Source organism: Miniopterus natalensis, chromosome 2 (genome assembly GCF_054644295.1).
Source record: "Miniopterus natalensis isolate mMinNat1 chromosome 2, mMinNat1.hap1, whole genome shotgun sequence".
Lineage (NCBI taxonomy): Eukaryota > Metazoa > Chordata > Mammalia > Chiroptera > Miniopteridae > Miniopterus > Miniopterus natalensis.
In genome coordinates, this window is record NC_142082.1 from 185,095,520 (window position 1) to 185,651,876 (window position 556,357).

Here is a 556,357-nt window from a genome sequence, read left to right on the forward strand (position 1 = left end):
TCCGCTCCCCACCTGCCCCCCACCTCCGCCCACACCACCCATGGGCCGGAACCATGTGGCCCCCGGTCAGGCCCAGGGTTTGCCAGCAGACCCTCCTCCTTGGGGTCAGGGATTGGGAGGGAGGAATGGGGCACAGAGGGTCCCAAAGCCCACCTCCCCAAGGCCCTGGGGTAATCTGTGACCCCTCTCAGCTGCAGCCCCGGGCCCCGCCCACCGCACCTCCACCCTTGTTCTGCCACACGTGTGCATGCATGTGCACACACACACACAGGAAAACACACAGGCGAGCACTCGCACATGCGCAGGCACACACGCACTCACTCACACATTTGCTCCTGACCCTCCGAACCCCACTGCTGCCCTCCGGGCGACCCACAGAGCGCGGCCAGGCCTTTAGTCACATCCTGGCGGAAGACCGTGGCCGGAGCCTGGTGGCCAGGGCGGGAGGGGGCCTGGCGGGTGGGGGCACCACCTGATGGGGAGGGATCAGCAAGTTGCTTCCTCATCAGAAACGTGCCCTCCCCACTGGGGTGAAGCCAGGCCTGTCGGCAGCAGGCCGGTCCCTGCGGTGGTTTTTCATGCTCCCGCAGAGGCCACATGCTCCTGGCCCAGGAAGAAGCTGATGGGAGCCAGATGGGGGCTGGGGTGGGCCTCAGAGGGCCCGCTGGGGGTGGAGGCTGGGCCCCACCTCCTGGTGCAGGGGCTCTGATTGGCCTGAGGGAGGATGACACCGACCCTGGCCAAGGCCCAGGTGCCTTCCCAGTAGCCGGGCGTGCTCCATGGGTCCCCAGGGGGGCACAGTGCTGGGTGAGCCACCTCACCCCTCGGGATGGCACAGGGGTCTTGGGGTCAGCTGTGGGCACCGCAGGTCATGGTGCATGGAGCCCACCTGGGCCTGGCCTGGCTCTGGTGCTCCCAGCCCCTTTGAGCCTCGGTTTCCCCGGGTGTAGATGAGGTAACACCCCCTGGGCAGTTTTGAGGATTGAATGAGAGCCTGCAGCTCAGACCCTGTTTCTGGGCTCGATCTTCTGGTGTGGACCCCAAGGACTGGCCCCTATGGCCCCAGACCTGACTGTCCATCCAGCTGACCAGGGGAGCCCTGCTGCCCGCTGCTGCCACCCCATCTGTCGCCTCCAGCACTGTCCGAGGCAGCCCCCTCGGGCCACCTGAGTGGGCTCAGCCCCCCATCCATGCTCACTCTCCTGGTACCTCGAGGGCGTTTCCTAAAATGCAGGAATGAGCCCCCCCCCCCCCCCCCGGGCTCCTTTGAAGTCAAAACACCACCTGCCCTTCTGTGACTTCGGTGCTCGTGGGGCACCCACGCCCAGGCCGATGTTCATGCAGATCCGCCTTGGAGAACCCTCCTTCCTTCCGTCTCTGCCCCTCCTCCGGCCCCCGAGGCCCCCACGCTGCAGCCTGAGGAGGGGCCACCTCCTTGCCCTGCCTGCTCCCTGCAGTTGCCCTGGGGGCTGCCTGGGGCCTGGGTCCACTGGCACAGGTCGGGCTGGGGAAATGGGGGCTCTGACTCTGATTCTCAGACCTGCCCACTGTGCTCCAGCTCCGGATGGCCTGGCTCTGCCTGGCTTCCCACTGGGCCGCCTCCCCTTCTGGGCATCCTCCATCCCGCATCTCAGGCCTCGCTCTGAGCCCTGCAGGCCTGGCATCGGGCCTGTGGTCACTCCTTGGTCACTGTGCCTGGGTCAGAGTGCTGAGGACAAGGGGGCTCCCAGTTCCAGCCTGGGTGCTGTCTCCCGGCCCCCCCAGGATGCAGCCCCTGAAGACAGCGGACCCCTCCCCCCATCCCCACCACCTCTCCACCCCACTCCACCCCAGCCCCAGTCTTTTTCTAGCCTGTTGCTGGCTGGGCTCCTCTAAGGGATCCCGGGCTGTTGGGCTGGGGAGGTCTTGTCCATCCAGTGTGGTAGGACTAGCTGTGAGCTGTCCCCATGCTTGGCCTGGCCTTGGGGCCAGACGGGTTGAGTGCTGGTGGCAGTAGGAACCTGAGTGGTCTCTCAGTGTCCCTGTCAGGCCTCTTGCAGGGGCACCCGTGAGGATGGGTGGACCTCGCGGTCGGGAGAACCATCCGGGCACAGAGAGGGCCATCGGCAGTCGCTCCTGCCATTCTGTTCCCCTCCCGGCTCCGGGGCAGGCTGGGGGGAGCCCTGGAGGGGCCGTCCCTCCCCCAGCCCCGCCGGACTAAAGCTGAGCCCCCGCCCCGCCCCGCCCCGCGCCTGGGCTTTGTCCCGGGCCTTTCTCTCTGCCCGACCGTGGAAAAGGCCACGTCAGCGCCGCCTTTGTCTGGCCCGCACCGCGCTGTTCTCAGGGCCGGACAAAGGCGGCGGGTTCACAGCCGCCGGGCGGATGGAGCGATTCAGTGTTTGGATAATTTGCCCACAAAAAGCCTGTGGCCCTTTCGCCTCCATCAGCAGGACTCGGCACCCCCGCCCCTCCGTGGCCTTTCAGGGCTCTCCGGGGAGAAAATTCCCACAGGCCCCAGAGGCAGGCGCAAGCCCTGGACAAACAGCGGCTTTGGCCTCCGACACCCCGGCGCAGGCCCCCCCAGGCCTGGGGCAGGTTAGCGCTCCCAGCTCCCTGTCCCCACCTGGACAAGGAGATGACCTCCCACCGGGGGCAGTGGCGGGTGTTCTCCCCTGTGAGCCCCTGGGACTCTGGGCAAGCCCCCCCTCCCTCTGGTCTCAGTTTCATTTATAATCTGCAACAATGGGAGCTAATTCATGTCTGCATCCCAGGAGATCACCAAACTCAGTGCCCAAAACACATGGGAGCTGGGAGAGGGCGGCCCTTCCCCCCACCCACGGGCGCTCGGGGCCCAGCGGACACTGCGCACTGCAGGGCACGTGTGACAGGGAGCGGAGGAGGTGCGTTGGGACCTGCGCAGTAATCAGGCTGCCGCAGGGAGAAAGGAAGACACTGCTGGGCCCCAGGCTCTCCCCGGGGTCCCATCAGACTTGAGAGCTCTGTCCGCCAAGGCCACCGTTTGTTTCTCCAGCAAGGACCCTCCACGGAACTCCCCGCGGCCCCTGCCCTGCACCACAGCCCTGCCTGTCCCGGTCAGCAGCCCTCCTTCCTTCCACGCTCAGGCCGAAACCCTGGGCCTCTCTCGCCTCCTGTTTCTCTCAACCCCACACAGCCTGTCCGTTGGCAAATTCTGTTGGCTTTGCCTTCGAGGGGCACAAATTGGACACGTCCACCCTCTCCTCCCCCCGTCACCTGGGCTCAGTCGCAGCTGCCCCTGACACCTTCCTGACACCCTCAGCTCCCAGCCTCGGCCTTCGCCTGCCCGCAGCTCACAGTCCTTGCACGGTCCACTCGCTCTAGACTGGGGGCCCTCCCTCTGTCCACTCGCTCTAGACTGGGGGGCCCTCCCTCTGTCCACTCACTCTAGACTGGAGGGCCCTCCCTCCGTCCACTCGCTCTAGACTGGGGGGCCCTCCCTCCGTCCACTCGCTCTAGACTGGGGGCCCTCCCTCCGTCCAGTCACTCTAGACTGGGGGGCCCTCCCTCTGTCCAGTCACTCTAGACTGGGGGGCCCTCCCTCCGTCCACTCGCTCTAGACTGGGGGACCCTCCCTCCGTCCACTCACTCTAGACTGGGGGGCCCTCCCTCCGTCCACTCGCTCTAGACTGGAGGGCCCTCCCTCCGTCCACTCACTCTAGACTGGGGGGCCCTCCCTCCGTCCACTCGCTCTAGACTGGGGGGCCCTCCCTCCATCCAGTCACTCTAGACTGGGGGGCCCTCCCTCCGTCCACTCGCTCTAGACTGGGGGCCCTCCCTCCGGCTGGTCTCCCCCGTGGGCCCCTGATCACAGCCCCGCAGTGCGTCCCTTCCTCCGCGGTTGACTGTCTCTGCATTGCAGCTGCAGCTCCGGGAGGCGCCGCTCACTGGTCTGTCCTGCTCCCTGGTCTGTCCCACTCTGCCGGGCCCAGCACTCAGGCGTAGTTGAGGGGTGTCAAGGAGAGCTGCCTCTTCCAGCGGGGACTTGGGACCCGTGGGAGCCTCCAGGCCCCCTCCTCTCCTGCCTGCAGGTTCTCCATCAGTGAAGTGGGCACCAACCCCTCAGTGTCCTCCGCCAGGTCCGGGGTGTGGCTGTCGTGCCCTTGGGGCCCTGCTGGCAGCACTGATTCCAGATGGAGAGACTCGGGCCCAGAGGAGGGAAGAGCCAGCCTGGGGCCCCAATCCCTGAACACCCCAGGAACCCCTCAGCCATGCAAAGCAGCTTCCCGGGAGAGCCCTGCTGGCCCTCTGGGTGCCTCTGAGTCTTGGCAGTGACCACCCAGGGCTGCCTGTTCCGGGGCAGCCTCCCTGAGAGGCATGGGGGCTGCTCTCCTGCTGCTCCCGGGCTCTCGTCTGGGCCTGGGCCTGGCCCTGGGCAGCCGTGGTTGGAGGGCTGCAGTGAGCAGGACTGGGGCTCCACTGGGGGAGGGGCTGATAGGGAATCTGAAGTGCTGTGAGCAGCACCCCCACCTCAGCAGACCCCACCGGGACCCAGCCAGGAACCTCGTCTGTCCCCTCCTGACCTGTGTGCCCAGGGCTCCGGAAATAGGCTCTAAGGGGCATCCTGCAGGCCAGGTTCCTCACTGTGCAAGTGGAGAAACTGAGGCAGAGGGCAGCGACCAGCCAGAGTCTGAACAGAGAGGCAGGGCACTCCCTGAGAAACGGGGCAGCTACCCATGGGCCTGGGTCTCTTCGGGGAGCCGTCCCGGCAGCTCCTCCGGGTGCTCTTCCTGCCGCATGGTGCAGCACCTGTCCATGGAGGTCCTGCTGTTAATTGGGTAAATTTATATTTAATGGGCCCACAGTTTCACAGCATCTAAATTAGAAGAATCATTAAAAAGAATTGTAAATACAGATAACTTAGTTGATGAGGTTTGTCTTTTACTGTTTGTGTTTCATGGTCCAATAGTTGCACCCCAAATGGAGGTCAAAACACTGCCTATGAGAACATTTGGGCTGAAATATGTACGTATTTCAATGCAAAATGTGAGAACTGAGAGCCTCCTTGGTTTGCAGAATTTGCTCTGAGCTCACCAGGCAGCCCAGCTCTGCAGGGAGAGTATCTTCCCAATTAAAACGTGAGAATCTACAGGGAAGCGTCAGCTGAAGGTGCCAACGTGTTCACGTTTACAACTATTAGAAGCAACTTGGAAGAGCACAGGAAAGCCGATGGACATAAACCTTAAAAATAATAAGACTGTATTAAAAAACAAGAACAAAAACCGAGCAGAGAAACACCAGGGCCTGATAGAGACCGATCTGCAACCATCGGCAACCAGTCTGGCCAGTTTTAAATGTTCTCCTTTGGAACCTGGGTTGGCTCATTGGGCATGACAAGTGAGCCTTCCAGGCCTACTGTGCGCTGTCCCGCCCTTTAGGGGAGGGGATCTTCAGGGGTTGGGGGAGCAACCTTGGCTTCACCTCCAGGTGTGTAAAATGAGGAGCTGTCCACAGTCACTGAGAGCCCTGCCCGTCCTAACATCCAGGGACACAACCTGGCACCAAGTCCGGGAGAAGGAGCCAACCTACTATGTTCCAGAACCCACCTGGGGTCTCGTGTCCTTTGGTTTGGTTAAGCCTCTCTCAGCCTCTGATGGGCTAACTTTCTCTTAGTCAAGGGAGCAGATGTCCTGAGAGGATGTCCCTATAGAGAACCAGACGGCCCACCAAGGTGATCTTCCTCCAACCACCCACCCCTCCCAGCTCAGGAACCTTCCATGGCTCCCCATTGCCCAGAGAACCGTGCAAACTGCCAGGCCTGGATACACCCGTGGGGAGGGGCCTGCAGGGCTCAGAAGAGGAAGGGGCCAGGCACAGGCACCCTCGGCCACAGCAAGGTCAGGATCTCCAGACAGGCCCAGGCCCTGGAGTCGGGGCTCTAGGTCCACCTTCACCACCCCTTTCAGCCAGGCTGCTCCAGAGCTCTTAGCCTCAGCTCCTATCCAGTCCACGACCCCACTCGCTCTCCACACTGCCCATCAAATGCTCTTAAATGACGTGAATAAATGAATAAATCAGCTGATCTTGACATTCACAGGTCTGCCTGGTACTTTACAGTTTGCAAAGGGCCTCTGCCATTGCTGGACCTGGCCTCCCTCCCTCCCTGGGCAGCTCTGGAACCCAGTTTGCAGGTGGGGAAACAGGGACCTGGGGAAGAGAGTCACCTACTGAAGGTCCCATAGGGACTCCCCTCCCCACCCCACCCCACCCCACCGCTTTGGGGGTGGCAATAGTATTGATGGGGCATCTCTCTGAGATGGCTATGGGAAGCCAGAAGCAGGAATCGGGGACATGGGGATCCCCTCCCTCGCTGCCACCAGCCTGGTCTGGCTGATGAAATGCTTACTGTTCAAACACAGCCAGGGATTCCCACCTCCCCTCTCCACCCCCGCTCGCCACTGCCGGAGAAACGAAGTCAAGCTCACAGAGACAGAAATGGAGTGGGTCCCCTACCCTACCTGCCCTGCCACCCAGAGGCCTCCTGGGACCTGGGTGACACTGCCGGGGACCCTGGGGCCAGGCGAGGAGGTGCCCCAAAGGGTGGGCCAGCTGCAGACAGAGCCCTGCCTGCCCTGGCATCTCTTAAAAACAGCTCTGGCTATTTTTCTTAGTTAAAAAGAGTGTTGCACAGACTTACACAAAGCTACAGGATATGAAAAACACAGGGCTGTGGAGTTATGATCATCAAGACAGAGTGGGACTGATGAGAGGCTGGACAAACAGATCGAGGGACAGGGCAGAGAGCCTAGGAACAGACCCCATACGTATAATCGCTGATCCCCGACCAAGGAGCAAGGGCGACACCCTGGAGCAGGGACAGTCTCCCCTACAGACGGTGCTGGGACAGCGGGACATCCACAGGCGGACGAGAGAATCTACACACAGGTCGTCACCAAAGTTAACTCAGTGGACCACGGGCCTAAATGTGAGGCACAGAACCGTAAGACCCCTAGGCGGTAACCCAGGAGGAGACCTGGATGACTCGGGTGCGGCGACCAGTTTTTAGACACAGCACCAAAGACACAGCCCGGCCAGAGATAAGGGACAGGCCGGGCGTCACTGGGATGAAAACCTCCGCTCTGCGCGGGGCGGTGTGAGGGGACCGAGAAGATGGGCCGAGACGGGAAGACAGTCTCTGTGAACACACCTGATGGAGGACGGGCACCCGGGACGTGCAGAGAGCTCTTCAGACGCGACAGCGAGAGAACAGCCGGCCCAGCTCGCACAGGGGCAGAGGTCTGAACGCACCTCACCAGGGACGACAGATATTCGCACACAAGGGCTCGTGTTCCAGCCCAGCCACGGCAAATAGGCCCATGAAGGGATGCTCCACATCCCGTGTCACCAGGGAAGCGCAGGGCAGAACCACGGTGAGAGCCGCTGCGCTCCCGGGGGCGCGGGGACGCCCGGAGCACTGGCGCCAGGGCTGCAGGACCGGCCGGAGCCCGGGACGCGCTGCGGGGGCCGCTCAGGAGGACAGTCTGGCGCTTTCTTACGAGTCTAAACATACCCTTAGGACACGACCAGCAGTCACGCGCCTTGACATTCGCCCGAAGGAGCTGAAACCCACTTTCACACGAAACCCTGCCCCTGCCGTTCGCGGCAGCTTTCCTCACAGCTGGCAAACTCGGAGGCAGGCGAGCGGGTGCCCGGCGAAGACAGAACCGAGCCGTCCGGCCACGAAATGTACTCGGGACGCTTAAATGCCTGTCGCCAAATGAGACGGGCCCATCGGACCCGAATAGGCCGCACGCTGTGTGGCCGCAGCTCCGTGACACTCGGGAAAGGTAACGCTATGGAGCCGGTAAAAAGATCGGTGGTGGCCGGGGGCCGGGCGGGAGGGTGGACAGGCAGAGCACCGAGGGTTTCTGGGCGGTGAAACTCCTCTGCGTGCCACTGTAGCCCGAACCCAGAGGTGCCCGACAGCAAGAGCGCCCGTAGGCTGCGGACTCCGTGAATCGTGACGAATCGAAACTGGCCGGAGACGTTAATGACGGGGGAAGGCGAGGGGTGGTCAGGGGGGTGCATGGGAGCTCTCTACTTTCCCTACAATTTTTTTGTAAACCAAAACTGCTCTTAAAGGGTTTTTTTCTTTTTTTTTGGTTTTTTTGGGGGGAGTATTACATGAGTTACAACCACACACAACAATGTGGGTGAATCCCACAGACACAGTCTGTGCTGGCACCTTCTTCCAGCTTCGGGGAGCTGGAAAGTGCAACGGGCACACACGGAGTGCAAATTTAAGTCGCACACATACGAAGTGTGTGTTTTTAGGACGCAGGCCGTGGAGTTTTGATCGCGTAGACCTTGCGAGCGATCGCCAGGATCGGGCTGATGAATATATTCCTCTCCCCACACAGTCATTTTACATTTTTGTCAACACAGCGTTGAACAAAGAAGCCAGACAGCCGAGGGGACAGGCCGTGTGACCCATCCATCCGAGGTACAAACAAGCCAAAGGGATCCACCATGGTGGCCGCTGGGAGTGTGGCCCTGGGTGGGACGGCGGCTGGGGGCTTGAGGGGCGCCCGGGACCTGGCTGCCTTCTCTCTCTGACCCGGTGCCGGCTCCGTGCAGGGTTTGGTTGGTGAAAATTTGCCGAGCTGTACACTTCTCTGTCCACTTTCCTGTGGGTTATACTTCATTAAAAAGTTCCAGAAAAAATAGTGTTTGCGGCAGAAAACGGGAAATCCCAGAAAAGGAGGAGGAAGGTGGTTTCTCTCGTCCACACACTTCCCACTGGGGGGGGTCCCCCACTCGAGAGGCCTGGGGAGGGGCGGCTAAGCCTCGAATGACAGACCCCCAGTCCGCACCTCTGTCTGGGCCTGAAGGAGAGGGTCAGCCATCCTCAGGGGGCCTCCCAGGACCCGTGAGTCACCGCCTGCTGGTTTGGGAAACACCCCCTCGATGCCACCAAGGCCAGGCCCAGGGGCTGGGAGACTGGTCCTGCCTCGGGGGGGCTCCCAGGTTGGTGGCCCCAGTGGTAGGAATCTGGGCTTGGAGGGGCCGGGATGCCCAGGGTACCTGAGTCCCTGGCACCCCCTTCCAGCAGCTCCGAGCAGCCCTCCGGGTGCCCCTCTCCTCGAGAGGCAGTGGCAAGGCCGGGGCCCGGGCCAGGGCTGGGGCTGGGCCGGTGACATCATGAACTGAGCGTTGCCAGTTCCTTCCCGACCTCGGAAACCCCAACATCCCGCTCCAGGAACTGGCCTGTGGACTTGGCTTTGGCCGGCTGCCCCGGGAGTGCGGCGGGAAGGCCCCACACTCCCCACCCCCCGGTGGCCTGTTCCTGAGGCCCCCCTTCCCTTCGGGGGCTCCCGGGAAGCCTGTGCCAGTGTGAGAACCAGCAGGGTCAGCTCCCTCTGTCCCCACCCTTGCCCCCCTCCCCGCCACCCTCAACTGCAAGAAAAATAAACAGCTGTCCTCTCTCTGCGACTGGAAACACACACACACACACACCCGCCACCTCAGCCGGCTGTGGGGCTGACTCACCGGCCTCGGCAGGGGCAGCAAGAAGGGGCTCAGGGCTGCCCTGAAGAGCCCTGCGGTGACCCCAGGCCAAGCCCGCCCCTGTCTGGGCTAGGAGGACAGGGGACTCACCCATCCCACTGCATCCCTGCTGTCCCACAGCCTAGCGTGTGACCGCCGGCCCTGACCTCTCCCAGCCTCAGCGGCCTCATCGCCTGTAGCAGACGCAGGCCTGGGGCTCTCGCGGTCCAGGACAGTGACTGCGACGACCGTGGCTGCCTTTGGGGTCCACCCAGGGGCCACCCAGTGAAAGGTCTGACGTAGCGGGGTGGGAAAGTGGACATGAAATGGGCCTCCGGGGAGCTTTGCCCAGCCAGTGTCTGATGGCCCTTTGGGTCACCTGGCTCCCTTTCCACGGACAGTGACCTCCCAGGTTCGCAGAGGCTGGGGCAGGAAGGCAGCCTCCTCGCTGGAGGGGCGGGCTGCTTGCTCAGAGCTCCGGGCCCTTCCCAGCCCCTGAGCTTCAACCTGCGTGAAGGCTTCGCTGGGCACCTACCGTGTGCTGGGCTCGGGCTGGGCCCCGAGTCCCAGGAGAGGACCCCAGCTGTGCCTGGGGATAGATAAGGGTGGGGCCGCCTAGAGAGCTGGGATTAGTGGCCAGTTCTGTGACCTGCTGTGAGAGTCCTGTGGGGGGCACCCCTCGGGAAGAGCCTGGTCCCAGGAGAGACTCAGCCAGTCCTGCCCCTGGAGCAGCTTTCCCAGGGTCAGGGGCCTTTGGCAGGGTGGGGGGTGCTCCAGGCACAGGTGTCAGCTGGCCACAGGTTGGGAGGTGTGCTGTGGCTGGCTTGTGGCCACGGGAAAGCGTGCCTTTGGGGCACACTAGGGCGCTTGCCTAGGGCTGCAGGAGCTCCACGAAGGCAGACGGGCCAGGGCTGCTCACCCTGGCGACAAGGGAGGGGTGGGCCGGGAGGCCGAGCAGAGGGCCTGGCAGGGCACGGGGCAGATCAGAGGGCAAGGGGAGCCCCTGCTGGGTTCCCACGCCAGCCAGCAGGGGCAGGTGTGGCCTTGGGGTCAGCAAGCGGTGGGAGGCTGGGGAAAAGCCGGTGTGTCTGGCCCGGACCAGCCAGTGGGAGCACCAACCAATTAACCTGCAGTCGCCCAGAGAGATGCTAAGAGGATTTGCCTTTGTCTGGCTAATTATTCGGCATCTACACTCTTCCTCTCCCGGGGAGCACCGGCCCTTTGCAGATCTTTAATTAAAAGGAAGCCGCTTTCTCAATTACCCTAAGGGCGGGGCAACCAGTGAAAACCCTGGGGGTCACCCTCCAGGCCCAAGCAGAGGGGCTGGGGCGTCTTCCCAGGGCCTGGATTCCCACTCCCGGCTCCCACCGAGAGGGTGGGGGTTAGCAGCCCACAGTGGAGGAAGCGGAGGGCCCAGAGGGAGCCTGTCAGAGGCCAGAGGCCCACTGGCTCTCCCAGCCTGGCTGACCAAGGCCTGCCCACCCCTCCCAGCTCGAGGCTCCATGGTAAAGGGGGGGGGGGCAGCAGCTCACAGTGATTTGAGTTCCAAATCCCTTTCTTTTACTGTGTGGTTGAGGAAGGTTTCGGGCTGACCCCATCGAGAACACTTCCCAGACCGCCGGCTGGCCGTGCGCAATCTCTGGGCTCATTCCTCCTTTAGCCTGGCTCGGAAGCATCCACCGAGCCCTCTGGTGTGCCTGACCCCAGGCCACCACACCAGCCAGGGACGTGTCCAGCCTCCCATGCTCCTCCACAAAGACCCCTTGGGCCCTGAGGATGGCTTGGGCCTCATCTGGGTGCACCAGCCTGGGAGTTAGTACACTGTTCACATGCAGCCTTGGCACACAGCGGGTGCTCTATAAGTGTGCTCGCTGGATGAAGGCATCACCTGAGCTCCTAACCTGTAGTCACCGAAACCTGACCAGGGCCTCAGGCCCTAAACCCGAACCAGGACACAGGGGGCAGGGGGACAGGGTGTAAGCTGACTGTGTCCTCGGGTGGTTGAGCCATCAAGTTGGCTCCTAAGAATTTTTGTTCGCTGCCCATTCAGGGAGGGGCATGGTGTCTGGACAGGAGGGTCAATGGCCTGAGCAAGGTGGGAGGTGGGAGGTGGGAAGCTGCCGAGCTGGTTCCCTAAAGGACCGCGCTTGCTCGGTGGGTGGGGACCCCGGGAGGCTCGGGGAGTGGCAGGGTGGGGGCCTCCAGGAGGGAGCGCTGGGTGGGGCGTGTGGGGACAAGCGAAGCTCCCTCTGAGCCAGCGTGGCTCAACCAAGCGTGTGCTTCAGGCCCCAAACCCGCCACCCGAGCCCTTTTAAGAATAAAAACAAATATTTGTGTTGCATGTTGCGTGTTGGGGTTTAGCCTTCTTCTTGAGGCTAAAAATAGGTGCATCTCAGCGTCCCGGCAGGGCTTCCCCCCACCCGCCCCCGCCCGCCCCTTCCCTCCCCCACCCCGCCTCGCCCAGTGTTGTGCAAGGCCAGGTCTGGAGCTCCGGGTCCCATGCCAAGTTTTGACTTAACTGCGGGTGACAGGAGTATGCAGGTATCAGAAAATGATTATGGGATTAAGGTGCCCATTGCTGTTTGCAGGAGGCAAGGCAGCCAGGGCTGGCACACCCAGGCGAGCCGGCCTCTGGGCCAGGGGCACCGTGAGGGGCTTGACACCAGCCCGCCCCCCTTTGCCCGACAGTAATAACACCCCCCCCAGACAACAACACAGACTGATGGGGGAGGCACACCGGGAAGAAGCCACCTCCCAGCTGAGGGGCCACCAGGAGCCATCAGGTTGGGGGAGTGTCGGCCAGAGGGAGCAGGGCTGGTATGAGGGAGGGGTGAGGGGGGCGGAGGAAGAGCCTGCTGGCCTCCAGGAGAAGAGAGAGGAGAGAGCTGTGATGGGCCAGTTCAGGGGGTCTGATAAGGGTTGGGGGGGCCCCAGGTGGCCTGATCACACTGAAGGCCCAGGTGCCTGGCTGCCCAGGGCAGTGTCCTGGGTGCAGGTGGCACATGAACCTGAGGGTCTTCGAGGAGGGGGATCTGTTAGGTTATGGGGAGGAGTCCAGGGCAAGTGAGGGGCAGTTAGGGGATGTGCTGGGTGGCACCTGCAGGCAGTGGAAGGTCAAGAGGTCACAGGCCATGCCAGCCAGGTTGACAAAGATTCAGGATCACTGGCCTGGCCGGGCGTGGCTCAGCGGTTAAGCATCCACCTAGGATCCCGGAGATCGTGGTTCGATTCCCGGTCAGGACACAAGCCCGGGTTGTGGGCTCGATCCCCAGGAGGGGACGTGCAAGAGGCAGCCGATCAATGACTCTCTCATCATTGATGTTTCTATCCCTCCCTCTCCCTCTCCTTTCCTCTCTCTAAAATCAATAAAGATAAATTAAAAAAAAAAAGATTCAGGATCACTGATAGCTTTGTGGCCACAAAAACCCTGTGAGGGGACAGGAGGGGACTTGGGGGGCCCTGAGCAGCAGCCTGGGTCAGGTACCAGTATAGGAATCTGAGAGGGGCAGGGACGCCAGCCGAGGGAGTGGTCCCCAAGGGAGTGGTCCCCGAGGATGAAGGGAAGGCCAGGATATGGGGCTCTCGGCCCTGAGGCTGAGCCAGGTAATGGTCGTAGGAAAATTGTAAACTGTAAAGTGCTGTGACATGAGGGTGAGGCTCTTGGTACTTTCCCGAAGCACCGGCTCTCCCAGCAGCTCCAGGCCTGTGGTGCCTGCTCCGGCCTGGCCGCGGGGCCGGGCATCTCTCCAGCCTCCATCACCGGCCTTGACTTTCCTTAGCCCTGATCACCTCCTTCTGTGCCAGCCCTTTATGGTTTATGACATTTATTCCATTCCTAATAGACACTTGTTGCCTCGTGCCCCCTCCAGACTGTCAGCTCCCAGCACCTGACACGTGAGACGTGCACAACATTTGTGAACCGCGTGAATAAAGGTGAAGCAAAGCTTCTCATGTCCAGAGGGAATTGGGCATCGGGCACCGGAGGAGAGGGCGTGGAACTCAGCACTGCCCGCCCCCTGCCCGGCCCAGAACTGTGACCCCTCCAACCACAGAACCAAGACTCCTGAGCCCTGGGTGTAAAAGTGCAAACTCTCAGCCCCCGAGAACTGTGGAGTCCGAATCCTGGGGGGCTGCACATCTCCCTCACCACCACGTGGAGATCAAACTATCCTTTAATTTCTCTAGTGGCCAGAAACTGCCTCCTTCTAGTAGCTCTGGCCATGAGAAAGTCCTTGTAATGTGCCCGAGGCCTTGTAATGTCCCCTGCTGGGCCTCCTGGGCTGCCCCCAGGTCTCCCGGTGCCATACGAGGCCCTGGCCGACCCTTTCCCCTCCACGGGCTCTTGAGATAGGGAGCGCCCCTCCCGCAGCGGGCACTCCCGGAGCTGCCAGAGACAGTCCTGGCTACTCAGATCTGTTGCCGCTGGTTGCCCTCCCTCCCCCAGAGAGTTGGCACTGAGAGTTCATTGATCTTTCTCTCCTGGGAACCCAGGGGGGGAAGCAGGCACTAGTCACCCTGCCGGTGTCGGGACCCATCCGAAAGGCCATCCCACTCTCTCGGCCAGCAGGGCCCCATCCCAGTGGCTGGGTGACCCGGAGAAGCTCAAAGTCCTGGTGTTGGCCTGGTTAGTTCTAAGGTGGCAGGCACGGGGAACCCACCTCGGCTGGGCCCATCCTGGCTCTGACGAGGACTCTGGGAGCAGACAGTCCAAACAGGGCAACGGAGGCCCAGAGGACCGGAGGCCCCTCCTTGAATGTCGTGCTGGGCTGGTGGGACCTCAGGAAACGGCCCACGGTCTGGCAGACGGTGTCCCAGGGCCCAGCAGAGGGATGGGGAAGGGCCAGGAGCAGCCTTAGGAGGGGCCCGGGGCCCAGCCCTCACTCCCCACGCCCCTCACAGCCCGTGACTCTTATTCGGGAGACTTTTCTACTGGAAAATGAAGACTCTAGACAGCAGCCGGGTGTCGGGAAAGCCAGCTGGCAGGCAGCCGTCCGCTCAGAAGGACTGGGCCTGTGTCGGCCATTGAGGGGGATGGGGGGGCAGTGAGAGCTCCTGCCAAATGTTGGAAAGCCTGAGACTCAAGTGTAAGGTTCCCCACTGTCCTTCTGGAACCTTCTGGAACCTTGTCAGCTCTGCGGCAGCTCTCCAAGCTGCACTCTCCCCCTGCCCAGCCCCCCAAACTCCATGCTCCCTATCCCTTCAGTTCACCCCAGGTCCCACCCCAGATCCTCGCTCACCTCCATTCTTAGGCCTGAAGCATCTCTTCTTCCTGCCTCCCTCCCAACGCCTCCCTTTCCTATTCTTTTCTTCTAGGCCCCAGCCTAAATGCCAGCTCCTCCAGGAAGCCTTCCTTGACCACCACATCCCCCGGGGCCAGGTTCCACACCCCTCTGTTCTCCTGGCCCCTCTTCCCTCCACTGCAGCCTCAGGTTTTGGGGGCAAGTGGGGTGGGCCAAAGGGCCAGTTTGTCCTTCATTCTATCCCTGACCTGGCCTGGGGCTAGTTAAGGGAAGACCTCACTCCCAATCCTGCTCTGGGACCCTGCTATACCCAGACAAGCTCTGGGCACCAAGGAGTTGAGCAGTGACAGACGGGTGAGCAAAGGGACGTGTGAATAAACAGATGTGAGACCCCATCCTACTTATGGAAAACCCGGGGCTCGGGAGCCAGAGCTGAGCCAGAAACCAGGGAGGGACCTTGGGCAAAGCCCCCTAGCCCACTCAGGGCAGTGAGGTGGGGTCCACAGGCAGAGCCAACCGAATAGCCCAGCTGCGGCCCAGCCCCAGCAGCTCAGGCAGGGGGCTTCCAGAGAGAGAGCCTCCTCAGGGGTCCTGCCCAGAGTGGTCGGCCGGGACCCCCCGATACACTGGGTAAGTTGTAGAAGGACTGAAGCCCTGAAGGCCACCCTCAGCCTCAGGGTGGGTGGGCTGGCCACCCAGGGAGGCCAGCAAGGCCCAGAAGGACACCTGTGTCCCACACCTGGAGAGTCCTAGGCCTGCCCTGTCGGCCACTGGCCTCAGCCTGCAGGTGGAGTAAGAGGACTCCTCATGCTGGGCCTTCCCTGCCCGAGCCCGGGCTGCTCCCTGCAAGGCTGGGAGGGCGTCCCTTCCATAGCCTGTCCACCGCTGCAGGGCTCCAGCTGAGCTCAGAGAGGCGCGGAGCCCGGACCAGCCAGCGGAGCTGGCCAGGCAGGCCCCGCCTGGGTACTGCTCCCCCGGGGCCCTGGGAGCACTGCCTGCGGTGGGTGGGCTCTGGGCCTCCAGATTCCCCTCACCGGTGCATTTGGCTGACCAGCTGTCTACTCCTAAGGCCTCTGCTGGGTTCCAGGCCTGCCACTCCCAGGGCCCACCAAGACACAACTTCTGATCCCCAAGAGTCCTGGGATGCCCAGGGCAGGTGATTCTGAGTCCCTAGGTTCTGCAAGACCAAGGACCTGCTAAGCAGGCAGGTGGCATTCCAGAGAAGGCAGGTGGGTGCACACTCAGACCTAGGGAAGGAAACGGGCCAGGACCCCAGCAGGCAAGGCCCAGGCTGACCTCCTGGCTCCTGGCCACCTGCTCCCAGCTCTGTGCCTCCCAGGAGCGGCCCGGCTGCTCTGCCCAGGGAGCTCACACTTTGCCTGCACAGAGCTCCAGCCTCCACTCGCCTCTCCTCCCCTCTGGGGCCCAGACCACAGCCCCACCTGTCCCAGCCCGCCCCAGCCCAGGTCAGCTCCCTCTCCTCCCTTCACCCCGCCTCTGCCCTCCTGACCCTTTCCCCAGCTCTGGTTCATGCCAAAGTTCACCCAGATGTCTAACCCAGATCCTCGCTTTCTAACCCGGTCTTTCCTGTTCTGTCCTAGGTGAGGATAGATCGCTGCTGTCATCTCGTCCCTGAGACTTGACTCCGCCATCGCCTTCCACTCATCTCTGGGCAGCCTTGGACAGGTCCTGGGTCCTCTTTTCCCCTCATGGGAGGAGGCCTGTGACTTGGGTGGAAGGAAGACCCCAGAGGACCTGAGTTCAAATCCTGATCCTGCCTTTCACTGGCTGTGTGACCTTGGACAGAGCCCTTTATTCCCTGTGCCTTGGTTTTGCCATCTATAAAATGGAGCCAGTGCTGACCTATTTGAGGAAAGTGTGTTGTGAAGGTGGTGGGCACCTATGGACCAGGCCCAGTGACTGGCACGGTGGGGGGTGTTCAGTGTTCCACAGACCTGCTCACTTCCACGGACCCTTGGCCTGCTTGGGGAGGCAGCAGCAGTCACAGCAATGAGACACCTGCCCATCAGGGTGGGGGTGGGGGTGAGAGCCCAGACAGAGGGGAAGGAAAGAGCAGGAGCCCTGGTCAGCTTGCTGGGGAAGATGAATGTTATAGGAGGGAGGGTGTCGGCAAGGTAGTAGAAGAAAGCCAGCCCCCCAGGGGCAGAGAGCACAGCTGGGGCAGACTGGGGGGGTGTGGAGCGTGATGAACACGTTGAGGCGGGGGCGGCTCACTGGCAGCCAGGGGGCTTTGTGTTGGGCGGGGTGGAGTGGGCTGCAGGAAATGAGGCAGAGGGTCAGGGAGAACCACAGACCACACCGGGAACTGCCCACCAGGGTTACAGGGAACCTGGGAGCTCCAGCCACCAGACAGCCATGAGTGGACAGCCCTGGCGGGGAGCAGTGTTGGAGGCCCAATGCTAAAGCTTGGCCTGTGTTTATCCAGAAAGAAAAAGGGGAGCTGGGCCTGGCCAGGTGGAGCTTGCTCCCTGCACCCATTCTGCAGAGGGGGAAGCTGAGGCTCAGAGTGTGGAAGAGCCATTCCAAGCCTTTTCCTGTCTCCTAGGCCACCTCAGTCAGTAGATGCACCACCAGAATGGGCTGCCACTGCGGGCAGGAGAAGAGCAGAGGGCCCTGAGGTCAGGGCCAGGCCTGATCACCCCGCCCCCAGGGACCAGCCCAGGGCCGGGCCTCCAGCAGGGCTGCACAAGCCAATGAGCCAGTGAATGGGCACAGGGCTGGGGCGGGGGGGGGGGGGGGGATGCTTCAGAAATATCAGCCTCGAAGGCGGAATCTGGGGCTGGGGGTCAAGAGGGCCCTGGGCCTGGCCAGCAGTGCAGGCTCCATACCTGGGGCAGGGCCCCCCGGAGGGTGTGCCGGCAGCCCTGGGAGGCTGGGGCTAGGGTTGAACCGTGGCCAAGAAATAAGTACAGTCTGGGCACCAGGGCCGTGGCATTCTCAGAGCTCTTTCCTCATTCCTGGCCCTGTGGGAGTAGTCGGACCCTGGCGTTCCTCTGCAGCCACCACCTGGGATCTGCTTACCGTCTCACGGGGAACCAGGGCCTCCTGCCAAACTGCTCAGACCCAGACCGGGCCTGGGCTGTGGGCCTCAGTGACCACCGACACCCAGCCCAGCCACCTCTAGCTCTCAGATGGGGAAACTGAGGCTATCTATCAGGGACGGTCACCCCGGAGGCTGCCCGAGCCTAGAGGTCAGGAAGGGTCCTTTCCCACCTGTCTCTCCCTCTGCACACTCTGGAGGAGCCCTACATCCCAGAAAGCCCACCTGGTGGCACCTCCACTGGGAGCCGGGTCTGGGGCCAGGCTCCATGGGTTGCAGGCGGGCACAGTGCAGACGGGGGCTGTTTGATCAGTGGTTCCGCCCGATGCCAGGCTGCTGGGACAGCGGGCAGTGGCCAAACCGGCCCCACTGCATGCCTTCGGGCCTCAGCAGGAATGCCATTCATCCTCCGGGCACGGTTAGCACAGGAGGAGGCCTGGCCTCTGGGGAGAGGAAGGCCTGGGGCTGCCCAGGGGCCTCAGCTGCCTTCTCACAGCCAGAGAGGGCAGGGAGCACCCCAGGGGGCACCAGAGCCCAAACCCACCGGACAGCTGGATAGACCCGCAGGGACCCAGAGGCGAGTTGGTTCAGGTACCTTGAACCAGACACAGAATGAGACAGATGGGACGGGGGACTCCTGGCTGGGGGTTTCCCACCCCCAGGCTCCCCATTCTCCTGAGAAGAGGCCTCCACCAGCCCCATGAGTCAGCTCCAGCACCAGGCTACGGCCACTGTCCCTGTAGCCTGAGCCCAGGCTGTCCAGGGACACCTCAGAGTCTGTGTCCAGCCCCCGCCAGTGGCCCTTGCTGAGTGGGGAAGGCCCAAAGGTACTTGGAAGGTGTGACTCAAGGCCCCACTTGGGACCTGGGCGAGATGTGAGGACAAGCATGGAGGGGGGGGGACGTCAGCACAGCGCCAACAGAGAGGGGCCAGGGACCCAGGAGGGCAGGGCTGGCTCTCAGTTGGCAGCGTGTCTCTACCCCCAGGGGCGCCGCGCAGACTCCACACACACTCGCATCTTTGATTCCAGCTTTATTGGAGCCGTTGCTCCCCTCCAGGGAGTGGACACAGCCCGTCAGAAACCCACCGGCTCTCCTGAAGTGGGCACTGCAGGGGCATGAAGCTTCGGCCACCGCCACCCCTGACCGGGCCACACTGACCCCCTCACCCAAGGGGAGGGCAGCTGCTGATGGACTGAGGGCGGGCGGGGTCTCAGCAGGGGCACTCAATGGCCGAGGGACAGTGCGCGTGACTCGGTGGCGTCAGGAGCCCCGAGCATCCGTTTCAAGCAGAAGGAAGAGCCTGTCTCAGGGGAGAGCAGCGGCCACCCCTCCCCAGTACCCAGTGTAGGTCACAATAATTTAAGACACTATAGACATCTCAACACTATATAACAATATAAGTTAACCAGGTGCCTTGGCAGAGGACATTGGGCCTATGGACTCAGGGTGTCCTGGGACCCGAGGAGTGGGGTGGGGGGCATTCACGTTGGCCTGGAGGCTCCCAGGACAGCAGCTAATGGAGTGTCCTGGCATCACTGGGGGCACGCAGGGTGGACGCCAGGGCCCAGACAGTGTCACTCGCCCCAGGCTCATGTCCAGCCCGCTTGGCCGGTCAGCCACCTGAGGACACATTTCGATGGGTGTCTGAGAGAAAACACCCTAAATTTGGGGTGGGGATATGTGGGCAGTAGAGGGTGCACCAGAAGTCACCGCACACCACGTTTCCTGGCAAGTCACCTCCTCTGCCTTGGTCTCCCCAGGAGGAGTGGGGGGTTTGCAGAGGACACAGCCAGGCCCAAGTCCCGGGTTTCCTTTCTCTCCCCATCCCACACGTGGTTTAGAACTGAGCCGGACCCCCTCCCGTTCCTGTCTCCCAGGTTTCAGGGTGAGCTGGACTTCAAGGGAGGTTGTGGGCACCCTGGGGAGGTGTCTGGTGGGGCCCTGGCACAATGACACCCTGCATCCAAGTTTTCTCCACATCGAGGTCAGGGCGAAAGGGCCAGATGTGCAAGAAGGCTACTGACAAACCCTCGAAGGCACCTCCGGAGGGGGGGGAGTGCAGGCCCCAGTGATTTCTCAAGGCATGGGGGCCGCCTTACACTAACCTGGGTGTCCCCACAGCTTGTCTTCTGAGGCCAGGAGCCATGGGCTGGGGGTCAGGACACCCAAGCCAAGGCAGGAACCTCCACTCAGGTCTTGGGGCCTCTGGCTAGTGCTCCATTTTGGGCCTCAGTGTCCCCATCTGTCAAATGAGGCAAACACCCTGAACGACTCTCAGCCGCCCCCGCCCCCCCACACTCCCCTAGCACAGTGCCATCCTGGGGTCTGGCTGGCTCCAGAGTGGAGGGGGCTCTGTAAACTTCAAGGTGCCAGGCTGGCGAGGGGCGGGGAGGGTCACAGCCTTGGGGAGGGGAGACAGCACTCCCGGAACCTGACACAGGTGGCGTTTTGACTGGTTTGATACCGTTTTCTAAAAGAAGAGAAGCAGCCAGAGGTCCCTGTCCAGGGCTGTCCTCAGAGGCCCTCTGGGGGCCATGCTGGTCACCAAGCCCCTGCTCAGCTCACCTGGGGACCACCACGCCCAGCCACCTGTCCCCAGGCAGGGCCAGGAGGGCACAGTGCACAAGGATGCTCCAGGGTCCAGGAGAGGAAAAGGGCAGAGAGGGGGTCCGCTATCGTGGGGTACGGGGTTGGGACCGGCTCTGCCTTCATGCTGAGTCCTCCTCTGATACTATGGAAACATAAATAATTTTTGTCGGCATCTGCCCAGACCACCATGGGGCCCCACGGCGGATGCGGCCTGGGAAACAGTGTCACGTGGGGCTGGCGGTGCAGCAGGTCCGTGTTCATGCCACCAGGCGGGGGAGGGGGACACTCAGAGTCTTGTCATCTCTTTGCTTTCCAGGGATACGGGTGTCCTTGAGGTTCACTTTCCCGGAGAGAAGAAAATTAATTCACCGGGCTCGGTCAAGGACACCTCGGCTAAGTCACGGGCACTGTTCTGCCACAGCAAGTGACGGGAATGGCAGGAAGGAGCCACGGGACGGGGAGAGGGCGACGGGCCCAGAGGGAGCCCTCCTGCGTCCGGAGCCCCGCCATCCGCGGCCACCTCTGCCCCAGCCGGCCGCACGGAGCGGGGAAGGCGGGAAGCCCGTGTGCAAACGCGGCAGCGGGGCGGCCGCCCGCGTGGCCGTGGCCGTGGCCGTGGCCGTGGCCGCTCACTTGCAGGTGAAGACCTCCGTGCGCTCGCTGCAGGTGTTGCACTTGACGAAGCAGCACCAGTGGAACTTGCAGTTGCACTGCCAGACCTTGGTGTACTGGTGCGTGTTGTAGCCGCGGCCGCAGCACATGGTGTCGCAGCCGTCCGCGCCCGGCGAGGTGCGGTTGCACAGGCGGCCCTGCGTGCCCACGCTGCCCGTGGCCGCGTCCTCCTCGCAGTAGTTGGGCGACTTCTCGATGTACACCAGGTCCGTCTCCATGGGCTTCTGGTAGCTGCGCAGCTGCTTGATGCGCAGGAAGGTGGGCTGCCGCAGGCGGCTGGCCCGCACCACCTCCACCTGCACGGCCGCGTTGTACTTCTCCTTCAGCAGGTGGCCCACCTCGCGGAACTTGGGCAGCGTGGTCCAGCACGTCTTGGTGGTGCAGGAGCCCGACACGCCGTGGCACTTGCACTCTAGTTTCATGCGCTCCTCCAGCACCTGCGGGCGGCCACAGGGGGGGCTGAACAGGGAGCGCCCCTCCGCCCGCGCCCCCCACGCTTCCAGCCTGACCGCAGCCGGTGCCCCCACACTTCCCGCTGGGTCCCCACGGATCAGGGTCTCCTCTCTGAGCCTCAGTCTCCTTGTCCGCTAAAGGTAGCCGCCGACCTACTGCGCAGAGCCTTACGAGGGGCCCGTGAGAATATTCAGAACTCGGCAGAGCTGGGCACACACTTATGGAAAGTGCTTCGTAAATTCTCACAACCGCCTTTCAGGGAGCTGGGAGTCTATGCAGTTCGGGGAAACTGAGGCCTGGCGTGCTGTGGGACTTGTTGCAGGTCACGGGGTAGCGGGGGAGGAAGCCGGCCAGGGGCGGGCACCTCACGGTGGTACCAAGCCCAGCAGCAGTGGGTGATCGATAGGTGAGGATCCCCTCCCCCGGCCTCTCCCCTTCATGGCCCTCCTGCCCGGTGCAGGGCTGGCATGCAGTGGGCACTTAATAAATGGCTGTTCGATGAACGCCTGGTGTGCGTGCGGAGCTCCCTGCACCACGTTTGCTGAAGGACGGGAGGTGAGCACACGGGTCAGCGAGGCCCAGGCGTGCTGTCTGCTGGGAAGCCGCCCCAACCAGTGTTGTTCTTTCTCCCGGCTCCAAGCGGCTGGGATGGGTGCAGCCTCGTATTTTCCTTGGGCCTCCCTCCCTGGCCCCGGAAGGCGGATTCCCAGAGCCAGCCCTGACCCCAGGTACTCATTTACCCGGATCGAAAGGGCCCTGCCAGCCAGGCTGATTAAAGATGGGAATCATTAGCTTCTGCCCACGGCTGCAGAGGGGCCATTTGTCAGCTGTCCCTGCTCCCCGGCCTCACTTCCGAGGCCCAGCCCTGAGGAAGCTGGCAACCCCTTGCCCCCCTGGCCAGAACCCCAGTCCTGAGGAAGCTGGCAACCCGCTGCCCCCCCCCTCCGCCAGAACCCCAGCCCTGGCCCCGAGGAGGAGACCCACAGCGCATGCTAAATGAAAAAGGGTGAGAGGAGCATCCCACAGAGCCAGCTGCTGCCCCAACCTCTCTTCCTGCCCTGGTGGGCATGGGGCCCTGGTGGGCACGGGGCCCTGGCAGACATGAGGCCCTGGACCTCGGTGAGGATGTCCGGGACTCACAGTCCAGGGTGGGGAACAGAAGGAAACCAACACAAAAAACACAAAGTGTAGGGGCTGTGGGAGCCTCGACCTGCCCATGGCAAGGGTGCCTGGGGTGGAGGGCTTCCTAGGGGAGGCGGTGCGTGCACTGCGTGTCTGTGGAGGAGTGGGAGATCATTAGATAAAGAGGAGGGGTGATCTAGGAGGGGTGCAGCATGGGCAAGGTCTGGAGAGCTGTCAGCATGACCATAAAGAGAATACTTCGCCGGAATGAGCATCACGTGTGTGCTGGGTGGGCCATGAGGCTGGAGGCCTGGAGTTGGGGATGGGGCTCTCTGCTACATGGATGACACCTGGGGGAACAGTCAGACTTAGAACTGCAGGGCCATGGGGTGTCAGGTCGAGGGCACAGGCCAGAAGTCTGCTCTGAGGGTATGGGTGAAGTGAGGGACCCTGGTGGGACCCCTTTCCCCGGGGAAAGCCCCCTCCCCTCTCCTGCGCATAGCGGTCAGACCTGTCCTTCCCCTTCCTCATACCTCCCAAAGCTCCTCTTTGCTCAGACCCTCCCCTCTCCTCAAAGCCTCTGCCTCTATTAACTGGCCCTTTAGGGCCTGGAAGCTTCCCCTACCCTGGCCACCTGCCCACTCTGAATGCCCCCCAGTGGACCAGGAGCTGACCAGACGGATGCCCCTCTCAGAACCCCTCCCTGGGAAACAGTCCCCCCGCAGGCTGCTGGCTCAGGAGATCCCCCCTCTCAGCCCGCGGTGGTCAGAGACCTGGCAGGGGCGTCCACGCTGGAGGTAGTGCAGGCCAGGTGGTCCAGGCTTAACTGCCATCCGCATGCCCACTTTTGCTGTGCCACCTGCCTGAACCCCTTCCCTCTGTCCCCATCTCCCTGTCTTCGTCAAGGCTGAACAGCCCAGCCCCACCCGCCGCCTGGGGACCCTGTGTGGCCGGGCCAGTGACAGTGTGCAGATGGAGCCGATTGGCAGCTATTTGCAGAGCGAGGGGCCGCATCCTCGCTTGGCTGGGTCCCCTGAGCCCGAGCCTCTCCTGTGAAGCGATCACAGGACTGGAGAATGTGCCGTTTCCGTCTCCAGTGCCCTCAAGATAAGAGCGACAGCGAAGGTGGCGCCAGCCCCGCTGCCCCGGGAGACCACCTGGGAGGGTGCACAGGGACTGCCTCTCCCCAGAAGAGCTGGGACTGAGCTGGGCCCCTCCCCCAGCCTCGGTTCCCCCCACCGGGTAGTGTGGAGGTGGATAGGGGCTCCCGGAAAGAACTAACTTGGGGCTCTTTCTGGAATTACGGTGCCCCCTGCTCTGGGAACAGTGTTCAGGTATGGCCAGGTTAGGGGAGTCACAGGCTGGTGCATCAGAGTCCCAGGGGAGCCTGGAGTCCAGAGGAAAGGGCAGTGAACAGGCCTCCTTGCTCAGCCTGCCTGACCCTGGCCCACCAGGGATGCGGGGGGGGGGGGCATGTGCTGGCCTAGGGGGGCTGCATAGTGTTCCCCTCAAACACACTTCCACTCGGAACCTCAGAATGTGACCTTATTTGGAATTTGGGACTCTGCAGATGTAATTAAGACAGGACTTGAGATGTGATTGTCCTGATCAGGGTCGGCCCTGAATCTGAGGACACCTGTCCTTGTAAGAGACAGAAGAGGAGACACAGAGAGAAGCCACGTGAAGACGGGCCAGAGACTGGGTGACGGGGCCACAGCCCAAGGAGCACCTGGCACCCCCAGGGGCCAGAAGAGGCAGGGAGGACCCTCCCCTGGCACCCTCAGAGGGAGTCTGGCCCTGCCCACTCCTGGATTCTGGACTCCTGGCTCCAGACCGAGAGAGAATGGAGTTCTGCTGCGTGAAGCCGCCCGGTTTGTGTGCGTCCTCGTGGCAGCAGTAAGCTCGCTTTCTATCCGACGTGCTGAACTCTGTGGCCCTGAGAACGCGGAGGAAGGGGGCAGCATGGTCGCTCTGTAATGGGGCCAGGGCCCCCCCGCCCCGGGAGACTCGTGAAGGTCTGGAATCAGTTCTACGGAAACCTCGAAAGCCGTGCCCCGCCCCACCCCCCCGGTAAGCTCTGTGCTGCGGGGAGAAGCACCTGCCCCCCAGGGTCACTGTGCTGTCACCACCTCAAGGGCTCAGACCAGCTCTGGAAGGGCAGCAGGGGTAGGGGGTCACGGTGTATTATGCCCACTGCACAGACGAGGAGACTGAGGCTCAGAAGAGGGACAGGGGCAGGGTCAGCCAGGGCCTCACAGGCGGTCAGGGACAGCGCTGGCACTGGAATCCTCACTGCTGACCAATTTCTAGCCCTTTCCTGTCGCCACCATGTCCCCAGTGGGCCCTCAAACTGTTGATCCCACGCCCCTGACAACCCCTCAGCTCCAGTGCAGCCCCCCAAGTGCTGACCCTCCTCCACCCTTGTCCCCATGGCAGGCCTGGATCCCATCCCCAGCCTCCCATTTCTCCTGCTCCCTACCCCTCAGGGCCCAATCCTGCCTGCCTCCTGCCCAATGTCTCTCTACCACCTGCCAGTCTCCAAGAACCCCAATCCCACACCAGACCAGCTCTGGGGTTCACACGGGACCTCAGAGCCCAATGAGACACAACCCTGGCCCTCGAGCTGCTCGGCCCCACTCTCCCTCAGGAATCTGCTACAGCACCTGTGCCCAGGAGGCCAAAATCCAACCTGGATGCCACCGTCCTTCACCATGAGGCCCATCCAACCTGCCGGTCTCCTCACCCACCCAACACCCTGAGCCAGGCAGGTGGCCTGGCTGCACTGCCCACGTGACCTGAGCCCCACACCGTGCCTCTGCCTGTTCGGGTCCCTCTGCTAGGAGTTCCCTTCCTCACATCTCTGCTGCTCACTCAGACACATCCCCTTGGAGCAATGACCAGCTCTCAGGCCTCCGGGCCACCAGTAGCTCTGCAGCTCACATTGGGCCCTGCTGTCTTCCTGTGTAAAATGGGGACAGTGAGACCTTCCCAGGGGTGTGAGAAAGCCCCTGCTCTGGACCCAAGCCACCACAGAGGCTCAAGGGGAGGGGGTTCCATTGAGAGCTCAGCTATGCCTCCTCCTGCAGGGAGCCCTCCAGATGCCTCCAGGTGAGTGAATCTCACCTTCCTCTGCCCTCCCAGGCACAGATCTCGATCTGCCTGTGCTCAGAGCAGCGATTTTCAACCGTGTGCTGCAGGTCACACCAGTGTGCCACAAGAATTTTTAAAACATTCAGTGCCTGACTGTTTTCCCTTAGACTGCCAAATAAAAAAAATGACAACAGCCAACACACAATAGCTGTCCAGTGTGACTGAATCAAAATTATACCGATGTTATTTGTCCGATTGGCAAAAAAATATAACATTTTTTGGTGTACTGCCCAATTTTAGTATTTAGTTTATGTGCCATGGGATGGAAAAGGTTGAAAATCGCTGGCCTAGTGAGCGGTGCCTACATACTGGCTGTGAGCTCCTTGGAGGCCAGCCCGTCACTCATTCCTTCATTCATTTGTTCATTTGGCCAAAATTTAATAACCACTTGCTGTATGGCAACCTCCACATCTACAAGATGAACGTCAAACCCTTGGCCTGGCGGTCAAGGCCTGTTCTAGGCTGGCCCCTGCTTACTTCTCCAGCCCTCTCTTGCCCACCTTTCCTGCCCCTGCCAGCCTGAACCATTGGCAGCTCCACTCCCACCCAAGCGCCATCTCCCTCTGCCTCTGCTTGTCTCAGCTTTGGGGTGTCCTTCAAGGCTCCATTTGGACATCGCCACCTCCAGGAAGCCTCTGCTGCCCCTTCCGCTGGTCCCCAGGGCTCTCGCTGTCCCTGGGTATGGCCTCTGCTCCCCTCACGTACACCCCATTGGTGCTGGGGGAGCTCCCACAGCCAGGGCCATGTCTTACTTCTCCATATCCCCTGTGCCCAACCTAGCACTGGCACAAAGGAGGGGCAAGGAGCGTTGGTTGAGTGAATGAGTGGCCCCGGGGCAGAGGGCAGTTTCAACCCCTCTTCCTGTCGCATGCCTGCAGCGCCCCTCAGGCCTGGCGCCCTGGGTGCGGCCCTGGGGCTGGGGAATCAGACCCAGAGAGCTGTTCTGCTCTGCTGCCCATCCTATCTCTGGCCATCTTGCCGCCACAGTGGCCGCTCCTCTTAGCCCAGTATCTGGGGCCCGCATCTCCCTGCGGCAGGACTGGGCCCGCCCTGACTTCTTCCCCAGTGTGTCCCGGCAGGAATGTCCTGCATTATCACCCCCCACACTGCGTCCACCCCATGCATGGAGCTGGCTGCTGCTCAAGAGCCCCCCCACTCGGCTTCCACCCTCCCCGGGGGCTGCTCCTCCCTCCTGGGAACACCCCTTCCTTAGTCTCCCATGGAAAACCGAGCCAAAGGCCTCCTCCTCTGAGGGTCCTTTCCCCGGGATGTTGGCACGACCCTCTGGGACCACAGCAGGGACACGGGCCTGGCCTGGAGGCCGCCCCCGCCCTGGGGTCCTCAGTCAGGCAGGCCTGGCTCCCATCCTGCATGGAAACAGGGTCCCTGTGCCTTCCCGCCTCCCACAGCTCCCTGCGGGGAGGGGGCCGCGGGCACATCACTGCGTCCTTGGAGCCTCAGTTTTCACCCCTCTGCAATGGGAACGCCAGGGCCCGTCTCCTAGAGCTGCTGGGAGGATCCCAGGTGACTGTCCTGCCCAGCACCCCCCACGCCACGCCTTCGTGGTCCCCTTCCCAAGTCCCTGTGCTCAGAGAGCCGCCCAAAGCTCGGGGAGGTCGAGCCCCAGGGACTCAGAGGCCACACCTCGCCAGGCCCCGCCCACCGCCCGGCATGGCCCCGCCCCCTGTCCAGGCCCCGCCCTGCCAGGCCCCGCCCCCGCCCAGCACCGCCCAGGTTCGGCCCCGCCGCGCCTCCCAGGCCCCGCCCACCGCCCGGTGTGGCCCCGCCCCCGCCCAGGCCCCGCCCAGGCCCCGCCCCGCCTACCTTCCTGCCCGCCTCGTTGTTGTGCAGGTTCATGAGCCGCCGCGCGTTCTTCTTGATCTCGCGCGCGTCCACGAAGCGCCGGGAGAAGTCGATGCCGTAGCGCACGTCGGCGGAGCAGCCGCCCCACTTCCAGCCCTCCGCCTGGTTGTAGTAGCCCTGCTTCTCGCGGTCGCAGCCGCAGTTGCTCAGGTTGCCCTGGCTGCAGGCGGCGGTCACGGCGTGCGCCACGCCGGCCGCGGTGATGGCGTAGGTGAAGGCGGCCTCACGGCTCCCTGCGGGCACGGCGCGGGTCAGGCCCGGCTCCGCCCGCGCGGGCAGGGGCGCCTGCTGCTGCTGCTGCGGGCTGTGTGGCCCCGGGCGCCGCGCGCGCCCTCTCTGAGCGCCCGACTCGGAAACGGGCCGTGCACGTCCGCCCTGCCACCCGCGTGCCCGACGCGCCCCTCCCCGCCCCCAGCCCGGGCCTCTGCCCTCGCCCTCGCCCCTCCAGCAGACTCCCAGGGCTGCTCCTATGAGCCAGTCGCTCCTGCAGACCCCCGTGGGGGCCCCACCGGCCTCCTTGGTGCCGCCTCCCTCTGTGTGACCACCCACTATCACCTGTCACTGGGCCCCAGCCTCCTGAGTCTTCTTTCTCCAACAGCCCCCCCACCTCCCCACCCCCGCCTGCTTCAGGGGCCCCTGAACTACCCAGACTTGGTGCGGGTCCTCCCTGCCTCCCTCAACCCCAACCGCCATCCACGTGGGCCCCGGGGTGCAGTTCTGGGCACCTTCCCCCAGACCTTCGACAGCTCTCCTCTGCCCGAGCGGGGAAGCGAAGGCCCGCAGGCCCACCCTGAAGCCTGCGCCAGTAGCCCAAGCCCAGTGCCCCCCAGCCGCCTGTCCACCCTGGACCCCAAACAGCTCTCCTTCCAGCACTGCTCACAGGCCCCAGAAGGTACCTGGTCTTTTTGGTGGGATTCCCTTCCTCTCCCTGCCTGAATCCTAAGCACCTTCCAAGGCCAGTTCCCATGCCTCCTCCTCCTGGCAGCCTTCCCACACCACCGGCCGGCCGGAGCGAGCCCTTCCCGCCTGGCCGCCTTCAGGGGCACATCGGACCCTCTCGTTGCTCTCCACGCTGTGCACCCGGCCAGCCCCACCCAGGGACTTCCTGGCTACCCGTGGGTCTGACGGCCCCTCAGATGCGCGGGTCCAGCTCTATTTCTTCTTTATTTTCCACGGCCCCTGGTTAGGCCCCAGTCCCTCGGACCCCTCCCCCCCTTGCCCATGATCTGGAGGTCTGTGTGGTCCCCAGCACCTGGCACTGCAGGCACGGAGCTCAGTGATGCTGACGGGACCAAAGTCCAGCTCCGATGAGCCGGGATCGCACTGCCCGACTGAGCAGTAACGGGGAGGGCCCAGCGTCGGTCTGGGAGGGACAGCTGGACACCCACGACCCTGTACTTACACAGGCCCTTGCACCTGTGTCCGTGACTGCCGCCGAGCCCCTCTGTTTACTTGGCTGCTGTCCCTGTCATTGGGGGCCGGGGTGACCCTCCAGATTGAAGGGGGTGAAGTCAGGCTCACTCCATAAACACTCACTGAACACTGACTGTGCCCGGCCTTGTGCTTGGCGCTCCCTGTGTGCTCTGGGGTCTTCCTCCCCACCCACCCACCGCCTGGGGGCTCACTTAGATGGGGTCCCTGCTCTCTTAGGGGGCTCGCCCTTGGTAAAGTCCTTCTTTCCTGGGGTGGGCTCCACCCTTGGGGGGGTCCCTGTTCCCAGGGTTCTCTCCATCCAGGGTGAAGACCAGGATGGGCCGCTGGTCTCAGGGGCCCAGGACAGAGGAAGTTTTGGTCGCCTCAGCCATCATGGAGGGGCCATGGCTTCCTGGAAACTGCCCTCCTCTGGAAAGAGCTAAGGGGAGGGTGGTTTCGAGCTCCCCTTCCTCCCAAGGAAGACCGGGGTCTGGAGAGGGGCAGGGCCACCAATGCCTTCCCAGGGTCCTGCTGCGGGCCCAGCCTCCCTTTCCCTGGGAGCCCTTCCCTCCCAGCCTGGGTCAGTGCACGGCCACCTGGTACCAGCTGACCACAGGGGCTTGGCTCCCCTGGCACCACTCCATAATGAGCCATCTTTCAGCACAAAGAGTGGCCCTCTGAGGAGCATGGAGGTGCCCCAGTCCCTGTGTCAAGGACTCCCAGACAGGCATGGGGACAGGAACAGGGAAAATACGAGAAGCAACCTCCCCAGCTCTAAATTAGGTCACTACGACTGAAGGGACATCCGCTGGGTGTGGAGCGGGTTACTGAACTCCTTGCTTGTGCTGCCCCAGCCCAGCAGAGCCTGCTGACAAGCTGTCCCCCAGACACAGGCAGGCAGTAGTAAATTGGTTGGGGGGGGGGTCCAGGAAAGGAGGGGACCATGGAACTCTGCAAGAAGGGGCCACAGGGAGTCATAGAACCTCAAAGGATGCCTGACCTGCTTCTGTGAGGTGTGGAGTCTGAGAAGGCTTCCTGGAGGAGGTGACATCTTAAAGTAAGTCCTAACAAGAAGCGTGTTAACTCCCTATGAGTGCCTGTGAGTGAGTATGTGTCTGTATGTGTGTGGTGTGTGTGTGTGCACACTCCTGGCCATGGCAAGAGCAGTGATGTGAGTTTGGTGCTGCTGGCTCTGGAAGTATAAGGTCAAGAGTCATAAGGAAAGAGGCGCTTGAGGTCTGGGGGAGCCTGGCTGGCAGGCCAGAGGCAGCCTGGGGTCACTAGGGTTGGAGAGCTCACTGCCACAGGGGATGGGCATTCTGGAACTGGTCAGAGAGCAGGGCAGCAGAGCTGTGCTGACGGGGTCCTCACTGCTGTTACTCCCCAGCTGTCCCATGCCCCGGCACTCCTCCAACCCTCCACATACGAGGCAGGGTTCATCCCTGTTCCCATCTCACAGGTGAGGACACTGAGGCACAGGATATGAAACTGGGGTAGGGGATGAAGCAGGATTTGAACCCAGGCAGTGGAATCAAAGCCCAGAGAAGGAGAGGGACTCAAGGCCTGGGGCACAGGTCACTGGAGGTCATCCTGTCCCCAGTTTGGCCCCTTTGCAGCCAAGGGACCTGGGCAGAAGACAGGAGAGCAGCACGCGCAGCCCCCAGGGGAGGGGATGCTACGTTTGGACGGTCTGTAGACCTAGTGGTGGGGTAGGGGGATGGGCGGCTAGCCAGCCGGTGAATGCTGCCTCCGAGGGGGCATGTCACAAGCTAGGACCCAGTGAAGGGGGACAGGCAGAGAAGTCGCAGAGGATTGTGCAATCCTGCCAAGAGGCCAGGCCGGGGGAGTTAAAAGTCCCCACAGCCAAGCACGGCCTGAGTGAGGATGGCCTGGGACCGGCCCGTGACCCTCCTCTTCCCTCAGTGCCCATTCTTCCAGCCATGGGGACTCCATCCTGAAGCCCCCGCCCGGCAGCAGGCACCGAGGCCAGGGCTCGCACTGGGAGGGCATGTCCCAGAACCCGCCTCCCTGGGTCGCTGAGAGCCCCTGCTCCCACCTGGCTGCGCCCAGACCCGGCTCGGCTCAGTTACTCATCAGTTACTCACCCTGCCGCCACTCCCGCTAATTCCTTTTTTATTTGGTTTTAATGAGCCAAACCCTCTTGTCTCACCATGGAGATGGGGGGGGGGGGACACTGAGAGAATCGTCGTTTGGGGGGAATCCAGGAGGCTGGCCTTAGGTCCCGGATAGAGGGGTTCCCCTGCGCCCGCACTCTGCACACGCATCTTGTTTAATTCCCACCACAGCCCCCCGGGGTGGGGAGGGGGACCACTCCCCACGCACAGACCTAGACACTGGCTCAGACAGCTTTGGAGCTTGCCCAGGTCAGAGTGCCCGGGTGTGGAGCCTGGAGGGGGTCCCCTCCCAAAATCACCCCTGGGCTGTCTGGCCAGCCCCCAGAGAGCGGCCTGCACACCTACCTCCAGGGTGAGTGTGAGCGAGCGCCGAGGCTTAGAAGGAAGCCCCTCAAACGCGCGGGCCTGGCTCAGCAGCTGTCCCGCTCCTCGGCCTCTGAGGTGACCTGGAGCCCCGGGGGCCCGACCCCACCCGACCCCACCCACCAGCACCTGCAGCCGAGCGTGGCCGTGATGAACAACCGGCTCGCCGGTGGGCAGGTGCGGTGGCCCCAGAGCGCACCGCTCTCTAAGACCAACAGCCTGGGGCCTGCCGCCTGCCCTGGTGGACGCTGGGCCTCCCCCTGCCTGGGACGCCTGCCTCTCTCTTACACGTCCCCAGCTCTTACGTGATCCCTCAGTGCACCCCCTACTCAATGTTGTTTCCTGAGCCCGAACACAAGCAGGGCTGGGGCTCGGGCACTCACCACCTTCTTTTATCTCCCACGACAGCCCAGGAGAGGGACCCTCTTGATGAGACCCACGTCACTGATGGGGACACCGAGACTGAAGGCAGGAGGGTTTGCTCCGGGCTCTAGTGACGGCAGCAGGTGCCACAGATGCGTCTGGTGACGGGGGTGGGGAGCTGGCTGAAGGCAGGATGGTGGCCTGGTCTGTTTGGGGCCAGCAGCTGTCCTGGGGGTGCATGTTGGTCTCGGGGCCCCTCCCCCGGCACAGACCTGCGCCCTCACGCTCTGGAGCCAGCAGCAGCGTCAACAGCCTCCCCGGGAAATGCCGAGACGGGCAGGCAGGCCGCACGTTGTCCACCCCCACCCCTCGGCCCTCCTGAGCCCTGGGCCATGCCTGCCCTTCTTTAAAAATAAAAAAAAATAAAAATGGCATTTTCTACGATTCAATAATAAAAAAGCCAGTGGCCCGATTAAAATTAAGAAGAGATTCGAATGAACAATAAGCGCATGGCGAGACGCTCCACGTTGTCAGTCCTCAGGGAAGCCAAATCGAAACCACGTGAGCTGCCCCTCCCCCACTGCGGCGGCCAACGTAAAAAGACGGACAACGAGAAGCGTTGGCACGGATGTGGCAAAGGCAGAGCCTTCACACGCAGCCGGGGAAGGTCACGTGGTGCAGCCGCTCGTGGGGTCCTCAAGATGGTACCACAGCCACCGTGTGACCCCGCAGCCCCTCCTAGGCACACACTCGAGGGAAATGAACACACGGGTCCGCACAGCGACTCAGGAACAGTCACAGTGGCACGGTCACAGCAGCCCACGGGTGGAGACACCCCCCATGTCCGTTACAGACGAGTAGATAAGAGGACACCTGGCCCGTTCATACAACAGAATATTACTCGGCCGTAAAAAGGGGCAACGTCCTGACACAGGGACAGGCCTGGGAAACAGGCTCAGGGAAGGACGCCGGACACAGAGGCCACATGCTGTATGATTCCGTTTATACGAAATGTTGGAAACAGGTGACCCCTGGAGACAGGAAGCGGGTGTGTGTTGTTTAGGGGACTGAGGGAGACAGCTAAGGGGTGCGGGGTTTCTTTTGAACATGATGAAAAGATTGCTAAGCTTGGCTGTGGTGACGGTTGCCCACTCTGAATACACTAAGACCACTGAATTGTACACTTTAAATCAATGAATCGTGTGGTGTGAGAATTATATTTCAATAGAACTGTTATAAAACAGAGCATTTGATGGTTTTTAAGTGACGGCACATGGCTCGTCCTACTCGATTTAAACTCTCAAGGGGCCTCACCTCACAGTTAGGATGCCCGGCTCGGAGGAGGCAGGCGATTGGCCCGAGGTCACAGAGCTGGGATCTGACCCAGGCCCCCAAGGTCTGTGCTCAGACCACTCCCTACCCGCCAGGACAGGGAAACCTCACGACCAAGCCTGGGCCCCTGGCCTGCCTGTGTCAGCCCCTGGCACTCTGCTTTCCCTCACCCCTTCCTTTCTGCTACCATCCAAATGTCTCCCCAGCACCAAGTACAGCCCACCCTCCAATCAAACCTCTAAGTCCCACCCATCCCCAGGCCCAAGACCAAGCATTCAGCTGGGCCAGGCTGACCCACTGCAGCCCAGGGGCCCAATGGGCTGGGAGGGGTTCACAGAGTGCAGGCACAGGGCACGGTCAGCAGATCAGAACCACAGAGGGGTCACAGGCAGGCTGGCTAGGGGGACTGAGGCAGAGGGTGACCAGGGAGGGCCCCTCTCAGGAAAGGATGCTGAAGGCGGGTCCTGAATGATGAGAGAAGTGAGCCATGCACAGGCACAGGGAACAGTGTTCAGGCAGAGGGAACAGCAATGCTAAGGCTCTGAGGAGAGAATGAGCTGGGTACACACACACACACGGATGCGCAAATGTATACAGCCACGGAGGGCCCGTGTGTGGTACGTGTCACGTGTGTGGGCATGAAGCTCAGCTCAGCCACCATCTGCGCAGAGAGCAGTAGCAGATGAAGTGGTGCCCATGGCGTGGACTTTGGGAGTCCATGGGGAGGGTTTTAGACTTTATTCTAGGAAGATGAGAAGTCCCTGGAGGGTGCTGCTGAGACTGACACGGAGAAGGACCCTCAGGCTGATGGCAGGGGTGTGGTGGAAACAGGGAGACCCACTGGGAGGCTGCTACAAGGGTCAATGTAAGAAATGCTGGTGGCCTGCAAGGAGGCGGTGGCCAGGCTTGGGTCACAGTGAACTGGGTGAGAAGGTTTAGGGAAAGACGGGCCCAGGTAGGCTCCTGGTGTGGGGCCTGGCTGCCACTGAGAGAGGGATGGACAGGATCAGCTTTGGGGGAATTGAGAGCTGCCTCGGCCACGGGCAGTTTGGGGTCCCCAGGGGGACAGAAGGGAGGCAGGGAAGCTAGTTACTCAAGCCTTGCCCAGGAGATGCCCAGCCCTGCCAATCACCCTCTCCAAGGGCCAACTCCAGATGGAACTGGGGCTCCTGGGTGACCCGGCCCAGTCCTTTACTCCTCAGGCCTCGGTTTCCCCAGATAACATGGGAGTGAGGCCCAGTGTGGTGGGTTCCAAAGCTCTTTAGCAGGGAGCTGTGGTCAGATGGATCTTCCTGAGAAACAGGTCCGAGTGGGGCTGCTGGGGCTGATGTGGGGCAGGGACACAGGAAGGATGGGGTTCCCGAGTCCTCCAGGCCTGAGGCCCAGCCAGTGGTGGCTGATGAGCTCTCATGAGCCTAGAAGTGGGGGACAGTACCTTCCCCCACGCCACACACAGCTCACAGGTGGAGAGAGTGAGGCCAAGGAGGCCAGGAGGCATCCCCAGGCCACCCTGGCAGCGCCCGGTGTTCCCCGGCCAAGCAGGTGCAGTGCCCAAGTCTAGGTTTTAGGGGGCATAGGAGCTGGGAAGAGAAGCCCAGGGACGCAGGGTGGGGCCAGTTGGCCCCTTTTGGCTGCCAACACTACAACCTGGCCCCTTGCCCTCAGCCTGGGCTAAGTCACAGGGTCCAGGGGTGCAGCTCCCTGCCCGAGCCACCTCCCAGCACACAGGGGACTCAGGCTGGGTGAGGCAGGGAGGTGGAGGCAGGGACGGCGGGGGTCAGGCGAGCCCGGAGATGCTGCGAGGCCCCAAATCCCTCTTTGAATACTTGAAGAATCGCGAGCCCGGAGCCCCGGTCCACCTGGGTCCGATCGGGCTCTGCCCAGAGACGGCTGGAGGGCTGTTTCCACACCTGCTCCGGGGAGGCCACAGCAGCACCCAGCTCCCAGGGGCTGCAGCGGGAGTGAGTCAGAGCCACGAGGGGCGCAGGCGCCGGGGCCCAGGCAATGCAGGATGCTCGTGGCTGCTTTGATTACCCGCTGAGCTGGCCTGGACCCTGGCCCGGGGTGGGGAGGGGGCAGGGGAGGGCCACTCTGGCGCTGTGTGTGCACATATGTGTTCATGTGTGTGCCTGTATGTGTCTGTGTGTGTGTGCTGCCGGTCTCTGTCCCTCCCTCTATGTCTGTCTGTCCTTCCCTCTCGGTTTCTGACCCTCTCTGTCCCTGTCTCTCCAGCCCCGCCCTGGCCCCCACCCGGCTCAGGGCTCAACCCCCGGCTGAGTCAGTGTCTCCATGCTAAGCCCTTCCCTGCCGTTGTCATAAACAGAGCCCTGGAAAAACTCCTGCCAGGTCCGAACACGCCAGCGCGCCCGCACCCCGGGCCTTTGTTCTGACCCAGCGAGGCCCTCACGGGGCTGTGCGGCCCTGCAGGTGGGTCGTGCTCCAGCCGGGCCTGGGGAGCGCCCACCCCAGAGTGGGCAGAGACGGCCTGAGGCTACACAGTGAGGGGCAACCTGGGCTGGAGCCCAGGTCTGCGTCGTGAGCTGGGCTGTACTCAGGAGCCTCCACCCGGCCCTGGGCTCTGGCAGAGCTGGGAGCCGCTCCTGCAGCCCCTCTTATTACGGGGGTCAGCCTCAGGCAGCCTGCCCTCCTGAACACTCCCTCATCTGGCCTTTCAGCAAAATCAGCGGCTGCCTGGGTAGGGGCACAGGATGGCACAGAGCCCCTTCCTCCCATGGCCAACGGCCCACGGCCCCGGGCCCCCTGCCAGGGTGCGGAGCTGGGCTGCTGGGTTCAAGTCTCCAGCTCTTACTGGCTTGTGCCCTGCGGCAGGGCACCTGCCTCTCACGAGCCTCAGCCTCCCACCTGTGATGTGTGGACAGTAGAACCTAGAATGAGTGACATTCGTGAAAATGGGCCTCAGGACATGGCTGCAGTCACAGAAGAAATGATCCTCCCCAAAACAGTGGCCAGAGGAGTCAGGCTTGGAGCTTGGCTGAGGTCAGGGCTAGGCCTGGCCCTGGGGGCCGAGGGTAGAGGCTTGCCCACCCTGTGCCTTGTGTCCTGCCTCAGTGGACCAGAGCCCAGGTCCCAGACCCCTGTCCATGGAACCCATCGGCAGAACCCTGCAGTGGGTATTGAAGAGCCAAGGGCCTTCCTGCCCCCATTCTGAGGAGAGACCCCCAGACCTGGTGGAGTGTGGGCACCAGCCTCAGCCCCTGGTATGGATGGGTAAACTGAGGCCCAGAGAGAGCAAGGCCATGCCCAAGGGCACACGGTGGGAGTGGGGCAGCTGGCTTGGGTGGGGTCTACCTCCCTGGCAGTGCCCTCTGCCCTCCTGGGCCCATCCCCACTGCATGCCTGTCTGTCTGCTGGGGCCCTGCCAGGGAGTATGGAAAATTCCAGGTAGCCAGAGGCTCATTGACCTTCGGGCTTCCATGCCACCCACGGGCAGGCCCTGAGCCTGACCATTTCCATGGTCACCCTAGGGGCCGCCCTGCTCAGGTGCAAGCTGGCCTTCCGGAGGAGGGGACTGAGCCCGGGCCCCCCCACCCCGAGCCACCTCAGGCCTCACCACCTCCCGAAGCAGGACTGGGCATGAGCAGCTCGCCTCCAGGAAGTCTTCCTGACTCTCATATTCGAGCCCTCACTGTCCCCGGTGTCCTGGCTGCCTGGGCCCAAGCCTCCCTCGGAGATGTCTGCACCCCGGGCCTTTGTTCTGCCTCATGTTCGGACCCCAGGGCGGAGTGGGGTGGGGAGTGACCGGGCAGACAGGACAAAGATGCACCTCCCTAAGATCCAGGGCCTGAACGCCCAGCCCGGCCCCGTCCACACCCCTAGGGCATCCTGGGCCTTCGGGACACCTCCTGGCACCCTGCCTAGGCCTGGCATACAGCAGGCACTCGATGCTCACAGGCTGACCGATAACAGGGGCACCACAGGGAGCCACCCTCCCGGCCTGCGCTGCCCAGGAAGCAGCTGGTCAGTGACCCTATGCCCTCAGCTGAGCTGGAGGACTGTCCTGGGAAGAGACAGTCAGATCTGGGCTCAAATGTCTGCTCTCCCCTGGCCAGGCTGACTCCGGGCTGCCCCTGACCCCGCTGATAGCATGCGACCCAACAGAAGTCCCACACAAGCCCAACAGGTCATTTCAAAGTTTCTAGCAGCCACAGAAAGTGAAATAACCGGGGGAACTTCATCCTGTAGCGAGTTTAGCCAATTTCAGCATGGAAGCAATGGGGAGATTATTAAGGAGATACTTCACTTGCTTTCTTTTCTATCAAAGTCTTCGAAATCTGTTGTGTCCCTTACCCTTGACACATTTAAGTTTGCACGTGCCGTGTCCAAGTGCTCCCGGCCAGCAGTGGCTTGTGGCCCTAGAATGGGCCATGCAGCCCTTGAGCCCTTGGCCCTCCTGGGGACCCCAGACAGGGGCCCCATGCGCATTAGGCTCATGGGGGTCACCCTCCCCTTTCATGGGGTCACCCTCCCCTTTCCAGGGTCCTTGCCTCTCAGACAGGTTGGTGAGTCACTGCTCATTCGGGCTGTCCAGGAACTAACGGCCTTCGCTGCGCCCCTACTGCGTGTGGTGGGTGGGCTCAAGGCTGGCTCCCAGCACAAATCTCACCCACAAAGCAAATGGGACGGAGACGCAGGCCCGGGGCGGCCACGTGAGCCAGGATTAGGGGCGGCCCCTATGCCTGGTCATGTCTGAGTGCCACATGATGGGCAGGACTCAGTGTTCCGTGGCCGCTCGGGTCGGGGTCGGAGCCTGTGCAGGGGGGTCCCGAGGGCTCCAGTGGGGGTGGGGGTGGGGCCCTCCTCCCGTGCCGTCCAGGCCAGCACACACAGAGCTCATGCCCCAGGTTCACAGCGCTCCAGCCCTGCCCCCTCCTCCAGCCTCAGGTCCATGCACCCTCCGGTTCACCCTCGATGTTCCCACAGTTCCTGGAAAATACCATCTACTCTCTGGCCTCTGGGCTTGGTGCATGCTGTTCCCTCCACCTGGAGCTCCCTTCCCTGGGCTACCCCTCCAGGCAGGTCTGAATCACTCTGATCCTCCCTCGGGTCTCAGCTTACCTGTCACCCTGGCCAGGAAGCCCCAGCAACAGTCCCAAATCAAATACGAGACCCGTTAGAAATGGCCTGTCCCTCGTGGGGCCCCCGAGGTCCTTGAGTTTCTAACAGGCATCCTTGGAATATAAGCTTCACCTCCAACTTTGGTCTCCCTCCCTGGCCCTCCCCCTCCAACTCATGGCATAAGACAGTTGAGTTGGGGACACATTAACACCCCCACACACAAGCTCATTTTCAGTTAGTAGAAGACAGGCCAGGAGGGGCCTTGGCCACAAGCCTCATTCAATAGATGAGGAAACAGGCCTGGGGCAGGCTCGGTTGCCAGAGGGTGGAAGCCACCAGGCATGAGGGCAAACCTTGCAAGTGGAGGGAGCTAGTGTTGGCCTCACTCCCTGAAGGGAGAGAGCAGCTGGCACCTGGAGAGCCCCAGGGCAAAGCCAGCTACAGGGTCAGCACAAGGAAGATCTGGCTGATATGGAGTAGTGAGCTCCCCATCCCTGGAGGCATGGAAGCAACAGCACCAGGTGCTAGAACAGGGATTGTAACTTTGCACAGGGGCTGATGTGGCCCTTTAAGGGGTTTCCCTTCAGCTCCCAAGATTTAGGCATGGCCCAAGGTCACAGGCAAGGCCTGAAGGGGGCTGTCCCACCCACCCAGGCCATTCCCCCTCTCGGGGCCAATCATTAATTGTCACCGCTTGAGTGGCTGCTTCCACAAGTGCCCCCGGCTGCCTGCCAGCTCATGGCCCGGCTCCCATCCTGTGCCCAGAGCACCCGCATGCCTCTGACAAGGACTGGCCTCGCTGCTCGGACCCACTTCCTGCTCGTGACTCCCAGCTCCCAGGCCGAGCCCTGGGAGGAGCAAGGTGCTTGCCCCGATGACCATCGTAGCACCCAGCGGGGACACCTGCTGCCTGCAGAGAGCAGCCCTGTTCCAGCAGTGGCCAGAGCCCTCCTGGGTGACGGCGGTGGTCAGCAGGGGACTTGGCCTGGGCGTGGAGAACTCACCCAGCCCGGGCAGGGGCAGGGATGGCTCGGGGCAGGTGCTGAGCTGACTTGCGGCTGAGACTAGGGAGATGGGCTGAGACGAGGATGTGACTGTGGCCTGGCTGTGGACAAGGAAGGGCCGGGCATCCCCCTCAGGAAGTCAGACGTGAATCAGCAGAGTAGAGGGAAAGGGCCTCCCAGGAGCAAAGTCCCAGAGGAGGGAAGGGGCCTGGTGTTCTCAGAACAGAGGAGGGTGCCAGCTACAGCTGAAGCCCTGGTTTCCAGAGGGAGGGTAGCAGGAGTGACATAAGGCAGTGGCTACTTAGACTCCAAGCTGAGGAGTTACCTTTATCCTGGGCAATAGGGAGCTACTGCAGGTTTTGGAGGAAGGGCATGGCTGGGACTAGGTGGGAGGCAGGAGGAGGTACTGAGAGCTGCCAGGGGAGAACCAGAGAGGCAAGCCCTGCAGTGGCCAGGGGCTGGAGCGCAGAGGTGGACAGGGAGTGGCACCAGGTTATCGCAGAGACAACCGGGCGGTCAGGCCAGGGGGTGGGGTGAAGGAGGAAGGCTGGGCATGGGAGGTTTAAGCAGCAGGATGCTGGCGTGTTGAGCCGGAGGTTCCCGTGGGTCAGCTTGCTGAGCCATCCACAGGGAGCGGCCGTGCTGGTCTTGGCTCTGGAAGAGCAGATTGGAGAGGGGCCAAGAAGGGCAGCCGGAGACACAGGAGGAAGACCAGCCACGGAAGAGAGGCCACTCGGCCACGCGGCCACGCAGAGGCCTCTGGTGGCCTAGCTACTGCAGGAGGGAGCAGAGCAGCGAGGGATGGGGACAGTGGGTACAGACAGCTCTGCCAAAGTTGGCCTCTGAAATGCTCATCAAAGTGGGGGGGTCTCTTAGGTGGGCTCCCCAGGAGCAGAGCCTGAGACGTCTGATGCTGAGGGAGCTCAGGGCATGAAGAGCACCCAGAGCAGCCCCGCCTGGAGGCAGGAGGGGACCTTATTACTGGCCCCCACCCCCACCCCGCCTCAGTCCATCCTTGGCTGTGGCCGCCCCTCCCTGCGGGCAGAGCTTCAGACCCCCCCACCCCCGACTCCTGTTGGGCTGAGGACTGGTCTCTAAGAAAGACCAGGGTGAGCTGATAGCCACGACCCTCACAGCCCCCGGAGGCGGCATGATGCTCAGCAAAGGTGACCCGGATGGACACTGACAGTGTCCCCTGTGGGGGCAGGTCACTGGTGCAGGCCAACGCCACTCCAGGCTTTAACCAGTGCGTAGGACCCGGCATTTACTGGGGCTCTGATTGCAAAGCCCCCTGCCTGGGCCCGACCCCAAGGAGAGGCTCAGCGTAGCCTCCCTCTCACCCTGTCTCGTGATCTCACATAAAGCCCCAGGTCCCAGCCCTCTGTCGGGCCCTGGGCCTGTCTGCACAGCGAGGCACCGAGGGTTTCCAGAGGAGACCAGATCTGAACCCAGCTCAGCCACGTGGAAACCCTGCGGCCAAAGGCAACCTCAAAACGGCCCTGGGCCTCGGCCTCCTCGGCTGTGCAGTGGGGATGCTCACAGCTGCCTCGGAGCCCAGAGTCTCCAGGGTGAGGGGCCAGGCAGTCAAGTGGGCACCTGGCACTGTGCTGGATGGGCGGGCAGCCCCAGCTCCCCAGCTGGCACCTGGAGAGAGGAGCTGTACTTGGGTGGTGGGGCCCCAGGGAGGGGTGGGGCCACCTTCCCTGCTGAGCCAGGTGCCACCCACAGGCTGCTCACCGCAAAGGGGCCCCTGGGGGCTTTCCCCCGCGCCACCCCAGCCCCATGCCAGGCGTTCCAAGCCCTGCAGAGCTCTGGCTCTGGCCCGGGTCCCAGCAGCTGTGGCTCCTTGGCTCTCAGGGGCCGGAAAGACATGCTGTGCCCACAGGCTCGGAGGCCCACCTGTGCCTACAGGCTGGGGTCTGCACTCCCGAGTTACCACTCTCCCCCTCTGACCCTCACAGTGGCCTGGGGGGCAGGCTCTGTGACTGACTCTTCCCACCCTCACTCAGCAGCAGTTTACTGAGCACCAACCGTGCGCAGACCCTAGGAGAGGCTCCGGGGCCCATCCGAGGGCCTGCTCGCTCAGAGCTCATTTTACAAATAAGGAAACTGATGCCCCGAGCAGCCCCGAGTGGCATGAGACCACACAGCTGGATTCAAGTCCAGGTAAGACACTGGAAGCCACACTGTTCCCTCTAAGCCCCTCTTGGGCCTCAGTCTCCCTGCCTGTAAAATGGGCGCAGTGGAGCCTCCCCAGGGCTATAAGGACATGGAGACATGGTGTGTGGCCCGGGAACCATGCACGGCGCAGGGGGCACAGCCAGCAGAGATCCTTCCACCCCGCCTCATGTCCTACAGCAGCTGCGACTGTCCATGGGATTGGAGGAGCACCCCACCTCCAGCCGGACTCCACCTGCACACCCCACCACCTGCCCTCCAGCCGCCGGACTCTCACGTTCCCACACAAGTCATGCCACAGCATCCGTGTACACATGCTCACGTGTTCCCTCTGCCTGGAACCCCTTCACTCTTGGGACCATGACATTTACACAACAGCTCCCACGGGCTGGGCACCATCGCGTCCAGCCCCCCAGCAGCCCCATGTGGAATCTGCGGCTGTCATCCCATCTCCAGGTACAGCAGTGCAAGTGAGGGCGACGGGGAGGGGGGATTGGAGGTCCTGGGCACACACAGCGGCTCAGCGGCAGGGCACGCCTCTAACCATTGCACTGCACTGCCCACCTACAGCCTGCCTGGCTCACGTCTAGGACAGGACGGCGTCCCCCGGCCCACAGCCCAGAGTGAGGACCCTCACCCACCGCACAGGCTGACTCCCATCACAGCTTCCCTCCTCCCCGACGTGGCAGTGTCCCCGGGGCCCAGGCCAGGTCTGGGTCCCCCTGGGGTCCCGGTCCCCACCCAGGCCAGGCATGGAGAAGGACGTGGGGAAAGAAATTGGTCAGAGGGGGCGCCTGGCCTGGCCTGACCTTCACGGGGCTAGCAGGCGGCCTGGTCCCCGGCACCCAAAGCTGGGATGGCGGGGTCCCTGAGAGCCCAGAGGTGCCCTTACCTACTCGGAGCTCTTGCCCGAACACGGTCTTCTCCCCGAGGGCGGAGCAGTTCCAGCGCCCAAAGCGGAACTGGTACTGGCACTCGTTGAGGCCCATCTGCGCCCCCTCCCCAATCACGATGATGGCATCGGGCCGGCTCTGGCAGATGGCACGCTGCCGCGGGGCCAAACCAGGGATCTTGTTGCAGATGATGTTGGCTCCTAGGGCCACGACGGACGACAGCGCTCTGCGGACAGGGAAAGGACAAGATGAGGTGAGCCGCTGGCCAGGCCCGGCCCCAAGGGGCCGCTTTCCACTGACACCCACCCACATGCCCTCTCAACCTCCAGATCGCAAGAGCCACGACACTGCAAGACATGGAATCACAAGTCCCACGAATCAAGGGTCCCACAGAATGTGAGACCCATGCCTCTGAAGCAGCTACACAGACACTGGGGTTTGACAACCACCAACTCGGGTCCGTACGCGGCTGCCCACAGCAGCAAACCCCCAGCTCCCGACTGGGGCTCCCCGTCACTGCAGACCTGGCTCCCGGGGGGCTGGGCCACAAGCCAAGCCCACTGACTGCATCCTGGCTCCGGCTGCAGCCTGTGTGTGACTCGGGAGGGCACTGTGCTCCTCGGGGCCTCTGTTTTCACGTCCATGAAACGGGGGTAGGAGACATCTGTCCCCCGGTCACCACCAGCACACGGACTGCCAGGACAGCCGGGGGAAGGCTGCACACCTGGGGGACAGCTGTGGCATTTCCAGATGACCGGGTGCCCTCAGAGGGGGAAACGGGAGCCAAGATGAGCTGAGCACCTACTGTGTGCCGGGCCGGGGCAGGGTGCTTTCCCACATGGGGACCTCGGAGCAGCCCCTGAGGGTGCCCTGTAATCACTCACCCGGCACCCTCCGGGAGCCAGGGCCGAAACGGGAGGGCACCCACCAGGCTCGGTCTCTCGGAGGAAGTGAAGTTCACCTAACACGCAGTCTGACGTTTCGAAGCGTGCAGTCCGTGGCATTTACACGTTCACAACGTCGCTGCAACCAGCCCCTCCGCGGAGTCCAGGGCGTTGGCAGCCGCGCCCTCAGCGGGCACTCCCGCCCCTCCCACAGCCCCATCAAGCGCGAGGCCGCCTCGGTCCCTGTGGCGTCCCCGCGCCGGGCGTCTCACAGGGACAGGTCGCAGGGCACCGGGCGCGGGGCGCCTGGCTTCCCTCACTGCGCGCACCGTCCTCAGGGGTCATGCGCGCTGAGCGGGTGTCTGTCTGTCCCTCCGTCCTTGTTAAGGCCGAATGATCCCACGGCCCCGAGAGACCGCATTCTCACGCTCGTCTGCTTCTCCCCGCTGGGCCTCGGGCTGCTTCCGCCTTTCGGCCGCTGTGAATAGAGCCGCTGTGAACACGAGTGGGCATGCTTTTGCTGAGTCCCTGTGTTCGGTTCTTTGGGGCATGGACCTCGGAGTGGAATTGCTGGGTCACACGGGAGTTTGTTTAGCTTTTTGGGGAACCACCAAACTGTTTTCCGCAGAAACTCTGCCAGTCGGTTCTAAGCACCGGAGAAGGGACGGCACGCTGGAGGGAGGTGGGCGGCTTCGGCAGGACTGCGGGCAACTGCTGGGCTTAGTGAGGGCCAGAGGGTGCGAGTAGGGGAACTGCGAGGGCCCCCAAAGCTGATGCCCACAGCCCTGGCCTCCGGCCCGGGCAGGCCCTTCCTCTGCCCGCTGCCCGCCGCCCCTTTCCTGAGAGAAAGCTGTCGGTGTTTTTCCAGGGCGGCCAAGCACCCACAGCCAGCTGGGAAAGTCCCCGTGTGGCCAGAGCCCACAGCACGTGCTGGGACCAGGATGCCCGACCGACACTCAATCCCCACAGCCCGCCCAGCCCACCCGCTAATCTGGCCAAGACACCCCTGGGTCTCCCACGGGCACAATGGGCAGAAACCGGAAGGCTGGCGTGGAGGAAGAGCATCTGGGCGGGTGGGGCTGGGAGCCGGCTGGAATCTGGGGAATTCAGCCCAGAGTAATTGTAGATCCTCAGAAAACCGACCCGGGGAAATGAGATGGATGGGAACCCTGCCGGGCACCAGCCTCCAGGCCACAGGTCAGCGCTCAGAGCCCACTTGGATCCTGGATGCTGAAAGCAGGCTCCCTGCTCCCCAATTCTTCCAGCATGCTAGGTGGCAACACCCCACTGCCTGGGATGAGAACCCCTGCGGGGGGCAGGAGTGCGGACAAACGGGGTCTGACTGGGGAGACTCCAGTGGGACTTGGGGTGGATGCTGGGGGATGAAATAGATCATTGCAGCCCTGGTCTTCCGCCTCCAGGCAGGCCCCCCAGCCCCGCTGGTGCCAACATCTGCATTGACCATGCCACTCCCCTGCTGAGAGCCCATCCATAGCTCCCAGGCTCCTTTGCCTAGGACTGGAGGTCTCCTGGGATCTGGCTCCTGAGCACCCTGCCACCTCTACTTGTGCCAGTTCCTCTGCCTGCGGCGCCTCGCTCTCTGCTTTCTTTGGTCTGGCAAATGCTCCTTCCCTTCCAGGCCCAAGTGCAAGCCCCACTGGGTCCCAACCCTTTGACACTGAGGACTAGCACAGTAGGCACTAGTGTCCAGTCTGAGCTGAATCTGGGGCCTCAGGGGCTGCCCCGTGTCGCTGTCCATGAGTGTTTGTGAAATAGATCGGTGAACGAGTGAATGAATGCTCAAAGGTTACGTTTGAAAGAGCTTCTACAACTCAGTAACAAAAAGAGTCCCATTTGAAGATGGGCAAAGGACTTGAATAGACGTTTCTCCAAAGAAGATACACCAATGGCCAGCAAACAGGTGGAAAGGTTCTAAAAATCACTCGTATCAGGAAAATGTGAATCAGAACCCCCGAGAGGGCCGCCGAGCACCTGCGGGCGTGGCTATGCTCAAACAACAGAGAATAGTGTTGGTGACAATGTGGTGACACGGGAACCCCCGCCCATTGCTGGTTGGGATGTAAAATGGTGCAGACCACAGGACCCAGCAATTCCGCTCCTTGGTATGTATCCAAAAGAAATGAAGACAGGTGTTCAAACGAAAACGTAAACACACAAGTTCATAGCGGCACAATTCCCAGTAACCCAAAGGCGGAAACAACCGAGAGGCCCATCAATAGACGAACGGATGAACAGAATGTGGTATGTCCATGCAGTGGAGTACTAGTCAGCCATAAAAAGGAATGAAGTACTGATATATGCCATTTGGATGAACTTCAAAAACTTTGCTCAGTGAAAGAAGCTGGACACAAAAGACCATATTCTGTGTGGCTCTGTTTATGTGAAATGCCCAGCAAAGGTAAATCCACAGAGACGGAAGGCAGGCCCGACGGAAGGCGCTGGGGGCAGGGGAATGGGGTGCCCCTGCTCCGTACGTGTGGAATTTCTACCTGGTGCGATGAAAAAAGTTCTGGAACTAGAGAGAGGTGGGGGTTACACAACACTTTGAATGTTCAAACGCCACTGAATTGTTCACTTTAAAATTGTGAAAGAGGCCAATTTTACATTACATGTCTTTTAGCAACAATTTTTTAAAACCCTCCCTGTACACCCCAGCCACGGGTGGGCCTGAGGGAAGAGAGGCCTTGCCCAGTGGCACCCCACTTGTACTCGCGTATGTCTCCCCAGGGTGTGGGGGCCCAACGATTAGGGAGCCCCCAGCCACCCCCCAGCCAGTGCCTGGATTACAAGTGAGGTACAGGCATTGCAGAAGAGAGTCACACTGCATTTTGTGCCAGGAACATGAATAATCAGATATGATTGATAATTCAGAAAGAATTTCAGAATTGTCTTCCTTAGAATGTGGGGATTTTGCCCCCAACAATATTAAACGCTCCTGTCCTGAGCACTGACCTTAGGCAACTCGGCCTCTGCCAGGTCTCAGTCCCCTCCTGGTGAGGGGACCCTCACTATGCCCATGCTACAGGTGTGCAGACTGCAGCTCAGAGAAGCTGGGGGACCCGCCCGAGGCCACACAGCCAGGCCTGGAGCCTGGTCTCTGCTTCCAGAGGCAGGTGGCCGCGGCGCTGTGGCTCCAAGCACCGCACATAGTAGCACATAGTAGGTGCACTACAAGCACTGAGGATGGCCTAGTGGAGTGGAAACCACAACCACTTCCCATTCTTAGGACAGTTTCCACCCTCCCAGGCTGAACATCCTCTTGAAAATCCTCCAGGTCACTCGTCAGTTCACCCAGGCTCGCGGGCACTCCTGTGGCTGGCGTTCGAGGTCCAGAGCGGAGGCCCATCCCCCCCCAGCCCTCGAGTGCCCTGCCAGCCTGACCACTGCCCTCCCGGGCGGCCTGGCCCGGCCACACCCAGGACTTGCCCACACTCTTCCTTCCGCCTGGAAGGGAGGGGACAGCTGATAAGGGCGCCCGGCCTGGCCGTCATTAGGAAACCATCGGAGTGGGGAGGGACACACATAACCAGACAGCCGGTGCAGGGGGGAGGCGGGCGACGCAGGCGGCATCCTGGGTAATTGGCAGTCTGGGTGAGGGCATGCTATGACTCTCTCATCCAGTCGCCCTGCGGGGGGCCCGGCTCTCACCCCAAAGTGGGAAGAACCCTCTGGGCTCCTCCCGCCCCCAGCTGCCTGCTCAGGTGCCCGGGGACGCTGGCAAGGACGCTCTGGGCGGCCCGTGCCCACGGAGAGGCCAGGAGGGTGCTCCTGTTTCAGTCGCTGACTTTTTCCATGGAAAATTCTGCTCGGGGCTCATCCCCTGCCCAGTTCAGGGACCTCGGGACCTGGGCAAGATGCCAGGAGGAGGGGGCAAAGCTGAAAGTCTGGAAATTTCCCTCACCCCTGGCCGGGGCCGGTTGGAGGAGGGAGCACGGAGAAGGGGTTCCGGGCTCTGAAGACAAGAAGCTCTTGTCCCCTGGGGACTGTGGACAAGGCCTCAGGTCTCAGACCAGAGGGCAGGAAGCCAGCAGAGGGCCTGGCACTGGCTTCAAGCAGGGAGCAGGGCATCGTGCAAGGAGGGGCTGCCGCCGGACCACAGGGAGGGCACCCAGGAGGGTCTTCTGGGGCGGTCCCCAGGGGATGAGGTGGTTCCGGTGAGGGGAGGGGGGGTCACCACTGCCAGGTGACAGACAGGAGCGGAAGTGGCCAGCGGGGTGGGACCTCTGCTGTGGCATCAGCCAGGTACCAGCCTACCCACCTGGCAGCCCTGCGGGGCAAGGGTGAGGAATGAGGACAGGTACCCGCCAGCTCGGCTGGAAACCCGGCTCTGCCCCCTCTTAGCTGTGAGGCCTCAGGCAAGTTTCTTAACCTGCCTGTGCCTCAGTTTCCACATCTGTGAAATGGGAGTAACAACGGGCCTGCTATATTACATGGCCGCTGGGAGGGCGTGATGCGAAGGCCTGGGGTCAGAGGTCACCGGTGGGGGCCCTCATTAGCCGTTGTGGCCTGAGACTGGGGGCCCATTACCATTACGACTGTCACTCATTGAGCCCGGAGGACCCACTCCCGCTGTGGGGACCAGGGAGCAGCTACATCCATCGGGGGGACTGATGCTCACCCCGGCCATTCTGAAGCCAGTGGGCGGCCACGTCACCACGGTGCCCCCCCGGGGGTTCACTCTTGGATCAGCTCTTGACCCCAAATCTTGCTCTGGATGGAGTCTATACACCCAAGGGAACTGAGCCCTGCATCACTGAAGACATGCACGTGTGTCCTGCACGAGCTGGCACCACCATCCAGGTGTCCATCCCAGGGGGATGACACACTATGGGACGTTCACACAGTGGGTGACACACATCCACACGGGTGACTCCCAGACACACTGAGCAAAAGAAGCCAGACTGGACATGCGCTCCAGACTGGGCGCAACTCCCCTTCGAGACAGAAGCCAGACTAGAGTCACCGTGGGTGGGAGTCACTTGCTGGGAGAGGGCCCGGGAGCCTGCTGGGTTCTGGAATGTTCTCTGTCCCGAGCTGGGTAATGGTTACACAGGTGCTCACAGTGGTAAAAATGCATCCGACTGTCCTGAGATTGCTGCAGTTACGCTCTGAAAGTTTCACTTCAGTACACAAATAAATATACAGGGCTCACAGGATCCGGCGAGAAGGAAAACACCAAGTTTTCTTACAAAAATTAAAATAAAGAAAATACGCTTAAGAAATACAATGTGAATGAGAAATCACTGCTGTGGGCCTTGTCTGTGTGTGCCCGGTCTTGGGGGGCCCTCGCAGGAGTGCGGCCCAAACTCAGGCTCGCAGGCACCCCGGGATCAAAAGGCGTCCCCAGCCTGGTCTGGGGCCGGCCCATCCCTACCAGGCCCTCCGCCTCTGTGAACCCCAAATAAAGGAGGCAGGCTACTTTCGGTGGCTCCTGGGGCATGAGGAGGACTGGGACAGGAGACCCTGGGCTGGAGGGGGCCTTTCGTGGGTGGGGCTATGACAGGCAGTGCCCTCCTCTCAGCACCTGCCGTGTCCTCTTCCCCGAGGCTCTGCTGGAGGCTGGGAGGAAACAGCTCTGGGCTCTGGCTAAGATACCCCCACCACGGCCCAGCCTCGGGGCTCCTCAGGGCAGCCCCCCTGCTCCAACATCCACTGGGCATTGGTCCCCAGCATCGCCAGTGATGGGACAAGCCCTGTCATTCTGTTTAAAAGCCAGAGGGAGAAGTGTCTCTGCCAGCCCAGGACATGTGACAGAGCCTCCCAGGCCGGGAGCTATCTGATCTGTCCGCAGGGCCTTAGAACTATGGCCACAGATGGGGCCGGCCATGTGTCTCAAGGAGGCCACAGAGCCAGACACCTCCACCTGGCTTCTCATTTCTCCTGTGAATTCCCTAACAGGCAAACCAGGATCGAGTGTCTCGGGGGGGGCAACCCTCTTGGCCCCAGCGCCCCCTCTGAGCCCTCCTCTGGGCAGAGCACCACCCCAGTCCCCCTGCCCTGAGCCAACCACAGGAGCCTGGGAGTGTTCCCCAGGCTAGGACCAGGGCAGTACTCCATGGGGGAGGTTAGGATCCCAGTTCTTCCTGGAGCTGGACCACATGACTGAACCCTCTGGACCTCAACACCCCAGACAGACCCTCCCCCTGGAGCTAGGGGGGGTCACTGGAGGATGCCTGCGCCTTCACCCTCCCCAGGTGGCAGTCCACCCAGCCCCCTCTGCCCTTTGGGGCCACCCACCCACGCCCAGCTCCTCCCTACAGAGAAGGACAGTGGCCTCAGGCTGGGCTGTCAGGGTCATGGGTGTCAGCCACAAGACTGGCCGCAAGCACGCACAGCCCTTACCACTCCCTCTTACCCCACACTGCTCCGGGTTGAGAATCCGCACATTTGCCCGGGGCTGATGTGTCCTCTCAGCCTCACTGCTCTTCCCCACAGACCCTCCTTGGAGGGCCCCAGGCAGGACCCTGTGTGGACCCCTCAGGCTTTTCCTAACACCACTAGGGCAGGGCTGTCCACCCTCACCTGCTGTGGGCTCCCCAGGTCGGGGATCCCCAACATTGCCCAGCACCCAGCTGGCTCTGAGTTGGCTTTGGACTTGAGCCCCACCCCCACCCCAGCTCCTTGGGAGATGGGGACATGCTGGCCACGTTGGGCCACATCCCCAGCCTCCTTCTAGGCCCCCAGCCCTGGCCCCGGCCCGGCTGCCCAGCTGCCCAGAGCGCCTCCAGCCCACGCTCCTGGCCCGGGGGAGCTTTGCAATTCTTCCTTCTCGGGCATCCTCCGGCAAAATATTTGAGGAATGTTCTAATTATCTGTGATCAGCCAGGGAGGCGAGGCTGGGTCCACTTGTCCAGGAAGTTCTCGGCAAATACCTGAGAGGGCGGCACCTGGCCCACACGCCCACCCAAGGCCACTTCCTGCCAGCCTCTCCGTCAGGTGAGCAGGGGCTGGCCCAGAACTTTCCAGCCAGGTGGGCTGGGCTGGAGCTCAGCAGAGCAACCATGGGGGCTGATGCTGGCCTCAGTGCCTCTGCCTGGCAAGTGGGGATAAGAGGTCTTCCAGGTCTGTGTCATTCTGCAGGCCCCCCAAGCCACCCCACAGTGCCAGATGGGTCCCTGCGGCCCTCCTCTCGGGACAGAAGGGAACAGAGTAGGTCAGAGGCGGGCACAGCTGGTCCAAAGGCCTGGTGGCACTCACGTCACCTGTCCTTTCTCTGGTCTTCCCAAGTTTACTCGTCTCCCTCCCCTGCTGGAGTTCAAGGCTCAGTGGGGAGCATGGGGCTTGGGGACATCCCCAGATGTCGGGAAGGCCACCTAAGGTTGTTCTGAGTCTCAATATTCTCATCTGAAAATAGGGACCCATCAGCCCTCTTTTGGCAAATGGCTTCTCCCTTTACTAGCCTGGGTTAGAAGAACCCGGGCCCAGCAGGGCGGTGGTGGGGATGTGTGTGCGGAGGGCAGGCCCGGTCCCAGCCCGTCCTGGCCACCTGGCTTGTCCCCTCACCTGCCTAGACACAGGGCCTGCACTTTACGGGGAGGAGCAGGTCAGAAAGACCACCGTCCTGAGTGGCATCCCCACCCTGCCTCTCCTCCCCAGACAGCTCCTCAGGATGGGCCTCTCCAGCCCGACCACAGAGGAGGAAACTGAGGCTTTAGAGAACATCCAGAAGGGGGCATCAGAGGTGGTGGGTAGGGACCAGGGTGTCCCAAGAGGACACCATCCCTCTGCCCCTCCCTGCCCCACCCAAGCCTCAGTTTCCCATCTGCATAGTGAGAGGCTGAGGTGACAATCGAGATACCTTAGCTGTATTCATTTTTTTATTTTTAAGCAAAACCTTTTAAAATATATATATTTTTTAATTGATTTCAGAGAGAAAGGAAGGAAGAAGGAGAGAGAGATAGAAACATCAATGATGAGAGAGTGTCACTGATCGGCTGCCTCCTGCACGCCCCCCACTGGGGGTCGAGCCCACAACCCAGGCATGTGCCCTGACCAGGAATTGAACTGCGATCTCCTGGATCCTAGGTCGATGCTCAACCGCTGAGCCACTCCGGCCAGGGACCTTAGCTGTATTCTAAGGAGAGTGTTCTGGTTTGGGATCCTGTGTTCGAGTTCTGCTCCTCCACTGACTCTCACTGGCCCCTCTGAACCTCAGTTTGCCCATCTGTCCAATGGGGAGAACAGCCCCTGCTCACAGGCAGGTCTGCAGGCTGGCTCCCTGAGCTGCCGTGACTCTGGCTTGCCGCAGGCTTTCCAGGCCACTGCCCTGCTCAGCTCGCAGCCTGCGGTGTACCCGGGGAAGAGAGCAGAGCGTCCACCTGCTCCCTCGCTCACTCACCAGCCCTCCCTCCCCACCGAGCTGGCACTCCTGGCCTGGCATCCTGGGGCCCCACCCTGGAGAGAAAGCATGTAGGCTGGGCAAAAGCAGGCAGAGAGCAGAGGGTCTGGGCAGGGCTGAGGCCACTGGAGGTGGGCAAGGACAGCAAGGGGTCCTCTACACCCATGAGCGGCCCCCACATATGCTAAATCTGTGAAATCAGAACCTTAAGACATTGACCCCTGACCTCAGAAACGTCCAGACCTCTGCTGGGCATTCAGGGCCCATCATGACATGCCTGGGTTCAGGCCATAGTGGACCTGCCATTCCCCCATAGCGGTCCCCTGCTCCCTCCAACAGAAAGGGCAAAATTCCAGGCCCAGCTTGGAGCCTCCTCCAAAAAGCCTGCCTGGGTCTCTCTTCTGTCCTTCCAGCCTGGATGCATCCACGCCAGGCTCCTGCAGAGGCTGAGAGTCAATACCTGTCTGGCCAGGCCGTGGCCACACTTCCTGACCCCCTTGCTGTGCTCTGGACTTTGCCCAGGCCTTCTCCTGGCCTTTCTCCCCACTCCCCAGAGGACAGAAGGGGACACCGGTGCCATGCTCCCTGGGGCTGCACAGCGAGCTAAGGCCTGAGCAGGAATGAGGCTCCCAGCTCTGGCCTCAGCCTCTGCCCTGACGCCCCAGATCAGTGGGACACAGGGGCGCCTTGCAGGCCTGGGTGACCAGGATTGCCAACTTGAAGCCTCAAGACAGACGCTGGACTGACAGGATGGAGGAACAGGTGGGAAGAGGCTGGCAGGCCAGGCTGGCCCACAGCCAGGCTGGAGTCTGGGCTCCTCACAGGTCAGCCAGGCCTCCGCCTCCCTGGCTACTCGGGACGTGGTCTGAGCAGTGGGTGTGGGCGCTGAGCCCCTGCAGGCAGTGGGCAGTGAGCAGCCACCTCTGTGTGGACTGCAGGGCAGGCCTGAGTTCCTGGCCCCAGGACTAAAACTTAGGCCGGTGTCCTGGAGGGTCCCCATTCTAGGAATACATGAAGGTGGGGCCTGTAGGGGCCATGTGGTAGCTTAGAGCAGATCAGGAACCCAAGCCAAGGCCCCCCCACCCAGGTCCCCCCAGCTCTATGGCCCTGCCCTCAGCTCCACCACAGCTGGGAGCTCCTCTGAGCCAGAACCGCCCCCTCCCCAACCGCCTCGCTTTTTAAGCAGCCCACTGCCCTGGGCTTTTCCTTCTGGGAATTTCTGGGCGATCAGGGACTCCTCAGCCAAGTGTTTTATCATGGATGCCTCGAGGGACAGGGTGCTCACTACCTCAGGAGCAGCCTGCTCCACCCCTGGGCATCCTGGCTGTGAGGACCTGACTGATGTGGTGAGTGCTTAATGAGGCCAGACCTTCAGCAACACCTCCCTGGCTGGGCCTTGCCTGGGGACCTGAGCACGGCCCCCACCTTCTGCGGCCAGCCCCCAATTGAAGGAGAGGCGCGGAATCCGGTCCAAGGCCACGCAACCACCTGGCAGGGGTTCGGCATCAGAGCCCAGGGCAGGACCAGGCCCTGGGCCCTTCTCCCCGCTTCCCGTTTCCTCAGCATTCTTCCACTGCTGGCCGCTCTCCCCCCCCTCCCCCTGCAGGAATCTCCACCCTGGAAGGAAGGCAGGGAGGGGGAGCCAGGGGTCGCTCTGGGCTCACACTCAGACTTGGCTGCAAACCCTGGCTCTCAGCGCCTCTCTGGGAGGGGCTGGGAACCATGCCTGTGGTGGCCAGCACCCTGGGAGCAGCTGGAGCCCCCTGCAATGCCCACTCCTGGGGCAGAAGCCAGACAACGCGGAGGACTTCCCCAGCAGACGGAGTCGCCACACCGCATACCCTGCCTGGCTCCTGGAGCTGCTGGAAAGGAAATAAGGGAGCATGGGGCTGGGCATCCAAGCCCTCTCCCCCACGCCTACCCCCACCCCCACGGGGGGGGGGGCTGCAGCCTGGAGTGAAGGCTTGCTCAGTCACAGGGCCAGCCAGGTGGGGTTGACACAGAGGACAGGGGGGCTCTCCGCAGCTCACAGCCCTCAGCCCAGCCCCAGCCCCAGATATGGACTAACTGCAGCCCCCATCTGGCACTGCCAGGGCCGCTGTCTCTGGGGTCCCCATGTGATGAGCCCTGAGGCCCTGTGTGCTAGGAGTTACTGGGGACAGGTTGACCTACCAAGCCTGAGGCTGCTGACTCCCTGTCCAGTGCTCCCGTGACACCTGGCCGCCCGGCTAGCCCTGGGCTCCTGCCTCCCCCCCACCCCAGGCATCCTATTTCCTGGGTCTGGCCCTATTTCCTGGGCCTGAGACCCAGGAAGGTGACCCTGGGAGCCTGGGCATGCCAGACACTGTGCTGGACCACCCAGGGGGTGATGACCCTGCTGGAGCAGCCAAGCCACCACTTCAGCCTACCGCAGGGTGTGAGGTGGGCAGACGGGCACCCGGATGGGCACCCAGAATGGGCACCCAGGATGGGCCCGGGAAGATGGGGACTGCAAGGTGATGGACTAGCTCCTTCCGGAGGGAGTGTGCCAGAAGCACCTGGAAATTCCCCACACTCCCAGCCAGCAGTGAAGTCACCAGGAAGACCTGAGTCAGGGGATCTGGGAAGCTGCCCAGGCCCCAGCCCACCCCTATGCCCACCTACTCCCCTGGGGCCAGCACCAGCCTGGAGACCTCTGCCATCACTGGACAGGGCCTCACTGGGCCCCAGACACACGAGTGGCCACCTGACCATCCGACATGTGCTTACTGGGCACCAACTAGGTGCCCGGTGCAGTGTTGGATGCTGGGAGGGCATCGGCTGTCAACCTTGCAGCCATAGGCCTGACCTCGCGGAGCTGAAACGCTGACAGTGCCCCGTCACCCCCGATCGCCCCTTCCTGAAGCCCCCTCCATCTGAGGCCAGTGGCAGGAGCACCCCTTTCTGTCGACCCCGTCCCCAGGTCGAGCCGCCCATCCTGCACTCTGCCCTCACCCCCCCCGCCTACCCCACTCTCACTGCTGCCCACTCGGTGTACCCAGCCCAGGCCATAGTCGTCCTTCCACCAGATGCCACCTTCTCTCCAGGACATGCTTTAGGACCAGGTCAGAGGTCACCTCCACCAGAGGCGTCCCCTGGTCCTCCCTTGACGCAGATGCAGGGGAAGGGCTAGTTCCACCTGCGGGCGCCGCTCACCTGCATTCACCTGCCGCTGGGCTGCTGTAGAGGCTGAGGCCTGAGGGGCAGGCTTGGAGGGAGGGGGCTCGAGGTGGGAGGGCAGGCTCGGGGGGGGGGCTCAAAGGGGGGGTGAGCTTGGAGTGGTGGGAGGCTCGGATTGGGGGGGAGGGCTTGAAATGGCAGAGTGGGCCTGCAGTGGTGGGGGAGCCTCGGAGTGGTAGGAGGGCAGACTCAGAGTGGGGGACAGGCTTGGAGGGGGGCTGCAGGGGGGCTCAGTGGTGGGGAGCAGGCTCAGAGTACGGGGTGCTCAGAGTGGTGGGGAGCAAGTGGGAAGGGGAGGAGAGCAGGGCAGACAGCTTCTAGGCCCATCACCCAGATGTAGAAAGCGAGGTCCAGAAAAGCGGCAGGTGCCCCTGAGGCTACCACAAGTCCAGGGCACATGGTACCGAACACATGCTGACCCGGCAGAGGTCACAGCTGGCCAGCCGGGGCTGCTTCTCATGACTCCCGGTCATCAGACAGTCCTACCCAGCGGGGAGCAGGTTTCTAGACCCCCGTGGGGTCACAGGCGGTGGGTGACTTAGCGGGACAGTGGCGTTGGCTGGAAACCCGCCTCAGCAGGATGCCTTGAGCGGAGGCATCTAGGCTGGCATCTGGGCTCAGCCCCCTTGGACATGACTTAGAGGGTTACTGACCCCCGCACACCCCACTTTACTTCGCCACCTCCCGGGGGTGGCCCTTGCTTAGCACTCCTGTCCTGGCAGCCAGGGAGGAAACCGTGGAGGCCGCCCCAGCTTCAGGCACATGTCAGTCTCCCCCCTTCCCCCACCAGAGGCCTTCCCAGGGGACCTGAGTCCTCTGGCAGCCAAATACAAAGCCCTGTCCCCCAGCTGGGGGTCCAGGGGCAGGTGGCACGTCTGGAGGAATCCCACTCAAAGGGGTTTTCAAATCTGTTTTACCACTTGGGACAGCAAGGGCCTGAGTCTCAGCTCTGGGTACCTGGCAACACAAATGTCAGTTGCGGGGGTGAGCTGAGACACTGCCCACCCTCCTCCCGGGCTCCTTCCCTCCAGGGGCCTGGGCGTAACCGCAGGGCCTCCCAGCACAAGGAACAGCTCTGACCTGGAGTGGGGTTGGGGGCAGGGACAGCACTGGGGGAGGGGGTGATCCGGAAAGTGACAGAGGCCCACTGGTGTCACTAGGATCAGAGCCAGGGAACACTAACTCAGGCTCTTCCAGGCCATGCCCAAGCCGGGGAGCTGCCTGCAGGGCAGGGTGGTGTCCTCCCTGGTTCCACGCTGGGCGGCTGCCAGAGCAATGGCCACTTGGGGACTGCCCAATTATAGTGTCTTCCACTGGCAGCCTCAGACAGAGCCCTTTGTGGCATCCCCAGGGCCCCAGAGGCCACCTGCTCCAGCCCGAGGCTGGGAAAGGCGTCGGTGGGCAGGGTTCCAGGCCCTGCATTGGCTGGGCTCCGCCAGAGGCTCTGGGGCCCCACTAGGGCCTCAGTATCCTTGTCCATGGAGTGGACCGAGCACACCACATGGCTACTGGCACAGAGGCCCTAGAGAGGGCTGGCTGTCTTCCAGGCCAGCCCCTTCCCCGGCATCCCTGGCCCTCACTCCTGCACCTGCTTGCATGCCTCCAGGGCCAGAAAGCTCGCTACCTCCCTTCCAACAGCTGGGCTGGCTCGAGCCTCAGGCTCCCCACTCAGGGCTGAGGATGCCCCCTGTCAGTGCAGGACTGGGAGGGGCCTGAGCAAGAGGACGGGTCTGTGATGGGGACAGCGGAGCCGGAGAAAGGGAAGAGGGAGCGCACCTGTGCCCACCCCCACCCCGCCGGCCAGCCCAGGGGGGGCCCAGCCCCGAGCCAGGGAAGGAGGACAGACGGTGGTTTGTCCTTGGCCAGCGGGCGGCCTGCGCCACACAATGACCCTTTCATCAGGCTGAGGGAGCCCTGGGCCGGGGTTTCATCTGACAAGGGAGGGCGCCCAGCCTCCTGTCCCCTTGCTGGGGGAGGGGGCGTTGAGCCCAGCCTAAGCAGGACCCAGGGCCATGAAGAATGGAGCCTCAGGGGAGCCAGCTGAAGCCCCTCCAACTTCCCCAGGGCAAGAGGCCTGAGAGCTCAGGGGGCTATCCACAGGCTGCACTCAGGGGGCTTGTTCTGGGTACCCCCCAGTCCTGAGCCCACAGAAGGTCTGGGTCCCATAATCAAGACCTCCATCTCCTCCCATCCCTCCCCTGCCACCACCAGTCCAGGTCACCAGCTGGGGCCCTGGGCTCCCCACAGGCTGCATGAGGCTCTGAGGGACACAGTGGGGTGGAGGGGGCAGGGAGTGTAACCTGCTGGGCCTATGTCCACCATGTCCCCAGGGGAGCGCAATGCAGAAACGAACAATGTGCAGTCAGAGCCTCAGAAAACACCTCCCTTCATGGTGGTCTCCGCCCCCCAGAGCACCTCCACCAGCTCTTGGCCACCCCAGAGACCCCAGGGCTCCTCTCTCTGTTGGAACACCAAAGGGAACATTTCCCCAGAGGGCTGCTGCCCTGGGCTCTGGGTGCCCTCAGGAGAAGGCGTCTCTGCTGGGCCCCATCATTCAGTCTGTCTGTCTCAGCAAGATGCCGTGAGGCTCCCTCGAGAGGAACCCCGGGTGAATGGGTTTGACATTAAGTGTTGTTCCTTCTAGGGTCCTCTCTTATGTTCCTGTTTAATCTGGGCAACTCCTATCCACCCTTCAAAACCCTTTCTTGTTGCCACCCCCACCAGGAAGCCCTCTGAGACACTCTTGAGAGTTCATCACTCTCCTCCGAACAAGCACTGGGCCTCCCTGCTCCTAACAACTGGGAATGAGCCCGTCTCCTGAGCGCTCACTGTAATCTCGGAATGCAGGGGAGCACATCTCTGCATTTGCCTGTTGAATTCTCACACCCACTCTAGGAGATCTGAGTTCCCATGGCTCCCTCTGTACAGAGGACACAGCTGGGGCTCCAGAATGTGTCCAGGCAGCAAGAGGAGGAACAGGGATGAGATCTGGGTCACCATTGGGCCCCTTGGCCTCACGAGGACTCAAGGGAAACCTGGTTAGAAAATGAGCCATTCTCCTGCAGCCTCGACGGGCCCGCCGCAGCCCCAGGGGAGCCCCATCCCACCCAGCCCTCACCTGCCCCACAGAGGGTCAAAGGGAGTCCTCTCCAGTATGCACCAGCCCCCTTAACAAGTGCTTGACGGGTCTCACTCACACGTCAGTGACCTCTTGGGGCTCTCTCTGATTTGTGCATCTTGAGCTGGGGTTCTCTTGGGTGCAAAGATTTTGTCAGGTTCCCTGGCTCTAGCCCCCGTGTGCACACCCACCCTCTCTAATGCTGCACCTGCTTTCAGACCTGAGGGCGTGTGGGCCTGAGGGGCAGAGGAAGGCTCTCCATCCCTAGTGATGGACAATGAGACTGAGGCCCAGAGAGGCTCAGAGACCTGACCGAGGCCACACAGCAGAGCTCCTTCCTTACCCCAATAGACAGCCTTCCCAGCTAGCTGGGAGCTGCTCCTCCCGAGGGTGACCTGTCCACGCCTGAGCCGGTGGCCCCGTTCTGCCTCACGTGGGCTGTGATGCCACGGGAGTAGACCTGATTCAGCTCCCCCCCACCAGGGTCATGCCCACGGGGCTCCTGGGGCTGCGGCAGACACCACCAATAAAGCCACAGCAGCAGAGCCGGAGCCGGGAAGAGGCCCAGCCTGGGCTGGGTAGTGGTGAGTGCCCCCACCCCCCCAGCCAGGTGGTCGGTGAGTAACCGCCCTGTCACTCATGACTCACTCAGCTCCCCGAGCAGGCGGTCACCATGAGAGGCTCGGACCGCAAGACCTGGGGGGATCATTGCAGCCAGCCCCCACATCTGGGAGAGGGAGGCCAAGACCGGAAGGACCTGCCCAGCACAGGAGGTCAGCTTGGTCCTGGCACGAGGCCTCCACCAGGCCCCCATACCAGCTGACCTGGCATCGCTGGCCCTCCTCCTGGCCTGTGACCCCCCACCTGCCCTTCCCTGGGCCCTCCCTGACCCCCACCAGCCCTGGGAGCTTCTGCTCTGACAAGAGGCGCAGAGGAGGGTGTGGCTGTCCAGAGCTGCCTTGCTCGGCTCATCCAGCCAAGCTCTGCATCAGGCATGGGGGGTGGAGGGGGGCTCGGGGCCCTTTTCCAGGCCAGCACACCCGTCGGACCCAATCAGTGGCAGGGGCCCAGGCATGCATCTGGGATTCGCTGTGCACGGACCACAGCCCAGGACAGGGAGCTGGGAGAGCAGCCCAGATGAAAGGGACAGGATCAACTGTCCGCCAGCGTCTGTGATCCCAGCAATGGGATGCCTTCTGGAAAGTTCTCTAGAGAAGAAAGGAGCCTCCGCCCAGGGCCCCTCCTGCCCTGGGCATCCTCAGACCCCACAGGGCCGACCTTCTTCAGCATCCCTGGGGTGCTCAGGCGGGCTTACCACTGACCCGAAATAGTTCTCAAAGAGCTTTCCCACCGGCCAGGCCCCACCTGCCTCTAGGCATCAGCTCTACCGCATTTCATTCCCATCACCCGGGCCCGGCTCCCACCCGTGGCACTTTATGTATCCGGTCTGTGCCCATCCAAACAGGGCAGGGAAGGCCCGGGGATGCTGAGGCCTCCCTCCCTCGCTCCCGGGAACATCTGAGCTCCTCTCTGCTCCGGAAAGACTGGCATCAGCACTTTCTTCCCGGGGGGGGGGACTCAGGTCAGGCTGGGCTGGCTGGAGGGCGGGCAGATGGAGGCAGGGCAGGGGGCAATCGGACTTGTGCCCCTGCCACCCCCTCCAGACCCCAGCACTGGCCCAGGAACATTTGAGAAAGCTGTTGTTTTAGGGGAATTCTGCCAACCAAGCTGGCAGCACACACCGTGGAGAGAGCCTGTGTGGGCACAGATGGCGGTCCCTGCAGACCCGGATTTGGAGGGCCAACCCCAAAAGAAAGCTCCGGGTCTGCTGAGGGATACAGGCCACCACCTGCCTCAGAGCCCCTCCACTTCTGCCTTGCCCCCCGGCTGCCCTCACCAGCTCCTGAGCCCCTCGCCCACCACCTCCTTCAGGATCTCACTGCAAACCACCCCAGGAGTCCAGGTTTCCCGCCCCGACACCTCCCCATTAAGGCCAAACCTCAGCCAGCTGGCCCCGAGCTGAGCTCTTAAGCAGAGAGGGCCTGCGGATTCTCTAGCAAGATTTAAGATTGAGGTGCGGGGCATTCTAGGGAGGGGGAGGCTCCGGACCTCCACCTCTGACCTCCGAGAACCGAGGCCGGGATTCCAAGGCCCCCTGGGCTGATCCATTTCCTGGGAGCGACGCCAGAAGCTGGGATCCCTTTCCTAGCCCGAGTCCCCAGTGCTCAGGCGGTGCCCACCGGCCCCGCGCCCTGCCCGGGCAGCCTGCTCCCCCCGCCCCGGGCGATGCCTCCACAGCCGGGGCTGCTCGCCGGGCCTGGAGCGCTCTCTGCGCGCGGACCTTGTAATTATGTCCCACAGCCCGGGAAACCGCGGGCCTCGCAGCATCTGGCTGTGGTTGCGAACTTTTGTTTCAAGATGCGCGACTATTTATAGAAGGAAAACTGGTAGGATAGTAATTTCCTAGGAGCTGGAGGAGAAATTGGCTGCGTCTCTATTAAAAGGGGGTGGGGGCGAGGCGATTTATTAAAACTGCGGCCTCGTGGGGGGAGGGGTGGCGCGGGGCGCGGGGAGGCGGCGGCCGCCTCCTCTGGCCGCGGTAGGCGACCCCGGACGTGGCCCGCGTGTAAAGGAGGGGGAGGGGGAGGGGAGGGCGCGCTGGCTCTGAGGTTTAATCAGTAGCATCCAGCTTAAATTCCCCCAAACGGCGGTTCCATAAATCAAACTTCTTTTTAAATCGGAGGCCAGAGCATATGCGTCCCATTAGGAATCCAGCGAAGCCACCGCTGCGCCAACGTGCCCCCTCGGCTCCCTGGGCCCGGCCGGGCCCTGCTGGGAGCTGCCCGAGCCCGGCGAACGCACATGCCCGCCCGCGCTCTGCGCGCGCCCCCCCGGACCGCCAGGGCGCACCTGGGCCCGCCGCGCGCGCGGGTGGCCCCCTCGCCCCAGGTGAGGAGCGGCCCGGGCGGCGGGCGGGCGGCCGAGCGCGGCGGGAAGGCGGGAGAAGCCGCAGCAACCTTGCGGGTCAGCAGCGCGCACGTGCGCGCCGGGTTCACGCAGGGGAGCGGGTGTGTGCGTGCGCTCTCAGGTGGGCCACGACGGTGCGGCCCGCGCGGGCTTATACCGGGAGGGGGGCGCTACGGTCCAGGACTCGGCTGGGACACGCAGGGAATCGCCGCACCGCCCCCGCGCCCTCCGGCCTTCGTGCTCGGTGCCCGCAGCCTGGTCTTGGGGCTCAGCCTGGCCTCTTGGGGGCCACCTTTTCTCTAACCCCAAAGCCGTAACTTCTCACTGCCAAAGCTCCCACCGCCCCCGCTCCCCGGGCTCCTCCACCTCGCGGCTGAGGCCGGCCAGGCGACCCCAAGTCCCCCTGCTTCGCGCGCGCTGGGCACCCGGCGCCCCGCCCGGGGACCTCGCCGCCTCGTCCCCTGCGTCCGGCTCCCGAGCGTCAGGCCGAGGACAGGCCCCCCGCCCGCCCGCCCACGTGCGGCCCGCGGCACTCACAGGTAGCTGCCGCTGGACAAGATGAGAAAGATCTGCGGGCAATAGACGGAGAAGAGCGCGCTCCGCGGCGACAGCAGGAGCATGGTGGGCCGGCGCTCCTGGCGGGGCTGGGCAGGCCCCGCGGGCAGGGCGCCTGAACCCGCCGAGGCCGGGGGCTCCGGGCCCGCCCCGGGGTAGGGCGGCGGCAGCGGGTGCTTAGGGACCCTGGCGCGCGGGTCCCGGCGCAGTGGTGGCCGGTGCCCCGCCGCCAGGGCCGCGCATGGCGCAGGGGCTAGAGTGCGGGGCGGGGGTGGGGCTGGCAGGGGGGCAGCGGGTGAGCCTCAGCCGCCGTCTGGACCTCCGTCCGTGGATCGGTCGGAACCGGCTCTGTCACTCGCTCCGGCTCACGTCTCCAAGTCTCCCGAGGCCCGCAGCTGCCATTGGCCGGGCGGCCCTCACATCCGCCTCCTCCGCGGGCGGGTTTTTTAAAGGGGAGGCTGACCCGAGCGCGCGGCGGGAGCCGCCCCCGGGGCCTGCCCAAACTGCCTCGGCTTGGACCCCTTCCCGCAACTTCGGCGAGCCGCAGCGCTCTGGCCGGCGCTGGAGGGTGCACCTGGGGGGGAGCACGGCGGGGTAACCGCGCGGGGGCGTGCGCTCCTGTTGGGGGCCGTGCTCGGCAGCGCGCTTCACGGTGCCTGCGGGTGCCTGCGGGTGCCTGCGGGTGCCTGCGGGAGCGTGGGCCCGTCGGTGCGGGCGCAGGTGTGCGCGCACAGATGCCCTGGGCGTGCTGCGCTCTGCCCGCGCGCCCCGCGGTTTGGCGAGGCCGGCTGCGGGTCCCGTGCGCTCGCTGCTGTGGCCAACCAGGCCCGGCCCCGCGGGGCTCACCTGCGCACATGCGCACTGGGGTCTCTGCGGGGTTCCACCTCCGAGTCTCTTCCAAGGGGCTCACGGTGGGAACGCACCCCCAGCAGGTGCACAGAGGCCCCCAACTCCGGCTCCCCCCCTCACTTCTTTGGCTCTCTTTTGAAGGGTTGTTTGGGATCAGTGTGGGACACAGTTTTTTTGAACAATCCTCTCGCCAGCGATTTTTTTTTTTTTAAGCCCAGAAACACAGGTTTTGAGTCCCACCTCCTATTGTCTGCCGAGCTTGGTTACACGTCAGTGTTTCTCAAGATGCGGTGTAGACCCCTTAAGCCGGGGCAAAGGCACAAAGCAGGTACATGGCAAGAAAAGAGATGTGTCCGCAGTATGGCCAGTGGTCCCAGCGGTACTGGGTTTCCCGGTTCTCGACCAGGTGTGGAGACCCATCCCCAGCATCCAGGAGCAAGGGCCGCCTCTCCCCCGTCTTTCTCCCGGCCCAGGGCTCTCAGGCCCCTTGGCCTCTCCCGGCCCAAGGGCAGGAGGCAGACATGGAGCAGGGCTGGTCTTGGGACTTCATGACCCTTATTCCCCAGGACAGAGGGTGCCCAGACTCCAAACTGATCCCCCAGGCCCTGGCTCGGCCTCGTCCAGGGCTGGAGCTGGGAGGCTGCTTAGTCCCCAGGTGAGGAACTGTGACTCCCCAAAGCCACTTGTTTTAAAATTGTGCAAAACCCAAGACACATGTGGCCTTGGGACCCCATCCCCATAGGGATGGCGAGGGCCGAGTTCTCCACCCCTGCTGGTCTGGGAGCTCTCCCAGGGGCTGCAGATCTGCCCTGGCTGAGGGCACATGTGGGGGGAGGGGAAAGGCGTGGGCGGGCAAGGTGTCATCATGAAATATCCTCCACACACACGCAGTCTCTGCCATTTGGTTGGGACTTTGGTGGCCCTGAAATCCCAACTCCTCCAATGCTGAGGCCCCAGAATACACGGTGAGGAGGCACCCCAGGATGCCTGCAGCCGCTGTGAGGCCCTGGTCATTCACTATGAGAAAGGCTGGGCTGGTGTGAACAGGTGTTTATTGGGACACCCCCCCCATCTCACACAAAGGCCCCCAGGACTAACCTTCACCAAACCCAGTAAAGGAGGTGCTACCGTTACCCCATTTCTAAGATGAGGGAAGGTGGGCTGGAAGGTTAAAGAACTCACCCAAGGCCACTGGGTGAGGAGTGGGGGGGAGCACTGGCCACCCAAACCTCGGCCTCAATGCACTGGGCTCCCAGGTCTTTTAACCCCTTAGGTGACATCTGGGCCCAGCTTCCTCCCCTCCCTGCCGTAGACAACCCAGGCGGCTCTAGGAAGAAAGCAGGCCCCTTCATCCCCACAAGGTCAAGGACAGGGGGGCTGCGGTGGTGGCCGGGGCTGAGCCGCCCTCCCCTTCGTAGGCCCCCTGGTGTCTCTCTGGGCTTCCTGCTCCTCCCTGGGGACTGAGAGAGTGTGTGCCTTAGGGGGCACCGGGGGAGGAGTCCCCACTCCTGGGTCCCTCCACCGGAGCGGAGCGCAGGGCCTGGGCCACGGCCTCGCTCTCTTATGCACTCCCAGAGAGGCCGGCACCCACGCACTGGGCTCTCCCTACTCAAACGCGGGCCACCACCCAGTTCAGGATGGCCACAGCTGCGGTTCCATTTACGGAGGGGGACAGCCCTGGGAGCCGAGGCAGGGCACACTGACCTCCCTCCCTTCCCTACCTGGGAGAGGGGAGGTGGGGGTGCTTCCCCAGCTCTTCCTGCAAGCGGCTTTCAGGTGACTGGTGCTGAGGATGGGTGCTGGGGAGAGGGGTCCGTGGTGGAGGCCAGAGCCAATGCCCTTCTCGGCTCTGCCACTTACTCTGTGGGCAAGAGACTTGCCCTCCCGTGCTGGGTATCCTAACCTTTAAAAACGGGAACAGTGAGGGCACTTGATAGCTCCAGGGTTGCCAGGAGGGGACCCGGCCTCAGTGCTGAGAGCCGGGCTGCAGAGAGAGCCCCGTTAGGGGGTGCCCATTCCTTTGGGGAGCACAAGAAGAGTAACCGCGGGGGCTGCTGGAGAGGCCCGAGGACAGTGCCTCCCTCCCTCCCCGCTCCCCACTCCCCACCCCCGCAGACTCGACGCAGGAACCCTCACCTCCCATAAACAAACACCCAGGGACGCGGGGCCTACCCACAGGCCCGCAGGACACCGGGTCGCCAGCCGCCGCGGGCGCGCGCGCGGGGTCTGCAGCCCTGCGGCTGGGACGCAGGCCTTCCCGTCCCGCCCCGGCTGCGCCGGCCTCAGTTTCCCCATCTGTAAAATGGACGCCAACGATTCTCAGGTGGCGCTTCCACGTCTCGGCCGGCGGCCCGGGCCGGGCCCTCCCTCCGGGCTGTTGGCCGGCTTCGCCCGCGGCCGGGATCTGCCCGCCGCCGGAGGCGCACAGTAGGCGCGCAGGGCGCGGCGAGGCGCGGGGTCGCGGGCGCCCCGGGAGCGCGGCACCGCACCCCGTCCGCGATCACGCCGCCCCCCCGCCCCCGCTCCGAGCGAGGCCGAGACGGAGTCTGTCTAGGGGAGCGCGCAGCTCAACAGGTAAGGACTCGGCGGCTTCAGGAATGTGGAAATTCGACTCGGAGCAGCTACCGCGGCGCGAGCGGCCCGCCGGGCGCCCGCCCGCTGCAGGGGGAGCGCGGAGAAGGGGCCGGCCCGAGGCCCGGGCGGGCGGGGGCGCGGGGCCCGGACCGAGCCCGAGGCGGCCGGGCGGCCGCGCGGCCCATCCCGAGCCAGCCGGACGAGTTGTCAAGGTAATTTCAACACGTCCGGGTGATGGATAGAGACGGAGGGCCGCGCGGGGGCACCGGCCTGCGCGCTCGCGGCGGGGGTGCGCGCCCCCCGCCCGCCGGGCTCCCCGCCGCCCCCCGCGCGCCCCCCCGCGCCCCCCACCCCGGCGCGCCCTCCAGGCGGCGAGCGCTCGGCCCGGGCTCAGCGCCCAGCGCGGCCCGGGGGAGGGAAGGCGCGTCCCACCCCCGGGGCCTGGAGCCCAAACAGGTGAAAGTAGGCGCCGGGCACGCTCCCCGCTACCCGCGAGCCCGCCCGCGGCCGCCGGGCGCCCCGCTCGCCCTCCTCCAGCCCCGGCCCGCGCCCCTCGGGACAGCGCGCCGCGCGGGGGTCGGCGGGGTCCACGCTCAGCCCGCGCGAGGACGCCACGCACAGGCCGGCCCGGCCCCTCCGGCCCAGCGCCCCCGCGGGGACGCCCTGCCCGCCGCGTTACTCACCCGAGCTTCACGTACAGGACGCCAAAGCAGAGAAACACGTAAAAAATCCACTTGCGAAAGTTTCTGTGCATGATCCAGGGCGGGGGGCTGCGCCATAGACAGCGGCGGCCGAGGGGACGCGCGGGCGGGGCGGGCGGGCGGGCGCGGGGCGCGCGGGCCGCTTTCAGCCGGCGCTGCGGCTCGGGCGGCGGGCGACGCGCGGGCGCGGGGCGCGCGCTGCCACCATGGTGAGCCCGGGGCGCCGCCGCCGCCGCTAGCGCCTCGGGGAGGGACCTCGGCGCGGGGGCCACAGCCTCGGAGCCCGGGGAGCGGCCGCGGAGCCCCGAGAGCGCCGGGGGGACCCGGGCCGGGCCCGAGCGCGGCGGCCGGGCGGGCGCTGCCTGGACTGGGCGCAGCCGCCTGGGGCCGTGCGCGCCTCCCCGAGCGCCAGGCGGCCAATGTGTCCGCACTTGTCCGCCTCCCCAGGTGACTCGCGGCCCGGCGAGCGAGCTGCGAGGGAGCGAGCGCGCCCCAGGTAGGAGGACCCGCCTCCCGCCCGCCCTCCTCGCTCGCCGCGCGCTCTCTCTCCCTCGCTCCCCGGCGCTCCCCTCCCTTTTCTCCTCCCTCCCCCGTGACACAGGCGCATCCACCCCCCGGACCCCCCTCCCCGGGCCCACTCCCTTCCCGCTGTCCTACGAGGACCCGGCTGGGGGAGGGAGATTGGGTGCTGGGGGGGGGGGGGGCGCGGGGGAGGGTGCGGCTCGGAGGAGACACCTGCGGAGGGGCCGCGCGCCTCTGCTCCCGCGGGGCGGGGCGGGGCAGCCGGGAGTGGACGGCGCGGGCCGTGGTGGCCACTCCGCCCGCAGTCCCTCGTGGGGGAGGGAGGGACCACCCGCCCCGCGCGGCCCCGCGCGCCTCCCCTCCCCCCGCAGTTGTCCGCGCGGGGTCCTCCCGGGCCACACCCTGAGCTCGGCGCGGCGCCGTCCCCACGCTCCCTCCAGCACCCGGGTCCCTCCACCTGTCAGCGCGGCTCACTCGGGGTGGGGACAGACAGACAGGCCTGGCCAGACGCAGGGCGATGGCCCGGTGACCTGCGGGAGCCTCTGGGCGATGGAGACAGCTCGGGGCCGCGGGGGGACCCCCTGCCTCCTCTCCCCGCTGCCCCGGCCCCCCAGTCCCTGCGGTGCCCTGCGCGGGCCCAGCTCGGGCCTCCCCCCGGAGCGGCCTGGCCCGGCCCGGTCTGGAGAGAGTGGGCGCCGGGCCCCCCGCAGACCCTGCTTCGTGGAAGCCCTGCCCGTTGGGAGGGGGTGGGACGGGAGCCCCCCAACCTCTGCCCTGGCCGGCGCCTCCCGGCCCCGCGGGGTCGCGGCCTGCGGGGCAGCAGCTCCAGGGCGAGTGGACGGCGCTGGGAGAGCTTCGTCCCCTCGGACCAGCTGGGACCAGAGACTCCCTAGGGTGGGCGTATGGAGGTGGGGGAGGGGGTGGCTGCCTGTCACCCCTGGTCCCACCCAGCCCAGCTCCGGCGGGACCTGGGGCTCGGAGCCTCCGTCCCCGCCCCGGGCCGGCTGACCCCCTGCCCCTGATCCCTCCCTAACCCCTCAAATCCCCTGAACCCGCGCCAGGACCCGGGCGTGGGCCATTCCTGGCCCCCCAATGGGGGAAGGGGGTGCAGCTGTGCAGAGCCGGGGAGCCGCGCGGATGGGGAGCGGTCCCGGGTGAACGGGACGTGGGACACCATCACAGGCAGGGAAACTGAGGCACGGGCGTGAAACGACAATAGTGGCATCAGCTCCGAGTGGCCCCCGCGCCCCCGCGCCCCCGCGCCCCCGGCCGTGGATTTCGGGTTTCGCGGACGGGAAGCTGAACTCTGGAGACGGAGGGTCAGGGCCGAGCCCCCGCGGCCGGTGGCCGGAGCGGGCGGCTGGGGGCGGGGAGCCGGGCGGGGCGCGGACTCGCTCGTGGGCCGATGCTGCCACCTGGCGGTGCGCGGGGGTGCGGGCCGCGCGGTGGGGCGCGGAGGCCGCGGGGCCACGCCGGCCTGGGGGGGGGGGGGGACGACGACACGGGCGGTGTCCCCACCCTGGCACCGCGCCCGGGGCCACCCCAACACCCCCCCATCACCCTCCGTCTCCCCATTCCGTAGCAGGGCGAGTCCTCGGGAGCGGTGGGTCTGCAGCAGGGACCCCAGCGGTGGCCTCCCCCCACCTCCGGGCCTCTGCGCCCCCGGCCCCGGGCGCAGGGACCCCCCTCGCCCACCCCAGACCCCTGCGGGTCGGGCTGTGGGAGGGCTGGGCCGGCAGGTGGGACTCAGCCGGCCTGGGCCTCCGGACGCCGCGCCCTGGGGACCCCGGGGCAGCTACGCAGCGTCCTGCTGCCCCCTGCCGGCTGCGGGAGGGAAGCGGCGCCGGGGAGCTGGCACCTGCACGTGCGCACATGCCTAGGCGCATACATACATACACGCACACGCGTGCATGCGTGCAGGGAGCAGAAGCAGCTGCCTGGCGTCAGGGGGCAGCTGCGCCTGAGGTCCCCACCCCTGGGTTCCCAGGGCTGAGTCCAGGGCTCCGAGGTCTGCGGCCCCACCTGCCCTTCCTCCCACCCGGGACTGCAGCTCCCTCCATCCCCAACAGGGTCTGGCTCCAGGGGTTCACATCTGTCTGAGGCGCGGGAAAGATCAGATGGAAGGAAGGAGAGGGGACCCTTCTGCCAGGGATGGAGCTCTGGTTCCCACTCTATGGAAACCGGCCGATGCCCAAAGGGCAGGAGTCTCCAGAGTCAGGCCACCCTAGGGACCCCGGATGGGTCTTAGGCCACCTTTGGTCTCCGTGGGGCCAGCAGGGCAACGTTCTCAGCGTCTGCAGCCTGGGTTTCCTCATCTCCATGTGGGGGGAACAGTGGCACCTGCATCCCACGGGGTCCTGACCGTCGAATGAGTTACCATGTGAAAGCACTTGTACAGCGGGGGGCAGAGGGCGGGCACTCAGTCAGTGCGGGTTTGGCCTGGCACCCCTGGCCCTGCCTGACCCGCAGCCTCATCACATGTACCCTTGTCCGTCCTCTCCACCGCCCTTGTCTTTCCTCTTGTCACTTGAAGGCATCAAGCTCGGCACCTCGCTCCGCCGGGCTTTGCCCAGTGCCGCCAGCACAAGCGCCCCATCCCGGCGCCTTTCTCCTGCTTTGTTCTCGCTCCTCGCTCCTGGCTTCATTGACAAGCGTTTCCTGGGCCCCCCAAATGTCTACTCAGGTTGCACTGAACCTGTATTGAGCCCCCTCTAGAGAAGAAACACGTGCTTGTCTGTTGGACCCTGGGCAGCCTCGTGGGATGCTACTAAACCCATTGCACAGATGAGGAAACTGAGGCCGAGAAGGTGACACAGTTGGCGGAGCTGAGATTCGAGCGCCGGCCCATCAGGCGGAGCTGAGCTTCTGTCACGGCACTCTCAGCCTCTAGGCAGGCGGGGCCTGCGCCTCAGGAGCGGAGCCCCCAGGTCAATGGGGGGACACTGAGTGTGCTGAGAAGCCAGAGGACAGGAGGCCACGGGGAACGTGCTGGTGGCACGGGGTGAACCCCAGGGGGAGTCAGGTTCCTGGGGGGGCCTGGAGAGAAAGGGCAGTGTGGTGAGCAGGATTCTAAATGACCCCCCAAGGTATCCTGCCCTAATTTCAGGGACGGTGAGAGTGGCGGTGCGATGCTAGCTGTCACGTTACATGGCAAAAGAGGTGATGAGGACTGATTAGTTCACTTTGAATTCCTCCGAAGCGGATTAACCGTGGGCCTGGCCTAATCCAGTGAGCCCTCTAAAAGCAGATAGTTTTGCCCTGGTCGGCATTGCTCAGTGGTTAGAGCACCTGCCCACACACCAGAGGGTTGTGGGTTCGATTCCCAGTCAAAGGCATGTACCTGGGTTGTAGGTTCGCTCCCCGCCCCTGGTTGGCAACCAGTCCCTAGGGAGGCAACCAGTCCATGTGTCTGTCTCACATCCATGTTTCTCTCTCTCTCCCCCCCCTCCCTTCCTTCCACTCTGTCTGAAAAGCAATGGAAAAAATATCCTCCAGTGAGGATTAACAAATAAAATAAAAAGCAGAGAGTTTTCTCTGGCTTGTGGCAGAGGGGCAGTCAGAGAGATTCAGAGCACAAGGTGGATTTGGGGTGCCATTGCTACCTTTGGAGGTGGAGGGGACCTCGTGGTGAGGAATCGGGGCGGCACCCGAGAGCTGAGAGTGGCCCCTGGCTGGCAGCCAACAAGGAGACGGGACCTCAGTTCTGTAGCCGCAAGGACCTGGCTTCTGCCCCAAGGAGCCTGGATTCTCCCCTAGAGCCTCGGGTGAGACCCAGCCCCGCCGACACCTGGCCTCACCTGGAGACCCTGAGCAGAGAGCCCAGCTGCAGGACACGCTGGCCTTCTGACCCCCAAAGCTGTGGCGTAACACACAGACGTGGCCTTAAGCTGTGTGCGGCAACGTCGCCCATGGCAACACAGCACAAGTCCAGTACGATTCGGACGTGCAGACATGGGGCCGGAAAGCCAAAAGATGGAGCCGCCGCTGGGCGCTGAGAGGCAGGAGTCGGGGGAAAGGTTAGACCAGGAAGAGGCAGGGCTCAGGCCCTGAGGAGCACAGACTTGATTTTATGGGCACTGGGGAGCTATTGAAGGCTCGAGGGAGCCAGGGCAAACAGGGGCAGGCCCTGGAGGGAGTGTCTCAAGCTTGCCTGACCGGCTGACTCCTAGGATCTCTTCAGAGCATCCTGGGGAAGGGGCCTGGGAGTGTGCAAGCTTAGTAAACACCCACTGGCTCCAGAGCTCAGCAGGCTGAGGAGATGCACCTTGTAGACACATGGACACATCCCAGGTCCTCTTCATTCACGAGGTTTCCCTGAGTCCCCTCAGGGTTCCCAGCCCCACCAAGGTGGGTAGGGCCCTTGTGGGGAAGGGTGGTTCATTGTGGGAGGAGCAGAACACCCTCTGGTGAGACAGAACTGGAGCCCACCTGGGAGAAGGGGTCGTGGGAGATGGAGGAGTTCCTGAAGGAGCCGAAGAGCCTTCTGGGGAGGTCTCTAGAACACCCTCTTTTCCCAAGGCATCGGTCCTTCCCCTGGGAAAAGGGGAAGCCCAACAGGGCAACTCCCAGAGCTTGACGAGATTCCACAGGGCATCCGGGAGCCCAAAGAACCAGGCGTGAGCACCTGGAGCCAGCATTGGTGCACCCAGAATAAAATGTGCAGGCTACCCTCTGACCTCTGACCTCCGACCTCCATGTGGGTTGTGAACCCAGGAAAGGAAGCATTTGATGGAGGCTCAGGGCCACCTTGTGAATGAACTTGCTGTTTGGCTTAAAGGTGCCAGGAGCTGGGTCAGGCCCTGGAGAGGGGAAGAAAGATCGTCAGTAGCTATCTTGGGTGACTGGGCTTCCCGAAGTCCTGTCTTATCTCAAACTCTCAGGTCAGTGACATCACCTCCATTGATAGCTGCTGAAAAACCCTACCAGCCACTGTTGAAATGTCACGTGAGAGAGAATTCCACCTTCGTTGTGTTCATCCACCATCCACCGAGATGAGGACTGGCTTATTACAGCAGCTAGTGTGACTCACCCTGACCAATGCAGACCTCGCCTGTAGGGAAGGGAGGGCTCACTCTGTCACCTGAAGCCAGAGAACCAACGGCTCAGGACTTCTAGCTCAGACTTCTAGCTCACAGTGGCTTCCGTGAGCTTCTCCCGTTGCCCGCAAATATGCCTGCTGGGAAAAAGGCAAAAGCCTCACTCCGAGCAAAGCACATTGTGAAATATGCACCAGTCACTTCCCCTTGGCATGGTGGGCAATTTTTCTCTGTTACGTCAGAGGCACCACCTGCCCAAAGAAGCAACAGGACTGTTATAGCCAGTAGTCCGTGGTCCACCATTCAGTCCTAGCTCTGTGCCTTTTCCATGCTGTTCCCCACCTGGAATTCCTTTCCCTCTTCTTTCCACTACCATTTACAGCTTGACTCTGACCACTGACCTTCTGATCCCTTAGGCTGGGCCAAGCCGTAAAGGACACTGAAAGCCAGACCAAGGCCTTGGAGCTTGTCTTTCCCCACAAGAGCTGAATGCTGTGCCCTGCGCAGTTCCTCACTGGTGGCTCAGGGACATCTGGGGTTGGATTCTTCTGTGTGGTGGGTGTTGTACTGGGCACCCACTAGGTGTTTGTAACACACCACTCCCCCAAAGTGTCTCAGACATTGTCCAGTGTCCTGGGGGCAGAATCAGCCCTGCTTGAGAGCCATGGGTCTAGGCTGTGAGGTTTGGGTGTGGAGGAGGCAGATTCCATCCATTCTCTTGCTTGGACATCCCTGGGATGTGGCCTGGTCTGCCAGGTCTGCCAGGCTCTAGTGGGGTCATGGGCACATCTGAGCTCCCATGTGAGGGAAGCAGAAAAGTCCAAACAAGCAATTTCCTGCCTACATCCCATTGACAACACCTCTGCCCACATCCCACTGATGTTGGCCCGGCCCATGGCAATGCCCAGCTGCAAGGGGCTGGGAACTCTGGTCACAGGCTGGGCTGCTGGCCAGGACCAGTTTCCACTTCACAGAACAGGTGAGCATGTAGACACCCATGAGGGCAGAAGGAGACAATGGACCTTGAAAGAAAACCGGCAGCTCCTCACATCCCTCTACATGCCAGTTCTCACCCTGGCCCTCCCCACACATGCCTGACACCCTCCCACACTACTATTATATTCTTACAGGCCCCCCTAGGGCTTTGCTTCCACAGCTCCTTAGCTTAGTCTGGGAGACCTTGCCCTCAGGGCTAGCTCCTACACTGACCTGCCCAGTCATCCTGCTGCACCATGTGATCTGATCACACTGTATGCATGCCCCCAAGCTGATCATGGCCCTGGCTGTCACACATGTTGTTTTCTCTTCTTTAAATGCTCTTCCCAATACATTAGTTCTGATGCATATTATAGCAAAACTCATAATAGATGTCTAGATGTAGATAAACCAGGGCTTGTCTAAAGGCCACACATGTCATCAGGGACCCAGGCTCCTGCCAACTCATTGCTCTGCCTCCCAGAGCATGTGTCCCTTCACCTCAGAGTCCCAGATGGCTGCTAGAGGTCTGCCATCACATCTGCTTTCCATGCTGCTGGGTAGAAGGACCAAATAAGGGCATGCCTCTCCCCATTCTTGAATACTCCCGCTTAATTCTCATTGGCCATAACTTGGTCACGTGGCCATATCTAGCTGCAAGGGAGGCTGAGAAATGTAACCTGCTAGCTGAGCAGTACTATACCCAGCTAAAACTGGAGCTCTTGTTACAAAGGCGGATGGGGAGATGCCTGTTGGGGCACATAATCACCTTCTTCTCCCCACCCAGCGATCTGCTCAGGTGTCCCCTTCCTGGATCCACCCAGCCTGTGGGCAACTGATTGTTCAGACTGCTTCCCTGGAGGCTCAACTGGGCCCCAGCCTGTAGCCAGGCCCATAAAGGCTGTGATGAAGGAATAAAGGGGAAGGTGGACACCTCCCCCTCCCCCTCCCCGCCATCAGCCAGCCCTGTTCATAGAAAGACTGTTGAGTTAGTAAGACCGGCTCCTGGATGATCTGACTCAGGGCCTGGGAGCTGCAGGAGTGAGGGACGCTGTGCGATGCAAACGCATTCATTTTCTCTCCATCTTCACCCTGCATTTAACTTCACGCATTTTTAAGCCAAGTGTATTCTTTAAAAAAGCAGGGCTGAGTCTCCTGCTCTCCAGCCTCCCCGGGAATGACTGCCCGGTCAGTGGGAGGAGGGGGAAGCTCATTTCTGAACTGGGTCCTGGGCCTTCAGAAGCTGGATTCACTGTCTGAAATGTAATTGCATCTGTGGCCGTAATCCTATTTGCCAGATTGATCTAAAAGTAATGGGGTGTTTGTTCTTCCATCTCAGACACCAGAGAGCCGTGGCCCCAGGGCCAACAGTGACTACAGGAGGCCTGGCCAGCTGCACATGACCCCACCCCCAGGTGACTCATGAACAACAGAGACTGACTCATGGTCAGAGCACCTGGTGGGAACCCCCTGCTTCAAGGGTGGGGAGATTGCAGCTCAGGAGGCAGAAGGACGACCAGGGTCAACCAGTGGCCAAGCGTGGTGGCCCCAGCATCCAAGGGGTCCCCTGGGTGCTTGCCTGGCACTCCCTCCCATAGCTACAGCAACCAATCCAGCATCGGATACATGGTCTGGGGTCCCCGTTCTGGCCACACGCTCTTCCTCGCCTGCACCCATCCCCCAGTGCGGAGGTGGGCCCCAGGGAGGTGGGCTCACTGACCAGGACTCCTCAGGACCCCCTCCATGGGGGTTCCTCACCTAGGCCTGAGACACACAGGCCACCAGAGGGCAGCATCCAAGAGTCAGGGCAGGTTCGTCCTGGCCCAGAAAATGCCTTAGTAGGGCACAAGCTCTGGGCCTCAGTTTGCTCAGCTGTGAAATGGGAGGCTGTCACCCACGCTGAGGCCTTGGCCACACTGGTGCCCTGTCAGCCATCTGGGCAGCACCCCCTTAATGGTGAGTGAGTGAACGAATGAACGAGGCGATGGACCGGCCTCGGCCCTGGGGCGCTCCCTGCTGCCACCCCCTCCACTCCAGGTTTAACAGAGGGAACGGGGGCTGCTCAGAGCTCGGTGCCCAAGGGGCCTAGGGAGCTCCAGTCCCGAAGAGCTGGTTTGGCCCCTCCTCTCCTCACACTCCCTGTGGGACTCGGGGGAGCCTTTCCTCCCCAGGGGCCTCAGCTGGGAGGCTTAGAAAGACACGGTCTGCCCTGGCTGGTGTGGCTCAGTTGGTTGGAGCGTTGTCCGGTGCACCGTAGGGTCACGGGTTCGATTCCTGGTCAGGGCACATACCCAGGTTGCGGGTTCAATCCTCGGCCGGGTCATGTATGGGAGGCAACTTATCGATGTTTCTCTCTCTGTGTCTCTGTGCCCCTCTCCCTTCCTCTCTCTCTAGATTCAATTTTTTTAAAAATCCTCAGGTGAGGTTAAAAAAGACACGGTCTGCAGAACCACGTGCCAGGGAGGGGAGGAGGCAGTTCCACAGGGGCTGCCACAGCTGGCTCCCGGGTTCACAACTGAGCAGAAAGGGGGGGGTAAGAATCTGGGGACAGGGGCTGTGGGTATCAGGCTCTGTGACTCTGAGCCTCAGTTTCCCCATAGGTGAAACACCAGCCACCTCCTGGGTTGTCAGAAGCATGCCACCCATAGCTGGGGCCTGGCACACACTAGGTGCCCAGTAAACCAGAGGTGTCCTGCCTGCGAGTGACAATAATTGCAAACACTGGGGCATTTCCAGGGCCCTGGTAATATGGGAACTGCCCCGGCGGTGACCCTCCCCCTCCCCTTCAGAGGAGCTTTGCCTGAGGGAGGGAGCGGCGGCTGTGGGGTGGCAGCCAGGGCGGCCTCCTCCTCCAGGTGGGCAGCTGGGCGCCCGGTGCAGGGACACGGTGAACGCTCAGGGCAGAGCCAGGGCTCTGGGAAAGTGGATCCTGCCAGCACACCCCCTCCCCTAGTCCCTTGCCCCCACGCCCCACCCCGAGACCGTGGAGACTCATGGCAGCTCCTGAACACTGGCTGCCTTTCCCTTCCCTGCGGTTTTCATGCCCCTTGAGCCACCCCTGGGTGCTCTGGGCACCCTGCCCTCCCTGCCTGGTGGGCGACGAATAGACATGAGATGCAAGGTGGCCGCCTGGGAGGCCAAGTTCAGCCTCCTCCCCTTCCTTCCCTTGGCGTGCGGGCGCTGCTCTCCCGGCCTTCTCCCAGCACTGCAGGCCACGTGGGGAGGTTTTCGGGGAGGGAGTCAGCGTGGCGCAGACGAGCGCCCTCACACGCGCACCCCTAACTGAGGCCCTGGCGGGGTGAAGCCCTGTCCCCTCCCGGCGCTGGGCTGCAGGACAGGGAGCCTGACCCAGGAGACCAAGGAATGCGAGTGGGGCTGACCGTTCCCCGGGCGCTGGGTGGCGTGTCTTCGAATTGTGTGGGCTCTTAGCCCTGCCCATGGGGACACTGGGGCTGCAGCCCTGGGGCTTTGTGGGGGTGGGGGTCCCGGACCCCTGGGGGGACAGAAAGTCCCAGCTTCTGATCACGTGGCTGGTTCTTCCGGTGACCAACCCCCATCCTTTGGCGCTTTCCAAGTCACCTCATTAACATAACAAAAGACACTTTTACACTCTCAGCACTTAGGAAATTCCGGAGAGTTTTAAGAGCTCGGTGCCAGAAACTGGGACAGAGACCAAATGTTTCTTCTGATAGATCACAAATCACGGCCTCCCAGCCCCTCCCCTCAGTCCAGGCTCTGGGGCCTCCACTGTGTGGAGGAGGGGAGAGGTCAGGATCCGGGTAGGGCCACCCGGGAGGGCGAGGGGGGCCTGGCACCCCTGTGTCCTGAGGGCTGCCCGAGCCTGTATGCCACACGGTGCCCTGGCCCCGGCTGGATGTCCGCTGTGCCCCCACAAAGGGCGGCCCCGGCCTGGGGGGCAGAAGCAAGTGGGAGGAAGTGGGTCCCTGTGGGATGAAGACCCAGAGGTGGTTCTGGGGAGAGAGCCCTGGTGACACCCCCCTTCCTGGCCTCACGGTCCCAGCTGCACCATGGGGACAGTAACACCACTCACCCCTGGGACATGGGAGGTCTGATTTGCCCCCCCGCCCCACTCAAAGTACTTCCTGCCCCCGTCCTCCCAGGATTCCGGTGGGCGGGTCTCAATCCCTAGGCAGCCCCTGGCCTCAGGCCCTTGACCTTGGACCCGCCCAGTTCCCGCTGAGTCCCCGAAAACTCCCAATGTGACCACGAGAGGGCGCTCTGTGGCCGGGAAAGACGTGGCCGTGGGACCGGACTGTGTCTGCAAGGGCACTGCAGGGACGGACACAGGGAGGGCTGTGCAGCCCCGGTCCCCTCACCTCTCCGTAGCGATGCCTCCCCGGGGCGCTGCAAGGACACGGTGAGACCGGGGACGTGCTTGGCTGCGCCCTACGCACGCGGAGAGACTGAGGCCAGACGGGCAGGAGTGGGGCAGGAGTGTTTATTTGAATGTAGGGGCCCCGTCGGGCTGAGTAGGGGTTGCCTGGATGGACCACATCCGTTGGTGGTCACTCGGGGTGTCCCTGCCTTCCAGCCATGGGGAATGGTGCCGCTGTGGACATGGGTGCAGGTGTCCGCTGGCGTCCCTGCTTTCAGCTCTCCGGGGACACGTGTACCCCAGGAGGGGATTGCAGGGTCACCGTCTATCTTTAGCTTTTGTTCACAGCCACTGCGCCGTTGACATCCCCGCCAGCCACACCTGGGGTGCCAGTCTCTCCACATCCTCATGTGTTATTTCCCCGTGTGCTTTATTAATGCTGTTGGTATTTGTACTTGAGCCTCCTGGTGGGTATGAAGTGGTCTCGCGTTGTGCTTCCTGACTTTTTGTGGCTGAATAATACCATGAGCTCGTGGTCAGGAGGGAGGGAGACCCTCAAGCCCACCTAAACCCTGAGGAGCGAGGGCCGCAGAGCCCCGGGGGGCTGGGGAGAAGTCAGTGCTGCAGGGAAGCTTCCAGAGGGCGCGACACACAGAGGAGTCGGCCAGCGGGGCAGGTGTGGAGTGTGCGTGCTTCGGGCTGTGAACACACCACACCACACACACACACAGACATACACACATGCACACACACACACCACCGCACACACAAGTGTGCACATGCCACACCACACATACAGACACATGCACACACTACACCAAGTGTACACTCACGTGCACACAGACACACATGCACACACACGCACACACATGCACACACACCCTCAGTCTCTGAGGATCAGAAACTGCCACCATCCCAGCTCACTCACTGAGCAGTTTGAAACCACTAAGGATTTTTGAAGCCTACTGTGTTCCAGGTTTGGGGCTCACAGGCTTTGGAGAAAGGAAAACTTTAACATCTACCCCTCAAAAAACAAAGGACGGAGCCGCGTCTAGCAGGAGAGGAGAGGAGGACGCCGGCCGAGCTGCACAAACCGGCCTTCTCTGTACCCGGAGGCCACTGCGTGGGGACCTGGGGGACCTGGAGGGACTCTGAGGCAGAAGGAAGCTCAGGCCTCGCCGGGGAGCACTGGGCAGAGGCCCAAGGCCGCTGAGATCTCCTCAAGTCCTGCCCCCACCCCTGAGCAGGGTCCGAGGGCCCCACACCCTTTGAAGCCTGAAAGTCCCTTAATCGGTTTGATTCCACGGGAGGCGAATCTGGCGCCTGAAATCACGGCGCTGATGGCGGGTTCACTCCAGGACAGGCCGCCTTCCTGTGTGGCTGGGACGGAGGTGGGGGGGCCTGGCCCCGGGCCACCCCTCCCCCGCCCGCGCATTGTCTGCCCTGCGGCCGGAAGCGGGCTCCTGCCCAGGGCGGGCGGGGCGTGGGGACCTTGAACCCCAGGCTTCAAGGCTGCGCCAGGCCTCCGGGATTGCAGGACCCTCTCTGCTCAGCCCCCCGCCAGCCTGGACATTGGGGCTCGGGGAGGGCGACTGCCAGGACCCCCAGGGCTGCCCAGAATGTGAAGTGAGGGGGCTGGACGGGGCGGGCGGCCCCTGCCCCCGAGCACAGCCACACAGGCCAGGGCCCCATCCCTGTCCTTCAGCCCACCCAAGGCTCCCAGGACCATTCAGTCACCCAGCAGGGGTTGTGGGTGGGGGTGACCGACCCCGCAGGGCCCCTGCAGCAGACAGCAGCTACCTCTCTGCCAAGACAGAGGGGAGAAGGCCAGAGGAGAGAAAAGCCCAGACCTAATTTCCAAGTGAAATGACTCCAGGACTGGCCACCGCCTTCCCAAAGACAAATAAGCCGGCGCCGAGGTTCCCACCCAGGCAGGGTCCCACAGGGAGGCCTCTCTTGGCCCATGGGAACTCAGACCCGGGACTCCAGGTGCAGGGGTCGGTGTGGGGGAGAGGGGTGTGCAGAGGTCCAACCTGGGAACCCATAAGTGTCCCCGTCCCCATGGCACCCGCCCAGGGCTGGCGGCTGCAGGGGCTGGGAGAGCCCGACCTCAGAGTCACAGAGCGCTTGGCCCAGAGCGCCCTGAGGACACATGAGCGCGTCCACCTGGGCGAAATGGGTTTTATCTGTTCGCAGCTGAATTTGTACCCGGTGTCCAGCTCTAGCGGCTGCTTGAGCCTGGTCAACAGGGTAAACTGAGTTAGCTCAGGCCTCTCCTCCCCGGGGGACATCTGACTCCTAGAGAATCAACGTGGGGGCGCCGGGCCTGGGACACCGGCTGTCCAAGCAGCATCCTCCGGGGTCCTCCTTCCAGCCTGGCCCTTCCCTCTAGGACACCCAGGCCTGGGTCACTGCGCGTCCCTCTCAGGGAGCCTGGGAGCGTGGACCTGCTCTTGTGGTCACTCCAGGGGCGGCCCCTCTTCATCCCTGTCAGAGCCCAGGGGCCCGCATGTGGCTCCCCCTCCACACGGCGTTCCCCTCAGCAGCCCCGCAGGCCAGCCCCCCTGTCCTGAGGGTCTTCGGTCTTCTCCCCCCCAGACCCCTCCCCCCCAGGCCTACAGCAGCACCAGGTCAGGGTCACTGGCTCCTCCGCTCCCCAGGGCCACTGTTTGGGACATGGACTCATGTTGGCTGAGGCTCTGGCTTCTAGGAGCTTCTTTTGTTTTTCTTTCAAAATGTTGCCTCAGCCATGCTTTTCAAAGTCTGATTTTATAAAAATATGTTTTTACTGATTTTTAGGGAGAGGGGGAGAGAGAGAGAAACATAGATGAGAGAGAAACGTCCGTCGGCTGCCTCCTGCACGCCCCCTACTGGGGATCGAGCCTGAAATCCGGGCACGTGCCCTGACCCCGAATCAAACCCGCCACCTCTCGGTGCTCAACCAACTGAGCCACACTGGCCAGGGCATTCAAAGTCTGTTTTAATGTCAAAAGCTGGCCAGCATTTCTGTTACCCCTCCCTGAAATATCTCCTTTCTCTCTACTGTGGCCTGGCAGGGTGGGGGTGAGGTGCCAATATTGGGGAGAAAGGCATGTCCCCCACACCAGGCAAGGATGGTCATGCCCATTTGTCAGAGGAATCGTTGGGGCCGATAAAGGATCCGATCAGAACTGTGTGCGCAGTGGGAGCATCAGAGAGCCGGGCCTACACTCCCCCTATAACCTTCCGTGGCTCCCCACCGCCTCCCTGAAGGCAGGGTACGCCTGGGCTTCTGGGATTTATTTCTCCTGCCTGGTCCCTGCTCCCAGGCACATGGGAGCCCTGCCCCACTTTGCTAACACAGGCCCTCCTGCCCCATCGGTACACATTCACTGTGGACCTTCTCAGCTCCTTGGCTTTGGAAGGGCTGACTTCTCATGGCCTCCTTCCCACCTGCTCTCTCCTACGCCTCCTTCTGATTGGCCCTACTAAGCGTCATGTCTCACCTTTGAGGCTTCCTCCTCCAGGCAGCCTCTCCTGATGGCACTCTGCCTGTCCCTAGGCTCCCACAGCACCTGAGGTTTTTTCCTACTACCCTGTCTCCCGGCTAAACTGAGTTCCACGTTCCAGCCGCCCGGAGGGAGACCTACAGGCTCCCTGTGTGCTGACCAGCTCAGGCTCAGCCCACGGGAGGCACTGGGAGGAGGCCCAGGCTCCAGGCGGAGGCGATGGCTCTCTCTGAGCTTGGGACCCTCTCCCTCCCTCACCCTCAGGCCACCAGCCCGGGGACCTGCTCCTTCCCTTGTAGCTTTTCCTCAGCCCTGCCCACACCTGTGCCCTTTTCTAAAATGCTCCTCAAGTGACCCAAAGCGCGGGTGCCCCCTGCCTTCTGCACACAGGGGCCTTGCCGGACACAGAAACCCAGGGGAGAGGAGATGCGAGCTCTGGGCTCCGAGAGGGTGGCCCCTGGGTCCCAGCCTCCACGGGGCCTGGCCGAGGGGCCCGCTGCAGCCCTCCACTTGGGGGCTCGCCCCCTAAGCCTCCCACAGAGAAACCCTGCTCTGAGGAGTCACTGCCCAGTGTGGGGACAGGGCTGTGTGTTTTAACTCCAGAAAGACCAGACCCCGGTGGGGGAGCCGGCGCCAACTCAGACAGCTGAATAAACAGCCGGTCACGTTTCCAGGCCCCCCGCAGCCTGGCCCCCCTGCGCTGGAGGCCACTCAAGGCCAAGAGTGGGGCTGGAGCCCTCCGTGGAGAGGGCAGCGGCCCCCCTTCCCAGCCCCGCTCCCACAGCAGGGCCCCTGTCTGGTGGACAGCGGGAGGGAGGGAGGGGGAGGGGGCCGGCTGCCCCAGATGACCCAGCAAACAGTGTCCCAGGCTCAGCTCTGCCACGTTTGCCCCCAGCCTTCTGAGCATGCCTGGCGCTCCGGGCCTCCTTGTTCCCCCCGACTGTGGGAGCGACAGGGACACCCGCTAGCGTAGTCGGGAAGACAGGCGGTGGGTGTCAAAGGCAATGGATTGGGGGGGGTCCAGGCAGAGGAGCCTTGAGGGGTACAGTGAAGACCCAGGACTGTCCCCAAAGGTGGGGAGCCGTGGCTGTGCTGGAGCAGGGCCCACGTGGAACTTTAAGAAAACTGCTCCGGAGGCCTCTGCTGGAGGAAGGGAGAGGAGGGAGGGAGGCCCGCAGGGCTGGGGCAGCCTGGGCCTGGGCTGGGGTCTGGAGGGTGGGGTGCACGGAGCCCTGGCCGGAGCGGACGTGCCCTCACCACCCTGTGCCAGCTGGGCCAGACCTGGTGGGCTGCGTCACCCCCGCTGTCCTTTCCCCTCACATCCTGGAACTCAGGGACCCTACTTCCCAGGGTTCGGGGGGCTACATCATAAGAACATGCCCTTGAGGAGACCTGGCCATCGCCTTGAGGGGATTAGTTTTGATTTAACCCCCAAAATAATAACTCCTCAGCTTTCCTAATTGCATCCAGCTGTGCAGGGCCTCTGGGCCTCATGGCAGGGGCCGCTCCTGGGCCTAGAAGGGAGACTCGGGCCATAGGGGTGATGGGAGCCAGATGCCCCGTCTGCACCAGGCCCCATGGGGACAAAGCTCCCTTGGCCCAGGCCATGAGGGGGGCATCTGACAAGGGGACAAATGGGTGGCCTTTCCCATCAGCCCAAGGGCCACTCACAGCGCAAGCTCAGACCTTCTAGAGCCTCCGGACACTGGCCTCTCCCCAAGCTCTCCAGTCTCCCATCCCTACCCAGGAGTATGGAGAGGGGCTTCACACCCGCACCCTCTGCCTGGGGCACACACACCTCTCAGGGCCCAGCCCCACATCCCTAGGAATGAGTTTCTCTGTCCTGCCCCAGGGTTAAGGCGTTGACATCAGACTCGGAGACCCCAAGAGCAAGGCTACATCTTGTCTCTTCAAACCCCCAGCAACAACACCACCGAAGATCCACACAATGTGCCCAGGGCACCACCCCAGGCCATCTGTGGCTTCTGTGCTCTAGGTCCCTGCACCCCAAGAAGTGAGCCCTCCCCCGCAGCACAGAGAGGCTGAGCTGGCCCTGGCTCCCTCTGCCTGGGGCTGGGGCCTTGGGATTGCAGCACCACCCCACTCCCATCCCTGCACCCAGGGCCCTGGGAGAGCGTCCCAAACAGACACCTTCCCGGTCCCAAGGACTGGCCCCTCCCTTCCTCAGTTTTCCAGTTGGGTGACCACCGCACCCCCGCAGGACAGTAAGCCCCCCCATCTCCTTCTCACCTCCCTTGGGGTGGGGTGGGGGCACTTTTCCACTTAAGGTGTCTGACGGCAAACATCCCTGAGGGTTCACCTACCCCCTCCAACCATCGGTAACCAGACAATCGTGATGATGTCTACCTATGGGGAGACCAGAAAACTCAGCCAGGATGCCCGGTGAGGGTGCCTGTGACCTTGTGGACGCCCATATTTATGGGTGGCCCGGCCTGTGGGTGCCCAGGGTTTTAGATCGGGCGGCCGTGCGTTACTGCAGCCACCAGGGGACAGCAGAGGGAGCAGCTTCGCGGTGGCGGGAGCGGGAGTCTCCCTCCCGGAGCTGGTGCTTTGTGCAGGGAATGCAGGAAGGGGGGCGGGGTGGAGGAGGCCCAGCGGGGTCACTCAGGGCCAGCCGAGGAGTCTGGGCTCGGATCCTGGCCCTGTACTCACTCCTGCACGGCTCCGGCCCTCCCCCCTCCCCCTCCCCCCTCGCTGGCGCTGCACTGTGGTCCCTGGTTGTTTTCCAAGGCGGACAAGGCGAGGCCGAGAGAGGAGGCTTCCCCCACACAGCTGCAGCCTGGCCGGCGGAGCTGGGGGCTCCTGGGGGCTCCTGGCGTCCAGGAGAGGCCCACCCCACCCTGTGCCTCCCGTCTGCAGATGGGGAAGTTGAGACCCAGCCAGGAGCAAGGGCTTGGCCTGTGTCCCACAGCACATTCAAGGCAGAGGCGGGATCCGGCCGGGCCTGCAGACCCCGAGGCCCGCCCTGCTCCCCCTGCACATCCCCCAAGTCCCAAATTCCACCGAGAGCAGGGGTCCTGCTGGGTCCATCCGGGGAAGGGGCCCTCCTCCGGCTCCCAGGGCCCTGTGTGGCCGGCTCCCAGCCCTTCCTGTGGGGCTCCTGGTGCGGGGCGCTTCAGTCCTGTGCCTCCTTCCCCTGTGTGGAGCGGGAGCTGCTGGGTCCTGCCTGTCCCGCGGCCCTCTCGGGCCTGGCCGGGAGTGGGGGGGGGGGCAGGGGTGAGTCACCCCTTGGGACACTTCCCGCTGAGCTCCCCTCTCTCCCCAGCTTTTCCTGGGCAGGTCCTACCTGCAGAGGAGTCTGGCAGGGAGCCCTGGGAAGGGTGAGGTGCGGGTGCTTTACTGAGAAGCGGTTGCCTGGTGAGGCCAGGAGAGGCCCTGGGGGGACCCAGGGTGGACACCCGCAGGCCTTTCCTCCAGGCTCAGGCTCGGGAAGGTGGTGCCTCGAGCTCTCTGCTCTGTGGCCGGAAAAGACTCTGTTCCAGGAATATGCAGCTCCGTGGGTCGCCCCGAGCACCATCCCCCGCCCCCGTGGCTTCTGCCCAGTGCATACCCAGGGCTGCCCTTGCCCCCAGGGGTGCCTTCCAGCCTGCGGACACTGGGCACAGCACGCCTCTCTGGGCCCCGGTCTCCCGGGGGCGTGGGACAGTGACTCTGTGACAGGGCAGTGTCCTGAGGGCTGGCACGATGAGTACATGTCCCAGGCCCCCCAACTGCCCCAGGGCCAGGCTACCCAGCGTCCGGCAGAGTGCCGCTCCCCACCTGGGCCCCGGCCCCACACTGGCAGCCTGGGGTGGAGGGCGGGCGGCCTGGCAGCCGCGGCGGCCGAGCTGGGCCCCGGCCAGAGCGCTTCCCCGCGCCTCCTCCCGCGCTCCGAGCGCATTACCTCATCGGGAAGCCATTCCGGAAAGGCTGGCGGAGCCCCTGGGAGCGCAGGGGAGAGGCGCTTTCCAAGCCCTGCTGGCAGCCGCCCGTGCCAGACGAGGGCAGGCGTCACGCCTCCGGGTGTCTGCCTGCCGAGCGACCGCTGGGAGGGCAGCTGGCTTTTGTCAGCTTTTCGGGGTGACCAGGCTGGGCTGGAGCAGGCGGCGGAATGGCACTGCCCACGGCTGGCCCGCCGTTACCGGGCAGGCAGGCGATTTATCCCAAGAGCTGGAGCCGAGCGGCTGGGCAGGAGGGGAGCCAGGTGTGAGCCATAGCAGGACCCAAGCCCTCCCGCTCCTGGGCCTCAGTTTCCCCCCCAGCTCCCCTCCCCCTCGCTCGGGCCTCCCCCTGCGGGCCAGAGCCGTGGCCCTGAGCGAGCACGTGACCGACTCCCGGCTGATGTAAACCAGAGGCCCGGCTGCAGCTGGCTCCGGGCGCTTCCCGAGCACGCGGGCAGGGCCCAGCGGGGGGGGGGGGGGGGGGGGGGGGGCGCCGCGGGGAGCTGGGGTGCTGGGGTGCTGGGGCAGGAGGCCCAGACCGAGGTGGGTGCCCAGCGGTGAGGACATGGGGCCGACAAGAGGAGCTCCCAGCCCGGCTCCAGCCCCCCCGCCCGGCTTGGATTCGAGAAACCTCTCGGAGCCTCCGTTTCCTCATGAACAAAATGGTGCTAACGATGCCCACCCACCCGTCCCAGGGAATGGTTAAAGGGACCCTTGAACCACGTTAAAAAATAGAGCAGGAGCCCGGGCCGGTGTGGCTCAGTGGTTAGAGCGCCAGGCCCGCACACTAAAGGGTCTCAGTTTGATTTCAGTCAAGGGCATGTACCCGGGTTGCAGGTTCGATCCCCAGCCCGTAGGGGTGCTTGCGGGAGGCAACCAATCGATGTGTCTCTTTCACTTCAATATTCGTCTCTCTCCCTCTCCCTCCTTTCCACTCTCTCTGAAAAATCAATGGAAAAAATATCCTCAGGTGAGGATTGGAAAAAAAAAAAAGAGAGAGAATAGGAGGCACAGGCAGGCAGGCTCTTGGCGGGGAGGGGCCTCCACAGGCACCAACACCGGCTCCTCCTGGGCCAGCCTCCAGGCTTCACACTGTCAGGACCACAGGGGTCCCCCTATGACACAGGTCTGTTGGGTGTACTTCCCACTAAAACCCCCCCTTGCCCCAGGGTAAGTGAAACTGCCCTCCAGCCATCCTGATTGCACATGTGTCCAAGCTCACCATACCTTTTTTCAAACTCTTATCTGGAGAAGAACTCCTACTCATCCTGCAAAGCTCCAGGCAAGATGTCCCCTCCTCTGAAATGTCTCACAGGCTTGCTTTGAGACTAAAAAAAAAAAAAAAACCCATAAATGTGTGAACACATGGGCGTGGTTCTAATGTGAGAAGTGTTGTGCTCACGACCGTCCATGTTCATAGTCAGAGGTCATAGCCAAGGGGACACAGGTGAGCAGGAAGTGGTGCTGGGGACAGGAGTTAGCAGTAAGGTTTTCTGGCTCGGGATTTAAGCCCAGCTCCGGCACATGGTAGAATTTTCAGAGGAGAGGAGGAAATTGGAGGCTAGGAACAGGCCGTAGTGCATCAGTTTTAAATATGGCTGCAAGTCCCCGGTCCTCCTCCCATCGAGAGGCAGAGTCTGTGTCCTCTCCTCTTGAGTCTGGGCAGACTGGTGACCACTTCGACCGGCTGTGACAGCAGTGCCGCTGGGCACCTTCCAAGGTGGTGGCGTAGAAGGCCACACAGCCTCTGCCCTGGAGTCCTGAGTCACCTTGTAAGAAGGGAGTTCAAGCACCCTGAGACCTCCATGCTGGGAGGAAGCCCAAGTAGCATGTGGAGGCCGGGGAGGCGCTGGTTGACAGCTCCAGCCTGCCAGTCAACCGGGCCCAGGCTCCAGACATGAAAGAAGCCTGTCCGTTAGCTCAGGGCTGCCAGCCCCAGCCGCTGGAGTGGCCCTAGGTGAGGCAGCAGCTAACGCAGAGCTGAGTTGTCCCCTCTGTGCCCTTTCACAACACCTGGCCGCAGAACTCGTGAGCAGAATAAAATGCACACTTTTTTTTTTTAAATATATCTTTATTGATTTCAGAGAGAAGAAAGGAGAGGGAGAGAGAGAGAGAAACATCAATGATGAGAGAGTTATTGATCGAGCCCGCAACCTGGGCATGTGCCCTGACCGGGAATCGAACCCCGATCGCCTGGATCCCAGGTCGACGCTCAGCTGCTGAGCCACGCCCGGCTGGGCAAAAATGCACACATTTTTATGTTACTGTTTGGGGTGGTCTGTTGCAGCCCCAGCTGATGAGAACAGGCGAGAAGCTCAGAACGGCTTGGCCCTTCCACCCAGCTGTGGTCGGCAGTTACAGACGTGGGCAGAGCAAGGATGATCGGGCAGGTACAGAAGGCCCTGGGTGCCTAGCAAAGGACAGTTGGAGGGTGGGACCTCGCCCTCCAGGTGACCTCTCCTCCCCAGCATATCGCTGGTCACATGGTTTGGACCCCCTGAGCAGTTCCTCCCTAAAGATAACATCTAGACCTCAGTTGTATTTCAGCTCCAGGCCCAGAAAAGCAGCAAAAACAGACAAGCGACCCCACGGCTGACCTCAGGACCAGCTGCATTGACTAATGACCCCCTGCCCTGGTGCCCACAAATCAATCAGTGGAGATCACGACCCTGAAAGGACGCACCTGGAAAACTGTTGAACATTCTATTAAGATCTTCCCCTGGGGCCTCCCCTAAAATCTCCTCCCTTAAAACCCTTAGGACTGAGGACCCTGTGCTCTCCCCCTCCCAGGAGCATGTGCCTTTCCCTTTCCCCTCCCCCCACCCACCATTACCTTCCTCACTCCCAAGCTGCTAGGGCCCTTCCTTTGCCTCTATAACTTGTTTCCTAAGCCCATTTCTCCTATGAATTACTTTTCCCACCTCTGCGATTTTCTAAATAAAATGTTCTCTTACAGTTTGAGTCTTGGCTCTGAATTCTTTCCTAGCCAGAACTCAAGTACCGAGGTTGCTGAACCGAGGTCTGGTCTGACCCCACGGGTCTAACACCTGGTGCCGTTCCCGCCCCGTGGCCCCGTGAAATAAGATGACCCTCACCTGGAATTCAGCCCCGAGGACAGTTTCTTCCCAAACCCTCTCAGGGTTCTGCCTCCTGCCATGTAACCAGGGCTTGGGGAAGGTTCGTTGAACGAATGTATAATGTCCCGTCTCACGGCAGCCTCATTCATAGAGCTGCTCCTGCGTCAGTCCCCAAACCAGAAAGGGGTCTCCCCTCCTTGGAACTCCCATGGACCTTTGCAGCTTGAATAATTGTGGACCCAGAGCTCCGGGGAGTTCTCCTGGTTCTGTGTGGCATTTCCCCGCCCATGGAGTAGTACACTGAACTCACACTTCCTGTGGTCCCTTGGGACTCCTAACCTGCCTGACCAGGGGAGTTATTCACCCGTGTGTGCGTCTCCCCCTCCCTCCTCTTATCCACATGACTCCGCCTCCTGGGAAGGCAGGGATCGTGACTGCAACCTCACTAGTATATGTTCAGCCCAAAGGATGAACACCAACTGATGTCTACTGAATGAAGGAATGAGTCAATGAACTCGTCCTGTGCTCATTCATTCAACCAATTAATTTTACACATGCACAACAAGGATTCCCTTATAAGAACTCCAGGAGTCTACGCTTGCATGTCTCACATGATGGGGAGCTCACCACCTTTCAAGGTAGCCTATTTCATACTGGAGCAATCAGAGAGCATTTCCCTGAGCTGCCCTTCTTCCTGGGCCCCAGGGGTGCATGGCTGGAGTAGGGAGGGGGCATGCAGCAGAGGGAGGGGCCCTCGGTACCCTCAGAGACTACATCTGAGGAGGGCTGAGGGCAGCTGAGGGGCCCCCAGAGTGCCAGAAGCCCCTTGTCTCTCTCTGCACAGCCCAGCTGAGGTCCCGGGGCAGGCGGGAGCTGGGGCAATGAGAGCTGCTCTGCCCAGGGCCCAGCTGGGGCAGGGCCAGCACGCCAGGAGGTCTGCGGAGACTGAAAGCACTGGGCAGAGGGAAGAGCTAGGCGGGCGGGACAGGTGGCCTGTGTTGTTTCCATGGCGTCCCTGCTCCTGCCTGCCTGGCCGGGCCTGGGAAAACAAGCTGGGCCCTGAGGAAGCGGAGCCTGGGACCGCCCGCCCGCCCAGCCGGGACAAAGGCTAGGCTGTTCAGGGCTCACGGCAGCCAACTGGGCCTGCCTGGCGGGACAGGGGTGTAGACTAGGCCAGGCCTGGGTGAGCTGCCAGGCCCCAGGCCTGTCCCTGGGGCCCTGGGGAATGAGCTGGGGCTGGGGGTGGGGGAGGAGGCCGGGGCAGGCTCCACCCTCAGCTCTGCACTGGGGCCCACAGTGCCCTGCCTTAGCCCCTGGGAGACAGCAGGTGCTCCTTAGTTAAAGGAGTGGGGTTCCTCTCTTCACTTCTGGGTGCGCTAACACGGGGCACCCCCAGAGAGTGACCAGACACAGGCCCACATGTCAAGTTTGTTTTTGCCGCCTCTGGGGACAGATGCTGGCCCTGGGCCAGACAAACCCAAAGTGTCAGGGTGCCAGTGCCCGAAGCAGGTCCCACCCCTAGGACGATGGAGCTGAGAGAGGAATGCCCCCCTTGGTGCAGTAACTTGGAGCTGACCTCACACCGGCCCATCACTTGCCAGGGGACTGAGCCCCATGCCTCAGAATCGACCAGCTTGGGGACACATGCTGTATGGGCTGTGTCCCCTTCCTGCCACACTTCACTCCCTCCTCGTGCCTCCTGGGATTTCCTCCCAAACCAGCCACGCTCCCCTGAATTGATGCCTCCTGGGGAGACCCAGAGCAGCCCTGAGCTCACAGAGGGGTCTCCGTTGGCGTCTTGGTCACAGGGGCTCCTGCCATCCTGGAGCTGGGAGACCAAGGAAGTGGGACACTGATTCCTCCCAGGAACAGTGGCCCTGGCGGGCACTGAGGCCTAAGGACTAGGAAGGTGTAAACTGAGGGGTGCTGGGCTGCCCCCATAGGGAAGTGGGGTTTGGGTTCCAGGAAAGAGGGAAGGTGCAGATGAGAGTATAAGGTCCAAGGGAAGGTGCTCAAAGCAAGGGGTCAGCCAAATAGCAGCTCTCAGGCCTAAAGAAGCCCCTCACCCTGTGTCCGTGCCTCCGTCAGGGCTGGTGGAGCTCACCTGCTCTTCCCCACTTGGGGCTGGACCACCTGCCTCCCCAGGGTCTGGGTCCCCAGAGCTGAGAAGGGGCAGCATGCTCTGCTCCCCCTGTGCGCAGCCTGGGCTCCCGGGAAGCCGTGTGGGCGGCTTTAGGGAGCAGGATGTCAGCTAGGGGCAGGCTGGGGTCCCTGCTGTGGCAGGGAGGGAAAGAGGCCTGTCCCTGCGGGAGCTCTGGAACTAGCCAGGCCACCAGAGCTGGCCTGGGCTGGGGGAATCGCTGGACCTTATACTCTCATCTGCGCTCATTGCTGGATGTGGCTGGCCCAGGGAGGCCACGACCTTCGGCCAGGTCAGTCTCTGCGGCTTGAGACCAACCCCCTGGACAGGCCCGAGTCCAGGGCCGTGTGCTTTGGAGGGAGCCCTGCAGTGAGATGTGAGGCTCAGCACCCACAGGCAGGCTCTGACTGGGCCTCTGTCCCGTCCAGCGGCCCCTGGATGTCCTGCAGCCCCCTGCCCTCAGCCCACCGCAGTAGCTCAGCACCCTCCCAGGCTCCTCCTGCCTCTGCTGTGGGTCTGGATGAAGCTGCACTCCCACGGTGCCAGCCTGGCCACCCCCCTTCACCCTTACCTGCGGGCCTGACCTCACAGGCCCGCAGCCTCCATGCCTCCGCCAAAGTGGCCTTTCCAAACTGTCCCTGCCCCAGTCACCTCCACTCACACCCGCTCCAGCCGCCCACACAGCCTGTAGCCCTTGCCTGTGCATTCCACTCACCCCGCCTTTGCCACCTAAACCCCGCCCCTGCCCTTTCCCTCGGGCAGCCCTTAGCTGGGTCTTGGGAGGCCTTTCCTGGCCTTCAGCCAACTCGGGGTTCTCAGCCTTTGATCAGCTTGGCTGCTGCGGCATAAACTCACGTGGGCTCGGTGGCAGGGCTAAGGCTGTCTCCTTTGGGTGGTGTCCCTGGGCTCAGCACAGGGCCTGTGGCACAGCAGGCCCTCAGCGAACACGTGGGAAGAATGAACAGAGGAATGAATAATGAATGTGTGAGTGTGTGAATGAGGGAATGAATGAAGGAATGAGGGAAGGAGGGAATGAATGAATGAATGAGGGAAGGAGGGAATGAATGAATGAATGAGGGAATGAGGGAATGAATGAAGGAATGAGGGAATGAGGGAATGAATGAATGACATCCGGTTGACTGTGAACAAGCTTTGTTACATGGAAGAAGGCGAAGGGTTTCCTTTCCCGCCCCGTGAGTATGAGCCCTGGGCTCAGAGGCCATGGGACCAGCTCAGAAAGCATCTTTGAGCCTTGGGCAGAGGAAGCCACCCTCCACTCCGGACTGAGAGGCATCCTGGAGCCTTCCCAGGGGCCGGGCCGAGCGGCTTGGTGGGGCCGGCAGCTCCCGCAGGGCCCCTCTGCTCTCGGTGGCAACGCCTGCTGAGTCAGGGCCTGAGTCAGCTCCCACCTGCCACCTGCCTCCTGGGGGCACCTGCCCGTCCTGGTGTCCCGGCCCCACAAACCTGCAGCCCCCAGCGCCCAGAGCTCTCTGTAGGAACGAGCGGTTTCTGGACTCAGATGTCCTTCCAGCGCCTTCCCGTGGGGCTGCCACAGCCCGTCAGATTGTCTCCCAGATAAATCACCATCCAGGTGCTGGGTGGAGTGGGGGGTGGTAAAAGGCGGTCCCTTGACCTCAGGGCAAGTCGCTGCCTCACCCACCTGCTTCTCGGTGGCATTCCCTCACCTTCCTCGCACCAAACCTGGCCGAGCCGGCGCCCACACCCTCCCCTCCACGTCCCCACCTGCTCCTCCAGGCCCCGACCCGTCCCCTCGCCTCCTCGGCAACCTCCCCCTGTCTCTGGCATCTGCCGCCGCTCCCTGCCCTCTAGCTCCCAGGGTGCTCACGTGTTCACGTCTCTCCCTCTTCGGAGAAAAACACCGGATCACCACGCCCACCTCCAGACACCCCACCTGCGCTCCCTCCCACCGCCAGCCCCTGAAGACAGGGCCAAGCCTGGTCCCTCCCCCCCCCTCCACTGAATCGGACCTTATCAGGGTCAGCGTGAGCTCCATCTTGCCAAGGCCCAGGTTGTCTCTAGTTCCGTCCAGCCTATGACGTGGCCCACGCACCCCCTTCCGCAGTGGAAGCTCCTTGTCCTGGGGCCTGCGGCTCCCCGACCCCCCTGGGCGCTCCTTTGGGCTGCGGCTGGCCCTCCGACCTGACCTTAACCACTCCCAGGCTTCAAAGACCAAACACTCTGAGGTTCCCACATCCACACCTTCAGCCCTGCCCAAGCCCCAAGCCCCACGTCCCCCCCAAGTTTCTGCAATGCCAGCTGCAGAGAGAGGCGGAGGGGCTGAGGGTTTCTGGAGAGGCACAGGACTGAGTGGCTGCAGGGAGGCCTGGCCCAGGAGCTCCCTAACGCCCTGAGCTGGGGCTTGCACCTGGGCGGCTCTGTCTGGCTCGTCCACTCCTGGGCAGGCTTCCCCGCCTCCAGCCTCCCGTGGTCCCACTAACCTTCACGGCAGGGGAAACCTGGGAACCCTCCTGGGACCTTGAATGCCTCCCAGGTGTCCTAACCCACCCCACCAGGGCTTCCTGGAGCTGGGCCAGGGCACCAGCCATTTCTGAACCAGCCCCCCCCCCCCCCCTCCTGTGACTTCTGACCTCTAACTCACTCTTTAGCATGACTGGACTTTTCCCTCAGGTCCCAGAGTGTAGACAGATGCTAGCTCCCAGGGGTGTCACTCCCAGACCCCAGACCCATGCCCAAGTCCCCTGGACTTCTCAGTGCCCACAATCTTCCCTCCCCTTGGCTGCTGCCGAGGGGCCTACAGTCCATCCTCCCCACCCACCCACCCCAAGAGCCAGAGCATCTTCTTGAGAGATTCAGGCCTCACAGATGAGTCTGGCCCTGGCCAGCCCCTCCCCACCCCCCGTCCCAGGCCCCTCTCCCCAACAACGACCATGATTTCAAGCCAATGTTGAGTGGAAATGATAAAGGAAGGTGGAAATGAATCTGCTAATCGGTACAAAACTGGTTAATATCCTACAGGGCAACAAAGTGTACTGTTTGGAATTCTCTTTACTATGAGACAGAATCCAATTATATGTCTGTTGTACAAAATTCACTTGCATTGCTGTGGACAAGAACCCTTTGCCTTAATTCTGTTTCCTACAGCTTAACTTACACTCAGAGCTGTTCCTTAAAAACCTTTATTAGCACTTTTGGTAATATGTCCTACTTTTGTCATATTTTTATAATTATAAAAAACTAGTAGTATAGTGATTTATAATTCTTTAAATAATTTTTAGAATTTTTTCTCTCTCTCCTAGAGGTCCTGAAATTCCATTTTTCTGTGCCTTGGTGTGAAACGTTGAGGTTTTTTTCCTTTTGTTCTCTCATTTGTCCTGCTTTCACGTGGGCGTTTCCAATCTGAGCGCTCACACCTTCCTTCATGTCTTGGGAATCCCTGTTTAATACAGGACAAAATATTAATTCCCTCTCTTCTCAGTAATATCTACTCGGTGGGACTCTCGGACAACCTCTGGATGTGTCTGTGTTTCTTCAGGAGGAGCCAGATGTTAATCACATCATAATCCCCCTTCACAGAACAAATGGGTTTTGTTTTTGTTTGTTTTTTCTCCAAACCTTTCAAGAGTTCCCCCTTTCCTCTGGCTTTCAGAAGTTGAACTATGATTTACCTAGAAGTGGTTTTTACTTGTGTTTACTCTGCTTGGGGTTTGTTGAGCTTCTTGGGCCTGTAAGTTAATGGGACTAGTGGGAAGTTTTCAACTTATTTTCCCCAATTTTTGCTACCCCTACGTCTCTCTCTTCTCCCTCTGGGGCTCTAGTTGCATGAATTTGGAGCACTTGCTATTGCCCCACAGATCTCTGAAGTTCTCTTCTTTAACCCCAGCCCTATTTCTCGTTTTTCCTTTGGGTTGAATACTCTCTGCTGATTTATCTTCAAGTCTACTCATTGCTTCTTCTGCCATTTCCAGAAATGAAGTCCATCTAGCAAGTTTTTAAATTTTTAGTTATGGTCCTTTTCAGCCCTCAAATTTCTCTTAGTAGTTCCCATTTGTCCACGGAGATTCCCTATCTGTGCACTCATTGATACCATGTTTTCATTTAACTCCTTGAGCATATTTTCCTCTGAACATAATTTTCTTTAGTTCTTTGAACATATTTTACAGCAGCTCCTGTGACGTATGCTGCTGCTAAGCCTGACATCCGAGCCCACTCGGGGTTCATGCCCGTTGACGTCCTTTGTGAGAGAGACACGCCTTATTTCTTTGATGGGCTAACACTTTTTGTTTGAAAACTGGCTACTGAAGAATACATTGTAGCAGCTCTGAAATCAACAGCTGAGTCAAGAAAGATTAGCAGGGGCCAGAACATAACCAGGGACCACAGTTGTAGGAGGGTAGGGGACAGTCCTAGGATTCATCAGAACTTTCCAAGCGCCGTTTCCTCTGCCCGAACAGCTTTCCTCGCTGCTCCCCTGGCTAAATTCTTCCTTCTCATCACGCTAGACTTGGCTTCAGAATCACCCCCTTAGGGAAGCCTCCCCAATAATCCTGACCAGGCTAGGTCCCCTTGTTAAACACATTTATAAGAACTTCCTACAACTGCAGTAATTACAAACTTGTTTGTGTACTTTCTTCTTTCATGTCTATCTCCCTGGCTCTACCGGACGGGAAACGAGGGCGAGGACGGGCGGTGCGTGGTTACCACGTGCCTGGCACACGGAGAAGTTCCGTAAATATTTGTTTAATGAATGAACGTTGCCCACTTTGCCTCCAGGACATTTCCCCAATCTGTCTCACCAGCAGCTCATGCGTGTTCCTCCCATGAACTCTACCCTTTTATAGGCACTTTCTTTAATATTTCTATAAGCTTTTCCAATCTAACAGTTTAAAATTTTATCTTTGACTAATTTGCACCCTTTAAATGAAACCTTTTCCGTAGACATTGGAAATTTAAACTTTCTCTTCTGTAAGTTTCCTTCCCATTTCCTTTGCAAATATTTTGCCTTGTTGATCTGCAAGGGGATTTTGGTACATAGAGTTAGAACCACAGCTGACCCTTGAACAACGTGGGGGTTAGGGGCGCCGACTCCCCCCACCCACACAGAATTGAAATTCCATGTGTAACTTTTGACTCCCCTAAAACTTAGTTGTCTCTCGGTATCCATGGGGAATTGGTCCCAGGACCCCCCTCAGACACCCAAACCCATGGACACTCAAGTCTTGTACATAGCATGGTGTAGATCAGCACAGTCACTCCTTTGAATCCATAGACTCCCAACTGTGGGTCAAAGACAGGAGAGGTATTTACTGAAAAAAGTCCAGCTATAAGTGAACCACACAGTTCAAACCCGTGCTGTTCAGGGGTCAACCGTATTTTGTCAGTTACATATTTTTTCCCAGTTTGCTATTTGCTTTTCTACTCCGCTTATGCTATTTCTCCCCATGTGGACACTTATTTTTATATAGCAAAAATCTCCTTTATTTTTTTTATGGTCCCTGATGTGGGTGTGGTTGCTTAGGAGGACTTTTTATTTACCTCAAAATTATGTGAATATTTATATTTTCTCTCAGTGTATTTATGGTCTCATTTTTTATTTTTATTTTTTTACCTTAGGATTCTTAATCCATCTCAAGTTTATTTTGGTTCAAGAAGAGAAACATGGGTCTAATATCATGTTATTTTTCAGAATGGTTGCCAATTTCTCCACCCCTGATTTAAAAAATAAGCACCGTCTGCTTCATCAGGGAAACCCACGCCTTCATTTCTTCCTAGATTTCCCACCCTGTGTACTGATCCACCCATCCCAGCAACAGTCCTGTATGCTTGGAACACGTTTGCTTGGAACATTTTGCTGACATTAAATTCCACTTGGAATTACTTAATTTATTTTGCTAATATATATTGAGTTCCTGTTTGGACTTCAACACTGTTCTAGGTGCTAGAGATATAGCAGTGACCAATGCAGACAAGGATTCTTTCTTTACAGAACTCACTTGCTGTCCTGTTCATCCCTTCGAAATCTGGTGGACAGCGAGTAGCTTTCAACGCCGGAGGGCCGGAGAGAAACTTGGACACGGGCACTGTGTCCCCAGTGGTGGAATGCGATGGTCCAGAAACCAAGGGGAACACAGGGGCCCAGGCAGTAGGCTTGGTTCCTCTGCCATCCCCACAGACACAGGCTTTGTTAAACTCGAGGTCCTGGTTCCCAGGAAGGGATCCTCCCACCAGGGAGCTAGCTAAAGATTCCACTAATCTTTAGGCCTCAACTAAATCTTGATTATTTGGGGCCTTCTCATGGTAGGGTCCCAACAGGCCAAAAAATCAGTCGTGATGCTGGCAGGGCAATTGGTGCTGATCTAGAGGAGCTAGGCTTGTGGGGAAAGGCGGGGGCATGTCTCAGAACCAGGGGATTCCCCGGGCGCCTCCGTTGCTTCCACCATGGTGATCACATGAGTAAGCAACAGCAGCGGCCACAGCCCAGCAAGGGCAATGCCTGGAGGGACCCTCGGCGGCTAAGGCCTAGGTCCCCTCACCAGCCAGGCAGCCCAGGCCGGCGGAGATGCTTCTCTGCAAAGCGTGGTGGAGAATGGAGGTGACGGGTAACAATCAGGACCTCAGACCAGCTGCAGCGGCGGAAACTGTTGCTCGCCCCACTAATAATCTTGTTTAAAAAACGCGTAGAGCTTGCTGCCGGCCAGCAGCTTGCAGGTAACTCTGTGGCAGGTGAGACTCCATCCAAGTCAGAAGCAGATGAGAGTGACGCTTCTCTGAGAATGTGACTTAGGACACCCGGGGAACCCATCCTGCACTCACACTCACACATCCCAGGGCAGCCAGGAAGCCAGTCTCCATGGAGCCATCCCTGACCAAGGGTGGGGGTGTGGGGTGCTGGACAAATGCTTCCCCCTCTTATCCCCTGGGTGGGCAGTCAGGAGATGTATTTCATAGGTACCCGGAAGTTCCTGTAGGATCAAGCACCTGTCCCTGGTAGCGGTGGTGAGCCTGACAAAGCAGCTTTCCTAGGTTTCCCCTGGGAAAACCATTCATTCCCGACTGAATTGCCGCAGCCTCGGCCTCGGGCTCTGCTCTCAAGGAAGCCAGACTGGACACACGTATGTCATTGTGCAGGGATGGATTACAAAACTAAGCTCACGAATTTGAAGAAATAGAATAAACGCTATGAGCACTAACACAGAGTGATGGGCCGGGCTGTAACTCTGAATCTGCGCTGTCCATGAACATGGTAGTCACGAGCCACAGGCCACATCCACTTAAACTTCAATGGATTAAAATGACATAAAATGTAAAGTTCAGCTCCACAGTAGCACTAACCACAGTCCAAGTGCTCAGGCGTCACGAAGTGTGGCCAGTGGCTACTGTCCCAGGCAGTGCGGAGAGAGCATTCCGACCGTCGCAGGAGGTTCCACTGAACAGTGTGGCTCTGGGCCACTTGCTCCTACCTGCTGCTTTGCGCTCTGTTTATCATGAGCGTGAAGACGACAGTCAACGCTGTTGGTTTTACTCTGTTTCCAGCAACTAACAGGGACCAGCACAGAAGCAGCTACTAATAGAGTTTAGAGAGAAAGAAGGAAGGAAAGGAGGGGAGAGGGAGGGAGGAGAGAGACCAGCTTAGCCATGGATACAGAAGGTGATCTCCTGCTAGCTCAACGGGGACGGACACCTTCCTTTGCCTCTTCCCTCATAGACCCCCTACCACTCATGAAGCTGTGGGCTTCAGTGTCTAAATTTGTCCCCAGGGAGATGGGCAGAGCAACCCTGCCCAGCAAGCCTTGCCTTGGATGCCACTGCTAGGTCTCGGAGACTCAGGCGCCTTCTCTCCAGCTCCCAGCTCGTTCCACCTGGAGCAGTGCGGGACCTCGGGCCTTGGGGATGGGAAGAAATGGGGGAGCAAGGACAACACAGAGTTCTGTGACCGCACGACCGAGGCAGAGTGTGAGTCCACGATGAGTCGCAAGCAAATGTTGACGTTTACTGAGCACTTACTACGCGCCAGGCACGGTGCTGGGGTTGCTGTCTGATTTCACAGAGGAGGAGAGGGAGCCCCCGGGAGGTGCAGCAGGCTGTCTAAGGGCACAGGACCAGGGAGCAGCGAGCCAGGCTCCAGCGCTAGCTGCTCAGCTTTCCTGTCTGCCCAGGACAAGAGCAGAACACGCCCTGGGACCAGAGCCGAGTGTCGGCGCTTCCTTCCTCCTCTCCTGCGCCTCAGAGCCTCTGAGACTGGCCATCGCCCTCCGGCCAGCCCCGGCCAGCCCAGCCAGCAGTCCCCTGATCCCCTGGCCCCAGGGCCTTGACAGCCAACGGGAAGAGGCGGTTGGGACTGTTGCCAGCTGATGGCCTCTAGGGCTGATTTTACACCAGAGCCCCACCCATGGTGTTAGCGCAGCCAAAGAAGCTTCCTTAATTGTCCCCCCCGCCCCCGTGATACAACCCAGCTCCTCTGCATGATCTGGGAGGGGACCCACCAAGTCCCAGGTGCTCACAAAGAGCCAGGATGGAAAATATGACTCGCTCTTCCCCCGGCGTGGGATCGCTTTTCCATTGCTAATTCCTGAGGAATCCGGTGAAGTAGTGGAAAGACCAGGAAGGCGGGAGGCCTGGTTCTCTCCCTGGCCGCCTTGGCCTAAGACGAGGGCCCCTAGGGCCTCAGGCTCCTCTTCGGTTGCTCGGCAGCCGGGGCGTGATGTCCAGGGCCTGTCGGGTCTGACTTGCCAGGATGCCCAGGAGTGTCGAGGACGGTGGCGGCCGACTTCTGGGGCTTGCCAGCCCTCCTGGGTTTTGTTTGTTTTCAAAATGTGTCTTTGGAAATGGAGACCAGTCAACCATGACTTAGCAATTTTATTTCAGAAATTGTATTTTACTATTAGGAGAACTTGGTCATTCGAACGTGGCCCTCCTCCCCTCCCCCAGCCGCCCCCTGGGGGTTTCAGCTCGGACCCTGGAGCAGCCAGATGCTGAGCAAGAGGAAGGGGAGGGTGCGCCCTGGGCCCGGGCTCACCGCGCTGGGCCCCTTCACCCGCCCTTCTGCTTGCGAGAATCAGATCAGCCCTTTGCCGTCGCTTCCTCCAGAAAGCTTCCCTGACCCCCAAGTCCTGCCAGGAGCCCTGCAGCCTCCGGGCTGTGCTCACGCTGAGAGCGGCAGCCCCGGGCCCTGGCCCCGGCACCCCGCTCGGGGCGCAAGGCCTGCGGACCGGACTCCTCAGCGGCGCTGGGACCTGGAAGGCGCGGTCCGCTGGGCCGCTGCCCCTTACGGCACCTAGGCGCCGGGCTGAGGAGTCCGCTCTGCTCTGCTCTGCTCTGAGGGCGAGAGGGGCCCGCCTGCGACTCCTGCTCCGGGCAGACGGCGCTTCCCTCCCCTCCCCGCCCCAGGCCCCGTCCTGACCCTCCCTCAGCCCCCGGCGCCTGCCTTTCATTTTTACTTGGGTGCTTCGAGTACTGCCCCCCCCCCATGAGGCACCGTGGAGACATAAACGCAAAGCAGCAGGGACGTTTGCCCGAGGAGCGGTTTCCCTAGTGATTCTCTGTGTCCTTTGGCTTTTTTTTTTTTTTTAATCTTCACCAGAGGATATTTTTTCCATTACTTTTCAGAGGGAGTGGAAGGGGGGGAGAGAGAGAGAAACATCAATGTGAGAGACACACATCGATTGGTTGCCTCCCGCACCCGCCCCGACCCCGGGCTGAGCCTGCAGCCGAGGCACGTGCCCTTGGCTGGGGCCGAACCTGAGACCCTTTAGTCCGCGGGCCGACGCTCTAACCACTGAGCCAACCTTTGCCTTTTAAAATACTCCCTCTGGCCCAGCCGGGCATGGCTCAGTGGTTGAACATCGACCTGGGATCCAGGCGATCGGGGTTCGATTCCCGGTCAGGGCACATGCCCGGGTTACGGGCTCGATCAGTGACTCTCTCATCATTGATGTTTCTATCTCTCTCTCTCTCCCTCTCCTTTCCGCGCTCTAAAATCAATAAAGATATATTTTAAAAATAATAATAATAAAATAAAATAGAAGACTCCCTCTGCCTGGAATGGTCCCTGTCCCTGGAGTGTTCCCTCTGCAGGAGTGACCCGTGTCCTAGGAGCTCCCTCTGTCCCCAGAGTTGTCCCTCTGCCTGGAGTGCTCAGCAGCCCCCTGCCAAGGCCCTTCGGGGCCCCTCGGTTGCCTCCCCTGTTCTCCTGATGCACCAGGCCCACCACCCAGCAGGGTTTCTCCCTCGCCACACTCACCACCTGCTCCTGGTCCTTCCTGCCCACCCCGCAGCCTCCAGCCAGGCTCTGAGCCCCCCAAGGACAAGGACAGGGTCTCATGCCCGCTGGGGGCTCTGTCCCAGTATCCAGACCAAAGGCGGCCTCGGTGGGTGAGGCAGGTGCTGGAAACCAATCAAGGCAGCAGGGTCAGGAGCCCTGGCCGGAGGAAGCAGCCCTGTGCTCTAGCAGCAACAAGTGGTTCTACGGACTCATTCCTGTCTAAGCCGGCAGAATCCTCAGGATCCTCCCTACAACCCCCTCATTTAACACCCGGGGAAACTGAGGCCCAGAGAGGGAGTGTCTTGCTCAAGGTCATCCCCTCTGAACCTCTTGCTCCTGTCCTGGCCCCTCTGCGTGTTGGAACTGAGTGCCCAGCGGCTCGGTGGGAATGGACAGGGTGTGCTCTCCCCGCACACCTGCTCGCACACACGGGGCCGCCCTGACGCCTGGGCAACCTCGTGGACCCCGAGGACCAACCCTCACGTCCACTGCCTCTGTGAGGGGGGCAAGCAGGCCCCTGACCCCTTGTCGGATGGGGACACTGAGTCCCAGGAGGGCAAGTGACCGGTCACCAGCCATTTGTGGCCGGCACGTCTGACTCCGAGTTGGGGCTCTGCCTCCTATTTCAAATGTGTCCCATTCAGATTCACAGAAGGTGCTGGAATCCCTTGGTCACGTCTGTGTGCGTGAAAGCCAGTTCTTCCACGGCGAGGACAGGTGCCCTCTCGCCCATCTCGTTTGGGCCTGGCACAACCTTTCCGGGCTCCATTTAGCAACTTGTAACTTCGCGACTGACTGATGGAGAGGTCCCTCCCGGTCCTTCCTCCTTGTAAGGCCACACGGCCACTTATGGGACTGATAGGCCCCTGGTGACAAGCTGATGTCCTGTGATGGGGACACCCGGGGCAGCAGGGACGGGGCTCAGCCAAGGAGACCCATGCCGGCAGCCTTTAAAGGGGACCTTGGGGAAGGGTGCCAGGGACAAAGGAAGGGCCCAGTGACAAAGGCCTGACGCTGAACTGCGGGGAGGAGGAGTGAGCCCCGGGAGGGAGAGGGAGCGGGACCCAGCGGGCAGAGCAGGGCGGCTCTGGGGGGGCTGTGGCTGGGGAGACCTTTCTTTCGTCACCAGGCGCGGAGAGCATTTAAGAAGAGGACAGGAATGGAGGAGAGCCCGGGAGGTGGGAGGGAGACAGTCACCCAAAGGGCCGAGGCCTGGGGACGCGCCCAGGCCGGCCGGCCGCATTGGCATTCCGGGCCCGCTCGTGCGCCGTTCCCAGCCCGGGGCCCGCGGGGACAGTGGCGCTTTGTTCCCCCGGGCACCCCGGGCGGCGCAGCGCCCTCGGGGCTTGGCGCGGCCCCGCCGCGATTTGCATGCGCTCCAGTCACAAAGGGTCAAGGTCAGGAGCGCGGGGAGGCCGAGCCCCGCCCGGCCCGCGCGCTGTTCCTCCCGGGGCGGCGGGAACCGCGCGCCCCGCGCGTGAATGGCCGAGCGCCCCGCCGTCTGAGGCGCTTTGTGTCTCGGCGGGGCCAGCTGGGCGCGCGGGGGACGTGCCAGCTCGGCCAGCGGCGCCCCCGGCCCATGCTAATCAGCCTGGCAGCGCGTCTGGGCAGGCGGCCCGGAGCCCCCCAGGTTCCCTGCCGGGAGCCCCCTACCGTCCTCCTGCTGCCCGGTCCCCTGTCAGCACCCCCACTCCCCACCCATCCTACCAGGAGTCCCCCGCCCCCTAAGAAAGGCAGGGCCACAGTGGGGCAGCCGTTGGCCAGGGAGCCGAGGCGCAGGACCCTCCGGTCTCCAGTGTCCACCCACCTCGTGGCGGCCACCTGTGCCCCTTGGCGCAGACCCCACCTCCTCCAGGAGCCTGCCCCTGCCCCTTCCTCCTTCCCTCCTCCCACCTGCCTCCTTAAGGTGTTCGGCTCTAACCCCAGGGCCACAGGGAGCCACTGCAGGCTGTAAGCTGGGCCTAGCGCCCTGACTCTCCCTGGGCCTCAGCGGGGAGCGGGCAGGAAGGATTCTCAGACATCTGGAATCCACAGACTGGTCAAATTTCAAAGGAAACATTGCAGACCTCCTGAAGATTGCCAACTTTCTATTTTTCCATGTTGGAGCCTTTAGAATAATTATAATTTCCTCTTTTGCAAGGATATTTTTAAACCTGCTTTTTGAGAAGGAAGACAATCTCGAGAGAAAGGCCATTTCTTCGAGCTGAGCAGACGCAGCATTGGGAACAACTTGCCGGGGCCGCGTATCTGTCGCTTCACCCAAACAAGTTGCAGATGCCATGGTCACAGCCAGGCCTTCAAGAGATGGGTCCCCTTCGTGGCATCCCTTCCTCTCCGCACCACAGCGTTCCCGACCCTGTTGGATGGTGTGGGTCTCCTGTCGGGTCCCCAGATTCCCCCGGAGCCCTCTAACCTGGCGGCTCTCAGAGGACGACCCGGGTACCTGGCAGTCAGTAAACCACGAGGAGGGCCCTTAGGGGTGGCCTGCAGCTCTCACACAGGTCTCTCGGGCCACTGAGATGGAAGGATGTTTGTGAGGACCGAGAAATGGGGGCAAAGCACAGATGCCCCTGTCTGTCTGTCCCAGGGTGCAAGGGGAGGACCACGCAGATGTGTTGAATGTGCATAAGGCCATTGGCCCTCCCGCCACAGGCCAGGAGCTCCGACCACTGGAAGGGGGAGGGTGGGGCAGGGCCACTGAGAGTGAAGTGTCTGCATTGAACTTTGCAGAGAGTTCCAGAAGGAGACTCATCCTCACTCCTGAGGCCCAGCTACCCCCGGACGTTCTGCTGATTGGAGGGTAGGCACCATCGGCAATCAGCGTGGAAATCCTGCACCCAGCCTCGGAGCCGGAAGGCCCTGGTGATCACTGAGGGCAGCTGGGCCCTGGGGAGGCCTGAGGCCCAGAGAGGGAGGACTCCTGTCCAGGTCACACAGCAGGATTACACTGGAAAAGCAATTGCTCTCCTAACAGAAAGGTGAACATTGTTTCTAGTTTCCGTTTGCATGTTAATCCCTCTCCTACAAGAACAAGTTTCAAATTTTTGTTTCCAGATGATTGCATGTTTGAAACTGGATGGTTTGAATTAATTTCTGACCGGCCCTCTTCTTTGTATCAGGGCTTGGCTGCTCGCTTTAACCAGGCCCTGCTGTCCTGGACTTGCTCCCCCCAAAACAGGATATGACTTGACACTGGCAACAGGCTCTGGGCCGGGCTCTGGGGACCCTGAAGACTGAAGTCCTTGCTCTCCGGAAACTCCAGGCTTGTTACCAAGGCTGGAAGGGCCAGGCCCTGCAGGAGTGGCTTGTCATAGCCGCAGGATCAATCCCAGAAAGCTTCCTGGAGGAGGTGGTAGCTGAGCTGAGCCGGGCTCAGGTACTTGCTCAATAACACTTGCTGCTGTTTTTATTTATATACAGTGGGAGTAAAGGGAGGAGGAGCTGGGAAGGTGGTGTGGGTGAGGTCATCCCCTTCGGAGGGAACGGCATGTGGCTGGAGAAATGGGAGGCAGTGATGGAGGAAGGATGAGAGGTGCCCCTCCCCCCCTGAGAGCAGCAGGGGGCCACACTGGGGTCGTGGAGAATCAAAGGGTTTTAAGAAGGGTGGGGTCAGGCAGGAGTTAGGGAGGCGACTGTCCAATGAGGGAAGGTTGAGGCCCAATGGGGCCTCGGAGGAAGGATGCCAGGGCTTTGTGTCTCTAGTGTCCTTGGTGGCCTTGCTTGTAACCAAGATGGACGAATGTGGAGTGGGTGCCCTGAACCAGCCCCAGGTTTTGGGCCGAGCCCCTGTGTGACTGAGCCAAGATGGTCCACTCGAGGGTCATACAAGACTCCCTGTGCTGCTGTGACGGGGGCCTGATGGAGGGAGGCCTGCAGGGGTGGGGTGGGTCCTGGGGGTGACTGCTTGATGCAGGAGCCCTGCTTCCTAGCAGAAATGTGCCCAAGACTGTTGGCCTTACAATGGTGGACACCCCCCTCCACGCCACAGGGAAGAGCCGGGTGGGCCTGGTGGGTAGCTGGAGGGCCTTTCATACCTCGTACCTGGGAAGTGGGCCAAGCAGTCCTGACAGCGCCAGCAAACAGCAGTGAAAAGTACTCGGTGGCCTCCAGGGGCAAGTAGGGGTCAGCCTTCCCAGGGTCAGGGACCGTGGGGCCAGGTCCTCCCTGCCCCACACTCCTTAGGGTTGTCGAGCAGAAGTGAAAACAGCCATCCACAGTGGGGCCACCAGGAACAGTGGGGCTCCTGCTAGGACAGGCCTCCTGCCAGGTGGAGCTAAGACATCTCTGTGTAAAAACCACACCCACTCACACTGGTGAGCTGCTGGTGCTGGAATAATCCATTCACCCTTCCTGGAGGGTCAGTTGGTAACATATTCAAGAGCCTTTAAAAAAGCAAACCCTCTGTGACATTAGTCACTCTCCCAAGTCTCCGGAAGGGAATGACCAGGGCTGGGCGGGCAGAGCTCACAGCAGTGCGCTGGAATCTCCCAGACAGCCGACAAGGAAGAGCGGGGCAGAGGAGTTATACGGGGAACGTCTGAGCCACGGATTCTCCTGCAGTTATTAGAAAGTGGGCTATAGAAACATATCTAAAGGCGAGGTGACTTGTTCATTGCATATCAGTGAAAGTGCAGATTATAAAACATGACGTATGGCTATAAGGATTTAAGGAAGTCTGAGAAGAAAGGTGGGACAAATACATCCCTGAACGTCAACAATGAGTTGGGATTCTCTGTATCTTCTCATGGGAACCTTTCAGTATTTGCAACATTGTTGACAATGAATGTGTGTTATGTTTGCAGTTACCAAAAAGAGAGTCAAGTCTGTGTGTGTGTTTCAATGGCCCAGAAAGAAAAAGACCAGCTTCAGATAAAAGATCCGTAGTGACTCACTGCCTCCTCAAAGCAGGTTTCTCTCTCGATGCTTGGAAATTATTATGGAAAATGCTGGATGTGTGAGGCCTGGCTTGGCCCCTGTTTCCCCAGAGCAAGCCCCTTCCCAAAAGGGTTGTTCCTGACTGCCTGGGCAGGGTCACCCCACCCCAGAGCTTGCTACGTGTGCAGGCCTTGTCCCCCCCAGGCATTTTAGGAATGGGAATCTAAGAGAGATCTTTCCCCCCACCCCCCACCCTCCACAGGAATGTCTTTTTTTGAGCGTGGTAAAATGTACATAACATAAAATTTTCCCACTTACCAGCAGCATTGAATACATTTAAATACATTCCCGTGTGTGCCTTCATCACCACCATCCTCCCCAACTTCTCCATCATCTCAAACCGAAACCCTGTACCCATTAAACACGAATTCCCCGTTCTCCCGTCCTTCCTGTCCCTGGTAACCACCATTCTACTTTCTGTCTCTATGCATTTGAATTGGAGTAATCTAGGCACTTCAGGTAAGTGGAATCACATGACACTGATCCTTTTGTGTCTAGTTTATTTCATTTAGCCTAATGTTTTCAGGACTCATCCATGTTGTAGCATGTATCAGAATTCCATCTCTTTTTAAGACTAAATAACATTCAATTTTAGACCACACTTAGTCTATCTAGTCATCTGTGGACGGACGGTCGAGTTGTCCCTACCCTCTGTCTATTGTGAACACTCCCACCATGAACATGGATGCGTAACTCTCTGTGAAAGTCCCTGCTTTCATTTCTTTTGGATACCTAGCTTGGAGTGAAATTGCTGAGACGTGATAATTCTACGTTTAATTTTTCAAGGAACTGCCATACTGTTTTCCACAGCAGCTGCACCATTGTCCATGCCCACTAGCAATGCCTGACGGGTTCCAGTTTCTTTACACTCACTAATGCATGTTATTTTGTTTATTGCTAATAGCAATAGGTGTGAGGTGGTGTTGCATGTGTGGTATTTTGATTTGCATTTCCCTAGTGATTAGTGATGCTGAGTGTCTTTTCGTGTGTTTATGGGCCATTTTGCATAGCATCTTTGGAGAAAACGTCTATTTAAGTCTTTTGCCCTCTTTTTAATCGGGTTTGTTGTTCAGGTGTAGGAGTTCTTTACATATTTTGCATAGGAGAGATACTTTTTTGTATGTGCAGTATTCTTGGGTCATATCATTTGTTGTAATATTTATTTATTACTTTTTGAATTTGGAAAACATAAAAAAGAGGCGCACAAGAAGCATTAGTGATCATGTCCTTTGACTCAGCAAGTCCGCACCTACGGATTTTTAAGGAATTCAGATGAGCACTCGGCGATGCGGGGACATTTGTAACACAGCCGTGCACCAAAGGGGAATGTTGCAAAACGGTACGTACAGTACGATACCGTTTTTGTTTCAGAGATATGTATAATTGGGTAAAAAGGAAGGAAAACATCTATATAGTTACAAAAAATTAAAATTAAAAAAGACTCAAGGCCAGAGCCCACGCTGAGCTGCCGGCCCGGACTTGCTCTGTGCGGTGCTGAAAGATTTCTCGTTTTCATTTGTCCATTCCTAAGTTTTCCAAATCGTCTACTGTCCGGACACGTGGCTGGGAAAGGGGAAAAAAAATAAAATCATCAAGCTTTAAAACATGGCCGAAGAATTTATATGCAGATATGCACAACCCAAGGAAATGGTCAGTGGTGGGGAGAGGGACTGGGGGGGGGGGGGAAGGGACAGGGTGGAACGGGTGATTGGGGAGAAAAAGGGACATCTGTAATATCTGAAACAAAAATAAAATTTAAAAAAATAATAAAAAATAATAATAAACAACAAACAAACAAAAACAACATGACAGTCTAAAGTAATGAAAATCCGAATTAGATGAAACGTAGCCCAACTACCTCGGGGAGGGCGAGCAAGAGGACGGGCCGCTGGAGGCGGGGAGCGCGGGACACGGAAACTGAGTCCACCTGGCGCGGCGGGGCCCCGGGGGAGCCCGCAGGAGCTTCTGAGCCACCTGAGCGGACGCCCCGCCCACGGTCGCGGAAGGCCCCGCCCCCTCTATGCGTCACTACGTCCGCACGGCCCGCGGCGCAGGCAATTGGAGGCGGCCTCCAGAGGCCCAGCCCCTAGCGCGCAGAGACCACGCCCCCTCGGGTGAGCCGCCGCGTTCCAGCGGCCCGCCCACCTCGCCTTTGCCCCGGCTTCCGGAGCGGGAAGCGCAGAGGCCCCGCCCCCGGGCACGTAAGGCCCCGCCCCCTCGTCGCCACGCAGCGTCGCGCAGCCCGGCTTCCGGAGCGGGACGGAAGGGCGGGCGGCCCGCAAGGTCAAGGCCCCGAGCGCCCCGGCGGAAGGGCGCGGCTCCCCGCGGCGGCCCCCGCGCGCTTCCTCCGTCCCCCGCGTCCCCGTCCCCACCCGCCCCCAGGTGCGCGGCGCCCGGAGGCCGCAGTGGAGACCCCGAGGCCGCGGCGGGCGGAGGGGGTAGAGACTAAAGATGGGGGGCCCCGGGGCGCGCGCCGCAGGCCGACTGGGCCGCAGAGGAGGCGGCGATCAAAGCGCGCCCCGGGGGCTGGCCCTGCGCAGCGCCCTGGGCGGGACCGAGGCTCCCCTGGGCGACCCCCCCTTGCCGTGGGGAGGCTGGGCCCCCCGAGCCAGGCGCGCCCCGCGCTCGCCCCGTTTCCTGCTGCCGGGCCCCGCTGCTGGAGAGGCCCCGAGACCGTCCCAGCAGCAGCGCCCCAGGCGGGGGACCTGCCCCCGAGCGCCAGCTGGTCCCGGGCCGCTTAGGGGAAGGGGCGCAGCCTGCCCTGCACCCAGGCCCTCTGTCCTGTTGTCTTGCACTCGGTGCCCACTTGGCTGCCAGCTCTGTTGCCTACCCTAGCTCCCTGATGCTTCACCCCCTTAGGAAGACCCTCCTGCGCACAGCTGGGCCCCCCTCCTCCCTCTGAAGGTGCCCCGCGCCCATGAGCTCCGCCCCCAGGAGCCTGGAGGTCTGTGCTCCAGTGTTGGGAAAAGGTCCCCTCTGTGCAGCAGCCTCTGACAAGAGGGGCAAGGGGCACCTTCCAGGATGGCTGGTCGGCTGGACCAAGCCGGCCCTGCCAGGGGCACAAGGCTGGAAAGTGTGCATGCGAGCGCCCCAGGATGTCACACACACAGACACACAGAGACCCAGTGTTGGAAAAAACCAAACCCCTGCTACCCCCAGGCTCCCTGCCTCTCTCATCGCCACCCACAGCCTCCCTGGGAGGCACCGAGGGGGCATTGTGGCTTCCCACGTGGCTTTCCAGGTTGGTATACAAAGGTCCGGGGATGCTAGGCGTTGGCAGCAGACGGGGCCCAAGGCCCTGGCCCGGGCCAGTCGGCCTTGTGCAGTGTGCCCACACGGTCCAGATTTTTCAGCCTGTAAATGTACCTCAGAGAGGAAGCTGCACATTGCTTTTTTTCTTTTTTTTTTTCTTGGCTCCATATTAAAGAACAAAGCATGGGAACTGGATAGGCCCTGCTGTAAACAGAAAACACATGTTTTCTGCGAGAATGGGCTCTTCCTTTCCTGGTTTCTTCTCCCATGGACAAAGGCCTCCCTAGGCCTCCTGGCTTCAAGAGCGGGGAGGCCTCAGGCCCAGGGCTGAGAGGAGGTGATTTTCCTTAGCTCCAGCTCAGGGAACAACACCACCTTCTTTATAAAAAAAAAATTTTTTTTTTTTAAATCTTCACCCGAGGATATTTTTTCCATGGCTTTTCGGAGGGAGTGGAAGGGGGGAGGAGAGAGAAACATCTACGTGAGAGAGACACGTCGATTGGTTGCCTCCTGCGCGTACCCCATCCAGGGCCAGGGATCAAGCCTGCAACTGAGATGCGTGCCCTTGACCTGAAATGAAACCCGGACTCTTCAGTCCGTGGGCGGGTGCTCTAACCAATGAGCCAAACCGGGTAGGGCCAACACCACCTTCTTAAGTGGAGGAAGGAACAGGCTGTTAATGGGTCCGCTCAGCAGAGGGGTGGGCCTGGGGTATGGTCCCAGGGATGAAGCCCCTCAGCGACCTGGCAGGATTTGGGCAGGGGGGAGGGAGAGTCCGGATGGCTTTTATCTTCCAAGCACCTGAGAATCATCTTGGGCTCTCCCTGGACTAGCTTCCTTGGGGCCTGCTGGCCACACACAAGGCAGAGACCTCTCTAACTCAAAAGACGGGCTGGGCCTGATGTCTGCAAAGAACAGATGTCTGCTGAGACTGAGTGAGTGCGCACTGCTGTGCCGTCTCAGGAAGTTTCTTAACCTCTCTGAGCCTTTGATTTCTCATCTGCAAAATGGGCCTATCAATATTTGGTCGTTGTGGATTAAGTAAGGTAATGGGTATAGCCCTGCCAGACACATAGGAGCTGATTAATAAGTGAATGCAACCAAACTCTGTCCCGATTCCCATGCTGAGCTGTTTCCACAGCCTCGGAGTCGCCTGGGAGGCCTCCGTACTCCAAGGAGCACCTCTGCTCCTCAGTCCTCTTCTGGGCACTGGGCAAGCGCCAGGGCTCAGCCACCCCCAGACCGGCTGCAACTCTTCTTTGGGAGCAGCCGTCTCGGGAACGGATCATTCTTTTGTATCACTCAGCAGCCTGATCTTTGTCCTCGAGGGGAGATTTGGTTTTGGGAAAGAACAAGACGTCCTTGGGCCAAGTCTGCCGAGTAGATGTGTGGAAGCCCAGCCAGGGCCCCCCGTGGCTCCTGGCTCAGCTCCGAGGGGGGTTTGGAGGGAGAATGTGGACCGGATCGCCCGGACTGGCCTCCACTGGTGCCGGTGGGCGTGCGTGCCAGTGTGGGTGTGTATGAAAACACAGACATGTCACACACCCCGGCTCGGTGGATGAACCGAAGCAAAGCCGGGCTAATTAACACGAGGCTGCCTTTCAGCTCTCGGCCCACAATCTGATTTTCATGGAAATCTTTGTGGGAAAACGCCACGCATCTCTGGTACAGGAAGATGCCTGAGAGCGAGGCAGGAAGCGGGCCTGGAAGAGCAGGGGACCGAGAGGCTGGGTTTCCTCCTGACTCTGTCCCTCACCAGCTGCGCGGCCCCTGGCTAGTGACTGCAGCCCTCGGGGTTCCCCCGTGAACAATGGGGATCGCAGTGCCTACCCTTCACAGGAGAAGCCAGTGCAGAAAAATGGATCTGAGCACACGTAAAGGTCCTGGCCTCGTGCGGCAAGGGCCTTACACACACGGACACCCTCTGACCTGGCACCTCCGCTCTGGGAACGCGTCCTCAGGAAAGCAGCTCGGCCACACGGAAAAGTGTCAGCATAAAGACAGTCCGAGCGGCACTGCTGATGACACAAAACCGCTGAAGAGACTACGCACCCGACAATAGTGACAGGAGTTTGAACCCATCCCCAGGACGGACTCCACAGCTCTCAGGGGTGCGCCCGGCAGGAAATACACCCCCACTGGGTGGCTGGCTACCCCTCAACCTGTGCCAGTGACGTTACTGGTTAAACATTTTTTTTTAAAAAAATTAGCCTTCACAAACCTCTTCACTAGCAGCCAAAACACCAGACAACCCAGTTGTCTACCAACAGACGGCAGGTAAATTGATAGGCATACCCCGGGTTTTCATAAATCAATACAAAGGAACCCCCTGATGAACGCCCGCGCTCCCGAGCAGGAGTTCACACGCTCGCCTCCCGCGTGTCGGGTGTGAAAGGAGGGCAAAAACCACAGCGACAGGACCCCGGTCGCTGGGCCCCGGGCGGCGGGGGCGGGGACTGCCTGCGGGGACCCCGGGGACATTTGGGGATGATGGATGTTCTCTTTCCGGATCGTGGTGGTGGTTACGGGGTGTATCCATTTGTCAAAACTCACCGAACGGTGCAGTGAAAGGGATCTTGCTACACGGGCATTATTCCTCAAGAAAAAGTTGATTTTAAAAATTAACTCGTATTTAAATTTTGTTTTTCAAATCCTGTAGAGAATAATATTTAATGACATAAAATACTCAAACAGATTAAACAAAAAGGTTCTGGAATCCCCTAGAGTGTGCTCACGCACGCGGTACCCACGCACGCGGTTTGGGAATCCTACCAGAGGACTTTCAGCAAAATGCATCCAGTAATTATCTCATGGGTGATTTTTTTTCCCTTTTTTACGCTTTTCTGTATTTCCAAGTTTTCTGTAACAAACGCTTTTCTTTTTGTAAGCAAATAAAGACAAACATATCTCTTTCCCTTTCTTCCAGCGGGCCAGAGACTCGGGCTGGGCTCCAGGGCAGGGCGGCCAGGACACCCCGGTCCAGCGAAAGGGAGCTGCCTGCGGGGTCGCGGCCTATGGGACAGCGGGGGTGCCAGGGGCCCTGTGGTTTCTGTCGGGAGTTAGTCTCAAGGGCTGCCGTGCCCGCTGGGCTGAGGAGCCCTAAACCCCGGGGCCAGCTCCGGTGCTGGGATCCTGGGGCTCCGTGCACCTCTCCCGAATGTGCCAGTCTCCCGCACTGCCCTGGGCTTTCCCTGCCCGGGGAGGCCAGACTAGCCAGGGCTGGGCAGACCCGCTGCACTTCTGGGCTACAGTGCACCTCCTCCCCACCATGGCCCTATGTCTTTGGGGCCACACTCTCCAAATGTGGGGAAATTGAGAGAAGAGACTTGCTCGGAGTCGCCCTAGGCCTGGATTCTCTGAGCCTGGAAGCTTCAGCTCCTGGGAGCTTCTGGACCCAAACAGCCCGTCAGTGCAGCGTGGACGGGGCGTGTGTGTGTCCCGGGGCGTGTGTGTGTCCCGGGCTGTGTCCTCTGCCTGCTGTCTGCTCCGGGCTCCGGTGCGATTTAGAATCTACTGCACATTCAGGGGACCTGAGAGCAGTTCAACGAAGTGAGCTTCTCCGAGAACAGGGCCCTGCCTGCATTCGGCGCTGCTGGAACCCCAGCGAGGGCCCCTCTCGTCGGGCCCCTTCCCTCCAGCCAGCTGGCCTCCAAAGGGTGCCTCGGAGGAGACATGCGTGATGGATATGGTTTCTTTCCCCTCCCTGACCGAGCAGATTTACAACAGAATGTGGAAATTAAATATAGGAGCCCCGAACTGTTAAAATATATATTTTTTAACCGAGACACAAATGGGAAAGATGGGGCAGCAGCCGGCTAAGGAGACTTTGCGACGTGGAGTTTTTATCACCGGCACTTGGCGATGGCATGTCGTAAACTACGGTCCCTGTGAACCGGCGGCGGAGGCTGCGGGTTACATCTGCGTGTCGCTGCCGTCCACGTGTGGTCGCGTGGAATTAGTTCACGACCCGGGGGCCATTAGTCCTGCCGAGAGTCTCTTGCTGCCCCACCAGGGCTTCCATTTAAAAACAACTCCATGATGTAAAAGAAAAAAAAGTTTTTAAAATGTAATGTATTTGTACACCTATTTATATAGCTGTAAAAAGCCTGTAGGGTGACTGGGGAAGGCTTTGGAGTAAAGGGACTAGGAGGGAATGCTTGCTTTCTCCCTCCCTCCTCTGTTCTCCAAAGTTTCTGCACCGCGTGTGTTACCTTCATAATGAGAGGAGACAAAATGCACGTACGTTAAAAGCAGCCAAAAGGAGCCTGCACATCGAAGGGTAACCGTGACCGTCAGGATATTTTTATCAAGTACCTGGCCTGTGCCAGGTACGTCAAACTCTCCCACCAGCCTGGCTCCTCAGAGGACCCCACGGGTGGGAGCTGCGTCCCCCTGCACCCGGGAACCGCGGCCCCGAGACGGCACATGGCACCCACGTGGCAGAGCTGGGGGCCGAGAGGGACGGTTCTGCTCAGAACTGTCCTATTTCCATGACCACTTCCCGCCTCTTCAAGAACCCTTTTCCTAAAGGCAATGGTCTTTGATTAAAATGTTTTTATCTTGTCTACACAGAATGTGGATTACGACACTGTTAACCAATGGCCAAAGTACAGTTCCCCCGCGTAACAACTTTGGGGCCTCTTGTCCGGGAAGGATTAGAAATTCTAAGACAGGGACAGCCGAGCACTGAGCAGGAGGGGTGGGTGACTGCGTAGGCCCCTGAAGCCAGCCCGGACAAGGTCCTGGTAACTTCTGATAGAGCCAGGGTGACATCCCCCTTCGGGACAAACGGAGCACCGGTGACCGGGCCCCAGAAAGCACGTGGGTTCAAGCTTTGGGAAGATGTGCAGCTCCCGGTGTATTTTCCAGTCGAGAAAATGGAGTGGGTGCCGCTCAGGAATGGGGTCCCTGGAGAGCGCCGTGGCCCGGAGCAGGCGAGCTCCCCTTCCCTTCCCGGGAAAGGGCCCGGCCCGGCCTCGAGGAGCTTTCCCGCAGCGTGAGGGAAACTCGCCGCCTGTTCTCATGAAATGTCAGCCTGGCGCCCGCCCCGCACAACGTCCGCGGCTTTGCTGGAGCAGCGCAGCCTGCGGCCGGGGCTCGGGAGCAAGGAGAGCTGACACCCACGCTTTCTCCTGTGAAAACAGTAAGAAACCCCCTTCCACCCGCTCTGGGAAAGCAGTTTGGGCACCGCTGGCAGCTGCGTTTTCTGCCAGGTGAGGCCCACTGTGGGCACCGGGGACTCTCGGCCTATGGATGTAAACTGACCAGTATCCGAGGCTCCGAAAACCAGCCGCACGTGCTGCTCCTGCCGGCCCTCGGCACGACCTGCACACCTCCATCTCATGTCCTCGGGCCCGTGTCAAGTTCCAGAAGTTTCCAGGCTGGCGAGCAAGACCATCAGGCACCCCCGAGGTTGCAGCCACTTCTACGAAGCACTTGTGGACGTCCAGGGCCGCCTCTGGAGGGGCTCCCATTTGAGAAGTCGTCTGAAGGGAAAACTCGTATCCACTCCAGGGAGAGGCTCTCCAGTGCTCCGAGGCATCCCCCACTTTTTTGGGACAAGAAGGAACATATCCCCCAACCCCACTCCCCACCCTGGCCTCCCATTACTCATTTCTCTTTAAAAAGCAGACAACCAAAAGGGACTTTTTATATACCTTTCTGGTCCCAAGATTATGGCCAGAGGGATAGCAAGGTCACCAAGAATAATTTGGAGGTTGCCAGGACTTGTTTTAAAGTGTTTTCAAGCCTGACCAAGAACTCTGACATTTAGAAAAAAATAAGACATGAATATTTAAAATAATTTTTCCTTTTCAAAAAAAAAAAAAAAGCAAACAACCCACTATCCCAGCCTGAAACAGCCTCTGGTGTCAGGCCTGGGGCCCAGTGTTTTCTCCATGAACATGCCTTGCAGGGAAGGATGGATGGCCACAGGGAAGGGCGGCCAGTGCAGGGGCCTCCCCAGACCAATGGGCAGCCGGATGCCCAGTGCCCCTCAGCTCCTGTTCTACAGCTCACAGGGTCCTCAGGGTCTCTGGACTGGGCTTGGCCACCATGCAGAGGCACAGGGAGGCACCAATGTCCCCGTGGCTGCTCCCCAGGGACAAGGCACCACGGTGCTGGGCTCTCTGTCCTCTCCGGGCCCTGACCCGCCTGTGGGGCCCCCAGGCCTCCGAGGGTTACCACCCCAGAGCTGATTGGCACCGGTGGCCTTTCCATGCCTCATTTGGCGGCCTCCCCCAGACGTGTCCCCAGGAACTTGCCCTGGAAGGGCTTGGAACCAAGAGGACAGACCATGGGAGACAGCAGCTGGGAGCGGCCAGGCCAGGCCAGTGGGCCATCCTCCTGCCTCATCCACGCACCATCCACCCTCCTGAAGGCGAGAACAGGGCCCCACATTCACCGGCAGACGCAGGCTGGGAGCATGTGGGCCTGGCCCAGGACCCAGCAGGGACCCCAGGTCCCCGCCTGGACACCAGGGGCCCCAGCTGTCCCTCACTCGGGGACAGGAACACAGGGCAGTCCCTCCTGCAAGTGGCCCACACAACCCCGGGTGTTCAGAGGGGATGAGCCCAGAGGCAGCCTGGGCCTGCTGCGCACACTGGAGACATACATGCCCCGCGTGTCAGCCGCCTGCCAGGGGGCATCTTGTGCCCACTCCCCTCCCCCAAAAACAAAAACTGCCCCAGAGCTTTGGCCTGGCCTATAGATCAGGCCAGGCGGATGGACAGGGCCCGGGGACGTGCCGGGGGGAGCGGGGTGCTGGTTTACCCCGGAGGAAAGCACGAGCCCCGAGCCCCTGGTGGGATTTCCAGGCGCGGGGACCTGAGCGCGGCCCCTCCGAGGCGCCCCTGGAGCCCAGCCCGGCCCCGCGCCCCTGCGGACGGTTGGGGTCGCCAGGCCGGGTGGGGGCGGGGCAGCGGCGCCGGCGGGGAGAGGGGCCCGCGCGCCCCGCGCACCCCGCGCTTCGGACAGCCCCGGGCCCCCGGGAAGCGGGCGCGGGGGCTCGGGAAGGCGCGGGGCGGGCTCGGGCTGGCGCCGGGAGGGGGCGCTCGGGGCGCCGCGGAGCGCGGGGTGCGCGCGGGGCGGGGCGCGGGGTGCGCGGGGCGGGGCGCGGGGTGAGCGCGGGCGGAGCGCATGGCCGAGCGCGCGGCCTCCCGCCTGCGCCGAACAAAGGCCGGGTCGGGGCGGGAGGCGGCCCGCAGGTGCCCCTCCCCGGGCTGCGGGGCCGGCGGCGCGGGCTCTCCTCTCCCCTCTTTGGCGGGGGGCAGGGAGGGGGCGCCGGTGCCAGCCAGCTCCCCGGGGGTAACCCTCGGAGGCCCGGGGGCTTCACAGGCCGGTCGGGGCCTGGAGAGGACAGGGAGCCCGGCACCGGGGAGCCTTGTCCCTGGGGAGCAGCCATGGGGACACTGGGGACACCCGGTGCCTCTGCCCACAGGCCCAGGCTCAGCCCCCCCTCCTCCGCTTGGCTTCTCTCCGTCCACTTTCCTCCCTTTGCTTGACACGAGGCCTCGGACCCTGCCCCCGTGTGTGGCATGACCCCTGGGGGACACCCACGGGGTTCGGAAGCCCCCCCACCATGGTGGCGGCACAGTTCCCGAACTCCCAGAGTGCTGGCCGGGGCCTGGGCCTGGGCCTGCGGATCCAAGTTTAACCCCACGGTCCCCAGACACAGCAGGGACTGCCTGGCTGGGTCCCCAGCCTCCCAGCGGTCATCCCTAACCTCCTGCGCACTCAGGGTGCCTGGACTCAGCGTCCCCCCCGCTGAGAGGCCCCAGAGGTGGGCCGGAGCAAGAAGGCATGGGCCAGCCCGGGCCTGGGCAGGTGGCCACCTCCGTCCCTCGGCCCCTCCAGCAGGGCCTCGAACAGGAGCCTGCAGGGGTCGGGGGGCCAGGTAGGGCACCGCAGACAGATGGTGGGACTGTGGAAACAGAGCCCGGTCCCTAAGGGGAGGCCGCAGGGCAGCTCCTGCCAGTTGCTGCCAAGAGGGTGTCTGCCTAGGGTTCCGGAGCTCCTGACCCTTCCAGAGAAGGAAATCCAGACCTGCGCGTGGGATGTCCGAGAACTGAAAGCACCGAGCGACTGAGGAGACGCATCCTCGGGCTGAGCCCAGCCCACGGCCCTCCGGGTTACAACCCCGTGTACACACACGCCGCTTAGTGCTGACAGAAAGGCAGGTTTTGGCCCTAGCTGGTTTGGCTCAGTGGTTAGAGGGTTGGCCCACGGACTGAAGGGTCCCGGGTTCGATTTCAGCCAAGGACATGTACCTGGGTTGTAGGCTTGATCCCAGGTCTTGGTTGGGGCTCATGTGGGAGGCAACCAATCAATTTGTCTCTCTCACATTGATGTTTCTCTCTCTCCCCTCCTTCCACTCTGAAAAGCAATGGAAAAAATATCCTCAAGTGAGGATTTAAAAAAAAGAGAGAGAGAAAGGCAGGTTTCGGAGTGACCTTGCCCCAGTTTACCCTGCCCCAGCGCACGCTCTGAGAAGGAAGCCCTGTAGGCCCAGGGCTCAGAGGGCGAAAGGCGTTTACACCTCCTGCACCCACATCACAGGGCGGTGCTGGCCGCCACACATGGAGTCCTCCAGGTGGCTGGGGCCGGCCAGCCTGCCTCTTTCAGACCAGATCTGCTTAATTAAGCTGATTTGAAGTTAGACTCTCCCTAAAGTGAGGTATCCAATTGCTCTGTCTGCAGGCCCTCTGGGAAGCCTCCACGCCCACCCAGGCTGTGTCCACGGAACAAAGGAGAGATAGGGTGCGGAAGGTGAACCTGACGGTGAACTCTCTTCACCTCCCAGGAGGTAGAGTCGCTGCAGCTACGAAGCCTGGGCCTATTGTTGCACCAGGGGCCGCTCTGCAGGGAGCCAGGCCTGCGCCCAAATCCTCTCACTGCCTCTGCCAGCTGGGTGGCCCTAGGTGAGAGGCCTCACCTGCCTCACTCATCAAATGGGCTTAGGAATAGTCCTAACGCAGTCAAATTATCGGGAGAACTGTGAGGCCCGTGTGAACCCTTAGTGTGGCACTAGCGCACAGTAGGCACTCAATAAATCTTGGCTGCTGCTATTTTACTGTAGTCGGGGTAGACCGTGGCTCCTGGCTCCTCCAACACATCGCCTACTTCTGGGGCATCTCATGTCAACGTTCAATTGCTTGCCTCTCCTCGCTTTTGTGTTTCTTTTATTATCCTAAAATAGTCGCTGAGCCCCTCCCCTAGGCCTGCAGCCTGTGCCGAGCACCGGAGATCTCGAGGGAGGCCTGACGTGGGCCCTTCCATGAGAAGCTGCCGGATGCCCCCGTGCCTTTATAACACCAGGGTGTTATAAATGGTTCTCCGAATTCATTTTCCACTCGAGATGGTGTTTTCTGCACGGTGCTCCTGATGTTGGCCCCGCAGTCTCTGTTGAATGTCCCCAGAGACGAGCAGCTCATTCCCTCCCTGGCCATGTTGCTGCAGAAGCCATAGGAGGAAGCCTCCCAGGGGTGCCCGAGTCATCACTGGTAGGACCTGACACGGGATGCGGGACAGGTCTGCAGCAGTAGCTCTGGGTCTGAGGTGTCCCATTTTACCGGAGAAACCACACACCCTGGTAAGAAAGTCCTAAAATCTTGGCAAGGTGCTGCTTCAGGCTCCAGGAGAAGTGATTGAAGCATGTTTTCACAAACCAGAGCCCCATTTCCCACTTTTGCCAACAGCCCACGTAGCAAGGAGAAGAGAAGGAGTCCCTGAGTGGGAAATAAAACACACCTAGTACCCAGAGCCGGCTGTTGCCTTTAGGAAACTAGAAAACAAAGTCACGGAGCACGGAGCATGGGGTTCTGTGCTGGGCCAGCTACATAATCTGCAGGGCCCAGTGCAAAATAAAAATGCAGCAGGGCCCCTTTGATTCTTAATAAAAAGTCAAGAATTTCAAGGCGGTCACAACAGAGCATTGAACCAAGCTCAGGCACTGCGGGCGCAGGCCCTTCCTGTGGGCAGGCCCTGGGTGGCCCCCTGCACGTGTTCAAGTCCCGTGCCTGGCCCCAGAGCACCACCGGCAGCTCCACTGAGGAAGTGTGACTCTTCTTTCGCAAGGATTTTTTTTTCCATGACTGATGTCACATGCTAATTCTAGAACATTGTCAATCCGCATAAAAGAGGAAAAAAGTTTTCAACCACCTGCGTAAGGAGCCACCCTCAGAAATAGCCGGGGCAACGTTTCACCCAGCTTCCATGAAAAGCATGATTTGAAACCAAAGGAGCATCTTAACATCTTATTATACGGATCATTTTATCTTCTGCTGGTTCCACGAAGTGCTTCATCACGGCTCGTTCCCTAAGTTGGAAGATGCTGTTCTACGAATTGATTTTTAATGACTCTTTTAGTCTTCCGGTGGATGGATTCCCTTAACCATCTCCTTTTTACGGGACACAGGTTACCTCCAACGATGTCCAGTTCTCCCTGCTGTAAACAGCACTTTGCGGAGCATCTGTGTGCACGCCTCTGCTTCTTTCCTAAGGGAGGGAAGGCTGTGAGGGAGACCTTTAGGTTCCAGAGGCTTCTTGGGTTGGTCGTGAATTCCGCCTTGGCCGAGGGCTCAGCCCCAGCCCCGGCGCCCTGACGGTACCGAAAGGACAGCCCTGCCTGGCATCTTCTTCGTTTTAGGGGAAATCCCAGCTCTCCCCGGGCCTGAGCTGACTGGGAAGCAGAGAGCACTTACTGCACACTCAGCCCCCACCGGCGCTCACAGCCGCCTGGGGGGCTGTGGGCAGCCCCCGTACAGACCAGTGAGCAGAGGCACTGGCCCAGGGACCTCCGCTGCCCTATTGTGGGAAGGACGCGTTCATGATTATGAGGCAGACAGTGGCCCTGCATCCCACCAATCGATGGGCAGGACTTGGGGATCTGGCTGCCTCGACCTGTCAGCCTGGGATGGAATGCGATACGCTTAGCCCGGTGCCACTTGAGGGGGACGCTCAACAGCGGTGGCAAGGAGAGCAGGAGGAGGTGGAGGGGCGCCAGATGAGGTTAGGGTCCCCTTGGGAGAGGGGTGCTGCAGGGCATCTGGGCTCCTGAGGCCGGGGGTGAGGGCCACTGACCCCAGCTCGGTGCCGTCCACTGAGGACGGGCGAAGCGTGTGGAGCCGAGAGGCCGAGGGCCGTGTCCCCGTCTCCTTCAGAGGCGGCTGGCACGCTGGGGGGAGGGGAGGTGGCTAGTATGCTACTTTAACAAAGTTGGCTGATTTAGTGAATGTTTATTATATACGGTCCTGGAGGCTGGAACGCTGAAGTGTCTCGTGGCTGCAATCAAGGTGTTGGCTGATCCCTTCCGGAGGCTCCAGGGCAGAATCCGCTCGCTGGCCTTTCCCGGCGTCTAGAGGCTCCCGCATTCCTTGGCTCCTGGCCCCGTCCTCGGTCCTGGGAGAGGTGTAGCGTGTCCTGTTCTCTGACCGCAGCTGGGAAAGGTTCTCCGCTTTGAAGAGTTCCTGCGATCAGATCGGCCCCACCTGGGTAATCCAGGCGGCTCTCGAAGCTCCAGGCCCTTAACCTCATCCACCTGCGGAATGAACGAGGCCCGTTTTGAAGAGCTTCCTGCCAGGGGCCCCAGGGGCCCCTCCCTTGGCTCATCTTAAGGACAGAGGTTCTGGGAACTCAGGCAGCTTCTCTGCTCAGCCGGGAGCCGCTCTTCCTCGCCTCAACCCCATGGGGTAGGTAGGCACTGTGGGCGCTGTCACTCCCATTTTACAGGTGGGCAAACTGTGGCCCAGGAAGGCCGGGTAACTTGCTCAAGGCCACACGGCTGGCAAGGGGCAGGGCCGAGCCTTGGTGATGGTTGGACCCTAAACCCAGGGCCCCAGGGTGCCACCGCCTGCCTCTAGCAACACAGTATTCCCTGGCTCTCACTGGGCCACAGCCCTTGATTCTTTCCAGAAGGGTGGCTGGCAGGCCTTCCTGCCCCTTTCCCAGAACAGGCCTGGAGACCTCAGGCCCAGAGGGCCGCGGGGCGACCCTGGGCGGGGGCTGGCGTTAGTGTGGAGGGGTCTGGGAGCCTCACGGGGCAGCTTGCACACTGCGGGTGTGTGAAGGTGAGGGTGCCCGGACGAATCTGTCCCCCCTGGAGTGGCCGTGGCTCCTCTCTGTCCAGCCCCGCACAGGAAGGCTTTGGGGTGTCTCTTTCCCAGCACAGGGCACTTGAGCCGCTCTGAGTCACAAGGGTGAGAGCGTACTTGGGGTGGCATCTGCAGCTGGAGTGGCACTGGATGCATGAAGGTGGGTGCGGGTGTGCACCCGAAGGCTGGGCTCAGCAGGGGGCAGGGTCAGTGCTCCCTCCAAGCTGCCCGCTGCAGGCCCGCTCCCACCGCCTGCGCCCGGCAGGGGAGGAGTTAAGCTGCAGCGGGCACCTTGGCACAGAGCACTGCCCAGAACATCCGGCTCCCCGCCCCCACCGTTTCTCTTCCTTTTTGCCTTTTTCCTCCTTAATTAATCATACGCTGCTGCCCAATTTAAATATGGAAATGCCCGGGCGGGAGACACAGCCATCCCCAGGGCTGGGTGGCTGGGTGGCTGGGTGGCTGTCCGGCTCCAGCGGCGGGAGCACCGTGGCCTCGCCTGCTTTCTGGTGTGTGTGAAATTGTGGGCACAAAGGCGGCTGCTATCTGAGCGTGTGAACTAAATAAATAAATAAGGGCTTTTGTTGGGTCTCCGGCTCCTGCACATGACTGTTTTGACTAAACCGCCCATGTTGTCTGTGTCTTTATGGGACTCAGGAGACGGGGGGAGGCCCTGTGGGCCGGCCGGGCATCTGGGCCTCTCCCTCCCCTGGCACCGCCGCACCCCTCCCTCCCGCCCGGGCTGGGCTCCCAGGCAGCCTGGCACGGTGCCAGGCTCGCCGCGGCGCGGGCAGCAGGGTGGGGCGAGCGGCGGCAGCGCTGAGGACGTGGCCGGGCGCCCTGGGCTCAAGCAGCACCCCAGCCGGGAGGCCGGGGCCCGGAAGGTGAGGGCGCCCCGGTGGGCAGCGGGGTGGGTGCTGGGCGGGCAGCAGGCAGCGGGGCGGGCCGGGCAGGCCTGCAGGGGGAGAGCGGCCGGGAGATTGGGCACAAAGCAGGTCAGTGCCAGGCCTGGCTGCTGCCTCCCGGCCGGCCTCCCTCCCGCCCTCCCTCCCGGCTCCGAGGGGAGGCCAGCGAGCGTGCATGGGGCCCAGGCGGGAGCTCAGGCGCGGAGCTGTGGCCGCGGGCGGAGGAAGGCCCAGCGAGGCGGGGCCCAGGGCTGTCAAGGAGAAAAACATCCCAAGGCCTGCAAATTGCTGCTCTCAGCTTTTTTTTTTTTTTTTTTTTTTTTTAAACTCCTCCTGCTTGGGAGGAAAAAAAAAGCAGAGCTTCCTCTGGAGGCGGATGCAAAAAGATGCAGAATGTTAACCATCTCCTGCACCGGGTTCTCCCCAGCAGGGTCGGGCCCAGGCCTGGCACGGTGGCACCACGGGAGGGGGCTGGCCAGAGCGCCCGAGGCCTCTTTCTGGGACGCGCTGGAAGCCAGGCCTCTCCGGCAGCCTGGTCCAGAGGCTGGGCCCGATGCTGGGGCGTGAGGATGGGGGGGTCAGGGCTGCCCGGGGCCTGCACAGAGCTGGCACATGGTGGGCCACCGGGCACTGCAGCAGTCACCTCTCATGTCACCTTCAGGCGTGCTTGGCTGGCTTGTCTTTCGGTGTTAAACGCGGTGCCTGGGCATCTGGTTGGGGAGCCCAGCACTATGCGTGGGGGGGGGGGGGGGCGGGTCCTGGTTCTTGCAGGCTTGGAGCCTTCAGCCATGCTGTGATCCTGGGCCTTCCTCGTGGCCGATTTTGGTGTTTTAAAAATAATATGGAAAGTGTTTTGGCGTCCGGTAGAGGTTTCACACACTGTATATTCAGGGCAGGACTCGCAGAATAAATTCTAGAGGGAGGGAGGCCACCTGGTCACTGGGGGAGAGGCAGACAAGCCCCCAATGCAGGAGGGGAGGCCGAGTGCCTCTCCGGGTAAGGGTGCTGAGCCGGCAGTGGGTGCAGGCGCTCGGCGGGATGGTCCGGCGAGGCTCAGCGCCCAGGACTCACAAATATGTTTTCATTTTAATGTCTCTTAAAGTCAGAAGGAAAAATTGGCTGTGTAATCATAATGAACACATAACGACGAATTCCGCCTGGGTATGTTCCTCTTTGTACCAGTGCAGGCATAGATATTTTAAATATTTGTGGAGGGAGGGGTCACAAAAGCGCAAGTTCTGAGTCCACAAAAGTCATGACAGGATCCCTGGCTGGTCTGCTCTGTCCGAGAACAAGAGGTCAGACCTGGCTTCAAGCGTCCTCTGGGGGCCATCTGGGGGCCCTGTGAATGTGGCTTCCCCGGAGGCCAGCCAGGGAGACACAGGGCCCCTCTCCCGGGTGTGCGCATGTGTGTTTTCCAAAGGATCCCCAGGCCCGTGAGTGTGTAAGACCCAACTACCGAGACCAGGCTGGGCTCGGGTTCGGCCGTGAGGGCCCAGTATTCCCGGCCCTTGAGTAAGGGTTGTCACTGAGCGGGGAGACATGGTGACGTCTTCCAGCCTCTGTCGCCCGGTAGAGAGCAGGCTGAGGCCCACTCACAGCCCCCAGACCTGCAGCGCAGGACGGCTCTGTCCACTGGAAACAGGACGTGAGCCGCGAACACAGCCGTGTCTGGAATTGAACATGTGTCAGCGGCCGTGTTTTTAAAAAATAAAAATAGGCGAAACTCACTATCATAATGCCCTTTATTTAATCTAATACATATCCAAAATAGTATATGTCAGTGTGTAATTAGTACAAAGTTATTGATGAGACAGTTTGCATTTTTTTTCATGCCACGTCTTTGAAATCTGGGGTGTCCTTTACACACGCATCTCAGTCCCACACAGACTCCGCGTTTCAGAGGCTCCGTGGCCTCGTGGCTCGTGGAGAGAGACTGCTGTACTGGGCCTTGCAGGTTTAGCTGGTCCCCATGCTCCCCCAGAGCTGGGAGACTGCTTTTTCTGCTTTGTTTTTTTGTGTGTTTTTTTTTGCTGGTGACCCTTCAGGGTAAAGGATGTTTCCCCGGCGAGTCCAGCTCCCCACCCCACCCCCCCGCGGCCCTGGGAGCCAAACGCATGGGTGTTGAGGCTGCAAGTTTGCAGGATGAGGGGGGACGGTCGCAGAGGGTTTTTTGCCCTGCTCCCAGACGCCAGGGGGACGGGCACAAAGGGCCGGCTTCAGGGTACAATAGTGGGGCGGTTAGTCACAGTGCCGGGCAGCGGGCAGGCAGACAGAGCTCCCTGTGTCTGCGCCTGGTCGGGCTGGGCCCTGCAGCCCCACTTCCCCTGCTGGCTTCTCCTCCCTGCCTGTGGCCTTTTGTCTGGACCCCCTCCCCACTGGCCGATTAACCCCCTGCTGCCCACTGCCTACCTGGCCCTGTGGCTGGGGCACCCTTGCCGGGCTCTGGTTTGCATCAGCCACGCTGGCGAGAGGCAGGCTCCTTCTAGAAGCCGGGCTCGGGCCTGCATGATTTCACTGGCATCTCTCAGGAGGGAGGCGTTGGCACGGGGCCGGCCCCGTGGCGATTTGTGCAGCCCGAGGAAGGGTTTTCGGCCGAGCTGGAGAGCCGTGCGTGCCGGGCTCCCCGCGTCAGGAGCTCATCAGCGTCTGAGACGGTTCGCCATGCAGGGGCTGTGCATGTCTGGAAACAATGAAAAGCCCAAAACTGCGAAAACGAAGGAGGGGCCCCGGAGCTGGTGCCTGCGCCTCGTGTTTTAAAGTGAACAGACTGATATAAATATTTTAATCCCGTGCCCAGATAGACGGAGAAGATAAAATAAATTAGTCATGTCCCAGCCCCGTCTGGGGACACTTTGAAAGCAGGACTTCTGTCTGCATTTGCTATTTAGCAGTTACAATTAAAATCTCCCCTTCTGGGTTGCAATCCCAGCGTCTCGGAGACGGAATTAGCTGTTTGTTGTGATTTGACAGTTAAATTATTAACACGTGGAGAAGGTAACTGCCCCCCAAAAGGTATAAAACACAGCTAACAGTCTCTCTCTCTCTCTTTAAAAATTGTCTGTGCAGAGATTCTGCACTTTGGCTTTTCTTTGCTAAATTAAAGTGACATGTGTTTTTATTTTAGAAGGCAGGGACGGTTTGCTGTGCCCTGTGTGAGAGGGCAAGTAAAACAGAGGGCTTTGAAAAATGTGCCCGTCTCCTTACAGCTTAAACATTCCAAGTGCCGGGCGGTGTTTTTTTCTTGGAGGAAATAAATGTCTCCAATTTATTCATCTTACCTGTTGATTACATTTTATAATTATTGAGTTTATAATTTAATTCTTGCCTAAAACTGAGGATGTCTTTGGAATTTAAAAAGCTTAGGTCTGTTTGCTCCCTGGACCCTGGTGTCTCCCGGTTCAGAATCCCGGGGCCGGGCCTGGGGCCTGTTCCGCCCGCTCGCTCGCGGGGGAACGCGGTCTGCCTGCAGCTTCCCACTGCTGTCTGCAGACGGCGAGTGATGGGAGACATATGCTCAGCTCGCATCGTTTTGTTCTGATTTATTTTAAACCAGTTAAGATGATTTTAGCACAAAGAGTGGTGTGTGTCTTACTTGCATTCTGAGAGCCCTTACATTTTCAAGCTGGAGGACAGTTTTGTGGGGTTTTTTCCTCCCCCCCCCAAAAAAATCCAAATTTAGAAATTGCCTTTTAGAGTAGAAAAAGGCATGCTGGCTTGCCTTTTAACTCACTTTTAAAGAAAGAGACTCGAGATCAAATAGATTTGATTTGTAGATTTGTTCCCATCTGTTGTTATCACGGGGCTGTAAATGGCCCACTTTAAAAAAAAAAAAAAAAAAGGATAGGGAAAGGGGTGTTCCTACCCAGCAAACGCATTCCTCTGGGTGGACGCGAGCCCCAGGGGTTCCACAGGCACGTATGTGAGTCACGGTCCTCTGCAGGCCGGTGCCTTCTCAGGAGAAGCGTGGCATTCGGCTCTGATGTGGTGTCAGAAGGACAGTCCCTGCCTGGCTGAGGTGCCGTCACACCTTTGCCCGGCCACATCCCGGTGCCACCGAACTCTGGAGCATACTTCTCAAGGGAAACCTGTGTCAATAGCATTATTTTAAAGCAAACCCAACAAAAATCTTCACTAATTGCAATTCCACCCTGGCTTCAGGCACCACCTCCAGTAATGGGGAAAAAAAAAAATACTGGAATGCAGGAAACACGCTAGCTCCCCGGGGAAATGTCTCCCCTGCAGGAAGGTGGCTGGATTGGAGATCTAGAAACTGCCGTGGGGCCCTCGGAGACTCAAAGCCCCCGTTCAAGTCCCGGGGCTCTTAACTTAGGTCCTCCAAGCCTCAGGTTCCCTGGATTTAAAACGGGAATGAAAGTGTCTGTCCCGGCCCAACAACAAGGACTGTTGCATGCCCAGTACAGCAGCAGCCGGTGTTTGCGTAGCAAAGCTGCCCGGTTTCGTTTTCTATTTGAAAGTGTTTCCCTAAAGGGTAAAATGCTGGAGCCACAGGAACCACCGTTATCATCTTTATAACTTTCCTGGCAGTGTAGGATTATAATTATTTATGTAAACTCATTAACAGCAATTCATTTTATTCTTGTAATGAATTCTATCTACGTGACTTATAAGAAATGCCGTTGTATCAGTAACACGATCGTTTTGTAATTATAAAAGCAATATGTGCACATTGTAAAAAATTTGGAAAATGCAGAAAATTGCACATGAGGGAAAATTGTTTCTCCTTCCAGTAAAGCTCCGGCCACATCTGCACGTATTGCCCTCGGGCTTTCCACTCGGTCCTGCTGATTCTCACAGCGTCTAGTTTCAGGTGACTCCGGGATGCTTTCGGCTGGGTCCTTCTACCCCCCTGGCACCTCTTTTCTTCAAGGGCAGCTGCTGCTCTGTGGCCCACAGGCCGCCTCCTTCAGACAGGCAGGCACAGGCCCTGGAGTTTGGGGGGAGGACCTCAGGCTCCATGGCACCAGACAAGCTGCCACCACGGCCCCACGGCAGAACCCAGCCCACAGGCAGATGAGGGCGTGGGCCGGAAGGGCACGCGTGGCAGGGCCCGGGGGTGGGTATGGAGAGCGGGGCTAGGCCTTCTCCGCGCGGGAGAGGGAAGGGAGGCGGGGGGACAGCAGCGATCCTGCAGTAGAGTGAAAGTCGGGCCTGAAGTTTCAAGTCTCAGCAAAGAGAGACGCTCGGGCCAAATCAAAAGTACCACTGCTCAGCCGAGCAAAGTCTCAGCAGAACAGCCACGGTAATGTTTCCAAGGTGTTCAGCGTTATGAGCCTGACCCGAACCCACCCAGCGGATGGTGTCGGTGCCAAGTGGCTCGGAGGCAGAACTAGGCCAGCACGATTCCCAAATGCGGTGTCGCAATCAGGCATGTGCCTCAGCCGGTCCCACAAATCCATCAGGCAAAAATTCCAGGCCTCTGGAGGGGGAAAGCAAACTGATTTCCATCCTGCTTCCTGGACTAAGTGTGATCCGAAGGGATTTCTAGAATTTCCAAGTTCATTTTTTGACAGGATAAGTGGAGCCTACGGGGTCTGCCTTTAACCCTCTTAGGATAACGCGGGGGCCTCAACATCTTAGCAACAGATATCACTGCGGACAAAGTTGACGGGCGAGAGAGGCTATTGGTTGTGTTAGTTACAGCAGAGAAATATTTCCAAGAAATGAAATTTGGAATAAGAGGGAATGCTGGGCTAAAGTTTACGTAACAAAATAAGGGGGTATTGTGTCACTGTTAAAATGCTGCTGACAAAGCGTTTGTAACGACACGGGGGTGCAACACTGTACAAACTGTAAGTGCACGTGTAAATGAGGTAATTGTATATCTATGTGGGCTGTTGGGAAGGAAACACATTAGAATATTATTTCTGGACAATGGCATGTAGGTGAGTTTTTCTTTGTCCATGTATTTTATACTTGAATTACTTATATTTTACACTTACTCCTTAAATGGTCTCCCTCTTAAATATCCATCTTTATATTTTACTCCTAAATTACTTATACTTTTGACTTAGCTGTGCCTTCTCTAAACACACAGCCCTTTTATAAGCAGTGGGGGAAAAAAATCTTTACAGGCTTGTGAGTAGAAATATAGACAAATGGCATATTTTCCTTCAGCAGTTGTGGGTAGACGGCACGGAGCAGAAATATTCATTAGGCCAACAAATATGTATCGTAAGTAAATATTATTCGTTCTCTTATAAAAGATTCCTATATCGGTGGCTCATGAGTCAAACACGACATGGGTTGTTCCCTAACCAAACATCAGTGTTTGCACAACCGTGGCATAAAAGAAATCTCAGGATTTTGTGTGAACTTAAGGAGAAGTATTTCTGTCCCCTAAACAAAAGCGTTGAGAAAGGGGGGAAAAAAGGAATTCTGCTTCTCGGCTTCGTGGTCTGATGACCCCCCCTCCCCTGGCTCGACTCTGCGCCTGAGGTGAGTCTGTGCTGTCGGAGTTGGCTGCTTGGTTGTTAGGGGCAATTTAAAAGATCCTGCAAGTTCCTATTCAGAATTATACAGATCTTGGGTACATGATGCCAAATGATAAACTGTGGTCTCTGGGTGGAAATCTTAGTGGTTTATTTATACGCATCATTTGCTTTCTCAAAAAAAAAAAAAAAAGGAAGAAAGAAAAAAGAAAGAAAACAGTTTTTCTCCAGCGCTACTTCTCAGAACTTCTGTATCACAAAATATTATCCTGCGCCCTTACGTCGCCTGCTGCGGGATTCACAGGGGTGCATGGCTTGTGTCAAGAAAGAAGGCCGGAATTTTACTTTGTAATCACCGTAATGCTCCAGGATTTTGTGATATGGAAAAAAATCTGTGTCTCCACGTCAAATATCTGAGCCTTTGAGCAAGTGGTGTTTGCTTCCCTGAGAAATGAATTCCCAGGCCCGGCAGGGCTGATAAGAGAACAGACCTGAAAACATGAGGAGTCAGGAAAACAGCGCGGCGTCCAGGGTGGTTTCCAAGGCCCGGCGGCGGGGCTTCCCGGAGCTACCCGCTCTGGCCGCCATGTGGCGCTCGTGAGCGGGTCCGGGGGGCCCCCGGGCGGCCCCTCAGTTTCCCGGCCGCCCGGAGGTCCGGGGTCTGCACCGTCGGGCCCGCCGCCCGGGAGGCGCCAGGCTGGGAGGTCCCGGGCCTCCGGGGCGCGACCCTCTAATCCGCTTTAGTCACTATATTGTGCGCTTCGCTCGGCAAAGTAAACAGCGCGGCGAACAAAGCAGCGGCCGCCGGCCCACGACTCCCTGACCCCGGGTCGTGCCCTTTGTTCGCCCTCAATGGGGCCGCCCGCCCGCAGCTAATTGGGGCGCGTGCCGCCTGCGAGGACTCGGACCTGGACACGGACTGGGACTCCCACACGAACCCGGACTCGGAGTCGGACACGGACTCGGACGCGGACTGCGGCGCTGCCCCGGACGCCGACGCGGACTCGGACACGGGCCCCAACCGCGGGCGCGGACTCGGACTCGGACTCGGGCGCGGACTTGGACTCGGGCGCGGACTCGGACTCGGGCGCGGACTCGGACGCGGGCTCGGACACGGGCTCGGACTCGGACACGGGCTCGGACACGGGCTCGGACTCGGACTCGCGCGCGCGGAGCCCTAGCTGTGGCCGCGGCAGGTTGCGGTGCGTGCGCGCCTCTGCCGCCAACGCCGCGGACGCGGGCGCGGACTCCGATGCGGACTCGGATACGAACAGCGGCTGCGACCGAGGCTCCGCCGGGGACACGGACACGGACATGGGATCAGACGCAGAAACTAAACCCTGATTCAGACGTGGACACGGGCTCGGGCGCGGACCCCATGCCGGACTGCGGCGCGCGCCCCTGCCGCCGCGCCCGCGGACTCGGACTCGGACAGCGGCCCTGACCGAGGCTCTACCCAGGACATGGACATGGACGTGGACACAGACTCGGACGCGACCCCAACCGCGAACGCGGTCCCGAACCGCGGGCCCCCAGCTCGGGCTGCCTGGTCGCAGCGCGCGCCTCTGCCGCCGCGGGCACGGACACCGACTTGGTTACTGACAGCGGCTCTGACCGATGCTCCACCCGGGAAACGGACACAGACGTGGACTAGCCACGGGCTCCAACCCCTGATTCGGACGCGGACACAGTGTCGGACTCGGACACGGGCTCGGGCTCGGACCCCAAGCTCGGACCGCGGCGCGTGCTGCAGGCGCCTCGGTCTCAGGCTCGGGCTCGATACAAAAAGCGGCGCAGACCGCAGCTCTGCCCGGAGCAGGGACACACACCAGGACACGGACCCCAACCCCGGACTGGACCCGGACGCGGACCCCAACCACGGATACGGACGTGGGGGCGGACCCGAAGCTCGGACTGCGGCTGATTGCCGCGCACGCCGCCGCGGACTCGGACTCGGACTCGGACCCGGACACCAACTCGGATACGGACAGCGGCTCCGGCTGAGGCGGCACCTGGGACACGGACACGGACTCGGACGCACCCCGCAGCCCCTGATCCGGACGCGGACTCGGGCGCGCAGCTGGAGCGCGGAGCTGGAGCGCGGACCGCGGCTGATGGCGGGCACGCGCCTCCGCCGCCGCCGCGGGCTCGGACTCGGCTGCAGACGGCGGCACAGACCGCGGCTCCGCCCCGGACACTGACCGGGACTCGGACGCGGGCCCAGACCCCGGACTCCAACGCGGACACAGTGTCGGACACGGACACGGACCCCGACCACCGACACGGACACGGACACGGACCCCAGCCGCCAACACGGACTCGGGCGCGGGCGCCGAGCTCGGACTGCGGCTGATCGCGGTGCGCGCCTCCGCTGCCGCCGGCGCCCCGCGGACTCGGACTCGGACTCGGACTCGGACTCGGACTCGGACTCGGACTCGGACTCGGACTCGGACTCGGAAGTGGCTCCGCCCGAGGCTCTACCCGCGACGCGGACATGGGCTCGGATACAGACCCCAGCCCCGGACTCGGACGCGGACGTCAGCCACGGACCCCCAGGCTCGGATTCGGGCGCGGACCGCGAGCTCGGACTGCGGCTGATCGCGGCGCGCGCCTCCGCCGCTGCAGAGGCGGACTCGGACTCGGACTCGGACTCGGACTCGGACTCGGACTCGGACTCGGACGGGGAGACCGCAGCTCTGCCCGGGACACGGACACGGTGTTGGACCCCAGACATGGACTCTGACTCGGACTCGGACACGGACCCCAACCTCGGACGGCGGATTCAGCCCCGACTCGGGACACGTTGTTCAGACCCCAGGACCGAGGCTCCAACCGCGGCCGATTGGGGCGCGTGCCGCGGCTGACGCCGCTGCCGACTTGGGCACGGACTTGGCCTTGGCGACCAACTCGGATCCCAACCGCGCGCAAACTCGGCCACCGACTCGGGCACAGACCCCCAGGCCCGGGCCGTGGCCAATTGGGGGCGCGCGCTGCCACCGCTGCCGCCGCCGCGGACTCAGACCTGGACACGGACTCGGACCTCGGTTCTGCCCCGGACGCTGCGTCAGACCCTGGCCACGGTTCGCACCGGGGCACGGACCCCAACCCCAGGCCGCGGACTCAGCCCCGGCTCGGGGCACGTTGTCAGACCCCAGGACCACGGCTCCCGCCGCGGCCGAGTGGGGCGCGTGCCGCGGACACCGCTGCCGCGGACTCGGACTCGGACTCCAGCGCGCGCCGCAGCTCGGACCCTGACCCGGACCCGGACCCGGACGCGGACGCGGACTCATTCCGACGCTGGCCCCGAGCACCGACTCGGACTCGGGCTCCTGGCTGGGGCCCCGATCTCTGCCTGACGCGCCCCGTACTCAGATCGCAGACCTCGGCTCGCACCCGAGGGGAGGGGGGACCCTCCCTGCTGCGCTGCGGACCCGACTCCGGACACAGACCAGGACCCGGGCCCCTCCCACCCCAGACCCCGGCTCTGCCCCGGGCTCGGACTCTCGGGCTCGGGCTCGGGCTCGGGCTCGGGCTCGGACTCGGACTCGGACTCGGACTCGGACTCGGACACAGACTCGGACACCGACCCCCAGGCCCGGACCCCGGCTCTACCTCGGACTCGGACACGGGTATGGACTCGGATACGGGCTCAGACGCGGACCTGGACCCCAACCTCAGACCGCGACTGGGACCCTGGCCCGGGTGCGGACTCACATCCCGACCCTGGACCCCGGCTCGGCTCACGACGCGCACTGGCACCCGCGCGCCCGCCCGCCGCGCGCTCGGACCTCAGGCCCCGCCCCGCGCAGACCCCCCGCCTCCGGGCCCGACGCCCACCCGGCCCGCCCCGGCCTCGGCCCTGGCCCCGCCGACTCCGCCCGCCGCCCTGCGCAGCGAGCCCGGGGCCCGAGCGCGAGCCCGAGCCCGAGCCGAGCCCGGGGCTGCCTGGAGGAGGCGCGCGCGGCCTCCCGCCTGCAGAGCTGGAGCGAGCCCGCCCCGGCCGCCGCCCCGGGCGGAGGTGCGCAGGGAGCGCTCCGCCGGCCTCGCGGTTCTCTCTCCGCTGCCTTTCTGCTGGGGATCCTGCCGAGGACAGCGGGGAGCTGACCCGGGGAGCGCGTGCCAGGGCCCCCGGGGAGGCCAGCGGCCCGCGCGCCCCTGCAGGGGGCTCTCTCCCCGCAGCGCTTCTCTTGCCCCGGATCGCAGCCTCTCCAGAGCCCGGCCTGGTTCTAGGTGCCATCCGGTGCCCGGGTGTGGCCAGGGCAGTGGACACTCAGTTCAGGCCTTGGCCACTCCGTGTCCTGTGGTCTTTGTTTTTTCCTCAAACGCAGGGCAAGGTTATAATTTTTCTCCCAAGAAGCTTTTGAGAACTGACATCTTGTAACATTTTTGTTTCGGGTTTTTTTTGTGAATTCTCACCCGAGGATATTTTTTGTTTTTGTTTGTTTTTTTTTTTTTAGAGAGGGAGGGAGGGAGGGAGGGAGGGAGGGAGGGAGGGAGGGAGGGAGGGAGGGAGGGAGGGAGGGAGGAACATTGATGTGCGAGAGGGACGTGGGTAGTTGCGGGGCTGGGATGAACCTGCAGCCCAGGTACGTGCCCTTGGTGGGGAATCGAACATGAGACCCCTGGGTGCTCAGGCCGACGCTCTAACCACTGAACCACACAGGCCAGGGCTTGTACCCTTTTTTTTTTTTTTTAATTTTAAAGTTTTTTTTGTCTGTTTTTTGTTTTTGTTTTTTATAAAGCACTTTCTCTTGTAATTCGTTTCAAAAAGGAAGCAAGAGGAAAGAGCCTTGGACGCCTTGGCCTTGGAGGCCGAACAGAGCGGCTTCCCGTCCTTGGCCAAGCCCCGCAAGGCCTCCCGCCCGCTCCTCACGCATTTCGTAGTTCTGTTCACCCGGCTTTGCCAGGGAGACTTTTGAAAACGTTAAGCTTGTTCCTGAGCTTGCGGTTTGCGGAGCGGAGCGTTGGATGTGGGACCAGGCCCGGGGGACGTGTTCTGGCTTTGGGGGCCATGCCTTGCTGTAAGAGGCCGGAGCGGGGTGGGCGTCCTGCGTGTCCGGGGAGGGGGAGGCAGGTCCCCGGTAGGTTTCCAGGTGTGGTGCAGACCTGGCCGCAAAGGGAAGCCCTGGGGCGCCAGGTCCTGCCATCATGGCCTGCCTTGCGACTCTTTCCCAAACAATTCATTTCCCTCCCGCTTTGCCCCTTCCACGCGCACGTCCTTCCTCCAGCGCCTGCAGCACCCACCTGCCCTTCCCCTTTCTGGAGAATCAATAACTCGATCTGATCGGCACGTATTTGCCCCTGCAGAACGCTGATGTCCAGGCTTGGGACCCTGGCCACCCTTCCAGGAGAGGACCCGCACAGTGAGCCTCTCCCCTGGGAGCCCGTCATCCTTGGTCCTTGCGGATGGGAGACCGAGATTTCGCACGCCATTCGGGTTACCTGCTGGGCCTTTTCTATGGAGACCACAGCCGGGGACCCGCCAGGTTCACCGAGGGCCGCAGGCAGGGGGAGGCCCTGGGTGCAGGGTGCTGGCACCCCAGCGGGAGGGGCGGTGGACAGAGCGCCGTGACCCCTCAGCGCGGGCCAGGCGGCTTTGTTGGGAGGATTCTGGCAGGCCCAGCGGGAGCCCGTGTCTGCGATTTCACACCGGAGGTCCATTCTTCCTAGCCCAGTTTTGAGGGGGTGATCAGGATGCACCTGGCAGGGAAGGGTGGACGCCTCAGATGACCGAAGCCGGCTGTGGGGGAGGGGGGTCACAAAAGTTGGCCGGCTTTAGGCCGTTCTGGGGCCCAGATTTCAATGGGGCTCTGTTTTTCTTGGGAACTGTTCTTACCTATAAAATAAGCCTATGTGTGAGGGAGTGGGAAGAGGGGGGTGGTGATGTTTTTCTTTTAAAAAAGCAAAAATAAAAAAATAACAAAGTGCTGTGTGTGCATGAAGTGGTTGGAGGTCCCGGGTCTGGGGGATGTTGGCCAAGCCGCTGCTCCACCCGCTCGGGCCTCAGTCTCCCTGGCCTTTAAGGGATACATTTAACGACCACGAGTCTTGCTCCCACTTCCTCTCAGGTTGTGGGGATCATGGGAGACGGGGTGAGAAGCGCTCGCTGTGCACACACTAGGTGCTGTCCTTACTCCCTGGGAAAAAAACCCTACTGTGAGGCTGTTTTATGATGAAAACTTAGCTACTCGTGGGGTGCCTGGCGCTTATTGAACTCCTGGGGCGTTTTTTTGTTGAGTTGAACTGTGTCAAAACCCTCCACAGCGCCTATAAGGAGGGCGTGGGCCGAGCATGGTGAGAAATTGGGCAAAATAAAGATCACCCCCATCCTGTCAGGCCTTCGAACTTGACACCAAGGTGGCCCCCAATCTGGGGGGTTGGATTTGGTGGTTTGGAGACCCTCCCCCTCCCGGCGTAGACGCTGGACTCTGCAGCTCACCCAGCCCCGCTTGGATCAGGATCTGTGGGGCCCAAACCCCAGCCCAGTCCGCACAGTTGTTTCTTGTCTCCAGAGGGATCCAGAGCCGCCAGCGGAGAGGCCCCAGCCCCCCTACCCTGGCCTCACTCTCTAGTGCCGGCCTCGCTGCTTTTGTCCGAACGACGGTGAATGAGGTCAGCTTGGTTGGCCACCCAGCAAACACAATTTTGTCTCACAGGGAAAGCTTTTCTTTATCTGAGATCGGTCCTTGTTATCTACAGCAGGTTATGTTTTCACTGTTTTGGGGTGTTTGCACGCGTGTCAAGAAAAGTGAGTGACCCAAAGAGAGCACAGGTAGGGGCCTGCCCTTCCCCTGGCTCGGGGTTCCACCGGCACCCCAAGTCGGCCTCACACCAGAAGGGCAGCAAAACTTTTATTTCTACACACACACACGTGCATACACATTCATGTGCACACACACACATTTGAGTGCACACACACACACATGTGCATACAATTCATGTGCACACATACATATTTGAGTGCACGCTCACACACACACACATACACACACACACATCCCAGGATGTTATCTCGTGTTGCTAACATTTAATGTTCTAATATTAAAGTTTGAGGCACCAACGGGGCTGTCTTAAAAGGCTCATTCAGCCTGTCTGCCTCGGAGCTATTTTATTTATGTCTTCTTGTCACGCACGTCAAAGAACCCTGTGTTTCTTGCAGACTGCGTTCGGGTGGTTGAGTGTTTTGGCTTTTGGCTACAGCTGGTTAATTTTTCCGAATCTGTAGATCCAGGTGTGCGTTGAGAAGTTTTCCCCCAGCATGAAAAGTTTCCCAGTGAGGCTTGGAGGCCTCCTAGAAATTTCCGGAGTCCTACGTGCGAGAGACGGCCAATTTCAGAGAAGTTATGAGAGTGGGGGGACGGAGGCGCCGGTGCCTGTGTCCACGGGCCTCCTCCCAGACGAGGGGGCTGGGAAGGGCCCCACTCTGGAAGCCGGATATTTAGAATGCAGAGTTGAAAAACTGGTTACTAGATAAGATATCAGCAAAAGCACCAACGCTTGATGATAGTGAAAAAATTCCTGCCTGGGAGCATCCTCGAAAACCAAGCTCGGAAGTGAAAACGCCCGGCCGCATCGCTCCCCATTTGGAAACACATTTTATGAAATACGTGTTCAGTCTTTGCTACAGAAATGAAAAATAAAAGACTGGAAACTCCTTTCAAAAAAAAATTAAATACAAATAAATAAAAACCACACGTTCATTTGCAAAAATGACCTAGGCTCTTGTTTTCAAAACTCACGTCACCCACCCCCTTGCTGGATTCTTTATGTTACCACCGTCTTTTGGTGAAAAACAAAAAAGAACTTCAAGTTCTTTTAAAGTTAGGAATCTCTCCCAAAGTTGCTCTGTGCGTAGCCAGAAACGAGGCAGAACAAAGGCACTGCTTTTTTTTTTTTTTTTTTTTTCTTTCCCCCTTCGTATTTTTCTTTGTGGCCATTAAACACGGTCTTGTCTTGCGGCCATAAATTTAGTTCAGACATTTCTTCACTTTTTGCAGAAAGGGAATGTATGAAAAATCTGACCTCAACCTTGCCTTTTCTGTTAATGGATCTAAAAGCTGCGATTGTGAGAGGCAGGAAAATGAAACCGTCTTTACATAGAAAGCAAATTACTTACCTGTGTTGTGTGGAAATAGTTTTAGATTTAAAAAAAAAAAAAAGAGTATTTTAATAAATAAGACCAGCGTGGTCAAATTTCAAACAACTTATAATTGATGCCCCCTCCCCCTGCCTGTTCCCCATGCTGCATGTGGGCTATTTTGTTGGCGGCTTAGGTTTTGTTGCAATCATTTTAAAGAAGTGATCTGTGAAGCCTTGATTTTTTTTTTTCTTTTTTTTTAAAGTTCTTGCTGTCCCTTGCAATTTAACAATGCGCCGTTTGAGCTCTAACTCCGGGTTTATTTTCTTTCTTCCCCCCACCCCCCTGTACTCTAGAGGGCTTATAATGTACCTAGCTCACGGGAGAACTGCCTGGTGAAGAAAGGACCCCCGAAATTCTCATTTCATCCGCGGGGAAGGGAGAAACTTCCACGGGCTTTTCACGAGCATTTCAGCATTATTTAAAAAAAAAAAAATTTTTTTTTAAATAAACATTTGACAGTTTTTAAAGTTTAAAATTGCTTTAAATTTTTAATAGCTAAATTCTCCTTAGATGTGATTTAAAAAGCATATGTGATCATTAAAATAACGACTACTTCAGACCCCTATAAAGGATTAATAAGATCTAAAAGTACTTCAAATACACCGAGGCTTTTCGGCTGTGGAAGGGAGGCATTCCTTGGACGTTTGGGGAGTGAAATTCTTTTCACATTTCCTGATGTCCTTTCAGTTTCGTGGAAATCGGTACCTTCTTCTACCAGAAACTGTTAAACTCCAAACTCTAATATATCTTTAATTGCTCATAAAATTTTGCTGTAAGCGGCACAATAAATTCTTTAGGAAAAATGTTAATTTCCCAATTTATGATGACTCCATTTTAGAAACGGCAAGAATTGAGAGGCTAAAATAAATTCAGCAACCACTTCTCTTTGAAAGGTAATTCTGAGTTTTTAAAAAAATAACTGTACATTGTGCTTTTTCCCTTCTTTCCTCATACAAAGTCTAGGTTTTGGCATTTGACGTGCGCATGCAGATATACCTGGGGCTATTGGCCTGTCCTCCTGTTTTTCTGATTTTTGTTGTTGCTACTTTGGAATGAAAATTTTAATTGCAATTCCTCACCCATAAGGGACATTTTTCTCGCTGGCACGTATGTATCGTATGTGGCATGCTCACGCATTTATACGTGTGTATGATTGAACACACATTTATTGAGACTCCTAGTTGTTTTATGTTCTTTTATTTGAAAAATAATAATTAACTTCTTAGGAATGCTTTCAGGGTTGTTGGACTTTTTTATATACACACACAGGTCACACATCATGGAAAGGGAACGCGTGGACTTCCAAGGTGTGTTAACTACGATAAAACAGCTGCTCCCCGAAGGTTTCTAAACAGACGGGGGGTTGCCTGGGTGTGGAGTGGCCGCTGTCAGTCCGGAGAGCAGAGAACGTGCTGCTGATCGCTGTCAGCTGCGGGCAAATGAAGTCTGTTCTTTATATTTTTTAAAAACGAAAGGACATGGAGAAACGGTCGGCCAGCGTGCTGCATTTTATTGGGGTGCGGGGGGGTGCTGCCGATGCCGAGTCCCGCTCTGTGATTTATTCCTCAAACATGCCTGTCCCACGGCCAGAGTTTCATTTCTGTTGCTAGTTGTCACGCCAAGTTTGACATAAAACTGAGTGAACTAAAGCAAAAGATTTTGAAAATTGCTTCATTATGCCGGGAAGGAAAAGGCTCCTTTCTGCGGACCCTCGCTCACATCTCCTCGCTCGGCCTGAGACCCTGCAAATAAATGGCTTTACTCTGTTCACTGTTTTACTTCTAGCTAAACTAGCAGCGTTTCCTCTCCGCTTCCTCAACTATCTCCACAAGGAAAACAAAAAGCTGCTTACCCAAGGCGAATCGGCGCTGAGGGGCCCCCGCGGAAATAATCGAGGAGCCTTCGTCAAGTAGGACGCGTTACTGCAGGACGGCCCCTCCGAGTGGGACCCCAGGCCTGCAGCCACTCGGAGACAAAGACCAAAGAGCAAAATTCCTAAGCCCGTTTGCCTCTCTACACAGTACTCCAGGCTCCTTAGCCGCTGGCTCCTCAAAAGGACACAGGGGGGTCACCCGAGCAGCGGCGGCTCACCCAGAGGCCGCTGCAAACTCCCAATCTCAAGTTTACCCGGCCAGCTTTACAGCCAGCAGTATCCCGGGGGTGCTGTGCAGGTTCCACGTAAGTTTTCACTCACACACATCCTACCGCCTGAATTAGATTAAATGCATCTGTCTGCTAAATCCGCGAATGCCTCGGACACAGGACATTTTAGACTGTGAATGTCCCTACGTTGGGAAAAGGGAAATTAAACTGAAGTGCCCCGGCTTTCTGAGGCCGGCCGCTGGCCGAGGGCTGAGCCCAGGACGCCGCGGCCCGGCGGCCGAGCAGGAAGTCGCCGCTGCATTCCCATTAGGCCGATCTTGGGAGAAATCAGGAAAAAATAACTGTATGAGGCCGATACTATAAACATCCTGGTCGAGTGCGAGCCTTCGCGTTTTTCAAATACCTGACCTCGGGCTCCGTGTGGCTCACAGGCGCAGACCAAGTTTTTCCCCAGGAAACCGTCCATCGTAACTCTCATCAACAAAGCAGGTAGTCTGGCTCTCCTTTTTGAGAATTGGAGCGCACTGTTTTATACCATGTACTGCGAATAATATAAACGGTAGCGAGTTAGGGAAAGGCTTTTAAAAAACCAACCCGAGTAACCCCCAATGGAATCACCCGACGGCTGTTGCTTTCTTTGAATACAGCGGAATTTGATTTCTGAATTTGCAGCCAAGTTATATCCAGATCCATGTAAGAGGGGATTTTTAAAAAAGAGTGTGTGTTTTCGAATATTGCTCTGACTCACCCAGTCTCTCGTTTTACCAAATAAAAATTGGGAGGAAGAAAAAGGCATTAAATTAACTTATGACTGTGTAAGAGCAAGAAAAAAAAAATCAGCTAATCAAAAGGTTAGCTAGCGGTACGATTATACAATGATTTCAGGTGAAAATTACAAAGCTAATATCCTGGCATCCAGTCACTGCCTTCAGTAATGATACAGTTGTCAGATTTGTATTTGTACCCACGGAACAGAAGTTGTAAGTGGCATAATGGAAGATAATCTCCTTTTCTTTGTGGCTTTTTTTTTTTTAATTCAATGTTTTAATCCGCCCGTTTAATCACAAAACATATATCACATTAGTTATACTATTTCTAGTGTTTAGCAACGTGATTATAAATAGATTACAGTGTGGTTGTCGGATGCAGTGTGTGTGCGTGGACATATCTCAAAGCCACGCAGCATTTCTAGGCTCCGCGTTTGGAAACAGTTTTACGTGAGAATAGTAACCATATATTTCTTTGCAAAAATCCCCATTCGGCTGTTACACAGCTTGCTCATTTCGGAAAAATAAGATTGGGTATTAAAAGGGCCCGGTACCTGCAATGTTTACATCTCTGCCTTCGGTCCAGTCTTTTAAAGCATTTTTTTTTGCCCTGCAGCCCCAAAAGTTGCTAAACCACAAAACATTTCTAATCTATTTTTTTTTTTTTAAGTAGTTGAACCATACAGTATAAAGCTGGGGGAGAGGGGGATTTTTAGCGGCAGTTAGAGGTTGGGTTCTTCCTTGACGCGGCCGGAGCGGGAGGGGAGACAGAGAGACGTGCGGCTTTGGAGCTGGCCCGACACACTTGGGAACGCGTTTCCTTACTCCACGCATCCTCGTCGGGCGGGGGTGTGTGAAGAAAATGATAAAGGACTGGGCCAGGCAAGAGAGACTGTCCCCCCCGGGTGCCGCTAGAACGTGGGTGCGGCATTCCGAGCCTCAGGCTTCCGAGGGCCATCGTGTTCTGAGGAAGCGGCGCAGAATGCCTGGGTTTCCAGCTCCAGGCCCCCGGTCCTTGAAGCCACCCGAGAGGGCCACCCTGCATGGTCCTCAGGAGGAAGACACACCCCACTGTGGAATCACCCGGGCTCGCCTGTCTCTGCTGGTTGTCAGCAGCCGTGGAAAGTGAAAGTTGGTCAGGATTTCGACGAAAAGGCTAACTGGAAAACATTTCTACTCCATTTTCTAAAGCTGAATTTTCTCATAGAAAAAAAAAAAAAAGTCATCCCTAGAAAGAAGAACCTACAGTGTGATTCTAACATTCGGGGAAGCAACTTTAGAAGATTTCTTAATATAGCCTAGTGTGTTTCCCTGCCTCCCTCCCTTCCCCCAACATGTGTAAGTCATAGAGAGTGGGGGCAGTGATGTGTGTGTGTGTCCAGCACAATTCAAGGCCAAGGTCATGGGGGTCTTGGGAGCCTCAGAGGCCCTGGCAGAGCTGCTCCAGCGGCCCCAGCCCAGCCTCGCCCAGTGTGGCCTGTTTCCCCTTCCTGGGCAGTCCAATCCAACGTGGAATGGAGTTTCCTGGGAAGCAGAGCACACGAGGAACTTTTGAATTTACCAATAGCATAAAAAGTATATATATTTTTATGACAACGGGCAAGTTTCAATTGGTTCACAGAAATGGCGAGATGTGACGTCAAGGGACACTGTAGTTAGACTGCCAAGGCCGGCTGGGGTGGTGGGGGGAGACAGGCAGAGAGATATTGGGATGGGGCCCAGGAGGCCTCCTTTCTCCCGGGCACCCATCGCAGGCGTCTGAGGAGAGCCAGGCCCATCTGGCTCTGAGGGAGGGCATGCCCCGTCAGGGAGATGGGGCACGGGCATAGTGACCCTGCATTGGGGCCTCCAAGCACCAGAAGCCTACACCTTCCCCTCTACAGGGAAACCGCTCAGGCGGCCCTGCGGAGCCAGCAGGAAAAGCTTCTGTGGCCTCCCTGGCATTCTAACGGGTGTCTGGACCCTGGCCAGTCTCGACCCCCAGAAGGGGCACGGGAAGGAGCCCGGGACAGCCGCAGCAGCGCCGTTAGTCCTCTGGCTCCGAGAGCGCAAAGCTGCGGCCTGTCACTTCTCCCCGCAGCTCCTGCGCCCTGGGCCTGGGATGCAGGAAGTTGTTTCTGCTGGGAAGGAAGAGCGCGAGCCTGGAGCTGGGCAGCGGCTCGGGCACGGTGCCCCCACCCATCCCACGCCTGCCCGGGCACCGTGCGCACCCCTTCCATCCCTGGGCACAGGGCGCCGCGCCGCTCCACTTCACCAGATCCCTGCACCCTGCCCCCGACTCCACTGGGCACCGAGCCCCTCGCTCTGTTGGTCCCGAGGTATCGCCCTGGCACGCGCCTTGCCCCTGGGAAAACCCGTGGCCACCGACCACCCCGAACTCTGAGCCCGAGCCTAGTCTAGAGCTCCAGGGCGCACACTGGCCCCCGCGAGGATCAGCCCGGCGACCCCGGCTGCTGTCCGCGGCGCGCGCAGGAGTGCGGCCAGGCCCTGGACCGTCGGTCGGCCCGGGGTCCCCGAGCTGGGCCCAAGCGCGCGCGCCCCGCTGCCCGCAATCATGGCAGCCGGGGCCTCGAAGCGCAGCCGCCGAGCGCGCGCCGGCAGCCGCCTCGGTGCCAGGGCGGCGGGGGCGGGCCAGGGCTCGCGCTTGCCACCCCCCCTTGGGTGCGCGGGCTCAGGGGCGCGAAGCAAAAAAAAAAAAAAAAAAACCAACAAAAAAACCCGGCTGGGTTCCCGCAGCGCGGTGCCCCCCGCCTGGCACGCGCGGGCGGGCGGGGCCGCGGGCGGGGGCGCGCGGGCGGGGAGAGCGCGGGGCGGCGTGCCCGCGGGGGCGCGCACGCGGGGCTGCGGGGCGAAGCGCGGGGCTCGGGCGGCGAATCCGCTGCTCGCGCCGCCGGCCCCGCCCGCCCGCGCGGGCCTCGGGAGGAGGTGCGCGGCGGAGGGGGGGCGGGGAGGGGCCGCGCCCTGTCCTCGCCTGCAGTGGGCATGGCCGGGGGCCCCCGGGAGGCCTCGTTGGTATTCTGGGCACAGCCGAAGCTCTGACCTCCCCGCGGAACAGGGGCGCCCGGGCTCGCGGGCACGGCCGTCGCCCCCGGGCGGTCTCCCGGGGCTGCGGGGCCCGTAGGCGCCTCTCTTCCCCCCACCCTCCGTCCCCTCCTCTCCGGGTCCCCCCTGCCCCCTCCCCCGCCCCGATCCGGCGGCGAAGGGGTGGGCAGGGAAACGCGCTCTCTGGGACAGGTGCCAACTCCGAGACAAAAGACATAAAATAGGCGGCAACGGGGGAAGCGCGGTAGGCGCGCTCAGGCGGGGACGGAGGAGCCACGGGGTCCGCATCCTCGGTGCCGACCGGGGAAAGTTTGGGAAGTCGCGGCGGCGGCTTCGCGGCGGCGGGGGACGCGCGGGCCGGGCCGCCCTCCGCGCCGCGCTCGCTCTCTCCACGCCGCTGCTGAATAATTCATGGCGCGGCCGCCGGCCATTAGCATGCACCGGGCGCGCGGCGCGTCTGTGCCAAGCCGCCGCCGCCGCATTCGGCGCCCGGGCCGCGCCAGACGAGCGGCCGCGCGGAGGCCAGGCCCGCGCCGTCCCCGCGCCCGGCCGCCCGCCCGCCCCCGGCGGCGCCCATTGTGCCGCGGGCCCGCCCGCCCGCCGCCCCCAGCGCGCCCGGGAGCCGCAGCGCGCCCGGTGGCCCGGCGCGGCAAGTTCGGGGCCTCGGCGCCCGCCCGCCCGCGCGGCGATGCACGTGAACTTGGAGAAAGTCCCGCGGCGCGCGGGCCGGGACCCTCCGCGGCTGGGCGTGGGCGCCCCGCGCCCGGCGCGCTTTCGTTTTCGGCCAGGACAAAGGTCCCTCGCGGCGCCGGTGGCGGGCGCGGGGAGAGCGCGTCCTGCGGGCCACTCTTGGGCGAGGCTCGGTGTTTCCTTGTCGGGAAGCCGGAGCCGGGAGGCGCGGAGAGGAGCCGCGCGGTCGGCGGCGCGGTGCGGGGCCGGGGAAGCGGGGCCCGGCCGCGCGCGTCGCCGGCGCCGTCCCGGAGCCGACCTGCCCAGAGAGTAGTTTCGGGAGGAGGCCCCGCTCTGCTTCCTGCCGTTTCGGCGGCGCGGGAGGAAGGGAGGCGCTCGGAGCCCGGGACCCGGGCCGGTGGCCAAGGGCCTGGGCAGCGGTGCGCGCGGTAGCGCAGCGCGGCCGCGTCCCGCGCGGGCTCCGGCAAGGGCACGGCCGCCGACCGGGGGCAGGGCGACCCGCGAGGACGGTAAGTGCCTGTCTCACTTTTGCTACTTAGTGGCTATTTCCATGTTAGGGGAGAGGCTTCCCAGCGGAGCCCTCGCGTGGGGCAGGCCCTCCGCGGAGGAGGGGTCCTCGAGGGTTCGCCCTCGAGCCTGGAGCCTCGGCCGCTCCAGGACGCCCCGGGCGCAGCTCACAGCCTGCAACTTGGGGTTCTGTGAGGCGCAGCCCCGAGTCTCAGGTGTGCGGGCCATTCGCCAGACAGGATTTTGCAGAAAACGTAAAATAGGGGTAGCGGGCATCTCCCACAGAGCAGAAAGAAAAGAGGAAGCGTCTTTTTTGAAAGGTTAGATGTGTGCGGAAGGGCTCTGGGGAAGCCACAGCCCTTTCTTAAAAATTTCATTCACTTCCTAAATCAGCCCTACTGCTCCTTTTTTCCTACCCCCCCCCCTTTTTTTCTGCTTGCCCGCATTTATGGAGAGTTGATTTAGGGGGCCCCTGGTCAAGCACTGGCGGCCACGGGGCCGCCTGAGTGAAAGGCCCTTGAGTGGAAGCTGTTGTTTATGGCGGCATAAAATGAAAAACAACTCATAACTTTGCGTAATAAATCCCTCTTTATAGGTGGCTCACACACAGGCCTGGCCCCGGCTCTGGCCAGTTTGGGGGGAGCAAGAAAGGGGTGAAGGAATGCACCTTTGCCGTAATTACGGGGCTTTAAGGTAACGCTGAAATTCTTTTTTTTTTTTTTTTTTTTAAAGTTGGGTTTCCGAAGCCAAGGCCGCCTCCGCAGGCCAGCGCTGTCCTCATTTTCATTTTAGCTCGTTGGTCCTGGCTGTTTGGGATTTTGAAATGCATGTTTGTACTTGCGTGTGCCTTCCCTGCTGAAAGGAAACCCATACCTGTGGGGATTAAGCCTCCTGCCTTTTTATTATGGTCACATCACAGGTGCGATTTCCCCTTCGCTCCCCCCCCTCCCCGGCTTGTGATGTGGTTTCGATAACCTTTGCTGGGTGCTTTGACCATAGTATACTGGGGAGGGGCGGCCTGTTTCCACAACACCCCAGAGTTGTGAGCTGGCACATGGAGGCCCTGTTTCCGGGAACATGGACAGAGGCCTGAAGAGCCCAGGCCTCCCTCTCCCGGGCTCCCCGGCTCCCAGGAAGAACCCTGAGGAAGGAAAGCGTTTGAGTAAGGTCTGCCCCCCCACCCCACCCCACCCCACCCGCCCGGAGGCTGTGAGTTTGCTTCTGAACTGCAGGCTAACCTACCTGGCCCTCTGTTTCGCTAGGCCATTACCCCCCACCACCCATCCCCCAGCCCTCATTTTGAATTTTTTTTTTTTTTTAATGACTGTATCAGAGGCAGTTAGCAGACACGAAACCTGGGGTGGGACATTTGGGAGTGATCTCAGAAACGGGGGGTGCAGCGGCTGAAGGCGTGCGCTCCAGCTGGGAGCTGTGCTTGGCGCGGTGTTGGCCATGACGAGGTTGGTAATGATGGGCAGCTCAAGTGCGGTGGGGGGTGGGGTGGGGGGCTCACTCGCAAAATGTGGGAGACCTTTCCTCTGGGTCCACAGATGACCGGTAACATATTCCAGTGGGTGGGAATGGTGTGGAATTCTTCTGAGGCTGTTGGGCATCCCCCCAGGGTTAAAACAGATCCCCAAACACGAGGCACCCATCACTACTTCTCCACGGGCCTACGGGGCCAGACACGGGGAACAGGGACAGGCCTGAGCACCCAAGGACGCACCCCCAGGGCCACTTTGTGGGGGGGGTGCTGTTCGTCAAAGCCCCAGAGGCCCATCGGCTGCCCCAAAGTGTGCCCCTGGCATGCGGAATGTGACCAAGCTGAGTCCCCAGGAAACAGTGGGGCTGCCTGTGGGCTCTGCCTTTGTCTTGTTCAGGGCCAGCTCTGTTCCAGCAGAGACTCAGGTCCCACCAGGGGCCTCTTACTGTGTCGGGACATCCCATCCAAGCAAAATTTTATTTTTGATGACGCACACAAAAGACGAGGTTCCGAAAACGAAACTAGTGCCGGCCTCTTTTTTTTTTTTTTTTTTTTAATCACTTCTGGATTTAATAGACTGTGCTGAGCAGGGGGACCGGCTCCCGTGGACTGTGGCGGGCTGGTGGGAAGATGGCCCCGGTATTGTTTTTGTTTTCAACCAGGGCGGCTCCTTGCCTGCCCTGGGGCCTCGCCGTGCCCAGCCTCTGGCCACTTGCAGTCTCAGATCCTGGGTGAAGGGTCTCCGGGGAGCTGGCGGGGGCTGGCTGCTCACATGGGCAGTGTGTGGTGACGGGGCCTCCACCGCGTCCCCGTCACGAGCCGGCCACGTGAACAGGTACAGGCAATATTTGCTTTGCTTAGTGGGAACGGGGTGGGGGGTGCTTTGCAGCAGGGTTACCTCTGGGTCCATGTGGTCCGCTCCTGACCAGGGCCGACTCTGTGGACCCGTCCCACGTGCTCCCATCCTCAGAAGGCCTTGGGGCCGAGGGGGGGCCAGAGGACTTTGTCCACCCTGGCAGGCAGCCGCCCAGGCGCGTGCTCCCAGTGTCCGGGGAAACCTCCCCTAAGGCACCGGCGTGGGCCCCACTGAAGGACCGTGTTCTAGAAGGTAGGGAGGCCCTGCAAGGCCGGGCGGGAAGACATCTGAACACCACCACCACGCTTGGTTGTCGTTGGGCTTGGCGGGTAGATTTGCGTGTTTGGGGGAAAGGGAGGGTTCTCCTGCAGAAATCCCGTTAGGCGGGGGTGTCCTGGCTCCCATTCGGGGCAGCTCCAGCCTGGCCCCTGGCTGAGCGTGTGACCCTGGACGAGTCACATCACCTCCCTGGGCCCCGGCCCCGAGCCTTGAAAGCAGAAAAAAATAATACTGACCTCAGAGGGTTGTAGGGAGGGCCCAGGCGACGTTAGTTCCACAAAGCACGGGTCCTGGCACGTGGCAGGGACGCCATAAATGGCTGCCGCTGTTGTAATTGTTATTGTTGTAAATGGTAATCACCGTTTTTATTGCTAGTTATGATTATATTTTCGAGTTGGTAAGCAACAGAGAGCCCAGTTTTGGTTTCACTAGAAAGAGCACCTAGAAGTGCATTCCCCCCCCCACCCCCACGCCCCACAGGTGGGAGTGACTGTGAACCTCGACGATGTTTTTCAAGGTAGTCCGGCAGGAGCTTGCAAAGCCCGGGCTTTCCCAGACGCGGGGACTTGGCCTGGAGGCGCTGGGCACAGTAGATGGGACCAAGTCCCCTGGGGGTCCCAGCGGGTGCTCACGGGAGAGGTGCCCCTTCCTTTGAGGAGCTCACCCGGGCACTTGCGGGCAGGCGGGTGGGGATTCCGTGGGAGGGTTTCACTGCCCGGACGAGCTCATTGTTCTTTGGCCCAAACGCTTTTACCAAAACGCCCGTTGGGGGGCGGGGGGGGGGGGGGGATTTATCTCTTCGACGATCGTTCAGGAAGACCCGGTGAGATCGCCTCCCTCGGAACATCTCGTTGGAACAAGAGAGAACCCTAAAAGGCACCGGCTGTGCTTTCTGATGTTACGGGGCCAAAGAGGAAGAAAACGCAACAATTGTCTCTGAGCGAAGACAATGGACCTTTTATGTGAAATATTTATTTTCGGGGCCGACCAGGGTCCCGCCGGCCCCGGACGGCGGAGCTCGAGTGTCTGGGTGTCGCAGGCCCTATGAACTCAGTCAGGGATGGAGATTTATAGAAAAGGGAGAAAGACAGTCCCCCCGACCTGTGGTTCTCAGGAAGTTTCGGTGGGAACGTCTGGCTTTCTTTGTTCCGTGCAGTTTAAACTTTCACAAGTTTATTTTTTTTTTTCTTCTGTGGTTTCTTTTCTCCTGAAAGGCCGCAGGGGCGAGCACCGGCAAGGTAGCCAGGGTTGGGGGTCACGGCCTGGATGGGGCCTCCCTCTGGCCAGGCCCTGCCGGCCTTTGTCTGCTGGGGGGGGTGCGGGGGGGGGGGGCCGCAGAATGGAAGTGAGAAAAACAGGGACCAGAGTATAAAGGGTCAGTCCATGGGTTTGGGGGCGGGGGTGACCACAGAAAGCCATTTTGGACAATATTTGTGATTCTCCGTTATTCTTTACTCTTTACCCCCCCCCCCCCAGTCCCGTTCTCTGATGAACTTGGGAGTGGCCTGCAGGTTACCGGAGAGTGTAGCCTGACTTGGTGAAGCCACACACAGGCCCTCAGGCACACTGCCCCGCTGGACAAACCTGGTCCAGAGTTAGCGCTGGACGGAAGTTTTCTGCATTAACAGAATGAACAGAATTTCCCTCCTAGGCCTACCCACCGGCCACCCCCCCCCCCCCCCATTCCTGGCTTGGCTGCTGGGGATGGTGCCGAGGCAGCTCCACTGGGTTCCTGCTAAATTCACAGCCTCCACGCAGCCAGGAAGGCACCCTGGGAGGGGAGGCCGGGACCCCAGGCTCACGTTAGGTACTGGCAGGAATTAATAATCCAGATGGGGCTTGTAATGAGAGCTTGGTGGGGCGGCAGGGAGTCCTCCTAGACTTGCCGGGGGGGGGGGGGGGGGGGCGGTATTGGGAAGGCCACAGTGTACAGTCATCCCAGACCCCTGCCAGATTCGGGGGTCCTCATTCTGGACGTCCCTGTGTGTGTGTGGGGTGGGGAGACAGGAGAGAAAGCATCCCTTATGGGATGGGTGATGAGAGTCACCTCCCTGCCAAGATTCTTTCTTGCCCAAAAAGATTTTTGTTGGCAAATGATAATATTTAGCTTCAAAAATGAGGTTTTGTTTTTTAAAACTGCTGCTGCATCGTTTTTTTAAAAAAAGAAATCCTGGAACCTCTAGGCTGTGGTCTCTTTAACCTTTGGCATTGACCCCCACCCCCAAATACTGTGAAGAGAACAGTCTTTTATCTGGGGGGGGGGGAGCACAACAGCCTCTGAGACCGCGGATAAGATGGGTAAAATTGAAAGGAACAAGACTGAAATCTCATGACACGGGGCAGAGGAACCTGGAAACATAAGCTTTTATTCACCTTTTTTTTTTGGTGGGGGGGGGTTCAAAAGTAAAATTCTATCTAGTCGTCTTGTGAAATTTTGGTTGGAAACTTGTTTCAGTTGGGATTCAGGAGCCTGCCTTTCTTTCTGCCTTTTGGGACAGCTCAGAAACCCCGCGTGGATGGTGGGATCGAGCGGCAGGACCCCCCCCCCCTTCCCGCTCCGTTTAATCAGCGGCCGGGAGGCTTTCTGAACAGAGATCTGACCCACAGAAGCAACGGCTCTTATCGTCAAATGAGAGGGGTAGTTGTGGTCAGAAAATGTGTGCCTGGGATGCACCAAGTAAAAAGGCCAATTTTTAAAATTTTTTTTTTAAGGAGCCGTAGATTTCCCCCTTAAGATTAACGCAGGAACGTCGCCTCTGACGCTCGCTGCCGGGCTCTGATGCCGGGCTTCTCTGTGAACTGCCCCTCGTAATTCTGGGATTTCAGATGGCAGGGAGAGCGTTCAGCAGAAATATTTACCTGCTGATTTGGGGCTCTTCAGCCTAGACTGGCCTTTCTTGTGTGTAAGGGCCATATTTACATTCAAATCAGCCCGTTATAATTACATTTTAAATTATAATAAAACGACGGTGCCGGGGCTGCAGTCTTCATGTGCCTTCATGGTAAGAGGAGCTGCAGTGAATTGCATGCCGGTTGCACAGCCCGTCACCCAGACTTGCCTGGGCTCCACGCCAGCGCCCGACATGCAGGTTCGGACCTGCAGGGACACACACGTGTGTTCCGAATATGTCGGGGTCTATGCATGGCCTCTGTGGAGCCCTCCCTGCCCTGCAAGGAGGAGAAGGGCTTGTGCAGGGAGGTTCCGCCCCTGGCACCGAGGAGACGCTGCCAGAGCTGCGGGCACCCAGTCCCATCCGAGAAGGCCCTGACTCGGGCCTGGCCGCTGTGCCGTGCCCTGAGCCCCACGCTGGCCTGCAGGCCTTGGGGTGGAGGCTGTTATCTCCCGGGCGACCAGCTGGGCACAGCAGCGGCCACTTCTGGCCACGGGGAGATGTGTGTGTCCGGGTGCGGGTGCCCGCTTCCTCCTGCGGCCCTCCCCCGTCAGGGCCGGCCCCAAAATGGCCACCCGGTTTTCAGTGGCATCCCCCGTGCAGCACGGGGACCCTCTCCTCCTGGGGCCAGGCCGTTGGCAGCCGTGCCAAGCGCTTGCCGGAATGGAATTCCCGGCGCTCCTGGCTGGGCGCGTGGCATCGGAATCCTACCTGCTTTGTCTCTGGCATCAGCTGGCGAGCTGGTCACGTGGCTGTGTGCGTGAGGCCGGAGCGGGGACCCGAGGGCTCCTCCTGGGTGCGCCTTCCTCGCCCGCTCGCTCCCCGGCGCGCTCACTCTGGGCATGGCCGGCCCTGAATGGGTATAAAGCGGCATTAAAACCTCCTGGAAGCCTGGCCCGAGGGGTCCAGGCCGTTCGTACCTCCCTCCAGTTGTCACCGACAGCCACGGTCACCCTGCGCCATCCCCTCCGCCCGGCACAGAGCTGGCCCTGCCCGCCCAGGGGCCCCACGCTGGCAGCTTGCGGCTCACCCTGCGTGGAGCCGGCCCAGTGGTCATCCCTCAGCTCCCGGCCACATAAAGGGCCCAAGGAGAGACCGGGGCAGACGGGTTGGCTACGTAGACGCAGCCCAGGTGCCTGCAACAAAGGGCGGCTGAGTGCGATAAATCTCCAAAGGAGAGCGCCCGCCTTCCAACTCAAGTTCACTGTCCAGCCCGAGGGCCCGAGCACAGCACGGTCCCCTTTTCCCGTTGTGGGGGCCGGTTTTAATCTTGGTGAAACCGAAGGAGTTGAGACTATGGTGACACATGGGGAGCGGCTGCGGTGACGCGCCTGCCCCCCCAGGGTCGCCTGGCCGCCTTTCGGCCCCTCCTGAAGGTGACCATCTATCGGGCGCCGGGCTCAGCACCTTGCCTGTATTTTTCAGTCTGTCCGCCCAGCGGCCCTGGTGGTCGGAGCCATTCCTCCTGGTCTTAACACAGACGGGGAAACTGAGGCCAGGAGAGGCCGTGTGGTTTGCCCAGGTTAGGCGGCCGGTCGAACACAAGGCCGGAATGAAACTCCCGGGGCATCCGTTAGATGGGCTCCCGTGGCGGGCCCGGGCTGTTGGGGTGGGGTTGGGGAGCACAGCTGGGAGCACCCCGACTGTCGGCCCCCCGCTGCTCCGCAGGACCGAGCGTGGAAACAATGCGGCCTCTATTCCTGAGCAGCCTGCCCAGTGGGCCGCCCTAACATGGCGCCGGGCCCCGAGGCCTGGCCACGGGGAGGGCTGGGGCCGGGCCGGGCCGGGCCAGGCGGGCTCCTGGCGTCCCCCTCGCAGCCGCTGAGTGGCCAGCGCCCCTGTTTCCTCCTCCCACGCCCCTCCCCCCCGCCAGCCCCCCCACTGCCTCGTGGGGGTTTGGGGGGTCTGGCCCGCCCCTGCCACGTCTACCGTCCAGCCCGCACCCATGAGCATCTTTCAAAATTCCCGGTGGGCGGGGCCGAGCGCAGGGCCGCCTCTGGCCCCCCTCCCCGCAGCCAGTGCCAGATGAGAGCAGGAGACAAAAGTAGCATTTCCCTCATCTCCCGCGCTGGCGGCCGGCCTCCCAGCGCCGCTCGGCTCCTGGCAGCCCTGCCCCGGTGCCCGGGTGGCCAGGGCCCAGGCCACGCCAGCCAGGACGAGGGACGGATACACGTCGGTGGCCGGGGACCAGGACGCCCGAGGGCCAGTCCGACGGGGGCTGGCACCCGGGACGGCCGGCCGGCTAGAGGGACCTGCGCTCCGCCGCCCGCCCTGTGACCGGTGAGCCAGGGGACGCCGTTCTCCTCCCCTGCTTCTGAGAAAGCGCCTGTCCTCCGGCACCTTGGGTAAGTCACCTTTTCCCTTCTCGTCTGCTGGAGACCAGCCGAGGGCTCTGCCATCTTGTGTTCGGTGCCTGTTACGTCCCTTCCTCTAATTGGTTCTCCGAAATTCAAAATTCTCTTCCAGAGGCCCCCCCCCCCCCAGCCTTAGTGAAGTCAGTCTTCCCGAAAGCTGCAGGGAAAACGCGGAAGCCAAGCCCGTTTATTTTTTAAGATCCAAAGCTCCGGGCTTCGGAAATCACAATTAAAACCAATGTTTGTTATTTCACGGGAGCTCCGTGGCCGGTTGTTTGAACGCATGTTTCGGGAGGCATCAATAGGCACGGCCCGCTCGTCCACGTTCGCTGGGTCCATTCGTCTCGTTACCATTATTACTGTTATTTTCATTTTTGGCAGCGTCGGGAGTGGCGGAGGGAAAAACACCAGAGGCGCCCACGCCCCTCCCTGCAAACTCCCGGCAGCAGGGCCAGGCTGGCACACGGAGGGTGGACGCTGCCTCGGGAAACAGAGGCCCTTTTATTTTGTCCGGCATCTTTAATGCTGCCGTGTCCACAGTGGAGGGATCCAGTTCTTTTCCCCATTCGTTTATTTTATTTTTTGAAAAAAGAACACCAAAAGAAAAAAAAAAAAAAAAAGCTGTTTTTGACTCTCGGCTCAGTGTGGGAAAAATCCGTTAGGTTGTTTGGGGCTTTTATTTTTTTAAGCACTTGTTTAAGTGCTAACGGTGCTGTGTCCGGCTCATAACCGCCTCGCCCAGGGACTGCGTGCGGGACGCACGTGGCTTGTCCGCCGGACGGACCCTGGGGGGTGGCGCGTGGTCCCCGTCCTGCCCTGGTTCCGACCTGCGGCGCTGTGGCCGGGGACCCGACTGCCCAGGACCTGAGCCGTGGCCGCCGGGGGCGGGAGTTCCTCAAAGACCTTTGTGTCCCAAGGGCCGTGCCGCCGGCCGGCCGGGAGCTGGATTCCCGGGCTGCCTGAGCTGCTCCGTTGGCCCCTGACCCTTCAGAATGCTGACCCTTTTCCCTTAAAAGGTGGGATTTGCAAAGTTCAGCTCCCAGCTCACCTCCAGCCTCGGGCAGGCTGATAAAAGCGCGGCCTGCAGACGGACGCAGCCCGGCCGCCCCGGTTCAGGGCAGCTGGGGTCTTGATTTATGGAAAATGGGAAATCTGGCCCAGAAAGTTCTAGATTGCAGCTCCGAGGAAAATCCTCTCGTATAGAAATCTTTGTTTTTCTAATTCAGCGGCGCCGGGGCCCGAGCGGCCGGCCCGAGCAGAGCCCACCAAATATTAAAACTGAGCTCAGCCCGCGCGAGGAGCACCGGCGGCTGCTTTTGTTCCGAGATCAGACGGCAGTCGGTGCTGGAGGACGCGGCTGCCGAGGCCGGCGCGGGCAGCGAGGATAATTAAAACATTTCCGTGGTCATGACAGCCACATTCTGCCGCGGCGGGCTGCGGGCTCGTTGCGCCCAAATATTTAACAAGCACCAAATAAAACGCTGGGGACAAAATAAAAGTAATAGAGAAAAAAAAACAGCGTCATAAATTTTAAAGGCAAAGGAGCCAAGAGTCTACAGAGAGAGGTGCTTGGGGGGGGGGGGTTCATTGTTTTTAAAAGCATTTGTACTTTTAATAGCTGCTCACTTCTCATCGCTTTTCATTTTATTTTTTGGGTGTGATTAAGGTAGGTGAAAGAGGTTTTTAATCCTCCATTCTGGAATGTTAGTCAAATTTCCCGAGTATTAGCTCTTCTTGTTTTTGGACAAGGTGGGGGCAAGTAGCATAAAATCAATTCATTTCCGTCCATGAGCGTTTTCATTCTAAATTAGCATTTTCCACCGAGATTATGTTCATCTGATGGTTTTCACGTAGATGGGTAACACCTTTCCCGGCAAACAGCGTACACAGCTGCGTGGTTTATATGTGACCAGTCATCATCGTAGTTTTTAAGTTGGGTAAAATCAGTAAAATTCCATAGAATCTTTTTTTTTTTTTTTTCTTTAAATCAGGCAAAATCTCAGCATTCTCCATGGCACCCAGTGCTTCTCGGCAGGATTTTTTTTTTTTTTTAAGAAAGTACCACGCAGAGCAGTTTCCACATCATCGCTTTCTATATAAATTCCACTATAGGCTGAAATTATACATTCTCGCAGCACAGATGGGCCGGTCTGTCGTTACGGCTGCCGGGGCCTTGTTGGAACACACAGCATATTTCAATTGTGGAGTCGACAATTTCAAAGAACAGAGGTCAGAATAAACAAGTTGCATCTGTGTATAGACACAGCCTCGTTCAATGATCTCCCCGCTCCCCGAAAAATCCCGGGGAGGAACACGAGCGCCTTCATTAAATTTTAATTTAAATTTTGGTCTTTATCTTTGCCTTTTGAGACTCCAAAGGACCTCGGTCAAAGGACCTGAAGTGTTTTAATTAATTACCAATTTTTATCTCGGTTCGCAGCACGGACCGCGTAGCACTAGATTTAAATTCAAAATCGTGGAGTTAGCACGTGTGACCTGAACAGCTTCATAATCTGTAGGATGTTCGTTAGTCTCTAAGTGTTTTATGTACAGACTTAACGTGAAATTGTTTTGAGACTTTTATGAAAAAAATCCGTTGGTAAATATTTTGCACGGTTTAAAGGTACTTTTAAATCCAAACCAAAAAAAAAAAAAAAAAAAATTCAACAGGTAAACTACAAAGAGGAGCCATAAACTTAAAAAAAATTATCTTGCCAAGATAAAGTGCAGAATTTATTGGTCCCTATCACCACACAGGAGGGCAGAGCAGGTTTACAGCCACAATAATTTGCAAATGATGATAACTGTTTATTTTGCGAATTTGCTCACGTCACGATGCTATCGGTTGCGAGGGCTCTTCTCCCCCCCCCCCGCCCCCCCCCCTTATTTTTAAGTGTTTGTCTCTCCGTTTCTAAATTCTGGATTCCTTTCCCAGCCCCAGCCCCAGCCCCCAGCCCCGGAGGCTGCTTTCCTGGCGGCGGCCGGGGCCACCGCACACGTCACGGAGGAGGGCACGTCCCTGGACTGCATCCCGCGGGCAGGGTAACGCAGGGTTGGGCTGGGCCCCGTTTTAAGGCGCGGACCTGTTGGTGGAGATCTCGGGGAATGAAAGCAGGAGTGAAAAGTTGATGAAATTTGCCAGCCCCGTCGGGGAGCTGAAATGCCCCGTTTTTTTTAAACCATTGCATCCTTCCCGAGTGTGGGCTTTTAGCCTGTTGACTCCTGTCTGGGTGTCTGAATTGTATTAACTATTAACTGTATTAACTGTCTGGGGGGCTCTCAAAGAGGAGGCCAGAGGAAGCGGCCCCCCCTTTCTGGGCCAGCCTTAGAGTGATGGGGGTCATAGCGGAGAAGGGCACTGAGGCCGGGATTCAAATGGAGGCACCTCCTCCCTGGCCGTGTTGCTCAGGGGCCAGGTTCACCTCTCTGTGCCTCTGTTTCCTCATCTGCACAGTGGGACAGAACTTGTCCCTGCCCCGAGGTAACACACGTAAAGTGCTTAGCACATGCTTAGTTCGTACAGAGCCCCCCAGAAATGCCTGGAAGCACACGTAGGTGTCCTGTACTCCCAGGTACCTTGGTGGCTTCCAGAGGTGGACTGTCGCTTGGAGGACACGTGTCTGCTGGGGCTGGCCCCCTTCGTCTTTCCCCGAGGATGCTGCAGCCTGTGGGCCACCCTGGGACGGCCAACGCAGGCAGTGCGCTGGGGGGCCACCCAGGGGCCAGGCTCCTGGTCTCAGCACTCCGGGCTCTGGCCAGGCACAGCGCCGTGTCCTCGAGGCCAGGAGGCTCCCGTACCGCCATTTACAGATTGGAAGGGAGCCTACTGGCCTGGAGAGGAAATGGCGGCAACGCAGGCCCAGGGCAGGCAGGGGGCAGGGGCTGGCGGGAGGGAGGGAGCGGCGAGGCCCTGGGGTGGGCCACCCCCCGGGCAGGCCTGCGTGTGTGTGCGTATGTGTGTGCGTGTTTGTGCGTATGTGCGCCTGTGTGCACATGTGCGCCTACGTGCTGGGCTGCAGGCGAGGGTCAGCAGGCGCATTCCTTCGGGCGCGGGGTGGGGGTGGGGTGGGGTGGGGTGGGGGTGGGGGGATGAGCCTGCATGCGTGCCTAGCACAGCCTTGGACGGAAGGTCCTGATAAGAGCCGTTCTCCCTGCAAGGCCTCAGTGCTCTCGGATTAAAATGGGGTGACAGCATTGGCCTCTGAAATGGCCAGATGCTCCAAGGGAGAGCCTGTTGGGAAGCCCATGGCCGGTTTTCCCCTCACTGTGGCCCCCTAGGAAGGGACCTGAGGCCTGGGCTTCAGGTGGGCTCCCTGCCCATCCAGCCTCAGTTCCCCATCTGTAAATGGGGGGGCGCATCCTACCCGCAGGTTTCTCTGGAATTTAACTATGGTGATGTTGCCTGGCACCCAGCGGGGCCTGGGCAGCCCTTGATGGGTGTTCGCGGGTGGGCCCTGGAGAAGGGTCTCTGGGGTTGGGGCCTCTGAGTGTGGGGTCTGGACGGGAGGTGGGGGCAGGGCCTGCAAACCCCCAGGAGGCCTGGGGGTGGGGTCAGCTGCTGGAGCTCGTGCTCGGGAACCTCTGGCCCAGTTTCCTGGGAGCCCGGCCCTGCCCCCCAGGATTCCTGCACTGGGTGTGTCCAACTTCCGGCCTGGGCGTGGGTGGCGGGCTCCAGGAGGCAAAAGCGCAGTTCCCGCCCTTCCCGCTGCCAGAACCTCCTGCGACTTGCTGGGACGAGGAGTCCTCTCCGCGCTCCGTGTTCGAGGCCCAGGTGAGCGGCCCCTGCCCACCCGCCGGGCCAGGCGCCCTCGCCGTGGAGCGGAGCCGGCGGTGGAGTGGAGAGGCGCCCTCCAGCTTGAGCCTTTTTGCGCACAACGCGAAGTCGTCCGGTGCCAGGACCTGTGGACGCTCTCAGCTCCCGAAGGCCGGGCCTCGAGGGCCGCTGGGTGCTCAGCGCCGGAGGTGAGCTCTGCCCCCGAGGGAGTCATGGTCAGGCGGTGGGCCCGCTGGGCGCCCGGGCTCTCGGGACAACGCTGGCGGGTGGCTTGTGGAAGCGGCTTCCATCTGGGCCCACGCCGTGGGGAAGGGTGTGGCCGCCACAGTCTGTGTCCAGCTGCCAGGGAAGGGGTGAGTGAGACCAGCTGGGGCAGGGCCAGTGGGGGACCTGCTTGGCCCCATGAAGAGAGTTGGGGCCACACTTGGCTTCCCAAAGGGAGGGTCTGCACATGTCCAGTGTCGCAAGCAGGACTCGGCTCCTTCGGGTTGCAGGGAACGGACCTTTGTTGACCTACTAAGCGCCAAAGGCAAGTACTTTGATCCATTTTTTTTTAAACATCAACTTTTAAACTTAATATGCCCCAATTCCATTTCATTTCAACATCCAGTCAGGACCGGCACATATCAGGGCCCTTGTGCTGGGACAGCCACGTGGGAGCGGGCTTTGGCAGTTTTCTGTGAGAGAAAACTGAGGCTCCGAGAGGCTGAGGAACATCCTCAGAGTCACACAGCTAGTGGGTGACAGAGCCTGCACCCAAACCCAGGTCTCTGACTGCAGGACCCACGTAGTCCCCGGGCTGGGTGGGAACAGACCTTGGCGGGCTCTTCCCAGACACCCAACGCGAGGGCTCTGTCCGGTGGTCTGGATTCTTCTGCCCCATGGGAGAGGCAGGGTTTCCCCCCAGGGCCATATGTGCAGGGTTTGGGGGTCTCCAAGATCCAGGATCTGCTGGCTGGGCTGACGAAGCCCCCAGCTGCCCTGCAGGGGTGGGGGCTCCAGGCCCTTGTGGCTCTGAGTGCTGGCTGGACCATGGACAGTGCTCAGTGTGGCCGCGGGAAGGAGGGAGCCATGGGGCTGACCTTGCTCCTGGTGCTCCCATGGCCCAGAGAAGGGGGAATGTTCGAGGTGTGATCTCGGAGGCTCTGCAGAGAGTTTGCCGTTCACACACCGAGAATAAAAATATTTGGGAGATGCTAAAAAAAAACCGCCCCAAGACAATTGGGCAGCCTTCAGTGTTCTCAGGGTGGCCCAGGGCAGAAGGGCTGGAGCCTGCAGTGTAGGCGACGAGCCCAGGGTTTTTCTCAGGTTCTGCCTGTCGGAACGCCAGTCAGCGCCTAACAGATGCTGACCCCTCTCCCAGGGAGACACTTATCTCGGGTCCCCGCGTGGGCCGGGAGCCAGCGTCCTTGGTGCCTGCAGATGTCTGGTCCGAGGCTGGGGTCTCAGCGTGAGGGGGTTCCCTTAGGTCAGGGCAGGAAGGAGGCGCCTGGGTGCTGTGTCCATGGCTAAGTTCCTGTAGAACCAGCTCTCTGTGGGCAGTCAGGGACCACGTCCGCCTCCGGTGAGGTCCCACGTGGTGCTCACTTCCCAGATCCCACGTGTCCCTGTGTCTCGGAGTCGCTTGGAGCTCTCGGGAGTCTCCAGGGCACCTCTTGGAGAGGCTGTGAGCCCGCGGTGGCTGGACCGAGCCGACCACGTGGAGGCCGGGTCCGCGGCTGGGGGGCCAGAGCCCAGACCGTCGCCTCTGTCCTGCTCTCACAGGCAGAGGGGCCTCCCTCTGCAAACATGGGCGTCCTCAAGGAGGCCCAGGACAAGATGGAGCCAGGAGGGTGGGGCTGGGCCTAGCACGTGGAGAGCAGATACATAGCCTGGAGCACCCGGTGTCCATCCGAGGCCCTGGAATCTAGGAAACTTCTGGAGGTGGGGGCCCCTCCCTCGGCCGCAGGCTGGGTCCTGCATCCAGCCCCGGGCCTGCCACGTCCCAGGCAGGGCCCGGCTGCCAGGCGCAGCGCCGCCCCTCCCGCCACCCCACGCCAGCCCTGCACAGGCCACATCTGCTGAGCAACCTCGCCAGAGCGCTGCCTCCCCGCTCCGTCCCCATGGAAACCATGGGGGGCCTCCTGCCGCAGTTGGCCACTGACTGGTTTCCATTAGGGCCAGCCAGCCTGCTTTCCTTGAGCGCTGCCCCTGGAGTTCGAGGCTCCCCCTAGGGGTTTCTTCCCGCATTACCGAGTCCCAGCCTTCTGTGCCAGGGGACCTAGCAGTCCCAGTGGCCTGGGCTCGCCCACCCTGCCTGGCATCCCTCGGTGCCCAGCCCCCCCCCAGGGCCATGCCTTTTGTGGGTCTTGGCAGATTCCAGGCTCAAACCCTGTCCTTTCTCACTCGACCAGCAGCTGCTGAGGGTGAAGCACTGGACCAGAGTCAGGGGCCCCAGGCTTTCATACTGGCTGGGCCACAGAGTCTCAGGAGGCATTGACTAAGCCCCTTCCTCTCTCTGGGCCTCAGTTTATCATCTGTAAAATGGGAGGATTGAACTCTAGTTACTCGCAGCGTGTGGTGCCGAGAAGGGAGGCGACCGAACAAAATGCAGCAGTGCCAGCTCGCCCAGATTCTCAGTCTGCAGTTTTTGTATTTTCAAGGAGGGGTTTTTCTTTCTTTCTTTTTTTTTTTTTGGTGTCTTTTTTTGGTAAGGGAAGGAGTCACAGACTCTGATCGTAGATAGTTGTTTGCGAGGCCAAGAGCCAGTCGGAGGCCACAGACCCACAGCTTGGCTATGGGCATCTGTGCCCACCAGGCTCTGCTTGGCATCTGCTGGGTGCCCAGTGACCTGGCTGCGAATGCAGCGAACGGAGGCAAGAAATGTGCCTGTGATGGAACCTGCAGGGCTCTGGAAAACTACCCGAGAGGTTTCCGGAGGTCAGAAATATGGGCAGAAAAAGAGATCCAGCTTTAAAAAAAAAAAACCCCGGTCGGCTCATCCCCAAGAGGCCTGGGAGGGTGCTGCTGCTCCGTGACATTGAAAAGCTCACCCAGGGCTGGTCCGTGGCTGTGTGGCAGCCCCCAGACCCAGACCCACATCCTGGGGAGGTGTCACCACCCCCCAGACCACCACGCGAATGGCTCCTGGTGGCCACACAGGCTGCCACCTCCCTGTCTATAAGCTGGAGAGTGCCCCCATTAGGTCACTTGGCCCCGCTGCTGGAGGGCCAGGTAGCCGGCATGGTGTGAATGGTCTGGGTGTGGCCGGACATTCCTCACCTGGGCCGAGGGACCCAGCCCATCCCCCACTCAACTTTGGGCCTGACTCCCCCCCTCAGTTTGCTGACAGATTCCAGGGGCCGGAGAAGCAGGTGAAGGGCCCTGGGGACATGGTTGCCGCAGCTCCAAGGATGGCTGAGGTGGCATTTGCAGTTTTCTGTCCCAGAAAACTCGGTGCAGGAGTGACACTTGGTGGGTCGGAGCCGTCGCATCCCGGTAGCCACCACCTCTCTGCACCCCAGCCCAGCCTCCCCGGTCAGGCTGGCCAAGGGAGTTAGAGTGGGCAGCGGCCGCCGAGTTGATTTAGACGTGCGGGGAGATGAGGGAAATGAAGGAAATTTCCCCAGGGGGGAAAGAAAAGAAAGAAGAGCTTAAGTGCCCAGATAATTATACAGCCTCGCGTGGTGATTTATGGCAGGCGGGCTCCTCGCCGCCTCAGCACCGCCCCCACCGCCTCAGTCCCCTTCATCCCCCAGACCTGCTGGTGGGGGGCAGTGAGCCCAGCCACACCCGGACCATCCCCACCTCCTGCCGTCCTGCTGTCTTTTAGCACGTCCCCAGCATCTCTGCCCGCCCCCCACCCTTGATTGGGCCCCCGGGGGGTGCCCATGTCGAGCCCACCCAGGGATCACGATTCCCCGTCTCCCACCTAACAGGGCTCCCGGCCAGTCTCCCCTTCCTGGGACTCTGCAGGCCCCCAGCAGCCCCGTCTGCCCCTCCCTGCTCTTCACGGGCCCACTGCCCCGCGTGCCCGTGGCCCCGAGCCGGGGGATTGGCTCACACAGGTGTCTGCCCTGGGCGGCTGGGCACCTCGGGCAGAATGGGCCGAAGTCATCAGCCTGGCACAGGGCAGGCTCTTGGGGAACATTTTATGAATGAATGGAACAGAGTCCAGCAACTGAAACGGGAGAGGAGAAGGGCCTCGGTGTACGCGCTCGGTGCTGCAGCCCAAGCCGCCAAGGTCACTGCGCCACCTCCGCCAAAGACGGTCCCTGTTAGTGCTCATCTGAGGGGCCTTATGAGACCACTCCTTGCCCCGGACGGTGGGATGGCGCCACGTGGCCAGAGTGAAGCTGACCCACCCAGGTTATCGCTGAATGTTCCCCCAAAGACAGCCATTTGCAAAGGGGGGGGGCAGTAGGTCGTGGTGGGGGTGATGGTGTATTGTGGCCGTTTTACTTATTTTTATTATTATTATTAGATTTATCTTCACCTGAGGATCTTTTGTCCATTGATTTTTTTAGAGGACTGGAAGGGATGGACAGAGGGAAACATCGATGTGAGAGAAGCACACCGATTGGTTGCCTCTGGCACCGGCGCCAAGATTAAGCCTGCAACCCAGGTACGTGCCCTTGACCAGAAATCGAACCCAAGACCCTTCAGGCCGCAGGCCAACGCTCTAACCACGGAGCCAAACCGGCCAGGGCATTTTGCGGCATCTGGAGGTGACTTTTGTAGAGAAAACGGTTTTGTCGTCAAGCTAGATGGGGGCCGTTGCTTATGACAAACTGGACTTAGCGGAGCTCGAGGTGGGTGTGCAGACGGGCGCATCTGGAGGTCGCTGGCTTTTCTGGAGACAATTGCCTGGTGCCGGCGGCTGCCTCCCTTGAAAACCGACAGTGCGTCCCTGCCGAGCACTGGGATTTCACGTTCACTCGTTTCCTCTGATGTCCGCTCGGTACAGTGCGTTTCAGAGGCTCCTTTTTAAGATACCAAACTGGGGCTCAGAGGGGCCAGGTCCCTGAAGGCCACACAGCCCGGAAGATTCTGTGACCTGTTTGTCTCTGGGGCCTGGGCTCCGCCCCAGGCCTGGCAGCTCTGCCCCTAGATGTTGTGTCCTTGGGGACTTGAGCTCGCCTGCGCCCCGACCATGTACCCCAAGTTCCTATTGTAGCCATTTTGGCCCAGGCAACGCAGTGAGATGGGGACTCATTTCTTGCAAACGCTGGCTGGAGGGTGTGGCCGCCCACAAACTCGATGGCCCACTCCTGACCCCTCTTGCCCTTGGGTTCCTCCGAGGCCTTGGGTGTCCGGCATGGCGTGACCCAGGGTCAGGCTTCGGTCACTCCCCTGGCATTTCTCCACGTAAGTCGAGGGCCTGCTTCGTGCTCCGCACGTCAGCACCAGGCTGGGGCGGGAAGGGTGTTTTTCCTACATGTCGTGACCTTGGAGAGGGGCCACATTTCATGCCAAAGACAAGTGTGGACAAGTCGGGGCTGAGCCTCTGGGATTGGAGTTCCTGCCGGGGCTCATAGCCCCCTGCCCCCAACCTGCCCTTGGCTGTGTCCACCCTGGCCCCAGGCAAGTGCGTCACTTGTAAGATTAGAGGCCAGGAAGGAATTTCTCCAGGCATAAAGCACGGAATGTGTTCCCGCACGTCCCCAGTGCCCCTGGGCTCTCACACCAAGCTCAGACAGGTGAGAACATGCACCCTCTTGAATCTTGCACGTGGATCGGAGGTGGCTTTGCTGTCCCTCTGTTATAAGTGAGGAGACCAGGCCCAGAGAGGCGAAGGGACTTGTCCAGGGTCACCACGGCGGAGCTGAAATGGGAGCCCAGCAGCCCTGGGTCACCTTGCAGATGGACACAGGAATGCCTTGGAGTGCTGGGATCCTCATGGGCATGGGTGAGCAGCTCTGCTTCTGTAACTTGGGGGTACTTGTGCCCCCGAGGGACCCCAGTTTGAAGTTCACTAGTGACCCTGAGATAGGCAGGGGCCCTGGCATCCCTTCCCCCTCCACACCATGCGGTGGTGACAGTGACTCCCGGCCCTGGCAGCTCTTAGGATTCTCTGCCCATCCTTCTAAAGGGAGTGTGACCCCTTGCCCATCGCCAGGGGTCTTTGAGGAGTCAGTGGGAGGCTGAGGAAGGGGCCGCACTGAGCCCCCTCCTGTTCTCAGGGCCATGTGCCACCAGGCTTGCTGAGCTGACGTCTTGGTCACCTTGTGTCTTACAGGATGTGGCTCGTCCCAGAGCACCCCCAGAGAAAGTGGGAGCCATCTCAGCCTTCAGAAGATGCTCGGGAAGTGCACAGCTCAGGTAAGGTGGTCTCTGCCCTGGGCCCGGGCAGGGAGGCAGCCCAGGAGGCGGGTGGCCTGGCCAGGAGGGGAACGAGGACCCATCTATCAGGAGACCCCAACACCAGCCCACACTTGCCGCCCCCAGCCTGCAGCCTGGTCCAGAGTGCCCGAGGAACCCAGCCTGGCCCTGGCAGGTGGGGAAGACCCCTCCAGGACAAGGGTCGAGGGCAGCTATGAGCCGGCTCCCCTCACTGGGTCGCACGCCTGCCAGGGCCTTTTCTCCTGGAATCGGATGGACTTAGGGAGGGTTGGGACGGCAGAACGCTTGGTCTGGAGGCTCTCCTGAGTAAGCTCCGAGCCATCACCCTGCCCCTGGGCACACCGAGCCCCCAGCCCAGCTCCTAAGAACTTATACTCGATGGGCTCCTTTGGTGCCATGAGCCTCAGTTTACCCATCCATAGGACTAGGAATGCCTCTCAGTGGAGCTTTGGGGTATGCAGTGTGCTCCAGAATGCCCCGGGGGCATTCAAATGTAGTAACATCTACAGACTTTGTTTGTTAATGTGTGTATACGTTTTTGGGGGACACTCTGTAGGAGTGTTTCAGCCCATGTTTTGGGTATAAAGTCACTTAGACCCAGCAGCTTCCCAGCCCGTGGGGTCTCCTGAGAGGCGCTGGTGGCCCTAAGCTGTGCCGGCTTTGTGGGGTCTCAGGGCAGGTGGGCCGGACCAGCAGGTACAGATGAGGGATGTGTGCCCCACACATCGATGGGTGCTCCTTCCCGAGACTTAACCAGCATCTCTGGTTCCTCCCAGGTGTCGCCCCTTCTTCCCGGCCACCGCATTCCCCAGATGCCTGGTGCCTAAAGCTTAGGAGACTCTGCCACTCAGGTCAGTGCTGCGTTCGGGATGTGGAAAGTCTGGACTCCTCAGCCTCTCCCTCCAGGTGCCACCATGGGCTGCTCATGCCTGAAGCGGGGGATGCACACACGTGTAACACGGCTCTGTGCACACACACGGTCTTGGGAGGGGCAAAGAGCAGGCAGGCAGTTCCCCCACATCTGCACGAGCTCAGCTCGGGCCACTCTGACCTCCCACAGCCTCTCTCTGCGGCTGGGGGACCAGCTCATCCCTGCCTTGCACTTGGGTTCTGAGTAAGATTTGGAGAACTGTGTGGAGACCTCGGCACTGGGCAGGTCAGAGGCTACCCGACCTCGGGTGCCAGGATCGTCCTCCCTGGGCCTGGGGCAGAGGAGGCCTTTCACCCCAAAGGAGGCCCGTCCGAGGAGGCCGTGTGGCTGCGTTTCCCCCGTCCACTCCCCTGTGAGGCGGGAGGACACCGGGGCCACTGCCCTGGCCAGGAGCCTGTCCTCGCACCACCCAGAGCCCCTTGAACAGGGTGACGGGGCCTGTGGCACCCCAGGGTGGCTGGGAGCTTGCGCAGGAGGAAGGTTCCAGAAAGGGCCCGCCTGCCCCTCTCTAGCCGGGCACTCCCAGGCCTCAGCGCAGGGCGGGCGGCCTGCCTCCGGAGCGGTCAGTCCCCTTCCTGCGGCCGCAGGCCCACCCCGTCCGGTGGCCTTTGTCTCCCGAGGGCACCATGAAATGGCTGCCTCAGCCCGGCGCCATTTCGTGTCTTGGCGGCGGCAGTGGCCGGCGGAGGGGAGGGGGAGCGGCCGCCCGCCTGGTGGCCGCCGAGCCAGCACCGCCCCTGCCCTCCCCCGCCCTGGCCGGGCTCCGGGCTTAGCCCCGGCCAGCGGCCAGCGTGCTGGAGGGTCGCCCGGAGCCCGGCCCCTCCCGCACCCCGGCCTCGCGCCCCCCGACCTCTGCGCCCCGCAGACGAGGTGCTGCAGCCCAGGGTCCGGCAGAGCTGTGATCAAAGCCACGCCCCTGGGGGAGTCCTTGGCGGCCTCGGGCCTTTAGGAATGATGCTCCCGAGTGGGCGCGCGCCCCCTGGCCTCGGGAACGGGCATGTCTAGCTCAGGCTGCACCCTCGGGTCCCACTCGCCCCTCACCCCTTCACCTGCCTGGGAGCCTGAAATCCTCAGGGAGCAGGGTCAGGGGCTTCCCGGAGGAGGTGAGCGCCGCATGGGCCGGCTGAGGTCTTGCTCTGTGCACAGTCCCACCAGCTCGTGCCTGTGACAGAGGCCAGAGGTGGGCCTGGCGGACAGGCTGTGGTCACGCTAGGAGCAGGCGCGCCGTGTCCAGGACATCTGGGCGGGGGGCTGGAGGGCAGTGTAGAGGAGACAGTGGCTTCTGCTGGCTCCCGGGGTGGACGAGCACATGTGCCCGTCTGCAGCACCAGCCCTAAGGTCCTCAGAGGGCGGGCGTCAGGGCTCCTAGGAGAAGTGCCCAGAAACAGAAAAGCCTGTGCATCCGAGAGGACTGATGCCACGTCTCTGGCACATGGGGTGGCGCCAGGCAGTCCGTGGCCGCACCCTACTCTCTGCGTGCCCTAGGTAGGAAGCGTGCGGGTGGCAGGGCGCACAGTAGGGCTTTGGGGCCAGCTGCCTGCCCCAGATGCATGTGTCCCAGCCAAGTCCTCCAGGTGGGGCGGCCCCCGGCCAGGTTTCACGCTGGCTTTTTTAACGACGCCCCTCCCTTTCCCCCTCTCCTTGCCTTGTGACCCAGACTGCGGCTTGAACGGAGAATATTTTCAGATAAATACATGCCTTTGAGGTTAAGACTCCTGCCTGATGGTTAGATGCCAGCTGGCGATGCCCACAGGAGCGAGAGCAGGCTCCGAGTCCTTGCTTGTTGCTTGCCCCTTTGGACTCCAAGCAAACCCTGAACTTAGCCCTGGGGTGTGAGGAGCAGCTTCTCCCTGGCTGACACCCTCTCTGGGCACAGTCCACACCTCGAGCTTCCTCCTGTGGCCTGGCAGTCCCAGAGCCAGCTCTCCCTCCCCCCCCCCGTACCTGTGGCCCCCAGGGATTCAGGTAGGAGCGTCTGCAGAGCAGGACCCCCAGCCTCTTAGATGCTACGAAATTCTCACACCTGAGGGCATGGTGTCAGCCCCCACCGCTGGCCCTGCTCTGGCGAAGGGCATCTGGCCGCAGCAGACGGGCCTGGACCCTGCCCTGGGGAGTAGACAGGCCTGATCACCCCCCCCAGGAGCTCAGAGGTCTCTGGAGATGGGAAAGTGCAGCCAGGGTGGGGCACAGGCTCCCACCAATGGGAGACCCCGGCCTGGAGCACGTGGGCATCCGATCTAGGGGAGCTACACAAGGAGGGGCCAGCAGAGGGGCCCCGAGAAGGAAGGAGGGCCTGGGTCTGCCCCTGACTCGGGGGGCTGGACCCTGGGCCGGGGCTCCTGCCCGGAGGCACCATTTCCCCCGTCTCTGTGTCCTGGGCCACCTGCACAGGACAGAGTGAAAACCCTGGAGTCAGAGAATCCAGTTTCCGGTTCTGGCTTTGCCCTGTGTCCCCACGGTGTGGTCTCGCGCACGGTGAGCCTGCTGGGCCCTGCGCTCGCCCAGCTGTTGGAGCCCGAGGGCGAAGGAGAACCCTGGTCCAGTCTGCCCGTAGGGTTGATGTTTTTATATCATGGACGTTTCGCATTAGTGAATTTTTAAATTTCACATTAGTTTTAAGGCTCACTTTTGGCCCTCATAAATTGAGGGCCTGGCTGGCCCCCCCAGGCCTGGCCCTGCCCCGGCTGGCCCTCACGGCCGCCCCGTACGCGCATCTCACAGACTTCACAGCCGTGTTAGCGGGGACCTGCCCCCGATGCCATCCCCCGTCTTTCTCCCAGACTCCATTGTCGGCACGGCCTGACGAGCAGAGACACTGGCTGCTTTATGGGGAGAAACCTAATAGGGGCGACGGGGGGGGGGGGCAGCCGCAAGGGGGGGTCCCAGCTCCCGGTGGCCCCAAGCCAAGCCTGAGGTGACTGCGGGGTGACACTGTCTGTCTGCTTCACTCGCTCCAGACATCCGCCTGTCTCTGAAAGGGCCACCTGCCCGCCAAGGCCTCCCACACACCTGTCCCCAGCCGGCTGGCTCCTCCCACCCTGAGCCTGCCCAGCACCCCAAGTAGGGCCAGTCCCTGTGGGACTGGGGCAGGGCCAGTGGTGGCAGCTGGCAGATGACAGGGTGACTGCTGACTGCTCAGTCCCAGCAGCTCCGCCCGGGAGTCCCTTCACCCTGCACTGCCAGCAGTGGCCGTTGGCCCTGTCAAAGCCGGCTGGGGAGGGTCCCTTGGGTCTGTCTCAGGACCCTCGCCATCCCAAGGCCTGAGGCCCATGGTTACTCCTAGGACCACAGGGCTGGTGGGACCAGCAAGTTGTGCCCCCTAACACAGAATCTGGGGCTTTCCCCCACCAACTCAGAAATGTCAACCCTACCCCCCCCAAAAAAATCCAGCTAAAAAAAGAGGCAAGGATCATGTAAGTTCTTGCTTTGTGGGGGCAAAGCCAGAGCAGGGACCCTAGGACCCTGCGGGGGTCATGATCTCTGCCTCCTGATCACTTGGAGAGATCGGGGTGGCTGAGGGTGGGAGAGACTCCGGGGCCCTCGGAGGAGAGGAAGGGTGCCACTGGTCCTGGGCACTGCTTACACCAGCCGCACCACCGGCCACAGAGCCTGGAGTTCCAGGCCTGAGGCATGAGCTCCCCGATGGGCAGTAGAGGGTGCATTTGTGTGGGGACACCAGGCCCTCATTCCAGACCTGACTTGTTACTTTTTTCTAAAATCCAACAGGTGGGAAAGTGGCACTGAGGTGGGACTCCAGTCCGAGGCCGCCAGTCTTCCTCAAGGTGAGCTGGGGTTAGGGCACTGCCCGAGGCTGGGACAGTCCCCACCCTGCAGGGGCACCTCACACCTGCCCAGCCTGAGCCCCCAGGATTTGCCCTTGGTCGCTCTGCAGGAGACGGGCCAGGGTGTCTTCTACCCTGACCGTGCCCACTGAATGCCCAGGTGGCTCACACAGGATGGCATGGGTGGCACCTGGCACTGCTACAGCCCCTCCCACCAGCCTTGCTCTGGGAAGTAGGGAGCCATGGAGAACCTTATGATGGGGAGGGATGTCCTCAGAGCTGTGTCCCTCCCATTCAGCTCCAGGGGCCACCTTCAGGCACAGAGGTCCTTAGGTGAGGACCTAATGGTCCCACTGCCAAACCTCTGCCCAAGCTGTGCCCTCCCCCTGAGGCCAAGTCTCCTCGCCTCCCTGCCACCCTTCAGCAAACTCTCCTGGGTGACCCACTTCATCGGGCTCTCAGTCTTCCCCTCCCCCCCCGTTGGTGGTTTTCTCCTTTGGGCTCCGCTCTGCAGGGGGGCTGCTCCCAGGAGCTGACCCTCCAGCCAGAATCCGGAGCCCTCAGCACCTCTGGGCCTGGCCTACAACTCTGTCCCCCTGTCCCCTGCAGGGTGTCTCGGGAGCCCTGAAGTCCGTCCTGGCACCAAGACTGACGCCCTTTGGGGTGAGGTAGTAGGTTGTATAGTTTGGGGCTCGGCCCTGCTCTGGAATAACTATACAACCTACTGTCTTTCCTGAAGAGGCTGTAACATCGACGGTGGACACGCCCAGGACCTGGCCAGGGAGGGGTGGGGGGCATCCTGGGTGGGGGGGCAGCCTCGGCAGGGTGTGGGAGGGCAGTGGCTGCCATGCTGTAATTCTGAAAGGCCTGGGTTCCACCTGCTGTGTGACTTTGGGCAGGTCCCTTGACCTCTCTGGGCTTCAGTTTTCTCCTCCAAAGTGGGGGCACATGAGGGTTGAAGGGATGCTGGTAGCGCTCGGCGCTGACCCTTCTGTCCCCTCCCTGCCCCTGCGGCACCCATGGGCTGCCCGAATCTGGCCCGTGCCCGCAGCTGCAGCCCTGTGGCAGGCACTGAGGACCGGGAGGAGGAACCTGGGGCCAGAGGCGGGCAGCTGAGACTTGGCTGGGGTTGCGGGGCGGCACCCCAGGGACACCCACGGGGCTTGTCTGGGCCAGCACCTTCCCCACGGCCCGGCCCAGCACCGGGCCTCTGGCCGGGGTGGCACCTCCACCCTGGGTGGAGCGAAGCCGGGCCCCGTTCCCAGTTCCTGCCCTGCCCGTCTGCGTGTCCTCCTGCCCTGCGCCCGCCGGCTCTGGCGGCCACGGCCACGGCCACCGGCACGGGCCGAGGCTGGCGTGGGGCAGTGGTGGGCGGCGGCCCTCCCGCACCCAGGGAACCGCGGGGTGAGGTAGTAGGTTGTGTGGTTTCAGGGCAGGGATGTTGCCCCTGGGAAGATAACTATACAACCTACTGCCTTCCCTGAGGAGCCCAGTGGCACGCCCGAGGGAGGGCCGCCCGCGCTCGCGGTGACGGGGGCTCCGCTTGTACGCCTTCTCAATAAAAGCTCTTGTGACCAGAACCTGGAGTCGGCCCTGTTCATGCTGGAGGCCCAGGGGCGGGGCGGGTGGGGGCGTGTCGGTGGTTCCTGGGGTGAGCCTGCCGTGGGAGGAGGGTCGTGTGCGTCGCCTGACCGGGAGCTTGTCTAGGCCATTGGGAGTCACCGGGCTTGACTGTCAGTGTCCCTGTCCCACCCATGCCAGCGGCCTGAGGCCCTTCAGGTGGGCTGAGTCTTGGACCCTCGACCCCAGTCCATTCTCCACCCCACTCACGCCTCCTTCAAGCACAGGGTTGGGACCCAGGCAACAGGTGTCGCTCAGCCCCCAGCCTGGTGGATAAGGCCCCCCAGGGCAGGAGGGTCAGCAGCTCCAGAGCCTGGCCCAAGGCCACCTCAGCTCCCGGTGCTGGTCCGTGGACCGGACATTCCTGTGCCCAGCCCCAGGGACAGTTTCCAGGGTAGCCCTTGTTTGGGGTGTCCATCCTTGGGGTGACTGCCATCCAGATGTTCACCCATGTGTCTCCTGGAGGCCTTGGGCCCTCGTGATGGTGGCTGCTGCAGGCCTGCCTGTCCCTACGATCTTAGCCTGGTGTTAGGAGACCCCGTTCATGACTGACCAGGTGCCCCAGAGCACCCCTCAGGTCCACCCTCGCCCCAGTACACATGGTGCCTGGCACAGACCCCAATGACACCCCCTTTTCTAGCTAGGGCCAGTCCCTGGATCACCCCACTGCCCCCTACAAAAGGCACATTAGACAACTCCAAGCTGCCTCTTGCTGACCTCAAGGCACACAGAACTGGACACCACTGTGGCCCCCAAGTGCTCCCGCCTGACAGGACAGCAGACGGGACACAGTCCTTGGATGGTGATCCTGGACAGGGACTCTGTGACAAGGACCACAGGAGGCCCTGACCCAGCCAGAGGTCCAGAAGGACCCCACGAAGGGGGGACTAGCTGAGCTGGGCACCTCTTGGCCAAGTGTGCAGAAACATGAGGCCTTGGCCAGACTCTCCTCCCAGTGCCCTGGCCCCTCCCACCACCATGATGACCGTCCCCAAGGCACTATCTTGGCCCCAGCCTCCATCATGAGCCTCCTGGCCTCTTGCCTGGGTTCTGCAGGCCCCCCCAGCCCTGCGTGGCCATGCCAGCGTGGGCACACCAGCACATCCCACCTCCTGACACCCACCCATACCCGTCCCCTCCCTGGGCCGGCCTGCCCTCAAGGAGCTGTTGCAGGGGGGCTTCCCAATCCGCCGTCTGTAGGAGTTTGCAGAAGAGAAGCCTTCCCAGTGGGACACCCGGCATCTCCACCCATCCTCTGGGGTCCGAGTGACTTGGGCACTGCCCACCTTCCCTTTCTCACCCTGTGGTCAAGGAGCAGTCTGGCCACTTCTGTCCCCTGAACATCATTTCTGTCCCCTTGCTCCATCCCGGCTCCCACCACCAGGCCTCAGAGCGGCCGCTGCGCCCTTCTGGGCACTCACCCCTTGCCCCCGGATGCAGCCTTGCCCCCTCACCTGAGCCCCCTCACTGAACCCTCCAGCTCTTCCCCAATCATTGAAGCTCGGTGCACGGCCCCTCCTTTGAATGCCCACAGTCCAGGCCTCACCTCCGACCTCGGTGGCTCGTGTCCGTCTGAGCCAACCGTGACCGTGAACTCCCCAAGGAGTCAGTCCAGCCTCTCCTCCTGGCACCTCTGATGTGCCAGCCTCTAATCCTGCGTTGCTGACGGCCTGGTGGGTAGCAACCAGGGCCACACAAGAGCCACCCACTCTGGTCGGCACAACGCCAGGGACTCAGAAACCCTGAGAGCCTTGGACCCAGCCCGGCAGTCAGGGGCAGCTTCCCAGAGGGGGTGACACCTGGCTCACGTGTCCCTCCCTCCCTTCCAACCCAACTTCCAGGCTCTCCTCGGCCAACTGGTGGTCCCTAGAGATGGGGGCATGGAACCCTCCCAAAAGGTGGGCCTGTGAGGGGCGGTGGGGGCAGGGGCCCCCCACCACCTGCTCAGCAACGCAGAGAAACCACCGGATGAAGGTGTCAGGGCGGCCAAAGCAGCTAGTTTGTCTCCTTGCCCAGCCCGCGGGGACCCTGTGCGGGAAAGGGCCTGGCTCTGGGACAAAGACTAAGGGCAGTCGCTCTACTCCCCGGGCCTCAGTTTCCCCACGTGTCTCATGAGGTGCTGTGAGGGTGTCGGGGGACAGCAGTCAGAGTTTAGTCAGCTCCGGGTGGGGTGCAGGGTGGGGGTGGGAGAAGGCAGAGGAGCCGGCGGGCGGGACCTGCACCCCGAGCCTGATCCTCAGCTGGGAGCCTGGCGCCACCTGCTGCCAGGCTCTGGGAGTGGCTCCTGCTGGGCCCCGGCGAGGCTGCAGGTCCCCACTCCTCCCGGCAGAGTAGAAAAGCTTCCCGGGTGTACAGGGTGGCTGTTTGAGAGGCCCCTGCTCCCTAAGGTCCGCAAGAGCCGTCTCTGACCTTGGACTCCCTCAGGAGCGAGTCCAGGGCCACGTGGCACCAAGGGCTAGGGCCCGGACTAGGGTGAGGTGGCAAAGGTCAGCCCCTCAGGGAGCCCCCAGTCTCGGGGGACACGCTGCAGGGCTGCCCTGTCTGTCAGCACCGTGGGCACAGGGCCAAGGCCCACGAGGTGCTTTCATTCCAATTCCCTTTAAAGCCCAAAGGAAGGGCCCGGCCGGGTGGCTCAGTGGGTTGAACGTTGCCCTGTGCCCAGAAAGGTTGCCGGTTTGATTCCTGGTCAGGGCACATGCCAGGATTGGGGGTTCAGTCCCCAGTCAGGGTCATGCAGGAGGCAACCGACTGACGTTTCTCTCTCTCTCCATCCCCCTTCCTCGCTTTCTAAAATAAGACATATATGTGTATATATATTGTAATCCTCACCTGAGGATATTTTTCCACTGCTTTTCAGAGAGAGTGGAAGGGGGAGAGAGAGAGACACCGATGTGAGAGAGACCCATCGACTGGTTGCTTCCCTGACGCACCCCAACCAAGGCTGGGATTGAGCCTGAAACCGAGGTGCGTGCCCTTGGCTGGAACTGAACCTGGGACCCTTCAGGCCGACGCTCTAACCACTGACCCAAACTGGCCAGGGCAATAAAACATATTTTTAAAAACCCACAGGAAAAGTGAACACAACATAGTGAGTATATGTAGTGAGGAATATACCATGTGGAATAGACTATGTGCAGCGAACCTGTGTAGTAACAAGTAGTGTGGAATATGCGACATCGGCAATAATGAACTCAGCCTGGATTGTACTCCCCTGGATCCCACCCGACCATAAAATCCACTGTGTGATCTGTTTTACAGAAGGGCCTGCTGCCCGCCAGCCTGAGAGGGTGCGTGGCCAGGCCCCACTGTCATCCCCCCCAGTCCCCGCTCTCCACCAGCCAGCCGGAGGGAGGCCGGGCACCCTGCCATTGGACTGTCCCTTCCCGACAGCGGCACCATGTGGCTGCAGGAGGGGGTGGCGGCTGTGAGCTGTGAGCTGTGAGCTAAGCTGCCAAGTCCTGCCCGCACCTCTCCCTGGGTGACTCTCCCAAGGCCACAGGGCAGGTGGGGCAGAGTTGGGGGCATGGGGTCTGTCCACCCCGGGGCCTGTAGCTCTCCTGCCTCCCCTGGCTGCCTGGGGTGGGGTGGAGGGAATGGTGTTGCAGAGGAGGGACAGGTGGGGTTCTGGGTTCCCTTCCCTGTGGCCAAGGAAGGGAGCCAGGCCTAAGGATTCCCAGGGGCGCAGGCCGCTTGCTTTGCTCCGGAGGCTCCACCTTAGCTAGAGAAAAGCAGCTGCCTGCAAGCCACGTGTCTGGGCCCCCGTTCCCCCCAGAAGGAAGTGACTTGACCTGGGCTCAGAGATGGTGGGGCCTGAACCTGGTGCACCTGGACCCCAACCTTCAACCTTCTCCTGGGCTTCGGCATTGGGTGCTCAGAGGGGTGGGGGAGCAGACCAGGTGGGGCAGCCAGTTCCAGCAGCAAGGGAGCCCATGTCCACTGAGGGCCCAGGAGTCCCAGCAGCCTGGGGGGCCAGCCAGACGCAGCCAGAGGGAGCTGACGATTCAGGTAGAACCCAGGAGGGCCCTGATGGGGCTGGGGCTGGGGGGGAGGCATCCTGCAGGTGATCTGTGGTCACCCCCACATGGAGGCACCCCCAGGGCCTATGTGGCACCAGGAAGGCCAGCAATCAGCAAGGCCCTCTGGCCCATAGGTATTTGCCCTAGCAGCCCCCGAAATGCCACGGAGGGGCCCAGGGTGTGGCACAAGGAACACAGGGTCAGGATACCACCCAGCAGAAAGGGTCTGGCTTAGCCACTGATGAGCTGTGTGACCCAAGGCAGGCCCCTGGCCCTCTCTGAGCCCATCTCCTCCCAGACTGAAAATGAGAAGATTGGCTCTCCGGGTACTGTGGGCCTGTGGACAGCACAGGCTGGCAGGGCAAGCAGAGCAGGCAAATGCCAGGGGTGGGAAGATGAAGCCCAGGGCAGCTCTTCAGGACAGAGCCCGGAGCTTACAGCCTCCTACAGAACAGGAACCTTCACAGCAGCCTGTGGCCCAGCCTGGCCCGGCAGCTCCGCTTTTCCAAAGGTCTCCCATGGAGGCAGAGAGCCTGAGAGGTGGTGGCCACTGGGCCCAGGCCAAAGTGGATGTGCCTGGACCATGGTGGTGACTGCAGAGGGCAGCGAAGTCGGCCTGTTTGAGAATATTGGGAGGTGACACCAAAGGACCTGGGGGTTGACTGGGGCAGAGGTGGGGATGGTGGGGGGGCTCAGGCCTCTCTGGGTTGACCGGTGGACAGACACTGAGATCAGGTCCACAGCAGGCGCGGTTCAGGGCTGAACTTGGGAACCCAGTGGGCTGAGTCCTTTGCCCCCAGAGGAGCCACTTGGGCCTGCGGTGTAGGGAGCCAGACCTGTGGAGCCAGCCCCACCACTGTGCCCCCCCCATTCCTGCACACCCTGCCCAAGGGACATCCAGGAGGCCCCCAGCTGCCTTGCCACTCTTCCAGGGTCCTCAGGGTCAGGGAGGGCTCCTCATGCCCCATCCCATAGCCTGGCTGGGGAGCAGCAGCAGGGGTGCCCATGGGCTCGGCTGAGTTCCAGGACAGCATTTAGAGCTACACTGTGAGCCAGGGTCTGAGGAGGCCCCGGGGCAGGCTCCGGGCCCAGAGTCCCAGGGACAGGAGCTCCCAACACAGTTGCTGGGGCATCTGATCTTGGGCAAGGCCCTCGTCCCTCTGGAGGCCCAGGGCCACTTTGCTCTTGCTCAGCTGGGCCCCCAGGGTGAGGCAGGTATCTGAGTGAGCTGGGCCTTGGAGTGGGGCAGAGCCCGCTCTGGCATGAAGCCATTTACTCACAGCCAGGAGCCGGGACTGTCTCACACCAGGACCTCAGAGGACTCTGAGATGGGCTCGGGACAGCAGGCCAGGGCCTTGCTGGGCCAGGGCAGACAGCCCCGCTGGCAGACGGCTGCACAAGCCCAGCTGCAGGGCTGGGCTGGGTCCCCACATGTCCTAAGCTACTTGAGCCCTGAGCACAACCAGAGAGGAAAGGAGCCCTGGCCCAGCCTCAGGAGCCCTGGCCTAGGACCCTGGCCCGGGCCCTGCCTCCATGAGGGACCTGGGGAGTTCCGTACCCCTCTGTGTGTCTCAGTTTCCCAATGAGAGGGGTCCAAACTTGAGGGACCGCTTTCAGCTGCTTGTTCAGGGTGCCCAGCTCTGGTCCCGCCTCTGCGGCGAGGCCTGGAGTGGCCACCAGATGGCGCCCGGTGCTCGATGAGCCGTGCAGCGTGTGGCCGGCCACAGAGGCAGGAGGCGAGGCCCCTCTCTCCCCAGGTCGCCCTCTGGGTGGCTGGGGACACTGTTTCAGGGGTGTAGGGGGACCTGGACATGCCACCTTCCGGCCACCCAGGAGGACTGCCGGCCCTTGCCCCTCCCATGCACTGGCCAGGGGTGGGACTATTTGGCTGGGGTCCAACCCCACGTCGGTTGCGCTCACCCCACTGTGGCCTTGGGCCACGTTACCTCTTCTCCTCTGCGTCTATTTCTCCATCTGTAAAACAGAAAATAACCCCACACCCTTCTGGCTGGGTGAGGCAGGCTATCTCCTCCACATAGCACCCCCTCTCCCCGGCCACCCCCACTGTGTGCCAGCCCCTAAAGCTGGGGTGTCCCCAGAAGGTCACCCTGCAGAGTGGAAAGTGCTGCCCAGGCCAGGCTGTCCAGACTGAAGTCACATCCAGCAGGGCTGAGACGGCTGGAGGAGCCAGGAGGAAAGCCCGGTGTCCCCCACTTGCCAGGTGGCAGGAGGTGTGGGTGAGACCCCCAGTGGTCTATGACCCACAACAGATTCCCCTTCCCCATTCTCCAGACAGGGACACGGACCCAGAGAGGCCAGCGCTGGGTCCTGGGTCACACAGTTGTGTCCCACCGGGACGGGCCTCCCTACTCTCCCCTCTGTGTCCCCTGAGCCAGGCCGTGGGAATGGTGGGCAGTAGACACCAACTGTGGTCAGCAGCATGGTCCCTGCTCAGTGGCCCTGGATGGTCAGCACCCTCTAGAGCCCCAGGGAGACCCGCCCCCAAGGAGTCCTGGGGGTGTCACTCAGCTGCGAGGAGACCCTCCAAAGCTATGGGCTCACAAGGACTAGTTGCAGGGTGGGCTGGGAGAATTAAAATGTCAGGGCCAGCTAGGCACATGCCATCCCTGGTCCCCACCAGGTTGGGAGGTGCCACCCCTGACAGCTGATGAGAGCCGGGCACATAGGCGTGGGAGCCACAGGCTCTTTCTGCCTGGCTAACCTGCACCCAGTGAGAGGCAGGCTGCCCGGCGGGTGAGGTTGCCCCATTGGCAGTGGGTGGGGGCGGCTGCCAGCACAGCTCCGAGGAAGCCAGTGGGCGTGTGGGGAGCCTGGTGGGCTCGGCTGCTCCAGCAGACCCTGGGCCAGGCTGCTGCTTAGCTGGGCAGCCCTGTCTGGGGGCCCGGGGGCCGTGCAGGCTGGCTGGGCTTGAGCAAGGGCGCTGTCCTGCCCAGCACAGGGCCAGCCATGGACAGAGCAAACTGGGCCAGATGTCGCCTCATCCTGGCCCACCTGGTTCACAGCCTCGACTTGGCCTCCCCCAGCGTCAGGGGCTCACTTGAAGCAGGGATGACCCTCTCTCTCCCTCTAGCTTTCCTCCAGCCCCTGGAGATCACTGCCACCCCAGAGCACATGGCACCCAGCCTTTGCTGGGCCCTCCTGCTGCCCTTCTCCTTGGTCACCTCCACCTGGGCCTGTCCCCGGGCAGCACCCCAGCTCTATTGCCCGCTGTGTGCTGACCCTCCTGTGGGGGTCATTTTTTCTCACCATCTTAATGATAAGAAACCTGTTCCAGGTCCCACTGCCTGGAAGACGCCCCTTCCGGAGCGCCCGGGGCCCCAGGAATACCTGCACAGACAAACACGGGCACGCCTGGCCTCGCCGCTTCCTGGCAGCCGTCTTCCTCTCTGCCCCCTCACTTGTACCCAGACCTCCCCGAGTCCTGGCACCGGGCGCTCTAGAAAGCTGTGGCAGCTCACGGTCCAGGGCAGCCTCAACTTCAGAGCAGCCGGAACAGAATGTTCCTCACCTTGTGGGATCAGCTTCCGGGACGCAGCTCAAGACTGTTCATCCTTTGATGTTTTCCAGCTGGGAGGCAGACCCAGAATGGGCAATGACTATGCAATGGGATTAGGGAGGAATGCCCGGGGCCTTGGAGCAGAGGTCAGGAGAGAGAGGACCCACACAGGAGGTGGTGTGGGGAAGAGTTCATGGAGAGCTTCATAGGACAGGGAAGTCCTGAGTTGGGTTTTGTAGGATGAGTAGGAGTTTGCCAGCTAGAGTCAGAAGAAGAATGAGGCACTCCCACACTCCCGCCCTGTGTTTGGGGGGCACTGTGGGGATTGCTGGGTAGTATACCAATGGGGTGGGAGGGCACCAGTCTCTATGTGGCCACCAGGGACCACCCCTGCCCAGAAGGACAGGTCTAGTCTAGAGTCAGTCTCAGAATTAATCGGGAAGTTTTAGTTGCAGGTGATGGAAACCCAAGCCAAACCAGCTTAGGCCCAGAGGGGCTTTGCTGGTTTACGTAACAAAAAATCCAGGTCTTGGACCAGCACCAGGCATGGCTGGGTCAAAGGTTTTCTCAGGACTCTGCCTCCCCATTTCTGCTGACTGCTCTCCTTGTGACCCTCCAACTCAGGCAGGGTCCCCTGACACTGCAGAGATGGCCATGCCTCCATCCCACCCATTCACCCAGCGGGAAGCTCTCTACCCTCCCCCAGTAGGAAGTTGTCAAGTTACCTCCGACTGGCTGTGCTTGGGACAAACACTTGGCCCTGAACCACTGGCTGTGTGGGTGCTCACTGGCGAGGCTGGGGCTGGAGGGGGCGCCAGGCCCAGGGACTGCTGTTGGGAGAGGGGGGCAGAGCCGGCCGCTGCTCCTGAGACCAGCACTGAGAGCTGCAGGAGTGGCCCCGAGTGGGCAGGCTCCAGGCAGCCACCTTGAGCTGTGGAAGGTTGAGGCCACCCCATTGTGAGTCCTCCGGGACTTCCTCCCGCCTGTCCCCTTGAGCCAGCCTCCGCTCAGCTCTGTGTGGGCCTGCGTCCAACCTGGCAGAAGGTTGAGGGGAGCAGCATGCGCCCGGGCCAGTGTGGACGGGCAGGGGCCCCTGGGCCGGCAGGCGACGCCCTCCGAGAGCCTCCAGCGGCCTGAGGGGGCCCGGTTAGCACCGGCCTCATCTGCACGGAGGGAGCTGGGGTGGTGAGCGGGCCTGGCCAGCGGGGCCGAGCTGCCCGTGTGATCTGGACCCCGGCCCTGCAGGGCTCCTGCCCTTGCCCCCCCCCCGCCCGCCCCTCGCCCCTTTCTGGACGGGGCTAGCAGCCAACTGGGGCTGGAAACCCGCACCAAGGGCCCATCCCCAGGGACCAAAGGGCAGCATGGCACCAGCGCCCTCCCCACACGGCCTGTGGGGAGTGAGGCGCCCCACCCCGCCCCGCCCCACCCCACCCCGCCCCACCCCACCCCACCCCACCCCACCCCACCCCCGCTGAGCGCCAGGGCGGGAGGCTACTGGCCCGAGCCCAGGAGGAGCCGGCAGAATGTCCAACCTCGAGGCTCAGGCCAGGCCAGGCGGGGCCCCGGGCCTCAGGCCGCCCACCTCCCCGCCAGGTGCTCGCTGCTCCTGCAGCTGCCCTCCTGGGGGCCACTGTCCCTGACTGAGCTCGGGGGGGTGTCTCCCACATTCTCCGCTCTGATCCCCCGTCAGGCAGCGGTCACGGGGAGGGGCTGAGTCAAATGTGGGCCCCACCCCACAGACAAGAGGAAGTCTGTGTCCCCTGGGTTCAGAATGCCCTGGGCCACCGCCCTAGGAGAAGGGTCATGAGGTCCCAGAGCCTGCACCGGGCTCCCCGCCCTGCTCAGGAGCTCCTCCCCCAAGCCCTGGCTCCCCCACCCTCACCCTCAAACGCGGCATCTCAGTGCTGCCATGCTGAGCGGCACACCCAGTGAGGCTCAGGGACCCCCTTCCAGACTGTGAGACCCACACTGTACAGATGACAATTGCCATGGCAACAACTTGGGATCCGTGCTGCAGGAAGGAGGTGCCCGCTGTGGGGCACAGGCTGGAGCCCTGTTGCTTTGTGCTCTGTGTCCAGCACAGTTTTTACTCTGAGCATCTATCAGACAGACAGACAAATGAGGTAACATTTGAGTTGGGTTTTGAAGGGTGAATAGGAGTTCATCAAGGGGGAAAAGAGAGGCACATCCCAAGTAGAGGACACAGTGTGAGCAAAGGCCCGGGGGTGGGCAAGAACTCTGTGTTTCGCTGCTGCAGAAAGGGCTGAGGCCCCTTAGAAGGAGGAAGTGGGGTCCCGGTCCGCCAGGAGCCAACTCCCACTGTTTCCCTCCCCTGGCCTTGCTGCTGCCCCTAGTCCTCTGGCCTGGCTCCCCAGCATAGCCTCTGAGCCTCCTTCAGCCCCCGACCCTGCCCCCACACCCCTTCTCTCCCAGCTCCAGCCCCTCCCCCAGGAGGCCCCCTGACAGCCTGAGACTGGGGGTCAGGCTTCCTGCCCCTCCCGCCCCTCCTGCCCCACCCTGGCCAGCCTGTGTGCAGACCGTTCAGCACCCACTGGAGAGATGAGGGCACTAAGGCCAGGGAGGGTGCCAGGGTGACCCAAAGTGACACTTCCAGCTGGGGTGGGCCAAGTTGGGGGTCCCCTGCCCCAAACCCGAGGCCAACTGAGAACAGGACACAGAGCCGGTTGGGGCTGGGTGCTGCCCAGGGGCAGAGCTGCCCTGGTCCGGAGGCGCCCCCGGGGCCCCCCATGGTTACAGAAAGAGGAGGAGGCGCCCCCCCACCCCACCCCCCGCACGCGGCTGCGGTCCCAGCGCTAAATGCAGAAACACGCCTGGCCCAGCGCCGATCAGCCGGGCCAGCTCCAGGCACAGCTCAGCTGCCCAGCCGTGCCCAGGGCCTGGGAACACGGGCGGGACCTGGCCCTGTCCTGGCCTCGGAGGAAGCTGGTGACCTTCCCAAGGGCAGACAGCCAGGTGAGGGCGGGAGGCATGTCCACTGTCTCCTGACGTCCTCTCCTCCCCTGGGACCCCTCCGTGGGTCAGCTGCTGACTGGGCGCCCTGGGAGCTCCCTCGTGCTTGGGCGCCTGGGCCCCTCCTGTGGACCTGGCTCTAAGGGCACCTACCCCGCATGATCCCATTCGTCTCAGGCTCTAGGTAGGAACTTCTGGTGTCCCCATTTCACAGCCAGAGGACAGATGCTGGGCAAAGTCACCCCAAGGTCACACAGCGGTGAGAGGCAGAGCTGGGGTTGCATCTATGGGATCCTACCTATGTGCTCACCCCCCTGTGCTGGGGGGACGGCACCCATTTCACAGATGAGGAAACTGAGGCCTGGGGGGAAAGCAGTCCCTGAGTCCCACACTGACTGAGAAGAACACTCGGCGGGTGGGCTCGAAGCCAGCAGTCCCCACCTCGGGTGTTGTCATCCTGCCCCAAGGAGAGGGTTTGTCTTTCTGGGGGTCAGGAGGGTGCAGCCTTGTTGAGGAGACAGGCACTACAGCAGACGACACTGTGGGGTGACGGCAGCCACACAGAGCTCTCACCAGTTTGGGGGTCTGGAAGGCTTCCTGGAGGAGGTGATGTGACCACTAACCCCCACCCTCAGTGACAGGAGCCAGGGCAAGGCAAGGGGTGAGGGTGGGGAGGGAAGCGTGAGGCGCCCACAGGTGAGGGAGCACCCGGGGGGATCAGGGCCTGGAGGCCAGAGGGAGGCAGGAGGCCACGAAGGGCCCTCCAGGGCCAAAGGGAGCCCTCAGAGGTTTCAGCCCATGAGGGACGAGATTAGGTGTGTTTGTGTGTGGGGTTTGTTGTTGTTGTTAATCCTGACCCAAGGATATTTTTCCTATTGATTTTTAGAGAGTGGAAGGGAAGGAGGGAGGGAGAGAGACATGGATACAAGAGAGACACGTTGACTGGCTGCCTCCTGCACTTGCCTGGATCGAACCTGCAACCCAGAGTCGACCCCTTCGGTGCGCGGGGCGATGCTCTGACCGCCGGCCCACCAGCCGGGGCTCGGGTGTGCGTTTTGAGAGTTCGTTCGGGCTGCCGTGCGGCTCCAGGCTGGAGGGTGGGAGAGCCGGGGCTGGGTGGTGGGACTGCCAGGCAGGTGCCCAGGAGGGAGGCCCTTGAGGTGGGGGCAGGGCTGCACTCAGCGCTCGACACCCCTCCCCACCCCCATCCCTGGGCTCCCATGGCCATTCCCACTGCCCTCCTGGGTCCCACCCCTGGGGCATTAGCGCTGGGGGCGGACTTGGGCAAAGGCCCTGTGGCGGAGGGAGGGGACCTGAGGCTTCAGAGCTGGGCTTCTCTGTGTTGAGGCTGTGGGAGGGGATGGGGGACAGGATGGAAACGCCTGGAAGCCACGGAGGTTGTAGGGGAGTCACATGGGGAAGGGATTCAGAACCACTTCCCTCATTACGGGACATCCCCTGAGTCCTCGCTGCGGCCCCCAGGACTGCTTTCGGGATGCTGGGTGACACCAGAGAGCAGGGCCTGGAAGTCCCTAAACTCATGGAGAAGCAGAGGAGGGGGGGTCGGGAAAGGTGGCTTGGGGGCCCCAAGACTTCTAGAAGGAGGTGTCTAGTAGAAGTGTGGTTCTTGAGGCCACGGCTGGGGGCAGGCCCAGATTCAGAAGGCGTGGCTGGTGGCAGGAGCCGAAGAGGTGAGGTGACCCCAGTGGCCAGGTGACTGGGATAGGGGCCCTGCCAGGAGCAGCCGCATCTGGTCTCTGGGCTCACACCTGCTGGGCTCAGAGGAGGCTAGAAGGGTGGGTGAGGGGCCCCATCAGCATCCGGGTGCTGGGTGGCTGGTGCTCGAGACCTCAGGCGGGGCAGCAGGATCCAGACCCCAGGGCGGCGAGGTTTGTGTGTCCACCATGCCTCAGCCCAGACCACCTGTGACACTGTGCGCAGGCCCAGGGCTCCCCACCCTGAGGGGGCTCAACCCCAACCTGGAATTCACCCAGCAGTGACTTCTCTGTGCCAGCTCTGTGCTGGGCGGTGCTGTGGGCAGGAGTCCTCGGTCTATGTGCCCAGAGCTAAGAGGGGTTCCTGGGGACACTCAGGGCCAGAGGAGCATCAGGGTGGGGGTGATGTAGGCAGATTGTCATAGGCAGTGCCACCCACTGGAGCCACCAGGCCAAAGGGCCTCACTCCATGGCTGTGTGATGTGGCCCCAAGAGTCGGAAGGCCAGGCCAAGGTCACGGTGTGGTCAGGACCAGCTGGGGCCGAAGCCAGGTCCCTGCTCCCACGCTGAGCCTTCTGCCCCACGCAGGCCACGCCGTCCAGGACTGTGGAAGGCAGTGAGGCTGTCAGCCACTGGATCTGGTCCCAGGTGTGGAGTGTCTGGGTGATGTGAGCCTGAGGACACCCTCAGCTCCCCAAGGCGGGCAGGGTGGGGGTGGAGGGGCAGGTGACCAGTGGGCGGCAGGCTCCTCCACTGCGGTCTAGCAGAGAGGAACCAGGGGCTCTGGCTGCTTGGCGGGGTGGCTTGGTGGGAGGCTGGGGTGTCTGAGCACCCGGCCCTGGGGGTGTGACTTCAGGCCACCCTCACAGGGCTCCTGCCCCAAGGAGGTGCTGACACCACAGCCCACTTGGCAGCCCCTCCTCTCCCTAGCCTGGCATCTGGGTCATGGGTCTCACTGGGTCCTGAGGCCTGACGCCAGCCCAGCCCTGGAGCCCTGCTGCTCCGGGGGTGGGGGGTGGCCTTGCTACAGGTGAGCAGACAGAGGTGACACCTGAATTCCAGCTCAGCTCCCACCGCCCACTCAGGGGCCTCTTCACCCCTGACCTGCTCCCCCTGCCCTCCTTCCAGGGCAAAGGGCCTGGCACCCTCTAGTCATCACGCCCCTCCCCCAGCCGTGTCCACCTCCTAAGCCCCTCTCAGAGCCACCACTGTCTCCTCCCAGCCCAGCCCTGCACTCTGGCCTCAGATGGGCCTTGTCCCTGGGTTCCCTGCCCCTGGCCCCTTTCCTCCCCGAGGGGCAGGGCTGCACATTCCTCCCCTGGGCTCCAGACCTGAGTCCCAGGTTCAAATGCCAGCTCTGCCGGTCCCAGCTGCGTGCCTCTCTCTGCCTCAGCTTCCTCGCCTGCAGGGCAGGGTCACTGGTGCCATCCTATAGGGCCAGGTGAAGCCTGAATGAGATGGTTCCTCTAGAGCGGGCCCTGGGTGCCCCTCACAGCCCCCCCCAAGGCCTTTGCTCACTGGAAGGGCCCTCCCTGCCCCTGCTTCTGGCTTTTTGGTGCCCCAGACCTGCCCTGCCATGCCAGGCCCAACTCCTTCCACGCGGTCCCCGCCTCCTGCAGGACCCCAGGCATCGGCTCCCGTTGTTCCCACAGCACCGTCCCCTCCCCCACCCCGTCCACAGAGTGACCTTTCCTGACCCCCAGCACTCACCCCTGGCCTGGGACCCCTCAGGGTCAGGGCCAAGGTCTGGCCACCTCCCTCCTCCCCACCTCTTCTCCCTGGGCGCTTGGTGACCTTACCGTTCCCCTGCCGGGGGCCTGGGAGACACCTTAGGATCAGGGACTTTCTCCCGCAGCAGTGTGAGGACTCGGGGACATTATGGGCAGCACCGTGAAGGGTCAGTGGTCCTTGTAGGGGAGGGGTTAGGGGCAGGGAGCCAGCTGGGCTGCTTGGAGGCTCAGTGTCCTCACAGGTGAGGCAAGGAGGTGATGGTGGTGAGGGGCCCTTGGCACTCGGAGGTGTTGGGGTGTCAGAGCTAACTCCCCAAGCCTGGCCTAGACAGCACTGGCTGGCAGGTGGCGCCATCAGCTAAGGTGGGGAACATTGAGAGGCATCAGGGGGATTTGGGGTCCCCCCTCCGCGAGGCACCCCAGGGGGCAGCTTGGAAGGAGAGCGGCTATAGACAGACCCCAAAGCATTGCCTCCTGTGGGGTTCAGAGAGCCAGACAGGTGCTGGAGGGACGTCAGGCATTGGGGGACCACCCAGGCAGAGCCGGGAGCAGCAGGGGACAGAGCTTAAGGCCTGGAGAGAGGCCACATCCCCAACAAGGGGTCCCACGGACTTGGGTGAAGAGGCCGGTGTCCAGAGTGAGGAGGGAGAGGCCAAGGGACCATCACGGGGTTGGGGACAGATGGACACCCGTGAGGCACGTTGGGGACAGCAGGAGCCGTGGCCCGCAGTGCTGCCTGGCCACCCACAGCGCCGGCCCAGCCCTCTCCCGAGGCCGCCTCTGAGTCCCAGGCCGCCCGGGCCCCTGAGAGGGCGCAGCTGAGCCGGGCCCCCCGCCGGTTCCCAGGAGCTGCCACAATCCTGCCTTTGTTCCCATGAAGCCAAAGACAGAGGCACCGACACTTCCCATCGCAGGGGGGCCTTAGAAAGAATCCCCGAGCCCCGAGCAGCAAGGCCAAGCTCGGCCAGGGCCATGGCGGCTGGTCAGCAGGACAGGGTCCCCAGAGGCCGGCCTGGAGCAGCCTGCAAGTCACCCTCGGGGGGGCACAGCCACATGAAGATGGAGCTCTCCCTGGGCACCGCCGCCCCAGGCTCTTAGGTCGGGCCTGGAACCCGCACCCAGCAAGCTGCTCTCAAGGGGAAAGGCTGGGGAGGAAGCAGTGGGAACGGTAAAGGGTGCATCCTGGAGCGGCCGGTCCACAGGGCCCTGGGTGGGTGGGCAGAGGGAGGCCCAGGCCCAGGCCCAGGCCGGCAGCTGTCACTAGGACGGTCTTTGCACCCCCTCCCCTGGTGCCCCAAATCCCCACGCCCTCTGGATTACCCGAGGAGTAAACAAACCCCCACACGTGCGGGCGCACACGCAGGCAGAAGCACACACAGAAACAAACGCATATGTACACACAGAGACATGTGTACACACTCGCACGTGCACTCAGGCATGCATGCACACACACCCACACGCACATGTCCACTTGCATTTGCGAACACATGCATGTTTGCATGCAGGTGTGCACACACACAGGTGCGTACACACTCGGGTGACACAGAACTGCACACGTGCATACACGGTCACATGCACACACAAATGCATACCTGCTCGTGCACACACGCATGCACAGCATATACATATGTACACATTCTTGCACACATGTACCTGCCCAAGGTGGCAGGCGTGGCCCTGAGCTGAAAGTCAGGGACGTGGCCTCTACTCCCCATGTGACTGGGCTGCGTGGAGCCTGGGCTCGCCCACACACGACTTGCCCTCTGCTGGGTGAGGAGAGACAGGCATGGTCTTTGGGGGGCTCCCCGCTGTCTCCTGGGGGCAGCATGTGCTCCCTTGAAGGCCAGACCTGCGGTGGAGGGACCGGCTGGCTCCGGGGCAGGCCCCACTCCCAGGGCAGCTCCGGGAGACGGGGCAGAGCCCTGGGGGCTGGGATGTGCCCACCCTCACGATCCTCCGCGAATCGCTCGAGGTCGCAGCCCGCTGAGGCCAATGTTCTTTTTTGTTTTGAAATGAATACTATTTACATTCTATGTTCGCAGGGACAAACTGAGGCTTTGAGGCGGCGGCGGGAGAAATTGCGGTTCTGTCTCTTCTCCATCGCCGGGCCCTGGGTGACTCACTGTCCAACAAGTGTGCATTCAGCGCCCGCCGCTCCCCAGCGACGTGGGCGGACACAGCGCTGAAGGGAAGTCTTTCTTGTAAACTGATTAAATTCAAGAAACAGCCTCGCGTGGCAGAGGAGCCTGGGCCACCGTCCTACCTCCCACACCCACTCCCAGGGTGTGCCAGGCGCTCTCGAGGCTGCGTGTGCTTGGGAAGGGCCGACAGGCAAGGGGCAGGTGTCCTGCCACCCATCTAAACGGCCAGTCCCTCCTCAGCTCCGTGGGCTGTGGCCAGAGGAGGTTCCAGAAACATTGCCACTGCCCACATCACTTGGTCGTGGTCCGAGGTGTTGTGGAAACAGCAGGGAGCCAGGAGGCCGGAGCCTGGCAGCGGCTGTCCCCCCCCCCCCCCCGGGCCTTTGTCAGCAAACAGCGAACGCCTCCCTGGGGACTGCGGTCCCTGGAGCTGCCTGCGGCCTCGGGAAGCTCCCGCAGATCGGGGCGGGACGCCGTGGCTGGGCCCGCGGGGCTCGCCTTGCTCTGGGGCTGCCCCGGGTGTGGAGGAGGCCACCCGGTGACCTAGAGACTGGCCTGCGAAGGGCAAGTGCCTTTTAAGAGCGTGAATTTTTTGTTCATCTTCACCTGAGGATATTTTTTCCATTGCTTTTCAGAGAGAGTGGAGGGGGGGGAGAGAGAGAGAGAGAGAAACATCGACGTGAGAGAGACACACTGACTGGTTGCCTCCGGCACCCGCCCCAACCGGGGCCAGGGATGGAGCCTGCAGCCGAGGTACATGCCCTTGACCGGGAATCAAACCCAGGACCGTTCAGTCCAAGGGCCAACGCTCTAACCACTGAACCACACTGGCGAGGTCAAGAGCATGGGTTTTATCACATGTGAATATATGGCCATAAAACTGTAATATTAGAGCAGAAAAGAAGCACCCACCTGTGAATTTGGTGCCGTATAGAGAATATCCACAGTGGCCAGGAGCCGCTGGTGACTGACCGCCTCTCCCCGACCTGCCCTTCGTGGGAGGTTTGATTTTCTTCACAGGCGCCGACGAAAACGACATGTCAGCAGATTGGTCACAGGAGCCGATGTGAGAATCCAGCAGCCTTCTATTAAATCTGACATTAGAGAGGTTTGCAAAAATGTTTTTAAAAATTGAGGGGGGGGGCTGCCGGCCGCCGTGGCTCAGTGGTTGAGCGTCGGTCGACCCAGGAGATCGAGGTTGGATTCTTTCGGGCTCGACCCCCGGGGGGGGGGCATGCAGGAGGCAGCTGGTCAATGACTCATCACTGATATTTCTCTCTCTCTCCCCCTCTCCCTTCCTCTCTCTAAAATCAACAAAAACATATTTTTTAAAAATCGAGGGGGTCTTTGAACACTAAAATCGCTTTTACAAATGTGTTATACATGTTAACGTATGAAGGACTTACTATCATTTTTATCTGAATCAATAAATATTTCAATCGGCCACGCTCTCCCAGCAGAGCCGGGCCTAGAGTTTCGCTGCTCTGAACAAGGCGGGTGCCGGTCAAGGGGCTCTCGCAGGGATGAGCCCTGTCTCCCCCCTTGGCTTCCTGAGTCTTCATTTCAGGGCCTGTGCCTGGCCCCAGGGACCCAGAGAGGATTCCATGGGGCCCCCCGCTTAAGCAGGCCCCCGTCCAGAGTGTGCCAGCTGGACCTCAGGTCCTGCGAGAGGCCCCTCCCCGGGCTCCCTTCCAAAGGGGGCAGAAGCGACTGCGCCGAGAGGCCTCGGTCCCGCCGGGAACCGGCCTTGTTTCCCTAATCCCTCGGTGCACGCTGGAGGCCGCGTGGAGCAGCCAGCCCTGGGCTCCCGCTGTCCCGTGAATTTGTCTCCCTCTTACGGGCGGATCTGTCGCCTCTGCTGGTTTCCAGCAAGAAGCCAGGGTGTATTTTTAGCCCAGCAGTGGGTGGGACTGGAAGTCACTGGAAGAGCAAGCAGGAGGGTGGGAAGGACAGCGAGCGTCTCCTCCCCAGACGCCGAGCCATCTGTCCACTACGGGAGGGCAGAAGGCAGAGGTGGGTGACTTTCAGCTGACCCGCCGTGGCCTGGGCGGTTCCGGCCCAGAAAGGGAGCTGATCTCCAGAGGCCAGGAGCTCAGAGGTGCCCCCAGGCCTGAGTGCACTCCCAGAGCACCGAGCACAGGACAGGGGTGCTCCGCAGGGAAGGCCACATGCCTGTGTCCCCCAGCAGGCAGCGAAAAGGCCTCCCTCGTGGGCACCGGTGGCCGGCTCCTGGGCCTTGTCAGTCCCAACCAAGCACAGCTCAGAGTTGGAGCCTGTGGGGGGAATGTTTGAGGCCTGCCAGCCAGGCCTCTCAGCTTACCGTCGGAAAGGACACAAGCCGGTCTAACTGTCCAAGGTTACGGAGCCCGGGAGGGGAGCAGTGGGCACAGTGGAAAAAGTGAGGACACATGAGTCAGGCCATTGGGCACCGGGCCTGGGCCTGCAGCTCGGTATGCGGCTCAGAGCGATGGGTTGGCCTCTAGCCTCAGTTTCCCCAGCTGGGAGCAGGGAGGAGAGCGGCTGCTGCAGGGCTGCCTGGGGCTGGGCAGTGCTGAGTACACAGTGCCCTGGGCACAGTGGGCATGTCCCCGAGTCCCCCACCACCTCTGCAGGCAGCCAAGCCAGGAGGGAGCTCCGGGCACCTGACCCCCTGCCCAGGAAGAGGGGCAGGGACCTGCTTTCCTCTCCCTTAAGGGACTCTCCAAAATCCCTGAGGCGGGACCACCTGCCTGTGCCAGGCGAGGCCGGGACACTTGGAGCGTAAGGGACAGGTCGATACTTTGAGCTGCTTGCCCCGGCCGCTGCGGCTCAGTTGGCTGAGCGTGGCCTGCGCACCAGAAGGCCTCTGGTTCTCCAGGTCAGGGCACAGGCCTAGGTTCCCGGTTCGATCCCCAGTCAGGGTGCGTCCAGGAGGCAACCGATCGATGTTTCTCTTTCTTTCTCTCTCCCCCTCCCTTTCTCGATCTCTGAAATCAATAAAAACATATTTTTAAAATAAAAAGACTTCGAGCTGCTCAGCATCCGAACCTGAAGATACGGCCAATGCTCGACGTCATGGCCCAGGCGGCCCGTCCAGTAACGCAGGCTGGGTTACCTGGACCGACCCTCTCTCGAAACAAGTGGAATTTTGGGTTTAAAAGTTATTTAAAAACTCATGTTAGCCCTGGCCAGTGTGGCTCAGCGGTTAGAGCGTGAGCCCAAGCACTGAAGGGTCGTGGGTTCGATTTCCGATCAAGGGCACGCACGTGGGTTGCCGGTCTGTTCCCTGGCCCCAGTTGGGGCACGTGCAGGAGGCAACGGACCCATGTGTCTCCCTCGCATGGATGTTCCTCTCTCTCTCCCCCCCTCTCCCTCTCTTCCACTCTCTCTAAAAATCAATGGAAAAAATAGCCTTAGGTGACCATTAACAACAACAAAATAATCGTGTTAAAAGCGTCACCAGGGTCGTGGGGAACCGGTGGACCCAGCTCGTTTGTGGGGAGCAGGAACAGGGGTTTGCCCTGAGGTCTTTGCCCATCTGGAGAGGTCGGGCCTTGGCCTTGGAGGGGAGGGGCGCAGGGGGACAGGAGTCCAGGCTGAGGTATTTATGGGGGACTCTCCCTCTTATTAGGCTGGAGGCCCCAAAAACCCCACCAGGGAACCAGGGGTGCAGACAACGGAGCCCGCCTTGCTGTGCGGGAGGGAGTCAGCGCTGGGTGGCCAGCTGGGCGGTGCCGGGAGTCACGCTGGGAGAGACCAGCTGGGTCCTGGCACCTACCTGGAGATCGCTCAGCACTAACACTTCCCTAACCTCACGCCTCCACCTGGGGAAATGAAGGGACAGGTTCCCAATTCCCCAGCCTGCCTTTCCCACCAGCCACCCACGAATCCCACCTTCCCGGGTGCGGTCCCGGGCCCTCCTGTCCTGTGCCACTGTCACCTTCTGGAGGGCGTTCCGGTTGCCTTCCCTGGGAACTCAGCCTTGGTCCCTCCAGGCCCCTCCCGTCCCGGGCTCCCAGGCGCAGGGAACCTCTTCCCCCGGCCCAGGCCCGAGGGTGCCCAGTGGCCTGTGGGCCAGGACCCTGAGTGGGTGTGACGCCTGCCGCCCCCAGGCGCGGCCCACACCTGGCTCCCTGACGGACAGATCCAAATCTGGCCCTGCCGGGGTGGGGTTTACCCTTCACGCTGCAGGTCCCAACGCGAGCCGGTGCTGACTTGAAGTAAACCTCAGACGTGAAGGTGGAGGGGAGAGCCAGGCATGCAAAGCCTGGGAACCACCAGCGACTGTCTGGGTCGTGGGTCCCGGCCTTCGGCTTTGGAAACAGCATTTTAATCGGCTTTGGGGACTCACATGGGATCTGCCAAGTCAGGGCCACTGACCCTACCAGCCGTTACCAGCCCTTCAGCTGAGGTATTTTTCACTTAGTCTGCACCTGAGGATATTTTTTCCATTGCTTTTCAGAGAGAGTGGTGGGGGGGAGAGAGAGAGAGACATCGACATGAGAGGGACACATCGATGGGTTGCCTCCCGCGGGCGCCTTGACCAGGGCCAGGGAGCAAACACACAACCCAGGTGCGCGCCCTTGGCGGGAACGCGATGCACCTTCGGTGCCCTGGCAGACGCTCTAACCACTGAGCAAACCAGCCAGGGCCGTCTAAGGCATTTTTATTAAGAAAAGGCACTTTCAACAGCAAGAGATGGGAAAGGGAAAAGGCTATTTCTTGAAATCACCCAGATGATGCTTCACTGAAAATCTCTCCAAGTTCTCACGTCTTTCCCCCCTTTCTGCCACAAACCGGGACATGTTGTCATTGTGGCCTGACCCTTCAGGGGACTGGGGACCACGGCCCAGTTCCTCATTTTAGTGGAAACCTAGGCCCGGAGGTGCCGAGAGTGCCCTGTCCACTCACTCACGGGACTGGGGCGCCCCTGCAGCGCAGGCCCCAGGCTGGGCACCGGGACTGGGACCGGGAGTGCCGCCCAGGCTCGGGGCTGGCTGCCTGGGCTGGCGGGCAGGATGCTTCTGTGACAGGCGGGTGCTGGGTAGGTCTGAAGGTCACGTGAGGAGCCCTGGCCTGGCTTCAGAGGGGTTCCAGGGCTTGATCGATGCCAGCTGTTTTGCGAGGCGAGCTGGGCAGGGGCGTAGCGATTGTAAAGACAGAGCTGAACTAGACAAAAGCTGCACCGGAGGGCGCCTCTCCCGCAGGATGGAGGCCAAGCAAGCTTCCTGGAGGAGGTGGCCCTGGGCAGAGCCCGCAGGCAGGTGGTCCCCATGTCTTGAATGTTCCTCCTCCACACTCCGTCCTGATTCTCACCCAGGGCCGTGCAGGTGGGCGTCACCGCCCCGTCTTACAGACGAGGGAGTTCAGGCAGGAGGCCAAGTCGCCTGTCCAAGGTTATCGCCGAGTACAAGGCCGAGCGCGGTCCTGTCGCTGACTTCAGGGGGGACCTGGGGCAAGCGCCCAGGCTGAGGCCGCAGTGTGCACGTGGACCTGCACTCCCTGCGCGACCTCATCTAACCTCCGGCCCCCCCTGACCTCCCCCCCCACAGCAGGGCAGCTGACTGTGGGACCCCAGGGGGGCACGTCATTGCAAACCCCCCTCTACGCAGAGCCCATGTCCCTCACAGACCAAACTCACCTACATGGATTACAGTGACGCTCTCTTGTCCCCCAGCCCTTAAGACAGCTGGGGACGGGACAGTGTGCTGACGAGGAGGGTGCCTGACTCTCGGGAGGGATGGGGGGGGGGCCCTGGCTGCATAGGGGCTGCCTTGGGCTTCTCAGGAACAGCAGGGGCCCATGGGAGACAGAGGCCCACGTCGAGGAGGGGCCTACAGCGAAGCCAGTCTGTGAACTTGGCTGGGGCGGGTTGGTTGTCAAAGGGACCGAGTGTCTGTGGCGGCAGCAGACGCTTGGCCTGCAGCAGGTTCCAGACCCTGCAGACCTCCAGCGAGCGCACAGCTTCCCCACAAGCACCTCCAGTGATGACCCTTAGTCAACGCGTACCCCTTAGTATCCACTTAGGATGTGTTACTATCTGACAGAGTGAAGCCACACTCCCCACCCGGCCACAAATCACCGCCTGGCTGGGGCCCTGCCTGCCTCTGCCCATCTCGTACCCTTGCCTCTCTGCCCTGGAGCACGGCCCCTCTCCAACCCTGACCCTCAACACCTTGCTCCTGGGCCTGCCCGAGACAGCGGCTTTCAGGCCAGGATGGCCTGAGCTTCGGGGTCAGACGGCAGCCTCTGGGCTACCCTGTGGCCAGCGGGATGGCAGTGTGGGGGTGGCCTCTGGGAATCCAGTTCCCGCTCCCTCTGAGAGACCTGGGCCAGCAAGATTCCTTGGTTTCTTCGCCTGTAAAATGGGGATAAACCCAGGTGCCTGGTGGGACTGTGAGTTCCGTGCTTTGGTATCTGGACCCACGAGGTATGGCCATCATTCCTAGGATGGCAGCCACAGCCGTGCCCATGGTGGGTCCCCGCTGAGGTCTAGACGTGGCCAGGGAGCAGCTCGGGACTTGCCAACAGTGAACTGTCCCTTTTCCAGTCTGTGGCTGCTGTCCCTGTTGACTTTCACCACCTGACCGAAGGGCACACTTCCAGGAGATCAGAGGCCACTGCCCCGGCCGATGGCACCCTGGGAGCACACACTCCGTTTCATCAGCAAAGGGCAGAGCAGTGACCCGCAGAGGTCTTGGACATTTCCTGGAAAAGGGTTACCTAAGCCACAGGGCAAATGGACAGCTTTGGCCTGGACTCCCAGACCCATGGAGACATGTCCCCGGCAGGGATCAGGGCCGGCTGCCAGGTCCACATCCTCTATGAACACAGGCGGCCGACACCACTTGCTTACAGGGCTGGGTCTAACCTGCCACCTAGTCTCAAATGGCAGACCCCTACCACTTCCAGTCACCCCCCACTACCCACTGCCCTCCACTGAGTGTCCCAGCTTCCTGATTCTCCCTGGGGTGGGGGTCACCGCAAGAGGGAGCCCAGGCTGCTCTGGTGGGACTGGGCCCATCAGTAGGTGCCCGAGAGGCTCAGCAGGGCAGGGACTGCACAGACCTTCCTCTTCTCCTGGTGCAGCAGGGGCCCCTGTGCCTCAGTCTCCCTATTGCAACGTGGGCACAATCGTATTGATCTGTCCAAACACCTTCAGGAATAGAAAACTTGCAACTGTACCTGAACCAGCATCGGCACCAAATATACGGGGGCCGTGGACTAAGTAACATGTGTCCCCAACGCTCTCGGTGCTCAAGGAGCCTCCGAGAAGAAACAGGTGGAGCACAGACACGGTCTCAGGAGCACTAATTTGTCCCTGAAGTTATAAGGGACATACCACTGGGTCCCTGCACAGGAGGTCATCTCTGTTCGGTTGAGTTGCCCACACGCCATCAAGGCTCAGGGAGGTTGGGAGGGAGGGAGGGACTTCCAGGAGCTGGGGGCAGGGTGGGGGTGTCTTTTGTGCCCATTTCTCCTGAGCAGATTGTGTGACAAGGTCTCCACGGCAAACAGGAACTCACAGTCCGCCAGGGCAGCACCGATGGAGTAATTTCTGGCCAGGATTGGCCCATGAGAAGAGTCTTGTCCTTCCTTGCACTACCTGGGGGAGGGGAGAGGGCTGGCGGAGAGCATCTATTCAAAGGTGACAAATTTCAACACGTGCACGAACAAGTTTCCACTCCCTAAAACCTTAGGAGCTCCAGGAACCCAGAAATATCCTTTCTCTGTGTCTGCTGGGTGTGCCCACTACCCTGCTGAACCCTAGACAGCTTGCTCCGTCCTCAGTTAAAACCATGTTTGCCGGGTCTTTCCGACTGCCTGGTTGAGCTGGGTCTCGACCAGCGCGGTGCATCTGGGAAAAGACGCCAGCACCCCTGCGTTTGGACTCTGGGTGCTTGACAGTCTGGGATCTGGAGAATGTCAGGGGGTGTCTTTGAGCCTGGATGTCATGGTCAGCTTCCTTCCTTGCTACATTCACGGCACCTGATACAACGTGGCCTCTGCGTGTGTAAATAAGTAACACTGTTGCCTGTGCAACCTGTGTGATATCCAGGATATAAAGTACAGGGATCACTTTGTAAACTGAAACATAATATAAATATTGGCAAGTGCAATAAAAGTTGGGCTTGTCAGTGTGGGCGTGGGTAGGTAGGTTCTGTGGGTGTCTGCAGGGTGGGGCAAAGTTCACCCCAGGAATGGGGCTAATCACCAAGGGAGAGTTTCAGGGACACCTGTGCGAGGCCGGGTGGGCCTGCTCTCCAGGGTCTCTGCTAAGGCAGGACTTATTTGGAGGGGCCTTTCCTGCCCTGTAGGTCTTCCTGGAGGCTCGCCCGCATCTACAAATAGAACAGTGGGGGGGGGGGGGCGCGGGGAGGAGGCTGGCATAGGACACATTGTGTTCCCAAAGGAGGAGCGTCCTGACGCTCTGGCATAGGGGGCTTCGTGCCTTCCGCGCGGGGAGCTGGGCGTCGCTGCGATAACAAAGCTGCTCTGCAGCCCCCCGACCCCCACCAGTGGCGGCCGGGCTGCGACTTCTCTCTGCGTTGGCACAGACCCAGCCCCTGGGCAGGGTGAGATCAGCCCCTCACTCCGACGCCCGGGGGAGCGGGCACGGCTCTACCCCAGCGCCCAGCGTCCTGGTTGCCCTTCACCCACCTCGGTCCCCCGGGCGTCAGTCACCCCGGCACCTCCACTACTTGTTGACGCGCCCTCCCATCTTGCGTTTTCTTTCTCCTACGTTTGCACCCTGGGGTCCCAGAGACAGGGTCCTTCCCCGTCCGCCCCGCACTCCGCGAACCCCCAAAACTCGAGGGCAGTGCCTCGGCCGGTGTCTACACCGGCTCATGGCACAGACCCGCAGAGCCGGGCTCCGGAGGGAGGTGGGACCTCGCCAGCGCAGCCGGGGCGCCGGAAGGGAACCTCCATCCGTCCCGCAGCGCGGTGCCCACCCCGCCTGGACCGCAGCCCCGCCCGGTGCGCGGGGTCGGGCGCGCGCCGGATGCCCGGCTGCACGCGACGTCCCCTCGCGGCGCCCTGCTCGCCCCCGCGCGTTGACCTTGGCAGTCCCTCCGCCCCTCCCGCCTCAGTTTCCCCACGCGTGCAGCCGAGGAGGGGCGAGAGGAGAGGCCGGGGAGCGCGGCCCCGCCCCGCCTCGCGGACATCCAATCGGGCGCAGCGGTCCTGGGGGTGTGTCCCGCCCGGGGCCGCGGCTGGGGGCCCGGGGGCGGGTCCGGAGCTCGGGGCGGGGTCGGGATCGGCGCGGGGGCCTCGGGGCGGGGCTTCCGGGCCAGCCCCCCGCGCGCTGCCCGCGCGGCCCCGCTGGGCTAGGAGCGCGAGGGGCGGCGCGTGCCGCGGGGGGCGCGGCTGGCACGGGCGCGGGGGCGGCGCCGGGCATGGGCTGAGACGCGGCGGCCCGGGGCGGGGGCGGCGGGCGCGGGGTCGGAGGCGGCCGCTAGCGCCAGGCCCCGAGCCGCCTCCCTCGCGCGCTGCCCGGCGGACGGCGGGCGGCGGACGGGCCCCGGGGCTCGGGGTGAGCGGGCGCGCGCGGGGCTCTGCGGGCCGGGCCCCCCCCCCCCGGGGACCCAGAGCGGCGGGCGGGGGAGGGGCGGGGCTGGCGGCGCATGCGCGGGGCCCGGGGCGCGGGCCGAGGGCGTTCGCCGCGGGTTGGTGCGGGGGAGCCCGCAGTCCGGGGCCGCCCCCTCCGCCTCCCTCCCGGAGTCGGGCGCCCGCGGTTGTCGCTGGGGCGGGGGGCGCGCGGAGCTCTTGGCCGGGACCTCAGAGACTCGGGTCCCCGCGCGCTCCCGGGAGGCAAGGCCAGCGGGCGGGGCGTCGGGCGCGCCCTCCACTCCGCGCGAGCTGGGGCGTCGCCGACGGGAGGGGGCGTTGCCCAAGATCCCGGGGGTCCCCGAAGCTGAGCAGCCCGAGGCCCCGACAGCGCGACTCTCCGGGCCGCGCGCTCGGCGCCCGCGGTCGGGAGGGAGCAGCTCGCGGCGGGTTAGTTCAGCGCCCAGGGCACCTCCGAGGACCTGCCCCCGGTGCGCCCGGCGCGGGCGGGCCCCCGGGTCGGGCCGGGCGAGCCCCGGGCCCTGGTTGAGCGCCTCCAGGGGCCAAGGTGGTGCTGGCGAAAGTCCGGGGGATCGGGTCCGCCCCGCGCCCACCCCAGACCCACAGGGACAGAAAACGCACGCCCCCCCCCTTCCTCGCCTTTTAGAGTTTAAAGGAGGGGCCGCGTGCCCCAAATGTCAAAGTTCTTCCTAAAAAAAAAAAAAAAAGTCCGTGGTGGTTGTAATGTCGTGGGTTTAGAGGGGCGCTCCGGGGACCTCCGGGGCTGCGCCCTCACCCCAGCCCCAGCCCCCCTTCCCTAAAGCAGAGGGCCCCCTCCGACCCCAAGGCTGCTTGGGCAGGGTGGCGGGGTAATGGGTGGGGGGAGGGCCACAGGGATCCTGGGAGCGACCCTGCCACACGCCGCCTTTGCAGCAGCAGGTCAGGGTGACTTTCCTCTCCAAGGTGGTGGAGCGCTGGGGAGAATCCAGAGGACCTATCGGAATCGCTGCCTTTTCTGCCTCCTGCTGCCAAGGCCGCGAGGGCCCGGCCTCCTCTGCAGAGCAACAGTCGGTGGCCAGACAAGCCCAGTACCCAGACCCTGTCATTGCAGGTGAGTAGAAGGTTTCATTTAGTCATGTTTCCAGACCGAAATGTGTGTTTTCTTCTGCTGTGTTACAGACTAGCCGCTTGAAGGTTAATTTGTTACTTTGGGATGCAACATTGGATACATTGTTCCCGCTTTGAAAGTAAGATAAATGTGGGTAGATTCCCTTTGAAGTTTCTTGTGTCAGTGTCACTAGGAACCTCATTTCTTTAGGGCAGGCGGGTTCCCTGGGATTCAAAACTAGATAGTGTCACTGTGAGAAGTGTCACTACCTAACAGACGCCGAAGTCACAGACGAGTAAAGGGCTGTTTTAAGTCCCATTTGACTATCACGCAGATGGCTTTCTTTAGATAGCAGGCCAGGTCGAGACCTGCCTTCAGCTGGGATGGCAGGGAGAAGGCCGCAGGGTGCCACAGGTTGCATGTCACTGTCCATGGGGGGCCAATGCAGTGACCCTGGCAGCATTCGTGCAACTTTGAAGCGAAAACAAGTTAATGGACGGTAGAAGAAAAAAATGTTTCTCTTTTCTTGTCTCTTAGACTTATAAGTTACTCCATAATCATAAATAGTTCTTTTTACTAAGTGTCGTTTGTCAAACCTGTAAACAGAGATTTTTAAACATTGCATGTGTTCTTGAGAGGACAGAAGAAACAACCGTGTTTCTTCTCTGCAAACTGTTTTGTAATCTGCGCTAATTATTGGGCTGCGAAAAACATTTCCATGAGAATAACTTTGTGTTTCGCCCTTTAAAATGTCTATATAATATTCCATTGTGTTTAGGTGCAGGATTTAGCCAACCCCTATATACCGATATATCGAAATTTATGTTTTTAAGTTCACTTATTCTACAAATGTTGATTGAGTAGCTGCTGTTGAGCAAGGCAGCTGTGGATCTGCTCATGAAGCCACTTTTTATAGCAGAATATAAAAAAGAAAGTTCAAGCTTGTCTTCCTTGTCTTAAAAGGGGAGTCAACTGGAGTGCGGAGGGGAACTGTTTCCGCCTCAGTGTCTCCCCCGTTCAGTGCTGTTTCTGGCGCGCTGTCTGGGGGCCTCTGTGTTTTTATAATAAATATTCTTTAAGCAATCTTTTTGAAAATTTTAATTAAAATGTTTCTTTGCTTAGTGTAAACAGATTTTTAAACACTCCAGATTCTCTTCCCTCTTTTTGCTCTCCCACAGCCTCTGCACGTGAGGGTCTGTTCTCAGTGGCAAAGGGGCTGGGGGGCGGGCGGTGTCTAATTTCCATGTGATTGTTGGTTGAGCATTTGGGCTGTATAATTCCTGCTTTTTTGGAAGTCGAGGGCCTCTTTTTATTTTCGTTTCTCGGTGGCAAGGCATAGAGTCAGTCTTAAATGTTTCATAGACATTTCAAAGAAAGGCGTAGTTTCCGCCTGTAGGGTAGGCGTTTGCTGTATCTGTTGTCTGTGGCTTATTAATCACTCAGAACAAGCTAGCTCACCACTAAGGCCACGTGGTCAGGGGAGATTGGCAAAGAATTTTCATTTCCAACTCGGTGTTAGATTGTTTTAAGGAGGTCCTCGTGGGCTGCATGTGAAAGCGCGAGTTTCTTCCTCCCCGTGTCTCTGTCGCTGGCGGGCGGTGAGATTCCCGTGGGAAGGAGCACGTGCGTGCGAGTGTCCCTGCCTGTCCTGTGGGCCACACGCACAGCGTGGTCCGCCCGGCTCGTGGTCTGGAGCTGTGCTTGTTATTTGCTTCGAGGGCATTTAATGACTTGGCACCGTGCAGTAGTGACTTGGAGCTGCCTGGAAGAGTTTATGCGCTACGGAAAGGGAAGGGTTTAATCCTTGCTCGGTCGGGCCCAGTGGAGTTGTTTGCGGCTGAGCTGGATTTGTTGTGAGGTCAGCATCTAGCACGAGAAAAAAGGGTTTGCAAGCGTCGGTTTGCATCAGGGAGGCAGCTGGTAAAGGCTGGAGAGGTGTCGGACCATTAGGTGCCACCTGCCTACCAGGCCCGGAGGTCCTTGGCCACCTCTCTAAATTGCTGCTCCCCCTTCACGAGGGCTGGGAGGCTGAGAAGTCGTGTCTTACGTGAAGATTCTTGTAAAATGTGAAAACCCGTGCGCAGCCCAGGTGTCTTGAAGGAAGGAGCCACGTGCCACCTGCCTGCACCTCCCACTTGGCCACGTCGGACACCTGCGCTATCGTTGCACTGACCATTTTATGGTTTCTCAGAGGCTTTCAGAGAGAAACACGATTCTTTCATTTAAAAAAAAGTTTATCTTAGTAGTTATTTTTTTAAAAATGTGTCTTTATTGATTTTGGAGAGAGGAAGGGAGAGAGAGAGAGATAGAAACAGTGATGAGAGTCATTGACCGGCTGCCTCCAGCACGCCCCCTGCTGGGGATCAACCCCACAACCCTGGGAATCGAACCAGTGACCTTTTGGTTCATGAGTCGACGCTCCACCGCTGAGCCACGTGGGCCAGGCTCACTTTTTCATTTGTGAGTAGGTAAATAAGAATTCTACGCCAGTCGTAACCAGACCACCATGAGTGGCTCATGTTTTCTCGGAACGTGGCTACCCCCTCGGGTTTGGGGGCCATACGTCTGGCGTGGGCCTGTACTCGGTATCCCTGTTATTCCGACCATGCAGAGGACGCCCCTCATCCTGGGGGGCTGCAGAAACAGGCCCGGCGATGCCTTCCTGGGCTGGGACACAGCTTCCTTGGGCTGATCCCAGGTGCTGTCCTGCGTCACGGCCCCGTTAGTCTAACTTCCCCCCGAGTGGAGCTCGCTGAGAGCGGCGTAGTCGTGCTCATTTCTGCCCAGCGGGTCCTGTATGCTCAGGAGGTACTTCTAAGTGCTCTTGGAACAGAATTTAATTCAACAAGTGTTTATTAATGGGCCTCTGTTTTCTACAGTTCTCAAGTGTGGGTGGCAGCTGGCGGGGGGGGCCTAGAATACAGACCGTGGGCCTCCCCACAGCAAAAGGGTGTCCCCTCGGCGTTTCAGCTTCTGTCCTCCCTTAGAGAGTGAGAGAGAGGGAGGGAGGGGGGAGAGAGAGAGAAACGTTGATGTGGGAGAGACACATCGATTGGTTGCCCCCCGAACATGCCCCCACCGAGCCGGGGAATCGAACCTGAAACCCAGGTACGTGCCCTTGACCCGGAGTTGAACCCTCGACCCTTCGGTGCCCTGGTCAGTGCTCTAACCACTAGGCCATCCCGCCGGGGCTGGGAGCCCATTCTTCCATCGGGACAGGGGTGTCCTGCGTGGCAGGCTGGGCACACACCTGCAGTGCCATCCCGTCAACGTCACGAAGGCGGTGGCAGCGGAGGAAACAGTTCTGCGCGTCATTATCACTAGGTTTTGTGCATTCGGTAGGTTTTTCATGAAATCTCCTGAGACTCATAAAAAAGTGCTTTTTCTGTAAGGTCGTGGATTCAGATTTCAAAGGACCGGCTCAGTAGGGATGGGGTGCGCCTTGACCTGTGCGGGCTGGGAAGCGCTTGTGTTCAGCCCGGCGGGGTCCCGCTGACGCTCCAGCCGCGGAGCCAGGGTCTGCGCAGGAGAAACGAGAACAGGGCCCGTAGCCCTGTGCGCCCCGCGGCCGCCGGCCTTTCTTTGCCCTGTTTCAAGAGACTTGCAAGTACAGAGGAACAGGGCTTCCCGTTCCACCCGCTTGCTCTACCCTCCGAGCGTGGAGGCCACGAGCGAACCGTGGCGAAGGCGTCCCCCTGGGCCGCGGGGGTGGGAGGGCCTGTGTCCGGCGTCTGACGCGCCCTTTGAGTGGCTGGTTCAGCACATCGCGCGCCCCAGCCCCCTTTCCCGTGTCTGAGAGAGAGCGAGGCCCCGCGACCTCTCGCGGCCGCTCGTAACTGAGTAAGGCTGCGGTTATGTGATGACCACACCCGGGCCACGCGTTGCCAAGCTCCCGGGAGCGAGACCCAGTTATCTGGAGGTTGACACGTGGACGTGTCCCTTTCCAAAATATTCTAGTAAGTTGGTTGTCAGCCTGACGGGAGCATTTCAGTGCCTGGTTACGATCGGGCCGTGTGGCTGGTCGACCACAGGATCGCGGGACCGAGTGACAGTCAAATCTTGATGATCCGAAAGTAAGTTTTCTTCTGTGCCCCGTGGGTTAGATGGGATGTTTTTTATCGAAATAATTTTTAGAAGCGCCTTCAGCCAGCTGCCTTTTTGGACAAGTCCGCGTCTCTCGGGCTGCCAACAACTCGCAGGCTGTATCTCTCTCTCCCTCGGAACATGAGTAAGTTCGATGAACCCTGGACGGTGGCCTCGTCGGAGCGCGTTCTGTGGGACATCCCAGCAGCTGGGTTTGTGTCCCATTTGCCGTCCACTGGTTTTCCGTCTGTGCGTTGGGGACGGGATTCACGGGAATGACGTTTAATAGGGACGTTCTTCAGAGAAGTTTGAGATGTTTTAGCTAGAACCAGCCCGTGGAGGGTGGAAGCGACTTACGGTAGAGACAGACGGCCTGGCCGGTGTGGCTCAGCGGTCAGAGCATCGGCCCGCATGCCAGAGGGTCTCGGGTTCGATTCCTGGTCAAGGGCACGTACCTGGGTTGCAGGCTCGATCCCCGGCCCGAGTCGGGGCTTGTGTGTCTCTGTCCCATCGATGTTTCTCTCCCCCCCACCCTGCCTTCCACTCTCTCTAAAAACCAGCGGAAAAAATAGCCGCCCCTGAGGATTAACAACTACAACAGGGTAGAGACAAACGGCGTATTCGATGTGCTTACGGCAGCCTTGGGCTTTAGGGTTTGTGGGGGACGGTCCTGCCTGGGTTGACGGCCTTTTCTTTCCACTGTGAAACGTGACAGTCTGTCACCGGGGCCTGTCCCCAGCTCTAGCCTCAGCTTCGGGCCATCGCCGGTGGCCCCAGCAGGCGGGCCGGGGCACAGGGGAGTGAGGAGCCCCTCCGTGGGCCCTGTCCTTGGAAAAGCTCCCTGAGGGGGCGGTTTCCAGGCAGGAAGACCTATCGCTGTGGCGCTCAAGCCGTGCGCACGGACCGAAGCCGCCCTCAGCGAGGAGACGGGAGTTCCTAAAGCTCAGTTGTGCGAGGGCTTGGACGTGGCGAGGTCGGGGCTCCGGCCCCCGCGGGGCTTTAGATGCGGCCATAGCTGCCCCTCCTGGAGAGAAAACCCGGGCGAACAGGCCGAAAGAACGTGGGTGACAAGGGAGAACCCGGGAGCGCGGGGGCCGCCGGGGGCCAGGGCGTTTGTCTGGCTCGGGGAGCAGGCTCTGGAACTGGGGGGAGGCAGGGCCAAGGTGGGGGCGCCCAGCAGCCCGAGCTCCAGGGGTTGTCGCCGTCCGCCCAGGGACAGGAAGGACGGCCAGGGCGGTGCGCTGAGCCGGGGAGCCGGCCGTGGTGACCAGGGGAAGGGGGAGCGGAAAGCGTCCCCGGGGGCCGTGCGTGAGGCCCGAGCGAGGGGCGGACGCGGCCGTTTCTCTCCCGGGAACCCGCAGTTCCCGGCCGTCCCCGGCCGTCCCTTCACCTGGGTGACGGCAGCGAGGTCGCTGTGCGTCTGGGTCAGGAGTCTAAGGGAAGGTGAATGTTTAACCCGCTCAAGGCCGCCCGGAAACCCTTCGTAGGGACGGAGGCCCAGGACCGAAGGGAGGGAAGCTTCTCGAAGGGGAAAGAGCAGCTTCCCCGCGGCTGACTCACGGCCGAGGGAAGGGCCGGGACCGGGGCCCCTGCGCGCTCGGGGCGAATGAAGCCGGGTGCGGGCTTCCTGGGCGGGACGGGCCATTTTCCAGAGGGCACTGGGAAAGCTCCCTGCCCAGTGAGATGCCCGGGCTGCTCCGGCCGAAGGAAACCCCTGAGGGACAGGGTCGGGCAGTTAAACTGAGCTCAGCGGGGACTTGGCTCTAGGACTGGACAGACGAGGCCTGGCTGTGGCATGAACGCCTGCCCGGCGGGCGGCTCTGACGGCTGCCCGCGTTGTGGGTGCCCCCGAGGCCGCGTGGCCGGGAGGCGGGCGCTCACTCTCCCGTGGTCTCTGCTCACTGCCCCCCCCCCCCCGCCCGTGCCAGCATTGAATGTCCGAGGTTGCTGGACCCAGGCAGCCTTGACCCCTCTCGAGTCCCCCGCACTTGGTCAACATTCTGTGACCTCCGGCCCTACATCCCTGACGTCCCCCGACCCCTGACCCTCTTGGAGGCTCCTACTCGGTGTGTCGGGTTCTGAGCCGCCCCCAGTTTCTTTTCCGGGGCCTGACCCTGCCCTTCCCCCCGTCCCAGGAGTGGCCTCCCGCTGGGGCAGCGGAGGCCGGACAGGGCAGGCGGACTGCTGGTCTGGGCTGCGCCCCAGTTTCCGCATCTGCGAGTGGGGTGCGTGCCAGTGCTCCGCATGGGGCTGCACTGGACGTCCTAGGAGCCTGTAGAGGCTGCTTTGCTCACTAACTGGGCCTCAGGGACTCGCCCGCCCTCGCTTCCCAGCGTCCGTGGGGGTGGGAACCCCAGGGGCCCTGTTCTTTCTACGCAGGCCCTGTCCCGTTTCTCTCAGGCCCCCGGGGCACTCCCGAACCCTGACCCTCCAACCCCCCTTCACCCCATAATCTCTGCCCTTGAATTTCAGCCAAAAATTACTTTCTCAGGGAAACCTCCCTGCCCTGCCTGTCCAAGCCAGACCTCCGAGGCAAACACTTAACCTCAGTGCTTTTCACCTAAAACCTGGTGCCTTGTGTTAATTTGCGTGACGCTGGGTGCAAGTCCCCCTCCCGGTCGCAGACCCTGGAGCTCGGAGGCTGGAGGTTGGAGGTCAGAAGCCACTGCCGCCGGCTCACCCTTGTGCTGCAGGACCCGTCGTGAGCCTGCAGCTCTGTGGGCTCACCTTCCATCTGAGATTCCTTCAAGACTTAAACGCCGCCTCCTCCGTGAAGCCCTCCTTGATCCTGCCCCAGGCTGGATGCAGCAATCTTGTCTCTGGTTCTCCTGCCTTTACTGCGGCCGTGTCCACTGGGTACCTTAGTCATTTACTCCCGAGCTCCTTCATCTACTTGGCAGGTCTTTACTGAGCACCTACCGCGTGAGCCGGGCGGTGGTCTGGGTGCTGGGAGAGCCGTGGGGAGCGGCGGGCGCTGCAGAACACAAGGCACACGGCTCCCAGGCCGGGGGAACGGGCTTCGTTGTCGCGCGGCGGGTGGCGCAGTGGGTGGCGTGGCCGGTGGCGTGGCGCGTGGCAGGTGGCGTGGCGGGTCACAGCCAGCGCAGCGGGCGGGTGGGCGCTTCCTGCAGGACCACGTTTCACAGCGGCCCGAACGTGCGGCTCGGTTCGCATTAGTCTTTAAACTCAGAGTCTCCTCCCACCAAAGGAGCCAAGTCGGGAGAGAGGAGAGAGAACAAACGTCCGAGAACTTCAGGCCCAGTGCAACTCCGATGATTGTCTCGGGGCGTCAGAGCTGGTGCCCAGTGGAGCCCGTTGGCCCACCGAGGTCAGCAGGATTGGGTCCTAGGTGGGTGTTAGGTCTGACCACACCCGCAGTGACCCGGCCTCCGGGATCCCCGTGAGTCCCGACACGGCACCTGCCTCCTGTCACGACAGCCCCGCGTCGGAAGCCGGCGGGCCCTCCCGCCGAGCGTGTCTTAGTCACACGAGTGCGACGACTGCTCCGCGCGCGGCTCTGAGGGGTGAGAGCCGGCGGTGCCCGTAGCCTGACTCCGTTTGGTTTGACATGTGAAGGCGGCAGACGGCTCCCAAGGCAAGTGTAAGCTCCTGTCCCAGGGTAACAGGCGGATAGTGACAAGGCCTCCAGGGGCAGGCAGGCCTCTGGCTTTGCGGCTGGGGTGACAGGCAGGGAGGGAGGGAGGCATCCCGGGCCCTGGCAGGTCAGGTGGGAGCTGGGCTGGCTGCCCGAGGTGCCTGGGAAATGCCCTCCTCCGTGGGCAGGGCCGCCTTCCAGCTCCAGACTCACCTCTTTCCATCGGGATCCCTAAAAACCAGGCAGGGGAGCTGGGCTTGAGGGTTTATTTCAGTCAGGTTTATGCAGCTTTATTAACTCAGTAGAATTCATCCTCTGTCCGTGTGCGATTCTGTGAGTTGTCAAAACCGTCTATGGCCCCGACTCCTCGCTGGTTGTCAGCCCAGAGGCGCCCACCTTCCTTCGCTCGTGGCTTCACAGTTGTCAAAACCAGCAGCGTGGGCCAAGCCCGCCTCACGCCCTCAGTCCCTCTGGTCTCCACCTGCCTCGGTGCAGCCAGAGAAAGGTCTCTGCTTTCACCAGCTCATCGGGCCGCCTGGGTCATCCAGGCCGGTCTCCCCTCTGGGCTCCGTCCTGGGGTGGCCGTAACGGTGCCCCACCGGTGATCTGGCTTTAAACAGCAGACATTTAGTCCCGTTCTGGAGGCCAGAAGTTCGAAGTCGAGGGGCCGGCAGGACCATGCTCCCCTGAAACTCTGGGTGGGACCCTTCCTTGCCTTCTCCTAACTCCTGGGGGGGCATCAACCCCGGGCAGTCCTAGGCTTGTGGAGGCCTCACCCCAGCCCCTGCCTCTGTTGTCACATGGAGTTCTGTGTGCGTGTGTGTGCGTGTCTCTGCGTGTCTGTGTGTCTCTGTGTGTCTCTCTGTGTGTCTGTGTGTGTCTCTCTGTGTGTCTGTGTGTGTCTGTGTGTCTCTGCGTGTGTCTGCGTGTGTCTGCGTGTCTGTGTGTGTCTGTGTGTCCGTGTGTGTCCGTGTGTGTCCGTGTGTGTGTGTCTGTGTGTCTGTGTGTGTCTGTGTGTCTGTGTGTCCGCGTGTGTCCGCGTGTGTCCGCGTGTGTCCGCGTGTGTCCGCGTGTGTCCGCGTGTGTCCGCGTGTGTCTGTGTGTCTGTGTGTCTGTGTGTCTCTGCGTGTGTCTGCGTGTGTCTGCGTGTGTCTGTGTGTCCGTGTGTGTCTGTGTGTGTCTGTGTCCAAATTCCCCTTTTATCTGGATACCAGTCATCACAGGGTTAAGGGTCCCCTGCAGTGTGACTTCATTTACCTAATGACACCTGCAAAGACTCTATTTCAATAGGGTCCCCTCCAGGGCGCTGGCGGGTAGGACGTGGGCATCTCTTTCAGGGGTGGGGGGGCACAAATCAGCCCATCATGGGACCCTCATCACGTCTGCAGAGCCCTGTTGCCGTGCAACGCCACGTGTCCATGGGCTCTGGGAGCGGAGGGTGGACGTCTTCGGGGGCCGTTAGGCGCCACACCGTGGTCCTGCCCCATGGAACCCCCGTGGGACTGACAGCTGGCACCTGCTGGGGGAGATGCGGAGCATTGAGACCCCGGCGTGTCCTGGTCGTCCTGGAGCGTGGTGACCGATTAGGGCAGGTCCCTAGCGTGAGAGGTCGCAGTCACCCAGTGCCTCCGGCCCCTGAGGCAGGGCTGGTGACCCCAGCCTCGCCCAGGCGGTGCGGTTTCAGAGCGACATGGAGGAAACGGCACGTGAGTGCGGAGCCTGGTGCGGGGGGAGAACTCGCCGTGGCCACTGGGCGGGGAGGGGCCGGGGGTAGGGAGGTCGTGGGGCCCGTGGACTCTCCTGGCCCCTTGTCCGCGTTTTCAGGCGGAAGGACATCATCTCTGACCTCATTCCCTTCGTGGGGAGGCCGCCTCTGACCCTTCTTGTGATGGTTGTGGCCCCACCCCACCCGCGTCGCCGCCTGACTTGTATGAGCTTCCGCCGTTGGGTCCCTTGCTGTCTCCACCCGGGGCCGCAGCTCCCGGGGGCAGGGCTGCTTGTGTCTTTTCGTTCCCAGGCCCACGGTCGCTGCAACCCAGCCTGGCGTGCGAGGCACCGAGAACGTCTGTGGAAGGAACAGCCGTCCTCGCTCCTTCGTTCCCTGTGCCCTGTGCTTCTCGGAAAGATGACAGCTTTTCTGGTCTAAAATTGTATTAGCAAGTTGTCTGAGCGACTCTGCTCAAATACGAGGAAAACCTTGAGGCTGGTGTTGAAAACCTCGCGGAAATGCGAGGGGCTCCCGTAGCCGGCCTGAGGATCCTACTGAAGGGAACAGGAGGGGTCGTCTTAGCTCCACTTAGCAAGTAAAAGGTGAGAAAACCCCGTCACCAACTGCGGAGCTCACGGGCATTCACGGTGTTAGGAGTTCAGACACATTAGGTGGGGAGCCCACTCCTGATAATAGCTTAGTAATTTGGGCACCAACTCAAAACGGTGGGAAAAAATCCTCGAATGTGCGGAGGAGGCCGGGCGAGCTCAGGAGGGGCGGGGGAGTCACCAGGCTGGGGTCTGGAGACGATGGAGGCTTGAAATTTGGGTCTATATTGTCTCTGGGGTGTTGGCCAAAGTAATACCCCAGGGCCGAAGCATTCTGTGGGGCCAGGAGGCCAAATTTGGCATATAGAGCCTTTAAGAAGGGAAGACCCTGGAAATCATCTCAGGCTCTGGGTTGGAACCTCAAAGAGCTGCCCCCACGAGGACAGGTGATCGGGGGGTTGATCAGCTGCTTGAGGACTGAAGCTCCGGCATCTCAGACTCACGACTGACTGAGGTGACCCCAGATTGTCGAGGCCTCGATGCCGGGCAGAGCGAACGCATCTCCCTGGAGGAACACCGTCACTCTGGCCCCTATTTCCAAGAACGAATTTTCAAATACAGGCACAGCCCTCACTTTGCTCAGTTCTGAGCTGCACACATTTTAATTACCACGTTAATTTATTTTTTAATTGATCTTTAGAGAGAGAGAAACATCCATCGGCTGCCTCCTGCACGGCCCCTCCTGGGGATGAGCCCACAGCCCAGGCATGTGCCCCGACCGGGAATCGTACTGGCGACCTTTTGGGTCACAGGACTATGCCCAGCCAACTGAGCCACATCGGCCAGGGCAATTATTGCGTTAATTTTTTGTTTTGTTTTTTAAATCTCACCCAAGGAGTGAGGATATTTTTCACCTTGATCCCTAGAGAGAGTGGAAGGGTAGGGGGTGGGGAAGGGAGGGAAAAAGAAAGAGAAGCATCCCTAGGGCATTGACACCCCTACCCCACGGGGGTGGGGGGGTCAAACCTGTAACCCAGGTACATGCCCTTGACCGGGAATCGAACTCGCTCCCCACCAGCGTGCAGGCCGATGCTCTAACCGCTGCGCCCCTGGAGCCAGGTCTATTTGGTTAATTTAAGTAGCACCAGCCGTCCCCCAGCAGCAGGGCCCAGAGTTCAGTTCCTGCGAGTGGCTGTGTGAAGTGCAGGCCCCGCCGCCCCCTCGGGTCCAGAATCCCAGCCTAGGTGACACCTGCACAAGGGCCGGTGACCGGTCCCGTCGCCCCTTTCACAGCAGGCCTGCGAGTGGCTCCCGCGGCCCGTCATTCGGCGCGCACGGCCCACGGCGCCCGCGTTCCTGTTGCCCCTGGTCTCCCAGTAAAAACCCACGTGGCGTTTTATAGAGACAGACAAGCGAACGGAGAATTGGCCCGTGGATGAAAGTGCCGGGGAAAAGCACAAGATGATTGTGCTGGAAGTAAAATTCTCATCAAACGTCAAGGGAGTCGTAGAAAAAATAGCTGCAGGTCCACGGGGACCTGGCTGCCATTCGGGGGTCGCTGGATGGGCCGCGGAGGAGCCTGGTAACAGTGGCTTCACCTAAATGAGGAAGGTGGTTGTGGAAACGATGAGGGTGTCCTGGGGGAGCCGATCCCAGCCACGCACGTCACAGCCAAGGGGTGCTGAGGTGCTTCCTGACGTTCAAAGTGCAAAAGACGGCGCGGCCGGAGCGGCCCCGTGACCAAGTGTCCATCCGCGATCCAGGGGGTGACCGGTTCGAGTCCCCGTCAGGGCACTTGCCCGGGTTGCGGGCTCGGCCCTCAGTCGGGGGCGTGGAGGAGGCAGCCGATTAATGTTTCCCTCTCGCTGATGTTTCTCTCCCTCTCCCTTCCACTCTCTTTAAAATCGAGTTTTTAAAAAAGTGCCAAGTATCAAAAGCTGGCCGCTGATCCCAAACCTCTAAAGAAGTGTGAATGACAGTTTGCCAAAGCGCTGAAAAGGTGCTCACTCTGTGTCGTGTACTGAGCTATTGAATGAGCAGAAGGCAGGCACGGGTCAAACTGCTCTTGAAAAGTTCCTTACAATAAAATAAAACACTTTAATTTTTAGTGTTTCTCACATTTTCGTTACGGTGTGCTAAATGAACACTAGTTTTACTGCATCTTTGTACTCCCCTGTTTATTTGCAACAGGTAATAAGAGAGTTTTTAATGTTTTGACAAAAGTGTTTTGAGGCCAGGGAACAGCTGTGATTTTTACCATTAGTAAAATCACCTCGCACGATTTCTGCTTTGCATGATACTTTTTAAAAAATTGATTTGAGAGAGAGAGAAACATCGATTGGCTGCCTCCTGCATGGGCCCCAACCAGGATCAAACACGCAACCTGGGCATGTGCCCTGACTGGGAATCGAACCTGCAACCTTTTGGTGCTCAGGACGATGCTCCAACCAACTGCGCCACCCAGCCAGGGCCGCATGGTAGTTTTAACGGCCTGGCACTGCCATTCACATCGAGCCTGTGCAGTAGGACACACAGCACAAACAGCCAAGCACATGAGACGAGACGACCTCATGAACCAGCAGAAATAACAGATAATAGAAACAGACCCTTGTGACTCTTAACTACGAGGCTTATAAAACACAAACTTTAAAATAAACTTGTTATACTCAAAAAGATGGAAGATAAGATTGGGAATTTTGGTCGAGTACTAAAAATTGTATTTTAAGAAGGACATGGACTTAAAAAATCAAGTAGAAATTATAAAACTGAGAAGTACAAAGTAGACATAAAAGCGGCTTAGACATGACCGATGAGAGGACTGGTGACTTATAACAGGTCAGGAGGTGGAGTGCGGATTTGGCTGTGCATGTGATTGGGACCCTAAGGGCAGGAGAGAGAGAAATGAGGCAGAAGCACTATTTGAAGAGGTAGTGGCTGTCCAGGGCCACACCGCCCCGAACGTGCCCCATCTCGTCTGAAGAGACAGTGGCCTAAGTTTCTCCAACACCGGTGACATCAAATCTCAAATTCAAGAATCCTGAAGAGCTCCTAGCAGAATTAAAAACAAAAAACCTGCACACACGGTTGTAAAACTGCTGACAAAAGCAAAGACAAGGGGATAATCTTTAAAGAAGCTAAAGGCGAAAAATAAAAAAGCCATCACTTTCGAAGGAGCCTCAGTTCAGAGAGAATTTCTCAACCAGGACAGTGGAAGCCACGGGAAGATGAAGGGACACCTCTGTGCTGGAAGCTGGGTTTCCTCCAGGAACAGAAGGCGGGCTTAGCATTTAAAAGCAGTGGAGCGTCAGTAAATACGAAATACCTGAGGATCAAGTGCACGAGACCTGTCCAGGGACATCTGCAGGACCGCGCTGAGAGAAATGTTAAGAGACCCAAATAAATGGCAGGCTGCCCCATGCTCTAGAATCGGAAGACTTCGGGCCATTGAACTGGCAGTGCTCCCAAGATGGTTTACAGGTTCACAGAGATCTGAATCGCACTCGGCTGCTTGTTTGTAGAATTCGACAAGCTGATTCTAAAATTATATGGAAATCGGGGGGCTCTTATGTGGCTAAAACAGCTTTGAAAACGAACAGTCAGAGGACCTAGACCGCCTGGTCTCAGGAATTGTTACCGAGCTGCCGAAGTCAAGACACTGGTATCGGCACAAAGTAGTCGAGTAGACGAATGGAGCAGGACGGCGAGTCCAGAAATAGACCTAACACGGGCGGCCAGTTGATTTCAACCGAGCCAGGAGTTGTATCAGTGGGAAAAGGTAATCTTTTCAACAAATAGCGCTGGAATAAGAGTGGACCTGAATGTCAACCATGGACTTTGGTTAATAACAATATATTGATATTCGCTCATCAATGGTAACAAATGCCCCAAACTAATGCAAGTTGCTCCTACTAGGAACCCTGTGCAGGGGGATTGAGGAGGTTCATGGGAACTTTCTGTGCTTTCTTTCTTTCTTTGTTAATCCTCATTTGAAGATTTTTTTTTCCCATTGATTTTTAAGAGAGAGTGGAAGGCGGGGTGGGAGGGAGAGAGACATTGATGTGAGAGACACACATCGATTGGTTGCCTCCCACACACGCCCCAACTAGGGCTGGGGACTAAACCTGCAACCCAGGTCTGTGCCCTTGACTGGGCCGTGGGCTGGCCGACGCTCTAACCACTGAACCACTGCGGCCAGGGCCTTTCTGTACTTTTTTAGTCAATTTTTTGGTAAACCTAGAACTTCTCTAAATAATAGTATCACAGTTAACAATTAAATTTAAGATGTAGATATTGTACACCTCACAATAAGTCTAAAGGAGGTATGCAAGACCTCTCTACTCAGAAAACCTGACATTACTGAGAGAAATTCAGTGGAGCCCAAATAAACAGAGGGCTATACCATGTTCATGAACGAGACAAGCCAGGGTTGGAAGGTAACTGTTCCCCTTAGAAAGGCTGCAAGTGCCACACGAGGGACCCTGGCATCTGACACGGTGCTAAGTGAATGGCGTGGACCCTCAGACCGATTACAGATGGTGTCGATGGCCCTCAGCCCCTAAATACACCTCCTTCCAGGAGGCCTGAAGATGCCCCTCCAGAGCTTCATGGTAGAAATGTCCATTTTTTCTTAAACAGATTGTTTCTGTTCCCTTAGCACTCTCGTCGCTTTACATTGCGCTCATTCTTGTTTCTCAGACAAGCCCCGGTTCCACGCCAGCCTTTGCCCTCTACACGCTGGGGTGTCCTCCCCGTGGGCTCCTTCCTCAGGTCCATTCATTTAAATGGTGTGAGGTTTTTTGGAAGAAAGGGGACTATGTTCAGAGCGTATCACTGGTGTGAGGCTCAGTCGGTCAGTGCTGAACGTGTGGAGGAGGAAGGTGGCTGACGTGACTTCTTGTCAAGGATCAGTGGGCAGAAAAGGCATCGATGAGCCTGTGATGTGAGCTGAGGCGACTCCCACAGAGGCTGGACAGGGTCCTTCCCCGGGTGGATCTGGGCAGGCTTCTGGGAGGAAGTGGAACGTGTAGGGATGGGAGGCATCCCAGGCGCAGGAGCGGGATACGGCCCGGAGACTGGAGAGCGTGCCATGTGGAGAGCAAATGCCAGGTTGCTTTTCTGCCAGAATCCAGGGTTTGCCCGAGGAAACGAGAGGAGATGGACCCGTTCACCGTCAGACCTGGGCAGGTATTGACAAAGCTCCTGCCCGGTGCCAGGCCCCTCCCTGCGCGCTCAGGGATGCAGAGGCGGGCAGAGCGCAAAATCCCCTTGCTCACAGAGCTGCCGCTGGCGGGGGGCAGGTGGGCGGCGTGGGGACGAGGGCAGGGTTGGTGTGTTAAAGGGTGCTCAGTGTGGGGGAGGCCCGCGTAGGGTGGGGGAGCCGGCCGGGAGCGCCAGGGAGCGTGAGGACCCTCCAGGGTGGCCTCGCCAAGAAAGTGACGACTGGAAGGCGAGAGGGTGGCTGAGTGACACCGGGTTGGAGCGCGTCCCGGCAGAGCAGGCTGCCAGCCAGGCCCCTGGGAGGAGCACGAGCAACTGTGACTGGGGAGGAATGTCCCCGAGAGGAGAGGACAGGAGGTTCCCGGAGAGAAGTGGCAGCAGGTCACTGTGAAGGACCTTGGGGCGTTGCGAGGGCTCCGACTGCGTGGCCTCTCCGTGAAAGCGGCCCCTGGGGAGGCGGGTGCTTGGTGGGATGTGACACGCATGTGACACACTGGATTTAGCTGTGAAGTCTCCTCCTGCCTGTTGTCAGGGGCCGGGACAGGAGCTGCCAGGCGTCACCAGGCCAACGGGCTCACAGAGGGCTTGCTAACTGGGCAGGCAGGGGGGTGTGACGGGAGGGCCCAGCACTGCTGGGGGCAGGGAGACTGAGCTCAGTTCCAGCCTGGCCTTCGAGGAGCCACGTGACCTTGGATGGGGCTCATCCTTGGTCTGTTTCCTTACCTGCGAACCTAGGTATTTGGAACCGAGGTTCCTCAGACGGGTCCCTCAGGAGGGGGCAGAATGCCCAGGGTTGTCCTTGAGACTGTCCCTGGGGAGAGAGCAGGTGAGGAGTCTGCTCCAGGGGTGCAGGTGGGAGGCAGTGATGCCCTCCCCGTGTGCCGGGTGGAGCTGGGACCGGTACAAGTGACCTAAGAAGCAAACAGATTTATTCAGAACAAACCAGGCCGTCCTGAGGACCCTGAGCTGTAACTCTGCAGACAGACAGACCAAGGTCACCTCAGGGTGCGTTGGGTACAAGGCGTGTGGACAGCTGTTCCCGCCTCCCATACGCTCTCCCGCTGGCGGGGTGGCCCTCGGCGCCTGCTGCTCTAAAGCTCGGCGGCTGTGACAGGCCCCCCACGTGCTCCTGCCTTTGGCCGAGTGGAAGCTTAAATCGGTTCCCCCAAAACACGACCTGCCCTGCGGCCCCAGGCCTGGGTCCTGGGAAGGAAGCCTCCCTGGGTTTCCCGTTTCTCTGGTTTTTATGCGGAGCTTGAATGGACAGCGGAAAGCACACACTTTCCTTAAACAGGTCGCCCTGTTCCTGGTGGTGAGCGCCCCCCCCCCCCCAGTTTCTCTAGAAAACAATTCGTTCCACATGGAGCAGCTGCTGTGGAAGCCGCTTGGTGTGTCGTTAGCGATGTCGCAGGACATCTGAATTGTGTCCCGTGCTTGACATCAGCAGCAGGTAGATGTTGTTTCTGTTCTTTCGCTCCCGTCTTACTTGGGAGTTTACAGAATAATCGGTTTTTCTTTTCCTTCGTGGGTCATGGCGAATGGGAGTTGAAGCCGGACGGCACTGGGAGCCTCTAGTTCCGGACGGGGAGGCACGTGGGCGCTTCCAGCTGGCCCGCGACAGAGCGGGCCCGAGGCTGCGGGGGCCTGGGTGCCGCGGAGGGGCTGCCTCGGGAGGTGGCCTCGGGAGGTGGCCCCAGGAGGTGGCCTCGGGAGCCGGCCGCCAGCACCTGGGTCGAGTCAGGGGCTCGAATCGCGTCTCTGCAGATTCCTGCTGGAACACAGGTGCCCAAGGAGGACCCAGGCAGTTCCTACCTTCTGCTTAGAAACGGGGGGATGTGGAAATGGGGTTCCTTAAAATCTCAGTGTCATAAAAGATGAAGAAAAGCCATGAACCGTTTCAGATGCAAAGAGGAATGACCACAAGATGCAGTACCTGGGCCTGGGTCCTGTACTGGAGGGAAAATGCGATCAAGGCCACGACGGGCCCCTGACAAAATCTGAGTATGAGGTTGAGTGTAGATTATTGTGTCTGTCACATTTACTGAACTTGGTCAGGGCTGTGTGTAGAAAGAATGTCCTATTCACAGCACACGCACACCTGCACACAGTGCAAAAATGTGCATGCATGTGCACACATGTCCACATACACACACACACACGGTCCACATGCACACATACCCATGTACACACACGTCCAGGCGTGCGCACATGTCCACACACATCGTCAAACACATGCACACACATGCACACGTGCACATGTGCCCATGCGCACACGTCCACACACATCTGCATACATACACATCCAGACACATGCGTGCATGTCCACACACACATGCACATGTGCACACACATGCACATATGCACGCGTGCGCGCGCGCACACACACACACACACACTATGGCCACCTGCCTAGTATGGAAAGGCAGGTGAGAAGGCCAACGGCTGAACATGGGTCAAGGGTCGACAGTATTTTTTGTAGTAATTTTTTGGTGCGTCTGCAACTTTTCTGTAAAACAAATTACTTACAAATAAAAAGTTAAAAGCAAACTAAACAAAAGGCAGTGTCTACATTATACATCCCAACTACATTTATGTCTATGATCGAATTCGGAAAAATGAGTGACGGCTCACCTATTCTTTTTTTAAAAATATTTTTATTGATTTTTAGAGAGAGAGAGGGAGAAAAATAGAACATCAATGAGAGAGAAGCATTGATCGGCCGCCTCCTTCACGGCCCCTGCCGGGGATTGAGCCTGGAACCGGGCGTGTGCCCCGACCGGGAATCGAACGGGTGACCTCCTGTTGCACGGACGACGCCCAGCCAGCTGAGCCACACCAGCCAGGTGCCGCTCACCTGTTCTCCAAACATCACTCCTAATCGATCTCTGCTTTAGCACCTTTTTAAATTAAAGTTTTTCAATTTTGAGATACTTGTAGATTCACACGCAGGGCAACCCCGGCACGTTTCCCCCCTTTCCCCAGCGGCGACGCCTTGCCGACCGGTAATGTAACATCACAACATCACAGGGCGAGGACCTCGGCTCGGCCGACACGCACAGCACTGTCCTCAGCCAGCGGCCCCCCTGAGAGCCCCGTGGACCCCGCCCCCCCAACCCCCCTCGGCCCTGGCCCCCTGGTCTGTGTCTGTCATTCTGTCACTTCAGGGAAGTTACGTCGTGAACCGCGTGGTAGGGATGTGCGGGGCTGGTTTGTTCACTCAGCTCGTTCCCGCGAGAGCCCGGCTGCGGGGGCGTCAGCGCTTCCTCCCTTTCCTGGCCGCGTGGTATTCCCTGGCGTGGCCTCGCCGAGCTCGATGGGCCCTCGCCCCCCGGAGGGCACCTGGGCCGTCTCCAGGTTGGGGTCCTTATGAAGAGCGCTGCTGTGGACATTGGCCCGCGGTTTTCCGGTTTTGTTTAAAGACCCCCGTTGGGATGCGGTTCACAGTCGCGGCGCACAATCCCGTGGTCGTTACAGGGTCACGCAGCCGGTGCCATAGTCCAAGTTTGGAGGAAACCACTTAGCCATCCCCTCCGCTCCCCCACCCCGGGCCCCCCCAACCAATGATTGCGCATCTTAGATATTTCATAAAAACGGGTTCACGGGATACGTGGTCTTTTGCGACTGGCTGCTTTCGTTGAGCACAATGTTGTAGCTCAACGAATACTTTCATTTCCTTTCATCCTCGAAAATTTTGGCTCAGTGGTTAGAGCATCAGCCCTCGGACTGAAGGGTCCCGGGTTCGATTCCAGCCCAGGGCATGTACCTCGGTTGCAGGCTCGATCCCAGGCCTGGGTGGGGTGCGTGGGGGAGGCACCCAGTCGATGTGTCTCTCATGTCAGTGTTTCTGTCCCTCCCTCTCTCACTCGCTCTGAAAAGCAGTGGAAAGTCTGTCCTCAGGCGAGGGTTTGTGTGTGTGTGTCGATAGTGGAAATAGGCCGTTTCACTTACCCACCTGCAGCCGTGGGCATTAGGGCGTCCCCGCTCTCGGCTGTGACGCGTCGTGCGGCTGCGAGCGCCCGCGGTGAGGCTTTGCGTGCACGTCTCCATCTCTCCGGAAGCAGGGTTGCTGTGTCATAGGGTGACCTGCGTTCAGCGTTTTTGGGGAACTGCCAGGCTCTCCTCCGGGCGGCTGCGTCTTCTCGGTCTCGCTGGCCGTGCCTGAGGTTTCCGTTTTCTCCGCCGCACCTTTGGCGACTCGCGTTACCGTCGGTCTTGCCGACTGCGGCCGTCCCCGCGGGTGGGAGGCGGCCCCCCGTGGGCTCGGTTTGCGGTTCCCTGTGACCCCCGGCGCTGAGCGGCTTCCGCGCGCCCGGTGGCCCTTTCTAGACCCTCTTTGGAGACACGTCTGTTTAAATCCTTCGCCCGGTTCTTAAATGGGGACGTTTGTCTTTTTGTTGTTGGGTTGTGAGCCTTCTTTATATGTTCTGAAGACAAGCCTCTTATCAGATGTATAAGTTACAAGTATTTTCTCCCGTTCGACGAGCTCTTTACTTTCCTGATGGGAGCGTTTATAACCAAACAGTTTAGATTTCGATGGTCACTTTGTGTTTGGGGCGTGTGCACAGGTTTTTGCGTGAACATAATTTTCACGTATTCCACTGGGAGCGCAGTCGCGGGTCGCAAGGCGGCTGTGTGTTTGGTTTTACGAGAAGCCGCCCCGGGGTTTTCCCGCGTGGTCGACGGCCGGACCGGTTTGCATTCCCGCCCGCAGGGCCTGAGTGGTCCCGCCTGACCACATCCCTACCAGCACTTGGTGCTGCTGCTGTTTTCTATTTTAGTTTTTAAATGGTTGCGGAGCTATTGAGGTGGCCTGTTTCCTTTGGGTTAAGTTTTTGGTAGTTGGCGGTTCTCGACGCCTTGGTCCGTTCCTCCTGCGTTGTCGAGTTTACGAGCCTAAAATTGGGTGCAGCCGTCTCTTACTGACCCGTGGCCGGCGGCGGGTCGGCGGCGGCCCGCGTTCCATTCCCGGTGGTGTGGTTTGCATCCGTCTTTGTGCTTTTGTCAGTCTCGCTACGTCTCAGAGCAGTGACCTCAATCCCCACCTCGAGGAACCGGCGGCTTAACGGCAAGACAAGCGCAGAGCGTGCGGAAGGAAGCCGGCGGTAAGGCCGAGCGGCAGTCACGGCGCTGAAATCAGGAAAAACAGAGACGACCCCGGGAGCCTCTGGGGCGCGTTTCCTGGTGTCTCCTCACCTCCTAGTCGCCCGCGTGGTTCCCTCTCGGAACCTCTGCGCTGTCTCCCTGTGAACGGGACCCCGCCCCGCCCGCCCCCGGTATCGGGCAGATTGAAGTCGCTGAGGCCCGGCCCGAGGGGGCTCACCCAGGGTTTCCAGCCGCCTGCTCGGCCCCCTGTCCGTCTCCCGCCCCCGCCGCCCGGGCCGCGGGCCCCGGCAGGTGAGCACTCGCGCTCGGCAGGGCCGTGGCTCGGGGGGTCGTGCAGGAGCCTCCTGTCCCCAAGGTGACGGCCGGTTTAATCCGAAGCCGATGAGGCTCAGCCTGTCGTGCGTGTGACCTGTTTCCCCCGACGCCCGCTGGGCCGACCTCGAGCTGGAGCGTCATCCCGTCTCCTCCTGGGCCAGCCTGGCCCCCGCTGTTTCTCTCTCACGCGCCCGGCGGACACTTCGGCGGCGTCCCCGTCACTGCTCGTGGCTCTGTACGGGCCCGTGTCCACCGGGTGAACGTGCGTTTCATTTCCGCGACCCTTTAACCCCGGGGCAGGCTTCCCGGCGCCCTCACATTTCACCGGGACGGGCGCTGAATGCGTCCGTGGTGGCCGCTTTCTTTCCTCGTTTCGGTGGCGTTTAAAACACTGACTCCCCTCTCCGGAGAACGGGAAGGAGAGGGGGTTGAAGGGGGTCATAAAGGCCGCCCCGCCTGCGGGCAGGTTCCGGGAGCGGGCTGGGGACGTACTTTCTTCACGTTCCGGTAAAGGGACAGTGGCTGCTGGCGCCCCTTCCGGGCCATGGGGCTTGTCACCCACTTTCACAGGCCAGGCTCTTCTGATTACAAATCCCGGTGCCTCGGGCGTCGTTGGGAAAGATCTGGGTGTCGCCGGCGAAACCCACGTGCTGTGCGCCGTGGGTGCGGCCGATGACCCGCCGGAGCGCGGAGCGCCCGGGCCCCTGGCCGCTGCTACGCGGCGCCGGTGCTGTTTTCTCCGGTTTCAAATGTGTCTCGTCGGCGTTTTCTACCCTTTGTGAGCCTGTTGATTACGGGGGGTAATGATTAACCCGTTTCTGTGAATTCCTGGCGCCAGGGGAAGGTACAGAGGCCTGTTCCGCTTCCTTTCTTTCGTGTATGTTGAAATGTTGTTTTAAGCCCTGGACCCGCCAGCTAAGCTGAAAGGCTTCTTGGTGTAAAATCTAATATCTAAAAAAAACGATGCGGGGAAAGTGTGAAGAGCCTGACAAGGGGGCGAACGGTTAACAGAGAGAGCGACCCGTCGTGTGGGCGCCGTCCCGCCCGCCGCGTGGACAGAAGCCCAGCTGCCCTCCCGTCAGCCAGGGAGGCCTCGCCAGGCTCCGCGTGGCCACAGGAAATGCAGAGTCTTCTGCGAGGTGGCGTTTCTTTTTTTTTTTAAATATGTCTTTATTGATTTCAGAGAGAGGAAAGGAGGGGGAGAGAGAGAAACATCAGTGATGAGAGTCATTGATCGAGCCCACAACCCGGGCCTGTGCCCCGACCGGGAATCGAACCCCGATCGCCTGGATCCCAGGTCGACGCTCAACCGCTGAGCCCCGCGGGCCGGGCGAGACGGCGTTTCTAAGCCTCCTGAGCGGCACCCTGACGGGTTCGGGGCGCAGGGAATTAGGCTCCGTTGCAGAGGGACGCTGGTAGCCGAGGGAAATGCAACAACCGCGACCCTTTGCCCGGCCCCTTGGCGCCAAAGGCAGGTTCTGAGGGTCAACGTTCAAGTCCAGTTGCGTTTGTTCCCAGGCGTCTGATCCCGAGCGTGGAACAGTGAGAACGGGGACAGTGTCAAGCTGCTAATATTTAATTTCAGAAAATGTTTATGAAGAGCCTTCTGGGGCGCAGAGGCTCCCTGAACCCCGGAGGGATACAGCGCTGGTCAGGCACGGCCCCCGGAGCTGGAGGTCATTTTATTCCGGTCAGATGGCGAAACGCACTTACTGTCCTCGAGCCGCCTAATTTGCGGCATCACAGGACGTGCCCCAGGCTCGGGGCTGCCGAGCGTCCCCCCGAGGATCCGCCCGTGCCTGTGCTCAGCGGCCTGTACCGGGCGCCTCCGGCTTGCGGGTCCCGTGCCCAGGCCGTGGGCGCAGCCTCCCCCTGGGGCTGGAGGTGTTGATCGGTGTCACCTTTGCTCCCAAATCCTGCAACTCGGGACTTTCTTCACCGTGATGCTTAGACACCCCCCTCCCCCCCCGAACGCGTTGGTTTTAAATCCCTGCGACGATCGCAGTTCGCCCCGCTCGCTTCCCGTCGCTTTCCCAAGGCAGACGCGCTCTGACTCCTGCTCCAGATTCCCGTCCCCCGTGTTGTCTTTGGAAGGCCGACCGGGTGCCGCCTGCCATCCAGGTGGTGACGCCGCGCCAAGGTGAGCCTCGCCGACGGACCTTCGCCTAGTTCTCACGGAGCAGGCGCTGGGCGCGTCCGCCTCGGTGCCGGGCGTGGCTCAGCGCCAGACACCCAGCACCTGCCGCTGGGTGGGGACGGTCCTGGAAGTGAGGGGACGGGATTGGCACAGCTTCCCCCCCTCGGGGACACACAGCACACGGGCGCGGGAGACAGGCCTCGGCGCAGTTCGACGGGGGCTCCCCAGAGCTGGGCCCGGGGGGTGGGAACCGGAGGGGGTGCACCCTGCCCTCCTTGGCTACCCCATCGGCCTGATCGTCCAGAACAACAGATGCCTTATCGTCAAAGGTTACCGACCGGGGTTAAGTCTGCCAGTAGTTTTCCTTCTCTCTCTCTTTTCTATTCCTTTTTTTTAAAAAAATGTCCTATAGTTTTATATGCCCGGCTTGGTAGTTCTCATATTTTGGTGGCTAAATGTTTAATTACTAAGACTTAAAAATATCATTTCAGTAGTTCACATTTAAAAAAAAAAATACATTTTGTTGATTTCAGAGAGAGGAAGGGAGAGAGAGAGAAACGTCAGTGATGAAAGTCGTTGATCGGCTGCCTCCTGCAGGCCCCCAGCTGGGGATCGAGCCACAACCCGGGCCTGAGGCCTGACCGGGAATCGAACCCCGGTCGCCTGGGTCCCAGCTCGCTGCTCGACGCTGAGCCACGCCGGCCGGGCTGTGGGAGTTTCCGATTCACAGGCGGCAGCTCTGAGCTCTGACTTTTCAATTGGACAGACTCAGGAAACAGTGCCTTTGGGAGCCCGTGGGCCTTGGGCTGAGGAGGGAGTGGCCGGGCCACGGGGACCCTCACGCTTTCCCCGGAAGCAGGGACCGTGGCCGCGCCGTGAGTCCCGCCGCTGGCGCCCGGGCCTGGTCCTCTCCGCCCCGTGAGCCGCGGGCGTCCCTGTGACCGGCGCGGATGGGAAAGCTCTGGAAGCTGAACGTCGGCTTGTGCGCCTCCCGGGATGAGGGGCGGCTCGCCGGGCTTCCCGGGCTGCCGTGGCGAAGGCACCGAGGCCTGGACCGGCGCGGGCAGTGCCCCTGGCTGGCGGGCGCCGGGCAGCGCAGGCCCAGTGCGCTCAGGTGACGGCGTCAGTCTGGAGGTCACGGCTGTGGCCTCCGTGTTTGCGCAAGAGGCCGCCGGGCCAGCGCGGGAGAGACGCCTTGACTTTGTACCTGCGCCTGTTTGCTCGGCCCCGTAACGGGCCGCGGAGCGGGCGGCTTGGACACAGCCGTTCGTCCCGCGGCTCCGGCCGCCCGGAGGCCCAGATCCCCGAGCGGGGGCCTGATTCTCGGGGGCCTCTCCTCGCCGGGCTGTGGCGGCCGCCTGCCCGGTCCGCGTCCCGCCCGGTGTCTGAGTCCTGGTTTCCTCTTCCTGCAAGGACGCCAGTCGGCTTAGATTAGGGTCCACTCTGACGACCGCGCTCGATGGAGCCCCCGCCTGTTGTCTCCAAGTGCGGCCACATCGGAGGGGCCGGGGCTCCAGCACGTGGATTTGGGGGGCCCAGTCCAGCCCGTCCCGGTACCCACGGGGAGAGGGGCCTTTCGTTTGGGAGTTGACATTGTCTGGCTTTGTTGGGAACTCGCCTGTTCAGATTTTTTAAAAAACTGCTGCGGCGCAGTCTCCTTAGGAAAGACCGCGAGCGCTGCCCCGGGGGGGCCTGTGGCTCTGCGCCGGGCGCCTGTCCCTCCCGCTGTCCCCGCCACCGCCTGCGCCACCCCGGCCCGCTCGCTCCTAGAAGGGACCCGCCGGCGTTTCCCTCCTGGGGCCTCGGCATTTGCTGCCCGACTCGCTGGGGCTTTGTCCCCCGCCGACGTCTGCGCGGCTCGCTCCCTGGCTCCTCCAGCTCCTGGCTCCTGGTCAGCGAGGCCGCCCCTGGTCAGCGAGGCCGCCCCTGCCCGCCCGCGTGGAGCAGAGTCCATTTCCCGTCCACTCTCCCACCTCATTGCGTCACCATCCGACGCGCCAGACGTGTGTTTGTTTATTTGCTCACCGTCCGTGGCCCCACCAGGAGGGTGTCCCTGGGGAGCAGGGGACTTTGTGTCCACCGTGGCCGTGTCCGCCTGAGATCAGGTGGACCGAGCTCCGCACACGGTGTGACTAGTGACGAAGGACTGATTCCCGCCTGGTCGGCGACGGTGCCTAAACATTCTGTGTCGGAAGATTTTCATTTTTCTCCCCGGCCAGTGTGGCTCAGTGGTTAGAGCGTCACCCTACGCACCGGACGGTCACGGGTTCGATTCCCGGTCAAGGGCACGTACCTGGGTTGAAGGTTCAATCCCAGGCCCTGGTTGGGGTGCGTGCGGGAGGCGACCAGTCCATGTGTCTCCCCCGTGCCCATGTTTCCCTCCCTCCCTCCCTCTAAAACGCAATGGAGAAAATATCCTTGGGTGCGGATTAGCAACAACAAAAAGACTTTCATTTTCTTTTTTTGATATGTGTCTTTATTGATTTCAGAGAGAGGAAGGGAGAGAGAGAGAGAGAGAAACATCAATGATGAGAGTCATGGATCGGGTGCCTCCCGCATGCCCCCGACTGGGGATGGAGCCCACAGCCCGGGCCTGTGCCCTGACCGGGAATCGAACCCCCATCACCTGGATCCTAGGTCGACGCTCAACCGCTGAGCCCGCCCGGCCGGGCGAGACTTTCATTTCCTTGGTCTGCTCATCCAGACTCAAGCCAAGGCAAGATCGTCAACAATGTCAGTACTTTTTATTTTTTTATTAAAAATAAGTTTTTTATTGATTTCAGAGAAAGGAGGGGAGTGGGAGAGAGAGAAACATCAATGATGAGAGTCATGGATCGGGTGCCTCCTGCACTCCCCCAACTGGGGATCGAGCCCACAGCCCGGGCACGTGCCCTGACCGGGGAGTCGAACCCTGACCTCCAGGTTCATAGGTCGATGCTCAACCCCTGAGCCACAGCGCCCGGGCAACGACGTCAGTTTTTAGGTTGTCGATTCACGGACATCCTCATGAGTCAATGATGTTTTCGTGAGCGGGAGCCCGGCGTTCTTGTCGTTTTCACCGGTCCCCCCTCTCTCCTCCCAGCGGGTTGGCGCGCGGCTGTGTGACCAGGGCCATCGGGCCAGGATGGTGGACACGGAGAGCCCGATCTGCCCCCTCTTCCCGCTCGAGGCCGATGACCTGGACAGCCCGCTGTCGGAAGAGTTCCTGCAGGAAATGGGCAACATCCAGGAGATTTCTCAGTCCATCGGCGAGGACAGTTCCGGGAGCTTCAGCTTCACGGACTATCAGTACCTAGGGAGCGGCCCGGGCTCGGACGGGTCCGTCGTCACAGGTGAGTGCGCGGTCTCCTGGGAAGCCTGGCTTAGCAGCGTCTCCAGAGAGGACGGTTGGTCCCCTTTAGCGGGAGGAGCTCCCTCTTCCTGCGGCGGCGGCTTCCACACGAACAACTGCAAACCTGCTTTTGCCCAACCTGTAGTTCAAGCAGTGAGGATATTTTCTTTATAAGTATTTTTTTAGTTTTATTTTATTTATATATATACACATATACATATATATGTATATATATAGTAAAATATGTCTTTATTGATTTCAGAGAGAGGAAGGGAGAGGGAGAGAGAGAGAAACATGGATGTGAGAGCAGAACATCCATCGGCTGCCTCCTGCAGGCCCCTGACTGGGGATCGAGCCTGCAACCCGGGCATGAGCCCTGATGGGGAATCGAACCGCGATCTCCTGGATCCTAGGTCGATGCTCAACCGCTGAGCCACGCCGGCAGGGCCTGAGGATATTTTTTGCATTGATGTTTAGAGAGAGAGAAACATCGATGTGACGGAGACACATCGATTGGCTGCCTCCCACCCTCAGGGCCGGGGATCGGACCTGCAACCCAGGTAGGTGCCCTTGATGGGAATCGAACCCCCGGCCCTGCAGTGCGCAGGCCGACGCTCTTAACCGCTGAGCCACGCCGGCCAGGGCCCAGCCTGTATTCCTCGAAAGCAGAGATTCCTGTTGTAACGAAAGCGATTCCCTTTTAAACCTGGACGTGTGCGTGACCCGCCTGCCACCTCCTGCCTTAAGAGCGACAAGGCATGTGGAAGGAAAGCTCGGGGTCCACTCCGGTGGCCTGCGGCGTTGCCGGGGAAGAGGCATCGTGAAACGCTTCGTGTTCTGGGCGGCGTTGACGCCAGCCTGGTAGGACGCGCTCTAAGCGGCACCTCGTTTGCCGGGGCCTCCGTCCAGGCTGGACTCACGGGGCTTCCTGGCAGAAGCGGGTCCTGGGCTGGGACTGAAGAAAGGGGGTGTCGGTGAGCCAGGAGCGGCAGCCTGTGGGTGGGAACGAGGCGCGTGTGGTGGTCGACTCAGAGCGGGAAACAGGCCTCTGGGAGAGTCCAGGTCAAGGGCTGTAAGTCCCCCAACTTTATTTTTTTCTTTATCCAAGTGTTTCCTTTATTATCAGATATATGATAAGATCTGCCTCCCTGAGTAAGTTTACAAGAGTAAATGCACATTTATGGGGAAATTATTAAGTTTTCTTTTTTAATTCTTTTTTTATTTTTATTTTTGTTCAAAATATTACAGATGTGCCTTTTTCTCCCCAATGACCCGTTCCACCCCCCTCCAATTTTATTCTTCTTTTCTGAAGACATTTGAGTATCCTGGGTCCTTCCATTTTCCTATTAGTTTTAGAATCAGTACGTCGCTGCAGACCAAAGCCGCCTGCTGAGACTTGGATTGGGGTTGCGTTGAATCTATAGATCGACGTGGGGAGAACTGACGTCTTAACAGTATTGAGTCTTCTGAGCCATGAACTTTTTTCTCCATTTACTTTAGGCCTTTAGTTTCTCTCCGCAGTGTTTTGTGGTTTTTCCTGTACAGGCCTTTCACATTTTTTTGGTCAGATTCATTGCTAAGTGTTTCGTATTTTTTGATGTGATTGTAAAAGGTATTTTTCAAATTTCAATTTCTGATTACTCCTATTGATAAAAATACAATTGATTTATGAATATGGATCATGTATCCTGCACCCTTGTTAAACTGATTAGTTTTTTTAGGGTTTTCTGCACAGACGATGATGTCATCCATACATAAAGACAGTTTTACTGCTTCCTTTTCGAGCTGGATGCCTTTTATTTTTTTTCTTGTCTTATTACATTGGTCGCAACCTCCGGGACAACGCTGAATAGATGTGAAACATCCTCGCCTTGTTCCTGACCGTGAGGGAAAGCGTTCGGTCTTTCCCCGTAGGTGTGATGTTAGCTTAGTTTTTTATACATGCTCTTTATCAAGTTGAGCAGGTTCCCTTCTAATTCTAGTTTTCTGTGAGTTTTTATCTAGAATCGACGTTGGATTTTTTTCCAGTACTTTTCCTGCATCAACTAAAATAATCAGATTGTTTTTTCCTTGTCAGTGTTGTTCGTATAGTGAATTACATCCCTTGATTTTCAAAGGCGAAGACCACCTTGCATTCCCAGGATAAACCCTCCTTGGTCATCGTGTGTTACCCTCTTCAGATACTGTTGGATTTGACGTGCTGACGTCTTATTAAGAATTTTTGCATCCACGTACATGAGGTGTATTGTTTCTATTTTCTTTCCTTGTCGTCTTTGTCTGGCTTTGGTGTCAGATTAACGCTGGCCTCGTGGATGATTTAGGAAGCACCCCCTCCTCTTCTGTTTTCTTTAAGTGCTTCTGTAGAATTGATTTTATTTCTTCCTTAAATGCCGGTAGATTTTGCAGATGAAACAATGTTCTTTTTTTGTTTGTTTCTTCCCCAGTGTTGTTTCAATCTGTTTCATTTCGGGTAGTTTGTTTGGCTCTGTCTTCAAGTTTACTGTCTTCCTTCTGCAGTGTCCAATCTGCTCCTAATCCCATTCAGGGTATTTTCATATCAGACATTATAGTTTCCATCCCTGGAAGCACGACTGGCTTTTCACCTCCTCTCTCTACCTAACATGTTCGGTCTTTCATCTGGCTTCTTGAACATCTATAAATACAGTCATCATAACTTTTCAAATATCTTTTCTACAAAATCTATCATATGGGTTATTTCTGGGTCAGTTTCAGCTCGTTGATATTTCATTTTATGGGTCATATTTTCTGCTTCTTTGTGTGTTTTGTCATTTTTTTTATTGGATGTCATACAGTGTGAACTGTGTCGGTGATGAATATTTTTGTTTTCCTACAAATATTCTTGAGCTTTGTTCTAGGAGGCAGTTAAGTTCCTTGAAAAATATTTTGTCTTTTCAGGTCTTGTTTTTAAGCTTTGTATTGATTCTGGAGGTGATTTTTGCTCAACACTGAGGCAGAGCCCTTTTGAGTACTTTCCCAAATGCCCCACGAATTCTGAGACCCCACTGTGAGCGGTGGGACCCCGACACCATCCCGCCCCATGTGAGTCCCGGGTATTGTCCCCTCTAATCGTTGTAGGTTGCTTGGGGTCTCTTTTCTTTCAGGCTCTCTCGGCTGATAGAGCAAAGACATATTAACTCACGCATGTACACATACCCACAAACACTCCTCTACAGTAGCCGTCATATCTGTATTGAGGTAAACATGAGTTCCTATTGCTGTCTGCACCCTCCCACTCCAGCAGAGAGAAACCCAGCTCCCACCACCCACCGTTCATTGAATTAATTGTTCATGTCCAGGTACCTGTATAGTGGTTTCAGAATTGCCGACCCAGCCTCCGGTTGGTTACCGTATCGGCCAATGTACAGTGATTACATCAGTTCCTTTGCCTGTAGCCTCAGACCCCGCTTGTTTCCAGGGTTCGGCAGGCCGGCCCCACCTCGCCGTCGGTGAGCTTGTTTCATGCTCTGAACGCCGCTGGATTCTTCTGTGCATTCGGCCTTCCGTCCTGGGCTCCCAGACCTCCTGAGTCGTTTTATTTGCAACGTTGAGGTTCTCTCTGTAAAGTTCAGTGGATTTTGACAAGTGCGTAGTGTCACATTGTCACATGAATAGTTTCACATCCTCCAGAAACCCCCTGTGCTGCTGGTCTCCAGCCCTGCCTGGCCCACTCCCGCCCCAGCAACTGATCTTTTTTTTTTTTTCAATCCTCGCTCGAGGATATTTTTTCCCTTTGCTTTTCAGAGAGAGTGGAAAGAGGAGAAAGAGAAACATGGATGAGAGAGAGACGCATCGATCGGTCGCCTCCCACATGCACCCTGACTGGGGCGGGGGATCGAGCCTGCCACCTGCCCTTGGCTGGAATCAAACCTGGGACCCTTCAGTCCTCAGCCTGACGCTCTAACCACAGAGCCAAACCGGCCCAGGTGCAGCTGATCTCTTTACTATCTCTGCAGTCCTGCTTTTTCCAGAACGTCGGGTCTTCGGAATCACACGGTGCGCGGCCTTTCCGCCTGGCTCTTCGCTCTCCACTCACCGCTGAAGGGGCGCCTGGGCTGCTTCTCATTTGCGCAGTTAAATAAAGCTGCTGTGAACAAACGTTCACGTCTGGCTTTCGTGCGGACGAAAGTTTTCAGGTCACTTGGGTGAATCCCTAGGAGTGGAAATCCTGTAAGACGCCCGCTTACAAGAAACTGCCAGGCTGTCTGTCAACGTGGCTGAGCCTGTCGCAGGCCCGTCAGCAGCGGGGGAGTGCCCGCGGCTCCCCATCCGCACCAGCAGTCGGTGTGGTCAGTGTTTTGGATTTTGGCCATCCTGATGGGTGTTCGTGATGTCTCTCTGTGGTTTTAATTCGCGGTGTCCTAACAATCGGCGACGCGGCCCATCTTTTATATGCTTGCTTCTGACCCGTGTGTCTTCTCTAGTGAGATGTCCGTTCAGACCTTTGCCCATTTTTTTAAGTTGAGTCGTTTGTCTTGTTATTGTTGAATTTTAAGTCTTCTTTGTATATTTGGGTTATAAATCTTTTATCAGATGGCTGTGTTTTGCAGATATTTCCTCCCGGTCTGTGGCTTGTCTTTTGATTTTCTTATCAGTGTCTTTTGCAGAGCAGAAGTTTTAATTTTAAGAGAGTCCAACTTATTTTTTTCTTTCGTGGATTATGGTTTTGGCATGGCCCATGTGGATTTAAAAAATTTTTTTTAAATATGTTTTTATTGATTTCAGAGAGAGGAAGGGAGAGGGGGAGGGAGAGAGAAACATTGATGAGAGAGATCAATCAGCTGCCTCCTGCACGCCCCCTACTGAGGACTGAGCCCGAAACCTGGGCCTGTGCCCTGACCGGGAATCGAACCAGCGACCTCTTGGTGCATGAGACGATGCCCCGCCAGCTGAGCCACACCGGCCGGGTGTCCACGTGGGTTCTGGTGCCATTTACTGAGTTAACAATTGCGGAAGAGCTGGAAGGAAGCAGACAAAGTGGCAAGTCCTGTAGGAAGTGTCAAGTGCGGGGGCTTGGGGAGCCCATGGGTGGGGGGTCTGTGAGACAGCCAGGCCTGTGGGCCCAGAACCCAGCAGCTCAGCAGGCGTGTCAGCTGTGCCAGCTCAACAGCAGCCACAGGGGCACAGAAGGGGGTGAGACAGCCCAGGACAGGGACCGACAGGCTTGGAGCCCCGCCACCGGCCGCTGCCTCCCATGTGCAATCATATCCTCATAGGCCCGACTGAGACACAGACTGGGGGTGCTTTGAAAATTCATCAGTCATGCCCTGGCCGGTGTGGTTCACTCAGACGCACCCAAAGTTCTCAGGTTCGATTCCCGGTCAGGGCCCGTACCCAGGTTGCAGGCTTGATTCCAGGGAGGGGGTGTGGGAGGCAGCTGATGGATGCCTCACACACCAGGGGTTCTCTCTCCTTTCCCTCTTCTCTCAGATGCCCAGCAGTGGGCATGGAATACTATGCAGCTGTGAAACAGTCACACCGTGGAATACTATGCAGCTGTGAAAAAGAGGGACCCCTTGCCCTACGAGACAGCAGGAGGGACCCGGAGAGGATTATGCTGAGTGAAATAAGCCAGGCAGAGAAAGACAAGTGTCACATGATCTCACTCATAGGTGGAACCTAATGAACAAAATAAACTGATAAACAAATAGATCCAGAGACAGAGAAGCACGGAGCAGACTGAGGGGTCTCAGGGGGAAGGGGGTGGGCGGGGAGAGGTTAACCTAAGAACTTACATGCATATGTGCATAACCCACGGACACACAGCAGTGCGGAGAAGGCCTGGGGGTGGGGGAGATGCCGGGTGGAGGGGTCAGCGGGGAACCAAAGAGGACATTGTAATACTTTCAACAATAAAGATAAATTTAAAAAAAAAAAGATTCAAAAAAAACAAAAAATAAAACCAATAAAAACATTAAATAAAAAATGAAATAACATTCACCCGTCTTTCCTGCCTGTCCTCAGACACCCTCTCGCCGGCCTCCAGTCCCTCGTCGGTCACCTGCCCCGTGGTCCCCGGCAGCGCCGACGAGCCCTCCAGCACAGCGCTGAACATCGAGTGCAGGATCTGCGGGGACAAAGCCTCCGGCTACCACTACGGGGTTCACGCGTGCGAGGGCTGCAAGGTACGCTGGGCCCCGGGGGCGGAGACGGGTGGCCTGCGTCGGGGACTACGAGGGTTCCTTTTATTTTTATACCGAGATGTTTGTCATTGCAAAGACCTGCGGAAAGCCGTAGGTACGAAACCGGCCTGAGCAGCCGGTGAACTTCTCTCTCCAGAGCGTCTCTGGCGCCTCGCCGGCTGGGCTCTGTAAATGCCTCGGAGAAGGGTGTTCTTTCTTCTTAAAAAAATGTGTTTTTATTGATTTTCTAGAGAAAGGAAGGGAGAGGGAGAGAGAGAAACATGGGTGAGAGAAAATCATCAGTCGGCTGCCTCCCGCACACCCTCTGCTGGGGCTCGAGCCCAGGATTGGGGCAGGTGCCCCGACCAGGAGTTGAGCTGGTGACCTTTGGCGCATGAGGTGACGCTTAACCGTAGAGCCGCACTGGCCGGGTGAGAAATGCGTGTTTTAAAGGCAAATACACCACGTCCAGGGTGATCCCTTCGTTTGGATACGAGGTCAGAGCGCGTAGGCCCCTCGCTCCCTCACTAGGACGTCGGGGGGCTGTGGTTCCCGCGGCGATCAGACGTACCGTGTCGGGATCAGCACCCCGCAGCACGTGCCGGGTGACGCCCAGGCCGGCGCTGCTCCCCACCCCTGACACCCCTTCCTGGGTGTCGGGCGTCTCTCCACCCCAACCACGGGCACCCTGGTGTCCTCGCTCTCCTGCCAGCTCAGCCAGACCCTCGTGCGTGGCCCAGAGCAGCAGGTCAGGGGGTGCCCATGTCTGCAGCATCCTGCCCCCTGGGTCCCGGGCCCCCCTGACTTCCCAGCATGACAGTAAGAGGGGCCCCCTCCCGACACCCCGCAGCTCCCGCTGCACTGCATCCTCTTAGAATTACGTGCACCTCCCGGGCTCTGCAGCTCACGTCCGGGGGACTCAGGAGAACTGGTCGATTCCCGGTCAGGGCACATGCCCGGGTTGCGGCTCGATCCCTAGTCAGGGGCGTGCAGGAGGCAGCCGGTCCGTGACTCTCTCATCATTGACGTGTCTCTCTCTTTCCCTTCCTCTCTCTGAAATTAAAAAAATAAATAAAAGAAACGTGACTAAAACAGTGACGTTGGTTAACGTCCGAAGTCCCTTTCCTTTGCGTACGCTGATGTGATCACTAACTTTTGGAATATGCCACAGCCTCTAGTGGTGCCCTGCACACTCTGCATGCTCCAGGCACCCACATGGGCTGGACTGTGCACAGGTGGGACGGGCCCGTGGGCCACCTGGTGCACAGGTAGGACGGGCCACGTGGGCCGCGTGGTGCACAGGTAGGACGGGCCCGTGGGCCAGCCCAGTGCACAGGTAGGATGGGCCACGTGGGCCGCGTGGTGCACAGGTAGGACGGGCCCGTGGGCCACCTGGTGCACAGGTAGGACGGGCCCGTGGGCCACCTGGTGCACAGGTAGGACGGGCCCGTGGGCCACCTGGTGCACAGGTAGGACGGGCCCGTGGGCCACCTGGTGCACAGGTAGGATGGGCCACGTGGGCCGCGTGGTGCACAGGTAGGACGGGCCACGTGGGCCGCGTGGTGCACAGGTAGGACGGGCCCGTGGGCCAGCCCAGTGCACAGGTAGGATGGGCCACGTGGGCCGCGTGGTGCACAGGTAGGACGGGCCACGTGGGCCAGCCTGGTGCACAGGTAGGACGGGCCACGTGGGCCAGCCTGGTGCACAGGTAGGATGGGCCACGTGGGCCGCGTGGTGCACAGTTAGGACGGGCCCCGTGGGCCACCTGGTGCACAGGTAGGACGGGCCCGTGAGCCAGGTGTCTCTGCATCCTGACCTTTACCATCCTCTCTTACCCTTTCCCATAATCTCACACGCCCTTTGCCACCCTGCTCTCCACACCTAGATAACCAATCAAATGGGGATACGGCCTCCTCCCTCGTTCCCCGGGGAACTGTGGTCCCCTCGCCTATGGCCCGCCCGACCCTCAGGCAGACGCGAAGCCCGGCGGGACGTAGAGAGAGGAAGGGCCCCGGTGCCAGCGCGAACCGCTTCCCAGCCTTTCTAACATGCGCCTTCAGAAAGCTGCTTATAAACTATTACTTTTGTTCAGAGATTTTAAATAAAATTTTAGTTTTAAGTATAAAGTCGTTACTGGAGAAAGTTTAAGATGCTTTTATAAAGCAGGAAAATTCTTTATGTAGAGCTGGCTTCCCTTTATCATATTTTATTATAATTTTTGTCTTTCAGGGAGTTAACGTTCTCTTACAAAAATCCGTAGAAAGTTTTTAGTCACGAATACGGTTATGTGACGAGAGGGAAAAGTTAAATCTGTGTAAATTTTATTAGGACTGAGCTCCTCTCCGGGAGATGACGGTCGTGTCCTCCAGGCCGGATGGGGACACTTGGGAATTACTTTGGATTCGGCCTCGATTTCTTGTCTCTAATTTTACATATATTGAAATTTAAATTTTTCAATTCGTCCCAATTCGATCAGACCTTTCAGAACTGTTTCTCTAAAGTTAGCTCATCTTAAAGGAGATAATAAATGAACAGCAAGCAGGGTGAACAGCCCGGCCAGCGTGGCTCAGCGGCTGAGCGTCAACCCACGAACCAGGAGGTCGCGGTTCGATTCCCGGTCAGGGCGCAGGCCCGGGGTGCGGCTCGATCCCCAGTCGGGGGCCTGCAGGAGGCAGCCCATCAGTGACTCTCTCATCATTGATGTTTCCATCTTTCTCTCCCTCTCCCTTCCTCTCTCTGAAATTAAAAAAAATAAATTAATTAATTAAAAAAAGTGACTGAAACAGTGACTCTGTGAATACTCCCCGCGCAGGGCTTCTTCCGGCGAACCATTCGACTGAAGCTGGTCTATGACAAGTGCGACCGTAGCTGCAAGATTCAGAAAAAGAACCGTAACAAGTGCCAGTACTGTCGCTTCCACAAGTGCCTTTCAGTTGGGATGTCCCATAACGGTAGGTAAGGTTGTCTCTCGCATTTTCCCAGCCCGTGCCTCAGTTTCCCTTCCTCGTCTGCTCAGAACAGACCGTATTTGGAACGAAGGTGCTGTGGTATTTAATACCCACGTCATTCTATAACCATAGTAACCTAAAAAAATAAGAATCTCGGATAGCTGAGACTCGGCCCAGCACTGGAATTACTGTTAGAAACTTCAGACGGTAAGACTCGGATACAAGATTTTTTTAAATCTCTATATTTTTTTATTGGATATAAGATTTTTTTTTTTTAATGTTTTTATTGATTTTTAGAGAGAGAGGAAGGGAGAAGAATAGGAAGAGAAATATCACCGATCGGCTGCCTCCTGCACGGCCCTTACTGGGGATTGAGCCTGAAACCCAGGCATGTGCCCCAACCGGGAATCGAACCTGTGACCTCTTGGTTCTGGGCGCATTGCTCAACCACTGAGCCGCACAGGCCAGGTGCTGATACAAGGTTTTAAAACCAGTTGTACACCACTGGGCTGTTGTGGTGTTTATATCATACCCGGCAAGCACGTGCCATTTTAAGCATCTTACCCCGTCCTGAATTTAATTGCGTTCAATCATACCCTGATTTTAGAACATGCCGATTATTGCGCAAAGGTGAATTTAAAATAACGACTGCACAAAAGTTGCATGTCTACTTTCTGCAAAAAAAAGACTAGGTTTGCTATGAGCTCACTCTGAGGCTCCCTGTCGCCTCCTTGGCCGAAATGCGCCATCAGGCGCCAGCCCCAGTCCCACCAGTGAAATGACTCATTAGCCCGGCTGCCTTTGGGAAGGCCCAGGACGTGTGGAGCTGGAGTCTCACCTTCCTCCCCAAAGTAGGACGTCGCGTGGGACGCGAGGCAGGTTGGCCTCACCTCTGCGTTTCGTTCAGAGCTTGACTCCTGCCCCCGCGTCCCGCGCCGGGGTCGGCCCGGTTCACGCTCCTTGTTCACTTGTTTACCCCCCCCTTATCCCGTTTCTCCCCCCACCGCACCCCCAGCAATTCGCTTTGGACGGATGCCAAGATCCGAAAAAGCAAAACTGAAAGCGGAGATCCTCACATGCGAACACGACGTAGACGATTCCGAAACCGCGGATCTCAAGTCCCTGGCCAAGAGGATCTACGAGGCCTACCTGAAGAACTTCAACATGAACAAGGTCAAGGCCCGGGTCATCCTCGCCGGCAAGGCCAGCAACAACCCAGTAGGTGTCCTCGAGTGCGAGTCCCGGGTGTTCCCTTGGCAGCCCGGCAGCTAGCGTGGGGGGTGTGTGTGAGAAAACAGGTGTGAATGCTGGGAAGATACTGTGTATCCCCGAGGCAACCGGGCCACAGTGGGATGGATACATTTCATCCAGAGATGCTAAAATGTAGCTTAACAACAGCTCCCATCTTGTGGGTTTGATCTACCTCAAAGCTCCTGGGGACCAAGCTATTAAAATGAGTAATTTACACACACACACATGCACACACACACGCGCGCGCACACACACGCACATGCACATACACACATATATACATGCATACACACACATGCACACATACACATGCACAGACACACATACACGCGAGCACACACATACACATACACACAACCTAGTTAATAGCTACCAGATTCTAGGGTCGTTTCTGAAGTGCATTTTTTTGTATATCTTTATTGATTTCAGAGAGGAAGGGAGAGGGAGAGAGAGAAACGTCAATGATGAGAGTCATCGATCGGCTGCCTCCTGCACGCCCCCCACTAGGGATCAAGCCCGCAACCCGGGCATGTGCCCCGACCGGGAATCGAACTGCAATCTCCTGGATCCTAGGTCGACGCCCAATCGCTGAGCCACGCCGGCCTGGCCTGAAGTGCATTTTTAAAAAAATCCCCATTTTAATGCCAGAAAATGAAACCATTCACTCTCCACTCAAAACGCGCTCTTGCTCCCTTTCTCCCCAAACTGCGGCCTCCTCTTTGACCCCCGCCCCCTGCGCGCACGCTTTCCTCAGGGAGAAGGCAGTGACACCGAGGGCTTAGAAAGGGCGATTCCTTCACAGAAACTTGACTGTCTTTTTGGACAGCTCTGGACCTCTCAAGAGCGTCAGTGAGTGCCCCTTGGGGCCCCCGCACCCCGTCGCCTGGCAGCCTAGCCTCGTCCCGCCCCCACCCCACCCGTAACCAAGTCCGTCTGCATCGCAGAACTAATCTCGGAGCTGCCTCCCAAGAGCCGGGCGGCCGAGGTTGGCAGATAAAGACATTTGGCATTTTCCTCCGAGCCCGGTGAACCGGGTTTCATTTGCGCTAATGAGTAGCTTGAAACAGTCCTTACTGGGAATTACGAGCTGGGATTTTTAGTCGCAGGAAAATAAAGCATTTCACAAGCTCCTTACTTTCATGAACAGACCAACCTCTTTTTTAACTGAGTCTTAATTCTTCAGTGAATTCTCCAATGAAATAGGCTGAGACATTTTAGGAGAGTTCAGCAAACTCTGTTAAACTGGTGAAGCCACACCCGCGCCGGGCAGCCCGGAGGCCTGAGCAAATTAGACCCTCTTTGGGTCATAGGGGTTAAAGCAAAGTAACCTTTTTTTTTTTTTTTAATTTAATTTTAGAGAGGAAGGGGGAGAGAGATGGGTTTGTTGTTCCACCATCCACACAGTCATTGGTTGCTTCTTACATGTGCCCCGACCTGAGACTGAGCCCGCAGCCTTGGAGCATTGGGATGACACTTAACCAACTGAGCCACCGGCCAGGGCTGACCTTTTAACTTTGAATTTCTATCCTGGGAGCAGTTGGTAAGTGCAGCCCAAAATCTGAGTGACCGAAAATTCTGATCTCTTTCAGATCTTTTTGGATCTTTCTGAGATTTTTTTTTTTCTCCCTTGGACTTTCAAAATTTAAAGCAAACTTACAAGTCATCTTTACTCTGTTTTTTTAAATGTTTTTATTGATTTTAGAGAGACAGAGGAAGGGGGAGGGAGAGAAACATCGACCAGCTGCCTCCTGCATGCCCCCTCCTGGGGCTCGAGCCCCAACCCGGGCACAGGCCCTGACCAGGAATCGGCAACCTCTCAGTGCCTGGGATGTGCCCGGATGCTCAGCCACCGAGCCACCCTGCCCAGGGCCCATCTTTACTCTTAACCAAACGCTCTTGTTGAATATTAATCTGACTCCCATGGAGTGTCCCGGGAGGCCCGGGAGGCCCGGGAGATCCACGAGCCTCAGAAGGAGCCCAGCACCCTCGGCCAGAGCCGATGACGTCCGGGCAGCTGGTTCCCCTCAGAGGAGAAGCTGTCCTTTGCTCTGAGGAGATAAGTAATGGGCCGTGGTCTGGGGCTGGGCTTCACTGTATCGGAAAAACGGGATTTGGTGTGCTGCTGGAGCGGTGCCTGCCCCCCAGCCTGCGGACCACACGTCCACCGCCCCTCGCTGCCTGGGGGTCGCGGTTTGCTCCGGGCCAGGCTCACTTCCCACACTCATGCACACTTGTGCGTGCTCACTCATTACTCGCACATGCACACATCACACTCATGAACTCCCATGCACACACGCACACATGTGCTCACACATGCACCCGTGCACTCACGCATGCACCCGTGCACGCTCACACATACATACACACACACGCACGCATCCGTGCGCGCACGCACCAGTGCACACTCACACATACATACACACACACATATCCATGCGCACACACACCAGTGCACACTCACACATACATTCACACATGCACCCGTGCACACTCACACATACACACTCACGCATGCACCCGTGCACACTCACACATACACATTCACGCATGCACCCGTGCACACTCACACATACACATTCACACATGCACCCGTGCACACTCACACATACACACTCACGCATGCACCCGTGCACACTCACACATACACATTCACACATGCACCCGTGCACACTCACACATACACTCACGCATGCACCCGTGCACACTCACACATACACATTCACACATGCACCCGTGCACACTCACACATACACATTCACACATGCACCCATGCACTCTCACACATACACATTCACACATGCACCCGTGCACTCTCACACATACACACACATGCACCCGTGCACTCTCACACATACACACTCACACATGCACCCGTGCAGTCTCACACATACACACTCACACATGCACCCGTGCACACTCACATACACACTCACACATGCACCCGTGCACACTCATACACACACATGCACCCGTGCACTCTCACACATACACACTCACACATGCACCCGTGCACTCTCACACATACACACTCACACATGCACCCGTGCACACTCACACATACACACTCACACATGCACCCGTGCACACTCATACACACACATGCACCCGTGCACTCTCACACATACACACTCACACATGCACCCGTGCACTCTCACACATACACACTCACACATGCACCCGTGCACTCTCACACATACACACACATGCACCCGTGCACACTCATACACATGCACCCGTGCACTCTCACACATACACACTCACACATGCACCCGTGCACTCTCACACATACACACTCACACATGCACCCGTGCACACTCATACACATGCACCCATGCACTCTCACACATACACACTCACACATGCACCCGTGCACACTCATACACACACATGCACCCGTGCACTCTCACACACACACTCACACATGCACCCGTGCACTCTCACACATACACACTCACACATGCACCCGTGCACTCTCACACATACACACTCACACATGCACCCGTGCACTCTCACACATACACATTCACACATGCACCCGTGCACTCACACATACACACTCACACATGCACCCGTGCACTCTCACACATACACACTCACACATGCACCTGTGCACTCTCACACATACACATTCACACATGCACCCGTGCACTCTCACACATACACACTCACACATGCACCCGTGCACTCTCACACATACACATTCACACATGCACCCGTGCACTCTCACACATACACACTCACACACGCACACTCACCCTCAGTCTTCGCTGCCTCTGGCTTTGGGAGCTACCTCATCTCTGAGAAATGGGTGCCGGTTACTCAGTTAAAACAGCAACACGTTTGCACTGACCATTGAGACTTTAGCGACTCAGAATATAAGGTGAAACCTAAGTCGTCCTGCTCTTTAAATCTAACAAACGTGCCAGGACTTTATTCCACTTAAATGAGGGGACAGCGTGTGTTTATTTCAGGGATTCCCATATTGCTCAACGTTGTCAGGAACTGTCTTTAGAGTCTTTAAATATTTTTAGTTACAAAAAATGTTTATCCTCTGAAACTGAAATTGAATTTTAGACAAAACCATGAGTGGTTTGCAGCCAGCCTGGTGTGCAAACGGAGTCACACGGAGCCAAATGTCTTGTTTGGGGTTCGGGGGGGGGGGGGGAGAAATTAAGCAAAGAAACTAACTTCCCCCGTGTGGCCGAGAACAGGCCCTAAAACTAGCTGCGGGAGGAGTTCCCGCGTTGTCCTCGACAGCTCGGGCCTCCAGACGGGACTCCTGGCACCTCCAGGGCTCGCGCCGCCCCTTAGACGAGCCGCCTGGCGCCACCCGGGGCTTCCTCCTGCGCGCGGTGGAAATATTCTGTGTACAGCTTAAGTTGTCTTTGGATTGAAAAATGGGCTTAATATTTTATACTGTTTCATAGAAACGTGTGGGAAAACCCAACCCCATGTTCATTAAATAATTTCATCCAGAGCAATTCCACCGACTTTTTCTAAATTCTCGAGTGTTTCCTAAAAGGGGGCACTGCCTGATTTTTTATAGAAGATGCCGTGAAGCTGTGTCGTGGAGGTGGGTGGTTATGAGCGACACTGTAGCTCACAGGGCGGCGGTGACGCGGGCAGAGGTGGCGTGTCGGCTGGCAGCCTGCTGGGCCCTGGGCGGGCGCCCTCGGGGGACACCGGGCAGCTTTCCGCCTCACGCTGTGTCGGTCCCGACCACACGCTTTGCTCACGCGTTTGCAGTGACCACCGGCCGTGTCCGGTGTGTGCGTGTTCAGGCTTGAGCGCAAAGGGCACGTTCCAAAGTGAATTATCAGCTGCACAGATTTTTTTTTTAAACAGTCCTATCACGAATGTTTATCGTTTCATTCTGGCAAATTTTCAAGCGTTTTAGCTACAGCTTCTCTCTAGATTGGACTCATGTTGGCTTCTTCAAGCCCCCCCGCTTGGTCCGAATTCAGATGGCTTCCAAATTTGCCCGTTAGTGAGGCCTGCCTTCTCAGACCCAAGCGATGATTTGATGAAAGGGAAATGAAGTACTTGCTCCCTCTCAGCCCCCCTTTGTGAGAGCGTGTTTCCCGTAACGCTCGTCCGGGGCCAGCCCCGTGGGCAGGAGGCCTTTCCCCGGCCTGCTCAGGAGGCCGCGTGGGGTGCAAGCTCGGCGGCTGCTGTCCTGAGATTCTTAACCGTTTTCGAGCAAAGGGCTCCCTGCGTGCCTTTTGCACGGGGCCTTGTGCAAGTCCTGCATCTGTAATCAGACTGTGGGAACCATGCTCGCCCGGCCGGGTGTGTGGAAGACCCGCAGCCCACGCTCAGGTCACAGACTCTGGGAGGCCCTGTTTCCTTCAACTCACGGTTTCTTGGAACTCTTTTTTTTAAAACAAAACAAAACGTTTTTTTACCCCTGCTGAACACACTTTAAGAAGCCAGGGATTTGAACAAAGTCGAGGCGGCCTGATAGTCTGTTTTCTGGAATTGGGGGATCCTGCAGATGTCAGCGCCTTAGCCTGAGCCCCGACTTCCTGTGCCGCGGGACTGCCCCCGTGTTTTTACTACACGGCGGTCTGGCTGCCTGCACGGTCTCTGGAGAGAGGCCGCTCTCGTCTCCCCGCGTCACACTGAGATGCACAGGAATTTGGCTTTAGATTTCGTTGCAGAATGTTCCCGCCCATTCAGAGTAACTTTGAAAACATCCCCCTGCCTCAGATGTGGACTCGGGTTATTTTTCCCAGCACTGCATCGCACATTCTCAATTCCGTAAGCGTCTCAAAGGCGGCCCGTCGGGGGGTCCTGGCACACCCACCCTCCTGTGCCCGCAGGTGGTTTTGTGCTGCGGCTTCTCGGATGCTCTGTGGCCCAGACATAGGGGCCGCGTCCGGCCATGGTCCAGATGCCTGTGGCATTGCATGTGGCCCCCGGGCGGTGATCTTTAAAGTTGTAGGCTGCTCGCGTGCTCTGTTTATATCTTTGGCCGACGGTGGCCCGGCCACTCGCACCGCTCTGCACACACGTCCGGCGGTGATTCTGCCCGGTGCGGGAGCTCATGGCCGCTCTCCCGCACCCTCCCAGACAGGTGCGCCCTTCGGGGCAGGCTGCTTTCAGGTTACAGGGCCCGCATCTCCTCTTTCCTCCGGTAAGCCTTGATGAAGGGCAGGGCCAGTGGGGACATGCAGCCGGCTGCCACGGGGCTTGGCGCCTGTTCCAGAACTTGAGCTCTGATGTGAAGGCGCCAGGCCCACGCATGGGAAACGGGTTCTCCAAGGCTTTCTGGTTACCCCCCGGGCAAGGCTCTAACATGCCCGAGTGCTTATTTCTACGTAAACACCAGCTTTCCGAGTCGTATATACTTACAACCCAGATTTATTCATTCCACAGTCAGCGTTGCCCCGGCCGGCGTGGCTCAGTGGTTAGAGCTGCGCCCCTGATGGTCCCAGGTTCAATTCCTGGCCAAGGGCCCGTACCTGGGTTGCAGGTTCAGTCTCCGCCACCGGCCAGGGCACGTGCAGGAGGCAACCCGTCCTCACTTTTAGGGTGAAGAGGAAAGAAACAGAAACAACAGTCAGTGTTAAGTATAATTACCTGTTAAAGTTCATAAAATGGTAAAATTAAGAACTATAAGGCTGCTACAGTAGTTAGGTGTTTGGAGAATATTATAATAAAATGGTAAAAGCGCTTTGCTAATTTATCTCGTCGGCTCTGTTGCCGAGATCAGTGCTTCACTGTCTCAGCAGCAAAATCCCTGCCCCGCCCCCCAGGGTCCGGCGGGGACTGAATGTCCTGCCGGCCTCGGCTGTGAGCGCTGTCGAGGTCCCCTTGCCCCGCGGATGCCGAGGTTCTTTAAGAACGGGGCCTGGTTTGTTGTTGTTTTTATTTATTTTATTTATTTTTTATTTTTTTAAAATATATCTTTATTGATTTCAGAGAGAGGAAGGGAGAAGGGAAGAGAGAGATAGAAACATCAGTGATGAGTCACCGATCAAGCCCGCAACTGGGCATGTGCCCTGACCGGGAATTGAACCCCGATCGCCTGGATCCCAGGTCGATGCTCAACCGCTGAGCCACGCCCGCCGGGCTGTTGTTGTTTTTAAACCCTCACCCGAGGATATTTTCCCCATTGCTTTTCAGAGAGAGTGGAGCGGGGGGAGAGACATCGATGTGAGCGAGACTCGTGGGTCGGTTGCCTCCTGCACGCACCCTGACCGGGGCCGGGGACTGAGCCTGCAACCGAGGTGCGTGCCCTCGGTCAGAATCGAACCCGGGACCCTTCAGTCCACGGGCCGGCGCTCTAACCACTGAGCCACGCTGGCCGGGCTGCTGCTGTTTGTTCACTGATCTGTATTGTTGAGAATATCTCGGCTGTCTGCCCGCCCCCACGGGGACTGCGTGTTGCACACACTCCGGCCCTCCCCGGGTGCCTTGGGCGCCGTGATGATCGGGGGACAGTAGCCGCCGGCCACCCGACTCACTGCGCGCCTTTCTCCGCAGCCGTTCGTCATACACGACATGGAGACGCTGTGCATGGCCGAGAAGACGCTGGTGGCCAAGCTGGTGGCCAACGGCATCCAGAACAAGGAGGCGGAGGTCCGCATCTTCCATTGCTGCCAGTGCACGTCCGTGGAGACCGTCACGGAGCTCACGGAGTTCGCCAAGTCCATCCCCGGCTTCGCGGGCCTGGACCTCAACGACCAGGTGACCCTGCTGAAGTACGGCGTCTACGAGGCCATATTCGCCATGCTGTCGTCCGTGATGAACAAGGACGGCATGCTGGTGGCCTACGGCAACGGCTTCATAACGCGCGAGTTCCTCAAGAGCCTCAGGAAGCCCTTCTGCGACATCATGGAGCCCAAGTTCGATTTCGCCATGAAGTTCAATGCCCTGGAGCTGGACGACAGCGACATCTCCCTTTTCGTGGCCGCCATCATTTGCTGCGGAGGTGAGTCGTCGGCGTGACCTGCTGGTCCCGTGTCGCTGACGGAGGCCCGTCGTGCGGGACTGGCAGTGGGATCCACGGGGGCGGCGTCCCTGTGGGGTGGGCACGGGTGGGGGGGTCTGCGCCCTGCATCGCCACCTGCTGGAAGCCAGTGAGAGCTGCACCGACACCGCGTCGCATGTCGTGACGTGAACACATGGTGCACGTTGGCTGTGTACGTTCCATTCACAGTCGTAACGTATAAACATACTCTCTGTGATTAGAACATAACAGTCCTGTCAGGTGGTGTGTCTGGTGTGGTTGGTAATGACAGTGTGCGGTGTGTGACACTGATACAGCCAAGGGCCACAGAAGGACGTGTGAGTCCACAGTGGGCAGGTACCACGGGTGGTGACGGAGCTGAAGCTTCGGGTCCCTGGGGAGCTCGCGGCTTCGTGACGTCGGGGCACAGCCGCTCCCCGCGCGCTTGGAGACACTGGTGTGACAACCGGCTGCGCCGACGGCCGTGCATCGTACGGCGCACAGGTGCGCAGGACACAACGCTCCATGGTGAAGAGCAACTGTTACTGGCCCAGGTGTTTACTGCGCTTTTTATTGTTATGTTTTTATTTTTGGTTAGTGCTCACCAGAGGATACTCTCTCACCAGGGAGGAGAGAGAGAGGAGAGAGAAACGTCGATTGGCTGCCCCCCCACATGCCCAGACCTGGGCCGGGGATTGAACCTGCCCCCAGGTACATGCCCTTGACTGGGAATCAAACCCGCTACCCTCTGGTCCAAGGGCTGACGCTCTAACTGCTAAGCCACACTGGCCAGGGCCTTTTAATTGTTATTTTAAGTGAATTCTTCTGACTTCTTAGAACAAGTTAGCTGTCACACAGCAGCGTGTTACGCCAGCAGCGGCCTCGCACATCTTGTGTTTATCTGTCTCTTGGTCGTGCCATTTCCTCCTGTGCTCAGTTTAATCTCCTGTTGTTTTAGACAGTTATGTGCTGTGCAGGCCAGTAGCCCTGGAGCACGAGGCTGCACCATACAGCCAAAGTGTGCAGTGGGCTCCAGGTGTGCAGTGGGCTCCAGGTGTGCAGTGGGCTGTACCGTTCAGGTGTGCAGTGGCTCCAGGTGTGCAGTGGCTCCAGGTGTGCAGTGGCTCCAGGTGTGCAGAGGGCTCCAGGTGTGCAGTGGGCTCCAGGTGTGCAGTGGGCTCCAGGTGTGCAGTGGCTCCAGGTGTGCAGTGGCTCCAGGTGTGCAGTGGGCTCCAGGTGTGCAGTGGGCTGTACCGTTCAGGTGTGCAGTGGCTCCAGGTGTGCAGTGGCTCCAGGTGTGCAGTGGCTCCAGGTGTGCAGTGGGCTCCAGGTGTGCAGTGGCTCCAGGTGTGCAGTGGGCTCCAGGTGTGCAGTGGCTCCAGGTGTGCAGTGGGCTCCAGGTGTGCAGTGGCTCCAGGTGTGCAGTGGGCTCCAGGTGTGCAGTGGCTCCAGGTGTGCAGTGGCTCCAGGTGTGCAGTGGGCTCCAGGTGTGCAGTGGGCTGTACCGTTCAGGTGTGCAGTGGCTCCAGGTGTGCAGTGGCTCCAGGTGTGCAGAGGGCTCCAGGTGTGCAGTGGCTCCAGGTGTGCAGTGGCTCTAGGTGTGCAGTGGGCTGTACCGTCCAGGTGTGTATGTGTGTGCTCTGTGATGTTCAAAGAACAACGAAATTGCGTAACGATGCATTTCTAAGGATATATGCTGTCGTTAGGCAGTGCATGACTATATGTCATAATCATGTTATTGTAATGTTATATTCGTGTGTCCTATGAGGTGCCATACACAGGTCAGAGCAATCACTGCTGCCCGCTGTTGATACGTTCATGCCGTTTCATAATGAGAAATGCCAGTAGTCACCAGCAGCAGTCGGGAAGTTCGCTTTGCAGGAAGGGAACTTGGCCTCTCCGCAGAAGCCGGCTCTGCAGCCCCCAGGTGTCTGGCTCAGTGTCTCATTCCTGTAAATAGTGCTGTCCCGGGTCTGAGAAGGTCATCGCCCTACTGTAAAGTCCGCTTATCTCACCCAGCCTGGGGGCACCGATGGGGCTCCTGCACCGCAGACTCCTGGAAGCTGTGCGGTGCCGTGATGGACTCGCTGGCAGAGCTGGGGGGGCGCGGGGGAGGGCAGCCCAGCCCCACGAGGTCTCCCTGTTCCCGCCCAGGCGGGCAGCCGGTGCAGGGAGCCCTCACGCTCTGGCAAAGAGAGTAAGTGGCAGCGCAGCTGGACGCCCACGGTGGGAGCTGTGGGTACAGAGAAGTTAAAGAACTATTAATATGTAGCGTGATCACAGTCTCATAAAAGGCATTGTGATCATGTATCGACCCGATGCAGAGATGTCAGGTGAGACACACATTACACCTGCATGATGGGGTTACAATTATGGGGGGGGGGGCACTTTATTTTTTTAAATTTCTGTTTAAAAAGTTAACTACAGCTGACCCTTGAACTGTATGGGCCCACTCACACTCGGTTTCTTCAGTAAATATGCAGTTGACCTTCCGTGTCTCAGGTCTTACATCCACAGATTCAACCAGCCATGGGTCAAAAACAGGATATAAAAAAAAAAGTTGAATTTATTGGGGTGACATTGGTTAATAAAATCATATAGGTTAAAAACAGTAGTTTCAATCCCTGTTTGGGGATCCGTGGATGAGAAGGGCTGACCGCGCATGTTGATCTGCCCCGTGTATTACATAGGGATTTGGGTGTCCATGGGGGGCCCCGGAACCAATCCCCCACAGGTACCCAGGGACTGCAGTTATGTTTGAGGGGAGTCCAAAGTTAGACACGTATTTTCAACTGCATGGGGGTCAGCACTCCTAACCCCAACATCGTTCAAGGGTCAGCTGTGTATTTTACAGCCCTCCCCCCCCCCCAAAAAAGAACAATCTACATTATGAGCAACACTTTTGAAAATCGTAGTAGTGGGTGACGCTTTACACTACCTCTTAAATATGGGGTGAGGGGTGGGGACAGGGTGTATTTTCTGGACAAGCCTGCAACCAAGGCACGTGGTGTTGGCTGGAATCAAACCCGGGACCCTTCAGTCCGAGGGCCGATGCTCTAACCACTGAGCCAAACCATCTAGGGCCTGCATATCTAGTTTTAACTCAGGAGGGAGAATTTCATCTCCCATATCGTGCAAAGCTGGTTGTACATTGTAACCATCGTCCAAGTGTATACTGACCCCTAGTGTTTGGGGGTGTTCACCTGACGGCAGTAACCAGGCAAATGCAAGAGGACAGGGTCTAGTGGATTTACAGCCGTGTAAACTTCCAGGAGTATTTGTCCTGCCTGCCCGTGAGCCTGGCGACTTCGGGAATATCGGGTTGTCCTGTAGTCGGGCCTGTGGTGCCTAAAGCCCGAAGCTCCAGGTGAGGAAGCCCAGGTAAAACCAGGATCCTGGTGTCTCAGGCGGGTCCGGCTGTGAGGCGGCGCCGTGGCGACTGTCCACTCACTCCTCTCTTCTCTCCTTTGGGGACAGATCGCCCTGGCCTCCTCAACGTCGGGCAGATCGAGAAGATGCAGGAGGGCATCGTGCACGTGCTCAAGCTCCACCTGCAAAGCAACCACCCAGACGAGGCCTTTCTCTTCCCGAAACTTCTGCAGAAGATGGCGGACCTGCGGCAGCTGGTCACCGAGCACGCGCAGCTGGTGCAGGTCATCAAGAGGACCGAGTCGGACGCGGCGCTGCACCCGCTGCTGCAGGAGATCTACAGGGACATGTACTGAGGCTCAGGAGTGGACACGGAGCGAGGGACTGTTCAGAGGTGCTGGCGCTGCAGAGGAGTGGGATCAAGGCCGCCTTTCCCGCGGTCGCTGGTTAACCCCTGGGACGGACCGCGCGCCCGAGGTAACGGGACCGTCCTCGCCGCCTCCCTTCACCCAGTTCGCGCTTCTGAGCGCGCCGTCGGGGCGTGGAGAACTTGGGGAGTGGTGTGCGGCCGGCCGCCCTGAGCCTGCCTGGCGTTAGATCGCTGCAGATTCCCTTACGTCGCAATAGTGATTTACCGCGGAGTTTATCTGGTGACCTCAGAATCATGGTCTGTCTTCCCCGGGCACCACTGCGGACCGCTGGGCTCCTTTGTAATCTTGAAAACTAATCAGCACTTTTTAACTTTTGTAATCCTGTATATCTAGATGTAACCAAAGGTTAGCTATTTTAAAAGCTGCAAAGTATTTATTCGGAAGGCTTCGGTTCCGGTTCCTGAATTTCAAAGGGAGACGTGCTCTTTTTTAATCGTAGGATTTAGAATTTCAGAAGATTATTGGATAAGCTATCTGAACGGGGCCGTGGTGTCGCCCGGTTCCCTGTGTGAATGGTTGTATCTGGGGCATGGAGATGCCCGTCTCCAGGTCGGTGCAGAAGGTCCCGGGGGCCGCGTCTCGGCTGCTCCTGGTCTGGACCACGGGCCTGTACGTAGCTGGTGTCCGTGGGCAGGACGGTCATGAACCCAAAAGTACCTCAGTGTCCCAGTCCTCTCACCTGGCTCCTCTCACATCTGCACCTGCCCAGCGGGACTGTTTGGGGCCACAGTCGTATTTTCAGGGCAGCCTGACAATTATTTGTAAATGTCTCTGGGCCCCAGGTGTGAAGGCAGCTCCTTGGTCGTTCCCTGTGTTGCTTTTTAAATCTTCAGCTTTATTTTTGTAACCTTGGTGGCAGTAGCTGCTCCCCAGAGCGGAGAAAACCAGGTAAATGTGACTTTATAATGGGGGTGGGGGGTGTCACCAGGAAAATGCCCCGAGCGGGGGTGGGGGGGGCACACGGTCCTTTAAAAGGTTTCTCTTAGTCTCAGGATTCACAGCAGGCTGGTGGTTTTTACAAAGACTGACAGCTCAGTGCCCTTTTCCAACCACATACGTAAGGTGGTGGTTCCCACACCTGAAATACTCGTTTTTCCCTAAAGGTCAGCCTCTCAGCCAGGTCCCTTGGGAAAGTGATGTTGACGGTGCCCCGGGCAGGTGACTAGAAGCCCTGTCCCTCTCCCTCTCTGTCACCTTAGTGCATCCACTGTCCCCTCAGACATTTCAGCTTTGTCCCCGCCTGCCTGGTGTCTCCTTGCGCCCCCCCCGCCCCAAATCTCTGGAGAATCTGGCTCTTTAAGGCCGTTGTCATTTATGGTGAAAGAAGGTTTAGGGGTGATGCTGGTGAAGTTCCCGGGACCGGAGTTAGGAAAATGCAGCCGTAAAAGGAACAATAAAACGGAGGCTTCAACCGGGAAAGAGCGAAAGTTGCCACTAGGACGTCCTTTTAAAAATTCCGCACAGAGCTGCTGTTTTTTAAGATCCGGCCAAAGGACCCCCTGGAAGCACATAAATATCTCCGCACGTGGATGACACCGGCGAGTGGCGGCGCCGGTCTGGAGGGACTGAGCTTCGAGTCCCACGAAGTGTCCGTGTCAAGGTTCTGTCCTTAAATGAGACCCCCCCCTGAGGAGTCCAGAGGGCCAAGAGGTCGGTCCAAGGTCGCTGGGGGGATGGATTCCAGACCCGGGTCTGTGGTGCTCCCTGACCACCGGCCTCGAGACCCAGGCCCTCAGGGAAGCTGTTCGTTCTGCTTCAGTTTCATGAAACCCACGCGGAGTCGCCCCTGACCCGCCCCCGCAGCAGCAGCCGAGCTGGCGGCGGGCGCGGCTGTGCGTTCGCCGCGCTCCTGAGCGCTGGTTCTCTTGGGCTTGGCTGGACGACCGGCCATGTCCCCGGTGAAGCCACAGAGGAGGCCACACGTGACCCCAGCATGGAAGTCGCTTGACATCGTTAACTTTTATTAACAGGAAGAAAATGACACATTCCCACTCGTTCTAAATAACAGAGTCACTAACTGCCACTCAGAATATTTGGGGCCAACTAATCAGGTTTCTCGGAGCATCGATCGTCAAACACAGTCACGCACCAGCTCGGGGTCCCGCAGTATTTCAGATAGGGGCTCGTGGACGGCGCCCGTGTGCTTGCCGGGTGCCCGTGTGCTTGCCGGGTGCCCGTGTGCTTGCCGGGTGTCCACGAACATCAGCACAGAGGACGCCAGGCACCCTCACAGGTTCCAGAAGCTTCCAGCCCCAAGCGTGGAGCCGCCTCCTTGGGGGGACGCAGCCCCGGGACCGCTAGTCCCTTTACACGTGCGTCTTCCTCTGCTGGACTTGTCGTCATGAGAGTGCCGGTCCTCGGGGACCACCAGCCGCAAACACCTTGGGCTCGAGTGCTGACGGGAACGAAGGGGCATCGGCTCCTCCAAGACGCGACTCCCGGCGGCATGGTCAGCTCCGGCTCGCACCCCACCAGGTCCTCCCCGCCCGTCCTGCCGCCCCCCCGGCATGTCCCGCTGGGTGTCCCACGCGGATTCTGCACCCACCACCCACGAGGGCTGCGCTGCACGAAGGCCTGTGGGTAGCGTCCAAGGTTGTCAGACACAGGACGTGCCCCGTGCGCCGGGCGCCGGCGGATTCGGAGGGTGAATGCTGAATACGGCCAGAGCGCCAGAGGCCGCGCCCTCCTCCTGCCTGTCCCCCGGGTCCCCGAGACCTTCCTGGAGCTCCGACAGGACGCACCCACCGCCTCTTCCCAAGCAAAGCCGTGCGAACACAGAGAGGACGGCGACGCACCGTGCGTGCTGGGTGTCTGAAACGCCGAGGCCAGGGTGGCCTCCGGGGTTGCGGGGAGGGTCCAGGGACGCCGCCACCTCCTGAGACCTGGGCAGAGGCTCACGGCACAGGTCACCCTTCGTTCGCTGTGTGATGAGAAGTCGCCTGTCGACTCAGCCGCCCGGGTCTCCCGGACCCACAGCATCTCAGCTACCTCAGTAGATTCGTCCGAGGCCCTGGCACAGTGAAGGTGCTAGACGGCTGCGGCCTGAACGTCTGGTCAGGGCTCAGGGGCTGCATCCCCCCCCCACACACACAGAAACGGAAGGTGAACGGACTTTCTAAAGGAACTTCTGTTGTTTAAAGGGCGCGTCGGACGCCCCTGTGCAGAAGCTGTTCCCGGCTTAGTGAGCCCGAGCTTGCGGGCGATGGGGTTGGGGCCGTGGTGGGCCCGGCCCGCGGAGACCCACCGCCGAGGCCTCTCCCGGAGCCACGCCTCCAGCCGCGCAGAAGCCACGCCTAGTGGCCGGATGACAGTGGGGTTTTGGCCTCCGCCCGGCGGCCACACCTGCCTCTGGAATGTCTCAGGAACCCGTCTCAAAGTGGGCCCCTCGTTTCAGCTGAGTCCCGCCCTCCAGCTGAAACGGACTTGACCGCTGGCCTGGCCCTTGGTCGGGGGCTCCCAGGGCCCAGGGCCAGCCAGCCACCTTCAAAGCTCCTCTGCAACCCACGTGGCCTTTGAAAGCGCAGACCCGCTAGGAAGACACGTCAGGTGCTCACAGCTCCCGCCTGTTACGGATTTTACTGTTTTCCAGGAAGGTTCCCGTCGTCTCCTGCTCCTCGGCTGCTTGAGGGGCTCAGGACAGAATCGCCCCTATCGCAAAGCGAACCCGCCCAGGGATGAAGGGCCACCTGGCGTCACAGGTCCTCGGCCGGGCGTAGCGACTTCCTCCACCCCCCGGGTCCCGCAGAGCGTGGGCCCTGCTCCCGTGGCTGCGCCCGTGGCCCGATGCACGTGTCCCAGGTTCCAGGAGGGGTTCCTGCCTCAAGCCCTCCAGTGCCCGGCGGTGGTGGGAACTCAGGACAGGTGAGGAAATGATACCGCGAACTACGATCACCGCCGCCGACCGAGGGCTTGCTGACTGTTAGGAAAACCGTCCACGGAAGGTGTTTCCCACACGCCCAGTTTTGACGGCAGTGGCTCCGCCAGGCGCCAGGCGGTGCCAACACCGGCTCGATCTTTGTTCTTGCGCTAAAATGGCCTGGCTTCCCTTATCTCTTGGTCCAAGCTGACTTACGGGGCTCCCCCAGGTAATGATTCCGGCTCTTGCCATCCTGACAACAGTGGCCTTCGGACGGCACCGTCGGGAGTGAGGTGCCCACGTGCACCTGCAGCAGGCGGGCTCGGAGGACCGGCGGCTGTGCGTGGCGGGAGGAGCAGGCGCAGGTTGTGACAGACAAACGTGGGCTCACCGGCTGCGCAGCGCCCGCCGCCTCCCTGACCGAGGGCTCTTTGGCCCCATGGAGCCGGCTCTCGGCTTTTCCTCTAGTCCAGGGACCGTTCCCTGGGGCACGTGCTCCTCGGAGGGACCCGCCCAGAAACAGCTAAGCTCAGGCCCCAAAGGTGGAGGTCTGCGTTCTTGCTGAGATTTGTATAATTTCTAGGCACCGTTTTAATAGAATTCAAGAGAATGGTCACCGGCCCCCAGCCTATGAAACGCAACAGTGAGAACAAAGGCAGCTCGTCTGGTCTGACTCAGAACGTTGTGTTTCTCCAGGAACCACAATATAAGAACTAAAATGGGATAGTGGAAGTTTTTTAAGAAAGGAAAAAAAAAAGACGGGTCGTCTTGGTCTCGTTTAAATAATGCCATTACGCTGTTCCTGTGGGATGCAGCCATTTCCTAAACTTTCGTTCCGTAGAATCAGCTGCAGGCTTATAAACAAAACAAAACTGCGTGTGGCCCGAGCGCGGGAGTCAGGCTGCGCAGGCCGCTCTCCGCTCCGCCTTCCCGGGTCTGGGGGGGGCTGTCCCCTGCCCGGGTGCTTCTCAGAATTTCAGTTTTAGACGCAAGAAATACCACCGTCTGCTCCCCCACCCCAAGGAAGGGGGGCTGGGCCATACAGTGTGGTCCGGCGGAAAGCCACGTCCCGTGGGAATCCTTTGCCGGCTGCACGCGTGGCCAACGTCACATCGTGATTGAGAAACTGACGACATCAAGGACTTCAGTGGCCCCGTGGCTGTTAAATGCATTATCTGCAAAGAAAACCTAAGAAACATCCATTTCTTACATCAGAGACAGCAAATAAAGGCCTGGTTCTGTGCACACGCACACACGCACACCCCGCCACTTACAATAGGTTCGCTAGTTTGGGTCAAATGTGAAAAAGTTCCATGTTTTCCTCCAGAGCCGCCTCTTCTCTCGCCCTCTGTGCCCGCCAGCCCCTAAAATCCGTTATCTCGATGCACTACAGCGTCACGCAGGCCGGGGACAGGCGCCCCCACCCGCAGGCCGCCTCCGGGGGGGGGGGGCGCCCGGCTCCGCTCCCTCAGGGCCGGGGGGCCCAGGGCCAGGCCTGAAGACGAGCGACTGACTCATCTTTTCAAGGTAAAACCACTCACTTTGGGGAGACGCCTTCTCTTCAGAAGCACAGTCGGCCTCCTATTCCTTTTTTCAAGCCTTAAAAAAAAACGTACCTCAGAGCGATGACGGCCGCTCAGTCCCCTTCCCGGTAAGACTGCACACAGTGTTTTGTGTCCAGGCATCGCTGTTTTTTACACTGTACGGTAAAAAGAACCATGTGAATAGCTGTATCTTCAATACTGTGATTTGAATTTTTTTAAATCCTAATATAAATATTTTACTAACTTACAATCATGTGTCTAATAAGAAACACTTGGGATTTTTAAAATCAGTGTTAATGGACGTTACACTCTCAATAGCCTGGGACCCGCGGGAGGCAGGAGGCTGAAGCGTCAGGGCCAAGCCAGACCCCCACGTGCACCCATCACACGTTTCCACGTCTCCCGAGCCACGCAGGGCTCGTGTCAGGGTTTAAATCCGTTCCCTCCCACCCTTCATGTGCAGGCACGGGCGCCTGTCTCCGTCACGTCCACCAGCAAGGCCACCCTAGCCCAGGGCGAGACGTCACCCACTTCCCGGCAGCGTCTCGCCCAGGGCTGGGACGGCTTGGGTAGCTGGGGGCCAGCGCCCTGCGGGAATCAGGACCTGTGGGTTATTGCCAAAGAACTGTGATCGGAAACCCTCCGACGGGGTATTTGCACTGCTGGTTGTCTCGCAGCCTCCGGTGGCCCAAGCGGAAGCAGGAATCAAAGCCCCCAGGCCCGGGAGCCTCCGCCCGATGTTGCCCGGACCTGGGCGCGGTTTCCCTTCGCGTGTACCTGTCCTGCCCCGAGACCCGATCGGGGCCCTGCAGATCCAGAGCAAGGCCTGCGCTTGGTTTCCTGGCCTGTTTGTCACCGTTCCTGGTGCCTCCCTCTCGCTCTCAAAGCAGTTAGGGGCCGACAGACCCTCGTTTGATGCTACGCAGGAGACATCCGAGGCAGGTTTTTTCCAGCAGGCTCCAGCGTCCCCCCCAACTTAAGACGCTCGTCCCTGGGTCGGGGTGGGGTCCAGGGCCTCGAGAAGCAGGGTGCGTGGGGAAAGCAGCAAACGCCCAGGGGGTCCTCCTCAACTCCCGATGGTGCCAGGCAATTAGGAAATGGCTATAAAGTAACTAATTTTTCAAAATCTTGGGTCTTATTCATTTTCCCATAAGGAAATGGCACTGGTCATGTATATTGATTCATATCCTGAGTTTGTGGGAACTTACGTATCTGGAATGTCCTACTGTAAGACTGATGAATGTAAAGAGTTAATTTCAGGGTACCGTTTTGCCTTAATGGTTTTAAAAAATAAACTATTTTTAAAAATGTTTTGGTGAGTTTTGAGTGATGCTGTGAGAGGAGCTGTTGGGTTTGTAAACGGGACCCCCGGCGGCGCCGTCTGCCCGCCATCGGCCCGTGCCCACCGGCTCACCCGAGGTCTTGGCTGTACAGAGCACAGAATGCGCCCCGGACAGGTGTGGGCCCAGGACGGGACAGCCACGTGTACAGTAACATGAAGCAGGGAACCTGAGAACAAAAGCCGGTAACTGCTCTTTATTCACGTTTCTAACACCTCGAGCCAGGAGGGCCCCACAGCAAACGCACAGTGAGACGGGGCAGCAGCAGACAGGTGAGCTCACGGGTGCATCACCCCCGCTGAGGCTGGGGCTGTGAAGACGGGAGCCCTGGGGGAGCCACGGACGTCGGCTGGTGTGGGGTGGGCTTCACAGGCACCGAGGACTGAGTCTGCCGTGGAGAGGGGCAGGCAAGCAACAGAATGGCTCTGAGGCACGGGGCTGAGGGAAAGAAGCAGAGAGCGTCCCTCTGTCTTGGAATGGAGCTGGGCCTGGGGCCGGAACAGGAGCCAGAGGGAAGAGAGGCTGGAAGCACCAGCACGCAACATCCTGACCCCGTGACTAAGGGGTCTCCCCACACTGGGGCAGCTCCAAGACAGCAGGCCTTTGCCCCTGCACTGCTGAGTCCACAGTGCCCGGCAGAGCAGGTGACGCGTGGAGACAACTCCTGGATCTGATCTATCATACGAAGGGCACACTGAGCCCTCCAGGCCTGGCGAAGTGTGAGCAGCAAACAGCCTGGGATGACCCTGCAGGAAGGGTGGAGGCCCAGCCCGTCCAGGTGAGGGGGCCAGCAGGCCAGGCCTTGGCTTCCCTGGGCTCCTGCGGGAGCCCAGCACGGAGCAGAGCTCTGGAGCTCTGGGCTGGGTTCACAAGGTGCCTCCTCTGTGTGGCTGCCAGCCCTGTCGCCGCTGCAGGTGGGACTCCATCTCCCTCGAGCTCCAGCCACTGCTCCAGGCGGCCCAGAAACAAGGCCACACAGCTGCTCTCAGCTCAGCCCCGCCCCGGACCCAGGCTACAGGGGCTGCACTCAGGTTTGAGAGCCGGGATGGCCGGCGGGCCTCTTTGATGGAATTTTTCTCTTTTCCAAGTCTTGCTGGATCTCCTGAGGGAAGGCATGGACATTCTCCTGGACACAAGGGAGGCAGAACCTCTTGGAGTAGAACAGGCTGCATTCCTGGAAGAGGGGGAGGGCTCAATACAAGGGGCACAGGTGTGGCTTCTCTGAGGCCAGCCCCTCACCGCACGCGGGGCAGGAGGCTGGGCAGGGCCTGAGGATGCCCGGGCAGCTGAGAGGAGGTGGGAATGGTGTGGCCGGAGCCAGGACAGCAAGAGGGAGACCGAGGCCTCTCTGGGCCACGGCTTCCTCTCCTATGACATTGGTGGGGTCCTGCTTTGCCTGACCAGGTTTGGGGCGGGACTGAAGGAAGTCTCACAGGTAAAGCAAGTCCCAACAACAGGGCCTGGCAACACACATGCTCAGGAGAGCATGGTCCCTTCCTCCGAAGGTCCCAAGAACTTTTAGAAAGGTCACCATCCTGTGGTGAGGGAGAGCCCACGAAGGGCCCCTGGGGGTGGTGCAGAGCCTCCAAGAATCTATTTCTATCCCTCAGCACCCAGAGACCCACTGACGGTAGTATGGCCCCTGCCTGTCCCCTGCCCTCCTCTGGCCGAGGGACCATCCATAATGAGGTAGACCAGTTGGCCTCTAAGAACCACTCCCTGCTCCCATCTAGTAACTGAGGATCTGAGGATTCCTGTGGCAAGGAAAGGCCGGCACTCACACTGTCCCTGGGAAAGGATCAGGTGTCATTTCTCCCATAATCATGGGTGTGGGGTCCCAGTCAAGGGGGGTGGGGTGAGGGAAGGCGGCCCCAGTTGCACGTGGCTTACCCACCGGGCCCACACACACCAGCCGGCTGCAGATGCTGCACCTAGAGCCGAGGATCAGGAACCTGTCCTTGTCTGGAGTGAAGGGGTCCTTCATGACGTAGCTCTCTTCCAGGAGGCTGTGGGACAGGAAGTGACGCTGGTGTCGGAAGTGATAGAAGCCCACAGCAGTGGAGGCCTCCTGGGCCTGCTGCCTGCTGTGCCAGCTCAGAGGGAGAGGGGCTGGCCCCTGCTCGGCTCTGAAGCAGCCACGGTGGACTCCACCACTCCTCGGCCAACAGAGGGGCCCTGACCTGATTCACTGGATGGGACGGGCCACAGGGCCTCCATCCAAGCTCTCCAAGCCCTCCCCCCCCATGGTGATGCCCATTCCCAAACTGCCTGCTGCCACGCAGGGAAAACCAGGCGCATTACACCTGTGTAAGGTGCTGGCCTCACACCACACTCCAGAAAGAAGGCCCACAGGGTTCCGGGAGGACACCCCTGGTTCCCAGTTAGTAAAGGACCGCAGCCAGCAGGAAAAAGCCTCGCCCCCACCACTTGTCCTATGTAATGTACTAGTCAACTTCCCTATAAGGTGGCATTTGATGAAGGACAAACTAAGGTCAAGAACCAAGCCCTGGGACGCCTGGCTCTGCCCCCGGCCTTCTCTGGGCAGATCATAGGAATCTGGTCCTCAGGACTCCTGTGCGTGAGCGGTGAGGCAGGCTGGCTTTCCGCTGAGAACCAGCCAGAATGGCCCCAGGCCCAGCCCCAGGAGGAGGCCTCCTTGCTGCTTTCACTGCAGCTGCTGAGCTGCTCCGGCTTGAGCCACAGTGCACTTCTCTGGCTGGAGCAGGACTGGACTCAGGGCTGAGAGGGGAGGAAGGGGCTTGTAGTTTCTGGAAGAGTCAATGGCCCTCAAGCCTTATCTTGTGCCTCCTCAGGTCACATGGAAGCATCCAGAGCTGGGCAGGGTGGGCCTAAAGCCAACATCCAAGCTACATGTCAGACTCATGCCCCCAGCCCTGTGTGAGGGACTCCTGGGCCACTGGACACTGATACTCACATGACAGACTGGGTGTTGGGGGGCTTCTGCCCCACATAGCTGTATGGAGCTGTCAAGGCACAGAGCTGGCACTCAAACACACCCAAGGGACGGTGCTCTGCCTCGCACGCCATCTGCAAGATCAGGATGTAGGGTATGTCACCCTCAGAACCAAAAACTACCCACATCTCAAAGCCCCCGGCTGCATGTTTCTAACCGGGAAGACAAAGGGTGCCCCTCAGACAAGGAACCTCAAATTCAGAGTTAAGTCACGACCTCCTCAAGGTCACACGTTATTTTCAAGTGCATGTGAGATATTTGCCGAGAGATCATATGCTGTGCTGTAAAATAAGCCTCAAACGATAAAAAACCGTCTTCAATCCCAAAATAATTAAATTAAAATCAGTAACAAAAAGATACCTGAAAAATCTCCAAATACTTGGAAATTAAACAATATACTTCCAATTAAACCATAGTTCAAAGAAGAAATTACAGGCGAAGTTAGAAAATATTTTAACTAAATGAAAACTAAAATCTAGCGTATCAGGATACATAGACTGCAGCTTAGGCAGTGCTTGCAGGGAAATTTGGGCTTTAAATGTTTAAATTGGAAAAAAAAGGTTTAAAATCGATCATCGAAGTTTCTACCTTAAGAAGCTAGAAAAAAGCAAGTTAAACCCAACATAAATGGAAGGAATAAAGTAACAAAGGACAGAAATGAAAGAAATAGAAAATGACAATGGAAATCAGTAAAACCAAAACTGGTTATTTCAAAACATCAATAAAGTTGATAACCTCTAACTAATCAATAAAAATGGGAAGATGGACATTACCACAATCAGGAAGGAAAGAGGATACGTCGCTAAGACCACAGATATTGAAAGGAAAATAAGGGGTTACTGTGAACAACGTTTTACCAAATAAATTTGACAATTTAGCTGAAATGGACAGATTTCTTGAAAAACAAAACAAAACAGAAAAACAAAAAAAAACACACACCAATGATCAAAAGTGACTCAAAAAGAAACAGAAAACCTGAATAGCCCTATATCTATTCACAAAATTGGTTTCATAATTTAAGTTTTTCCTAAAAAAGGAAATAAAACAATACCCCCCAAATGAATCATGCCAAGATATCTTAACTGAAAATTATTAAGCATTTAAGGAAGAAATAGCACCAACATACAGAAACTGTTTCAGAACACAGAGAGAGAAAAATCACCATCCTCGGTGATTTTATTAGACCAGTATAACGTGGACACCAAAACTGCCAAGATCACCCTCATATCGTTAACTAGATGAAGCAATTACAGGAAAACTGCAGACCAATATCCTTCCTGAACCCAGACACAAAAATCTTCAGCAAAATATCAGCAAACTGAATTCAATAACATATAATAAGTCTAATGCATCATGCCTGAGTGGGTTCAATTCCAGGAATGCAAGGTTGGTTTAACATTCAGCGCCAACTGATACAACTTATGATAGTAACAGAAAAAAAAAAAAAAAGAAAACCACATTATCATTTCAGTAGATGCATTAAAAGCATGACAAAATTCAACAGCACTTTACAAAATCCAAGGCTCGGAGTGGTTCTTCAAACCCAAGGGGCACCCCAGCTGACTACAGAATAAACTCCCTTCCTTGACAGTTGAGGCCTCTTTAAAGTGGCTATTTTCCCATTTCTGCCCCACCCCACCCCCAACTCAGGATCACTTACTAACCTTCAGCTATTCCTGTGTTTTCTCACCTCCTTGACTCTGCTCTTGCTGTTCCCTCCACCTAGAACGCTTCCCCCACGTCTGCCCACGGAATTTCCCTCTGGCTGCCTTGAAAATGGTCTCTTTATATTTGATTTTTAGCAGTTTGAAAAAAAAAAAAATATATATATGTATATATTCACACATACAATTTTTTCCTTTTAAAGTTTTCCATCCCGCTTGTACTTCCTGAAGCCGTCCTTGACCCGTGTTTGGATAACTTTCACCATTTTTGGAAAATTCTTAAACTGTGATTGCCCCATTCTCTCTCCCTCTTCTTCTGCTGGGATTCCAAGGACACACATAGGGTGCTCCCCCCCCAAAGATGTATCCACACACTTTGAATAAAGACAGTGTTTATTAAGGTACATTTCGTTTTCAAAGTTGAGCTATCCGCTGTTCAAGTGCGTACATATTTTGGGGGACACCCTGTACGCGAGGCTGTTTGCCGTGTCCCCCGCTGCTGCCCCTCTCCCAGAGTTTGCCCTGTCCCCCCTCCACCCCGTGTTTCCGCGTGGGGACGTCTATGCGCCACCGTCACGGTCCTTTATTCCCGCCCCCGGCCCCTCGCGATCTGGGCGCGCCCCCCTTCCACGTGCCCTCTGCAGGGTCCCAGTCTCCGCAGTACTTGACTCCTAACCTGTGCACCCGGCTCGTCCTCCTAGTTTCCCTACAGCGCCCCCTCCAGGGCCGGAGGTCCCCGCGCTCCGCAGCCCGCCGTCCCCGGTGGCCTTTCCCGAGTCTTCTGGCCCGTCCCCAGCGCCGCGGGCAGCGGCTCCGACCACTCACACTCAGAGCCGCGCGGAAGCTCCACCGAGGGGCCGAGCCAGGCCCCGGGCGGGGTCGGGGCGGGAACGGGGCGGGACCGGGGCGGAACAAGCACACCGCGCACGCCCCCGCCCGCCTCCGCCGCGCCGGCCCACAGCGCGTGCGCAGCCCCGCCCCGGCCCCGCCCCCAGCCTGCCTAATGGCCCACAGCGCCTGCGCGGCCCCGCCCTCCCTGCCTGACGGCCCACAGCGCGTGCGCGGCCCCGCCCCCGCCCCGCCCTATTTCCTGACTACCCACGGCGCGTGCGCGGCCCCGGATGCAGCCGGGCGGGACTTCCGGCCGCGCCGCGCCCTCCGGGTCCCGGCGCTGGGGGCTGACCCTGCCCCCTACGGGGCGCCTGCTCGGCGGCTGCTCGGGCTGCGTGAGGCTCTCGGTCTCCCACGCGGCTCCGCAGAGCTAGGCCGTCGGGTGGCGGGCACATCGTCTGCCCGCGGGAGGGCCCCCGCCCCCCCCCACGTGGTCTCCCCGGTGCCGTCCGCGGCGCGCGGGGCGGGAGCGTCCTGCTCGGAGCGCGGGCGCAGCGGGGCCGCCTGTGCCCTGCGGCGGGGGGGTCTGCGCGCCCCGGGTGCTCGGGGCCTGCGCTGCGCCCGGGCGCCCTGCCCGCGGCCCGACCTCCTGCGCCCGCGGGGACGAAGGGGCCCTGCGAACCGGCAGGCGCGGCGCCCCACGGGAGCCCCCAGGGAGGGCGCAGGTGAGAGCTTTTTAACTTAAAAGTAGCTGTTGGCCGGTGGCCGCGTCCCGGCTGGAGTCGTCCTGTGAAAGCCCGCCTTGGCCTTCCTGAGCCCGCGTGCCTCTCGCGCCTAGGGCGACACCTTGGGGATGTCATTGTAACGTCCCGTTTTCCGCGCCGGCGCAGAGACGCCAGTCCCGAAATTAACGTGTTGCTGACCGTTGCCTGCCCCGCACCCACCTAGGTGAAAGCTGCACAGGCCCCTCGTTTTACTTTGCACCCAACCCCAGAGGTGTCCCGGCTTTGCCTTCTCCTGCCTCCCTCACCTGTCACCCGTGGATCTCATGGGACCCAGTTATGTATTCCCCGGTCACCGTGATGCATAAAGTGGGGTGCAAAGCTGCCATTCTCTGGAGCATCATCTCAGCCCCTCGAGATTCTGCTTCCCGGCAATTGTCCATAGCTTGGCTCAAATAAACTCACAAAAATTCTTCCCGGGTTTGAACGTTTCTTAGGACACCTTGCTTGTCCCCAGGCCCCACCAGCTTCCAAAGGTTCTCCTGGCCCCCAGCCTCCCCCTATCCCCATGGTGGCCGCACCACTCACCCCACTCCTGGCCTCTGCCCTTGAGAGGCACCGCTCTGCGCTTTTGCCTTTGGGGAATCGAGAACTAAAGGTTACGCCAAGTGTTGTAGGAATGCTGGGATGAACTGCTCTTGGACCTGGGCACGAGGGTCTCCTGTCCGGGGCCCCAGGAGTTAGCTACTAGAAAATAGGATTTTGCTACTAGAAAATAGGACCCCGACTGCGCGTGCAGCAGTGACATTCTTTGGGTCAGTTCAAAGCACAGAGGGTTTTTAGGGCAGGGAAAATACTCTGTATGATACTATAACGGTGGATACGTATAATTATACAATTATCCAAACTCAGAATGTACAACATCGAGAGTGAACCCTAAGGTAAACTGTGAACTTGACATGTTTGCTCGTCCTGGTCCGCAGTCAGGTGGGTAAGAGAGTTGTTAACTACAAATGTGCCTGCAGTCAGAAGCAGCGGGCAGTGTGAACCCCGTGACCTCCCCAAAGGGCACTTAGAAAACCCAGATCTGACCTTCTGACCTTAACCGTGTGAGTGCCGTGGCGGGGTCACTAAACCTCCCCATCTTCTCACCTGGCAGAGAGGACTCCAGTGGCCCCAGGCTCTCGGGCGTCCCCCCAGGAGGAACCCATGGGAGCTCCTGTGTGCCTGCCAGGGTGACAGGGCCACCTCGTGAGTAAGGAACACCTGGACCACAGGGTCACCAAGCTGACCTCCAGGGCAGGAGCCCGTACAGGTCCCCCCCCCCCGCCCCCGTGCGGAAACCCCTGTAGGTCTCGCAGATATCACCTTGAATTCTGATAAAGAACCTACGGAAAGGAACGTGCTTCAGAGGGAAAATACAACAGCTGCCAGCCCATACTTCCCTGAAACAACAAACCACATTTTATTATTTGATAACTAGACCATAAACAACCAAAAGCCCCAACCCTGGATGTAAAAACTTTGTCTTATGGCCAGAAAATACTGTTACATTTTACGTCTTTAACTTGAAGGCGCTGCAGGGAGTACCTGGGAAGCTTCAGACTCTGACCACCGTTCTCACCCCTGATTTCCAAGCGCAGCCAAGTCCCAGAACTTACCACAGGCCCCTCCGGCCCTGGCCCTGGCCCAACTGGAATGTGGGGGGTACAGGGGATGAGAGTCAGGGAAGCTCTGGTTTGTAAGAAGAACTCCCAATGAGGTGTGGGGGGGAGTCTTTAGCTCCCTCCCCCAAACCTGGGTCTCTAACCCTCTAAACTGCTGGGGGCTCCAAAGACACCTAACACCCCCTAAAGGGAGCTCATCCCAGGATGCACAGGCCGTCCCCTCTGCTCCCCGGGGCGCTGCACTATACTCCCGCCTTTCATGATCCCGAGAGCGGAGACGGGGAGTGGGAACCCTCACAAATATAGGGGCGGGACACGGGCAGACAGCGTGACGGAGCCACTGAACCGAGCATTGGCGGGGGCACCCTCGCCTGCCGCCCTTGAAACAGCCTCAGTCACACCACCAGATACACCATCTTCCTCTCGTTGATGTTCCTGCTCTTCAGCCCCAGGTAGCGGTGGCTGTACTTCTCTGGCTTCCCGTAGAGCATGTCCACGAAGAACTCGGGCCCGTCCCGGGCCTCGGGCTGCAAGGATGGGAAGCAGAGCAGAGCCCTGAGCTTGCCGCACAGGTAGGCTATGGCCTCCGCTTCGACCGACGGCTCCTCGTACGCGGGCTGCCTCCTGTCCTCGTAGGCGTCCAGAATCACGGCCTTGAACAAGCTGATCAGTATGCAGATCAGCAGCAGCACAAACGACGAGAGGAACAGGACCCCGAGGACCCTGCTACTGGAAAACTCTGTGTTCCGAAAGGCTGAGACGCAGTAGGAGAAGACGGTCTGAGTGGCGCGGACCAGGCTGCTGTAGTTCCACTCGTGCTGACCGAACACCACACAGCCAAAAGCCACGTACACGAAGAAACACGTGGCCACCAGGAGCGCCGTGTGGCAGATGCCGGGCAGGGCGGTCTGGATGACCCTCTGAGCCAGGCGCACATCGTAGAAGAATCTGGAATACCTGAGGGTCTTCAGAATGGTCAGAAACAGCAGGAAGCCCAGAACGATCCCCATGGCATGGTCCACCCGCGAAACCGCGTGAAAGGGAACGAAATCCGTGGAGTTCGCTGAGTAGAACAGAAGGATGTCGGTGGCCAGGAAGTGCTTCCTGAGAAACAGCGCGATCAGCACCCCGAAGGTGCACTTCAGAGCCAAGTTGAGCAGGTTGCACACCCTTGTCGGGTAGGAGGCCCCCTCCTGCATGACGGTGTAGACCTCGTGCCCGGCGCCGGCCAAGAAGAACAGCAGGATCGCCAGGTACAGGTAGATCTCCGCCGACGTGTTCCTGTTCAGATCGGCCAGCGCAAAGGAGTGCGCGGATACGCTCGCGTTCACGACCCCCAGCTGGGAGGCCTCGAACACGATGGAAATGGTACAGAACAGGCCGGCGTCCGGGCTGTAGGTGGTCAGGTCCAGGATCACGGCCCATGTCTTCTCGTCCAGCCAGCCGCCGCTCTGCAGGTCCCTGAGCCTCAGCGCGGAATCAAACCGCTGCTGGTCCGGAAAAAAATAGAAAACATACCCCCCCGACCCATAGGCGTGCAGGCACCCGTGGGAGTAATACGCCCACTGCTTCTCGGGAGGCCTGTAGGTGAACCCCTTGGTGTTCTTCTCTGCCGTCCGCTTGTTGACTTTCTTCCACAAGCCGTTGTGGTTTTCCGTGTCCTCGGGGTCAACACCGTATTGGGGGTGACAGTGAATCTCTCCTTCGATGCCGTTTGGCCCGAAGTGTTTGGCGGGTGGACAGGCCGGTCCCCCCGGCTTGGCCCTCACCTGCCTCATCAGGGGAAGGCCGAGGATTTTAGAGGAGCTGTCGGGGAGGAACGTCGGACGCAGGTGGTTGTGGAACAAGGGCAGCAGCACGCCGTCGAGCCACGGATAGATGTCGTCCAGCTTGGTCACCGCGGCCAGGTCCACGGAGAAGCGACCGCGGATGAACTGGTTGTAGCGGAAGGTGTCGGGGCGGCGGAGGAGGGCGGCCAGGCCCAGCAGAAGGGCCAGGAGGAGAAAGTGAGCCAGGACGTAGCTCAGGAACAGCGCGGCGCCCCTCTTGACGCTCTTCTTCCTCTTGAAGATCTGGATTTCGTCTTCGGCGAGGGCCTGGTACATGCGGGTGCCTCGGAGGCGGGCCAGGCGCCGGTGCCGCTCGCGCATTTCCTCGGGGCGCAGCCTGCGCTCCTGCAGCTGGATCTGCGTGTAGCGGTAGTTGCTGACCCACGGCAGGTTTTTACAGTACTTGTGCCTGTTCGAGCGGATGGTTGACAGGAGTATGATTTTCATCGGCTGCACCAGGAAGACGGACTGGCAGAAGGAGCAGAAGGAAGCGAAGAGCCACTCGATGGACCTCTCGTAGCCGTAGGTCAGCCCATAAAACACAATGAAGAATGAAGACACGCCCGCGGTGGCGAACACCAAGCACCAGGCCACCCACACGCAGCACCGGGGCAGGGTGATCCTGCGCTTCTCCTGGAAGGGCGGGGGCCCCCCGGCGGGAGGCGGCTCCCCGGGGGGGACCCCCGGGCCGTCGCTCACGTTCACGTTGTGGGCTCTGGTGTTCGCCCGGAGGCTCCGCGGGGCCTTGCTCCTGGCCTTGCCCCGTGGTCGCTCTGCCCCGGGGGTCTCCCTGGCGGACCTCTGGGGTCCGCGGTACCGCCCCGCGCGGGGCACCTCGGCCTCCCGGGAGAGCGCCGCGGCCGTTTCCTGGGCGTGCCACTTCTCCAGGCGCTCCTCCCAGTGCCCGCCGCCCTCCGCCACGGCCACGGGGCGTTCCTGGGGGGACACCTCCTCTAGGGTCGCCTGCGGGCTCCTCTGGGAGTAGGTGAACAGCAGGGTGATGGTGACCTGCACCGGGAGGGTGATGAGCACGCTCTCCAGCCCGATGGCCATCGAGCGGACGTAGCGGCTGGCCCGGGGCTTGCTGTCCTTGTCTGTGTCCAGGTTGAAGAACATGATGTTGCACAGCAGGGACGACAGCAGCATGGCCAGGCAGCAGGACAGCCGCTGCAGCCGGGTGAAGCCTTGGGCAATGACCCCGGCGAACACGGAGAACCACATGTGGCCCTTCCCCAGCCTGTCCGCCGCGTTGATGAGGAAGAAGTCCTCCCGCCTCAGGGGCTCGTCGGGGTCGGTGACTGGGAACGTCCTGTCCAGGGAGGAGTCCACGGACAGCCACGCGCGGCACATGAACAGCCAGATGTGCCTGCTGAACAGGTTCTCCACCTTGATCCGACTCAGGTACCAGCTGGGCGCTCTGCCCTGGTTGTTGTGCCACACGCGGACGGACTGAATGTCCCCCAGGTCGCTCCTGGCCGTCAGGAGGAACGTGTTGACGCTCCCTCGGTAGAAAGTTTTAAAATGAGGGTGGCTGAGGCAGTGCATGTCGCTGGTGCCTTCTGTCCCCCTGAGCTGGGCAAAGACATTGGCCCTGGTCCCAGACCCACAGCGGCTTCCCGTGAAAACGGTGACCAGGTAGCACACGTTGTCGTAAGGGTCGTTGTCGGGGAGCACGATCACCGCGTCCTGAAGGAACTGGTCGGTCTCGTCCCTGTGCAAGGCCCAGAAAGCCAGGACAATGTAAGCAAGGATGATGAACAGGACAGTGAAGGCCGTCACCGGGTTGTGGGCGAGGTTCCGGATGACCTCCAACCGCAGGTCGATGGGGTTTGGGGGCACAATCACCCTGGCGGTCAGGTAGCGGATGTGCAGGTGGACGTTGCCCAGCCTGACCTGGCCCAGCTGCCGCCTGGCCCTCCTCGCGCCTGCGCAGACGCAGTGCACCCTGTCCCAGGTGGTCTTCTCTCCCAGGACGCAGATGTCCTCCCGCCACTCTCTCTGGATCCCATGCATGTCCGGGCAGTGAGCCCCGAAAAGAGCGATCCTCACGAGCCTGTCGTTCGGCTTCAGGACAAAATGAGGCGCCTGCAGGACCACGACCATGGTGCACTTGGAGGAGCCGCCGCGCTGAGCGATGACCTGCAGCAGGGACGGCGGGAGGCAGACCACGCCGGCCGCCCTCACCGCGCAGGCGGGGTCGAACAGGCCGCTCTGGTTGGCCACCGGGGGGATGCCGTGGGGCACGAGGAAGCTGGCGACCAAAGCAGCGGGGGCGATGTCCCCGCCGGCGTACACCGACACGGTGAACAGCACGGTCACCTCCGTCACGACGTGGACCAGCAGCTCCCTCACCTCCGTGCTGTCCACTTCGAAGCGGAACGCCCCCGACGTCTTCCTCGAGGACTGGTCCACCTGGCCGGGCTCGTCCTCTGGGCCCACCGTGAGGTAAAAAGCCGCGGCGCTCAGGTTCTTCCTGCCTATGTAGACTTCCGCCACGTCGGGGGTGATCTCCACCACGTCCCCGGCAGCTGTGGCGCCTGTCATCCTGAACCCGACCACATCTGCCGAAAGGCCCCCCCGGTAGTTTAACCAAGGGAAGGGGTCGTCCGCGAACTCGTAGAACACCACGGAAATCGGAGCCTTTGCGGACAAACTGGGGACGCTGTTCACATTCAGCGTCGGCTGGAAACAGTTACGACATTGTTTCTCGTTGCCTAGGACGTTGGTAACAGTCCACTTCTCCATTTTCCTGAGGTACAGGGTAAAGCCTGAGGTCCTCATGACCGTGGTCTCGTCTGCCGGCACTTTACCGGCCAGTACCGTGTCCGTCAGAGACTGTATGATGTAGAAAGGGTGGACGACAATCTCGTGGTGCGCGGTCATCTTGAGGATGTTGGCCACGCCTGTCAATATTCCAGTGCTCACCATTTCTATCTGTTCGGAGGGAAAGTCTGTGTCTTTCTGTTGCAGCTGTTGCAGGGCCTGATTAGCTTGCCAGATCTGCTTCGTGGCAAGTTCCCGAGCGACCCGGGGGAACCCCGACGTGTCCTGGGTCGATTTAGCAATAACCATGACTACCTGGCTGATTTCCTCCAGAGTGTTCACAGGGAGGAGGGAAGACTGGTTGATGAGGTGCTCGAAGAGCCTGGCCTTGTCCGCCTGCAGCGCTGCTTCGGGGTGCAGGCTATTTAGAACGGAGGCTACTATGTACATCGAGTAACCTGCGGACAGAAATTCCTGCTTTTGAAGCAGAGTGGAGATCTGGGAATTTTGTCCGATGGTGTAATTGAGTAACTGGTGCAGCACCGTCTCGGGAGAGTTTTTTTCAGTAGGAGCTTGTACTGTGGCGTGCACGGTCACCTGAGAAAAAGCGCCCAGGGAGTCGTGCACCTGGACAAAGATCTTCATGGCATAGTGAGTGTCTGGCACACCGACGGGGAGGAAGGAAGGGGGCGATGTGGGGTCGTTGCCCATGTACAGGATGGCCCCCAAGGTGTTCTCTTTTAAAGAATTGATTTCGCCAAAACCGTGCAAGTCAGACACTATCATTTTATACATCAGAGGGACGTTCTGATCCTTAAAATCCCTACACTGGACAACAAACTTAGTCAAAAATGCAATTCCATCCGTTGGATTAATTTTGCATTCTCCGATGTCAGGGACATAGTTAACAGTGAAGGGATACTTGAGGGCCAAGACCACGCCACTCCAAGCTGCTAGATCTAAAGAAATCCAATACCGGCTTTCAAGAAAGGATCCAAAAGCAAAAGCTTTTATAGTCAGATAATCACTGTCCCTCCCCGTCGAAGTTTGCCCTGTCCAGTCAAACGCGATCTCGACCCCTGAAGATGACAGGATTGACCACTTGTAGATGTCGTGGCTGACGGCACAGTCTGTGCAATTTAGAAACAAAGAGAATCTGTCTGATACTATGAGAACCTTATTGCAGTTTTCAATACACGAGATATATGCCGTGGGCGTGGGTCCCTGCAGCACCTTGACCGTTCTATCAGCAAATGCTGTCCTGGGGTGTTTCTTTATCACCATTCTGAAAAAATACACTTGGCCGCCTTTAAGCGTTCTGGGCAGAAGCGTCAGTACAGGGTCAGAGGCCAACGGCCACTTGAGGTCCGTCTGGTCCCGGTGACAGACATCCTTGCTTATCACTTGTATTTTATCTCTGACGTAGTTGCTTGGATTTGTGGTACAGTACCAAGAAAACTGGAGTCCCTCTAAAGGGTCTTCCACGTCTGGGTCGGAGGACATCGATCCATTCAGAACCAGCCACTCCGTGAAATTCACTGTCGTGTTGGCGTTGCCAAGAATAACCGCTTTCAGGGAATCGCTCACAATTTCGATGTAGATATAAGTCGAGTTGTCTACCACAGTCTTGGGTGTGACCAGGCTCACTGAGAATCTGAACACATACACCCCCGGAGAGAAAGTATCCTTGGGGATGAAAATAGACATTGAATCCTGCCCTACCTGGAGTTGGGGCACCGCCAAAGGTTTAGTCCAGTCGGGGTTGTCAAATAGGGCGGGCACGGAATAGACGCTCCAGTGCATCTGCGTGCTCACGGCCGGGGCGCAGTCAGAGTGGAACAGGGCCCCGAAGGCGATGTCTGACTTCCTGGTGTACACCCCGGCGTAGGTGCCGTGGGGCTTATAGATCAGTACCGTTTTGATGACACAGGTCTCCTGTCCCGATAGCTGACCGGACACTGAAGACCCCGCGGCCTGGAAACTGTCCGAGTTGACAGCTTCTGAAGCGACAGGCGTGAGCCCATCGGTGGGACACTCGGTTGGGGCCGCGGAGCGCGCGTGGGGGCGAGGGCCACCGGGCAGGACGGAGCCGGGGGACACGCTGGGGGCGGAGGAGGCGTCCGTGAGGCTGACCGGCGCGGCCGGAGAGGGCGTCCACCCCGGAGGCCGCAGGGGGAGCGCCCGGGAGGGCCGGCTGCTGGGCGCCCAGGGGCGCGGGCGGGGGAGCGCGGCGCGGGGGGCGCGGAGCAGGGCGCGCGCGCGGGGGCGGCGCGGGGGCGGGGGCGGCCGCCGCGCGGGGCCGCGGGAGACGCAGACGCCCCTGCGGACACCGCCCAGGGCAACGACCCAGCCAGGGTCCGCGCGTGGCCGCAGGCCTGGCCACCTGAGGCCTGGGGCACCCCCGACTGAGCGCCGGGCGGCCGCCTCGCCCCCCGCAGGGACGCGGGGCCGGGCCTTGGGTAGGGAGCTGCGCGCCTCGGGACGCGCCCCAGGAGCCGGGATGGAGATGTGGGCTTGGGCCCCGGGGGGAGCCAGGGGCGGACAGAGGTGGCCGCGGCCCAGGCCCAGGCCCAGGCCCAGGAGCAGGAGGAGCGCAGGCCCAGGCCACATGCTGCCTGGGGGGGAGGCCGGAGGCGCAGGAGAGGCCGCGGGGTGGCCCAACGGCCGAGGGGCGCGGGCCGCGGGGGCGCGGGCTTGCGGGGTCACGGGGTGGGGCCTGCTGGGGTCCCTGGAGCAGCGAGCGCGCCCCGGCCCCTTCCCACACCTGTCAGGCCGGGGATGGGGCCTGCTCGTGGGTTAACCCGGTGTCCCGACCCCAAGGAGGCCCCTTAGCAGGACCCCACTGCCCCCAAACACAGGACGACGCGGAGAGCAGGGCTCTGCGCTCCCTGCGCCCGGGAGGCCTGGCTCCGGGTTTCTCCAATTTCTTTCTCTGCTCCCTCAGTGGGCACCCCTGGGCTGCTGACTCCGGAGCGCCCCCCTTTTCCGATAGAAGCGGTTAACGCGGGGAGTTTCTGCCAAACGCTGCTCGGGGCTCCTGCGTCTTGGTTGTATCTCGCCCTTGGATTGAACGCATGTTTAACTCCCCGTCTTGGTTTCCACCCGTGAGTTGAACAGCCTGCCGTTTAATTTCCAGCCGCTGGGAGTTTCCTGTGAAACCCGCACGGTTATTGATTCCTGACTGAATTCTCTTGTGGCCGGAGAATATGTTTCCGTATGACTTTTGCCCCTTTAAATCCAAGGAGACTTGTTGGAAAGCCCAGGACGCAATCTATCCACATGCACTTAAAAACGTGTGTTCTAGCCCGGCCGGCGTGGCCCAGCGGCTGAGCACCCACCTAGGATCCAGGAGATCGCCGATGGATTCCCGGTCAGGGCGCAGGCCGGGGTGCGGGCTCGATCCCCAGGCGGGGGGTGGGCAGGGGGCCGCCGGTCCATGACTCTCATCGCTGTTGTTTCTCTCTCTCTCCCTCTCCCTTCCCCTCTGAAATCAATAAAGATCCATTAAAACACACACACACACACACACACACACACACACAACACAGCTGTGTTCTGCTGTTGCTGGGGGAGTGTCCCATAAACGCAGTCAGATCCAGGTGTTTGCAGTGAGTTTCGTTTTCTGGGCCTTTTTGAATTTTTGTCTAGATGCTCTATCAGGTGCTGAGAGAGGGTGTCGACCTCGCCTGCTATGCCCGTGGAATTACCGATCTCATTTTAAAATTCTGTCCATTTTGGCTTCGTGTATTTGGGGGTTCTCTTTCTTGAAGGCATGCACATTTATGGTTACACCTTCCTGACAAACTGCCCCTTTTACCATGATGAAATGTTTCTATCTCTGGTAATAATCTTTATTTTGAAGTCTATTTTACCGGATAATAAAGTAGTCACATTGTATGTCAGTTATGCCTGAGTAAAACTGGGGGTGGGGGGAAGGTGACATAAAATAAAATAGCCACACCAGCCCTCTTATGCTTACTGTCTATATGACACATATTTTTTCATTAATTTACTTGCAACTTATTTATGTCTTCATATTTAAAGTGCTTTGTTGGTAGGCAATATTTAAAAGGTGGGTTTTTGTGTTTTTTAATCTGCTCAGTCTATCTCTGCCTTTTAATTAAAATATTTAAACCATCCACATTTAATGTAATTATTGAAATGATTAGATTTAGGTTCTATTTTTTATTTGTTTTCTTATAATCCCCTCTGATTTTTTCTCTCATTTCTCAGTAATCAAGACAAATCATATTTTTTATTGAGCTAAAGTTCACATAAAATTAACCATTTTAAAGTGCACCGTTCAGGGGCGTTCAGCACACGCACAGTGTGCCCGTCTATCACCTCTAGTGGTTCCAGAACCTTCCCATCACCCTGAGTGGAAAGGCCTCCCGGTTCCCGCCGCCCCGGCAGCCACCAACCTGCTTCCTGTCTCTGTGGATGTGCCTGTCTGGACAGTCCCTATGAGAGGGACCACACAGTATGTGGCCTTTAGTGTCTGGACTCTCTCACGCAGCACGTTCTGGGGGTTCACCCAGGTATCAGGTAGCGTGTATCAGTACCCCACTCCTCTTCACGGCTGAGTAATATTCCATTGCACGGGTGTCCGTCACACGTTGTTCATCCATTCACCTGTTGATGAACATCTGGGCTGTTTCCACCTTGTGGGAATTGCAAATCCTGCTGCTATGAACCTGGATGTACACGGTTTTGCCTGAATACTTGTTTTCAAAGCTTTGGGGTGTCTGTCTGTGGGTACACTTGCCGGGTCACTCTGTGTTTACTTTTGAGGAATCGCCTGCTCTCCACAGCAGCTGCTCAACCTGACCTTCCCGTCAGCCGTGGAGAGAGAGGGGGAGAGAGAGAAACATTGGCCGGTTGCCTGCCGTACGCACCCCAACCTGGGATGGAGCCGGCAACCTGGCTGTGCGCCCCGACCCGGCATCCAGCCCGAGAACCCGAGGTGTGCGGGACAACACTGCAACCAGCTGAGCCGCACCAGCCAGGGCAGCTGAGCATCTTTCCAGTGTTTATTGGCCATCTGTATATTTTCTTTGGAGAAATGTCTGGTCACATTCTTTGCTTAATTTCAAACCAGGATGTTGGTCGTTTGCTGTTGAGTTGTAAGAATTCTTTATGTATTCTGGGTACTAGACTCTTATCCAAGATATGATTTGCAGATATTTTCTCCTGTTCCATAGTTTGTCTTTTCATTTTCTTGATAATGTCCCTTGATGCACAAATGTTTTTTTATTTTATCTTGTTAATCTTCACCCAAGGATATTTTACCCATTGATTTCTAGAGAGTGGGGGGCGGGGGAGAGACATCTAAGTGAGAGACACACGGATTGGTTGCCTCCGGCAGGTGCCCTGCCCCACCCAGGATGAAACCTGCAGCTCAGACACCTGCCCTTGACTGGGAATCGAAGCCGAGACCCTTGGGGTGCTGGGGCCTGGGCTCTAACCACTGAGCACGCTGGCCAGGGCCAAACGTTTTCAATTTTGATGAAATCCAGCTTTCCTGTGTTTCCTCTCGTTGCGCCTCCTTTGGTGTGGTATCTAGGAGACCACTGTCCAATCCAGCGCCACGAGGATTTACCCCTCGGGTTTAAGAGTTTTATAATTTCATCTCTTCCGTAAGACAAGTACTATTTTAATGCAATCTTTTTGAAAAATCAAAATTAATGCAAAAAAAAAAAAAATCATGGTGAACAAAAATATCAACATCTTAGGTAAGGACAGCATCTGACCGTGCCCTGAACTCTCCTCCTTGACTCCTGCGCCCCGGGGAGAGGCGGCGAGGGGGTGGACTGAACCGGGAGGGAGCCGGGGGTTTGTGGCGACGGCAGAGCTCAGGCGGGGTCGCGCTGGTACCATCTTCCCGCCGCAAGCCCTTGAGGGCCAGGGGGTGCGACGGGGACACCGGTGGGGTCACAGAGTCCCGTGGGGGGCTGGCCGAGCGCGACAGTGAAGGCGCGCGCTCCGCTTCCGGGGGGCGCCGCGGGGAGCTCGCGCTCCGCCCCCCAGGGCTCCTGCGCCCCTCGCCCGGCTCTGCAGGCGCCTCCGCTAGAGGGTCCCCAGCAGCGAGGCGCCCCCGGCGGTGGTGGGGAGCTTGGGGAGCGAGACCAGGCTGGAGGACCCCGAGCGCATCCCCAGCGCGCCCTCTGTCGGATGCGGGCGGCGAGCGCGCCCCCTCGAGCAGGCCCGGCTCCCGCAGCCCCGGAGGCCGCGAGCCCGCCGGCCGCGCACAGCGCCCCCCCCGGGCCGACCGGTCGCAGCGCAGCCTAGTCCGTCGTCCCCGCGGCCTCGGCGCGTCTGTCCCCAGGCAGCCAGGGAGCGAGCGGGCAGCGCCCCGCCCCCGGTGCCCGCCCCGCCCCCTGTGCCCCGCGCCCACCTGGTGCCCGCCCCCACCCTGTGACCCGCCCCCGGTGCCCGCCCCGCCCCCTGTGCCCCGCGCCCACCTGGTGCCCGCCCCCACCGGTGCCCCGCCCCCACCCGGAGCCCGCCCCGCCCCCGTGCCCCGCCCCACCCGGAACGCCACGGCTGCGCACGGAGCCGGGCCGCCGAGCGCGCACCATGGCCGTGACCGCTCCGCTGCGCGACTGCCAGGTACAGCGGGGCAGGGTCCCTGCGCGCTCGTCGGGGCCCGGAGGACCGCACCCCCGGCCCCCCGCCGAGGGAGACCCCGGGACCTCCCAGCGAGCGCTACCCCGGCGGGACGCCGCGGGGTTTCCCTGGGCACTTCCCGGGGTGGGGGCCCGGCCGCTTTCTCCGACCGCGAAGGCGGAGGCCGGAGGGCGGGGCCCGCGCACCCGCGGGGAGCGCAGGACCTTTCCCGCCCCAGGGGTGTCGCGGGGAAGCGCCCCTGGCAGGACACCCAGGGCGGCCGTTACAGGGAACAGTCCTGACAGTCTCGAGACGTTTCCACCGACAGACCTAAAGGTCAGAATAGGCCCATAAGGCGCAGAGGCGAGAGGAACGGTTTCGGGGGTCAGCAGGTGGTGTACCCCTTGCCGGCCAGGTGGGAACCCCTCCCCACCTTGCACTCTAGCGCCAGGCGGCTGTTCTGCCCCCTCAGACCCCCCCTCCCAGCGTCTGCTCCCCGGGAAACTTCCCAGTCCCCCCTGCATCCTTGAGCCCATTCAGAGGGGCCAGCCGGGGCCCTGAGGTCACCCAGGGCTTTAGGGGCCGCTGGGATCTGCCTGGGGACCTGTCCCCCGGGGCTCTGCTCTCTGCTGTGGGAGCCCCTGCGCTGGAGTCCCGCGCCAGCCACAGGCTGGGTGGAAGGGAACCTGTGCGCCCCGCTAGGCATCCCAGATATGACCTGCTTGGGGCTGGGTCCGGGCGTCTGTTCGGAGGAGCGGGTGGAATAAGGCCCTGATGTGTCCTCTTGCCGTGCCCAGGCGTGGAAGGATGCCGGTCTCCCGCTCTCCACCCCGAGCAACGAGGCCTGCAGGCTGTTTGATGCCACCCTGACCCAGGTAACGGTCCCCGAGAGAAGCAGCCCCTTCCCTTCCATAACGGTCCCTGGCGAGGTTTCTGACGTTGCTGAATGCTTTTAAATAATTTTTCATCGTTAAACTTTGGGGCCCATCTCACAGCTCCGTTTGTTCATGCCTCGACGTGAACGGTACTTACGCCGTGTGCAGGGGTGCCCTGTCCCCCATCTAACCGCCTGCTAACTGTGCGTCCTGACTGGCCCTCCAGGTAAAGCTGGGGGATGATGGCCTCATGCTTTCCGAGCTTTCCCTCGGTGTCAGCTCTCCCGGCTTTATAAACAGTGAAGCCCATCCCCCCCTCCCTACCCAGACCTCCTGGGAAACGTGGGTGCAGCAGGGCTTCGTGGGACCCCAACGTTCTTCATAATGCTTTTTTATTATTGTTACTGATTTTAGAGAGAGAGGAAGGGGAGAGAGAGAGAGAGAGAAACACTGATTGGTTGCCTCCCGTACACACCCTGACTGGGGATCGAACCCAAAACCCCGGCATGTGCCCTGACCAGGAATCGAACCGGCGACCTTGCGGTACATGGGACGACTCTCAATTGCCTGAGCCGCCCGGCCAGGGCCATTCTTCATAACGCTCTGAAGCGTCCTGGCGGGACCGTCCTGGCGGGACCGATGGCTCAGGCGGCTCAGAGCCAGCGGCTTTGGAAGTGATGGTGCTTTGTTGTTGTTAATCTTCACCTGGGGATATTTTTTTCCATTGATTCTCGAGAGAGAGGAAGGGAGGGGGCCAGAGGGACAGAGAGAGAGAGGAGAGAGAAACATCTCACATGGACGCTTCCCACATGCACCCGACTGGGGTGGGGGTCAAACCTGCAACCCAGGGACATGCCCTTGACTGGAAATCAGACCCACAACCTGTGGGTGCATCGGCCAATCCTCTAACCACTGAGCGACGCTGGCCGGGGGAAAAAGTGGTGAGTGCTTTTTAAATTTCCCAGTGACTTTAGCAATCAACTGCGGTGGAGCCTATGTACTCTGTACCCCAGGACAGGACGTGGGGAGAGGGGACAGGTTAGAAACTGCTCGGCCAGCGCCCAGCAAGGCTGAGAGGTCCCCTTAGCGGCAGGCAGGCCGCGGCACTCTCTTTGTTGGGGATGGCCTGTGAGGGTGCTGAGCCCCGCACCGGGAGCCACACACACAGGGGGTGCGGCCTGCTGCCGGTGTGATGGGGGGCTCCTCCATTTAGGGCACGGGACCCTGTCCTGGGGCAAGTCTGGGGACCCCCTGCCCTCACCTCTGGCTGCTCCTAGTCATTCCTAACAGCAGAGAAGGAGCCCATAGGTTTAGAACTGGGAGGGTCTCCGACGTGAAGTCCAGCTGCTACTCTGTGTGGCCGGTGGGGAAACTGAGGCCCAGAGAGCTGACGCCTGCAGTGAACTAGGGAGGAGCAGGTCAACTCCAGCCAGCCAGCAGAAGGAAGCTGCTGGAAATCTAAGGGCCATTCCAGAAGCGACGGGTGCAATGTGGCCCGCTTGCGCAGGATCCCCCCGTGCGTCTGGGTGCGTGCGTGCCCTTCCCACACCGTTTGCCTCGGGAGAGCGTGGGTTCGTCTGCGGCGCGCTCCTCCATGCTGTGCCGGCCCCCACACCCCGTGCATACTCTGCCTCGTGTTTTGGGGTCTCCCCGTGCCATCCTGTGCTAGAACACGGGTACTTCGAGTCTCTACGCCAGCTCCCGGTGCCTTGTGGAAATGCACGTGCGCCCTGGCCGGGTGGCCCGGTCGGTGGGAGTGTTTTCCTGCACGCCGAAAGGTTGTGGGTTCGATTCCCAGTCAGGGCACATACCTGGGTTTCGGTTTCCATCCCTGGTCGGGGCGTGTACGGGAGGCAACCGATCGATATTTCTCTCTCACATCGATGTTTCTCCCTCTCCCTCTCCCTTTTCTCCTTTCCTCTGTCTCTAAAATCAATAAATACATCCTCGGGTAAGGATTAAAAAAATACACGTGCTGATTCTGCGGAGGCGTGGGCTGGACAGCCGGCAGGGCGTGCTCTCACCTCTAATGCATTATTGTGGTTTTAGGATTTTAAAAAGTGGGCATTGTTTTAAAAAAAATAACTAGAAACAAATACACCAAACTGTCCACGTGGTGGTGAGTTTAAGGGTAAGTTTTAATCTTTCAGCTTCCATGGCTGGGCCCCACTTTCCGTAGCGAGTGTTTACACTACGGTTCCTCTGAAAGGGAACCAACTAGGCGGAAAGGCTCCCACTGCGGCGCCCCCGGCGAGGCCCCGCGGGGCTGAAGCTGGCGCTGTGGGCAGGGCACCGTCAGGCAGCGCCTTCCTTTAGATGTTTTTGTGATTTGTTGTGTTTTTGTGTGTGTGGAAAAAGCAGCCTCACCAGCCCGAGAAAATGTGCCTCGAGTTGCGAGTGTTCGGTCTCTTCATGTGAGACCAACCCAGCTATGTGGGTTTTTGTCGTTGTTAGAGTCCAGAAAATACTCTGCTTTAGAAAGAAAAATCCTGATTTAGTTACGCGCCTTTACGAACACGAGCGAAGGACTCCCTGGGGGCAGCTCGGTCTGGCCTTTTGTATTTCAGTATGTAAAATGGACCAATGACAAGACCCTTGGTGGCATCGAGGGCTGCCTGTCGAAGCTGAAGGCAGCAGATCCGACCTTCGGTGAGTGACGCCTCCCTGGCTGAGGAGCCCCGAGTCACGGGTGGCAGCGGCCAGGCTGGCATTGGCATGGAGGGGGGAGGGAGGATGCCAGCCAGTGTTGTGGTTGGAATATCAGCTGCTCCCGCAGAGATGCCAGGCTCTGGAGAAGCATCTTTCACATTGTTTCCCTAATTGGATGTCAATTCTGCAAAGAAGACACTGATCCCATTTCTCAGATGGGAACGGTGAGGTTTGGAAAAGGAAAGCCACCCAGCTGGCGGTTAGGTGCTCCAGACATTGGCACTCACCAGGCTGCCCTCTCTAGGGGGGGTGCGGGACGCACTCAGGGCTGCCGCTCCCCCTGGGCACAGCACGGCCCAGGCTGAGGCCCGCATTCTGGTGGGGGCACCGCACTCGGCCTACCTGCCGCCCGGCCTGCCCCTCCTGGAACCTGGGCTGCTTATTTCGCACGTGGGGCTGGGGTGGGCGGGGCGCCCGAATCACCAGCTGTCCCCAACCTCTCCCCAGCGATGGGCCATGCCATCTCGAATGGCCTCGTGCTGATCGGCACCGGGAGCTCCGTGAGGCTGGACAGAGAGCTGGACCTGGCCGTGAGGAGCATGGTGGAGCTTTCCCAGGCCCAGGCGCTGACTCAGCGTGAGCGGCTGCACGTGTCCGCGGTGGAGGCCTTCGCCAAGGGGTGAGGCGCGTCCGGGCCAGGGCCTGTGCTCCAAGGCCGGGCCGGGCCGCAGGCTGCCCTGGGAAGGGGGCCCCAGGGTGATGGTCTCCCAGCCTCCAGAACCCATGTGACTGAAAATCACACCCTGCCTGCCGCCCTGTCCTCGGCTGACGGCCGAAGGAGGAAGTCGTTGGCTGGGATCCTCAAGATGGCACTCAGGGCAGCTCATTGCATTAAATAAGTTGGTTTTTATTTTCTTGCAAAAATAACAGGACCGCAATACAGAAATAAATTAAAGATAGAAGAGCCCTGGCCAGTGTGGCTCAGTGGTGAGAGTGTCGGCCCACAGACCGAAGGGTCCCAGATTCGATTCCTGGTCACGGGCACATACCTGGGTTGCAGGTTCGATCCCCGGCCGCAGTCGGGGCGAGTGCAGGAGGCACCCAGTCCATGTCTCTCTCCCTCCCTCCCTCCCATCTACTCTCTTTAAAAAACAATGGGAAAAAAATCCTCTCGTGAGGATTAATGACAACAGCCACCCCCAAAATAAGCAACCTACTTTGTTTCATTAAATAAATCAGTTATTATTTTCTTTCAAAAAGAACAAGACCATATTACAGAAATAAATAAAAGACAGAGGAGAAAGCCCTCCCCCTGAGGCCCCTTGTCCTAACAGCCTCTGTCCGCTCACGGCCTTTCTGGTGATCCCGGCCTCTGCCGGCCCCACCACTGCCCCCGCGTGTGGGCATTCTGGGCCTGGAGCCCGTGCCCGGGGAGCCTGTGCCTGCGCAGGCCGGGGGGGGGGGGGGGGGGGGGGGGGGGGGCACCCCGCAGGGCGAGGCGACCTGAGCTGATCGCGGAAGGTCCTGGAGCAGAGACAAAAGGCGGCCGCCCGCTCTCCCTGCAGCGCCGGTGCCGGGGGCCGCGTGGGGCTGGGCTCCTGCCTCGGCGTCTCCTGCGCGTCTCCGCTGACCTTGTCTTTGGCAGCTTGTTCATCGGTGGGGTTTTGTTGTCGTGGTGTTTTTTAACCCTTCCCCAGGAATATTTTTTCAGTTGCTTTTCAGAGGAAGCAGAAGGGAGAGGGAAAGAGAGAGAGAGAGAGAGAGAGAGAGAAGCATCGGCCGGTTGCCTCCCGCAGGCAGGGACCGAGCCTGCAACCGAGGTCGGTGCCCTGGGCCAGAATCAAACCCGGGACCCTTCAGTCCGCAGGCCGACGCTCTAACCACCGCGGACACCGGCCAGGGCTCAGCCAGTGTTTTTGTTTTGTCTGAATTCAAGAGTAAAATTTCCCTTTGGTTTATCAATTTTTTTAAAAAAATATATCTTTATTGATTTTGGAGAGAGGAAGGGAGAGAGAGAGAGAGAGAAACATCAATGATGAGAGAGCCATCGATCGAGCCCGCAACCGGGCATGTGCCCTGACTGGGAATCGAACCCCAATCGCCTGGATCCTAGGTTGACGCTCAACTGCTGAGCCACGCCCAGCCGGTCTGGTTTATCAATTTTATGAGCCACAAGCTGACATAAAGAGTTTTATACATACAGTTAGGTCCTCGCTTAAGTGCCGGTGATACGTCTGGAGACTTTAAGCAAAACAGCACACCACCCAACCAATTCTACCGCAGGCTACTTGACGTAAACAAGAGTTAAGTTCCTTCAGCGTCTCATCAACGTTAAAAAAAGGACATTGAAGGGAATGACGTCATTCAGAGACCTGCTGTGTGTCTAGGGCGTCCCAAAAAAGTGTGCGCACACTTTAACGGTTGCTGATAAGTCACTTAATTTTCGCTCCTTTTGAGGTTTAACTGATTCGAAATAATGGGTGAAGCCAGACTAAGCTTTGAACAAAGAATATTTATCCTAAAGGGCCACTGGACTTTTATTTTTATTTTTTATTGATTTCAGAGAGAGGAAAGGAGAGGGAGACAGACAGAAACGTCAATGATGAGAGTCATTGATCGGCTGCAGCCCGCAACCCGGGCATGTGCCCTGACCGGGAATCGAACCCCGATCGTCTGGATCCTAGGTTGATGCTCAACCGCTGAGCCACGCCCGGCCGGGCTGGACTTTTTTTTTATGGGGACACATGAAAGATAAAGTTTACAGAACAAAACCGGCAACAGCGGCCGCACTGCGGGCGCACAGATACCGCACAAGCTGATCCGGGACGTTGGCGATTCCATCGCTTCGCGTTATGAGCAGCGCCTGGACCAGGACGGTCATCAGTTTGAAAACAGGCGTTGACCAAAAAAAATTATTCATTTCTGTAGATTCTTTTAAATTTTGAAATTGAGCTGTATGTTAATCAACACGGACTTTATAATCATTCAAAGCGTGTACACATTTTTGGGGACGCCCTGCGTATATAACCAGTTCAGGGCAGACTGAAGCTGGCGGGAGACAATACCATCCCCCCTCCCCCCCCCCCCCCGCTTGTGGGAACGTGTGTTCAGTGCGCTGAGAAACCTCCGTTGGCTTCCAGGAACTTTCCCAAAGCCTGCGAACTGTGGGAACAGATTCTCCGGGACCACCCGACGGACATGTTGGCCCTGAAGTTTTCCCACGACGCCTACTTTTACCTGGGCTACCAGGAGCAGATGCGGGATTCCGTGGCCCGAGTTTACCCCTTCTGGACACCTGACATCCCCCTTAGCAGGTATGTGCCGTTGGAAACCACGTGCTTCTATCTCTTAGTCTCTCCTCTGCCCTGAAAACGTGGCGACGCTCCTGGTGTCCCCCTAAAACGTGAGACCGTGGTTGCCGTTCTAGTTCTTTCACGCGAGAAGCCTTCATTTTCTGCATGCGACCTTCTCGCCGTCCTGGGAAGGAGGTAGTACTTTGTGCGTCAGTCAGCACGGGGCAGTTTTTGCGGCAGGGGGCAGGGACAGCGTGCGGTAGGCCTGATTCTCCGGGGCTCATTTCTGCGAAGGTTTGTGGCCCAGACGTACCGCCTGCCCGTCGCAGGGCGGCTGAGGCTCTGTGCCCCTGCCGCTGTCTCCCTCCGGGATCCTGGCTGGTGAAGCACCGGTGCTCTGGGCACGCCGGTCGCTAAGAGGGAAAGAGAGCTCTCCTGGGGTTTCCCGGCGGCATTGAAGCACTCAGAGTGGAAGGGACACCCTGCCACTCCCAAGCCATTGGCCAGAGCTGGCCACCCGCCCACAGGAGCCCAGGAAGGGCAGCTCTACTGTGTGCTTGGAGGAGAGGGGCCTGGAGGGTCTGGGAGCAGCCCAAGTGACCACTGCACGGGGTCACCTCCATTGCATCTTTTTTATGCTTTTAAAAAATATATTAGTTTTTTTATTGATTTGAGAGAGAGAGGAAGAGAGAGAGAGACATAGAAACATCGATGAGAGAGAAACATCCGTAGGCGGCCTCCTACATGCCCCCTACTGGGGATCCAGCCGAAACCTGGGCACGTGCTCTGACCAGGAATGAACCGGTGACCTCTTGGTGCTCAACCACTGAGCCGCATTGGCCGGGCACCTCCAGTGCATCGTAGTCAAAGGATTGCTATGAAGGTCCAACAGGTGAGTGGACTGAAGAGCCGTGTTAGTGAGGGTTCTCCAGCGAAGCAGAACCAGTGCAATGTGTGTATCTATATTTATGTTGTTTACATCTGTATGTCAGTGTCAGCATCTATATCTATCTATGTATAGAGAGGTTTATTTCAGGGAGTTGGCTCAGGCTATTGTGGGGACCAGCAAGTCCAAAATCCACAGGACAGGCAGAGCCTGGAAACTCAGGTAGAGTTTCTATGTTGCGATCTCTGGAGACAGGCTTTCTTCCTCTTCTGGGAGGTCAGCCTTTTCTCTCAAGCCTTCGACTGATTGGACGAGGCCCACCCACCCACGTTATGGAGGGTAGTCTGCTTTACTCAAAGTCTACTGGTTTAAACGTTAATCACACCTAAAAAACTACCTCTACAGCAACATCGAGAAAGTGTCTTACAAAATAACTGGGCACTGTGGCCCAGCCAAGGTGATGCGTCAGATTAACCACCACAGGAGCCTAATAGTAGTGGCGTATCATGAGCATGCAATACATGTTTAAATGTTGGCCGTGACATGACCCCAGTAAGAGCTCCATGAATATTTAAAAGCAAAGTCTGGAAGGCAGTGCTCTAGAATGCTGCTCCCATGAATAATAGAAGCCGGAGTTTATCTCTGTCCTTGGGGAGAAAGACACCACCTGGGCTCCAATAGGAACTCCACCCTTCTGTCTGCTTTCACGCAGCCCCACGAAAGCAGGAAAGGAACCGGCTCTCAGGCGCCAGTGGTTACAGATGAGAAATGAAAGTGCATTTGGTCAGTGGGGGGTCTCTTTTGTTGTTAATCCCTACCCGAGGCTATTTTTTCCATTGATTTTTAGAGAGAGTGAAAGGGAGGGAGGAGAGAGAGAAACAATAATGTGAGAGAGAGACATCGCTTGGTCGCCTCCCGCACACTCCCGGACCGGGGCCTGGGATCAGACCTGCACCCTGCGTACATGCCCTTGACCGGGAATGGAACCTGTGACCTTCTGGTGCACAGGCAGGTGCCCTGACCGTGGAGCCACCCTGGCCAGGGCAGCGATGTGTCATCAAGCCCGTCCTCAGCTGGGCCTGGGCCAAGGGTGACTTGGACAGGGGGGTCCCAGCCTCCAGGAGCTGGGGTCTGGGAAGAAGCTGTGCACAGTGCTGCTGACAGCCCACAGTCACCGTGGCTCCCCAGGAGGTGTCCCTGAGCTGTTCCTCCTGGTGGGCATCACCAAGCGGACAGGAGGGAGAAGTCCCTCGTCAGCCCAGGGGAGACGTCGCCGGCTTAGGAGGCGGCATGTGAATTGCAGAGGGTCTGCCGTGGAGACAGGGTTTGGGTTTGGGACAATCATGCAGATGATAAAGGTCACACCACTCACGCCTCCCCACCAGAAGCCCTGGATCTCTGGGAAACACTGTGCGTGGTGTGGTGCCCGGCGCAAGGCCAACACCTGGCTGGCACATGTATGTCTCTTGGCACCTCCATAACAAAGTGCCACAGACTGAGTGGCTTAAAACCACAGAAATTTAGCCCAGCTGGCGTGGCTCAGCAGTTCATCGTCGACCCAAGAACCAGGAGGTCACGGTTCGATTCCAGGTCAGGGCACACGCCCGGGTTGCGGCCTCGGTCCCCAGGAGGGGGTGAGCAGGAGGCAGCCGATCAGGGACTCTCATCATTGATGTTTCTCTCTCTCCGTCTCCCTTTGTCTTCCTCTCTCTGAAATCAATAAAAACATATTTTAAAAAAACAACAGACATTCATTCTTCCGAAGTTCTAGAGGCCGCAAGTGTGAAACCCCGGTGTGAGTGGGACCGGGCTCCCTCGAGGCTCTGGGGGAGTCCTTCCTGCCCCTCCCAGCTCTGGGTGGCTCCCTCGGCTTCCCGGGCTCACGGCTGCATTACTCCAGCCTCTGCTCTGTCCTCACGTGGCTGTCTGTCCTTGTGTGTCTGAGTCTCTGTGGCCATACCTCCTCTCCCTTCTCTTATCATGAGGACACCGGCCACCGGAGTTGGGACCACCCTGCTCCAGTCTGACCTCTTCTTAGCTAGATTGCATCTGCACACACCTCGATTCCAAGACAGGACGCGGGTTCACGCCGATCACCCGGGGGCCACATTCAGCCCACACGGGTCGTGCTGAGGGCTGAATGATCCCCACCCACTTTTTAAAAAAGATTTTTGTTCTGTCTTTAGCTACGTGAAGGGCATCTATTCCTTTGGATTGATGGAGACCAACTTCTACGACCAGGCAGAGAAGCTCGCCAAAGAGGTTGGTGGGCCTTCCCGAGGGGCTGACCCCCCTGGCCCGGCCTCCTGAGCCAGCCCTGGCTCCCCAGCATCCCTGCCAGGGCTCTTTCCCCCAGATGCTACCCGAGTTGGCCCCCAGAACCACTCCCTAGGGGACAGCCAGCATCCTGCAGGGACCTAGGTGCCCATGGGGTGTCTGAAGACTGTTTTGGCTACAGAAATGGAGCCCAGACTTGAGCGCAGGGGGCTGGGTTGTGTGCTTTAGCCCTGAGTCAGGGCTTGGGGGGACCTGGGCTCCGGCTCATGGTCTGGGGGTTCAGCCACAAGAAGGTCCCCTGGAGACCATGACAGCTGGGCCTCCTTGTTGGGTGGCATCCATCTGAGCACCTGCGGGCTGGCAGGATGGTCTGAGAAGCCAGAGGTTGGCCAGAGGTGCAGGAAGTGGGGAAGTGGGCTGCCCCGCTCTGTTCCCTTCAGGCCCCTTTTTGTGCTCTGTCCCCTCTTGAAAGCGCCCACAGGCTGACCCCAACACCAGCACACCACAGGTGGCTACTGGGCAAGGCTCAGCTGTGACAGTGACCACCAGGAATCTAGGAGAGCAGGAGTCGGCTGCACCAGGCTCCACTGGAGTCTGGAGAGGTCTTGGGTGGAGGTGCCTGGGCCAGGGGTCTGCAGACCTAGCCCCAGGGGCAGGAAGCGCAGAGGGTGGCCAGCCTGGAGGCAAAGCAGGCCAGTCGGACAGGCCAGGCCTAGGGCCGAGCTGGGTGGGGCGGCCCTGGGAGCAAAGGCTGGGAGGTGGGCAAGGCAAGATCTGCTGAAGGGAGTGTGGACTTTGCCCCAGGGAACCTCTCAGAGGGGTGGGGCCCTAATCTCAGCAGGGGGTTGAGAGCTCCCGCCCTGAATCACGCCCTGTTTGGTGTGAGAGTAACTTGCTTCGTGGGTCCCTGGCACCCCAGCCCTCTTGACTGTGCCCCTGCAGCCTCCTGAGTGTCCTGGTCCTTCAGGGCTGTGCCCCAGATGCCAGCATCCCTATAAGCATGCTCTTTCCCACAGTGCTCCCCAGTGGACTGGGCAGGGCCCATGCAAGCAGGGGACAGGAGCATGGGGGCAGGGGCAGGGCTTAGTGGGGACCACCTGTCCACATAGACCCCAGCAGCAGGTACCAGGCCTTCCCGCCTCTGCCTCTGTGAAGGGCCTGGGGTCTGAGGCAGCGGGGTTGGGGGGAACTGAGACCTGGTGTGGGGCCCTGGGCCTGTGTGGATTGTCCACAGGACCACCAAGAGCATCAGCTGACTGCTCCATGCCCAGCGCTTAGTAGGCGCTCAGAAAACACAAGCAAAAGAACAAGGCTGCTATGTGGTTAAAATCATAGCCTCATGTCCCGCCTCCCTTGTTGGTCACCTTCGAGCTCTTCGGCCACGTGAGCAGCTACTTTTATTAATAGTAATAAATCAGCCCTGGCTGGCTTTGCTCAGTGGTTAGAGCACTGACCTGCAGACTGAAGGGTCTTGGGTTTAATTCCTGGTCAAGGGCACGTACTTGGGTTGCAGGCTCAATCCCCAGCCCCGGTTGGGGCGAGGGGGAGACAACCAATTGATGTGTCTCTCACATCGATGTTTCTCTCTGTCTCTTCCCCTCCATTCCACTCTCTCTAAAATAATAATAAAAATAACATCAGAACAGCCCAGAAAGTTACACATGTGGTCATCACAGGTGTGCTGGGGGGAAGGGGCCGCCCAGAGCCCCTGGGGCACTTGGCAGTCTATACAGCATGGGCACATGCAGTGTCCCAGGGGTGACACGGGCCCGAAGAGGCCGATTGGCATGTTGTAGGGGACTCAGCTGAACCCAGGAGACTGTGGGGCCAGGGGGATGAGTCCTGGCTTTGGGAAGACCCTGCTCTGTGGTCCCAGGCAGGTCTCTTAGTCCCATCTGTGAAATGGGCAGTGACACTCTCTTTGGCAGCAGCTTGCAGATGGTCCACATGGCCGGTCTTCGGGGCCGTTGTTGTTTTGAGGCCGAGCCCCGTCCCCACACCTGCCTCTCCCCAATACCCGGCTGCCCAGCTCAGGCCCTTGTGCATAACTCGGAGACGCCTGGTCGCCCGGCAGCCCGACTGACCCATGTCTTCTGGACTCTTTTCAACCCCTCCCCCATCAGGCTCTATCTGTGAACCCCACAGACGCGTGGTCAGTGCACACTCTTGCCCACGTTCACGAGATGAAGGCGGAGATCAAGGACGGGTTAGACTTCATGCAGCGCTCAGAGGCCCACTGGAAGGTACGAGTCGGGTCGATGGGCCGTCTGCCTGGGAAATCCTGTCCATCCCTTTAGCTAAGCCTGGGCCTGTGGACGGAAGTTACAGGTGCAGCTTAGCTGAGGGGAACTTGTGCTTGGGAGGCGGTCATCTCCCAGCGGGCTCTAGTCACCTGGCATCTTTGTCTGTCCCCTGCCATGTCTCTTGGCAGCCTCTGGCCTGGTAGGACAGCTCTGCAGTGGACGGTGCAGCCTGGGACTTGCTTTCTTCCTCCAGTCACTGCCCCAGGCTGTGCCCTGCCCTGGGGACCCACTGAAAGTCCAGCCTGGACTTCTCTGTCCTCAAAAGACCTGGTCCAGGGGAGTGAGCAGCTTCCAGCAGTCTATGGGCCACATCATGCCAGGGGCATTCTCGGGGAGGTGGAAACCCAGAGGAGGCATCTAACAGATTTGGGCTGGGGGGGGAAGTGGTCAGGGAAGGCTTCCTGGAGAAGGCATCCTTTGAGCCGAGTAATGAAGGGTGTGTAGGAGTTTGCCAGGTGAAGGGGGGGGGGAGATGGGCGGTATCCCAGCCAAAGACCAGCCTGAGCAAAGACACCAAGGCCTGTGGTGGCTGGGGAGGGGAGGGCAGCTGGGCAGTTTGGCGTCCTGGAGCACGCGTGCAAAGTGGACATGGGCCACGGAGGAGGTGTTGTCAGTCCCCTTTCCAGGAGACGGGAGGTGGCGTCCAGGCCGAGGAGGGAGCGTCAGCAGTAGCCTCGTAGAGGGAAGGGCTGGCTCATGGTGGGGCCTGAAGCGAGCCAGCAGCAACGGTCCAGGAGTCAACCTACTCCGCTGCCCTCTGGGTTTTGCCAGGACCTGCGGGAGCTCCGCCCGGCTCCCTGGTCCCGGCGGCCCTCCTGGGGAGCCCTGCGCTGATTGCACACACTGCAGGCCCCTGCGCTGGGGGTGGATTTCTTGTTCATTGGGTTTCTTCTCCACTCCACATGCAAGGAGGACTAGGCTAGAGGAGCTGGGGGACCTCTGTGTGGACCCGGGCTCTCCTGCTTCCCAGCCCGGGGCCCATGCACTGCTGGCAGCCCCCAGCCTCAGTTTCCCCGGCACTGAAGGAGATGGCGTGTGGGCGCCGCTCAGACCGGCCTGCGCCGGGTGCCGGGACGTGTTCCCCACGCTCAGGGCTGTGGGGCTCTGCAAACAGCACCCGTTTCTTTTTTCCCTCCGACACCGTCAGGTTTTTCTCTGATTCTGTCCTTCTCTCCCCAGGACTCTGATATGCTCGCTTGTCACAATTACTGGCACTGGGCTTTGTATCTGATTGAAAAGGTAAGATGACCGACCGGCTGTCTTACCCCGTGAAAATGTCCGGAGAAAGACATGCTTTTCCACCCTTTTCTGACCCTCGTATCCCGTGGAGAAGTATTTTATGTTTGCACATTTAAATGGTAAACGGTGTCTTCGTGCAAGAGAGCCTTCCTGTTTTTATTTTTAATTTTTTTTATTTTTTAAAATATATCTTTATTGATTTCAGAGAGAGGAAAGGAGAGGGAGAGAAAGAGAGAAACATCAATGATGAGAGAGTCATTGATCAAGCCCATAACCCGGGCATGTGCCCTGACTGGGAATTGAACCCCGATCGCCTGGATCCTAGGTTGACGCTCAACCCCTGAGCCACACCCGGCCGGCCGGGAAAGCCTTCCTGTTTTTAAATAGCTTTTTTTTTTTTTTTGCTAATCCTTACCTGAGGGTATTTTTTCCACATTGATTGGTTGCCTCCTGCATGGGGTCAGGGATTGAACCTACAACCCAGGTACGTGCCCTTGACTGGAAATTGAACCTCGACTCTCCCGTGCGAGGGCCAGCGCTCTGACCACCCAGCCAGACCCACCAGGGCTCAAATGGCTTTTCAGGCTTAAACCGCTCCAGGCATTTTTCACTGTCTGCACTTGGAAATCTCAGGTGTCATGTGCAGTCAGACCAAGTGCCTCTGCTGCTGGGGTGGCCTGCTGAGCCCCAGCCCACGCTCTGTACCCGCAGGAGCCAGGGGACGCTCCCAGCGCTTTGCCCCAGGGGAGCCAGGTGCGGGGACGCCCTGGTCCCCAGTGATTCTGCTGCTGGTTCCCACTATGTGGGTGCTTCCTGCAGGCCTGTTTCTAATAGAGAAACTCTAGAAGGTCCCTCAGTGTCCCAAGAGGGAAGGCGGGGACCGTGTGGTGGCCTGGAGAATGCGGGGACACGCTGCCCAGCCGAGAGCAGTGACCGCCACCGAGCGTGCAGCGAGGGAAACAGAGAAGAGGGAGCTGGCCGCAGGGGGACAAGCGTCGGGAAATAATGCTTTGACAGGCCCTGCCCTCAGCCGCGAGGCCGCTTCCGTCTCGCGTGACCGGAACGAAGCTCGGAGCAGAAGCGGGCCCAGGCTCCCGCCCCGAGGTCCGCGCTGGGCGCGCCCACGGCCTCTGACGGCGGGGGCCTCGGCCACCTCGCTCTCGGTTCCCTTCCCAGCGTCACCTCGCCCTCCCCGGCATTAACCGCGGCAACTTCATTTCCAGGGCGAGTATGAGGCCGCGCTGACCGTCTACGACGATCACGTAAGTCCACGTCCGTGCCCGACTCGCTCGATTGCGCGGTTTGGCTTCTGGCCTCTAGACCTTTGGGCCCGGCCCCCACTGCCCGGGCCAGACACAGCGGCTGGCGCGGGCGCGCGTCTTGGGTAAGACTCGGCGCGAGTTTCCACGGCCCGAGCGGTGGTGTAACCTGTGGGACGCGGACCTGCGCTCGGCTGTGCCCCCTCCTGGACGTGACACACCGCGGTTGGTTGTCTGGAACCGCATCCTGTCCTTGTCATTTTCTGGAGACCGTCGATCTTCCCAGAGGGGTTTTTTATTGTGGGACAATGAACAGAACATAAAGCCCGCCATTTTAACCATTTTTAGGCGTCCAGTGCTGTGGCACCGGCCCATTCGCGTTGGTGGGCGTCTGACCCCACCGTCACCTATGGAATTTTTTCACCTTCCCAGCTGAAACCCTGTGCCCGCTAAGCACTCATTCCCCCCCTCCCCCGGCCCCCAGATATGTGGGGTTTTGTTTTTTGGCTTTTTATTGATTTCAGAGAGAGAGAAACGTTGATGAGAGAGTCGTTGATCGGCTGCCTCCTGCACGCCCCCTACTGGGCACCGAGTACGGCCCTGACTGGGAATCGAACCCTGACCTCCCAGTTCATGGGTCGATGCTCAACCGCTGAGCCACACCGGCCGGGCTCAGATATGCTTTTAAGAGGGGAAAAAAAAAAGCCTAAGTCCCAGCTGCCCCAGAATGGGCTTAAGGACAGAGGCCTGGGGTCAGAAAGCTGCTTGTGACTTGGGGATCTGAACACCCAAGAAAGACACTCAGTGACATATTCCTGAGGTCGTCCCATTGAGTTGTCAGGATTCTGTGCTAAGAACTGCAGGGTGACGAGAGCCGTGTGCCTCGAGGTAGAGAACAGCCCCCTAGAACCGGGGACCAGGGAGACGCGTGTCCCGTGAGCGTGGTCCGACGCTGGGGGTGGGAGGTGCCAGGTACCAGGGCCCCGCACGAGCTCCCCCGGGTACCCTCTTGCCTCAGGTCTGCACCTGGAGTGGACTGAGCCTTGGCGAGGAGGTGGAGGGCATGGTGGCGGGTGGTGACTTGTGTCTGCTGAGGCCCCGCGCACCCTTGTCTTCCAGATCCTGCCCAGCTTGCAGGCCAGTGGCGCCATGCTGGACGTGGTGGACACCTGCTCCATGCTGTACCGGCTGCAGATGGAAGGTGGCCAGACCCGTGCTCTCCCCATGGGTTCCTCTCCCCTCCCTCCCCCGTGATGAGGGGCCAGGGCTGTGCCGGAGCTCGTGAGCGAGGCCCTCCAGGTCCCGCTGCAGGTCTTGGGACGTGTGCCCAGCTGTGGCCTTGGGCACCAGGGCCGCTGCTGTCTCCCAGCTGCCTGAGCCCGTGGGACCAGGCCACCACTGCCCTTCCCTCCAGTCCCCTCCCCGGCCGTGTGCAGGCCTCGGGCCCCATGCCCAGGGTGGCCCCTGCCGTTCCCACAGCCTGCCCACCAGGTCTGTGGGGCACAGGTGGCACCTGGCTGCCTGTCTCCGGGTGCTGCCTCCTTTTCTAGAACAAGGGAGGCGAGGGTTTCTCAAACACCTGGGATTTCACAGCCGTTTCTCAACAGTCACCCTGTGCCCTGTGCGTAGCCTGAGGTCGGCTGCAGTTCTGGGGGAGACCTAGGGTTTCCAGTCAGCTGCTAGGGTGCCCGGTGGGTCTCCTACTCCCCCAGGCCCAGCAGAGCCAAACCTGGACCCACCCTACACCCTGCAGGACAGTGTGGGGTGAGACCAGGGCAGGGCGTGCAGTTCAGGAGGGATCCTGGAAGGCTTCCCAGTGGAGGTGAAATGTGAACCATGGGAGGGCACGTAGGGTTTCGCCAGGCAGAGATGGGAAAGGATGTTGCAATCGGAGAGCAGCCTGTCCAAAGCCCCCAGGACACAGAGCCCGCAGCCTGTCGTGGGGACACGTGGCTGGAGGGTGGGGGCAGTGTGGCCGCATGGAGCAGAGGAGGCTGGGAGGTGGTGGGAGCTGGGAGCCCTGGGGAGGGTCAGGGTGGGGAGGTTGGCTTTCCTCCGGGTCTTAGAGGAGGAAAGGCTGGGCAGGGATGGACAGGCTCCAGTCTGCCCCTGAGAACGATCCTCTGAGCAGTGGGGGCTGAGCCGGGGGAAGCTGAGGCCGGAGGCTGGAGGAGCAGCGAGGAGGTCGGGAGATCCCGAGGAGCCCTGAGGGTCGGGGAGTGAGCCGGGGATCCGTGAGGAGCCTGCTGCACTGTCTAGGTGGCTTCTGGACGTCCAGGTGGCAAGGCTGGGACACTGGAACCTGGTCTGGTGGGAGGCCTGTGTCCCTGGTCCAGCCGAAACCACCCAGAACTGTAGGGGGCAGGGCGAGGGCAACTCAGAGGCTGGGGGGTGAGGCAGGGGTGCTGGGGCAGGTGGAGGGAGGGAAGACAGACCACTAGCTCCCTCGGTACGGAGTGGAGACCCAAGGGCCACGTGCAGCGTTGAACAGCTGAGAAACAGAGTCAGGGGCAACGTCTAGGTGTGGAGGTGCCCACGGGAGAAGCAGGGGAATACGGTGGCTTCCAGGAGTCGGGAGGACAGGAGGCGGGGGTGGTGTCCGCGAGTGGATCAGGAGGAGGGACTGTCTAGGGTTGGGAAATGTGGACACAAAGGGAAGGAGGCTATCTATCCGGCAGGTTTTTGTTGAGCACCTACTGTGTATCCGGTGCTGGACCAGCAACAACACGGGAAGAATTTAAGAAGTGGTTTGAGGATTTGTTAAGGGCGCCAGAGACAATTTAAAACCCTCCAATAGTTCCTCCCTGCCTTCCTTCCTTTCTTATATATTTTTATTGATTTCAGAGAGAGGAAGGGAGAGGGAGAGAGAGAGAAACGTCAATGATGAGAGTCATTGATCGGCTGCCTCCTGCACGCCCCCTGCTGGGGATCGAGCCCGCAACCCGGGCCTGTGCCCTGACCGGGAATCAAACCGTGATCTCAACCACTGAGCCACGCCGGCTGGGCTCTGATCGTTTTTAAAATTAGCTTTCTACCTTCTGCATCTATTGCTTTTATAATTGAACAAAGGTAACATAAACTGGGCCCAAGGCCTCAGCACGAGGCCAGACCCTGCCTGCCAGCCCTGCTCACCCGCCCACCTTCCTCACCCGGAGCAGGGTCCTAAGGGCCCTGTGGCTGTGCAGGTGCAGGAGGCCCGGGCGCGGGATGCATGCGGGAGCCTCACACTGCGCTGTGGCTTTCCTCCCGTGTCTTTAGGGGTGGCTGTGGGCGAGCGGTGGCGGGATGTCCTGCCCGTGACCCAGAAGCACAGCCGCGACCACATCCTGCTGTTCAACGACGCACACTTCCTGATGGCGTCCCTGGGCGCTCGGGACACCCAGACCACGCAGGAGCTGCTGACCACCCTGCAGGAGGCCAGCGAGTATGTAGAGGGCCAGGGTTCTGGCCTCAGCTAGGGAGGCTGGGGGTGGGGTCCCATCGGTGAGCACAGCCTTGGGGATGCGCGTGGAGGGCTGCTTCCAGGTGTGTGCCCACAGGTGTGCACCCTCCATTCTCCAGGTGGGTACCCTCCAGATATGCACGCCGTGGGTGGGTGTACCCTGCAAGGGTGCTGTGGTCTCTCCCAGGACACAGTTGCCTCTCCATCCCCAGGGTGGGTGTGAGAGCCTCCATGGCACTGGGCAGCCTCCCACGGGGACACGGTGGGGTCCCAGAACCAGAGAGACCCGCAGCTGAGGAGATCTCAGATCCCAGACAAGTACTTCTCTTCTCTGAGCCTCAGTTTCCCTATGTGCAAACCGGGGCCAGTGCCTGCTGAGGCAGGCTGCTAGGATAGTGACACGCCCCACTGGCAGGCTCCTGGCACTCGTGGGAGCCGTTTCCCATCACAGTGGAGGCCAGAGGGAGGCCAGGGGGCGGGTCCTCCACAGCACGGTCCATGAGATGCGGCCACCCCTCCCCCCCCACCTGGAGACTCGAGTCCTGAGGGTCCACAACCCCTGTGGTTCGTCCTGAGGCCTGGTGGAGGGTAACCGCTGTCATAGCTCGGGCTGGTCACCACCAGGGCCACTTGTCCTGCCTCTCCCCCAGGCGAGGTGGCCAGGGAACGCTGAGTATCTGATTCCTGCCTTTGAGAGAGGCTTGGAGCAGGCTGCTGCCTCCGGCCCCCCATGCTCAGGACCCACGTCACAGGCGCATGCGGGCCGGTGGGAGACACGGGCCTCCACAGCTGTCTAGTCCCCGTGTCACTCCTGCCATCCAGTCCTGGTGTTGGTGCCAGTTTCAGTGCCAGGCCTCCCTTTGCCTGCATTGCCCGCAGTCCTCTGACTGCCTGCGAGCTCCTCCCACTTTACAGATGGGCAAACGGAGGCCAGAAGTTGGGGAACCAGCCCAGGGCCAGGTCGCTAGGAAACGAGTTCAACCCCATTGGACTGAGTTTAGAGTCCTGTTCTCTCCTTCCTGCTGTTTCTCTGTCAACTCCCCCAATCAAAGCTCCTACTGTGTGTCAGGCACAGTGCCCGGGACACCGGGCTGAGCAGGCGGGAGACAGCTGTGCTGTGAGGGGGCTGGCCACTGAGGGCACCTTCTTGGGCTGGTAGGTCCCCCGGGGAGAACTGCCAGCACCTCCTGGCCCGCGACGTGGGGCTGCCCCTGTGCCAGGCCCTGGTGGAGGCCGAGAGTGGAAACCCCGACCGCGTGGTGGAGCTCCTCCTGCCCATACGCTACCGGATCGTCCAGATCGGAGGCAGCAACGCCCAGGTGAGCCTCCCGCCTCGGGCCGCCTGCCAGGAGCCCCCGTGCCCAGCAGCCCCGACTCCCCGAGGAGTCATCCCACAGTGTGGGGGTGTCCTTACCTTCACCCCCCAGTCAGTCTGTGCCTGAGAACAGGCAGTCTGCAGTGGGTAGGGCGGTCCCCTCCTTCTTCCCCCGTCATGGGAACCTGACCTGCTGGTTGACCTTCCAGAGGGACATCTTCAACCAACTACTGGTCCACGCGGCCTTACAGTGCACCTCTGGCGCCCACAGGAACGTGGCTCGGTGAGTCCCTCGCTTGGTCCCTAAGCCAGGCTTGGAGGGTTTTCAGGTCACAGCTCTCACACGGGGTCTCCCCATGGGCTTCCGCATGCTTAGCAGGCCCTATGTCCCCTGGTCTGAGGCGGTTCCTACCTTTGAGGTTATGAAGACACAGGCTATGGGGGTGCTTGGATCTTTGTTGTTGTTCAACTTGACCAAAGGAGACCAGCCCCTCCTTATTCTAGCCACACTGAGCTATAGTTACCCGAACCTGTCCTGCTCTTTCAGGCCCCTGGGCCTTTGCACGTGCTGTGCCCTCCGTCTTGGATACCTGTTCTCCTTCCTCACCTGGCTGCCACCAGCCAATCCTTCAGGCCTCAGTTCTGTTCTCCTGCCTGACTGTGCTGGGTGCCAGGAGGCATGGTGGGCAGGCAGACCCAGGCCTCGGCTTCCTGGAGCTTACCTCCTAGGTGGGCACTGGTCCTAAGCAAATATCTTAAAACTGCCACAAAGGCAGGCATATTGCTCTGAGATGCTGTGACTGAGGCACTGAGCAGGCAGGGAGTCAGGGAGGGAGGGTGCCCCCTGGAAGTGATAGCTCAGGGAGGCCTGAAGCCAGGGGACTTAACCAGACCAGGATGGTCTGGTTGGGACAGGGGCTGGAGGGATATAGTTGGAGGACTGGGGGTGCTGGAGAGCAGCCTTGATTGTTGCTCTGCATGTGCTCCTGAGGTGAGACATGAGGCCCCTCCTTGCCCGGGTCCCCTGTGCTCTGCTGGAACACCAAGGGAAGGGGAAAGAAAGGAGTTGAAGGGTGCCAGGTGGGCAGAATGGCCGTAGGGAGATAGTCTGGGGCCAAGGAGGCCCTTGGCTGGGCCTTGAGCCCAGATGCAGAGCCCCGGGGTCTAGGCACAGGCTTAAGTGGCCCGCAGTAGGCGAGGCCCAGCTGCCCGACAGCGTTCCCACAGAGCCTGCAGGTGCTCGGGGGGCTGGTGAAATAGGCGTGGGCTCACGGAATTGGTGGAATTCTGAGGTGTCTGGGACACATGCCTGTGCTCCTCCCCCTCCACAGCCACACACACAAGCCACCTGTATTGCTTTAGCAGCTCCTGGCCCTGGTGGCATCATGGGGACACTGTAAAGATCCTCTCCAAACACTGATGCCCCCACTACATGCCTGCACCGTGCAGGTTCGGTGGGCTCTGGACGTCTAACCTTTCCCATCCTCCCACCTCCTGCCTTCTCTCTGGTCTCTGGCCAAGGCGAGGCCTCCTGCCTGGGCTTTTGTCAGCCTGTCCCCTCTGCCCTAATGCTGTCCCCTCTCCAGCAACCTGGGAAGGGGAGTGTCTTGCTCTCTGACCACCTCAGCCCCAGCCCAGGCTGCCTGTGTCCTGCCACAGGGCTGAGGGGCCACCGGGCCCCCATATCCTTCCAGGAGGTTCCACCGCAGCCCATCTGTTTCTGCAGGAGCCTTCTGATGGAGCGCGACGCCCTGAAGCCCAACTCGCCCCTGACGGAGCGGCTCATCCGCAAGGCGGCCGCTGTCCACCTCCTGCAGTGACACCTGCTGCCCCAGCTGCCAGATGGGCTGCCCCGCTGGCGTCCTAGGCTTAGGAGACATGCCCAGGAGTTAGGCCTGCTCGGGGAGTCTGCAGCTTTAACCAGAAAGTCCTGTGGCCCGCAGCTACAGGAAGAGGGGCCGCTAATCTATGTAAACACGATTCAGAATCTTCTGCTAGTTCTTGTTAAGGGCCAAGGTGCAGTTTTACGTGGTCAGAACCGATGCGGGTGCTGCTGTTAACCACGGGCCTTGCAAACTGTATTTTCTCAGGGGACCTTGCACCTCCTGGTTGTTCAAGGGTTGGAAGCAGGGGTGGGGTGTGGGGGTGGCTCAGCTGGGGAGGAGAGTCTTCACAGCCCCTGGGGGCACCCCCATCCCAGGCCGCCCATGGGATAAACCCTCGTCTTCCAGGCAGGTTCTATTGTGCATTTTGGGGGTGAGGGAACCAATGAGGGCAGCAGTGACTTGCCCAGGTCACAGCTAGTGGAGGCCCTGCAGAGACTTGCCTCAGGCTGCTGTCCTCCCTGGAGGAGGGGACCTCCTCTCAGCCAGCCACCTCGGCCCAGCTGCAGTGCCCATGCCCTCCTCACGGGAGCACACGCCCATGGGTGCCCCTCTGCTGCCCCTGCGAGCTGCCTGGGGCATTTGGTGATGCCGATGTGGGCTTGTTTTCTCTTTATTCCGAACTGTGCCTTGTGAAGGGGCCTCGGTACATGGTTTCCTCTGTGGGCTGTGACTTCAGTCCAACGGCGCAGTGCACTGAGCGGGCACCGAGCTGGCGTGCCTTCTGGGGAGTGAGGGTTGAACTCTGGTTGCCCCGTCGTGGCAAAAACCAAAGCATTGTGACATGTGGCTTCAACAAGCGCTGTCTCGGGTCCTGCTTCCGGATGTTAACCTAGCCCCACGTCCCTCCTGAGCGAGCCGCAGGTTTCGGTTTAATGTGTCAACAGCGAGGCCTGCCTGCGGGTGAGCAGGACCCCAGAGAGGCTGCTGGGAGATGGCCTGACCCTCCTTTGAGCCCCTCTCTCTATGCAGGCCTGCAGCGGGCCACTCCTGGACTTTTATGTTCCTTGAGCCAATAAATTCTCCTCTTTCTAAAGCCCACGTGAAGCTGTATTGTTTTTTTTTCTGTTTCTTGCACCCAAAGGCTCTTGACCAAGACCTGCAGCTGGGATTTGCACCTGGGTCTTTCGGGCACCAGCTCTCTTCTCCAGTTAAGCAGGATCCTGAGCAAAAGATGATGGGTGGGAAAGGAAGGGTCGGGGGCCCAGCACATCGGAACATGGTGGGGGTGAAGACAGAGGCTGCAGAGGGAGCCCCTAGATAGAAAAGATGTGTCGGGTGCCACGACCAGCCAAGGGGAATGCAGAGTGCAGGCCGGGATCCCTCCAAGCTACTAACCCCCACCCCCCTCCGCCCCCATCCTGCCCAGCCTCACTCAGCTCCTGCCTGGTGCCCAGCACTGGGTGAGGCTGGAGGACAGTGATGACTGAGACCCACCTGCCCTGTAGGAGCTGAGTCTCTTGAGAAGCTGGACTTGGAATCAGAAATGAAGTGGAACCGTAGCAACCTGGGGTGAAGGGTGTGGATGGTGTGAACCCAGGGACTTGGGAGCCCAGAGGTGGCCCGGCCGTCCTGGAAGGCTTCTTAGTGGGGTCCTGGGCACAGGATGGCTTCCCCTGGGCGGGTCCCCTCGCAGCCTGGCCGGACCGCGGGCTCACTGGTCCCTGAGCACGGGGCTCTCCCTCCAGAGTTCCCTCCTTCCTGGAGCAGACCCCGGGGGCCCCCCGGGCTCCCCCTTCCCACCCACTCCTCCATCCCTCAGGCCCTGGTCACTAGAGCAGCAGCTGCATGACACCCCGGGGGGAGCCCCAAGTCTCAGGTGAGCTCACTGATTGGCCTGGCGCCCCGCCGCTCAGCTCAGGGGGCTCCTGCTGGCTCCACCCTGTGCGCCCCGGGCCGCCTCTGCGCTCCCGGGACTGACGCCGACCGGGGCCTCCTCCTGGGGTGGGAACCACGTGCTGCTCAAAGCGGTCCTCGCAACAGCACCCCTGCGACAGGGACTCAGTTTTCTCCATCTACAGATGGAGAGCGGGGATCAGAACCACGCCCGCGGCCACACGGAGCTGTCCTGATGCTAAACCTGCAGGGACACCGCGGGGCTCGGAGCGAACCCCGCCCGGGTCTGCGCCCGTCCCTGGCGTGCCCAGCCCAGCCCACCCGGGCACGGAGGCAGTGCGCACGCGCGCCACGCCCCCCGCCCAGGCGCGCGGACTACAACCCCCAGGATGCACCGGGGCACGGCGACCTCGCAGAGCCCTTTTCAAACCGACCAATCGCAGCCCGCGCCGCTCCCGCCGCGCCGCGTTTAAATCCGGGGCGGAGGCGTGCGGGCGGCGGCGTCGCAGCAGGTAGGGGGGAGGGGGCCCGCGCATGCTCCGTGGGGACCTTGGCGGATCAAAGCCCCGCCGCCTCGCCGGGAGCCGGGTCTGCCGTTGCCGCCCCCGGAGCCCCGGGCCCGCAGGGGCGCCCCGCGGAGGCCGGGCCGCGTCTCAGCTGCCTGGAGCCGCCTCCCGGGTGGCCTGCGGCCGACGCCCGCTCACGGCTGCCCCCTCCTCCCTGCAGCCCGCCCGGATAGCCCCGGGCATGGAAGGCGGCGGCGGCGAGGAGCCTGCGGCCGGCCCGCCCCGAGAAGCGGAGATGGAGGCGCCCAGGAAGGAGGGTACGGCCGTCGCTGCGCCCCGAGGCTGGGCGCTCAGGGAGGCTGGGGGCACCGGGAGCTCAGGGAGGCTGGGAGACCGGGTCCGGGGAGCTCATCAGGGAAGCTGGGGGCACCGGGCCCCGGGAGCTCAGGGAGGCTGGGGGGACCAGGTCCGGGGAGCTCATCAGGGAGGCTGCGGGCCCCGGGTCCTGGAGCTCACTCAGGGAGGCTGCGGGCACCGGGCCCCGGGAGCTCAGGGAGGCTGGGGGCACCGGGTCCTGGAGCTCACTCAGGGAGGCTGCGGGCACCGGGTCCGGGAGCTCATCAGGGAGGCTGCGGGCCCCGGGTCCGGGAGCTCACCCAGGGAGGCTGGGGGCAGCGGGTCCGGGGAGCTCATCAGGGAGGCTGCGGGCACCGGGTCCGGGAGCTCATCAGGGAGGCTGCGGGCCCCGGGTCCGGGAGCTCACCCAGGGAGGCTGGGGGCAGCGGGTCCGGGGAGCTCATCAGGGAGGCTGCGGGCACCGGGCCCCAGGAGCTCACCCAGGGAGGCTGCAGGCACCGGGCCCCGGGAGCTCAGGGAGGCTGCGGGCACTGGGTGCGGGAGCTCACTCACTCACGGGCTCCGGGCCCAGGGGACGCACGGAGGCGCCTGTCTTCTTATTGTTACTAATTTAAATCCTCACCCAGAGACGTGACTTTCCTTGATGTAGAGGAAGGGGCCGGGAGAGGGAGGGAAAGAGAAGCATCCTCCAGGTGCCTCCCACCTGCGCCCCAACGGGGCTCTAACCCGCGACTCCTGGGTGCAGGGGCCCCGCTCCACCCAGCCGAGCACACCAGCCAGGGCCTGTCTGCCTCTTTATCTTTGGTTTTTCTCCACCCCCCCTTGCCGCCCAGCTTTAAGTTCTCCCCTGAACCGGATTGTCACCGCCTTTGTTTGCTGCAGCACCCCCAGTGCCCGCAGCACCCCCAGAACACCCCCCGGGGCTCCGCGGGCACCGGGATGCTTGTGGGACTGACTGGGATCCTTTCTGTCTGTCGGCTGCTGGTTCCCACCTACTAACCGGGCTCAGGGCCTTCTCTACCCTGTGAGTGAGTCAGCCCGGCTGTGACTTCGCTGTCTGGTTGGCTTCCACTCAGGTGTGAGTGTCCAGGTGAGAGCACCTGAGGCCTCACGGATGCGTTAAGGGCAGTGTCCTCTTTTTCTGTTTTTTTTTGTTTTTTGTTTTTTTAAATATATCTCTATTGATTTCAGAGAGAGGAAAGGAGAGGGGGAGAGAGAGAGAGAGAGAGAGAGAAACATCAATGATGAGAGAGTCACTGATCCCGCAACCCGGGCATGTGCCCTGACCAGGAATCGAACCCCGATCGCCTGGATCTTAGGTCAGTGCTCAACTGCTGAGCCACGCCCGGCTGGGCCTCTTTTTCTGTTAAAGCGGGTTATCCTCTGCTCCCCAACACCCACGTGGGGCAGGCAGACTGGGTGGCCAAGTGCCCGTAACACCTCCACTGTGCAGAAACCGCCCTAGAGGCTTTGCTAACCTTCATCCATTCTTCAGGGCACTGAGGAAGGTGTCTGCAGCTGCCCTCTGTTTCCTGTGGCATCCTTTCCAGATGCCGGTCCCGGTCCCTTCCACCTGCGCCGAGCCCGCTGCCGCCCTCCCCTTGCACCCTTGCTTCTGTCCGTCCGTTGCCTCTCACATCGACACGCAGATGCACTCCTGTCCCGCGTGTCCCCGTGGCCTCTCCACTGCAGTGTCTGCCGCGCTCAGAGCTTTCTCTGTTGGCTTTGCTATTTTTTCACATCCCTCAACCCCAACCAACCCCTCCTGCCCTCACCCCTCCACTCAAGCTGCTTTCATTAGTCATGACATTTTTTTTTTTTTAATTATTGATTTCAGAGAGAGGGAGGGAGAGAGAGAGATGGAAACATCAATGATGAGAGAGTCATGGATCGGCTGCTTCCTGCTGGAGATTGAGCCCAAAACCTGGGCATGTGCCCTGACCGGGAATCAAACCGCGATCTCCTGGATCCTAGGTCGATGCTCAACTGCTGAGCCACGCCGGCTGGGCGAAGGTTTCTTTTTTCTGTCCTTTGGAGCAATGTAAATAGTTTTGGAATTTTGTATTATTTAAAGACTTGATAGAATTATCCTATGAAACCACCTGGGACTCAGGTTTTCCAGGGGAGAATCACTCTTTAATAAATTTGTCCAGTTTTTTAAAAGATTTTTTTCTTAGTCCTGGTGTCAAGTTTTATAAATAAATTAATTTATATAATTTAGGTACAAGAAATAAATTCTATTTTCTGGAAAATTATCCATTTCAGTCAAGTGCTTAGGTTATGTGCATGGAGTTGAGCAAACTTGTTTATGAATCTTTTACTATCCTCTCTCTCTGGTTACTGTTGTTTATTTCTTTTGTGCATTTGTGCTCTCCACCTTTCCCTTGATTAGGTAATAGGACTAATTGAATTGACTAATTAGGGCCTAATTAGGATATTAGTACTTTCTTGGTTTTGTGGTTTTGCTAAGCTTGCTAAGACATGCTTTGTGAAGTCCTGTATAAGCCTGATTGAAGTTTCAGTTCAGTGCATCTTGATAGATAATTGCTGAGGGCACAGACCCTTGGCTGGACATTGGGGAGTTTGGGAGAATTAGATGTTTGTCTTGGAGGAGCTCACAGTGTAGTTGGGGCCACAGGAGAGTCAGGAGACATTTATAGAATAGTGAGGCCGATGCAGTGGTGGAGAACAGGTTTGGGTGCTGTGGGAGCCCCAGGGAGAAGCAGGCTGGAGTGGGAGCAGGAGCTAGCGGAGGGAGCGCCCCACTCCCAGCAGAGGGACCCCCTAACCCAGAGCCTGACTGTTAGAGGGGGTCAGGCTTGTAAACACATCGGGCTGTGAAGCACCATGGTGGGAATGTGGACGTGGTTCAGATGGGCTCCAAGAAGAGGCGGCAGTCAACAAACACGTCTACTCATGGAGTCCCTACTGTGTGTTTGAACAGTACTGAATTTGTTTTCAAAAGGGGAATAGCTGTTTTGTAGTTTGTAAGCAGGGTGTTTATCTGAAAATGTTCTGTAGCTGAGGACGACTTGGCTAGTCTCGGGTAGCCACCTGAATGATGGGAGAAGTGCAGTTTAGATTATGTCTTAAAACCAGTACTGGGGCCCGGCTGGTGTGGCTCGGTGATTGAGTGTCCACCTATCAACCAGGAGGTCACGGGTCCATCCCCAGTCAGGGCACAGGCCCGAGTTGTGGGCTTGATCTCCAAGTAGAGGGCGTGCAGGAGGCAGCCGATCAGTGACTCTCATCATTGATGTTTCTGTCTCTCTCCCTCTCTCTGAAATTAGTAAAAACATATTAAAAAAAAAAAAAGCACTTGGGCTTTGGGAACAGCTTAGCGAACATTGAATATCAGGTGCTATTTTACAAAACAAAATGCAAAACGTAAGGTAATCTAGAGTCCCCTATGACAATGTGACCATTAAAATGATGGTAAGTTACACTTTGGGGAGTGAAATTTCGTAAGCATTTTGATAGCAATAGAGACAGCTGTTTTTCTGTTTACTGGCGCCAGCCCTAAAATAACGGCAGACTTTCTCCCCCCAGAACTTCTTCTTTTGGCCGATGAAAAATTTGACTTCGATCTTTCGTTGTCTTCTTTAAGGTAAACAGCTGAGTTTTCTTCCCTGGCCTTGGGCGTAGCTGCAGTCAAATCCCCCCTTTAAGTGCCGGCGTGATTAATAATCCTTTTCTTTCACAACAGTGCGGAAGAAGACAACGAGGTCTTTTTTGGGCCTGTTGGGCACAAGGAAAGGTGTATCGCTGCCAGTTTAGAGTTAAATAGCCCCAGTCCCGCAGAGCCTCTTTTGCCGGCATCAGGAAGCCCCTTCCGCTGGAGCCCCCTCAGCGGGGAGAAGTTCGTGGAGGTTTACAAGGAGGCTCGCTTGCTGGCCTTGCAGATAGAGAGCAGCAGCAGGAGCGCGGCCGCCCCAGCCAGGCACGAGGACCCCGGGAGCCAGGCCGTGGAGAGGTTTATACAGGAGTCCAGGTTAAAAATGGACCTGTTTGAGAGAGAACATAAAACCAAGAAAAGCCCCAACTCACTTAAGAGGGAGACGTACTACCTGGCAGACAGCCCCCTGGGGGGACCGCCGGCGGCGGGGATCCAGCCCCCCTCGGGCGCGGGCCCACAGCGTGCTCCTGCCCAGGCCGGCCTCCCCCAGACGCAGGGCCCGCCGCTCTCTTCCTGTTCTCTGCCCGTGGAACCAAGTCCCGCTCACCCTCCGAACCTGGCAGCGGCTCAGAAGAAGGTGGTCAGCAAACTGCTGCGGCCCCGCGCGGCGTCTGTGAGAGGAAGGAGCACGCACTTGGCCCTGGAGAAGGTAGGCAGCCTCGCCCGGGTGCCGGTCTGGACGCGGGAGGCTCCCTTGCTGACGAGCCTCCGAGGTTAGCCCTGTCGTGGGAACCTTTACTGGAGGACCCCGGAGGGGGAGCTGCTCGAGGGCTCATGGTAGTGGGAGAGCAGGAGCGGGAGCTGGGCAGGGCCGCCTTGCTGATGTCAGGACTTAAAGACTCCTCCTCGGAAATTCTGGTCGACATTTTTCTTTGATTTTGTCACAACATTGGACATGCCACCCACTAGGGGTTTCATTTGCATTAACAAGCAGCTTCCAAAAATCCCCTCCTGGAGTATCTGTGCATCTTTCTCCTGACTGTGACTTAGTTTAGATGCTTCCGTCCCGGGTGTTAACCAGTGGGCTGTCCTGGGACGTGGCAGTGGGCAGATGTGCCTGTGGGCATGACCAGCCAGCTCCAGGAAGCTGTGTCTTGGAGGCTCGTGGGGGAGACACTGGGGTAGGGGAAGGTGGGTGTCGGGAAGAGGGCACTAGGGCAAGGGAAGGTGGGTGTCGGGAAGACTGCTTCCAGGTTTAGCCTGAAGTGTCTCCAGCTGAGGCCGTGTCTCTCCTGGTATTTATTATCTCACCTCGTTTTTAATAAGAAGGCCGAGCCCGTCATTGTTTTGTCTGTGGGGAGTTGGTGGAGGAAGTGAGCTGCCGCTCCCCTCTATCTTGCTGATGAATGAAGGAGCCCCTGACCTCGGGGACATAGATGGCGTCTGCAGGTGCTCCAGAGCCAAGCCTCAGTGTCTGTACTGTGTTAAATTCTGGACAGTTCTCACGTTTCAGTTTAAAAATTTCAGCCTATGAGAGAAAAACCAGCCAGTCCTTCCAGGACGAAAACCCTCAGTGAAAAGGAACCCCGTGGGGACATGCCCCCTGACAAGCCCAGCGCTGCCCAGGATGCTACCAGCTTGCCAGCCAGAGGAAGCCACCTGGTCCAGGGCAAGCGGTCGCTCCCTGTGCCTAACAAGGTGGGCTGGCTGGGCCCTCGGGTGGGCTGTGGCCTGTGAGCGGAGGGAGGAAGGCGGCAGCTTTGTATGTGTGGGATGCGTCTCTGCGTTAAAATGAAGGTTGGGAATGGGATCCCTGGGAGGCAGTTGGGCACAATGCCCACTGTGTGCTGGAGGCTGGGTTCTGCCCCCTGGGAGCTGTGCGCTTAGAGAGAAGGTACCTCTCTGTACGTCTCCGGTCGCGTCAGTGTGTCTGAGGCAGAGCTAGGTGCTCTCTGTGCCCTCATGGTCGTGGCGGGATGACGTGGGATGTCCTTGCCTGAAACCTCAGCTCCTCCCAGGCATGGGACTAACTGTCCACATCTTTGCTGTTTGCCCATCAGCACTGGTGGCCAAACCGAGCTGTATGGACTTGCACAAACTGCCCAAAGCTGGCCCCACAGCTGCTGATTCTGTGGGGCTGTCCGGGCCCCCAAGTCCACATTCCAGCGGGCGCCCTGGTGAGGCTCCCGCGGGACTCTGAGAAGTGCTGCTTGACCTTTCTCTTCTCATTCAAGATGATAATTATTAAGTTATTAAAAATTATTTTAAAGCACCCCACTTTCACAGGAATAAGGAATGGGTGGGTAATGAGACCTTTGCTGAGTTTTAACATTTTTTTCAGGTGGGGCCGAAGAAAACCCTGTTAAAGCCACCTGGCTGTGCTGTCAGTCTCGCAAGGAAGCCCCGTTCCCGGGGGTCTGTCTCTGGCGTGAGCACCAGTGTGTGCACTTCCCCAGCGGCTGGCACAGGTAAGGCACCCGCCACTCAGCGTGGACCCAGAGCTGGCCAGGCAAGGCCCTGAGTGCTGGCCGTCCCTCAAAGACGGTTCTCACAGACCCACTTAGGCTCAACAGAAGGCTCTGGAAGGCTTGTGGTCTGAGCAGGGGAGACTGTCAGGGTCCCCGCCTGGGGGGTGCTTCCCCTCCCTCAGGGAGAGATACACTCAGAGGGCAGTTTAGTTTAGGGTGGTACAAGCCATCCCAAAGTGGGCGAGCGCTCAGGTGCCCAAGACCAGCCCCTGAGGACATGTAGCCAGGTGTGGGTGTTCAGAATAGGACTGTTCCAGGTAATCTTGTGCCCGTGACCCTTTAACTCCTGGATGAGTGTTTAAATCGCGGCTGCGAGTGGTGAAGGTAGGAGCCCTAGAGGCCGTGCGGAGAGGCCTGGGTCTCCTGCTCTGAAGGACGAGCCCCTCCTCAGATTGTTTGCTGCATGGACTCGGATGCTCATCCAGGCACACAGTGTGCGCTTTGTTCAGAGCGTGAGCAGTGTCAGCTGGAGTCCGGGTGATCTGATTTGGAATCCTCCCTGCCGGGTGGGGGTCACAGGAACTTAAGTTGTTTCCATAGTTTTACAGACTGAGGGGGGAGACCTCCGGCAGTGTCCTGTGGGCGTTAGAACGGTAACAGGTGCCAGCCTGGCCCGTGGCCCGTGTTCAGGGAGGAAGTTCCGTGACACCAGGGTTAGGACGTCTGTTTTGCCGCATTGGTCCAGGTGTCAGCACCACTTTTGTGGATGGCGTCTGCACTCCGCACTCTGGGAAAGGTTGGGGCAGATTGAACGGGGGGCCTCTGGGTCGGATACGGAGCTCGGGGCAGGAATGTGGTGTGCCCGCTACGCCTGGTATAACGTGAGCTGTGGCGTCGGTCACGCTCTTACAGTTTTTTTATTTTTATTTTTCTAATCCCCACCTGAGGATATTCGTTCCATCCACTCCGCTCGGGTGGGTGTCTGCTGCCGCGTGGTCAGTGAGCACAGGGGGGCGTGAGCTTGTGTGCGCTCGGACGCACCTTGGTCACTGTCTAGAATCAGCCTCAGGACACACTTGGCCGGGCCAGGAGCAGCCTGGGCTGCCGCGTGTGAGGATGTTGCCTGGTGGACACGCAGGACGTTGGTGATTGTGTCATACGTTTTTATGTGGGAATCATCCTGACAGTGGTGATCTTCCTCACTGGGAAGCATTTTAAGCAGTTATGTTGAAGAGGGCTTACCTTATGTGTGTGTCAAATAACATCGTAGATTGAAGACCACGTAAGCCTGAGTGGTGACGGGATCTGTGTGTCTCCCCTTCCAGCTAAATCAAGCGAATGCCCAAGCGTCTCCGCAGAGAGCTCCCGGCCTCCTTCCAACCCCAGCCAGCCAGGCCGAGCGGGAGCCACCGCTGTCCGGCCGGCTCTGCAGGCGGGCCCTGCGGCTGTGTGTGGGCAGAGCCGGTGCCCCGGGCCGGCCGAGCCCGCAGCTGAGCCGCCCCCGGCACCCGCCACGCCGGCTCTCCCCCAGCCACGGACGCCGGAACAGGGAGGCCCGAGGCTGAATGCTCAGTCCAGTTTGCCCCGATCTTCTCAGCTGAGCCGGGCTGGGAGTGCCAGGCGAGACTCCATTCTGAATTCCAAGTCGAAGGGGACGCCTGCCCCTACGAACCAGTTTAAAATTCCCAAGTTTCCTACTGGTGAGTAAAAGAGAAGTTTTCTTGTGTTTTTAGAATAGTGAAAAATTTATATTTAACGTTTAAAAATGACTGGTTTTGGTGACGACGATTTCTTCGTGCTCTTTTCCTTAGGGCACCTTGCGCGTGTCCCTGGCTCGTTCGGATGCGAGGCCGGGGGTGTCTAATCCTGCACCCCTCCCTCCAGGCAGCCCCTTGTTCCCTGCTGCTCTTAGGATTCCTCTTGCTGTCTCAGCACTTGGATCATGCGAATTGCACTGTGGCTTTCTTTGTGTTTAGCGTGCCTGAGGGTACTTCGCTTCTTTGTTCTGTGGGTGGATTTTTTTATTATTTTATTTTATTTTTTTAATCTTCACACAAGGATATTTTTTCCATTGCTTTTCAGAGGGAGGGAGGGAGGGAGGAACATGTATGTGAGACAGATACATGGACTGGTTGCCTCCTACACACACCCCAGCCAGGGGTGGGAAGTGAACCTGCAACCCAGGTACGTGCCCTTGACCAGGAATCGAAGCCGTGATCCTCCAGTGAGCAGGCTGACACTCTAACCATTGAGCCACGCTGGCCAGGGCCATGGGTGGATATTTTTTATCAAATCTGGAAAAATCAGATATTTATTTTGCTTCTCCTCTTTTCCCGAGACTCTAAGCACGTGTGTAGCAGACTTCTTGGTGCTGTCTTACGGGTCAGCGAGGCTCTGTTCCCTTTTTCCAGCCCTTCTCTTGTGCTAACACTGTCCTGTCTTCAGGTTCAGGTATCTTTCTTCTGTGTGCGTCTGATCTGCTGCTGAGCCTATCTGGTTAATTTTTTATTCCCTACGTTAGTTTCCCCATTTTTGTCCCCATGGTGTTTGTGTTTTCTTTTAAATTCTTGAACATGTTTATAATTGTTGTTTCAAGGCCTGTTTCTCCTAATCCCATCCTCCCTGTCATTCTGGGGTCTGTTTCCTGGTTAAGGTCAATTTTCCCACTTCTTCGCATGTTTAATACTTTTTTATTGTCTGCCAGACATTGAAATTTCACATTTCCAAATGTCTGGGTTGGGTTGTCTGTCTTTAAGGAGCTGCATGTTGCTGTGGCAGGCAGTGAACTTCAAGACAGTTAGTTCCTTCTGAGGCCTCTTTTCGAGCTGCAGTGGCACAAGTCTCAAAGAGCCTTTGCTCTGGGGCAGTTCGGCCCTGCTGCTGATGTGTGGCCTCCCCCAGTCTCTGCTGAGTAGGCTGTGTCCCAGGGCCTCCAGCTGGCTGCTGGGGTGTGAGCGTGTCCCGGCCATGTGAGTGTGTTCCAGCTGTGTGAGTGAGTCCTGGCCGTGTGAGCGTGTCCCACTTGTGTGAGCCATGTGAGTGTGTCCCGGCCATGTGAGCGTGTCCCGGCCATGTGAGCATATCCTGGCCGTGTGAGCGTGTCCCACTTGTGTGAACCATGTGAGTGTGTCCCGGCCATGTGAGCGTGTCCCGGCCGTGTGAGCATATCCTGGCCGTGTGAGCGTGTCCCACTTGTGTGAGCCATGTGAGTGTGTCCCGGCCGTGTGAGCGTGTCCCGGCCGTGTGAGCATATCCTGGCCGTGTGAGCATGTCCCACTTGTGTGAGCCATGTGAGTGTGTCCCGGCCGTGTGAGCAGAGGCAGTTTTCCCAGCACTTCCCGACTCGGCAGTTTGGCGTCTCGCCCAACACGTGTGCAGCTGCTCACTGTGCACCTAATGAGTTTGTTTGGCACCAAACGGTGTACGAGCCACATGCTTCCTCTCTTGTCTCAGGTGAACCCCCAGACAGCACGACGCCCAGGTTCTCTCAGGCACAGAGGCCGCAGTCCTGCGCGTCGGCGGGGAGGTAAGGGGCCACATGACTATAAACAGACGCGCACCTGCTGACTTCTCGCAGTTCCCTCGTACACACGGGGACCCCACGGCCCGGCCATGCCTCCGGGCCTTGCCCCTGTCTCTCAGTGTCACCTCTACCTCCACTGCAGTTCACTTAGGCGCAGGCTGGCCCCCTGCGGGGCGGTTCTCCACCAGGCCACCCAGTGGAGCCGCCTTCAGAGCTGCTGCCACAGGCACCGCCAGGGAGGGAAGGAGATATGCCTGGGGAACAGGTGCCCTGGTGACTCACTTGTGTCCTCACTTGGCTCTGACAGCTGTGAGCCTGGGAGTGAATGAGCACACAGTGGCCCTGCACGTCCACGTGTGCCCAGCGACCCGCTGTGGGTCAGGGTGTCCTATGGGAGTATTTGTGCCAGTGAAGCACAGATCTCTTCTGAACCTCCTGAGAAGCATGTTCTCCTGCCACCACCTGCGAAGTGTGGTCACACTTGATGGGTACTTGTGAGGACAGAGGCAGGGCCTTGCCCAAGGAGTCACCAGGCCCACGCCAGGGTACAGGGTCAGGGGCAGCCCCACGGGGAGCAGCCCACATGGGCGCTGCTGGCTTGACTCTGTTGTGTTGAAACGTAGGACTTCCTGCTGTGTTAGCATGTTGGCTGAATAGCTAGGTGTTTCCACTGTCATATGTACTTAAGATCCCGGTTCTGTCTTTCCAGGGTCGTCTACAGCACCCCTGCTCGGTGTTCCTCAGGGCTGGCCCCAAGGACCCCTGTGAGCACCAAACGCATGTCCTGCTTGCCCACACCTGCCAGCCGTCGGCTCTCCGGCCTTCCATGGGTGACCCCTAAAACCATGCCCAGGACTCTGGCTTCTCCCCTGTGTACATCTGCTCGGAGACTTTCCTCTGAGCCCCGGAGAAAGTCTGCAGTGAGGTGAGAGAAAAATAAAGGCCGTAGTGAGTCTTTGTTAGCTCGAAGCCTCCAGTGAGTTCGGTGCTGGGGAGGCTGCCTGTCTGTGTGAAGTCACCTCAGGCGCCCGGCTCACCACACCAGGGACACGCTAATCAGAAGCTCGGAGGCAGCTCTTACAGGTCGCCCTGCTCCTCCGGGCTGGGGAGGGTGGGGGAGGTGTTCCAGACGCAGCTGGTGGAAACGGAAATTACGGTGGATTGTTCAGAAAGTCTGTCAAAATCCAGCTACAGCCCGGCCGGGTGTGGCTCAGCGGTTGAGCGTCAACCTAGGATCCAGGTGATTGGGGTTCGATTCCTGGTCAGGGCACATGCCCGGATTATAGGCAGGAGGCAGCCAATCAATGACTCTCTCATCATTGATGTTTTTCTCGCTCTCTCACCCTCTCCTTTCCTCTCTCTGAAACCAATAAAGATATATTAAAAAAAAAATCCAGCTACACACACCTCTGACCCCAGCGGTCCTGCCGCCCATGAGACTGCAGCTCAGGCACAGAGATGCCTGCGGCAGCCGGAGACACTGGCGGCAACCACTGGAAACCAGCCAGCAGTTAGGTCACCAGGCAGAGGCCTGGGTGAGCCCTGTACCCCCTAACCTGCGGGCGTTTCCATAGGAATCCTGAGCGAGAGGGTGCAGAGGAGGGCGTGGAATGGGACCCGTGTCTGTAAAAGAAACGATGGCTGAGAAAGAGGTCCTGGTGTGTGAAACTCTGCACCCGCCCACGGCAGGCGTGTGTGTCGCGTGTATTTATCTGTGTGCAGATGTCTCTCAGCCCTGTGAGAGTAGGGAAGCCTGGAAGGACACGGCCAGCGGCCAGCGTGTGTGTTAGACGGGGCGGGAGCAGACGAGGCAGGACCAAGGCTGTGCTCACACAAACGGACGTCCCAGTGTGTGACCAGTTACAGTGACCCGCTTAAGTACATTGTATGTTTCTACATGTAAACAGAGGAAAAAATTCTTTTTTCAGGTTGTTATAAACCCTTTAAAGTATTAAAAAGAATATAGTGTATTAATTTACGGAAAATACTTTCCGTGGTTTCATCATGCAAGTCAGTCTGAGGGCCCGCTGGGCGGGCAGCCAGGTGGCCGGTGCGCACTGCGCCATCGGGAAACAGTCCTCAAAGCATCGTCTGCCCTGGAAGGGGGCGGTGTCACCGGGGGGCCCTGCTGTGGAGTGTGTAACGAGGGGGTCCCACCTGTCCGGGCGTCAGGCCAGGCCAGCCTCCTGAGGCAGCGGCTGTGGGACGGCCCAGGGGCTCTCCCGGGCTGGTGGGTGGGCATGTCCGGCACAGGGAAGCTGCAGGGCTGCAGTCTCGGACGGAGGCCAGCTCCCCAAGTGACCTCGCTCCTTTCTTCCTGTTTAATAGCCTTAAGCAGAGGGAGTAAAATGGGTGCTGTTGACACCAGAAGGGCAGAGTTTCAGGGCTGATGGGACCTGGGAAATCAGTGCTGACGGAGCAGGGTGCTCCCCACTGTGGTCCCTTCTCCAACACCGGCCCGCACAGGACCTTCCTCACCACTTTCCCTCCTTCCTCTGCAGGACTGCTCCAGGGAGTGGAGGCAGGAGCCAGGCCGCACCCCGGGGCTCTGCAGTATCGCCTGACAAAAGCTTTTCTCCTCGGGCTGCGGTGCCGCAGGCTCTCCGGTTTTCCCCAGAAAAGGGTGATGTCACTGTTCCAGAAAGTTTCCCCACAGAACCAGCGCTGGATGGGGGACAGCCACCCGAGGAGACGGTCCCCCAGGAGGTAAAGGAAATAGACTGCTTTCCTGTTCATCGGGTCAGCAGAACCGGCCTGGAAGCCATGTGGTAACTCAGGACGGGGCGGGTGGGGTCGCCCCTGCAGGGTTCCATCCTGGGATGCGGCCTCCAGGGCCAGCTGAGCCAGAGATAGGCCATTGGCACCTGCAGCCTCTGGAGGGGGAAAAGGCCACACCTCTGCCCGTTTGACTGAGGGCAGGCTTCACAGGACATAGGGGAAGCAGGGCAGAAGGGAGGGGTCCATGGGAGTTCCAGGGCTGGCCACTGGCAGGAGGGAGGTGCATAGGGCAGCCAGCTCTCCCCACCAAGAGCCCATCCCTGCCCTCCTTCTGTGGTTTTCCAAACTGCTGGCCCCCTGGGACAGCAAGACCTGTTTTCCCAAGACGATGGGTAAAAGTATTCATGAATCGCCTCTAAACCCTGTGTTCCTGTCCAGGCTGTTCTTGTGGACATCCAGCTGGATCAGCTTCGCATCACTCCGAAGGCAGGAGGCTCGCCCCTGGCCGACTACCCTCTCATTGACTTTGGCAACACTCCAGAGGCGAACGTGGCCCTGGGATCTGAAAGTCGGCCTCTGATCGACCTCCTGGTGAACACCCCAGACACAGGCAGAAACACTGCACCCAAGCCGCTCCGCGAGGTGGGACAGGTGAGGCACGGCAGGAGGGCCCATGTGGCTTCAGCCTTGGGTCGTCTCTGTTCTGGGTTTGTTCCTTGATTCTGGGACATCACAGTGACCCTAGAGAGTGGCCTTTGAGGCTTCTAAGGTAACATGTCTCGTGCACACCTCATATTTGGTGGCGAGAGCTCAGGGTTCCAGTCCCGCTGAGGATCCTGCCCAGGAACCCGGGAGCTCTCCAAGGGCTGGGGTCACAGCGTCTCTACTCCAGGGTCCCTGGTGCCGTGTGTGATGAGGGAGCATGGCTGTTTGATGGACCGAGTGCTTCAATGGGTGGCATTTTCCCCCTCAAGTGGCCCTTGAGATGTCAGTGTGCCCGAACCAGGTTTACTGAGTGGCTTTGGCCTGAGCCACAGCTGGGTGGCTCCTGGGTAGCCCAGGCTTCAGTAAACAAAGTCCCCGGTGTACAGTGTACGGCTGGGGTGGGGCACAGGGGTGCTCCGCTCACCTCCGCCACTTCTCTCCGGCAGCTGATAGACCTGTGCTCTCCTCTGATCCAGCTGAGCCCCGAGGCCAACAAAGAAAACATGGAGTCGCCGCTGCTCAAGTTCTGAGTGGAGTAAACTTCATTTCACTCTTTGCTACGAGAACTGTCCTAGAGAGGTTTTCAACCCCTAGAAATAAATCCTAGGGGCAACTGTATTGGAAAAAATATATTTGAACCTAAGTAAAATTACTGTGGGGGGTTGCGGGTTGGGGGGTGTTCATACCCCCCTCGTTGTTGCTGCCACCCCACACTGCGTGGGGTGCCTGTCTGGAGCCCTCCCGATGAAATCTGCTTTGAACCTTTTTTATGTAAAACAGCAAGTGACTCTTTTAATACCTAAGTTTGTATGAAAAGTTAAGTATTCTAGATTTAAGTTAAACTGTAAAATAAACGAAAATACATTAAAGCATATCTTCATTTCCAAGCACACGGAATGTTTGTCTATCGTGCCAGTCGGTTGGCAAGACCCGGCGTCCAGGCTCCAGAGCCTGACGTGGGTGTTGCTGGGTGGGCCTCGGGCGCATCGTGCTAAGTGAGGAGTCAGGCCGAGAAAGAATCGCCGTGTGCTCTCGCTGACACCTGGAAACTCAAAGGAACCCACAGACACAACAGGCTGGTGGTTGCCAGAGGCGGGCGGTGGGGGTGGGCCACGCGGGGAAGGCGGCCTAAAGGTTCAAACTTCAATTGTTTTTTAAAACATCGTGGGGATGTGATGAAAACAAACTAATGGGAATAAAAAGGTCTCCATGCAGGCCCAGGTCTGGGGCAGGCGGAGCAGCCTGCACTCAGAGAAGGTGCCCGGGGACTCGCCCTGCGGGCCGCACACCTGAGAATAGGCTGGGGGGGGGCAGTGTGGCGTGGAGCGGGCCTGCTGCGAGGAGGGCTCCTCTGCAAACTGAGAAGACCGTGGATGTAACCCCGGCCCTGCTCCAGGCAGGAGCCTCCTGGTGGGAAACCCTGGCAGTGGGAAACCCTGGCAGCTAAGGGCCTCTGCTCAACATAGTCCCTGCCTGAAGCCGTTCTAATGGTTTGTTTTTTAAAAACTAGCTGGCCTGAAAACTGAATCTGTATAGATATTTGTTTTATGAGGAAATTTTGCAGACAGAAAATTGGATCCCTTTCTGGGCTCCCACCTGGTGCTCCCTGCAGGAGGCCAGGGAACCTGGGTCCCCAAGGGCTGAGGGAAGGGTGTTGGTTAAAGTGAATCCCCACCAGGAATGGTGACTCCTGTGGCCTCAAGAGTAGGAAAGTGAAGTGAACAGGGATGGCGTCGCTCTGCCTGGAGATAAAGCTTTAATTTAAAAATGCCCGGAGGTAAAAAACGAGGCAGCTTGCTGGAGGGACGCCCTGGCCTGCCGGAGCCCTGGCCCGTTGGAGCAGACAGCCTGCGGGAACCACTCGTCTCCTCCCCCTCCTCCCTCTATTCTGTGGGCAGCAGAGGATTCAAGGATGCAGTATTAGAGCCACGCGGGTCGTCAGATGCCTGGCCCCTCAGTTCGGAGAAAAACGAAAGTCTGGAACTGAATTCACTCAACAAATATTTATAGAGGCTATGTTTGGGCAGGCTGTGTTTCTGCCAGGGATACAGTGGGGTGCACAACTCATGCACCCCTGTATCTTCTGGGGGCTTAGCATTTGGTGGGAGAGGGGGACCGAATGGGGCTCTGGCTGTCCTGTCTACACCTGGGGTTGAGCTCCTGCTCCCCCTCTCTACTGCCCTCCTCTCCCCAGGCTGCCTCGTGGCCAGCCAGGCTTTCCTGGGGGCCCAGGTGCTCCACCGGACCTACAGGTGTCCCTGGGCAGGACAGATGTAATGGGATTTTAATTCTCTTCAAACAGAGGGGAGAAGGCCCCCAAGAGCCCTCATTGGATAAAGCAGCCTCTCCCACCTGTGGGCAGCACCCCTCTCCTTCCCGGCCTGGTCTCGCCTAGCTGTCCCGCTGAGGCTGCTCCCTCTGCCTGGCTCCTTTCCTGTCCTGGCTCCTGGGTCCAACCCGCCCCCCGTGTGAGCAGCGACACCGGCAACAGGGGAGGAGTGCTGAGCTCCGAGGACAGCCACTTTGTCTAGCAGCGCGAGCTTCCCTGGCTGCCACCGGATGGCCACCCTCTGGGGCTTCAAAGGTACAGCTTCATGCGGTTTTTACATTTCACAGATTTCCTAGTGCAGGTGTCTCAGGCTCATATCTCTGAAATCCACATCTCACATCGCTATAGTCAGGGGCACTGGGCTGTCATTATCTTTGCCGTGGCAGGTCCATCCATGGGCCTGGATTATACACGGTGGTTAAAGACTTGGAGCTACAAAGTAGCTAAAATGTGTAACTGAAAAGTAGCAGAAACTATGTTGCCAGTGTGTCATGTTTCCTCCACTTTGTGGGTGGGTTGCTGACTGAAACCCAAGGCCTTTGCTTGGGCAGAAACTGGACTTCTGCCCTAACCTTTTACCAAACTGTCACACCAGGAAGGCTATGGTCTTCTAGGTGGGGGCAGAAAATCCAGTGACATGAGCATGGGCATGGCCACTCCTAAATCTGCCGAAGGCCAGGTGTCCAGGTCCTGGGCCTACTCACCTCTGGGAGATGCAAGATGAAATTGCTCCCCGTGTAGGATGTGTTCCTGATATCTTGTTCTTCTGAAAATGTTATTCTCCTGTTTCCCACGGGGGCCCTCCCCTCCCACCCTAAACGCACCCCGAGCCTGCTGCTGGCACCAGTGGCCATGACTCCCCAGCTGTCAGTTCTTAGAAACAGGGCCCTGGGCCCTTCCTCATTTCACTCTCAACCCTTAAAACTATTCCTGTTCTCAAGAAGATGGCTTGCCTTAGTAACCAGCCACATTTAAACACTTATGTCCGCTAGTGACCTCATAGACTGTTAAGGAACTAATGTGATTTTCATTCCAAGCTTTGGTGTTCGCCTGTTGTGCCTTTTCCTTCCTGCATTTTTCAAACCATGATTCAGTGAAATCAATTTAGTGGACTGCACAGCAGTTTTTAAAAATGAGAAAGAGCCCTGGCCGATGTGGCTCAGTTGGTTTGGCATCTTCCTGTGCACCCAAAGGTTGCCAGTTTTTTAGTCAGGGCACATGCCTGGATTGTGAGCTCGATCCCTGGTAGGGGGTGTGCAGGAGGCAGCCGATCGATGCTTCACTCTCACATCAATGTTTCTCACTCCCTTCCTCTCTCTTTAAAAATAAAAATTTTAAAAAAATCTTAAAAAAATAATAAAATGAAAAAATAAGGTTGCACAGCACGTTGCAAGGGGAAGGACTCTTTGGAGGTATGTTCTTTTATGTACTTATGTGTCCAGGTGGGTGTGCACCCTGGGCCACCCTGTGAAATGTGCCACTGTGGGTTGAAGTTAAAAAAGAACATCACTGAAGTAAAGAATGCCCAGATTTTGCACATGCAGGCTGGTGCTTCCAGCAGCAAACCAAATCTCGGTCCTGAGTCCGGCAGCACTCCTGGTCTGAGCTGTGCCACACTGGGCACTCCACACTGAAGGCCACCTCTCGGATGGTCAGTCACTGGACTCCAGCTGCTCCAGGTCTCCTATCAGGCCTCTCCCTTGGTTTTCATTTGCACGCCCCCCCCCCCCCACACACACTCTTCTCTTAGGCTCGGGGTGTTTCCAGGCTCTGCTGTTTCTATCATCCATCTGCCACGTCCCCCGCGTGTGTCACTGCCTTTCACTCAGGGACAGCCACGTCCCAGCACATGGCCCCAAGGCACCCCAGACCTTGGAGCTCATCTGGCAGGCACTGGCCCAGCTGCCTCCTGGGTGACTGTTCCCAGACAGAAATGTCAAGCCCCACCCCCTTCCTCACCCCACATCCTTCCGCCAGCAAGGGCTCTCAATTTTACCTCCAAATCCCTGTCTGTGTTGCCACTGTCCCCTTCCGGACGGCTGGCTGTCATGGCCTCCTCCTGTCCACAGGGCAGCCAGAAAACCTTCCTAAAATTTAAATGTGGTCATTTCGTTCCCCAAGCCTCACCCGGCCCCAGAGGCCCAGGGCCTTTGCTCAAGGCTGAGCCCCGCCTGTTCTTCCTCCCCTCCCTGAAGGACTCGGGTCCATACCTGCCCTCCAGGGACGGCCTAGGTTCTCCCTTCACTTAGGGCTCTTCAGGAAGGAAGAGCCCACCTAAGCCCCATACCTCTGTGGGTGCTGGGAGTGCCGCGGAACGACACAGGCCCGTCCCGTGCAACACGCAGTACTGTCAGGCAGGGGCGTGTGCACACACACACAGAGGCAGTACTGTCAGCACACACATGCACACACCACACACACCCGTGTGCACACACAGCACACACATACACTCACACACACAGTACTGTCAACATGCACATGCACACACCACACGCATGCACACCACACACACATGCACACATGTGTGTACACACAGCACACACACCACACACTACTGTCAACACACATGCACATGCCACACACACGTGTGCACACTCAGCACACACACTGTCAATACACATGCACACACCACACACACGCACACACATACAGCACACACACATACACTCACCACACACACATTACTGTCAACACACACATGCACACACCACACACACATGCACACAGCACACACTACTGTCAACACACACATGCATACACCACACACACATGCACACACATGCGTGCACACACAGCACACACACCATACACTACTGTCAACACACATGCACACACCACACACACGCGTGCACACTCAGCACACACACTGTCAATACACATGCACACACCACACACGCGCACACACATACAGCACACACACATACACTCACCACACACACACTACTGTCAACACACACACATGCACACAGCACACACACACACACACACACACACCCCCCCCAGTACTGAGTCTCAGGCACCAGAGCGCCCCAGGGGCGGGGCGGGGCGGGGCGCGGGGCGGGGCGGGGCCTCTGGGCCCGGGAGCCCGGGAAGGGCTGGCTGGGGGAACGCGACGCTCGGGTCGCACGTTTCCCGCCGGGCCCGGCTCGCAGAGCGCCGCGGAGGGCGGGACTTCCGGCGCGGGCGGCGGCGGGCGGCGCGGATGCTGGCGGCGCGGCACGTCGTGTGCGCCCTGTCCGGCGGCGTGGACAGCGCCGTGGCCGCGCTGCTGCTGCGGCGCCGAGGTGAGGCGGCGCTGGCCCGGGCTCCGCCGTCCCGGGGGCCCGCTCGCGCCCCGCGTGGCCGCGCCCCTCGCCCTCCGCCGGGTCCCGAGGGGGAGGCCGCCGCTCCGGCGTCCGACCCGGGGCCGCGGGCGTCTCGCCGGGTCCCAGGCCCCGCGCGGGCCGCGGGGACGAGCGCCCGCCCCTGACCCCGGGGCCGCCCCGAGCAGCTCGTCCTTGACCGCGGGCGCCGGAAGCCGCCGGCCTGTGCCCGCTTCCCCGGGGGAGGGGCCCGGCGCCCGTGCAGAGGCCGGGCCGGGGGGAGCCGAGCCCTGCGCCGGGACCCTCCCCGCGAGGCTGCGGCACCGTCGCGGGGGCCGCGCCCCGGGAGCCGGGGGGACGCCGGCGGCTGCGCGCGAGTCGGCGCAGCCTGCCCCGGGGGGGGGGCGTCCCGGGAGGCGCCGAGCGGGGTGGCGAGCGCGGGTCACCGGGGGAGGGCGGGGGCCCCGGGCCGCGTGGGAGGAGCGGGCCGGGATCCCGCGCCGGCGAGGCCGGGCCCTGCCGGGGGACCGTCGGGGGCCGTGGGTCGCGTCGCGCGGGCCCGGCCCTGGGAGAGCAGCGCCCCCTCCCGGCCGCCGCGGGGCAGCCGCGCGTCCCGCCCTCCCGGGGAAGCCGGACGCCGCGCGGACAGGGCCCGGGCTTCCCCGGCCTCCGGGAGGGGCCTGTCCCGTCCCGTGCCCCCGGAAAGCGAAGGGCCGACCCGGCCCCGAGGTCCCGCCCTGGAGGGTGAGCCTGTGCCCGTGGAAGCGGGTCACGTCCCCGTGAGAAAAGTGATCAGGCGGACGAGGCTGTAGAAGAGAGGATTTAAAAATACATATTATCTTTGTTGTTGGAAGTGTTACAGTGCCCCCCTATTTCCCCCACGGACCCTCCTCCCCGCGCCCGGTGGGGCCGCCACCGCACTGTCGGTGCCCCTGGTTTGCCGCATGCGCCCTGCCCTGCCCAGTGGGTCCTAAGGCCCGCGTGGGGCTGTGGGCTTGTCCCACAAGCGTGTAAAGCTCCTGTGTGGGCACCGCTTAGCGCAGGGAACACGGGGTGCACACGACAGCGCCTGCCCTTTGTAGGGGGGACCCGGGACCTGCTGGAGCCCCCGTGGAGGCAGGTGCTGGGGCCCCACTATCCGCTGGGATGGGGGTCTGGCCAACTCTGCCTTTTAGTGTAGGCAAAGCCTTGAGTCTCAGTTCCTTGAAGGGCCACCTTCCCCCTTTACAGTCAGAGCCGCCGGTGGCGGTCACGAGGCGGCCCGAGGCTGAAGCCGCTCCGGCCAGTGTTTGCTTAGGTGGTTTGTCACAACAGGGAGGGGCCGGCGCTGGGTCATAAAATAGCCAGAATTTCAGTTGTCGTGATGACTGAGGATTTAGAGCCTAAATCTTAGATGGTAACTGCAAGTAACTTTGGAAATGAGTTCACTCTCCTGGTAACTGAAAGGTGGTTTTTGTTTGCTTTGAAGAGTTGTGTTGAGTTTCTGCCCTTCACGCCTTCAGCGCGTTTGCTCTCTCTCCAGGTGCCAGGCACTGTGCCGACGCAGGGTAGGGTCATGTAGGTGGAACGGTCCCGTCTTGCTCATACAGTTTCGGTGCAGCAGCGAGTGCTGTGAGGACTAGGCGTGCTGAGGAGGGGAGGGGAGGGAACACCGGGGCACGCGGGGCGGCTGGCACTGAGGTGTGAGTCAGCTCTGGAGGCAGCGAGGGGACTGCCAGGCACAGCAGCGCATGGGCTCGGGGCTCAGAAGCTGCTGCCCTTCACTCGAGGCTCATTCGGTACATTCTCTCTAAGTTGTCCTTCCCTCCCCAGGTTACCAGGTGACAGGGGTGTTTATGAAGAACTGGGACTCGCTGGACGAACATGGAGTGTGCACTGCTGACAAGGACTGCGAGGATGCGTACAGAGTGTGCCAGATCTTAGATATTCCCTTCCACCAGGTGTCCTACGTGAAGGAGTACTGGAACAACGTGTTCAGGTGAGAGCGGGGCGCAGACGTGAAGGTCTCCCCTTGCCTGGGCCCTTGCCCAGGGAAAGGTCACCTCGTCAGCCAGACTGTCGTGCAGCCAGTGCCCTTGGACAGGGGCTCCAAAGACCATGCTGGGTGGCCTCAGCACCCTTGGGAGCTCTGTGGGAGGCTGGGCTGGATCCCACAGCACCCCTAGATCTAATTCCCATTATTACCACCAGCCAGAGGTCTCTTTAATCCCTCCTGAACCTTGAGATGTTTCTGCTGCTAAATTAGTATGGGAGCTAAAGCTGGGGGTCTCCCCCTGGAAGGTGCCACCAGGTGAATGTCCAGACCCATGCAGGTCAGTGCTTAGAGGGTTCTGAGAACGAGTTAGTGACCCATTCCCCGTTGCCTTTTGAAAACAAGAAACACACACACTTTAAAAATCTAGTATAATCCTAACAGTTATTAGATGCTTACTCTGTACCGCACTGTGCTGTGTTTGGGAACAAAAAGATGTATAAACCTTGGGCCGTCCCGTAGGGGTATTCGGTCTAGGTGGGAAGAAGACGTCATCTTCAGAAGAGGAAGTGGTGGTGAGTGGCAGGTGGGAAATACCAGAGAGCCTGTTAAAAAGCTGCATGTTTAGAGAAGGGAGAGCTGTGTCACCTGCCCCTAGAATAGCAGAGGGGTAGAGGAGGCGTCCTGAGTGGGCAGCATGAGCAGTGGTGGCTGTTGAAAACCATGGCAGGCCTTGCTGCTACAGAGAAAGGACACTCAGAGCTGGAGTGGGGTGGGCCTTGGTGGCCGATGAAGGCGTCCAAGGGGCCCTGATGTGAACAGAGTGGGTTATGCTTTAGGGTCAGAAAACCCTTGGGTTCAGTTAGGATTTGGTCCTGGCTCTGCCCCTTGCTGTATGAACCAGGCGAGTTATGTGATTTTTTAAAGCCTCAGTTTCCTTACCCTTTAAATGGGGGCAGTGCCTAATAAGGTTATGGTGGGACTTAAATGAGATTATAAGCTCATAGCACAGGGTCTGGTGTGTTACTAAGCAGTATGTGTAGCTTTCATTTTCAGTATTAAAAAGACAAACCTGGCAGCCAGGTGTAGGATGAGTTACGGAGAAGGCTGCAGGCAGAGCAGCTGAGGAAATGCCACTGCTGGGGATTTGGGACAAGTGGGAGTGTGGATGGGAGGTGAGGTGAGGACAGATCCACCAGGCAGCAGATGTCAGGCTGGTAAATAGGCCCGGACCAGGTCTGTGATGTGGCCCTGGGACTTGCATGTCAACAAGGGCTTCAGGTGATTCTGACGGCAGGTCCTTCGGGTCTTTCTTTGGAAAACGGTGTGATGGGGCTTGGTTCCTGAGCATAGCGGGAAAGAGATGGAGAGCCGGAGTCAGTGACAGTCGAGATCCTGTCTAGGTGGGCTGGGAAAGCTGCTCTGAGGGATCCCTTGAGCACTGCATGGTTGAGATGATAGCAAGAAACCCAGGTACATTTAAACTTCACCCTGCATTGCTAGGTGTTAAAGGTATGTGAGCAAATGTGGATTTTTGAGGGCTAACCCCCCTCTGACTAAGGCCGGACAGGTAGAATGACCCGTTCTGAGTCCTGGGCAGGTTCTGAGCTGGCGTTGGTGTAGAGCCCAGGTTTCAGGCCAGTGTCCCAGTGTGCCCTTGTCACCGTCCCTGCACTGAGCCTCGGTGCAGGGAGAAGCATTAGTGCATTTAGCTTGTCTGCGTGCTTGCCCAGCTCTGACGGCTGCCCACTCTCGTCCCTGCTGCCTGTGGGTGTGGGTGTAGTTACGCTCGGTGACCACGCTGTGCCAGACGCTCACAGCTCTGATAGCACTCGGCTCAGGAACTTGTGACTTCTGTTCAAGACTCACCTGGCCTTCGCAGCTGGAGTCCAGGTGTTCTCTCCAGTGCTGTCCCCCGCATGGAGTGCAGGCCGGGTCTCCTCACTGGACAGGCAGACCAGGCTCCACGGCGTTGCCAGTGCCACCTGACACGCCTCCACTGTGCTGTCGAGGGGTGGGTGCAGTGTGTGCATCATAAATGGCTAAATGTCAGCCTCTTCAACATCACCCAGTGCTTGTTACGCAGAAGTTTGGGGCATTCAGAGAGCAAAACTTGGATCCTGCTTGAGTAGTTTACAGTTTAGTGACAGCTTCTAACAGTTAAAGAGAGGTCAGAGTGTGATGACATCACCTGTTGAAAATAGGGAGCAATGCAAGTCTCATGCCCTTCTGAGGGCTGGGAGGCAGTGGTAGGAGCAGGTGGGCGTAACCTGCGAGAGCCAGGCTCCTGGGACCTGTGCAGTCTTCATCGGTCTTCAGACCGTGACCCTCTCAATCAGCATTATTTTTGAACCCTTGTTTATCAGTGGAGAGCTTTAGTTTAGATGAAAAAATGATCCCATCTACCAAAAATATCGAATTTTAAATTCCTGGAGCAGGCACCAGAACATTCCTGACGTGCGTACCCAGACGGTGAACTCTCACCCAGCCAGCCTGTGGGGCAGAAACCCGCCAGCTGGGGTGCTTAGCCTGTGGTAAGCCCCAGGGGATACTGGTCCTCGGGAGTGCATGTGTCACGTTAGAAAAGTGGCCTGGGCTCCCAGGCTGAGACATGGGCTGGCTGGTGGAGCCCCGCGTGGTCACCCTGCTCCGACTCCCAGGCCTCCTGGGGAGGAGGCAGAGGAGCGCTGTGCGGAGGAAGCACGCGCTCCCACGCTGCTCTGAGCCTGCTGAGCCGGGCCACAGGCAGGGCTGCCGTTCTCCCCAGGTGTGTCACTTATCATAGAGGCAGGTGGAAACCAGCCGGCTTTGAACAAATGTTTGATGAAAGTGCTGAAAGTGGCCATGGACCAAAGCTCTCCTGTTTTGTAAAAAATTAGTCTTTTGTTCTGTTTTCAGTCCTCACCTGAGGATACTTTCCCATTGACTTTTCAGGGAGAGCAGAAGGGAGGGAGGAGGGAGAGAGAGAGAAGCATCCACTAGTAGCCTCCCGAATGCACCAGGGATGGAACCTGCAACCGAGGTACATGCCCTTGACCGGAATCAAACCCCAGAACCTTCAGTCCGCAGGCCAGTGCTCTAACCACGGAGCCTAACTGGCCAGGGTGAAGAATCCTAGTTTTGGAACGACAGGGAGAAAGCAGCCAGTTTATCTGATGTAGTTTTGAGGACGCTTCAGTGAAAAGAGCCTCTCTTGTTCCAGTGATTTTCTGAATGAATACGAGAAGGGGAGGACTCCCAACCCTGACATCATCTGCAACAAGCACATCAAGTTCAGCTGTTTTTTCCACTATGCTATAGACAATCTTGGTAAGTAATTTGGATTTTCTTCATTTGCTTTTTAAAAGGTGGAAACAGTTTATTCTTACATTATTATCAATTATTGTAGTATTTATTATTATAACCTACTTTCGCCCACTCCTGTACATATATATTAAAGAAAACTTAAAACCACAGAACAGCAGAGCCCTGGCCAGTTTGGCTCCGTGGTTAGAGCGTCGGCCCGCAGACTGAAGGGTCCGGGACTGGATTCTGGCCAAGGGCACGGACCTCAGTTGCAGGCTTGATTTCCAGCCCTGGTCGGTGCACATGTGGGAGGCAACCAGTCAAGGTCTCTCTCACATAATGTTTCTCTCGCTCTCCCTCCTTCCCACTCTCTAAAAAGCAATGGAAAAAGTATCTTCGGGTGGGGATTTAAAAACTTACCAAAAAAAACACCCAGAAAAAGCACAGAGCAGCAGAAGTGGGGGGAAGTATCGTCTCTAGTTTCACTTCCTAGAATCAAAGGAATAGACTTCAGGATGTTTTTCTTCATCTTTTTCTGAACATTTAGAAACTGGGATTGCAGGATCCTGCACCTTTTTCCTGTCCACATTTTCCCACGTCAGTAGCATTTTTTTGTAAGTGGCGCTGTCACTATTGCGATAGCATTTTAACTTCATATTCTCCTGGTGTTACACATTTTGGTTGGTTTCAAATTTTCCTTAGTATAAGAAACACTGAAACGACTTTTATGTACTTAAATCTTTGTGTACACATCTGACTGTCTCCTTAGGTTAGAACGAGGACTGGATAAGTAGTAACTTTTGAAAGGCCCTTAAAGATGCAGTAAAACCCGTAGCAACATTGTATCACTTCAGAAGGCCGTGTGTGTAACAGAGTTACGGTGCCCTCCTCCCTGGGGCGTCTGTGTTTGGGGGGTCCCTCCAGGGGGAGATGGGCATCTGCTCCTGTGAGCAGCCTTGGCTGGGGCTGGCCGGGCAGTGAGCGCAGGTTGAAAGTCTGATCCTTGTGCTTTTAAACCCCCAGGGGCGGACGCGGTGGCCACGGGCCACTACGCAAGGACGTCGCTGGAGGATGAGGAGGTCTTTCAGCAGAAGCACGTCAGGAGGCCGCAGGGGCTTTTCAGAGACCGATTTGAAGTCAGAAATGGTGAGTAACGGTGCGCAGGTCAGTGCTTCATTGTCCGTGAGCGAGCAGAAGGTGTCGACGTGGCAGCAGGTCATTGCTGGAGCGTCCCTGCCGGACCCCAGTATGTTCCAGACGAGCTTGCTGGCCTTTGAAAATGAGCATTCACCAGGAGGGTCATTTCCCCAGGGGCTTGTGGCTGGTCTCTGGGCATCAGGAGAAGTCCCGGTCGGGCTGGGCATGGGCTTGTGGACATCGGACCGTAATTTATAACCTGTTCTAGACTCCGTGTGCAGGTGTGTGCAGGTTCCCCAGTGTTTGAGGAGATTCTTGACAACATAACTGGATGTTACAGGCCCTGGGACTCACCACCACGCTTTCAAGGGCTCGGGCATACATGTGCCCAGTGTGACCTGACACTCACTGTGCAGGCCCGGTGGCCAGGCTTGGAGCTGTGTTTACAGATTAGCTGATCAGAGGGGCAGGGTTGTACTTTCCTGGGAAACCATCAGAGCCAAACAGTGAGCGGGGGAGCTGCTGGCCTGTCCTGAGGCTTGTCTGTGTGCAGAAGAGCACACATCACGTTCACGTGAAAGACAAACGGCTCAGAGCCACGTCTCTGCCAGCAATGTCCATGCTGTGGGGTCGCAGAGGGCTAACGCTTCTCCACATGGCCAGCCTGCCCCACATCACGTGCTCCTGTCCCTGCCCAGGGCTTCATATGCTCACGTTTCACTGCCCTCTTAGCAGTGTCAGGATGGCCACCTCGTCCCACTTCACAGATGAGGAAACTGAGGCTTGGATGAACTTGTTTGACCTGGGAGCCTCTGGTGGCAGAGCTGGATCTCAGCCCAGTTCACCCAGCTGCACATCTGTGCTTTCTGCTGTACTGGGCTCTGCTGAGCTCTTTTCTCTGTTTTCAGTGTGTTTTTAGGCACACTAAAGTGATTTGAGAGAGAGGAAGGGAAATGGAGAGAGAGAAATAGAAACATCAACGATGAGAGTCACTGATCGGCTGCCTCCTGCACGCCCCCTGCTGGGGATTGAGCACAAAACCAGACATGAGCCCTGACCGGGAATCGAACCTCGATCCTCTGGGTCATGGGTTGATGCTCAGCCACTGAGCTGTGCCAGTGGGGCAGGTACACTGAAGAGTTTTGTTTTATTCTAACTCAATTGCCCTGGAGACCTGGAATAGGGCCTCCTGACCTGGGCCCCTGGGGAGAGTGCACAGGGGCAGCAGAGAGCCGGGCCCTGGGTTAGTTGGCCCCAAGCCAGAGTCCTGGGCCCCAGCCATGTGACCTGGTAGATCTTCCCCCTTACAGGTGGGGTTGGCAACACGGGGCCGAAGGAGGGAAGGTGTGGGAATAGCTCCTGGCACAGCAGGCCCTCGCCAAGCACTGTTTCCTTTCCATGGTATAGGGGTTGCCAGCTTTTTTCTTTAAAGGTAATACATTTTGAGTTTGTTTTAAAATAGCTCAGAACTACGAGACAATGCAAATAGCCCTCGGTGCTCTGAGGCTTTTACACACACTGATTGGTTGAACTGAGTTTGAAACAACACATTTGAACTTTGAAACAACGTATTTGGCACACGATCTGCCTGGTAACTGGTTGACTGGCTGGCCTTCATTTTCCGGCTGGTTTGATGTTTTGTGCATGAAAAGCGGTGGATAGAAGTTGGGTGACTGGGCTCCGCTTCAGCCCTGCATGCTCTGCCTGCACCATCTGGCCAGTCACATTGGTAATCTGAGCTCAGTTTTCTCGTCTGTAAAGTGGGAGTTATTCTACCCACACAGCTAACATGAGAGTCAGATTCGGGGTCACAGATGGAAAACGTTCACTGCATCGTGAGCATGTCACAGGCTACTCTGAGCATGAGCACAGCGTGTTGAGGCTGCTCTCAGCATAGGTGCGAGAAACAGTGAAAGAAGCCACAAGATTGATATTACGTCAGTTGTTTCCATTGACCATTGAACTTCAAGCAGGGAAATTCTGTCGCAGGCCAGGCAGGGCCAAGCTGGCTCAGCAGGAGCCGGCCCCTCTGAACCAGGGTCACGTGGGCGGGATCAGGACTGCGTTTGTGTGTTGCTTGAACCCTGGAAACGGCCCTTCATTGTAAATAGCAGGTGCTAGAGAAACTGCAGAGGAGAGCTGAGAGGTGGCCGCCTGGACTCTAAACACAAGCCTGTCCACCCAGGGAGAAAGTGCGTTTACAGCAGAGCGCTCCCTAGGGGGCTGTCTTTCCCCAGTAGCTGCACCCAGAGGTGAGTCCTTCAGTGCAGCCGAGGCCTCCGCGCACCTGCGATGGTCAGGACGCTCCGCTCAGCCGAGGTTCTGTGCGCTGTCTCCTCCAGTTCACCACATGGGCTGGATTTATTTTAAATGTTTTTTCTCCTGGGACATTTCACCTTTGAAAACATTACCATTTAGAGTAGGAACTGGAATAAACGTCCTTGTCGTGTAAAACCTACCTTCCCTGTATCCATGCACTTCTAACAGCCGATGGGCCGGGAGTGGGATTTCCCTGCACTCACCACAGTGGCTGTCTTCCTCGCCGCCTGCTGTTGAATTGAGTGTGGCCCGGCCAGACCAGGGCCGTCTGAGGAAAGGGCCTCTACCAGGGCGGAGTGTGACTGCTCATTCCTGCAACGTCTCTTGTTCTTTACTCTTGGCAGCGGTAAAGCTTCTCCAAGCAGCTGACAGCTTTAAAGACCAGACCTTCTTTCTCAGCCAGGTTTCCCAGGAGGCCCTGAGGAGAGCCCTCTTCCCTCTGGGGGGACTAACGAAAGATTTTGTAAAGAAAATAGCTGCTGAGAATAGACTTCATCATGTGCTTCAGAAAAAGGAGGTAGGCCTGGGGTGTGTGCTCTTGTCTGTAGTGCCCGGCACAAGGAGAAGCCTTCCCACCTCCCACTCCCGCTCTCCCGGAGGCTCATGGGCAGTGGCTGGAGGTGTGAGCAGCTTTAGTTTTTTGTGAGCATCTGGTCTGACGGTCTGCGAGCAGGGCTGGGCCGTGCTTGGTGTGGAGGGTGTGCTTGCTTAGCTGGCAAGATCCAGGGTCAGGGACCATAACAAACCTGAGAAGCTGACACCCTGCAGGCCCCACCTTGTCTGTCTGTGGCTGGGCCTGTTGGCTGGGTGCTGGTGGGAGAGCCAGCCCTGGGCCTGGAAGTGTGAGGCTCCCGGCAGGAGGGGAGGCCCACGGAGGCCTGGGGGCGAGGGGGTGTTGGCCCGTCCTGCAGTCCATCCTCTCACGGCCGCCTGCCTTCCTTTCAGAGCATGGGCATCTGCTTTGTGGGTAAAAGGAACTTCGAGAGCTTCATTCTCCAGGTGAGTGCTCTCTGACGTGGGGGGCCGTGTCTGCCCTGGGCCAGGACCGTAGTAACACTGCGTTTGTTTTCCAGTACTTAGAGCCACGGCCTGGGAAATTCATCTCTATAGAAGACAGCAGAGTCTTGGGGACACACAAAGGTGAGGCACCACCCTGGCTGCTTGTCCAAACTCCCGGAGCCATGGGTGCATGGCAGGTGCCCTGTCCCGTCCATGTCAGCCTGAGAGTCAGAGCCGATGGCAGGGAGCAGGTGTGGATGGTAGGGTGTGGTGGCAGCTTTGATGTGGGATTTCTGCATTTCAAGGTGTGGTCTCTGCACTGCAGCTGGTAACAAGGATGCCGCCTGGTTGAGAAAGGCTTTGCTCTCTAGTCAGGGTGATATCTATAAATAGAATTGTGCCTTCACCCTGCAGAGAAAGCACCAGACAGGAGTCAGGAGCCTCGTGCTTGGGATAGTATGAAGAGCTGGTGTCAGGGGTCCAAAGGGTGGCAGGGTGCTGCTCACTCACTGGCAGACATGGAGGTTAGGGCACTGTGAGCCTTCCCAGTACTGCCGGGAGGACAGGGGCAGGGCGAGTCAGTGCAGGGTTCACAGCCCAGGAGGTAGATGGGGGGCGGGGGGGGGGCGGTGAGGGGTAATCGGTGCCCTTTGGGGCCTGATGACCAGAAGAGTCTTGACCAACAAGCATCTGGCAGTGGGAAGGACTGGGGCTGCTGCTCAGACAGGGACAGTCTTTGGAGACCCCCCACCTCAGTTTGGGCAGGTGGTTTCCCCTGGGGAGTGGACAGATGTCACAGCTCCTGGACAGCCAAACCTTTCTGAGGCAGGAGGGGGTGACTACCTTGCTGGGGACAGAACTGTGGATACCCCCCTCCCCCATCAACCGGTTCTGGCTCTGGAGGCGGCGCGTCTGTGGTTGGCTCTGCTGAAGTGGGCACCATGGTTCCTGCAGTGATCTGTGCCTGTGTGTGGATTCCCAGGAGGGATGGGGGGGGGGGCTGGCTATCTGGTCTTGTGATGCTTGTGGGGGTTGCTCAGAGGTAGTCAGAAGGGATTGGGCGCAGGCACCAGGGGCAGCCCTGATGCCCCGCCCTGATGCGGTTAGTGCATGGGTAAGCCATGGCCAAATCAGGGGCTCAGCAAGAAGGGGCTCATGGCTTCCAACAGGGCAGCCCACCTGAAGGAGTTGTCCCTGCTCCTTGTCGTCAGGTGGTCAGCAGCTGCTCCTTGTGGGGTGCGAGGTACCCAAGCCCAGGTGAGGGATGGGTGAGCTTGGTTTAGTCAGGGCTGATGCTGGTGGTTAGAGAACCCTGGCCTCTCCGGGCAGTGCCTTGTTGGTCCACAGAGCCCCCTCGCTGCCCCCCACCCTGTCCCATCACGGGCGTGCTGGTTGAGACGGGACTGATGCTCACCTCACTGAGAACTTTTCCGCAGGTTGGTTCCTGTACACGTTAGGCCAGAGAGCCAAGATAGGTGGCCTGCGCGAGCCCTGGTTCGTGGTTGAGAAGGACAGCGCCACGGGTGACGTGTTTGTGGTGAGTGGGCTGCACAGAGCCCAGTGTGTGTGAGACCACGCGGGGCTGCCAAGTCCTTTGGGCAGCAGTGCTGACGGGCACCCATCTCCCCTGCACCCTCCCGGGACTGGCCCGGGCACCAGGGGATGCTGTTTAAGGTACTTTGTAGGTCTTACTATGTGCTGGTCCCTGTTACCGTGTTGGTCCCATAAGTAGGTCCTATTCCAGAGCTTGCAGGAGGACAAGACTCCAAGACAAATCAGTGGGCGAAGGTCCTGTTCAGAGGTGGTGGCTGCACACAGATCCCAGCAGTTGCTGTGGAGTGATGGCAGCAGGGAGCCAGGACTGAGCCAGGTTGTGACCCTGGCCCCTTCCCCAGGCCCTAGTGCTGGGAAGATGAGCTGGTGTCACCTTGCCCATCACAAAGCCAGGAGACCTTCCTCACAGGCAGACCAGCCACCCTCACCTGCCAGTTCTGGGACATCTCCCTCTACGAAGGGCTGGGGGCAGAGAAGCTGGGACAGCGATTCCAGTTACTCGTGAACTAAAGTGATTTTAGTGTAAAATTAGTGGTCTTCTCTGCTTTGGGAAAAAACAGGAGGGTCCCTGCAAAGGTCTCCCTGCCTACTTAGAGCCCGAGCCCCAGGACTTAGCGCTCCGGGGCCTGCCTCAGAGGGGCGGCTACTAGATCCTCAGAGGCCAGGGGCGCCTGAGGGTCAGGGACAGGGTCCTTAGGCGCAGACCCCTCAGCCGGTCCGGGACCCAGCACCATCTGTCCGTCCTTCCTGAGCCACTGGGCTTTGCTGGGATTCCTGCAGTGGCCTTTCTGAGACCAGCCAGACACGAAGCAGGTCATGCCCCTGGCGCTGGCCCAGGCAGGCTGTGGTGGGCAGAGTGAGACGTGAACTTGGAGGAGTGCTGGTCAGGCCATGGGGTCGGATCACAGGCACCTCTGCTCGCAAAGTGTGACCGTGACCTGTACCTGTACCTCTTCTGCAAAATGGGGTCAGAAGGCCCCTGAGAGAATCACACATTTCCCGTCAGGCACCCCATTGTCAGTGCGTGTTTGCTGCTAGGATTGTTAATGAGGGACAGTGAGTGGCTGTGGGGCAAGGGGTCTGCTCTGCTAAGGGCCCCAGGGCATCACCATCTTTGTGTTCACTCTGCAGGCCCCCCGGACGGACCACCCCGCCCTGTACAGGGACCTGCTGCGGACCAACCGTGTGCACTGGATCGCAGAGGAGCCGCCGGCGGCCCTGGTCCGGGACAAGATGATGGAGTGCCACTTCCGGTTCCGCCACCAGATGGCGCTAGGTAACTGAGTGGGTGGGATCTGCCCAGAGAGGCCAGGTTTAGGGGTGGCCTTCGAGGTTAGGCCTGGGGCAGCAGTCCCCCAGCGTTCAGATTATATACCATATTCAAACCCCCTTTCCCCTGCCCATGAGGGAGACAGGCCGGGGGGTGCAGAGGCTCTGCTGACCTTTATTGTGGGTACAGGGAGGGTCCTGGGAAGGCAGTGCTGGGCTGGGGTCCAGGTGTGTGTGTGTCCCATGGCCTGGGGCTGACCACACAGGCTAGGCCGGTGTCCCTCCAAGGCCATCTCTTCCCCCCAGTGCCCTGCGTGCTGACGCTTAATCAAGATGGCACCGTGTGGGTGACGGCCGTGAAGGCGGTGCGGGCCCTCGCCCCAGGGCAGGTGAGTGGGGCAGCCAAGCCCGTGCTGTGCTCCAGGGGGAGGCAGGACTCCCATTTTGTGGCCCAGTGGGCCCTGGTGTGGAGATGGGTTCTAGCACGGGCTTGGCTGCCCCAGATGGCGCCCGTGGGCTGGTCGCCGGTGGGCTTCTGCTGGAAGGACAACACTGTACTTCCCACCAGAGCACCTGGTCACAGGTCAGGGGCAGTGAGGGTGGGAGCTGTGGCCAGCCCACCTGCGCCTGACACTCCTCTCCCCACCACGGCGACTGTGCCAACATAGTCTCTTCTTGGCCAGTGGGACAGCCCAGCTGCGCTGCCCGGCCTGCCTGTGGTCTGGGCGCAGGGCAAGGACAAATCTGGGGGAGGCCGAGCACTGTTCCTCCTCTGGCTCCCCACCCCAGCCCAGCAGCCTCAGCAAGGCTCCTGGCTGCTCTGCAAGCTCCCCAGTGTGAGTCCCACTGGTGACACAGGTCCCATTGGTGACTCAGGCCTCTCCCTCCAGTTCGCCGTGTTCTACAAGGGTGGTGAGTGCCTGGGCAGCGGGAAGATCCTGCGCTTGGGGCCGTCTGCCTACACGCTGCAGAGGGGCAAGAGCACATCCAGAGCAGCCACCGAAGGCTCCAGCGACAGCCCAGGCTCAGGTCCCACGCTCTGAGCGCCAGGAGTGGATGCGGAGGAGCAGGGCAGGGAGTGGGGTGGCCAGGGCAGTTCTGCTGCTGGAACCCAGGAGCCTGGCTAACCTGCTGCTCAGGAAGAGGCCAGAAGGACTTGCTGACCAGTGGGTCTGTCCCAAGTGCCCCGTTTATACTGCCCCGTGGAGGGGCTGCAGGGATGGCATTGAATAAATTTTGTCCTGCACATGGATTCTCACAGCAGCCTCTGAGCACAGGGAGGAGGGCAGGACCCCACACAGTGGGACTTACCTCGGGTCTGCTGGGACGACCACCCTTACTCCTGGCACCATGCCTCCTCCAGCCTGGGGTAAGGGGCTCGCTGGGTGCTGGTCCTCAGGACCCCACAGCTGGCTCAGCATAACCTCATGTTGGGGTGACAGGCTGTGGTTGGGGAGCTTTGAGACCAGGCCACTGAGTGGGGCTGACAGCTAAGTGCCAGCCCATCCCCCAGAGGCTGACAGAAGCTGCCCCACCCCAGGTGGTGCGCTCGCTTCACAGTGGGGCCAGTGCGGGCCCAGGGACTCGGCCTCTACCCCATGAAGTGGGCAAACCCTGCTGGGAGGACAACATGCCTCAGTGGGGACTGAGAAGACCCTGGCCCACCCCAATCCCAAGAGCCCCCATGGGCTCACTCACGTGACAGGGTGGAGCAGAGAGCTGCGGCTGTTGAGGGGCAGGGACGGTGCCCACAGAAGCATCTTCACGCCACCTGACTAGAGGAAGCAGTGCCACCTGCAAGTGGTGAAGCCCCAGCCCTCCGTTCCCCAGCCCCCGCCCTCCACACCACTACCTGGCCCCTCGTACCTGAGGCCTCACCCAGCAGGGTCTCCTGAGGGTGGGGGGGTGGGCAGAGCAGCCTGCCACGCGACTTCTGAGACCATTCCTGTGTTCCATGTGAAGAAACAGCCTGGAGAGGCAGAGGGCTTGGCCAGGGGGCCAGCGGAGGGCATGGCTCAGCTGTCCCCAGCCCTGACAGCCTGCCCGCTCCAACCAGGCTGGACCCCAAGGCCCTGCTCTGCTGGCCAGGGCGCAGACCACAGCTTGGCATCCACTGTCCACAATGTGCCGGGCAGTTGGGATCAGACAGGCTAGCCGTGGCCCTCTGGTCCCTGGGGACCATCCACCAGCATGGAGGCAGGGCTGAAACGCTGCCTTAGTCCCGCCAGCCCAAGGGCAACACAGCCTCCCTGGGCTCAAGTTTCCTCTGGCAGCCCTGGGAATGGAGGCCTGAGCTGTGACCCGTCTCAGGAGCCTCCACGGTGCCCACCAGGCTCCGTGCAAGGCTGATCTTCAGAGTGGCAGAGATAGGAGCTGGAAGGAGGGAGGGCTGCCAGGCAAGGGTGGCTGGGGGGAGCTCACCCTTCTAGCCCCCAGACAGCTCTGCGCGTCCCGCCAGCCCGCCAGGCCTCCAGCCTTCCAGGCCAGCCAGAGGAGGAAGGTGGAAGGAGGGGGTTAACGCCTGCCACTGCCCCCAGGTCACCCAGGCCTCACCCGTGGCTGGTGCCCGTGGCAGCCTCTCAGCCAGCAGTGCCACCTGCTCTGCGCTGGGCACCGCAGACCTCACCCTAGCCCCCAAGGCGTCTGGGCAGTGCTCAGGGAGAGATTTAGCAGCTGCTGTCCACCAGGGGGCGCCGTGGTGCCAAGAGCGTGGCGGGGACTCTGGCCTCCCCTGCCCGGCCCAAGCGCCTGGGGCCCTCGGACTCCAGGGCTCTACCCACGGCGGCCTTCCGAAGACCTGCGGGACCCACAGCAGGACGGAGCTCCCGGCCCTTTCCCGCGGGGCCCCAGCTCTCAGGCTGCCACTCCCCACGGCTGCTGGCAGACGGTGGAGGAAAGGGAGACATCCCGGTCCAGGGCTGCTGGAGGAGGGTGCCGCCCCGTCCCCGTCCCTTGCAGGGTATTCTCAGAGACAGGGCCTAGGGCTGCGCCCCTGCCCCTCGCCTGGAAGGCCCCGCCCTGGGCCCCCAGTCAGGCCAGGCCCCTCAGCCCAGCTCCTGCCCAGGTGCGTGCGGGGAGGGCGCCTGGGGCGGGCCGCAGCTGTGCCAGGTGAGGCAGCAGACGCTCCCACGCCCGGGCAGGAGTGTGGTTATTTCTGTGGCCTGGATGGTGCGCAGGGTTAGCGTTTGTGTTTGCACAGCGTTGGGGAGGGGACTTGTTTTTGTCTGGATCCCTCCGGGTCCCAGAGCGGCCCCACCTGAGGCTGGTGCGCGGTAGTCCACGGAAGACACCCCCAGCTGCCGACCAGGCCTGCTCCCTCTGCCGGGGCCCCCGGCTGGGTCCTGGATCCCAGGAAGCGTGGCTTTCGGGTTGAGACAGACCTATTTGCTCGTGGTCACCGCTGGGCACTCTAACAAGTGAGCATTAGCAGGTGGGTGGGGAGGAAGCAAAACTCAACCACCTTTGGGAGGTGAGTGGTTTGTGGGTGGTTTTCCTTTTTTCCCTCTCACATCTGCCTCAAGGGTGGCCCCAATCTCTGGAGCTATGTGGCTAGCAGCAGGGCTAGGCCTCCGAGAGAGGCCCAGAAAGGGGGGCGCTGTAGGCCCAAGAGTGGGGGATCCCGTTTTTTTCTCTCTTTGTTCCCACTAATTTTCCCTGAGTGGGGCCCCAGCTGGGTAGGACTGCGAGACAGAGCAGGTGGCTGGAACCCTGGGGGAGACCCATCGTTTTGGACAGAGGGACCAAGAAGAGGGGCCCCAGGAGTGAGAGCATGTGAGGAAAACCCCAGAGAGGAGAGAGCTGGAGAGGGGAACCCTCATTTTCCGTGTACACCAACGCAGGTGCTGGCTCACCCAATAGGTGGGGGCAGAGCAAAGGCTCTGAGAGCAGAACCATTGACATAAACTACCACCCACTTCCCAGACCAAGTGGCAAACACAAAGGGCAGACCCAGGGCAGCAGAGCAGAGGCCCACGGCCCTGGACACTGAGCCAACGCTGGAACCACGGCTCGCAGGAGCCGAGACAGAACTTGTCTGAACCCAACTGGTGGCTTCCTACTGAAACAGGCGAAAAATGACTGTTTTTAACAGGACAGAGTCTCAGACATTCAAAATATCCATCAAGGAATCACTCTGAAATCAATGAGGGTACAAAGAGCCAGGGACATGCCCAGAGAAAAGACAACGAACAGGTTTCAGCCCAGGATGACCAGGTGTTTAGAATCAGGTGTTAAAGCAGCCGTTACCACCATGCCCCACAGAGGAGAGCAAACACTCCAGAAATGCGCGGGGAACTGGAAGTCCACAGCAGAGAGAGAGTGATAAGAGGAGCTGAGTGGAGATTTTAGGGCTTAAAACCACAATATTTGAAATAAAATTCTCTGGATGGACTCAACAGAATGGAGACGACAGAGGAAAGAGTTCGTGAACTTGTAGATCCATTACTAGAACCAGTCGAATCTGAAGAACAGAACATAACGAAATCAGACCAATGGAGCCTCAGGGACAACACCCGAGTCCCAGAGGGCAGGAGAGAGAGAAAGTGGGGAAAGTACAATGCCGGCTGAAACTTTCCCCAGTTGGGTGAAAGATATAAAGTTAAAGATCGCAGGAAACCCCAGGAGGAGCGTAAACAAAGTTCCAGCCCAGCTCCTGTGCCCCAACGCCTGTCACCAGCACCCCCTACCACATGGTCCTGTCCACGGCTGCCTTAGAAGCGGAGGGCGTGGGGGAGGGGAAACCAGCACAGCAGGAGTACAAACAAAAAAATCTTAATTTATTGTAGACTCTTTTCTCATTTGAGTTGCAATTCCAGTGTTCTGAACATTAATAAATATACATTTGCTTAAAAAAACAACAAAACCTCCAGTGTCTAATCTCTGCCATAAAGTCTTAAGTCACAAAAATAGGTTTACATTTTTCCTGTTTTTGAAAAAATGACAACTGTTTTTTTGGTAACGGTGCTGATCAAATTAAAAACTACATCTCAAGGGGCACAACCCAGTTGCAGGACAGTAAGCAGTCATCTGACTCAAAAATATTGAAACCTTTCTTTACTTAGAACGCGACCCGACGGCGGTAAACACAGAAGGTCCTGCCGTTTTGCATTTTCAGAAGGCCACTCACCCGCTAAGGCACATTTATAATTCATTCGGGCTCCAGGGCTCGGATCTCATTTCATTTCTGTATCCCGCGGTCCTAGACCAGCGTCAGACACGGTTTCCCCTCACGCGGTCAGTAGCAATGCTCACATTTTATCAGAAGGATACAGGGTGGAAACCTTTGCACTGTACTTAGATTTTCATCCCAATTTATGGTTTCTCGTATTTGGGAGCAGCTGTGCTGATAATTTATTTGGGCACCTGATTTGAAGAACAAAGAAAACACTGAAATAAAACGTGTCTGAGTAAGCCTGGGCCTCGTTCCACAACCCCTCTGGCCACACTGTGCCAACTGCCCACAATGGGACAGTTGCAGCCGGCCCTTGGTGTGAGTTTCCAAAAAACAGCTTGGTAACCATTGAGAGGGTGGCTGTGGCTTTGTCCCTCTGCACAATTGGCCATTTGAAGCAAAATGAAGTAATTGGTTAGACCCTGGGGGTGGGACCCCAGCCCGCCCCGAGATCCTCGGAGTCTGAAAGAGCTAGAAAATTGGCAGGAAGGAGTGTGACATCCTGGGAGACCTCATACCTCCGTCTCAGTCGGGAAGGAGCGAACATTAAAATACCACAGAGACCGGGAGCAGGGGGACGACAGAGTCCCCCACCTGCAGAGCCAGGCCCTGGGAAGGGGGCCAGGGAAGGGGGCCAGGGAGGCCCAGCGTGGAAATCTCGGCCGTGTGACACCTGCTTTCCACGGTGACCTCAGCAGGGCTCCCGAGTCCTGCCCAGTCTCGGATCGCCCCGGCTCGGACCCACAACTGTCGAGGCAGATGGGAGCTGAGGGCCACCTCCTGAGACGCAGACGTGCTGTGGATTCGGCTGCGTGAGAAACGCCCGAGGCTCCTCGCTCAGCGGTGGAAGCCACAGAGGCAGCTCTGTCTACGGCTTAGCTCCAGCTTCTCTCCCAACACACCCCTGCCTCTCTGTGCGGGACGCCAGCTGCTCCCACGCCCGCAGGCTCAAGCGCGACGGTGCCCTCTTCCTTACGTAAAACGGCAGGAGATGGTTCCGTGGTCTCCCAGCATCGACGGTACAAACGCGAAACCGAGGCAGGTCTTCGCCTTCCAGTTCCGCACGACGTATGAAGTACTGACGCCTGTCCCACGGGGGAGGCATCTGCTCTAAGACCAGGTGCCTTTGCAAAGGGCCGTCCTGCTGCTGCCCCAGGGCCTGGACCACAGGGGGACACCCACACGGCGGCCGTCCTCGGTCCTCAGGCTCTGCCCGGCGTCCCCACGCCTGGCGAGCCGGGCCTGGCGGTTCCCTCCAGCTGGTGCTGGGTGCTGTCCCAGTGAGGCCAGCGCACGGCTTTGGCTCTGTTCGCAGTCTGAGGAGACAGTTGTGCCAGGCCGGGAGTCCACGCCTCCTCGTGTCCCTGTGGCCTTTGGCACTTGTCACGGGGTTGGATGGGCCTCGAGCCCCCCGGCAGCCCAGGGCTTCAGGTCTGGACTGTGGTCATGCCAGTCACGGGGCTGCCACTTGAGGGGCCCAGGGCCTGCTTCACTGGAAAGGGGGTGGCCCCTCGGGCTCCCAGGTCCCAGGGCGCCGAGACGCAGCACAGGAGCCTGGGTGGAGGTGATGGCCGTTCTCACGGTTTCCTGATGGTTCAAATTGATGTTTCGTTACTGCCTCTGTGCGTGGGGAGAAGCCGCCAGGCAGGCGGGGGGTCAAGAGCTGGGCCCGGTCCTAGGTCAGGAGGGGCAGAACCTCCCACGCAGGACAAGGGACACCCGGGGCTACGAGGAGCGCAAGCTCGGTGTGGACACAGCTACCCTGGAGGGAGGCGGGAGAGGGGGCCGGTCTCCCTGCGTCCCTGACAGCCGGGGCCACCCGGAGGCCCAGGCCCAGGGAGTGTCCTCCACACACCCGGCGAGGTTACCGCCCCCGCCCACTCCTTAGGCTTTGGAAAGGCCTTTCTGGAAGGCCCAGCTCCCACCCTGCTGCCGCTGGGAGGTCTGCAGGAGGGAGGACCACGAGGACAGGTCAGCAGGCGCCTGCGGCCAGGCCCCTGCCCCTGACCCTCAGTCTCCTGACCACAGACGGGTAGGAATGACCCCGGGCAAGGAGACGACGCTGACCACGTGCTGGGCCCAGCACGGCTGCCAGCCCTAGGACGTCAGGGCCCGACGGGACTCCAGGGCCCCCCCTAACTGGGCCCCACGGGCCCGAGTGTCCGCAGGCCCCGGCCCCGACCACGCCCCGGACGGCGCGCCACTCACTCGGACCCGGCGCCGGGGGCCTGGGCGCTGCCCGCGCGCACGTTCATGGCCGCCCCGTTCAGGCGCTCGCGCCCCGGCTCCCCGCGCGGGCTCTTGCCGGGCACGGCGCCGTCGGGGCCGCGGCCCCCGTCGCTGGAGCCCAGGGAGGACGAGCGCGAGGACGCGGGGCTCTGCCCGCACTCGGCCAGCTTCTCCCGCAGCCGGCCCCGCAGCGTCTTCTCCGACAGCGGCGGCGGGTAGGCGACTCTGTTCTTCAAGATGCCTGGGGGGGGGGGTCAGCCTCACCCGCTGGCCCGCGGGCCGGGCACCCTGCGCCGCTCGGGCGCCCTCGGGTCTCCGCCCAGGTGGTGGGACTCGGGGTCACCTCTGCCCGCCGGACACCTGCCCCGCGCCCAAGCCCCGCCCCCTGCCCCGCCCAGCATGGCCCCCACACTTGACAAGCCACGCCCCTGTACCCCGCCCCAACGGAAGGCCCCACCCCTGTACCCCGCCCAGCACGGTCCCGCCCCTGTGCCCCGCCTAGCATGGCCCCGCCCCAGCCTGACAGGCCCCGCCCAGCATGGCCCCGCCCCCTCTGGCAGGTCCCACCCCTTCCCCAGCTAGCATGGCCCCGCCCCACCTCACAGGCCCCGCCCACCTTACAGGCCCCGCCCACCTCACAATCCCCGCCCCCTCTGACAGGCCCCGCCCTGTGCCGGCTAGCATGGCCCCGCCCCCACTGACAGGCCCCGCCCCCACCCAGCATGGCCCCGCCCCTCCCTCCCCCAGGCCCAGGGGCTCTCCCTGGCAGCAGGGCCCTCGCCACCCACACGCACCTTTTCTCTGCTCGGGGGCCTGGGCGGGGGGCGCGCCCGCGGGCCTGGGCGGGGCCCCGGCCTCCCCGTCGGGGAGGCGCTCCCGGCAGTGGTTGCCCTGCTGGTCCAGGTGCAGCTCCACGCTGACCTTGGTCTCCACCCTCAGGTGCGGCTTCTCGCTGGGCTCCTCGCTGTCACTCCCGGCCAGGCTCTCCTCTGGCCAGCCCGGAGGGACGTGGTTGGCTACAGCGTCTGCTGGGCAGGAGGGCCGCGGTCAGCAGGCGGGGAGACCCCCACCCCTGACAAGCTCTGGACTGTCCCTCCACTGGGGAGTGTGCATCCTGAGTGGTCCGGAGGCTCCACGCCCTCCAGGCGGGGAAACCAAGACTCAGACAGGGAAGGTCCTGACGGGGTCCCAGGCTGCAATCCCCCCACCGCATCCCCAACACCTGGGGGCCTCTGCTGGCTACCCCCCAGCAGGTGGGGTCAGCTTTGTGGGGTCCCTGCAGTGAGAGAGCCCTAAGACTTCCCTGCCTGTGCTCTGTGGGTGGTGAGGAGGGGCCTCTTCCCTGCCAGGGCCTCCCTCTGGCCTCGGGGCTACCCAGTCTGTGTCCTGGGGACAGGCCTGGCCTGCTGCGCCGCTCCCTCACCTTTGGGGGTGCTGTGGACAGGGCCCTGGGCCGGGTCCCACTTGTCCTCGGCCTCTGCCCCGTCATCCTCACTGTCCGACGAGTGTGAGGAGGCATAAGAGCTGCTCTGCTCATCCAGGGACAGCTCGCTGTCCGAGTCCGAGTCCTGGCCTGCAGGTGACAGGAGGGCTGGGGCTCAGGGCGGGAATGGGCTCCCTGCAGAGGCAGAGCGGGACCACTGATGGCCATCGGGTCCCTGCTGACCATGGCTGTGACTCAGCCTCAGACCCCCTCAAGGCCGTGCGTTCCCCAGTGATGGAGGCCGTGGGACAGACAAGAGCCAGCAAGAGCTCCAGCCAAAACCCCCCGGGAGGCAGATGCCCAGGCTGCCAGGAGACCACTTTCCAGGGACACATACCGGGCGGCTTCTTGCTGCTCCTGGGGAGGAAGGTTGAGTCTGGCTCCCCATGGCCACCCCTCACTGGCCCAGAGGACACACTGAGCTTCTGGCCTCCTTCGACCCTAAGAGGGTGGGGAGGGTGGGCTCAGTACCATGTGATGTGGCCACCCAACATCACCGAGCACCTGCTGAATGTGCCAGGACAGCCACATGGGATCTGGGAGGTTCTCTGCCACGAGACCCCCCCGAGTGCGCTGGGAAACGCCCGCCAACCAGAGCAGCAGGACTCCCTCAGGCCTCCCCAGCAGGCTCCGGGCAGAGGTGACGAAGCCTGCGTCTGCTCCCAGCTGGGCCACCCCCGCCCAGAGGACAGCAAGGGCACACTCGGGCCTGACCTGGCGGTGCTGTCCAGCGAGGCAGTGGACTCGCCCAGGGCCGTGCGCAGCATGTGGGGCTCCTCGCTGTAGGTGGTGTTGCAGTTGAGGGAGCGCTGGGGGAGGGAGATGGTTCTCGGTGAGCGGAGACACAGGGTGCAGAGGCTGGCCGTCCCCACAGCGAGCCTCAGCGCTGGCCTCTGACAGTGTCCCGCTGGGCACAGAGCACAGGAGCCTCCCCGTAGCCAGGAGAAGAGTATCCATTGCTCAGCCCCCACCATGGTTAGAGGACAGCCTCCCCCGGATCAGCCACCACTTCTGGTCGGGGGTCCTGGCCTCAGGGCCCTGTCCTCCAGAGACCTGGAAAATCGGGGCTGTGACTGTGACAGACCTCTCTACTTGGGCTCTATGCCATGGTCCATGGACGGCTCTGTGACGCCCCCTTTGGGAAAGATGCCGAGACCATGGAGCTGGTCTAACGCTTGATCCAGAACACACATGGAACCCTGGTGAGCAGTGTAGCCCAGCCCCAGGCCCCGTGGGTGTCCCTGGGCACCTCCTACCGTCAGCAGGGTGGCCCTAGTGGTGGCCGAGTCATCGGGGTACGGCTTCTTCCCGGAGAGCACCCCCTTCAGGTGCTTCCTGACCTCCCCGTTGAGCACACAGTGGAACAAGAGAACGAAGAGGCCCTGCAGGGAGGGCGGCGGGTCAGGAAGGCCACTGTCCTGCCAGCCCGAGACCGCCAAGCACAGCCCCCGAGGTGTGGAGCTGAGAGAGGCCAGAGCAGCCGGCCACGGTGGCCGCAGAGACGCCACCAGGGCCCATGCCCAACCTCCCCTGCAGGAGCCTGGGCTGGGCAGCCAGCATGTGGGATGGCAGGGCCCATCCCAGGCTACAGCCCTCCCTGGGGACCCAAGTGGGATTGACACCTGGGCAGGGAGTGAGCCCCTGTACTGGCTGATGCTGAGGCCCTTCTGTGACCTGAACACACAGCAGCCACACTGGAACCACAGCCACGGTGTGGCCCCACGTGTCCTGAGAGCTCGGACACAGCTGGACGCTGGGTGATCTCCCTGGGGACCCTCTCTGCCAAGCGGGGTGGAGACATTTCAGAAAAAGAGCAGCACAGGTGGCCCAGGACCTCACCAGGCCTGGCCCAAGCACAGACCCCACCAAGCTGTCACCTGCAAGCAGCTGAAGATGGCGAAGAGGTAGTGGAAGGTGAGCACGTCGCTGTTCACCGCCAGCAGCCCCAGCAGCCAGGTGGCGCTGATGAGCAGCAGCAGGAGGAAGGCGGACCTCAGCAAGGAGCTGCGGGCGGGGCGGGGTACAGTGATTCCCATCCCCTCCCTCCCAGCAGCCCGCCCACTCACTGTCCCCCACCCCCTCCCTGCCCCCCTGCCCCCTCACCCACTCCCTGCCCCCACCCACTCCCTGCCCCCCCACCCACTCATCCACCCACCCCCCCACCCGCCAGGCTTACACCAACTTACACGACCCCCTTTCTTTCATAATAATGGTGCTTTCTTTGGCAGGAGACTTTTGCAGACAGAACAAAAATAACTGTATTGACCTGAAAAAACAACAACAAACAACAAACAGGTGGCGGCTCACCTGTATTGTCACACAGACCTCCAAGAGCCCAACACCGCTGAGCGTTTCACCCCGTCTCGGGGGGGTGTGGCGGGGATGAGCGGCTCAGACCTGAGCGCCGACGGGCGCATGCGGGGCCCCTGGGGGCTGGACGCCAAGAGGTCTCACAGCAGACGTGGGTGTGGACTGACACCCAGAATCCGTGGGTCCGAGGACAAGGCTTTATCACGGTGAGACCAGCCCTTCCTGCCCCACTGGCCGCTCAGAGAGCTGGCTACCCAAACACCCCTTCCACCCGATGCTTGGAGGGCACCCCAGCTTCCCGTGTCCTGGGGAATCTCGGGTTCTGAGACCTCCCCACCCTGTACTCACAATGATAACCGTCCCAATGGGCCCGGCAAAGCTCCAGATCAGGGTGTCTTGAAGGGACAGCCAGCAGAAGTCGGGGTTTCCATAGCCCTGGGGGTCCAGGCCCACTGCAAGTCCTAGACAACAGAGAGGGGAGTGAGGGCCACACCCTGGGAGGGGACCCTCCTGAGGGTCAGCCTGGGCAGGTGTGTCCACAAGCAGGGCGTCCCCAGGCCCACCCAGGCAGGACCCCGGGGCCCAGTATTGCCCTCAGTGGGAAGGGCCAGGAGCCCAAGATAAACAGCTGGGACGTGACAGAGGCCCGGATGCCCTAGAGCAAAGCCCCTCAGTGTTGAATCACAGCCCCCTCACGGCCCAAGGGCCCAGTAACAGGAGCCAACCTGGGCCAGGGGAGACCTGAGAGAGGCCTTTGTCCATAAAGAACCACCAGGTGGACTTTGGGGTTCAGCACAGACCTTGTTTACGAGAAAGGAGCAGGTGTGACCTGGCCAATCCTCCCTGTGACCTCCCCTGACCCCACCCTCCCCCAACTCCCATTACTTTCCCCTGGATTTCAGGGTGCCCAGGCTGGGACAGGCACCCCTGACCCCCAACAGCCTGCCCTTCCTTCTTCGCTGGTGTCTGGCAGATGCAGCAGCCACCCCCTCGCAGACTCTGGGTGGAGCTGCTCTGCTCCATCCAGCCCCGCCTGGAGGGGACACCAGAGATGACCACACACCACACACACACACACACACACACACAGGTGGTGTGGGCAGGCAGGAGAGAAAGGCCGAGGGCCACCCATGCCCAGCCAGCTTGGTCAGTGTCCAGGAAGGAAAAGGTGACTAGGTCACACACGAGCCCAGGCTCAGTGCCAGCATAGTCGGTCCAAGGGCCCCCGAGAATTGTTTTTAAGTTCTTTTGCAAAAGACTTATGGATAAGAAAACAATGTTTTTAAAGCAATGAGAACTGTGAGACATCTGAATTTAGATCCCAAAGCCGTCTGGAAGGCAGTGGCGTTTCACTCACCCATCTACTCACCCATCCACACATCCATCCATCCAGCACCCACCCATCCCTCCACCCATCCCTCCACCCACCTATCCATTCGTCCATCTACCCATCCATCCATCCATCCACCCACCCACCCATCCATCCACCCATCTATTCATCCATCCACCTATCCATCCATCTACCCATCCATCCATCCATCCATCCATCCATCCATCCACCCACCCATCCACCCACCCATCCACCCATCTATTCATCCATCCACCTATCCATCCACCTACCCATCCATCCATCCATCCATCCACCCACCCAACCACCCACCCATCCATCCATGCACCCACCCACCCACCCACCCATCCATCTACCCATCTATTCATCCATCCACTTAGCCATCCATCTACCCATCCATCCACCCATCTATTCATCCATCCACCTATCCATCCATCCATCTACCCATCTACCCATCCACCCATCCATCCACCCACCCACCCATCCATCCACCCATCCACCCATCCATCCACCTATTTATCCATCCATCCATCCATCCATCCATCCACCCACCCATCCATCCACCCACCCACCCACCCACCTATCCATCCACCCACCCACCCATCCACCCACCCATCTATTCATCCATCCACCTATCCATCCACCTACCCATCCATCCATCCATCCATCCATCCATCCATCCATCCATCCATCCATCCATCCACCCACCCACCCATCCATCCACCCACCCAACCACCCACCCATCCATCCATGCACCCACCCACCCATCCATCTACCCATCTATTCATCCATCCACTTATCCATCCATCTACCTACCCATCCATCCACCCATCTATTCATCCATCCACCTATCCATCCATCCATCCATCCATCTACCCATCCACCCATCCATCCACCCACCCAACCACCCACCCACCCATCCATCTACCCATCTATTCATCCATCCATCCATCCACCCACCCACCCATCCACCCATCCATCCACCCATCTATTCATCCATCCACCTATCCATCCATCCATCCATCCACCCAACCACCCACCCATCCATCCATGCACCCACCCACCCACCCATCCATCTACCCATCTATTCATCCATCCACTTATCCATCCATCCATCCATCTACCCATCCATCCATCCACCCACCCACCCATCCATCCACCCATCCACCCATCCATCCACCTATCTATCCATCTACCTATCCATCCATCCATCCATCCATCCATCCATCCATCCATCCATCCATCCATCCATCCATCCATCCACCCACCCATCCACCCACCCATCCACCCACCCATCCATCCATCCATCCACCCACCTATTCATCCACCCACCTATCCACCCACCTATCCACCTACCTATCCACCCACCTATCCATCTATCCATCCATCCACCCACCCACCCACCCATCCATCCGCCCATCCATCCACCCCTCCATCCACCACACATCCATGCAGTGGGGAGACATAGAGTACCTGTCTGTTAGGAGACAGAGACAGAACCCTGACGAGACCCAGGCCTAGCTCCTGAGCTCACACTCAGCAGAGAACACGTCCCCCCAGTGGGCACTAAAAGACCACACTCAGGTGAGCAGACGTGTGCAGGGCTGGAGCCCCCTCTGCCAGGGTGGGTTGAGCTGGGTAAAGAAGTGAGAAGAGGCCAGAGAGCTCTTTTGCCTGGGCCCAGGGGTGCTGGCTTATCTGGCACAGGTTCCTGTGTCAGCAATGTCATGTGGGTCCCCCCATCGGTGGCCGGTTCCCGGCCCTGGCCACCCCGGCAGGGCTGCTCCATGCGTCCTCACCTGTGACAATGGCTGGGATGCCCCAGCCCACGACGTAGTAGAACCGCATGGGCCCGGCATCGATGTTGCGCACCTCGGTCAGCATGCGGTAGACGTGCAGGCTCTCCACGAAGGTCCAGGCGAAGGTGCTCATGTAGACATAGTGCAGGACGATGGCAACCACCGTGCACAGGAACTGCCGAGAGAGGAGAGGAGCGGCTCAGTGTCAGCGCCCCGGGCCCGCCCCTGCACCCAGGGCTGAGGGCGAAGGGGCGCCGGGCAGGAGGGAAGTCACCAAATCAGCCGCTTCCCAGACGTGAGGGTCTGTAGGTCTGAATGAGGAAACTGAGTTAACTGGTTTTTGTATTAGATTCGCCCAAGGGTAGTTGAGCGCCAACGGTCACGCAGTCTCAGCTCCCCTTGTGGAACAGCGGCCCCTCCCCAGCCTGATCGATGCCATGAGCCGGCACAGCCTGGGGACAAGAGGTGGGGAGAGCCTCCAGTGTTTGCAGTGGGAGCTGGAAATCGGCATTTTCATGTCGTGGTTCCAAATTTTGAAATGCTGGCATTTCAAGTTCAGTATTGCAAAGGTGGCCTGCTCAGGGAGAAGGCCCCAGACCGTGATCTTGACCTTGGCCTACAACCCCTGACCCTCGACCTCAAGCAGGTGTCCCAAGGTCCAGTGGGTGCGGCCAGAGGGAGGGAGGAGCTTCATGCGTGTGACCTCAAGGCAAACAGAAGCAAGTCCATGGCTCCTGCCCTGACTTAGTGGAGGCTTCTGTCTCTGCCAAAGGCTGAACAGGCATGAGGGTGTCTGTTCTGCATCTGTTCTGTGCTGGGTGGGTGTTCCCAGCTGGTGGCCAGGTCCCAGGAAGAGAAAGTCAACTTCCAGGCCAGCTGAGGGACCGCATCCGGCCCTTGGGGCCTTGGTGAGCCAGCCTGTGTCCCTGGACACAGAAGGGCGCGTGAGAACGGAGGAAGGCAGAGGTGGGGAGGGGCTGGGGACACTGTGGGGTCACAGGGAGTCCAGCCTCTGAGGCTGTTAGTGAAACCCATTCCCAGGTGCTCTAGGGCTCAGCCATGCGCTTCCACCTGGAACAGCCTCACCCAGCTCCTGAGGCAGGTCCCTGGGAGAGTCAGGCCGGTTCCCCACCAGGTCCTAGAAAGGTGGGCTGGCAGGGTGGGCCAGGGGTGCACTGAGGGGAGCCCAAGAGAAAGCCACGCCCCACAGCTGAGCCCCACCTCCGACCACACCCACAGCTGAGCCCCACCTCCGACCACACCCCACAGCTGAGCCCCGCCTCCGACCACACCCCACAGCTGAGCCCAGCCCCTGACCACACCCCACAGCTGAGCCCCACCTCCGACCACACCCCACAGCTGAGCCCAGCCCGACCACACCCCACAGCTGAGCCCCGCCTCCGACCACACCCCACAGCTGAGCCCCGCCTCCGACCACACCCCACAGCTGAGCCCCGCCTCCAACCACACCCCACAGCTGAGCCCCGCCTCCGACCACACCCCACAGCTGAGCCCCGCCTCCGACCACACCCCACAGCTGAGCCCAGCCCCTGACCACACCCCACAGCTGAGCCCCGCCTCCGACCACACCCCACAGCTGAGCCCAGCCCCTGACCACACCCCACAGCTGAGCCCCGCCTCCGACCACACCCCACAGCTGAGCCCCGCCTCCGACCACACCCCACAGCTGAGCCCCACCCCCAACCACACTCTCACCCTGGCCCCACCTGTAGCCACACCCCATCCCTCACACATTCTGTCCAGGCTCTGCCACTGCCCCATGGGCCCAACCTCCCAGGGTCTCAGGGTCTGTACCAAGGAGACACTCCCCTCCCCACAGGCACAGGAGGGTGGCTGGCGACAGAGGGTCACCCGGACCCGCAATGGAAGCCACTCTGCTTAGGCGCCAAGTCGACAGAGCTCAGGTTCTCGGGGACACAAGTGCCCCCTGCTGCCATGCCAACCTCAAAGGGCCACTTTCTCTCCAGAAACGAAACCCCAGAGGTGAGGGAGGGACCCCTGTAGATTAACATTCGTCAAACGCAGCGCAGAGCAGGACCCAAGCAGCAGGAAAACAGAGTCTTAGATTATCACGGGAGACAGGCTCTTTGCCTCAGATCTGGACAGAGTCAGCAAATGAAGCGCCCGCAGTTAGCGGTGGGCAGAGCGGTCAGCCCGGCTGCGGAGGGCAAGCCTGGGGCCGGGAGGCTCCACCCCAGACACCCTGCTCCCCTCGTGTGCAAAGCACGGTTGGCTCAGGGAAAGGAGGAGCGGTGAGGGGGTTGGTGGTTTGCTGCCTTAAGCAACGTGAGAAACAAACCCATAAAACCACTTAAAAAAAAAGAAGTGTTAGAAACAGGACACTTAAAAACTTAATGGGCCCCCGTGTGCACAGACTCCTGCACCAAGTGTGCTATGCTTCCCAGAAACAAAACAAAGACAAGATGCGAACGCGCCATAAATCACTCCAGCCTGCGGGTGAACTGGGAGACGGCGCACCTCGCCCAGGGATGGGATGGCGGGTTTACAGAGAACCCATAAAACCAGGCGCCGCGCCAGCCCTCTGCGCCCGGCCATTCCTCCTCTCCTCTCCGCGCTCACCAGTGCGTGGCCTGCGGGCTCGGAGCTCACTCCAGGAGCCCAGGCGGCGCTGGGAAGGGGCGGGAGGGGGCTCTCCGCCTTCCACCCCTGGCATCCAGCTCCAAGGAGTGGCTGGCCCCCGGGTCTGCAGCCCGCTCCGTGGGGGCCACTCAAAGGCTCACTAGAAGGGTTTTGGAGTGAGTCATGCAGCCTCCTACCGAGCCTCCCTTCACCTGTGTGATGCACTGATAAGGCCTGACGCAGGTGGAGCTGCCTCACGCGCCCGCTCACGCAGAGAAAGGGCCACCGCAGGGCACGGGGCGAAGACCCATTGCCCAGCTTACGGGTCTGTCCTCCGTGCCAGGCCGGGTGTTCCCGGGGTGATCAGTGCGGCCTGCCAGCACCTGCCTCTCTCTACCGACAGGTGGGACGGCCCACCTGCCCTCCTGAGGGGGGCTTGGCTGCCTCACAGGGGTCCCGAGGGTCCCTCTGTTTGCAGAAGGCGGGAGGAAGCGCCGAGTAGGCACGTGGCTCCGACCAGCCAGGCCCAGAGCTCCATCTCCATCTCTTCCACGTCCTCCCCCAGGCCTGTCCATTCCCACAGACACGTCTCCCCTTGACGTGGGGGCGCCTCCATGTCATGCTGGTCTCAGCCCCCAAAAGGGGTGCCCAGCTTTACCCGGACTCACACCCTGAGTCTCCCTCTCACTGTGTGGGGTCCTCACCTACCTGTCCCCTTCGGGAGGGAGCCACGAGCCCACCTGACAGGCCCAGGTCCCCAGCCTCCCAGAGCAGGCCCGCGGCACCCCCTGGACAAGGGCACCGTGCCCGCCCAGCTCCAGCCTCAGTCAGCACGCGGGGCCCAGGCAGGAGGACGGCGGGGGGGGGGCTCACCGGGTTTCCCGTCTGGGTGACTCCGACCACGAAGACCAGCTGGGAGAGGAAGAGCGCCCCGACCAGGTTCAGGTGGGTGCGGTGCAGGTTGGAGCGCAGCGTCCGCGCCAGAGCCAGGAGAACGAAGGCCAGCAGCAGGGCTGCCAGGGACAGGGACACGGCGGCGTAGGTGACGATCCTCAGGGGCAGGACCTCTCCGTGCTGCGGGCGGGGTGGTTGGAGGCAGGAGGTCAGGGCCATGCCTCCGAGGGGGCCTGTGCCAGTCGACACTCAGCAAAGCGATAACCAAGGGCAGGAGTCAGCCCGGCTGTGGCGCGGAAACAAACTGACAGTGTGGCCGAGGGACGGTCCTGGGGGGAAGCCGGCCGGCGGCTCAGCTGCGAGCATCCCTAGGATCTAGGAGATCGGGGTTCGATTCCTGGTCAGGGCGCAGGCCCGGGTTGCGGGCTTGAACCCCAGTAAGGGGCGTGCGGGAGGCAGCCGGTCAGTGACTCTCATCACTGACGTCTCTCTCCCTTCCTCTCTCTAAAAATCAATAAAACATATTTTTAAAAAGCTCTGGGGGCGGATGGCAGTGATGGTGGCACATAATTTGTGAATGTCCTTAATCCTGACCTGTACACACTTCAGCGTGGCTGAAATGCCGATTTTTATGTTATGTACGTTTAACCGCAATAAAAAATAACAAGAAAACACCTCCCCCGTCAACCCTGCTGCCCAGGAGACACGGCCTGGCCACCCGAGTCCTGACCCGGCCGAGACCTCCCACACAGACTCAGTTTACCCAAGAGGAGGCTGGGCCTCGGCTGCCGGGACTGCCACTGTCTCCTGGGCTTTGCAAAATGCCACAGCTGTCCCCGACCCGGCGCCCTGCGGGGTTTCCGCATTTGGGCAACAGGAAGCTCCCGTCCTCGGGTAACTTCCAGAAAGTGCTGTCCCGAACTCATGGGCTCACGAGCAGGGCTGCCCAGGGGACGCTAGGGACTGGGACCGGCTGGGGTCGGGAGGCCAAGTGCTTAGGGATTTTCCTCCTGCAGCTAACTGGGTGTCCCCTGGAGGCCGCGGTCCTGGGGCTCCCCTATGCAGAGACTTGTGGCTTTGAGACAGCCTGGGGGCTGGGAGCCGTGACTCCTGCTTAGTTTTTCTTTTCTCTATGGGAGCGTCAGCTTCCTGGGCCTACGAGCCCACTCCGGGCACCACCTAGCTCCCTGGCCAGGAAGAGACCCCGAATCCTCTGGGGACAACGACCGTGAATAACTGACCCCTCCAGGCCGGGACCTGGTGCCACCTGCTCGAATGTGCCTCTGTCAGGGGAGAGCCCAAGGGCACTCTCTCCCGGTCACCCAGACGCCCAGCAGCAGCAGCTCATGGTGACTCACACTCCCAAGAATGTGACAGAAACTCTGGCAGCTGAGCACCAAGGAGCCCTTGGGAGGGACAGTGCAGTGGCCTGGCCTCCGGGGACGAAACCCAGGCCTGAAAAGGAGGCCCCAGGAGGTCACCAGGCCCCAGTTCTGGCTCTGAGACGCCAGCGTTGGGCACCGGGGCTGACCTCGCAGCCGTTCAGCGCATTCCCAGGCTCAAAAATGCAGGGGGTTAAACATTAGCCGCTGCTGCTTGGTGGCTCCGGACCAGCCTCCTTTGTCTTTGGGGGCCTTTTGGGGCCGGCGTGTGTGCCGCTGAAGGGAGACACTCCCTTTGTTCCCGCCAGACGGCTCTTTTCTTCCTTAAAATTTAAAGTGGGGAGAAGCGGCCTCACCTGACAGGCGTGGGGAGCCCTGCTTTGAAGTGAGGTGCACAGTCCAGGCGTTTCCCTTCAGCCTGAGGCTCAGGGGCCGCCATCCCAGTTTTTAATTTACAACCAGGTCCCTCTGAAAACCCTTCTGAGGGGTTTTGTTATGGAAATGCTACCAGACTCCGGCCAACTCGCCTAGAGCGGGTTCAGTTCGGTCGGAAAGAAAGACACAGCCTGTTGAGAGGCAGGTTGGGAGCCAGGCCAAATGCCCCAAGGGACTGATGTCCCTGGACTTGCTTGCCAGGTGACCGGGGCTCCCCGTGGGGTCTGTGCCCACCTCGCGCCTGGAAACGTCCATGAGCACCGCGACGCTGGCAGTGTGGCTGCACTGGCAGGTGACGTGCGTCCGGTTCCTGGACAGCAGCTCGCAGCCCTTGGCCGACCAGCCTCCCGTCCCACCGGGGCTGCAGAGAAAACGGGGGCGGGGTGTGGTTCCTTCCACCATTGGGGTCTCTGAGGGCCTCACACCCCCACTGGAGCCCCCACAGCACCCTCACTGCACCCAAGACAAGTGCCACTGTCACTGACTACGAGGACGGGGCCATCCCCGCTGTCACTCGGGACCGTGTGAACGCTCCCTCGCCCTTCCTGGCTGGCGAGGGCCCCTAATGAGCACCCTGACCCTCTATGTGTCATCTCGCAGTGAAACTCAAAAGGGGCCGTCTCGGGTCCACCCCGCGCGCGCCCTTCTGTCAGAAACATTAGTCAGTGGTCAAAAGGGTCGCTTTGTTCTTCAGTCTCCTTTTGAGTCTAGACGGTTTGAGAAATAATATCTCACGTTCCCTCTAGACTTTCATCTCTCCGTTACGCAATGTTTTATGGCCAGGCCTGGGAAGCAGGGCCCGTGATGCTCCCGTTTCACTGCCAGGAAGCCCCGGACGCGAGCTGCTACGGTGCGTCTCCCCCTTGGAGGGGGCCCCACCCTCCCAGACTCTGGGAAAATCCAGCCACTGCTCTGATCCTCAGTTTACTCATCTGTAAAATGGGATGTAAAGGCGAGTGTGTGTTTGCCAAGAACTTTAAGATTCAGGGAAGAGGGTAATTAGAGCCGCGGCTAATTGCCTGGACCCGGTGACGTGGCCCCGAGACGGCCATGCCTCCCTCGGGCCAAGTGGACCCTCGCAAGCCCTCACTGTGAAAGCCGCCCTGCCTCCTCTCGTAAGCCAGGCGCCTATTACGGGGCAGACGCGCCTGCCTGCTCATTAACTGGAACTTGGGAAACAAAGGACGAGGGAAACACTGACGCATGTTCTCCCGGGAGCAGAGCCCGTTTCCCTGTGCGCATGGTCTAGCGGGGCCCGTTTCCCTGTGCGCGTGGTCTAGCGGGCCCTGTTTCCCTGTGCGCCTGGTCTAGCGGGGCCTGTTTCCCTGTGCGCCTGGTCTAGCAGGGCTGTTTCCCTGTGCGCATGGTCTAGCGGGGCCTGTTTCCCTGTGCCCATGGTCTAGCGGGGCCTGTTTCCCTGTGCGCGTGGTCTAGCGGGGCCTGTTTCCCTGTGCGCCTGGTCTAGCGGGGCCTGTTTCCCTGTGCGCGTGGTCTAGCGGGGCCTGTTTCCCTGTGCGCGTGGTCTAGCGGGGCCTGTTTCCCTGTGCGCGTGGTCTAGCGGGGCCTGTTTCCCTGTGCGCGTGGTCTAGCGGGGCCTGTTTCCCTGTGCGCATGGTCTAGCAGGGCTGTTTCCCTGTGCGCGTGGTCTAGCGGGGCCTGTTTCCCTGTGCGCCTGGTCTAGCGGGGCCTGTTTCCCTGTGCGCCTGGTCTAGCGGGGCCTGTTTCCCTGTGCGCGTGGTCTAGCGGGGCCTGTTTCCCTGTGCCCATGGTCTAGCGGGGCCTGTTTCCCTGTGCGCCTGGTCTAGCGGGGCCTGTTTCCCTGTGCGCCTGGTCTAGCGGGGCCTGTTTCCCTGTGCGCGTGGTCTAGCGGTGCGCGTGGTCTAGCGGGGCCTGTTTCCCTGTGCCCGTGGTCTAGCGGGGCCTGTTTCCCTGTGCGCATGGTCTAGCGGGGCCTGTTTCCCTGTGTGCATGGTCTAGCGGGGCCTGTTTCCCTGTGCCCGTGGTCTAGCGGGGCCTGTTTCCCTGTGCCCGTGGTCTAGCGGGGCCTGTTTCCCTGTGCGCGTGGTCTAGCGGGGCCTGTTTCCCTGTGCGCCTGGTCTAGCGGGGCCTGTTTCCCTGTGCGCGTGGTCTAGCGGGGCCTGTTTCCCTGTGCGCGTGGTCTAGCGGGGCCTGTTTCCCTGTGCGCGTGGTCTAGCGGGGCCTGTTTCCCTGTGCGCGTGGTCTAGCGGGGCCTGTTTCCCTGTGCGCGTGGTCTAGCGGGGCCTGTTTCCCTGTGCGCGTGGTCTAGCGGGGCCTGTTTCCCTGTGCGCGTGGTCTAGCGGGGCCTGTTTCCCTGTGCGCGTGGTCTAGCAGGGCTGTTTCCCTGTGCGCATGGTCTAGCAGGGCTGTTTCCCTGTGCCCATGGTCTAGCGGGGCCTGTTTCCCTGTGCGTCTGGTCTAGCGGGGCCTGTTTCCCTGTGCGCCTGGTCTAGCGGGGCCTGTTTCCCTGTGCCCATGGTCTAGCGGGGCCTGTTTCCCTGTGCGCGTGGTCTAGCGGGGCCTGTTTCCCTGTGCCCATGGTCTAGCGGGGCCTGTTTCCCTGTGCGCATGGTCTAGCGGGGCCTGTTTCCCTGTGCCCGTGGTCTAGCGGGGCCTGTTTCCCTGTGCGCCTGGTCTAGCGGGGCCTGTTTCCCTGTGCGCGTGGTCTAGCGGGCCCTGTTTCCCTGTGCCCGTGGTCTAGCGGGGCCTGTTTCCCTGTGCGCGTGGTCTAGCGGGGCCTGTTTCCCTGTGCCCGTGGTCTAGCGGGGCCTGTTTCCCTGTGCGCCTGGTCTAGCGGGGCCTGTTTCCCTGTGCGCGTGGTCTAGCGGGCCCTGTTTCCCTGTGCCCGTGGTCTAGCGGGGCCTGTTTCCCTGTGCGTGTGGTCTAGCGGGCCCTGTTTCCCTGTGCCCGTGGTCTAGCGGGGCCTGTTTCCCTGTGCGCGTGGTCTAGCGGGGCCTGTTTCCCTGTGCGCGTGGTCTAGCGGGGCCTGTTTCCCTGTGCGCGTGGTCTAGCGGGCCCTGTTTCCCTGTGCGCGTGGTCTAGCGGGGCCTGTTTCCCTGTGCGCGTGGTCTAGCGGGGCCTGTTTCCCTGTGCCCGTGGTCTAGCGGGGCCTGTTTCCCTGTGTGCATGGTCTAGCGGGGCCTGTTTCCCTGTGCCCGTGGTCTAGCGGGGCCTGTTTCCCTGTGCGCGTGGTCTAGCGGGGCCTGTTTCCCTGTGCCCGTGGTCTAGCGGGCCCTGTTTCCCTGTGCGCGTGGTCCAGCGGGGCCTGTTTCCCTGTGTGAGCCCGAGTGGGCCAGGCGTGGCTCCTCACCCTGGGCATCAGCACCCAGCACCTACTCCCCTCACTCCAGGGAACCGCAATACGGGGGAATGTTTGGTTGCATGAGACCAAACTCCCAGCTGCACAAATTCTGTCCTAGCCTCAAGCACGGGGTGGGGGACCCTGCTGAGGAGGCGTAGCCTCCCGGGGGAAAACCAGCCCCAGCGGCTGAAGTGTGGGTCTGCCAGTGGGCGAGGTGAGGTCAGGTACCCCCAACTGATACAGGGACCCCCCCACACACCTGGGATTTCCCACTGTTAGGAAGGGCCCCTGGGCCCAGGCTGTGGATGCTGCCTCCTGTGTGTGTCCAGAGCAAGTCCCGCCTAGTTTGGCGGCAGACTGGCCACTAGTCAGCTGCTGTGTCCCGGGAGTTCAGCAGGTGAGAGGCCTGTCTCCCTGCTGGCCTGTGTGTGTACATGTGTGTGTTCTTAAGCATGTGTGTGTACATGCATGTGCACACATGTGCATGTAACTGTGTGCATGTAGGAGACTTGGACACCCAGGATGAGCAAAGGACACCCCATGGGACACCCCTCTAGGGTACTGTTGAGGACCTGGGGCCCACTCTGGCCTCAGTGAAGCCCCCGGCGGAGAAGCCGAGCTCGGGGTCAGGCGGCAGCCTCCTGGCTCCCGGGTCGTCCTTACGCAACGGAGTGGTTCCAGAACACGCAGACGGGCTTGGTGCGCTCTTCGGTCTCCAGCAGGGCGAGCTGCACCTGGACGGGCCTCTCCAGGGGGCTGGGGAGCGGGGCACCCTCACTGTACACCACGGCGCTCACCACCGGGGTGTTGATGACGGGCCGGTTGGGCAGCCTGCGGTGGAGAAGCGGCAGCTCAGGGACAAACATGCTCAGAAAACTCGCGTTTGACACCTGCACGAGCAGACGTGCTGAGGACACAGGACGGATGTCCCCCTAGGAGGGACGCCACACAGTGGGGGGGGGGTGCTGCACTGTGCGGGTTCTGTAGCTGATGGGGAACGTTCAGGGTCAGAGGTGGACTTTGGAAATTTGAAAACGAAGAGAAGCCCTGGCCAGTGTGGCTCAGTGGTTAAGAGGGTCAGCCGGTGCACAGAGAGGTCCTGGGTTCGATTCCCCATCAAGGGCATGTACCTCGGTGGTAGGTTCTATCCCCTGCCCTGGTCGGGGTGCATCTGGGAGGCAACCCATCGATGTGTCTCTCTCCCTCCCTCGCTCCCATTCCCTCTTAAATGCAAAGGAGAAAATACCCTCGAGTGAAGATGAATGAAAAAATAAAAATAAAATACAAATGAAGAGACGTTACGGCACAGAAGTGTGGAAACAGCAGGAACACAGAAAAGCCTGACACGTCGGGTGACAGGAAGCTGGTGAAAATATGACAGCTCAGGGGGAATCTCATCCAGCGCTAATCAGGGTGAGCATGAGACTCAGGGAAGCGCCTGGAACAGCCTCAGGGTGGGGAAGGGAAGGCTTCCTGTGCGCCCGCCTCTGAGCGCGGCCACGGGGCCCCCTTGGGCAGCATTCGTTTTCCCAGCCGGTGCTGGGGCCAGGCAGCCTGGTTTGGGGATGGGCCCTCTGAGTGGGAATTACACCGCCAGGCCGGCGTGCCCATGGCGCCCGTCACGGCACGGGCATGGGCTGGGGAGGGGATGTTCCTGGCAGACACGCCGGGGACAGTGCCTGTCCCCGCAGGCCGGGCCTCTGTCCAGAAAGCTCACAGGGCAGGGACGTCCTCAGTTGAGATTCTGATGCATGAAGAGCCTGGGGACCCTCTAGACACAGCCCTGTGCTCTGGGGCCTTACCGGAGGCTGCGGCGGTCGGGGTCGTAGCTCTCGGGCAGCAGCTGCCCCAGGGTCCGGTAGACGACGACCAGGGCGACGGCGAACTGGCCGGGCTCGTCCGGGTGCCTCTTCCGCCTCCGGGACGGGGCCTCCGTCTCGGCGCTGGGCCCTGGGCGCGGGGTCTGCGGGGCGGCCTTCCGACCGACGGGCCTCACCCAGGGGCCCTCTGCAACGTGAGCAAGGGTGTGAGGGTGGGGGCCGGACACCGGGACGGGGCGAGCCCGAGGACATGCTGAGTGGAACAAGCCAGACACATGTTGGACTATTTCACTACGGGAGGTCCAGGAGCCAGAAAGTGGGACGGCGGTCACTAGAGGCCGGAGGGGTGGGGAGAGAGGGTTGGTGCCTCCTGCAGGAAGGCTGCCACTCCCCAGGGGCACTGCACAAGAGGCCAGGTGGCAGCAGACAGCGTCCCGGGCGTGGTGGCCTCTCGGGAGTGTGTCCAGACCCTGAAGCACGCCCTGGACCGGAGACCGAGCCTATCCCCTCGCTGTGCTTGCCCCTGGCCCTAAAAAAAAAAATCCCTAAAGCCCCAGTTTCCCCCACAACCTGAATGGCTCATTTTGTCTCCAACTAACCAGGCGGCCGGCCAGGGGGCACCTCACCCATCAGAGCAGGCAGCACCCCCTCTGCTGTCTGGAGGGCGGGTCAGGGTGGGGGGCGAGGCCAGGGCTGGACCCAGAGCCCACCCAGGGGACAGTCAGGGCCGAGGAGGGATCTGAGACACGGTGAGGAAGTCGGTGTCTAAGGGTGGAGGATGCCGCCCTGGCGATGCCCGAGGGGGCGGGTGAAAGGTGGGCAGAGGCCAGAGGCCCTCGGAGCCAAGGCCTGGTCATCCTGTCGGCAGTAGGGGTGGGGGAGCAGGTCACCGGGAGGGAGGGACACCTAAGTGGCTGTGGGACGTGACCCATCATTGCTGCTCAGGTCGGACACCAGCGAACCCCCCCGGCCAGGCCTCCGATTTCAGGGGGAACACGACGCACACCCACGGGCCGTGCTCTGCTGCGAGAGCTGCTCTCTCCTTCCTGCAGCCCCCCAGCCCCCCCGCGGCAGGAGCCCCAAGCGCAGCCCTGGCTTCCAAGCGGCCCCACCTCTCCTTTCCGGGGGTTTGAAGAAATCGGCCGAGAAGAACACGGAGGACACCAGCTCTCTCGGGAAGTCGTCGCGGACGTCCTCGAACCGCGGCACCCAGGCCCCCGTGAAGTTAAACTTGTCGAAGACGTCGACGGCGAGGACTGCGGGGACAGCGGCTCCGTCAGGCGCGTTCGCAGCCCCGCCCCCAGGGCCCACAGTCTCTAAGCCAGGATCTCCCCTCTCTCTGCTCTTTAAACCCGCTGAGGCCACCAGCCAGCGGGATTCCCAGGCGGGACGGGACACGCGGCCGCGGGGGGGCGGGGCAGAGCACCGCCAGACTCGGGGCTCTGGGGGCAGCTCTGGAGGCGAACAGGACGGTGAGGGTGACCTTCGAGCAGTGGGCACCCCCAGCCCCGCCTGGTAGGGATGCTGCTTATGAGTCACAGACCCATCCAGTGGCAGATACTCGGGGAAATCAAGGGGCTACCCCAGGAAGGGGCAATCCCTGGTTCTGACTGAGGGTCCCCCACAAGGTGCTTAATAGACACGTGCAGGAGGAGAGGAGGAGCCCCCATCAGGATGGCCCCCAGGGGCTCTGCCAGCCTGTCTGAGCTGTTCTACCTCTGGGGCTTTCTCCCCATGAAGGAGCCCAACTGGTTAATCCGACCCCAGAGCAGTGTGTCCCGGGCCCTGGGGGGACTTGGATCACGGGAGGTGTTTGCTGTGCTGATGACCCAGCCCCGTCGCTGGGCCGCTCTGTCCCTGGTCCCTGGACCTGGGCCTCTCAGAGTGAACGCAGTGGACAGGACCCACGGCCGGACCCCCAGGCCCACTCCCTGAACCAGGGGTGGGGGACGTCCAGCCCAAGGGCCGTAAACCATTTGGTCTGGCCCTGCCACGGCAACCGCAGGCAGGCCTCGAAATTCAATAAATCTAGGGGCTTTTTTCATAGCTAATTTTTAAGTTGATAATCTTACATGGCCCAAGATGGATGTTATAAATATGTAAATGGCCCCTGGCAGAAAAAAGGTCCCCCACCCCTGCCCTAGACCTCCCAGCTCCAAAAGGCCCACGGGCCACCAAGATCTCCTCCCGTGCCTGTCCCCAACCACTTGGCCTGAGCGCTGTGTGTGTTTCCACGGCTGGACGAGGAAGGTCCTGCCTCATTTTAGAGACAAGGAAACGGAGGCCAGACTGCTGACCCTTCCCTAGGAGAGGGCGGAGCTGGGGACGCGCCGCAGACGGGCCCGGGCTGGTGCCCCTGACAGGTGCCCCCCCCGCTGACTCGAGGCCCTTACTCATGTTGGTGGTGACGATGATGAAGGGCCTCAGGTAGGTCCTCCGCAGGTTGCGGGCCACGTTGCCGAAATAGTCCTCGAAGCCTCTCAGCAGCTGCGCCGCGCCCCCCTCGCTCCGCTGGAGGTGCTCCCAGGCCGCCCGGGTGCCCGGGGCCAGGAGGGCGCTGCCCGTGAGGACCACGTCCTGGGCAGACACAGACAGCACTCAGCTCGAGGTGCAGCCCCCGGGGCCTGGCCAACAGGTTCTGCAGGGCCAGGCCGGGCTGGGCCAGGCCCCAGCTTGGAGGAGATGGTGGGTGTTCTAGTCTCAAAGGCAGGAGCCGACGTCAGGGAGCAGCCCTGCCGGGGGTGTCGCGTGTGCGCCCTAAGGCGCAAAGGGGAGGCACCATGGTGACATTAGAGCCCCACCCCCACCAAGAAAACAGGGTGCTGGGAACCACTCCCCCCGTCACCGAGAGTGCACGCCGTGGGTGACACTGTGGGTGGCTTCGGGCGATGCTCCCGGCCCTGCTCACCTTATGTGAATGGGGTGGGGCAGAATGGGGTAGACGCAGGGTTGACCATGGGGGCTCGGGGGCCCCAACCCAGAAACCAGGGGGGGAACGTCTGTTTGCAAAGATGCAGCAGTGGGAACAAGCCCCACCGGCTCACACCCTCAGGCCTGGATTGAAATGCCCAGGCCCCGGGGTCCGCCTGGCTGGCACTGGAAAAGCGGTTTTGCCGGGAAGATGCTGGGTGCGGTGATCCTTCCAGCCGAGCGGGGCTGCGGCCGTCCCCCGAGCCCCTGCAGGGCACCTGAGCTCCTGGCTTGTCCCGCACTTGCGGGGCTCCCCTCGAGGCGACCTGCCGTGACCCCCTACCTGGTGGAAGTCGGCATCCTGCGTGGCCGCCAGCTCGAAGCCCTGCCGGCCGCTCTCATGCTGCAGGACGCGGGCCAGCAGCTGGTAGGCGGTGCGCAGGTCGTGGCCGAAGAGCGTGGCCGTGTGCTGCGTGGCGTTGCGCAGGGCCTTGGCCAGCCGCAGGGACCCCGCCCCATCCATCCGCGTCTCATTGCGGCTCAGCTTCTCCTTCTGAAACGAGAGCGCGAACGCGATGTCTGCAAACCTACTGTGTGGTTGCCTGGGGTCCTTCCAGCTCAGAAATCCACCACTTTCTCGTGGAAATTGCCTTGTCAGGAAAGAACTTGAGACACCCAAAAAACACACAAATGAGTTCTGGGTGATAACTGGTACAGAAAAGGAGGGTCCGACGGGCCAAAAAGCAGCTGGAAAAAATACACCACGTAGAAGAGGCCAGAGCATGTGAGGCATCTGAAAAAGGGGGAGAAGGGAGGGCAGGGGCACGGCCCTGGGGACTCGGGGTTCGCAGGCCCAGGCAGAGCTGGCTCCTGGGGAGAAAGAGGGGCCGGGCCCTGAGCCACGCCCCGTGTCTGGCCGTAGGGTCCCGGCCGCCCGGACACCCACCCCTCCGGGGGCCCTGCCCGCACGCCGGTCCCTACCGCGGCTTTGAGCTGCACGAAGGAGGCCGTGGTGCAGTTGAAGAGCTCGGGGGGCCGCCAGCCCCTCTCCCCGCTGCAGTGTCTCACCGCAGTTCCTGGGGACAGAGATGGACAGACTTCCGAAACCTGAAACTCTAAGCGCTACTTAACGTGTGCGTCTGGATGCGCTCAAACCCCGTGTGTGCGGGTGAGGCGTGAACCCAGGCGTGACGCACACCCCTCGTGGGCCCAGGGCCAAGCGGGGGCCACGGCCACGGGGCCAGCACGAGCGCCTTGTCTCACGCCCGGGGCAACGTCTAGGCTCCTACCGTCCACAAGCAGGCCTGGCAGGGGGCCGGGGCCCGGCCACGACAGGCACACAGCTGAGCAAGTCCGTGAAGAACGAGACCGGCTCACCCGCCCGCCGAGCACCTACGAAATCCACGCGCACCCCACACCTGTCACGGGCTGTGCGCTCTCTCCCGACACCCCTCTAGGGCGGCCGCGGCTCTCACCCCATTTTACAGAGAACCCCACGTTCACCATGTCCCCCGGCCACTGTGCTCCGTGTGCGGCCACTGTGTCCTTCCCAGGTTTTGTCATTTACTTTTGTTTTTATTATTTTATTAAAATGTTTTTATTGATTTAAGAAAGAGAGGAAGGGAGAGGGGGAGACAGGGAAACATTGCTCGGCTGCCTCCTACAAGCCCCCTATGGGGGGGCTGAGCCCACACCTGGCATGCGCCCTGACCGGGAGCGAACTGGTGACCTTCGGGTGCAGGGGACAATGCTCGTGCTACTGAGCCACCTACGCGGCCAGGCTTTGCCATTTATTATTAGGGAAAAAGTTTCTTATTTGCCCCCAACACTTCGGCTAAACAAGGTGTTTCAACATGGAACGCCCGTGAGTCCCGCTGCGCGGCCGGCTCTCCCGCAAACCACGGGCCTCTGTCCGATGCCCTGCGGGGAGCGGACGCCACGGGCCATGGCACTTACCCACGGATCCCTTGGGGCACGGCACCGCGGCCGGCTGCCCAAACTTGGTCTGCGGCCACCAGATGCCGGCTTCAAACGCTCTGGGACATCCGCTGTAGATCACTAGGGGACAGAGGGGGGAAGGCCCTCAGCCCGGTCCAGCCCCGGCCCCAGGCGCGCAGGGCTCTCCGCTCGCTCCCCCCTCATCGGACCCATGGCATCTTCCCCCAGTAGTTAGGACAGGCGAGGGGTGACCCCGGTTCCAGTCATGGGCCAGGTTCGCAGAGGGCCAAGGGGGCGGTCAGCCCGTAAGGCAACTGAGTGTTGTCCAAACCCCAGGGGCGTGCGGTGCACACTCACACCCACCCACGCGCACGCGGAGGCCAGCAGCCTGTCCCTGCGAGGGGGCCTGAGGGGGCCAAGGGGCAGCACAGACCTTCGCAGCCGAGCGTGGTGACCTCGGCAAAAGGGTTGTCGCAGCGGTTGCACTGGCGGCCGATGACCCCGGGCTTGCAGGCGCACTGCCCGGTGTCCACGTCGCAGGCGCGGCTGTGGGAGCCGTGCGGGAAGCAGTCGCAGGGCAGGCAGGCGTCCTGGTCCGGGGGCTGGTAGTGGTTCTCCTGCGGAGGCCAGAGGCCGCGAGTGGGACTAGAGGCCGCAGGGCACCTGGGGGGCATCCTGGACCACGTCCAGGCTCCTGCTGGCCTCTCCCCCCCAACACCCCCCCCCCGGGCCCCGCAGACGGGGCAGGTGCGTTCTCCGGAAAAGCAACCCACTCTCATGTCTTAGCAAATAATTATAGTTGCCACCTGAATACTTGTCCTAAGAAGGGCCAGAGAGTCAGCCCTGGCCGGTGTGCTCACTGGTTAGAGCGTCTCCCTGCACACGGAAGGGTCGCGGGTTCAATTCCCTGTCAAGGGCATGTACCTGGGTTGCAGGTTCGACCCCCAGCCCCAGTCAGGGCTCGTGCGGGAGGCAACCAATCGATGTGTCCCTCTCACATCGATGCTTCTCTCTCTCCCCCTCCCTTCCACTTTCTCTAAAAATCAATGGAAAAATATCCTCAGTGACAATTAACAAAAAAAAGGCCAGAGACTCCCGTGGAGATTCAGGCAGGAGAACGGCCCTCGCAGCATTTTCTTTTGAAACTGTGAGCAATTAAAAGCCACCTGAATGTCTGTCACTGGGCAGGTCGGGGTGAAGGTCAGGAGCATGGCCTTCAGGTTCACAAAGTCCTGGGGTCATGTCCAGCTCCGCCATCCACTGGCCCACCGCCCCTGCCAGGTCACTCACGCGCCCCCACTGGAAACCCAGCCGGGCTGGGACCTGGGCAGACTCGTGGCCAGTGGCCGGGCTTCCGTGTCAGGCAGGGACACGCACTGTCCGCATTGGGGTCCCGACCGTGTGTGTGTGAGTGGCTGGGGGGAGGCGCTCACAGGTCAGCGGTCACCCCGGGGAGGGGGGATGGTGACACTGTCACCTTCCAAGTTCCTTTCTGCGCTTTCTAGAATTTTTTTCGTTAATGCTCACCTGGGGATATTTTTCCACTGATTTTAGATAGAGTAGAAGGGAGGGAGGGAGAGAGGGAGGGGAGAGGAAAACGCTGATGGGAGAGAGACGTGGACTGGCTGTTTTCCGCACGCACCCCAACTGGGACTGGGGATCGAACCTGCAACCCAGGTACGTGCCCTTGACGGGGAATTGGACCTGGGACCCTTCCGTGGGTGGGCTGACACCCTAACCACTGAGCCACACCGGCCAGGGCTCTCTAATTTTTTACGAGAAAAAAAGTTCGAGGCATGTTTTCCCCAAATGCCGTCCCCACGGTCCTCGTGCCCTGCGGGCGGCGGATGGCACAGCCGCCATCTCGCTCCACGCGGCTTGCCCGGTCCTGATCCCCTGTGGCTGCTGTGATTTTTTAATTTAAGCGTTTCAGGAGACAAGTCACGTTTCCGAAGCACCGCGGAGCACGAGGGACGTCACTGATGTTAGAGCCCTGGGGGTGTCGGAGCTCGCCCCATGGTGGCAGTTTCCTGTCCGGGGTGGCGAGCCCGTCGGCCTGGCAGCGCGTGGCCCTCGCCAGGCAGCTCCTGCCACCAGCCGACCTGTCTGTCCTTTGGGTTTGGGTCCCGCAGCTCGACAGCGATTGCTGACGGGACGCCGAAGGTGGAAGACGTGCCCCAGGAGCCGAGGGGTAGGGGCTTCCCCTGCTCGGCTGAAAACACTGCGCAGGGGCCCGAGGCGGGGAGGGGGTGTGCACGAACCCCAGACGCTGAGGTGGCGCGTGCTCAGGCTCCTATTTTAACATCCCGGCTGTCCCTGACGCCGGTGTGATAAGCCACCAGGACGGTGGCCGCGAGAGCCATGGCTGGCGCTGCAGGTGAGCCAACCTCGCAGGAGTCGCTCGGGGTCCTGTTACCAACTGGACGCGGGGCTGCGGACTCCGGTTCCCACGCTCCACGCCAGCTTACAGGCGGAGCCAGGCCTGGGGTCTGCGTTATGCGTACGCAGGACCCCGCGGGCAGCGAAAACCTGAACCCACGTCAGCGTGTGTGCGTGGGGATGGCTGCAGGGCCTTCTCCCAGGCTCCCCCTGAGAGCGGTGGGGACACCCGCCCGCGGGCCACCTGCGGGCCAGGCCTCACCTTGCACTGGCACTGGCCGTTGGTCTTATTGCAGTCGGGGTCGAAGCCTCTGTCGATGGCGCAGTGGCAAGGCCCGCACACGGGGTTCCCCCACCAGCCTTTGGGGCACGGGAGGTCGATCCTGTGGGGAGGGAGGATGGCAGATGGAAGGTGTGCACGCCGTGGTCTCGGAACCCGCGGAGGTCTGCCGGAGGCCTGGAGCCTTGGCCGGCCTGGTCTGGGCCCCTCCCTCCCCCTCCAGAAGCCTCGGTTTGCCCCTGCTTGCTCCCACCCCTAGAACTGCCCCCACCTCTTAGAATTTCGTGTCCTGATCCCAGCCTTGCGGGGCCCCACATCTGGAAGGGTTCTACCACCAGAACTGTTATTTTTAAAGAATTTTACACTTTTTTCTTCTACCTGGTGGACGCAGGTGAGTGTCCCACCCCAGGCTAGCTATCAGCATGACACCTCCATGTTCACTCTGCCCTGGCACCCACCCATGACGTCTGGATCATGGGGCCCAGTGACAACTGACTCCACTTCGCTGACCGTCCACAACCCCAACCCCACGAGCACATGGAGCCCGGCTGCCCCGGGCCCGCTTCTCCCAGGACCCGGCGTCACCAGCTCCAAGATGCTAAGCAGGGCTCTGAGCATAAGTGGCCCCCAGGTCCCCAGGGACAAACGCTGGCCACGGCCCCGTGGATGCTCAGAGCAGCCTCTCCGGGGGTGTGACACGTGCCTCCGTTAGCTCCGTGTGGCCACGGGTTGGACCCGGTGGGCTCAGAATCGCCTGACCCACCCAGGCCCGCCTCATAAGCCGGCCCCTGCAGGCCCGAGATGAGTGGCCTCGAGGGTGACGAGCCCAGGCGCACCCCTCCCGGGCGCAGGCCACCGCCGGTCCCGTCAGCCCACCTCTGCCCGCCCGGGTCGAGCACGGGGCCCGAGGTGAACGAGCTGTGTGCATGTTTCCGCAGAGGAAACGGGCTCAGGCGGGGTTGGTTTGGGACGTTCGATTTGACTCTCTTTTATTTGGTGCCAAATTTGAAAAATAAAAATATATCCTTGCCCGGCCCGCGTGGCTCAGCGGTCGAGCAGAGACCCAGGAACCCGGAGGTCGCCGTTCGATTCCCTCGGGTTTCGGGCTCGATCCCCGGTGGGGGCGAGCAGGAGGCAGCCGATCGCTGACGACTCTCTCTCATCATTGATGTTTCTCTCTCTCCCTCTCCCTGCCTCTCTCTCTAAGATGATAAAAATTTTAAAAAGGTCCTTAGCCCAGAGTCATATGTATTTCGGGTTAAGTCACCAGGAGGAGCTGTCAGGAGCAGCAGCTGCGGGCACGTGAAGCGGTGGCGACGCGAGTGGGTCCCTACCTGTTCTCGCAGTACGGCCCGTAGTGGCTGGACCCACATTCACACACGTAGCCCTGAGGGGCGCCCGGGCTGCGCACGCAGGCCGCCATGTGCTCGCAGGGGTTCAGGTGACACACATCCACACACTTCCTCCCGAAGTACCCTGTGGGGACAGGCCGGCATCAAACCCGTCCCAGGGCCAGCCGCTGGCCCCCCTCCCGGAGCCAGGCCCCCATGTTGAGACATCGTGGCCACTGTCCTCCCCCAGACTCGGCCTTCCAGGTTCCTCGGGGGGAGTCACGGCAAACACAAGCTTTCGGTGGGTCAGACACGGACAGACAGACAAGAGGGCTTCCCAGGCATCGCCGGGGAGGGCGGGAGCCACAGGGCAGAGGGTTCCGGCCTCCCCAGGACACGCGGTGGATGGTACCCGCTGAGCACGGCCACAGCACCTCAAAATTCAGAGGGAAACACTGGACCTACAGTTTTAAAATGTGTACTTCTCCCTAATTCTCTCTCTCAGCTCATCATGACCCCCGGGGATGAAGCCTGGAGGGTCCCCTCTGCCCGAGTGACAAAGAGACACATTTAAGAAGAGGCGGCCGAGCCTGGCTGGTGCTGCTCAGTGGCCGGAGGGTGGGTAGCTCACCAAGAGTTCTCAGGTTCGGTGCCCAGTCAAGGGCACGTACCTGGGTTGCAGGGTCAACCCCCGGCCCTGACCTGGCCACGTAAGAGGCAGCTGGTCGATGTGATTCTCGCACATCGATGCTTCTCTCCCTCCCCCCTGCCCCCTCTCTGAAAAATCAATGGAGAAAATATCCTCAGATGGGAATTAAAGAACGAAGAGAGGGCCAGGGCCCACTCCTTAGTCACAAACCAAAGTTCAGGGCTCCCCAGGCACCCGGAGAATTGACGGGGAAGCCAAGGCCCCAGCTCCGCTGTCCACAATGCACTTAAACACCACAGGCATCGCCCCCGGCTGAGGGGCATCGGGCATCGGGCGTCGGGGAGGGGCACTCACCTTTGTCGCAGATGCAGGCATAGCCGTCCCAAGCGTCTCGGCAGTGGCTGTGCTGAGGGCAGGGGCTGGAGGCGCAGGGGTCCCCCATGTCACAGCCGTCCTTCACCCTGACCTTGAGGGCATCGTCCATGTTCAGCGTGGCGATGTTGGTGGCCGTCTCCCCCATCCTCACTCCCTGCGTTAAGAAAGGGCAGCCGGACTCGGTCCCGGGGCCTCGGGGCCGGAGGAACCCCAGGAGGTCTCTGGAGGGTGAGGAGCCCCAGCTCTGTCTGGCTCCTTGTTTCATTTATCTCGGGGGCAAGCTGGGAACGGGGTTTGTGAAGGTCGGTCGGCTCTCAGACAAAAGACCGGCCGACTGACAGCTAGCAGGTGACCAGGGGCCCCGGGGGGCACGCACCCCGAGCCGGCGGGTGGCGCCCGCCCTGCCTACCTGCATGCAGCCCCGGAAGCCCCGGTGCACCGAGACCTTGTCTTCGGACACACCGCCCACGACCACGCTGCGCATCTTCAGCCCCGGGAGCTGGTTCCCGATCTGCACCGTGGCCTGCGAGGGAGAGGGGGCTGCGTCCACCACTCTGGGAGCATCTGGCCGGAAGGAACGTGCTCGAAGCCTCAAACCCAGGCGCCCTGGCCAACTCCCCGCAGCCCGCGGCCACCGGGCCTTTACACAGAGGGCCCGGCCCGGCCTTCTCGGTGGAAAACCCGGCTGCCTGCCTGACGGGCAGGGCGTGGGGACTCGGTCAGAGGACGCCTGTGCTCCCCCAGCCCAGCCACATGGCCAGCGGGGGCTGTGGGCAGGCCTCCCACCTCCGCATCGGGCCGTGCGAGACAGGGCTGGCGGGAAGACGGCAGCGAAGGGGAAACACACCCCGTCGGGGGGTCTCAGAAAGTCTCACCAGGCCTTCAGCCCAAGAAGGGGTGCCCGGGGGACAGGGTGGACGCTTACTCTCGGGACCAGGTGTCAGAGAGCCTGGCCTGGCCGGTAGCTCTGTGGTTAGAGCGTCACCTGGCAACTGAAGGGTCTTGGGTTCAGTTCCCAGTCAAGGGCATGTACCTGGGCTGCAGGTTCGATCCCCGGCCCTGGTCGGGGCGCATGCAGGAGGCAATCGAGGTCTCTCACACTGATGTTCCTCCCTCCCTCCCTCCCTCCCTCCCTCCCTCTCTCTCTAAAAATCAATAGAAAAATATTTCCTCAAGTGAGGATTAACAAAAAAAACAAAAAACAGATGAGCCTGGACTCCAAGAGAGCTTAACCATTGCCCATTTGGGGTGTCCTGTAAAACATGCCTCTTGTTCCCCAGCTGCAGACCCTGGACATCATGGGGTTCAGCAAGCGTGCCCACCTGGGAGGGGCGCACCTCTCTGGTGGCCACGGCCCCCTCTGGCACCTGGGTCTCACGGCTCAGCCACCTGCCTGCACCGTCCACTCTGAGGGCAGCAGCCCAGCCGTGTGTTATTAACCTTTGCACCCAAAGGCACGGCCCTGAGCACACAACCGTCACTCGGGACAGCTCTGCTAACAGCCCACGGCACCAGGACAGGACACACAGACGAGGTCCCGGTCCTGACTCCAGGAGCTGGCCATCCGGACAGGGGGACGAGATGCAGATGCCAGTGACCTCAGCACAAGGCAGAACATGAGACCCCCAACTCAGGGGGCTCAGAACGTGCACCCCCAAATCTACAAGCGCTCCGGTGGGTCCTGGTACATGGAAGGGTCACGCAGTTTTCCCTCAGGCCCGCTGAAGGGGTCTGTTCCGAAGAGGCAGCAGGTGCTGACTCACCTGGTCCATGCCATAGTCCAAGGTCATGACCGCCAGGTACTTGATGTCCTTGCCCTCCTTGGCACTCTTCAGTTCTATCAGCAGGTGGTGCCACTCGCCATCAGTCACGCGTGACCTGGACAGCCTCATGGACGCCACATCGGAGGGGCCGTGGGACACCTCGAACTGGACGTAGCTGTCTAGGATCTGTGGGACGGGGGGCCAGGTAAACCGACTCACTACAGGGCGCCGTGCGGAAGATCCACTGAAAATTAACCAAGTTTAATTTCTTGTCGCCTGTAACAGTCTTCAGAATTATACGCCTGTTTCTATGCTAAGAAATGTCAAATGCTCACAGAGGTCAAGCATAATGAAGCCCATTAGACTTGAGCATTGGGCCCAGCCAGCGTGGCTCAGGGGCTGAGTGTCGGCCTAGGATCCAGGTGGTCATGGTGCGATTCTCGGTCAGGACACAGGCCTGGGTTACAGGCTCGACTCCCAGCAGGCGGCGTGCAGGAGGCAGCCGATCAATAACTTTCTCTCATCATTGATGTTTCTATCTCTCTCTCCCTCTCCTTCCTCTCTCTGAAATCAATTTTTAAAAAATGTAAGAAAAAAAGCATTGGGAACAACCATCGATTCAGGTGACTATTGGGCGCTCATGAGACAGGATTCAGACCACCATGTACAGAAACCAGAAATCAGCACTGTCCCTGGCCTAAGACATCCACATTTTAAGCAAATGTAGCCAGGGGAAGGCCAAGATCACGTTTCCCCTGCTGAAGAGCTGGGTGAACTGGACCAGCCTCCTCCTGAGAACCCCTAGGAAAGTCAGGACCATGCAAAGCCCCCATCTGGACAGCGGTGTGACCCACGGCACTGTGGTTCCAGAGCCACAGCCAAGGACGACACAGGAACCGGCAGGACCCAGCACGTGTGTGCCTCCCCGTGGCCGCCAGCTGGTCCTGTGACACAGCTCAGGCCGTCAGCTGAGCAAAGCTTCCTGGGCGCCTGGGGCTGGGGGACGAAATCTGGAATTCAGAGCGTGGGGGGGACACATCTCAGAGCAAACGAGGGACAGTGACAGCACCGCTCTGGTTTCAGATTCTCTCCACCTTTTCAATGCAATGCCGGGCACTCAATCAAGAAGCACCAGGTACCCAAAGAGACGAGACAATGTGCTTGAAAACCAAGGGAAGCAAGAAGCAGTAGAAACAGACCCTCGGAGTCATGAGACACAGACTCGGGACTAGTTACCGGAACCACAGGACTTCCAGGAAACAGACGCGGGGGCCATTAGGCTCTTCCTTTCGGAGGTAAATGTTGCATCTTGTGCGGTTAAATTCAGGCTGCCATGTTTAAATACATGGGAGGAAGGTCCGAAAATAACATCGTGACTAACCTCGTGTTTAAATATAACTGCAATCGAGGTAGAGTTAAAAAAAACCACAAACACAAAAACAATTCCTCAGGAGATGCCCACAGTCCTCAGCGATGGTTTTACTTTCCTTTCGATGAAAACGGTCACCTTAGCGTGCGGTCTGTCGCAGAACCCTGCGCAGCAACGCTAGAATCCCGAAGTCGCAGGACGGGCGCTGTAAGACTCTGCTCCCGACATCCCCGTGTAAAGGAGAGGCTTACACGCTGCTGTTGTGATTTTGTGCCAAGATGATCCCATAAACTTGCAAAACAGGAAAAAAAAACACCCCAAAACTATGCATGCGCTGCTTACAAGACGCTCCTGAAAACGTAAGGATGTCGGAAGGAGAGGCATGGAAAAAGCTGCGTCGTGCAAACACCAGCCGGGAGAGAGCTGGTGTAGCAACAGCCGCATGAGACGCAGCGGACTTTACGGCAAAATCAGTTACTAGAGCCCTGGCCAGAGTGGCTCCGTGGTCAGAGCGTTGGCCTGCGGACCAAAGGGTCACGGGTTCGATTCTGGGTCAAGGGCACGTACCTGGGTTGCAGGTTCCTTTCCTGGTCCCAGGTGGGGGCGTGCGGGAGGCAACCCATCGACGCGTCTCTCTCCCATCGATGCTTCTCTCTCTCCCACTCCCCCTTCTCCCTCCCATCTAAAAATCGATGGAGCCCGGCCGGGCGTGGCTCAGCGGTTGAGCGTCGACCTAGGATCCAGGCGATCGGGGTTCGATTCCCGGTCAGGGCACATGCCCGGGTTGTGGGTTTGATCAAGGACTCTCTCATCATTGATGTTTCTCTCTCTCTCTCCTTCTCCTTTCCTCTCTCTAAAATCAATAAAGATATATTTTAAAAATAAATAAATAAAATAAAATTAAAATAAAAAAATAAAAATTGATGGAAAAAATATCCCTGGGGGAGAGTTAACAACAAAAATTAATCAGTAGAGGTAAAGAGGATTTTCACAACGATGACAGTCAATTTTCCAGGACAACAATTCTAAATTTGTACAACCTAATAAAACAGCCTCAAAACCTACAAAGCGAAAACAGACAGAGCCAAAGAGATAAACCACCAAGAGGGTTGGAGATTTGTAACTTGCCTCCCTCAGTAGCTGAGAAGACGCCCCCCCCCCCCCCCCCAATCCATGACGACACAGAAGATCTGAGCCCACAATGAACCGGGTAACTACCCGCCCAGAACGCGCCTGCAGAACACACTTGCTTTCCAGCTCCGGGGAACTCACAGGCCGGGCCGGGCCACACGCTGGGCCGCGCAGCGAGCCTGAGCACATTCCTAAAGGTCTGAAATCCCGCGGTGAACGCTCCCCGACCTGCACGGGGGCTGGAGACAGTGACAACGCGATTTACGGGAAAACGCCACCTGTTCGCTCACCCAAAAACATGCTTCCTAGATCCCCCGGGGTCTAGGGAAGAAATCATGATGGAAAATAGGAAATACTTCCACCGATCGTAAAGACGACGCGGCTAAGGATGCCTTTTGGTTTTCAGTCTCGATCGACAGTCAACGAAAGGAGATCAATGTTCACCTTCTATGCGATGTTCCCTCTTGTCCCACAGACGCGGGGGGAGCCCACGCATTCATTCCCCCGCTCTCTCTCCACTGTCTTTATTTTTTTAATCCTTGCCTGAGGATATTTTTTCCATCGCTTTTCAGAGAGAGTGGAAGGGAGGGCGAGCGAGAGGGACACGTCAATGGGAGAGAGACACACCGACGGGCTGCCTCTGGCACGCACCCTGACCGGGCCGGGGATCCAGCCTGCACCCGAGAACTGAACCCGGGACCCTTCAGTCCGCGGGCCGACGCTCTAACCACTGAGCCACACCAGCCAGGGCTCTCTTCGCTGCTTTTGCTAACAAAACCCAAAGCCCGAGGACCAACGACGACACATGCGTACACCCAAAGGCGATACCCGTGGGGTGGGTCCGGGACTGCGGCAGTGACTGCTCGCCACCGTAGATCTGTCGCCGGATTTGGGAGAGGCGCCCGACGACAGCCAGGTGACCCCGCCTGACAATGTGGGGGGACTCAGGGCGTCCAGAAGTAGTTACCCAAACTGTCTGGACCTGCGGGATGACTGTGTCACCTGTCTGGCCTGCCACAGAGGCCCAGGAGCCCTAAGCTGCGCCCCACGGGGCTCGTGGGGCCTGCAGGGGGCCCGCGATCCACACGCATCATGTGGGAATAAGCCAGGGTATTCCTGGAGTGCCCGCTGACCGGTGGGAGCGGCCCCGGGGCGGCCTCCTGGGTGGCCACTGGGGCCTGGAGGATCCCCCCCAAGGCCACCGCTCCTACCACCCAGCCTTCCACGGGGAGGGCTGGCCCCAGTCCCTGGCAGAAAACCTTAATTTCTGGATGATCTACCCATGACGCAGTTATTCAGACAACACGGGACTTGCGGCTTTCAGGGTTGTTCCTCCTGAGCGTACTTTTTCCTACGGAGACCCCACAGCCGGCGACACCCTGCAGGCTCAAATGCACCACCCGGACCAAGACCAGCCCAGTTAGTTCATTTGTTCCAACAGGGAAACCACCCGGGCGGAGCCGTGCCTGCCGAGCTCTGGCCCAGAGCTCGATCCAGGGCTGCCTGGTGACCACACGGAATGACAAGGTCACAAGGGAAGGACGAAAAATAGAGGAGGGTGCTCGGTGTGAGCGCCCGACGCACGCAGGCCCTGCGGCCGTCGGATGGCTCTGCCTGCAAAGCGCTCCTGAGTCGCGACGGGCAGGGCGAGGGGACCCGCAGACCGAGAGCCGGAGGCCGCTGTCGGGCTCTAAGGCCCAGCCCCTGCCGGACAGGGTTAGTCGTGTCCCTGGGGCTCTGTCCGAACGATCCGCAGAGCATCTGGGAGCCCCGGGGACCTGCCCCCGCTGACCTCCGAGGCTGCGGGCCAGGGTGGCACCGCCCAGCTCACCTGCTCTGGAGACAGGGACAGGGAGGGGGAGCCCACGAAGGACGACCTGGGCGCCCCACAGATCAAGGCACCTGTTTCCTCAGACGGAAGGCCCACGGAGCTGGGAAGGTGACAGAACAAACTCGGGGACGGGCGCGTTCTAAGAACCTTCTGAACGTGTTCGAGGACCGTGCCGCCTGCCCAACGTTTCAAACAAACGGAACGGCAAAGGCCGCGGCGATGACGAGGATGCGGGCGTAAGGAATTTCGATTTCGGGGAAGGTTTTTTAGGGAACTTCTAACTGAACACAGCCCCTGGAAAATCATGGCCGAGGGGGCCTGTCGTGGGCACCCGAAGGTGCTCACCGCGCCCTATGGGCCCGACGGCCCGCAGCCCAGAGCTGCTGTCTGGGACACGCTGCCGCTGGGACCCGAGGGGCTGGACCCGGGGGCCCCGCACGTGCTCAGCCCCGGGGACGGAGGCAGTCGAGGGCTGGAAGGGCCCGGGGCCGGTGGCGGACGCCGCTCCTGGGACACCCCGCCCGGCGTGAACGGTGACAGGGTGCAGCCACCAGAAAAGCGCGCTCCCGTCTCTCCCCTCCCCACGGGTCGGCGTGGGGCAGCGACACGCTGGGGTGCGCGATTCCGGGGGGCGCTGCCGGGGCTCCGGTCCCACCGCCGGGCGCACACCTGCCCTGCGCGGCCGGGAGGGCGGGGCTCTCACCCACCTGCAGGTGCAGCCGGGAGGACGCGCCCGCCGTGGCCGCCATCAGCACGCCGTCGTCCTTCCTGGTCCGGAACATGAGCCCCAGGTACCAGGGCACCGAGATGGTGACGTCCAGGTCACTCCAGGACACAACGCTCTCCCCACTGAAGCGCTGGGGGTGCGGCATGACTGTGGACAGAGACAGGGGACCCGAGGTCAGCCGGGGCCGGGCCGGGCTCCCCAGGAGCGGAGGGAAGAAACCCCGGGCTTTTTCGTTTCCATGCAAAGGCCGGTCTCAGACTCCAGTCGTGAGGCATCTGACCCCGAGTCCAGGAGCCCTGGGCTCTGCCGAAGGCCACCCTGGGACACACGCCACATTCTGGGGGGGGCAAGGCCTGGGGTTCCCCACCGTGGCCAGGGCACAGCAAGGGGCTCTCAGGCTGGCAGCAGGCAGAGTGGGGCAGCCCAGGGTGCCTGGGCTCAGAGGACAGGGTGTCGGGGGGCCTGTGAGCCCAGCCCACCTGTCCCATCCTACACCTGCCATCCGGTGGGAGAGTGTGAGCCAGCAGTGAACCCCGAATGGGTGCCTGTGCCTGACACGCCGGCCGTCACCTGGGGTCTGGACAGGCTTCCAACCCCCAGCTCACAGGTTCCTGGTGACGGGCCCAGGCACGGCAAGGCCCCTGCATGGCTGAGGGCTCCCGGGTGGTCTAGGGGACCAGAAGGGTGACAACAGCCTCATCACACTTGGAAAAATGGGTGTGCCAGGCAGATCGGGAGGCGAGCACGAGTCAGAACAGTTCATCACTGTGCGTCCGGACCCCTGCGTGCGGCGGCCGGCGGCCGGTGCCAGGGTCTTGCCCTGACCTCCCAGGCGAGACGGCAGTCACCTACGAGGTCCTCAGGAGGAGACTGAAGCACAGAGCTGACCAGGTGGGGGCGGCCGTGGGGGGTGAGGCCTGGCGAGCGCTGGCGTCTGTTTCCTGCTCCATGAACCCAGCCCTGGCAGCTGTTTTCTCTGGCTCGGCCATGGCCGGGCTCTCGGCTTCCATAACAGGAACCCAGGGGTGCGGTGGCCACCCGGCACTGTGTCCCCCACCCCACCCCCCGGCCTGCTGCCCCTCCCTGCAGTCCAAGCTTCCTGACCATGCCGGTCACGCAGGGCTGGGCTTAACCCGCCTACGGGGCTCCGAGAAGCCTGGCCCACCTGCTGCCTGAAAACAGGCCCCAGAAGGTGTCAGGCGCTTTGTGACACAAAGGAGCTGACCCTGGCCAGTAAAGCTGTCCTGGGGGACCGCAGATATGACACGGTCCCACATCACGTGTCTACTCCCTCCACAAGTCACAGGCCTCAGCAGGGGCCGGGCCGGGCAAGCCTCTGTTGCTGGTGGCAGGAGCTCCGCCCTGTTCACAGGCTGCTCTGGTTCCCGCCTATTCTGGTTCGGCGACTCCTTTGAGAATCCGAGGAAAGCTGTGGACCCCGTCTCCCCAAAACCATCACGCACAGACCCGCAGCCAATCCACGAGGTGCCGGGGCCGAAGCAAAGAGCGTGAGACTCCCACAGAGAGGCCTGGCCACAGGACCAGCCACGCCGGCCCCGGGATGGCACCTGGGCTCAGGACAGGGCAGGTGCCCATACTGTTCCCATGGGTTTGAGGCCAGCGGGCGGCTCCGGGGCAGGATTTCTCAGAGCTAATGAGCACGGGGCACCTCTGAAGGTGACCCCGGGACACACGCAGACTTAGCTGGCCTCAGCGATCCCCGTCGGTTCACCTTCGATTTAGAGGGTGTCACGAGTTAAAAATGGTGAAACTTGTTACCGTGTTGCCTCAAAATGGATGAATCGTTTAAAACCTGACAGTGTGAGCCCGGCCAGCATGGCTCAGCGGCTGAGCGTCGACCTGGGATCCAGGAGATCTCGGTCTGATTCCCGGTCAGGGCACAGGCCCGGGTTGTGGGCTCAATTCCCCGTAGGGGGCGTGCGGGAGGCAGCCGATCAATGACTCTCATCATTGACGTTTCTATCTTTCCCGCTTCCTCTCTCTGAAATCAATGAAGACGAGTTTTAAAAAACACACAAACCTGCCAGTGTATACAACTGGGTACTAGAGGTAAGGGTGAGGCAGGGGGAGCCAAGGCCCCACCCTTCATGCCCACAATCGACCAGTAAGGAAACAGCCAGGGGGAGGACCCCTGAGTGGTGGGAGGGGGGGGGCTTCTGGGCCAGGGCAGTTGTCCTTTCAGGCCTCAGTGTGAGGGGAGGCAGGTCTGAGAGCCCCGGAGGCCCAGCCCCATCTTGCCTTGCTTGCCTCATGCTCTCGGACCCTGGGTCTCACACTGGTCCTGCTCAGACACGGTGCCATGTCCTGCATCGTCTCAGACACCATCTCTATCCAATTTCACCTGCTATGATGCCCCCACAAGCCCTCTCTGCCTCTTACCCCAGCGCAGGCCCTGGGAGTGCTCCTGCTTCCCACCAGGACCCACAGCTGGGGACACACCACAGCCTGCTGGCCCCGGGCACCTGGCACCTGGGGACACACCACAGCCTGCTGGCCCCGGGCACCTGGCACCTGGGGACACACCACAGCCTGCTGGCCCCGGGCACCTGGCACCTGGGGACACACCACAGCCTGCTGGCCCCGGGCACCCGGCGCTTGGGAGCGGCACTGTCAGGACCCCTGGCGACAGCCCCCGCAGCCCAGGCCCTCACCGTGTTCACAGCTCTTCCCGCCGAAGCTCAGCGGGCACTGGCAGAGATACGTGTTCCACCTGCTCACACAGGTGCCTCCGTTCTGACACCAGGTCCCGTCGCAGAAGTTCCTCTGAGCAGCACAGCCTGGAAACAGAGTGGAAATGTGACGTGGGGTCTGTCCCTGTTCCTAGCACGGGTCCTGCCACGGGGACACTGAGCACAGCAGCAGAGGGAGGCTGGAGGCCTAAGACCCTTGGGCACGGACAGACCTAAGACTGGAAATGGCAGAGACTCAGCCTGCAAGCCATCCCGCCAGCTGGCCGGGTCATCAGGTGACATGCTTAAGACCCTGGGATTGAGTGCCCCAGGGGTCAGTGACAGGCCAGCCCACAGTGCGGGGCCCCCAGTCCCCTAAATCCGCATGCCCGCGATCCGGGGCTTCAGCTCCCCTCCTGGCCGCACATGGGCTCAGCTCTAGGGAACATTACTACCAGGATGTGGAAATGCCCTCCCCATGTGGCTGCCATGGCCCCGTGACACCCTGACGATCACGCCGTACCTGCCCTGGTGCCGTTGTTGGCGATGAAGCTGGCCATGTCCACGTTTCTGCCATCGATGGACAGGTTCCGCATGCAGCCCACGAACTGGCGGTTGTGCACCGGGAAGTCCTCGGGCAGGTTGGGGACACCCCCCAGGAGCAGAGGGCCCGTCAGATCCAAGGACCTGGGGAGGCAAAGCCGACCTTGGTGACGGCCGGGTGGCCACCGGGGGCCCTGACGCTGTTGTAAAGTCACATGGCTTCTGCCGCCAGGCACACTCATCACCTCGAATGTCAATAATCAGACAGTGAGCCAGGGAGGCAGGCGGCCAACAGGCCAGAACACAGGCGGGTCCCACTTCTGGTGCTGCCGCTGGCTTCAGCCTCCCTGTGCCTCGGTTTCCTCCTCGAACTCGCATCAGATCCTGACCCACTGGGTGTTTGGGGTGACCGTCCGCTGAGTCCTGCTCAGCGCCTGGCCCGGTCCACATCGAAATAGGACATGCAGCACCGATCAAGGCCTCTAATGACCTTGAAGGGAGGTCACAGCAAACTAGACCCTGGTCCTGCACAAGCAGCTGCGTGGCCTTGGGCAAGGGGTCAGGTCTCTGCGGGCACAGCCCCCTTATCAGCAGCATGGACTCGATCCCCCCTCCATGGCAGCTGGGGGTGGGTGGGGATCTGAGAAATCATGCCCGCCTAGCACATGGGATTACAGACTGAACCTCAGAGACAGCGCTTGGCGGGTCGAAGCAGTGGCCCCATGGATACGGGGCTGGGGACGGTCTCCCGGGTCAGCAGGCCAGCCGTCACCATCCCGGGGCTGGCGCATCTAAAGGAATTTATTCTAGAAAGTTCTAGAAGATGCCCCCCACCAAGGAGAAGGAATCTGCCTCCAGCCCAGGTTGGAGCTCCCAGAGTGCCCTGTGTCTGGGGCTGCCCCGGGTGACCCCCCTCTGGAGGGCGGCCATGGGGGTGGACGACCTGGCCTCTCCCCCCGGATGCTCACTTCTTGGACCCGCTCTGCGTGCCCTGGGCCGCGCAGCTGTAGTTCCCGATGAAGCTGCCAAAGCGCACGGCCACGGCCGTGTCACAGTCGTCCACGGTGACCACGGCCACCTTCTCTCCGGACGGCCCGTGGGGCAGGCCCAGGCGGCCGATGTTGGGCTGTTGGAAGAGAAAGCAGAGGGGCGTCAGGGTGTCCCCCCATCAGTGCCCTCGGCAGACTTGCCAGGCCCTGCACACACACCCCCGCCCACTGAGGGACAGGCATATGGGGGTGGCGTGTGGACAAGGGGCCAAGGAGCCCCAGCCTTGTTTCAAATTAGCCCCCCAAATCAGCTATACTGCATTTATAGTGTGCCCCCAAATTTATGCCCTCCTGGAACCTCAGAATGTGGCCTCATTTGGAACTGGAGGTCCTGCCGACGTAGTTAATTAAATGAGGTTGGCCCTGGCTGGTGTGGCTCGGTTGGGCGCCGCCCTGTGCATCGGGAGGGTGCCGGTTCAGCTTCTGGGCAGGGCACATGCCCGGGTTGTGGGCTTGATCCCCGGGCGGGGGCGCGCAGGAGGCAACTGATCGATGGTTCCTCTCATCGACATTCCTCTCTTCTCCCTTCCTCTCTCTCTAAAAATCAATAAACTATTCTTTAAAAAAAAAAAGCTGAGGTCGCACTGCGGCACGGTCGACCCTGATCCACTGACTGGTGTCCTTTGAAGACGGCCACAGAGCAGAGACACGGGAGGTCACGTGACGAGGCAGAGACGGGAGTGATGCCGGGGCCACCGGGAGCGGGAAGAGGCAGGAAGGATCCTTCCCCCGAGCCCCAGACAGAGTGGCCCTGCCCACGCCCAGGTCTGGGACACAGACCTCCAGACTCAGACAGAAAACGTGTTGTTTTAAGCCCCCAGTGGGTGGTATTTTGTACAGCGGCCAACACCCAAGCCCTGGGCACCCTCCTTTCGAATGTCCACTTCTGCCTGTGAGTCCAAGTGCCAGCTGGACCCCTGTCCACGCACCGGACCAGGTCCTGCTCACCCCTCTTGTGTTCCTAGAGGACAGACACCAGGAGGCCACTTCCCAGCCCACAGACGGCCCCCACGCCTCCCCAGGGTGGCCTGGTGCCCCTGTCCGGGCCAGGAGCCTGGCAACCCCCAGGTGCTCGGGGTCACCCCTGGGCCTGGGCCTTTCTGGAATGACCCTCCTGTGCCCTTTGCTGACCTGAAGTCGACCACCCTTTGTGCCCCTAGATCAAGCCCCACCTGAGCGTCTCCCCCTGCCCCGGGGCGGCCCCGAAGGTCTTACACAGTCTCCCTGCGCAGGGCTCCCTGTAAGATTCCTCTGGAGTCAGTGACTTGGGGTGAAGGGAAGCAGGCTCCCTCTGGAGGAGGCTGCTGTGTGCGACCAGTGACAGGCCCTCTGTCCCTGGGCTTCCCCCGCAGTCCCCTGGCCTGCCCCTCGAGGACGCCGACCACGTCCACCCGACAGGGCTCCTTCCAGCAGGAGGCGTGGGGCCTGTCACGCAGCCACAAAATGTGGAATGGTCACAGAGTTCACAAAACGCGGCCACAGGCGGGCAGGGGGCAGGCTCGGGCCAGGCCAGGCAGCTCCAACTCCCTCCCCATCTGCACAACACGAACAAGACCTGCCTCCCGTGGGCGCCCGAGACTCACCCAGGTGGCACGTGTGAAGCGCCAGAGGCCTCACCATGCGCACATGACACGTAGCAGCCCTGGCAGAGGCTGGGTGAGATCCTCCCCATCGCCCCCAAAACAGGCTCCGTGTGGTCCTCCCCATCGCCCCCAAAACAGGCTCCGTGTGGTCCTCCCCATCACCCCCAAAACAGGCTCTGTGTAGTCGTCCCCATCGCCCCCAAAACAGGCTCTGTGTAGTCGTCCCCATCGCCCCCAAAACAGGCTCCGTGTGGTCCTCCCCATCGCCCCCAAAACAGGCTCCGTGTGGTCCTCCCCATCGCCCCCAAAACAGGCTCCGTGTAGTCGTCCCCATCGCCCCCAAAACAACAGGGTCTATGTGGTCGTCCCCATCACCCCAAAACAACAAGCTCCCTGCCTCCATGGCAGCTCTGGGCTCAGTCTAAGTTTATACCATGATGCAACTTTATGCTTTTTTATAGTAACATTGGAAATAGGTGGTTGTAAAAACACAGAATATAAATAGCTCACCCCCAATGCCCTTGGAGAGGGAAGTAACTACACAGTTCATTCCAAAGGAAGACGCACCCCCCCCTTGTTGAGGACACCAGGCTGGGAGGGAGGGCACCGAGCTGCTGTCCAGGAGCTCAGCCGGGCAGCCGCACTCCCCCTGGAGCAGCCCTGGAGCACCCCCTGGAGGTGGCGGCTCCCGCTGAGCCCTCTGCTCCCCTTCGGCTAACCTTCCGACCTGGACGAGGCCCAGCACTGTACCTCAGTTTCTCTACTATATACGGATTTAATATCGGAACACCTGTCCCTTCTGTGTTACCGGGACTCAGAGGGTCCGGGAACCCTCCACACCCCTGGCCGCCCAGGGCCCAGAGAATCTTTCTCTCATTTTACTCGACGTCAGCTGATGGGATCACGGGCCTGCAAAGCTCTATCCTCAAAGATTTCACCGTCGGTGAAGCAGCAGTCAGATGGATAAAAAAAATAGCCTTGTTCCAGCTCGCTCGGTGCCAGCAGCCGCCTCGGAGAACAGACGGTGCCTATTACGGGTGGGTAAGTGGTAGGTGCCGTCCCGGGAAGAGCCGTCCCCGAGCCGCGCGAGCCCCGCATTTTCTCTGCAACTTGTAATTTAGATTTCTGGGATGGGTGTGAGACTCCCCAGGGAGGGACATAAACAGCATTTACGCTCCGGGAGGTTTAACGAGATGAAGCTGCTGTTTACAAAACCGCACTTGTTTGTAATCAACGGCTCAGCGCTACGGATTCAAGCAAAACAGCGAGAAAAACTGGAGGCGAAATAAAAAACCCGACATGTGTATCTGGAGCAGCTCTGACTGACTGGAGACGGCCCCGTCGGGACAGACCCCAGGGCCTGGCATCGACAGCCACACCAGCACTCACGGCCTTTAGGAAATCAAACCATCTCCAAGAGCAGGGCCCGCCGCCTGTTTTCTGACTCCTGTTCCCAGTGCACCTCCGCTCAGGCCAAGGTGCTGGGCCTCGGGCTGCAGAACCAGGCCCTCTCAGAACAGAAAGGGCCAGCGGGAAGACACACGGGGGCGTACCGGGCAGAAGCCACACCAGGCCTGCTCCCCGCTCCCTGCTCCACAGGGCTCCCCACTGCCCCACCCCTTCCCCTGCTGCTCTGGAGCCAGCAGCTGCTTTACACATGTGACAACTGTCACCAAGAAGACACCAAGGAAAGGATGTGGGTCTCGGGAAAACAATGCTGCAGCTGAGTCAAGATGCATGGACGAGGTTCCTCGAAGAGTTAAGTACAGAGTTAGCACGTGACTCGGCAGTTCCACTCCCGGGTACAGACCTTTGAGAACTAAAGACAAGGCCTCAAATAAAAACCTGCTCACAAATGCTCCCAATAGCTCAAAGGTAAAGCAACCCAAATGTCCATCAGCCGATGGCTGCGGTATGTCTATTCAGTGGAATATTACTTGGCCAGGAAAAGGGGGTTGAACCTGTGATCCAGGTACATGCTCTTGGTCGGAAATCAAACTGACAATCCTTTGGTGCATGGGCCGGCCGACACTCTAACCACTCAGCACACCAGCCAGGGCCCTGCAGGTATTTTCTGAGATGGGGGCAGGGTGAGCATGGCGGTTCCATCCTCACTGGCTCCCATTCTACCTGCCTGTGCACAGGGAGGGTGCAGCCCTCACCACCTGGCTGGTTTTCACCTGCAGTTTGTGTATCTTGTACCTGCTCGGCCCGAGTGTCCACACCTGGCTGCTGCAGGGGCAGAGTGAAGGTCCTTGGGCTTGGACAGCTGCCCTGTGAGACCCACCTGAGGCCCAGGGGGGAAGGTGCTGGGACACCGGCCTCCCCCTGCCCTGTGCCTGGCACCCTTCTGATGCAGGATTTGTGAAAATACTCGGATTCTGTCGTGCTTTTTCTGTTTTGCCAACATGTGGCAAACTTTGAACAGTCATCTCAGACACGCGGGGCGGTTTACGCGTCTCCCTCTTCTATTCTCCATCCCTCCCCGCCGGTGCCGGCAAAGCCTCGGGCTTTCTATCCGCCGGCGACAAACCCCGTGCTCAGTGCCCCCACGGGTAGCCTTAGCCGCGTTTTCCTCTTCCAACAGGAGAGGTGGGCACGTGAAGGTGAGCCGGGCGCTGTCGCCCCGTCCTGACTCCCTTCCCCCGGGCCATCGCCCTCCGTGCTGGCCCAGCAGCATGGGTGGGCTGTCTTCCCGACAGACACCCACGGCCTGCCCTGACCAGCCCCGCTCAGCGGTTAGTGCAGCGAAGGGTCTCGGGTTCAGCCGGCTGCCTCCTGCACGCGCCCTGTGAAGCCCCGGCCGGTGTGGCTCAGTGGGCGGGGCGCTGTCCCAGGCACCGAAAGGTCGCCGGTTTGATTCCCAGGCAGGGCACACGCCCAGGTTTAGATCTCGACGGGGGGGGGGGGGGGGGGGGGTTGGCTGAAAATATTGCTCTGCCTGGGCTCAGGTCAGCGCTTGTCTGTTCTCTTATCCTCTCACCCGAACGTGGAACTCCGTGCCCCACCCCCAGTTGCCTCTCACACCCATGTTTCTCTCGCTCCCCCCTTCCACTCTCTCTCAAAATCGATGCAAAAAATATCCTCGGGTAGGGATTAACCAAAAAAAGGAAGGAAATGCCTGCAGGGCCACTTCAGGGGACATTTGCAAGCCACATTGGAGCTTTGCAGATCCGTGCAGACCTAGGCTCCCGATTCCGGGCCAGTGAGCCCAAAGGTGCCCCCACTCGGGGAGGGTCTGTGCCGGTTTCTTTTCTCCCACCGCGCGGCCCACTGGAAACTCCAAGCAGCTCCAAAGCGGCGGGCGGGGCTCTGTGCACAAAAGCGTTTGGTCCTCACGGAGCGCTCACATTTCCACAGCCTTTTAACCCGCTGCAGACAGTCCCTCCTGGGGAGGCTGGCGGGGGTTCGATTTCAAGCGCTGGGTGCGGGGGGCGGAGGCGGGGGGCACCTTGAAACCAGACGCCGGGAGGCCCACGTCCCGGGACACAAATGGATCCGTGCTCTGTGTTCAGAAATGGTTAACCGGCCTTCATATCAAAGAATTCACAGATGGCTGGGCTGCGGGAATGTCGTCAAGAGCGAAAACGCAGCCCTGAGCATGTACTGTGTCGCAGCTTCTCACAGCAAGGTTCAGGCCTGGCGCGTGGGCGTGCCGAGCACAGCCCATCGGGCGGCAGCCCCAACCGGGAAACGCGGGCGGGACCTCGCTGACCCCGGCACAGAGGTGACAAGCGCCCCTCAGAAGCAAGGGTGGCCTTTCTACGGAGCTCATGGGTGGACAAGATCACAGGAGAAAACACCCAGACACACACGCACACTCACGCTTCCACGATCCAAACCAAATGCCCAAGAAGCCCCCGACAGGCCTTCGTGGGAACTCAAACACCCCCCCAGAGGCCCAGGGCGGTCCTGGGAGGAGCCCCACACCTGCAGGCAGGTGACAGGGTATGATCTCGGGAGACACTCTCTGAGCCTCAGCTTCCCCCCCTGAAACTCCCAGGTGCGATTCCCTCCCGCCCCCCAGGCGGGCAGAGGCCCCTCCCTGGACCCCTTCTCTGGGCAGGCCTCCACACAGGTGCTTTGGGCCCCAGGGTGCTAAGCTGCTGACGGGTCCACCCCCCCCAACACCGCACAGGTAAGGGGCAGAGCAGGAATGTAGGAGGACAGGTTAAGGAGCTGGCAGATTTACCCTGACACTCCCACCACTGCCAACACCTCACCCCTTCTCGTCAAGGATTCTCCTCGTATCTACCTGCCTTGCACCCCCCCAGCACCCCCATACAAGTCCCTGCTGCAGGGACTTCACCTGCCCACGCACACGGACTGCTAGGGCCCAGGACAGCTCGGCCACGCCGGGACACGGCACGGACGCCACGCAGGCCCAGTTCACCGGCACCCCACACCTGCCACACGGTACGACCTACGCCGGCTGGACGGCCTCTCCCAGGCCACGGAGCTGGCCAGGCGTCGGCGGACTCAGCCCAGGATCTGGTGCCTCCATAAGGACAAAGGGCTGTTCCAAGGCACCGGCTGGCTCTTGCTAGGGGCTGTCACAAGCGGCCGGCCCGGAGGGGGCTCTGCGGCGGGGCTCCGTTCCCTGGCCCACCTCGCCCACGTTTGCAATCCCAGGGAGGGGGGCAGGGGGGCCCATTCAGCAGCATTTAAAAGCCTTTTGCCTCCTCAGTCAACTAAATTTCTGGCAGAAGCTCAGGAGTTCCCCAAAATTAAGCTGTGGAAACATTTATCTCTTAAGTTTAACATTAAGAACAAAAACAGCCCAGACCTTTCTTGGCCGTTTGCTTGAAGATACTGGAACCCCCATCCTGGGAAGGACACAGCATCCCCTGTAGGGTGTGGGGAGCAAATTGCTGTGCAGAAGCCTGATGTCAGGTGGCCACTCGCTGGCCACCAGGGAGGGCGGCAGCTCCGAGTTACCCCCAGACGAGACGGTGTCAGGGTCCTGCTCCAGCTCCGGCTGCAGGGGCAGGTGCCCTGCCTCCCTCACCTGCCATGACCAGGGGCAAGTACAAACCGCTCTGAGCCCGGGGGGAAGCGGGGACAAGGGGAGTCTTGGCAGGGCACATAGGGTGGGCGAGAGCCACCAGGCCCCTGCCACCTCACTCTGGGCCTTAGTTACTGCCCAGGACCTCAGTCAGTAACTGTCCGTGCCCCAGGGGTGGGGGCAGAGAGCCTGGAGAGGGAGGGGAGCGGGGGCTGCATTTCATTTCAAAGCCTGGGGGCGGGAGTGAAGGGGGGCTGGGTAAGGATGGGGTTCGAGGCTGCGGCAGGCAGGAAGAGAAGTCTGCGGCTGCCCGGGCCTGCGGGACTTTCCATGACAGGCGTGGACACAAAGGCCCAGGGCGGGGCTGTGTCTGTCGCTGGGAATAACTGTTTCCATAGCAGGTGGCTGTCTGCCACCTGACCAGCTGTTTTGGAGAGGAAGCAGGGGACCCCATTCCAGCTCCGGGCTGGGCGCCCCTCCCTTGCCCCGGGTGCTGACCTGGACCCCACGGAGGCTCAGTTCACAGGAGGCAGACACCCCCCCCCGACCCCACAGGGCAAGGGAATCCCATCTGCTACAGCAGCGTTGATATTCGATATTTATCGACTGTCCACTGGGGCAGGCACCACAGAGGCCATTCCCGTCCCGGGAAACTGGCCACATAAGCAGGAAACGCAGCCAGAGAAAAACAAAACCGAGCCACTGTCCCCGCCGGGATTCAGCTGGGACGGGTGGACCTGCGGGAGGGACAAGCACGTGGGGCGTCCCCACACGCTTCTGAGGCAAGTGTCCACTCTGCAACCGGGAGGAGCAAAGCCGGGGAGACCCGGTGCCGACACGGGGACAGCGTGTCCGCCTGGCCCTCCCTTTGCCACAAAGGTTTCATGTTCTGGGCGAAAGCTCATCTCAGCTTTTAAAAACACCAGTTTCCTCATCTTGCCTATTCTTTACGTCAGATGGCTTTTTCCAACGGAAAGTTCAAAAGAAGAAATAAAAACTGGGTCATAATCCCATCTCCCCGACAACGCCTTCACTAAAAGGACCCAGGAAATGTGTAGAACAGGCAGGAAAGTATAAAACAAACACAAAGCCGCCCCTTCTCACCGACCTCATTCCCAAGGCGTCACCGGCGGGAGACAGTTCACACACAGCCTCAGCGTCGCCTCCTGTCACAGAGCCACGAGGAACGGCCAAGAGCTGGTGTCCTCCGGCCTCACGCTTCGGGGCGGTTTACCGCCTGGCAAAAGCTACCAGAGGCGTGCTGTCGATGGATTTGTTCTTTCGAGGGGAGGATGGCCTTCGGGAAAAAAACATGCACATGCCAGCACCTATGGGTATAGCTTCCAAAGTTCTTTAGTGAAGCTTTTTATTTTTAGATAATTTTAGATGCATATGCAGGTGAAAAACCCTAAAGAGATCTGATTTATCGTTTGCCCAGTTTCCACCAGTGCTCAACAGCAGAACATCACAGCCCAGATGTGGACGCTGATAACCAGGATGCAGAGTGTTTCCATCACCACCAGGGCCCCCCGCCTGCTGCCCCTTCTCAGCCACACCTACTTCCCTCCCAGTCTGTGGTTATGAGAAAAAAAGCTGCTGTGGCCCTGGCCAGTGTGGTTCAGTGGTTAGAGAGTCGGCCCATGGACTGAAGGGTCCTGGGTTCGATTCCAGCCAAGGGCACATATCTCGGCTGTAGGCTCGATCTGGCCAGGGCGCATGCAGGAGGCAACCAATCCATGTGTCTCTCTCACATCGATGTTTCTCTCTCTCTCTCTCTCTCCCTTCCACTCTCTGAAAAGCAGTGGAAAAAATATCCTCAAGTGAGGATTAAAAAAAAAAAAGTGCTGTGAACACCCATGTACAGGTTTCTGTGTGGGCAGGAGTTGTGTCTATGTTCACGAGGGACGTGGCCTGTGGCTTTCTTTTTGGTACAATCTTCATCTGCTTTTGTATCAGGGAACCATTAACTTCACAAAATGAACTGGGAGGTGCTCCCTCCTCTTCTATTGTCTGGAACAGACTCTACAGATGCAACTCTTCAAACATCCAGGAGAATCCTCCAGTGAAACCACCTGGGCCCAGAGATTTTGTTTGGGGGCGTTTTAAAATGACCAATTCTGTTTCCTTAAGAGTAACAAGGTCATTCAAATTATTTTTCATATTGGATGAGCTGTGGTCGTTTGTGTTTTTTGAGGAATTTGGAGTTTATTCCTGACACTAGTAACCCGTGTCTTCTCTCCTTCCTTGTGAGTCTTGCTAGAAGAGCGTCAGCGTTACTGATCTTTCCAAAGCTCTTTGTTTCACTGATTTTGCTCTACTGTTCTGTTTTCAGTGCCATTGGTTTATGCTCTTACCTTTGTTCTTTCCTTCCTCCTACATGCTTTGGGTTTATTTTGCTCTTTGTTTTCCAAGTTCTTGAGGTGGGAGTTTAGATTACTGACTTGAGAATTTTCCTTTTTCCTCCTATGTCCTTTTAGTGCTATGAATTTCCCTCTCAGCACTGCTTTAGCTGCATCCCACATTTTGGTATTTTGGTATTTCATTTTGTTTTTAATATTTTTCATTTCTAAACAAATTTACTTCCTTCTTTTCTGAGTAACTGAATGCCTAGGTTGACTCTCCATTAGGTATTCTGTTTGCAAGATCAGTTGGAGTCAGCCCTTTGAAGAAAACAGGAATTCATGAAACCACACTGATATAAACAAACAGGAAGGGAGAGAGAGCTCCTCGTGAGGGTGGAAAGCCAGCTACGGACGTCAGGGACAGATGGAAGCAGAAAACAGCTGACGCTCATCACGGCGACAACGACATGGGTGTGACCACCAGGGATGCTAGAACTAGAGGCTGGAGGGGACACATGAGGGAGGCATTGGCGGAGCTGGTGGGGGAGGAAGATGGAGCAGATGAGAAAGATGTCATGACTGGGAAACCCGGGTGGAAGGTGACGAGAATTCCTGCTTCCGTCTTGCAACTTTTCTGGAAGTCTGAAGTGTGAAATTCAGCTTTTCCAAACATAACCCCACCACCTGTCCTGTAGCGTGCTTTTCTATCTGTAGACAACATCTACAGACATCTTGCAGCATGGGGCACGCAGAGCTGTCCCGGCTGCGTGAAATCCCACCGTAAGGACCAGCCTACGTTCTATTAAGTCATTCTGAGTTGGTTCCGAGAGAATGGAGAGTAGGAAGGAGGATAGGGAGAGAGAGAGAAATATCTATGTGAGAGACACATCAATCTGGTTGCCTCTTGCACATGTCCAGGCTGGGCCAGGGATCCAACCCAGGTATGTGCCCTTGACCGGGAATCAAACCCAGACCCTTCAGTGCGGGGGCTGATGCCCCAACCACTAAGCCACACCAGCCAGGGCCATGCGTCCACTTTTACTTAAAAAATGACAATTACAGGACCTGGCCAGGTAGCTCAGTTGGTTAGGGCATCGTCTTGATATGCCAAGGTTTCAGGTTTGATCCCAGGTCAGGGCACATACAAGCAGCAACCAATAAATGCATCAATCAGCAGAACAACAAATCCATGTTTCTCTCTCTCTCTCAAAATAAAAAAAGAAAGTTATAAATGCCTCCATTCTCAGTTTTGGAAAGAAATACATTCCTGTCCCTCTCTACGAATAGCCATTTCCCACCTTTCTGGGCATGTGTCACACACAGGCCAGGTTTTTGGGCTCTATGACAAAGAACAGAGCCACGCAGACGTCCCTGGCTTTGGGGGGAGGGGAGGGACCAGCCAGGTGGTGCCACAGGACAGACACTTAAACAAGCCCCGGTTACAGCCAAACCTGAGTTCCAGTTTTGAAGAAATCCCTCCAAAGTGACTGGCACGGAACGTCCACCGGCAGTCACGCCGGTGCACGCTGGCGGCGGAAATGTTTACTGTCTTTTACAAAAGCCTCGGAAAAAAACGCACTGTTGACGAAGGAAGGATCCCAAATCCTCCCAGTGAGCCCCAAACCTCCGGGGTGGGTGTGGGGCGGGCGCTGCGGCTCCCTCCTGCCGACGGAGTTCAACATGTTTGTGCAAAGTGCCTGTTTCTGAAAATACCTCCCCAGAAAACGCCGGCTCCAGCGCACCCTTCGTCTCGCAGAGGCGACGGACACGGACAGACCTTCCCGTTTAAAATGTCATCAAGCCCTGGCCAGTTTGGCTCAGCGGTTGGAGCGTCCGCCTGAGGACCAAAGGGTCCTGGGTTTGATTCTGGTCAAGGGCACGTCCCTCGGTTGCAGGCTCGAGCCCTGGCCCTGGTCGGGGTGCGTGTGGGAGGCAACCCATCGATGTCTCTCACACTGATGTGTGTCTCTCTCCCTCTCTAAAAAAAATTCAGTGAAAAAAATGCCCTCCCGTGAAGCTTAACAGCACAAAAAAGCAGCTGGCTGGGGCGAGCACCAAGGGTACAGCATGCTCAGGGAAGGCTGCTGCCCTGGGGGATGGGGCCACACAGCCACGACCACCCTGCCACGGTCAGCCCAGGCAGTGGGGCTGCTGCACGGACCAGAGGCGGGCGCAGGCCCCTCGCAGTGCAGAGCGGGTGCCCATTATGAACCTTTTTCAGAGCCGCCCTCCCTTCTTAGCCTTTTGGTGGCCTCCCGACTTCGGCCAGCAGTCCTCCCACCCCCAAAATGTGCTCCCGACCCCGCCTAGCGCTGGCCAGGGTGCGCGCAGGAGACACCCACCGCGTCTGGAGAGGCACCCAGACAAAAGTCCCGCGGGAACTACTGGGCCCTCGAGGCAGATGCTCACTATCTGAGCATTTCCCCGCGTGGGGCCCAGGCAAACCACATAATGAGGCCGCAAGATACGGCGCAAATGGCTCGGTTTCCTCCACAAAATCGCCTCGGGCGAGAGAGGAAATAGCTGGGCTGGGAGAGGAAGGGCCTAATCCCAGGCCCAGGGCGCGCTCAGGCGCCGCTGAAAGGCGGCCCTGGAAACGGAAGTGGGGGGCTGCAGGGTCGGGATCCACCTCCACCTGCCCGTCCTCTCGGGTGAGGCCCCCCTCCCCGGACGTTTGGGGGCTCTGCACTGGCGAGCGCCTCCTGGGTGCTCCGGGGGGGTCACTGCCGGCAGGCAGGCCTGGCGGACGCACCAGTGTGCAGACGAGTGATGCGTGAAGACCTGGCCGGGTGACCAAGCCAGGGACCCCGTCCCTGCTCGCCTGGGACACGAGGCTGCTGCAGCCATTGGCTGGTGATTCCGGGACACGCTACGTGCCGGCTCCCTCCTGGGGCCCATCGAGCTGCAGCCAAAGCCCCTGCCCCCTGGGGAGACAGGACCCCATACAGGCAGGAGGGGAAACGCTGCACGTGTGTTTCTTAGTTTCCCTGACACAGAGCAAGGAGCCCAGAGGGCCGCCCAGCCCATCCCCATGGGCCTGCACCCTGCTGGGCACGCAGCCCCCCGAAGCACTCAGCATAGGGACTGCTGATCCCGGGTGCCCAGCCCCTAGCAACAATGAGGGGCCGGAGGCTGGGCGCCGCCTCAGAGGCGAGCACAGGCCACATGGGGGGGGTCCATGGACACATGAATGTTCTCGCCAGGTGGCAACTATCGGCCCTGGAGCCGTGGGCAGGTGAGAGTGTCCACCTTCTACTCGAGGGCGTGGGAAGTGTCCAGACAAAAACCTGTTTGTGGCCCTGGCTTGGAGCATCGGCCTGGGGACCAAAGGGTCACGGGTTCGATTCCCGGTCAAGGGCACATACTTGGGTTGCAGGTTCGATCCCCAGTCCCAGTCAGGGAGCCTGCGGGAGGCAACTGATAGCTGTGTCTCTCTCACATCGATGTTTCTCTCTCGCTTCCTCCCGCCCCCTGCTCCCTTCCGCTCTCTCTAAAAATCAATGGAAAAAATGTCCTCAGGTGAAGGTTAACTAACAAACAAAAACCCTGGGTATGTTTGGGCCAGAAAACCGCTTACCCCTGGTCCCGGTCCTCGGACCAGGAGGGGTCCCCATCCCAGGATCTGGTGCCCGGACAGGAAAGCTATCCTTATGGCATGAAAGGAGAAACTGGGGGCCGTGGCCCGTCTGTCCATCTGTCTGTCCTGGTGCTGGAGCTGAGTCAGACCCTGACGTCAGACAGACCATCCCTGAGCGCAGAGGGACTGTGCCCCGTGCTATGGGGACAGTGAGGAGCACAGGGCCTGGCTGTGCCCTCGGCGACTCCTGACCTTCCAGGACATGGGCGCAGAACTCTTCTTACCTGTGCCCAGGAGAGCTGCTGACCCTCGGCCACCCTATCAAGAGAGAACGGCCCGCAGGACAGACTTTCTCCAGGTGGGAGGGGGCAGAAATGATCCCGCCTAAAGTGTGGGCCGGTGGGGGGGGTCACCTGGGAGAGGCTGGGGGACACCGCGAGGGGTAGGAAGCCGTCTTCCAGAGCAGCTAAAAGCAGGTGTGAGGAGCCCCCGGGCATCGGCGGGAAGCAGGTCCTGGGGGTTAAGGCGCCGAGGACAGAAAACCCCACTGCGCCCCCAGCCCTGAGTCCCTGCGGGGTAGAGGGGGATGGCGGCTCCGAGGGGCCACCTTGCACCTGGGTGCTACCCCCGTGAGCAGCAGGGGCGTGCTGCTAATATTTGGGCTAATAATTGTCCCAAACTGCCTCGGGGCCACCACTTCCAGAGAAGACGCAAGTCCCTGAGAGGGGCCATCACGGGACGTCCGTCTGTCTTCAGAGGCCTGTTGTTCCCTCGACTCAGCCGCCGAGCCCCACCCACGTCCCTTCCTCGCTCACACCCCTTCCCTTCGCGAGCGGCCTGGGCATGGCCAACATCCCTCCCCGAGACGGCAGCAACGGGCAGTGGGTCCCCGTGGGGGCTACGGTAGCCCAGGCCCTGTCCCAGGCACCGGCAAGCATTGTCCCTTTGGTCCTGGAAACCCCAGGAGGAGCACTAATCCCACCTCGGGTCACCCCAGACCCGTCCGGAACCTCCCCTCCACCCCCACGGCGAGCAAGGCCCAGAGGTCCGAGTGCGGTCAGAACTGCCAGCCCTGCCCTGTGCGGGGCTGATGCTGAAGCCCCTGCCCACCGGCCGGGGACATCAGACGAAAACTGGCCACCGTGCGGGGCCACTGGGAAACGACATCCAGGGCAGGACAGGTGCGAAAGGCAGCCCCAGGGAGGCAGAGGGACAGCCGATGACAGGCCGGGGAGAGGCGAGAGAGGACCTCAGGCCCCAGTGGTGGGAGGCGGACGCCAGGCACTGGTGTGTCCAACGCCTGAGATGCAGGCTGTGAGGGAGACAAAGCCCCCCCATGTCTACTTCCCACGGAGAGGGTCCCCTTGCCGCCGGCCAGGCCCAGCCAGCCCTGTGACGCCCTGGGGTGGGGGAGCGAGGCCCACGCAGGCCCACTGGGGAGGTGGCCTGAGTTTCCCGGGAGGGAGGAGACTGGTTGGCAAAGCCACCGCCACGGAGAGCTGAGCATTCTGATGCAAAAACCACCAATGTGCTTCCTTACAGGCCAGTAAACAGCAAAACTAAAATGAAACCAGAAATGCCCGCGGGCTCTCAGCATTTCCTCTGAGCCCGCCCGACGCTCGGGTTACGGCGGGGAGGCGGCCGCGGGGGCCGAGCCTGAACGGCCGGCAATCCTACCCCCAGCGGCGGCTCGGCGGAGGCGGCCGTGAATGAAGCCTTTCTGTGTCCACCGGGTGTAGGGTGATCTCTGGCCCCCACGCTGCCCCCCCCCCCAGCCACCCGGAGCTCCCAGGGGGAGTATCCCGCCCAGCACGGGGCCCGGGGACATCCACGCAGGCCCTGGACGAAGGTTCATTTCCTTAGTAACGTCTCCGCCAGTATATTTCGTAAAATTTCAGAGGATAAATTCTTAGGACAGACACGCCGTCAGGTCCGGCGGGGCCCCGACCTACCTTGTTGTAATACTGCACCTGCACCGAGTGCCACCGCCCGTCACTCACGCCCCCGGGGACCTGCGGCGCCACCGTGGTCGTGGTCTCTCCTGTGGGGCGAGGGGGAAGAAAACAGGGGTCAGGGGACCGCTGAGGCTAACAGTCCTCCCAACAGGCTGGATAAGTGACCTTTTCTAAGGACCGGGAGAGCGTTTCTAACGGCGCATAAACGTCTGTAATCCTCACGTGCACCCCCCCAGTGAGCCCCGGTTTGGGGACCCTGAGCCGAGTCTCCTTTGGTTTCAGTGTTATAAATAACAACGCAGAGGACATCTCCGTGCTTTCCCGATTCCCGCCCAGGAGGGATCCGGACGCGGAACGGGGAGGCGGGGCAGCGCCCCCGGAGGCCGGCCGGGGGGAGCGGCCGGGCCCTACCTGCCGAGAAGGTGAGCTGCACCTGCTCGCCCACCACCTCCAGGGCGATGAAGTCGTGCTTCTCGTTGAAGCGGCCGTTGTAGAGCAGCAGGGCGTTGCGCTCCTGGGTGGCGAACCTGCGGGGCCGAGCGGGGGCGTCACACGACGGCCGAGCCCCGCGCGGAGGTCTGCAGGCCGCCCGGACTCCGCGAGCCTGGCCAGGGGAGGGGAGAGCCAGGACCGCGGCGGGGAAGGTGGGTCCAGGGCTCACGTTTCTCCTCATGAGCGGACAGCCCATAAAACCTGCTTACAGCGATGCTCCTGGAAGAGGCAGACCGGCGGCCACGGGGAAATGTGGTCACCGCAGCCCACGTAACGGGAAGAGATCACATTTGTACTGTGTTCTGAGACGGCACGGCCACTGTGCCAGTTAGAGGTGTTTGGGCAAAAAACACACGCAGGGCACCATCTGCCACAGGAAATGGGTCCCACACAAGTGCGCCAGGGCCCCTTGTCTCCACCGCCACACTCCAACCACACTGAGCCCTTCCGCTCCAAACGCGGCACGACGCCCGGCCCCAGGGCCTTTACACCTGCTGCTGGCTCTGCCGCTCGCTCAGGGGCCACTGCAACGTGCTTTGCCCAACTCACTTTATCTAAACTGTGCTCCCCACCCCCTCGGTCTATCGCATCACTCAGCGCATTTCTAAAATAATCCTTATTGCCCGGCCGGGCGTGGCTCAGAGGTTGAGCGTCGACCTGGGATCCAGGTGATCAGGGTTCGATTCCCGGTCAGGGCACATGCCCGGGTTGCGGGCTCGATCCCCAGGAGGGGGCCTGCAGGAGGCAGCCGACCGACGTTTCTCTCTCAACATTGATGTTTCTCTCCCTCTCCCTCTCCCTTCCTCTCTCTGAAACCAATTTTATTTATTTATTTACTTTTAAATATATCTTTATTGATTTCAGGGAGAGGAGAGGAGAGGGAGAGGGAGAGATAGAAACATCAATGATGAGAGAGTCATTGATCGAGCCCACAACCTGGGCATGTGCCCTGACCGGGAATCGAACCCCGATCCCCTGGATCCTAGGTTGACGCTCAACCGCTGAGCCACGCCCGGCCGGGCTGAAACCAATTTTAAAAAAAGACTGGGACCAACTGGATACCGGGCTCATTTCCCGAGACTCCCGACTCCCCGGGTCCCCCCAGTTCTCTCCATGGGTCTCGCAGCCGTAGGTTTCTCTGAGGGGTGGCCCTGCACAGCCCCCTCCGGGCAGCACTGTCCACGCTGGAGACCAGGGCCCGGGAAGGGACGCTGGGCCCAGGGGAGGGTCTCAGCAGAGCAAGTGAGAGGAAAATAGAGAAACAGAACCCGAGGCTTGGGGAGGGGGCAGGGGCAGGAGAAAACAAAGCCCGGGGCCGGGAGGAGGGGGGAGAGGCAGCTGGGAGCTCGGGGGAGCTGGGAGGGCAGGCGCTTGGCAAACAGAAACTGGAAAGAGGAGAAGCGGCGAGAAAGCAGCGCCCAGAACAAAAGCCGCGGCTGCTGCCCCAGCCCACCTCTCTCACGGTGCGCCCCTCAGCCGGCTCCCGGGCCCCGCCCCGGGCGACCCCACCCCACAGTGAAGCTGATCTGTCCCAGCTCCACGGTTTTGCTTTTGAAACCGTACAAAACACCGACTTTGCGGTGGCCCTGACATCCCAGCCACCGTCACCTGTGCCGGAAACCGCCCATAAACTGCTGTCAAGTGGACAGGACGTCGCGTCACGTGGACGTTTAATCGCACATTTTATTGTCTAGTCTCTCTGAGTCCGGAGTCAGCCGACTTCCTCCGTCTGTTTCTGGCAGGTTCGCCATGGGCCTGCCCACCTCCGGCGCTGAGACTCCTGGTCACCTTTTTGGTCGGACCGCTGAGCCCTGGGGGCCTGGGGTGTTGGGAGCCTCGGGACAGTAGGTGGACAGGCCCAGACAGACAGCTGGACCTCGGCATGGTAACAATGACAGGCATGGTTCTGCTTTCGGGAGCTTGAAGACGGAAACCCCAGCAGGGATCCCATGTATGGGGCCACTTAAATTTCAAAAAGGACTGGCCTCTGCTTTGGAATCTTGAGCACAATCAAATAATCTGACAGCCGAGACCGAGGTCAGGGCCAGGACACCTGGCACGACTGGCCACCCAGCCCACGAGCAAGCAAGGGGGACAGGCCCAGAGAGAGAGGATTTGAGCCACGATGGAGAAGACCCGCCAGGGAGCCGAGCCACCCCCCCCCACATACCCGGTGCCCCCCAGGCCCTCTGCGGGGCGATCGGGGGGAGGGTGGCCTGAGCCGGCCAGCTAGGATGTGGGAGGCTGAAGGCAGCGGGCAAGCGGGCAGTTCCCGGCTGTCCGCAGAGCTGGAATGCAGGCATCGCCCAGCCCGGGTCAGGAGGGCTTCCTGAAGGAAGCGGCAGTGGGGGGCAGGAGGCCGGGGTGAGGAAATGGCCTCGAAAGGCTGGACAGGTCCAGAGAACCACAGGAAGGAGAGGTGGCCACGTCCCGGGGCACCTGGGGTCAGAATCAGGGGTCCCCACAGGTCAGACCACAGAGGGCCCCCTGCTCCTTAAGAAGTTTGGGCTTCCCCCCACACTCAGGCGGGCCCGGCAGGGCTGTCCACAGGATCGACCTCTCAGGCTGAGGGCAAAGGACACCATGGCTGGCACACCCGGTGTCAGCAGGGAGAGGACAGTGGGAGGGGCCAAGGCGCCGGCGGCTGGGTGCTGGGTGCTGGGACGGAGAGAAGCGGCCAGCTGTGGGAGACATGAGGTGGAGGGACGCGTGGGACACGACTGAGCGCGAGCGGAAGGAGGCAGGACAGAGACAGCCCTGCCCCCTCGGGCCACTCTGCAGACGGGCTCGAGCCACAGAGACGGGCACGGGCTCCTCTGGGGTCTGCTGAGCGTGGGGCACACGAGGATGTCCCCGCGGAGACGCCTGTGAGCCAGAACACGGGCATTTCAACGTCCCAGCCCTGCAGACACTGTGGCTTGTTGGGTGCAGGCCCCCCCCCCCCCCCCCCCCCCGCTGAGCTCCGTCTGCATCATGGGGAGCACCCTCCTCCGCCGCCTGGACGTCCAGGGTCCCTCCTGCTCCATCTTAGGACCCCTGGGGACAGTTCTAGAGGCATTTCTGATCCGCCCGCACGGCCCAGAGCACCCCTCCTCGGACAGGTGCTAGACGGACTATGTGCACACGCCGCGTGGCCCTCACGTGGCACAAGCTCGGCCCTGACCCCAGGACGCTCCCTTTTTTTCCCACCCACTCTTCTCCTGCGTCAGCTGGCCCACACTCCTGGCTCTGTTGGGTTTCGGGGTGATGCTGGTGCACCCCGCCTCTCACCCAGAGGACCAGGCCTCGCTTGGGGACTACGCACACCGGCCCTCTACAGGGCCTGCTGGTGGCCCTGCACCCCCTTCTCAGGGCTGAGACCCCCAGGAGAGGAGCCTGCTCCGCCCAGCCTGAGATGCCCAGGGCAGCAGAGAGGGAGAGCCAGGGTCCGGGGCGCCCACCCGGCGGGGGACACGGGGCACAGCACTCATACCAGACATGTCCCCCGAGGGGCCCCCGAGACACTGGCACAAACGACCAAATATGAAACTTCCTACACCACTAAGTTACACCTGAGAGAAATCTGTAAAACGGGAACGATGGATCTGTAAAAATTAAATTAAATCTGAATTCTCTAATGAGCACAGGACACAATTGGCCCACATCCCCACGTGACTGGTTAAGGAGCCGGGGCTGCGATGGGCCAGGCAGCCCCCCGGTTCCCCAGCTCGTAGGTGGCAAAGCAGGAACCGAAGCCGAGTCCCAGAACCCCAAGCCTGCTGGTCCTGGTTCTCTCCACCTCGGGCCACCTGGAGTCAGACGCCCAAGTGCTGGCCAGCGAGCGGGACAGAACAGCCAGGGCCACTCCCCGGCGTGGGACCCGGGCAGCTGCAGGGCCCTGTGCCTCGCCGCCGTAAAATTGCTCACGTTCTCTATTTGCCGGAGGCCCTACAATGAAGCAGCTGGTCCTACAGCACTGAGTCACTGAGCCGCTCAACTATCCCAGGTCACCCATGGGTGACACTGTCATCTAGAGGGATGGCGAGCGTGGGGACCTGTCCTGCACAGACGTGGTCAGCGGGGGGGGAGGGTCCACACTCACGTGAGGGAGATGCTGAAGTGGAAACGCTGCCGGAGGCCCCGGAAGGTGACGAAGGACTGGGGCGGGAAGCTGCGGGTGGTCACCTCGCAGTAGGGCCTCTCGAAGTCGCCGGGGGGGCACACGCAGTGGAAGCCCCCGATGAGCAGGTTCACGCAGGTGCCCCCGTTCTTGCACACACTGTTGGCGCAGCGGCCCGAGCGCACGTTCACCTCGCAGTGGTCGCCTGCAGGGCGGGGAGGGGACACAGGACAGGAGGTCACAGGGCTGCCCGGGAAGGAGCAAACCACCCAGGAGCCCCGGGGACATGGCCTCAAAACCGGCTGCTGGAAGAAACTGCGATGGGCCGAGGCTCCAGATGGGAGAGTCACCCTGGGGGCACAGCGGGGCTGGGCGCCACTGTACAGGCGCAGTGGTCTGGCTGGGCGATCCCTGTTCTGGAGGGGAGGACGCCCTCGCCCACACAGGGTGGACGTCACCTGCCCCCTGGCAGACCCGCAGACCGTCAGGAGCTCCTAACAACTATAAATTCACCACCTCTCGCTGACATTCTCTGCCAATTACTGATTTTTTTAAAAAAGCATTTTAAAATAAAAGTATTCCATCCACATACTTAGAAAACAAAAAGCTCTGCCTGAAGAGGGAGAGTCTGCAGCAATTTCCTGCACATCCCCGCAGGGAAAGTCACCAAGCTGGGTGCCCCCGCCCCCCGCCCATGCCGCCGGCATCGGCCTTCTCTGCTCAGCGCTGGGTCTTAGCGACCCTTCCCGCGGCACATGGAGTGCCACGCTTCCTTTTTCGTGGCCGAGTAATATTCCACCAGTGCGCCCCATCAAAACCGAAACCATTAATGTTTCTTGTGCTACGATGGGTGGGCACATACACTGTTTATATTTCTCTTTTACGATAAATAACTTGTCAATATCCGCCCTTGGTGTGCTGTAAGAACACCTCTTTGAGCCTGGCCGGTGTGGCTCAGTGGTCGAGTGTCCACCGATGAACCAGGAGATCACGGTTTGACTCCCGGTCAGGGCACCTGCCTGGATTGCGGGCGTGCAGGAGGCAGCCGATCAATGACTCTCTCGTCATTAATGCTTCTTTTTTCTCTCTCCCTCTCCTTTCCTCCCACTGAAATCAATAAAAAAAGCCCAAAAAGAATATCTCTCGAGAAAATTCATAGATTGTTTCATGAAAGGACACACACAGTTCCCATTCTATTTCCAAACTGCCCGCCCAAAAGGATGCACAGACTCACCTGCCCTCATCAACACCACCATCCGTGCGTAAAACATTGTGCATTAATGACAACCGATCTCAAGGTGTTTTATTTGCATTTATTTTTGAAGAGGTTCAGAATCTCTTTGCATTTTACCGGCAACTTCCATTCCCTCTTCTTTGAGACGCCCAGTAATTCCTGGGCTTGTTTTTCTGGCGTCTGCCTGACACACCTTCCTGTCTTTATCTGCACTCACACCTTTTTTTATTTTTCGGTTAATCCTAACCCGAGGATATTTTTCCCATTTGATTTTTTTTTTTTTTGAGAGATGGAAGGGAGGGAGGGGAGGGGAGAGCGAGCGAGAGAAACACGACCGTGAGAGAGACACATCGACGGGTCGCCTCCCGACCGGCCGGGGATCAAACCTGCAAGCCGGGCACGTGCCTGTGACCAAGGAGCTGAACCTGCGACCCTCCGGTGCGCAGGCCGACGCTCTAACCGGCCAGGGCTCACTCACACCCTTACACACACTCAGTCACACACAGGTACTACTTGCTCACCCACACGCATTTCACACGCTCACACACACGTGCTAACCCGCATCCCTGGCCTCCCCCGGGTGGAGGGCCTGCAGCCTTCGCAAATCTCTGCAGTAACGTCAAACCCTTAGCTTAAGGCGTGAGTGTCCCTCAGAGATTTCAAGTCCTCTAATCCCTGCTTTAAACACGTCTGTGACAGTTGGGAGTGTTTGCTGGGCGCGTTGGTGGCCAGGCACAGCGTTCAGGAATAATGAAGCCACCGTGAAAGGACAGGGTGGGGCGCGCTCCCCAAACCCTGACGGCAAACAAAGGGAGGCCAGCACGGCCCTCCGGGCGCTCCACCCTGGGGCCTTCCAGGTTCCTGCCACCCGGGCTCTGGTCCAGGGTCCAACGTCCACCTGGGTGACAGAGAGGCCCCCCCATGGCGGGCCACAGCCGCTCCAGGCCCTGCCTTCACCGTGGTCCGGGAACTGGACTCGCCCCACCTCTCCCCTACGCTAGAGCCTCCCTGTCCCCACCTGGCCTCCACCATGTCCTCCAAAGGGCCACTTGCCACCACGGCCCAGAGAAAGGAAGGCCCCTGCACGCCCAGTGAGCAAGCTTTTTGCTGCCAGTGCCCCTGCCTCCAAACGCAGTTCCAGGGGCTGCAGGGAGACCTGGGTCCGCAGGCCGCCCCTGTGAACAAGGGGGGGGAAAGCGGGGCTCCTGCCGCCCACTCGGGCAGGTCCCCCGGCTGCCTTACAGCCCCCGGCCGTCCCGTGCGAAGGGCCCGGGGACCCTGCCACTGCAAACAAGCCGCAAGTAACACTCAGTCTCTGCGGAGCTGTGGGTTGTTTTAACTATAAAGTTATTTATTTTCATTTCCAGTAGGGAAGTTGTATTAGTTTCCTGTAGCTGCTACAAGAAAGTACAACAAACCAGGGGCTAAAAACAACAGAAATGTTTTCTCTCCCAGGCTGGAGCCAGACTCTGCAGCCCAGGTGTGGGCGGCCAGGCTCCCTCTGACGCCCCAGGGCAGGGTCCTTCCCGCCTCTTCCAGCCCCTGGGGGCGCCGGGCCCTCCTTGGCTCCCGGCTGCATTGCCCCCACCTCTGCCTCCGTGGCCACCCTGCCGGCTGCCCTGCGTCTGGAGCCTCCCTCCCCTCTCACTGAGGAGGGCGCCGATCGCTGGATTTGGGATGAACCCTAAATTTAGGATGAACCCTAAACCCAGCATGATTTCATCCCAAGGGCCTTAACCAATTACATCTGGAAAGACCCTATTTCCAAATGAGATCACAGACTGAGGCTCTGGACACATTTGGAGGGGACGTCACTCAGCCCACTACGGCGGCCACCTGTGTTGGTCCTGACATCACAGTCGTAGGAAATGTGGGGGTCGGAGGTGCGGCATCATCTGACCCTGCAGGGCTGCGTCCCGGGTCTGGGGTCGCTCACCAGGCTCTGCGTTCTCTGCCCTGGGGAGAGGCTCTTTCTCTGACTTTTCTGCCCAGGGCAGGCAGGGGAGGAGCCCTGGCACCAGGCCTGGCCAGCTCCCCACTGCCACGGCCACGCCTCAGGCCCACTTCTCTGGGCCCCACATCCCACAATCCAGCCACTTCCCCCTCATTCTCTCCCCTGCGGCCCAGACCTCAAACCTGATCTTCCCCTCACCAAACCTGTTCTTCTTGGGGTCCCCCACCTGGGGGAGGGTCCTACCAGCTGCCCAGGGAGGGAAGCCAGGAGAGCCCAGGGCCCATCCCACTCCCCTTCTCCCTGCCCCATCGCTGCCACCTTCCAGGGCCCCAGGTCACCCGTCCCCACCGCAGCCTGCATCCGGGGCTACGCCCACCACCTGCACAACCACGGCAGCCTCCTCTCGGGCCCCTGCGCCCACTCCAGCTGCCGCCACCTTCCACAGCTGCTGGGTCACCGGTAACCCTGGAGGGCGCGCTTCAGAATGCTGACCGGCCACGCCCTGGCTCAGGATCCACCCCTGCGCTTCATCCAGGGGTCCCTCCGCCTGGGGGCCTGTCCCTCAGCATCCGCCCAGCCCCTCGCACCGGGTCTGCAGGGCAGCTGGGGGACCAATGGGCTGGTGTGGGAGGCCCTGCACGTGCGCAGTAGGTATTTACCACGATCAACAACGAGAGCCCAGCAGGACCACCCCTCTGGTCCAGTCTCCTGGCCTCTGCGGCGGCTTCCCTGTGCCCCGATGCTTTCGGAGGCTTTGCCTACCGGCCCAACAGGTCCAGATGCCCATGGCAGAGCCTGATGAGCCCTCTGTAGAGTGCCAGTCCCAACTCCAGAGCCACACAGGGCGTGACTGTCCCTTAGCACGTGTGTCCCCTGCTCCGGGGCAGGGGCTCGGTCTGTCTGTTCTGGGTCGAGTCTAGGAAGTCGGAGCCTGCGGTGAGTGCCGAGTGCCTGGCACCCAGCAGGTACTCGCACGTGCTTGAGAGATGAAGTCATAACAGGCCAGGGTTCCCCCAATTCCAAGCCAGTGACGAACACTGTGCAAGTTATAACCCCGACACAATTCATGTATTTGATTCAAACAGTGGTGGAAATATGTTGACGTAATAAATGAAGAATTCTACAGTTAAACGCGCCCTTTTCATAGAAGGCGGTGAGAACTCCAGCCGTTCGGGTTTCGGAGGGACTGGGTCGGCCGAGAGAGGTCCTCCCCTCCGGGTTCCAGAGCCTTCCTTCAGGCCCAGGGTCTCCGTGGGGGCTGAGCAGGGGTCTCCCGCAGAGTCCACGCCGGGGATCCCCACGGCGCCCATCCCAGCTTTGTTTAAACTGTCCATGAACCCACTTATATTTTTCCTTAAATGTACCTATTTTATGCAGTGGAGAGCTCACAAATCCTAACAGCCAGCCCTGGGGGGGGGGGGGGGTTGTAGCTTTTTCCCATTTCCATGGCGAACATTTCCCTTCCTCCCACCACCACCACCGCCGCCACCCACAGGGCCACCACCACGGCCACGTTCAAGCTACCAGCTCGACATCACGGGGCTCGGAGTTGGGAGGAGATGGGATACAACAGTTTGTGACTTTTTTTTTTTTTTTTTAATCCTTGCTTTTCAGAGAGCGTGGAACGGAGGGAGGGAGGGAGGGACATCAATTGGTTGCCTCCCGCACACACCCGGACTGGGGCTGGGCATCAAGACTGCAACCCAGGTACATGCCCTTGACTGGAATCGAACCCGGCACCCTTCAGTCCTCGGGCCAACGCTCTAACCACTGAGCCACACGGGCCAAGGCTCGTGTGTGATTCTTGAAGCCACCTCATCTTAGATAAGTCATTCGGATCAAGTTCAGTGAGCCCCGTATCTATAATTCTGTTACACGGCTCTTATCGGACACACTAGTTTCACGACATAAACGTTCTCACAGGTGTCTACTATCAAGATTTAACTTCATGTTTCCCAGGAATGCTCATTCTAAACAAAACTGGGCTTCTCCCTACATCCCAGGATTCTGCTGGGAGTCGAATGCTTGCTCTGAGTCAGTCTAAACCTGGAGGAAACCCCACCCTCCTGCTGCGACCCCCCACCCCGGTTCCGGCAGGGCCCACCCCCGCGCCCAGGATCGGGTTCACCTGGCATACTGATCACCTTGTTGAATAATACAGGCAGCAGGCCCCACCCCGATGGGCGACAGGGCTGCAAACGCAGAGCCCAACAGAAAATGGGACCCCCCCCAAAAAAACATTCTTAACGACAAAACAGAAGCTCACTGGAATCAGGGCCCCCAAGGCCTTACACAGGTCCCCATCGCTGGATGCCTGTCCCACGCTGAGCTTGGGCCTTGGGGTTGAGGGGGCCCTGCCTGACTGCCCAGGGACCCCAGGCCACAGTGCCAGAGCCACAGACCCTGGGTTTGAGGAGCTGAGTCCCCCTAGAGAAGGCCCCAGCTCCACTGGGTTCAGCCTGCGGGGCTCACCTGCGGGGCTCACCTGTGGGGCTCACCTGCAGGGCAGGAGCTGAGAGCACAGGGTTACGGGCCAAGCTCCCCACTGGGCGAGTGACTGCACTGGTCCTCACAGCGCTCTTACCTGCCCCCACTTACAGACCAGGAAACGGGCTGGGCACCGGGTATGAAACCCACCATTTTTTGTACATAACAAAAGAAAATTCTCTAAAGATGAAGGAAACAGAATGAAAAATCAGCCTGGGCAGGAGCCTCGGAGCGGGGCTGTGCGGGAACGTCTGTGAAAGGGGAGGGGGCAGGAGAGAGGGGAGGGGTGCAGAGGAGCGCCGAGCAGGGCCGAGACCCCCACGCTGAGACCCCCCAAGACTGACAAAGGGCTGGGACGGCCTAGGAGGGGAAAGGCGCACAGGGTTGACGACTCACGTTTTTCAACAGACAACTGCCTTCTGGTCCTAAGAAATAACGAGGGCTTTGACCCAGGAAAACTCGCATTCGGAAGGCGCGCCGTGTAAAGGCCGCGAGCCCCTGAGGTTCAGGCGGGAATTCAGATCAGGGCGAGGGCAGAGAGCAGGGGCCCGGGACACCACCAAACACAGGACCCCGAGGCGGCCTGCCCCGCGGGAGCCCGGTCCCCACCCTGAGGGTACAAGGACCCGATCCACAGCAGGACTCACGGATCCACCGCGTGGCTCACGCCACAGGCTTCACCAGCAGAGGAGGCCCGAGGTCAAGGCAAAGGACAGGCCCACGCAGGGTCCCCGAGAGGGGCGGCCGCGCCAGAAACGCCTAAACACTGAGAACCTGCCCGCCCGTCCTTCCGCCCCCCAGGCCTCGGCGTCCCCTCCCACCACCTCCCTCCACCCGAGCCACCGCCTGGGACAGAGGTTTCCGAGCAAGCGCCTGACCTGTGCCTCAGTTTCCCCAACTGTAAATCCCTCCCTGAAGGCAGGACTTCTGTTTCCTGACCTGGAGAAATGAGCACCCAGGAGAAAGGAGCTCTGAGCTGAGCGCCTGGCCGGTGGAGCTGTTACTGTGATTCCCTGTTATAAACCGGCTTCTGAGACTGGAGGCCACCTGGGTTCCCCCGTCCCCCCACTTTGACTTTCTCACCCCCTGGTGGCTGGCTCTGCCCTGGGGCCCCCTCCACCTGCCCAGCACCCCCGCCCCCCACCTGCACCAGGAGGGCAGGAAGGCGGAAGCCCAGGCCCCGCAGGCTTGTCCTGGGCTGGGCCTTCTCAGGGTGACTTCATTATTGTCTTTGGAGCAAATTCCCAGAACCCCAGACACACCCATTTTTTAAAATATAAATAAAAGACACATTCCAGCAGAAAAAAAAATTCCGGTGTATCTACGGTTTGGCTGTTTTCACAGGAGCCAGCTACACACCTGAGGGCGGAAGCTCCGCGCACCTGAGTAAATGACACGGCGGCCGCCCAGCGCTCAAGGCAAAGGCCCCGCGGGCACACGGCCCCCACGCCCAGCCCCAGTCACGCTGGGACCCTGCCTTTCAGAAAAGGGCGCCCCCACCCTCCCGCTCCTCACGCTCACTGTGGGAGGGGAGACACAGGACAGCCAGCCCCCCAAAGTCAGCTGCACGGTGGCCCTGAAAGACTCCCCGCGGCTTCCAACCCGGAGCAAGGGGCAGCGAGCAGGTTCTGGGCTCGCTCCAGCTGGATGGGGTGGGGCTGGGGGAGCTGAGGTTCTGGGCTGGGTGGGGAACGACAACCCGAGGGTGGAAAGGAAATCTGGCAGCTGTGCCCCGAGGCTCAAAGGGGGGGCCCGCCGCTTTATCGGTTAGGAGGGAAGCCGGCCAATTCTCAAACAGCGACGTGTCCAAACGCAGCTGGAATGCTAACTAACACCTCCATCATCCATTCGAGACAGCAGCTCAGCCCCCCGCGGTTCAAATTCCCTTCCTGCCCGAGGAGGGACGCTTCCTTGGGACAGATCCACGTCCAGGAGGAAGAGCGAGCACCCCTCATGCATCACCCAGAGTCCCGAGAACAGCCTACCTGCCCTCCTCCCACCGGCTCCCTCCCTCCCACTGCAACCCCCAGCTCCCGCTCCTGAGTCTGGCCTGCAGGCCCAGGAGGTCACCATGGGGGTCACCATGGGGGCGGTCAGGGTCCCTGGCCCTGGGGAGGTGACCTTGAGGGACAGTCAGCGGCCCTGGCCCTGGGGAGGTTACTCTCTCTGGGGAGGGAGAGTCAGGGTCCCCTGTCCTGGAGAGGTCACAATGGGGATAGTCAGGGTCCCCAGCCCTGGGGAAGTAACCATGAGGGAGAGTCAGGGTCCCAGGATGACCCTCACACAGGACAAATGTCCCCTCCTGGGGGAGTTGGCACAAAGCTCTAAGCCAGCAACACTGAGACTCTCCCAACTGGTTATAAGTCTCAACGGTTCCCCAACCAGGTGAATCCAGCTGGGCCGCACCCATCAGGACAGTGTCCAGAGGTGGGGGTGTGGAAGCCCCAAGGTGCTGGGGGCCCAGGCGGCAGGACTGACACCAGAGCAGCGGGATCTGGGAGGTTTAAGTGCAGCACTCGTGTGACCCAGCACTCGTGTGACCCTGGGACACCCCAGGGCGGGAGGCCAGTCAGGAGGCCCCACCAAAGTGATGACCTTGTGACGGTTCTGCCTCCATGTCCCACCCCTCAAAGGGTCCTCACAGGCCCTGGGAAGGGTCTCGCACTCTCATCACCATGAGCGGCGCCACTGCGTCAGCGAGGAGCGAGGTTTAACTGGGTAGGATGTACCCAGGGGCCCCAGGACCAGGATTCAGAACAGTGGCCTCAGGCTCCCCCGGGTCTACCTGGGCCTACTATCTGCCCGGGAAGGAGCAGTTTCTCGCCGGCCCCTCGGGGAACAGGGGAACCATGAGTGGAACGCTCTCCCGGGCCACAGGCCATAGGCCACGGGCCTGGTCAGACAGTCGCTTCACGGCCCATCACGCTCCCCTCTGACCCCCAGCACCCTGCACACAGAAGGCACCTTGTACAGGACGCTGTGTGACACACGAAAGGACCCTGGGGTCCTCGGTACCTCTCCAAGGCCCAGTGGACCTGAGACACACGGGAGTTTCTCCCGAGATGACTGGCCCTCCCTTCGCCCAGCCCGGCCGGCGTCGGGGCACAGGAAGCGTCCTGAGCACCAGGCCCGGCTCAGCTTACCCGGAGCGCGTAACAAAACCCTCGCGACGACAGCGCGGCTTTCACCACGAAGAAATGAGCTCCATTACCTCCAGCAAGGGAGCGAGGGCTTCAAAGGAAGGAGAGGAAGGGGCCGAGCGACCGTAATCGGCCTGGTCGGCCCGTCTCCGCGGGAAACGCGGACGGTGATTTTAGTGCCCAAGATGTTCACACTGGCCCCGAGCTGTCCTCTGGCGATGACACGCCAGGCAGTCCCGGTCATTTTCCTAGAAATGACTCTCGTGATGAAAGCGAAATCTGAGATCTTGGGAAGTTTTCAACACGTCAACAGCCCCTCCTGGGAGAGGATCCAGGGGTCCACAGGTCCCTCGTGGCCTCGGCTTACCCTTGCCCACATGTGGCCCCAAACTTACAACATCCGGGACATCTCGAACCCAGGCCTGCTGCTGGGGCCCATGAAGCAGGGCTGGGCTCCTTGTCCGCTTTACACCCCAGCCTAGGCTTCTGCCCAAGCGTGGGGGTGCTGGAGGGGCTCCCCACCAGGTTCCCGCTGACACGTCTGGACCAGTGAAAGGGTTCACCCCACGGTAACCTTGGGTGGCCCACCGATCGGGCAGGGGCGGGTCTGACGCGTGCACTGGCAGGCGCACAGCAGGTCCGCAGTTAGTGCTCAGGGGGTGAGTGAGTGACCGCACACTGGCTGCCTCCCTGGGGGCCAGCGAGCCCTTTCGGGGGGACCTGGGGCCACAGCACTTCCACGGAGGCCGAGAGGCCAGCTCCACACCACGAAGCAGAAAGGAGAGGAAGGAACGGGCGCCTCCCGCCTCGGGACCTCCTTGGAGCACGGTGCCTCTAAAATGCGGGGGGCCAGGTCTCCTCGGCAGAGCAGGAGCCTCCTCCCACTCCGACAACTCAGAAGGAATGAGGGGCCGGGGTCCCCCCGCCTCCCTCCCCACTCCCCACCAACCCAGTGCAGCCAGGGGTCCAGGATTAGCGCTTGGTGAGGGAGGCGGCAGGGGACAGACCTGAGGGGAAGGACAGAAGGACAGCTGGCCCCGCCGGGCAGGGGAGGGCAGGGCCCGGGGCAGGCAACCCAGTGCCTCTGGTGTCTCTCAGCTGTTCCCACCGGATGGCAACCAGGCCGGGCGCCGACGCAACAAGCCGGGGTGCACACCCTCTCCGTCTGGTGGGAGGCACCAGGCGCAGGCACCCCCTTCCTCTCTGCGCCCCCCACCCCAGCCTCCCCTCTCTTCCTGCTTCAGAAATTCCTGCTAATACCGTAAACCCCGCCCTAAGCTCCGTAAGCTCGGGCCGCGTCCCGAACTCGCAGACGACGCGCCCACAGCTGTTTATACTAAACACGAAAACCACGAACGGGATGCAGGAAGCTCCGAGCCGTGTCCGGCGTGGACCCAGCTCTGCCCGGTCCCCAGACAGCTCTCCCAAAAGACAGCCTGGGCCCGGGGGGCCCCCATACACGCGTCCTGCAGGCGCCCGTCGCGTCACGTCCCGGCGATCGCAGACCAACGCGGAGCAGGCACCTGCGCGTCCTTACCGCTCTGGGCGGACTCGGCGCTTTTAAAATCAGCGAGCGCGGCCACGGGACCGAGCCCGTTAGCGATGAGTCAGGACGCCTGGAGCGGAGGGTGCGAGTGTGTCTTCCGGGCAGAGAACGTGAGTCACCCCTACACGTCAACGAGGCGTGAAAGCGGGCGCCTCTTTCCAGGCCCCAACGCCGGGCGGCTCACGATTTCCACTCGCGATAACCCGTTAAACCTGGGGCTGGGCAAAGCCACCGGCAAGGCCCACAGCCAGCACGTGGGCTTTCCAGGTGGATTCCGCTCCCATACGGGGGGCGACTGAAGCCACTGGGCCAACGGGGGCCCCCTGAGTTGCTGTCAGGAATCATTCCGGGGGGCAGGGGGCTGACGCCCAGGCCCGGAGTCTGTCTGTTTCCCCAGGAGGAAGGCGAACGGGGAGGAAACCCCCGGGGGCCCCGGGACAGGCGCCCGCCCCCCCCCCCCCGCCGGGCCCACGGGCGGACCTACCCGTGAAGTCCTCCTGGCACTCGCAGGTGTAGCCGCCCTCGCGCCGGCGGCAGCGGCCGTGGGCGCCGCAGGGGCTGGAGTAGCACAGGTCCACCTCGGTCTCGCAGTAGTCGCCCGTGAAGCCCGGCGGGCAGCGGCAGCGAAGCCCGTTGACCGGGTGGATGGGCCGGAAGAGCACGGAGGAGGAGGCGATGAAGGGCGCGGAGGAGTCGAAGCGCAGCACCGACACGCACTTCATGTAGTTCTCGCAGGGCTCGCGCAGGCAGATGTTGTCGTCGAAGGGCAGCACCCGCTGGGTGGACACCGCGGTCAGCAGGCTGCGGTTCAGGTAGATCTGCTCCCGCAGGTCCTCGGAGGCGAAGAACCGGCCGCGGCCGCCGCCGGGCAGCAGGGCCGAGAAGGTCACGTTCAGGATGCTGGCGCTGACGTCCGTGTCGTTCTGCACGTTGAAGACGAAGACGGCGTCCTTGGTGGTGGACAGCACGGCGGCCACGCCCTCCACGAACAGGGTCAGCAGCGGGGACAGGAACCGCTCCTGGGACATGTTCTCCAGCCGCACGGTGATGCTGTTGGTCAGCATGTCGTCCGTGATGACGGTGACCCGCAGGGTGCAGAGTGCGGCCACGCTGTGCAGGCCGTCTGCGGACACAGGGGGGTGCGGTCACTGGACGCCCGGCCGGCCCCCCCCCCCGCGACCCCCCGCGTTCCTCCGCCCCCCCCCCCACGCCCCGCTTCTGAAAGCAGAGCCCCCACCACGTCCATCTCACTCAGAAGCCCCCAGGGGACCCCAACCGCTCAGCAGGACACCCTGAGACCACCGGGACCCAGCCCCTCGCTGCCCCCGGCGCCCCACCTCGCAGGCTCCGCTCCAGACACGTGGGGACACGGAGCCCCGTTGTTACACCTCTGCCCCTGTGCCAGCCGCCAGGAGACCCCACCTGACCCCGCCCATCCCGTGGGGAAGGTCCCCCCCATCTCTGCGTGCCCAGCACACAGCAGGGCTCAGCGCCGCTGCTCCAGAGAGACACCTGGGGACACCCCACCTGAGCCAACACCGCGAACAAGTCACAAAACGAGGTCCTTAGGACTCTGAGACGGAAAAGGGCAGGATATTTCCGGTCCAGAGTCGAGCACACCATCGGTTCTGAGCCCAGAATCCGAGGAACTGTCCAAGGGCCGGTCCTCAGGGCTCCCCAGGACGGTGGTGGGGCACCCCAACAGGCATGGCCCCCCACCCACTGGGTCTTCACCCAAGTCCCAGGCCCCCCGTTGAATGTGCCCAGGGACCCGGGGAAACTTGGCCAAGTCACATCCTCTGTGACGCTCAGACTCAGCGTCCCCACCACCCTTTCCCAACGTGGCTCCCTGGCTGTGCCCGCAGTTTCCACGGGGAAAGGCCCCCACCCCTCTGGCAGCACAAAACTTGTACAAACAACGGAGAAATGGATCCGCTCCAAAATCACAACACGCTCGAGGGCTCTGCGTGACTGTCCCGGAGGTGCCGACAGGTCCCAGGAAAACCGGCACCGTCCATGTGACGAGTGAGAAACACGGAAACATGGGGACTCTGAGAACACAGCCCCGCGCCCACCCGACACCGCTGCTCCTGGGTCGGGCACGAGCGGTGGCTCTATCTCGTCCTCGAGGTGGCCCTGCGGTCTGTGTGACCTCGGCTCGGGGAGGGGACCGAGGCCGGTGTCCAACCCAGAGGCCCACAGGCCAGGGCTGCTGCCTGCAGCACGAATGGAGCGGAGTGGACGGCTCACATGCAAAGGGCCCGCGGTGACTACAGACACGTCGCAAGAAAAGCGAAGGCAGGCGAAAGAAACGGCAAAGCACACGGGGCAGACAGACGCTCCCCCCGACGAGGCCACCCCCCGACTGCGGGAGCATGTACGCCCCTCCCCAGGAATGTGGGCTCGACCTTCGACTGCAGACCCACGCCGCTTACCCCGCCTCACGGTCCTACAGGGTCTGTCCCTGCCACCCTCCCCTCTCCTTGTAGTGACACCTCCATGTCACCCCGGCTCCCTCCTCCTGCCCCAGGGCCTTTGCACGCCTTGTCCTCTGCCTGGAGCACTGTCCTCCGTCTGGGCTCTGCTCCCCAGGGCATCCAGGTCTGGGCCGAATGTCCCTCACCACGGGGGCCCTCTGCCCGCTGCCCTCTCGCTCTGCCACACGCCCACTTTCATTCCGGGACGGGAGCGGCCGCAGCCGGATTTTACTCTTATTTGTTCGTGTCTGCCCCCCCCCCCCCCGCCCTGCCCCCCGGGGGTCCAGGAGGACTGAGAACCTGCAGGTCTGGTTCCTGCTCGAACAGCTCCTGGCACCCAAAGCCGCTGGATAAACATTTGTGAAAGGAGACTAGGGGAGGGGGAGCCCGGGTGGGGCTGGCGAGAACGAGGCTTCCAGTGGCTTCTCTTTAACCCCGAGGCTGACGTTCGCACAAACAGCATCGCAGACGCCGTTTCTCCATAGAAGCTGTTTTTTGTGGGTGTTTCTTTTTTTCCTGTGCCAAGGCCCATGTGAACACTGCAGGACAGAGGGTGTCACCCGCCTGCTTCCCGGTGGCAGCTCTTGTGAAACCTCTTTACCCTCAAACCGCACGCGGACGTGTTCTGGCCCAGGACACGAAGGTTTTTAAAAGATGCTGATTTTGCCCTGGCTGGTGTGGCTCAGTGGTTAGAGTGTCGGCTCATGGACCAAAGGGTCGGGGGTTCGATTCCTGGTCAAGGGCACCCACCTGGGTTGCAGGTTCAATCCCTGGCCTGGTTGGGGCGCGTGCGGGAGGCAACCGATCGATGTGTCCCTCTCACATCAATGTTTCTCTCTCTCTCTCTCTCTAAAAATCTACGGAAAAAATACCCTCGGGGAAGGATTAACAAAAAATTAAAAAATAAAAGATGCTGACTTTAAGCTCAAAGCTCAGCGGATCCTGGGCACCCTGGGCTTCCCTGCCCACCGGGTGAGGTGGGGCCCTGGCGCTCGGGCCCCCCCTTGGGCAGCTCAGGAAGGCCCAGCACGTGGAACACAAGCCACGCTGCAGGGACAGGCGTCGTCACTCAGGACACAGCAGCCTGACCAGGAAAAGGCATTAAATCTGAACTCCCGCTGGACGTGCTAGAAAACAAGGCACGCACCTTACGTCAACCTCACCACCGATTCCTTCCAAGACCACGGACCGTCCTGGATGCCGCGGCTCCGGGGAGGCAATGGATTCGCCCGGGCTGGATTTCTACGCCACTGTCCCCGAGTCACCGTGGGGAAGAGAAAGATGGCAGAGCGTGAGGCTGTGGGGCACCACGGGCAGGTGCTCCCGCCAACCCCGAGGCGGTGCATCTGAGGAAGGTGCAGGTCTCCCCCGAGGGCGGGGCCTGGCCGGCCTCGGACTTGGGTGAAACGATGACTGTCGTCCATGGTCACGTCCCCGGGGGGGGCCCAGTCCCTGGAACGCTGCGGACAGAGGCCACGTGTGGTCTTCAAGGAGCCAGGGGCCCGCAGGGGATGGGGGACAGACCTGCGGTGCCAGGATGGCCCAAGGAGGCAGCCGGGAGGAGGGGTCTCCGAGGAGGGATGGGGCTTGTCACACAGTGGGGAGGAGACATCTCCCCACAAGGCCTGGGGAGTCAGCCGTCCAGAGGAGGCTGTGACAGTGTCCCAGACCAGCAGCCAAAGCATTTATCCTGCCAGTCTGGAGGCCAGGTAGACGCGATCGAGGTGTCAGCAGGGTTGGTTCCACCTGGAGGCTGCCATCCATGCCTCTCCCGGTGTCCGGGGTCACCCGCAAGCCTTGGTGTCCTTGGCTTGCAGACGGATCCCTCCAATCTCTGCCTTGTTGTCACGTGGCCTCCCCCTGTGAGTCTGTGTCCAAATTCCCCTCTTTAAAGAACGCCAGCTGTTGGACTAGGGCCCACCTGAGTCCAGGTGACCGCATCTCAAAGCTTACCGCGCTCCCACCGGGCTCCCACCGGGCTCCCACCGGGCTCCCACCGGGCTCCCACCGGCACGGGCGCTATCTCTAAATAGCACCACAGCCTGGGGTTGCGGGGGCCCGAGCTGGGCGGACGGGGGGGGGAGGCCCCCGCGCGGCCTGCCTCCTGGGCTTTGGCCGCCAGACGCAGAAGGGTTTTCATGCTGTATCCTGGGCCCCAGCACGGACAGGTTGCCACCCCTGTCGGTGGCAGCTCCACGCTAACATCCTTCCTGGCACCGCCCCGCAGTCCTCGCCATGGCCCGCGAGGGGAACCACTGCTTCAAGGGTGCGGACACTGAGGCACAAAGGGGCTGACCCAGGGGCCTGGCCACGGTCAAAGGGGCAGCAAGCGGCTGATCCCAGATCGACTGCCTCGAGCCCCACTGACCGTGGCCAGAGGGCTTAGGGGACCGCGGCCCCAGCCTGGGAGGGCCCATCCAGAACACGGAGGAGGACAGGCCACTTTCTAAACAACCAGGGCCCAGGGATGACACAGCGAGCCTGGGCAATCCACAGCTGGAGGCGCAGCAGTGCCAGGAGGGGTCAGGGCCACTCGCCTGGGTCTCTGTCACCCGCTCCATGCACCCTGCGGTCTAGGGAGGCCCCTCGGGCTTCCGTCTCCAATGCCCTGCCAGGCCCAGTTGGCACGGCCACGATGCCAGGCACTGTGGCCGCATCCACAGGGCACAGTCTGCTGTCCAGCCGGTTTGTGACAAAGGCTCCGCTCCTGTTCCTGGTCCTGCCCCCCCCCCCGCCCCCCAAGGCCTCGCCCTGGGACGGTCCAGAGCCAGGGACTTTGAAGTGGATTTTGAAGTGGGTTTGCTGTTTTTCGAGGCCAGACTGAGGGCAGACAACGGGGCGTCTGGTTTCTGTCCTTTAGGGACAACAATAGCCGAGCCTCGGACCCGCATCTGGGGAGACCAGCTCACTTCCCAGCGGCGTTCCGAGGACAGAGGAGGCAGGCCCGGCAGGCACCCCGGCCCCCTCACAAGGGGCGGGCAGGTGTCGCCCAGGTGCCGCTCACACTGGCTCCCAATGCTCTGTTCCCCTGCAGTCGGCTTACGGGGTGCTAACCAACTGAGCCGCACTGGCCAGGGCAAGGATGGACTCGTAATAAAATCTGGCTTTGTTTTACATGAGATTATCCAAAAAAAACCTCACGATTTTAAACAGTATGTAAAGTACAATTCCTGAAACCCAAGTGGTGCCCGAGGTCGGGCGGGGGGTGGACGCCTCCTCCGAGAGCAGAGCCACTGCCACCTTGGCCCTGAGGCCCCCAGCGCGCTCCCACGGAGGGCTGAGCCCTGCTGAGGAGGCTGCCTGTCTACACATCAGACGAGACTGAAAGCCCTGTGCAGGGAAGGACATGTGCCCGGTGAGCACACACCCGCCTCCGCTCCGGGGGGTCCCGCTGAGAGTCTGTGGGGACCTTCAAGTACTGATGGAACAGGCCGCAGGCAGCCGGCAGTCTGACCTCGCGGACGTCCCTCCTGGTGTGGGTGGTGACCGTGGTGACCGCCAGCTGACACGGGCCCTGAGATCAGGAGTCTGGCCCAGGCCTTGGAGCCTCCTGGCAGCCACCCATCGGGGGCTTCCCTCCCCACCAGGAAGCCCACCAGCCCAACTCGGGTTTTTGTTGTTGTTAATTCTCACCTGAGGATATTTTTTCCATTGACCTTTTTTTTTTGAGAGGGGAGGGAGGGAGGGAGGGAGGGCGGAGAGAGAGAGAAACATCGATGTGAGAGAGAGACATTGTTTGATTGCCTCCTGAACAGGGAATGAACCTGCAACCCAGGCACATGTCCTTGACCGGGAATCAAACCCGAGACCCTTGGGTGCCTGGGCCGATGCTCTAACCTTTGAGCCACACCGGCCAGGGCTCAGCCCGGCTCCTGGCAGCCGGAACAGAGAGGCCGCCCCGCCGCCCCATCCTGGGAACTCGAGCCAAGCTCCCCGAGGCCAAGAGCAAACGCCAAAATGGATTTAAAGGAGCCAGCGAGACAGCGAGCCCCTTGCCTTCTCAGCCTGAGGACACCTCCCAGCCTGACAGTGCGGCCCGGCACCTGCCGAGGGACACTCGGGTGTTCTCCAGCCTGGGACACATGGTGGAGCAGCCGTCAGCCCCCGACAGCTGCGGCAAAGATGAGATTCCCAGCAAACCCCCACCCGGCCCAGCCTGCCGGCCGCCGAGCCCAGGGCCTGCCCAGAGCTCAGCCAGGCCTCTGTGGTCACCGCCACCGGCCGGCAGCTCGCTCTGCCACCTGGACAGTCCAAGCGGGGGTGACTCTCGCCCCCCGCCCTGGGGAGGGGCCCTGGGTAGGTGAGCGTCCACGAGGGTCATCTCTCCCCCTCGTGAACTGGAGCTCTGCAGGTCACCTGGGCGTGCCGGGCGCCAACACTGGACGTTTCCATTTCCCCGACGTTACACGCCGGACTCCTGTTTGGCTCTTGACCCCCAAGCCTGCCAGCAGTGCTCCTGAAGTCTCGGGGAACCTTGAAGACAAGTTCCTGAACCTCGCCAGGCCTCAGTCTCCTCGGCAGCTAACCCGGGACGACAGGATCTCCTGCCTCTAGAGTCTGGGGGGGCACAGCTCTCACCGATTCTCCCTCTGCTTCTCCTACGCCCAGTGAGGGGTCCAGCAGATGCTGCTGCCCCCGGGACAGGGACCCGGGGCCCAGAGAGGTGAGGGGGCTGGGCCCAGGACACACAGCCTCACAGACCCAGGGACACGGCACAGGGAGGCCTGGCAGCCTCCCGAATACTCTGCCGTTTTACTCACACGCGCTCCAGAGAGGAGATAATTATTAACTGCAGAGGCTTAATGAGGAGAGGGAGCTGCAAGGGTTTCTAATACCGATAATTTGTACCTATTTAAGAGCAAATGTGTAACAACAAAGGGCATCGGATACTGTTTCCTCTGCTTCCAGGTGAGTAAACAAACTGCACAGACGGCTGGAAGCGAGACACTCAAAAGGTTCCCGGGCTCCCAGTCCCCGGCCCAGCTGTGCGCCCCGGCGGGCCCCAGACCCCACGCGCCTGGAGGGAAGGGCCCCGGGGCCTTCAGCCCAAACACCCAAGAGAACTGGGCAAGAGGGAAGGAGCCGCTGGTGGGCCAGCCGCGGGGGGGCGGGAGGGCCTGGCTCCTGCCCTGGCTGCTGGGCCCCGGGCAGGGGACAGGACCGTCCCCTCCAGCCCAGCTCCGCCCCAGCGGCAGCTGCTCCAGCCTTAGCCTTCCCCAAGGGACAGAGGACACAGCATCTGACAGAGACGAGAGGGGCCACCCTCGGGACCCCTAAATGTGTCCCCACTTGGGGGCCCTGAAGTTCCTCCCAGATACTTTCACCGACACCAGTTTCGAACACAAATACCACGGAGAGGCTCAGTGAAGCCCCTGACCCCTTGGTGGGTTAGCTTCTCAAGTCGGAGGGCCGGGGGCAGCCCAGGACTCGGGGCAGCGGATGCCCTCACACACCGTGAAGCCCCCGGGCGCTCACCGCTGCACCCCCTCTGGCCAGGCCCCGGGTACTGCCCTCAGTGTCCCTGTGGCCGTGGGAGATACTGAGCGGGCCCTCGCAGTGCCCCCCCCATGCGGCTGGGGGAGGGGAGTACCTGGCCCAACCCCACCATCCGTGGGGGACAACCACCCACCGACCATCGTCATCACGTCCAGGGGCCCCTCCCTCCAACTGCGTGAAGAGCCGGCGATTCATTCTCTTTTGGGAAAAAGATTAAATATTGGCTCAGACGTCTATTAATTTGCAACGTACGTCGCCACTGCTGAGGACAGAAAAGTAGGGGTGTTCTCTTTTTTTTTTCTTTCCCTGGTTAAATATTTGTTAAGAAAATTCCGATCCTACATTTCAAGGGCCCGAGCTAGCATGACACTGGGAGGGTAAGACGGGGAGCTTTCGATGATTAACCAGGGACCCCTGTGGCCGCGGCTGGAGAAAGTCACAGGCAACGAGACCCGCGGGCTCCTGCACCCCCTCCTCTCCCACATGCCTCTCTGTGGCTGAGTCTCTCATTCCTCCCTTCGGGCCTCCGATCCCCCGACACCCAGATGGCGAGCTCAGCTTCCAGGATTCAGAGGGGAACACAAACTCTCCCTCCTCGGCTGGGTCTAGCGGGAGACCAGCCTGCATCCTCATGTTGGTCCCGCGGGCACCTTCCCGGGCCTTTGTTAGGGGCCCCCTCCCCCTCCTGAAGTTAATGAGCTCGGGCCTCTCCGGAGGTCGGCGAGCAGAGGGTTCAAGGAGGCTCAGAACTGTACTTGGACGGCCGAGGCCCGTGGCGGCGTCCATCTGGCTCCCGGTCAGGGAGCTGGGCCGCAGGGGACAGCGAGGCTGAAAGTGCCACCTGGCCGGCCAGCACCCTCCCCTTCACAGCACCTGGGGCTGAGGCTGCCGAGGGGCAGAGGCTGTGTCTTGGGGACAGGCCTCGGGGACAGGCCTGGGGACAGGCCGCGGGGACAGGCCTCGGGGACAGGCCGCGGGGACAGGCCGCGGGGACAGGCCTCGGGGACAGGCCGCGGGGACAGGCCGCGGGGACAGGCCTCGGGGACAGGCCTCGGGGACAGGCCGCGGGGACAGGCCGCGGGGACAGGCCTCGGGGACAGGCCTGGGGGACAGGCCTCGGGGACAGGCCTCGGGGACAGGCCGCGGGGACAGGCCTCGGGGACAGGCCTCGGGGACAGGCCTGGGGGACAGGCCTCGGGGACAGGCCTCGGGGACAGGCCGCGGGGACAGGCCTCGGGGACAGGCCGCGGGGACAGGCCGCGGGGACAGGCCTCGGGGACAGGCCGTGGGGACAGGCCTCGGGGACAGGCCTCGGGCACGGCTCCCGCTCCTCGGCGTCCAGGTCTGCGCCGGGCCCAAGCAGGGCTGTCTTGCCTGGAGGACGGGCTGGACCCGGAGCGGTCGGTGGCCGCCGTGGGCAGATGGAGAAACAGAGCCACGTCCCACTTTCGGGAGCTACGGGGGGGTTATCACAATGACACCCTTCACAGCCCCCTCTATTCCAGCTCTTAACACGCTGTAAGGTTTCAGGTGCTTTTCAAAGTCACATCAGGACACAGTCCACAGGGAATGTTTGCTGTGATGCATCCGGGCCCGATTCCCCCCCCCCCCCCCCGAAGGCAGCTGGGTCTTCCCTCTGGTCCCCTGTTCCCGACCCTGCAGGCACCTGCCTCCCGGGAGGGACTCTCAACTGAGCACCTACTATGTGCACGGCCGGGGCCTCCTGCCCTACCCTTTCTCCACTTAATGCCCCCTCACACTCACACACGCACACACACATTCACATACAGACACACGCTCACACACACTTCCAAGCTTCCTGGAGAGTCCCCGCTCCGAGTTCTCTCGAGGCCCCTGGCCGGAGTCTGTGCAGATGGAAGAGATTAATCTAATATCAGATATCCTGTTATTAAGTGATTAAGAGATGACTTAAAAGAAACAAATTGGCGTTGCCCCCGACGTACCCCAGGGGTCCTGGAAAGGACGCGTACGTTTGCCCAGGATCCCACCACTGACCACATTTATAGTTCATCGCAGTGAAGATGATTTGGTGCGATAAACCCTTTAGAGATCCAAATCTGCAACCTAAACTCCAAGAAGCTAATTAGGATTGTCATCGCTCGTTAATTCAGCGAATACGCACAGCCCTCTGCCTGCCAGGCCCAGATCTAGAGGCGCAGGAGGAAACCCGCGGTCCTGCCCTCCGGGCGTCCTCAGCAGGTGTGGTGACAGATGGGCCCCAGACAATCACAGTGTGGAAAGTGCCCTAGGGGCACGTCCAGAGTGAGAGTGGGAGGTGTGGGGGAATGGGCACCCAGGGCGCTGACGGGAGGTGCTGGAGGGGCACCCAGGGCGCTGACGGGAGGTGGGGGAGGGACACCCAGGGTCCTGATGGGATGTGGGGGAGGGACACCCAGGGCGCTGACAGGAGGTGGGGGAGGGACACCTAGGGTGCTGATGGGAGGTGGGGGAGGGACACCCAGGGTCCTGATGGGATGTGAGGGAGGGACACCCAGGGTGCTGACGGGAGATGGGGGAATGGGCACCCAGGGCGCTGACGGGAGGTGGTGGAGGGACACTTAGGGGCCTGATGGGAGGTGGGGGAGGGACACTTAGGGGCCTGATGGGAGGTGGGGGAGGGACACCCAGGGTGCTGATGGGAGGTGGGGGAGGGACACCCAGGGTCCTGATGGGAGGTGGGGGAGGGACACCCAGGGTGCTGGTGGGAGGTGGGAGAGAGGCCTGCCCTGAGCTTCAGCTGCAGGACGGGGCACTGGCAGGTGAAGGTCTGTGGTCACCACGTGCTCCAGGGTGGCAGCAGTCCGTCACATCACTGCACCTGTGACAATGGTCATTGTGGCACCCTCCCTCCCGCTCCGGGCAGAGCTACACCACAGGCCCAGGAACCCCCTACTCGGCCTCAAGGGGCAGCAGGGACGCGGGGACGTCCTGGAGGCTGGGGTACCAGGCGTGTTTGGGAGACTTGGCTACCGAGCTATTGTGCGCAGCAAGGTGGAAACACGGCACGTGGGGCGCCCATGGAAGCCCCCGTGAATCGTGCACGCACATGTATGTATACATGGGTGCCTGCACGTGTGCACGCGTGTATGTGCATGAGCCAGTCCTGAGGACGCTCTCAGAGGCCACAGAGCGCGTGCGGGGTCCCGGCTACGCCAGTCGAGAGACCCTCGGACTCCCAGGGCCCTGCACCCTCACTTATCTCTGACGAGACAGGAGCCGAGAAGAGATTTTCCAGGCTCCCCTGGAAAGGTTTCCACCCAGCTGGGCTCCTGAAACCCTACCCGCGGCCTCCATCCAAACGCTCCTGTTCTCGGTCTAAACGTTTCATGTCACAGTGAGAGACAAGCCAAAGACACTCGCTCACCTGTGGACTCTGGGCCATTTCATTTTACTCAGAAAATACCTCTGAACGGTGACCTGGGAGGCGATGCACCGAGCAGAGGCGACGCCGGGTGGCCTCCCCTGGCCGCTTCTAGGACCGGTGCTGCAGCCGGCAGGTGTGAGTGCACAGGGGCAGCTGGGGGCAGGGTTCACTTTTAAAACAACAGAAAAATCCACACCAAACTCCCGCAGGCACTGCCCTGCCCCTCCCCGGACACACCCAGGTCCCCAGCGCCACCCGGTTCCCATCACCCCGCCCACCGCTGAGCGCCCGCCGAGCCTCCACCCTCACCCTCCACAAGACCCTACGTTCCTACCAAGTAGGTTCCACTTCCCTCGTTTTATAGACCCAGCCCCAGAGGGTCAGGAGGTTAAGTGACTTGCCCATGGTCACTCAGCTGGTTAATGACCTGAGGAAATGCAAAGCCACATCTGTCCAGGAGCAACGGGCCCGCCCACTCCCCACCACGCCCAACCACAGAGAGAAATCACCGCTTTACTTCTCGGCCACGTAACTGACCCTTGCTTTTCAAAGCCAACGGCTTGTGTTGCTCCTCCCTTGGTGTGTGTTCCTTCAGACTAGAAACAGCTCGTTGTATTAGGATTAAAAGGCCGACGTAATAAACATGGAAAAACATTTAAAATTTCCTGGGGGTGAGGGGGGTATCTAAGAAAACAGACTACACCAAATCCTTTCCAGCCAGTAGGGCGCCACCACCACACGGGAGCCCTCGCCTCTGGTCTGTGGACGCTGCTTCTTGCCCACAGGGAGGAAGGGAGGGGGGTGGCTCCTCTCCCTGGAAAGGCGGCTGGGCCCCAGCACCTGTTCAGCGGCAGGGTGATAACCTGGGCGGGGAGGTGATCTGACCTCTGGGTGCCCAGGTGCCTGGGAGAACCTCATGTGAGAGCTGCACAGGACTGTCGCCATCGGGGCAGGGCCTGCTGGACTTAGATGAGTTCGAGAAGAGATTAGGCCCAGCAGGTGAGAAAGTTAGTAAACTGTAAGACAGGTCAAAGAGCATATTCAGAATGAGGCATATTCAAGGGGAAAAGGCGGCCCCAGAATCCTCCTCACGGAGCGTAATTCAGCTCCATGGACTCTTTAGTTCCTGGTCACTTGATTGGCTGCACTTTTAAACATGGAGAGTCTGTTTTCTGGGCTCTCTAGTGGATTCCAATGGCCTGCTTGGTGATCCTTGGCGGCTGGCAGGCCCTGTTCATTTCAATGGCTTTCCAAGAGCCTTGGTGTCCAGCAGACCCTGGGCCCACACCTTGCTCTTCTCCAAGGTTGCCTCAGCTCTTCTTGGCCAATTTTATTTACATGTAAAGTTTATGTACAATTTTGTTTACATATAAAACTTATTTGTAAATTAGCATGTTTTTACACATGTAAACTTATCTATGTTTTTATCTATAAATTGTATACATATCTACATGTAAATTTTAGAATCGGCTTGTCAATTTTTTCAATTTCCCCTAAAAATCATGTGGGTTTTGGATAGTGTTACACTGAATCTATACAACAGCCTGGAGAGAAGTGACATCTTTACAATACTGAGTCTTCTAACCCATGAACATGATTAATCTCCACACTTATTTAAATCTCCCTGAATTTCTCACAATAATGTTTTATAGTTTTATGTCTGTTTTATTACATTTATTTCTGGTTATTTGATCTTTTTATGCTACCAAAAATATTATATCTCATTTCATCTCCATTTCCTGCTGGTACACAGAAATATATTTGATTTCGCATATTACTCAAGTGTCCAACAACCTTGCTGAACTCACTTAGTATTTCAATCCTATTTGAATGTTCTTTTGAATTTTCCTTGCATGTAACCACACATCTGTGAATAATAGCAGTGTTATTATTTACATATTATATTTATATAATAACAACAGCATTATGTTTATACCTATTTTTTCTTGTCTTATTGCATTGGCTAAGGCTTCTAGTACAATGTTGCATACTAGCACCGAGAGTGAAGTCTGGCAAATAGTAGAAGCTAAAATAAGCACTGATTGGTGAAGAACATTGGGTGTTTAAGTTTTCATAAGCTGCCGAAAGTGAGCTAACTCATTACCAACAACTAGTGTCACCACAAGTCTTGGGTCCAGGGCCAGCCCAGGAGATTCCTTCCTGAGGCTCTGATGGGGAATCTGTTCCATGGCTCTTCTCAGCTGGCTTTTAGTGTGGCCAGAAATCCCTGGGGACCTCTGGCTCCGGGCTACGTCAACCCAGTCTCTGCCTCCATCTTCCCGTGTCCTTGTCTGTGTGTCTTCCCCTCTTCTTAGGACTTGTCAATGGATTTAGGTCCCATCCTAACTTGAGGTCATCTCATCTTGAGACCCGTAGCTTGACTATGTCTGCAAAGACCCTTTTTTTCATTAAGGTCTCATCTACACCACACAGCCCATAAACACAACTCAGTTCTCACCAAAATTCCAATGGGATTTTTCAATATTCAGCAGACCTTTGTAAAGTATTTTCTAAGCTCACACAGAAGATGAAAACAATAAGAACAGCCTGAAGTTATAAAAAAGCACAGTGGGAGGAAACAACCTTCACGAGCTCTCAGAACAGGCTGTCGAGTGACAGTGACTGAAACAGGCCCTCTGCATTCTGTGACAAGGGTGGCATGTCGAGGACAGGGGGACCGATTCTGCCAATAAAAGGTACTGAAACAGCTGGGAACACTAGCCCTTCACCCCCAAATTAACTCAATAACGTAAAGAGCCACACACAGTGAGAAGTTAAGCCTGCAGAAAACATTAAATTAAAGCACGGGACACTCTTCTAATCCCGGGTTGGGAACGCCAAACCCCAAACCAGGAACCGCCTGGAAACACTAGGAACCAGCAGGTCTCAGCAGAAATGCAAATGGTCACAAACGGTGGACAGAAGCCCCGCCTCGGAGGCGTCGGAGAGAGCGAGTCGGAGGGAGCGAGCGGCCAGAACGACACAATGGGCTACTTTACCCATCAGATTGGACGCGTTTCAGCAACGATAACATCGAGCTGGGGGAAGACAGATGAACCAGCTTCTGGGCTGGTGGCAAGAACGTCCACCGGGGATGCGTTTTTAGAAGGCAATTTGGTCGTTTCATCAAAATGGAAACACGCGATCCTCTGCGGCATCGAATCCGCTCTGCATACCTAACTCCAAGAAGCCCTGGCACAGGAACCCACTTCCGTCCCAAGGGGAGTCACTACCTGTTATAACTGCAAGACTGGGACACACCCAGGCCTCCATCCACCCCCCACCCCGGGGTCTCTGCGGGAACCTGTACGACCGGGTTCAGTCTGTCTCGGTCTCCGTGCCCCTGAGCGGCCCACCCTTGCCCCACACCCTCCCGGCATCCTCTGCATTCGCCTCTCAGAACCCAGAGCTGCCCTCTGAGCCCCTCCGGCCTGCAAACCCCTCCCCAAAACCAAAACCTGCCTCCCTCCAGGACACACCAGGCCCATCCTTCCTGGAATCCCGTCTTTCCTGCCGTGACCCCCTCAGCCCCTCGCCCACCCCCGGCTCTGCCCCAACAGGAAAGCTGGGCTCACGGCCCCCGAGGGACACAAGGGACACAAGGGAAGTTCTCGGGGATGCGGCGGCAGAAGCGGGTGCCAGGTTTCACCTGCCCGCTGGAGATGCCCTTTCCGTGGAGCCGTGCAGCCCCTCCCCCAAAGCGCGGGGATCACATTCACAGCGGCGGCGGTAGCCGTGGAAACGGGCCGTCCCTCGCAGGCAGGCGGCCCGGTTGATGAGTAACCTCGGGGACAATGGCTCTGAGCTTTTTCAGATGACGGGGCAGGCTAAATGGGAGCCCAGCACAAAGGCCACCGGCCAAATGACGGGGAATCCCAGCTTCCAAAGGGGGCGGGAAGGACGCCCATAGTGTCACAAAAGAACAGAGGTCGCGGGGCCCACACCTGCGCTGGCTGATCTGGGGGGGCTTTACCACAGTGGCCTGCGGCCCTCCGACGTCTGATGCCGTTTTTCTTGAAATGTACTTTCTAACCGTATCCGAGCCGTACTCCGGGCGGCTGGGTGCCTTCAGGGCGGGATGAGACCCGCAACGTGCCCGGTCCCGGTGTCGGGCAGGACTGGGCACTGGCCCCGGGCGGCAGGGGCTGCATTTCACCGAGTGGCTGGCGCGGACCCGACTTACAACCCATCCCCTCACCCGCCCCGTGACATGCCACGGACTTAACCACAGTTTCGAGACCCTCACAGGGGCAGAACTAAACTGTTACTTATTTATTTTTATTTTTAAAAAATATATCTTTATTGATTTCAGAGAGAGGAAAGGAGAGGGAGAGAGAGAGAGGGAAACATCAATGATGAGAGAGTCACTGACCGAACCCGCAACCCGGGCATGTGCCCTGACCGGGAATCGAACCCCGATCACCTGGATCCCAGGTCGATGCTCAACCGCCGAGCCACGCCCGGCCAGGCTTATTTTATTTTTTAACCCTCTTTGCCCATTGATTTTTAGAGAGTGGAAGGGAGGGATGGAAGGAAGGGGAGAAACATGGGCCTGACGGAGACACACTGACTGGCTGCCTCCCACACGCACCCCGACGGGGGCCGGGGATCGAACCCGCAACCGAGGTAGGTGCTCCTGACGGGGAATTGAACTCACGACCCTTCCGTGGCAGGGCCGACTCTCTAACCACTGAGCCACTGGACAGGGCTAAACCCTTGTTTTTAAAATAATCCCCCCCCTTGATACTGGAGCATCTCCAGTGAGAAACGACCGAGCGCACCTTTCCGTTAACGGGGAGAGCGGCTCCCCGAAAAGGACTTCTGAGCATTTTTAAATCTTTTCTGGCCTAATAGGAGCTTCCTGGACTCAATCAGTGCCCCGGTCCCCGTGGTTCCCGGAGGCGCCCGGGAGGCCGGTGGGGTCCCCGCCATCCGTGGCTCACCTGTCCTGAGACGCGGGGGAAAGAAAGTTCACCACGTTTTCTCTCAGCTGCTCAGACAACCGCTCAATGGAAAACAAGATATTTTACTGGGAAAACTACTATTGAAACCACAGACAAGGACGACTCTTCCGGAGCCGAGACGACAAGGTCAGTGCTTTGCCGGGCGCTCGGCAAACGCCTGTGACATAGGAACCCCACCCCGTCGGTCAGGTGAGCAAACCAGGGTTCTGAGGCGTTAAGTGACAGCCCCGGGTCACCGGGTAAGCGATGCCTGAACCCCACGGTCACAGCCCCACGCTCCCCTGCCCTCCTCCGACCCTTTCCCTGTCACTCTGGACACTGGAGGGGCAGGGCCAACATCGGAAACAAAGTACTTCAGAGATGACGCTCCCTAAGGGGCGGGCAGGGCCAGCTGGCTAAGGGACCCCCCGGGCACGCGCTCGGCACCTGAGGGGCTGCGCTGGACACGTCCACGCCAAGGGCAGCTCCAGGACACGCCCCGTCTCTGCCTCACCCCCTCCGGAGGCCCCGTCCCTGGGGAGACTCCCCCTGGTGACGTCCAGGCTCCGGATGTACTCGGCTCAGTTAGGTCAGGACTAAGGCCCTGGTGGCTCCATGCCTGCACCCCTGGGAAGGGCACCCTTCACCCAGGAATCCAGCCTGGGGGGGGATCAATCCCCAGAGGCTCCCGCTGCAGGTGGGGACGGTCCCCCAGCAGCAGGGGGAGGCCCCCGGGCGGCCTCGGCCCAGCAGCACCTCCTGACGCCTGGGCCCGCGTGGCTCCCACGCTTCCTCCGTGACCGTCTCTTCCGGGAGATTTTGGCTCCACATGCACTTCACCCCCCTTCTCTCCCCAGGAGGGGGGCTCGGGCAGGGCCCTCCCCCCCGGCATCTGTGCAGGTTACGGTCGGGACCCAGAAAGCCTCCCCCACCCCCCCAGACCCCCTCGCGCCCTGATCTCACCCTCAGTCGCCTCCACAGCTGTAGCCACAGCAGCGCGCTGACCTTGGGCGCCAATCGGCCCCTGGACGGAAGCTTCCAGAGGGCAGGCGGCTGTGCTTTTAGGGACTCCTGCACCCACGCTGTGTGCCCAGCGGGTGCTACACATAGTGTCTGTGCTGGGGGACCCGGGTGGGAGGGGAAAGGGGAGGGTGCCTTTGGGAACAGGGGATTCGGAGCAGCAGGGAGCTCTGCTCTCTCTCTCCTCTTGTCATCTGCTAGGTCACTCTGTCACCCGGTCACCTGCCCCCAGCCCTGCGGCCCCTCCATGCCTTTATTGTGTGGCATTTGTCACACCCGGGGCCCCTCCTCCCCCCTCCCCTCGCCGAAGGGCCTCACTTACTTGCCAAATTCCGAGCACCCCTGCCGCCCTCACGGTGGCCTCCTTCCTCCCCAGCTTGCTTTGGACGAGGACACTGCTGACCCCACCGCAGAGGCGCGCTGCTCGAGGTCACCCGGCCCCCCCCCGCCATGAGCCGTGCGAGTCTGGGTCCGTCTGGGGTTGAGAAACGCCAGATTCGAGGGCCGAGTATGTTCGCAGTTTATAAACAGCACATTCCCACGGGCAGAGCCAACACCCGCAGTGCGAGAACCGGCCTTCAAAGGCCGAGACGGCCCCTGTCTGGGCACCGGAGAGATCAAGACGACAGCAGGGCAGGCGGCGGCCACCGGTGCGGCTCAGAGAGTGACCACAACCCCCGTGTCCCCGAAGGTTCTGGAACCCAGTGGGCCTCTGGTTTCGTTTCTTGTCCCAGGCAGGCTACTGGCTAAGTGGGCCCTCCAATGAGGCAGGAAGGACTGGAGTGTCCTCCCCACCCCCAGCAGCCCGACGCCCCGCCCGTGGGCACAGGGGGCCGAGCCAGGCCTGTGCCTCCAGGAGGCTTCTGGGCAGCTGCAGGCTGCGCACACGTGTCGCCGGCAGCCCTGAGCCCTCGGCGTCCAGCAGAGAGGTCGCCCTCCCGGTGGCCGTCCTCAGAGCCTGCCTCTGGCCCGTGAAGCCGAAGTCATAAAAGCTAGTCTTCTGGTGTGAAGTAAACGAGCGACTCTAAAAGCGAGGGACCCAAGCGTAACCGGCTCAGGAAACGAGGCCCACTCCACGGAGACCGCGGCTCCTCCCTCCCGGGCGTCCCCCGAAGGTGACTGAAGCGAGCAGGGCACACAGCAGCCCCTAGGGCCCCACTGTCCCTGCACAAAGGGACCGCTCTTCAGTGCAATGGCCCCAGAGGTGCCCCGGAAAGCTGAGGGGGCAGCATCGCCGTGGCAACCCTGGCCCTGGCAGGAGGAAGGTGAGCGGCCACTGGCCGCTCCTCCGACGGATGACGGGGAAAGCGCCTGCCTCTCGGACTCAAACCACACAAAGAACAGGGCCTGTCTCTGGGCCTGGGATGGGGGAAGGTTCTGGGCCAGAACCTTCTAGAGTGAGCGAGACATTATGGGGCACCTGGGGGGGCTGAGGGCAGACGGGGGGGCAGGGAGGGGGGCTGGTGGAGAAGCCAGGGGCCAGGAGGGCGCCTCCCAGGTGAGGGGCGGCACCAGGACCAGCCGCCGTTCCCGCTGACATGGGGCACCGAGTGCCCGCCTGCAGCCCTGGCACCGCGGGCTCCGCCAGCGTCTCCTCTGATCAGACACAAGCGCCGTGTCTTCTCACCGCCCGGCCCGGGCATTCGGGAAGAGCGGCCCGGGCCCTGGTCCCGGCCACAGGGCTGTGGAGTGACGGGTTCCGCTCTTTTCTTCCCGTGTCAGCGGTTTCAATTCTGCTCGACATGCCCGGTGTCCTGTTCCTCCGGGAAGCACAAGTCATTTCCGTCCTGAGGTCCCTGAGCTGCCACGGGCCTGGCCCCCGCGCCAGCGCAGAGCGGGGGAGCCCCATGCTGCCAGGGGCTCCGGCTGTCCCGTCAGTAACAGTGGTGACAATGGCAACTGCTCTTACCAGGCCCTCAGAGAGTGATCTGTCCTTGAAAGCTCCAGCTAGAAGCGGGGGCTCCGGATTCACAGACGGAGAAAGGGAGGCACACAGGTGACCCTCGGGGACCCTGAAAGTTAACGCCCTGTCTGTGTGTTGGGTTCCTGAAGGCAAGAGGCTTCAACCAGCCTAACCAGGGGTCCCTGAACCCTCTCCTGGACCAGGTCCCGAGCCAGGCCACCCTCCTCACCACGGGGACCAGGACAGGTCCCCAGCCAGGCCACCCTCCTCACCACAGGGACCAGGACCAGGCCACCCTCCTCACCACGGGGACCAGGACCAGGCCCCCAGCCAGGCCACCCTCCTCACCATGGGGACCAGGACAGGCCCCCAGCCAGGCCACCCTCCTCACCATGGGGACCAGGACAGGCCCCCAGCCAGGCCACCCTCCTCACCATGGGGACCAGGACAGGTCCCCAGCCAGGCCACCCTCCTCACCCTGCTTTTCCCTGAGTGGTGGACCCCTGTTCCCTGCCACCTCCTCCTGCAGGAACCAGGGCCACCCCTCCCTCTTGTCACCACAGGTCTGCCTCCCACAGGCCCTGGTGGCCATGGTGCTCCTGAGGGCAGCCCCCGTGGCCCCGCGTGGCCTGGGGTGTCCTCCTGTCCCATCCTGTGAGCACGTGTGACTAAACTAATTTGCTGTTGACCTCACCTGCCCAGTGTTGGGTGCCCTGGGTTCGGCCACCCCATAACCCTGGGGCGACACCTCCCTCATCCATGGGGTAAAGAGGAAGCCACTGAAACAGTGAGTGACCCCCGGACCTGGATTCAAACCCGGGTTCCCACCACCACGGCTGCCACTCAACACCACGCTCTCAGGTCAGTGACCCCGGGGACAGGCCACCCGGGACCCAGTGTCACAGCCGTGACCGGAATACAGGAGGCCCCCCAGGGATGCGTGTCCAGCTGCCGACTTTCTCCCTACCTATCGGACAACACACGGGAAACAGTGTCCTTGGTCACTTCGGGCAAAAACAGTCTGTGAATCCACAAGAAAATAAAACCTAGGCTCAAACACAGCCCCCACCTAGGGTCCTGGGCAAGGCTTTTCAGGACGCCCGGGTCAGCCGCGCCCACACCCACGTCCGGGACAATGACACAAAACACACACACGAAAATGCAGGTGACGGTGCCCCCAGGTTCCCGCTTGAACACACGGAGCCCTGTCCCCTGCCTGAGACCGGGGGGATCCCCAAGAGGAGACGCCGCCCAGGGGGGCGCCGGGATGTACGCTCTTCCACCACCGAGAGCCCACCTCCCCCGGCAGCAGCCCATCCATCCAGCCCAGTCCCTCCTTCCCTCCCCAGGCCAGGTCCCCCGCACAGACACTGGCTGGAGATACTGTGCGCCCAGGGCCAGAGCCACAGGACAGTTTAGTCACATTCCCTGTGGACAACAAAGACTGTCACCGTCCCATCTGCTGTTTGTCCCAGCTCTTTACTTGTCACGTCTGCCCTTCCCTCACCTCCCAGCCCCCCGGGGAACAGGTCCTGCAGGATGGAGCTGACTCTCACCTTGACCCCAGGTCTTTCCCACCCGCTGGGCCCTAACTCCAGGGACTCGATGGTCCTGCCCCAACCCCCCGCCCGCCAGCATCAAGAGCAGCGAAAGTCCAGGAAAGTGCCTCCACCTCGCAGTCAGAGCTCAGCCCGGGCGCCACCTGAGTCATCTCCACGCACCCAGCGAGTGCAAGTTGCTGCAGGAGACGCCTGGAGCCCCCACCCGCCCGATGCCTGCCTGTGCCTGCCAGCCCGGCGGGGAGTGGCCCAGATCACTCGGGCTGCCTGGCGTCCACTGACACCCCCACAGCCCGAGTCTGCGTCGCCTCCGGAACTCAGGGGCGCTGTCCCACACCTAACCCGGTGAGGCGGGGCCCCCAGGGTGCCTCCTTGCTGTGGTCTCCGCTGCGCATGTGCCAAAGGCCAAGGCTTTCCCATGGTGCCCGGCAGGACCCCTCCCCACCATCCCTGCCATCGCCCCCCCCCCCCCGCACTGGAATGAGTTTGTTTTTATTTTATTTATTTTACTTTTCCTTTTATTTCTTTAAGCCTCCCCCGAGGATAATTTTTCCATTGATTTTCAGAGAGAGTGGAAGGCAGAGAGAGAGACATCGATGTGACAGACACATCGATTGGTGGCCTCCCGCATGCGTCCCTACCGGGGTCGGGGATCGAGCCTGCAACCGAGGTGCGTGCCCTTGGCCAGAATCGAACCCGGGACCCTTCCGTCCGAGGGCTGACGCTCTAACCACTGAGCCACACTGGCCAGGGCTGGGTTTGCTTTGAAATCCTTGACGTCCTGGGAGGAGACTTCTGTGCTAAAGGAATGTCCTAAGCCGCTGACCAGGCCCAACCCCGGTGGCACGAACAGCTCAGAGAAGGTGACGACACCCGCGCCCACGGTGCAGAGGCAGAGCCTGCGGCCCAGAGGGGAGCGGACAGCCCCTCCGCGTCTCCCTCGCGGCCTGAGACACCCAGTGCGCGGCGTCTGCCTCCTGGACGGACGAGGGCCGGTCCATCTGGTTAATAAAACTCGCCTTTTAAAAGCAGGGAGTGGGGCGGGCACCTCAGAGAATGAGACTTTCCTGTGTCAAGCACCGAACCCGCCCTGTCTGGAAATAGCCGCCTGGACTGGCCTCACCCGGCACTTCCCGGAGCCCCACGGGACCGAGGGGGTCAGTGGCCACCAGGCTCTGGGACCAGCAGGTCCCCGAGTTCCCAGGAAGGACCCTCGCTTAGCCGGGGCTCCGGGAAGTACGAGGCCTTGACAGGAAGGCGGTGACGGGACAGCGGAAGGAGCAGGGCCGACGGGGGATGAGTGCGGGGTTCACAAAACGTCCAGGGGGCAGCCGGGGCAGCCGGGGCCGGCACAGCGAGCTGGGTTCTGCCACCTGGCATTTATCCCAGGATCAAGTCCCCAAGGGAGGGTCCCAGGCCAGGTCCTCAGCAGCCGGTGCTGCCAGAGCTGTGGCTGAGGCCCTGGGAGATGGGATGGGGTGGGCATGGCGCAGAATTCCAGGCAGGAACAGGGTGTGAAGTCTGCATAAAGCCTCAGGTCCCGCACCGGCGAAGGGCAGGTGGAGGGCAGGAGGTGGCCAAGGGGCCGGAGCTACGCTGCGAGATGGGCCTGGGGGCAAATACGAAGCCCTTAGGACAACATGGGGGAGGGGAGGAGACAAGTGAACTCTCCAGAAGACACACCTGACAGAGGCAAGCGGCAGGTACAGGGCACCCGTCAGTGCCCACTGTGGGCCCCGGACCACAGGCCCGAGTGTCAGCCACGGGAAAGGGGCTGTCAGGCTGGGTGACCAGCTGGCCTGCTTAGCCCAGGACTCTCCCAGCACTTGCACTGGGGCCTGCACCCTGGACCCCTCAGTCCTGGGAACACTGGGCCAGCCGGTGACTCTAGTGGTGGCTGAGAGGTGGCAGGTGAGGGGTCAGGACACAGACCCAAAGGTGGTGCTTCCAGCTCTTGGGGCAGAAGCCTCAGGCTCGGTCCCCTGCAGACACGCAGGTACACCTGAGGCCCAGCTGCAGCCCAGCCCAGCCCTTCCTGCCACACGCCACCACACGCCACCACGCCCATGACAATGAGGCTGGACAGCTGTCCCCTTCCCACCAGATGGACAGCTGACCTCCACTCTGCTAAGAGCAGCCAATCCTGACCCACCAGCACAGGTAAATCCTGATCTCTTGTCACTACCGATACAATAAACCAAATATTCAGTTTGGAAAATACCACCAGATTTTAAAATGTAAAAAAAAAAAAAGTATCTGATTTGGGAGAGGTGAGAACGTTCTGGAACCTGACGGCCGTGAGGTTGACCGTCCACATTAACAGGCCCAGCCTGGTGGACCTGACGTCCCGCGAACTGCAACGCGGGGAACGGGGCTGCCGCCGGAATCAGAAACCCAGGCGGTGGAAGTGGCTGACCCTTGTCACAAGCTGCAGACACAGCAGCCTCTGACGGTTCTGCACAAATGACCTCGTGGAACAAATCACGGGAAAGCAGGCGCTTCGTCTCCTCCTCAGCTTAGGTTCCGTGGAAGGAGAATCGAGAGCGTCCTGGCCGAGGGGGACCCTCGCCCGGTGGGTCAGTGCACAGAGGGACAAGCACCCCTCCCCAGGCCCCTGCCTCAGTTTCCCCGCCTGCAGAGAAAGGAGCCGCCAGACACAAGTCTGGACCCTGAAGGAGCTCGGTCCAGTTTTCACACTGAAAGTCTGCTCTGAGTTCAAAATAGGCCAGGCCGGTGGGCGGCAGAGCAAGAGAAGGGAAACAGAATTCCCGCCGCAAACAAACGGGCCTCCCGGGCGGCCTGCGCCTCGGCAGCTGTCCCGGCCCTGAGCCTTGGCTTCCTGCCTCCGGGGCCCCCCGCCCGGGTTCCCCTGGAACACACCCATCCAGTGCCTTATTTCACACGAGGGGGCACCGGCCGGGTGGCAGATCCAGGCTCTCTGTGCCCGCCCGGCCCCTGCCCTGCTTCCCGGGCATCTCGGTGCCCCCATGACGCAAACGCGCAGAGCTCACGGCACTGACATCCTGTCCTGAGCGCACGCGGGTCTCCGACGGCCGCCTGCCCGGGGGCCTGGGAAACCTCTCCCAGCAATAAACCTGGACCTTTCCCATCCTCTCCTCTTTGAAGGTCTGGGGGGGACTCGAAATGACACACCAGAGAATTTTCCATGCTTACGAGAGACGGCCGAGTTGGAGAGGTGACGCCCACGGCGGTGTCACCTGGCATGAAGGCTCAGGCGGGGACAGCCGTCCTCTCGGAAGAGGCCACGCCCCATGCACCGCCTTCCTGTGGACGACGCCCGCACTCTGCACCCCTCCTTCCCGAGCAGCCTCTCGAGGCCACGGAGGCCACGGCGTTGTGGCTCCCGTGATCTGAAATGTCCAGGGCGGGCGACTCCAGAGACAGGAGCAGATGCGCTGCCAGGGATGGGGCGCGGGGGTGGTAGTGGGTATGCGGTTTCCTTTGGAGGGGGGACAAAAATACTTTAGAACGAGACCGGGGGGGGTCACACAACACTGTAAACGTCCCAAACGCCACTGGGTTGTTCGCTGTAAAAAGGTTAACGTTATATTGTGTGACTTTCACCTAATACAAATGAAGAACAAGGGGGATCGTGTTAAAATGCCGACAAAAACACGCCCGGACCAGCACACACACCGAGTGGTATTGAACCCGAGACCTGGCTGGGGAAGGGGTGGGGTGGGGCTGGGCGCGCGGAGCCCACCAGCCACACAGACGGCAGGGTCTCCCCCGAGCCTGCTGCTGAGGCCCAGCCTCCGGCCCGAGTCCCCAGCCTCGAACCCAGCTCCCGGGGGGGCTCAAGTCACTGGGGACCCCTGGGCACCGGCAGCGAGGGGGCTTCCTCCCGCTCGGGGCTTTTAAACGGAGGTAGATGCTCACCGCTCCACATTCTAATAGACGGTTAAACACCAGAGAGACTTTCCCGTGTCCGACGCAACGTTTTAACTGAAGCACCCGCCCCTCTTGCTGTTCGCGACGTCAACACGACAGCTGAGGGTTTAGACAGAGTCCAGACGGGCACAGACCGCGAGGCTGAGCCCCTCAGGAGGGCCTCCGGGGACGTCCCGGGGCGGGCGAGGCGGCCTCGCTGGGAAAATCGCCCCAACGTCACACGGCGGGGGCGCCTCCCCCTCGCGGCCGGCACCTGCCCGGCCGGAGCAGTTTCGTTGGTTAACATTTTTTATTGCGGTCAAATATACGCAAAACTCAACATTTTTATGATTTTTAAGCTTACGGTTTGGTGGCATTAACACATTCACACTGTTACACAACCCGCGCCACCAGCCGGCCCCACAACTCTTTTCCTCTTGCAAAAAAAGACTCTGCCCCCCGTTAAAAACCACGTCCCCATCCTCCCCTGCGGCCCCCGGCGCCCACCACGCACTGTCCGTGCCCCCGACCCTGCCCCGGGGCCTCCCACAGCCCCACACACTCGTCCTCTGTGCCTGGTTCACGGAGCACGATGTCCCCGTGTTGTCAGGGCCCCTTCCCTGCGGCCGGGCAACGTGTGTACAGTGCGCGCTTCCGGCCCTCCACCGACGGGCGCTGGGCCGCTTCCAGGGCTCGGCTGCGTGAATCCCGCTGCTAGCGGGCGGGTGCGAAACCTCTGTCTGCGACCTCGCTCTTACCCTCCGGTGTGCGCGACCCCGACGCGGGATTCCTGGACCCTGCGCTAATTCCACGTTTAGTAGTGATTTAGCAGTAATCCCGCCGGGCCCGCTGCGGCTGCCCCATTCTCTTCGCGCCAGCGAGCGAGGGCTCCACCCTCCCACGTCCCGGCCAGCATTTCCGGCTTCCGGTTTCGGGCTGTTTTGGCGACAGACACCCCAAAGGCGGGAGGCGGTCTCTCACTGTGGCTCCGATTTGATTTGCGTTTCCCCATCGATCGGTGACGCTGAGCACCTTTCCGGGAGCATGTTGGCCTCTTTGGAGAAACGTCCATTCAAGTCCTTGGTCCGCCTTTTAATCGGGTTGCTGGTTTTTCCGTTGTCGGATTGCAGGTGTTCGTTACATATTCCGGGTACTAATCCCTCATCAGACATAAGACTTGCAGATGTTTTGTAACAGCTTTTAAATGAAGTAATTTCTCAGCAGCTGTGATGTATGTGGCAAGAAAAAGGTCCCCAAGTTACAGCCACACCCCTCGGCTAAATTTCTGACTTTCTGATCCTTACCCAACGGAATGGACAGGGGAGGACTCCGGAGGGGTCCTGGCCGCGACCACCCCACCCATTTCACTGGGGACGCCAAGGCCCAGAGGGGGGCGGCTTGACCTGCGTCAGCAATCGGCACGAGGGGGTGCGGCCAGGCGTCACTGCCAGTGAAACCCGCGTTCTCTCCACGCGCCAGGGGGCAGCCGCCGGGACCGTGTCGCGTGTGGCGGTCTCCGGCCACGGGCAGCCGCCGGGACCGTGGTCGCGTGTGGCGGTCTCCGGCCACGGGCAGCCGCCGGGACCGTGTCGCGTGTGGCAGTCTCCGACCACGGGCAGCCGCCGGGACCGTGTCGCGTGTGGCGGGCTCCGGCCACGGGCAGCCGCTGGGACCGTGGTCGCGTGTGGCGGTCTCCGACCACGGGCAGCCGCCGGGACCGTGTCGCGTGTGGCGGTCTCCGGCCACGGGCAGCCGCCGGGACCGTGGTCGCGTGTGGCGGTCTCCGGCCACGGGCAGCCGCCGGGACCGTGTCGCGTGTGGCGGGCTCCGGCCACGGGCAGCCGCCGGGACCGTGTCGCGTGTGGCGGGCTCCGGCCACGGGCAGCCGCCGGGACCGTGTCGCGTGTGGCGGGCTCCGGCCACGGGCAGCCGCCGGGACCGTGGTCGCGTGTGGCGGTCTCCGACCACGGGCAGCCGCTGGGACCGTGTCGCGTGTGGCGGTCTCCGGCCACGGGCAGCCGCTGGGACCGTGTCGCGTGTGGCGGTCTCCGGCCACGGGCAGCCGCTGGGACCGTGTCACGTGTGGCGGTCTCCGGCCACGGGCAGCTACACGCTTTGCTCTAGGAAAACGGTCCTTCGACAGTCACCTCACTGATAAAAGTTTATTGCCCTGCGAGAGAGCTCTTATCTCCAAACGCTAACACAGCACACGATCTTATCTGAATTAGCTGGTTAGTTTACCTTAACCAAGTATCATTTAGGTTAGACATTTTAAAAATCGTGAGCAGATGAGAAAGACAGAGAACTAGCAGTGAAAACAAACCATTAGAACAGAAGCGTTTTGATTGATGGCAGGCGGGAGGGGTGGAGGGAAGGGAGGCGGGCGGCTCCCAGGCCAGCAGGACCTGTGCTCTGGGAGCTGGGAGGCCCCTCGAGGGCGTCAGCCAGCTGCTTGGTGGGGGCCCCTCCTCAGTCTGCCTCCCCCGCCCCGGCTCTGCCACCCAACGCCCCTGCCTGCACCCGGTGCGCACCGCTCCTGTACTCCAGTTTCCTGTAACACACCTGTAGCCCCCCACGGGAGACCCTGCAGAGACTCGGGGACAGTTCCCCAGGGCACCCCGTCCCCCACCCTGCAGCCTGGCTGCACCCCCGCTCCCCGGAGGGAGATGACGCAGGCAGACCCCGGACAGGTGCCTGGGGAGGGGAACCACACAGACCAGCGCCCTGTGGTGACTGTCCTGTTATGTGACCACCCGGTGCGCCCTCGGCTCTGAGGCCGGGCTCCTCCGCTGCAGCCTCCAGGGTCTGCAGAGGTCAGGCACCGGCCGACCACCTGACTGAAAGTCCCGGGGGAGCAGAGGGGGCGGAGGGCGAGGCCAAGGGGCAGGGACAGTAGTCAGAGGCAATGACATTCCCTGGGCCCCAGAGTGGGCACAAGGCACAGGGGACTGGGGGTTTCCACGCTCTCACTGAGACACAGGCGAAGGACAGGTTGGGGGCAGGCCAGCAAGCGGGGGGCCAGAGTCACGGGGTCACCCAGGCCCAGTCGGAAACTGCTCAGAGGCCCGACTGCACCCACATACCTCGCGCCATCTGAGAGCAGGTGGTCACACAAGCTCCTACCTACTGGCAGAAGGCCACCCGAGGCCACCCACGGGGGACCACTCTGTCCCCCTCGAGTCATCACAGGCACTGGCAAGTCCCAGGACCGGGGCTCTTTCAAAACCGTCATCCCAGTGAGGACGTCAGGAGAGCAGACGCCCACCAGAGCGACTGAAGCAGGAGAGCAGGGGCTGGGCCTTCCTGCTCTGAGAATGGTCACACCCAAAACGGGAGCTGATCCCCCAGCCGTCCGCAAGCTCTAACCCGAAGCCAACACCACTGCAGTGTTCCTAAAAAACGTCTGTACCGTCAACCCAGAGCCAAGGCCCCAGCAACAAACGGGGGACCGGCAGGGCGGCGGGGGGGCCTGTCTCCACACTGGCTCCCTCTTGGCCTCGGCAGGTGGAGCCCCCCAGGACTCCTCCGGCTCGTTCCATAAATGACCCACAGGTACTGGCTGAGCACCTACTGTGTGTACCCCCATCGCCCCCCACAAATACGGGGTGATTCCCTGACTACTGTAGCCTGGGACCCCAACCCTCCGGCAGTTCCCCAGGGCACCTGGTTCCCCTCCCAAACAAACCTGCAGAGAGCAAGAGGCCTACGTGACCCCCCCATTCAGGAATTTAATTAACACCCGGCTTCCGTATGAACCTACGTGTTCAGGTTACAAGCCAAGAAGAAAAACCAGAAAACGACTTCCCCGAAGGCAGGGAGCCGAGAGCAATCCCGCCAAACGCAGGAGTATTTTCCATACTCTCTGCCCCACCTGATAAAATCTACCGTTCGCCTCTGAGTGCTGGCAGGGGTGGCGGCCGTGGCCCTGCACCGCACGATGCCCCCGGGCACGGGCGCCGCTGCCAACGCCTGGCACCCACCGTCCATCCCACCTGCCGGCTCCCGAACAGGCTCCTGCTCTCGGGTGTCCACAGGGGCAGGTGTGTGCCCATGGTCGCTGGCCCTCCCGCTCTGTCATCACAGGCCCTGTCCTGTGCCTCAACAGGAAGCAGGAGCCACCGTCCCCACCCCCTTCCCCATCCCGGTCTATACGCAGCTGGCCACACAGGCTCACAGTTACCACTGAGACTTGTCCCCCATGTCCAGTGACCCCAAAAGGTGCCCACTAGGTGCACATCTGCACAGGCAGGTAGAGTCGAGGACGGGCTGGAATAGTTGTGCACATTAACAGCTCAATGCATCTTCCCCCTCAACTCAGCCCAGGTCCCCCCTGGCTCCCATGTCCCCAGGGCCACCCTGCCTCCCCTCTGGGCCTCGCTCACCCCAGCGACCCTGTCCTCTGCTCCTCCAGGGGGCTCCCAAGCCCCCCACCACTCCGGCTCTCACCTTGGCTCACCCGCATCCCATCTCTGTCCTCAGGCTCCCCGGCTGCCCCTGGTGACTCCCCTCCAGGACCCCACTCTCCCCCCGCGTGGGAGCCCAGGCCCTCGGTGTCTCCTGCCCCAGCTCTGATGCAGGTCCGTTCCACCCGACAGGACACGGGGCCACAGCTCCTAGAGGCGTTTATCCTGGAAAGCGTGGCCTGAGAAAACGTGGCTCAGAAGCCCGTCCCAGGTTCAGACCCCAGGAGGTGGAGGGGTGACAGAAAAGCCTCCCCACGAGGCTGCCGCAGAAGGGTGCCTGAGATCCGACAGGCAGCGCCTGGGGGGATCCCAGCACGCGGAGTGGTCAGTGGTGAACCCCAACATCGCCTCTACATCTGACCATCTAACCTCACAACCCCCTCCTTCACCCGTGTTCCTCAGCCCGGAGCTGGGCCAGGCCCTCCCCTCCCTGCTCACTGCCCGGAGCCTCAGACACCACCCCAATCTCGGCCCCCAGCTCCCCTGACCCCCTACCAGACCCTCCAGCCAGCCTCCCCTGGTTCCCCCCGCTAGGGACACATTTATCCATTGTCGGTCTCCACCCAACCTCCAAGATGGGCCACAGGGCTCTCCAGGCCAGGGCCTCACACACAGTAGGCCTGGCACACAGTAGGTGCTAAGTAAACAAGCAAACACTCCTTTGTTTCCGAGCCAGTGTTTCTGAAAGTATGTTAGGCCACTATCGCCAGAGCTACCGAAGCCCTTGGATGGTTAACCAGGGCCCAAAGCCCCTGACTATGTCACGGGAGAGCCCCGCTCACCCACTGCGGCGGCCCCGCCGGGAGTCAGACACAAAACGCCGCACGCCGGTCCCGCCCGGTCGACACCGGTGCAAGGGCCACCTCCCATTTCCTTGTTTGCAGTCGTCTATTTAAAAGCCCCTACGATACCCTGTGTTTAACCAGGCAAATCCCTCTGAAACGTGACCGAGCCCGGGCAGCCGGCACCAGAGCAAACGGCGGGGGTTACTCACGCCCGCGGCTCCGCTGAGGCCTTTCCCGACGTGTCTGAACGGCGCAGCGACCAGCCGTCTTCACCCCGCAAGTGCTGCTTCCCCGGGTCCCTAGGTCCACCCCACCCACAAATGCAGGGACATTTCCTACCCAATGCCACGTTCTGCAAGGCACGGCAAAGGCGCTGCACCCGCAGGATTAGCAACGTCAACGTCACCAAAACACCACCCCCCGGGGGGCTGCGGCGAGGACCCAGCGCTCGGGGTCCCGCCGGGTGGCAAGCCAAGCGCTTTCACATTCAGGCGGTTTCTAAACATTCACGGTAAAAAGTCCCTCCCACAAGGAAAACATTTCCAATATGCTTTTATTTATTTTAGAGAGAGAGAGACAGAGAAACGCTGACGTGAGAGAGAAACATCAATCAGCTGCCTCCTGCAGGCACCCCAACCGGGATCGAACCCGAAACCTGGCCATGTGCCCTGACCGGGAACGGAACCGGCGACCTTTGGGTGCACAGGACGCCGCTCGGCCAACTGAGCCACACCGGCCAGGGCCCGACCACAAAACTTCAAGTCTCATTCAAAACTGTCACGTGGTAGAGAAACACCTTGTGTGGCTGGATGTCACCCCAAAATGGCAGCTATTGGAATTCGACTATATTCAGAATTCAAAATTTTTTCAAATACTGTTTGGTCCTTGGGAGGCTACATAAAACCATCGACACTATCTGCTCCCAGTGGGAAGGACTGTGGGAGGGCCCCCGCCCCCAGAGCCCCCCACCCCCACCCCAGGGCACCTTCCCAGCAGGGCGGGAGGCTCTCCGCCCTTCCTGGCCTGGAGCCCACAAAACCTAATCCAGGCTGTTCCCTTGGCACCTCCAGGGCAGCAGGACCAGGCTTCGGGCATGGCTGTAAAACAGGAGCCAACAGCACTTCGCTGAAAACAGTGTAGGAGTTTTAAACAACAGCTCTCCCCGCCGTCCCCAATAAAACCCAAGCCTCGACTCCGGTTAATTCAGGGGCTGACCTCTGCCCTTTGTTTTCTTTCCACACAGGGCTCTGCCGCTGGGAATCACACATTTTATAGTTTATAGCGACTCGCTACTTCGGGGCATGAAATCGGAGTCAAGTAGTCTGAGGGTTACTACACGGCACCCAAAGGTGCCTACTTTAAACCGGAGCAAGGAAGTATTCGCCATGGACACAATTCACGTAGCAAGTCATTTCTCAAAAACTTTGTCCCAGGTAAGCGATGGGGCTGCGGGTGGGGGGGCTTGTTTTGTCTGGATCATGGTTGGACACCTGGACTCCTGTGTAGCCCTGAGGATGCTGACACCTCTGAGCCTCAGTTTCTTTATCTGTAAAATGGGCAGCAGCCAAACACAACTCACCCCCCAGCCACCAGAAGATTCAGCGACAGTGTAAGTACAGGTTATAGAAAACTGCGTGACACCCAGTAAAAGGTCCTCATTATTACCTGGGGGAGTCAACACGTGAGCCCCCGGTGCCTGACTCAGCGAGGGTGTGTCACTACAATTCAGAGCCCAGATCCCTGGGACAATTACCCCAAGCCACCTCCGACTGTGGTCGAGGCTGGGGGCCCGCCACGCAGGCCAGGCGGCCCTCAGGAACTAACCCCTTTTGAATGAAATCCGCCCTAAACCCTGTTATCCGGCCAACACGGGGGGCTCACATTCCTGACGCCCCAGACAGACGCAAAGCCTGGCTGATGCCAGCGCGCCCGCTCCCATGAAGCACCGCGCCCCGCAGAATCAGCCCCGAGGACGCTGCCAAGTCCTGTTTGTAGGGCTGCGGTCCCCTCTCGGCTTTATCCAGCAGATAAAGAAGCGAGAAAGGCAAATGGAATTCAGGAAAGAGACTTTCCAAAAAAATTATGTCACCGCTTGGAGCAGCCCGAACCCTGGTTGGCAGTTCTCCCTGAGGGGCTCTGCACACACACAACCTCACAAAACCTGAAACAGTCACCTGGAGACAGACTCGACTGCCCAAGTGGGCACCGAGGCATCGCGTCACTTCAGAACGGGACCGCGGGGTCCAGGTCCTCTTACAAGCAAACCACCAGGACCTGTCTGCTTTGCCCTCCCTTAGCGTATAAAGAATTACAGTCGACCGTGGAAACAAAACTGGACAGAAAATAAACTTTTTCATGCTCCCAGGGCTCCCACGGTGATAGCGTATCCTAATAATTTATTGTTAGAAAGACTGATCTGAAACGTTGACTTGACCCACCGACCCGAGCCTTTCTTGGTGATAATTAAGGTCACCTGCCCACACCAACGGGTCACATCCACAGGTAGGCACCTCGAGGAGCTGCTGGGGGTCCCTTTATTGTTCCCTGCGCCCCGCCAGATCCCTCCTTCTTCCGTGTGTCTCCAATCCCACACCCAGCCTGGTCTCCCTCCCTCTCCCCAGCCCCGCAGGCCATGCCGGGCACATGGGGGCCAGCGCTTTGCTGCCAAGCACTGGGCTGGCTGGGCAGAGAGTCCTCTCTCTTCTGCCCACCTCCAGCCCCAGAGCAGGCAGCTGGGTTCCCACACTGGCTCCACCGGCGACCTGGGCAGGCCTCTAAGTAACACCCAAGCGAGAAGCCTGCAGCCAAGATCAAACGGGCTCTGCTTTTCAAAGGGCTCCCACAGAGAGCACACGCAGCCGACTGTTATTATCTGGAGGAGACAGAAAAGAGACACCGAGGGAACTGACTCCAGCCGCATTACAGGGTGACTCAGGGACCCATCCGGCAATTTCCAACGGTCCCGCCCGGGAACTAATTGGCACATGTGATGGGCAGTGACCTTTGATCTTTCCAGACAGGTGTGCGGCTGACTGCAAAGCGTCCCAAGTGAACCAGATGACGCAGATAACCCCCGAGACCAGGTTTTAAATGCACAACCCAGGAGCCTCATCAGCCAGGTGGGGAAAGAGCCAGGAAGCCCTGGTCTTGAACTTGAAGAAGCCCAGGCCTGCTCCCAGCCAAAAACGCTGAGGGAAGCGGTGCTCGCGTCCCTCCCACTCCCTCGGCGGGGTGGGGAGCACCTCCCCCTTCCCGCTTGCCGCATCCGACCATCCAACCGGAGGCCACAAATCCCCAAAGTGTTGCCTGGGCCCTGCCCGAATGCGCCCCGGCACGCTGGGCAGGCCCCTGGCAGGTCCCCACAGCTCCCCAGGTGGCCCAGCAGGAGCCCCAAGGGCCACTCACCAGAAACAGACACCTCCATGAGCGCCTCCAGCGGGCGGTTATTGTCCAGGTCGTGGCTGAGCTGCAGCTCCCCGGTGGCCGAGTCCAAGAGCAGCAGCCGCAGCTCGTTGCCCTGCAGGAAGGTGTAGTTGAGGCTGTCGGAGACGTCGGGGTCGTGCGCTGGGATGCGGCCGATCACGCCGGTGGGGAAGCTGTTGGACTTATTGGTGACGTAGTTGTTGAAGAGGATCTGGAAGTCGGGCAGCACCGGCGGGTTGTCGTTCTGGTCCAGCAGGCGGACATGCACGGTGGCCCGGCTCACCAGGGGCGCCGAGGTGGCCTGCACCACCAGCACGTACTCCCTCCGGACCTCAAAGTCCAGCTCCACCAGGGCCCGCAGGTCGCCGCTCAGCAGGTCCAGCTGGAAGACCTCGGGCACGTTGCCCTCCACGATCTGGTACATGATCTGGGCGTTGGGGCCCTCGTCGGGGTCATTGGCACGAATCCTCGCCACCACGGACCCCACGGGGCTGTTTTCCTCCACGAACAGCTCCAGCTCGTCCCTCTCGAACACGGGGGGGTTGTCATTAATGTCCAAGACGGTCACCTGGATGTCCACGGAGGCGCTAAGGGGCGCTGGCCTGCCCCGGTCCACGGCCAGGACGCGAAGGTTGTACACGGCCACGTTCTCTCGGTCCAGCCGGCGCTGGGTGCGGATCACGCCGGACGTGGGCTCGATGTAGAAGTCGCCGTGGCCGTCGTCCCCGCCCTGGAAGGTGTAGAGCAGCCGGCCATTGGGGCCCGAGTCCCGATCGGTGGCGGAGACCTGCAGGACGCTGGTGGACGGCGGGGCATCCTCGAAGACGGAGCCCTGGTAGAAATCCCGCAGGAAGCGGGGCGCATTGTCGTTGGCGTCGAGGATGAGGATCTCCAGGGACGTGGTGTCGGACTTGCGAGGGATGCCGTTGTCCCGGGCGGTGATGGCCAGCGTGTAGGCGGCCTGGTCCTCGTAGTCCAGCTCGGTGGTGGTGTAGACGGTGCCGCTGTCGGGGTCGATGCGGAACTGCGGCACCGGGTCCTCCAGCACGTAGGTGATGCGCGCGTTCTCGCCCGTGTCTTCGTCGGCCGCGCTGATGGTGGCCACGGAGGTGCCCACGGGCCGGTCCTCGCTGACGCTCACGGTGTAGTGGGAGCTCTGGAAGACCGGCCGGTGGGTGTTGGCGTCCGTGACGTTGATGAAGACCTGCGCCGTGTGCGAGCGCGTGCCGTCCGACGCGGTCACCGCCAGCACGTACTGACGCTCCTGCTGGTAGTCCAGGGGCAGCGCCAGGGTGACCAGGCCGCCGCCGCTCTGGCTGCTGAGCGCGAAGCGGTTGCGCGTGTTGCCGCCCGTCAGCTGGTAGGTGATCACGCTGTTGGCGTCGCGGTCGCGCGCGCGCAGGGTCAGCACGCTGCTGCCCACCGCCGCGTCCTCGTTGAGCCGCAGCTCGTAGGTGGGCTGCGTGAACACCGGGTCGTTGTCGTTGACGTCCAGCACCGTGATGGACACGCTGGCCGACGAGCTCATGGGCGGCGAGCCGTGGTCCACCGCCTCCACGCCGAAGCTGTAGCGCTCCACCGCCTCGCGGTCCAGCTCCGCGCGCACCGTGATCCAGCCCGAGCTGTTGTGGATCTGGAACGGGAAGTCGGCCGTCGAGGCGGCCGCGTCCTGCGCCCCCGGCCCGGCGCCCGCGGCCGACGCCGTGTCCACCAGGCGGTAGCGCAGGCGCGCGTTCTCGCCCGCGTCGGCGTCCACCGCCTGGATGTGCAGCACCGAGTGGCCCAGCGGCACGTCCTCCAGCACGGCCGCCTGGAAGGGGCTGCTGACGAAGATGGGCGCGTTGTCGTTCACGTCCAGCACCTGCACCGAGACCAGCCCCGAGGCGTTGATGAGCGGCGGCCGGCCCCCGTCCTGCGCCTTGATGCGCAGCGTGTACTCGCGGATGGCCTCGAAGTCCAGCGGGTTGATCACGTCGAGGCTGCCGCTCAGCGAGTGCAGGTAGAACTGGCCCCGGAGGTTCCCGCTGACGATGCTGTAGTGGATGGCCGCGTTCTGGCCCTGGTCGCGGTCCGTGGCCTGCACGCGCAGCACCGGCGTGTTGACCGCCACGTCCTCGGGCACCTGGACCACGTAGCGCTTCTCGCTGAACTGCGGGCAGTTGTCGTTCTCGTCTTCCACGGCGATGTGCACCGTGGCCGTGGCGCTGCGCGGGCCCGGGTTGCGGCCCTGGTCGTTGGCCTCCACCAGCAGCTGGTACCGGGCCTCCTCCTCGCGGTCCACGGCCGCCCGCGTGCGCACGACGCCCGAGCGCGCGTCGATCTCGAAGACGCCGCGCGCGCCCTCCAGCAGGCGGTAGCGCATGTTGGCGTTGGAGGGCGCGTCGCCGTCGGTGGCGCGGATGGTCAGCACCTCGTAGCCCACCTCCAGGTTCTCGCGGACGCGCTCGCGGTACTCGGACTGCTCGAAGACCGGGCTGTGGTCGTTGGTGTCGCTGACCGTGACGGTCAGGTAGGTGGCGGCCGAGCGGCGCGGCGAGCCGTGGTCCACGGCGCTCACCTTGAGCACGTGCGTGTCCTTGGTCTCGCGGTCCAGCGGGCGGGCCGTGCTCACCGCGCCCGTGCCGGGGTCAATGGCGAAGAAGCCGTTGGAGCGCTCGTCGAACAGCGCCTCCATCTGGTAGCTCAGGCGCCCCGCCTCGCCCTCGTCGGGGTCGTGCGCCCGCAGCTCGATGACCGCGGTGCCCGCCGGCTCGTTCTCAGGCACCGACACCTGGTAGCTGGGCAGCGGGAACTGAGGGCTCGTGCTCCCGCCCGCGCCCCGCCGGGCCCGCCTCGCCGCCCCCGCGCGGCTCTGGGCCTGGGGCAGCTTTGGCGGCGGCGAGGGCGACGGCGTCCCCAGGGCCGCCTCCAGCTCCAGCTCCACCCGGACGGCGCCGGCCGCGCGCCTCAGGGCACAGAGCAGGCGCAGGCGGGCCGAGCCCCCGGGGGGCAGGCAGACGGGGCCGCGCGGGCAGAGGCGCCCGGGGAGCCGCGGGCAGCGGCAGGCCGGGAACGTGGTCAGGGCCGCCAGCGCCGAGTGCAGGGCGGCCCCGCCGCCGCCGGGGGCCGGGAAGCAGAGCGCAGCGCCGGGCCCGGGCGCCGTGAGCACAGCCCGGGCGCGCAGCTCCGCTCCGGTGGCCCGTCGTTGCCGGAGCCGGGCGCCGCAGCCGGGCCCGTGCGCGCGCGCCCGCAGCCGGAGGCTCAGCGCCGTCGGGGCGCCGCGGGCGGCCAGGCGAACCAGCAGCGGCAGCGGGCGGCCCCCCAGGCGGGCGCAGCCCCGGGGCGCCGGGCCCGGCCCGCGCCGCCGCCCGCCCAGCCGCCCGTCGCGGCTCACGTCCAGCAGCTCTCGGAGCGCCCGCGGGGTGCGCGCGGCGTCCAGCGCGTAGGTCCAGCCGGGACCGAGGGCGAAGGCGCGGGCCCCGCCGGGCACGCGCAGCTCCCAGGCGGCCACTCGGAGCCCCAACAGCGGCAGGGCGGCGGCTGCGGCCAGGAGGAGCAGCGCGGGCGGCGGCCGCGGCGCCATGGCCCGGAGCCGGGCTCCGGAGCACAATCCATGCACCCGGCGCGGCTCCGCATCCACCCGGCGCGGCCGGGGGGCGGCTCCCGCGCGCCCGGCGCCCGGCCCTCGGGGCGGCCCGCGCCCCGCCTCTCCGGGGGCCCGGGCGGGGTCGCCGGGGGCCGCGCTCCCTGTCTGCCCCGCAGCTTCCACTTCGGGAGCACTTTGCGAAAGTTTGCGAAGTTGGTTCCAAGATGGCTCCTCCTGGCGTCCCGGGAGGGCGCCGCGCACCAACCTGCGGCGGCGGCGGCTCCAGGTGGCTCCCGCGCGCGCGCGGCCGGCCGGCGTGGGAAGCGGGCGGGCCCGCGGGGGGCGGGGGCTGCGCTGCGGGAGCGGCCGGGTCTCGCCGCGCCGCTCAGACCCCGGCGGCCGGCTGCTGCCCCGCGGTGCGCTCGCCCGCGCCCCCTCGGCGCGCTCTCCCCGCCCCCGGCCCCGCCCAGCCCCGGCCCGGCCGCGTATTGTTCCGCCTCGGGGGGAGCTGGCCCGGAGGTGCGCGCCCGGGCAGCGCTATGGAGACGCGGGGGCGGGGGGAGGGTGGGGTGGGGGAGGGGCCGGCCCCGCTCCCCCGCAGCCTCCCCACCCGTCTCCCTGGGGGGCGGGCCCGAGGGGGCCGGGCGGGGAGAGGCGGGGCTGGGGGGGCCCGGGGCGGCCGCTAACCGCGGGGCCGGGGCTCCGCTCTTCCCCGCCCGGCGAGCCCCAGCCCCCCCGCGCCCCTCGCCGGCAGAACGGCCGCGCGGAGACCGCTGTCCCCCCGCCGCGCGGGCTGGCCCGGGGACGCGGGAGAGGGTGCGGAGGTGCGGGGCGCGCGCCCGGGCCAGCACCCAGAGGGCTGCTGGGGGCAGTCCCACCTTCACAGCCGAAAGCGGGAGACGCGACTGCTCCCCCCACACGCGCGTACACCCCCCTGGGCGACTAAACTTCTTGGGACTTGGAAACCCAATAGGCACCTAGCTGGATCCCGGGCCCACTTTGTTGAAAGCGCTTTTAAACGAAAAGAAAAACAGCCCGGCTGACATTTGGTATTTGGAACGGGGGCTGCGGAGGCGACCTCAGGTCCCGCGCGCGCGACGGACGCACCGCCCGGTTCAGAGCCTCCGGCCACTCCGCCCGCTACTCGGGGAGTGGGCCCCGGAGGCGGCGGGGGGCCCTGGAGACGGAGGGGGGGCCGCCTGCGGCATTCACAGCCGTGCCCAGCGCCCGGTGCCCCACCGCCGCCTGCTGCAGGGCGCAGCCTGGGGGAAGGAGCGTGCGCTGCGCAGCGAAGCTCCTCCGTCTCCTGCGGGGCTTTGGGGCCGCGCCGCCGCTGGGGGGGTGCACTCGCCTCCCCAGGGCTCCGGGTGCACCTGAGCCTCCTGGGGGCCCTGGGCCTCCCAGTGGCCGGGGAGGGGGGGGGCAGTGGGGCAGCACCGGTGGGGTCGCTGCTTAGAAGGCCCCCGGGGCGGGTGGAAGCAGGGCGCGCAGGGCGCGCAGATGTGGCTCCCTGGTCGGCAGAGCGGGTCCCGGGGAAGAGGGAGGGTCCGGCGGCCGCTGCGTGTCCTGGCTGAGAGCAGGGAGGTGTGGAGCCGGGGTGGCCACAAGCAGACAAATAACCGGAACGAATATTGCTCAAAGTCGCTGAAAACAATGTCTTTGGGCTGCAGCCAAATATGAGCTTTTCTTCCCATTAGCAGCAATTCGAAGACGGTATTACTGACCTAGAAGGTGGATTCACTCTGGAGCTTTGAGTCTGGGACTTTCCACTGGAGAGCCAGCCCCGCAGAGAGATGCCGCTGGGGGAAGGAGAGAAGTCCAGCCCCTCGGTGTGGCCCTCGGGGACCTCCGGGGACTGCCCTTCCTCTTCCTGAGGAGGGTCCGAGGGCAGGAGCCTGAGGGTCAGGAAGGCCCGGAGGACCCCGCCTGAGCCTCCAGCAGAAGGCTCCCAGCGGGGGTGAAGGGAAGCAGGGGCCCCCCCGGGGCCCGGGAGTGCGTGTTTTGCAGCAGGACCTTACATGGGGCTGGGCTGGGTTTAAACAAACAAGAGGTTCTGTTGCACGGCACTCGCTGGTGGTTGAAAATTCAAACGGTGAGTGAGTTTGGGTGTGGGCCTGCTTTCCTGGAACAAGACACCTGCAGGCTGGAAGGTAACCGCAGTGACCGCCCTGCACCACTTCCTGGTCCCAGGGGCCCGGAGAGGACACAGGGACCGATCTCCCGCACAGGACATCCAGCAAGAGGCCTGGAGACAAATGACGATGCCATCTACGAATCAGTCGGGAGCAAGCCCAGCTGCGCCACCCTCTCTGAGAAGACAGCGAGGGGGTGACAGGGTCGGGGTCGGAGAGGAGCTGGGGAGCAGGGGTCCTCCGTTCTGGAACTGAGGGTTCGCGAGTGTCAGCTTTGGGATCTTACGTTGGCCTCTGCGTACGTACCTCATGCAGTTTTCCACAGGCACCCACAACGCAAGGGGGGCAAGAGCATTAAAAAGCTGGCTGCGGCCCAGCCGGTGTTGCTCAGTGGTTGAGCGTAGTCCCCGGCACCAGGAGGTCACCTGAGGGATTCCCCGCTGGATCCCCAGTAGGGGGCGAGCCGGAGGCAGTTGATCCATCATGTTTCTCTCTCTCGATGTTTCTCTCTCTCCCCTTCCCCATTCCTCTTTCTCTCTAAAAAAAAAAAAATCAATAGACACGTTTTTTAAAAGCAGGCTGCGGCTCATGACGTGGCTTTTGGCCCGTCCACGGGCTTCAGCAGCGCAGTGATCGCCGCTCTGAGACGGCTGGCACCTCCAGGGTCACGTTTCAATTCGGCTGCTAACTGGCTGTGTGTGTGACCTTCGCCAGGCCCTTGCTCCTGTCCTAACTGGGGTAACAGGAGTCTAGCTTCCTAGGGTTCTTGGGGGATTCGTGACATCATCTGCCTAGCGAGGCTGCCACAGGCCTGGCTCAGAGGCAGACTCACTAAGGGCTGAGCTTTCCTGTGCGTCATTGTCACAGAGCAGGAGAGCAGGAGACCGTCACTGTCTTCAAGGTCGTGGTTGGAGTTGTGGGTCGAAAGGTGCATGTGTGTGCCCATGTTCCCGTAAAGGCAGGGGCTGTAGCTTTCATCCTGTTTCCCAGGGGCGCCTGGGCTCCACCACGGGTCCTGTCCACCCAGGGCGCTCACAGAAAGCGAACTGAGGCCCTGGACCTGCGGGCGGCCTGGCCAGCACCACCTGGCAGGCTGTGTCCTGCTTGCCTGCCCTCCCCCCTCGGGGGTGGCTAGAAGCAGCAAAGTGGTCTCTCCCCCCCCCCCACTCTCAGGACCCCTCCTGGCAGTTACACTGGGCGTGAGGGACTTGGAGTTTGGCAAGGGCACCGTCCCCAAAGCTGCTGGCCAGAAGGGCCCCGGCGCCCATCCAGTGCAGCTGCCACCCCTCCTCGGGCAGTAAACCATAACTGATGTTTATATTTTACACACACCCCTAGGGTGTTCACATGAAGTGAGCACTTTAAAAAATAATAAAATTGAAAACGAGACAGAAGCCGTGGATTTCGAGTGCTGCACACGTTCCAAAGGGCAGCTCGAGCGCTTTGTGGCCAGGGGCTCGGCCCAGAACCCACATGAATTCTGGAATCCGCGCCTCACGCAGTAAATTCCTGGGCCAGTCTCGAAACAGCCGGAGCTAGAAGGAGCACCGTCGGGTGAGCGCCGGGGAGCAAGTCTGGGCCAGGCCTCGCTTCGCCCTATTTTTGGGAACTCGGAGGAAAACCGTCTTGGGAACAGAGCTCCTCAGACCGGCTCGCCTCCCCAGAGCCCCTCACCCTCGGTGCAGTGTGACTCGTGGAAAATTGTGGAAGTTCAAACACGGAACCAAAGCAGGACCCTGACTTAATTAGAACGTCCACAGAAGGGGGGCGGGACTTCGAGCCCAGTCACACACTGTATGTGCCTGCGCTTCCCAGAAAGACCCAGGTAACGTTCTGACAAAACGGAAAACTGTTTTTCTGCTTGGAAGTTGGCAGGTCCTTCACATTACAAATGCTGGAGTTTCTTTCAGGCTCCCAGGCCCTTGGACTGAGGTGTGTGGCCTCGGAGACCCCTGGGTGAAGGTCCTCCTTGAGAGCTGAACGCCCTCAGGGGCTCCGGGAGAGGCCAGTCCCTGAGCAACCTGCGCCTGCCCAGCCCCTGAACAGGCACTGGCTCCAGGAAGGTTCTGGAAGCTGGTACATGCAGGGCCTGGATCCCCAATCTCCAGACAAACGGAGCACTATGGATATGGGGTGACAAGCACAGGTCTCATGCCCAGTGCTGCCCTTTCGTTTCTAGGGAGCCTGGGCGGGGGGTGTGGAAACAAGGCACCTTGACCCCACCCAAGTCCCTGCAGCACCAGCCAGTCCCGGGCGGGCCACCTGGTCCCAACTCGGGCTGCACTGGCCTCTAGTGGCCAATCACAGTCTCTGCCCCGCCGGAGACATGCCCACCTCCCTCCCTGCACAAATACCTCAAATTCTGTCCCTGAACCAGTGGCAGGGACAGCTCAGGACCCGCCTGGGTGCACACGTGTGACCACACGGGCGAGGTGGCCACACTGGGCTCCGGGGCTCAGCAGGGTGAGGGGCCCAGCTCCACTGCACGCGTGGCAGACAGGCCCAGAGCGACAGCCTGGGGCAGGGGGCTGCTGGGACTCAAACTGTCTTCTTGCCCCAGGTCCAGTCACCCACCCCGGAGAATGACCTGAACTGGTGGACCAGGAGGGGCCAACTCCGGTGCCTGGGCCCCTGGAGGCCACAGGGCCAGAGGGTCTCCCAAGGACCCAGGAAGATCACCCATGGCAGGAACCAAGCCAGGCAGGGGACTGCATCCGAGCTGGGACAGGAAAGGGGACACAGGTGCCACCGGGAAGACTCAGCACGTCGTCAGAGTCCACAGTGGAAAATGGGCTGGTCTGTCATTGTCACCGCCCCTGCCCCCCCCATGAAGCCAGTGTGGGGAGCTCTGCTCTCCCTGCGTCATTTTCTGCCCAGATCTCCCTTCATCTCCTTCAGAGATACATCCAGAAGCAGTAAAACTCACCTTTTAAACCGTACACCTCCGTGGTTTTTAGTTTATTGACAAAGTCATACAACCAGCACCGCGATCTAAATCCAGAACCTTCCCATCACCCGAATAAAACCCTGTACGGTCAGCAGTCCTCTCCCCCACCCCTGCCGGTCTCCCCTCCCCCTGGCCCCCTCCGCCCGGCTGCAGGGAGGTGCCTGTCCGCACGTTTCCTATCGGGGATCACACGGTGTGACCTTCATGTCCGGCTTCTTGCACCCAACACAATGTCCCAGGAAGTGTCCAGGTTGTCACCTGTGCTGGTGCCTTGTTCCTTTTCACAGCTGAGTAATAGTCCACGGCAAGCACCTACTGTGCGTATCCAGTCAGGGGCTAACAGATATTTGGGTTCTTTCCACTTTTTTTTGGTTAATCCTCACTGAGGATATTTTTTCACTGATTTTTAGAGAGAGTGGGAGGGAGGGGGGAGAGAGAGAAATATCGATGTGAGAGAGACACATGGATTGGTTGCCTCCCGCACAGGCCCCGACTGTGGGCGGGGATCGAACCCTCAACCCAGGTATGTGTCCTTGACTGGGAATCGAACCCGTGACCCTTTGGTCTGCGGGCCGATGCCCTAACCGTAGCCACACCAGCCAGGGCACTTCTTGTCCATTTTGAAAAACCTTTACTTTTGAGGGGAGGGAGAAAGGCGAGGCGTTTCTCTCTTCAAAATTGCACACCAAATGGCTTTGAAATTATTTTTTATTTTTGTATTTTGACATTGCAACCAGGACCATGCTCTCATCGATAGCTCACAGGGGACTTTCCTTGGGGACTTTCCTCCATCCCTACCAGGTACAGGGGGTACAGGGAGGGGCACTAAAGCTGCTGGAGTGAGGAGGGAAGCCAGAGGCCTCTGCTCTCCTGCCCCTCCCAGACACCATCCCCAGGCCCCGGTCCCCTGGTGCCCCTGCTGGACAGCAGGGCCTCTGCTCCCTCCCCGAGGCCACTTGGCAGGCATAGGGCTGCTTGGCCCCTGCCCCTGGCTTTCAGGGCTGCTTGGCCCCTGCCCCCCGGCTTTCTCCGTGCACTGGTGCACTGGTGCATTGGGTGCATTGGTGGTGCACTGGTGCACTGGTGCGTTGGTGCATTGGTGGTGCACTGGTGCATTGGTGCATTGGTGGTGCACTGGTGCATTGGTGCGTTGGTGCACTGGCATTGGTGGTGCATTGGTGCCTTGGTGCGTTGGTGGTGCACTAGTGTGTTGGTGGTGCACTGGTGCATCGGTGCGTTGGTGGTGCACAGGTGCGTTGGTGGTGCACTGGTGCATTGGTGGTGCACTGGTGCGTTGGTGGTGCACTGGTGCGTTGGTGGTGCACTGGTGCGTTGGTGGTGCACTGGTGCGTTGGTGGTGCACTGGTGCGTTGGTGGTGCACTGGTGCATTGGTGCATTGGTGGTGCACTGGTGCGTTGGTGGTGCACTGGTGCATTGGTGGTGCACTGGTGCGTCCGCTCTCCATCCAGCACTGTGGTGAACACGGCAGGCAGCGCCCTGTCCTCCAGGAGAGCATATTCTCGTGGGAGGGGCAGACAGTGACATGAGGAAACACCCCACTCCAGGTGAAGGTGGGGGAGGCGGCTACGGTTAGTGGGGTGAGGCGGCCTGGTGACCAAGGGGCAGAAATGGAAGGGGCGAGGAGTGGGCCCTGGGGACACACTGGGGGGCAGGGAAGAGCCAGTGCAGAAGCCCCGAGGCAGGAGCGTGAGGGGGGCGGTGAGTGGAGAGGGTCCCAAGAACCAGGGCAGGACCTGGGGTTTTCTTGGGCTTCGGATGGGGGAGGTTGGAGAGGGTCTGGGAGGCCACACAGGCTGCTGGCATCCTGCTGGGGACTTTCCTGGGGAGGGGGATCCGTGCCCAGTGTGGGCTGGGGTTTGGAGGGGAGTCAGAGGGACCTGCCCATGGAGTGGAAGTGGGTGGGGTGAGAAATAGGGGAACCAAGGTTCCCCCAGGGTCTGGCTGGGTAACCTGGGATCCAGGTCGCCTCCTCCCCTCCCCTTCTCTCCCTCCCCCCCCCTCTTCCTCTGACACACCCTGGGGATCTCACACCCCTGCCTTCCTCCTGAAGCCTGTCTGTCTCTACAAAAGGCCCCCATGCATGGGACACTCTGGGAAAGGGCCCGCTGGGGGCTGTGGCTTCCTCAGGAGGCTGCCACCTCCCCACAACCCTCTGGAAGGAAGAGGGTGACTGGGAGGCACCCTTCCTTGTTTATTTCTCTTACCAATTTGCAGAACGTTTTTGGGGTGCAGGGTGATGGCAGAGGATGTGGGCGAGTGTGAGTTCATTAGTGATTCTGTGGGAATGAGCGAGACCCAGATAAGGCAACGACGGTCCCCGCACCCTAATTATATCTTAAAAATCAAAAGTGAAGGGAAGGATCTCTCTGCACCGGGTCACAAAGGCTGGGAGCCAGCTCGGTCCCTCCACCACGTCCTCTGTGTGAGTCCCCTTCCCGGGAGGGACCTCGGTGTCCCCATGTGGGGAACAGTGTGGTGCAGGGAGGGGAAATTACGCTTGAGGGCCCCAGCTCCAGGGAGCAGCGGCTAAAGGATCGTCGCTATTTTTGCCATTGTTTTGATGGAATGTCCCGGGCCGGCCCCTTAGCAACACTCAGCACCTGAGCCCAGCGCCGGCTGCCTGTTGCACGTACGTGTCAGAAACAGAGCGCAGGCCTCCCGGCTCCGGGGCTCTGGGGGGGGGGGGGGGGCAGCTACTGGAGGCTGCTGGGCAGGCCATGGGCGGAGGGCACCCGTCCCCAGGAGAAGCCTGGCTCTGAGCCTAAAGGACCTGCCACCTCTGTGCTTCAGCCAGGGCCTGGGGGCCTCAAAGGGAACCCCAAATTCCAGGAGCCTGGACGCTCTGCCATCTAGGCCTGAGATAGGGCACGTCTGAGACCCGTGTCTGAGCAAGAGGTCCCAGCCCTGAGGAACCCCAATACCGTGGGGCTCTGGTTGCCAGCCTTTCAGGGAGCAAAGGGCAAACGAAGGGAGCCGTCTCTTCAGAGGCCCCTTCCTTGCGGGGTCAGCAGAGATCTCAGGGGAAGGCTGGCCCGAGGTCAGGAGGGGGGCTTGGAGTCACCGAGGGGTGCAAGGACAGCACTGTTGCCTGGCACTGGGCACTGGCGCCAGCCCAGGCAGCACGGGAGCCTGGGCCCCTCCGCCCTGCGGGGGGAGGCCCTCCCTGGGCAGGGTGTTGAGTCAGCCCTGCTGGAGCCTGGGAGCTGCAGCGCTGTGTGGCTCCTGGGGGCAGCAGCCTCTGCCCTGATCAAAAAGAACCAAGAGGGACGGGACACTGCCAACAGGCCGGTGCCCCTGGCGGGCCTCTGGGCGCAGAAGCTGGGAGGGAGCGGGAGGTGTGAGTTCCTGGTGCCCACGAGCTGAGGCTCCAGAGTCAGCCGGCATCTGTGGCGCACAGCCACCGACATCAGGGACGAGGACAGGGAGGGGCTGCTGGCAGGGCATCGGTCCCTGCAAGTTCTAACTTCTGTCAAAGCCGGTTAATGGGGGTGACTCAGGTCCATGTACTTCCCCATCCCCAAAATTCACTCCTCAGCGGTGAGCCAGGAACTGGAGCTGGCTTGTTTCAGGCCCTCTCGCCTCTGCAGAGCCCAGGGCGGGTGCTCCCCGGGGCTCTGTCCTGCCCTCGGAGGAGAGTGGGCAGGTTGGGGAGCACCGGGCAAGTGACTCCGGCTATGGGCTCGGGCAAGTCCCTTTTCCTCTCTGGGCCTCAGTCTTCTCCACCATGAAACGGGTGAATTCGCTTCCTGTGGCTGATGTAACCACAGCCCACAAACTTAGTGCCTTAAAAAACTCACATTTTTTTATCCCAGGGCTCTGAGGTGAGGAGTCCAAATGGGTCTCATGGGCAGAGGTACAAGGTCCTTTCTGGAGGCTCCAGGGCAGAATCCCTTCCTCGCCTGTCCCAGCTGGAGCTCACGCATTCCTTGGCCAGTGGCTCCATCTTCCACCTTCAAGGCCAGTAGCGGCTGGTCCCACGGCCTTTCTCACTCCGCAGCTCTCTAAAACGGATGCTCTGCCTCCTGCTTCCACTTTCCAGGACCCACCCAGATAATCCAGGATCATCTCCCATCTCAAGGTCGCCTGATCGGCAACCTTAATGCCATCTGCATGCCCACTGCAAGGCGGTGCCAGAGAGCACAGGCATAGGCACTGCTCTCCACCCTGACAGGGTGTCTGCCCCTGACACACGGGGCACCAGGCAGGGGCAGGTGAGAGGTGATGTTGCTAAGTCCCAGCCAGGAGCTTCCTTGGAGTGGGGAGGAAGCTGTGTTTCCCGGGGCAGTCAGTCCCCGAGAGCTCTGCTCTCTTGTGTCTCGTAGACAAAAATTCTGGTATTTGAGAGTCACTCCTTTGGCTAGAGCCTTGCTCACTGGGGTACTGTGAAATGTCACTCCATAGGAGGCCGGCTCTGCTGTGGCGTGTGGAGGTGGCAGATGCTCCGGATTACGGTCCAGCTCTGCCACTCTCCAGCTGTGTGCCCAGGAAGAGTTAAGCTCTGTGTGCTTCCTCTGAAGAAGGGAGTGAGGGGCATCTGGCTGACGCTCACTGAGACCTCGCCACTGCCCAGCTCCGCTACTGTGAAGGGAACTGCCTGGTGGAGAGCTTCGCCCATGAAGAAACCAAGCTCCGAGAGGTGGGCGGCTTGCCAAGGGTCACACAACGGGAACTGCCTCAAAGCCCCTCTCTCCTCCCGCTCTAGAGCCCAGGACCCCCTCAGGGAGCTTTGCAAGTGGCCCTGGCCGAGTAGTAAGAAGCAAGGGGACAGCCACGCAGAGGCCAAGGATACAACACTCAGAATGAGCTGATGACTGACTTCCGGCAGCATGGGGATCGAGTCCCCTGAAACACCAGGATGCCACCGGATTCTGGACCTTGTCTACACGCGTAACTTCACAGCCTCGCCAAGCTCCCGAGAAAGACCTCCCTGTCCCCCGTGCGCCCCCAACCCCGCAAAAGGAACAGATAAAAGGAACAGCCGGAACCAGATAGGTGAATTCAAGCATCTCCCTGGAAGCTGGGGAGAGAACGCAGTGGGGAGGGTGGCGAGGAGGAAAGACCCCAGGACTCTGGCCTAGAGCTGAGACCCTCAAAGGAGGAGGTCATCAAAAGAGGGGAGCGTGGTCCCAGCTAAATCTGCCTGCCAGTCAAGGGAGCCACCGGGCAATGTGGGGTCTGCTTCAGGGCTCCAGGTAGAAAACATAGTGACAGTAATGATGTCCCTTGAGGATCTACAACCTTGCTGGCTGGGGTCACACGGCCTCACAGGCGGGACCCCAAGTCAGGGAGTTATGTGAACAGCCCCAGATTGGGGGCACCTCGTTATGACTGTCAGAAGCAAACCAAACCCCTTTCTGGAGGAAAGGCCTTCAGGATTCCTGGGATGACCCTCAGCCAAATATAAACTCAATAAAAAATGATGAAACAGCCTGGCCGGTGTGCCCAGTAGTTAGAGTGTCGGCCTGGCCTGCACACCACAGGGTGGCAGTTTGACTCCCTGTCAAGGGCACGTACCTGGGTTGCAGGTTCCATCCCTGGTCCCACAGGGGCGCAGGCAGGAGGCGACCAATCCACGTGTCTCTCTCACATCCGTGTTTCTCTCTCTCTCTCCCTCCCCCCTGCTTTCCTCCCTTCCACTCTCTCTAGAGATCAATGGAAGAAATACCCTCAGGTGGGGATTAACAAAAAATAAAAAATAAATAAAAAAGATGAACCACAGGGAAACCAGCCATCGTGAGGTGAGAGTCGATAGAAACAACAAAGACTTAGCTGCCCCTAAACTCCAGATACCTGAATGTTTGAAAGAGAGGACGTGATAAAAGGTGGAAAAAGGAAGAAAATAAAAAAGGAACATGACTCTTAGAGGAAAAGACCAGAACTATTTGGAAAACAACCAAGCAGCCCTTTTACAACAGACAATATAAATGTCCAAACTTGAAAGTCCATGAACTAAAACAGCTGAAGAGAGAATCGGTGAGTGGGAGCACAGACCTGAAGAAGTTTCCCAGGGCGCGGCATAGAAAGGTAAGAAGACAGAAACTATGGAGAGAGGCGAGGAGGCCGGGAGGACAGAGCGAGGGAGGCTCACGTGCGCATAACTAGAAGCACAGGCCTGCAGGGTGAGGAGGGACTAATTGGAGGAGGGAGGGAGGTACGCGCTGTTCCAGGCAGAGGGAACAGCATGTGCCAAGGCCCCGAGGAACGCACCCAAAGCCAGTGGGCTGGAGCCCTTGCTCTGTTGCCCGCCTTGTGCAGGGCAATGCTGGGGCCTGGATGCTTCAGACACTCTTCCTGCCTCAGTGGCAGGTGGTCTGCTGGGGGCTCGGCTGCAATGAGTCAGCTGTGCCACTGCCTGGCTGGCTCACGCCCCCTGTGACTGCCGTCTGCACCCCTTCTCCTCTCCCACTCCCAGGCCATGTGGTCCAGGTCGAGCTCACCCCAGCCCTTCATGTTTCAGGGGTTGACAGATGACGTCAGGCAGGTCAAGTATAGCCAGCGAGGCCCCCTTCTGAGACTGTTTTTAGAACAGCCAGGCAGAGGAAATCTCCGGTTCTGCCGGGGCTGCTGACGGGAAAATGCTGGCTTGGAACTGCCGTGAGTGAAGCCAAGATGAAAAGAGGCAGAACCCCTTGGTCCTGGACCCAGCCACGCCTGAAGGATGCCCCGGACTTGGCAGTTACACGTGTTAACACATTTCCTCCTCTGCTTGAGCCGGTCTGAGTTGGTTCTCCTGTCACACGTAACTTCATACTCCGTCCATGTCACATAGGGAAGCCCCAAGGCCAGGGACCTCCTGGAGACCCCCGGCCCAGCCTGGGGGTCAGGAATGCTTCCCAGAGGAAGGGACAGCTAGGCTAGGCCTGATGCTGTGTCGGGGTTAGCTGGGGGAGAGGATATGCCCAGGCAGGCCGGGGCGGGCATTGGCTGCCTTCCTGGGAGTCGTGCGGCTCTCACTGGCTCCTGGGTGCAGACTCTGCCCAGGCAGGCCCCCGGCTCCTGCTTGGCTCTCAACAGCACCTTACGATGGCCTTGGGCCTTGGCAAGGGCTGGAGGCCTGAAGGGGGGAACACCTCAGAAGAACTGCAGGGGGTAGGGCAGGCCAGGCCCCTGGGGGTCTTGCCTCATGAGTCACGCTGGTGTTAGGTAGGACGCTGACCTCGGGATCCAGCTAAAGTATGTGAGGGAAGTGGTGTCGGGAAGCTATCAGCCCACATCCGTTCCTCTCCAGCCTCCAGCCTGTGCCTCCAGGCCCCTCCAGCTAAGTGCCCCTCCTCCAGGAAGCCTTCCTTGACCACCCCAGGCAGAACGTTCCTTCCTACCCCTCATGTCCCTCTGAACCCAGGACCCCTCACAGATCACAAGTCCTGGCTATCATGGGATGCGGTCAGTCGTACGCATGTTGTATTTTCCTTCGGCTCATCTCTGTCAGCCCAGGATGCGGCCAGGGCCTAGCAAGAGCGCCCAGCACTAAATTAATAATGAGGTTGGATGAAATTTTGAGGTTCCAGTTACACCGCATTCACCCTGTGCCGGGCGCTGTTTTAAATGCTGTATAAATACTAACTCACTGGCTCCCCTAACGACCATTGGCGGTATGTCTTGTTCAATCCCACTTAACCGGCGAGGAAGCTCAGGCACAGAGAGGCTCAGTAACTCGTCCAGAGTCACACAGCCTGTAGGCAGCAGAGCCACGGGCAAGCCCAGGCCGTCCCTCTGGAGTCTGCGCTCTTATCCCCAGGGCCTCTCACATCACCACCCCACGTGCACAGTGAGGACACCAAGGACCAGGGAGGCCAAGCAGCCAGTGGCCAAACCCTCCTCCCTCCTTGCCTGTCTCTTCCCTCCTTAAACAGGAGCTGCAGGGCCTCGGGTCTCACAGGTCACTCATCAGCTCTCCAGGCTTCCTTGGGGCCGCAGGCAAGCTCTTTCCCACAGAGGCAGAGCCAGCCCGGGCCCCTCCTCTCTCCTGTGTGGTGGTTTTGCCCGTGGGCCTCCTGAGCGACGGGCAGGCTGTCTGTGGTCTGCGGGCGTGTGTCAGGGCTGGCGGCTGACGGGTTCAGCCTTCGTGGATAGAGGCTGGCTGGGCAGTGACCTGGGCCTCCGGGTTCCCCGGTGACGGCAGGCCTGGCTCTGGGGCAGCTCCAGGAGGGCGCAGAGCCTGTTCGGGGATCCAGACCTGCCCCCAGCCCTTGAGTGAGGCTCTGGCCGGATGCCCTGCAGGAGAGCTTCTTGCTTTGTTGGTATGATGGGGATGTTCTAGGTTCATTGTTTTTGTTTTTTAAGATTTTTTAAATTGTTTGCATTGATTTCTTTTTAGAGAGAGAGGAAGGGAGAGGGAGAGACAGAAACATTGATGAGAGAGAAACGTCCACCGGCTGCCTCCTGCCGCCCCCTCCTGGGGATCGAGCCTGCAACCCGGGCATGGGCCTTGATTGGGAATCGAACCAGACCCTCCTGGTTCATGGGTCGAGCTCAACCGCTGAGCCACCCTGCCGGGCCAGGAGCAGTTTCTTGAGTTACAGCGTCAGTATCTGTTGGTTCCTACGATGAGCCGTATGTTAGAGCCCTGCTGCGCACCTCCCAGTTTCTCTCAGATCCTTTTATCTCTCATTTCTTTTTTATTTAAAAAAAAAATTCTCCCGCTTTCTCTCTTCTGCTCATCGCAAGGCATCGCCTGGCGTGTCCGTTCCTCCTTGCGTCCCCTGTAGTCCTGTCCTCATTCCTGGAATGATTTGTGCTCTTATCACCTCCGCTCTCAAATTTTCTCCTTCAAGCATCTGTTTTCTAAGTTTTTCCAATTCTGAATTATGTGTTCTTTCATGATTTTATCATTTTCCTTAATGCTTTGGCCTCCAGTTTCATGTGTTTGGGGGGCAACTCTCTCTGACGCACTGTCGTATTCGTGGCGGGGCCGTCCACGTCCTAGGGCCACCACCACATGTGGCTCCCTACGTTTGAATTCATTAAAATGAAACCATTGCAAACTCAGCTTCTCATTCACACCAACCACGTTTCAAGTGCTTGATGGTCGGGTATGGCTATTGCATTGGGCGGCGCAGTGTCAGAGCATTTTCTTCATTCTAGAAAGTTCTATTGGACAGAGCTGGTCCGTAGGCTCACAACTGTCTGTCTAACTCTCTTTTTCTGTCCTAACTTTGTGTGTAGGGGCCTCCATCCTGCTCTGTTTCAATCCCTCTGGGCTTCCCCCCACTGGCCACCTCTGCTCACAAGCCCCCCAGCTCCCTCTCAGCCACCACACCCACTCAGTCCCTTGGACCTAAGGACTCTGAGGGCTGTGCCCCCCCCATTTCCTCCCTCTGGCCTCTGTTAGGGCCCCAGGCTGGGGCAGGCACTCCCTCGGCTCCCCCACCTCCACTGACCACTTGGGCAGGCCGACCACACAAAACTTCTGCCCCCAATGAGGTCAGTGAGGCCAGGCCTGACTGCTGGCTGCCTCCGCATGGCTGTGGAGCCAGTGGAGGGCGAGAAGGAAGGAGGTTCCCGGTCCCCACCCTGAAAAGTAGGGAAACTGAGGCTCAGAGAGGCGGAGGGACTCACCAAGGTCACACAGCTGGTAAGACCCAGAGCCTAGATCCAGGCTAGCAGCGGCCGGGTCTCTGTCTCCTCCCCAGGGGAGCAGAGGCAGAACTGCGAAGGAGGAGGGCCCTGACCACGTGGCCCTAAGTGGTGCCCGCCCCTGGCCTGTGGTGGCAGGAGGACTGGGCAGGGGCCAGGGCCTGGGAAAGTCTACAACCCGCTGCCCAGGGGGCGCGGCGCCGGCCCCTGCAGTCCGCCTGTGGCCACGAGGTGGCGCACTCCGCTAGGCCCGGGAGCCAGAACCGAAGTTGGCGCAGAAGCCCCTGCCCCAGACCTGCGGGCTGGGGGCTGGGGGCCTGGGGGCTGCGGGCTGGGGGCTGGGGGCTGGGGGCCTGCGGGCTGGGGGCCTGCGGGCTGGGGGCTGGGGGCCTGGGGGCTGCGGGCTGGGGGCTGGGGGCCTGCGGGCTGGGGGCCGGGGGCCTGGGGGCTGCGGGCTGGGGGCCGGGGGCCTGGGGGCTGCGGGCTGGGGGCCGGGGGCCTGGGGGCTGCGGGCTGGGGGCCGGGGGCCTGGGGGCTGGGGGCTGGGGGCCTGCGGGCTGGGGGCTGGGGGCCTGCGGGCTGCGGGCTGGGGGCTGGGGGCTGGGGCCTGCGGGCTGGGGGCTGGGGGCCTGGGGGCTGCGGGCTGCGGGCTGGGGGCTGGGGGCTGGGGGCCTGCGGGCTGGGGGCTGGGGGCCTGGGGGCTGCGGGCTGGGGGCTGCGGGCTGCGGGCTGGGGGCTGGGGGCCTGCGGGCTGGGGGCTGGGGGCTGCGGGCTGGGGGCTGGGGGCCTGGGGGCTGCGGGCTGGGGGCTGGGGGCTGCGGGCTGGGGGCTGCGGGCTGGGGGCTGGGGGCCTGGGGGCTGGGGCCTGGGGGCTGCGGGCTGGGGGCTGGGGCCTGCGGGCTGGGGGCTGCGGGCTGCGGGCTGGGGGCCTGCGCTCTGCCGCCTCCCTGGGGCGGCCCGAGCTCTGCTGAGGGGCCCCCATTCTGCAGAGAGCACAACCTCCCCCTGCAGGGAAAGGCCTCCACTCCAGGCCTCCGCCACCCCAGGCTGTCCCTTGTGTCACCGCAACCTCCCTGAGAAGCTGATGCACCTACAACAGGAGCGGCAGGTGGTTCCCTTGTTCCTGAAAAGCTGTTACTAAGTTGGGGAATCTTACTGGTGGCATTTTAAAGTCAAGGAAACATGGGAATGATGTTTCTGGGTGTCATTTGGCCGCTCATTAGAAGCACCTTGGCTGAGCACCTACCATGCTCAAGGCACTCCCAGGTTACTGAAGTGCAAAGCGCTGATTGACACAAAATAGAGAATTAGCGGGTCTCCAGCCCCCTGGACGGCCTGCACCGGCCCTGCGTGCCCCTGGCCTCCCCTGCAGGCTATGCCCACCTCCTCAGGGCCTTGGTAGAGACCACAGCCCCAGCCTGGGGAGGGCCTCTCACTGCTTCACTTCACAGACAAGGAACTGAGGCTCAGAGGGTTAGGTGGGGGTGGCCAAAGGTCAACACAGCCTCGACCAGCGGCTGGTGGGGAGAGAGCAGGTCCCTGAGGTGTCCAAGGGCTGTGGCTGTGCTCAGAATCCAAGGTGGGACAACAGCTCTGAGGCCAGTGTCCAAGTCCAAAGGCTGGGATGGCTGGGGTGGGGGTGACAAGAGGAGGGGAACAAAGAGAGGCTATGGCTCAGGGGCAGGATGAGTGAGGAAGCCCCCATGGCCGTGGGCCCTGGCTGGGAGGGGCCTGTGGGCAGGCTGGCTCTTCTGAAAGAGTCCAGAATGGACAGAATTACCCTGTGGGAGCTCAGAGAAAAAGGGCAGTCTAGGAAGGCTTCCTGGAAGAGGGGGGCACTTGAGCATGAGTGTGCCTGTAAAGAGCAGAAAGTAGTGAGATGGCCAGAGAAGACCCACTGTCCCTGGGTTTATAGAGAGAGACAGTACACTGAGCACCTGCTGTGGCCCTGGGCTGGGAGGCTGGGGTCAAATGTGGTCCCTGCCCTCAGGCAGAGCACAGGTTGGCGGGAGAGGCAGGTTTAGAGGCAAAGGTCACCCATTGGTCTTGGTGCTGGGACCGAAGGAGGCAGAGAGCCCAGACTGGCTAGTCAGGAGGTGCCCAGCTGGAGCCAGTGAAGGGTGAGCAAGAGCACTCCAGGCAGAGTCCACAGCCTGTGCAAAGGCCCTGAGGTTAGAAACAACCCCGGGTCAGGCACTGCTCTAGGTGCTGAGGAGGCAGCAGGAAGGAAACAGGAAGTGCCTCTGCCCCAGGGAGCTGACATGCTAGTTGGGAGACAGAAAATGCACAGAATAAATCAGGGTAGTAAAAAGAATATGTATAAGTTTCCCACTGCTGCTATCACAAGCTGCCACAAACTTAGTGGCGTAAATAACACACATTTATTCTCTTACAGTTCTGGAGGCCAGGGTCAGCAGGGCCGGTTCCTTCTGGACACTCTCAGGGGGAATCCTTTTCCCATCTTTTCCAGCCTCTAGAGGCGCCTGCATTCCTTGGCTCGTATGCCCTTCCCCCCTCTTCAAGGTCAGCAGGTTGGCATCTTCGGCTCTAGCTCCAGCTCTCTGACCTCTGGTTCCACAGCCACATCTTCTCGACTTCTGAGCCTCCTGCCTCCCTCTAGTAATTACAGGGGATCTTTATGATGACATTGGACGCACCTGGATAACCTAGGATAACCTGCCCATCTCTAGATCCTTAACATAATCACATCTGCAAGTCCCTTTTGTCAAGTAAGGTAACATTCACAGGGTCTGGTGGTCAGGGCATGGACATCTCGGGGGACTTTATTCGGCTTACAGAATATTACAGTGTATTATATATTATCTTTCAGCGCCGGAAAGAAAAATAAAGCCAGAGAGGAGGGGAGGAGTGGTGGGTATGGGGCAGTTTTTAAGTAGGATTGGCAATTAAAAAAAAATATATGTTTTTATTGATTTCCGAGAGAGGAAGGGAGAGGGCGAGAGCGATAGAAACATCAATGATGAGAGAGTCATGGCTCCACTGCCTCCTGCACGCCCCCGGCTGGGGATCGAGCCCGCAACCCGGGCATGTGCCCTGACCCAAATTCAACTGCCATCTCCTGCATCCCAGGGCGACGCTCAACCTCTGAGCCACGCCGGCGGGGCAGGATCGTCAGTTTTTAAGTAGGATTTTCTCTTCAGGGTGGACCTCGAGAGAAAACAGCACTTGAGCAAAGACCTGGAGGGGGTGCGGGTGGAGCTGTGCAGGCCTTGGAGCTGGAGCGCAGGCCACTCGGGGGGCAGCAGGGCCTGAGGCAGGAGCCGGCCGTGTGCCCGGGGGTGGCCAGCAGAAGGTGGGCAGAAGCTGAGGGCAGGCGGGCGAGGTGAGGGATGCGAGGGTCCCACCTGCTTCTCCGCGTGGGGAGGGGGGGCGGGGCTGGGGCGGCTGGGCCCCGGGGGACCGCGGCCCTGGGCACAGTGGGAGCGAGGACCTCAGGCTGTCTGGACGTCCCCACCCCTGGCCACGGGGCTGGGGATGCCAGGCCTGAGCGGGCCTCTCCGTGCAGCGCGGTCTCCTTGACCCCGAGGTCACTGACCCCGCTGGTGGGAACTGAGCTCCGTCCCGAGTCCTGCCCCCACGCGACCCTGCCAAGCAGAGGCGGCCCGGTGCTCCCCTGGGGGTGTCCAGCCGGCGGGCTGGTGCGCGGGGGCCCGAGGCCTCTGCCGGGCCGGACGCGCCGCGCGGGACCCCGTGGCGGCGACCGCGGGGGGCGGGCGGACGGGCCGGAGCCGCCGCGCGCGCACGTGGGTGCGAGTGGCCGAGGCGCACGTGGGCCACCCAAACAAAGGCCGCGCCGCGCGAGGGAGCCCGGGCGCGCGCGGGGACCGGCGGGGACAGGCGCGCTCCCGCGGGCCCGGCGTCCACGGCGCGGGGCGGGCGGCCCCTTTAAGGCGCGGCGTGGGCGGGGCTGCGCGGCGTGGGCGGGGCGGGCGCGGCGGGCGGGGCGGCGGCTGCGCAGCGGGGCCGGGGCGCGCAGACGGCGCAGCGGGACCGGAGCGCGCGACCTGGCGCCGCCGCCGCCTCCGCGCTCGTGGCGGGGACCCGCGGGGCCGCGTCCTCCGCGCTCGCGGGCGGGCGGCAGGTGCAGCGCGGCCGGGCGGCCGGCGAGGGGGGCGCCGCGGCGCGTGGATGCGAGGCGGCCCCGACCTGCGCTCAGGGTAAGCGGCGCGCTCGGCCCGTCCTCCCGCGCCCCGGGCGCGCCCCGCGCTCACGCCCTCGGGCCGCGCGCCCCGCGCCCTGGACGCCGGGCCCGCCGCGGGGAGACGGACGTGGTGGGCGCGGGACCCAGGCCGGGGCGGTGGTCCAGGGCCGGGGCGTCCCCGAGGCCCGAGGGGGGCGTGGGCGCGGCGAAGGTCCGCTTCCCGACCCACACTTGGGGGGCACGGGAGGGGAGCGGGGAGCCCTGGGGCCCTGCGACCTCTGAGACGACCCCGCCAAAAAGTTGTGGGCCTTCGCCCACCCCCTGCGCCCCTCTTTCTGAGGCCTCCCCCTTTGTTTGGGGCTGTTTTGCTAGCGGGGCTCCCCTGCGCCCCGGTGCCCGTGCGGGAGAGGAGGGGGTGTCGCGCGGCAGCCCCCCCCTGGCCCTCACCTGCCTGGGGCGGGCCCTGCACCGCCGTCGGGGGGGGGCCAGAGGCGGGGGGGGGGCTGGCGGCTCCCTGCCCCACCCGGAGGCTCTGTGGCTAAAGGAGCAGCCACCCCCAGGGCTGGAGACCTAGGTCCCCTGGCAGCCCCGTGTTTCCAGAGGCAGGTACAATTGCGTTTGGGGGCCGCCTTTTGCAGGATGAGGTTCCCCCCTTGCCTTCCCTGTGTGGTTGGGGAGGATCCAGAGCCCTGAGCCTCGCGCGGCCCATCAGCCCAGCCCCGGGGCTTGTTTTCCAGCCGGGCCTGGCGGGACCGCAGGGGCAGGGCTGGGCTGTCGTTGGGAGGAATTTGGAGGCTGGCCTCCATCACGCACCTGCTCTGACCTTGGCCAAGAGGCATGGAACCTCCCTGTGCCTCAGTTTCCCCCAGTAAATGGGAAGGGGGGCAGATGAGAGGGTTAGACGAGGTGATGCAGGCTCCCACTGACCCGGCACACCCTGGGCAGAGATCAAACACCCTGGCTAGGCTAGAGGTGCCCTTTGCCCCTGGGCGGCCGTTGTTTCCCCCACTCTCCCCCTCCTGTGTCCTAGGCCCATTTTGGGACATGTAGTCCGGCTGGGTGAGTGTGTGCCGGTTAATGCCCCTGCCCATGTCCCACAGTCGGTAGCAGGGACACCTTGGATCGGGGGGCCCTGCTCCTCCTTCCTGCTGCAGACCCCCCTGAACACCCTCTGCCTGGCCCAGGTAAGGGACCACCTGCCTGTGCTCCCAGCCTAGAGCATGAAGTCGATCCTTCTCTAGCAGGTGACGCTGGGGCAGGGGCCGTGAACCCCCCCGCCTCCCCACCTCCTGCCCCTGGACTCTTGGTGGGCGGTTTCCAGCTTGGACTTTGGGACTGGGAGGTAGGGGTCCCGGGACCTCTAGATGGGTGCCACCCCCTTGTCTGTCCTTCTTTCCTCTGAGCTGCCTGGCTGGGGGGCTGTGGGAGGCGGCAGTCCCAGCAGTGTGGCCTGGGCCCGGGCAGGGCCTGTTCCCGCGATATCTGCCTGCTGGCATCAGGAAACGCGGGGGAACTCTCAGAGCTGTGGTCTGCTCGCCCTGGCCTGGCCCTGGCCCTGGCAGTGGTTTAGTCTGTCTTTTACCAGCGCGGGCGGGGGCCCTTCCTGAGGGGAGAACCAGGGGGTCTGTTGCCAACCTGCCGCCGTTCAGGCTCCCCTTCCGCGCCCTCCACCTGTCTGCCTAGTCCATCCCGGAGTGGGTGTCAGGAGACGAATTGGTCGCCAGCTCCTGTGACCTCCGCTCTCCTCCGTCTCCCGGGGTCTCCCCTCCACCAGCTAGAAACCAGGAGGATCGGACTGGTTTCCCCAAATCACCATTTTTGCTGTGGGGTGGGAGAGGAGAGGCTCGGGCACAATGGAAGTGGAGTGTTATTAGATTCCAGCGCCAGTTGCCAGGGGAGCCGGAAGCCCGTTTTCTCTTTGTAACAGAGTATCTGAGCAATGCTACATTGTGACAGACGGCAGCTCCAAAACCAGACCACATCTCCATGGGACCCATGTAATCGAAGAAAGGGGGGCCTCCCTGACGTTTCCACAGCGTGACTCATGTTGGTGGCTGTGCCACGGGTACCCCGACATCTCATGGGCCCCAGTGAACCCTGTCCAGCTCCCCATGCTTTGCGGTTTGGGAGTTTCCCTGTGGAAGCCGATGTACCTGAGCTTTGTGAGGGATTGGGGTTCCCATCCTGGAGTGGCCTGGCCCCAGCCAGGTGCTACTTTGGGGGGGGACTACCCTCCTTGGGGAGCTAGGTCGTTTTCCTCTGGTGTGGGCCTCTGGCCCCTCGTCTCTGGTGTTAGGGCCTCTGCGTGTGTCAGGATGGGGGTCCTGCCGAGTGGCTGCAGTGGGGGCTTGAGCGTTCCCAGAATGCCAGTTAGTGCTGGGTGGGAGGAAGACACTGGTTGCAGCTGAGGGGCCAGCCCCCCCCCCCCCGAGTTTCTGCTCCTCCCGTGAGGTGGGGCACAAGGCGGCTGCATCTGCTCTCAGGAGCACAGGAGACCGGTTCCGTGAAGAGCCAAGGGTGTGCTTGCTGCCCTGTGGGGGCCGCCGCCAGCGTTGGGGTTGGCAGAGCACCCCCGCGCTTGAAGAAGTTAAAAATGAGTTGCGGAGAAGGAGACGTGGGCCGTGAGAAGTGAGCAGTGGGAGGGATGCAGATGTCCTTGCCGGGGAGCCAGCCTCTGCTGGCCGGGCCTAGACTCGGCGCTTGCGGGAGGCCCCCCAGGCGAATGTGGCCGCTCGGGTGGCCCGTGGAAGGCCTTGGTTTTGAGGAGACTGGGAGCTGGCTTGGGGGCTCTCTGGCACTGCGGTGGGCGTAGGTCTGTCGGAGGCGCAGGAACTCTGGTGGGGCCTGTGTCCCGGGCCGAGTCTAGGGAGCTGCCCTGCAGAGGAGGCGCGTTGAGGTCCTCAGCTGTCCTGTCCTGCGGGCGTGGGAGGAGGCCCGGGTCCCTGAAGGTGATGCTCATTTAGTGAATAGAGTGGCTAAGGCACCGCCCAGCGCCGGGTCTGGGGCAGCCCGGTCCCTGCTTGGAGCCACCGCCGACCGAGAAGTGTAACCGGTAAACTTGAGGACCTGAGGACAGCAAAGCTGCTCCGATGGCTCCTATGGACAGAGGCGGGGAGGAGAGTGCGGACCCCTAATTAGAGAAGACCCTCCATGTCTGCCCGTGGCCTGCGTGCAGGGGCTGGGCGGAGACGGGCCGTCACCCACCCTGATGACAGTCGCCATCTGAGGACCACTGTGTGGCATTTGAGTAATAACCAGGGTTGCGGTTATGTTTAAGCCCCGTGATTGAAGTCCCCTGCGGTCACACCGGAAGACAGGAAGTGTGGGCCTACCGAAAAATTAATAGTAGTTCTAGCAGTCGCTCAGTATGACCTCAGACGGTGTGCTGGGTGTTTTCCTGCGTCTGTCGTATGGGGTCCTCATGGCATACCTCGTCACCCCCTTCTACATTTGAAGAAACTGAGGCACAGGGAGATGGGCTGCCTGCCTGAGTCCCAGTTAGCTAAGCGGCAGAGCTGGGGTCAGAACTTGGGTTGTTTGGCTCCAAAGACCGGGCCGCCTCCCTAGTAACCCCTTTGTAAAGTTCAGTGTTTGGGATTCGTGAAAGAAGTGTAAGTGGGCCCGGCCGGCGTGGCTCTGCGGTTGAGCGCCGACCTATGATCCTGGAGAGCGAGGTTCAGTTCCCAGTCAGGGCACAGGCCCGGGTTGCAGGCTCGGTCCCCAGTCGGGGGCGTGCAGGAGGCAGCCGATCCATGACGCTCATCATTGATGTTTCTCTCTCTCTCTCCCCCTCCCTTCCACTCTCTGAAATCAATAATGATCTTTTAAAAAGATCATTACAAAAAAGAAGTATAAGTGAATCGGAAGTTACCTCGAGGAGTCTCTGCTCTCAAACTTGCAGTGACAGCCAGAGGGCCCCGGACCTGGGCCCCCATGTTCTAACTGCCTGATACGATTGAGTTTTGTAGCCACCGGAGGCAGGGGCTGTTTTTAGCTTCACCTCTCAGAGCAGGAAGGCCTGGCTCAGAGGTGAGTAGCAGGCTGTTGAGTGGAAGAGCCAGGTTTGAACCCCATAGCCTCTGCTCCTGATGTGGGTGCCGTGTTCAGGGGGTAGGTGGAGAAACGCTTGGTTCATGGGCGGGACGCACAGCCTCTCCAGGCCTCAGTCTAGTCACCTGGAAACAGGGTCTTGGTCTGGAATGCAGAGGCCAGAGGTCTGGGAGGTGGCCCTGGCCTGTGCTTCTCCAGGAGGGAGAGGGAGGTGGGGCTGGGGGAGATCTGCCCCATTCTCAGCACTGGCTGGTGTTAGGTGGCGTGGCCGTGATTGTCTAGGAGTGAGGGCTTCGGGAAGAGCTGTCACACTGGACCCTGCCAGGTTGCTCTGCTCTGTGAAATGCAGGCGCTCAGAGAGCATGATGCTCTGAGTTAACCTGCCCCTCAGAAATAGGGGGCAGGGGGCTCTACCCTGAGTCCCCTGAAGCCACCCAACTCAAGTTAAGCTGTAGGTGGGAGAAACCAAAAGCTCGGGGTGCCACGGAGGCCACAGGGGTTGGGGTCTGGGGAAACAGCTCCCCCCTCTGGTGGGTTCCCAGGTTCAGAGGAGGGGCTGGAGCTGTCTGGGAGGGTCCGCTTGCTGGACTTGGAGAGTGGCCCAGACCCCGCCCAGGACAGAGGCACCATTTCCTTTCCAGCCCCACCCGCCCTGCCCTCCACGCCCTTTGTGGGGCTGGATACCTGCCAGGCTGTCCAGAGAGAGCAGACCCCTGTGTCTGCCTTGCCTCTGCCCCTTCCCCGGGCAGGGCGGCCTCCTGTGAGCACCCTGTTTAGGGAAGTAGCTCCTCAGTCACTGTCCCCTCCCCGCTTTGTGACTGTCCCCTCCCTGGACGCAGGGGCCTCTCCGGTCCGGTTGAGCACTTTTTCCCATGTGTCCAGAGCAAGAGCTCTGTAAGCATTTGGGGAATGAATGAATGGGCGTGCTCCCTGCAGGGAGTGACCTGCAGCACAGCCGCGGGCACCTGGCTCTGCCCTGGGGGCCCCTCTGCAGCCCTGGGAGCCCGGCTGGGGGGAGCCCATGGGCATCCAGGCTGGGCTGTGGGTGGGGAGGGGACAAGGCTGGGCAGTGAGAGGTGTGTGTTTGTTTTTTAAACATCTTTATTGGGGTATACTTCATACACCATACAGTCTGCCCATGGAAACTGCAATTCACTGACTTAGTATATTCACAAAATTGTGCAGCCATCATCACAGTCTAATTTTAGAACATTTTCATGACCCTCTGAAGAAATCCATACCCTTTTGCATTCACTTTTCAGTCCCTCCCCACACCCTGGCCCACCCCCGCCCCCGGCAACTGCTGATCTACTTCCTGTCTCTGTGGATTTGCCTCTTCTGGACATTTTGAGTGAATGAATTACACAACATGAGGCCTTCTGGGTCTGTTTCCTTCATTTAGCGTGTGGCAGTGTGCAGTGGCACCCGTGTGCAGCGCGCAGTGGCATCTGTGTGGCAGTGCACAGTGGCATCCGTGTTCAGTGTGCGGTGGCATCCGTGTGGCAGCGCGCGGTGGCATCCGTGTGGCAGCGCGCGGTGGCATCCGTGTGGCAGCGCGCGGTGGCATCCGTGTGGCAGCGCGCGGTGGCATCCGTGTGGCAGCGCGCGGTGGCATCCGTGTGGCAGCGCGCGGTGGCATCCGTGTTCAGTGTGCGGTGGCATCCGTGTGGCAGTGCGCGGTGGCATCCGTGTTCAGTGTGCGGTGGCATGTGTGGCAGCGCGCGGTGGCATCCGTGTGGCAGCGCGCGGTGGCATCTGTGTGGCAGTGCACGGTGGCATCCGTGTTCAGTGTGCGGTGGCATCCGTGTGGCAGCGCGCGGTGGCATCCGTGTGGCAGCGCGCGGTGGCATCCGTGTGGCAGCGCGCGGTGGCATCCGTGTGGCAGCGCGCGGTGGCATCCGTGTTCAGTGTGCGGTGGCATCCGTGTGGCAGTGTGCGGTGGCATCCGTGTGGCAGCGTGTACTGACAACTCTGTGCAACTCTGTGCTTTGCGCCTCTTCTGAAGTGTGGCCCCTCTCCCCGGTACCTTTTGTATGGACCACTTTTTGTTATGTGTCTAGGTGGACGTGCTTGGCCTCACCAGGCACCAGGCGTCAGAGTTCATAACAGCCCCTTTGGTTGCTACAAGCCATCCAAGGACTCCTGATGTTCACCCACTGTGTGCAGAGACCCCCGAGCCATTTAACATGTCCCATCTCATTTTCAGCAGCCATTGGTGTGAGCTGTGCTCAAGTCACCTCCCCCAGGAAGCCTTCCTGGCCCTTCCACTCCCACGGGGTTAGGGTGCCTTTGCTGGCCTCCCTGTGTGTGGCCGCCTGTTTACCCGCCTGCCTTCTGAGCTCCCGGAGGGCAGGGGCCTCCTTTTCATCTGACCCGTGGCTGGCCTCAGGGCGACAGTGGCAAGTGCGTGGGGAATGAATTGTTGCAGGTGGGGGGGTGGAGCCCCTCTGTCACTGACTCTCACTATTTCTGTCCCTTGGTTATCTTTCTGTTAAGTGTACGTATCACCGCGTCCTCCAGGGTGTCTCAAGGGCGGCCCTGGGTGTGGCTGCGGGTGTCCTGGGTGCTCAGGCCCAGCTGCTGGCTGAGCCTGGAGCCCCGCCCGCCCCCTCCCACCCCGCCCCCCACCTTGTACTGGGCGGCCTGCTGGGTTGATTTTTTGTTTCTTTTTTAAATAATAGACTGTTTTTTAGAACAGTCTTAGGTTTATAGAAAACTTACAAATACAATACAGAGTTTCCATGTTCCTCCCCTCTCCCAGTTTCTTCCATTAACATCCTGATAGTGGGGAACATTGTTATAACTAATGAACCAAAATTGATACATTATTAAGTAAAGTCTGTGTTTTGTTTTGATTTCCTTACTTTTTACCCAATATGTTCTTATTCTGTCCCAGGACCCCATCCGGTAGGCTCCTTTGGGCCAGGTCACTTTCTCGGACTGGTCTTACTTTGATGACCTTGACAGTCCTGAGCAGTTTTAGGTCCATTGCAGGATCCCTCGCCGCTGGAATTTGTCCGTTGGAATTGGGACGTTTATCTCAGGGTTGGACTGGGGCCGAGGGTTTGGGAGGTGTAGCGTCTTCTCGTCACATCCTGTCGGGCACATGCCGTCCACCTGACTGACCGCTGTGATGTTGACCCTGATCTCCTGGCCGAGGCACGTCTGTCAGGCTTCTCCGTGGGGACTTTCCCCCTGTCCACACGGTCTTCTTTGGAAGGTCACCGTGCATGGCCCAAGTTAAAGGGGTGGGAGTCACATTCCACCTCTTGTGGGTGGAGTATCTCAGGATGACTTGGAAATCTGCATGGAGACTTGTCTCTTCCCCTCAGTTATCAATTCAGCCACGTACCTAGATCGGTGTGGGCTCATATTGTGCTTTGGGCTATGATACAGCCCCACTGTGTTTTGGTGTCAACCTGTCCCAGCTTTTGCCATTGGAGGCCCCCCAGTTGCCGCACCCCCATCATGGTGGGGTGAGGGGAGCACGTCCTCACTGTGTGGCCTACAGGTGCTCCGAGCTCCCCTGTGCATCTCTTGCCCAGCCCCAGAATCATCCAGGTCTCCCAGGAGCCCAGGCCCTTCAATGTGAGAGTGGTTTTAGAAGCCAGGGTCTGGGTGCTGAGTGCGCTTGTTGCCACTGGGGCTTCATGGCTCTGGGCCATCTCAGTGATGGGGACACACACACACACGTCTGTTCCTGCTGCGAGGGACCATCTGCCAACTTTCAGTGAAAGTGAGTTCGTCCCAGTGATGTGGCCATAGTCTAATCTTGACCACCTGGGTCCTCCGGTCTCCTCCCCTTGCTGATCAATAATGTTCCTTCTGGGGAAACCGCCCCCCCACTTGCATCCACTATGTGGTTCAGTTCCAGTGTAGCTGCCACACAGGGTTGGTGTCCCAGCCATGGGAAGTGACTTCGTGGGCCAGAGCGCTGTGTCCGTGGGCAGTTCCTTCTGCCCCTTCAGGAGCATGGGGGCTGGCAGGGTCCTCAAGGGGGCGGAGTCCTCTGCATGACCCGCAGGGAGAGGCAGGGAGGGTGACAGGGACCCCACTGAGCCTGACAGCCCAGCCTGCGGGACCGGCACACACTTGACAGCCTTTGAAACCTGAAAGTGGTGTTGGCTTTGAACGCACCCCAGAGGCCTGGCCTTGTGGCCCCGAGAGAAAGGCTGCAGACGGGACTGTTGGGAGCTCAGACACTCTGCTGGCTCAGATCCTGAGCGTCTCTGGGCCTCGCTGCTCCCACCTCTGAATTTGAGCTGGTGGGTGGCAGAGCACCCGTCTGTGCGTGGCCGGGCGTGGCCATGCGGAGCGGCAGCGGGGCCCTGAGACCGCCGTCTGGTCTGCGAAGGGGGAGGTGGGTGAATCCATCTCCTTGACACGGGCTCTGCGTGGGCTCCCAGTGCGTGCAGGGTCTGTCTGCCCCTGCAGGTCCTTTCGCCAGGGAGGAGGGCTGCAGTTGGAGCTCCGAGCAGGCGGGAGGGGGAGGCTGAGAAGGGCACCCCGGAGTCGGCACACACCCTGCGCAGGGCGCAGAGGGTGGGCAGGGGGCCTGGGAGCAGCCACAGGCGGGGAGTTTGCTGGGCTTATGTTTCGGAAGAAAGTGGCCACTTGGGCAGGCTCAGAGGATGCCAGTAACAGCAGGCGACCCTTTGTGCTCCTGTCCCTTAGGAGATAAAATGAGGCGGGGACAGTGGAAGGAGGCTGGAGTGGGACTCAGCAGCCAGCCAGGGCCTGGGCTCCTGTGCTCGCCTGACTGCTGAGCGGAGGTCTCTACCCACGTGGGGGGTGCCTTGCCTGCTGTGGCTGTATGGTCTATACCAACCCACTCATCTTGTTTTCTTGATCTTGGGTACACTTCTGTGGACCTAGGAGGACTCTGGGGGCAGCACCCAGGCCAGTGCCTGGAAGACCTCAGCTCCACCCATCTGCCCACGTGCATTTAGCAGCCTCCGTGTGCCCGATTCCTGTGTCTTGTCACCTTTTCAACGAGGCCTGCGCCATGCGGGGCGCCAGCCGGTGGCGAAGGGTGGAGTATGGTGGGAGGGAGCCTGGGCCAGGTGGGGACCCCTAGAGGAGTGAGAGGAGGGGTACAGGAATCCGTTTGGCAGGATGGGGTGGGGTGGTTAGCCGGAGGAGGGGCAGCCAGGCCCAGTGAGGCCTCGGCCACCGGGCTACACTCCCCAGGACCAGGCTGGCTGGTGGGGGTCTGAGGTCAGCTTGCCGCAGGCCAGCTCTTCTGCGGTGCTCCTGGAGCCCCAGCCGGCCTGTGCTCTCACTCCGCTGGGCCAGGACCAGGCTCCCGGCCATGCTGGGGGTGCCATGGGGCTGCGGCTGCTGCACACCCCTGGCTGGGCACCCTGAACACCCTTCTCTCTGCTGTGGGGCCAGGACCTCTCCCCAGTCCTCTGTGGGGTCTGAGAAAAGGGTGAGTGGGGGCCGTGCTGGGCCGGGAGCCCTTGTCCCTGGGTGGCTTTCCCTGGGAGTGAGGCCCCTGGCCCCACGGGGGGCCAGCCTGCTGCAGTCCTGCTGGCCGGCCTCCCTGCCCCCCACCCCCATTGGGTGCCCCGTCCCAGGGCCTTGCCCGGCCACACCCCCTTCCTCCCGCGTTCTGGGCTGGGTGTGTGTGCCCGGTAGGCCCCCCGTGATGGGCACAGGTGGCTGTGTGCCATGCTGGCCTGGAGGCCGTCCCTCCTCTGGGTGTCCCACTCTGGGATGACTGGGATCATTTCTGGGGTCACAGCTACCACGGGCGGCTGCCTGGTGCCTGCTGCTCCACCAGGGGCTGGTTTCTAGTCCATCCGGGGAAGAGGGTCAGAGACAGGCGGACTAGACAGGAGCCCCTCGGAGGGTCTGTGGCCTGCGCTGCCTGCTGGGCTGGGGGGAGTGGTCAGTGGTGGCGTGCCACGAGGCCTGCCCTGCCCTGCCCGTCGTATCGGGTGAGCAAAAACAGGCCTGCTGGGCCCATCAGGAACAGGGAGAAAAGCGGTATTTTGCTCAACAGCCGTTCCTTAAGAATGCAGGGAGAGCCCTGGCCAGTGTGGCGCAGTGGTTAGAGGGTCGGCCTGCGCACTGAAGGGTCACGGGTTCGATTCCCAGTCCAGGGCACATACCTGGGTTGCAGGTTTGATCCCTGACCCCCGTCGGCGCGTGTGTGGGAGGCAGCCCCTCAGTGTGTCTCTCTCACATCCATGTTTCTCTCTCTGCCTCCCTTCCACTCCCTCTAAAAAAATCAGTTGAAAAAATATCCTACCCTCAGTTGAGGATTAAAAAAACTTAGGAATGCAGGCAGATGTGTGGGTGACACCCGAGGTCCATCGGAGCGTTGGGGTGAGGTGAAGCATCTCAGGGTGTGGGTGGGTGGGGCCCTGCGGGAGCTGCACCTGGAGGTCGAATGTCAGGGATGAGGTGTCCTCGTGGTCCTCCCGGTCCTCAGCGCCCGGCCTGCGGGGCTGCAGGTGGCTCTGGGCGCGGCTGAGCAGGAGCACGTTGGTGGAGAGAGGAAGTGAGCCGTGAGTCAGCTTCCAGAAGGCCCAGGCATGCGGGGCGGGCGGAGCTGCGGGCAGGACCGGAGTGCGGACAGGGAGGGACACTGGGGCTCCCTGCCCTGCACCCTGTGTCCAGGCGTCACACCCCGCTGGGGGGCCTTGGGGAGGAGGGGTCCGTGCCTGCCTGGAGGGGCATAGGGGCCCGGCAGGGTCGGAGGACAGGCGGGGGCGGCTCTACCTGCTGCCCGAGGCTCGAGCTCTGAGTCCAACACCTAGAATCGTGACTCAGAGTGGACAGGCCCTGGGAGATGAGACTGGCCCTCCCATCTGCTGGAGCAGGGTGCCCGGTGCGGAGGGAGGGAACAGGCCCGGGAACCCTCTGCCCGCCCAGCCTCGCCGCCCACACCTGACAGGTGAACAGCGCCAGGGAGGGAGGGTTGCACGGCAGGCACTGGGCTGCGGCGGCATCCAGAGGGAGGTGCCAGGCACCTGCAGGTTGCGGTCAGCTCCCCTTCGTGAGAGGCAGGCCTGGCTGGTTCTTGGGGGACCCAGGGTTCATGCTGATGCCCTTGGGGTGGGCCCGGCTGAACCAAGGCAAGAAGAGCGGACACAAGGCCTCTCGCCAGCGGCCACTCTCTCAGCTTTGAAAAGCCCCCGCCTGATCTTTCGCAGTCGTTTGCCCGCCTGCTGCATTTGGAGAACTGACCGTCTTAAGATGAGCCCTGGGTGTTCAGGACCCCATCTTATGTGGCCCAGGAGTGGACAGCACAGTGGGGGGCTCTGCTGATTGGGGCAGAGGGAGGGCTGCCCGAGGCTGCCCAGGGAGAGGGTGATTGCGTGCTTGCCGGTGTCTGAACGCCTACTGCGTGCCAGGGGATGTACGTGGGTGGCTGCCACCACCGTCACGGTGGAAGTGGGCCACCTTATTCTACTCTGCAGATGAGTGTGTAGTGGCCACAGAGCACCTGGTAAGTGGCGGACACAGCTCTGCTGCCCAGAAGGCCAGGCCCTCTGCCCTGTCCCACCCGCCTCTTGTCCTGTTACCCACACGTGGACCTTGTGTGGACCCGTAACTTCTCTCTCCTGGACCATGTTCTGAATGGACCACAGGCCTTCCCCCCCTCCCTGGCCCTCTTAGAGAGGCTGTCCTGTCCACCCCATCCTGCAACTGGCCCCTCAGCCGGTCCCCCAGGGCCCTCCCTGCCACCTGGCACAGGACATGTGGGGATAGGTCTCCCCACTAGGCTGAGCTTCCTGAGGGCAGGTCTTGGCCTGCAAGGCTGGGTGATTCCAAAGGCCGCCATCACCCACCTGATGTCGGCCAGGGTGGCTGAGCCACTGGCAGTCAGCAAGACCTACCCCACTTTTGGTGGCCTGGACAGGCCTCAGGCCTCGGTTCTCCCCTGAGGCGGGAGGGGTCAGGCTGGAGTCTGGCCTGTGCAGCTCTGGGGGGCACACAGACTCTACTGCCCTGAACCCCAGGAGGCCTGTCTCAGGCCTTTCTTGCTGTTGTCCCTGTGTCCCCCGGGAACTGCAGGACACCCTGTCTTCTGGCAGAGAGCCGAGAAGTGATGGGGTGGCGGGGAGGGGACTTCTTACCCCCGGGCTGGGGCTCCACAGTGTGTGCTGGGCCAGTGGGTGTCTGGTTGCTGGTGACTGGCTGCTTGGGTGGCTTGTCAGGGGGAGAAGGGAGAAACCCAGGCTCAGAACCACGTGCCGTGTCCGGGGCAGGAAAGCAGGTGGGGCAGGTTGGGAGGGAGCCCACGCATCTGTGTGGAAAAGCCGCTGGAGAGGAGCCGGGTGCCTGAGCTGCCCCGGGGGCAGGTAACTGCGTCCTGGCCACTGTCATCTCAGTGGGGCCGGTGCTTGTTTGTGAAATCTATTTATTTATCTTAGTCTCTCATTTGGACTTAAAAACCGATCTTTGCTGCTGCATCAGAAAGTGGACTGTGGTTTGGACCCACATTTCTGAGAGCTGAACGCGGCTGCTGCTGGGCCTGGGTCCCTGGTCACACCCAGGGAAGGCCTGTGCCCCCTCCCACTGCACCGCAGTCAGCCATGGCCACGGGGATGGGAAGGGTCAGGCGGCATGGATGGGACTTTGGGCTTTCCCGTACCTGCAGGATGGCCGGGCGGGGACTGTCCCGCTCATCCTGGTCCCCAGTGCCGAGCCCAGGGCACCGGGGCTCTGAGGCAAATGTGTTGGCGCCTGTCCCTCCGCCGTCCCGCCAGGCTGCCCTCGCCAGCTGACTGCGTTCGCAGACCGGCCTCTTTTAAGTGAGGCAGGTACGTGTTTAATAACTGGCTGCTTAATTGTGTGATTAGAACCAGTTACGTGAGATGTTTGCACTGAGTCACAGCCCAGCGCGACCTCAGCCTTGCTAACTCGGGCTCGCGCCTGGGTTGGGCCGGCTCCGTGTCTCCCCAGAATGTTTTCACCATTCCGATCGGATCAGGGAGGAGCCACGACCTGCACCCGCTGGAGATGCTCGAGTTCAAGCAGGATGTCCACCCGGGAGTCTGAGTCCTGTGGGCCCCATTGGTGGGGACCCGGGATGGGCTTGTGCAGATTTCTCCGTGCCACTTGGGGTGTCTCAGTCACCCCCCCCCCCCAGTGCTTCTAGGACATGTCGCGGGGGCAACGCTGGCTCCCTGCCTGTTGCCGGCTCTTCCACACACAGGGACCGGCCCTGCCCCGTGGAGTGTTCAGAACTTGGCGATAAAAGGAGCCTGTTATGACCTATTTATAAAGTATTTCAGAATCACATGAACGTTGTCCTAAATTCCGCGTAATTAGAAGATACAAACCCTATTCCGTGATTATTTTTCTGCACCAATGTAACCTAAATTAGAACCTTCTCTATGTAGATTTAAAAAAAAACACACAAAACACCAACATTTTGCCCTGGCCGGTTTGGCTCAGTGGTTAGAGCGTCAGCCTGCGGACTGAAGGGTCCTGGGTTCGATTCCGATCGAGGGCATGTACCTCGGTTGCAGGCTCCATCCCCGGCCCCACGTCGGGACACATGGGAGGCAACCAATGGATGTGTCTCTCACATCGATGTTTCTCTCTCTCCCTCTCCCCCTCTACTCTCTGAAAAGCAATGGAAAAATATCCTCAGGTGAGGATTTAAAAAAAAACAAAGGCCATTTTAAGAAGGACAGGAAAGGGGTAGATTTTTACCAACAGCTCTTGCTGGGCAGGTGCCTGTGCTGCACGGGAACTGGGCGGCCACGTGGTTTGCAGGCCCCGTCTCTTCACCAGGCGCAGACGGGCCCTCGTGGATTCTGACTGGGAGGCCGATGAGCACCGGGCCCCCCGGCCCCCGCCCAGGGCTTCCTGCCCTGAACCTGGGGCTCAGCCAGACGCTGGCCGGCAGACGAGCTGGCTCTTCAGCGGAGCATGAGACACTCACGTGGAGGCCACTGCCACAGAGGAAGATGGCCTTGCTGCTCCCGTCCACTTAGCAGATGCCCGTTGGGCCCCTTTTAGCTGCGGCCGGCCGTACCCGAGGGCAGGTGTGGGCCCAGCGCTGCCTTAAGTGGCCGGGTTTCCTTAGCAGCTCTAGTGGGTTGGGGGGACTCCAAGGGGAAAGGCTGGAGGGTGTGTTTAGAGAGAGAGAAATGCCGATCCATTGCCTCCGTGCCTGCCCTGACCAGGGATCGAATCCCCGAGCTTTTGGTGCACAGGGTGATACTCCAACCAACCGAGCCCCCGGGCGGGGCCTGGCTCTCTCTCGTCACTGTTTTGGACCTCAGGGGCGTTGAGGTGGCTAAGTCGTGGCATGTGCCACGCTGGCCTTGCAGGACCCCGCTGTCTGCTTAGTTACTTTTCGTGGAACAGGCCCCCTCGGGCTCCGCGCCTCCCTCTGCATGTGGCCCCGAGGTGTTCCCATCCCTTCATCCGTCTGCTCGGGTCCCTCCTCCCTGCCCGCTCTGCGTGACTGAACCCTGAAGGACTGGTAGAAGTGGGCAGGTGGGGGACAGAGACAAAGGGACATTCTAGGCCAGGGCGGGTATGAGCACAGACAGGTGGGAGGCCAGGTGTGCTCCGGGACGCTGGGTGCTGGGGCGAGGAGGCCCCTGGCCCTCAGAGGCCCTGGGCAGAGGCTCCCGTGGGTAGAAAGGAAACTTGGGGGTGGGGGTGAGCCCCAGGGAGGTCAGGTATTTCCAGAAGTTTCAGTGTAGAAATGACCCTGGCGGGGGAGGTGCTGGGGTGAGGTCGGTGCTGGAGATACAGGCTGGGGCCGTCCTGGTCCCGGGTGAGGGGCATCTCCCAGGGCTGGACAGGAGGGTTGAAGCCTTCCTAAAATCTGGGGGGGTGAGGGGCAGCAGGGAGCATCTCGGAGACTGGGAGGGGCCCCCGTGAGGCAGAGCATCGAGGGCAGTGGGTTTGGAGCCCTTCCGTGTGGGGCCCACAGGCCAGGCCCAGGAAAATGGGCCCTTTAGCCCAAAGACATGGCATTCTGAGGGCACCTGGGGAGTGGGGAGACAGGTGCACGGGGCGTGTATTCAGAAACCAACCAGAGACCCACAGGGAACCTGCCTCAGGTTTCCAGAGCGATCCAGGGGGCGATTTGGGGGAAATTGGCCATGGGGACCTGTTTTCCACGTGGTTGCCTGGAGGGGGATGTCCTGGGCTGTGGATCTGCCCTAATGAGGAATTTCCCACCCTGGGCACCCTCTTCCTGTGGCCCGTGTGGTCGGCTGTTTTGGGAAATGGGCAGCGACACCCCTACATTCTGGGCCTGGTAGAGGCGCTGGGATCCCTGAGTGGAAACAGACTGTCGGGCAGCTCAGCCCTCGGCCAGGGCCAGCCTGGGTCCTGCTGTAAATGCCCTTCCTGCCCGACACCCCGACCCTGTGCCCAGCCCCAGCTGTCCTGTGTTGTCCCCAGGGGAGCAGCTCTTCTGGCTGACTGTCCCCCCAAATCATTGAGGTCCCCTTGTGCTTGTCGGAGGCCAAAGTGTGAATTCACAGAGAAGCCCTGAGCCCTCGATACACCGGCAGGTGCCACCCCATCCCACATGGGTGCTGGCCCTCCAGGTCTCTGGCCTTAAACCTGGCACCTTTTCCTCTGGCCTCTCTCGGCTTGGCCAGGAGCTGAGGGGGTGGGTGTCAGGGAGGAGCGGGAGCCCACCATCCTGGGGAGAGGGGCCCCCGCCCTGCCATCCCTCCACCCGCCGTCCTTGCTGAAAGGGCTGACCTGGCACCAGGTGGACACTGTTGGAGTCATTAGGGTGCAGGCCGTGGACCTGCAGCCACTCTGCCACCTCCCTGACCTGGCCGGAGGACTCGCGTGTGGGGCCCAGGTCCCTGCCGTGAGCAGACACCCAGGCCTGGAGACTTAACCTGGTTAAACCTCACTGAGGAGGCCTGAGCACCGGCTCCGCAGCTATGGGCTCGGGCCGGCCGAGGCCAGAGCAGCCTTTCTGCAGGATCACAGGCCGCAGCACCTGCGTGATAACTGAAGGATGTGTCACCATCCCCCGTGGGTGCACCTGGGCCTCCTGGGCTGAGGGGGTGTGCTCGGCAGAGGCTCCAGGTCGTCTTCCTGGCGCAATTGGCAGAATTTTGTTTCCTTTAGAGCCTGGAGATTAGGCCCCCAAGGCGGTGGTCTTGTCGCTGTGGGGCCCTTCCCATGGTCACTGAGGCCTCGGGCTGCCCGTGATCGGCTCTGCTGCCCCCTCCAGGTGGGACAGGGAACCGCCCTTCTCAGCTTGCCAACCTGTCGGTCTGGTTGAGCCGGGTGCCCCGCCTGCGTTAGGAGTCCTGCCCTCCCCTGGGAAGCCACTGCCAGACCCTGGGCCTGCCGCGGCTGGATGTGCAGCAGCTGCCACCGTGTCCCAGGACTTGGCGCTGGAGGCCGGAGCAGAGCAGCCGCCGCCTGCGGCCGGGCCAGCCTCGGGAGCCGGCCTTCCCGCAGCGGAGCGTGGCATCCTGGCAGGAGGCCGGGGCAGGCAAGTCCACTTTGGAGGGTTTCTCTGTTCGGTGTTGGGTTTTCCTCGAGAGAAGACGACCCGAGGGCCCCCGCGTGCCCCCAGGAGGCGATGGTGCGGAGCCGGGGCCTGGGATCTGGAGGAACTCAGCTGAGCGATGTCTCTCCCACATTGCAGGTGACTGCGGGCAGGGCTGGGACAAGGGCCACCTTCTCTGCAGGTGGCTGTTCTGGGCCAAGTTTGTGTGAAATGTAGGTTTCTACCTATCATCCGGTCGCACACCTGGCCTGTCGTGTGCCGTGGGAGGCAGTGTGTTCTGAGTAGTTTAGGCTTTTGGTTCATTAGGGTTCGATGGTGCTGGGCTTTTTTGGTCAAACTTGGGGAAAATTATAGCGAGGTGTCGGTTCTCCTGCTCCAGTGAGTGGGGCCCAGGACGTGGCCATCGGAGGGAGGGAGGGTGGCCTCCTGGCCACTGGGTGTCTGAGGATCCTGAGGATGGAACCTGTAGGACACTCTCCACCCGCCCCAGGCCCGCAGTGGCCTCCCCTACCGCTCAAGGGGGGAAATGCCCTGGTTGGTCCCATTGGCTGTGACGTGCTGGATTCCGGCCATGGGGGTCCAGGTTGTCGCGTGCTGGTCAGCCGAGCTGTGGAGGGTGACCTGGGGGCAGGAGTCTGCTTGCAAGGCTGTGTCCTCAGCTGTGGGGTGGGAGCCACGCCCCTGTAGGCAGGTGTACCTCAGGGCAGGTGTACCCTATGCGAGAACCTGGAGCCGGCACAGGTGGGGACAGGGTGGGCTTGCTCAGGACATACCAGCCACCTGGTCCCAACAGAGGAGGGGCAGAGGCGGCCGAGGCACAGGTGCCGGGAGGTGTGCGCCTGCATCGTGACCGCCAACAGGAGGCCCGGCCTCACTGGACGGCCGGTAGGGAGGGCCGGGGGCCCACGGTGCCCACTGCCCAGTGCTTTGCAGCCCCCGGGTGTTGGGAAGGATGGGGGTTCTGGGGGCCTGTCACAGTAAGGGTGGGAACGAAGCCAGCTGAGATATGGGGTCAGGTCGGGACATTGCTAGACTGGGAGAGGGTCCCTGGCACATGGGAAGCAGGTTCTGGGGACCTGGGACCTGGGCCTGGGGAGCTGCCTGGGCGCAGGTGGGGGCTCCGTGTGTTAGCAGCCGCATTATATTTTCATGCTGTATGTTTGGCTGTGTTTTTAAGAGTTAGTGTCACCTGGTGCGTGACCTGCACCTCACCTGTCTGCTCAGCTCCCTGTGGAAGGCGGAGAGGAGACATTTCCACGCCAGCCCAGGAATGTGCTCGAGCTGCAGCAAACCCTGCGCTGGCCTTTCATTACCTGCGCAGGGGAGTGACCTCCGCTGGGGAGTCCTCAGGAGACTCCTGGGCATTCCTGCTGTGTCCCTGTGGGAGCCCCGCACCCGAGGGCACCGCCAGCTGGCTGCTCACAGGCGCTTTGTCCCAGGCCCTGCGGAGAGCAGTCCCGTGGGTGTCAAGTCAGCCGTTCCTCCCAAAGTGTTTCAAAAATGCGCTGTTTTACCCTGGATTTCGTTCTTTCTTTCTTTTTTAACCCCTCTTCCGTTGCCTCTTAGAAAGAGCGGAAGGGAGGGGGAGAGAGAGACACATCGATTGGTCGCCTCCCGCCCTGAAGGGCCGGGGATCGAACCTGCAACCCAGGTACATGCCCTTGACCGGGATTCGAACCTGCGACCCTTCAGCGTGCGGGCCGACGCTCTCACCACTGAGCCACACTGGCCAGAGCTCCCCTTGATTTTTTAAGGCCAGCAATGCCTGTGCCCTCCTGAGAATGCCACCGGCTTATCACCGGTTCCCACAGGTGTCACCTCCTCCTGGTCTGCCGTGGAGGGTGCAGGTCACTGTCCAGGGCCCCCCCAAAGCGCAGCTCACCCTGTCCCCACAGCGCGGAGAGGCCCACCGCAGGCTTGCTGAAGCAGAGGGGCCTTCGCGGGCTCAGGCCCTGGGGGTGGGGGTGGGGGGGGGTGGATATGCACCCGTGGGCTCCAGGCGCACTTGGTCCCTTTACCAAAAAGGCTTAGATTTGCTGCACCTCCCGCCGAGAGGCAGGCCGTGTGATGGACGGCCCCTCACCGTGGGCGGGTGGATGACAGGCCCACAGTCCTCGTGCACATAGAAGGCAGTGGTGCGAGGCGTCCCGTGCGTCCATGCACACACAGGTGTGTAAGCCCAGGTGCTCCAGTGCCGGATGTTCACGGATGGAGAGATTCCTGGGGAAGTGGGTGTCTGGGAGGGCTTCCTGGAGGAGGAGACTTGAAAGCTGCATAAGATCCGAAGGCAGGGAGGGCGTTTATAAACAGGCCGGGTGGGGAGGTGGTGGTGTGCTCGGGAGATGGCCGTGGGACTGACCGAGGAGGAGGCCTGTGCTTTCCAGGCCCCTCCTCTGGCCTGAAGGGGCCCCAGGGCAGGGGTGAGGTGGCACCTCCGCTGGGTGGGGTGCGCAGGTTTGTGTGGCGCAGCCCTGAGGCTTACGGGCGAGGGTGCCGGGGAGGCTGTGGAGCCTGGTGGGCCTTCCTTGCTGGTAACTGATCACAGCGCACACTGCGCGCGCCTTGCTCCCGCAGGCGGCAGGGCGTGGGGCTCCCTCGCGGGGCTGTCCCCCAGGGGGACATGAAGGTGCACTCAGCCATTTTTTTCTATTGCAAAAACAATGCCGGGGTGACGTGACCTCACCCATACGTCATGTCGCGAGTGTGAGTAGGAGAGACTCCCGGAGAGGAAGTCGTCACTGCCCCGGATATTGCGAAGTTGCCCGCCGCTCCTCTCTGCGAGTGGGGACACCTCGGCGCCCCGTCCCAGCATGGCGCGCCCGCCATTGCCCGTCTGGTGGGGAGAATAATCTCTCGGTGTGATTTTCACTTGTCTTTCTCCGAGTGAAGGGCCACTGTCACAGGTTTCAGGACTGCTTGGTTTCCCTTTCCTGGGAGCGTCTGTGGCTCTCCCCCTTTTCCTCCCGGCTGCTTATCAGCAACAGACAAACTAATCCTTTGTGACCGTGTTTATCTTCGACGGCGACGGAGGCTCTTGCTCGGCAGACGCGGGTCATCTGTCTTCTGTTTATTGTGCTTCACTCTCGCCTGGAGGGGCCCCGTCCACCCCAAAGTTCTGCGTTCCCCTCACGTCCGGCCTGAGCACCCCCACGGCCCCCCAGGTCCAAGTTCCCCCCATGGCCCCCCAGGCCCCAGCTCCCCCAATAGCCCCCCGATCCGAGTACCTCCCGTGGCCCCCGGGCCTGAGCTCCCCCCACGGCCCCCCAGGCCCTAGCTCCCCCGATAGCCCCCAGATCCAAGTACCTCCCGTGGCCCCCAGGCCTGAGCTGCCCCCATGGCCCCTGGGCCACTTCCGTGCTCCCTCGATACACCGGAGTCCTTGGTCCATTTGGAACCCGTTTGGGGAGGCGCGAGGTGTGGCTCCAGCCTTGTCCTCCACGCGCAGCCACCTGATGTCTTTTGTTGTTTTGTTGAACGATGACCCCCCCGATTTCGAATGCCCCTCAACCCCTCTGGGTCTGGGTCGGCGCGTCCCAGTTTGTTCTGTGGCTCTGCTGTCTGCTCACGTGGTCATCGCCCTGGAACGACTGTGGCCGTGTCGTACTCAGGACGTGGCAGGGCCGAGCCCCCCCGTCGGTCTTACCCTTTAGAATTTTCCTGGCCGCTCCGCTGTTTACATTTCCTTATAAACCATACCTCTTCTACGTCATTTTTAAAAAAGGAATCACATTAGGGATTATTTCAGGCAGGCTTATGCACACCCGCCCCCCCATATGCGTAAATACGGCAAAATACACACAAATGAAGCTTAACCGCCCAGCCGTTCCTCAGTGCGCAGCTCAGTGGCTTTGGGTACGTTCACTTCGTGTGTGACCGTCACCACCATCCATCCACCATCCCTCTCCGGAACGTCCTCACCTTCCCAAACCGAACCCCTGTCCCCGAGAGCACTCACCCCCCGCCCCTGGCGCCCACCGTCGACGTCCTGCCCCTGTGGCTGTGACGTCTCGTGACAGCGGCCTCTGCACTGCTTGTTCGTTCGCGCCCGGCTGGTTTCACTGAGCACAGTGTCCCCAGGGCTCGTCCGTGTCGTAACCTGTGTAGAATTCCCCTACTTTTTAAGGCTGCGTGATGCTCCGCTGCAGCGCCGGGCTCGTCTCCCTCACCCACTCACGTGCTGGTAGATGCCGGGGCGGCCTCCGCCTCGCGGCTGGTGGGAGGGAGGAGCTCGTGTGAACAGGTATGTTGGAGGCTTTCGGTTCTTCTGGGCGTGGACCCAGAGTGAGATGGCTGAGTCACTGGTGGTTTCCACGGCGCCGTGGCTGTGGTTTTCCGCTCTCTGGCTGTGGGTGCTGGGAGTCAGGCACGCGTGTTTGCCTGAGAACACGTGCTCCCCTGCTTTGCTGCTGACCAAGCTGACCCTCTGCGACCCGGCCCCCTGGACCCCAGGCGGGCCTGTGAGCGGGTCCTGGGGGGCAGGCAGGAGTGACCAGGCCCTGGACCCCATCTTCCAGCTAGTAATGTCTGTGACATCCCTCCGAACCTCAGTTTCCTTCTCAAAGAGGGGAGGGGCACCATCAGAGCAGCCAATATTTATTAAGTTCTTAGTAAAAGCCAGGCCACAGGCGAGGGGGGCGAGAGCCTGAGACCCGCCTGGGAAAGCGCTCGCTTGTTCTCGGTGAGTGTGCCCATTAGGAGAATTGCCCCAGGTGGGGACGAGTGACCCTGGGCTGCTCCCTGCCCTCGCTCCTCCCGTCCGAGTGTCGGGGCGTCCGGCGTGGACCTCGATCTCCCTCCCCGGCTCCTTGCCTCTCTCCTTAAGGAGACTGGGTGGTGGTGAGGCGTGAGCACAGGTGTGTGACGCTTAGGCCACGTTAGGTGGGACCCACGTGCTTCCGGGGGCATCCAGGGTCCTGCTGGCCTCCCAGCTCCCTGGGAGTGAGCCAGCAAGTCCCGGCACCTGTCTGAGAATCCTGTTCTGATGGGTACTTACTGCCTTAGGACAGGGACAGTGACGGAGTCGGCCTCAGCCACTTGCTTTGTAAATAGCATTTCACTGGCCCAGAGCTACCCTGATTTCACGGCCACAGCAGAGAAGTTGTGACAGAGACTGCGGCCACCGGGCCTCAGACCTTTCCCACCCGGCCCGTGGCAGGCCCGGCTCCCGAGGCCTGGGGGCTGCGCTGTGCGTCCCGCCAGCGACAGCACCGATTCCGAAACGCACTCGGAGAACAGCCTGTTCTCAGGCAGCGGCCGGCGGCCGCCCCACTCTCAGGAACTTGGGCCGGGGCCACGCAGGAAGCCGGGAGGAGAACCGGGATCCGGAAGGTGCTCCTACCAGCTGCCTCACTGGCGGGCCTCCCGCGTCCTGGCTGCTACGCAAGACGGAGAGGGCCGGAGGGTAATGAATTCCTGGGTGCGGTTCTTGGCTTATTTGCTCGTCTAACTGAGGCTGGTCGGCTGCTCGGAACCTGTAGGATTTCCTGCTCGCTCTGCTCTGTCTGAGTCAACACCTGTGCGGCCCCTCTGCCAGGCTGCACAGAGCCGTCACACGGTGTGATGGATGTATTACTAGAGGCCTGTGCCGGGGAGGCCAAGTGCCTGGGCTGCCCGGGGTTGGGGCACGCAGGGGCTCTGGAGTCCACTGAGACTGGTTTATGTTCCTGTCTCCTCGAGCCTCAGTTTCCTCATCTGTCAGTTGGTTTCACAGTGGCTCTGCTCTCTCAGTGTTGTGACCAGGACATATGATACCTGGGGTGGGGAGCTGAGTGGTTGCCGGAGCTTATCACTCTTGCCTGAGACCTGGGGCCCCATGTGGGCTTTGGGGTGCACGGGAGGCCTGGGGGGCAGTGATCCCACAGCCCGCTCCTGCCCGGCCCTCGGACCCCGGGTTTGGGTCCCTCCCCTTTTGGAGCTGACAGTGCCTGGGATTCTCGGGATTATCTGGAACCTCTTACCCTTGCTTCCCTCGCCCGTCAGACAGCACACGGAGGTGGCCAGTGGTGCAGCAAGAGCAGCGTCTGCTAAAGGCTGGCCCTGGCTTTGTGGGCACTCGGAGCCCAGGGTGCGCGGCCACCTTGTGCACCCTCCCTTTAGTCACTGAACGGGGGTGACTCCCGGCAGGTGCCAACCCAGCACCTGCAGCCACAGCTGGAGCATCCCCGAGGGCTGTGCCTGCCCCCGACTCGAGCGTGTCTCCTAACAGGGTGGGGCTGGGGCACGGGCCCTAAACGAGGGAGTGAGCCTCAGTGGAAATCCCAGACTTCAAACGAGACGGGACGATGGAATTCAAGGGGATGCTTGGAGGAGAGGGAGCTGGGATGGGAGATGCCCCAGAACTGGAGGTGTCAGGCCCCTCAGCAGGGCTGGAGCCCAGCGTGGGGGAGGCAGGGAAGCCCTGGGCGGTCTCATCTGGATGCCGCAGGGTCTGGTTTCTTGCTGCGGGGAGAAGGGGCTCTGGGGGGGTCCTGTGACCACCTGGGCAGGAAGTGGGGTGGAGGCGGGGAGCACAGATGTGTGCCTGGCCTGCAGGTGGGCGTCTGTGGAGTGGTCGCGCGATCGAGGCCTCCTTGAGGGGAGTGGCTTGAGCAGCTGGTGGACACGGAGCTATGATGCGGGAGGACACAGGCTGGAGGTCTGTGCTGAGTGGGACGGAGTCAGACCACCAGGGAGATGTCCCGCAGGGTGAGCAGAGTGACCTCGAGGGGAGCCCAGCAGGACTGAGGCAGGAGTCCAGGGTGATGGTGGTGGCTCCCGGACAAGCCTCGAGTTTGGGGAGACCCGGGGGTCATCAGATGTGAGGCAGGGCCAGGGCCAGCAGTCACAAGGGCCTTATGGGTCTCGGGCATCCAGACTGGTCCCAGGAAGCACCTAGCACAGGGCCCCTCATGGCTTCTTGGGAGCCGTGTGTGCTGGGGTTCTGGGGAGATCGCTTGTAGGGGCGGGGGCCTTTGGGGTCCTGATTAGGACTGGGTCTTAGTCAGTGACTCTTCCCTGGCCCTCCTGTTCCCCCGGCAAAGTCTTCGAACCCACAGCTGCCGTCCCAGACTGCCTGGACCTCAGGGCTTGGGGCCGTCTTCCCTGAGGACAGAGGCCTGGCAGACGGCCATGCGGTCAGCTGGGACCAGCTCGGGGTGGACAGGGAGGCACTCAGTGCTCTCTCAGCATCTGTGATTCCTCAGGAACGTGGTTTGGGACGAGGGCTGCTTCCTGTGGGAGCACCGACGTCGTTTATCCTGGGATCGCGGGAGAGCCCCCAGGTCCTCGGGAGGAGAGGCTGGCCTGGGGGGGCGGGAGGGACGCAGCCAGGGGCAGAACGCTTGCGCTGCGCCTCGAGGGAGGGCAACAGGGACGTGGCAGGCCAGAGACCAGGAACCACTTTTTTTAAACCTTGGGCTGGGAGTGGAAATAAAGTCCTTTGTGGTTTCCAAGCCCAGTGTTCCCCAGACACTGCAGCCTTTGTGTGTCCAGAAGCCATTCAGTGGGTTTCCAGAGCCGAGGGCTTTGTGTCCGGCCGGCCCTGCTGGACTCAGTCCTGCTGGGAAGGCCCAGAGCCCTGCGGCCACTGCCTCGAGCTGGAGCCTCACGGCCCCGGGGAACAGCACCAGGCGTCCTCGCGTGCATGGTCCTGTCTGTGGCCCGCGGTCTCAGGGTCCTTGTGGAATGCCGTGGCGCTGAGCAGGGCCCTGGCATCGCCGCAGCCAGGGAGCATTAACCGTCTGCTTCCACCTGCAGGTACGGGGCAGGGGGCCCTCGGGGGCTGTAGGGGCCCTGGGGCAGCAGGTCCCACTCTGAGCAGCTGCTCACCTCGGGGTGGGTGTGCAGGGAGCTGCCCAGGGGGCTTTGTGGGGGTGCACGAGGGCTGGTTCTGGGAGGTGGGTTTCCCCCCACGGGCCTTGGGGAGTGAAGGGTGGGTGTAGGGTGGGGGATGCTTGGATAAAGGGAGGGCCAGATGGGCGACACCTGGCAGCAGCAACCAGAAGGCAGGTGCAGGGGAGGTTTGTTGAGACAGCGCCCACTTGACGCTGGGCATGGGGAGGGCTTCTCTCCGGGTCACGGTTGGTGTCTGAGACCCAGCCCCCCTTTCCCTCTCTGTGGACTGTGGTCCATGTCTGTGTCCTACATCTTCATCTGAAAGTTGGGGGGATGTACTGTGCTGAACAGTGTCCCCGAAATTCCAATGTAGCTGGAACCTGTGACTGGGGACCTTACTTGGAAACAGGGACTTTGCAGGCATAATTCAGGTGAGGTCATCCTGGGGTGAGGCATGGCGGGCTTCCCTGGCAGCCCGGACCCATCCTGATGGGGTCGGCGTGGGGGGGTTGGGTCTGGTCCTGATCTGACAGCAGAGTGCGTTGGTCGTGTGTGTGAGGAGCCGAAGGAGTCAGCGAGCAGGGTGGTGGTGGGGGCAATGGGACCCGGCCCTCTGGGAGCCCCTCGCTCAGGCAGGCGCAGTGTTTGGACCCTGCAATGCGGGCTGGTGTGAGTATCCAGCAGGAGGAGCCCAAGGCTCGGGTGACCTGGTGGCTGGAAGGACGTGCCCCACTGGGTAGCCAAGGGCACGCGGGCCCAGCACTGGGTGCCCAGGCGGGGGCGAGTGCTGCATTCTTATGGCGGCAGGGCAGACACTCGGTGCTTTGTCCCCTCGCCCCGCTAGGCCCTCATTTGCTTGCAGCGGCTGAATTGGGAAGGAAGGCGGCCCCAGCCTCGGGGACTGTGAGAAACGCAGGGAGAGAGGTCCGCTCACCAGACCCTGCAGGGGAGAAGCCTGGCCGGGCGAGGCGGGCACTTGACCGCTCTCCGGGGGGTGAGCATCTGCCGGGGCCTCAGTGCCGGCCCGTCTGAGGCTAGATGACGGGGAATCTCTCCGTCTTTGTGAAAAAGGAAGGAGGTGGGTTCTGTGTGGCTGCATTTACCCCAGCCGGCGTGTTTTAATTTCTTTCAGTTTAAAAAGCAATAGGGAAGCATCATAGGACGTTTGGGGGGAGAGATGTTACAAACCACGCATAAGCCTGCAACCCTAACACTCCCGTGTCACCTGTGGTCTTTTTATTTTATTTTTATTAAACACTTTTTTTTTTAATCCTTGCCTGAGGATATTTTTTCCATTGCTTTTCAGAGAGAGCGGAAGGGAGAGAGCAACATCGATGCGAGAGACACATCGATGGGCTGCCTCCCACACTCGCCCCAACCAGGGATGGGATGAGCCTGCGGCAGGGGGCGTGCCCTTGGCCAGAATCGAACCCGAGACCCTGCAGCCCGTGAGCCGATGCTCTAACCGCCGAGCCAGACTGGCCAGGCCTCCTTTGGTCTTTTTAGATGCCTGTTTGCTGTCACGGCGACCTGGGGTAGCAACGTTTTATAACGGCCTTTGTCCCTCGCTGGGATGCGGGTCCAGCGTGATCTGCCAGCACTCCCTCCCCGGCCCCGTGTGGATGGCTGGCTCGTAGCACTGCCTTGTCACCCCGCTGTGGGCAGGAGGCCTTCGCCACCTGTTGGACTTGCTCCTGGGCTGCCCCTCACAGGTGGAACCCTGCCCAGAGGGCGCCGGGTCGGGGCCCTGCTACCTTCCTGCAGGCGCGGCCTCTGTTTCCTTTGCAGCTGGGGGCTTTCCCACCTCGGGGGGCAGTTTCCTCGCGCCCGCGTCCCCGGCCCCGCGAGTTGGCTCCGCCGTGTGCCGAGGTCCCGTGACGTTTACCAGTTTGTTCAGTCTCTTTCCTAACAAAGATATTAGTCTTTCACGTGCCGCGTTTGCTGCCCGTAGCCCGGGGTCGTCGCCTTTTTTTTTTTTTTAAATTTAAGCAAATGAAAGTTTACTTTTGTCCAGTTGACCGTTAGACGTTTTTAACTTTGTGCTTATTTTTTTCAGGCTCTCAAATAGACCATTTCCCTCTCTCCAGGGGCTTGCTAAGCACTAAGTTCTCTTTAGTTTTTGTTTTTTTTTAAAATAAAGTTTACATAACCTTTCAGCGCATCTAGAGTTTGCTGCTCCTTTGCACATATTTTTCCAGATGGTTGGGCCCTCCCACCCCCTGAGGGCAGGGCCGCCACCCCCCCATCCTGCACAGCCTTGTGCACCCCTGGTCGCTCTGAGTTCCAGGGCCATTGGGTTCCCCGTGGTTTTTGCACCAGGGCCACATCCGGCCACCTTGTCATGTCCCGAGAGAGCTCTGAGAGCGCCTGTCCCAGGAGCACCCGCAGCCCCTCCCCTGACACCCTGCAGGCCTCACCTGTCCTCACAGACCGGAGCACGTCTGGTGCCTTCTGAGGGGGGTCCTTGCCGTGAGCGGTGATGCCCCAGGGAGGAAGGCCCTGGAGGGGGGGAGCAGGCACATCAGCAGAGCAGACGACACCCCTGGGAGCGATTAGCGATTAACGGTCATCAGGGAGCCTCTGCACCCACAGTTGGAAACAGGAAACACTTCTCCCCCCTTCCTGGTTCTTCGTGAAACAGCCCAAGGGGGCGGTTAGGGCCTGTTGGCGGATTCCATCTTGCTCACCCACTTCCTGCCCGCCCCCCCGTGGAAATACCCGTGTCCCTCATTGGGTCCAGGCCTGGGGTTGGGCCGCGATGTGCGTCACCGGGACTCTCGGCGTACTTCACTGGTGATGTTCCCATTTCAGAAGCGGGAGCTAAGGCTCAGGAGGGTGGCCAGCGGCCAGCAGGCTTTGAACCTAGGTGTGTCCGGAGCCCCCACTTCTGCCAGGACCCAGGGCCTCCTGGGGAAATTGGGGGGGCTGGGGGGCGAGGTCTGGCCTGTCGCCCCAGGTGGGAAGCTGTGTGACGGGCACTAGGGTCGGGGTGCGTGGCCCCTGCTGTGGGCTGAGTGAGGGTGGCTGGATGTTTGGACGACAGGCCATTCACAGCCTGGCCCCTGGGACTTTGAGGGGGGTCACCTAGGCTTTCCTGGCTGAGCTTAGGTGGAGAGATGGGGACTGGGGACTCCATGGTATGTCCCTCCCGGTTGGTTGTGCATACGTGTTTAAACTTAGGTGCCTGCCGTGTGGCCACGTTGTGGTTCCCACAGCACAACACCCACCACGCCTGCAGCCTCGGGGCTGCCCAGGGAAGCAGGCAGGCCGCCGGCCACGCGTGTGTGTGGAGTCCTCTCAGAGCAGGGGAGGCTCAGCCGAGTCTAGCGGCCCGTCCGGGGCCAGCGGAGCGGGCAGGATGGAGCAGCCTGGGCTGTGTCCTGGGGAAGGGGCCACGCGAAGCAGCCGAGCCAGAGCCTCGCTAGGTCCAGAGGGACCCCACTGAGACACCCCGTGTCTGGTGTCTGGGTGGTTTCCGGGGGGTTGTGGCTGCCCCAGGCAGCGCACGTAGCCACAGCTCTGGCCACATTCTTGACGGTTCGTTAGGAGAGCTTTTGAGCCGTGTGGGCCCCTTCCCCGGGTGTCCCTCCCCCCCCTCCCCAGGGCCTCCGGCTGCCCTGGTGCACCAGGCTGGCCCGTCTTTCTGGTCGAAAGTTCCCGCTGAGACGCTTGCCTCCCTCCTGCCCTGTGGGGCACACAGTGGGACGGCTTTTGTCTGCAGCAGTGGCAGGAAGTCGGCTGCCAGCCCAGGGGGTGGGTGCAAGGTGGGAGCCGTGCCCAGAATTGGCTGCTCCCTGAGGACAGGGTTGGTCGCAGCCCAGGGCGCTGGGCCAGGAGAGTGTCCTTGAGGCTGGTGGGTGCGCGTGCTGGGCAGGTAGCCAGTGGGCGAGCGACCCGCTGACCCTGTTCCCCTTCTCCCCCCGCAGGGACCCCGACCGTCATGTTAAGGTGAAGCAGAGGGGCTCAGTGCTGAACATGCTCAGGAGGCTGGACAAGATCAGGTTCAGAGGTCACAAGAGAGATGACTTCCTCGATCTAGCGGAGTCTCCCAATGCCTCGGACACCGAGTGTGGAGACGAAGTCCCCCTGAAGATACCTCGGACCTCGCCCCGGGACAGCGAGGAGCTGAGGGACCCTGTGAGTACCCCGTGCCGGCCTCCCGGGGCCAGAATGTCCTCCCCCTCTGCCTGGCCTCAGACCCCGGGGTCCTCGGTGTGGGGTCCCCCATCCTCGGGTGGCTAGGCTGTGTGGGCTTGGGCAGAATGTGACCCGCCTGGCTGGTGAGAGACAAGCTGGGCCTGCTCGCCCCGTCTCCTGCCCTGCCCACCCCCTGCCCATGTCACTGGTGGGGCTTGTCACCGGGTCCAGGATAAACAGCCTTTCCTTGACCCAGGGCTTGTCCAGTGGCTGGATCACCCTCCACGTGGTTCCGGGTGGTTGGCTGGCTCCTCACGCAGAAGTGGTGCTGAAGCCCAGCCTGACCCCTGGGAGTCTGGACACAGGGGGTGGATGGACAGGGCACTGTCTGGAAGCTGCTGGGCCCTGGCCTGCCTCTGGCTGCGCTTGGGCAACCTGGCTGGTCTGCCTGGCTATGCCAGGGTGTTTGTCCCTGACCCCTGGCCTCTGGAGAGCCCTCGTCAGCCCACGCAGAGACAGTGGCCCCTATGGGCCAGTTGGTGGGGCCTTCTTTATCGGGGCAGCAAATATCCTGTGGGCACCTCCACTAGACACTGTGGCACCTGTGGGCCCTGCTGTCTGGAAGCTTGCGTTTCGTCAGCGGGGGGTGGGGAGGATCTGTGGCCCCCTCCCTGCCAGGTGTGATTGCCAGGCTCATCCTGTGGGCACAACCACCCAGGTCCTCCCCACTGCCAGCGAAGACGCCCAGAGCCATCTCAGTCCTCTCTGGGTGACCTCCCGGCATGGACACCAAGTTTAATGGCCCTTTGGTTTCCTCCCCGAGCGCCTGCACCAGGCTTTCTTTGCAGATGTGTCCTGTGTGTGCTCGCTCCCCCACTCCCTGTATTTTTAATGCTCTGTCAGGGAACAGGCCTGCCCTCCGCTCCCAGCAGGATGAATAATTTACCGGCACTGCCTCCTGAGAGCCGGCTGCCCCGCACCCCGGCCACGTCCCGGCAGAGGCGCTGGTGGGTCCTCCAGGCTGGGGCCCCGCTTGTGTGTCTCCTGGTGTAGTCGCGGCACCAAGCAGCACACACTTGACTTGCAGGGACAGCCTTGTTTTTTGTTCGGCCGGCGCCAGCCTGGGGGCTGGGGCTGCGGTTCTCGGATGTTCTTTGGACCAAGAGTGGGCCTCTCGGGAGCAAGAATCCCCACACATGGCTCCAAGCTCTGTGTGCGTACAATAAACCCTCGATTTTTCCGACCTTGATTTAACAGACTTCGGATTTGACAGACAAAATTTCTGGTCTGTATGTCATATGTGTAAATTAACAGGTTAGCGTTTGTTTTTCAGTCACTCTTATTTTTAACAAATTTTAGTGAATGGGCCATATGTTGGGAAAAACACTGTAGTAATTCCTCCGAGATAAATATTACGTACGTACAACTCTAGTCTACGTATTTAAACCCAAGAGTCACCGATCGTAAGCAATGTTTGGGGAATGATTAGCATGTGATCACACTGCACTACCAGGGGAAATTGGTTCTGTTGTCCTGTGCCCCGATGTGTGCTAAGCCCCCCCAAGTCGCTAAGCCCGGGCCCAGCCACTAAGCCCCGCCCCAGTGGCTAAGCCCTGCCCCAGCCATGTGCATTTATTTACTCGCAGTGATGGGCGAATGCAGGAATTTACTAGACCTAGTCAGTATAAATTTAATTTTTTTTTAATTCTCACCAGAGAATATTTTTTCCATTGCTTTTCAGAGAGTAGATGGGGGAGAGAAACATGGATGTGAGAGAGACACCGATCGGTTGGCTCCCTAACGCGCCCTGACCGGGGCTGGGGATCGAGCCTGCAACTGAGATACATGCCCTTGTCTGGATTCGAACCCAAGACCCTTCCGTCTGAGGGCTGATGCTCTAACCACTGAGCCAAACTGGCTAGGGCTGTTTAGTATAAATTTAAAATTATAGTAATACATAGAAAAACTCTTTTGTGAAATTAAAATTTTCATACATACTTAATTACACAAACATGTCTACATAAGTAAAAACAGGTAAACTAACTAATTTGTCAATTTTTTAGCCTAAACATCCAGAAATCTATTACATAACGGACTTTCGGCTTTAACAGACACCCCGAACTAGTCCATTGTCTGAAGGCTTTACTGTGTGTGTGAGAGACGGAGACGGGGCCCCACACAGAGCCCGGTCGGACTGTTCCGCTCCACTCTGTCCATCGGAGGAGTCCAGTGGCAGCTGCCTGACCTGGGAGCCGTCCTGGTGGAGACCCAGACTCGATCCGGAGCATGGCCCTCCCACGCGCGTGTGTCTGAGTGCGGGTGTCACGGGGACAGCACAGAGGGTCTGCAGGCCCGGGATCAGATCCTCACGCGGCCACGGGACTGTGGGCCGGTGACGCGGGCTGGCGGCCCCCGTCTGGGCGCTGCAGAGGTCACGGCGCCGTCCTGAGAGTGCGGTGCCCTGCGAGGCTGCAGAGTGGACGGGGGCGGGGGGGCACCCGGGCGCCGTGTGAGCCAGGCCCCCATCAATTTCCTGTGGCATTTCTCGGGGCTCTTTCCCCAGGGTGGGTGGCAGGTGGCAGAGCCCCGCAGTGCAGTGTGCGCTCGCTCCAGTTTGCCCCCCCCGAGGACACTCGGTGCCTCCGAGGGTCCGTCACTCCCATGAGCCACCTGCCTACCTGGCCTGCGTGAGTGACCCCAGGTGCGCTGCTGGGTGGCTGTTACCAGGTCGCCCTCCCACGGGTGTGCTGTGTCCTCCAGCCGCCTAGAGGGCCTGCGTCCCATGTGCTTGCCCCCGGCATAGGTGTCCCCGGGCTCTGCTGTTTCCCGACCCGGTGGAGGGACGGCAGCCCTGAGTCGTCTCCGTTTGTGAGGCTTTGCTGTCAGGGAGGTGGGTCCCCTCTGTGTGTTTAGTTTTCACTCTATGTTGTTATTGTGGTGAAATGTACGTAACAAAAAAAATTTACCACTGTAAACATTTTTTTGTGGTTAATTCTCAACCAAGGATTTTTTTTTCATTGATTTTTAGAGAGAGTGGAAGGGAGGGGGGAAGAGAGAGAAACATGGATGCGAGAGACCCATCGATGGGTCGCCTCCCGCTGGTGCCCCTCCTGGGGGTGGGGGCCAAACCTGCAACCCAGGTACAGGCCCTTGACCGGGAATCAAACCCGTGACCCTTCGGTGCTCCAGCCAACGCTCTCGCCCCTGAGCTGCGCAAGCCAGGGCGCACTTGAACCATTTTTAAGTGCCCAGTTCAGTGGCATTAAGAATATTTACGGCCCGGCTGGGCGTGGCTCAGCGGTTGAGCATCAACCTAGGATCCAGGCGATCGGGGTTTGATTCCCGGTCAGGGCACATGCCCGGGTTGTAAGCTCGGTCCCCAGTCAGGGGCGTGCAGGAGGCAGCCGATCAGTGACCCTCTCATCACGGCTGCTTCTCTCTCTCTCTCCCTCTCCCTTCCCCTCTCTGAAATCAATAAAATTATATTTTTAAAAAAAATGAAAACATTTACATTGTCCGAGTGGCCACCCTCTTGGCCGCCGAGGTGGACGATGGGCAGGGGAAGACAGACTGGTTCACAGGCGGGCATGCGCGCCTCCTCCAGGGTGGGCAGGGGAGTTACCGTGTCTCCCCCCACAGCAGCGGCGAGGCCGAGGTGAACTGATGTCGGTTTTAAGGCTGATCTGGCGCCTGCCTGCCTTGTCCACGGGTCCCAGCAGGCGGGGACTCTGGGCCCAGCCCTTCCAAACTCGGGGTCCTCGGGCCCCTCAGGGACCCCTGGGTGGATGCAGGATGCTTCGAAGCGGCTCCCTGAGCTGTGTTTCTCCTCTAGGCTGGTCCGGGGACCCTCATCATGGCTGCAGGCGTCCAGGACTTTAACCGGACAGAGTATGACCGACTGAATGAAATCAAAGGTCACCTGGAAATCGCCTTACTGGAAAAACACTTCTTACGTGAGTACCAGCGAGGGGGCGGGGGGCGGAGGGGACACCGTGCCGGTCACCACAGCTTCTCTGGACCCGTGGGCCAGGGTTCCCTCGTGGGGATATCCCCACACGCCTCTTGCCTCCCGAGTCTGACTGTCCCTCTGCTGCTCGCCAAGCCCAGCGCTGTGGCCACGATGTCTTGCTCCCTGGGGCAGAGGAGCGTGTCCCAGGCGGGATTAAACGTCCCCGGAAATCAGATTATCTTAGAATCTGGTGAACTGTGATTCCAGGGCTGTGGCTTGGAGCCTGTCGAGCTTCGTGACGGACCCTGCGTTTCCTGTTTGTTCTGTTCTGTTTAGTTCATGCGTCGAGATGGGAGGGACAGCGGGGGGGGGGGGGGGGGCTGCGTTGTCGCGTGTTGGCCGTGTGCTGGCATCTGGGCTCGGCTGTTTGTGCTGCTTAACCCGCCCCTTCTGCCGGGCTCCAGGTGGTGATACTGGTGAAGATGGTTGGGAATGACACCGAGGCATGGAGGGCTAAGTAAATAAAGTGACCTTAGGTCCCGTCCTAAGCTAGGCGGCTCGCCCCGAGGCCCACGCCCGTGGCCCCGCTGGGTGACCGAGCATTGTCACCGCTGACACCAGGGTGTGAGCGACACTGCTGGGGGGACGCAGGAGAAGGAAGCAGCTCTGCCCCTGCCGCCCCGAGCCGGTCACCTCCGAGCCTCACAGAGAACTAACTGCCCCGGCCAGGAGGAGGGGCCACAGGCAGCCGCCTCCCTTTAGGTGTCATGCCCAGCTGGGGTCTCCCTCCGATGCCTGGGCCAAGCGGCCTGGTGCCCCTGCCTGCCCCCGGGTACCCACCCTCTCTGTCCGCACCGGAGTTGTCCCCCCCCTTCCATCCTGTGTGCCCCCGGTTGGCTGTGCACTGAGTGTTGTCTGAGTGACAGCCATGGGCACCCAACTCTGCGGCCCCACGAGGCCCCTGGCCTGCAGGTGATGGCGAGAACCCTCGGGGTGCCCTGCCTTCTGCCCCCAGGGTGTGAGGGACGTGGCTGTCACTGCTTTTCTGCAGCTTGTCCTGCTGCCCAGGTGCCACAGCCCATCTTCCCTTAGAACCCCTTTTCCTGGTCAGTACTCCCCTCAGCAGGCACGTGTGTGCAGTTACCTCCACGTGTGTGCAGTGACCTCCACGTGTGTGCAGTGACCTCCACGTGTGTGCAGTGACCTCCACGTGTGTGCAGTGACCTCCACGTGTGTGCAGTGACCTCCACGTGTGTGCAGTGACCTCCACGTGTGTGCAGTTACCTCCACGTGTGTGCAGGCGTGCATGTGTCTCCCACGCCGCCTTGGTCTCCCCACACACCCGAGGCTGTTGCCGAGCTGGTGGGGGACTGAGCCCCGCCGAGCCTGCCTGTCGCAGATGGTGATGGGCCCGCCTGCTGAGGTCCTTTGACCAGTGCCTGTGCCCTTGGCTTGTGCTGGGCCTGCAGGGAGATTCCTGTGCTGGCGGGGCCGAGTGTGAGGCTGTTCTGGGTGTGTGAGCACAGAGCTGGGCAGATTCTGCGCTGAGCGTGGCACGGTGCCACCACATCAGCAGACGGAGCCTCATGAACTTGGCTTTTGTGGGTCAGATGGCCGCGTATTGGCCATGTCACGAGTCTCCCTGAGCCGGCAGGGCCAAGTGCTGCCAATGAAAGGGCCAGGGTCTGTGAGAGCCGCTAACAAGGAGCCCCCCGGGGAGGGAGGGGCAGGAGGCCTCTCAGAGAGGGGGCACCAAGCAGGGGTGGTGGGGAGCGAGTGTCCATCAAGTGAGCAGGAGAGCTGGGACCCATAGGGACACCCACGGGGGACTGGATCCGTGTTGAAAAGGGAAGAGGCTCCTGGCCGTGGAGCAGCATCGCTGGCGTCCCTGTACTGTTCCCATGGTCTGTCCTCAGCGTTTGGTCAGAGGAGCGTGTCTTTGCACCCCCGGGGGAGTTCCTGTCGTAAGAGTGGAGAGTTCGGCTTGGACAGCCTGGGGGGGCACTGACAGGCATTCATTTTTTTAATCCTTGCCAAGGACTTTTTTTGTTGATTTCAGAGAGAGGGGAAGGGGGAGAGAGAGAAACATCGATCGATTGCCTCCGCATGGGCCCCCGCCGGGACCGAACCCACAGCCTAGGTACGTGCCCCGACCGCGAGTCAAACCTGAAACCTTCCAGTGCGCAGGACGGTGCCCTCGCCCGCTGAGCCACGTCGGCAGGGCCGCGCCTTCTTTCTTAATGATGGGAGGTTTCAGAGAGAGACACAGCGAGTAGTGTCCGCCTCCTCCCGCGCCCACCCCCAGCTTCTGCGGGAGGGAGCTCGCGTGGCTCTGTCCCCTGCTCCCGCCACGGCCCCTCCCCAGGAACCCCTGCCGGCGCCCTGTCCTTTCATCTGTAAATATTGTAGTAGGCAGCTCATTATGTTTTAAAAATGAAAGTCACCCATCTAACATCACCACGAAAAACACACCAGGTTTTTCTTTAATTTCATCAGGTATCCAACGTCCACAGATTCCCCCGACCGTGTCCACGTTCCGTGTCAACAGCCCCCGCCCGTGGGACAGGCAGCTGGGTCCCGTCAGTGGCTCGCCCTGCTGGGCCTCTTCCTGCCCTTTGGGGGGGAGCCAGGCCCTCTGTGGCGGGGCGTCCCGTGGACTCAACACGTGACCTGACGCGTCCCTGTCCCTCTGGGCTGATGGGAGGGGTGACCTTGGGGAGGCTCCTCCCTTGGGGTCCTGACCGGCGTCGTTACAGCTTCGCGCTGTTGTGTCATCAGAGGTTGCAGAACAGTGAATTCCGGCTCCACCATTCTTTTGTTTTGTTTTTGTTAATCTTCACTCAAGGATATTATTTTTTCCATTGATTTTCAGAGAAAGAGTTGTGGGGGGGGATGAGAGAAAGAGAGAGAAAGAAACCACGATGAGGGAGGGACACATCGACTAGTTGCCTTCTGCCTGCGCCCCACCTGGGCCCGGGATGGAATCTGCAGCCCGGGCGCCTGCACTTGACCGGGAATTGAACCCGCGGCCCTTCGTTCTGTGGGCCGACGCTCTAGCCGCTGAGCCACACCGGCCAGTCCTCTCCTAACCTTTCTTTAAGTGAACAGTTCAGGGGGGTTAAGTATATTCATGAAGTTGTGCAACCACCACCACCATCCACCCCCAGAACCCTTTCCATCTGGTAAAACTGAAACTCTGTCCACGTTAAACAGCTCCCCTCCCCGCCCCCAGCCCCTGGGGCCCGCCCTTCCTTCCATCTCTGCACTTGACTGGTCTGAGTTCCCCGTGTGAGGGGAGTGACAGTGTGTCTGTCTGTCTGTGTCTGGCTTATGTCACTGAGCATCATGTCCTCGAGGTTCACCCACGTTGTGGCCGGCAGGTGTCAGAATTTCCGTCCTTTTGAAGGCCGAGTAATATTCCCTTTATGGACAGGCCACATTTTTTTCATCCGTCTGTGGACACGGGCTGCTGACAGCTTTAGGCGGCTGTGAGCAATGCTGCCGTGAGCGCAGGCGTGCAGATCGCTCCCGAGGCCCTGCTCTCAGGCTGTGAGGCCTTCACCTCGCCTGACTTTTCTCAGAATCTCTCTTTGTGCTGACAGTGCTGCTATCGGTGAGGGACACCAGCAGTTGCTTGTGTGTTTATCTCGCGGTAACACACATGACAGTCTCAGATCAAGCCACTGCCACCCGTCGGGTTTGTCTCCCGCTCTGTCCTCAGGGCGTGTCCCACGAGGGATGCACAGTTACTTTACTTTAAAGTCACTTGGTAGAGTTTTCCCCTCTCTGTGGCTGTCATCAACTCAACACAGGCTTTGTTTCACTCGTTTATTTTTGCTTTAGAGATTTAGAGATTTTTTTTTTTTAAGATCTTATTTGACACAACTTCAGACTTACAGGAAAGTTACAAAGAATTCCTGGATAGTTTTCAGCCAGCTTATTCCTCAAAGGTCACCATTTTTCCATGTGTCTGCATCTCTGTCCCATCCGTCCCCGTCTGTCCACCCGCCCGCCCATCCTTCCTTCCACCCGTGCATTTTATTTCCTGTACCATTGGGTGGTCCTCTGCGGACACGACGTCCCTGGAGCTCTAAATATTTCTGTGTATTTCCTAAAAGCAAGCATATCCTCTCATCCAAACACAGCTCTGTAATCGGAATCAGGAAACTGACATCCGTCAGATACCGTTTTCTAATCTAAGATGTTATTCTAACTTCTCTGTTTGTCCCAAAAACGTCCTTGATGGCGAAAGAGAGTCAGCTCAGGAGCCTCCCTCGGCCGTCCTGCCCCTTGTCTCGTGTGACCTGAAACAGCGATCCCGCCCGTCTGTGTGTTTCTTGGCCAATGATCTGAAGAACACAGGTCACTCATTTTGTAGACTGTCCCTCAATTTGGGTTTTTCTGATGTTGCCTTGTGATGAGAGTCAGGTCAAGAGCCTCACAGGTGTGATGCTGTGTCCTTGGTACTGAGATGCAGGATGTCATTTTGTCCCATTGTGTACATTGTAGAGAGTTTACTTATTTATTTTTGTTAATCCGCACCTGAGAATATTTTTCCATTGATATTTTTTGGGAGGGGAGAGAAAGGGAGGGAGAGAAACATCGATGTGAGAGAGACACATCGATTGGTTGCCACCGAATTTCTTTTACAGTTTATCCCTCTGTTGGCTTCTTTAGAGAAGCAGGTATGTGCGTTTGTTCTTACCTGCCCCCTTAGACAAATGTTAGCCCACTCTCACTTTCGTCACACTGATGCTGTGTCCTGAGGTCCCTCCGCAGTGGTCCTTAGAGATGTTCCCGTGCATGTTTCCTCTGCCTCTGGCGGGGGCACACGGCCTGGTGTGGGCCCCGTGCCCTGTCCATGGTGACCGCACCACCTCTGGCCTGTTACACAGTTGCCAGTTCTTACTAGGCCTGTTACGTGGTTACGGGTTCTCACTGGGCTTGTCACACTGTTGCCGGTTCTCACTGGGCTTGTCACACTGTTGCCGGTTCTCACTGGGCTTGTCACACTGTTGCCGGTTCTCACTGGGCTTGTCACACTGTTGCCGGTTCTCACTGGGCTTGTCACACTGTTGCCGGTTCTCACTGGGCTTGTCACACAGGTGCCAGCTCTTACTGGGCTCTCTCTGCCTGGTCTACACCCTGTGCACCCAGCATGGTGCCCTGGGTCCCGCAGGAGCTCGGTGAACGGGGGAACGAGTGGCAGGAGGACCCAGCCAGAGCTGGGGTCCGACAGGAGAGCTGCCTCCCTCCACTGCCCGTCTCAGTACCTGGGAACGTGCCGTGCGCACAGACAGAGCGATACACCCTCGGGGCCCGCAAAGGTGTTTCCGTGTGCAGGGGGCACAGCCTGACGTGGGACGGGCAAGGCGCCTTGTCTGGGGCTGGGACCCAGGCTTCTCCGGCTCAGCGCAGCCCCCGGGGAGCGGCCCTGGCTCCCCACCCGTGAACGCGTGGGGCGTGTTGACACCGGCCCCGCATCTGCGGCACTTTCTCCGGGCGCAGCCGGGCTCTTCTGGGAGGAGAGGGAGCAGCCCGCGTGCGGCGGCCGCCTTCCTTCATTAAACATTGAAGGGAACGAGTGTTCCTGAGAGAAAATGACACGGGATGAAGCATGGGGAACGGGAGTGCGCTCGGGCTCCTGGCTGGATCCTAAATTTGTTAAAGAAGCACATAAATAAATGAAAAGAGCCGTACATTTTCGTGCAGCCCGAAGTGCACCTCAGTTGTTTCTGCCTTTTTGCACCGATGTGCTGTGCCCCGTCAGGCGGGAGTGTGCGTTTATCGACCGCCTGCGGGGTGTGGGCCCTGGGGTTCCACGACCTGCGGACTCCAGCCCTCAGGGCAGGGGCTCCATCATCTCTGGGCCACTGGCACCCACTTAGTGACAGGGACACATGGGTTCCCAGTGGACGCAGACAGGTAGGCGGCCGTGAAGGTGCCAGAGCCTGGCTCTGGGAGGGGGCACCCTTTGCTCCTGAGCCCCCAGAGCTGTACATCCCCCTTCCTGCTCTGACCCACAGGGGTCAGCATGGGTGGTTGTTACCCTGTGTGTGCGGGGGGGGGGGGGCTTCTCGGAGAAGCCAGTCAGGGAGGCAAACAGGACGGCCCCCAGCTGCCTCCTGTGGCCTGGAGGGTCCCCCTCTCTGGGCCCAGTTGTAACAGGGAGCCCTGGAGGGAAGAGAGGATTCCAGGGGCAGTCTGTGTGACTCAGGTTAGGGAAGACCTTTCTTGCCAGGGAAGCCTTCCAAAAACAAGGGCCTTGGTGCTGCAGGTGCCCAAAAGGGACGAGGCAGCCGCTGGAGGCCTGCTGGGGACAGGGTTAGGTGTGGGGTTGATCAGATACCTCTGGACCCGCCCCTGTGGACCTGCCTGTAGGTGTCCCTCTGCTCCTGTTTGTTCTGTGATGTTGAGCTGAGAAGATAAAGTCCCCATACCCAGGATGGGGTTGGACAGCTCTGTCCCATAGTGAGGTGCTTATTGATCAGTTTCTGCCCTTTTGGGGAGACAACAGATGGGTGACCCAGACAGACAGGAGGGAAATAAACAGATCGGATACGCGGAGATGAAGACAGATGGCAGAGACGGGACCGGATGTCCGGATCGTATAGAATTCATCCGGAACGCATGAAATTGGCCCCTAAGAAAATTACTTGTCTGGCCTGCTGTGCCGGCTAGAATTTCATTTTTCTCGATCGCTTCCCGTGCCGGTGAGAATCTGCTCCTTCATAATTCATTGCGCACGTTGGACCCTGACTCCTCCTTGTCCAGGACAGAGCTGGAGGACGCGGCCAGCTGACCCCGCGGCAGCCGTGGCTCGGCGCCCGCTGAGCACCCACCCTGCCCTGTTTCTTCTCTGCTCAGAGGGGAGACCCTGGGTCCTGCCAGCCCCGGGCCTCCTCCCGGCTGCTCCCAGGGGCCCCGGGCTCCAGGAATTTCGGGTGAGGGTGAAATCAGGGAGGAAGCTTGAACGTGCCCACCTGAGAGTGTTGTTTTCATGGCTCCGCGTCCTGGTCCAGCACTGTTATCTGACGGGTGCTTTGGAAGATGACAGGATGGAGTCTCACAGGGTGCGATAGGTCAGAGCTCTGTGTCCCACCCCACCGAACACCTCACAAGTGCCCTGGGCTGTGAGAAAGGTGGCTGTGGTGTCCCCACCTCCAGGTGGCAGCCCTCAGCTCCCAGGTGTGCAGTGGGCACAGAAGCGGCCAGGTCAGCACACCTTCCCGTCCTCTGTGAGCTCCCGGGCTGTCCCCTCCTGGGAAACCCTCATCTGCACGGTGAGGCTGGGCTGGCAGAGACGGGCTGTCTCTGGCATGTGAGGAGCGCCCTGATGTTCGAGCTCCACGAGGGACTCTTCTCCATCCACATTTTATCTCCTGTCCTGACCTGGACTCTGAGAAGGAGCAAAAGTAGCTGCTGCCTCATCTAATGAATTCCCACAGCTAGAGCCCAGGGCCTAGCAGCTGTGGGTGCTCAGTGCACATCTGGATGGTGGATGACTGGATGGATGGGTGGGTGGGTGGGTGGGTGGGTGGATCAGTGAGTAGATGAGTGGATGGATGGATCAGTGAGTGGATGGATGGATGGATGGATGGATCAGTGAGTGGGTGGATGGATGGATGGATGGATCAGTGAGTGGGTGGATGGATGGATGGATGGATGGATCAGTGAGTGGGTGGATGGATGGATGGATGGATCAGTGAGTAGATGAGGGGTGGATGGATGGATCGGATGGATGGATTGGATGGATGGATGGATGGATGGATGGATGGATGGATGGATGGATGGATCAGTGAGTAGATGAGTGGGTGGGTGGATGGATGGATGGATGGATCAGTGAGTGGGTGAGTGATAGGTGGGCTGATGATGGATGGATAGGTGGGTGAGTGGATGGATGGATGGGTAGATGGGTGGACAGGTGGACAGATAGACTTTACCTCCACTGGGCACCCCCTTCCATACTTCCTTCATGGCCCCCCTGGGCACCTCCCAGAGCTCTGGTTCTCCCATCCTCTCTGGTGTTTGGTCCCTAAGCACATGTTTTGTATGTGTCACCTTTGCTCCCTGGTGGGCTCACCCACTCAGTAACTTGGGGCCTAGTCTCACCTTGCTGGGGGCCAGGGGTCCCTGACCGCCCCCAGCCCAGATAGCTTGTTGCTGTGGGAAAGGACTGGGGCCTGGAGGCTCTGCTGCTGGGTTCTAAGTTCTTGGTTGAAAAGAGAGGGCACGGGATGGGGGGCTGGTGCACACACATTCCTGGTTCAGTCACTGGGCCCAGGGCCCCCAGACCTCAGGTGTGAGATGCACCGCAGTGCTGCTGGGATCCTGTTTCTTGCTGTTTTACCTGGGAACAGTTGTCATACACGGCTTGTCCCCCCACACCCCCAGCCTGTTTCCTAAAATGTGCCTGAAGCCCAGCGATGAGCGAGCATCCCCGCAGCCGCCTGCCTGTTGCGTAGAGTGAGAAATGCTTAGAGCTCTCTGCCTCCCGGTGACCAGCCAGTCAGCGTGGCTGTTGGTACTTGCTCACAGTCCCATAAATGTCACCTCTTTGTGTAGCAGCAAATAACAGGCTGTAGTAAATGTTAGGGAGGTGATAAGATGAAAGTTTACAATAAAAGCGATTCATTTCCTGTAGTGAACTGGTTTTCCCGGTTGGGGGGGTGAGGGGAGGTGGGAGCTGCAGTGGGCACTCCTCCCAGTGGCTGGAAGTGTGGCTGCCCCTGCTCCGCCCTGGTGTCCGGTCCCTGGCAGGGGGGTGGCCCTGCCCTCCGCCCTCCAGAAAGGACCCCAGCGGCGGGGGAGGGGCGAGTGGGGCCTGGAGGCTGGCGGCCAGGGAGCTGCGGTGAGAGCTGAGGAGGGAGATGGAGGCTCAGAGCCTCAGGTGTGTAGGCCGCTCACCTGGCCGGGTGGCGGGGACAGCTTTTGAGGGGTCCCTGTGCTTGCGCTCCTGGCTGGTGGGAAGGAGTTTTATTTAAGGATTATCACTTGATTTTTATATTTGGCTGCGGCTGGGCCTGTTGAATTGTGTGCCAGGAGGGCTCCCGCTTGAGATATCTACTTTTACGGGTTTAAAAATAGCCTGGAAGCCAAGTTCCTTCCTCCCAGTGACTTCCCTGGAGGCTGAAGGCTGGCGGTGGGCTGGGCTGTGGGCCGGGCGGAGGCCTGGCCTCTCTCCCTCCGAGTCGGGTGCTGTGGGCCGGTGTGGGGGGTCTGGAGATCCCGGTCAGCTGGCCAACCCTGCCCTTCTCCTCCCGGACTCGAGGCCTGAAGGCTGGAGCAGGTGGGTGGGCTGCCCTCGTGGGAGTGCCATGGGCGTCCTCTGTCATGTGGTGCTGGTTTCCTGTTTTGGGGGCTCACGTCTGTAGCTCGTTTTGCCCTGTCCCTTTGAGAGCAGTGGCCGGCAGTATCCGTGCAGAAACGGGGCTGCAGGCAACACTGATGTCCTTTCCTCTCTAGGGTCTCTGAATGCTCCTGCCAGAGCCGGACCCCGGGCTGCAAGAGGGGGCATTTGGATAGGAAACCAAGCTTTAGAAAGTCAAGCAGACATCTCTGGGGGTTCCCTGGGTTTCCCATCTCCCCATCACCTGCCGCTGCCCAATGGCTCTTGTGGGAGGTGGGAGGGGCAGAGGGCTCGGGAGAGCAGCCAGAGTGGGCGGCTGGAGGGATGAGGCACCTTTTGAATGACCAGCTCAGCGCTTTCAGGCAGGAAATTGGCTCCCATTTCTTCTCTTACTCAGAGAGGAGAGAGAAATCGATGGCAGGGATTTGTGGCACCGCTGTCCTGTGCAGAGCCAGCTGTGTCTGTGCAGCGTGATCTAAATATGTCACCATGGGGGGTGTGGGGGCAAGCAGACCCGTAACATTCACATCACTGCTGGGACTGTTGCGTTGGGTGCAGGAGAGAGTCGCTCAGAGAGCGGCTGTGGGAGAGGAACGGTCACCGAACGCCGGTGGTTTAGTCTATTTCGTTGCCTTTGCGCCACCAGGAAGGGAGGCACTTGGGAAAGGTGACATCTTCTTGGGGCTTCGCTGGGAACTGGGATGAGCAGGTTCCAGGCTGTGTGGGGCTGCTGTCCCACGCACAGCCTGCCCCGGGGGTGGCCACTGTCCCCACCCTGGCTGGGGAGGACCTGCCCTCCGGCCGCCCGGGCGGGCAATGGACCTCAGGACCTGGGGGGAAGGAGTGTGCTTGTCTCGGCTCTGCAGGGCCTCGGCCCCAGGGAAGGGGAGCTGGGCAGCTTCAGAGGGGTAAGGAGGTCGAGGGTATAAAGACAGGCCTCCCTGAGTGGCCGAGGCCCCTCGTCTCTGAGACCCCTTGCTGTGAGTGAGTCTGCACACTGGAAAGCGGGTGCAGCGCATTCCACGAGCTGTGGGAAGGGATTGTGTGTCCACGTGCTCACGTCCAGCCCACGGCCAGCTGGCTACTGGTTGCCGCGTGGCGGAACCTGGCTATGCATTGACCTTTCACAGGGTAGTGACGTGGGGAGGGGGGTTCGGGGACTGCAGTGTTAGGAAAATGTGGTTTCCTGTTAAGGATGCTGGAGGGGCCAAAGCGCGTGATGTCTATGGAGGGAGGAGGTGTGGGGGCCGCCGTGACCTTCAGATGACGCAGAGATCCATGGAGGGATGGGGTGTGTGTGGGTGTCGGGGTTCAGAGGAGCAGGTGGGAAACCACCTTGACCTTGACTAGAACGCGCCCCGCCCTTGCCTCCCAGGAGCAAGGCTGTGCTGACTCGAAACTCGTACCCCTGTGTACTCCCCGGAGCACGTGCTGTTCCCACGGGAGCAGTCATGCGTGGGAGGGGGAACACTGCCTCGCCTTTTGGGAACTCACCCAGCCCAGGCCCTGTGAGGTGGGCGCAGGGCCGTCGCCGTAGACACTGGACTGAGCCAGGCGCCAGTCCCCTCGGGGTAGAGGGCTCTCACCCCTGCGAGGGGCCGCCCACGGAGCGCTGGGTGGACAGGCGTCTGTGGAGACTCACTGCAAGTGAGGTTCACCCACGTGTGTATCCAGTGAGCCTTGAGTGAGCGCCAGCTGTATGCCAGGCCCACGGCTCGAGAGGCAGGTGCTCAGAGGGTCCTGAGGGGGAGGCTGCAGATCTGTGGGCACACAGGAGGGCAGAGGTCTCCACATCCCCTGAGGCCAGGGTGCCCTGCTGTCAGTGGGTTCAAGTCCTCAGAGCAGGGACCTAGAGCCCCACCTACTATAGGACAGGCCCACCTCCCAAGGGGCTGAGGGCCTGGCAGGGAGCAGCCTCAGCTCACCCGATGGAGCCAGTTCAGTTCACTTCACACACGGGATGTGTTCTCAGGGACGCACCCCGATGCTGCTCTGGGCAGGGTGTGGCTGCTTTGTCACAGTGCTGTCCCCACTCTGACAGCATTTGCCGAACTTAGCACGGGGCTGAGTGGAGATCCCCATGGAGGCAGAGGCTCGTGGGCTGATCACCTGTTAGGGCTGTGGACCCCCGATCACCCTAGTCCCCCCTTCTAGCCCCCTAACAGGTGCTCTGTGTTCAAGGACTGTGGCAGGTGGGGACTCTAAATGACCCTGAGTGCTCGGGTCAGGGTCCCCAGGAGCCCTTGTACGAGGCTGGGGGAGGCTGAGGCCTGAAGCGTGGGGGCCGCTGTATCGGGTGCAGATGTCCTTCAGGAGCCGGTGACCTGTACTGGGAAGTGACCGCTGGTCACACTTGGGCCGATGGCTGAATTTCCACCTGGACCCCTTCCCCACCATGGGTGTCCTCTCTGGCCAGTTCCCAGCGAGCCCCGTATGTGGACTGGTGCTGTCCCCGCCTCACAGCATCTGTTCCCCGCGTCTTTACTGGCATCCCCTTGAGTTAAGGCAGGTCCTGGCACCAGCACAGACAGCGAAGCAGATGGTTCCTCCCTCGGGCCTGCTGGGGGACGTGGGCCTGCGCCAGGGAACCCTTAGGTGAATGTAGAATTAGAAATGTGATGTGTTTGCCGGGGGTTATGTTTGCTGAGCCCTTCTCTGTAAACGTGCATCACCTCTTGGTGTCGCTTCCCAGCACCCTGAGGACCCTGGTTATCTTGACAGGAAAGAGCAAGACCTATGAGAGAAAATGACAAAAGGCCACATCAGATTGGGGGGCAGTGTCAGGGAGGTCACTCAGGGGAAATGGCATCTGGGTCAGGACTAAGGTTGAGGGGCGCCGGCATGTGCAAAGGCCCTGGGACAGGATCAGGGCACTTGAAGACCTAGAGGAAGGTCACTGTGGCTTGAACCCGGCGAACAAAGATGAGAGAGGGCAGAGGGAGACAGCTGGAGATGGGGTGCGGGCCTCGGTGGGAGGACTCGCGGGGTGGGTGCATTTTATCAGGAGCCCCGTGGGAAGCCCCAGAGAGTTTTAAGCAGGGCAGCAGCAAGGCTGCCTCAGGCTTCAGGAGGACCCTCTGGCTGCTGTTTGGAGCCAGATTGGAGGGTGTGAAGGGAGCTGGGGGCCCGTTAGGATCAAGCGTGGGAGCTGAGGTGAGAAACATGGATGGATTTGGGTGCCTGCAGGAAGGATCCCAGCATGTGTGTGGGTGAGGGCCCCGTGCACCTGTGCCTGGCACCGTCCCTGCTTTAAAGGAGCCAGGCTGTGAGCGGTGGGGGCTGGGGGGTCCGAGGCTTGGCTTCCTGCAGCTCGGAGCAGGGACTCTGCACCCCGTCACCTGCCTCCTGGCCTGCTCTTCACTTTTTGCCGGGTCCAGGCTGGACCCTACTTCTGAGTCTCAGTGTCCCCAAGGCCCGAGACAGAGGCCACCCCTTGTTTCTTTCTTTCGTTCGTTTTAATTCTCACCTGAGAATGTTTTACTGATTTTAAAAGGGGGGGGAGAGAGACATTGACGTGCCAGAGAAGCATCGATTGGTTGCTTTCCGTCCGCGCCCCCACTGGGGATCAAACCCGCAACCTAGGTAGACATGCCCGGACCTGGAATGAACCGACATCCTTTTGGTGTTGATCGATGATCCAGCCAACTGAGCCACACCGGCCAGGGCGCCACCCCTTCCTTCAAATCTCCCCTTTGCGTGGCCCCTAAACAGGCTGCCTCTGCGTCCTGGGCAGGCACCTGGTTCACTGGTGGGAGGCCTCAGTCCTCAGGACACAGCCCTGTGACGACCACACTGCTTCAGCCCAGAACCGAAGGGGTCTCTGGAGGAAACCGCTGCTAACGGGAACCAGGCAGGACAGCTTCCTTGGGGTTGGGTGGCACCCTCCCGGCCCCCTCGCTGGGGAGGGTCCTCTCCCAAGGAGCCCGGCGGGTGGGAGTGGGCAGGGCGCTGGAGGAAGCTGAGACCCAGGTGCCGGGAGCAGGGCCGAGCCCAGCAGGGGAGGACCTTGGAGGACTCTTGAGCACTCCAAATATTTACTGAGTGGACATCCCAGCACTCAGCAAATCTAAATATTTTTCCTTGGCTAGTGACAAAGTCCAGCCAGTCACGAACTCCCCGGGTGGTGCCCTCCTTCCCCCTGGGGTGCCCGCCCGGCAGGGGTCTTTGGACCGGAGACCTCTCAGGCCTGTCCACCTCTCAGGCCTGTCCACCTCTCAGGCCTGTCCACCTCTCAGGCCTGTCCACCTCTCAGGCCTGTCCACCTCTCAGGCCTGTCCACCTCTGCGCTGTGGGACAAGCTCTCACCGTTCACGCACAGCCGCCTCTGTCAGCTGCCTAGGTTTGGGGCCTGGGGCCGTGTAGTGGCCTTGGCCTGAATTTCAGGGTCTTGGGCTTGGCCCTGCGCCCCCAGGTCTGCTGAGGCAGCCAGGCCAGGAAGACAAGCTGCTGGGTCGCCCTGAGCACCCCGCCATCCTGCCCAGGCCAGCGAGAGCGTTACCGTGACCCGCAGCGAGGGGCGGCGGAGGTGAGCCCACAGCCCTGGCCACTGGGCAGACCTCGAGGCAGAGGCCCGGCTCTCACTGGGGCCCTGTCCTCACTGGTTTCGGTAAATTTACTGGTCTCAGGAATGCCTTTCGGGACTCGAGCAAAGTGGCTTTTCCCGTGGGAATTTGTTTGCACGGTCTGTGACCCATCACCTGGACTGTGGCCACCACAGGCTACACTCGGCCGACCTCAGGTAGAAACAAGAGTTAGCTGACCCTCGGCCACATGGGACCCCATGCTGCCCAGTAACCAGCCTCAGTCCCACCTGGGCAGGCGGTGACCTGACCCCAGCGCGTGTTGTCCCTCCTCACAGTCCCTGTGTGCCTTTTGTGGGCTCACAGGGAGGGTTCCTTCCTTGACTTTTCCAGCTTCCAGACCACCCTGCCTTCCTTGGCTCCTGCCCCCTCCCTCCAATTTCAGAGCCAGCAGGAGGCATCGTCCAGTCTCTGACCTCTGACTCTCCTCCCTCTTATGAGTTTACATGATCCGGATAACCCAGGATGCTCTTCTGCCTCAAGATCCTTAAGCTCATTGCATTTGCAAAGCCCCTTTGTCCATGTGCGGTCACATAGCCCCAGGTCCCGCAGCTCAGATGGGGTCTTCTCTGAGGGCCGTGGCTCAGCTCTCCACTTACTCCATTTAAAACAACTACTTGGCCTTGGCAACCATCACTCCCAGAATAATGTCAGGCCCTCTTCCCTGCTGCCAGAGCTCTGTGCTCACGCCCTCCCCCCATCTCATCTATGATGCCCCCTCCCAGCCTGCGGGCCCTGCGGCCTCAGGGCCTTTGCGAGGCTGTTCCCCTGCCGGCCCATGCTCTTCCCAGGCGCCTGGGCTTCGCTCTTCATTTCACTCAGCCCGCAGCTCAGGTCTCGCCTCCTTGGTGAGGCCTCTCAAGAGCATCTCTCTCCTGCTGGGCTCCCCAGCTGGCGGGAGCTGACTGTGCCCCTCCCAGGGCCATGCCGGGTGCACCTGTGTGTGGGAGACGTTGTGGGGTCCCTTCCTCTGGGGCGTCCTGCCGGGTGGTGTGGTTGGTGAGATGCTTTTTGCGTGTCTATTTTACACCCGTCTTATTTAGTGAAGGAATCCTCGCCCTTGCTTTGCCCTGGATCTTGCCCCCTGAGTGAGAGGAGCCCCGATTAATAGTCCCCTCTGCGGGGGTGCCCACAGGAGAGAAGCAGGGTAGCTGCCACCTCCTGTCAGGCACGGAGGGCCTCAGTGCTCCGCAGACCATGCCTTCCTTGGCCCTGGTGCAGCCGGAGGGGGCAGGGGGACAGAGAGTGGTGGTCACCTGGCGGTCTCCCTCACAGAGGAGGAGCTCCGGAAGCTGCGAGAAGAAACCAACTCTGAGATGCTGCGGCAGGAGCTGGACCGGGAGCGGCAGCGACGGATCGAGCTGGAACAGAAGGTCCAGGAAGTGCTGAAGGGCAGGTGAGGGGGTGCAGGGGCCACGTGAGGAGGTGCCCAAGGCCGGGGGGGGGGGGCGAGGTCCCCGCGGCGTACACCTGGGCCCAGGCTCTGCTGGGAACCAGTTTGTTGGTGCTTCCTGGGGGAGCCACCTCTTCTGGACAACCCCCCCGGCTCGCCCAGAGAACATCTGGTCCAGGGGCCTCGACTCCTGCCCAGGAATAGAGGGAACCCGGCTGGGGTCCTGGAATCTCCTATGTGTGCCCTGGGCTCCCCTTCCAGTCCTGCTAATCCCCATTAAGTCAGTAGCTGCGGGTGCGGATGGTCATTTGGCCGCCCGGTCCCCCGGAGGGGTGGCGTGAAGGCCGCGCTCCTCCCTGACCACAGCCCCCTTCCCTGGACGCCACCTCCATCTCACCTTCCGCGTCCACTGCTTTGTGCTCACCCTGCAGGTCTGTCCAGCTAGTCCTCCATGCTTCCTGCTGCAGGTCTCGCTTTGGGGGTTACAATCCTGCAGGCTGGGTTGGCCCATGGAGGTGTTGGAGTGAATGACATGTGAACAAAGCAGAAACCGCACCCCCTGCTCCCTGAAGCTGAGGGTGTGCACTGCTGAGGGTCTCCTGGCCCCCTGGCCCTGTTCCGAGGTCCCTATGGACCCCCCAAGCCCCTCTGGAGCTATACCTTTCCCACATCCTGGGGTCCCTGCCGGACTGGGGGCGCTGGGAACCGCAGAAACAGCACTGGGAACCAAGGGACAGTGGCCCAGCCAGCACAGAGTGAGGTGGCTGGGTAGGCGGGTGTCGGTAGGGAGGAGGGCGTGGGCTGGCCAGAGCACCTGGACAGACTCCGCCCGAGGGACAGGGGCCTGGCCAGCTGCTAAAGTCCAGCTCTGCGGGGCCTGTGGCTAGAAGACAGGTCCATAGTCAGGATCTGGTCACTCCGGGAGAGGGCTCGAGGCTGGTGACTGCTGAGGTCAGATGTGGTTGGGCTGCAGGGATGGGAAGCCAGGCAGATGGCTGGCATGGGGGACGTGGGCAGCTGGCCAGGGCAGGAGTCCCCCCAGCCTGTGGCCTTGCACGGTACTTGGTAATTCTGTGTGCTAAGGATCTTTCTATCAGCAGGCCAGTTAATAGCCGTTTGGAGCTACAGATTCTGAGCTTAACAGTCAAGAAAAGCAAATGGGTGGAAATGATTAGAAGAGTTTCCTGTTTGTGAGACACATTTATTCAGTATTAAAATACAAAGGGTGCACCTGTTACGTCTCAGCTCTTCTGGGCAGTAGGGGTCCCAGAGGGAGTGGCTCGTGGAGCAAGTGCCAGGCTGTGTAGCGAGGCCTCCTCTGGGCGCCGGACACCCAGCCCAGGCTCAGGCTCAGGCTCAGGCTCAGGCCCAGGCCCAAGACCAGGCCCAAGACCAGGCCCAGGCCCCGGCTCAGGCCCAGGCCCAGGCCCAGGCCCAGGCTCAGGCTCAGGCTCAGGCTCAGGCCCAGGCCCAAGACCAGGCCCAGGCCCAGGCCCTGGCTCAGGCCCAGGCCCAGGCTCAGGCGCAGGCCCAGGCCCAGGCCCAGGCTCAGGCGCAGGCGCAGGCCCAGGCTCAGGCACAGGCCCAGGCCCAGGCTCGCCCAGGGTTCGAACTAACAGAGGTCTTGTTCCTCCTACCCTCCTCAAGATCCGAGGAGCAGACGGCCCAGCAGCCTCCGAGAAGCCAGGCCCAGGTCACTAATGGAGCAGGTAGGCCCTGCGGGCTCCCTGCTGGGTGGTGGCTGTGGGAGGCCGTCCTGTGCCTGTCTCGCCTTCCAGCAGGAAGCTAGTGTGTGCTCCTCTCCTGGGTCCCTAGTGCTGGATCCCCCAGCCGGCCAGCCCGGGTGCAGGATTGGCTGCCGCATCCCGAGAGCCCTAGTCTCCTTTGGTTCTCAGCTTCATGGCCAGGGGCCCAGGCTCCAAGCCAGGAGCAGCTCAGGGGACCCCAAGAGCCCCGCTGTGCATGGCGATGATAGGCCTCCTGTGGGTGTGGGCGCATCCGAGAAGTGTAAGGTGCAAGATCCCAATTCCCTGGGTCTCGCGGCTCCGGCCCCCGTCCAGGCCCGGCCTCGAGCCGAGTCCATTGTGGTAGCTGTGGTCACTGGAGCGGGGATTGCTGTGGGAGCTGGAGGGAAGGACCCCACCACGTGTAGCCCCAGCATGAGGGAGGCGGGGACAGGTGCCCTGTGTGTGGGTCATCCTGCAGCCAGGGTTTAGGGGCTCAGGACCTCCGAAACCCAACTGCCCAGAGCAGGCCCGGCCTATACTAGGGGCTCAGCAGCGCACAGCCCGTGTGCTTTTACATTTTCTTTAAAAAAAATTTTTTTATATATATGTATCTTTATTGATCTCAGAGAGAGGAAAGGAGAGGGAGAGAGAGATAGAAACATCAATGAGGAGAGAGTCATTGATTGAGCCCGCAACCCGGGCATGTGCCCTGACCGGGAATCGAACCCTGATCGCCTGAATCCCAGGTCGACGCTCAACCGCTGAGCCACACCCGGCCGGGCTGCTTTTACATTGTCAATGTTTTTACATTTTTTAATGGTTGAAAAAAAAGTAAGGCACGTTTCACATGTGAACGTTACGTGCATTTCAAATCCCCATTAGTACGTTTGGTCCACAGCTGCTTTGAGATAACAGAGCTGACCCTGCCTCTCGCTCTAAGAACCCTCCGGTCGAGAACCTCCCGCCTGCACCACCCGCCTCTGTGCCTGGGGGGGTCTCTGCAGAAACCTCCCCACCCTTGTCCTGGGAGCCCGCAGGACGTCACCACCTCACCGGTCCCTCTAATGGTGGCGGACAGCGCCCCCTGCAGGCGACTCCGAGACCTGCCTTCTGAAGAGCCCGCTTCTGCGGGACTGGGCCTGGGTTTCTTAGTCTGCGGTGGGGGTGGCTTTCTGAATCCTTGACTGGGGGTGAACAGAGGCCACCTCACGCATTGGGGCCCTCACCAGGACAGCCCCTGACACCCCCACTGGCTGGACCACAGGGTCCTGGAGAGTGAGCCCACCCATCCCACCTCCCAGAGAGGCCAGTGTGCCCAGTAAGAGAGGGAGGCGGCTAACGCAGACCTGCGTGGGCTGGGAGCTGTGAGGGGACAGCCCTGTGCTGGGACAGCCTCTGACAAGCCAGGGGTTGGGTGTGAGAAACAGGCCCCACGGGGGCTGGCGTGCGCCCTGTGGCAGAAGTGGATCCGGCTCTGTTTGGGGGGAACGAGCCCTTCATAGCCTGGTGTGGACCTGCCTCCCCCTGCCGGGCGTCCTTGAGCCCCCGCCCTGCCCCCCCCAGGCCGTGGGCCCCACGCCCTCACCAGTCTCCGGCCTGTCCCCACAGAGCGGCGGGGCCAGGGGCTGTGCCCCCGGGTGCAGAAGTGGTTCTACGAGAAGTTCGGGGAGTACGTGGAGGACTTTCGCTTCCAGCCCGAGGAGAGCGCCGTGGAGACCGAGGAGCCGCTCAGCGCCCGCAGGTGGGCCTCGGGGCGGGGCGGCCTCGGCACCAGGCCAGCGTCTCAGCGAAGCCATGAAGTGGGGTTGCCCACGTGGCTGCGGGGCCCCCCTGGTCCCGCCGAGCCATCCCCAAGGCTGCACGGGTTTTCAGGGTGTCCTCCTCCAGTGGCCTCCCTCGCGCTTTGTGGCAGACACGGGGACAGTGGGCTCGGGGAGGAGTGCCCACCCTGGGCTTCCTGTGGGGCCACACACCCGCGCGGTAAACAGGCCCCGTGCCAGGTGCTGTCAGGTCCTGAGGGCCCCAAGGGCGCCAGCTGGGCCAGGTCCCTGCTCTCAAAGCCTCAAGTTCCCGGGGAACGTGGGCAGGAGACGAGGGACAGTGCCACAGGCTACACCCCCTCCCGTGTAGGGAGCGGCGGTGAGGCCCGTCCCGGCGCGTGGCTCCCGAGTGCCAGGTCACCCGTGCTCCGCACACGCCAACACCGTGCAGGGGGCGTGGGTGTCGGGGGGGGGGTCACAGGTGAGTCTTGCTGGTGCTCACCTCTCTCCCTGTCCTTCAGGTTAACCGAGAACATGCGGAGACTAAGTAAGTACCTCGCTGGTGGGGGCTGACTCTGGTGGGTGTGGGGGCCGAGCAGGGGCTCTGCGGTCTTGTGCCGAACCGGACGTCCTTTCTAGAAAGACGTTTTCGGGCATTCGCACCCCAGCCTTCTTCCTAAGGCTGCCGGAAGTATGTCCCAGACCCACCCCGTCCGTCTGTCCCTCCAGGTGTGGAGGCCCCGTGGAAAAGTGGAGCTTTCCCAGACCCCTGCCAGGGCCCAGGGATGGGAACGACCCCCCAGTCCCCGGTCCCCTTCTGCCACGAGCACGGGCCGGGGTGGGGGAGCCGACAGCTGACATTTCCCACGGGGGCCCCGGGCAGCCCCGAGAGGGCCCAGGGGTCAGGCACCCCGGGAGCCGTAGTTCGCTTTGCTCGTTTGGTCCCCCTCGCGGCGCGGCCGGCCCGACCTCCGGGTGTGCCTGACCGTGGTGTCATTGTTCTGTGCGCAGAGCGCGGCGCCAAGCCCGTCACCAGCTTCGTGAAGAACCTCTCCGCCTTATCCGACTGGTACTCTGTCTACACGTCCGCCATCGCCTTCACCGTGAGTGCTCCTGACGGGGCGGCAGGGCGTGCCCTCCCTGAGGTCTCCCGAGGGACCCACCCTGGTGTGCGGACAGCCGGGGACGAGCTGGGCCTCAGTTTCTCCGTCTGTGAAGTGGGCGTGGCGATTCCACCCCGTGTGGGGTTGTTGGGAGGATCAGACACAGGCGTGTGTGTTCCCCGGGGTCAGCCTGCAGGGCTCCCCGTCTGCACAGTGGGGTTCCCAGCAGCGATCCTGAAAAGGAGCCTGTCTTGTCTGCCCCTGGGACACGCTGGGGTCCCTCCCCCGGGTACTGGGGACAGAGGAAGCTCCGGGCAAGCACACGGGGACCTGGGGCCCGAGCCAGCCTGTGAGCCACCAGCCCGGGGAAAGGGTGGAGGGTGTCACCCAGCGCTGAGGGGGCGCTTTGGGGGAAATATGCCTGGCTGCCCCACCTGAGCTGTCCGTGGCTGTCTGTCTGCCTCTCTGTGGGGGCCGGTGTCTCCAGTGGGGGCCCCACCTGCAGGCCCACATCCCACTGGGCCCAAGCGCTGTCCATCTGGCAGGGGCAGGGGAGGAGCAAGGCCTGCCCTGAGCATCTCCGGATCCCTAACCATGCCCCCCCCCGCCCGCAGGTCTACATGAACGCCGTGTGGCACGGCTGGGCCATCCCCATGTTCTTGTTCCTAGCAATTTTGAGGTTGTCCCTCAATTACCTCATAGCCAGGTGGGTAGCTGGTGTGTTGTGTGCGCGTGGCTGTGCCGTACCCCGGTGTCACGTGTATCGTGACGTACACCCCGCCTGCTGTGCCTCGAGCACTGGCATTTGGGGGTCCTCTAATAGGCTGCGAGCCTCCAGGTTTGCTGGGGCCGCCGCGGCTGATGCCCAAACCCCCAACGGCCAGCAGGTGCCGGCTGCAGGCTCACTCCTCCCCCTCCTCTGATGGGCTGTGTTTTGGCAAGAAAGCTCCCCCCAAACCTCAGGGAAGACGGGGTGACGGAACTGCGAACACTCTGTGGCCTGGACGGTCCAGGGGGTGGCAGAGCTGCGAGCCCCTGGCCTACGCTGTCTCCCCTCCGTGTTCTCCGAGTACCTTCTCGAGGCCGCGGGGGCTCGGCTGGGAACCCAGTTTCCCTGTGCAGGGCCCCATGTCCCCAGGCCACCCGGTTTTGAAAGGCTTCTTGTCCCGCCACCTCTGGGGGCTTTTACATGTGCCCCCCCCCGGCAGGCCCCCAGGGGAGGGCCAGTGGGGGCCTCCTGAGTCATCTGCACCAGGGAATGGCCCTGGTGGTCTCTGAGGTGAAGGTGGGGGCTTCGCAGCCCCTCTGTCCACCGCTCAGGGTGCTCCTCCTGTCGGGTGCTCGGGCGGGTACTGGACAGCGTCGCCGTGACTCCCACTGTCTCCTGTTTGCCAGGGGCTGGAGAATACAGTGGAGCATCGTGCCTGAAGTGTCCGAAGTGGTGGTGAGTCCTGGGGGGCGAAGCTTTCGCCCGTGCCCGCGGGGTCAGGGCTCCACCTGGGTCCCCAGAAGGTGCAGTTGTGTGAATGCCCACCCAGAGCCCTGCCTGCCCAGGAGAGGCCGGAACGTGCCTGGGTCCCTGGGGCAGCTGCACCCTGACCCCTTGATAGCTGGTGCCCCGAGTCCCACCTCACTTGCCCAGGCTTGGCTGCTCCGGGAGAGGTGGCCCTGCTCCGACCTGTTCTACTGACCCTTCCCAGCTGGGCTGTGATGTGGTGGAGGGGGAGGCAGTGGAAAGGCCTTTGGAGCCCCGCAGCCTCCTCTGCAGGGAGGCGACAGTGGGCTGGACCAGTGACAGGGAGAGCAGGGTCAGCTCCTAGGGCATCCCACCTCCAGCCTGCTGTCTGATTTTGTACATAAAGTTTTATTGGCACGCAGCCATGCCGTTCATTTACCTTTCTATGGCTGCTTCGGGCCGACTCAGCTGAGTTGAGTCGCTGTGACAATGACCCAGTGGCCCAAAGAGCCACACCTGTTTACGCTCTGACCCTAAATAGAAAAAATGTGCTGACCTCCCTCTAGAGGGGACTCTGGTCCCTGGGGCAGAACAGCTGGGTGTGGGCAGAGGAAGCCCTCAGTGCCTCCATGGGCCTCAGCAGATGTTTGAGCACCTGCATGGAGCGCGCAGTAGGGGTGCTGAGTGGATGGTGCCTGCAGGGCCTCCTTAGGGATCAGAGAGGATGTCTGGGGGAGACCTGTGTCTGCCAGGCCCAGGAGGCTCTCAGGAGGGTTTTGTTGAAGGAATTTAGACCAGCAGGGTGAGGTCTGGTCCCCCCTTTGTCTCAGTTTCCCTGCCTATGAGGTGGGGGGACCGCATAGTCTCAGATGCACCTTTGAAGGTGAGCCGTTGCCATGTTAGTTGGAGCTTCAGCCCTGCCAGCTACAGGGGTGCCCACTGCCCGCCCACCCACCCTTCTCAGGTGCCAAGGGTGGAGTGTCCTCTGGAGCAGCCGCCCTGAGCTGGCCCCGCAGCCCAGGTCCCCCAGGGGCGTCCATCTCTCTGGTGTGTGGGGTAGCAGAGGGGCCAGGTCCCCGGGCTGGGAGGCCTCGTGCTGTTTGTGGCAGTAATTTCTGAACGTTAAATTTCAGTGGGCATTCTCTTTCCCCTTTGACTGAAGGAGCCTCCAAAGGAAGACCTGACCGTGTCCGAGAAGTTCCAGCTGGTGCTGGACGTCGCCCAGAAGGCCCAGGTACTGCCCCAGGCTCTGCCTCGTCCAGGGGGGGCCCAGCACCCCCAGTCTCCAGGCTTAGTCCACAGAGGGCCCAGCACCCCCAGTCTCCAGGCCTAGTCCAGGGGGAGCCCAGCACCCTGACTCTCCAGGCCTAGTCCATGGAGGGCCCAGCACCCCCAGTCTCCAGGACTAGTTAAGGGAGGGCCCAGCACCCCGAGTCTCCAGGCCTAGTCCATGGAGGGCCCAGCACTCTGAGTCTCCAGGCCTAGTCCATGGAGGGTCCAGCACCCCCAGTCTCCAGGCCTAGTCCAGGGGGAGCCCAGCACCCTGACTCTCCAGGCCTAGTCCATGGAGGGTCCAGCACCCTGAGTCTCCAGGCCTAGTCCATGGAGGGTCCAGCACCCTGAGTCTCCAGGCCTAGTCCATGGAGGGTCCAGCACCCCCAGTCTCCAGGCCTAGTCCAGGGGGAGCCCAGCACCCTGACTCTCCAGGCCTAGTCCAAGGAGGGTCCAGCACCCTGAGACTAGGTCCAGGACTCTCCAGGCCTAGTCCATGGAGGGCCCAGCACCCCCAGTCTCCAGGCCTAGTCCAAGGAGGGTCCAGTACCCTGAGTCTCCAGGCCTAGTCCTTGGAGGGCCCAGCACCCCCAGTCTCCAGGCCTAGTCCACAGAGGGCCCAGCACCCCCAGTCTCCAGGACTAGTTAAGGGAGGGCCCAGCACCCCGAGTCTCCAGCCTAGTCCATGGAGGGCCCAGCACCCCGAGTCTCCAGCCTAGTCCATGGAGGGCCCAGCACCCCGAGTCTCCAGCCTAGTCCACGGAGGGCCCAGCTCCAGGCCTGGCCTGCCCATCCTCAGATGATCTGTGGTTGGCCTGCCCGTGATCCCTTACCCGCACCTAGACAGCCAAGGGGTGGGGAGCGTCCCCCCAGTTGGGTCTGAGGGTGCTGCCTGGGGGTCGGCGCCCCTCCTGGGAGGGACGCAGGACAGGGCACTACATCACGATGACCGTGTTAACACACGATCCCACCAGACCCGCTCAGCTCGGAGTGGCGGGCAGGGCCATGGGCTGTGGCACCCGGCCGTGGTCTCCGGGGGTGCCCGTGACCCTGCCGTGTGGACCGACGGCCCGGGGTCTGTCCTGACCACAGTCACTTCTCCACACAGAACCTCTTCGGGAAGATGGCCGACATCCTGGAGAAGATCAAGAAGTGAGTGGTCCCCCCCCCGTCCCCCCGCCCGCTGCGCCGGCCGTCCCCCGGCCCCGGCTGAGCCCTGCCTCCCTTCCAGCCTGTTCATGTGGGTGCAGCCCGAGATCACGCAGAAGCTGTACGTGGCGCTGTGGGCCGCCTTCCTGGCCTCCTGCTTCTTCCCCTACCGCCTGGTGGGGCTCGCCATGGGTGAGCAGGCGCGTGCTGGGTGCGGCTCGGCGCCCACTGCGCCGTTGGGGGTGTCGTGGTCTAGGCGCCGCCCCGCCCTCCCAGTGCGGGTGGGTCCTCAGTCTCCCTGGCGCCCTGCCTCCCTGTGGCCAGGAGGACCCGGGTGGGCAGACGTGCGGCCTCGGGGAGGTGACAAGAGCCCGTGCGCCTGGCATGTCCTTGGGCTGTGCGGGCTCTTCACTGGTCCTCTGGGGACCTGGCCCCCACGTGAGCGCTCTGACGGGGCCGGTCCACGCCGTGAGGGCCGTCCCCAGAGTTTTCCTTCCCGTCGCCCCCAGGGAGCAGGGGTAGTCACTTGTATTGGAGACGGTTTTATTGTTAGTCCCGAGCCATCTCTGAGCCTGCAGACCACAGAAGTGGCCGCTCCCTTAGCCGGGGTCACCTTGCCTCTTTCCTTCCCCTGCCCCCACCGGGGCCACCGTGCCGGGCCTGACACTGGGGCGCAGGCCGCCACGCCGAGTGGCCAGCACGGTGGCCGGTCCCGGGCGCAGCGGGGCTGTCTTCTCCTCCCAGGACTCTATGCCGGAATCAAGTTCTTCCTCATCGACTTCATCTTCAAGCGCTGCCCGAGGCTGCGCGCCAAGTACGACACCCCCTACATCATCTGGAAGAGCCTCCCCACCGACCCCCAGCTCAAGGAGCGCTCCAATGCTGCCGCCGTGTCCCGCAGGGTGAGCCTGCCTCCGGCCGGGGCACGTGGTCCCAGAGCCGCCGCTGCTCCCGGTCACGCTGGGTCCCCGGGGGCGGATGTCCTTCCTGCTCCTTGGGGCCCTTGAAACAGACAGCTCGGGGGTTTTCCTGCTACGTGGCTCTGCTGTGTTGAAGGGCCAGCTGGCCCTGGGTGGGGGACGCTCCTGCTGGAGGCCGCGCAGCGCTTGGAGGCCAGGCTGGAGACCCCTCACCTGGGGCTGTGGGATGTTGTCCCGGCTACAGAGAGCCTGGGGGCGTTGGCAGGAGGGAGCCCTGGCAGCGACCACTCTGTGGGTGGGTGGCAGGCTCCGCTGTCCCCAGCTCTGGGGCTGTCAGCAAGGCCAAGCAGCACCTGAGATGGGCCCGCCTTGTGCTCACAGGCTGGTAGTGGTCCACATTTCATTCACAGTGGAGGGCCACGTGGGCATCGACACTGTGTCCCGAGCCAGCCTAGGTGCTGCCCTTGGGGTCTCAGACCCGTGGGGAAGTTCTGAGCCTAGTAGAACTCCCAGGCAGGTCTAGGAGGGCTTCCTGGAGGAGGTGACATTGGCTTGTAGAGTCTCGTATGAATTGTGCTTTGAGGAGAGGGTGTTCAGTGACCTATTGGTGCTTCTGTTGGTGGAAGGGAAGCTGTGGGTCACGGGTGGGCCATGCTTTCCGGTTCTGGGACGGTAAAGCTATTGGGGGCCTGAGCTCACCCACAAGCGAGGTGTGCAGCCGGGTGTGCGTGAGGCAGCAGATGGGCGCTGGGCACACAGATGGAGGTGGACGCAAGGGGAGAGGCGCAGAGGCAGGCAGCCTGGCTCCTCGACAGCGTGGGGGAGCCCTGGGGTGACCTGGGTGGGGCCTTCTTGAGGCTCAGGACCCCTTTGTGCCGGCCAGGCCGTAGGGAAGCAAGGGCGTGGGCCTCCTGGGGTGGGAGGCGGCCCCCTGAGGCTTTGCACAGGCCAGGTCTGCGCTTGAGCTTGCTGAGCGGTGTGTTTATGACCTTGTGTCACGTGGACCCCGTTTTCCTTTTGTCACGGTCACACGTGTGTCTGATCTCCTTCCGGCTAGCTGTCAGGGCCTGACAAGGTATGGTGGCGTGTGGCAGCCCCCGCTGTGACCTGGTGCTGTGCGTTGCTGTGTTGTGTCTCATGTTCTGACGTTGCTTCTGCTGGACTGTCCCGCCGCCAGTCCTGGCTCTGAAATGCCCACCTGAGCCGCCCGGCGCGGGGCACCTGCCCACGCGCAGGGGCCGCGGGTGCTGGGCGCGGCCTTTTGGCCGGGGGGAGGGTGGGTGCCCCACTACAGCCAGTCTTCTTGCCCAGCCGGAGGGGGCCCTGATACGGGGACGGGCACTGGCCAGGGCCCGTGGGGGAGCCCACGCCCACATCTGGACGCGCCCGCTGTCAGCTCGGCTGCGTTTGTGGCCGGCGTGGGGAGGGCAGCCCTGCGTCCCGGCCCCTCGCCCCCGCTGCCGGCTGACGGGGGGTGCTGTCGGCAGCTGCAGACGGCCTCCTCGCGGAGCTACGTGTCCAGCGCGCCCGCCGGCCTGAGCAAGGACGAAGACACCGGGCGCGTCCACGGCGCCAAGAGGGGCAATTTCCACGAGATCTTCAACCTGACGGAGAACGAGCGGCCGCTGGCGGGTAGGCGGCCCGGGAGCAGCCCGGGTGGCGTCCATGGGGGCCGTGCCCTCGCCTGCGGGTTTGCTGGGCTGGCGAGGGGAGAAGCGGGGCGGCCCAGGCGGGGCCAGGGCGGAGGGCCGCCCGCAGTGGACGGCCGCCCGCGGGAACCCTGCCCGACCTGCCCGAGCCGCGGCCCACGGAGCTGGCGCTGCCGGCAGCCCCCTCGCGGGCAGACGCTGCCCTGAGGCCCCCCAGCCCCGGGGCACCGCGGGCCGTGCCGGCCCAGGTCCCTGCCCGCCTCCCCCAAAGGACCTCCCCATGACACCCCTAAACCGCTGGGCTCTCGGCGCACCGGGCCCTGCACATCTTGGCGTCTGTGGCGCGATCCCCACCAGGGAAGGGACGTCTGGGGGCCTCAGGTGGGACCTCCGGGCCCTCGCCCTGCTGCCCTGGACCCTGAAGTGCATCCTCCGGGCGTCTGTTCCGTTCCTTCCCTTTATCACCGGGACCCTTTTCCTTAGACAGACAGACAGACAGCCCCCTGCGCAGTCACCTGGAAAAGGGCCCGGGGGCCCCCCCTCGCGTGCCCGTCGCTCCCTGGGCGGGTCTGCTGGTGGGGCTGGGGGCACCTCCGGTGCCGGGGGGCCCGCGGGCGTCGGTGGGAGCCGCGGTGGCCTTGTCCCCTCAGTGTGCGAGAGCGGCTGGCGCTGCTGCCTGATCAACAGGGACCGGAAGATGCCCACGGACTACATCAGGAATGGGGTGCTGTACGTGACGGAGAAGTGAGTGGCCCCACGGGCGTCCTTGTCGCCCCCCGGGGACGGGGCTGCGCAGGCGGCTGTTCCCAAGGCCGTGCCCCGGGCGGGAGGTCCAGGGGCCGGTGCCCGGTGGGGCTGCTCTCAGCCGGGCCGGACAGCCGTCCCCCACGCTCCCCGCAGCCAGCGGCCGGCCCAGCCTTCCCTCCGCCCCTCGCTGAAGCGCCTGGCCGGGAGACCCCCGCCGGGCCTCCGGGATGCTCCTGGGCGGCGCGTTGGGCGCCCCAGGCTTTTGACGTCTGGGGAACGTATCTCAGGCTCGGTGCCGAGCGGTAGACTTGAATCTTTAAACACTAGGAAGCTCTTTCTAGAAGTAAAATCTTCTGTAAAAGGCTAGGGTACCTAACCGGTGTTGGGGCTCTGTGTTCGGGGGTCGCCCCCTTCCCCCCGGGGGCTGTCTGGTGGTGGCCGGCGGCCCCTCTGGCTCAGCTGCGGGGCTTTTCTCTGTCTGTTCTCCCGGGTAGTTACTTGTGCTTTGAGAGCTCCAAGTCTGGCTCTTCCAAGAGGAACAAGGTCATCAGGCTGGTGGACATCACGGACATCCAGAAGGTCGGTGGGTCGTGTCCTCTGTGGGTCCCAGGGAGAAAGCCCTGGATGTGGGAAGGGGCCCGGCCTGTCCCCCCGAGAGAGCCTGTGGTGACGTGTGCTCTCATCTTCCAGTACAAGGTCCTCTCTGTTCTCCCGGGGTCAGGCATGGGAATCGCCGTGTCCACGCCATCCACCCAGAAAGTAAGTGCTGGGCAGGCCCAGCCGTGTGGCCGGGCATCCCTGGGGCGAGCTCAGAGCCACTGACCTGCCGGGGCTCCAGCTGGGCAGGGGCCCTGTGAAGCCCCCTCCCTCCCCGGGGCCTGGAGGAACCTGGGGCCAGGAGGCTGAGGCCTGCGGGGATGACCCAGCAGTTACTGGGATGGGGAGCGGGGTCCTGGGGGCCCATCCCCTGCCTCTCGTCTCGGTTTCTCTGACGTCTGCCCGCGGTGGGAGGGGGTCCGCCCTGGAGCACTCAGGCCCCGTGGTTCCGCGTGGGCCTGGCCCGGGGAAGGGGGGCCGGCCACTGGGCTCAGCGCAGCGTTTCCTCCGCCAGCCGCTGGTGTTCGGCGCCATGGTGCACAGGGACGAGGCCTTCGAGACCATTTTCGGCCAGTACATGAAGATCACGGCGGCCGCGGCGTCCGGCAGCGACAGCTAGTGCCGCCTCTCCGGGACCTTGCCCGGCCTTTTTAAACACTTTGGTAGTGGGAAGAAATCGGGTGTCCTCTTGATCTCTTGCAATAATCCCCCCGGACCAGCGGTTTCCATCGTGTTGACCGGCGTTTACAGACCCCTTGCGCTGGGTCGAGCTGCTCTGACGGGGCGGGCCGCCTGAGGGCGAGGCGTGTCCCAGGCTGCGGGCACGGGGCAGAGGGTCCTCGGAGGCCACGGGCAAGGATGACACGGGGGACACGCGGTCCCAGCCGCCGCCAGGCACGGCTGCTCCTCCGTCCCCACCTGGGCGGAGACCCGGCTCCGGCCGCTCAGCCCAGATCTCAGAGGCTGGACGCTCTTCCACACCAAAGCCATAGCTGAGGGACGTCGGCGATGAGGGACAGAGGCCCCTTCTCCAGCCTCTGTATCGGCCGGTGGGACGCGCTCTTCCTTTGGCGGGACCCCTGCCGCGTGTCCAGCCCGTGCCCTGCCCAGCCTTGGTGGGGGGCCCACTGTCTGTCTGGGTCTGACAGGCCGTCTGGGGGCCTGTAATTGGCACCTGATGCCGATACAGAAGCACATTTTTTAACCCTTTGCTCTGGAAAGGCCCAGGTGGCCCTCAGATGAACGTCAGCTGCTGCAGGGCCAGCGTTGGCCTCCAGGCTGCGTCGGGACGGGCGGGGCTCCGGGGCTGGGGTGGGGACAGACAGGAGTGTCCCAGGCCCACGGTGGCCCGAGCTGTGCGGGGAACTTGTGAGGACACTTTGGGGAGAGACCGTGAGCAGAGTCTAGAGGTTTGGGGCCAGGCCGTCGCACTCCTGGCGGCCGCCAGTATCCCCCCTCCCAGCTGGTCTGGGCCCGCCCTGCCTGGGAAGCCGCGGCCTGGTGGAGGTGGCCGGTGAGGCTCGGCGCCCTGCGGGACGGCCCTGACCGCCGGGGCGGTGTCCCCGTAGGCCACAGCCGCTGCGAAGGGCACGCCCATGGGATCGGGGCGTGGGACCCCGGCTCCTCCACTTGTCCTGAGTCCTTTGGGTGTCACTGAGATTGCCGTTTTTTGAAGAAACAGATTCTATTTTTTACAGAGAGCAAGCTGTTTTTCTTATTTTTGTACCCTTTTTCAGATGTCATTTTTACCTTGGCTCTGATCCTGATTTGCTGGTTTGGGTGAAAGATTTGTAGCATTGCTCTGGTCACCCCTTCGCGGAGGGACCGTGAGGCCACGTGCTGGGGCCTGGGGAGCGATTGGGGGGTAGCCACGCCAACCAGCCAGACCAAGCCCCTCGCCCCCCGCCCCAGTCGGTGACGTCCGAGGGGACCGCAGCACCCACCGGTGCCCGGACGCACTGGCATCTGAAAATGAAGGCAGGAGCCGCTCTAAACCTCGGCGTTGGCTCCCATGACCAGCACAGGTGGCCTGGCCCTCGTGGGCTCCGTAGAGGCCCCGGGGACACTGTGGGGTCAGCTTGTCAGAAGAGGTGGGATGCTGTCCCCAGGCTCGGTGGGGTGGTTTAGTTGGAGTCCCTTCCGAGAAGGAAGGGAGATGAAGACTCGCCACAGGACGGTGTGGTCGCCCGGCCCAGTCTGCAGAGGGCCGAGGGGTGCTGGGGAGCAGGGTGGGGTCCCCGAATTGCACGGTGGGCTGGCGGTGGGAAGAGCCCAGACCCAGGCAGGCTCTGGGCTCCCGATGGGAAGGGCCTGTAGTTTACTGAACGGTGTAAATCTGGGCAGGTGTTTAATTTCTATGACTAATCACTGAACTAGAACGAATGTTAAGTCTTCTGTGTCCGAAGCTTGAGTCTATTTTGGGTCTGTAAATATCGTCCCCAGTGTAACTGTGTTCAGCAAAAGGATTGTACTGTAAGAAGAACCGATGAAAGTCCCTGTAACGTTTTTTAAGAAAATCTTGTTTAAAGAAAAAGTCTTGTATAAATTATAATTTTTATTTAAATAAACCTGAAATGCTTTGTGCTAAGGCGGGGGCCCATGCACTGTGGGCAGCTGGGGGGGCAGGCGGCACACTGTCCCCTCGGGTGGACCGGAGGGCGGTGCGGGTTTCGGCACCAAGGCCCCCCGGGGAGGGCTGAGGTGGGGGGGGGGAGGGGGGGGCTGAGGGGGCAGTGGGCTGTGGTTCGCGCCCTGTATAGCAAGAGGCTGGGGCCAGGTTCTGGAAGAAGCAGGAGGCCGATGCCCCTCAGGGAGGGGCATCCCTAGCCTGGCACTAGGTGGCGGCAGGGAGCAGTGCCATCACCCAGTGAGGGTGTATAGGGAGCTCTGAAACGGGGAGACTCGGCGCAGTGCACTGAGTTTGGGGTGCAGGTCCTGGCCCCACCCAGAGGGACCTTCCCTGGGGGCCCATGGACATCTCTGGGGCCCTCTCCCCAAGGTCTGCGGCTGAAGGGGGGAGCCTTTGGGGGCCCTGGGCAGAGTGGTCCCCAGTGGCACTCAGGACTCAGCCGGTCCTGAGGCCAGTACAGGACACAGGGACGCAGGAACCGGCCCGGCACTGAAACACACGTGCTAGGCGCACTCACGGGCGCCCAGCCTCCTGCACCCTGAGCCCCAGGAGGCAGACGCCTGCCAAGGTCGCTCAGGGCATGAGCCTGGGCCGGGGAAGCCAGGTCCTGCGGACTAGCTCCACCTCGGGGGTGAGCCTGTGTCCTCTGTCCATCGGTCGTGGGTGCTGTCCTGGGGCTGGGACGAAGCTGTGACCAGGTGGCCAGACAGCAGTCCCTAGGGAACCTGGCACACGGTGAACATCCTCGGGAGCACCCGCCCCCTCCCCTGGGTGACTCTCCTGACAAGACACCTGATTTTCTAGCAAAATTAAACTTCCTGACCCCCAGCCCCGCAGCTCCCGCTCACCCCGAGGCCCCTCTGGGCAGCAGGTCCCTCACTACTCCTCCCCGACGTCGGTCCCTCCACTTGGTCACCGGTCGGCAGTGGACGCAGACCCTCCTCACACGGAGGACGCCCTCCCCGGAGGGAACCCTGGGCGAGGAGGGATCCGGGCTCCACAGCAGCGGGAGCCCCAGCTGGCCTGTTTCCCGTCTAGGCACTTGTTCCGCCCGTAAAGCAGCACACGTGAGCCTGACCACTGTTTAAAATGCTCTGGTGAGCCCGGCTGGCGTGGCTCAGCGGTTGAGCATCGACCTAGGATCCAGGAGATCGCGGTTTGATTCCCGGTCAGGGCACATGCCCGGGTTGCGGGCTCGATCCCCAGTCGGGGGCGTGCAGGAGGCAGCCAATCAATGACTCTCATCATTGATGTTTCTCTCTCTCCCTCTCCCTTCCTCTCTCTGAAATTAATTAAAATAGACTTTTAAAAAATAAAAAATGCTCCGACGACCACAGCCCGGTGTGCTTTAATCTGTGCCCAACGTTGCTAATGGCCTGCGGGCCTGCAGCGGGCGGCGCTGAGCTGCGGGCCGGCGTCAGGTGCGTCAACGGCCTTGTCGGCCGACGCTGCGTTTGCCGGGACGCGACCCCATCGTGACTCCAGGCACCTCTGCGCTCTGAGAGGGCACCTCTTGGCTTTTCCCGGCGGGTCCAGAGAACAAAAGCAGGCACCCTGGGGCCCCCCGTCGTGCTTGGGTCTTTATTCTTGGGGGCACGGAGCCCTCGCGGGACCCCAGCAGGAACCATCACTCTGGCTGCAGGTCAGAGGGGTCACCCCAGGAAGGGGGGAGTCTGGGGGACACGAGGACAGATGGGAACAAGGGGGGATACGAAGGTACTGAAAATGCGCTTGCCCTAGAATCGGGGTTCTCACCATACGTCCTTTCCGCTTATTTTATAACAGCCACGTTCTGCCCAAAGTGACTTTATTTTTGTCTCAAACGTGTCAGAGCAGATGGCCATTTTCTAATCTTGAAACCAGCAAGACTAGAGACTACATTAATTAGGCCGCCCCTTCCGGCCACAAGTCCCGGTCACAGAGTGCAGGACGTCCCGGGGCCGCCGGGGCAGGTGCCCGCTGCTCTGCACCCGTGAGCACAGAGGCAGCAGGCACGGACCAGCCCTCGAAATGCTCCCGCCGTCACCCTCGACCATCAGTTCTGTTTTTGGTTTTTGGGTTTTTTTTTTCTTAAAAATCCCAAAGTGTCGGGGTTGTGGTTGCTCCGTCTGGAGTCTTCATGGAGGCGAGAGCTCCGGCGTGGGGATGTCCTGTGACAGCTGACCGGGGGGTGTTCAGTCACCCTCCCCCCCCAAAAGTTCCAGGGTCTCCAGTTTTGCCCACAGTTCGGCACACGGTCGGCAATGCCGCCGAGGCCTCTGGGAGCCACGTGGCGCGGCTGGGTTTCTCGTTGAGCATGAGACGCTCCCTCTCTGGCCTGGGCCATTTTTCTAGACTCCGTGGTGGATTTCAGGGCCGACCGGGGTACGGGGAATGTTGACCACAGACTGTGAAGACGGCCGGCAGCTCAGGAAGGCCCTGCGAGTGGGGCGGTCGAGGCGTGGTGGCCCGGCCAGGGGGTGCAGCCGGGGGCACCCTCGGGAGCGCTTCACCATCGGGCCCGGGGCCCTGGGCCCTGTGGGTGCAGCCACTGCCCTGCACGGAGCTGCCAGTCCCAGTCTTTGGTTTCTTCCGACCCAGGAGCAAACACTGAGGACAGAAACGGCCAGGGTGTCCTCACTTCTTTACACCCAGACCTCCACCCACCAGCCACGAGACCACTGGACTCGCACGATTTCCTTAATGTGGTCTATTAAAAAAAAAAACAAAAAAAAACAGACAGAAACACTGTTACAGCTGCTGCTCTGCCCGACCCGGGTGGGCCGGATGAGAAAACGGGGCTTCACAGGTAAGTCGACATACAAATCTCTGCACATGGACTGGAAAGATGAGCGTCTGTCGCACGCAGGAATGACCAGCCGAGCCTGAAGCGAGCACCGGGCTTGATGCTGGGACAGCGGTCAGCGGCCTCGGGACAGCCCAGCACTCCCTGTGCCAAACCAAAGCTCCACACACCTTCCTGCCCGTCAGGCGGAGCCGGTTTACGGGCCCCTGCGCCGTCCCCAAGCCCAGGGCAAACCGCAGGCCGTGGCGCAGGCAGGGCCCAGGACGTGGGGGGCCTGGGGGGTCAGTCCAGGGCTGCAGCTGCAGCAAACTCAAGCACCAACAACGAAGACGCCTAATGACTACTCTGGTTCCAAAGGATAAAACTGTCAATAAATATGTCGGAATAAACGGGAAGATGAGACGAGAACCAGTCTGGACCCTGTGCACTGAGCGGGCCCTGGAATGTGGAGCCCCCGCCCCCCACGGCGGGGGTTGGAGTTACCCCTTCACAAAGTGAGCGTCCTACCGACCGCGTGGTGCTCTGTCCGCCCCCCCAGCACCGTCCGCCAAGCGCTGTGTGTGGCTATGGCATCGACGGTCTCTAACCTTAAACAGTATGACACCTGCCAGCGCCTGACCGCTGCCCGGGGCTGCCCGGGGCTGGGTCGCCTCGGGCGCTCCGACGACGGGCAGGCCGAGGCTGTATCGAGTGTCACTACCCTTCCCGCCGTCTCTCTAAGGGGCCTGGCTCTGTGCACAGCAGAGAGGACCCAGGAACTGCACCTTAACGACAAGCTCAGATGAAGGTGAAATGGGGGCAGAGAACCCACGACTTTCCGGATCTTGACCACGAATGGCTGCCGACAAGTCCTTCGAAGCCGGTCAGCGACCGGCAGGTACCTCAAGTCCGGAAGGCAGGACGTCCACGGAGGGCTCCCCTGCCACACTGTCCGTGAATTACTGCCCCAGGGCCTCTCGCTGGCCGTTCTGAAACCGGCGCTGTCCGCGTTGTAAAACCGAAGGAGCCGGCGCCCCAAATCAACAGCTGCCGTCCGCCGAGGGTAGGAGGTGAAACGCAACCCGAAGGTCCGCAGGGAACGGAACATGCCCAGTGCGTTCACAAAACTATCGACAAAAGGTATTTTTTTTCTAAAACCAAGATTTAACTATCAAAAATAAATTTCTAAATTTAAATGTATGTATCCACATAATTGGTTTGTAGTATTTTCTTAGTTTTCACACTTCCAAGCACAGAGAGAAGGCGGGCGATTGGAGACGGTGTCTCGGCCGCGTGGTCCCGGCTCAGGGACTTTCCTCGATGCCTCGTGCGAAGAGCTGGACCAGCTGGCAGTGGACCCTGCAGAGAAAAGAGCCACGTTGAAACTCTGTGTGTCCCGACCGCTGGCCCCGGGGGTGGGGCTGCATTCACCGCGGACGGTGGTCCCGTCCTGGCGGACCCTGGGCCCAGCCCTGGAGTGACGGTGCGAGGAGCACAGGGACGTCCTTACACTCCCGAGACCTGCTTCGTAAACAAGGGCAGCCAACAGCCACGGGGAAACCTGGGGGTCAGAAGACCGCACCCCCCTCACCAGCAGTGTGACTGCAGGCGCCCACCACCCCTGCCTGGGTGTCGTCAGCTCGCAGGGCCCCGGGGAGGAGTCCACACAGGCCCCCCTGCGCGTATGAGGGGTGCACAGGCAATGGTGTCATGGAGGACAGCGGGCACCCGGCAGGTGGAGCTTGGGGTCTGAGGGGCGGCCGCGGTCCCCTGGAGGCCCCGCCTCCCACGCCGAGCTCCGGGACCTGAACCTCCTCTGCAACGGTCAGTAATGAACCCACCACTAAGTGCCTCCGGCTCAGGTCACACTTACCATGACATACAGGGGACATTTCATAAAAGGACACCTTTCCTAACTCTCGAAGGAACCGATTTCTCTAGTAAACTCAGAAGCCGGCATTTAAAAGAATTCCATTTCCATAATTTGTAAGATATTACAAATTATCCCTGCGCATAGGACCAGCTCGGCGGGTTTTCCTGGGGCCTCGTGGCCGCCTCTCGTGGGCAGACGTGAGCTGGGCAGCCACTGCCACGCCGAGCGCGTCCAGCCACGGACGGGGAGCACGTGGACTGGGGCTGGGTGAGATGACGGAGTCGCCCCTGTCCGCAGCCTTGTCTGGACGCTGGTGGCGGAAGCCCTGAGGCTGCACCCGGACCCAGCAGCTGGCTGGCAGGAAAGCCACGTAAAGTGGTGAATTACAAACAGGACACACGTGTTCCCTTAAATCCGTAACTGGAAACCTCGAAGGGGACACCTGCCACCCTCCTTTCTGCATGGTGGGTGTGTGTGGGCATCGATCTGCTCACTGCCTGTCTCACGTGACCCACACTGTCACCATCGGGTGTCCGGCTTGGTTCCCTCAGGGTAGACCGAGGTCTTACAGACCTTCGCAAACAGTCAGTTCCCCCTGAATCTCCTATGAGTTTTACACCCACACCTCAATAGCCTTTAAGGGGGGGAAACACCTCCTTATGTTGTGTCTTCCCGTGGGAAGGACACCTCTGCCTTCACGTCTCACCGGGTCACGTGGGACGCAGCACACACGCACTCTCTGTGACAGTTACGGATTTCTAATGCCAAATGCCACGGCCCCAGCGGGCTGGGGAAGCCCCGCCTCCCGCCCCAGGCCTCCAGCCTGAACCCCACCAGGCTGAACCCCAGCACCGGGCTGGGTCGCTCGAGGCCGGAGCGCCTCCTGCTGGATGCAGTGAGCCCAGGCCGTGAAAGCGCCCGCGAAAGCCCTGCGGGGAATCAGGAGAGACGCCGCCAGGCGAGGAGACCGAGGCGGGTGCCGGTGTGCAGGGTGCAGGGAGGGACTGAAATCAAGGGGCGTCCAAGGCCTGTGTCGGTGATCAACCCCCGGCATGTTCCCCAAGTGAAGACAACGTCTCCCCACGGGTGTGGAACACGCGGAAACACAGGCGCCCCGGCCGCGCTCTCCTGCCTGAGGCTCTGAGCGGCGGGAGGCTGAGCTCGCAGCCCTGCGAGCACCCACGGGTGCACCCTGGCCATCACGACGCGGCGGGGACGAGGGCCGCCTCACCCACCTGACCTCCACGGCGGAGCTGCTGAGAACCTCCCCGTCGCAGTTCCAGCTGCTGTTGGAGACGGTGCAGCAGCAGGAGGGGGGGTGGCTGCAGGTCTGGGGCGGCCCGTCCTTCCCCTGCTCGCCGAGGTCACTGTCCTCGTCTTCCACGCGCTTCGACACAAACTGGAACTTCCTGATGCGATGGACTTCCACGAAAGTGAAGTCGAACTAGCGAGAGGGGGCGGGGGCCTACGTTACTGGGCGGGGCGGGGCGGGGACACCCTGCCCTCGAGGACGCGGTCCCTGGGCAGTGCTCCGGGCCGGGCTGTCCGGCTCACTGGCCGGCGTGAGGTGGACAGAGGTCCGGGACCTGCCTTCCCGGGCACCCGGCTAAGCCCTGAAAAGCCCTGGAAACCCAGCTCGCCCGCCGGGACGGCCGCTTGTGAATTCCGGCAGGCCCCCTGCGGCCAGTCACCGGGAGAAATCCCTACCACGCGCACACACGCTGTGGCAGGGGCATTTTTACTGGTACAGTTGAATTTTTTTAAAGAAAGACAAACCCAAATTTCACTAAAATCAGAGACTGACCCCCAGCTCTCTGCAAAGTGTCGGGCTCGGGGTCTCCCTGCCCTAACTGCAGGGACGGCGGGGCCCAGGGTGGGACTGCGGGAGGGTTTACTGTGAGCGACCTGCAGGGGCCACACAGGATGTCAGTGTCCTTTGTTCTGTTCAAACAGGAAGAGAGCCCGGCCGGCGTGGCTCAGCGGTTGAGTGTCGACCTAGGACCCAGGCGATCGGGGTTCGATTCCCGGTCAGGGCACAGGCCCGGGCTGCGGGCTCGAACCCCAGTCGGGGGCGTGCAGGAGGCAGCCGATCAGTGACTCTCTCATCACTGATGTTTCTCTCTCTCTCTCCCTCTCCCTTCCTCTCTCTGAAATAAAGACACATTAAAAAATAATAACAAAAGCAAACAGGAAGAGAAAGACAGCATGACACGTGCACCCCTGTCTCCTCGTTCCTGTAGTTTATATTTTTAAATGAGGTTTTACCAGGAGTAACTGTGACTGAGAGTGTAAAAGGGGTGAAACTCGAGCAAACAAATCCGCTCTTTCCGGGCGCCCGGCGCCCCACCCACCTGGTCCCACTGGTTGGTGTGCCGCAGGAGGAACCGCAGGAAGTTGAACCGGGAGCACTTCCGGATGACAATCAGGTCGGAAGACCCGTCTCCCAGGTGGGCGGCCGGGGACAGGCCGCGGGGGCTCCGGGGACAAGCACAGGACATGTTGGTGGCGTTGATGGCCAGGAACTTCCCGCAGATGACCTTCCACTCCTCCACCTCCTCTGAAACGCAAGGGAGCGGGACGGCAGGTTAGGCGGGGCAGGCGGGCGACGGGGGCGGGACGGGCCCTCTACGCTCCCTCCAGCGGGCATCTGGTTGGGACATTCTCAGGTCTCTCTCGGGCCACATGGGCATCACGAGCGCTCAGGCGCCCACGGTCCGTCGTCAGCACCGAGGACACCCGCCACGGGGACTGGGCGCCCGGCCCAGGAAACTGCCCTGGTCCTCACACGGGGACTCTGAACAACAATTTGGAACAGCGGTCGCCAGCCTGGGCCCGGGAGCTGAGAACGGCTTTCACATTTTCACACGACCGAGGGGATCTAGGGAGTAACGGACGCCTGGCGACACGTGCAAACCGCACGGAACTCAAACCGCGGCGTCCGCGGGCGGCGTTTCCGGAGCAGAGCTGTGCCCGTCCCTTTCTGAGTAGCTGGTCAACCCCGCAGACCCCACCGTCGGCCCCCAACTGAAACGCTCCGACCCCGGCCCTGACCGGTCTCGGCCACGGCGCCCGCTGCGCCACGGCCGCGATCCGGAGGCGACCAACGGCACCTCCAGCGCCCTGCCCTTCCCGGGGCCCGAAACAAGGCGGCCGGGCTGGTGCTAAAGCTAAAGGGAAGGCGGGCACGGAAAAGCGCCGGAGGCTGTGCAGCGGGGAAGCGGGCGGGGCCGCGGGGCGGGGGCGCGGGCGCCGGGGGCCTCACCCGAGCTCTCCAGGCCGTAGAGCGACCGCTTCTGCTCTTCTTCCAGCTGCTGCCTGCTCTGCCTGCAGACGAAGCACCTGCAAGACAAGGCCGCCACCTCGCCTCACCGCGGGCGTCGGCACCGGGCCCGTGTGCGCCGCACGCACCCAAGCGTTTTAAACCTTCGCCCGTAACAAAAATGCCCCGCGTCAAAAGCCGAGCTAAAAATACTCCTTTGCCCGGCCGGGCGTGGCTCAGCGGCTGAGCGTCGACCTGGGACCCAGGAGATCGGGGTTCGATTCCCGGTCAGGGCACAGGCCCGGGGTGCAGGCTCGGTCCCCAGTCGGGGGCGTGCGGGAGGCAGCCGGTCAGCGACTCGCATCATTGACGTTTCTCTCTCTCTCTCTCTCCCTCTCCTTTCCTCTCTGAAATCAATAAAAATACACTAAAAAATAAAAAATACTTCTCTGACATCAATTTGAGTTCTCAAAATCAGGTTTACTTCTAAAGATTGCACACTCAGCATGTGCGTCTCCGAGACTGGCAAACGCACTCAGAGCCAGGAGCCCCTACAAGGTCCCTGCGCTGGCACCCTGGGCGCGGCGGGCTGGGGCTGGCTCGGGCGGGCTCTGCGTGGCGCTGGCCGGAAAAGCAGACGTGAGAGGCACCGTCCACCAGTGTGTCCCCCCTGAGCCCGAGTCACTGTCCCGGGACAGAGGACGGCAAGGTTGTCTGTCCCGGCCAGGACCAAGCAAGCCAGTAACGGGGAACTCTCTCCCGAGCCTAGAGGACGCTTGTGGTCTCGGGCACCCCGGCACTCGCCGCCGAACAGGAAGAGCCGGCGGTGTCGGCTCTTCGAGTTTAGCCACAAGAAGACCGTTCCCACTTCATGGAGTTCTCTACTCCAAGGAGAGGGCCGGGAGGAGGAGGGCCCCGAGGAAAAGCCTGAATCCTTCAAAACCCCACGCTCAGCATCCTCAGGGGGCTGAGCAGGGACACCCACTGCCGCCGAGGGGCCCTGGGCCACATGACTGGTTTCAGGATTATTTCAGGTTCTGCTCTAAACCTGGCCACGTGGTACTGAACATCCTGGGGTGCGCCAGGTGCGGAAGGAGTTGCTGTGCCTCCCACGTGAACACGCTCCAGAGACGGTGACCTCGGGCTGTCACTGACCTCGTCTCCCCTCTCGGGGGGCCGCCCTCCCCTCGGTGCCCGCTCCACCGGCCTCTGCTCCCTGCCGCGGGTGCAGGGCGGGGCCTGCCCGTCCTGACTGCAGGGCAGGTGCCCACGTGGGGCGTGGGGCGAGGGTGGGCAAGGGTCTCAGTGGGGAGGGGACAGGAGGCTCCACCTGCGCCCTGTCAGTCACGTGTTCCCTGTGGTCCCCACGGCGTCCTGCATGTACAGCTGAAGTGGTTCTGTCTTCCACCATTTCTCGTTTTTCACCCCTCACCCCCCCCAGCAGGAGCAGGCGACGTGACCTGAGCTCTCCCTCCCCCCCTGGAAGATGTGGCCTCGACCTCGCCTCCCCTCCTGTCCCATCCCGGACACGGGGACCTGTCACAGGAGCGGTGACGAGACACCTCAGGGCACGTGTGAACCGAAAGCACTGCACTGACCTACGCTGTGGCTGGGCACGGAATCCAGCCTCCCGACCTGCACCTGGGAAACGCTGCATCGCCCACAGCGGGCGGGCACCCGGCGCCCGGCTCTCCGTCGCCCACAGCGGGCGGGCACCCGGCGCCCGGCTCTCCGTCGCCCACAGCGGGCGGGCACCCGGCGCCCGGCTCTCCGTCGCCCACAGCGGGCGGGCACCCGGCGCCCGGCTCTCCGTCGCCCACAGCGGGCGGGCACCCGGCGCCCGGCTCTCCCTGCCTGAGCCGCCGACGCCGCCCCTCGCTTACCCGGAGCGGCAGGGCTTCCCGTCCCGCGGAGACCCCACCGTGTGCTGCGCCGGCAGGAAGGACACGGTGCCTTCGTAGCAGTGATGGGACAGAAAGGTCTTGAGGCCTGAGAACAGAGCGGGACGAGGAGAACAGCCTCGAGTCACCCTCGGTCACAACCGTGTGGTCGTCAGCGGCGGAAACCTGCACGCAGGCCCCTCGGGCAGGGTTCTGCAGCGGAGCCCCCGCGGGACGGGCGGGCATGGGCACCATCCGGGGACTGAGGGCACCGCCCGCCCTCCGCTCACACTGGGCGTTTTTCTTATGCTTTAATTTTAAAGTCACGCTGTAGTTTTAATTTGAGGAGATCTTTTCAAGGAGTAAAGTTCACCAAGTTACTGTTCGTTTCTCTCCCAAGAAAGCGGTTTGGAGTTTAGTATTTGGAATTACTGGATTTAATTTAATACAGATTTACCCAAAAGCAACTAGAGAGGGGGGTGCCCGGATCAATGACGTTCATTTAGAGCAGCCAAGGCCCGGTCAGCGTGGCTCAGGAGTTGAGCGTCGACCTATGAACCAGGAGGTCACCGTTGGACTCCCGGTCAGGGCACAGGCCTGGGCTGTGGGCTCCACCCCCAGTCGGGGGCGTGCAGGAGGCGGCCGGTCAGTGACTCTCATCATTGATGTTTCTCTCTCTCCCCCTCTACTTTCCTCTCTCTGAAGTCAATAAAGATATATTTAAAAAAATAAAATAAAGCAGCCAAGAGCCCAGCCGGGCGTGGCTCAGCGGTTGAGCATCGACCTGGGATCCAGGCGATCGGGGTTCGATTCCCGGTCAGGGCACATGCCCGGGCTGCAGCCGATCAATGACTCTCTCATCATTGATGTTTCTATCTCTCTCTCTCCCTCTCCTTTCCTCTCTCTGAAATCAATAAAGATATATTAAAAACAAAACAAAAAAAGCCTTTTAAATTAAAAACATTTTAAAAAGCAGCCAAGAAATACACCAGAGCGATGAGCTGAACCCTCCACTCTATGCCCCTCAAATGTCTTTTCTGCACTTGGGGGCTGCCCAAGCCCTGAACCACGAAGACCGTCACTTCTGCGTGGCCTGGAAGTGACCATGGTGTCCTGGGGCTCCGGCTCCGTGACCAGGTGAGAGGCGGCCGTGACCCAGGGCGGCTCTCGGGGGCCCGGGATCTGCAGCTGCCGGGGAGCTGGTCCTCGGCGTGTCCGTCTCAGGGGTGCCCACGCAGACGAGGTCCCCGAGGTGCGTGAACTCACTCAGCCTCCCCGGCGCCGCCGGAGTTACCTGAGAAGTCATATCTGATGAGACCCATCCAGCGCTTCTTCTCGCTGTCTTTGATGATGTCCCCGTAGAAGCCGTAGCCCAGCAGGGACACCGAGTACCGCAGCAGGGCCCCGTTGTGATGTACCGAGGACACGTCCATGGGCAGCGAGTCCCCTGCGGAGAGAAGCCACGGGGTAGGAGCCGCTCCACTCCTGCCGGCCGCGCCCCGCGTCCCCTGCGTGTGCCCCGCGAGTCCTTAAGAGGCTTAACTAAAATGCACACGGCACAGAAGGCGCCCGGCTCCTGAGTCAGATGACAACTGGGAAAGCCGCCGTGTGGGGCCAGGCAAGAACATGCCCCCGCGGCTCACTCAGCGTCACCGGTGGCGGGAGGTGGGTTGGCGATGAAGGAGAGGCACGTTTTAGAACACACACGGTCATAAAGGCATGTCGGCAGGCACAGCCTTTCCCTGACTTTGGGGAACACTTGTCCTCGGGGACAGGGAGGCGGAGGGAGCCACGTGCCGGACGCACCCGAGCAGGTCGCAGCCGCTCTCCCCTCTGGTCCCCGGACCAGGAGCACAGGGGTTTCCTGGCCTTGGGGACGCTCCTTCCGGAGGAGCCGTGGGACAGAGAGAACAGGACACGGAGAGCGGCAGGCGGCCAGGGACGCGCCTGGGAAGGCCTCCCGACCAACCGGGTGACGAGGGCTGGGTCCTGGGCAGAGAGAAAGCCGAGTGCAGGGACCCAGCCGCGCGTGGGACAGGTGGGGACAGAGGGGCAGCCTGGCGAGTGCAGGGGGACCCCGGGGAGAGCCGGTGGGTCACGGGGTGCCTGGCGCCCCACACGACTCTGGAAGGGTTCCGAGCAGCGAGCAGGGCTCATGCTTTTGAAGGGCCCCTCTTCAAAGCGGGGGCGAGACGCAGGTGCGGGGCGGCCACGGGGCAGCTGGAGGACGGGCCGGGCGCGGAGGGCAGCCGGGTTCGGTCTCGGGCCACGCCTGGCGCTGCCGGCGAGGTGGGTGGCGGCCGAGCGGGACCCACCCACAATGATGTGCAGAGCCGAGGTCTTCGCATCGTTGGTGCCGACCGTCGAGTAACACACACAATCCGTGGACCCTGCGGAGGGGAAGGCGGCCCTTAGAATCATCATCATAACTTCAGAAAACCCTGGGTGTCCCATGGCGTGCGTGGTTAGCTCCTCCTTGCCCTCGGTGGCCCCGGGGTAAACACGGAGGAATAAATAAATACACTTTACCTACCAGACGAATATTGGAAACGCTGAGATTAACTCGTCAGAAATACTGAGGCTGACCTTAAATAACACCCGAGAAGCACCTGCAGGGTGGCGGTCGGGACACAGCTCGACGCCCTGCCTGCCGTGTCCCCTCCCAGCCGCTAGGGACACAGGCAGAGCTGTGTCCAAGGGAAAGCGCACGTCCGGCAGGGACGGCTCTGAGGGTCACAGGACGCCGGGCGGAGGCCCGGCACCTAGACGGGCGCCCCCTCCACCGAAACACCCGTCAGCCCCTCCGCGTGGCTGGTTACAGGACCAGGGCCCTGACCGCAGCCCCACCGAGCGGAGAGCACGCGCCCGACCGCAGCCTGGGCCCCTCCTTCCCCCCGCATCCTGATCCGTAAAGTGGGGGTGACCTCAGAGCGCCAGCTACACCCGGCCCCTGGGGCGTGGCGGGGGTGCCACGGATCCTCCCTAGGTCTGTCCTGCTCTAACTGGGTCAGAATCCAGGTTGCCGTTCTTAACCCGAGTGGGCAGGGAACCCCCCAGGGCACCGCTTTATGGCAGATTCCTGAACCCCACACCTGAGGGTCTGACTCGGCAGGTTGGGGGGGGGCCGAGCAGCTGGAATTTTAACAGATCTGCTGAGCTGGAAAACCCTGGTCAGGATTTCCCAAGAACAAGTCACGCGACGGTGTCTACCCTTGCACACTGCTGCCAGGGACTGCCGCGGCTCAGGGGCGGCCCGGGTCAGCAGGACAGGCGCCCTGGCCTCTGGCCGCAGGCAGGGTCTGGACGCTCTGCCCGGGGGCCCAGGCGAGGCCTGAGGCGCAGGGTTCTGGTGGCGGCCGCGGGCTCCCCGTGTTATCAGTTAGACACAGAGCCAGGCCCGCTGAGAGCTCGGGGGGAGGATCTTAATTACTGAATCCAGGCTGACGACGGCCACTGACGGTCACACGCACGCACGCACACGCACGCACACGCGTGCGCTCATACACTGCAACATGTACCTATTTTTTTGTTAGCCTTGACTTGACTGACATCTGATTCCAAACACGAGCCAAAAAGTAAAAATTTATAAACAAACGTTTCAGGTTACGGGAGGGGTAGTTCTCACAATGTCACGAACGGGGCAAAACTGTGGGTTTCAGACCCACCCCCCCCCCCGTATAACCCAGGGGGCCCACAGATCAGGCAGAAACGCTTCCGAGACAACACACGGCCCACCGTGCTGCTCTCTCGGCTCCGGTTTATTTCCTCTCTCCGGGGCCGGGGCCCGTGTCCTTCGCCCCGGGCCACAGGGCGTGGCTGGTCCAGTCGGGCGGAGAGACCTTTGCTGGACGAATGGGCAAAGGCCAAGTGAAGGAACTGCCGGAGCCCTGGGCAGCGCCCGGTCGAGGATCCCTTGCCTTTCGGTTTAAAGAGGCCGGTCTGGCCCTGGCCGGTTTGGCTCAGTGGTTAGAGCGTCGGCCGGCTAACTGAAGGGCCCAGGGTCCGATTCCGGCCAAGGGCACAGAACTTGGTTGCAGGCTCGACCCCCGGCCCCGGTTGGGAGGCAACCAATCGATGTGTCTCTCTCACATCGATGTCTCTCTCTCTCTCCCCCTTCCACTCTGAAAAGCACTGGAAAAATATCCTCAGGTGAGGGTTAAAAAGAAAATAAACCTATACACACATACATAAATAAAAATAAAGAGGCTGGTCTGGCTGGTGCCCCGGGACCCACAGCTAGTGTAAATCCTTTCGGCGGCTCCCGCCTTCCTCCCGCGACAGGTGAGCGCCGACGGGCTCTCCCACCAGCCCCGCGGCTGGTGCCCTGGCTCCACGCCCCCCGGCCCTCCTTTCTGGTGAGCGGTGGTCCGACAAACCCTCACTTCTGAGAAGACTTTCAGCGGGAAGTTAACGTGTCTGTGCCGCAGGCGTTGCGCAGCCCAGGGCTCGGGCACTGGGCACGGACTGGGGGGTGGGCAGGCGCCGGGTCCTACCCGCGGGGATGATGCCAATGCGCAGCTGGCTGGGCACCAGCGCCGCCCGGGGCTCGTTCTGGTCCACGCCGGCGATCCTCTGCGTCCTGCCGATGAGCCCGTGCAAGACCTCGCTGAACATGCCGTCCCCGCCAACGCAGACGACCCTGCGGGAGCAACACAGGCGGTGAGTTCACCCCTCTGCTGTCCACGACCCACTCTCCTCTCCGTGGCTCCCCCCGTGGGGGCAGCGTGGCCCTGAGCGCGGGACAGGCCCGACGCCCGGGGGACCATCAGGGTGGCCCGCGACAGGGCTGGCTCAGCATCCACCTTCTTCCTGAGCTCACGCCCACCCTCCCGCAGCCCCCGCTCTGGAGCAGGCTCTTCGCTGCTGCCCGCAGTCGGGTCCTTCCAGACCCCGTGTCAGTGCCCAGCCCTGAACTACACACTTCTGACGCTGGCACAGCCACCAGGAGGCCAAGGCTCCCAAAGGCCACCAAGGGCAGGACCAAGACGAAGCCCCGGGGCCCGCTGTGACTCGCTGCAGAGAGAGTCAGCTCCTCCTTGGCCCACAAGCCTGTCCCCTTCAGGCCCAGCTGCTAAAACAACCAGAAAAACCAAAACCAACGCGGGCCCCTCCCCACCTTGACTGAGGCCTCTGGGAGCCGGGCCGCACGCCCAGCAGGCACCTGGAACTGACCCTCCACGGCAGGTGACGGGCTCCTTCCTGCTGGTCCCCCCCAGCCCCGACCACTTCCCAGAACCCCTCTCCCAGGGTCGCTCTGCACACTTCTGATGAGCCCGGGGGCACGGGCGCCCACTTGGGACCCCAGCTTTGTGACGACTCAAGCCTTCCAGTGGGGACACCCACGGCCAGGAGCCCCAGCGCAGAGATGGCGCAGCCACCCAGGGCGCAGACCAGGGCCGGACCCTGGCCATCCCGCCCTCGGCTGCCCCTTAACCATCTCACTGGCCAGACCAGAGCAGCCGGCCCGTCCCGCTGAGCCCGCAGCTCAGTGGACCCTCCCCACACCGGCGGCACCGGCGTCTTCAAAACCTGCTCCAGCTCCTTACCTCACGGCCTGACCCCACCACCCGCGCTGGGGTTGAATCCCGTGTGTCTTCCTCAAGAACTGGCCACTGGGACCCGCTGATTCTGCCCCTAGAAGTCCTGAAGACCGTCCCCTCTGCATGTGCCCCCTGCCACTGTCCCACCAGCCCTTGCCCATGACCCAGACCCTCCCCTGGGCCCCCGGGTCCAATCCCAGCTCACTGCTACTCGCCATGTGCCTTTCTAACCAAGTCCGTTTCTGAAGCCCAGGCCTGACCCTGCAGCGCCTCTCCTTAGGATCTTCCCCTGGGCCCTCTCCACCTTTCCCAGGGGCACCTGCCGGCCCTGTGCCCGAGGCAGCGGGAGCCAGCGCTCCGGGAGCGGACAGGCCAGCAGGTGTGAGCGACGCAAATGCAGTCACCCGGGGGGCACGCTGCTGGCACAGCACCGTCTGTGCCCCTGCCGCCAGGAACTCAGGACCGGGTCTGACCAGAGGCATCACCACAGACCCCACGAGACACACGCTGCAGAGCAACGGGCCCGCTCTCAGCCGCCCAGCCGGGGCCAAGCTGCTCTGTTGCCGACTGGAGACGGGACGACCAACGGGGGCAACCGAGAGCCGGGGAGTCTCCTCCGTAAGTAACGGGACGACGGGCAGAGCTGAAGGAGGGCAGCAAGCAGACCACAGCCCCGGCCGTAACCGCCTGGGGGGACCGCTGGTTCGGTTCTACAGAGACAGCCGTTTTAAGAAACACACACGGAAGCACATAGGGACGGCGCGCAGTGTGTATGATCCTACCTGTGACATGCGCTCACATAATCCCATGTGGGCAGTGTGATCATGCCTGTGACATGCATTCAAATAACCCTCTGTAAGTAATATGACCGTGTCTGTAACACACATTCACATCATGTAGGCAGCATGATCGTGTCTGTAACATGCATGCACACAATCCTGTGTATATAGTGTGAGCATGACTGTAACATATATTCACATAATCCTATGTGGGTGGCATGATCATGTCTGTAACATGCATTCACATCTCTCTGTAAGTAGTATTTTCACATAATCCTATGTGGGTAGTATGATCATGCCTGTAACGTGTAGTCAAATAATCCTATGTAAGTAGTGTGATGTCTGTAACACACATTCACATCATGTAGGTAGCATGATCGTGTCTGCAACACGCATTCACACAATCCTGCGTATATAGTGTGAGCATGACTAATATATGTTCACATAATCCTATGTGGGTAGCATGGTCATGTCTGTAACATGCATTAAAATAATCCTGTGGCCTGGCCGGGCGTGGCTCAGCAGTTGAGCGTCGACCTAGGATCCAGGCGATCGGGGTTCGATTCCCGGTCAGGGCACGTGCCCAGGTTGTGGGCTCGATCAATGGCTCTCTCATCATTGACGTTTCTGTCTCTCTCCCTCTCCTTTCCTCTCTCTGACATCAATAAAGATATATTTTTAAAAAATAAATAAATAAAATAAAATAATCCTGTGTAAGTAGTAGGATCGTGCCTGTAACATGCATTCACATAATCCTACGTAGAAAGTAGGCCCCAAAGGAAACACAGATCTATTCCAGGTGGTAGAAGGTCGAGGGGCCTGAACTGTCTGCCTCTTCTCATTTTCTGCGAGAAGCGCGTCTGCCGTTACAATTAGGGAAGACGCGAGGAAAGGGAGGGAACAAAACTGAGCCAGACGGCGGGGCCGGTGAGAAGGCGCTCCCCGCGAGTCCGGGTGGGGCGGCCGCTCCCGTCACGGCTGCCCACTCACCCGTCGTAGCTGTCCATGTTCATCTCGTACAGGGCCTCCTTGGCGTGATTGGCACGTTCCGTGACTGTGGGAGGAACCGCACCGCGTCACACAGTTTACACTCAAATCTGTGGACCCGCCCTTAAACCCGAGGCAGATGAACCGTGCGCTGAAAGCGAGGCCCCACGAAACCTTCGGGGGGTTCCCGTAGGAAGTCCCTTCTCGGACAGAACCTCAGTCCCCCTCAGAGAAAACAAACTGCGCCGGACGCCGCGGAACACGGCCCTCTCGCAGAAGACAGCCCACGGCCAAGTTCACGCATTCATGGCGTGTAATTGCCAACAAATAATGACTTTCTAGAAAGGATTAACTCTCCTGCTTGACCGTTTTTCTTTATTACCCAAGTTACTTTGAAAATTTTAGAACACACCAAAATGTAGAAAACACAAGATTAGTCCAGAGTCCGTACACCCCACGCGGAAAACAAAACCTCTGCTGAAATTCTGTCGCGCCCACAAGTCTTCATCCCTGTCGTCCCAACATCGTATCACAATCGCTTCTCTGTCGTTAAACATTCTTTGCAAAGGCCGTTTGAAAGGACTACCTACTATTCCTTCAGATTCACCACAGTTTCACCCTCCTGCTTCCTGTCTGGGACATTCAGGTTGTTCCCGATGTTCTGCTGTTATAAAACGGGGCCGTGGACATCTGTTTCGCTGCCGAAAACAGGAAACCGGGCAAAACCCTCATCTTGAGGCCCTTGAGCCAAGCGGCCCGTTGCCAAGTGCTCTTGGATAAGTTTACGCGGGACCCTCGCAGCGCCCGTCTCCCGGCGCCCTCCCGGCATCGCCGGCTGGCTCTGCAAACTCAGAGGCGCGCATGTGGTGCCATCACGTTTCTTAAAATGTCGCTTAGCGGCAGATTTGTTTCTAAAACATTAATGGCTTGTGTCTCTTTCCTGCAAGAATTGTCTGCCCGTGGCCCTTCTCCTCGTATCTTCACAGTGCTTTTCTGGAGAGTTTTAAATGCTAGGGCTTGGCTAGAAACGTCTACGTTCTTTATTTCTATTCTTCTCACTCTAATGTGCAGGACAAACATTCGATTTAGTTTAAAATCATCTCGCAGGATAAAAACCTCGGGTGGCCACCCTGGAATCGCTCTCAGGTTCACTCGTCCCCCTGCGACAAAGCCCCCGCCTTACCGATGACCTCGGTGGAGATGGCGGCGAGCGCGAACAGCGGCGCCACCTTGCGCTCGTAGACCCGCTGGCCTTGTCCCTTCCCGCCGAACGGGTTGATGAACACCAGCAAGCGCTTCGGTCTGCACGCTGCAAGACAAGGGCGGAAAGTCACGGCGCCTGTAACGGGCGCCCGCTGGAGAACTGTCACCGAGCAGAACCAACCACAGCGGTTTTCGAGTTCGGCTCAGGTCACCTGACACAAAGTATTTCTAAGTTCAGGGACGGTGCTAAAGAGTGTCCTCATCCGGGAGGAGGGAACGGGGACAGCCTCAGAGAATGGGTGGTGCCCGGGCCGCCCGCCGGGTGACGCAGCGCTGCCCAGTAATAAACAAATGAGCACAAAGGCCGCACGCACTCAGCTTGTCCAGCTGCTCCCGGAGGGTCTGCAGCCACAGGTGACACAGCTGCTCGTCAGCTCCGCAGAACGTCACCTGCATGCACTTCCAGCGGTGGCGCCGGGCTCTCTTCACGCAGTGCACTGCGGGGAACAAGCGGGTCAGTTTCCGCCCGCAGCGCCCGCGACCCCCCGCAGGAGGCCTGGCCGCGGTGCCCAGCGCAGGCTCCAGGCGCCCAGAGCGCGTCCCCGCTCCCTAGTGGGACCTCCGCCGGACACGAGGAAAAATCCTCTCTCTCGGTTCTTCCACCCCATGTAAAAAAACTAAGGAGAGAAAAATGACCCAGACCAAAACGTTGATTAAAATCAGGTCATGGAAAATGACACAAGGAATCTGGATACAGATAAACCACGGAAACCCTGACTTTGTCGAGCAAGCGACAGAAAAGCCCCCTTTCCGGGGACCTGCGCTGCGTTAGGCCCGTGGACGGAGACCGCCGGGCTCCGCTGTTACCTGTGAAGGCGAAAGGCGGTTCCATCTTCTGCCACTTCCCACTGCCGTGGGGCTTCCCGTGACTGTCTGTTTCCTCGACGGTGATGATCTCGGACACGGGCACCGAGCAGGCACCTGCAAGGACACCGCACAGCTACGCGTCAGACGGGCCCGTCCACTCCCCGGGAGCGTCAGGAGCCCGACTCCGAGACGCCGCCAACGGTCCGCTTTCACGGTCCTTAAAAACCCACACGCCAACGGGAACGTTGTAGATTTTTAAATTCAGAGCCAAGTAGATTTGGGAAACTCGGTGTTATCATGAGACGGGGTGTTTCATCCAACAGAATCACCAAAAGCAGGGCAGACCCTGCAAACGACCGGCCCGTCCCTTCGAGCAGCACATGCTGACGTCAGGGCCAGACGCGCTCGCTCTGGGGAGAGACGGTCCAGGACCGGTGTCGGCCCCCCGCCCGGCTCAGAAAGCACAGGATCTGAAATAAAAGTTCACTAGGCAGGCTGGGCAGCAGAATGGGTGCGACAAAGCGGAGTCAGGGAGTTGAAATCAGGTCAGTACGAGTAACCGACTCTGAAAGCAGAGCGAGAAAGACTTTTGTGGTTGTTGCTAATCCTAACCACGGGATATTTTTTCCATTGATTCTATTTAGGGAGGGAGGGAGGGAGAGGAAAAGAGAGAGGAACATCGATGGGAGAGAGACACATCGATTGGTTGCTTCCTACACGCGCCCCGACCAGGCTGGGGATTGAACCTGCAACCCAGGTACATGCCCTTGACCAGGAATTGAACCCACGACACCTCAGTGTGCAGGCCAACGCTCTAACCACTGAGCCACACTGAGCCACACTGGCCACTGCGAGAAAAGAGACTTTTCTTCTTTTTTTTAAAAAAAAATCTTTATTGGTTTCAGAGAGGAAGGGAGAGGGAGAGAGAGAGAGAGAAACATCAATGATGAGAGTCACTGATCGGCTGCCTCCTGCAAGCCCCCGACTGGGGATCAAGAGCCTGCAACCCGGGCATGTGCCCCGACCGGGAATCGAACCGCCATCTCCTGGATCCTAGGTCGATGCTCAACTGCTGAGCCGCGCCCGGCTGGGCCAAAAAGACTTTTTAAAAATGCCACAGGGACCTTCCACTTCCGAGAAGATGGACTGAGTCAGGGGTGGGGAACGTCCAGCCCTCGGGCCGTAGATGCCCTGCAAAATCATTTGGTCTGGCCCTGCTCCAGCCATCACATTAGAGGTGAGTTATTTAAATGTTTGGCCAAATAAAGCAGGCTAATTTTTAAGTTGATAATTTTGCATGGCCCACGAGTGATGTTATAAATATCCAAATGGCCCTTGGCAGAAAAAGGACTCCCCACCCTCGGACTAGGTGTACTTTCCTCTATTCCTCCCACAAGTCACAGATAACACAAACATGACAAGACTTGGAAGTGGAGAGGAGACGGCCTGCCTAGGGACCTCAGGACTCGAGGAACAGCCCGAGGGCGAGTTCCCTTGGGTTTCGCCTCAGCGCTCCCAGACCGATGTCAGAGAAGCTGTCGATCCAGAACCACCAGTGGGTACAAGTGAAAACTCCAACACAGCCTGACACTCTGCCAGAGGACCAGGGAAGGGCAGCCCAACAAGACTGAAAACACTAGACGAGAACCCCCCACTCCAGCAAACACACAGGGAGCCCTGGCTCCACCCCCACACGCCAGCAAAGGCCCACTGGGAGCCCAGACTTTACCATCGGGGGTGTAATGCGGTACCCCAACACCCCCTGCCAGGGTGGGGGGAGAGAAGGCCAAGTGGGGAGCCAGAATTCCCTCCCAGCCAGCCAGTAACCAGCCTCGGTCCCCGCAGGGGTCAGTGGAGACCAAGAGGGAGGGGGACATCCACCTCCACCCAGCAGCACCAAGGTGCTCCCCAACCTCCTGCTGGGTGGTGTCCAGGGAGACCTGGTGGAGGGTCAGGACTTTCACCACCATTCACCTCCACCCATCCGGGTGTCAGGAAACCCTGCAGGGAGCAGTCACGAGGCACACCTACCCCTCCCAGCCAAGGAGGTTCAGTGGAGGCCTGAGGGGGGGCTGGCACTCCCACCCACCGGCAGCAATGAGGAGCCCCTCCTTGGTTGTCAACAAGCCCAGGGAGCCAGGACTTCTTCCGCCACCTGGCAATAACTCGCCCCCCTCTCCTGAGGGAGCCGTGCCAGAGAAAGTCAGCTGAAAGAGCAGGTTTAAATAAGATCCGAAGGTTCATAACAACACAGAAATGTCCAGGTTTCCATCAAAACTTAGTCACCACACCAAGAACCAGGAGGTTCTCAAAATGAATGAAAAAAGACAGTATGTCACTAGATGCCAATGCTAAGTTGAGAAAGATGCTGGAATTATCTGACAAGGATTATAAAGCACCTGTGACGAAAATGCTTCATGAAAAATTACACACTTAAAACCAGTAACAACATATAAAGGCTAAACAAAGGAAAAGAAGACAAAGAACCAAATGGAAATTTCAGAACTGAGAAATACAATACCAAAATAGAAAACAGATGGGTGGAATCAGCAGCCCAATGGAGGGACGGAAAAAAGAATTAGTGAACTGGAAGACAGAACAATAGAAATTACTCAATTTGAACAGCAGAAAAGTAAATTAAAAAAAAAATGAACAGGGCCTCAGGGACCTGTGGGACAACAATAAAGGATCTGACATTTTGTCACTAGACTCCCAGAGCAGAGGAGAAGGGCTGAAAAAAGTACTAAAAAAAAACAAATAATGGCTGAAAACTCCCCAAATTTGGCAAAAGACACAACCTCAAATATGACAAATCCAAATAAATCCAAATCCACATCATAGTCGAACTTCTGCAAATCAAATACAAAGGAAAAAAATCTTTAAATCAGTAAGAGAAAAACTACTCTTTGCCTAGAAGGGAAAATAATTCGAATGACAGTGTATTTCTCATCAGAAACCATGGAAGCGAGAGGAAGTGGTACAATATTTTTCCAGTGCAGAAAGAAAAGAATTGTCAACTCAGAATCTTATACCCAGCAAGAATATCCTTCTGGCCCTGGCCAGGTGGCTCAGTTGGATGGAGCATTGTCCCGTGCACCAAAAAATGGTGGGTTTGATTTCCTGTCAAGGCACATAAGTCAGTTGAGGATTTAATCCCCGGTCGGGGCGCATATGGGAGGCAACCAACCAATGTTTCTCTCTCATATTGATGTTTCTCTCTCTCCCTATAATTCAGGGTTTTTTTTTTTTTTTTTTTTTTTTTAAAAAAGACTATCCTTGGATAAAGGAGAAATCGAGACACTCTCAGATGAAGGGAAACTAAGAGAACTTGTCACCAGCAGACTTGCCCTAAAAGAATAATTAATGAGAATAGAAAGAAGACTCCCCTGGGAAAAGGGAAGAGAGACTATGGTAAGTAAAGATAAGGAAAATTACAACAGGATTTTCTTCCCTTCCTGACTTTTCTAAATTTTGTTTGAGGGTTGAAAATAAAATTATAACACAAATGCGTTTGTAAATGTATGGGAAAGAAACAAGACAATTACATTACAAAACAGGGGAGAACAAAGTAATGCAGAGAGTGGCATGGTGTCTACATTCCACTCAAACAGGTATGGTGACCACACCAGGAGACTAGGATGAATTACGTATGTGTAAGCCAATACCCAGGGAAGCCACCCACAGGCTATTGACAGAGAGGCACTCAAAACAATACAGATATTTGACCACAAAAAAAAAAAATTAAGATATATAGAAAAACAAAAATGGAATTCTAAAAATTTTTTAAGTAATCCACAGGAAGGCAGAAAAAAGAAAACAGCCATGAAAACCAGGAAGAAAAACAAGAAACAAAAAATACAATGGCAGACTTAAGCCCTAACCAATATTTACATTAAAAAGATAGAACCCTGGCTGGTGTGGCTCAGTTGGTTGGGTGTCATCCCGTGTGCCACGAGGTCACAGGTTCAACTTCGGGTCAGAGCACATGGCCAGGTTTCCGGCTGGATCCCCAGTGGGGGACGTGCAGGAGGCAACTGATGTTTCCCTCCCCCTCTCTAAAAATAAAAAAATCTTAAAAAAACACACAACAGACAGAGACTAATCTCGTTGATTAAAAAACACGGCTCAACTGTGTGGTCTAAAGAAAATCACTTCAAATCAAATGATGTAAACAAGTGGAAAGTAAAAGCACAGAAGAGACGTGTCCTACAAACATTCATCGAAAGGAAGCAGGAGCGGCTATGTTGACAGACACAGTAGACTTCAGAACAAACACAACTGCCAGGGGCAGACAGGGACATCACATGACGAAAAAAAGCATCAATCCAGAATGGAGACACAGCAATTCCGAACCTGTATGCACCAAACAACAGAGCAGGGAAACCCATAAAGCCAAAGCTGACACCCCCGGAGACAAAGCAGAGAAGTGCAGTTTCAGCTGGAGACGTCAACACCCCCCTCTCAGCAGCTGGCGGAACAAGGAGGCAGAAGACCAGCGAGGACGTGCGAAAGCTCAACACCCCCGTCCATCAACAGGATGCAACCCCGTTTCCACGAGGCCCCACCAACAGCGGCAGCCCACGGGGTCTCTTCAAGCGCCGGTGGGACATATTCCAGGACAGACCGACTCTCTCCTGTATGCTCCTCTTGTTCGGGAGCCCACTTCACACCCTGGCTGACACGGGCAGGTCTGCGTGAGACTGGTTAGAGGGAAAGGAACCGGCTGGCTCAGTCCCGAGGGTCAGTCCGCAGATGTACGTGCTGTTCCCCAGAGGAGCCTTCCGTCTGTGCGCGCCGGGTCAGGACCCAAACGAGCGTGTTCCCCAGCCTGCGGCCGTGATTCTTCCAGATGACCAGATTTGTTTGTTTGGAAGGTCAAAGTATTCTTAGCCATCTGGATGCACTGCTTTTGCCAAGCATCACACTGACCGCACCACACAGTCCCATTCCTCCCTCAGCAAGCGATTCGGAGGGGAGGCGGCGAACCGCAGGCTGGAGCCAGCCAGCCGCCTGCTCTCACCAGTGAGGTTTTACCGGCACGCAGACACGCACCTTTCCTCGCATCCTGCCTTCGGAGAAGTGGTGGCCCACAGAGCCTGAGATCCTTGCTGTCTGGCCCTTTAAGAAAAGGCTGCTGACCTATTTTAGAATAACAAATACCAGTTCACCTTGGAATAATCTCGGAAAAATGGCAGCGTCTACGCCACTGCTAAATCACGTGATCGGACACTGACGGAGGCCGGGGCCTGAGGAGCCGCTGCGGGGAGGGCTGATGGCTTTCTGACACCTGCTCTGAAACCCAGGAGCCTCTGCGCCTCTCCTTACAGTGGCTCACGTGCCGGCGGGTCTGTGGCTTATCCACGTTTTGCGGCTTGCTGCGCGGGGAGTGTTGGGGACACACTTTATAAACACAGCTGGGACCTGCCCAAGGAGCTCGCCACCAGGCTTGGGCGTCCCAGGTGGGGTTCATGGAAGGAAGGGGGGGTTCCTGCTTCAAAGGTGGAGCCTGGGCAGTGCCCATGCCCCCAACCTGCCCCTGGGGCCACGTACACTCTCTCACACACTGTTCCTGGCCCCAACTCTAACAGAACCCACTTGGCGTCTGAGTGAGTTTTACTGCAACCAGGGTGTAACCCAGACATAGCTTCAGCCGGTTTCAAGTTCAACCAGCACAGCCACGCACTTGGAGAAGCCTCAGCCGGGGTTTCCTGTTTTGTAGGCCCCACTTCCGACCCAAGAGCGAGTGCTGGCTCACAGCTTCCTCGGGAGCAACCCTCACTGGGTGCAAGAGACCCTGCCCCAGGGAGTTCCTTTTTCCCCCCAAGCTCTTGCTCCCAGACACCAAGCTGCGTTCCCAGCATGGTGACCCAGAGGACAGAGCACGAGCTGGTTGAAGACCCAAGCTCCCTGCGCACGGCAAGGCCCTCCGAGCATTCAAGTCACGGCCAGCGGTTTTCTCATCTGAGCTCAAGAGAGATACGGAGAAACGGAGAGGATCAGATGAGGCCAGCACACGCAGGGCCCTAGCTCAGCTCTCTTCTCTGCCCTTTTAAGGGGGGGTGTGCGTCTCAATTCACCCCTACACTCCCTGTCCCACAAGCTCCACGGCAGCCACCTGCCTGGCCTCAGGGGTCTTCCTACAGCCCATTCCTACGCAACCTCCACACCTTCCCGCCCACCAGGCCACCGTCTGTCCAGCTGGGCCCTGCACTCTGGTGACTAAGTTTAATGTCCAGGGGATGGGTGTGTGTCTGCCCTCCTGCTCTTGGGCCTGGTGCCTTTTGGGGGTGCGGAGCTATGAGGAAGCCCAGAGAGCTGGTGCAGCTGTCTCCCCACATCGTGTTGGAGAGCAGAGGGGATGAGCACAGGCCGTTCCCTGGAGGAAGTGGGCCAGCCAGGGGCCCAGCCTCCGGGGAGGGGATGCCCAGCAGGAAGCTCCACTGCAACTGCACAAAAGTGCCATCTGGGTTTATGAGTGGAGCAGCCACCAGTCCAGGAAAGACACAGCAGGTGTGGCCTGGGCAGCCCACAAGCGCAAGCGGACGCTGCCCAAAAGTAGACTCTGCCACCACACAAAAGCCAGGATCCAGTGACCGGAGCCGTAATAGTAGCCAGGGCGGCCAAGGATGCCAACACTGCAGACTGGCAGCGAGTGACCTCCCACAGGGACAGCCCACATGGGAGGGGTGGCCTCTCAGGCCTGACAGAGGCCACACCTCAAGCTGCTTACAAGCACAGCAGCTGGACATGGACCCACCAAGCCTCCAGGCTCAACCATAATAGTTGGGCCAGTTACTTAAACTCTCTATAGCTCAGTCTCTATCTGAAAACAGGAGACGCTGTCCTGCGGAGCCCATCTTGGCTGGCACGGGAATGACCCACCAACGTAATGACAACGTCAGTGTGTGGTCACCCTCAACCCAGAGACCCCCCGGGGGAGCTCCAAGGCCCACGGAGCCGGCTCGTTCACCGCAGCATCATAAAGCAAGAACCAGACGCAGGGGCCTGGCGGGGGCTGCCAAGGAGGCTGAAGGGGGACATCCCAGTGCGACATTTCTCCCAAAGGGGACATCAAGGATCCTGCAGGAGTAAACTCAGATACTGGGCCACAGACAAGCTCTCGGCAGACAGGCTTCTGGGGACTCCAAGGCCAGAAACTGAGTGGTCATGGGTCCAAGGTCACCCTTGACCTTGGCCTGGCCTAACATCCCAACTCTGCCCCACCCACAGAGCCCCACAACCTCAGAGTCAGAAAGCGCCTGCAGCACCCACAACAGCACTTCCAACTGCCACCAGGTGTCCAAAAGGCATTCCAAATTCTGACCCCCACCCCCCCAACCCACTAACTGAACCAATAAATCCCTGCTTCTTGCTCAGCGGCGTCAGGTGGCCACCAACCCAGATGGCATTCCCCTCACTCCACTCCCTCAGTCCTTGCAGACCCGGCCCAGCTCACCATCACCCCTGCCTCTGCCTACTCTCCCCACAGGGGCCACTGAGATCCTTTAACAATGTGAAGAAAAGGTCAAGACCCCCATTTCGGCCGCTGCCAGTCAAAGGTCCCTTTCCTCTCCCCATCTCCCTCCCACCAGCACATCCATGGGGGCCTCCTGGCTGGTCTCAGGGCCTTTGCGTTTGCAGTTCCTCCCGCCTGGACCATCTCTCCCCAAAGTGCACAGGTCTCTCCAGGTCTGTGGTCGAAGCCGGGTAGGTGAGGGCTGCTGGGCCCACCTGTCCCACAGTGACCTGCCCACCCTGCGGGCGGGCCTCTCCTCCGACCTACATGCCTGCGTGTGCCCTCCGTCTGCCCCTTTAGTGGAAAACGCTCCACTGGGCTGGGACTTTGTCACATGCACTGGGCTGGATGCAGCCCCGCCTTGCCCAACAGACCTTCCCGTAACAACTTGGGGAGGAGGAATGAATGAAATGGAGCGCGCCCACACTTGCGCCCTGGTTCTCCCACCTCCCCCCTTCTCACGGCCCACACCTGGCGTCCCTAATCCCATCCTCCCCAGGGTCAAATGACATCTCTGGGATAGGCTGTGCCCAGCCCTCTGCCGCCCATCCCCGGCTCTGGCAAGGCGCCCCTGTCCTTCTGCACCCAACCACGTCACAGTGTCCTCCGGGCCAAAGCATCCTTTCCTTTTTTATCTGAATTACACTTCTCTAAATCCGAGGGCCTCTGGAGGCCTGCGCCCAGCCGGTCCCCCGGCACATCCGGGACAGGAGGTCGGGGGGGCCCCCTTCACCTTGCAGCAGGGCGAGCCCCTTCCTTCCCGGAGGCCAGGCCGCCGCTCAGGTGTGGGTGCCCTTGGAGAGGAGCACGGACGCATCTCTCCTGGGGTTCACCCGACAGACCGAGAGCTGGGGCGCCCCTCGGGATCCCCCCATCAACCTGGTGCTGCCGGTGCCTTTCAGACGCCTGCGGGGCTGTGCAAGGGGTGCGGCCGCCGGGGACCCTGGCCGCAGACCTCCGGCCGGTCCCCACCCCTCCCCGTCGCACACCCCGCCCGCTGTGTCACCCCGGCCCCGGAGCGAATACACCCCCCGCGCCCCGCCAGCGGCCTCCCCGCCGCCCGGCCCCCTCCCGGGCCCCCCGGCCCCCCGCGCCCCCCCCCCGCCAGCGCGCCCCGGGGACCCCGCCCAGCCGGGGCGGCGGCGACACTCACCCGCGCCGGGGACGCCGGGCCCGGGCCCGGGGCTGGGCCCCCAGCGCAGCAGCGCCCGCGCGGGGTCCAGGCTGACGGCGCAGCGCTGCCGCTTCACCCACAGCACCGAGCGCAGCGGCTCGGCCGCCCCCATCGCGCCGGCCCGGGGGCGCCGCCTCGGCCGGGGCGCGGGCGGGGGGCGCGGGACCGTTAGCGGCCCCGGGAGCCCGGCCGGGTGGCGGCGGCGGCGCGGGCGCGGGCGCGGGGCGCGCGGGGCGGGCGGGGCGCGGGGCGGGCGGCGCTGCGTCACCCCGTACGCGCTGCGGCCGCGGGGCGGGGAGGGGCCGGGGCCCCGCGGGGGCCGGAGGGAGGCGGCGGGGGACGCAGCGGGGCGCCGGGGGGCGAAGCGGGGCCGCGGGCGCACGAGGCGGGGGCGCGGGGGCCCGAGCGCGGGGGGCGCGGGGGGCGCGGGGGGCGCGGGGGGCGCGGGGGGCGCGGGGGGGCGCGGGGCCGAGCCGGGAGCGGGTCTGGGTGGTTCGCGCCGGGGCCCGGGGGCCGGGCGCCGGGCGCCGGGGGCCGGGGCGCGTCTGGCGAGCTCGGGCTCGGACGCAGGCGGCTGCCCTTTGTGGCCGGTCTCGGGGCCGGGGCCGCGGTGGCCACGGGCGTGGAGCTCAGTGGCGCCTCCCTGGCAGGTCGCAGTGACAGACGGGCCCCCGGTGGCGCAGAAATGCTGCCGGGTCAGTGGCGCGGAGGCGGTGGGAGGCCAGGGGCCGCCCCGGGAGTGGGCGTCGGGGGACCCACGCCAATCCGGACGCAGCCACCAGAGGCGACGCGCGACTCTGGGCATCGGGTCCCCTTTTTGGATCCCGTTGCCTTCCCTTCCCTGCGTGCCTCTGGGAAATAAGCTTGCAGGCCAGGGCGGGCACCCGCGGGACGCGTGGGCCCTGGAAGACCCCGCGTGGAAGTGGCCACCTCTGCTGTAGGCCCATCCTGAGGCCCACCTGGGGAGGCAGGTGCTGGCTCAGCCTCACCCTCACAGGCACAGCTTTAGGCACTGGGGACTCAGCAGGAAGGGGCAGACCCAGCCTTTGAGCCGGGCAGTCTGGGTCCAGGGGTCCTGCCCACCCAGGCTGAGGTGGCTGATCCCCCCAGAGGAGGAGTGTCCAGGTCACAGGCCGCAGAGGCTGGCTCACAGGCCCTGCACCGTTCAGTCATGGTCAGCTGCCCACTGCAGTCCCGTGTGTGTCCCCACCTGGGCTCCGGGGCTGCAGAGAGCAGCTGGGGTCCCGCAGCCCCTGCCCCAGGTGCTCATGGCCAGCCCGCAAGGGGGGATGCTGGAGTGTGAGCGCCCCGGGAGCCACCAGAGCCCAAGGGGCCTGCAGGCTGGCAGTCAGGGAAGGCTGGCTGGAGGAGGTGGCCTTCCTCCTAGGGCTCTGGGAGAAAGCTGGGGTGGGGGAGTGAGACAGCTGAGCCCTCCTCTCCTCCTGAGCAGGCCCCAGGAAAGGGAGCTGCTGTTCTGAGCCCAGATTCGACCCTTCCCTCCTCGAAGGGGCGGGAGTCTTCCCTGACCACCCAGCTAAGCGCATGCTGCACTGCATCCCAGCAGGTCTCTCTCTCTCTTTTTTTTTTTTAATATATCTTTATTGATTTCAGAGCGAGGAAAGGAGAGGGAGAGAGAGAGAGAGAAACATCCATGGTGAGAGAGTCATTGATCGAGTCCGCAACCCGGGCATGTGCCCTGACCGGGAATTGAACCCCGATCGCCTGGATCCTAGGTCGACACTCAACTGCTGAGCCACGCCCGGCCGGGCACCCCAGCAGGCCTCCATCCTGCCCTCAGCATGTCTGCCCTCCTCCCCACTCCATGAGGACGTGTCTTCCCCTGCAGCCCTGGTGCCAGAAACAGTCCCGCCCATAATAAGCACTGGATCTTTGTTACGCAAGTGCACCCAGCCCAGGTTCATCAATGAAGAGGCTGCGCTCAGGGACGCTCAGGGACTTGAGCAACATGCCTGAGGGCACAGGGCTCAGAAAGGACAGAGGCCTGGTTGCAAGAGCCCCAGCTACCTGCCTGGGGTCAGCTCTCCTGTCAGCTTCTCCTTGGCTCCGCCCACAGGAGCCTTCCCTGCAGATGACAGATGGACAAGCCCACATCCTGGCTGTCTGTGCCTGGCACCAGGTAGCCACACGTACAGGCCTTATCGTGCCAGCGCCCTGTGATTCATTCTTCCCTGGGCACCCAGCCCAGCGTCAGGCCTCGTGCAGGGAGCCACAGAGCCGAGCGCAGATACGGCCGGAGGTGGGCTGGGAGCCGGAGCCCCGCCCTTGGGCAAGGCGGACCTGATCTCCCTGCCTGGCCTCCTCCCTCCCACACGGCTGCTCCGAGGCTCGGGAATGTGGATGTGAAACTTCTCTGGAAGCCGGTGCTGCATGTGCCCAGGCTGCAGGGAAAGGCTGGTGGGCAGGGGCTCGGAACACCAGCCTCCCTGCGGGGCCTCTTCTATGACCTCTCCGGGCTAGACTCCCCCCCCCCCCCTTCTAGAGATCCTTCAGTGTCCCACTTCGGCTCATAAAATCCTGGAGTCTGAGTCAGGGGCCCAGGGAGGACTCAGACTCTGCCCTACCCTCACCTATAAAACACTGAGGAGGCCCTGAGGCGGGACCCCTGCCCATCTTCATTCAGTGGACCAGGTCCATAGATCAGGCCAGGCTCTCAGTGGTTGTTATGGGTGGAATTGTTTCCCCCCTAAAATTCGTGTGTTGAGCCTGGCCAGTGTAGCTCAGTGGTTGAGCGCCGAACCATGAACCAGGAGATCACAGTTCGATTCCTGGTCAGGGCACAAGCCTGGGTTGTGGGCTTGATCCCCAGCAGGGGGCGTGCAGGAGGCAGGCGATCAATGACTCTCATCATTGATGTTTCTGTCTTTCCCTTCCTTTCTCTGAACTCAATAAAAACATATGAAAAAGTAATAATAAAATTCACATGTTGAAACTCTAACCCCCAGGACCTCAGAATGTGGAGGTCCTGTATTTGGAGATGGGGCCTTCAAAGAGGTGATTAAGATAAAATGAGGCCCTATGGGTGGATCCAAGTCAATCTGACTGGGATCCTTATGAGAGGGAATTTGGACACCCCTCGACCAGGGCCTCATGCATAGAGGGACGCCTCTATGGAGAGAAAGCAAGAGGTCAGCGGTTTGCAAGCCCAGGCGAGAGGCCTCCAGAAACCCAGCCTTCCAGCACCTTCTCCCTGGACCTCCAGCGTTTGTGAGCTGCAGCTGTGACAGTTCCTGACAGTTAAGCCACCCCTAGTGACCCTAGCAAAGTAACGCAGTGGCCTTCCACCCGAGAGGGGGCGGGTCATTCTGGCCCACTTGGGAGGGGCCTTGCCCATGCAAGACCCTAGACTTCTACCCAGGGGAGAAGGTAATGAATGAAGGCCATGTTCTCAAAAGCCTCGTTTCCTGCAGTTGAGCTGGATGGGGAGAGGGCTGGGCAGGGGTCAGACCCAGGACTCTGAGCACAGCACTGGGGCCATGGGAGGAAAGAGGCAGCTTTGCCCTAAGGCAGCTGCGGGCCCTGCTGTGTGCCAGGAGCTAGCTGTGAGAGCATCCAACAGAAAAGGCCACAGCAGCCCAGCTTCCCAATAGCTTTCCAGCCACCTCGCCCACCTCTGGCCTGGCACGAACACTCGTCCCATGCTGGGCCCTGGCAGAGTGCTCTGTCCACATGTCTGCCTGGGAAAGGCCACTCAGGCCTTTCCCCACATCCCCTCTCTTCATTCCACTGAGTCCTCAGGCAGCCCATGGTGTGGGGATCACTTTGTGGGGTCTCCTGCCAGGCTGCCATGTGTGGCCTCACAGCCACACGTGGGGCCACAGACTGTGCTGGTGCTTCATCTTTCACTGGCCTGCCGAGGGGACAGCTGGCCCCAGCCCTACGCAGGGGCTACATGGCCTGGCTGCCATCTCGGCCAGAGTGCATGGGCTCAGCCTGCAGCTGGGAACCCCGATCAATCAGGCCTGCCACCTGCCACCTGCCACCTGCCCCTGTCCAGTCTGCAGGCTTGGGCTGCGGCCCAGGTCGGGCCAGACATCCTGCCCAGCAGCAGCCAGCAGCCATTGCCTGCCCAGGTCAGCTCACACATTGGTTGCCTGAATCCTGACGTCCTGTCTAAGAATACAGCATTGCCACCCAACACCCAGGCCAGAGGCCTGCTGGCCATCCGCGGGGACCGGGCACCAGCAGCGCCTTCTAGCACTGTCCCCTCCATGGCCTCTGACCTACTTTCCCCTGTCCCAGGAGGCCATGGCCTTATTTGTGGTGATAGCCTCCTGCGTATCTGCCCAGGCTCCCTCCCTGGCGGTCAGCCACAGGACGCCACCAGGACACCGCTGGGTGGGATGGGAGGACACCTGCACCAGCTGCACGTGCTGGCTGCCAGGAATGCCGCCCTCTGCCCTCCGTCTTCCCCACTTCACTCTGCAGGAGGAGCCTTCCAGCTGCTGCCTGTCAAGGCTGACTGCCTGGAAGAAATGTCCTGGGACCGAAGAGACCCAAATATGGGGACAGTAAGCTGATGATTTACAAAATGCTCACCCCTACGTGGCACGCAAGACCCAAACGATCGGTGCTGGACATAGAAGCATCTGCCCCACTTACAGATAGAAAGACTGAGGCCCAGGAAAGTAACCTCACCTGCTCAAATCATACAGAGATCATTAGATGGGTGGGTGCTCCCAGGCCACACTGGTGTGAGGGAGCCTGAAATGTGAGAACTGAAGCCCCATGAGCCTTTGCCTGTGCCCTCCGTGGGCACTGCCCCTGGGCACTCCAGCAGGGCCAGCCTGTTCCACCCTCCAGGGCATGCAGGGCTGTCCTGCCTGACCTGCTCTTGCCCCCACTCAGACTCAACTCCCGGAGGTCAGAGGCCAGACCTGCCCACCTGGGAGAGCCCAAGCGCTGCTGGAGTGGAGGGTGGCCCTCAGACTGGTGGCCAGAGGGTGGCTTTGAGCTGGAAGGGCCAGTGAAGTGGGGTTGGCCGAAAATAATTCCAAAGGTGGCTAGGGATCAGGGCTGCTGGCACACCTGGGAGCCGTGGGGAGCACCACACCCAGGGGAGGGCCTCAAGGCCATGTTCGGGTTGGGTCTGGACCCCTGGGCTCCCCGGCCTGTCAGGGTGACTGCCTTGTTTGGGCCCTGCCAGGATGCCTGCCCGTGTGCTTAGCACCAGCTCACTTCAGTCCTCAAGGTGATTCCCCATGGGTGAGAAAGCGGTCCTGGGGAGGTTAGGGATCTAAGTCAGGATGACCTGGTGGCAAGAGGTGACCTGGGGGTGACACACAGGGCTGTAGACTCCGAGGCTGCTTCCCAACACCTGGCCACCCTGCGGGCAGCATTCTGGGCTTCCTCTCCGGACAGGAGTGGGCCAGTCTGCCATCCCTGGGGCCTGGCTCAGCGGCAGATGCTTCTGGGGAAAAGGCCAGCTCCTGTTGGGTGAACTCTGGGGCAGCTCAGGGTGGCAGGGAGACCCCTTCTGCATCCGGACAGCTGGAGGAAGCTGGACAGTGGGGTGGGCGGGAGGCCAGAGCTGCCGGCTTGTTAAAGGCAGGGAGAGCTAAGGCGGGCAGGCGGGCTGTGGGGGCCCTTCCCAGGGTCCTTCCTCATGGGAGCCTCTGGGGTCTGCAGCACAGGGTACACTTTGGGTAGATGCAGTGACTCCTGTTAGGGACTGGGAGCTGCTACAGTGTCCAGCTTCGGGGGGTGGAGGAGCGGTACGGGGGGGTCCTATCCTGGAACTGCAGAGAGGCCTTTGTACACCTTGGCCAGGTGTGATACTATTGTAATTAGCTAATTATTAATAATAGGACAGGAGCAAAGGGGAGGCCAGACATTGTAGGCATGTCCCCTGCAAAACACTGACTGGGCAGAGGGAAGATAGACTCATGCCCAGTAAAGTTAGATGACTGGGGAAGGTGCTCGCTGTGAGTCACACCTGGGAACAGAGGTCATTGGCCGGAATGGGCATGGCTACTGCTAGTTTGAGGAAATTTGGGCTATTTAATCCCTGAAACAAAGAAGTTCGCTCTCCTGGTTCCTCTGGGCATGCTTGGCTCATGGCTCACTCTTGGCTTCCCGGCTTTCTCCCGTGTGGCCCACGGCCATGCGGACCCCCACACACAATGGACGGATGGACTGCAACTGGCCTGATGCTGGACTGGACCTGGCTCCACCATGGAATGGACACTCTGGACACTGGCTCTGATTTTAGCTCTGCTGAAACCCCTCCTGCACTTCTATGAGGGACTAAGGGAAATGGGACTTGAGAAACACAGGGACTTAATTCCACGCAAATCACTGGTTCTCCCATGCGAGTCTCAGAAAATCATTTTTCTCGGGAAACCGTAAGAAGCCTGCCCCCAGCAGCACCCAGGGGGAAGGGAAACCCCCCACTTCATCAGGTGGAGTGGGGCACTGGGGTGGGGAAAACCCGACCTTGTGCCCAGGCCTCCTGGGGGTCACAGCCGAGGCGATCACTGCACAGGAGAGCCGTAAACTATGATTTTCAGACCGATAAGAGGAGGCTCGATGACTTGCCCAGCATGTTTATTTGCCTTTTTATATTTGAAGTCTATAAAATAAATAGAGAGGAAATAGCAAAGGTCAGGAGCCAGATGACCCGATTCAGCCAGGGGTGGGGGATGGGCACCAGGAACTTCCCTTAACCGGGGGCCAAGGCAGGGGTGTCTGGGGGGGGGGGGCTGGGGAGGCTGCATTTGCACCTGAGCAAAGGAAGAGAGAAATGTGCTTCCAACAAGCCCCCTGAGTGCAAACAACGCTCCCTGGAGGAAAGACACCTTAAGGAGGACACGCTCTGTGTTCAGTTCAGAAGTTTTGCAACATGAACAGGGACTATCGTGCTGAGTCCAAAAACAAAAGCAACTTCCCAAATCAAAACAGGCGATGATCTTAGAGAATCAGCGAAATCCGATTCTGGGGACCCAGACAAGCCGGGCTAGGAAGGCCGCCGGGCGGTGATGGTGGCCTGAGGACGCTGTACGCAGAAGGACAGGCGGGAAGACTTCAAAGAAAAGCAAGGACAACTGGAAACTGTGGACAGGAGTGTGAGGACCAGGGTGGGGAGAGGGAGGGAACTTGAACTTGGGGCCCAGAGCTCTGCCCTGAGAACAGTGCGGACCGACGGGGAACACGGGGAACCTGGAGCAGCTCGCTCCACCTCCTTCACGGGTGGGGAAACTGAGGCCAGAGAGGGCCAGCAGCCTCTGCAGAAGCACAGGAATGCAGCCGGTCCTGTGGCTCATGTCCACGGAGCTCGCCTGTGTGCCAGGGACCCAGCCCTGGAGCAGAGTCCGGTTAGGGAGGCCTCCTGGGAAAAGGGAGTGAAGTTTCCCTCTGGAAGGACCGGGGCACCCTGTGGGCGGGGTGGCTGGGGGCCCAGAGGCAGTAATTAATGTCCTCATGGGAGAAGGCATTTCCCAGTCTGCAGAGCTCAGCTGGAAACGGGGAGTTCGGAAAACTCTGCAGCGGCCACCGTGCCCCTCTTCGATCGATGCCCTGCTCGGTGTCAGTCGAGACCCAGCTCACAGTGTGCCGTGGAGACAAGCTGATTGTCCCCATCACACAAAAGAGGGACTTGAGGCTCCGAGGCCCAGTCTGCTCCGAGGGCGGGAGTTGAGCCCCGCTTTATCTAATATAAGCCAAAGGGACACACTGTTTACCGGCCAGGGAGAGGGCAACCAGGTCTCTTTTTGTTATGGAAACATCCAAAAAGTCCTCAAACAACCCAACACAGGGAAAAGCAGGAACCCTTGAAGCCCTTTCGCAGAGGCCCCGCCATCCCAGGGGTGGCGGTTGAGAGGAAGCTGCCCCCACCTGCTCCGTTTGCTTGCCAGTGTCAGCTTAAGACACATTCAAACCTAGAGAGAATTTTTTGAGTTTATTTGAGCCAAACTGTTGACAACGGCCGGGAAGCAGAATCTCGGCGAATTGAGCTAACGCTCCAGAGAACGGCAGTTCTGCGCTTTGTCTCGTGCATTACAATCAAAAGAGGAGGCGCAGTTACACGAATCCACGGGCGGCAGGTCAGGGAGGCTGGAGGAAGCGAGGGGCACCTCCGGGGTTGGATAAAAGGTAAAACGGCAGCCACACACTCCTTTCACGCTCTTGGTTTAATCCGATAACGAGAGCAATGGGGGAATGTGTGGTCTCTGCTCTGGGGCTGTGAGGAGAAAAGGAAATTACCCTGACACTCCAAAGGTGTGTTATCTCGGATGCAAGAAGACAATGGGCAGGCCCAGTGAAGTTCCCTTGGTCAGGGAAGGTAGCTGACCGGGACGTGACTACCCGCCGGACTCACTGATGTTAGAAAGTTTTCATTTCGGATCATCCCGCGTGGTTATTTTAAGCCTGAATCTGTGAGGCCACCCTGCAGGCCTCCCTTGAGCTTGTCAGGTTTAGTGTGTAGCCCCTTCTGAGCCTACCCCAGGCTGCCAGTCCCGGGTAAAGGTGACCTGGGACCGGCTCGGACAATCCAGGCTCAGGGAAATTTACATCTGGCATCTTCTCTGCAAACCTCCCGCCGGGAAGCTGCTGCGGCCGGCCGAGGAGCTGAGATTCCCGGCCTGTTAGAAGGGTAATTAAACACACCAGGAAGGAAAAGGTGTTCCAACGAAACTCCCAGAACAAGTCGATCTTCCTGCCTCCCTCAGCCCCTGAAGGGATCCTTTTACAACGGAAAACCAGGTTCCCATCCAAGTCCCTCCCCTCTGCCCCCAGGCCCTTCCCTTCAGCCTCCCTCCTGCTGCTCCCAGCTCTGGACCAGCCCAGCATGATCTCACCTCAGGGCCTTTGAACCTGCCGGTTCCCACCCTGGACTCCTATTGGCCAGATCTCCCTTCATTCCACTCTCCACCCCTCCCCCTCGTTAATTTTTATAGGGCATTTACCACCACTCGATGCTGTCGTGGGTGTTTCTGCGCTGGTTTATTTAGGCTCTTCGATGTTGTTCGAATGTAGATAACATGCACTTATACTCAGGGTGCCTGTGGGTTGGGTTATCAGGGTTATGCAACACAGCGAAAAAAACGCTGGGCCTCCCTCACTCCATCCTGTCCCAGCCTGCTCTGTTCCCAGGGCCTGCAGGCTAGCAGCTTCTTGCCTATAGACACACCAACCCTTAGAGGAGTTCTGCCTGAGGCTTGAGTTTTACAAAACAGCCCCTTACCAGAAAGTGCCTCTTCCAGGAGATAAGGGAAGTAGGTATTGTTTATCAGAGATCTGCAGGGACTCGTACCAGACTCACATCAACTAGGGTCAACAGACTGAGCACAGCCTTCCTGAGACCCCTGCTGGTGCCCAGCTTCCTGGGGTCAGTCACCTCTTGCCCCTCCCACTTCCCTTCCCTTCACATAAAAGAAACCCAAACTCTGTACTTTCTTAAGACGGATTTGAGGTTGAGTCTCCCACCTTCTCCGTTGGCGCCTTCCCGACCAATAAACCTTTCCTTCCTCCAAATGCTGATGTTTTGATTTCAAAGCATCGGGCACACGGACTTTGGTCTGGTAACAGTTATACAAAGAGTTTGGGGGGTAGATGAAAACACAGACCTCAAAGGTATATTTTTATGAAGGTTGCTCTGAAAACAACAGTTGTGAAAAGAGTGAAGCTCGGTGAATGGACACCCCCCCCCCCCCCCCCCCCCGCTGGAGGCCGTGGGTGACTTCCTGCTCTGTGGACCAAGATCCAGTGGGAAGGTGACATCTTCCAGGATCCTTCTGATTTTCTCTCCTCCACTGTCACCCTCTGTTGCAAGCATCGGTCACCGTTGGCTGTCCCTATTCAGGTTTCACACCTCCCTGGGGCATGTCGCTGGGCCGCTGGGCTCACCTCAGGTAACACCGGGTGGGTGAGCTCATTTAGGCCTGGGCCAGAAATAGAGTAGGCATGTCAATTAGTAGCTGCTGTGAGCCCGGGCCAGCAAATTGGCTGGCCTCCCTGCAGGCAGACTCAGAGGGCCGTGGAAAATTCCACAGCAATGCTCCTCTACCAGGGGTAGGCACTGTGAGGGTGCCCCTGCCCCAGCTTTCCTGCTGCTTGTCCACAGGCCAAGGGCCAGAGCACTGAAGGCGGAGGAGGCACAGACCCCAGAGATCCTGATTCAGTGGGCGGGGGCAGGGGCGGGGTGGGGCTGAGAACCTGCAGTTTCCACACCCTCCCCAGGTGGTCCTTGTTCTGCCCGGGAGACGTGGGGGTTCTGTTCTGTGCCGTCCCTCCTAAAGTCTGGGGTCCGGACCTGAACCTGCACTGCACCTGGGCCTGGGGCCACCTGCTCACTGCCCCTCCCCAGAGGCCGGCTGACCAATGGGTGCTGGGTGAGACTCGGCACAGAGCTGGGCGCTGTGCCACTGCTATTAGTCAGTCTTTGCGTTTGTCCACTTTGGAACGCTGGCCGCTGGGGCACACGAACAGCTGGTGTGGGACAGGGCCCTGGCTGGACGCCGAGGGACCCCTTCAGGTCCTGGCTGCTCTGTGGGCCGTCAGGTGACCTTTGGGCATTCCCAGCCTCTCGCTGGCCACTTCCCTTGAAAGCGAGCCTGGGGGCTGCAGGAGGCCAGGGGTCTTTCAGGTCTTCCCAGCTGGCCTGGGGGCCTCACACGGTCAGGGCTGGGCTTCCTCGTGGACAACTGCTCGAGGGGTCAGGAAGTGGAGAGGCCTTTCTCGGGAATGCCCTTCTGACCTCTGCCCCCGTGGCCCCTGCAGTGGCCAAGAACCAGGGGCCAGAGGAGACCTGGCCGCCCTCTCAAGCTGGGCCTCTCTCTCTGTCCTCGGTCCTTCGTCCCTTTGGGGGGGATGCTTCCCGTCAGGAGAGGAGGGGGCAGCAGGGTACACTAGCTGGGGCGTCAGGGGAGTTGGGCTGAGTGCAGCTCGACCTTAAATGTATCTCTTGTTTCTGGGCCTCAGCTTGCCCACCCACACAATGGGGGTACAGAGAGAGGATCTGAGGTGCCTGCCAGCCCCGGCCCTCTAAGGCTCCGGGCACATTCCCGGCCCAGGCGCTCCCCGCTTTCTCTGTACACTGGGTGCCTTCCTGGGAGCAGTGGGTGGGGGGCCGAGCCTCCAGGTGCACAGAGCGGGCTCTGCGTCCCGCTGAAAGTCCGAAGACAAACCGCCCTTCGGGACCCTGTTCTTCCTCTTTCAGTAAGGACGTGGCCGAGGGGAGTGCCACCGTGAGTCACGGCGAACAGACACGGGAGGACGCTTAGGACGCTCCTCGGCGTGGCTGCCCCAACCCTGCTCCTGCCCCGGGTGGGGCAGATGGCCTGCAAGTCAGGCTTGCTGGTCCTGTGGGCAGCACGGGCCAG

General features: G+C 60.5%; 10 protein-coding genes and 2 long non-coding RNA genes across 15 annotated transcripts; 7 read left to right on the top strand and 5 right to left on the bottom strand.

Annotated features, from left to right (window-relative positions):
* Positions 1-18,726: 18,726 nt before the first annotated feature.
* Positions 18,727-65,720, bottom strand: WNT7B (Wnt family member 7B). The gene is made up of 4 exons (XM_087814028.1): positions 65,598-65,720; positions 42,410-42,636; positions 27,615-27,886; positions 18,727-21,502 (listed from the first exon to the last, which is right to left on the bottom strand). The coding sequence occupies exons 1-4, from the start codon at positions 65,666-65,668 to the stop codon at positions 21,023-21,025; spliced, it is 1,050 nt and encodes a 349-aa protein (XP_087670154.1). The 5' UTR covers positions 65,669-65,720; the 3' UTR covers positions 18,727-21,022.
* Positions 65,721-135,590: 69,870 nt separating this feature from the next.
* On the top strand, positions 135,591-139,609 carry LOC107534854 (uncharacterized). Its single transcript, XR_001602977.2, has 2 exons — positions 135,591-136,036; positions 136,413-139,609. It is a non-coding gene; the product is annotated as an uncharacterized LOC107534854 (long non-coding RNA).
* Positions 139,610-154,207: 14,598 nt separating this feature from the next.
* On the top strand, positions 154,208-166,909 carry LOC107534828 (uncharacterized). 2 transcript variants are annotated; one of them, XR_015714089.1, is made up of 6 exons: positions 154,208-155,077; positions 159,395-160,776; positions 161,107-161,189; positions 161,987-162,061; positions 165,868-165,923; positions 166,533-166,909. It is a non-coding gene; the product is annotated as an uncharacterized LOC107534828 (long non-coding RNA). The 2 variants fall into 2 exon arrangements; XR_001602976.2 differs by lacking the exon at positions 154,208-155,077 and having other exon boundaries at positions 158,602-160,776.
* A 27,218-nt stretch (positions 166,910-194,127) lies between these two features.
* On the top strand, positions 194,128-242,803 carry PPARA (peroxisome proliferator activated receptor alpha). 2 transcript variants are annotated; one of them, XM_087814980.1, is made up of 7 exons: positions 194,128-194,271; positions 220,057-220,306; positions 226,288-226,448; positions 229,258-229,400; positions 230,409-230,611; positions 238,133-238,580; positions 242,076-242,803. In XM_087814980.1, exons 2-7 carry the CDS (start codon positions 220,099-220,101, stop codon positions 242,416-242,418), a joined length of 1,506 nt encoding a protein of 501 aa, XP_087671106.1. In that variant the 5' UTR covers positions 194,128-194,271; positions 220,057-220,098; the 3' UTR covers positions 242,419-242,803. The 2 variants fall into 2 exon arrangements, with proteins under 2 accessions (XP_087671106.1, XP_087671107.1); XM_087814981.1 differs by having other exon boundaries at positions 229,258-229,396; positions 242,076-242,406.
* Positions 242,804-247,706: 4,903 nt separating this feature from the next.
* On the bottom strand, positions 247,707-254,529 carry CDPF1 (cysteine rich DPF motif domain containing 1). Of its 2 annotated transcripts, XM_016222217.2 has the most exons (5): positions 254,453-254,529; positions 252,074-252,186; positions 251,033-251,144; positions 248,403-250,312; positions 247,707-247,953 (listed from the first exon to the last, which is right to left on the bottom strand). In XM_016222217.2, the coding sequence occupies exons 2-4, from the start codon at positions 252,184-252,186 to the stop codon at positions 250,166-250,168; spliced, it is 372 nt and encodes a 123-aa protein (XP_016077703.1). In that variant the 5' UTR covers positions 254,453-254,529; the 3' UTR covers positions 247,707-247,953; positions 248,403-250,165. The 2 variants fall into 2 exon arrangements, with proteins under 2 accessions (XP_016077703.1, XP_016077701.1); XM_016222215.2 differs by lacking the exon at positions 254,453-254,529 and having other exon boundaries at positions 252,074-253,737.
* A 2,862-nt stretch (positions 254,530-257,391) lies between these two features.
* PKDREJ (polycystin family receptor for egg jelly) lies at positions 257,392-264,198 on the bottom strand. The gene is made up of 2 exons (XM_087813813.1): positions 263,972-264,198; positions 257,392-263,689 (listed from the first exon to the last, which is right to left on the bottom strand). Exons 1-2 carry the CDS (start codon positions 264,196-264,198, stop codon positions 257,392-257,394), a joined length of 6,525 nt encoding a protein of 2,174 aa, XP_087669939.1.
* Positions 264,199-268,124: 3,926 nt separating this feature from the next.
* Positions 268,125-290,642, top strand: TTC38 (tetratricopeptide repeat domain 38). The gene is made up of 14 exons (XM_087814982.1): positions 268,125-268,197; positions 268,992-269,069; positions 271,637-271,718; positions 272,226-272,397; positions 274,859-275,032; positions 278,084-278,159; positions 280,298-280,417; positions 281,657-281,716; positions 282,940-282,978; positions 284,095-284,176; positions 286,234-286,399; positions 287,577-287,736; positions 287,942-288,015; positions 289,459-290,642. Exons 1-14 carry the CDS (start codon positions 268,165-268,167, stop codon positions 289,550-289,552), a joined length of 1,410 nt encoding a protein of 469 aa, XP_087671108.1. The 5' UTR covers positions 268,125-268,164; the 3' UTR covers positions 289,553-290,642.
* A 1,457-nt stretch (positions 290,643-292,099) lies between these two features.
* Positions 292,100-306,218, top strand: GTSE1 (G2 and S-phase expressed 1). The gene is made up of 11 exons (XM_087814983.1): positions 292,100-292,274; positions 295,864-295,921; positions 296,021-296,639; positions 297,458-297,628; positions 298,272-298,398; positions 299,724-300,098; positions 301,852-301,924; positions 302,631-302,846; positions 304,423-304,627; positions 305,078-305,290; positions 305,791-306,218. The coding sequence occupies exons 1-11, from the start codon at positions 292,199-292,201 to the stop codon at positions 305,872-305,874; spliced, it is 2,217 nt and encodes a 738-aa protein (XP_087671109.1). The 5' UTR covers positions 292,100-292,198; the 3' UTR covers positions 305,875-306,218.
* Positions 306,219-310,869: 4,651 nt separating this feature from the next.
* TRMU (tRNA mitochondrial 2-thiouridylase) lies at positions 310,870-325,291 on the top strand. The gene is made up of 11 exons (XM_087814984.1): positions 310,870-310,957; positions 312,788-312,953; positions 316,150-316,256; positions 317,256-317,378; positions 320,033-320,205; positions 320,634-320,687; positions 320,762-320,828; positions 322,124-322,224; positions 323,373-323,517; positions 323,817-323,899; positions 324,401-325,291. The coding sequence occupies exons 1-11, from the start codon at positions 310,876-310,878 to the stop codon at positions 324,551-324,553; spliced, it is 1,254 nt and encodes a 417-aa protein (XP_087671110.1). The 5' UTR covers positions 310,870-310,875; the 3' UTR covers positions 324,554-325,291.
* A 4,550-nt stretch (positions 325,292-329,841) lies between these two features.
* Positions 329,842-435,586, bottom strand: CELSR1 (cadherin EGF LAG seven-pass G-type receptor 1). Its single transcript, XM_087814985.1, has 35 exons — positions 432,007-435,586; positions 399,164-399,802; positions 388,301-388,523; positions 384,139-384,254; positions 383,725-383,813; positions 369,185-369,342; positions 368,197-368,360; positions 367,656-367,781; positions 364,964-365,130; positions 359,926-360,111; positions 358,572-358,685; positions 358,142-358,316; positions 357,142-357,283; positions 355,790-355,910; positions 353,582-353,765; positions 353,167-353,268; positions 352,192-352,286; positions 351,554-351,763; positions 350,694-350,877; positions 349,413-349,556; positions 348,283-348,487; positions 347,144-347,311; positions 343,396-343,522; positions 341,324-341,524; positions 337,850-338,024; positions 335,051-335,163; positions 334,579-334,658; positions 334,270-334,396; positions 333,649-333,774; positions 333,107-333,201; positions 332,730-332,833; positions 332,333-332,482; positions 331,704-331,934; positions 330,889-331,150; positions 329,842-330,300 (listed from the first exon to the last, which is right to left on the bottom strand). Exons 1-35 carry the CDS (start codon positions 435,584-435,586, stop codon positions 330,276-330,278), a joined length of 9,108 nt encoding a protein of 3,035 aa, XP_087671111.1. The 3' UTR covers positions 329,842-330,275.
* Positions 435,587-454,411: 18,825 nt separating this feature from the next.
* GRAMD4 (GRAM domain containing 4) lies at positions 454,412-515,667 on the top strand. The gene is made up of 19 exons (XM_087814986.1): positions 454,412-454,444; positions 482,686-482,896; positions 486,729-486,849; positions 502,050-502,170; positions 503,815-503,876; positions 505,503-505,635; positions 506,176-506,201; positions 506,666-506,757; positions 507,372-507,463; positions 508,153-508,201; positions 509,376-509,447; positions 510,594-510,637; positions 510,717-510,826; positions 511,379-511,536; positions 513,042-513,186; positions 513,854-513,947; positions 514,445-514,529; positions 514,641-514,709; positions 515,062-515,667. The coding sequence occupies exons 1-19, from the start codon at positions 454,416-454,418 to the stop codon at positions 515,164-515,166; spliced, it is 1,818 nt and encodes a 605-aa protein (XP_087671112.1). The 5' UTR covers positions 454,412-454,415; the 3' UTR covers positions 515,167-515,667.
* A 5,480-nt stretch (positions 515,668-521,147) lies between these two features.
* On the bottom strand, positions 521,148-545,130 carry CERK (ceramide kinase). Its single transcript, XM_087814987.1, has 13 exons — positions 544,998-545,130; positions 536,329-536,442; positions 535,836-535,958; positions 535,442-535,567; positions 534,262-534,325; positions 531,446-531,591; positions 529,268-529,342; positions 528,247-528,399; positions 526,956-527,061; positions 525,076-525,152; positions 524,165-524,370; positions 523,049-523,257; positions 521,148-521,299 (listed from the first exon to the last, which is right to left on the bottom strand). The coding sequence occupies exons 1-13, from the start codon at positions 545,128-545,130 to the stop codon at positions 521,245-521,247; spliced, it is 1,587 nt and encodes a 528-aa protein (XP_087671113.1). The 3' UTR covers positions 521,148-521,244.
* Positions 545,131-556,357: the final 11,227 nt, after the last annotated feature.

Excerpts from the sequence above, each read along its gene's own strand:
- WNT7B (XM_087814028.1), bottom strand. The coding sequence starts at position 65,668 with ATGCACAGAAACTTTCGCAAGTGGATTTTTTACGTGTTTCTCTGCTTT. Across the intron at positions 42,637-65,597 it reads GTCCTGTACGTGAAGCTCGG|AGCGCTGTCGTCCGTCGTGG; the intron begins GTGAGTAACGCG and ends CCCTGTCCGCAG. Across the intron at positions 21,503-27,614 it reads ACAACGAGGCGGGCAGGAAG|GTGCTGGAGGAGCGCATGAA; the intron begins GTAGGCGGGGCG and ends GGCCGCCCGCAG.
- PPARA (XM_087814980.1), top strand. The coding sequence starts at position 220,099 with ATGGTGGACACGGAGAGCCCGATCTGCCCCCTCTTCCCGCTCGAGGCC. Across the intron at positions 226,449-229,257 it reads ACGCGTGCGAGGGCTGCAAG|GGCTTCTTCCGGCGAACCAT; the intron begins GTACGCTGGGCC and ends CTCCCCGCGCAG. Across the intron at positions 238,581-242,075 it reads CGCCATCATTTGCTGCGGAG|ATCGCCCTGGCCTCCTCAAC; the intron begins GTGAGTCGTCGG and ends CTTTGGGGACAG.
- CDPF1 (XM_016222215.2), bottom strand. The coding sequence starts at position 252,240 with ATGTGGGTAGTTTTTGGTTCTGAGGGTGACATACCCTACATCCTGATC. Across the intron at positions 251,145-252,073 it reads CCCAACACCCAGTCTGTCAT|CCTCCTGGAAGAGAGCTACG; the intron begins GTGAGTATCAGT and ends CCTGTCCCACAG. Across the intron at positions 250,313-251,032 it reads GGCTGGTGTGTGTGGGCCCG|GAATGCAGCCTGTTCTACTC; the intron begins GTGGGTAAGCCA and ends CCCCTCTTCCAG.
- PKDREJ (XM_087813813.1), bottom strand. The coding sequence starts at position 264,198 with ATGTGGCCTGGGCCTGCGCTCCTCCTGCTCCTGGGCCTGGGCCTGGGC. Across the intron at positions 263,690-263,971 it reads GGGGGTGCCCCAGGCCTCAG|CGTGTCCCCCGGCTCCGTCC; the intron begins GTGGCCAGGCCT and ends CTCCGCCCCCAG.
- TTC38 (XM_087814982.1), top strand. The coding sequence starts at position 268,165 with ATGGCCGTGACCGCTCCGCTGCGCGACTGCCAG. Across the intron at positions 275,033-278,083 it reads CCTGACATCCCCCTTAGCAG|CTACGTGAAGGGCATCTATT; the intron begins GTATGTGCCGTT and ends TTCTGTCTTTAG. Across the intron at positions 282,979-284,094 it reads TGACCGTCTACGACGATCAC|ATCCTGCCCAGCTTGCAGGC; the intron begins GTAAGTCCACGT and ends CTTGTCTTCCAG.
- GTSE1 (XM_087814983.1), top strand. The coding sequence starts at position 292,199 with ATGGAAGGCGGCGGCGGCGAGGAGCCTGCGGCCGGCCCGCCCCGAGAA. Across the intron at positions 301,925-302,630 it reads TCCTGCGCGTCGGCGGGGAG|GGTCGTCTACAGCACCCCTG; the intron begins GTAAGGGGCCAC and ends CTGTCTTTCCAG. Across the intron at positions 305,291-305,790 it reads CGCTCCGCGAGGTGGGACAG|CTGATAGACCTGTGCTCTCC; the intron begins GTGAGGCACGGC and ends TCTCTCCGGCAG.
- TRMU (XM_087814984.1), top strand. The coding sequence starts at position 310,876 with ATGCTGGCGGCGCGGCACGTCGTGTGCGCCCTGTCCGGCGGCGTGGAC. Across the intron at positions 323,518-323,816 it reads CCGCCACCAGATGGCGCTAG|TGCCCTGCGTGCTGACGCTT; the intron begins GTAACTGAGTGG and ends TCTTCCCCCCAG. Across the intron at positions 323,900-324,400 it reads GGGCCCTCGCCCCAGGGCAG|TTCGCCGTGTTCTACAAGGG; the intron begins GTGAGTGGGGCA and ends CTCTCCCTCCAG.
- CELSR1 (XM_087814985.1), bottom strand. The coding sequence starts at position 435,586 with ATGGCGCCGCGGCCGCCGCCCGCGCTGCTCCTCCTGGCCGCAGCCGCC. Across the intron at positions 383,814-384,138 it reads GCAGCTCACCTTCTCGGCAG|GAGAGACCACGACCACGGTG; the intron begins GTAGGGCCCGGC and ends CTCGCCCCACAG. Across the intron at positions 341,525-343,395 it reads TGGACGTTTCCAGGCGCGAG|CACGGAGAGGTCCTGCCCCT; the intron begins GTGGGCACAGAC and ends CCCCGCCCGCAG.
- GRAMD4 (XM_087814986.1), top strand. The coding sequence starts at position 454,416 with ATGCGAGGCGGCCCCGACCTGCGCTCAGG. Across the intron at positions 506,202-506,665 it reads CGAGAACATGCGGAGACTAA|AGCGCGGCGCCAAGCCCGTC; the intron begins GTAAGTACCTCG and ends TTCTGTGCGCAG. Across the intron at positions 510,638-510,716 it reads ATCCTGGAGAAGATCAAGAA|CCTGTTCATGTGGGTGCAGC; the intron begins GTGAGTGGTCCC and ends CCTCCCTTCCAG.
- CERK (XM_087814987.1), bottom strand. The coding sequence starts at position 545,130 with ATGGGGGCGGCCGAGCCGCTGCGCTCGGTGCTGTGGGTGAAGCGGCAG. Across the intron at positions 536,443-544,997 it reads GCCCGGCGTCCCCGGCGCGG|GTGCCTGCTCGGTGCCCGTG; the intron begins GTGAGTGTCGCC and ends GTGTCCTTGCAG. Across the intron at positions 531,592-534,261 it reads AACATGGACAGCTACGACGG|GGTCGTCTGCGTTGGCGGGG; the intron begins GTGAGTGGGCAG and ends TTGCTCCCGCAG.